This window comes from Gobio gobio, assembly GCF_949357685.1.
Source record: "Gobio gobio genome assembly, chromosome: 16".
In the NCBI taxonomy this organism is placed as follows: Eukaryota; Metazoa; Chordata; class Actinopteri; order Cypriniformes; family Gobionidae; genus Gobio; species Gobio gobio.
In genome coordinates, this window is record NC_137109.1 from 10,932,380 (window position 1) to 11,509,095 (window position 576,716).

The following is a 576,716-nucleotide window of genomic DNA, read 5'->3' on the forward strand; positions in this document are numbered from 1 at the left end:
CACACACAAACACACACTTGGGGTCAAACAGAGGAGACGTCGCCCGCTTCTGGTCCAAGGGCATTGGACTGATCTGAAAAGTGTGCGAGAATGTGTTATAAATCTTTTCAGCTTGGCTCTTAATTAGGTGACGTAATTGATTTGCTGAAAGGCTGGTAAGTGGCTGCTCATCATGGCAGGGTTACGGCTTGCTCATTTGTTCAGTCCACTGCCGATGAATCCGATTAACAGAGGTTTGTGCTTGGTCTGAAAGGTGCTGTCAGCTGTTTCACAAACTTTCGATAGACTTAGCCCTTAAGAGAAGTCAGAGAGGCAGATAAAATCGTCCATATGTACACATGGAATTAACATGCATCTCACATCTGGATAGCATGTGGAAATTTTGTTTTTATTCAGATTGAAATGCATGTTCAGTGTGATTGGATAGAGATCTCATAGTTGTCATGCAAAATCCTAAATGCTACTTACAAACTACATGTAAATGCATTTTCAGTGATCTGACCTGGGGCCAGTGGCACCAGCCATGCGCAAGTTACAACTTAGGCCTAGTTTTGACAAAAGGATCACTAACTCAATATGTTTGCATTGTTGATATGTCATTCTACATATAAGCTAAATATTTACCTAAACAGATTGACAGAATTGTTCTAACTGACAGAAATACATAATAATATTGACATGTACACTTGTTTCGGTTTTAAGAGAGAGAACATTATGGGAATAAATGACTTTGTTAATGGCTCTTTAACATGAACCCGTCCTAAACAGAACACATCTGTGTGCATCGGTCCGTGTTGTGCATGTCAAATAAAAGCATTCATAATATTAATTTATTGATCCTTATTCATTTCGAATACTGTTTCTGATTGTTATTTACATATAAAATACGAATGTTATTCACGATTAAGCAGCATATACTTTAATGGAAACATATTTTTACTGTTAGTCAGAGGCAGAAGAAGTTAGAATCAAGGATAAACTGAAATTCACAGAATTTAAACAATTTCTCCTAAGGCTTTTTTTAGGCTGCTATTTACGGTGGCCCAGTAGTGCACAACACAACGAAATTTAAAAAGCATACATAAGTTCACAACACAACAAAATAAATCCACAACACAACGAAATCAAACCACAACACAACGAAAAAGCCACAACACAACGAAAAAGCCTCAACACAACGGAATCAAGCCACAAATCAAAAAATTAAAGCCACAACACAACGAAATCAAGCCACAACACAACGAAAAATCCACAACACAACGAAAAATCCACAACACAACGGAAAATCCACAACACTACGAAAAAGCCACAACACAACGAAAAAGCCTCAACACAACGAAATCAAGCCCCAACACAAAGAAATAAAGCCACAACACAACGAAATCAAGCCACAACACAACGAAAAATCCACAACACAATGAAAAAGCCACAACACAACGAAAAAGCCACAACACAACGAAAAAGCCACAACACAACGAAAAAGCCACAACACAACGAAAAATCCACAACACAAAGAAAAAATCCACAACACAACGAAATCAAGCCACAACACAACGGAAAATCCACAACACAAAGAAAAAATCCACAACACAACGAAAAAGCCTCAACACAACGAAATCAAGCCACAACACAAAGAAATAAAGCCACAACACAACGAAATCAAGCCACAACACAACGAAAAATCCACAACACAATGAAAAAGCCACAACACAACGAAAAATCCACAACACAAAGAAAAAATCCACAACACAACGAAATCAAGCCACAACACAACAAAAAATCCACAACACAACGAAAAAGCCACAACACAACGAAAAATCCACAACACAACAAAAAATCCACAACACAAAGAAATAAACCCACAACACAACGAAATCAAGCCACAACACAATGAAAAATCCACAACACAACGAAAAAGCCACAACACAATGAAAAATCCACAACACAACAAAAAATCCACAACACAACAAAAAATCCACAACACAAAGAAATAAACCCACAACACAACGAAATCAAGCCACAACACAATGAAAAATCCACAACACAACGAAAAAGCCACAACACAACGAAAAATCCACAACACAATGAAAAAGCCACAGCACAATGAAAAAGCCACAGCACAACAAAAAAGCCACAACACAAAGAAATAAACCCACAACACAACGAAATCAAGCCACAACACAATGAAAAATCCACAACACAACAAAAAGCCACAACACAAAGAAATCAAGCCACAACACAACGAAAAATCCACAACACTACGAAAAAGCCACAACACAACGAAAAAGCCTCAACACAACCAAATCAAGCCACAACACAACAAAAAATCCACAACACAACGAAAAAGCCACAACACAACGAAAATCCACAACACAACGAAAAAGCCACAACACAACGAAAAATCCACAACACAGCGAAAAAGCCACAACACAACGAAAAATCCACAACACAAAGAAATAAACCCACAACACAACGAAATCAAGCCACAACACAATGAAAAATCCACAACACAACGAAATCAAGCCACAACACAACGAAAAATCCATAACACAATGGAAAATCCACAACACTACGAAAAAGCCACAACACAACGAAAAAGCCTCAACACAACCAAATCAAGCCACAACACAAAGAAATAAAGCCACAACACAAGGAAATCAAGCCACAACACAATGAAAAATCCACAACACAATGAAAAAGCCACAACACAACGAAAAAGCCACAACACAACGAAAAATCCACAACACAACAAAAAATCCACAACACAACGAAAAAGCCACAACACAACGAAAAATCCACAACACAACGAAAAAGCCACAATACAACAAAAAATCCACAACACAAAGAAATAAACCCACAACACAACGAAATCAAGCCACAACACAATGAAAAATCCACAACACAACGAAAAAGCCACAACACAACGAAAAATCCACAACACAACGAAAAAGCCACAACACAACAAAAAAGCCACAACACAAAGAAATAAACCCACAACACAACGAAATCAAGCCACAACACAATGAAAAATCCACAACACAACAAAAAGCCACAACACAAAGAAATCAAGCCACAACACAACGAAAAATCCACAACACAACGGAAAATCCACAACACTACAAAAAAGCCACAACACAACGAAAAAGCCTCAACACAACGAAATCAAGCCACAACACAACAAAAAATCCACAACACAACAAAAAAGCCACAACACAACGAAAATCCACAACACAACGAAAAAGCCACAACACAACGAAAAATCCACAACACAACGAAAAAGCCACAACACAACGAAAAATCCACAACACAAAGAAATAAACCCACAACACAACGAAATCAAGCCACAACACAATGAAAAATCCACAACACAACGGAAAATCCACAACACTACGAAAAAGCCACAACACAACGAAAAAGCCTCAACACAACGAAATCAAGCCACAACACAAAGAAATAAAGCCACAACACAACGAAATCAAGCCACAACACAATGAAAAATCCACAACACAACGGAAAATCCACAACACTACGAAAAAGCCACAACACAACGAAAAAGCCTCAACACAACGAAATCAAGCCACAACACAAAGAAATAAAGCCACAACACAACGAAATCAAGCCACAACACAACGAAAAATCCACAACACAACGAAAAATCCACAACACAACGAAAAATCCACAACACAACGGAAAATCCACAACACTACCAAAAATCCTCAACACAATGAAAAAGCCACAACACAACGGAAATGCCGCAACACAACGGAAATGCTCCCGACCACTAGGGGACTCTCGGAGTGCGGTAAAGTAAGTTTTCCTGTTCTATAGATTCGCCAGTCTTACAAGCATTTAAACACTACGATTAGTTTTAAGTGTGCAATTGTATATCGACATGAAATATCAATTCAAACCTACTTGCATTATAGCTGCATATTTGTACTCGAGAACGCTTTGACCCGCTGCCATGGTGCTACCAAGTTGTAATTGAAAATGCATGTTAAAGGGTTAGTTCACCCAAAAAATAAAACTTATGTAGTTAATTAATCTCCCTTATGTCATTCCAAACCTGTATGACCTTCGTTCATCTTCAGAACGCAAATTAAGATAATTTTGATGAAGTCCGAGAGCTCTCAGGCCCCTCCATAGACAGCAATTTAATTAACACTTTCAAGGCCCAGAAAGGTATAAAGGTTAAAATAGTCCATGTGACTCCAGTGGTTGAAACTTAATGTTATGAAGCGACAAGAATACTTTTTGTGCGCAAATACCACCCAAAAATAACGACTTTATTCAACAGTTTCTTCTCTTCCATGTCATTCTCATATGCTGTTCACGTAGTAAAACAATGCACTATTAGCCACTGATTGCCCAGCTCCTGCGTCAGCATCACATGCAATCACAAATGATTTACTTCTAGCTTCTGACCAAGGCTGTATCTCAATACTAGTTCTACTCGATCTTAGTGCTGCGTTCGATACTATAGATCATAAAATACTATTAGATAGACTTCAAAATTACACTGGTGTTCAGGGACAGGCATTGAACTGGTTTAGATCGTATTTATCAGACTGCTACCATTTTGTCTGTCTAAATGGGGAAAAATCAAAGATAACGTCAGTAGACTATGGGGTGTCGCAAGGATCCGTGCTAGGCCCTCTGCTATTCTCTATATATATGCTGCCACTTGGTAATATTATAAGAAAACATGGAATTCATTTCCACTGTTATGCTGATGACACTCAATTATATATTTCATCACGACCAGATGAAAACGCTAAATTATCTAAACTGACAGCGTGTGTTGATGATATTAAATACTGGATGACGTGTAATTTTCTGCTATTAAATTCAGATAAAACGGAGGTATTACTTATTGGTCCAAAAAACTGCCCACAAAACCTCTCACAATACAACTTTAACTTGGAAGGATGTCCTGTCACTTTATCCACTACAGTAAAAGACCTGGGTGTTATATTAGACCGCAACTTGTCTTTCGAAAATCATATTTCATATGTTACAAGAACGGCATTTTTCCACCTTAGAAACATTGCTAAGCTCCGTAAAATGCTATCTATTTCTGATGCAGAAAAGTTAGTTCATGCATTTATGACCTCGAGACTAGATTACTGTAATGTTTTATTAGCTGGTTGTCCTGCATCATCAATAAACAAGCAACAGTTAGTTCAAAACGCAGCTGCTAGAGTTCTTACTAGGTCAAGAAAATATGATCATATAACACCAATTTGATCCTCTCTACACTGGTTACCTATTAAGTTCCGTATCAATTACAAAGTATTGCTACTGACCTATAAAGCCCTAAATGGTTTAGCTCCAGTGTATTTAACGGATCTTCTATCGCCCTACAATCCATCGCGCTCTTTAAGATCACTAAACTCGAGGCTTCTGGTCATTCCTAGGATATCTAAGTCCACTAAAGGAGGGAGGGCATTTTCACATTTAGCTCCTAAACTCTGGAATGGTCTTCCTGATATTGTTCGAGGTTCAGACTCGCTGTCCCAGTTTAAAACAAGATTAAAGACGCATCTCTTTAGCCAAGCATTCACATTATAAATACGTTTTATACTACAGTTAAATCGGATCAAAAGCATTAATATTCTGAACAGCAGCTATGCTAATTATTTCCCATCTGCTTTTCGGTTGTTATCTTGGGACACTAGTCCCGAGGTAACTAGTTTGTGAGCTCCAGTTTGTATCCAGCCTCTCATGGAGACTTCAGATGCCCCAACACCTGTGAAGAGACGACTCAACGCCAGCGTTGTTATGGCCTAAAATAATACATGATTGATTAACTTATTCTAACATTTTTCTTTAACATTCTCTTTCGAACATTTTTCAATGTACATTTATGAAATGCACTTTCTGTAAAGCTGCTTTGAAAAAATGTGTATTGTGAAAAGCGCTATACAAATAAATTTGAATTGAATTGAATTGAATGCGTTGTTGTGCTCACATGAACAGCGTCGGCCAATAGTGAGCCAGATTCTGACATAGAACCCGGAAGTGCTGTAATGTGTTACTACGTGAACAGCAAAGGAGAATGACGTTGAAGAGAAGGGATTGTTGAATAAAAAAAGGTGGGGGTTTTTTGTGCACAAAAAGTATTCTCGTCACTTCATTACATTATGGTTGAACCAGTGTAGTCACATGGACTATTTGAACGATTTACTACCTTTCTGGGCCTTGAAAGTGGTAATTACGGTCATAAAGCTCTCAGATTTCATCAAAAATATCTTAATTTGTGTTCTGAAGATTATGAAGGTCTCACGGGTTTGGAATGACATGAGGGTGAGGAATTAATGACAATTTTCATTTTTGGGTGAACTAACCCTTCAATGCCGTGTGTTTCTTGCTGTTTAGAGTTCAGTGCTATTCCAAAGATGGGTTTGATTTATCACAACACCTATTTCACTCAAATCTTTTAAGTAGTAGGGACATTTTATGCACTCTATTGGCAAAAAAGAGTACCTTTAAAAGTTGTCTTTGAACCACCAGCAAGCAAATCAAAACCCAAACAAAGTAAACAAAGAAGTTTAGTGGTGAACAAAGAAGTTTATAAACGCATTATAGTAGATGCTTCGCCTCTGCTTGTGTCATTCCCTGATGCCATTATCAGTGAAATGGCAGAAATCTTAAAGTCAGCATGAAGTGGAAGTTGCTATAGTCTTTTCTTCCCTATTTACAGCTTCTTGAAGAAGAAATAATGTAGGGCAGGACTTCATTCTGTCCATGGGGAACTGATTGGATGGTTGTGATTTGCTATTGGTGGATCTCATTGAGTGACAGGTTGCCCCGCCCTCATGCCAGTAAACACAAGAGATGTCTTTTTTTTAAATTAGTGAATTAAAAATAAATCATTTGTAATAAATACGGCAATATTCCATAAAAAAACAAGAAGCGTCAATTTAGATTTTATGGTGACTTTAAGAATTAGATAAAAAAATAAGGATTCAAATGGTACGTACGGTTTCCTGGATATGATGATCTCCTTCCCGAATGTAACTCAGGGAAAGAAGAAATTGCACGAAACATGACTTTCTTCTCCAGCTCCGTTCCAGCAAAGGACAAATGCTTCCATTTCAGCTGTGGCAGGGCAAGACGATGATGTAAGTTTGCTGTTTCTATCGGCGGACACATGTCAGAGTCAGTCAGCTATTCAAAAACAATACCTGCTGCTAATTATACAATTACCTGTTAACCATCTCCGCCTGTGCTTTTCCTGCGAGTCGAGGAGAACGCTGACAGAGTTCCAGGATCTGGGCCCTGCCGCCCCCTGCGCGCTGACCCCAGAATCCCTCCAACAAACACCAACAACCGCCGCGCTCCTGGGCCGCAGTGCCATACCTGTTAGTAATTGTTGGCAGGGTTTGCTGTGTTCTCCTCCATTTAGACAAGTTCATTTGGCTTGTCACTCCATTTTCTGAAGCCAACGGCAAACATTAGAACTCTTGTGTTTGCTGGGGAATGTTGGGTCTCTATGCCAGGAACTTCAGGAATAAATTTACTCCAGTTGCTGGTATTTGCAGCGAAAAGACGTTTGCACTTGCGAACGGAGCTTTGTGAATTAAACTCATAGCTGACATTCATTGGGCCTGGCAGCAGAAGTAAGTCACTACCTGCGAGGACACACTGCTCCTGTCAGATTCGCACCAACGTCCAAACGTGCTGCCAATCGGGCCCTTGGTTGAGTTGAACCAGCTGATCTGCATATGCCACCTTCAACCCAAAGTCACTGTATACAGTAGTGATGTTCCAGAGGAAGGTGCTATTGCTCAAAAGTTGCTCTTTCATATCTCAGTAGACTGAGATGATTCCGAGTCTCTAGTCGTCACCCAGTAAGAGTCTAGAGGTATAAAATGAATTTGGAGGAGCTCAGATAATTTGATGAGAAATATTGGAGTTCATATTGAGATCTCTGACTTTTGATTGCAGACTTTGGCATCTTGGCAAATCTGGGCACAGATTGCGACATTATTGAGATCTTGTCTGAAACTCTAGACAAGCCAAATTGGAGACTGCTGGACTCTTTTTGCAGTAGAAAGCAGGAGTTTTAATCAAAAGTCTGAATTTTTACTCATAAAGTGAATGAGACATGAAATGGTGTTTTCAACCCATCTGATTTCCATAATGTGACATATTTAGATCTAGTGATCTAGATATTCTTCAATAAATATTTAGGTTAAGACTTGACTTGACATAAAAAGTGTCTCTATATGACAGGTGGTGGAAAACGTAAAGTGATTGATGACATGGTATCACTTTTTTTTAGGGTTCAATTCTCACTGTTAACTAATTGCTTATTAGTATGCATATTATTAGGATATTGGCTGTTTTTTAAGTTATTAGTACTAAAAAAGCACATTTTAATGCATTATTCTGCTTGACCTTATTCTACATCCCTTAATCCTACACAATACCTAAACTTAAACGCAACAAAAATTACCTTACTAACTACAAATGAGCAGTAAATTAGGAGTTTATTGAGGCAAAAGTCATAGTTAATAGTGAATATGTGTTCCCCATACTAAAGTGTTATCGATGACATCAACTGAAAAGGAAAGTTGTGATACCCCTCTATTTGAAGCATTTTCTTTTCATAAATAACTGTAACCAAAGTTAAAATGCTTAACAATATTTTCAGATTACCTGTTACATCTGAACCCGGTTGTTTGTCATGTGTTATAATTCATTATACTTTCTAAAGGTGTAACAATAAATATGGACAATTATTATAATGTATTTTAACTATAAGGTGCATTACAAGGCATAATTAATGCATTCAAAATACTTATTCAAGTAAAGTGTTTCTAAAGGTTCTTCATGGAGAAAGTTCTTAAATTTTGATGAAAGACAAACATTCCCAATACACTTTTCTATCATTTTCGCAACAATACCAGAAACATGAATTTACAGAATGTAAATAGGGTTAGTTTTGATGTCATTATAACTTTATAGCAATTTCTGCACCACTAGTGCCACCAAAGGGAACTGCAAAAATAATGATGGTTTACAAATAGGTTTCTCGAACACTTGCCATTGGTTGGCAAACAGATAGTCGCACCTAAAACTCACAGCATTGACAAGTCATTGTTGCTGCATCAGGCTGCTCAAACAAACAGAGCAATGTTGTGAAAGCAGTGATACTCTGTGAAATCAACTGCCTAATGCCTTACAGCTGTCTCTGCAAATTATAGTTGAGAAAGGAGAAAACATTTTAAAGTGCCCCTATTATGGTTTTTCGAATATTCCCTTTCATGCAGTGTGTAATACAGCTGTCTGTGAATGTAAACTTTCTGCAAAGTTGTAAAGTCGAAAGTGCACAATAAAGTTATTGTCTCCCAAAAGTAAGAATCGACTATGAACCGCCTTTACGAGCCATTGTATTTCGAATTCTACTGCGTGGCGGTTCTGAGTCACTAGAAAATACATTTGAGTAATTCCCATCTATGTTGTACGTTGTCCGCCCACGAACATCTTGACCCACCCTCAAACGTCATTTTACTGACGACAGCTTCTCAAATCTCGGAGTTCAATGCTGGATTCGCAAAACGCTTGCTCTTGAAAGATGGGTTAGTACTCAGATTATTTATACCAGCTCCTCAGAATCACAACCTGTAAGTATGATTAATTATTGACTATATATTTTCTACCGGGTGTTCAAAATATGTAGTTTTGATTCCGGCTAACTCATGTCATTACTGTCTTACTGAAATACTTCTGTTAATCAGCTGTGGGCTGCTAGCCTAGAAATCTAAACGCACCCTAGCGGCAGCAAATGTCATTTGCAGCCAAGGCGTCTAGCAACTCTCCGTTGGCTTGTGAGCTGGAAAAACCAAACTCTGGTCAGGCCAATCACATCGTGTATAGAGTCGGTGGGCGGGCTTAACATAATGACGGCAGAGTTGTGGCTGTTCCGCGTGCTACTTGTAAACAAAGAAGCTGGCGAACAGGGGTCTTTCGAATTGGCTCTGGCTGCGACTCTGGAAGACTTGGAGTTCAGCTTTTCTTTGAGAAAAGAACAAAGTACGGGACTGAAGTCATTCTTAAGAAAGGAAGATGTGTTCTGAGTTTTGTCGACCGGATACGGCGAAAGTTGAATCTATCAACTAGCTCCACTTCACCTTCTTCATTGCTCTGGTTGGTTGTAGCGCTATCCTGTTGCGTGCAGAGGGAAATTGAAAGACAACCGTTTATCCCGCCTCTCGGATTGAGCCCTGCCAATGGTGTGTTCCCATCTTAATGTGGGTCTGGCTTGTCAGGCTAGTGGGCTGCAGTATTACCTAAAAATGTGTCTATTAAAGGGTTAGTTCACCCAAAAATGAAAATTCTGTCATTAATTACTTACCCTCATGTCGTTCGACACCCGTAAGACCTCTGTTCATCTTCGGAACAGAAATGAAGATATTTTAGTTGAAATCTGATGGCTCTGAAAGGCCTCCATTGGCACAATGGCACTTTACACTTTCAAGACCCTTAAAAGGTACTAAAGACGTCGTTACAAAGTCCATCTCACTACAGTGGTTCTACAATAACTTTATGAATCGGCGATAATAGTTTTTGTGCGCAAAAAATCCCTAAATAACGACTTACATAGTGATGACGATTTCAAAACAAGGCCTCATGAAGCTTCGAAGCGTTATGAATCAGTGAGTCGATTCAGCAGTTTGAATCGCCAAATTTCAGCAGTTTGGCGGTTTGACACGCGATCCGAATCATGATTTGGCTCGCTGATTCATAAGGCTTCGAAGCTTCATGATGCCTTGTTTTGAAATCGTCATCACTATGTAAGTCGTTATTTAGGGATTTTTTGCGCACAAAAACTATTATCGCCGATTCATAAAGTTATTGTAGAACCACTGTAGTGAGATGGACTTTGTAACGACGTCTTTAGTACCTTTTAAGGGTCTTGAAAGTGTAAAGTGCCATTGTGCCAATGGAGGCCTTTCAGAGCCATCAGATTTCAACTAAAATATCTTCATTTCTGTTCCGAAGATGAACGGAGGGCTTACGGGTGTCGAAAATTAAACTGTTTTTTTTTTTCTTTGATGCATGTAAACCTGTTGTAGGAGACCTCCAAAACAAAAGTAGGAGCCTTTAAAATAGCATAATAGGAGCACTTTAACACCCAAACAATTAAAAACTTCAGCTTTATATGATTTTTTGGCATGCTATCAGTTTTGTCATATCTATAAATATACAGGATTGACTATAACAGTAAGTGAAAGAGCATTGGCGAGGGTTGCTCTCAATTCACTTGAGAGGAGTGTACGCTGCTCCATGTCACCGGTGTCATGTTAAAGTTATCACATTCAACATTTCACACTCTTTTTACAAGAACTGCACCGCAGCAAGAAAAGTAAAGTTATCCCTCATCACCAAGACAGCTGTGATGGATTCCAAACCCGAAGCGAAGCGTGGATTGATCTCCGAGCGCAAGAGTCGGCACCCCGCCACCTACATCGTAGCTAATAAAAACAATATTTCATCTCTTATTCTTGCTCGCTCGCCCCTCAGTCTCCTTCATCTCTTCGCGGTGATATCACACACACACACGTCTTGCTGTAATTAATTCCTGACCCGTTCCCTTCGCAGCTGTCCTCGCTTGCGGTACAAGTGGCTAACAGGTTCTCATTTCAAAGTGCCGCGCAAATTCCGCAGCTCTGCGGCACTTGACGTTTTCGCCAGGGCCAGTCATCAAAGACACTCAATAATGTGTCTCATACATTTACACATTGGGGAACGGTTTAGATTTAGTGAGTCACTGATAAAAGGAGTTTCATTGCAGATAACGACTTTATGATGAGATGTGACGCTCTAGTTTAACAGCCTTTCTATCATGTGCGGCCCTAATGAGAACCATGAGACCCTGAACTACAATCACAGCCGGTTCCAACACTGCGCTGGAACGGGACAATACTACAACCCCCCTCCCCAAAAAACCACAAACCGTGTTGCCACAGATCTTAATCCAGTTTAGCTCAGGTCAGACAGGTTAACCGACAGACCAGAAGGTTCATAACCACTTTGCATTAATGGAAGCCTGGAATCGTCCAATCTGGTTTTATATCTATCAACCACAGATCTTTAACGTGCACCTGCGGTTTCCTTGTGCGGTTAAAAAAGCTCTTTACTGGTAACCTGCGGACTAACCTCACCACAGAGGGACTGTTATTTCCAGACCAGACCCAAGATGATTATCATCTCCGCTGCAGACGTTAAAAAGAAAGTGCCAGTGAAAATCTTACGACCGTGAAGGTGCGATCAAACTGAGATGTGTCTCCTGTTTGAAAGCTCAAGAGAGAACATAGGTTTAGTTTTGCTACAGATAGGAATGTTTTAACCCCTTGCTGTGTTGGAAATCCCTTTCCTAATTTGGCAGGACAAAAAGGACTGGGAATCTCTCATTGTTCTATATTTTCACCAAATATTGGGTTCAATCTTTTTGTCAACTTGTTTTCTTTCAATTAGCACAGGTTTGTTATTTCTTTTTGGAACTGATTCACTGTACACCTCATTGATCTGAGCTGAGCTGTTTGAAGGAGTTCACCTTAAAATGAAAATTACCACATGATTTACTCACCCTAGGTGTATATGACACACAATCGGAGTTACATTAATAAATATCCTGACGCTTTCAAGCTTTATAATGGCAGTGATGGGGTCCATTGAGTTTGGCAGGCTGCCTTCCTTATTCAACTTACGGAAAAAGCATAACTGGCGCGACGTATCACTAGAACGTAGCTTTAGGGCTGCGAGGTATATCGAGTTTGTACGATATATCGATAAATATTTTTTAGAAACGATATTGATTGAGTGAATACTGTTTAAACCAAAATGTATCATCGCCCTGCCCAACGGGCTATCTTATATAGTGAAAAAAAATTCCTTTCTTGATGCGCATTGTTCACTCTCTTGACTTGTTATTTGAAGGAAGAATATGATCGGAAGTTTTGATCATGCTGATTTGACCGCAGTGAAGTTTAGCTGATCGGTTTCACACCGCACGCAAAGGTAGCCTAGGCTAGTGCGGATGGAGGCAGTGCAGAAGCTGTGCATATGAAGAGCGCGAGCAGTGCGCGCCCGTTGTGTTTCACATTGGCAACTCTCATTTCATGGTAAAATTCAACGAACGTGCATTACTTTTTTACTTCCATTTTCAACTCAGGGAAAACCAATCAAGGAAAACACATGTCTAGAACACCTCCTAGTGGTCATTATATAAAACACAAAGTTATTTAAAATATATTAAATATTCTTTAATAACTTAGCAACTCTGTGAAACAGTGTATATATGACAGTAAACTAATAAAGCCTATATCCAGTCTTAGCTTGGGTTGTACATATTTAGTGTTGTGTGTTCGGGAAGCTGCACTGACGGAAACAGTGACAATTTAAGAGTGTGTTTAGACTATTAAGGACATGTAATTTTGCCAAAGATCTTACTACTTTACATTTATTTTTGGTTGCTGAATGAAATAGATTGCATGTGCAGTGGGGAAAATTGTGAAAATTTGTGTGTTTTAAAAATGTTAAGAGGCGCGTGGATTTACACCGGTATTTCAGTTCTGCTGATCAAAAAAAGGTAGGGATAGAAATTCACAGAAATTTCCGTTCAGTTAGAACCAAGCGGCAACCTCCCGCAGTTTCTCTTGAAGCCAATACGGAAGTGCCTTAAATTGCAATTCATCGACTGGCCGCTAGGGACAGGCTCCAGAAGGGAGCACAATCTCATTGAGCCCCATGTTAAAATGGCCCACTTTACAGCAGAAGAACACATGTTTACAGCCTGGTACAAATTGGCTAATTTTGCCCTTCATGACAACTGTGAGAGGGTCAATTTTTTTATAACTCATTCGTTTACAATATATAAAGCATTAAAGTTCTGCATAATTAAGGGCGTGGCCACTTCGAGTGACAGATGGGTAGCCATTTATCTGCTGTCTGCTAGTCATCGCGTCACTTAAGCTCCGCCCACGTCCCGCCTTTTTGCCCATTTTCTGTTATCCGGGAGTGACGCCTGATGACGCGCTGCCAAGATGGCAACGGCCATCTCGTCCATACTTTGCGCTTCAGAACGGCTCATTAGAATCCTATGGGTGACGTCACGGACACTATGTCCATATTTTTTTTACAGTCTATGGTTAGAACCAAATACGTGTTTTTGTTTGTGTTTTTGATTGATTTTCGACTCCAGTCCAATTTTCTACATACAAATTTTCTTTTTTCATTCGGGCTAATTAAATTCTTTTTGGGCTACCAAAATCTCAAGAGTGCCTGCCCGAAGGGCTACCAGGGATTTTGAAATTTTGTGAGCCCTGGGTATATTACGTTTTATACAAGCGCATTTGAAGAATAGCAGAGGACACAGAGTGCATAATCCAATTCGTCCTAAACATACACATACTTTATATTAAGGGCTTCCTAATAACTGGTAAGAGTATAGTTTAAATCAGTAGACGCTTTGACAGATACTTGTGCTGACTAACAGCTACTACGTGCTGTTTAATGCGTTTGAGATGTGATGTGTTTCACAGGTATATTCTCCATCTTTAAATGTTAGAAAGTCATGCAAATATGTCAATTTTGCTGTCCGGAGAGGACGGGCCTTCTACAAGTGAATCTCCGCTAAAATTCAGGCTTCAGGCTGAACAAGTACCGCCACGTGCATGCACGCCAAACAGATTTTAACCCCCTTTTTGCACATAATATCTTGCATAGCCTATATTCATTACATTCACTATATTTGTTTTCTTAGCCTTCAATATCAACATTGTTTGTAGGACAACATTGGATATAAAATGTGGATGTGAAATATATATATTTTAAAATAAATACTTTTTTTTTATCCAAATAGAAAAACGTAGAAAATACTGAGATATATACCGCATCGCCATTTAAAGGGGTGGTAAAACACATTCTTTTGAAGGCTTGGCTGTGTTTGTGGGGTGCACTGTAACATGTGTTCATGCTTCGTTTTAAAAAAAATTGCCTTATTTTTCATATATTTGACCTTTATTCTACACTGCTCTGTCCCTCCTTGTAAAACGGTCTGATGCTTTCCGGGTTGTATGAAGCCAGTCCCTCAAAAATACGCAGTGGGCTCAGATTGGTTAGCTGGCCCAGTGTGTTGTGATTCGCTAACCGCAGTGCACGTCGGAAACGTCACGCCCCTTACCGGAGGCTGTTCAGTATTAGAAACAACGGCGTCAATAAAACCATATGAGCTCGAATCAGACCCAGAACATTTGAGTGAAGATGATCGAGCAGAACCTGTTCAGTCCTCAAGAGTAAAGACTGCGGATCTATAATGATCGCTACTGAATGGCACTTTAACTTTTGTATTTTTAGAACGATTATAGCCAAATATCTGTCGCAAGAACTAACGTTAACCCAAAACGAACACTAAGCACTGGCTTTAACTAGTAAGTTAGCCAAATCACATACAGAAGCATGTTTAGCAAGCCTGTAGATAAACAATACATAAAAGCTCTAATCAAAGATTCATTTACACTAATGCCAGGTTCGCTGTTGAGATTTTAACGTTAATGTTTGTAACGTTAGGTGTTCGTTGGATAACGTTAAGTATGAATGAGCATTTAACAGACTGGTTTGCAGAACAGCGTTGTCATCTGTTTACTTCCTTGCTACAACGTACAATTAACCTATTACAGGAAAACACATCGATGAAAAATAAATCAGACTTACAGGTTGTGGCCCGTAAACAGCTTCTGTTTGTAAATCCAGCTTTCAGGACAAGCCGTTGTGCATATCCTGTATTGAACTCGTGAAGTTTGTGGAAGTTTGTGTTGTCCTCCGTGAAATGTGCAGCGCGCGCGTCGTCTATCCACGCACCGGCAGTGTTTTTTTCACGCAGCTGACGTTGTGCAAATCTGGCATTGAAATCGCGAAGACGGTGGATGTTTTCCTCTGTTAGATGTGCTGCAGGGAGCCCTGCGCGTGCCTGATTCCCCGCTGACTCAAACACACGTGCATATAACATGCTGTATGTTAAACACTCTGCAACGCACCCCCGTCCCAAGGAAGGCTGAACAGAGCAAGTACCCCAGACCTGCAATCAGGATGAAAATAACAGCGTTTCCTCTGCATCGCGGCAACAACACTCCAGCCTACTAACCACAACAGCGTCGCGATACAAAATGGCCTCACCCCCCCTATTTAATATTCTCGGAGGAGGGGTTTATGTAAATATTGAGCCTGTTGATGTCACCAACCCGGGAGGAATGTGTGTAGTCGCCTACTGGCCGTTTGCTGTAGTTCTTAGAAACTGATTTCTTTAAAAGCAAATATCTCCCTTTGCTTTAAACTTTGAACGTTGTAACTTTGCAGATGTTGTTTATGCTCAAGCAGCAACATTACACGCTAGCTAAAGTTAGAATAGTGAAATCGTTGTTTACCACCCCTTTAACCAAAAAATACAGAGAAATTTATTTTGGCCATATCGCCCAGCCCTATATAGCGTAAGTGTCTAGCGGAAGCTTGATATTTTACTTTATAAAGTCTTAAGTATGGATATTTTTCTTACAAAACCCCATCGATTAGCTTCAGAAGGCCTTTATTCACCCCCCAAGAGCCGTGTGGAGTACTTTTATGATGGTTGGATGTTCTTTTTTGGGCTTCAAAGTTCAAAGTCAATGGACCCCGTCATTGCCAGCGTGAAAAATCGGGATATTCATTAATATAACTCTGATTGTGTTCATCAGAAAGAAAAGTCATATACACCTAGGATGACTTAAGGGTGAGTAAATCATGGGCTAATTTTCATTTTGAAGTGAACTACTCCTAAGTGAGAAAAGCACTCAAGCTTATACACCTAAAAAACTGTGGTGCATTTGTTTAGATCAATGAGGCCTATCAGTGTAAAAAAAGGAATACAAAACCAGTCCTAACTGAAAGAAAAGAGATTGATAAAAAGGACTGAATCCAATATTTGGCAATAACAGCATAATGAGAGATTTATAAGCAATTATTTGTAGGCAGGACCGGGTCATTTTTGACTGGGAACACCAAAAACTGAGAAAAACGCACAAAAAGATCACAAATAAAAAGTTGGGAAGCTGTTATACCATGTGTGAGCAAAGTCAGGAAGATTTAGTCCAACGCAATAACATTAACTGCCATTTTTTGGTGAGAGAATTCTCTCTGTGTCAAAACGACCGGAACTTAACATGAGGGTTAAATCAATCAGACTTTGCCAAGTCAGCCTATTTTTTTACCTCTACTGATCTATATAAGTAATCCTATTAAAGACAAAACAATGTTTTTTTTTTACAGTTGCTGACATGTCAGATTGACTAAACCAGAGGTCTGTTTTAAATGGAGGGAGTGCTCTGGAAATTGGATTGAAAAAAAAGTCATTATTTTTGCGATTCTGTCAGAATTTACAGACAGAATTTCCTGAGATAAGGACAGGCCCCTACCGTTCAGTCCCAAATCTACAGCCATGACCACAGGCCAAGTGCAATATAAATATGCAATATGCTTGACATGTAAATATCAGTGTATGTTGTGATGCAGCGACAATGCCCACATGCACACACAGCTGGTCTCGAGTCTTTGTCTGACTGTATTGAGCTGAAGTGATTGATGTTAATTGTAGAGCAGAATGGAGGTATTAAACACAGTGAAACTCACAGCCAAACACATTGCCAAGACAGACTCATTAACCCACAGCTCTTCCTCTCGTACCATCTCTAAGCAAGCCATCTCAAACAGAGACAATACGAGTGTGTGTGAGTGTGTGTGTGTGTGTGTGTGTGTGTAGAGCCTCAGCCAAAGATCAATAGCCCAAAGCTGCAAAAGCAAAGACATGGGCAATCAATACTGCCGCTACAAGCAGCGAGCAGGGACTGAAAGAAAGAGAGGGGGAAAGACGAGAGAATGAATTAAAGGGACAGGACAAAAAGAAAAACAATCTCTACAAATCACCCTTAAAATTCAGAGCAACAAAGCCAAAAAATCCAAGAGTTATGCACTTAGCACAGGGCTCTCGTACTTTTTGCCCAATGTATTTCTGTGACTTTTTCATGACCTTTCCAGTCTTTGTGATTACTGGATAAGGATTCACTAATAAATCATTCAGACAATTTGTGAATCGGTTTGACTAATTCATTGAAAAGAAGCGACTCGAAAATAACAATTCGCTCACAAATCAGACATCACTATGGCTCATGAGCAAGATTCACTTGATACAAGAACAATATCTAGCCGATGAAATATTTTAGAGCATAATTAGAGCAGTGTGCATTCATTATAGAAATTTCCATGACTTTGAAAATTAATTTCCATGAACTGGAAAGCACGGTTATAAAATTCCCCAATATTTCCAGAACTCTATTAGTAAATAACACAAATACTGTATTTGGGGTCTCACCTGAGTCTGAGTACATCAGGACCTCCAGTCCAGTACAGATGTTCATTATTAGTACCATAGCCTGATCACCTGGACACCAAAACAGGACAAAATTATAAACTTACAGTTGTGTGAATATTATAATAAATGTAATAAACATTCAAATATTAATTAATTAAGGGATAATCAACGGCTATCTGTGCATTAAACTATTTTATAAAACGGTTAGTTCTAGTCCATGATACTGATTGGTCAATAGCTGTGTTTTATTCACGATAAAACACGTCTATGACCGCTTCACCCAACAGTTCTGTGTATCGCTCATAAACTGTAAAAAAAAGCTGTTATAAATTCACTGTAAATCACGGCTTCTTGGGGCTTATTGCTTTATTAATGCATGACGTGGAGGCAAAGAACCGCCTAATGCGAAGCCTCCACGTCATGCATTAAAATAGTTTAATGCACAGCTAGCCTTGGATTGTCCCACTTATACAATGGTCATTTGCCAGCATTGACTACTTAAAGCTGTTATTGATGTTTGCAGCGAGTGTGCAGCGAGATCTCCGCTCTCTGAGTGCGAGTGACTTAAATGAAAACAGTGAATTAATAAAGAACAGTGATTGAACTTACAAGCCCAAATCAGAAAAATTTGGGACAGTATGGAAAACGCAAATAAATAAAAAAAAGAAGTGATTTCTAAATTTACTTTGACTTGTCTTTCATTGCAGACAATATGATCACAAAATATTTCATGTTTTGTCTGGTCAACTTCATGTCATTTGTAAATATGCATCCTTTCCTGTCATTCAGACCTGCAACACATTTCAAAAAAAGTTGAGACAGGAGCAATTTAGGGCTAGTAATGAGGTAAAATGGTTCAATAATGATGTGATTTGAAACAGGTGATGTCAACAGGTGATTGTAATTATGATTTGGTACAAAAGCACCATCCAAGAAAGGTCTAATCCTTTAGGAGCAAAGATGGGCCGAGGATCGCCAGTTTGCCAACAAATACGTGAGAAAATTATTGAAATGTTTAAAAACAATGTTCCTCAAAGAAAGATAGGAAGAGATTTGGATATTTCACATTCAACAGTGCATAACATAATTCAAAGATTCAAGGAATCTGGAGAGAATTTCAGTGCGTAAAGGACAAGGGCGCAAGCCTAAGCTGACAATCTCCGATCCCTCAGGCGGCACTGCATCAAGAATCGTCATTCATCTATAAGCGATATCACCACATGGGCTCAGGACTACTTTGGCAAACCTTTGTCAAGTACCACAATAAGTAGTTACATCCACAAATGTCAGTTAAAACTGTACTGTGCCAAAAGGAAGCTCTATGTTAACAGTGTCCAGAAGCGCCGTCGACTTCTCTGGAATTTCTCAATCAGAATCGAGTATTCAGACAGACCATGGTATAAAACCGTTTAATGCACAGGTAGTTCCAAGATGGGGTTAAATCACTATTTTGAAGTTATAAACGCACATAATTGATGATGAACAGAGTCAAGTACAAATCTCTCTCTCGATAATTAATAATATATAATTCATTCATTCAAATAAATGTAATTTTATGCACTACTTATATCTTTGTCTGATTCAAAGCGGGCAGAATGCTAGCTCTAACAAGCCATAACTGATGAAAATAACCGTCAATTTTTAACCTTACGGTCAAATATTGCGCTGCAAACATCAATGACAGCTTTAAGTGGTCAATGTTGGCAAATGACCATGGTATAAGCGGGATAATCCATGCCTAGTTGTGCATTAAATTATTTTAATTCATTCCGCTTCACGTCGGGCGGTTGCCTCGAAAATCACAATGCCTCGAAAATCATTTAACGCACAGCTAGCCGTGGATTATCCCTTACTTATTGCACAACTTTCATCCAATCAGAATCGAGTATTCAGACAGACCATGGGATAAATTATATTATGTACTTTTATAATAATAAAAATAATATATATATATCAAGAAAGAGATGTTGAAAACTGCAGCTGACTTCTGGTTTATTTCTTATATGTCAAGCACAAAACACTCAGGATTCGTTGTATTCTGTACATTATGTCAGATTTGCATACTATGGACAGTATACATTTTATCTAATGCAGAAAAATAAGAATAGCATGCTAGAATGCTATTGAGAATGTATCCAGATTGTTGCAATTGAGTACCTGATGTTGTCATGAGGGAATGTGGACAGGATCCTAGAGACGCCCTCTAGTGGAAGCACAGTACAGAATTCAATAGGAAACCGGATGCTGGAGGTGACGGACGTTGGGAAGACCGGAGGGAAATGGTCTCTAAATGTCAGGTGAATTAATAATGGTTCTTATCTGCCTCTTCTTTCCTCCTCTCCGTCCCTCCTTTCCTCTCTCTTCCTCTGAAAAACAACTTTCTTTCCAATGGCACATACTTCATGAGGTGGGAGAGGTTGAACAAGAAGCAAACATGAATGCATTTAGAGGAGAAAGCAAAATGTGTGTGTGTGTTACAATGGGTGGAGGGGACCAAAGGGATGACCCGCAAGTCCAAATCACTGACTAACTACTGACCCTCATGGCCCACTATTAATAACTGTCTTCCAGCTCACACACATGCACATGACTATTGTGTTTGAGTGTGTGCATGGGTTTACTTAGTTATACTTTGAGCTCAAAAACGTCCCCAGAAGTTAGTTAAAAGAGACAAAAGACACCCCCAATTAATTAAGCATGATCAGCCTGCTCTGTTGGCTGGATTTAACTAAAAGAGGTGTTCATCAGACTGGGAAACCAGCAAACTGTTTTAGGCTAGTTTAAGGTTGTAAAGTGTAGGGTTTGGTTATAACGTTCTCAAAACTTTAACGTTCTGGTTAAACAAACGTTCTTCTAGTAACATTAATAGAACGTTCGTTCAATGATGTCTGTCTTTAATGACATTTGCCAAACGTAATTTATACATCATCCATTAAACCTTTTTTTTTATGTTTTATTTGGACATTTGTCAAACATCTTTTAAACGTTATTACTAAGGCTACTGCTTGTTTCAAAACGTTCAGATGCAAAGTGATAAAATGACATGCTTCCTGAATGTTTTTCCCAACGTTAACATATTCCCTAACGTTTTTTTAAATCATTTGGAAAAACCTTTTTTGAAAACCTGTTTTGAACATCCAGAGAATGTTAAGAAATAACGTTTTCATAGCTTGACGGGAACACTGGCAAAACGTTCTTAGAACATATTTTTGTTAACTGGGTTAGTCTTGCTTTAGGTCTATATAAAACAACAGATGTCTATGGTATGTCCTCATTTAGATAGCTAAGTAAAAGTGTGTGTGTGTGTGTGTGTGTGTGTGTGTGTGTGTGTGTGTGTGTGTGTGTGTGTGTGTGTGTGTGTGTGTGTGTGTGTGTGTGTGTGTGTGTGTGTGTGTGTGTGTGTGTGTGTGTGTGTGTGTGTGTATGTGTGTGTGTGAGAGAGAGAGAGACGAGAGGAGGGGGTTCGGAGAGGGTGGGTGAGTGTTGGCTTGGCCGACCGTCTGCGGTTCTGTCGCGGTGCTGAGAAATGTTCCTTTTGGATCGGACCGTGAGCTTTCATACCTCCCTCTCGCTTTCAAACGAACCGTCTCTCTTCACTCTGCCCTCTTGAGTTTTACAGTCATGAAACGCATCAAAATGCATCAAAAGCACTAACTTCTGGAAGAACCGTAAAGTGTTCTGGCTGGTCCCGGTTTACACGAGGTGGGGGATATGGGTTTGAACCAGGGGCAGATTTTTACCCTCTTAAAGTGTAGGATTAGTTTGGGACCCGGCCTGAGCAGTGGGACCAGATATAGCGGAAGCGCGATGCGTCCCGGTGGGACCGCTTGTGCGTGCCTGCGCGCGCGCTCCTTTGTTGCGCACGGTGACATTGGCGTGTGTTTTCGCTGTAGTCGGGCGACATCACACAGAGGCTGAGTAATCTCATTTGGATCCAATAAGTGTGTGTGAGGGGGAAAGCAAAAGGAGACGGAGCGAGAGAGAGAGAGAGAGAGAGAGAGAGAGAGAGAGAGAGAGAGAGAGAGAGAGAGAGAGAGAGAGAGAGAAGGGGGGCTGGGGGAGGGAGGGTGGATTGATCTGAAATCTTGTTCTGTTTTTTTTTCTTGGAGTGATTTCTGTGCTCTGCCGTGGAGCTTCAGAAGACAAACGAGCGGAGAAGAAACAAGCCGCGTTTACGCACCGCGCGCGCAAAAACGCGTTGTTAGTTTTTGCATCCAACGTTTTATGTGAATTTGTGAATGAAAGCGGCTGAGGGAGAGGAGGAGGCGCAGGTTAAGTGGACGCTGCATCCAGTGTACGGGTCGCCTTCTTTAATGCGCAAAAAAAGACGCGTTTTACCTCACCGACCGGAGCCCTTTCGTCGGGCAGACTTTTGCGCTGTTCTGGGGGGAGCTGCAAACTTTCTTCATTTTAAAAATAAATAAAAAGCTCAGATTGCATTCTTTCCCCCTTCAAACATTTTGGAGGTGATGTCATCGGCCCGTGTTTTGGCTGCTGTTGCGCTGGAGCTCCAGAATTGAGTCCGGGAAATCAGGTGCAGGGAGCTGCTGTCGCGGGTGGCTGCGAGCGTGTGCCTCTCACCCCTCCGCCTTTCCTTCTGCTTTCACTTTCCCCCCCATCATCATTTCCCCATCTCCCCGGCGCAGCAGCCATGACCGAGCACGCTCCACGGCACCCGGGGTCCAGCTCGCCGCCGCCGCGTCTTCATCGCTCCATCCCCGTCCAGGTGCTTTGCCTCCCGCGGCGCGTCATTTCGCCCGTGGCGGATCAGCATTGACACAGACTCTCTCGCGTGCGCATGCACTCCACGGAATTAATCAGTTTTAATCCCTATCTGTGGAAGGACATTTTCAGCAGGAAAAGTTACGGTCGGACAGTTTGGAAACCTTTTGCTGGCTGTCAGGAAAGTTTTTATGAGCGGAAACGGAGCATAGGTGTGGGTCGCGTTTGAACTTCGCTTCACCTGTTCGTCAGACTCCGGAGGATTCAGCTGCGCCCCGCCTCGCCCCGCCCCGCCCCCTGCCCGTTACCGACCGCGGACCGCAGCCATCCGTATCGGCGGTGGCGCACTCACACCCCGCTGACCCCGAGCCGCCCGTTGACGGTGAAAAGATGCAGTCCACCGGCGCCAGCGGGAACGTCCGCCGACCCTGCATTCAAACGGATTAAACAAACCGGACAGACGTGAAGCCGTGACCCGGGGAGCCGTTTCTCAAGCGCGCACGGAGCCACACGGACGCGGAGGAAGCGATGTGGGCCTTTCTCTCCACGGTGGCTGTCTTGTAAGTCATTTCTGAATGACCTCATGCAGAATGAGTTGTAATACGTAAATTATTAATGCTGCTTTCAAAAAAGCTCAATTACCAGTCTGTGTGCCACACGCTTCACTTGACATGACAAACTCCCAAGTCTTGCATACATAATGATCTTATGACATCACACTTCTGGGTTACCATGGGCACAGATGTCAATCACACCCAGCTCAGGTAAGGCCCATCCAATGAAAACAGCTCCAAAGGTGTGTCTGCCACTCTCCCTATTTTCCTTTCTTTTTTTGTTGTGCACACATGGCAGTCATCTTGAGATGGTTATCATTCCTTTCCCAACCTGCGGATGGGACCAAAGGGCCTCTGATAATCCATATCCGAAAGGCAGACGGAGCGCCTGTCTGGTCCAGAGCTCTCCAAATTACTAATAATAACGCCCAAGGATGGTTGTTCAAGCAGGCGCAGAGCTGGCACCTTATCTGCTGTCTGGAAAGAGCGGCGGCCGTGTGACCTTCTCCGACAGGAAACTGCCGTTTAGAGACAGAAAAACATCAAACGGAGCTTTAACATTCTCAGACAGTTGTGCAGAATTAGCCAGGAATTGTGCAAGTGAGACTAGATCATGTTTGCCTAGCATGTGCGCTTGTTCTCAAGGTTGGTGTCGTTACGAACGGATTCACCATCTAACGATATCTAACATTTGGGGTGGTTTCACTTCAGGGTCTGTAGAAACAGAAGGAGACAGATGTGTTGAAGTCTCGTCCGCCTGTGAAAGTGAGAGGCGTTTCAGGTGCGCTAGAGGTTATTTGTTTGAGATGAGGTGAAGATAAGTCAGTCACCATTTATCAGACGCGTTTCTTCCGAAGCTCTCCTCAGTGGAGCACCTGCGGTTCAGTGACTTGCTCAAGGCCGTAGAGATAAGCTGTGGACAATGGAAGAAGACCTGATTAGTGCACTCGTGTAATCAGGACAGAAATGTACAAACCGCATGCTCTCCAAAAAGAATTGCATGGAATTGTGCCGATTTACAAACCAATCAATTTCCTGATTTTTAGTCATTGAACTTTCTTCCCTTTTCAAGTTTTAGTGAGTATGCTTTACAGGAAAATACTACTTCAGCCTTTCTACTTGCAGCTTCTTTGTGATCATTTGTGAAATCCACAAGCACAGTTTTGTTCTGGTGAAGCAGGTGACCAAAGAAGTCTCACTTGATAAGAACATCGGAAGCAAAATAGGTTTAAAACGGTCAACTTTATCCCCTGGTTTCACAGACAAGGCAGACTTAAATGCACGTTTGAGCTGTTTTAAAGGGTTAGTTCACCCAAAAATGAAAATTCTGTCATTAATTACTTACCCTCATGTCGTTCGACACCCGTAAGACCTCCGTTCATCTTCGGAACACAAATGAAGATATTTTAGTTGAAATCTGATGGCTCTGAAAGGCCTCCATTGGCACAATGCACGGTTCACTCTCAAGACCCTTAAAAGATACTAAAGACGTCATTACAAAGTCCATCTCACTACAGTGGTTCTACAATAACTTTATGGAGTGACGAGAATAGTTTTTGTGCGCAAAAAACCCCTAAATAACGACTTATATAGTGATGACGATTTCAAAACACGGCATCATGAAGCTTCGAAGCGTTATGAATCAGTGAGTCGAATCAGCAGTTTGACACGGGATCCGAATCATGATTCGACTCACTGATTCATAACGCTTCGAAGCTTCATGATGCCGTGTTTTGAAATCGTCATCACTATATAAGTCGTTATTTAGGGTTTTTTTGCGCACAAAAACTATTCTCGTCACTCCATAAAGTTATTGTAGAACCACTGTAGTGAGATGGACTTTGTAATGACGTCTTTAGTATCTTTTAAGGGTCTTGAGAGTGAACCGTGCATTGTGCCAATGGAGGCCTTTCAGAGCCATCAGATTTCAACTAAAATATCTTCATTTGTGTTCTGAAGATGAACGGAGGTCTTACGGGTGTCGAACGACATGAGGGTAAGTAATTAATGACAGAATTTTCATTTTTGGGTGAACTAACCCTTTAACTGAAAGCAACTTGCACTGGCAAATCTTAAAATATATCAGTGCCATTGTTTTGTCTCAAGATGCACACCAGTAATGCTTTTTTTCTAAGGCACGTTTATAAAAGCTACTTAAATGTCCTAATTGAACTAATCCTGGCTTAATCTTAAGCCCAGGCCTAAGAGGAGTAAAAATGTAGGAAAGGATATTTCCATATCAGGACCGATCCCGTGACCTTGAGTGAGTGCTGCAGAAATCAAGGCTTTTCCGGTGACATATGTTGCATGCAACAGCGCACAAACGGGACTTTCTGTTCCTGTAGATCTTTCAGAGAACACCGTCGGAACATTAATCTTAAGACTCGCAGCACCTACAGCCCTGACTACATTTCTCTTTCCTTCCCTGTGCTGCTATATTGTTTAAAGTTGGCCAGCGGTGTAAATTGTGCTTGAAGGGTGTGCAGGGTGATTTGGGATACGACTCCACCTCGCTGCGCTCAACTCTACACACGAACGCCTTCAGGAATCATTCTGTCTCAGGTTTGATGATGTCATCACCTTGCTTGTTTTGGCCGCCGACAATAGCGTTCAGTAGAGTAAAGCTCGCAGCTACTTTCTTTCTCTTTTCTCCTTCTCTTTCCCCATTCCCCCCACCCCACCTTTCTCTCTCTCTGGCAGGCCGCAGGCTCGTTGCGGTTTGGGAGGGATACGGAGAATCCGAGGTTGCAGCTGAAGTCGTTTTTTTTTGTGCATTTTCTTTCCCTCTTTCTCCCCTCACTCTCTCCCTCTCTCTCTCAGTGAAGCACTACTGTTTTAACAGCTGAGAGTTCTTACGGGACCCAGAGCCAGTCTCACCTGCGCAGCCAGGGTTTGGCAGCTACACCAACCGTACATGCACAGATCCACAGCCAATATGTGCTGATCTGCAGCCAGCATGCACAGATCTTGCATGTGCAAATCTGCATACAGTGCGGCCCGTGTGCATGCATGACCTCTGCTGCCTATTGGAGAAACACAACACATATCAGTCAAATTTACAGCATGTGCGTATAGTAAACACATACAAGAATCAGAGCTCAGTAAAGCACTAAATATTCATAATACACTCAAAAACATTCTTAAGATCGTATTAATGACCCTATAAGAAAATAGAAGTTAAAAATAAATAAATAAACAAACAAAATAGTTAAAGGCACATTATGTAAGATTTTTGGATTCAAATATCTAAAAACTACTAGAAAACTGTTATATATTTTTTGGAGTGTTGACATGTCATTATCCCAAATGTTCCCAAGAATGTTTAAATCCAGAGAAATAAGCAATTTTAACCAGGACACGGACCGCCGTGCGTTGCCTATAAATGACATCATACACTCTCAGAAAGAAAGGTACAGTGGAGGAGGTACAATTTTGTTCCTTGGGGAACAAAACGTATAACTGAACCTTTAAAGGTACACAATTGGTCCTTTGGGTACAATTTCACCATTGTTTTCCTCTACTTAGAGCAGGGGTAGGCAAGTTCGGTCCTTCAGAGTTTGGCTCCAACCATGAAAGACGTCTATAAAAGCTGTTATTGAGAATTAACAGTTTTAGATGTTGATGTTTTATTGAATATGTTTGGTCACCATTATGGTGATCAGTGTTTCATTTAGTTGGGCTGTTTGACTCTTGGCTTTTATGTGAGTTTGTGGTTTTTGTTACAATGTTAACAAAACACATAATCTGTTCAAATCAAAAGAAGCCATAAACAAAAACATTTTGACCAAACTCATCACTGACTAAAAATATTAATAAATAATACTCACCAATAAAGCTTTCTTGCCACAGATCAGACATTCTGATTTTGATTTTTAAATACATTCTAGGGGGAAAAAAGTTTAGACACACACAGATATCAAGAATCAGCGTATGAATCTCAACAATCGTGACATGCTTAATGCTGCAATGCATGCTGGGAGCCATGAGTTTTATACTGTGGTGGCTTAGTAGGGTTGGAGCTAAACTCTGCAGGACATCAGCTCTCTAGGACCGAACTTGCCTACCCCTGACTTAGAGGTACAAAAATGTACCCTTAAGAGTACCACCCCAGTGACGGCCACTTGTACCTTAAAAGGTAAAATTTTGTACTGTATTTTGAGAGTGTACCTGCGTTACCCTTGATTTTTTTGATTTTGTAGAAACCATGGAAACACCAAAGACGCTTTAGTATATTATGTGTTTATTAGACAGGTGAGCAAATGTTTGGATACATTCATCGACAGAAAACGAATCATTGTTATACAGCTCAACACAGTTAGTCTTATTGTTTAAATCTTGTTTTCTTGATTTACTGTGAGTACCATGTTTTACCATGCCTAATATAGATATAGCTTACTCCAGTGTGTGTAAGTGTCTCATATTAGCCGCTGAGCGAACGCACAGAGTTGCATTATAACAACTTTCAACGCAGTGAAATGTATGTAATATGATAAAACAGCGCTGCGTCACCCCACATACACATGAGCGGAAGAAGCGGAAGCGTCATCTGCGGCATAATAAAAGCGCTGTGAAATCCAGTTGTCATCAAGCTACGCCTTTATTTTGAATAAGTGACCTCTAACGGCAAAAAAGTACATATTATGGTTTTAATACAATAGTTTTATTACTTATGCCTAGGGCCACATGGAATCTGTGGACTTTTCTTGAGATTTCTGTGTAATTATGCAGAATGGTTTTAAATGTGTTAAAAATATCTAAGAATATTGGAACTGAAAACATTACAAATAAAATATAAAATATTCACTTCTTATTTAACTTTTATTTAAAGTTTACAATACAAATCCAAATAGAACTTGCTTTTTAAGCAAAGCTAGATCTCTCCTATAGTACATCCACTAAAAGATATTACTTTATCAACTGTATTGTACACAAATCATTAAATAAACAATGTCATATCATTCAACAGTAGAGCAAAATAAATAAATACCTTCCAAAGTAAATAAATTAACTACTTTTAATAGCTATAAATAAGTAATTTTTGCAAACAAAGGACGTTTCCTTCAAAAATCACTCTATTACTAAAAAAAAGTCACACCGATATGTGGAGAATACTACCCCTCACAAACACACACACGCAGGTTGTGTATGCTTCTCAAATGACAGGCACGGGTAATCTGCAGAGTTTTCTGCGGAAGTCTTCCAGATTCCGTGTGGGCCTGCTTATGCCTATTAGCTATTGTATAAACATACAAACCTGAAAAGTTTGGGCTCAGTAAGATATAAAAAATAAATAAACTAATACATTTATTCAGCAATAATGCATTAAAATGATCAAAAGTGACAGTAAAGGCATTTATAATGTTACAAAAGATTTCTATGTCAAGTAAATGCTGTTCTTTTGAACTTTCCATTCATCAAAGAATCCAGAAAATAAACGTATCACAGTTTCCACAAAAGCAGCACAACTGTTTTCAACATTGATAAGAATCATAAATGTTTCTTGAGCAGAAGATCAGCATTTTAGAACGATTTCTAAAGGATCATGTGACACTGAAGACTGGAGTAATGATGCTGAAAATTCAGCTTTGATCACAGGAATAAATTACAGTTTACAATATATTCACATAGAAAACAGCTATTTTGAATTGTAATAATATTTCACAATATAACTGTATTAATGTTTTTCAAAAACATTTTTAAAATCTTTCCGACCCCAAACTTTGGAACGCTTAGTTTGTGTATACAGCTTCAGGCATATTAACATCAGAAATGCAGACAGCATAAATCAGTGCACACCGGTGGAGAGGAGCTGTTTATGGGAGCAGGTGCTCACACACATAAACACACATGAGAACCTGGTCAGCACATGCACATCTGGTCAGTGATGATGCCGAGGTGTGTGGCCGATCGGGGATCTCAGGTGCGAAGGGTCAAAGCGCAGGTGTGCCGGCCAGACAGGTGAAGTCTGTGCCATTCGGTGACGCACCGTTTAGCAACATGATACACAGAGTGTCTGTTGCTGAGAAAACTTCACAAACACACGTGTGCTCGTGAGCATATTGGGCCAGTATGAGCGGAGGTGAAGAAAAGGGGCGTCTCGATCCGTTCTGGAGAGAGATGAGCCCATTTACATGCTTTTACATTTTCCTACAGCTTCATTTAAACATCTTCAGCAAGTGGAGGAGTTTAATAAAAGAGAAAATGGTTTTAGGGTGCGGTGACACCTGCACTTCATGACTTGTTTTATGTGCTTTATAAACGCCAGGAAACGGAATGACAGATCAAATCCCAGAATCTGGTTTGAATTTCTTTGAACACCCTGAAGATAATTCAGCATCAAGAGGTTTTGCTGGTTAGTACGGCCCTGTTAGACACTTTAACTATACTATCTGGCTGTAAAAACCATCTAAAGCAGTGGACTTTTTTTCCCTAATCACTCTAGAGCCGCAGGAAAAATGTCATATTACGTAAAATGATGAATAAATCCCTACAAAAAACTAAAGTTAAGGTCAAAAGTTAAAGGGGTCATGTCATACAGTATATGCATTTCCCTACTGAAAAGTTTGGAACTAATTTTTTCATCTTGTTTTCCAGCACAAATATCTAAGCGTTTTGAAAACAAGATACAATTATTTGATATACACTATGACTTAAAGGTGCACTATGTAACTTTTTTTTGTAAAATAACCACTAGGCCAGTGTTTTATATTTTGTTCAGTTGAGTACTTACAATATCCCAAATGTTTCCAACTATTTGTAAATTGTGAGAAATTGCTCTTTCAACCAAGGAACCGGGACATGTGTGGGAGTCGCCTGTCGATTGCGTCATATCTGCGTTCCCCTCGGTTTCCGTTTTTATTTTGCAGAAACGCTTTACTCTCACTGCAGTGTGAACAAGTGTCAATGCAGCCGCCGAGCGAACGCAGAGAGTAACGTCATATCATAATTTTCAACACACTCAAATGTATCTAAACAGAGCTGCGTTACCTCATACTCATGACCGCCGGCGACTGTGTCATAATAAAAGTCCCGCTGCTCGCGAGGCGTGTGTTGTGTTCATCTTATTAACAATCGCTACAGCGGTTCCTCAGCTCCACAACACTCGGTCCTGCTCTGCTTCATACTACAGTAACGTCAATAATCGCATCCATGAACATGATTTCTGTCGATTCTTTTCCACCGGCTGTGAGGTGAAGACCACATGTCCCAAGATTCTGCGCTCAAACGTGGCATCATAAAACTACGCCTTTGTTTTGAATAGGCGACCTCTAGCAGACGGAAAAGTTATGTAGGGCACCTTTAAGATATTAAGTCTTGTTTCCTGGAAAAGAAAAAAAAAGTGCTTAAAACTAGAAAAAATATCTGCCAATAGGGAAAGAAATATAATCTTGTTTTTATTTTTTTATTAATCTTATTTTTTGGATTGCATTGGCAGATATTTGTTCTTGTATATAAAATACAAGGATGGCACATTTCAAATCAAGTATTTCGGATTTGCATGTACCAGCCAAACAACTGCCATAATGATGAATGGGTATTCTAATAGATAGTTTTCTAATATTAGGCCTGCTTAATTCAGCTGTTGTGAGGTCAAAGGTTAAAGTGGACATATTGTGGAAAACCCTTGTCCTTGAAAATAAGCACACTCTAACATTCACAATGGAGATTTAGGGTCAGAGGGTTTACTAAACAGGGCAAATTAGCGCGAGAGCACACTTCCAAAAAAGTGCCGATGGGAGTGGAAAGTTCTGTGCATGATCTACTGATGAAAGAACAGACGCAGCCGGATCATTTCCATAATGATCAACACAGTCTACCAGTTAGCGTCTGGTTTAAGACGTGCTTGTTTTGGGCGGTAAATAATGCCGCAAACACCAGTAATCTGACGAGCGCAAACCTTAGTAAATCACCTTGCATGATTCATTTAAATACTCTCCTCCCATAAATTTTGCATCTGAGAGGGAACCTCCTAAATGCATATGCAATAAGGTCATTCGCAAAAATAACCCTGTCCACGCCTTTTCAGCGCTAATTCTTCACTGTGTGCCTTTAGTAAATCCTGACAGTAGCTTTTTAACGGCAAAAGGGTTTGCACTGGTGCAAGCTGTTAGTAAATCTGGCCCTAAACTGCAAAAATTACTTGTTCAGAAATCGTCTTTGTTATGACGGTTATGACATTTACATATCAAAGACAATATTCTAAGCAACTCACCAACTATTCAGCACTGTTCAGCAACTGAGCCTACCATAATGAACAACAGCATGAACACAGATAACAGGGAACGTTCTCAGAATGTTCTGGCAAGGTTCTTTTAATGTTATGGACAAGTGTTCTTCCAGTAAGATTAATAAAACGCTTGTTCAGAGTTATCTGGTCTTTAATAATGTGCTCATCGTTCATGGAAGCATTCACCTTCACTTATATGCAATCTTCCCCCAAGGGACTTGTATACAGACATGTAAACAATCATCAAACAGACTATTACTGTACATCATGTGTGGGTAGTTGCCAAGCGTGCAACAACGAAGAACATGGGAAATGTGGTTTTGTACACTGTGCAGCTATTATAGGGTGTGTTCCTGTGGTTTGCCGTTTAATGTAGGGAGTGTTTAGCTGGTGTGTACAACACATTTGAATGTGAATGAAATGTCACTGTGTGTGTATGTGTATACACAAGTCCAGGTATACCCTACGAGGACAAAATGTCCCAACAAAGATGGCAATATCCGAAATCCTTGTCCTTGTGGGGACATTTTTTGGTTTATAAATCATACTAAGTGATGTTTTTTTGAAAATGTAAAAATGCAGAAAGTTTGTGATGGGGTAGGGTTAGTGTAAAGAGATAGAACATACAGTTTGTACAGTATAAAAACCATTATGTCTATGGAAAGTCCCCATAAAACGTGAAAACAACGCGCGGTTAAGAACATTTTAAAGAAATGCTCCATTTCAAAACAAGTTAAGCTTTTCTTCTTCTTTTTGCTGTTGAATGTATCCTCCACACTACAGCAAGTCAAGTGTATTTGTGTAGCGCTTTTCAGAAATGCGCATCGTTCCAATGATCAGAATCATGATGTTAATTTGTATAAATATTAATTTCTTAATGCCATGTAATCACATTTAGTTTATTAGAGCTGGGCGATAATATTGTTTAAATTTTGCAATGATACATATAATCAAGTTGTTGAGATTTGCTCCAAAGTATATATCGCTATACGTGTGTGTACTGTATGTATGTGGATATATATATACACCAATCAGGCATAACATTATGAGCACCTTCCTAATATTTTGTTGGTCCCGCTTTGCTGCCAAAACAGCCCTGACCCATTGAGGCTTGGACCCCACTAGACCCCTGAAGGTGTGCTCTAGTGTCTGGCACCAAGATGTTAGCAGCAGATCCTTTAAGTCCTGTAAGTTGCGAGCTGGGCCTCCATGGATCGGACTTGTTTGTTCAGCACATCCCACAGATGCTAGATTGGATTGAGATCTGGGGAGGAATTTGGAGGCCTAGTCAACACCTCAAACTCGTTGTTGTGTTCCTCAAACCATTCCTGAACCATTTTTGCTTTGTGTCAGGGCGCATTATCCTGCTGAAAGAGCCACAGCCACCAGGGAATACCGTTTCCAGGAAAGGGTGTACATGGTCTGCAACAATGCTTATGTATACGTGTCAAATTAACATCCACATGGATGGCAGGACCCAAGGTTTCCCAGCAGAACATTGCCCAAAGCATCACTGCCTCCGCCGGCTTGCCTTCTAGTGCATCCTGGTGCCATGTTTTCCCTAGGTAAGCGACGCACACACACCCGACCATCCACGTGATGTAAAAGAAACCGTTCATCAGACCAGGCCACCTTCTTCCATTGCTCCGTGGTCCAGTTCTGATACTCATGTGCCACTGTTGGTGCTTTCGGCGGTGGACAGGGGTCAGCATGGGCACCCTGACTGGTCTGCGGCTATGGAGCCCCATACTCAACAAACTGTGATGCTCTGTGTATTCTGACACCTTTATATCAGAACCAGCATTAACTTCTTTAGCAATTTGAGCTACAGTAGCTCGTCTGTTTGATCGACCACACGGGCCAGCCTTCGCTCCCCACGTGCATCAGTGAGCCTTGGCCACCCATTACCCTGTCGCCGGTTCACCACTGTTCCTTCCTTGGACCACTTTTGATAGAGACTGACCACTGCAGACCAGGAACCAGGAACAAGAGCTGCAGTTTTGGAGATGCTCTGACCCAGTCGTCTAGCCATCACAATTTGGCTCTGGTCAAACTCGCTCAAATCCTTACGCTTGCCCATTTTTCCTGCTTCTAACACAACTTTGAGGACAAAATGTTCACTTGCTGCCTAATATATCCCACCCACTAACAGGTGCCGTGATGAAGAGATAATCAGTGTTATGCCTGATCTGTGTATATATATATACACACACAACTTTATATATATATATATATATATATATATATATATATATATATAGAGAGAGAGAGAGAGAGAGAGAGAGAGAGAGAGAGAGAGAGAGAGATGTGCAAAATATGAAATAATTTAGATAAAACAAGTATTTAAAAGAAAAAGAAAATTACAAAATCACAGTAGTCCATATGACTTGTGTACTATATTCCAAGTCTTCTGAAGCATATGCAACTTTGTGAGGAACAAACTAAAATGTAATTAAAAATTAACCATTTTATTAACCATTTTTATTTTATTTTATTTCATTTATTTTTTTGGTGCTCAACATCCATCCCCACCACTTTCACTGAAAGGAAAACAGCAGATCGGACATTCTGCAAAAACAAGCAAACAGACAGACATTGTAAATAAAACAAAAATTATTGGAGTATATTTCTCCAGTTAATTTAATGGGTTACTTGCCGTCTCTGCAATTATTTGTGAAATGTACTAGCATTTTTTGAGTAAAATAATAGTTAATCGCCAATTTTGGGCGAGTCAAGTCCAAAGTTTTGGGTGAACTATTCCATCAACTTGTACTGAACCTTCCCTTTAATTGCGTGGTTTAGTCACGTGAGGCTGGCGTTATGAGTGCATGTGTACATTGAGTGTGTGTTGACAGGCATGATGGAGAGAGTGTGTACATGTGCGTGTCTGTTTCGTTGCAGCTGTCAGCTGGTGAGACGCTTCCTTCTTCTCTCTCATATCTCTTCATAGCTGAGGCAGTGTGGGGGAGTCTTTCATTCTCTACTTCCAGACAGGGAAACAAGAGAGAGGAAGGGAGAGAAAGAGCAAGGGATTAAAAACGACAAGATGAGAAACACTCTCTCAATTCCTTTCATATCTCCTCCATTCCTGTCTTTTTTTTCTCCCTCCGGCGTGTTTTCCTCTGTTTGCGGCGTCTCCACTGACCCTGGCGGTGATTTCATTTTGCGGGGTGAATTTTTGGGATGTAAACAAGCGAACAAGCGACGGGCCACAGCTGAATCATCCGAAATAAATCAAAAACTACCGTCTTATCGCGATCAGAGTAATATTAATTTTGCAAAGAGCCGCAACCTGGCCGCAATTCTCACAAATCATAACGTCAGACAGAGGAAACCTCATTGACTGGGAATCTGGTGGAGTGAGCTCACCGATGTGCTGTTACATCAGGGGTCAGAGGGCATTTCTGGAATCGAGTGAGTCAGCGTCACTGGAATCGTGTTGCTTCTGAAACCATATAAGAAATCATAAGCCTTTCTATGCGGCGGTCTCTGAATAAGCAAACATATGACTGAGGCGTCTGTTAAAGGATGAGATGCGTCATTTCTGCATCACTAAACTGAATCACAAAAATAATCAAGAAAAATAAATGTTTTCAAAAACTCAATTGGGTCTTCCATTGGTTGATAGATGGATATGAATGGCTTACTTGTAATTTACAAACACTTCAAAATAAAGGTTCTTTACTGGCATTGATGGTTCCATTAAGAACCTTTAACATCAATGGAACCTTTCTATTGATCAAAGGGTTCTTTATGGTGAAAATAAAGTTAAACTTTATAGTTCTTTAAGGAACCCAAAATAGTTATTATATGGCATTGCTGCATAGATTGTATAGTCTATGCATGCTAATGATTGAAAACTATTTTTTTTAAATACACAAATGACATGACAAGAGTGCATAGTACGATACTTGGGTTATTATCTAAAACTATTCAAAACATTTTTGTTCATTGAAGTAAAGTAAATAAAATAAAATGCTGAAAATATAAAAATAAAAACTAACATTTGAAATATGAATACTATAAATAATACTAAAATAACAGCTGCATGCTGTGCTGCATGTTCTAACTATTGTGTTTAAAAAGATTCACATACATTCTGGACATTTGCTGACCATCAGAACATGAAATGCATATGCCCAAAGACTTTATATATAGGAAGATGGTGCACTCCGATTACTTATGAATGGGAGAAAGTGCAACGCCCAGTATGGCGAATAAGCCCCGCCTTCTACACAAAAGAGCCAATCATTGATTAGTAATGTAATTACGTCACTTAGTCATGTTAGAAGCTCCGGTTGCTATAGAATCTGAGACGCACGTTTAGGATTGCACATGCGCATTCATTTTGTCCAGGCCCACAAAATTAATTTATAAGACAGTTGTTGTCAGATTTCATTGGGGATTTCAAACATGAAATTGAATCGTAAGCTTGGCGAACAGTTGTGGAGAATTTGATGTTTCCCCATTCAAAGAGATAGGAGCTGCACTTGCATGCCTGAGAGGCGTTTCAAAGATGGCCGCCGAGGGAAAGGACTTGTCTCAAAGAGACTCTGATATGGCACACTTTTCTGGAAACACTTCAGGAGTTTCGAAGTTGTCATCTGATTGGTTGAATTCTACCGGATGTCATGTATGTCTTGTTCTTTAACGATAAGATGTCGTGATGCCAAACTCCCTCATGCCGTCGTGTTTAAAACTGTGACAATGAGCGCTTACCAGGATCAACTAAACGCTGGATGTTCAAAAGTATGTGGACTTCCCGGCTCCATTGGTGCAGTAAACATGCACAACGTTCTTGAATGAGTAATTTATAGATGCACGCTGCTCTGTTATTGCAGGAACATTGACTTTACATTTTCACGCCTCTAAACATGACGCGGAACAAAACTAACTGTGACTGGTTGCGTTACATGTCAATGTCCTCCAAGGAATGCCTTGGAGACCTTCTGTTGTCAGTCTGAAGGTCTGGCAACGCGAGACTAACATTTAAAAGGCAGCGTTTTAGCATTTCACTCTTCCAATATATCTTCCAGATGAATATTTACAGCACGTATCTAATAAACATCCGGGAAAAATATGCATGGTATCTGGAATTGGTAAAGACCTTTTATACCCTAAACCAGGCATTCTCAACCCTGGTCCTCGAGGGCCACTATCCTGCAGAGTTTAGGTCCAACCCTAATCAAACACACCTGAACCAGCTAATTAAGTTCTTCAGGATTACAGGCAGGTGAGTTTGATCAAGGTTGGAGCTAAACTCTGCACAGTGGCCCTCGAGGACCAGGGTTGAGAACTCCTGCCCCAAACCAACCCGCACACTAGCCACTAACAGAAGTACACTTACAGCTGACTTATGAGTAGTTTGCTTAAACTACTCATTTTGACTAGTGTGAAAAAAGCATTTTGGCCGCACAAGTATAGCAAAACTTGTACACACACCCACACGCTCATGATCTCAGACATTCGGTCATGGGGAGGTCGCGGGGTCACTGGCGAGACGATAAGGAGGAAGTGATGTGTTCCGCTTTTTTTCTCTCTCTGTTCACACCCACTCTCGCCTTCTCAATGAGTGACATCACACTGACCACACCCACACCACCCAGAGAGAGAGCGATATATCTGATTCACTGTTTTCAAGAAACATTTGCCAAGAAGGACACAGGGAGGGAAAGACAGAGAAATGTGTGCACAAGCTGTGTGAGAGAGAAAAAATAAAGAGAATATGAAACAAATCCAGTATTTTAATATCATTGATATCCTAGTTTTTGTATATAGATTATATTTTTCAATGTTTTCATTTTAGTTCAAAATTAGCAATTTTGTTGTGTTTTAGTTATTTCTGTTAGTTTTTTTTGGTAACACCTTAATTAAGCCTTTATATAAAATACATTATAAAAGTATTTTTAATGCATCTCATTAATGCACCTTATAATGCAATGTATGATCTAATAATGAGTAATTGTAACCACAGATATAATACATTACAATACGTCATTGAACACGCTTTCAGAATATATAATGCATTAAAAACCTTTTTACAATTACTTATGAAAAAATAGTGCATTATTACATACGATATGAATACCTTTATAATGCATTATAAACTAAAGGCTTTAAGTAAAGTGTTACCCTTTTTTTAAATGCCAATATACATTTTAAGTTTTAGTTTTTAAATGTAGTTTTATTTATTTCAATTTTAGTACTTCAACTTAAATACACATTTTATATGTCACCAACTATAGCTGAAATAAAAGTAGTACGTTTTATATATTTTATTTTATTTCAGTTCATGTAATGATTTTTTTTATTGTTTCAGTTTTAGTTAACGATAATAACCCTGCATTAAACATGTCAGCACACCGATGGCTTCATTACAGTTAGTGGTGTTCAACAAGGCAATCGTCTGTATTATTTTTATAGAGATCAACATCTGAACAAACCATTACCCTAAAAATGCAACTTTTACACATTACGCATGCCATACCGCTTTGCAACAGACATTTATTTTGTTGAGGCCTCTGATGTTACTTTAAGTAATCAAACTCAAGGTTTTCACCTGGTGGATGATAAAACAGCTGAGAAAATCCCACAGCCATATCTACAGACCAGAAGATTACAGAGCAAACAATAGCAGTTGCAAATCGATGTCCTAAAACCCTCAAGAACGCTTTAAGAACCTTATAGCAACACCTAAGTATCATGACATGGGAAAATGCCTATCTGCACATTAAACTAGGATTGAAGAATGCATTTTAACATCCGGAAAATTACACTTGTGTCATCATCTAACTTCTAAAATCTGTTCACAAACCACATCTGCAGGCAGATGCATAAAACTGAAGCTGTACCTCTTCTGTTGAGCAGGTGTAGACCAGCATCATGAAGACTTGTGCCAACAGCAGCAATGCATGGAGAGGCAAAGTTGAGCTCTGTGTCAGTCCACAGGGATGCATGTGTTTGTTTTAAAGTCTCTACCTATAGGAAAGAAAAGTCACAATGGAGATTCTCATTAACCCTGTAAAGCCTGACACATGAAATAATAGGCAGCAAAATCTAGGTTTTTTTTAATGGAACAATCTTTAAAATGTGTTTCATATTTGATACGTCAGGCTTTTCTGGTTCATATAGTCTGATGAAGTGAGAATATGGTGGAAAAAAACTAATTTTTATGAGCAAAAATATGCAATATTTATGTGGTTGAAAAATTGTATTCTGATTCTGTTTGCAATTCTGCATGCTATGTAAATCAATGAGATCTTTATAACAGTATAGCAGACTCTATGGGCCCTATTTCTAACGATCTGAGTGCATGGTCTGAAGCACATGGCACAGGTGCACTTATGCCGAGTTCACACTGCCCGATTTTAGGCGCGATTTTGACTCTGCGACATATTTTGCGAAATCGCCAACAAATGCCTGAAATCATAGGCAAATCGGTGCTTGTGCACGCGAGTGACAATCATGCAGTGTGAATTATCAAATTCGCATTCAGAGAGAATCGTAAACGAGTCGCAGACGCCCGTGAGATATATTTGGCATGCTACATACGTATCTGGACCTGTCGGGGATTCAAAATCCTGCGGTGTGAAATGTGTTCTGACTGAAAAATACATTGGCGATGACCGACAGCCAATGAGAGAGCAAGATACAGGGCAGCTGGAGGTTCGGGTAGTTATAGACCAGAATATCGGTATTTTAATAGATAGATTTACAATTATATCAAACAGAAACAAAGCAAAAACATTTGCTTGACCAGCCACAGGAGTAGCACATCGCAAAATTATTTATTTACTTCAAACTCTCTTTGCAGAACACAATCCTTGCTCCCTGCGTCTCCCCAACCATTTCCTCCATAATCTTTTTGTTCTCCTTTTCGCTACAAATCAGTGCACAGACTATTTGGATTGCAAGCTTTCTGCAGATTATCATTTTTAATAACAAGTCTTGCGCGAGAACAGTTTGACGCACGCGCAATCTCGCGTTGTTTCCTTGTTGCTTGTGAAACGTAGTTTGTGGACGGGACAGAGCTGTCGGCCATATTTATTATGTCTATGCTGTCTGTGATTCTTCCTATTGTAAAGTCATGCAGTGTGAAACCCCCTGTCGCCGATCATTCGTGCACAGCAGGAACTGAATGCTACCACAGATAGTCATGCAGTGTGAAAAGAGCAGTGATCCGACCAGTTTGAAAATCATGGAGTCTGAACTCGGCATTAGGGCTTGTCTGAATCCACTTTTGCTAGTTTAACGACGGAAAAAAAAGGTTGACACAGCAGGCGCATGGTCTAAAAGGGTTGTACCTAGACTCTAAATGAGTCATGGGTGTGTTTTGGGCATAACGTGCAATAAACCAATCAGAGTCTCATCTCCCATTCCCTTTAAAAGCCAGTTGTGCTTGCACCATGGCGGATTTGCTATTTACATGGCGGAATTTTGCGAGCGGAAAGACTGAACGCTTCTCCAGAGAGGAATCCTTTAATTTTTTATATTTTGCATGTTTGTGTGCTGCTGCGCATCCCTGTGTGTGTAATAAGCAGAGTGTACACGCGTTGTGCACCCGTCTACAGGCACATATTACTAACGCGCCTTTTAAATAACACAAAAAATACTGCGCTATTGACTTTCATAGATTCAAGGCCTGTACACACCGGGACGAATATCGCGCGCGCTTATCGCCAGCGTTTTTCGTGCCGTTTTTCGGCGCGTCTTGAGTGTTCACACCCAAGCGATTTTCACTGGCGCTGCGCCGAGTGAACGTGCACATTCAGTCGATGCGCTCCCGGTACACAAGATGGTGCTGCGGCACTTTAAGCCTCTGACACTCGCTTGTCACACAGAAGGAGAAGAGAGACAATTTTATGGTATTTACGTGCTTGCCAAAACCATAGACATATTATGTATATGGACAAAACCATTCACACACTTTTTGCTAACTGGCAAGCAGCATTAGCAGTTCATCTTCTTCTTTGTCTACTTACTACTTCTTCGTCGTATCAATGTGTGCTCGGCAAGACTGTTTTGTGCTTGAGCGCCACCAAGTCGTGTTTTACTGTCACTTCAGCAGCTCCAGGCACGTGAACAAAAGCGCCGATCTCATTGGTCGGCCAGTTTTTTACGCGCCGCGTCAAAATAAAAAAACGAACCCGAGGCGTTTTTTTAAAAATGACGATTTTACGCCTGGCGTTTTGCGCGTCGGTGTGAACACTCACATTGGCGCCCATTGTTTAGTCCCGAGGCGTTAAACGTCGGCGATAAACGCGTGCGAAAATCGTCCCGGTGTGAACAGGCCTTCAGGTTGTTGTTGTTGGTCGTTTTCAGTTTCTCAAAATAGCAACGCACCAACAATGTGCCTGAACACACCTCGTTTTCAGACCAGCACGTACAAGGGTGAACAGATGGGTGCGAGTGCATTTGCTATTTAAACAACGTGGTGCTGGATGTGAAAATGATAACTGCATCGGGCTGAAACTAGCAAAAAACACTTGCGTTGCACCTGGTGTCGCATTGCACCTGCTGTATGATAGGGTGCAATATCTCCAATAATATGAATAAGATGATATTTAAATGCTTAGTTGTGTGATTAAAGCTCTGTAATTTTAAAACATATACAGTACAATGATGATTGAGAGATGGATCATATTTGATACTCGCATATTAACAATTAAAAAAAAGTTATGTATGGATAATCAAGTAAAACTAAGTTGCTTCAGTCCAGTAAGTGTTCGTTACTGAAATATTACTAACAATAAAAAGTATTCTTACATTCACTTTATAAAAATCAGTAAAGATTCCACAGCATAAGATCCAGGAGCTGAAGGTGGACGTTTTTACAATTATAATAAAAGACCTTTTACCTGCTTAATACTATCAATCAGATGACAGAAGGCATTTAGTAGATTGTGTACAACAGCGGGTTTTGTTCAAGTTGATCATTTAAGAAATGTATGTACCAAATATACACCGATCAGGCTTAAAGGTCCCGTTTTTCCTGTTTTTTTTTAAGTTTTGATTGTGTTTACAGTGTGCAATATAACATGTGTTCATGTTTCGCGTGTAAAAAAACACAGTATTTTTCACACAATTTACTTATCTGTATACCGCTGTTTTCAATGTCCTAAAAACGTCTTGATGATTTCCTTATTCTATGAAGTCCCCCCTTTAGAAATACGTAACGAGTTCTGATTGTGCCAGCGGTTCCCGTGTTGTGATTCGACAGCAGCTTAGCGCACGTTGCCCGGAAAGGTCACGCCTCTTACCATAACGGGGAGATGCATGTGCTCAAACTACAGCGTCCCTGAAGGCCAAACAAAGGTGATTTGACTCCGGGATGAAAATAACAGCGTCTCGACCTTTTACTGTCTATGGTCTCGACCGGTCTCGACAACATGACGACAAACGCAACACTTCCTCTTCTCTACGTGGGAGAGCAACAAGACCACGCCCCCTTTTTTGCGTATTCTTGTGGGCGGAGGTTAGTCGACAAACTGTTCTACTGACGTCATTAAAGCAGGGAGTACAGGGATGTAGTCCAAACCGGCCGTTCGCTGTAGGCTTTGAAAGGGAACTTCTGTTAAGTAAAATATCTCGCTTGGCATTGAACTTTGAGCTTTATAATTTTACAGGTATTATTTATGCTCTAACAGCAACATTACACACTAACTAAAGTTTGAAAAATGGGATCACGAAGAACAGGACCTTTAACATTAGGTGAAGTGAATAACACTGATGATCTCTTCATCACGTCACCTGTTAGTGGGTGGGATATATTAGGAAGCAAGTGAACATTTTGTCCTCAAAGTTGATGTGTTAGAAACAGGAAAAATGGGCAAGTGGAAGGATTTGGGCGAGTTTGACAAGAGTCAAATTGTGATGGCTAGATGACTGGGTCAGAGCATCTCCAAAACTGCAGCTCTTGTGGGGTGTTCCTGGTCTGCAATGGTCAGTACTTATCAAAAGTGGTCCAAGGAAGGAACAGTGGTGAACGGGCGACAGGGTCATGGGCGGCCAAGGCTCACTGATGCACGTGGAGAGCGAAGGCTGGCCCGTGTGGTGCGATCAAACAGACGAGCTACTGTAGCTCAAATTGCTGAAGAAGTTAAAGGGTTAGTTCACCCAAAAATGAAAATTCTATCATTAATTACTTACCCTCATGTCGTTCGACACCCGTCAGACCTCCGTTCATCTTCGGAACAGAAATGAAGATATTTTAGTTGAAATCTGATGGCTCAATGGCACGTTACACTCTCAAGACCCTTAAAAGGTCCTAAAGACGTCGTTACAAAGTCCATCTCACTACAGTGGTTCTAAAATAACTTTATGAATCGGCGACAATAGTTTTTGTGCACAAAAAAAAACCTAAATAACGACTTATATAGTGATGACGATTTCAAAACATGGCCTCATGAAGCTTCGAAGCGTTATGAATCAGTGAGCCGAATGATGATTCGGATCGTGTGTCAAACCGCCAAACTGCTGAAATTTGGCGATTCAAACTGCTGAATCGACTCACTGATTCATAACGCTTCTAAGCTTCATGAGGCCGTGTTTTGAAATCGTCATCACTATGTAAGTCGTTATTTAGGGGTTTTTTGCACAGAAAAACTATTGTCGCCGATTCATAAAGTTATTTTAGAACCACTGTAGTGAAATGGACTTTGTAACGACATCTTTAGTACCTTTTAAGGGTCTTGAGAGTGTAACGTGCCATTAAGCCAATGGAGGCCTTTCAGAGCCATCAGATTTCAACTAAAATATCTTCATTTCTGTTCCGAAGATGAACGGAGGTCTGATGGGTGTCGAACGACATGAGGGTAAGTAATTAATGACAGAATTTTCTTTTTTGGGTGAACTAACCCTTTAATGCTGGTTCTGATATAAAGGTGTCAGAATACACAGTGCATTGCAGTCTGTTGTGTATGGGGCTGCAGGCTGCCGACCGCAGACCAGTCAGGGTGCCCATGCTGACCCCTGTCCACTGCCGAAAGTGCCACAGAGCAATGGAAGAAGGTGGCCTGGTCTGATGAATCACATTTTCTTTTACATCACATGGATGTAAAAGAAAGTATACTTCATGTGAAGTATCTTCACAGAATCAAACAGGAAAATAACAGTGTTGCAAAATTCAAGCATAATGAAATGACTTACAGTTTCAGCCGTTAAGCAGCTCTACAGAAGACATCCGTCATTATTCTGCTCAATGTTGATTCAGTTTAGTTCAATAAAGCTCCATTGGTTGATCTGAAGTTGAAACTCAAACAATCAGTCTCACAGTTGTACGCTGCGAATGGTTTACTTATAGTTGTCTCTACATATTTAGCTGCGAAATGAGAGTGTTTTTACATCAGAAAAATTACCCACGTCACCTTCAAGTGTATTTGAGCAGAAGCGAAACCTGTTCCTTCACTGGTTTCTATAGTTTTGAGTTTGCAGCAGGCGTTAGTCCCGTAGGGGCCTGTGGTCTCCTCTTTGGCTGTCATAACATCGGACTTTTCACACTGACTTATGTTGAGCAGACGCACTGATCCGTCCTGCAGGCCTGTTCGATTTCAAAGTCACGGTCCCCTGCCAGAAAGGGCCTGTGGTGATGGAGAACTTTACCGTGGGCCGTGCAGCGCTGCCCTCATCCACTCGCTCTTATACGCTTAAAATCTTACTCACACCCACGGGCGTCCAAGTTTCCATGAAAATGTGAGTTATGCTTCAAATGTCAGGTTTTTCCCTTTTCCAAAAACATGTGGCGATTAAACCAAGGGAAAGTAGCTTAAAATCAGCATGAAATGAAAATCTATTTTCTAAATGCGAGTTATAGATCTTATAGTAAACAATGGACCTTTTTCACATTTCCGGGGTTCTCCGAAGTTGAAGTCGTCACATCATATAACTTCTATACGCTGTATTTTAAACGCAAGAGTGATCGGCCATTTGTAACTTGAATGCGCGTGTCTTCCAGTGTCATTCGTTTCCAGTTGTTTTACCTGTACAAAGACAGATTTATATTGCAAACTGGTATTTATTTATCACATCATTTTAATATATAAAGCAGAATGACCATTTACTGCATGTTGTCATTCTTCTAGTCGTAATGAATCTGAAATCCTGCACATTCACCGAAAATAACGTACTTCTACACTGCAAAATAAGGTGGATAGTGGTGAACGGAAACTACAACGCAGTCAGAAGAGAGAACAATGTCAAATTTGCTGTCACTCCGAAACTCAACTAGTTTTCTATCATTTAATTCCAAGGTAATATAGTGTTATAAATGTCCAATATATTTAAAAAAAATGGAAATATAAAAAACCTGTGCATGCGTTTCATATTTAATAACTTACAGTGTATGTAAAGAACACTTTTTAAAATGTGCTTTCACCCAATCAGTTTTGAGCATCCGGATTGTACAATCAAACATGTCTTGTGGGTCACTCTCGGAGTATGCATTTATTTGTCTTTTAAACTGTTGGAAACAGAGTGTAAAAGTGGACTTCAAAGATTTCTTATCCTGTTGTGCCCTCTATGACCAGCGACTAGTCGACGTCAAGCTTAAAGGGTTAGTTCACCCAAAAATGAAAATTCTGTCATTAATTCCTCACCCTCATGTCGTTCCAAACCCGTAAGACCTTCGTTCATCTTCGGAACACAAATTAAGATATGTTTGATGAAATCTGATATCTCTCTGACCCCCATAGACAGCAATTTAATTAACACTTTCAAGGTCCAGAAAGGTATTAAAGGCATTGTTAAAATAGTCCATGTGACTCCAGTGGTTCAACCTTAATGTTATGAAAACTTTTGGAAAAAGCTTGAAAATGCTATTGCGGACTGTTGTGGAGAGCGTTTTGAAACGAAAACGCCATTTTCAAATGTATCCGGATTAATGTAGACATAGCCTAAGTCATCAACACAGAAATACTTTTGCCAATGGCAACATTTATGCTGTGTTTTTGTATAATGACCACTGAACTGTATAATATCCACATTATGAAATAGGCCAATTGGTAATGCTTTAAAATAAGGTTCCATTTATTAACATTAGCTGACTACATTAGTAACAATAAAAAATAATTGTATTTATATTTTAACATTATTTAATGGACCTGAGCTAACACTGTAAGCAATTATTTTTTGAAGGTGTAAAAAATATGTATACTGTATATTGGAGCATGTTTTACAAGAAAATGCTTTCTACTTCAAACGTTCATGTTTAATTCAATGTGTTACTTGCCATTTCTTTGTAGTTATGTGAGACATTTACAAGCAGTTTCTGAGTTGTTTCAGTGGAACAGTTGTATTTTTATTAACTAGCATTAACAAAGATGATTAAATACTTTAACAAACGTATTGCTCATTGTTAAGTAATGGGTAAAGTGTAGTCAAATAATTTAAATAATAAATATTTCATGTCCATTTATTTTTTTTATTTGATAAGTAGCAGCATTATAAGTGGGATAAACAAACTCTTTCAGTATGATATAAGACCCGTCTAGGTTTATTTTGTGATAATGAGTGTGTGACTGTACATTATCCTTTACATAAACTTCAAGCTCTTTAGATGTTAATTATAACATCCCTTTCCCTGTGGATCTGCTCCGTCAGCAGGGCTTTGGGATGCAGGGTGGATTTGTTTTTGTTACTATGGTAACACTCACCTGACCTTGACTGCTCTCTCTCTCTCTCTCTCTCAGGTATATCCAGATGATGCTGGTCATGTGTAATCCTCTACAGGTGAGTTAACCTGCACAACATCAAACAAAAAGGACTGTTTAATAGACATTCCTGTGCACAATTTATCATTTCATGTTATTTGTCTTAATAATCTTACATCAAAATAGTAAAAAAAATGTGTCAGATGCTCTGGATCCTGAACTTGACCGCTGGTGTTTTAAATCATCCACAATCCACTGCAAACTCACATTCTAATATGAAATGCCTGCTTTAACAATAAAAACCATAAAGTCAAACTATATAGGCCATTACCATGGTACTTTTTTGTTAGTGATGAGAATTGTTTTTACAATGATTTCACTACAGAAAAATGTCTGATTAAGAGGGGAAGAAAGACTGGACATGAGGATGTGTGTGGTCTGTTGCCTGCAGGTGTTTGGAGTGGATGGGGTGAATTTCAGCGTGCACGTGGAGAATCAGACTCGTGCACGAGACGCCATGAGCCGGCGACATCATCGCGTGTACCAGCTTTACAGCCGCACAAGTGGAAAACACGTCCAGGTGCTCGGACGCAAAATCAGCGCCCGCGGAGAGGACGGAGACAAATATGGTAACAACACACATACACACACACACACACACACACACACACACACACACACACACACACACACACACACACACACACGCGCGTATGTCTCACTCTTCTAGCAAAAACACATGAGAAAGACCACCCACAAACACACACACACACACACACACACAGGAAACAGGAAAAGTAGAAGACAAAGACTCAGCTACTGCTGATACAGTAATTTACAGACAGAGAGAAAAAAGCCAGTGAATTCTATTTTCTTGCAGGTTTTTGTTGAAATTCCAAGAAAAACAACTTACTCTAAGAAAAAAAGGTTAAATGTGGTTCTATATAGAATTTTAAAGAACCCTTTATGAGAGGGGTTTTCAAACTGGGGCCCGGGGACCCCCAGGGGCCTGCAAGAGAGGGACAGGGGGTCCGTGGAAAAGTCAAGAAAAATAAAACTGTAAAAAATAATAATAATAATTAGATTAAAATAAAATAGTAAAGCAATACATTTTAAAAATATTAGTTAGTTATTAATCAATTAAATAAACTAAATTAGATTAAAATAAAATATAAAATACCAATATAAATAAATACAAATTTGATTCAATTAAATAAATAAGCAAGAAATAAATAAATACTACATATAACAATACATTACTACATTGAGGAGAACAATATATATAATAATAATGTAACAAACTAATTTTAGATTTATAATTTTAAAAAAATGGTGTATAAATTGAGTGACTGAAAGACAGAAGCCTTATAAATTTTAGAACGGGGGTCCCTCACACAGGGATGATCATATTTCGGGGTCCGTGGCATCTAAAAAAATTTGAAAACCCCTGCTTTATGCCAAAAAGGTCCCATATAAGGAGGAATGTTTTAAAGTATTGCATAATACATTCATGTTTAACAGATCATTTCTTTTTCTTTCTTTTTTTGTGATAAAGTATGTTAACATGCTGCTTAAATCATACAATTTTATTAAAACAAAATGAACTCATTAAAACTAAACCCATAAAAAGATCAGATGATGGGAAACTCTAAAAGGTTCTATATTTGAAGCGCATGACAGAACCCTTTAATCAAAATCATATCAAATTTCCACTTGTTTCAGTTCCAATATTTATCCAATACCATACAATTGCTCATTTTCTGTTTAAATAAAGGTAATATTGGTTTAAATAAATGTATTTGCGGCCATCAGCCATCCTGACCTCTAGATATCATTATATCGACTACTGAAAAACCTGTCAGTCGACCACTATCCTCTCCCCCATTCATCCATTCATTCATCCATTCATCCATCCCCCTCTCCTCCTCTCAATGGTCTCAGATGTGTTTCAGAAGCACACAATCAATGGATAAGGAAGTTGAAAATCGATATCTGCGCTCAAATCTAACAATGGGCCGGTTTCATTCCTGAATGAATCTTACAAAACATTAAAATAATTAACATTAAAAATATTTTTTAAAAAGCATGAGAAGGAACATTTCTCATTTTCCTTTAGTTTAAATGAATGTACTAAAATAAAAAATAAAGCTATAATAAAAATGACAAAAACACACAATAAAATGGATAATACGCAAATAAAAACTATTTCAAAATATAAAACAACTATAAATGATCTAAATGATACTAAAATAATGCTGTACTGTAAGTATTTTAATGTATTATAATACACAAATACTGTAATACAACATTATATTTAAACCACTATAAATTAAATACAGCAAATACTAACCATTGTATAAAAATACTTTAAATTTAAATAATGTATCATTGATTTTCCCCCCAATGCATTAATCAGAATAAAACTTAATGAGAAAATAGGCTGAAATGGGCTTAATTCTGACTAAATTAATGTCAGAATTTAGAACATCTTAATTGTCCTAAAACAAGTTTCATTTTAATTAAGCAAAATATTATTTATCTCTGGGGTGAATAAATGATCTGGACATGATCTTGACAGGTTTTGTGAGATCCGCCCTCATAATTCTTTCATTTTTTTTATTGTGGAAATATTGTTCTGAAAGCTTCCGGGTTTTCATGATCGGCTCTCCTCATCAGGAAATAAATGGAACAGAAAGACAGGGAGATGGGAAGGGGGATGAGGATGAATGTATTTACACAGCGAGTGAGGGATGTCTGGATGAGGAGAGATTGGAGGACGACAAAGAGGTTATTGATCTCTGGTGACCCCTGCTCTCATAAAGGTCACGTAGGAGCCATTTCAGAGCTTCAACTGCCATATCCTGAAATACGCGCACACACACAAATACAAACACACACACACACACACACACACACACACACACACACACACACACACACACACACACACACACACACACACACACACACACACACACACACACACACACACACACACACAAACTGAATGACCTCAGTGAAATATAGCTGGAGGTTTTTAAAATGCAGTGACAGAGAGGCTATGTTCAGAAGAGCATAGTACAATACTACTCATGCTATTTCTGCAGCATGCATTATGAATACTGTCTGGAATATGCATGGAAATCTCGATCACCTACCACTGCCAACTTGTATCCCATAATGAAGTGCAATGAACAAAGTTCAGACAATGTTTTTAACATCTGTCTTGATTCATTATTTGATCAGACTACAGAAAGTTAAGACATTTGTATCAGAAAATTGGATTTAAATATCATATTTACTTGCTAAATGTAGCATACTATTTAAAATAGTGTTGCACATTTCATATATTTTGTAAAAATGCTTTAATAAGGTAAAACAGCCACAATTATATTTATTAGTTTTGTTACTTCAACAACCGTCGTTTTTAAAATTGTGATTTCTAGACTTTCTATACTTATATACAGTGCCCTCCACAATTATTGGCACCCCTGTTTAAGATGTGGTCGTGGACTTCAAAAAATTCTCCTTATTTTTTAAACAACATAGAACCCAAATGCAAAAAAAGAGAAAAAGTACAAGTTACATTAACTACATTACTTTGGTGGTAAAAAAAATCACACATTTAGAAAAAAAAAAAACAATTGAAATCATGTGTCCCACAATTATTGACACCCCTAACAATTCCTCTGAAAAATTTAATTGATTTTTTTTTAAATATATTTTTCTGTAGTTGCTAAAGTTGGTCAGGGTATCTAGGAACTTTTAATTAGTAATTCATGACTTCCTGTTTCCCTGGGGTATAAAAATTACGTGACACAGAGGCCTAATTCTCTTACTCATTTGTCAACATGGCAAAGACAAGAGAACACACCATTCAAGTAAGGCAGATGTGTGTCGACCTTCATAAGTCAGGCAATGGCTACAAGAAAATAGCCAATCGCCTTAACTTGCCCGTATCTACAGTCAGAGGAATCATTAAGAAGTTTAAAACAACTGGAACAGTGACAAACAAGGCTGGAAGAGGTCCCAAGTTTATATTGCCACAACGCACAATGAGGAGGATGGTAAGAGAAGTAAAAAAATGTCCTAAGCTCACTGTCACAGAATTGCATCAAAGAGTGGCATCTTGGGGTCACAAAGTCTCCAAAACAACCATCAGACACTCTCTACATGCCAACAAGCTGTTTGGGAGGCATGCAAGAAAAAAGCCTTTTCTCACTAACACTCACAAACGTAAACGTCTGGAGTTTGCTAAGCGGTACTGGGACTTCAACTGGGATCGTGTGCTTTGGTCAGATGAGACTAAGATTGAGCTTTTTGGCAACAAACACTCTAAGTGGGTCTGGCCTAAAACAAAAGATGAGTATGCCGAAAAGCACCTCATGCCCACCGTGAAGTATGGTGGAGGATCTGTGATGCTGTGGGCCTGTTTCTCTTCCAAAGGCCCTGGGAACCTTGTTAGGGTGCATGGCATTATGAACGCTTTGCACTACCAGGACATTTTAAATAAAAACCTGATGGCCTCTGCCAGAAAGCTGAAGATGGGTTGTCATTGGGTCTTTCAGCAGGATAATGATCCAAAACATGTGGCAAAATCTACACAAAAATGGTTCAGCAGTCACAAACTCAAAGTCCTCCCATGGCCATATCAGTCCCCAGACCTCAACCCAATTGAAAACCTGTGGGGCGAGCTAAAGAGGAGAGTGCATAAGAGAGGACCCAGGACACTGGATGATCTAGAAAGATTGTGCAAAGAAGAATGGTCAAAGATCCCTCTCTCTGTGTTCTCCAATCTTGTGAAATGTTATAGGAGGAGATTAAGTGCTGTCTTGTTGGCAAAAGGGGGTTGTACAAAGAATTAACATCAGGGGTGCCAATAATTGTGGGACACATGATTTCAAGTTTTAGTTTTTTTCTAAATGTGTGATTTTTTTTTACCACCAAAGTAATGTAATAAAATGAAAGGTTGGATTTTTGTCTTTTTTTGCATTTGGGTTCTATGTTGTTTAAAAAAAAGGAGAATTTTTAGAAGTCCACGACCACATCTTAAACAGGGGTGCCAATAATTGTGGAGGGCACTGTATATATATATATAAAACATTCTTATATATATCTTTTTTTCTTTTCTTTATATATATATATATATATATATATATATATATAAAAAACATTCTTATATATATCTTTTTTTCTTTTCTTTATATATATATGTGTGTGTGTGTGTGTGTGTGTGTGTGTGTGTGTGTGTGTGTGTGTGTGTGTGTGTGTGTGTGTGTGTGTGTGTGTGTGTGTGTGTGTGTGTGTGTGTGTGTGTGTGTGTGTGTGTGTGTGTGTGTGTGTGTGTGTGTGTGTGTGTGTGTGTGTGTGTGTGTGTGTGTGTGTGTGTGTGTGTGTGTGTGAAATGCTGGAAAATTCCATTATTGCAACTTAATTACAGAATTAAATGATTGATTTTAAGTGATTATTATTAAGTCTCAATACATTGCCAGAAGTACCATAAAATAAAAAATCTGTATAGAACTGGAAAATATATTGATATTGTTGCATTTTTTTAAAGCAGTAAGCAATGTACAATATATACAATGAATGCAGTTAGCAGTATGCTAGCATGTCATTTCAAACATTGTTAGAAATAATAAGAAAAGATGGTTATCTAAGTCAGTGGTTTTCAAACCTGTCCTGAAGGCACCCCAGCCCTGCACATTTTGTGTCTCCCTCATATAAGAACTAAATCGGCTGTGTCTGATAAGGGAGACATACAAACTGTGCCGGGCTGGGGTGCCTCCAGGACAGGTTTGAAAACCACTGATCTAAGTAAATCAACCGCTTATAGTCAACTGCTGATGTCAATTATATTGAGGTTTATTTGGCTTAAAACCATCAGCTTATCAATCCACCCCTCTCTCTTGACTGCTATTAATAGTGCCAGTCGAGGCAGCTGCTGAAACAGAGCCTTCGCATCAAATTATAAACCTTAATTTTTTACGTCATTGCAAAACCAGAGCTCACCGTGATATTTTAGTAACGTCTGTCTGTCTCTCTGCCTGTCTCTTCACAAGCCCAGCTCGTAGTGGAGGCAGACACCTTCGGCAGCCAGGTGCGAATCCGAGGGAAGGAAACCAATTATTACCTGTGTATGAACCGCAGAGGAAAGCTCGTAGGCAAGGTGAACTACACTGCTGACTTCTTTCACTTTGTTTCTTTCCTGTATTGAAACAGAAATTTAGAGCATTGTCACTTTGTATAAGTTGCCAATAATCACAGAAGCATGATTTTGACGAAGCATGATTTTGTACTAGATGGTTGATAGTCAGAGTAATGTGATACTGATACCTTAGTATGAAGTATATTCTTACTCTAGAATTAATTTGATTGGACAGAAATGTATATACATATATTCTTCGACTTACAGGTTTTTTTCTTGAAGAGAACAAGAGAGTACACTTTAAATAATGTATTTACCTGCTAGAAACTATTTTTTTCAACTTAGCACACTTGGCAGCTCAACCAGGGGGCAAGATGGTTTAACATTTACATTAAATCACAGTTTATTCGCTATAGTTTAGAAAATGGTAATAAAATATGACAAGAACTGTCAGAACAAATTCAATTAATCTTGATAATGTCAGATAACTTTGATAGAAAGGTAATGGATTACAATCAACCAATCAGCTGTCAGCTGTTCAATTTAAGTACACAATTAGAGAATACCAATTTAGGTCAACCAATGACCAAACAATGCTTAAGTTTGTTAAGTCTGTGGTGTAAAAGGTTGCATTATCAATTAAAGAAATAACACTTCAGCAAAACATGCTCAGGTCAAAGTGTCTGAATAATTTGGTCCCAAATTTGTTATCAATTTTCCTGGTAGTCCACTGTATGAAGAATTGTTGGGTATAATATGTCACAGTTAACTTTATTTTGCTATCCTCACTTACATAAATTAACTATAGTGTCCTGCACCCACTAGTAAAAAAGTATATCTGGTGTCTGAACTGTATATAGACAATATTTTAACAAAATATATTTTAAAATAGGGTAAAACAGCCAAAATTATATTTATTCATTTTGTTATCTTAATTACGGTCATTTTCATTAAAGAGCCAGGATTCCCACAGTTTTTGATATGCTGGAATCATAAAAGTGGGATTTTTAGACTTGGAAAAGTCATAAAAATTAATTATATAAATGGTGTATGAATATATATATATATATATATATATATATATATATATATATATATATATATATATATATATATATATATATATATATATATATATATATATATATATATATATATATATATATATATATATATATATATATATATATATATATATATATACACTCACCTAAAGGATTATTAGGAACACCTGTTCAATTTCTCATTAATGCAATTATCTAATCAACCAATCACATGGCAGTTGCTTCAATGCATTTAGGGGTGTGGTCCTGGTCAAGACAATCTCCTGAACTCCAAACTGAATGTCAGAATGGGAAAGAAATGTGATTTAAGCAATTTTGAGCGTGGCATGGTTGTTGGTGCCAGACGGGCCGGTCTGAGTATTTCACAATCTGCTCAGTTACTGGGATCACGCACAACCATTTCTAGGGTTTACAAAGAATGGTGTGAAAAGGGAAAAACATCCAGTATGCGGCAGTCCTGTGGGCGAAAATGCCTTGTTGATGCTAGAGGTCAGAGGAGAATGGGCCGACTGATTCAAGCTGATAGAAGAGCAACTTTGACTGAAATAACCACTCGTTACAACCGAGGTATGCAGCAAAGCATTTGTGAAGCCACAACATGCACAACCTTGAGGCGGATGGGCTACAATAGCAGAAGACCCCACCGGGTACCACTCATCTCCACTACAAATAGGAAAAAGAGGCTACAATTTGCACACGCTCACCAAAATTGGACAGTTGAAGACTGGAAAAATGTTGCCTGGTCTGATGAGTCTTGATTTCTGTTGAGACATTCAGATGGTAGAGTCAGAATTTGGCGTAAACAGAATGAGAACATGGATCCATCATGCCTTGTTACCACTGTGCAGGCTGGTGGTGGTGGTGTAATGGTGTGGGGGATGTTTTCTTGGCACACTTTAGGCCCCTTAGTGCCAATTGGGCATCGTTTAAATGCCACGGCCTACCTGAGCATTGTTTCTGACCATGTCCATCCCTTTATGACCACCATGTCCCCATCCTCTGATGACTACTTCCAGCAGGATAATGCACTGTCACAAAGCTCGATTCATTTCAAATTGGTTTCTTGAACATGACAATGAGTTCACTGGACTAAAATGGCCCCCACAGTCACCAGATCTCAACCCAATAGTGCATCTTTGGGATGTGGTGGAACGGGAGCTTCGTGCCCTGGATGTGCATCCCACAAATCTCCATCAACTGCAAGATGTTGTCCTATCAATATGGGCCAACATTTCTAAAGAATGCTGAATGCTTCAATGCTTGTTGAATCAATGCCACGTAGAATTAAGGCAGTTCGGAAGGCGAAAGGGGGTCAAACACAGTATTAGTATGGTGTTCCTAATAATCCTTTAGGTGAGTATATATATATATATATATATATATATATATATATATATATATATATATATATATATATATATATATATATATATATATATATATATATATATATATATATATATATATATATAATAAAATAAATTCATAAATTAATCTTTCTAGTTCAATGAAATGCTAAAATATTTTATCAGGTACAAAATGCTGAGGAAAAAAAATGCTGTTTTTGAAACTTGAAATGAAATCATAATTATTCAACTTATTTTACTGAATTCTTTTTTAATATATTACCATTCCTAGATTATGTAAATAAAAAAGTTTGAAAACATGCAGCTTTGTCATTACAGCAGAAGTACAAGAAATACACTGTAAGAAAAAAAAGATACTGGTATTCTATGTTTACATGCATTTCCTTTAACACAATGCAATGTGTAAATCAAAATAACACCTGTTAAAATGAATAGGAAAATAAAAATGTCAAATTAATACTGTGCCCTATTTTAGACACCTCTTAAAGGCCACGTTCACACAGCAGTAGAATACTGTTTCTCAGTCCTGTTTTTGAGTCCTTAATACGGTTGAGTTTGTTCACACAGTTATTTACAGCAGTCACAATCGTAGTCTATAACCAAACTCACACACGTACATTTTCAGGACTCACATCCGCATTCTCTGAAAACCCACGCTGTGTTAACGGAACCGGACTGGGCTGCATTTCCCAAAAGCATTGTGAGCTAAGTTGATCATAGAGACCATTGGTGGCAATGGTTCTACACTCTACTTAAGAATACAATGCTTTTGGGAAATGCAGCCCCTCGTCTGTCACGTCAGAAAGCCGCTCTGTGGTGCAAAACGCATGTCTAACATGTGTTTTCGTGTGTGGTTTCAGTAACTTACAGCGATGGAGATAAGAGTGTGTCATCTGAAGGTTTTAGATTCAGTTACTGTTCTCCTCCGGAGTGGCTCCCATCATTTTTGTTTTACGCGCAACTCAATTGCTCCGCCCAGATATAAAAGCTGCTGTCCGTTAATGAAGATTCGATGGATGAGCTTGCAGCTCAATTGGACTCTTGTCGTGTTAAAAGTAATCAGACTGTTCTGTTTTATCGACGTCACCCTCTTTGATTTTACTTTGGTCACTGGTTGGAGAATATGGGCTTGACTCCTGTTGCACATTCATACAGTTTTCGAGACGCTACTGTAAGTTGCTGTGTGAACGGGACATTTCTGTTCGAGACTCGGATCTGTAACTCGTGTCTGTGCGGTTGAAAATCCCCAAAACTGACAGTGTTAACGTAGCCTAAGGTATCAGTGCGTCTAAGCCTACATGAAATCAAAAAGGTTGAGAACCACTAATATAGATGAATATACCTGTGACTTTAAGTCAAGTTTGGGGTCTTTAAATGCATTAAACATGTAATGTTTGTGTAATGTTCATGGTCAAGCTAACACATGCACCCCTCTCTTTGTTTGTCTCCATGTGTATATGGACTTTTCTGTCCCCAGAAAGCCAGCAATCGTAGCGCAGACTGCGTCTTCATTGAGAAGGTTCTGGAAAACAACTACACAGCGCTAATGTCAGCACGCTACACAGGGTGGTACGTGGGCTTCACCAAAAGAGGGCGCCCTCGCCGTGGTCCGAACACGCTTCCCAACCAGCAGGACGTCCACTTCATGAAGCGCTTCCCGCCCGGAGAGCAGCCGGACTTAACGCCGTTCCGCTTCACCACCGTCAGCAAGAGGAGCAAGAGAGTGCGTGCTGCGCGACCACGTTAATGCGGACGCCAATATCCCACTGCTAACGTTTACATGAGGACTAGGAATAAACAAAGACAGTCCTACTCCACAGTCCAGTGAAAATGACACTGCTAATGCAAAGCAGGACCGTCTTGTCTTGTTTGACCAGACAATGCGATGGCATCACTTTATATTACACTGGGTTGGACCTCTACAACCCTAATAATAAATACTAGCTAATTTACACCAGAGCTGTGGTTTATGACAGCTTACTTCTGACACGGAGATGACTAACCAAAGCAAACACAAGCAAACGGCCGGCCCAGCGCTCGGGCGGAGGAAGCATTAGGCTGCACATCCAACGAAGACACGCAACAAAACACAACACATCGGCCTGTAGACGCTGATCGTGTTGCAATTTTCCTAAGACAAGACTTGGACGTGATCCCGCCTAAGGGACAGGAGCAGATATACCTGGAGAATGAAAGAAAGAAAGAAAGAAAGAAAGAAAGACATGGACATCCAAGAGAGAAGCAAATGAGAGAAAGGCTACTGTTATATGGGAGTGCTGACTTAAAGGACACGTCAGCCAAAAATGAAAATGTAGGCATCGTTTCTTCACCTCATGACACTCTAAACTTGTATGTGCTTAATGTGTGTCTCTTTGTCACACAACAGTTCACAGTGATCATGTTCGTCAAGCTCTCGAAAGCACAAAAAACACCATAAAAACGGTCCATGCGACACATGCATCATATTCCAGGTCATCCGAAATCATGCAGCAAAAGTTATTATTATGATTATTATTATAACTTAAATTCACAGCTCTTGTCCATACAACAACAGCTCATTAGACGATTATAACTTAAAATTGCAATGAATCTTCCGCATTGTGATGTACATTCAAAAGTGTGATTTCTAGACCTGGAAAAGTCATGGAAATTAATAAAATATTTCTATAATGAAAACATTTTTTTTATCGTTATATCCAGAAATTTGAGAAAATAGAAATTGCTATTTGTAAGTAAAATATTTACAAAGTATTGAATTATTTTAACATAGTATCACTCTTATGCTGCATTCACACCAAACGCGAATAGAGCGTCAAAATCGCGTCTAATTTTGAATCCATTCGTATAAATCGCACGTTTGAAGCGAAATAGATGCACGTTCGAGGCGCTCCATGAGAAATATGTCAAAACACCACTCTGCCTCTTTTCATTTTCATTAAAAATATATATTAAACATTAATAGCCACACAAATGTGGTCCAGGCAACGCTCTACATTATCTTCATTGCATGTATATTTAAATATCCTAAAAAATAAAGTTATGAAACTTCTCTTTGCCCTCAGTCAAAACGATTTGGCAGACAACAAATTATAGATTCATGACACCAAAGATCACCCGTTAGATCCACACAAGACGAACCACTACAGGACATCAGAGCCAGCGGCAAACGTCAGAAGGACTGTCCGAGGAAAGGCTGCTCTTGCTGAGGTTAATGAGCGCTGCTGATCCACTGGAGCTCACAACTCCAAAAACGCAAGATCATTTTTTTAAATAGGTGCTCTCTTTATAAATACACCACAGATTTGAGCTCTAAACAACTATATTCTCACCTGAAAAAGTCTTAAAACTACATTTTGTGACACAATAGTAGTATTTTTAAATTATGCGGGATTTCTCATCACGTCACTTTACCACGTGACAGCAGCAAGCAGGCTCCTGATTGGTTAACGTGGCGTGAATTGGCGGCAAAGTTCAAATTTTTCAACTCGGGCATGAGACAATGAATGCACAAAAAGCACCACTCGCGCGTAACGTGCGGATCGCACAAGACGCTCAATTCGTGTCAAACTCGCGTCACGAATGAGGTGGAATCGCGTCCACGCACCTTTCCATTGACTTAACATTGAAATCACTCGCTCCTGACGCTCTATTTGCGTTTGGTGTGAACGCAGCATTAGTTTGAAGGTTGAAAATAAGTAGCATCTTAATATATTTTCTTCTGAATTGTGATCTACATAGCAGATGAGTCTAACAGATTATCGGAAAATAAACAATTAGGGTGGGGACTTGGTTCCAAGCATCAGTTGTTGATTGGATGTTGAGGTGTGGGCGTCAAAAGTGTGCTTGCAGGGGCGGAGTTTAAGAACACTAAATAATTGGATAATCCTGCATACGTCACTAGAGAGAAGTCTGTAGTTTCACCGGAAGATCTAGTCATGACATTCATTTAATTAAACATTACGAAGTCAAAAAAATTAAACAAATGCACGTGTGAATTGTTCACATGAAATTTCAATTCATGGCTCTGTGCCTTGCACAAATCATCATGTGACTCCAGACTACTTGAAATATAGTGCACGAGTCAGTCACAAGGACCACAGTTATGGTGTTTTGTTCATTTTTGGAGCATGAGAGACGTGGTCAATATGAACTGTAAATGTGAGACGAGTAAATAATGACAGAAGATTCATTTTTGGCTGAACTATTCATTTAAAGCTAATGAACGAATGAATGTAATGCTGTATAAGTGTGTGTGATGGCGTATTTCAGGTTGCATTAAAGACCATGAGGGATATAATCATACGTGACTTATAACAAAAGAAGGCCATTTGCTGGATGGACAGAATTTGCCAGAACTGGAATGTAAAAGACAATAATGAGGAATCTCTCTCAAAGCTGCACCAAATGCAAACTAAACGACCAAAGACAAATGGTGACCAATGACAGTGACAACCGGGGGATGTGGAGGGTTGCCACGAAATGACACGAGGAGCAACGTTCCTGTTTGGATTCCATGTGGAATGCTGCTACTGGGAAATATAACGGAGAACCAAAGTCTTATACCAGCTTATTAAAGGAAAAACATTACAAAACCTTTTCTAAATATAAATATATAAATATATATAAATATATATAAAGATTAATGCTGACTAAGTGATATTACTTTGAATGCTACTATCATTGTTGTTACTATAAAAGAATTTCACTTATTTATTTTATCTCTGTGTACGGCAAAAACCTTTCCAAAGCCAGTAAACTCTACAGAAACGTGTCCGTGTTTCAAAACATACATGTTGTGTGAGTCATCATTATCATCAAACAGCTAACGAAGAAGGGTGAATGAGTTAGTACTAGCATTGTCTCAATTTTGTTAGTCCACGTTAGTGATCTGAACCAACAGTGCATTTAATCTAAAGTAAAATTTGAGATGCTTGGATGATTCCCTTTTTCTATGTACACAAAAGGCCTATTTCTCTCTCTCTCCCAAATATTGTTCACAAACTGTCTAAATCTGTGTTAGTGAGCACTTCTCCTTTGCCGAGATAATCCATCCACCTCACAGGTGTGGCATATCAAGATGCTGATTATTAGACAGTGTGATTATTGCACAGGTGTGCCTTAGGCTGGCCACAATAAAAGGCCACTCTTAAATGTGCAGTTTTACTGTATTGGGGGGGTCCATGTTGCCCCATGTCCTAATATTGTGTTGGTCCCCCTTTTGCTGCCAAAACAGCCCTGACCTGTCGAGGCATGGACTCTACTAGACCCCTGAAGGTGTGCTGTGGTATCTGGCACCAAGATGTTAGCAGCAGATCCTTTAAGTTCTGTAAGTTGGATCGGACTTGTTTGTTCAGCACATCTCACAGATGCTCGACGGGATTGAAATCTGGGGAATTTGGAGGCCAAGTCAACACCTCAAACTCGTTGTTGTGCCCCTCAAACCATTCCTGAACATGAGATCGGCCTTTTTGGAGACCGCCGATCAATCATCCCAAAGAGATTATCGACCGATCGAGATCGGTTGCCGATCGATCGGAGCACCCCTACCCTATATATTCCCAAAAGTTCTGGGACGCCTGCCTTTACATGCACATGAACTTTAATGCCATCCCATTCTTAATCCACAGGGTTTAATATGGAGTTATCCCACCCTTTGCAGCTCTAACAGCTTCAACTCTTCTGGCACTGATGTTGGACGAGAAGTCCTGGCTCACAGTCTCCGCTCTAATTCATCCCAAATGTGTTCTATCGGGTTGAGGTCAGGACAAGTTCCTCCACACCAAACTCGCTCATCCATGTCTTTTTGGACCTTGCTTTGTGCACTGGTGTGCAGTCATGTTGGAACAGGAAGGGGCCATCCCCAAACTGTTCCCACAAAGTTGGGAGCATGAAATTGTCCAAAACATCTTGGTATGCTGAAGCATTAAGAGTTCCTTTCACTGGAACTAAGAGTTCAAGCCCAACCCCTGAAAAACAGCCCCACACCATAACCCCCCCTCCACCAAACTTTACACTTGGCACAATGCAGTCAGACAAGTCCCGTTCTCCTGGCAACCGCCAAACCCAGACTCGTCCATTGGATTGCCAGACAGACAAGCGTGATTGGTCACTCCAGAGAACACGTCTCCACTGCTCTAGAGTCCAGTGGCGGCATGCTTTACCCCACTGCATCCCACGCTTTGCATTGCACTTGGTGATGTAAGGCTTGGATGAGCTGCTCGGCCATGGAAACCCATTCCATGAAGCTCTACACACCGTTCTTGAGCTAATCTGAAGGCCACACAAAGTTTGGAGGTCTGTAGCTATTGACTCTGCATACTGTACGTATCACTCTACAAAATTACTTCGTGGCTGAGTTGCTGTTGTTCCCAATTGCTTCCACTTTGTTATAATACCACTAACAGTTGACCGTGGAATATTTGACTTATTGCACAGGTGGCAACCTATCACAGCACCACGCTTGAGTTCACTGAGCTCCTGAGAGCGACCCATTCTTTCACAAATGTTTGTAGAAGCATCTGCATGCCTAGTGCTGGATTTTATACTCCTGTGGTCATGGAAGTGATTGGAACACCTGAACTCAATGATTTAGAGGGGTGTCCCAATGCTTTTGGCAATATAGTGTATATATACACATGTATGCTCCTCCTATATATATATATATATATATATATATATATACATACGTATGTGCGCATAAATAAGGAACACAACTAATTTTTCCAGATATATTACATGTGGACCTGTTGCTTCTAACTAAAGCAGTGAACCCACTCACACACACACACACACACACACACACACACACTACTGTCACCAACAACCTGTAATCCCGGCAGTCTCTGCCCAGCTGAGTCAGCGGGAAAAGCAAAGGATTCCGAGAGAGAAACAGACTGTTCTGAAGGCGAAGTGGTGGAAAGATTTGTCAGCCAAACCCAGAGGAAGGTGTATGGTAATGCTGGAGGAGGAAAGAATGCTAAATATGTGCGTGAGAACACAGGGGTGACCTGAGACCTGCAGGAATTATGGGAAAAATACATATCCCACCGACCCACAGGAAACACACACACCCTCCATCTCTCTCTCTCTCTCTCTCTCTCTCTCTCTCTCTCTCTCTCTCTCTCTCATATACACACACACACGGTCCATAAGAGCCAGACACGCAGAGGTCACGCTCACACATATTCATACACACCCTCGGTATGACACACACCGAACACTTCTGACACACAACACACCCTCAACCAGATGGACGCGCAGACACGCTCATATAACAGCGCTAAAATATGCTGTTATATGCCGCAAAGTACTGGCGAAAAACAGGTGAATCACACAAAAACATGTCCAGGTCATATTTCACACTCAAATCTGAAAGTAAGAAATTATATCCAAAATTAAAAAGCGTTGTGTCATGATGATATTTAAAGGGTGGGTTTACCCAAAAATGGGTATTAATTACTCTTGTCGTACAAAATCCATAAGACCGTTGTTCATTTTCAGAACACAAATTATCCGAGAGCTTTCTGACCCTGACAGACTGCAACGATATTACCACTTTCAAGGTCCAGAATGGTAGTAAAGACATCGTTAAAATAGTCCATGTGACTACAGTGGTTCAACCTTAATGTTATGAAGCGACGAGAATACTTTCTGTAAAAAAATATGGACGTAGTGTCCGTGACGTCACCCATAGGATTCTGAAGTATGGACGAGATGGCCATTGCCATCTTGGCAGCGCGTCATCACGCGTCACTCCCGGATAACAGAAAATGGGCAAAGATGCGGGACGTGGGCGGAGCTGAGGTGACGCGATGACTAGCAGACTGCAGATAAATGGCTATCCACCGGTCACTGGCCACGCCCTTAATTATGCAGAACTTTAAGGCTTTATATAATGTAAACAAATGAGTTAAAAAAAAAAATCACCCCCCTCACAGTTGTCATGAAGGGCAAAATTAGCCGTATAGACCAAAGCCACTATTTGTACCAGGCTGTAAACATGTTTTTTTTTCTGCTGTAAAGTTGGGCATTTTAACATGGGGCTCAATGAGATTCTGCTCCCTTCTGGAGCCTGTCCCTAGCGGCCAGTCGATGAATTGCAGTTTAAGTCACTTCTGTATTGGCTTCAAGAGAAACTGCGGGAGGTTGCCGCTTGCTTCAACCCCAATTTTTTCAGTTTAACGCATCAAAAATATTTAAAGCAATTAACGCAGCGTCCGCTTTTATATCCATTTCTGCCCTGCGTTACATTATATGATCACCGTCTTATTCATGTAAATGCTTTTAAACAAACTAAGCGCGACAAGACACAAGAGAGTGCCCTGTATGTCAATGTCCTGTCTGTGTGGGTGCGTCTCCATCCGCTCCCTAGTTCAGTAGTCAGGGCACTGATCAGGGAGTCGGCCACATTCATGTACACGATATACTGATTCCCCACCTAGGAAGCTAGGGAGCTGATTGACACACACACACACACACACACACACACACACTTGAACAAACAAAAACAACATGCCAACAATGCCAGTTTTGTAGAGTATTTCATATTAGGAGCCTTAAATTAGTTAAATAACGTCTTAAATGAAAATGAGATGTGCGGGACAGCGCATCAGAGCCGTGTCATGTTCGGGCAGCGGCCGATCTTATAGTGTTGTCATTAAAGGGTTAGTTCACCCAAAAATGAAAATTCTGTCATTAATTACTTACCCTCATTAGGGCTGGGCGATATATCACACGATATTGTTAGGCGCATCTCGTCAGTAAAGCCGGTTCCTTGATTAGTAGTAAATCGCCATCACCTGCTTTCAGATGGAGCGGCATTTACTACACAGAGCCGTAGCTGAGCCATATCGCATTAATTATGACGGACGTATCGCCTGCGATATTAATGCGATATGGCTCAGCTTGTCAGTGAACTACGGCTCTGTGTAGTAAATGCCGCTCCATCTGAAAGCAGGTGATGGCAATTTACTACTAATCAAGGAACCGGCTTTACTGACGAGATGCGCCTAACAATGTCATGCGATATATCGCCCAGCCCTAACCCTCATGTCGTTCGACACCCGTAAGACCTCCGTTCATCTTCAGAACACAAATGAAGATATTTTAGTTGAAATCTGATGGCTTTGAAAGGCCATAATTGGCACAATGCACGGTTCACTCTCAAGACCCTTAAAAGGTACTAAAGACGTCGTTACAAAGTCCATCTCACTACAGTGGTTCTACAATAACTTTATGGAGTGACGAGAATAGTTTTTGTGTGCAAAAACCCCTAAATAACGACTTATATAGTGATGACGATTTCAAAACACGGCATCATGAAGCTTCGAAGCGTTATGAATCAGTGAGTCGAATCATGATTCGGATCGCGTGTCAAACCGCCAAACTGCTGAAATTTGGCGATTCAAACCGCTGATTCGACTCGCTGATTCATAACGCTTCGAAGCTTCATGAGGCCGTGTTTTGAAATCGTCATCACTATATAAGTCGTTATTTAGGGTTTTTTTGCGCACAAAAACTATTCTCGCCTCTTCATAAAGTTATTGTAGAACCACTGTAGTGAGATGGACTCGACGTCTTTAGTACCTTTTAAGGGTCTTGAGAGTGAACCGTGCATTGTGCCAATGGAGGCCTTTCAGAGCCATCAGATTTCAACTAAAATATCTTCATTTCTGTTCCGAAGATGAACGGAGGTCTGACGGGTGTCGAACGACATGAGGGTAAGTAATTAATGACAGAATTTTCATTTTTGGGTGAACTAACCCTTTAATGAACTGTCATTACTGTTCATCAAAGAACAACGGGAACAGGGAAACTTGTAGCTTGAATGATGATTAATCTATATTTTATTTATTATTTATGCAGTTAAGAAAGGTGTTGATAACTTTATTCAATTTCTGTGTAGACTACATCTAACAAGGAAGGCCATGGGTAAATATAACATTTATTATATTATAATGGGTTTATGTAAAGATAAAAGGTTTTATATTTTAAAGCCTAATAAATGTTGAAATTGGCAGCTTTCAGTTATACTGTAATGTCATTAATGTTTCATAGAGGCATTAGTATCAGTGATACTGGCCTTCACTCATAAAAAGATGCCATTACAACAAATATTTAAAATATGCTGTCTTTAAATTGTTTCTACATTCATTTGGAGAGTAACTGAAATTATTACAATATCAAAATATTAAAAACTCCAATGCTTTTAATCGCGATTAATCATGATTAATTACAGAAAAAAATCGATTAATTCTTTTTTTTTTTTAAATCGATTAACAGCATTATTAATTATATCATTATTATTACTATTATTTTTTTTATGGTGCTAAGATTTCTTTGAAAATATAGCTATTATTATTATTATTATTATTATTATATTATTATTATAAAATATTTAGACATGATGTACTACAGTAATTTGATATTTTTTTCTCTTTATGGTATTAAAGGATAGTTCACCCAAAAAGGAAAATCATCCCATAATTTACTCACCCTCAAACGCTGCTCACATGATGCTAAATATAATTTCTTGTTTTTAACCTTTCCTGAAATTTGGCCTCTGCATTTGTCCATGAGACTCGCCCAAACACACACAAACCTCTTCTGTAACATCCAGCCACGAATATTCACTAGAAGGCCACTAATATCACAGTGTACAGACTGAATCCAGGTCATATTGCTCTCCGTGAATAACCACAGCTCCATCACACACATACACACACTTTTCAGCACAGCAAACCACAACGACATTGACACGCCGCAGCCAGACCCACAATGTAAAACAACGACCGGCTTTAAACATTAAGTGCTCCTTCTCTCTCGCCGACACCACAAACAAATTACTCCTGACACACATTCTCTCTTTCCAATCCGTAAAAGCACGACAATAAAACTCTCCAAAGACAAATGCCCTTTCTGAAGATGTATTTGGTTGAAATGGGCTGAATCGGCTTGCACAACTCAACATTCCCAGACAAACATTCTCATGTTGGCCGCTGGCTTTAAAACGCTCTGCGAGCCAGAGGAATTGTTTGAAATGGGGGAGAGTCTCTGAGGTGCGCCAGGAACCGCTAACAGGTGCAGCGCGGCGGGCCGACATTTGGGATTGTCTGTGTTTGTTTGGGAATGTTAGGGAAAAGTTTATGGCCACAGTTTAAGACCTCTTCTGAACCTGCTTGTGCTATTTTACGCTCTCTTCTTACTGGTTTGTTATGAATTGTATTTATATAAAAATAATAATAATAGTAATAACATGTATTATTCTTACTACTGTTCTTACTTATAAAACCTTGCTTAATTTACATTATGATAAAATAAATATAATGTCTTACCTTTAATGATGATGATGATGATAATAATAATTATTATTATTTCCACAAATATGCTTAATTTACTTGATGACAATATAATTTTCATGTATATCGTAATGTAAATTTTATATATCTTTATTGTTTTACCTTTGATTTTCATATATTATATTGTATGTAATATTGTATATTTTATATATTAAAATTATAATTGACCAAGTAATTATTATTACTATTTCTACAAATTTGTTTCATTTACTTGATAAAAATATAATAATATTTATATTAGGGCTGTCAAAAGATAAATCGCGATTAATCGCATCCAAAATAAAAGTTTGTGTTTACATAATATATGTGTGTGTACTCTGTTAATTATTATTTATATATAAATACACACACATTCATGTATATATTTAAGAAATATTTGCATGTATATACATTTATATAATCTATAATATATATAAATATAAATGTTTTATATATAAAAATAATATTTTTTTCTTAAATATATACATGCTTGTGTGTGTATTTATATATAAATAATAATTAAAAGAGTACACACACATATATTATGTAAACATAAACTTTTATTTTGGATGCGATTAATCTTTTGCCAGCCCTAATATATATATATATATATATATATATATATATATATATATATATATATATATATATATATATATATTATTATTATTATTATTATATTCAGACAAGTGCTTTAACCAGATTCGGACCTCTTCTGAACCTGCATGTGCTAGTTTGTGCTCTCTTCTTGTTGAATTTTTCCAATCTATTCTGGATGAGTTACATTTATGCATTTAAATGCTCTAGTTTGCCAAAGAAAATCCATTGAGGGAATATTAACATTTCCAAGCATAAGTCCACACAGGGGTGAAGGTGGTTGGCAGGGTGTCCTTCACTGAGCGTAACGTGTTTTATCCAACTGGAACAACACTCCTATCGGCCAATCACATTTCAAGGTACTTGTGCACAGAAACCAGCCAATCACATCACTGTTCAGACCGTTTCTAATCACGTTTCTCCAATGGGAGCTAGTATAAGGTTTGATTGTCTTGGATGCCTACTATTATAGTTTCTAAAAAATGTAGAAGTTTAGATACATTTCTGCTAAAGTCCATAACTTGCTTTCAACATTTGCAACCCTTCCATAATGCAATGTATTTCTGTGCTTAATGGGAAATAAAGGAAAGTTGTACAGGTTTGAAAGGACATAAAGGCGAGTAAATGAAGACAGAATTGTCATTTTGGGGTGAATTATCATTTCACACAAAATTCAACAAGACAAAAAAATCAGGAATTGATTGCATGGTGTAAAGCGGATGTTTCATTACAGCTTGAGGCTCTATTCTATGGCACCAATGAAACCACCGACACTCAATGCTTGACACCTTAATGCTACACATAGCTGCATTTCCAACGCAGGAACTATAGGGAAATTGTAATATATAATATATATATGTAGTTTACATGATAAAAGCAACCTTTAAAGTTAAGATAAGCCTCTAGTTTTAATCATTTAAACGGACCTAGTTTGAGCATAAACTTCTGGCAGTGTTGTGTTTTCGTGTATTTTATTATTTTTTTCACAGCGCTGGATGTCATATGGTGATCGTGAAACACACGGGACACTTCACTACATGATTTCATGGTGAAATTTGTTATTTTCAATGTTAAAGGGTTAGTTCACCCAAAAATGAAAATTCTGTCATTAATTACTCACCCTCATGTCGTTCGAGACCCGTAAGACCTCCGTTCATATTCGGAACACAAATGAAGATATTTTAGTTGAAAGCTGATGGCTGAGAAAGGCTTCAGATAGGCCTCCATTGGCATTCAGTACACTTATACTCCCAAGACGGATAAAAGGCACTTAAAACATCGTTACAAAGTCCATCTCACCACAGTGACTCTACAATAATCTTACGATGCGACGACAATAGTTTTTGTGCGCAAAAAAAATCAAAATAACACCTTTATCCAGCTTGTTCTTGTCTTCCGTGTGTGCCTCCACGACGCATGCGCGAGAATATGACGTAGCGCCGGGGTTTGGGAATCCATGAAATGCACACTTAAGCCCCATTTTGAGCACTACGCCGAGACCTAAAGCACGATCAATGTAGAATTCAACAGCTTAGACACGCGCGTCTTCCTCTGATTGTAAACAAATCACTTCTGGGTCATGTGTCCGAACTCCGGATCTGCGTAATATTCTCGCGCATGCGTCGTGGAGGCACACACGGAAGACAAGAACAAGTTGGAAAAAGGTGTTATTTTGATTTTTTTTGCGCACAAAAACTATTGTCGTCGCATCGTAAGATTATTGTAGAGTCACTGTGGTGAGATGGACTTTGTAACGATGTTTTGAGTGCCTTTTATCCGTCTTGGGAGTATAAGTGTACTGAATGCCAATGGAGGCCTATCTGAAGCCTTTCTCAGCATCAGCTTTCAACTAAAATATCTTCATTTGTGTTCCGAATATGAACGGAGGTCTTACGGGTCTCGAACGACGTGAGGGTGAACTAACCCTTTAATCAGGTCAGTTTTGATCAAGAACAATTCACTGTGGCTTTAAATCAGCATGAGCACAGCGCCTCTGCGTGCGGTGTGAATGCTCTAATCTGTTAACATGGGCGCCGAAAAAAACACGCGCTGCTTATGCCCTGCTAACGCGCGTGCAATGTGAAACCGATGCATTCACGTCCGCTGGGAGATTTGGGAAATGTTCGTAAAAATCAAACTGTTTAATGTTTTCAGCAGAGTGGCAACAGGGGTGGCAAGGACTTCGTCTGGGGTGGCAATTGCCACTCCAACTAGCCCTCTGGCTCCGCCACTGATCGACAGGCAACTCCCTCACACATCCCGGTTCCTTGGGTAAAATAGCAATTTCTCATGATTTACAAATAACTGGAAACATTTGGGATATTGTAAGTAATCAACTGAACAAAATATATAACACTGGCCTAGTGGTTTTTGGATATTTTACTGAAATTGTTTTACATAGTGCACCTTTAACAATAGATAATAAAAAAATACAATAGATAATGCTTACAATGAACTCTGTTATTGAGCTATGACAATGTATCTGTTCTTATATATAACTTACTCATTCTTTCCACCATCCCCACGTCACTTTTACAATATTTCCAATCCCTCAGGTTTCACCACTCACAAAATAAAAACCAAGCCAATGTTGATTCTTGTTTTATAACAAGCTCTGTCTTGTTCTCTTTGCCAGCAGACTTTCCTCTTTTTGACGTTAAACAGGCCATTTCCGTTTTGGCGATTGGAGATTTGTGCCCCATGTCAAACATTTCTCGCTTGTTGTGACAACCTATGGTGACAACTACCAACCACAAATCAAAACAGCTGGAGCGACCTTTTTCTGTTGATGGATATGAGGTCGAGTGACGTATACGTAATTTCCCGCGAAAACCATCCTGACAGGTCTAAAATGCAAACACTTATAGCCTAAATTAAATTTAGTTAATGGAATTTCAATAAAACGGTTTCAAGACAAACAAAATATCTCAGATAAAACTAACCCCGTTGATATAAACCCTAATAAAAAAAAGAGAGAGAAACTGACATACTGAACACTATCGGCTCCACTTCAATGGACTTACGCTGTCAGTGTTTATCCCACAAACCAAGACAAGACAGGATTTCTGGAAGAATTCTCTCCGTTGGCACGAGTCTGGAGTAATCCACAGCCCACGGCGCTCTGTCATCCGCTTATTATTTAATCAATCAAGCGCTTTAACCGGCAGCTCATCAGGAGCGTTCAGGCTTGTTCTGTCTGGATGAACTCGGGTCAGTCTAGAGTATGTAGGCGTCCAGTGACACCTAGCGGTCGGTCTGACAACAGCAAGGACATGCTGTTACTGGGGGTCAAAGGTCATATCGATTGTTATTGATAATCAATTGGGATTTTCCTGAAGCTTGCACTGTTAAATTAAAGGCCTGAGGTCAAAAATACAAGAGTGTGTTTCTGGTTTAGAGTACTATTTTATTTTTCAGTTTTTCTGTGTGAAAAAAAAGTGTACAAATGTTAAATAAAATAAACAAAAAAATAATAAAATGCATAAAATATCAGATATAATAAAATAAATGTAAATAATGCAAATAATTGGTCAAAGGTCAAATCGATTGTTATTGATAATCAATTGGGATTTTCCTGAAGCTTGCACTGTTAAATTAAAGGCCTGAGGTCAAAAATACAAGAGTGTGTTTCTGGTTTAGAGTATTATTTTATTTTTCAGTTTTTCTGTGTGCAAAAAAAGTATAAAAATGTTAAATAAATAAACAAAAAATAATAAAATGCATAAAATATCAGATATAATAAAATAAATGTAAATAATAAAAATACACAGTACTATGAGAGAAAAAAACAACGCAATAATGTAACTTAATAGAAACTACATATTCTCTGGAAAATATTTTAAGACTTTTATAATTTACTTTTTTTTCCCTTCACAGTATAAATTGAGTCTTTCAAAAATAAATTACATAAATGCCTTTTGAATTTTAGGAAATTTTAGGTTATATGCACAAAAATCATAAAATTTGGGGGTCTGTGGCATCTAAATGATTGAAAACCACTGCTCGGTGTATCATCCGTTATTATCACTCACTAAAATTACAACCATAAATAAAATAAAAAATAAAATAAATCGTACTTCAGCTACATTTCTCATTTTTGTTTAAAGTTGAAGCACTAAAAAAACCCTAATAAAAAATACTAAAACTTTAAAATTAAAACAAAGTATAAAAATAAAATACAAATAGGATATCATTGATACTAAATTAACACTAGCATACTCAAAAACTTGGCCAACCCGTTGTACAACTTCATGCACGAGCTGAGTTATATTGAAAGTAAACTGCAGTATTCAATGTGATCGTTTCCTTACCTGACTTCTTATTCAGGCAGAGTTAACAGCTTAATTAACTTGAACTAACCTGCTTCTCTTCACACCTTTGCTCGGCCATGACAGTAGTTGATCTGAAAGAGAATATCTGACCGTAGACGAAAACGCAATTGCATTCGAATGCAATTTTGGACCACAATCAAGTGAAATCCAGCTCATAAACATTTGTGCTCTTGTGTGGAGTTTCAGGCCTTAGACACACACACACACGACCAATACATCAACCATGGTCAAGTACTTTATTCACAATATTTTATCTTAAAAAAACTCTTTTTTTAATATACAACACAATCTGGCAAGACAATTGTGTTTACAACTAGATTCAGCCCTCGATGAGCAAGCAGGCAGAGAGAAAAAGAAACCAGACATTGAGTGACATACAATGCCTAGCAGAACCAGACTGAAGAGATGAGGAGGCAAATTAAATAGAAAAACAAAATCATAAAAAAACGAAAGACAAAAGGGAAAGAGGCATCGGGCAGACAGTCATGCATGCTGAGTCTGACGGTTCTGCGCTCCACACCGCCGTCCTGAAAAACACGCGTATCCCTGGTCCTGAAGAGCGGGTGGGCGGAAAAGGCAGCAGACATCCTTAACCATCGCCACACTCTTTTCTTTTATTTCTGCGAGAGATTTGCTACTGTCCGAGTCTCTTTCTCTCGCACAGCAGATCGTAAAGTCTTTCCTGGATCATTCACTCCTTTTTCATTTACCGGTCCATCATCCATACGTCACTCCCAGAATCCCAGCTTCTCCATAACAGAGTGATCCTTGTGTGATATGAGCTGTTAGTAGTGTAGAGCTTTTGATTATGAGATCGTTGATTTTCGGGTTATTTGAGCAGCAATGATAGTACAGATACGTTTTGAAGCGTTCAACATCTGTGTGTGTGTGTGATTGTGCTTCTTTTTCCCCACTAGATAAAGCAAAACAGTCCTGAAACCCAATGGTCCAAGTGTTTTGAATCTTTAGTGCAACATGTGTCTGTGTGTTTGGCAAAGCATGGGTCTGTGTAGGTTTGTATTTGTTTGTGTGTTAAAGTTTATAGCCAGACAGAGAAGAGGAGGCGGATCCCTATGCATCATTCTGTGATGGACACGGCCAACAACCAATCAGCTCTCAGCTCTCCCAGGACACACTGGCACATAGAAGAGGCACCTGAAAGGGACAGACAGATAGACGGAGTCATAAATTGATAGAATGAATAATAAATTGAAACGATAATAACCACTACAATACATACAAATATTTCATTGTTTTAACATAATGACTATAATCAACAATGATGAAACAATGAACACTAAATAGCATCATAGACAAAGAGAATTTAAATAAATAAACGTACAAAAGAATGAAAAATGAATTGCTCATATTGCTTGTTCATATTGTGCTATAGTAACTAGCACAATATGAACAAGTGGAAAATCTATTTTAATATTTAAAATTGTATTGTTTTAACATAATAAATAAAATGACTATAATAAAACAATAACATGAAAGAACTAAATAAAATCATAGAAAAAAGACAAAAATCTAACTGCAACTATAACCAGCACAATATGAACGAACATACATACATATATATACATATGTGTGTGTGTGTGTGTGTGTGTGTGTGTGTGTGTATATATATATACACATACATACATATATACACACATATATATATATATATATATATATATATATATATATATATATATATATATATATATTGTATGCATGTATGCATGTATGCATGTATGCATGTATGCATGTATGTATGTATGTATGTATGTATGTATGTATGTATGTATGTATGTATGTATGTATGTATGTATGTATATATATATATATATATATATATATATATATATATATATATATATACATACATACATATACATACATATACATACATATACATACATACATATATATGCATATATATACATATATATACTATATAATTATATTAATATAATATAATATAATATAAAAAATACAATGCCTATAATAAAAATGATGAAAACCAAACAGAATCATAGACGAAAAAAATTATGAAATCCGTTTGGTCTGGTTATCCCCTCTGAAGAACCAGAATACATAATGGAATAAAAAGCTGGTGAATTGTTGAAGACTCTGGGCTGCGCGTGTACCTGCTATCTGGAGACGTATGTATATGTCCGTGAGGGCGATCGCCCATCTGACTGTCCATTGGTGGAGACATTCAGGAAGTCCCAAATAAGGATTGTGTCGTCATGGGAACTGCTAATAATCTGGAACTCATCAAACTGCAGTCGGAACACACGCCCAGAATGCTCCTGCGAGAGGTTGCCATGAAAACACACATTTAAAAGAACACAAAAACATACAGTACGCACACGCAAATACACTCCAGAGGTTTGTCAGAAACGGTGAGTCCGGTGTTGGGGAGTAAGCGCAGCAACGCTGTTGAAATAATCACTTAGTTAACCTATATGGTTAAATATATGGAGTTAAATATATGGAAATATATGGAAAACAGAATTCACAATTTTCAAATGAGGTGTCATCTTGGGTTGGGGAAGTTACTTTGAAGCTAGTTTGCCAAGCTATCAGCTACTAGAAGTACTAGTTTTAAAAGCACAGGGACTGATTCTTTTTTAAACCGTTCTTTGAAACAAACTGAGTCACTAAAAGAATCTGATTCTTAGCTATACTATATAATAATGTAGACAGGAATCCTATACCTTCAGTGAAATCCGTTTGTTTCAAAGTTTGTTAACTAGTTTATATAGGAATCCTATTCTTTCGGTTTGAATGTTTGAAAAAGAATCGATTCACCAATTCATTTGAGTCCTCCCTATGTTCCCACAAGTCCCTGTGGTTTAACTACAAGTATTTCTAGAAGCCTGCAGTTTCACAAACCAGCTTCAAAGTAGCACTGGGTGACAGTTCATTTGAGAATAACGAATTCTGTTTTACATTTATGTCCATATAAGATTAACTAAATGATCATTTCAAACAGTCTGAGGTAATTGGCAGTGTAATAAACCTGCAGTGACCTCTTGTGGCTGTTTGCTTCATCATATGTGAAACTGACTTGCATTTCAACGAAACATGTATCAATAGGAATATGGCAAACCTATGGAAGCTTGTTTCAGCCACTGAATAAAAAATAAAAAAGGTAACTGCGACTTTTTCTCTCACAATTCTGACTTTTTTTTCTCACAATTGGGAGTTCACATCTAGCAATTCTGACGTTTTTTCACAATTGCAAGAAAAAAGTCAGAATTGTGAGATATAAACTTGCTATTGTGAGGAAAAAAGATATAAAGTCCGAATTGTGATATAAAGTCCGAATTGTGTGATATAAACTCACTATTGTGAGGAAAAAAGATATAAAGTTAGAATTGTGTGATATAAAGTCCGAATTGTGAGATGTAAAATCAGAATTGTGTGATATAAAGTCTGAATTGTGAGATATAAAGTCAGAATTGTGATGTAAAGTCAGAATTGTGAGATGTAAAGTCAGAATTGTGTGATAAAAGTCAGAATTGTGAGATATAAAGTCAGAATTGTGTGATATAAAGTCAGAATTGTGTGATGTAAAGTCAGAATTGTGAGATATAAAGTCAGAATTGTGTGATATAAAGTCAGAATTGTGTGATAAAAGTCAGAATTGTGAGATATAAAGTCAGAATTGTGTGATATAAAGTCAGAATTGTGTGATAAAAGTCAGAATTGTGAGATATAAAGTCAGAATTGTGTGATATAAACTCACTATTGTGAGGGAAAAAGTCAGAATTGCGAGAAAAAAATCTGAATTATGAGAAAAATGAAAAAATTGCAAGGAAAAAGTCAAAATTGTGAGTTATAAAGTCAGAATTGTGAGAAATAAACTTTCGATTGCGAAAAAGTTAGAATTCTGAGAAAAAAAGTAAGAATTGCAAGATATAAACTCGCAACTTTGAGGAAAAAAGTCAGAATTGTGAGGAAAAAATTTCGCAATTATCTTTTAAATTGTTTCGTGGCGGAAACAAGCTTCCATACAAACCAGATAGAGAAATTTTACAAAACATAAATTCAACTATTTATAAATATGATAATGGAATTATTTTATTCACACACACACCACGAGTGTGCGCAGACATAATGTGCTGGCAGGGGCCCGAGGATCCAGAGCTGCCTGTAAATCCCAAACTTTAATTTTCCTGCAGAGGAACAGAGAGAATGTGCGGGTGAGTTATGGGTGCTCGATATTAACCAGGCTGACAGATGAACGGCCTGTCAGAAACAGATGGTGCTGTGACTGAGTGCGTGTATTCACCCATCATACGCTCCGCTCACGATCCTCTTGTTGTCGAATCTGATGCAGCGCACGAGCTCCTCATGACCCTCCAGCACACGCAGACAAGCACCACACTCGATGTCCCACAGTCTGAAAACACACACACACACACGTCTACTCTTAATCCGGATACATTACAAAATCTTTTTCTATACGTTTAGTCCTTCCATACACATTGAGATGGCATTTTTCCTGCGAAAGTGGATACATTTAATAATGCTGTTGTACTGTGGACTGACGTATTCGAAAACAATGACATGTTTAGTGTCATTAGGATGCATTAGGTTGCTAATTGGGTTAGGTTGGGTTAGGTAAATTAGGTTGAAAATCTTTATTGCAAACACACAATAAAGACAAAATACAGTTTAACTGCAAATCATACAGTAAACTTCCAGAGAGACACATTCACACACTGTCTCACCTGATGGTGTTGTCCGAGGACCCGCTGACCACGAGTCTGTCTCTGTACTGAAGGCAGGCGATGCCACGCTTGTGACCGTTAAGTGTCCGTACGAACTCACATGTGCTTGTGCTCCAAACCTGCAGACACACAGTCTCTTTTATCTACATCTGCCAATCACCCACCACTAAAGCCCCACTGACCACTGGCTCACTTTTATGGTTCTGTCTCCAGACGCAGACACGATGTATTTGTCGTCAAAGTCCACCACGTTAACGGCAGCGCGGTGACCCACGAGCACGCGCCGCAGACTGATGTCGGTGGCGGACGCCATGTCCCACACGGCGATGGAGCGATCTTTCGAACACGTCACCATGAGGCCGTTACAGAAGCGCAGGTGCAGAACCGCCTCATTATGATGGATCAGAGTGTTGAGAACCTCACCAGAACCAACGTCCCACACCCTGACAGAGACAGAGAAAATATCACAGATTAATACACGTTATGAAAGGAATGTGAGCTTGTGCACTAGGGGTGTCGAAATTAATTGTTTCTTCAATGCATCGCGATGCAGGCGATTCGGTATCGGTTCAGTAATAGACCATAACCGATTATAACGTATCGATTCTTTTCTGACATCATTTGTCACGTACGTGCTTTGTTGTGGTAGCATACAATGCCAGAGGGAGGCGAGACGCGAGTGCGAGTAATTACAAATGCTCCAACTACTTTAAAAGCAGACATCTGAGCTAGGGATCGACCGATATGGATTTTTTTTGGTGCCGATGCCGATACCGAGTTTTTTTCATCAGCCTTAGCCGATGACCGATACGGGCTGCCGATTTTCTTGAGCCGATATTTGGAGCCGATACTGCTTTTGCTCCCTCAATTTACAACAAAAAAAATGACACAATGATCATGATGATAATTTAAAATGTACAATTTAAAAAGGAACATTTATTGAACTAAAAAAAACTATATTTAACAAATAGTAAAAACAGGTGAGGTAGAACAAGAAAAAAAAAAAAGAGAATAAATTCTGAAAATAAATATTTAAGCATAAATAAAATAATTACACTATTGCACACAGTATCAACAAGCAACCAGCATAATAAAGTGCACACTGACTGTACTATACTTCATTTTATAACTATTTACAACCTAGTCATTTAATGGTTACACTCTAAAAAATGCTGGGTTAAAAATAACCCAAGTTGGGTTGAATATGGACTAACCCAGCAATTGGGTTGTTTTGACCCAGCGGTTGGGTTAAATGTTTGCTTAAAACAACCCAATTGATGGGTTAATACAACCCAATTGATGGGTTAGTCCATTTTCAACCCAACTTGGGTTATTTTTAACCCAGCATTTTTTAGAGTATAGGTGCACTTAACTTAATCTCTTGTAGAGCAACACCAGCGGTAATTCAGGAAAAAATCTCCCAATGCTCCACGTGAAACTTCAGTCTTTCTACCTTTTACCATCGTGTCAATTCTCAATTGATTTTGATTAATATGCGCGAGGGAGGGAGAGCAAGACAGTTTGAAGACGGTGAGAGCTGCCCTGTGGACGCCTGTCTGTAAGTAATGCAGGGAAAAAAATATCGGCGAACACAGCGGCCAATGCCGATACACATAAAAACCGCAAATATCGGCCCGATATATCGACCGGCCAATATATCGGTCTAACACTAATCTGAGCACATTTCGGCTTTTATGAACAACCTGGTAAGCATGACCTGGAGAACACACGCTGTGTGTAAATCAAATCTATCTGATTTATCAAAACGATTTCATTTACACTTGGGCACATAAATGTATCTCCGCAAAATGGATATAAATCCGATCTTCAATTCCCGCACTATATACATTTTTTATCATTGTTGGGATGAGTAAAATTTACATATGTTGTTTCAACAACCAGATTAGGGTTGCCACTAACGACTGTTTTTACATCGATTAATCTATTGACTAATTTATCGATGAATCAATGAATCTATCGTCTAATTTATCACAATAATTTTCAACAGTTTTACTTAAAAACATTTAATATGACTTGCAACGTTGGCCTTCAGTAGTGCATGGCCTTCAATGCATTGTGATGCATCGTGATATCGAATTTAACTGAATGGATGGCATGATAATCGTAATCGAACCGAACTGTGAGACCAATGTAGGTTCACACCCTTGCTGTGCACAGCTGAGACTACTGGTTATTAGAACTAAGCTACAAAATAGCATAGCTACAAACATGTGTATTGATTAAAGAAATTTCAGTTTTTTTGTGTTTATAATACAATAAATGACATTACATGTGGACAATTTCTCACTTATCTACAGTACTGTTTAGGATTTTTTTTTATGTTTTTTGAAAAGAAGTCTCTTCTGCTCACCGAGGCTGCATTTATTTGATCAAAAATATAGTAAAAACAGTAATATTGTGAAATATTATCATTTAAAATAGTAATAATTAAAAAATGTGCTTTAAACAAAACAAGCTGAAGGAATAACAGATTCCTTCACTATTTTACAACAGGTTTGAAAGTAGTAAATATCTCCTGTAATAACTGCTATGCTCTTTTGGCATAGCTGTTGTTAAAACAAACTGGACCATAAATGACATGCGAACGACCTCACCAGCAGCTGAAACATCCTGCTCGGGGCTGAACGCTGCCAGCTGATGTGTTAATGCTCTTTAAACACGATCACATTACAAAGCCGTTTCCTTCTCCAGGTGTTAAACGTCCGGCCGTTTGCGCTTGCACTCGGAGTGACGTAAACCTGATTTATGCAGCTGTGGAGCTTGTTCCCCGAAACTCTCACAGGTGAGAGAGAAACACACACATACTTGCGCTGGAAAAGGTGACAGAGCTCCGGACGGAGCTTTAAACAGTTGCTAGGGAAGTGAGGTCACTGTTTTTATGGAGATTCTTCAGCCGGAGGGAAGCAGTGTGCGTGAAACATTTGACTCATTTTCTAATATAGCACTGTACTGAAATTCTTCCCTATGGATTCACATACTTTTAGAATAAAGAATTTTCTAGCCATTCAGGATTACACTTACATAGAGCAATTTCTGGCTAAAGAACTATTTTAGATCTGAACACAGACGTGTGTTTAGCATTTATAATAAAGTATTTCAAATTAAATTTGGGAAATTTCTCATTGACAGTTTTTATTTTTTACATACTTTTGAAATAAGTGCTTTCTGCTCACCAAGGCTGCATTTATTTGATCAAAAACAAAATAAAAACAGGAATATTGTGAAAAATTACAATTTAAAAGAACCATTTTCTATGTGAATATACTGTAAAAGGTAACTGTGATCAAAGCTGAATTTCAGGCTTCAGTCACATGATCCTTCAGAAACCATTCTAATATGCTGATTTGCTACTCAATAAACATTTGTTGGTAATACTTTACAATAACAGGTAATAAATGCAGTAGACATATTGTTCATTGTTAGTTCATCTTAACTAATGCAAAAAAGTAAAAAAAAAAAAAACATTTATTTGAAATAGAACATTATTTGTAACATTATAAAAATCTCCACTGTCACTTTAGATACATTTAATGCATATTTGATGAAAGTATTAATTTCTTTTAAAATTAAAGATATTGCACTGCCTAGTTGATATTTATTCATATCATTCATAATACTGAAATATGTTCATAATCTGTAAATGTTTATTATGACTAAACCTAATTGCGCCTTTTATACATTTTAATTCTTAAATTTGTATTAATATGTTTCTTGTTTTATATGAATGCTTGCACTGGAAGCTTCAGTACCAAGAACAATTCCTTGTGTGTGCAAGCACACTTGGCAATTAAGCTTTTTTTGATTCTGATAAAAAAAAATATATATATTGTATTGACCCCAAAACAAATGAACGGTGATGTATATGGATAGCCTGGCTCCGCCCTCGTACGCAATTCCGCTCATTTTTCATTTTCCTTCAGGACTCCGTCTGGGATTGTGGTATATTCTCTGGTTTTCTCCGGTCAAATTTTAACCGGTCAAATCAGCGAACAGAGGGAGTGGCTGAGAACGAGAGACGTTGATGTCGTGCGCTAGTTTGAGATTACATACGTCACGACCAAACCTTAGCGATTGCTTATGGCATATTCAGAGTGGCACTGGGCAGATCCAATAGTTTTAAACTTCAACAGAGTACCCGGCTTCAAGGAAGTTAACTCTCTTTGCAAATAAAATGTAAAGTGTATTTTTGAAGAGTGTGTGTGTGTGTGTGTGTGTGTGTGTGTGTGTGTGTGTGTGTGTGTGTGTGTGTGTGTGTGTGTGTGTGTGTGTGTGTGTGTGTGTGTGTGTGTGTGTGTGTGTGTGTGTGTGTGTGTGTACCTGACAGTAGAATCAGAGGAGCCCGTCACTATGACTCTTTCGTCATACTGCAGACACAGAACTGAACCAGTGTGACCCGTCAGAACCTTCAGACACTCCAGAGACTGTTTGTCCCAGATCTGAGAGAGAATGAAGTTATGTCACAAATTATGAACTATACACTTATACTACTCAACTGTGTGTGAATATTGTTATTTTGTCATTCAACACTGGAGTCTGATAGCCCCTCCCCCTCCATTATGTAATAGAATGCAACAGTGCCCGCACACTTTTTCAGCGTTGTTGGTTCCAGAAGTATATTTTCCATTCATTTTTTTTTCATCTTAAAGAAAATACTTTGTTAAAGCGTTATAAGCCATGAACCAAACCAAACAGCTACGAGGTGAATCATGACATTACAAACTTTGATTTGAAGCAAAAAAAGTATTTGAAAATCAGACAAAAATACAAAAGGTACAAATAGGGCTGGACGATATGACCTAAAATCAAAACATCGATTATTTGAACACTTTACGTTGATTTACATTTATTGAACATTATTTTGTTTAGTTTTTTGGCCTCATAGTTCACTATTTAAGGTGGGATATTTCTTTTTTAAATAAATTAGCACTGTGAGAGTAGTTATTTGAATGCATTAATGAAAAAGAGATTGCGTGTGTGAATTAGTCATACCGTCTCTTTATTAATTGTGAAGCTGTGCGTTGTATGTAGTTACTTCAAAAGTAGAAAAATATATGCTATAACTTTAGAGTTTCTAAGCTTCTTTATTGATAAATCACAGGACAGCGCACGATCTTCACATGATGTGAGAGCTACTGTCTGTATGAGTGTTCGAGTGTCACAATGCATCAGCGCGGTAGCTCAATATAATGATACATATCCGGTGGTCTAAAAGTGCTTTAAATGTCCAAACTGGCAAGCCTTAAAACGGGAAAGACGTTTAGGAAAGACGCAAGTGAAAGTGATCTGGCTTCAGGGCTTGCGCATTGTCAGAGACACGACGCGGCTCAGCTCAGCTCTCTGTGTCACAGAAAGATGCGAGAATATTACGCAGATCCGGCGTTCGGACACATGACCCAGAAGGGATTTGTTTACAAGCAGAGGAAGACGCGCGTGTCTAAGCTGTTGAATTCTACATTGATCGTGCTTTAGGTCTCGGCGTAGTTCTCAAAATGGGGCTTAAGTGTGCATTTCATGGATTCCCGAACGCCGGCGCTACGTCATATTCTCGCGCATGCGTCGTGGAGGCACACACGGAAGACAAGAACAAGTTGGATAAAGGTGTTATTTTGATTTTTTTTTTCGCACAAAAACTATTGTCGTCGCATCGTAAAATTATTGTAGAGCCACTGTGGTGAGATGGACTTTGTAACGACGTTTTAAGTGCCTTTTATGGGTCTTGGGAGCGTAAATGTACTGAATGCCAATGGAGGCCTATCTGAAGCCTTTCTCAGCCATCAGCTTTCAACAAAAATATCTTAATTTGTGTTCCGAATATGGTCTTACGGGTGTCGAACGACATGAGGGTGAGTAATTAATGACAGAATTTTCATTTTTGGGTGAACTAACCCTTTAAACATCATGTATAATGATACTATTCATCATAAAATGTATACAGAGTAGGCCTAATTAGGAAAAGTTGTTTACTATAGTAGTTGAGTATGATTTACTTATTGATTTGTGTCAATAGTAAACGGAAATGCACTTGTATTTATCTGCAAAAGGTTCACATACAGGAGCTTTCAGCATAGTGTTAATGTATAACTAGCAGTGTTGGGAATAACGGCGTTATAGATAAACGCCGTTACTAACGGAATTACTTTTTTCAGTAACGAGTAATCAAACGAATTACTGTTTCTTCCGTTACAACGCCGTTAGCGTTACTGAGGAAAAAAATGCGGCGTTACTATAATTGAGCTCATTGAAGCGGTTTTCATCCGAACAGGCTCTGTCAGTCGGACCTGCAACGAGTGTGTGTGTGTGTGTGTGTGTGTGTGTGTGCGCGCCAGCCATGCGTGTTGGGGGTTGGGTTGGGTGGTACACATAACTGATGATGATTGGTGGGTGGGAGACAAGGTTGAGGTTGATAGGTTGAGTTCACACACACACCTATGACGCACACGCATATGCACAGTCCAACGACTTCAAAAAAAGGTAGCTTTCGCAAACTGAAAATATAAACGCTACTTTTCCCTCGTTGAGGTGAAAGGTAAGAAATGTTTATGTAACGTGCAACTTATGCCCAGGAAGAAAGAGTCTATCCACGTCGGTGGCAAGTAATTCTATTTCTAATCTAATGAAGCCTCACGTCATCACAGCCACAATATTAGTGGCTAAAAACCCAGGTGATAACGTGAGCTCCACTACCAGAGGAGTAGTAAAGAAGTACTGATACTATTTACACAATATTTAAACTATAGTAGGTCTACTGATAATATTTACAATAATATATTGAATTTGATAGGTGTCTCTCACATTGTCCCACAGCAACATTACAATAGTGTACATTAATGTGCAATGTTTTATAATAATAATTTATTCTATTTAGTGTCCAATTCATTCATTTAACATATTTAATATTGGGGGCATCCAAGTTATTTGACATATTTGAACATTTGAAGAAAAAAAAAAAGTAACACAGTAGTTACTTTCCCTGGTAATTAGTTACTTTTATAATGATGTAACTCAGTTACTATTTGTAAGAAGTAACTAGTAACTATAACTAATTACTTTTTTAAAGTAACGTGCCCAACACTGATAACTAGTCGTCTATTTTGAAGATACATGTGTATAAACAACGACTAAAGCTGCCAGAAGTTTTTGCCCAAACTTCAAAGACACATTTAAATGATTAAAGCTAGAGGCATATCTTAACTTTAATGTTACTTTAATCATGCAAACGACCTATATACAGCATGTTATTATGCATACGTGTTTGGGACAGAGGGGAACCAGGTCGCATTAACAGGAGATATATGCAGCCCATAATAAATAAAAGCACGAGACGTACTGGGGTCGGAGAAGAACACCAGAAAATGTGACCGTCTGTTGCAATACACACGCCACGGTTCTTCTGCCATTATTGAAGCTGCCATTATTCTAGATCTTCTGTTCTATTCTAGAACGTAAATAATGTGCCGTCGACGCATTTCACGCACGTCAACGTATTTTCGTAGTCGACGTCATCGATATAGATATATATATATATATATAAGCGAGACCGACTAAATTACATTAATTTGCGGTGCTTCATGTGAGTGGGTGGCACTTATGAGATCTTCTGATGGGTTTTGCTTGTTTTGACTCTGATTGGTGGAATTTTCTAGCTTTTCACCACAAATTCTGCTATTAAACCCGATTATTGAAATCATGTGAGCTAACCGCTTCAACAAAAGCAAATACATGCAATAGTTAGCGTTAAAAATCAACTTTCATATGGAGAGAGTTTTTCTACTTCTGTTGTAAGCTGTGACAGTTGAGCGCATGAAGTGTCCAACATTTCAGTTCTTTTTTCGGTTAAATAAGTGCATCATCTGGGTATTTGAAGTGCACTTTTGGGGGGGGGGGGGGGGGGGGGTTAGAGCGAACACACTAATCAGACTATACTACAAAGCAGTAGAGAATAGTGCATAAGTACAGAAATTGGGATGCCCCAATGTGACGACGATAACAACAGACAGATAGAAAGACATGTCAAGACAAGTACTTTAATGGAGTTGTCTCGTAGGCCGCTGATGATCTTGTCATCGTCGTACTGGAGGCAATAAACACCTTTGCTGTTCTCTGACCGGCACTGAATCCGCTGAAGATTGTGACGCCCACAACGCCAGTTCGCCTCAATAGTCTACAAACAGAATGAGAAAATGGGAGACCGGATGAATGAATGAATAAGGCTGGGTGGATGGATGGATGAGATCATAATTTGATGTACGGATGGATAAACTAACCACTGAATAAATGAGTGTAAGGATGCTCACCTCAATGTCCTGTATAATTTTGGGATAGAGTGAATGGTAGTATGAATTGGGTGGGACCTCATTTGTTCGGTTCTTAAATAAATATTTCTCCCTGGAAACAAAAAACAAGAAAACCACCAATCAGACACAAGCAAAGTAGAAAACCATTTTAACAACCCAAATGATACTGAACTGGTTATGATGATTCATCAAGACCGTTTGCATGTCACGATCATGATTCCATCCACGTTCATTTGAAGCTTAATATTCTCAGCACATATTTTACACACAAACGTAAAATACTAACAGCAAACATAAAATACTTGACAATCTTCACATGCATTTCTGGGTTTATCAGCACTAATTATGATTCACATCGATGCACGGATGTCATATTTCTACAGGAAGTGATCAAATTTGTACCACTACAGTCAACAAAAATGAGTTTTTAAAGCCAATGACAAAAGGTTCAATTATTGATGCACACCTGAGGTGCTATGGTGGGTGGGTGTGCATTCATTTTCAATAATTCAATGAATTACTATATTTATTATCTATACCACATTTACCACATAGGGTAAAAATAAAACAATTAAAAACATTTTCTTAACTTGAAATAAAATAAACATTAACTGAAACAAAATTAAATATAAAAACTTAAACTTACTTTATTTCAGCTAGTTGCCAAGTTGGTTGAGTTTAAGTTGAAGTACTAAAATTAAAAAAATAAAAATAAAATGTACTATACCATTCACAGTTCGTTTCTATGGGTGATCACAGGTCTGAGATAAGCTCTGTTTTGTTCCCCATGGATCAGTCTTGGGCCCTTTACACTTTAATAATTATATTGTCACCACTTGGTCATTTGTTGAGATCACTTGTCCTCCATTGTCACATTTTTACGCAGATTTATTTACACTAAATAATCTGGAGAAAAGTTTTATCTCTGGTTGTATTTCTGAGATTAAAAACATGTATGAGTAATAATTACTCGTGTCTGAACAGTGGTAAAACTGAGGTTATGCTCATTGGTTCACTTTCTTTTGATAATGGTTTCATTATCAAATTTCCAAAGCTGGTTCACTGACTGTTGATGGATCAGTTTTGGAGACTCAAAGTAAATCGAGGAACCTAGGAGTTATTTTTGATGCTAATCTTTCATTTGATTCTTTTGTTCAGAGTACAGTTAAAACATCTTTTTTCACCTCAGAAATATAGCAAGATTGCATCCTATGCTAAAATTTTCTGTAGCTGAAAAGCTGATACATTCCTTTGTCATCTCTCGGATAGATTAATGTAATATAATGTAATGCCCTTTTAGTTGGTGTTTCTAAATCCACACTAAACAAACTGTAATATGTACAAAACTCGGCCTCCAGGATCTTGACTGGGTCCAGGATATGCAATCATATTACTTAGTTTTGGAGTCCTTACACTGGCGAGTTGATTTTAAAATTATGAAGCTGACATATAAAGCATTGCAATGACTTGTCTCCATATTATTTGTCTGAATTGTCTTATACCCCAAATCGTAGATTGTGCTCTTCACGATCCAACTTGTTGGTTGCTGCTCAAACACGCTTAAGATCTGTGTGTGACAGGGCTTTCTCTTCATATGCTCCTGCCCTTTGGAATTCTCTGCCTCTTGAACTATTGAACAGAATTCTATGAGCTCAGACCGATGACATTTTAAAGCTCGACTTAAAGGGATAGTTCACCCGAAAATTGTAATTCTGTCATTAATTCCTCACCCTCATGTTGTTCCAAACCCGTAAGACCTTCGTCTCATATTCGGAACACAAATTAAGATATTTTTGATGAAATCCGAGAGCTCTCTGACCCCTCTCTTTTTTGGGTGAACTAACCCTTTAAGACACGTTTGTTTATGTTAATTTTATTACTTGAGCTATGTATTGCTTATTTTGTGTACAGTGCTTTGAGAAGCTGCTTTTAAAAAGCGCTTTATAAAATAAAGTTTATTATTAATATTATCATTAGTATATATAATGTCATATAATTGTGTTGCTGAACCCAACCCCTAAATAAAAATAAATAATTAAATAAAAACAATGTAATAATAATTTCAATGTACTTGTCTTGTACAATGACAATAAAGAGTTTAAGTAAAGATTGCACAGTTTTACATGCGTGCGTTCAAGCGTAACAATGTGAATGGGCGTCTCCATGTGTGAATTTACCACTGATGCCGCTCTGACAGGCCTTTCCACAACGGGTCTGTGCGCACCATCCTCTCGATGAGCTTCTTCCAGAGCATCCCGTCTGATATGACCCGCTGCCATTCTCGACAGACCAGCTCAGCTGAGCACAGAGAACGAGCGTCTAGAAACGACAGGATGTTCTCCGCTATGTGATCCAGACCCTGAGCTAGAAACAGAGAGAGTCACAGTCATGCAGAGCAGGGATCCTTCACGGAGGAAGAGCTTCCTCAAAATTGCAAGTTTCAAACTGGCGTCATAAGTCAACATGATAGTCTTTTTCACGGAATGATACAGTTGCATAGAGACAGAGCGACATGCATCATAATCTGAAAACCACGGCCACCGGGGGCACACAATCAAACTGTCTCCATTGACTTTGTATTGCGTGAAGTGGCCTCCATGTCATTTCTGACTTATAAACTTAAAAGCTGCTATGGGACAAGGTGTACAACAAACAAGCTAAAAAAACACCCATAACCAAAAACCCAGAAGTTTTTATAGGCTGTCGACCCAAAAAAAGAAGAGCGTTTAAGGACACAAAAGTGGATACAGGCAATTGATATAGAGCACGACATGTTATATTACACTGAGGACTAACACCTACTAGAGGGGAACGTAATCAGCGACAGGAAATATAATATATAAAGCTGACATTTGGATATTTGACTTAACATTGAAAATGTTTACTGCAAACGTAGGCATACTGAGTGTCAGGATCCCAAAAATTACCCATTCTTCCTGCTGATGCTTCACATCTTATTGCCTGTATCCACCTTTGTCTCCTTAAATGCTCGTTTTTTTGGGTCGACAGCTTATAAAAACGTACTTCTTGTTTGCTGTACACCTTGTCACATATTAGCAGCTTTTAGACATTGTTCTGTTTTTTTGTTATAAGTCAGAAATGACAAGGAGGCCGCTTCACGCAATACAAAGTCAATGGAGAGCGTTGGATTGTTTCTCCCAACCCCCCCAAGCCCCCCCCCCCCCCCAGTGGACAGTGGCCCTCCAGGACCGACTTTGGACACCCCTGCTATAGGTCATAGGTTTTCATATACCTTGCAGAACTTGCAAAATGTTTAAAATAAATAAAGAAGGATTATAAAATGTTTTGTTTTTTGTTAATTACTGCCCTGATTAAGCTATTAAAGAGCACCTATTATGGCATTTAAAATGTTCCAAATATTGTTTTAGAAGTCCCCAACAACAGTTTTGCATGCATGCAATGACAAAAAAGACTTTAGTTTTCTTATAATATGCATTTATTTTTACCTGTTTTGACAGCGATTCTCAAATGATTCCTTTAGTGATTCACTTTTCAAAACCCCGCCTTTACGTGACGCTAATCTGAGGTGATTGGTCCGATGACCAGATATTTTCGGAAACGGAACGCCCATCAAAGTCTTATAGTGACAGTAATTTGTTAATATGTGTCAGGAGTTATGAATATGAAAACCGCGTCGGTACCGTTTGATTGTAATATGAGCCTCAGCTGATCTCATTCATAAAAAAACTCCTCTATTCTCCTCACGAAGACTCGCGACAAATCAACATCCCTCAGGGCTTTTAGTTCAAAAGTGTTCAGATGAGGAGACATATTGATAGATTCTCATATGTCTGTGTCAAATTTCTAAACAGAGGAGTATTTTTTATTCAATACCTCAAAATGCGCAGATGTCTCTTATGTGTTGTTTTCAATTCATACTGGCAGCCGGAGGGCGCTCTGTGCACATGTAGTCCATATATGGTACAGACAGACGAAGAAGAACCATGTGCCATAATAGAAGTCCATAATAAAAGCTTCCCGAGATCGCGAAACATGCAAATAGAGACATTTGAAGACTAATAAACACTCAATCGCGACGATGTATGGTTTGTCTTCAAGCCACTTAGTCTTCAAATGCTCATCCTTGGGCAGATGAAAAAAGTTTGCTTTTGAGTGGCACTTCAGAACACAGGGTCTCGTCGCCATGATGTTTTCTAGTTTTCACTGGCGTCTTGGAGCGCAATAAGTGGGCGTATCGTATTCAAATAACTTGACAAGTTGACGTCATCTAGTCAGAGAAAAAGCTTCGGTCTTCTAACGATTCTTAAAAGTGACTCAGAGTCGACTCTTACTTTTGAAAGAAAATAACTATATATACGGTGCACGGTGTCATATTGCAAAACTTTGCAGGATGTTTTTGTTCACTTAGATCTATGTTACACACTACATGAAAGGTAAATTATAAAATTCCATGATAGGTGGTCTTTAAATATTTTGTAGATTTTTTGTTGTTGTTGTTGATCCCTCTTATTTAAAAACTAAATTTAATATTATTTTCTTCTTGTTTTGTTTATGTGGTTGCAGCTATGTTTTGTTTATATCTATGCTTTATTACTCTAAATATTGTATTCGTGCTAAAAAACAAATAACAATAAAACAATCCATGGGAAAAAATACATAGGAATTAACATTTTGCAGATTCTGCAAGGTGCATGTAAACTTATGATCACAACTTTATATTATGACAGTAAAATAATCCTTATTTATATTCTTATTACTTTATTACTGGCCACAAAGTCAATGTCTGTAGAACCATTTTTACGTCAGTGTTTGATTAAACTACCACTTTTATTGCACGTCCTTTATTATTATAAAGCATAAAAAGATTTGCCCACCCCTAAACATCACATAAAAAACAAGCAAACAAACAAGCTGCAGTACATGTTATCAGATGTCTGTGTAAGTGATGTAAGTGGGCGGTTCTGGCTGCATGCCAGTCACATTTCTGACTCTGCTAATGCATGTGTTGGAGTAGGAGGATTTGTTACAGCCAATGTTTGAGGTGCGTGTGCATGCGTTTAGTTACCTGGCAACGCGGTGATGAAGTCTCTCTGTAACATGGGTTTAAGGTAGGAGTTTATATGGCCGTGCTGGTAATGACACATGCGTGCGATCAGATGCTCCACAAACTCCACCTGATCAGATTCTGACCACTGATCAAACAGCTGGATGCACAGATCTTTCTCCTTCTCGTAGTTCCCCTGAGACGGCCTCTTCCTCGAACCCGTCACTGAACCGTTCCCTAACTGGACAACAAGAGAGCGACTGAGTGAAAGTGAGAACACAAACGTGACAAAACTTCACTTCTCTTTATTTGCATATGTGGCTTCGGCCCAATTTGGATGGCAATTGTTTTTTTTTTCATGGGGACGTCTGTAAAATAAATATGCATGGCCCAGTGATAAAACAATGATCATACACTCAGATGAGGATTTATTCACGGTGGAGGAGTGCGTTTTGTCACCCACAAACCCAGAAATACACTTCTCATGTGGTCAGCAGTGTTATATTAGTATATAATAGTTTTTAATAATATTATGAATTAGCTTTTATTTTTATATTTTCAGTTTTCATTTTAATCTAAGTAAACATTTTAGTAATTTTGTTGTGTGCTTTGGACATTTTTAATAGTTTTCTTTTAATATTACCATTTACATTTAATTTATTTTAAAGTCACTTTTTATTTCTAAATTCTAAAAAATAAAATAAAAATATTTTATTTTATCATATAATTGGTATTTCCAGTTGCTAAAATTTAATGAAAATGAGAAATTTAGCAACTAACTAAATCGCAACTCATGTAATATTTATATTTTACTTTATTTCAGATTTAATTCAATTAAGAAACATGCTTTGCTGGTTTTAATTTTAGTTAGTGATAATAACTCTGGTGGTCGGTCATATGTTCATCATTTATTTATATATCCCATATGATAAATGTCATTTTAAAATCTGGAAATGAGCAGAAATAAGTTAATTCAACCTCTTATTTACATAAGATAAAACATTTGACCCGATAAAATAATTAGTCGTGCAACCCCTAATTTATATAAATGTATATAATACATATTTTATAAATGCCATAATAATGGCTCATTTCAAAAATGTATGTGTATGTGATTTTTCACATTTTGTTCTTAACAGTGCCCACTAACTGTAGTGGCATAGTGATGTAATATTATTCTCATAAACATTTCCAGCATTTCAGAAATAAAAGTCTATTTTTAAAACACATGCACATTACCGTAAAGCCCAACAGTTACTGTACTTTGCTTTTCAATTGATCCCTTCTTATAAACTCGGTCAGCAATTCAATTACCACAAGATCTTGGTGTCTGTCACAAAAAACGGCAAGTAAAGTTTCAGTTTTATTTTGAGGTTTTATCAGTTTTCATTTTTTTGTTGTTTTAGTATTATTGTTGTTTTTTTATATTTCTATATCATTTTTTAATAAGTTTTAATTATTTAGTTTTAGTTATTTTAGTACTTAAAATTTTCGCTTTTTTAAAATTAGTTTAGGTTTTATATTAACCATTAAAAAAATGTATGGTTTTAGTTTTGGTTTATGATAATAACCCTGCTTTTTATGTGTTGAGGAAGAAAAACACAGAAATTCTGGATTAAAACAGCAAAAAAAATCACAGATTACTCCCTGTAAATGTTGAAAATCTTCATGAGAAACAATTACTGTCCGAATAGGGCTATTGAGGTGATCAAAGATGATGTCACTTATGCTATGATATCTGAATTGGGTCACTGATTAAATTTTTTATCAAGTAACCTTGAACACTGTTGTCTTCTTCGGCGAGATGTCATCCGTGTTATTCTGTGACTCCATCACTGTCATGTTCTAGAGAGAGACACACAGACGAGAGAGAGAGACCGGTGTTAAATGCGTGTCTGACTGAATGCTGGGTAGAGCATTCAGAATGCTGCATTCTGGGTAAAACATTCTTATAAAGAAAAGAATATGAGGAAGAGGAGGAGCTTGAGGGCGAGTAGGAGGAGCTTCATTTAAGCCTGAACTATTGCTTTAATTGGATCGATCGGCTCATTGCTTAGTTCTGTGTTTAAACACACAGTGAGTCCTTGTCACACAAACGGGTTTGAAAACAAACAAGTACATGCATGTGTACCCTTGATAAAGTAAACACAAAGATGAAACTTGGCGTAAATACACGTCTCACTAACAGACATGCTTAAACATGCACCGTGGACACTTAAATCACACATACAAAGAAAATATCAATATCTTCACTAATATTCACATTTCTTTATGTTTGAAGTATCAATTGCGTTTATATCAGTTGGTGTTTCGGTCAGTTCCCCTCAGGTTCACACAGATGTAGAGAATCGCATTAGGTGTGTTCGACTTGAAGCGGCGCTGCGCAGGCCGAAAGGTATTTGACATGTAAAGTACCACGAGAGAGATTGGAGAGCAGACGGCTCCGTATACTTTCAAATCGCTCTTGCGGTGTATCTGTCACACACTGATTGGTCTGCGCAGCGCAAGTCAAACACACCTAGTATCATCATGATCCAATAACCTCAAACAAACACAATGCCTACTGTCTACTCTATTTTGACACTATGAGCCAATTTAATTTGAATAAACTTTTAGCCAATGTATGTGTGCGTATCTGATTTCTCAGGTATGAGATAGTGAGACAGAAGAAAACACAGACGGGCAAGCAGAAGGACAGAGAGAGAGAGACAGGTGAAAGCAGACAGACAGACTCTCTGCCTTTCCTGCGCAGGTAAACTGCACTTCCTTTTCAATTTTCTCACAAGATCCAGGCCAATTATACAGACTGAACATGACAGTACACATTTAAAGTCATTACACATCTCCATATTTCAGTCAACCACTCATCACATCTAGAGACAAGAAGCAAAGACACACAGACACATGATCAGTGCATGAGGGAGAGGAGAGGAGAGGAGAGGAGGAGGAGAGGGAGAGGGAGAGGGAGAGGGAGAGGGAGAGGGAGAGGGAGAGGGAGAGGGAGAGGGAGAGGGAGAGGGAGAGGGAGAGGGAGAGGGAGAGGGAGAGGGAGAGGAGAGGAGAGGAGAGGAGAGGAGAGGAGAGGAGAGGAGAGGAGAGGAGAGGAGAGGAGAGGAGAGGAGAGGAGAGGAGAGGAGAGGAGAGGAGAGGAGAGGAGAGGAGAGGAGAGGAGAGGAGAGGAGAGGAGAGGAGAGGAGAGGAGAGGAGAGGAGAGGAGAGGAGAGGAGAGGAGAGGAGAGGAGAGGAGCTACTGAAGAGAAGAGCAGAACCTGGTTGTGTGCGCGGGAGGAGGGGAGGCTCTGCAGGCATCTGAGAGCACACAGACTCTCTGCCACCGACGAACAACCCAGCCAGACAGAACGAGGCAAAGAACACTGTGTGAGAGAGAGAGAGAGAGAGAGAGAGAGAGAGAGAGAGAGAGAGAGAGAGAGAGAGGGGGGGATAGAGAGATAGAGAGAGAGAAAGAGAGTGAGAGAGCTCAGAGCGAGAGAGAGAGGGGAGAAGACAACACAGTAGAAGGGAAAAACAGAACGGGAATATGCCATAAGAGAGAGAAAGAGAGGCAAAACAGAGAGAGAAAAAGAAAGAAAGAGCAAACAAATAAAAACCAACAAAAGAAAGTCAGAACAAAAGAAACGGCAAACCAAGGAAATGAAAAAAACCCCCACAAAATTAAAGAATGAACGATGGAAGCGATAGATAAAAGACAGAAATAAAGAACAAATAAGCAAAGAAAGAAAGTAAGAGCATGCAAATAACGAAAGTGATGTGAGGGTCGAACAAGTGAAACAGCGTGAAAAAGAGAAAAGAGGAGAATCAGTGAGGAAAGTGAGGGGAAAAAAACAGTATTAGCGCAACAGTGAGCAACACACACCCACACACACACACACACACACACACACACTTGTACATAGAGCAACACACACCATCATGAGTAAGCGGAGCCGAGAAGAGGGAGTGGCCTCATAAGCTCCTCCCCTTCTGTGCTCAAAAATATGAACTAGCTTAGAGTATGGATACGTGAACACACACTTTACACACTCAAGACATTCATGCACTAGCGTGTGTCCTCGTGCATGACAGTCAATGAAATCTGAAGTCAAATGTAAAGATAATCTATTTTTATTGTTTTTATTTAAATTGATTTATTAATTATTAATACACTTTCAAAGTTCGAAATCATTAAAAAAAATTTTTGGAAAGAAGCCTCCAATGCTCACCATGATCATATTTGATAAAAACATTTTTATAATTTAATATAACCTTTCTATTTGAAAAGATTTTAAAATATATTTATACCGGTCATGATCCTTCAGAAATCATTTTAATATGCTGATTTTGACATTTAGAATAATTTATTTCTTATTAATAATTATTAATATCATGGCTGTCGGAACCATTGTACTATTTACGATCAATGATATTGGACCAACTCACTTTTATCGTCTCTAATTCAGCACGTCTGTTTACCTACCTCTAACCGATTTTTCACTTTTCTAATATTTTCTTCATTTTTATTGAAAATAAATGCCTTTCCGATCTGATATGTGATGGGAAAAGGGAGTAGAGTGAGTTTGGCAAATTCCCCCAAGTTGGCATGCCTGTAATGTAAGTATTAAAGATCTCTTGATAGGTTCAGGTTCTTAAACTTTTCTTTGAGTATCTTCGTTTTATAACCTATATGGTTCAATCCCAGAGATATGGAGATCCTAATGCGTCTCCATGTGCAAATTCTTTTAATTTTACCCATTTTCAATGGTCAAAAACTAAATGTGGGTCACTTTTCAAAAAGCTGATACTCATTGTACCTGAAGAACAAACAACACTGAAAATAGAAATGTATCTTGTTTCCCTCTATCAAAACAAGGGCAAGGGCATACAACTCGCCTCTCTGTAAATGTTTAGCCAGGGAGGCGAGGACCTCCGGTTGAGAAGACACAAAATGACCCATATATTAATAATTAATATTATTTAAAATTATAAATCACTGAGCTAATTAGATCAAACTGGTTATTTAAATTTGGCCATTTCACGTCTTGCCATCTCAGATCTTACTAGTTCACAGACAGAATAATAACCGTTCAGAGATCTGTATCCAAAACCTGTAATAAAAGAATAAACTCCAAATCCCATTCAAAACAAACCAGGCACTGTTTCTCCAGGCAGCTGGCCTGACAGAGAGGGTGTTGTTAAACTTAACCTAACATGACCCAAGATGAAGATCAGCATAATCATGACAGATCTAGAGAGACTGAGCTGGTTACACCCTCTTGTGCATCGTTTTATATAGATTCAACTGTGCAGTTGACTTATTAGGGGACATATGATACATGTAGAAACTGTTTAGTAACTAAATAATATAAACATTGCCAATTAGTCATTTAGTTGATGTTTTGTGCAAAATGCACAATGTCATAATCACATTAACATGTATACACTGTGTAACGCATGATGCACATATAGACCGTATGTACATGTCTAGAGAACAGATTATAATAGAAAAATATTGCACAAACTGTATATGACGGCATGGGACATATAAGTGGTATTAAAAACATATTAGAAAGTTTACATAATTAATCAAGAGCATATATGTTGTGTGGGGTATATGAAGCACAAAATATTTGGATTCACCATATAGATTGTGATAAGTTGATCACTTGGATTCACTTTGATTTCACTTGGTTTCACAACACTGTATTCAAGCAGCTCCTGTATGCATGAAGCACATATACGTGCGTAGACTGTGATTCAGTATACTGTATATAAACTGTGTAATGAAGCACATAGATTTTGATATATGAAAATCAATAAAGACTCAAAGTTATATATGAAGATCATGTAGACTGTGATATATGAAACACATATAGATCATTTAATATATGAAGCACATATATATTGTTAAATATATGAAGCACATGGATTGTTACATTTTTTAAGCACATATAGACCAATTAATGTATGTAACATGTTTAGATTGTTAAATACACGAAGCTTGTATAGACTATATGTTATATATGAAGCACATATAGATTGTTTAATATATGAAGCACATATAGATTGTTTAATACGTTAAGATCATATAGATTATGTGACATGAGGCACATATAGATTGTTGAATATATGAAGCACATATAGATTGTTTAATACGTTAAGATCATATAGATTATGTGACATGAGGCACATATAGATTGTTCAATATAGATTATGCGACATGAGGCACGTATAGATTGTTCATTATATGAAGCACATATAGATTGTTTTACGTTAAACTCATATAGATTATGTGACATGAGGCACATATAGATTGTTGAATATATGAAGCACATATAGATTGTTTAATACGTTAAGATCATATAGATTATGTGACATGAGGCACATATAGATTGTTCAATATATGAAGCACATATAGATTGTTTAATATATGAAGCACATATAGATTGTTTAATAGGTTGAGCTCATATAGATTATGTGACATGAGGCACAAATAGATTGTTCAATATATGAAGCACATATAGATTGTTTAATATATGAAGCACATATAGATTGTTTAATATGTTAAACTCATATAGATTATGTGATATGAGGCACATAGATTGTTTAATATATGAAGCACATATAGATTGTTTAATACGTTAAGCTCATATAGATTATGCGACATGAGGCACGTATAGATTGTTCATTATATGAAGCACATATAGATTGTTTTACGTTAAACTCATATAGATTACGTGACATGAAGCACATATAGATTGTTCAATATATGAAGCTCATATAGATCATTTAATGAAGCACATAGATTGTTTAATACATAAAGCTTGTATAGACTACTTGATATATGAAGCACATATACTGTTTATTATATGAAAATCATGTAGATGATGTGACATGAAGCATATGTAGAGTGTTTAATATATGATTTAATGTATGAAGCACATAGATTGTTTAATACATGAAGTTTGTATAGACTACACGTGATATATGAAGCACATATATTGTTTAATATATGAAGTTCCTATAGATTGATATAAAAAGCACATACAGATTGTATAATATATGATTTTAATGTATGAAGCACATATAGATTGTTTAATACACAAAGCTTGTATAGACTACATGTGATATATGAAGTACATATATTGTTTAATATATGAAGCTCCTATAGATTACATGATATATGAAGCACATATACATAGTTAATATGTGAGGGTCATATAGATTGCTTAATATATAAAGCTCATATAGACTGTGTGTTATTAAGAGCATATAGATATGAAGCACAAATATTTTTTAAATATAGATAGACTGTGTGTGAGATTAAGAGCATATAGATATGAAGAACATATTTTAAATATAGGCCTAGGTAGTATATATAGACTGTGTAATATATAAAGCTCATATAGACTGCGTGTTATTAAGAGCATATAGATATGAAGCACAAATATTTTTTTAAATATAGATAGACTGTGTGTGAGATTAAGAGCATATAGATATGAAGCACATATATGTTTTTAAATATAGGCCTAGGTAGCATATATAGACTGTTTAATATATAAAGTGCATATAGACTGTGGTACAGTAAGCTCATACAAACTATACATGATGTATGAACCTCATAGATTAGATGTTGTTTTATAGATGAAACGCATATAGATTGTTTAATATATGAAGAGCATACAAATTGTTTAAAATAAAAAGCGCACACAGATTGTATTGTTTAATATGAAGCACATATAGATTATTATGTGATATATGAAGCCCATTTCAATTGTTTACTATATAAAGGCCATTTAGACTGTGTGACATATGAAGCGCATATGGATTGTTCATTATATGAAGCTCAATTCAAGTCGCTATTATGTATAGCGTTTTATACAATGCATTTGGTTTCAAAGCAGGAAACAAAGCAGGAAACAATGATAACAGGAAAATTATTCATTAATGCAGAGCTTCTACAGACTATATATGAAAGCGCCTATAGATTGTTTAATATATAAAGATGAATTGTGTAATATATGAACCCCAAACAGAGTATGCATCTCATCAAGTGCATATGTATATGATATATGAAGCGCATAAAATGTGAAATATGACGCAGCGGTGCCGCAATGACGCTCCGATCCTCCAGCGAAACGCAAACGCTTCCTCGGCATTCATACGCGATATACTCGTCGAATCGAGAGCGGAAAGTGAGTTTAGTGACTAAACTAAAATAAATCATTATAGCGCAACATGATAACACTCGGATGTTTTATATCGATTCGGGCCGCTGCTGTGTTTTTGTCCTCCTCCCTCTCTAGCCCGCGTGATACTGCATTATAATAAAAACAAACACCCACACCAGCACGAGCATCACATACTCAGACAGTGTCTTATATGTCGGTCCTCACGTACCATCAGCTCCAGGGTTTTGTCCTCCATGTCCGGATCCATATTATTGTTGTTCTGGTTGAATCCAACCGTGAAAATGGAAACCCGTCCGTGAACCCGAGTGAAGAGAGGAACAACATACACATACAAAACATGGAGAATCAATGACAATAGAGCAGAATAAGAGTCCCGCCCCATGATCCAAAGAGCATTTGATTTAAATGCATTACAAAGCTAATTCATCCTTAGAAATTATAGAATATACTTCATACATACATACATACATACATACACACATGTATTTATTTATTTTTATTTTTTTAAATATATAATGTAATATATACCAAATTAGGAAGGCAAATTGAGAATTCTTCATACACAAATACATTTACAAATTTTGGTCACAACCGAATTAAGACTTTTGCTTTGCAAAAACAGTACATTTATTTTAATAATAATAATAATAATATATTAAAAGAAAGAAAAATATAATAAAAATAAAAAAATAAAAAAAAATATATATATATTTTATATAATAAGAATTTTTATATAATTAACTATATTTCAAATATATAATGTAATACATAACACATTAGGAAGGCAAATTGAGAATTTGCACTTTTCATACACAGATCCATTTGGTCACGACCGAATTAATACTTTTGCCTTGCAAAAGCAGTACATTTATTTCTGGTGAAGTGTTTCTAGTTGTAGCAAGTTTCGGGATCTGAGTTTCCCAGTGGTCACGTGGCTCTACAGGGCGTGTGTGAGAGGGCTGGACCATCTACAGCTACTATACTCTCTGATTGGTCAAACGGAGAGGGGTGAATGTTTGTGGCAGAGCCATGCTTTCAGGTGATTGGCTCCTTCTGTTGTTGGGTCTTTCCCATAGACCGTAAAAAAATGTCTTTCCCCATCAATAGAGACTAGAGTGAGTGAGAAAAACAAACAAGTCAACCCACAGACCTCTTTCTTTAGATCTATCAGTCTTGCCAAGTTGATTTATATTATTAATATTAATTCTGTCTCACAAATTCAATTGTTCAAGTGTGAAATAAATCATCCCATAAATTTACTTCAAGTCATTTCTGATGACATGTAATCCGGATTACGTAATCAGATTCCAATTAAGTACTTGTAATGAGATTATATTTTACAATACTCCGACTAGTTACTTCTTTATTGATTTCATACTCAAAATGACAGTAAATTATTCTTAATTTAGTGATTCTCCCTTTTTTCCTTTCTAAAAAAAAGTCACAGACCAGCCGCAAAAAAAAAAAAAAAAAAACCCACAGCATTTGATCACTGGATTTACATAAATCATTTAAAACTCAAAAGAATCGTCTAGAATTTAGAAGGTAGCTAAACATTTTCTATATTTCATCTAAAAAAATCTCAATTTATATTGTGAAAAAAAAAATGCACACAATATTGTTTCTATTGGGTTTTTTCTAAACACTACGGTAATATTGGATCATTTATTATTTATTTAATCAAATATTCTTCATTTTTAAATTTTTTAAAAAAAAATTTAACGTTAAACGTTAAAAAAACATTTTATTTCTTTATTCCTTGAAATAAAATGATTTATTAATTTTTTTCCCCCACTAGGAAACTAGCCATTTTACTAGTCCCCAACATAGGCTATTTTAACCCATACTGGTCAACCGTCAATATTCACTGTATTTCTTAGCTGATGTAATAATAATAATAATGAGAAAAGGTCTTTGCAATAGTGTTATAATATGGGAGAGAATTCTAATTTCTCCATAAATCCCAAAAAATGTAATTATCTAGAAGCACAAGGTAAGATCTCAGAGAATAACTGCACATTTAGTAAAACAGGACACAGAGAAGTTTCAGCATTTTCAAATTTATTTTTGTTTCTCCCCCATTCCTAACACAAACCCATGTAAAAAATACCACACTGTCATAAAATACAGCAGCAGCAATTGCCAATAAAAAAAACTCAAAGGAAGAGAACTAGTGGTGGATTTAGGGTGGAAAAAGCTGGGGGTGGGGGAGAAAAACAGAAAACAGAGGATAAAAAGAAAAAGAAACATTTCAAAATGAGTCCAAACAGTCTGAAAGATCTTCTTGCGACTTTAATTCAAACAGGAAGAGAATAAACAAAAGCGAGCCTTGTCCAATCAGAATGCTCTAAGGCGGGGCTTCATGAATAATTCATGAATGTCTCTGTCCTTCGCTCGATTGACAGACGACACACTTCTCTCCTGAAACTGTCTGTGTTTTTTGAGTATTGAGTGCACAGGTTTCTCTGTTAGAAAGAGCCATTTTTCTTTCATTTATTCCTCAAATCTTCACTTATTTCTCTCTAGCTCGGTCTCGACTACCTAGTAGTCATCCAAGTCAAAAAACTCATCATCTTCTCCCTGGTAATCCAACCCCTGGAAATCCACACGGTACCGCAAAATACCTGAGAGAGCAACACATTTTGGTTAAAAAAGCGCTAACAATAAAATGATTCAACACCATGATGAAACTCAAATCCAGATTCTGTGTCACCTCCGATTCCTCCGAAACCCTTGACGAACTGCGATCCCTCCTGGCTCTTATCAGTCACGATCTCCAGAGTGGCTCCAAACTTCTTATAGCTATTGGCGAACCACTCCAGCAGCGGCATGACCTCGATGAGCTCGTGTTCCTGACCCGTCTGTCCCAGACAAACACAAAACCAACAAATGATCGGTGACATGGTAAACTTTATTCCTTTCCATCTGAAAAGACTAGGGCCGTCAACTGTGTAAGGACGGTTATACACACACCTCTTTGTCTATGAAGTGGGACTTGTCCTTCTCTTGTTCTGGGGTCAAATAAATGACTTTCTCATCTGAAACGCACAACAGTGAGGAGACATTACAAAAAACACTTTCCGCTCGACAACGTATCTATTACAATCTGTTGGAGCAACAACCTGCAGTAAAAACAAACACTCAACGCAAGTGTTTATACGCCTTTATAACTCCTGTTTACACCGATCACACTTCAACACAGTTATACGGGACGGAGGAAATGGTCAATATAGTCCTTCACAATCAGATCTGATTAGTTATCATTAGTTCATGCATTAACTAACAATGAACAATACTGTTTTTATAGTATTTATGGTCAACATAATATACAATATTCTTGTTAATTTTTAGTTAATGTCCATTACAAAATATTAACGGATACAACTTTAGATTCTTGTATTAGTAAATGTTGAAATTAACATTAAAATTAATTCATAATTTAGAAGTATTTGTCATTATTAGTTCATGATAAATTATATATATAAATAATAGTTAACTAATATTAACAAATTAAACTATTGTAAAGTGCATCCATTATGGTGGACTTTAAAAATAAAAACAAAACAAAAAAAGTTTACTTGAAATTAAATTAACTTTACCTGAATATATATATATGATATATATATATATATATTAACTGATATATATATATCAGTTAAAGTTCATTTTATTTCAAGAAACAAACTTTATTTTTCACGTCTAAGCTTTATTTATATATTTATATGCTAATTTCACATTTTTATTTAGTTTAACTTTAATTAAATGTATTAAAGAAAAACTAAAATAAAAAATAAAAAAATAAAAAAGCTTTTTTGTTTTTTATAACAAACTACTAGATACTAAAATAACACTAATATATTTCACATATAACCATTGCAACCTCACTGGAACACGGGGCGGACCAATCAGAAGACAGGAATGAATGTGTCCATATTATAATTCCTGAAGTGATTAAATTAGATCTTATTTGAAATGCTCTCCATGTGCTGACTGACAGAAACATGAAGAGATCTTGAATCGGAGACTGTGTGTTTGTAATGAACACGTGTGTGTAAGATTCTCAACCCATCCCGTGTGTGTTCATGTACCGTTCTCCGGGTCGGTGACCTCTGCACCATGCAATCTCAGGACGTATCTCATAGTCTCCAAGTTTTCATAGACAATGAGAATTTCAACGGCTCCCATTTCCATCGCCTTCAGTGTGTCCTCCACGCCGAAACAATACTTCCCTGTGTCCTGACTGATCTCGTCAAAGTATCGCCCTGAGAGAGAGAGAACACAGCGATCAATGCTTTTTTTTTAGAGCTCCGCTGAGGGTAACAAAATTGTGAAACATTTCCTTCAGTTTTTCCGCAAGGTTCATCCTACATTGTCTATTAAAATGTCTAAAGAAAACAGGGAAGTAGTAGAAGAGCCGAATTTGCCAGAGAGAAATTAGAAGATCTGGTGAACATCATATGAAGAATCAGGGTCATTATTATTAACTAAATAAAAAAAAAAGAATTTTGTTAATGACTTAAACTGACAAAATCAATAATCCTGCATCTTATGGCTCGTTTCCACTGAGCGGTACGGTTCAGTATGGTACGCAATTTATGCCGTTTCCATTGTCAGAAGTTGTGAATGGTACCCCAATTCCGAACCATACTGTACCACTTTTTTTTAGCACTCACTGCAGAACGTTGATTGGTTGACAGAGAATCGTCATTTGCGCATGCTAAAAGGGGAATGATAACAAAAGAGGTGCCATTCTTTAATATACAGTGCAATACAATACTACTGTTATTGTGTCACAAAATGTAGTTAAGAGTGTTTCAGACGAGAATGTACTTGTTTAAAGCTCAAATCTGTGGTTTATTTATAAAGATAGCGCCTATATGAAAATTTGATCTGGGGTTTTTGGAGTTGTGAGATCCAGTCAATCACCGGGTGCTCAGTGCTCATCAACCCCGCCGAGAACAGCCTTTCCTCAGCTAGTCCTTCTGACGTTTGCTGCTGACTCGGACTTCTCTGTAGCGGTTAAACATAAGATATGATTTGTCTTATGTATATCTAACGCACGATCTTTGGTCTCATGAATCTATAATTTGTTCCCTGGTAAATCGTTTTGGCTGAGGGCAAAGTGAAGTGTCATAACTTTATATATTTAATTTAGGCTATTTAACTTCAGCGTTGTAGACTAGAGCGCTGACTTTCTATGTTTGACTGAACTGTTTGCTTTATTTCTTATTGTGTAGCTTATAGTACCTTTTACTTATACTTATGATTTTACGAGCTAAATAAATGCAGTCCATTTATACTTTTATAATGGCTATTATTTATCATTAAAACTGATATTTAACAAAAAGAGGGTTGTGTTTCATCATATTTAATAATTTATCACATTGAAGATAATCAGAGTACGTATGCACATATTGCCTGGACCACATATTAATGTTTAAAAAAAATTAATGAATGGAGAAAGGGTTGTGTTTTATATGTGGTTTTGTCATAAATCCTAGGCCTACATGGAGTGAAGATAATCAATACCTGTTGCCTGAACCACATTTGTGTGATGTTTTATAGAATTTTTCGTTCTATTGTTAATGTTACCTACAATATATATACAGAGATAATCAGAGTAGCAGAGCGAGCTGAGTGACGCTATTGAGAATGTGGCTGTACATCTGCAGAATGACCGGACTCGTGTCCTCGGGAGTTCATTCTCCTGAGTCAGACTTGGCATTGAGAAACGACTAATGTCGGCGCTTGTCTTCTTGTGACAAACAGCCACATGCAGAGAAGCAAGAACAAAATCTGCTGTATGTCCTGTGTCGCTTTCTTCTTCGCGCAAAAATGACGTTGGTATTTTGACACCACCACGCCTATGAAGTAAGGGTACTGTTGGTGGTGAAAACGAAAGTCGGATTAGAGTTTACCGTCCCGAATTGTACCGCATCGCTCGGTGGAAACGATTCATATTTTTAAATTAATCAGGCACACATTCAACTGCAGGTTTAAAATGCTGAAGAAATATTTTCATTAATGTTTTGGAATTTGCTTATGTACTAATATATCAATACATACAAATTAGAGGTTGGTCAATATTAGGTTGTGCTAATTTGATAATACTGCCTTTAAAGAAAGGCAACAAAAAGATTATTGTGCTGATACAAGTAAAATCTGTATAATGAATGTGTTAAATATTCTTCTTAGTCTTTCCTTCATGTGACAGGTACCCCAGAAACAAACTAGTTTAAATTAAATGAATTGGCAATTATAGTTTATATGCAACAAAACATACCAATAAGAAAAAAACTGGAAAAAAAACTATGCATAATGCAGATCTTTTAATTATAAACCAGCCTGAAATGCATCAGGATTCTTATTTTGAAATGTCTATGAAATAAAGATCTATGAAATGTGCAGCGCTCACATTTAATGAATTTAATTGTCTCCTTTTGAAGTGTAATATTCACATTGTTTTTCTGACAGCAAATTTAAGAGCTTTTGAAATGATAATTAAGACTTTTCTTATACCATTTATGACTTTTAATGACCTTAAATCTTATAAAACACTTTTTTAAAACCTGTGGGTGTTTGAACATGCAAAACCAGTGTTTCTGAGAGCAGAACTAAACTGGTCTTCATTCAGATTTTAATCATCCAATACAAGATTGCAATCTTTGTGAGAATCAATATTTACCTATCAACTTTTTCTCCTGTATGAATTTGACATTGGACAGGACTTCAGCGGAGAGCTCAATGGCCTGATTGAAGCCGTTTTCTCCTCCGTAAGAGATGTCAACCAGCTTCAACACTTTCGCTTGTAACCTCTGCAACCAATCATAAACAACGAACTGATGTTAGAGACAGACTTCAGCCAATCACAAAAAACCTGCAATTTGTTCACATACAATGATAAACTACATACAGAACAGCATACAACTCTTTTTCTGCAATATAAATGTCATTTTGATTCACATACTATGTTCTAAGTATGCAGTATACATAACAGAGTTCCTACATTGACTTTATAGCGCATTTAATTCAACTAATCAGAGTCAACAACAGGCAACCAATACACTTTCTTCTTACCGGGTCGAACATGTCCGATTGGCTGAGCTCGGTTTTAAAATCAGCGGATCCGGCCAGCACCAGACCAGCCACGTTGACTTTATCGTTGGACACGAAGAGCTGCACGGCCGTCTCTGCCACCTTCCTCACGTAATTGTGTCTCTTCTCCATCCTCAACCGAGCGAAACGCAGCGCGGACTGACCTCCTCTTCCTGAGAGATAACATGATATATATATATATATATACACACACACATTTATGTAACATTTAAAGGGATAGTTCACTCAAAAATGAAAATTCTGTCATTATTTCCTCACCCTCATGTTGTTCCAAATCTGTAAGACTTGTTCATATATTCAGAAGACAAATTAAGATATTTTTGACGAAATCTAAGACTCTAAGCATCTGCAAGAACCAATGAGGTTCATTCTTGTGTTACGCAGCACGTTTGAGCTTCTGTAAGAACCAATGAGGTTCATTCTCGCGTTACGCAGCACGTTTGAGCTTCTGTAAGAACCAATGAGGTTCATTCTGGTGTTACGCAGCACGTTTGAGCTTCTGTAAGAACCAATGAGGTTCATTCTCGCGTTACGCAGCACGTTTGAGCTTCTGTAAGAACCAATGAGGTTCATTCTGGTGTTACGCAGCACGTTTGAGCTTCTGTAAGAACCAATGAGGTTCATTCTCGCGTTACGCAGCACGTTTGAGCTTCTGTAAGAACCAATGAGGTTCATTCTCGCGTTACGCAGCACGTTTGAGCTTCTGTAAGAACCAATGAGGTTCATTCTGGTGTTACGCAGCACGTTTGAGCTTCTGTAAGAACCAATGAGGTTCATTCTCGCGTTACGCAGCACGTTTGAGCTTCAACAAGAACCAATGAGGTTCATTCTCGCGTTACTCAGCACATTTGAGCTTCAGCAAAAACCAATGAGGTTAATTCTGGTGTTACGCAGCACGTTTGAGCTTCTGCAAGAACCAATGAGGTAATTCTCGCGTTACGCAGCACGTTTGAGCTTCTGTAAGAACCAATGAGGTTCATTCTCGTGTTACGCAGCATGTTTGAGATTCTGCAAGAACCAATGAGGTTCATTCTCGTGTTACGCAGCACGTTTGAGCTTCTGTAAGAACCAATGAGGTAATTCTCGTGTTACGCAGCACGTTTGAGCTTCTGTAAGAACCAATGAGGTTCATTCTGGTGTTACGCAGCACGTTTGAGCTTCTGTAAGAACCAATGAGGTTCATTCTGGTGTTACGCAGCACGTTTGAGCTTCTGTAAGAACCAATGAGGTTCATTCTGGTGTTACGCAGCACGTTTGAGCTTCTGTAAGAACCAATGAGGTTCATTCTGGTGTTACGCAGCACGTTTGAGCTTCAGCAAGAACCAACAAGGTTCATTCTGGTGTTACGCAGCACGTTTGAGCTTCTGTAAGAACCAATGAGGTTCATTCTGGTGTTACGCAGCACGTTTGAGCTTCTGTAAGAACCAATGAGGTTCATTCTGGTGTTACGCAGCACGTTTGAGCTTCAGCAAGAACCAATGAGGTTCATTCTCGTGTTACGCAGCACGTTTGAGCTTCTGTAAGAACCATTGAGGTTCATTCTCGTGTTACGCAGAACGTTTGAGCTTCTGCAAGAACCAATGAGGTTCATTCTCGTGTTACGGAGCACATTTGAGCTTCAGCAAGAACCAATGAGGTTCATTCTGGTGTTACGCAGCACGTTTGAGCTTCAGCAAGAACCAATGAGGTTCATTCTCGTGTTACGCAGCACGTTTGAGCTTCAGCAAGAACCAATGAGGTTCATTCTGGTGTTACGCAGCACGTTTGAGCTTCTGTAAGAACCAATGAGGTTCATTCTCGCGTTACGCAGCACGTTTGAGCTTCTGTAAGAACCAATGAGGTTCATTCTGGTGTTACGCAGCACGTTTGAGCTTCTGTAAGAACCAATGAGGTTCATTCTGGTGTTACGCAGCACGTTTGAGCTTCAGCAAGAACCAACAAGGTTCATTCTGGTGTTACGCAGCACGTTTGAGCTTCTGTAAGAACCAATGAGGTTCATTCTGGTGTTACGCAGCACGTTTGAGCTTCTGTAAGAACCAATGAGGTTCATTCTGGTGTTACGCAGCACGTTTGAGCTTCTGTAAGAACCAATGAGGTTCATTCTGGTGTTACGCAGCACGTTTGAGCTTCAGCAAGAACCAACAAGGTTCATTCTGGTGTTACGCAGCACGTTTGAGCTTCAGCAAGAACCAATGAGGTTCATTCTCGTGTTACGCAGCACGTTTGAGCTTCTGTAAGAACCATTGAGGTTCATTCTCGTGTTACGCAGAACGTTTGAGCTTCTGCAAGAACCAATGAGGTTCATTCTCGTGTTACGGAGCACATTTGAGCTTCAGCAAGAACCAATGAGGTTCATTCTGGTGTTACGCAGCACGTTTGAGCTTCAGCAAGAACCAATGAGGTTCATTCTCGTGTTACGCAGCACGTTTGAGCTTCAGCAAGAACCAATGAGGTTCATTCTGGTGTTACGCAGCACGTTTGAGCTTCTGTAAGAACCAATGAGGTTCATTCTCGCGTTACGCAGCACGTTTGAGCTTCTGTAAGAACCAATGAGGTTCATTCTGGTGTTACGCAGCACGTTTGAGCTTCTGTAAGAACCAATGAGGTTCATTCTCGCGTTACGCAGCACGTTTGAGCTTCTGTAAGAACCAATGAGGTTCATTCTGGTGTTACGCAGCACGTTTGAGCTTCTGTAAGAACCATTGAGGTTCATTCTCGTGTTACGCAGAACGTTTGAGCTTCTGCAAGAACCAATGAGGTAATTCTCGTGTTACGCAGCACGTTTGAGCTTCTGTAAGAACCAATGAGGTTCATTCTGGTGTTACGCAGCACGTTTGAGCTTCTGTAAGAACCAATGAGGTTCATTCTGGTGTTACGCAGCACGTTTGAGCTTCTGTAAGAACCAATGAGGTTCATTCTGGTGTTACGCAGCACGTTTGAGCTTCTGTAAGAACCAATGAGGTTCATTCTGGTGTTACGCAGCACGTTTGAGCTTCTGTAAGAACCAATGAGGTTCATTCTGGTGTTACGCAGCACGTTTGAGCTTCTGTAAGAACCAATGAGGTTCATTCTGGTGTTACGCAGCACGTTTGAGCTTCTGTAAGAACCAATGAGGTTCATTCTGGTGTTACGCAGCACGTTTGAGCTTCTGTAAGAACCAATGAGGTTCATTCTGGTGTTACGCAGCACGTTTGAGCTTCTGTAAGAACCAATGAGGTTCATTCTGGTGTTACGCAGCACGTTTGAGCTTCTGTAAGAACCAATGAGGTTCATTCTGGTGTTACGCAGCACGTTTGAGCTTCTGTAAGAACCAATGAGGTTCATTCTGGTGTTACGCAGCACGTTTGAGCTTCAGCAAGAACCAACAAGGTTCATTCTGGTGTTACGCAGCACGTTTGAGCTTCAGCAAGAACCAATGAGGTTCATTCTCGTGTTACGCAGCACGTTTGAGCTTCTGTAAGAACCATTGAGGTTCATTCTCGTGTTACGCAGAACGTTTGAGCTTCTGCAAGAACCAATGAGGTTCATTCTCGTGTTACGCAGCACGTTTGAGATTCTGCAAGAACCAATGAGGTAATTCTCGTGTTACTCAGCACGTTTGAGCTTCAGCAAGAACCAATGAGGTTCATTCTGGTGTTACGCAGCACGTTTGAGCTTCTGTAAGAACCAATGAGGTTCATTCTGGTGTTACGCAGCACGTTTGAGCTTCTGTAAGAACCAATGAGGTTCATTCTGGTGTTACGCAGCACGTTTGAGCTTCTGTAAGAACCAATGAGGTTCATTCTGGTGTTACGCAGCACGTTTGAGCTTCTGTAAGAACCAATGAGGTTCATTCTGGTGTTACGCAGCACGTTTGAGCTTCTGTCAGAACCAATGAGGTTCATTCTGGTGTTACGCAGCACGTTTGAGCTTCAGCAAGAACCAATGAGGTTCATTCTGGTGTTACGCAGCACGTTTGAGCTTCTGTAAGAACCAATGAGGTTCATTCTGGTGTTACGCAGCACGTTTGAGCTTCTGTAAGAACCAATGAGGTTCATTCTGGTGTTACGCAGCACGTTTGAGCTTCTGTAAGAACCAATGAGGTTCATTCTGGTGTTACGCAGCACGTTTGAGCTTCTGTAAGAACCAATGAGGTTCATTCTGGTGTTACGCAGCACGTTTGAGCTTCTGTAAGAACCAACAAGGTTCATTCTGGTGTTACGCAGCACGTTTGAGCTTCAGCAAGAACCAATGAGGTTCATTCTCGTGTTACGCAGCACGTTTGAGCTTCAGCAAGAACCAATGAGGTTCATTCTGGTGTTACGCAGCACGTTTGAGCTTCAGCAAGAACCAATGAGGTTCATTCTCGTGTTACGCAGAATGTTTGAGCTTCTGTAAGAACCAACAAGGTTCATTCTGGGGTTACGCAGCACGTTTGAGCTTCTGTAAGAACCAATGAAGTTAATTCTGGTGTGACGCAGCACGTTTGAGCTTCAGCAAGAACCAATGAGGTTCATTCTGGTGTTACGCAGCACGTTTGAGCTTCAGCAAGAACCAACAAGGTTCATTCTGGTGTTACGCAGCACGTTTGAGCTTCAGCAAGAACCAACAAGGTTCATTCTGGGGTTACGCAGCACGTTTGAGCTTCAGCAAGAACCAATGAGGTTCATTCTCGTGTTACGCAGAATGTTTGAGCTTCTGTAAGAACCAATGAGGTTCATTCTGGTGTTACGCAGCACGTTTGAGCTTCTGTAAGAACCAATGAGGTTCATTCTGGTGTTACGCAGCACGTTTGAGCTTCAGCAAGAACCATTGAGGTTCATTCTGGTGTTAGCAGCACGTTTGAGCTTCAGCAAGAACCAATGAGGTTCATTCTGGTGTTACGCAGCACGTTTGAGCTTCTGTAAGAACCAATGAGGTTCATTCTGGTGTTACTCAGCACGTTTGAGCTTCTGTAAGAACCAATGAGGTTCATTCTGGTGTTACGCAGCACGTTTGAGCTTCAGCAAGAACCATTGAGGTTCATTCTGGTGTTAGCAGCACGTTTGAGCTTCAGCAAGAACCAAAGAGGTTCATTCTGGTGTTACGCAGCACGTTTGAGCTTCTGTTAGAACCAATGAGGTTCATTCTGGTGTTACGCAGCACGTTTGAGCTTCAGCAAGAACCAATGAGGTTCATTCTGGTGTTAGCAGCACGTTTGAGCTTCAGCAAGAACCAATGAGGTTCATTCTGGTGTTACGCAGCACGTTTGAGCTTCTGCAAGAACCAATGAGGTTCATTCTCGTGTTACGCAGCACGTTTGAGCTTCTGTAAGAACCAATGAGGTTCATTCTGGTGTTAGCAGCACGTTTGAGCTTCAGCAAGAACCAATGAAGTTCATTCTCGTGTTACGCAGCACGTTTGAGCTTCTGTAAGAACCAATGAGGTTCATTCTGGTGTTATGCAGCACGTTTGAGCTTCTGTAAGAACCAATGAGGTTCATTCCCGTGTGGAGCAGTTCAGCTTCTGTTTATGTCTGCTTATCAATGTTTATATGTGAATAAAAGACTAAATTCAATCTGTTCATCATATAAAGCAATCGCCTGATATGAATTTATTTTACAAATCTCTATGAATATTTGAAGCTTCTTTTGGATAAATATACTGTCAATGGAGAGACAGAAATTTCTCAGATTTCATAAATAATCTTCATTTGTGTTTCGAAGATAAATGAAAGTCTTATGGGTTTGAAATGACATGAGGGGGAGTAAATGATGAGAATTTTCATTTTTCACTATGGCTTTAAGTTGAACAAACTGGTGAAACATTCCCTTCGATTACTCACATGTGAGAACTGGTCATGTATATCCTAGTCTTTTAAAATTTTGCAGGCACTAAAATGTCTATGCTCTTTTAGCCACGGGTCTCGAGACAAGAATGGATCATGAAACAAATTTGATGACAATCTTTAGGAAACTTAATGGCTAAACACAAAGTGCATTAAAATTTGCTTGATTAATACATATAGTGTGAATGTATGATGTGTAGTCCTAAAAAACATCAAGGTAAAATATCTAGGCATGATTACCGTGTTTCTTAGGAAGGTCCACAGTAAATTTGTGCAGCACATCTCTGGTGTTTCCCTGTAGAGTCCCGAACAGAGCTCCACTACCATCGATGACTATGAACCCAAACTTACTGTCATCTGACAATAACGCCGTCAGAGCCTTAAGAAAGACAGAAGATTATACAGCATCTCAAATACAATGAGCTTTATGAAACACTTTATTTGGATTTTACCTCCGTGTGGAACTTGTTGTCACAGAGGTACAGGGAGGTGTTGATGGGTTTGAACGGCTCAAAGTCGATGTTCACTTTCTTCTCTTTGCCTTCGTCTGTCACTATGGTGCCGCAGTAAACCACCAGACCATTATGGGGCACTGTAGGAAACAAGAGACACCAAACACACCTAAACTATCAATATCCCAGATGAAGCTCAAGATGTCATGATATCTGGCATTGGGTGGAGTATGTTTCCTCAAACACACAATATTTGAGTAAAAATGACATGAAATGGCATTCGCAACCCATTTTATTTCTGTGCTGTGACATTTCTTGGGTGAACTAGAATTTTCAATTAGATAAAATTATATGTAATCTAATCTATCATTACTTGCCATTTCTGTGATAGACTTTAATGCATTAACTGTCTGACATTAAACTACTTTAGTAACTATTGGATTTTTTTTTTTTTTACCAAAACACTGAAACCACAAAGTTTTAATTTAGCTGAAAATCAAAAACTAAGAATTATTTAATAATCAACTCTAAATAAAAACGTAATTGTATACAAACATTTAAATTGTACATAAGGAAGTTTTTATATGTTATAAATATCATAAAACACTTGTTTTAATGACATTTATTCAAACATCAGCTACATTAAATAATGAAGATGACTGGATAAGTAACATTATAATGAATATGTATTATAATGCATATATTTAGCCAAATGCTTCTCTCCCGAGTTGTCAGTAACTGGCAAAATTTCATAAAGGCTACATGAGCTATATAACTGCCTATCGATTCATGTTAATTTCCCAACTATGTGCCCTAAAAAAAAAAAATCACATTATAAATGAATATCACTAAGACAAACTATTTTTGCTTTGGAAGAACAATTGTGCACAATAAGATCATGAATGTGCATTCAGAAAGTTAAAAATTGTCAATTTGAAGGGTCATGTTGACTTTATATCCCATCTTATGATCGAAACAAACCATTTAACCATTAACATTCTTCCGGCTAGTAAAGCTAATTCTAACAAAACTGCCCCAGTTTCCCATCATAAATATGTCAAGTATGCACTTAGCACTATTTTTCTTAGAAAGCTCAATGTTAGGGTTTCATACACAACTTGTTCAAACCTGTTCTCATATGATCAACTCAAAATCCCTCAGCGATGCGAGCAATCAGAATAACAGGCTTTTGTCTCAAATGTCCTCTTTAAAAATGCAGGTGTGTTTGACTGTGATTAAAGAGGATACACACACACCTTTGTTATAGAGTTTGAGTCTCTGCTGGACTGAGGTAATGGCTCCTAACACTGACAGTCGGTTCACTCGACTCTTGATGTTTGACGCCGTACCGAACTCATCCGCTAACATCTTAGACACCCTGGAGATCTGATCTTTAGGAGGAATGATGAGCGAGATCATGCTGGTCCCATTACTGACAGAGAGAAAAACAAACTGGCATGTTATTTAGCTCTACAAAACATCAAACTGACAAATTACAGTCAATTAAATCATTTACATAGAGAACAATGTCTTAACTCCAAAATCTAGCACGCAGTCTTGAGGTTTACTCACAAACTAAGAAGCAGCCTTTTAACCAATTTAATGCCCTTTTATAAACCTATACAGGGCTGTACATGTCGCACGTGCTACAAAAAAATTTAAAAAATCGGTCTGTGCGATGAATATATGTACCCCAGTAGCACGCGTGCGATACAGTTTGGCATGGGTGACAGAGTTTGTTTGAGTGAAGGGAGAATTTGTTTTGTGCTCGAGTGAGGTTAATCTAGGGCTGCACGATTGACTGTAATTAAACCAAAATCGAGATTTGTCTTTGTGAAATTATGAAAATCGCTTCAATTTTTAATTAAATAAATAAATATATGTGCAGATAAAGCGCAGCACTGTTCAGGGCGGATCGATCGGGTCGCAATAAATGCTGATCCATCTCTGCATGCACTGTGAGATGGAGTCATTGGCATTTTAGTTCGAAAAGCGGCACGGTTTGCATGAAAAATTGCTAATAAAAGCTGCCAATCGTGGGCTCGGTGCGCACCGAACCCGAGACTCTGAAGGAGGTGGCACTCGAACTGTCCCGCGATTCACGTGAAACGGACTCGGGTGCGCATTTGTTCAGGAAGAAACGTAACCTGCATATGTGTTTTAGCATATTACAATGTATTTAGTTCAATAAAACATGCAAGGGATGATGGTGTTGATGATTTACCTTGGATACTAGTGTATTCGCGCATATGCGTGCAATCAGGTTAACAAATGAACTTCATGCGACGCACATACAGTAAACCCAAGAATTGTTTACCCAGCTGCGCATAATAGCACCAAATTAATAAAAACAATATATTTACTGCAGTGTGTTTTCTATCATTTCTCAGTGAGTACATAAGATAAAATAAGACAAAAATTAAGACATTACAGTCACATTTTTTTTTTCATAATTTAATATTTTGGTAACACTTTACAATAAGGTTCATTAGTTAACATGAACTAATAATGAACTGTACTTATAAAGCATTTATTTATCTTTGTTAATGGTCATTTCAACATCAACTAATGCATTATTAAAATCTTGTTAACATTAGTTAATGCACTGTAAACTAACATGAACAAACCATGAACAGCTGTATTTATATTAACTAACATTAACAAAGATTAACTAAAGCTGAACAGAGGTGTTGTTCATGGTTAGTTCATGTTAACTAATGCCTTAACTAATACAATCTTATTGTAAAGTGTTACCAATATTTTATTATAAAACCTTAGACCTTTCTAATGATTTATGTTTTCTGTAAAATATAATAATAATAATAATAATAATAATAATAATAATAATAATAATAATAATAATAGTTTTTATTATTTTTATTCTTAAATATTTGTATTGTATTGCACTTTTTGCATTTTTCAGACATGGTAACAGATGTTTTATACATGTGCTACAATTTTGTGGGCTGTGCTACAAAAGTTTCAACCTCTGTAGCACCAGTGCTATGTGCAAAAAAAGTTAACGTACAGCCCTGCTATATGGTTGTAGTTCATCATGAATGCTTTGGAATACAGACCTACGGTCTCTTTTAAAAGAAGACACTCAGCAGATTATTGCAGAAGTGAAAGCAGCTTCAAATAATGAAAGTGTAAAAAAGTTAGAGAAGTTTAATTTTACTGCATAGCAAATGTACTGAATATATTTTATACCAAATCTGTATTTCACAATTTATGAATTTACGAATTTGCAGTGGATATCACAAAATGAGCCTTCTAAGAGGTTTAAAGTACAGTTTCAATTGTAACGCAACGTCCAATTTCAAAAGCTTTCAAATTATCTCATCAAAATAATTTATGATGATTTCTAAAATATGTGATAGGGGAAAAAGGCAATAAATAAGCCAGCCAGCAGGACACAGAGTTAACAGGCTATGGCAGCATCCTAACTGAAAAGTAACCTCATTAGTGTCTGATTTGGATCACTACATAGTCAGCGATACTTAGGCATAACACAAAGGAGGCTCTCAACTTGAATATTTCAGTAAAATTCAACCCTGTACCAGTAATAAACTCTTATATTAATTACTAGAGACAGATTTAATTGGATGAATGCTACAGAAATAAGTTACATGAAATAAATCCTAGTACAAAGGCCCATTCAGACTAAAAGATTTAGCTAATTGTAAAAAATATATATATATTGTTTGAATCACTTTCAGAATGATTTTTCCAGCTGATTAACGATAAAAACAACGACAGCCAATCAGAAATCCTATGCGCCGTTTAGGTGAAGAACCACCATAATGTGTTTACTTTTGGATGGAAGACCACAACTCCCAGAATGCACTTGCTTCGCTTCCCTACGAGGCCACTCCCAAGTTACATCTCTTGCCCACCACAGCACCACCCCCACCATTGTTTTCATTTTTATAGTAATAAAATAATTTAGTTCAGTTAGAGAACAGACACAGCAATTAAAAACTGAACGTGTCTGCTCAATACAGCACGAGCCATCGAGTGTCGCCGCTCCTTTATGAATGTCCGAGCGGCCGTCTGTGTCTTACACTCTGAGTGAGATCCCACCCCAGTGGGCGGGTTGAAAACATGTGGAACTAGCTCCTACTATTGGCTGTAGTCTCTAGTCTCTGGCCAAAAAAGCCTCCGATGACACAAAATGACGATATTGATCCAGAGGGGGAGAGAAGCACAATCATTTGAATATACTACCGGGTTTCTACTGATCCAAAGCTTAATGCTAAATCGCTGAAGTAATCCTTTAAGTGCAACATATACAGCGCAAATCTGGGCTACATAAATTTATAATGAGAACATAATTGTGTGCTTGGGACATGGCTTTTAATGGTGAGACTTCTGTTTTTGTAATAAGGCTCTCTAAAATTATAAAAAAAATTTGGATTCAGATTTATCGGCTATCAAATACAAAGAATTATCGTATCGGCCAAAATGTTCCTATCGGTGCATTCCTAAAGCCCAACAGCAAGAATTTTGTCTCTCATAATCTTAAATGTCTTATAGACACTGGCCGACCAAAAAAAAACAAGTTTCTGTTTGAATTTAAATAGGCAAATGCTTAAGAGTCAATGAATGGATCGTTATTGCAGTGATCTTAACCAAGAATTGATGCACCTCTTGATGAAAATATATGTTCTGATGTAATTTCCATTAAGAGGTGCATTTTTTGGATGAAGATCTTGTATTGACTATGCAAGACTCCAGCACTCTGTTAAGTCTCCTCCAGCACATCCCAAAGACTTTCAATCAATTTAAGGTGTGGATTCATGTATGAAAATGATTCTTCATGCTCCCTCCCAACCATTCTTTCACAGTTTGAGCCTGATGGATCTTGACACTGTCATCCTTGAATATGGCCATGATGTGTCTTCCAACATAGTTGTTTATGAAATGAAAAGCTACACACTCCATCAATAAGGGTTAGAAGAACGGTTGGCAAACATACAACATGTTCAAGGGATAGTTCAACCAAAAATGTTGTCATTACTAGAGCTGCACGATTCTGGATAAATTGAGAATCAAAATGTTTTTGTGTAAAATGGAGTTTGTGATTCTCCCATGATTCTGAAGGGGGGAAAAATATTAGACAAACAAAATACTGTACATTTACATGGCAAACATTTACATTTACATTGCAGGGCGAACAGATTTGAATGTTCCGGTGTGATGATCATACTTTCAAAGGTTAACCAGTCACTAAAGTCTTTGGTTTAAACGGTTTCACATTGCTAACGCCAGCAGAGCATGAGCAGCGCGCATTTTGTCCATAGACTGAAAAAAAAAATATGGATCCAGTCTCAGTGATGTCACCCGTAGGTTTCTGAAGAGCATTTTTGAAGCCTAAAGTGGGTGAAGCCGGCAGTCGCCATCTTGGCAGCGCGTCACTCCCAGATAACTGAAAATGGGCAAAGAGGTGGGACGTGGGTGGAGCTGAGGTGACTGTTGCTGAAACCACACCCGCCTAGCTCAACCATAGCGGCAATCCACCTGTCACTCAAGCGGCCACGCCCTTATTTATGCTGAACTTTAAGGCTTAATATAATTTAAACGGATGAGTTATAAAAATGAAAGAAAGAAAAAAACTCACCCCCCTCACAGTTGTCATGAAGGGCAAAATTAGCCGTATAGACCAAACCACTTTTTGTACCAGGCTGTAAACAAAGTTGGCCATTTTAAAATGGGGGAGATACATATTTGACTCCATTTTGGAGCCTGTCTCTAGCAGCCAGTCGATGAATTGCAGTTTAAGTCACTTCCGTGTTGGCTTCAAGAGAGACCGCGGGAGGTTGCAGCTTGGTTTTGTCAATGAATATGAGTGTTTACATCAGACAACATCGGACGGCTGACCCTCTCATTCATTAACATAGGGCGCGATAAAATATGCGCAGCTTACGATCCACTGACGCTTGTGATTGCTAAACAGGCGTAATAGACACAGCAAAATCGTTGTCATTTAGGAATAAAATTGCGTGGGTGTTTGAATCGAGATCGCAATATTTTATGATAACCTTCAAGTTGTTCCAAACCTGTATGAGTTTCTTTCTTCACAAAATAAGATATTTTGGAAGTCAATGGCTGTCCGGTTACCAACATTCTTCAAAAAAATCTTCTTTTGTGTTCAACAGAAGAAATTCATACAGGCATGACAGCATTTTCAGTTTTAGCTGAACTATCCCTTTAAGCATTTGCCTATTTAAATCCAAACTAGCAACTTTTTTTTTTTGGCCAGACAGTGTAGTTTTTTTGTCAACTGTTATTTACTCTGTTTTCATCATGAAGATGCCATCATAAATAATATAATACCAGAAATAGTTTCTTTTATCATTATATTTCTGTATTAAGTGCATTAACATATTTTTCAGTTTGTCTGCCATTTTGAATGGATTCTTCAATCACGATGCATTCTGGGATTGCCTTCTCTATATGTTATGGATGAGCTTTTGTGTCTCTCAGGTCCGGTTTCACAGACAGGGCTTAGATTAAGTCAGGATTAGGCCTTAGTTCAATTAGGACATTTAAGTAGCTTTTATAAACATGCTGGTGTGCATCTTGAGACAAAACAATGGCACTGACTTAATTTAAAATATGCCAGTGCAAGTTGTTTTCAGTTAAAACAGCTCAAATATGCATTTTAGTCTGGGACTAGCTAAAGCCTTGTCTGTGAAACCGGGGGAAAGAGTGTCAATGAGACACAAAGAGGTCAAAGGCCTCAGTATTGCCAGCTAACAAAAGTGGCATTTCTAGAGTTCTCTTACGCAAACACACACATAAACCGCTGCTTAAACAGAGACTGACTTCAAACATTGGGTTTACACAATCCACACTGAGATCTGAGGTGGAATCAGGGTCAAAACACAGAGAGAGCAGAACGCAGTGCAGTTTATTTACACACACACACACAAACACACGTGGCATGAAGGTCAGCAGCACTCACGCATGGAAAACAAAGAGGTTTCATTTCTGATGTGGGATTCGGCATTATTCATTTGTGCATGCTCGTATGAATTATTGCCATCTTGCACACGCATACACAGAATTTACCCTTGAATGAAGGTCTGTATTGTTGTGAAGCTCAACATAACTACCTGTCACAACTAAAGCATGAGTGCCAAACGGCCATGCCGACGGCGCATTTACACGCTCCGTAACACATGCAGTGGTTCTTCAAATAGACCAATGTACACAAGCTTTATCCTAGATATAAAGCTCACAGATATACAACCTCCATCCTAGCATGACAGGTGAGGGAAGTGAAGAAAACAAGCATTTACTTGCGCTGCAACTCCATTTCAAAACCTGTGGCTGCCTAAAGGTAGGTTGTAGGATGAACTCCAGGGAACAATTGTGTCCTTGAACAATTCTCTAATCTGAATTTATAATGAGTGCACTGTTTAAAGAGTAATTACAGTTATTAGGAGGCACAAAACACATCTGTTTGGAACTTGCAGTGATTCAAAACTCAAACAACGTCCAAACTGAAGTATCAAACAGTGTTATGAGAACAGTCTGTACCTGCGTCTGGAGTAAATAATCATTAGTGGTTTTTACTTAGGCAGGAATCACCACTACTATTGCTCATGTTAGGGATTAGGAAGAAAACCCATTTGAACTATATCTCTGTGTGTGTGTGTGTGTGTGTGTGTGTGTGTGTGTGTATTACATACACGTGTTCCATAAACACAAAGTTATATGTACGATTAATCGATTTGACAGCACTATAAATCGGTGGCAGTAATGAATGAGCCCTTGCGGAGGTTTGAAACTACAACCTTTTAGTTACCGGCCCAGGTGTAAACCACTGAACTAACACGCGTTTAAAAAAACTTTAGGACATATTTGTCTTGTTTATCTAACGTACAAAACACGGTCAAACACACACTTCTACACAAACTCGCTTACCCTCTCGCCGCTTCCAGACTCTTGATGAGTTTCTTGATCTTCCAGATCTCAACATTTCTGTCCGCCGTGTTCGGATCATCTGCCATCTTCAGTCCTACAACAGCGGAAAGAAACTGCCGTTAAAACCGGGACTGACCCGTGAGTGTGCGCGCGCGCGCGCCTGCGTGCATGCGTCCTGCCCGGATGAGCGCGTCCACACTAGCGCCCGACGATCGGTGATTTCGCCACCCTCCAAGGACGCACCAACAGAAAAACTACAACAAAGTACGGTGGTATTACCCTGATTTTCGAACGTTTGCCCCGACCGGAGGTGTTATTCTATTGTTTGAAGTACACTGGAGTACTATGTAAACATGATCAATGTCGAAGTACACCATCAAAAGTACTTCATATCCTCTTTAAACCCCCATATACACCTCTATGTAATATATATGTTCGTTAAAAATACCTGACTCTCTCCCTCCGGTTTCGGTCGGTCGGTCTGTCTGTCTGTTCCACACGCGTCACGCCGTCGCCGGTTCCTGCGGATACACGTGGGAGGAGGAGCTTCAGTGTTTCACTTCCTAGTTACCTGCATAGAAACCATTGGTCGCCAAATGAGCCTATGAGACAAGCGGCCGCCGTTCCTCCAGGGGGCGCTCTGTGGCCCAGAGAGCGAATCCGCCATTCAGACGCATTCAAATTCAGGATGTTTTGTGTGAACAGGACGCTAGAAGAATTCTTACACGATATACAGATTTTATCAAACATTTTTTGCAGACATTTAAAAGCAACAGCGATGCATCCTGCTCTTTTTGTGAAGTGTCTTCTGAATCTGTAGAGCTTTTGTTTTGGGAGTGTCCTTTTGCTCAGTCTTTCATTGATTGTCCAAAATGTATACTGTGATTTTTCTTTATCTTTTAGACACATTCTTTTGGGGGTTTTATATTATTGATAAGAATCTAATCAAAGCAAGTTTTTGTATAAACCTCCTTTTATTTATTGGAAAGTTTTATATACCCATAAGTAAACCCTGCTTTAACATCTTCAAACAAGAATTGGATTTTGTACTTAAATACAAGTCCAGTGTCTGTAAATATGAAAGCTATAAAAACATCCAGAATTTGTGGTATGTTTAATGTAATATGCTTTATTAATTTTGGTGCCCTCCCCCCTTTTTTGTCTTTTTTTTCAGATTTCTTTATATAATTTCCCTTATTGACTATGAGCCATAATTCGTTAATTGTCTGAAAGATTGTTTGTGTTATTGTATCTTATGTTTGTTAAAACTGCAATAAAAAAAAATCTTACACGAGGAAGAAAATGGAAATCCATTATTAAATTATATATTATATAATATTTAGGTAGAGATAATATCCGGGGCACTTTAAACTCCGCCCACTTTAAATTTTTCCCATTCTAGCCTTTCTTTTCCATTTTATTTCTACGGTGGAAACAGCGTCAGTACTTCGTTTTGATTGGCTAAGAGATTAGAGTTGAACCGGAAACCGGAAATGCACAGAATTTAACAGCGAATGGGGTTATGGGAAATGTAGTTGGATGTTCTTTTAACGCTATTCATGCTATACATTATAGTATTAAATAGCATGATACTAAATATGTTTTTACTCTAACGTACTTAAAACATAATATATGATAATCATAATAACGATAATCATATATTATAATAATATAATAATTAGATCCCTACTCTAATTCTACGTTTTCTTGTTATCATTTGTTTTGTGTTTGGCAATATTCCACGTATACATAATCATGTACTTTGAAATGAACATTTAAATAAATAGTAGTAGCACTCTATGTTTTTTAATTAATTTTTTTAGTTACAGATTTATATGACATGCAACATACTGAGAAGGGCAGTGAAATAAGCGTATATATTATAATAACTTATGTTCAATTTGCTTATTCTACTCGTGGGAGGTTGAAGGGGGTCTCCCTATGTTTGCGTCTCGTTGGCCACGTAAAGACTGTAAGTTTCAGGAGTGACCAGCAGAGGGCGACATTGTCTCTCACATGCTTCATCTCGAATGTTCAACTTTGGTTAAAGATGTTTTTTTTTTTCAAATATATAGCCTACCATAAACTATAGCTGAATATTCATGGCGGTGTTTTGTTAGATTTGAAAATGAAATCTACGACTTTATTGTTTGTATATTTCTGTGTTTTCTATTGTGAAAAAGGATTAGTCTTGGCTGTGACTGGAAACACATGTAGCTCGAATGGATTGATAGCCTACTCATGTATTGTAAATGTCTTGGATTGAAGTAGTGTTTCTTTTTTTGCCTTTTTGATTGTCGTCCACGATTGCGTATTGTGCCTGTCACAGTTCAATCATAACTCCCAAAGAAACAGGATGATTTTTGCATCTTGGCAGTAAACCACACATAGGCCTACACCAAATGCGTATTGCAAAGCATTATGTATAGTCACAACAATCCACATTCCAAATGAAAGTACTTTGAACATTTTGCATCCTTATATTTATTGTTTTTGTTGGTTCGCACACACTCTCAGGTGTCTGGGCCTGTTTCCCCAGCTGAAACGTTCTGTGGTAATAGTGATTTAAGGACGATAATCTCAGCGATTGTCATCACACCCTGAGAATGAAGTGCTGAGACACCCGCTGATGCTCGGGGTTATTTTTGGAAAGTTGGAGGGTGTGAGGACGTTTGCTCCCGCCCGGTGAGAGTCAGGTCAGCATTTACGAGCGCAGAGACTGCTGCAGTTATCAGAGGAGGCAGATGGTCATTACCACTGCAGCTCTCGCATGTGTGTGTGTGTGTGTCTGCGAGACTGGTACATCAGCACAAGAATTACTAGACTATAAAAACCTGAATCATGTTTAATGTCATGACGAAATAAATGCCAATGCTTTTATTCTGGAAATAGACTGAAACTGATTAGCAAACAGAAGGACAAGGGGTCACAGGGGCACCTGTGTTTTGCTGGTTGTGACCTTGCATTTCTACACTCATGTCTATAAATTAAAGTGTCCATCTTATTTTTAACGGCCTACAGTAAAGGCCCATTCACACTAAGAACAAACTACACTATATTGCCAAACGTTTTGGGACGCCTGCCTTCACATGCACATGAACTTTAATGACATCCCGTTCTTAATCCGTAGGGTTTAATATGGAGTTAAATCCCACCCTTTGCAGCTCTAACAGCTTCAACTCTTCTGGGAAGGCTTTCCGCAAGGTTTAGGAGTGTGTTTATGGGAATTTTTGCCCATTCTTCTAGAAGCGCATTTGTGAGTTCAAGCGCTGATGTTGGACGAGAAGGCCTGGCCCACAGAGTCAGCTCTAATTCATCCCAAATGTGTTCTATCGGGTTGAGGTCAGGACTCCTCCACACCAAACTCGCTCATCCATGTCTTTATGGACTGACGCTTTGTGCACTGGTGCGGTCATGTTGGAACATAAAGGGGCCATCCCCAAACTGTTCCCACAAAGTTGGGAGCATGAAATTGTCCAAAATGTCTTGGTATGCTGAAGCATTAAGAGTTCCTTTCACTGGAACTAAGGGGCCAAGCCCAACCCCTGAAAAACAACCCCCACACCATAACCCCCCCTCGACCAAACTTTACACTTGGCACAATGCAGTCAGACAAGTACCGTTCTCCTGGCAACCGCCAAACCAAAACTCGTCCATGGGATTGCGAGACAGAGAAGCGTGATTGGTCACTCCAGTGAACAGCTGAATTCAATGATTTGGAGAGGTGTCCCAATACTTTTGGTAATAGTGTAGCTATATTAGCGTTCACACCAACGGACAATAACGTTTTGTTTATTATAGACGCGCTCGAGTGCGTTAAAGTCAAGTGGATTTTGACTTGCTAAGTTAATGTCGTTCACTAATTCTGTGTTAACATTATAGCTGTGATGCGGACTTCACTATTCCAAGAGATTAGAACAAGAGATTTTATTTACTTGTATACAGCGCCCTCCACTAATATTGGCACCCTTGGTACATATTAGCACAGGTGGCTGTGAAAATAAATCTGCATTGTTTATCCTTTTGATCTTTCATTAAAACAATTCACACATTTTTTACCTTTCATTGAAGTAAAATAATTAAAAGTGCACGGTTCAAAATCACATTATGAAATAAATGTTTTTCTCTAGTTCACATTGGCCACAATTATTGCAACGTCTTCTCCTTTAATGCCTGATGAGTTTGGAGATCAGAGACCATTCCTCTCTCCAAGAATCTCTCCAGATTCACAGATCCATGTCGGTGCTTCTTCTCTTCAGTTCATCACTCATTTTCTATAGGGTTCAGGTCAGGGGACTGGGACGGTCATGGCAGAAGCTTCATTTTGTGACACATTTGTGTGTTGATTTTGATGTTTGTTTTGGTTCATTGTCCTTATGGAAGATCCAACCACAACCAATTATAAGATTTCTAGCAGAAGCGTCAGGTTTTTATTTTTTATCTGTTTTTATTTGAATCCATGATACCATGAATCTGAACAAGATGTCCAGGACCTCCACCAAAAAAAACAAAATATTCAAGATCCAGCAGTATATTTAACCGTAGACATGAGGTAATTTTTATCCCTGTTTGCACCAAACACATCTGGTGCTCTTTTTTTAGTTTCATCTGTCCACAGAACCAGGTCCCATTTGAAGGTCCAGTCATGTCTGATCACTGAATATTCTGGAGTTTGTTTCTGGATGAGCGAGGAGGATTTTTCTTCAAACCCTCCTAAACAACATGTGGTGATGTAGGTGCTGTTTGATTTTTTTGGTCTTTCTGACCCCAAGACTCAACTAATCTCTGCGATTCTCCATCTGTGATCCCTGGAGAGTCTTTTTTCACTCAAACTCTCCTCCTCGCCGTGCATTAGGATGATATAGACACACGTCCTATTCCAGGAAAGATTTGTAACATCTTTAGTTGAGTGGAACTTCTTAACTATTGCCCTGATGATTGAAATGGGGATTTTCAATGCTTCAACTATTTTCCTACAGCCACTTTCTATTTTGTGAAGCTCAAAACTCTTTTGCTGCACATCAGAACTATATTCTGTGGTTTTCCTCATTGTGATGAATGATTAAGGGAATTTGGCCACGTTTCCACCGAGAAGACAAGGGAGGCAGTGTCTACTCAAAAAAATTGGATGTGCAAATAATCGATATTACAAAACTAAAACAACGCAAATATTACAAAATGTGACATAAAAAGGGTATGGATCGATCATTTTTCTAAAGAAACACTGTCCAACAGAGACCCCCACAGATAAAGTTACAGAATGAATGGGGGAAAGTCACATGAGAGACTTCATCGCGCTATGATTGGATCGGTTATGATTGATTATGACTGGTCCGTGTGATAAACCCCACCTCTTTTTTTCGTGTGCATTTTTTTTAAAGGTACAGCTCAGTGTCTGACCATCATTGTAAACATCAGTTCACAAATAAAAAATATTGGCTCCGTCCGAAACCTAGAAAATGCTGCCTTCGGAGGACACATTTCAAGGCAGGAAGGCACGTCTGAATCTAATGTTAGCTTCACTTCCTGCATCCTGAGATACCTTCATCTGATTGATTTTTGAAGGCAGCATATGTGTATCCTTCGCTGCCTTTGATATCCCACAATCCTGTGCTTTCCATTCTGTGACAGTTGAGCTGGGGGGAAAAGATGGTGTCCGAAAGTTGCGTTTGCTGGTCAGTTTGTGTGTAGATGTACGTTTTTTACCAACATTTTCCACTACTGATGTCATAGCAAACAATTACTAATGTAGTAATTCAATATTTGTTTAGTTCTCACCAAAGCTCTCTCTGTTTTGCTGTAGATCATTAAACGGTTACACTGCCTAAGAAGTCTGTCCAAAATTAGTTTTGTGAGGTTCATGCACAAACGTCTAGGTTTTCGGACGCAGCCTTTGTTTAAATTGTTATTGCTTTCCTGTAGCTCAAACAGTAGAGCATGGCGCTAGCAACACCAAGGTCATGGGTTCGATTCTCAGGGAAAGCAAGAACTGACAAAATGTAAAATGTGTACCTTGAATGCAATGTAAGTCGCTTTGGAAAAAAGCGTCTGTCAAATGTAAAATGTAGTTATTATTTTGGAGTAATTGTTAAAATGCTCAAAACACTACCTTGATACTTGGTATTAATAAAGAGAACATTAATTACATATTGTAAATATGCAGCCTTTTTTATGTAATGTTTATTTAATCAGGGAAATGTGACAACATTATTGTAACAGGGAAAGTGTAACAGGGACATGAATTTACATTTGATATATAAGAAAATGTAAAAAAAAAAGCTGAGGACTCATTTTAAAACACCACTACACGCCACTGATACGTGAGCAATATTAATGATGCTTGACTTTAGTCCAATATCAACATGCTGATTCTCTACTGGATCATTTTCAGCAGCCTTGAATCGACACATGCAGCTTTCAAGGGACGCATCCCAAACTAAACAGCCAAATTAAGACGCCTGTTTGCTGGTTAAACTCGCCGCCAGTTACATTAACATCGCCGTTATGTTAAGACTGTGTCTTAAGAACTAGCAGTTAGTTAGGGGATACGTTTTAGTATCAAATTAGACCAATCTATGTTTATTATGTAACTGAACAGTCTTAAAGAAAGAAAAAAAAGATGACTTGTAGTCAGGAAGTATTTGAGACCAGCACAATCATCAATGCAATTTTTCCATATCTCTCTCCGAATTATTCAAGCAGGAGCAGGTCTAATCTGGTTTGCGCTTTCTCCATCATTTCATTAGATGCTATGGGGTGGTTTTAGAGGCCCTTTGGGCCGCAACTCGGCCAAGGTAGAAACTCCGGCCAACAGATTTGTTCCAAATGGAAAAGCTTGGTACCAGATGACTCTGAGAGCAATGATAGATCGTTGCGAGGGAGATGCGAAGGCTTTCAGGCCCTGCCAGGATCTCCTGGCAGAGAGGACGCTGGGTAATGGGCAGAATTCAAGTATGCAAATGTGTCCTAAACACACATGACCTCCTATACTCATGTCAGTATGCAATAAAAATCCCATGATGCAGCAGTGTGGGTGACATGTCCGTCTTTAATAGAGATCTGGCCTCTATTGCAGCATACGCTGCAAACGCTGCTTCAGTCCCTCAGACGACATCAGTCTGAATGGCAACATGACGAGATCAAATGGAGACTAAGAGCTGCTGTCTGCAGAGGAACTGATGCGATAATGTGTCAACAGAGGCGCATCTCTCCTCGGGGACTAATTGATCCGACGTGCTTTCCCATCATTCCTGTATGGGAAACGCTCGGAATTTTGGCACACGCCTACTCAGCGCTTTCATGGTTACGGTTCAGGGTTAAGGTCAAAGGTCAAATCGAATCACCTTTATTTCTGTAACGCTTTACACAATTCAGATCGTTTCACAGCAGCTTAAGATTAATTAACAGGAAAATAAGCTACTGTTGCTCAAATTCATCTCTAAAGAAGCTCTCCAGACAACAATAGTGTCATTATTCAACTCAATTCAGTTGATTCAGTTATATATTGATCGTCTTTTAAAGTTTGTTGTATTCAACATAAATATATACTTTACACTAGAAGAAAACAGAACTTTATAATTATCCATATTTGTTTATTTAATTCTCCAATTTCTTCATAATGACATGCACTGATGAATCATTCACAATAAGACCAGGAGCATGATGTAAGAATGTACACACCATTGCTGCGTCCGCATACTATACATACTGTATGTCCCAAATAATAGTATGTTGAAAATAGTATTCCAAAGATACCCGGATGGTCTACTATTTCCAGTCAGAATTCGAAGTGTGGATCAATGCACACTCTAACGGCTGATATTGCCCACAACCCATTGGTCTATTTCACAATATGGCGGCCGAGACCGGAAGTAGGGAAACGGGACTTCCGGTTGCGCCGCCACCCACTACTATCGCCATTCATTATTTAATGTACTGAGAATAGATTGTTTTCTCGCTGTCATCACATTAATTTATTTGCCTATAAAGTAAAAATTGCCGATGTTGTCCGTTTTGTTGACTTTTCGTTGTTGGGAAAGTTTTACTACTATAGACAATTGCTTCTTCTTTGAATTAGAACATAACGGCACAATATAGGACTGACTGCTTTTTCTACGCCGCTGTTCTGCTAGCGCTTTTACCAGAACGGAAAAGAGTTTTCCCTACTTCCGGTTTGCACACGTCACATTGTGAAATAGGCCTATTGCGAGTTGGATGAGGATTCAATTAGAACTACAAACGCGGATAAAAAGTGTTTAAAAACTACAAACATGACGGTTGTGCAAGTGCGACGGTTAAGAGAGGTTTAGATAACGGGGTTTGAGTGATCAATTATCAGTATTTAACCTGACGAAATTAGATTTATTTAATGTTATCCACATTATACTTCACCTGCAGCAGAATTGTGGACTTTTGTAATGATACGTTTAGACGCTGGGCTCTGCCCACTTTTCCAGCATTTTTCAAATATTGCCAGTGGGTGGAGTTAGGCTCTGACCTGGGGTTGAGTTACCCTTTAAATGCATCATTATATTTAAACTGCAAACACACGAGGGGAGTCTGCATTAAAGGATTAGTTCACTTTTAAATAAACTTTTGCTGATAATTTACTCACCCCCATGTCATCCAAGATGTCCATGTCTTTCTTTCTGCAGTCGCAAAGTATTTAAGGTTTTTGATGAAAACATTCCAGGATTTTTCTCCATATAATGGACTTCAACGGGCTCCAAACGGTCCAAGGTCCAAATGACAGTTTCAGTGCAGCTTCAAAGGGCTTTAAACGATACCAGATGATGAATAAGGGTCTTATCTAGCGAAACGATAAGTTTCTGCGAGAAACCGAGCAGTATTTATGCAATTATTTTACCTCTTATCAGACGAACGTGATCATCTCAAAGCTCCGCCATAACTTCCGTTAAGTGAGGTCAAAATACGAACGTGGTCATAGATATATCGATCGTAGATGCCTCATTCTACTGATCCGTGCAGGCGCTAATGAGGCACCTACGTATACATCTATGACCATGCACGTATTTTGACCTCACTTAGCGGAAGTTATGGCGGAGCTCAGAGACGATCACATTCGTCTGTTAAGAGGTACAATAATAGCATAAATACTGCTCGGTTTCTCGCAGAAACGTATAGTTTCGCTAGATAAGACCCTTATTCATCGTCTGGTACCGTTTAAAGCCCTTTTAAGCTGTACTGAAACTGTCATTTGGACCTTGAACCGTTTGGAGCCCATTGAAGTCCATTATATGGAGAAAAATCCTGGACTGTTTTCATCAAAAACCTTAATTTCTTTTTGACTGCAGAAAGAAGGACATGGACATCTTGGATGACATGGGGGTGAGTAAATTATAAGCAAACGTTTATTTAAAAGTGAACTAATCCTTTAAAAACCCACAAATGGCAGATCAACGTGCGACTACATTTCTCTCCGATACGGTAGGAAATTAAACTGAATGTGGCGGATTTTAACTGTGACGATTGACAGGGCAGTTTAAACGGTGACGGGATGCGCGGGGGTAAGTGACAGAGTCCATTAAAGATGACAGTGTGTCCCAAAGCTTGCATACTCTTCTCATACACACTCAAAAGTATGTACTTTTTCTTCACAAAGAGAGTACATACTTTTAGGTCATAGTATAAGTAGGCGAATTGGGACGCAGCAAATCAGTTTTTTGAGTTCTTGTTGACCTTAAGGTCAGATGTCAAAGGTCAGGTTTAAAGGTTAGATTGAGTGTTATGATTCAAGCTTAACATTAGTTGTAGTTGCATATGAGTGTGTGACAAGAACTGTACAAAACTAAATTGTTGGGGTTTCATGTTTTTTGGGGACTTTCCATAGAAGTACTTATTTATACTGTACAAACTGTATTCTCCCCTTACACTAACCCGACCCCTAAACCTACCCTACACACAAAACTACAGGCATTTTTACATTTTCAAAAAAACGAATTCTGTATGATTTATAAGCTTGTTTCCTCATGGGGACCTCAATTTAAGTCCCAACGGTGATATGACTCAATGTGCATTCAGTTTGAAGTCCCCACCTGGATAGAAACACACACACACACACACACACACACACACACACACACACACACACACACACACACACGGCTGTCACTGGTCCAGACTGCTCTAGTCTCCATCTGCAGCCATCTGCTATCATAGTACACCCTGGAAAAAAAGAGACCTAAATTTAAGATTCATGCATTTGAATCGCATTTAAAATTTCCCTTAATTTGGATGACACATGTTTAATGTAAACAAAATATTTGCATTGAATGTATATTTGTCAGTCATACATAAATTAAATGGTTTTTAATGCACAAAAAAAACTGTATAGGTTATTATTAATTATTTGCATCTATTTAACCGCAAAATGCATTTACTCAAATGTCTTGGAATCAGCAGATCTGTTGATTGAAAAAACAATTACATGTATTCAATTAAAAAGTAACATGGTTATGAAGTGATGTGGAACGAGCAATATTCAATTAGTTAAATATGTGATTGAAACAAATTGCATTTTAAATGATAAACATAAAGCTGGTTATAGAGACAGAGCGTATTTAGGCCACGCCCACACCGGGGGTAAAACAATTGCTGCGTCCCAATTCGCATACTATCCGTACTAAATAGTATTCGAAAAAAGAATTAGTATGTCCCAAATCGTAGTATGTTGAAAAGAGTATTCCAAAGATTCCCGGATGGTTTACTATTTCCGGTCAGAATCTGAAGTGCAGATCGATGTGCACTCTAACGGCTGATATTGCCCACAACCCATTGCGAGATGGACGAGGATTCGATTAGAACTACAAACGCAGATAAAAAGTGTTAAAAAACTACAAACATGACGGTTATGCGAGTCCAACGGTTAAGTGGAGAGGATAAGATAAAGTGGTTTGAGTGAGCAATTATCAGTATTTAACCTGACGAAAAGATATTTATTCAATATTATCCACATTATATTTCACCTGCAGCAGCATTGAGAACTTTTGTAATGATACGTTTGGCCATTAACTTTGCAAACACATGAGAGGAGTCTCTGCATTAAAGACCCACGAAAGGCAGATCAACGAGCGACTACATTTCTCTCCGATACGGTAGGAAATTAAATTTAAAGTGGGGGATTTTAACTGTGACGATGATTGACAGTTTAAAGGGTGACGGGACGCACGTAACAGAGTCCGTTAAAGATGACGAAGTAGTATGTCCCAAAGCTTGCATACTCTTCTGCTTACACACTCAAAAGTATGTACTTTTTCTTCACAAAAAGAGTACATACTTTTAGGACGTAGTATAAGTAGGCGAATTGGGACGCAGCCAATCTAACGCTCTCCATTGACTTTGCATTGCGGGAGGCTGCCTCATTGTCATTTCGGACTCATAACAAAAAACAGAACAATGTCTAAAAGCTGATATGTGACAAGGTGTACAGCAAACAAGCTAAAAAACACAGAAATAAGTTTTTATAAGCTGTCGACCCAAAAAAACGAGCGTTTAAGAAGATAAAAGTGGATACAGGCAATACGAAGTGACGCTTCAGCGGATGAATGGGTAAATTTTGGGATCCTGACACTCAGTATGTCTCAGTATGTGTATGTGTGCAGTAAACATTTTGTCACTGTTAAGTCAAATATCCAAATGTCCGTTTTATATATTATATTTACTGTCGCTGATCACGTTCCCCTCTAGTCGCCGTAGTTCTCAGTGTAATATGACCTGTAGCGCTCTGTCTCAATGGCCTGAATCCACTTTTTTGTCCTTAAACGCTCGTTTTTTGGGTCATTAGCTTATAAAAACGTCTGGGTTTTTGCTTCTGGGTTTTGTTTAGCTTGTTTGCAGTTCACTTTGTCACATATCAGCTTTTATACATTGTTCAGTTTTTTGTAATAAGTCCGAAATGACAAGGAGGCAGCCTCCCGCAATGCAAAGTCAATGGAGACGGTTTGATTGTTTTCCCCCCCGGTGGGCGTGGCCTTCAGATTATGACGCGTGTCGCTCTGTCTCTATTGTGTAACACATTCAGTTAAAGGAGCTGTATTTAGGACTGTGGCCAAAACTGGTACTGCAATCACTTTCAAATGACTGTAGAGCGGTGTATCCCTCTCCCCCTCCCCTGACTCGAGGTTGCCAGATAGGCTGCAGGATCCAGCAGGAACGCAGGCTGCTACACAGAGCTTTCAATGGCAAGTGACGAGTCGTACACAGTAAGTTTTTTTCTTTCTGTTAATTATGTTTATGCTTCAAGAGCGATGTTTTGTGAAGTAATTATGAATCGCAAAAATGTACTAATGGCCATTTGCCATGTAAATATGAACGCTCGTATGTGACAGTACATTCCCACATGAAAAAATACTATAGTAAAATTACAGCAAAGCTAAATAACATTAGCAATGGTCATACAGGTCCACTTGCAGCATGTTTTGTCCACTATATATGCGAAGAACGAATGAGGAATCATTTTTACTGAGGTAACGTTAGGCTACTGTCTCAAATACGTTTACACAGTGCTAATAGGGCTCGGGCGTATGACGTCATTACTTTGCGTGGCGGCCATGTTGATGGCCTCATTTGCTGCTACTCGGACTACTGCGCACTGTTTATAGACGTGCTCCCTCTCAGTCGTGTGTCTTAATTTGGCGTTATTATTGGAAACCATGGTAAACCGTTGCTGCATTGTGGGGTGTAACACTAGATCACATAATCGCCATGGGAAAAAGTTCGAAAATGGATTAACTTTCCACCTCTTTCCTGCTTGGAGACGCAACCAAGAAGACCAAGTATCCGAGGTAACAAAGAGTCGTCGGCTCGCTTGGATCGCGCTTGTAAGACAAACTGTTACCTGGGGATATGGTGTTGGCTGATCGCGGCTTTGACATAAAGGACAGTGTGGGACTTATGTGTGCCGAGGTAAAGATCCCTGCTTTCACAAAAGGACGTTGTCAGCTGGATGCAAGAGATGTGGGGAGCACAAGAAAAAATGCCCACCTCCGAATTCACGTGGAAAGGGTGATTTGTAACCGTCCGCAACAAGTACACTATTTTGTCTGATAAAGTACCGATTCACATGGTGTTGCCAAGCAAGGACGAAGACATGACATTCCTCTATATAAGATTGTGTCTGTATGTTGTGCTCTGACAAACATGAGCCCTAGCGTTGAAATAAAATAAATGTGCATTTAATACAGCCATAAGTGTCTGTTGCATCCATACCCACAATCTTCAAAATAAATATACTTAAATCAATATAATGTGCAAAAGCAAGAAGTGTCACACAATCGCAATAACCGTATAATGTGCAAAAGCAAGAAGTGTCACACAATCAGATATTTTTCAGTGTTTATTTGCAAGTAGTGCAACCCGAGAACACAGAACGGTGCAGAATGCTTCAATGTAAAAGGTTAACGTTACATAGGCTTCATGGTCTGCAGCTCCTGAACCCATCCATTTGTGAACTGCAAATTTCATATGAATCCAAACCGTTAATAGTTCCAATTTTGTCCATATACCGGTCCCTGGCTTCCCTATTTAACGTATCCCGGTAAATTCCACATCCTTTTCGGGATTTTAACATAGTTTTTCTTTCTCCCAACTCTGCTTCTCCTCGTTCGATTTGCTGTATGTTTACATTCGCGAGGCCATCAACATGGCCGCCACGTCCCAGAATGCAACGCAGCGCCCGAGCCCTATAGGCGTGCTAATGTTGTTTTCCTCAGCGTCCCAGCATAATGACAGAGAAACGGGCTCTGATAATGCATTACTAATGTTAGCAATGACGACTCGCCGTTTTTATTTACCAAACAATTCCTTAACGTTACCTTTTCAATTCAATGACCCACCTCCTCCATCTGCGCTAACCTAACGTTACTTTGCACGAACATGCATAACTTTTTCGACTTTCATGAATATTTGAAATGTCCATTTACATTAAGTACAAGTTAGCCAAACATAGATGAACCTTACCTGTCCAGGAGAAAATTAGCAACGTTGGCATCAGTCTTCAAATTATTCTCCGTTTTCAGCCGTCTCCATCTTTCAAAGGCATCTCAAATCCTTGTTTTATCTCGGACACTGTCACAACGTTTTTCTGATTCATAACGAGGTCGTTTAGGTTTCGTAAAGTTAGACATTGTTTATCCAAAAAGTTTGTAGCTGCAGCTGTGGTAACTAGAGCAGAGCTGGCAAACCCGAATGCAGAAACACTACTGACTTCGTGATTGGTCGATAGGTGGAGGGTGGCGCTTCAGGCCAAAACACAACATGTCAACATCAACATCAGTTGAGGGCTGCAACTTCACTTTTAAAATGACAATATCTTGGCCGGACAACCGTTGTCAGTGATATAAGTATTTGAAATTAACATGATTTCTTAATGTCTAGTGACATATCAGGGCCATTTTATGATTAATTGAAATACATTTCTTACAAACAGTTCCTTTAATATTACCGAAATCTTGCCCGTTTCATTTGTGTATGACAAAAATGCATTACATTTATTAGCTCATATTAAAACTCTATGGAAGCTCATTTCTGCCACATAAGAAAAAATATGCTTTTGTAAATTAATTGACACAAATGCAATGTCATTATGAGATAGATAGTCGAAGTTCTGACTTAAAAAGTCATTGTTATTATGACATTAAAATGAATACATACCAAGTCACAAATGTCTTTCATCTAAATTTCCACTAGTCATGACGACTTTTATGTTAGAATTTTGACTTTTTATATTATAATTATGACAAAAAGACCAAATTATGATTTGGTAAGTCATGATTTCGACTTTAATTATGACTTTTCGTGTCATAATTAAGATTTACCAAAATCTTTATTGTTATGTGGCAGAAATGCTTCTTTAATATTATATATATAATATTATATATATAATTCATATGCAACTCAAATAGATCTTGCATTTAGGTCTAAATGTTATATACTGCCTAGTGTTTTCATAAATAGCATTTATAAAAATAACTAAACAACAGCAAAACGTTTTTGCAGTAGCTGCTGCATTTCTTCATTAGGTTGCATGTTTAACTCTTTATTGATAAAGCGTCATTAATTGTGAGTGACGGGGACAGGCACATACTGTACCAGTTGATTTGTGCTCAGAGGATGTTATCTGTCATTCAGGTGGATGTGGATGTGTGTCTGGGTTATTTCAGGGGTGAGAGACGACATCCGCTCGGCTTTCAGGCTTGAGTTCACGATGCCTTCAGACTGATATAATCCCTCCGGGGACTCAAACGTGTTTCTTACACTCAGTGAATTACTTCTCAGTGGAAACTTGATGAAAACTCTTCCTTAACTCAAACACATCAGCAGACCAGTATGAAACGCTAGGCCTAGAATATGTCTGTCATATAACCTGTGTTTGCGGTGCATTAACTGCAGAGAGGATTCGGTCGGGACTGATCTGGATTGAAGTGTGTTTGCGATCAGACCTGGAATCAGAGGCACAGCAAGCAGCCCGACATCATGTGACACGAAAACACTGATTGTGTTTATGATGTGATGCTTAATTTCAGGAGCATAAAAAATATATGGCTCATTGGGAATATAAGAGGTAACTTTTGAGCTAATTCCAAGGCAGTCGGGTTGAGCAATGTAAAAACACTTTAATAAATTGGGCTTAGATCACTAACCCTTAAATGAATGCATGTTCGCCAATTATTATTACATATTCAGGTCTTTAGCGACCCGGATAACACGGATGGATCTCTGTTGCAATAATATAAAAATTAAATAAATTATTTTAATACTCTTGAGAGGCTTTAAGGGAAACACAATATCTAGGTGGTGTAAACACCCTGAGATCGTAAAGATTTTATTACTATTTTTTTTTAAAATAATAAAGATAAGCAATAAAGCACTTGTTTAAAAATATTTATTATACACTGAAAAAAAGTGTGTTGGATTTACATGATTTAATTGTGTACATCGGTCCCACATGAATCAATTAAGTTAAACAAACATGTAACTTCAATATTATGGAATGAATACATTTTAAGTGAACCAATGAAGTAGTCTCAAAGTGAATTTGATATGGCTCCCTGACATGATTCATTCATCCACTTAATTTTCATATATTTTAATATTACATAACTGAATTATAATACTGCACTAGCTAGTTGATAAACATTTAGCTAGCAATAGCACACATTAGCATATTAAATTCTAAGCATTAAAAGCTCCTTCAGTAAAGCCGTATTAACATTAGTTGTTTTAGTCCAAAGCCTGAGCAAATGCTCCACTCTTCTCCACAATGGTAACCCTCTGTAATTTAAATGGTTCTAATAATTCCAACATAATTGAATATTAAACTCTATTACACACTATCAAGTCTCCCCCTTTGCTCATATTGCTCAAAAATACATAAAATAACATTTTTACATATAAAATAACAACATTTACTCTCTCCTGATTTAGCCATATGCAAAGCATGCTGGGAACTAACAAGCCACACTTAAAAATCATTCATGTAATCAACACAAATGGATTAAGTAAACTTCAATTTGACTTATATTTAAGTGGATTGAACACAATCAAATTAAGTTAGGACAAAATGTGTAGCAATTGTATGTTGCTTTAGTTCATTTTAATTAAACAATTTGAACAAGCAGTAACACTTTTTTTCCAGTGTATAGGCATATTTAATTATATATAAACAGTTTGAAAATATTAACTAACAATGAGGATTACATTAATAAATATCATTATTAGTTCATGTAGTTAACTAATCTAAACAAATGGACCCTTATTCTAAAGTGTTACCGGAAAATGTGTAGATTTTTATATTCAGTGGGGAGAACAAGTATTTGATACACTGCCGATTTTGCAGGTTTGCCCACTTACAAAGCATGTAGAAGTCTGTCATTTTTATCATCGGTACACTTCAACTGTGGGAGACGGGAAATCAAAAATCCAGAAAATCACATTGTATGATTTTTAAGGAATTAATTTGCATTTTATTGCATGACATAAGTATTTGATACATCAGAAAAGCAGAACTTAAAAGGGTGATGAACTGAGAAATCAACTTTCCCATGAGCCTTTGATATATAAAATTGTGATATAAGAATATCCTGTACGTTTCAGAGCTGAAAACTTCCTTGTTAGCCAAAGAAAAGCAACCAGGCCCAGAAAACGAGAGCTCTCAGAATATGGCGACCACTGACGTAATAGGATGCAGAAATGCCGCCTCTACAGATAAATATGTATGCCTGCTTCTGTAGCCCCACCCACCGACTCGTGGATCTAAACGGATCGCGCTACCAAACTATAAACATGGCGAAGAGAGTAATACATTGCGCTGTGCCTGGTTGTGGAAGAACACAGTCCCTGCATAAGCTTCCGTCCCAGCTCACGTGGGGAAGACATTGCACGTATGTTCATTTCACCGGATTCGTTTGTAAACAAGAGACTGGATTTGCAGACAGGATGAGATTACATGAATGCATGAAGCTAATCACTAATGTGAGTAAAATGTTTTATATGTGATAGTATTGCGTTGTTACAGATCAAATACAATGTTACATTGTGAACATGTCTTACTCAACATAACTTACCACTGCCTCAGGGCAGCCCAATGTCCCGGGGCTATGTGTTTTCCAGACGGGCTACCACGGGTTGTTCACTCTCTTGACTTGATGTTTGAAGGAAAAATACAATCGCGGAAGTTTTGATCATGCAGTCTGCAACGTTGGCGTGCGCGTATATCCACTGATGGGGCGGGCCAAGTAATATAAAATAACATTCATATTAATTGCGGGTGGATGAGAGATAAATCATTGTGTTTGTTCCGGTTGCTGTTTGTCACACACTTTCAAAACAATGCCTCACGCGTACTCATGTGGGAGCTGAAGCTCATTAAATATGCAAAGCTTATCCAATCCTAGCCGTGGGCGTTTACTTCCAAGTCTTCAGTGCGGCACGCCCATCAAAACCGACCGTGCCTTGAGAGAGCCTCAAAACCATTGCAGAAAATAGCCTATTATTTATTCATTATGATGTTTTTGAATGTAAAAACCACGCGAACGTCACAAGTAGACCTCAGACAACAGTATAAAAATATTAAAAAAGCCAGTTCATGACGCCTTTAATATTTGGTACAGAAACCTTTGTTTGCAATTACAGAGATCATATGTTTCCTGTAGTTCTTGACCAGGTTTGCACACACTGCAGGAGGGATTTTGGCTCACTCCTCCATACAGACCTTCTCCAGATCCTTCAGGTTTCGGGGCTGTCGCTGGGCAATACGGGCTTTCAGCTCCCTCCAAAGATTTTCTATTGGGTTCAGGTCTGGAGACTGGCTAGGCCACTCCAGGACCTTGAGATGCTTCTTACGGAGCCACTCCTTAGTTGCCCTGGCTGTGTGTTTCGGGTCGTTGTCATGCTGGAAGACCCAGCCACGATCCATCTTCAATGCTCTTACTGAGGGAAGGAGGTTGTTGGCCAAGATCTCGCGATACATGGCCCCGTCCATCCTCCCCTCAATACGGTGCAGTCGTCCTGTCCCCTTTGCAGAAAAACATCCCCAAAGAATTATGTTTCCACCTCCATGCTTCACGGTTGGGATGGTGTTCTTGGGGTTGTACTCATCCTTCTTCTTCCTCCAAACACGGCGAGTGGAGTTTAGACCAAAAAGCTCTATTTTTGTCTCATCAGACCATATGAACTTCTCCCATTCCTCCTCTGGATCATCCAGATGCTCATTGGCAAACTTCAGATGGGCCTGGACATGCGCTGGCTTGAGCAGGGGGACCTTGCGTGCGCTGCAGGATTTTAATCCATGACGGCGTAGTGTGTTACTAATGGTTTTCTTTGAGACTGTGGTCCCAGCTCTCTTCTGGTCATTGACCAGGTCCTGCCGTGTAGTTCTGGGCTGATCCCTCACCTTCCTCATGATCATTGATGCCTCACGAGGTGAGATCTTGCATGGTGCCCCAGACCGAGGGAGATTGACCGTCATCTTGAACTTCTTCCATTTTCTAATAATTGCGCCAACAGTTGTTTGCCTTCTCACCAAGCTGCTTGCCTATTGTCCTGTAGCCCATCCCAGCCTTGTGCAGGTCTACAATTTTATCCCTTATGTCCTTACACAGCTCTCTGGTCTTGGCCATTGTGGAGAGGTTGGAGTCTGTTTGATTGAGTGTGTGGACAGGTGTATTTTATACAGGTAACAAGTTCAAACAGGTGCAGTTAATACAAGTAATGAGTGGAGAACAGGAGGGCTTCTAAAAAAAACTAACAGGTCTGTGAGAGCCGGAATTCTTACCGGTTGGTAGATGATCAAATACCAATTCTGGATTTTTGTTTTAGATTCCGTCTCTCACAGTTGAAGTGTAAGTATGATAAAAATTACAGACCTCTACATGCTTTGTAAGTGGACAACTTTAGGAAAAGAGTCATTAAATTAAATTTAGCATTTTGAAAGTAGTATAAAACCATTCCAAAACCAACATGAAAAAAGGGATGGATGTGTATTTTTAAAGTTTATCGTCTTGGACATCCTTGTCATTGATCCCACACGAGTGCGCGTGTTTACTCCCTGTCCTTTCTTTCTATAATCTCCATGAGATCATTCCTGTCACATCTGACGAGAGCTGCTTTATGCTTCAGCGCTAAAATATTAAGTGGATTAATGAAGAATTTAAGAGCGTCAGTGCCATAAATAAATAGGAGTTTTACAGACAGTTGAGTGTATGCAGGCTGGATTTTCCCTGACACTGCTGCAGGCGGAGCATGCTGCTAATCCAGCCGCATGTGTGTGTGTGATATTCAAGCAGTGAAGGTCAAACGCGAGGGAAAGCAGGAGTTCAGTGCCTTTTTGGCTTGACTGACAGGCTGAATGAGGCCGTTATTCTGCTTTAATACGGCAGGACGGAAGAGCAGCACGTCCTCTAGTGGCTAGTGAATCTGATCTAAACGAGAAAGACCTGCCGACTTCATCATTAGTGCGGAAACACCTCTGCGACCTGTGCGCTGTATCTCCTCACAATCCACCGTTCAATATGAATGAGCTTGTGCTAGTTAGTGATATTCGCCAACGCCAAGGCAAACATTAGCACATGTTTATGACTAGGCATTTTTATAAACTCCAAACACTAGTATTAAGGTATTAAAGTTCAGTGTGTGTGTGTGTCATCCTGCCAGATGATCATGGAGACTTGAGAGTTCAGCGCTCCTCTCATATGCAGGGAAGCAGAAAATCATGCTTTGGTAAATCATCTTTGACATACAGAATCAGAATTAATGATGAAAATGGAAATGATGACAAACTAAGTCATAATTATAAGATAAATAAGTCAAAATTGTGAAAATTAATTGTGAAAAGAGATTTAAAAAAGTTTTAAATGAGATAAAAAAGTTGAAAATAAAATATAAAGTACTAAATTAATATTTAGATAAAAAGTTATGAGAAAATAGGATATAGGATAAAAGTCATAATTATGACATACAATTTGAAATTACAGATCAAATCATTATGACAAAAAATACAATTATGAGACTGGAGTGGAAATTATGATTAAAAAGTCAAAATTATGACATTAAAAGTTGAAATAGTCGAAATTATGAGATAATTTGAAATTCTGAAATACTAAATCGAAATTATTATAAAAGTTGAAATTATGAATTATTATACTAAAGGAAAACTGAGATAAAAAGATTAAACTGAAATATGTCAATTATGTCAAAACAAATCATTAAGACAAAAAATAGTAAGAGATAAAAAGTCCAAATTATGACATTAAATGTTGAAATTATGAAATAATAGTCAAATTATGATATAAAAAGTCATAATTATGATGAAAAGTTAAAATTATGAAATACTAAGTCAGAATTATGAAATGAAGTCATAATTATAAGATAAAAAAGTCAAAATTGTAAATCCTAAATAGAAATTATAAGATAAAAAGTTTAAATTATAAAATACTAAAGGAAAACTGAGATAAAAAGTTTAAACTGAAATAAAAGTCATAATTATGACATTAAATGTTGAAATTATAAAATACTAGTCATACTTATGATATAAAAAGTCCTACATTTACATAAGTCCATAATTAAAACTATGAGAAAATTATGAGATAAACTCATAATTATGACATTAACATTAAAATTATGAAATACTAGTCAAAATGATTATATGAATTATGACAAAAAGTAATAATGAGATAACTTGAAATTCTGAAATAGGCCTAAATTGAAATTATGATTACAAAATTGAAAATATTAAATACTAAATCAGAATTATGGGATAAAAAATATGATGATACAGGCCTATGTTTTTTGTCATATATATGACTTTTTATGTAAAAATGATGATTTACCAAGGTATGATGATTTTTTTTTCTTCATGTGGCAGAAATGGGCTTCCATTCACACGAGACTTATAAATGTAATTTTACTTTTTAATTCAATTCAGCCAATCTGAATCCCTGTCATACTGACCCATAATGCAGGGAAATAATGCTGATCGCTGTCTCACTCGTGGAGGGAACACACGTTCTGGCATATGTTGTGACTACCCACAATCCCTCTGGAGACCTCTGAGACATCTCTCTTGTTTTCTGATGGAGTCTGAAAGAGGACAAATTGACATGTTGAATGCAGGTATTTTAAGAGTCCAGATGGTGCAAATTCCCACGTTACCATCTGTAAATAAACTCCATGGCCGCTGTCAGCTCCAAATTGCTTTTATCAGAGGTGAGGAGCCGAGAGTGAGGAGATCCCACTTCAATAAAGATTTCTGGAAGAAGAGGAATGTTCTGGAATCCCACTGAAACCATATCGGTTAGCACGTCCTAAATGGAGTGAGACGAGCGAGAGAGAGCGAGAGAGAGAGAGAGAGAGAGAGAGAGGAGAGAACGAGTGGGCGACACAGAGACGCAAAGGAAGAGTGACTGACAAAATAATGGATTTTCCTGCCGGCCTAATGAATTAAAGCGTATAAATCGGGTCTTATGAAATCAATGGGTGAATAAAGATTATCAAATGAAGACAAAGGAACAAAGTCGGCCGTGTCGGCTGGAGATCATTAGCTTTGACGGATGCGTGTGGCTCGTGAGCGTGCCGTTCCGAAGGCGTATCCATGGGAAATAGTGTCTCAGACAACAATCAATACATCACTACATGAAGATCATTGATGATATTAAGGTTGCGCCGTTGCGGTGGACGGATTATATTTTTCTAGATGAAAGTCATATTTCAATCTGCTGTGCAGAAAACGTCCAGATGTGTTCAAATCGGAGAAAATACCTAGGCCTATGGAAGAATTCGGCATGAAATGAAAATTCACCGTCCATTTTCTAAAAGCATGTTAAAGATCCTCTTATTATGAGCAATTAATGCGATATTTGATCTCAAATATATTGGATCTTCCGCTGAAAACGCCATTCTCCAATCATTTAGTTCGCATAAACCAATCCTTTACTGTAAATTCACATTCACGATTTTTGATAGCCACGCCCACATCTCAACATCCAATCAACAACAGATGCACAGAACCAAGTCCCACCCTACATTTTTTTCCTTTTATGGATAATCCATTACACTTTGATGTGTGTGACAATATGGAAGAAAAGATCTGACGCTGCTTCCATATCACTTTCCGTTTTTCCATTTTAAACGAATCAAAGTAAAACATTCATGTTGATGGAGGTTCAAGAACAGACGATGGAACCGAACGCCATACAAACTGTTCAATTCTATTATTTTTTAAATAAGAACCAGTTCTCAAACCATAAGTGGATTCACAGCCACCCGTTTCCTACACAAGTCACAAGAAAAGACTCTCACATATGGAGAAGAACTGGACGAGGACAAACTCCAGTTTTATTCAGACAAACATTTTCTCAAGGAACCATTTTACAGTTAGAACTGAAAATAAAAAAAGAGAAAGAGAGAGGAAAAAAAGAGAGAAAAAGTCAAACAAACCAAACCAAACAGAGCAAACAAATCAGCCCAGAAAAAGAACATTCCACTGGGACTCTCGATCAGGAGGAGGAAATGACGGGAAAACACGAAAACAGAGAGAAACCACTGAAGCGGTGCCGGTGTTCGGCTGGAGAATCTGCAGAACATCTGATGTTACTCAATCAGAAGCAGCAGGTTTGAGGGGTCACTTTTTTAGTTCTGATCCAGAACTAGTGAATAACTAATGAATAATCAGCTGAGATTTGGGCGTTTGAGATCACAGACCAATAACAATGTCCACTTAGGCAATAAACTCTTTAAAAACTCTGCTGTTTTGAAGAGGTTCAGTGATTTTTGAGAACAATTTTATAAAATACTCTTAAAAAGAAAGTTTCCAAAACAGGGTTTTCGCAGCGAAGCAATAGAAAAAAACGTTGGTTCCCCAAGGAACCATTTAGTGACCCATTCTTAAACCATAGAAGAAAGAACAAAAGAAGAAATAAGAACGATAAAATATGTTCTAGATCTAGTCATAGCCTGTATATTTGCGAAGTAATCCATTTAAACTCTTTGCAAATAATATATTATTTAAACATATGCTCACATTCACTCTTGTTAGTCTGTCTAATATTGCCAAAAAACGTAACAAAAAAAACCCTTTCTTGTCTCATCACATTCGGTTATGAATGACATAATTTAAAGTCGTTGTGAAATCAAAATCGATCTTATTTACTTTGTTATCACACATTACAGGTCTTAGGGTGAACAATTAATCCGTGCAAGTTAATAAACAGAAAAAAAAAGTTTGCCGTGGTAATCTGGCATTAAAATCTGAAAAGTAACTTCCGGTCTGGAATGGTGTTCCCTTTCCGATGACGACTGTGTGACGGCTTGGGTTTGAATATCCTTAACCACTCCCCTCTAACCGTTAGTCTGCTATGAGCGAGAGATGGAGAGGAGGACCGCAGCTCTATTCAATATTCCGTTTCACTTAGAAATACGTCACAGTAATAAAATCAGTTGCAACTTCCGGTTCACTGGGACTTTAAATGATTGCATATTTTCCATTCAAAATGGTGAAATTACGTTAAAAAAGTTGAGTAGTTTGCATCACTGTATGTTACTGTGGGTCGTTAAACGTATCCATCATAAAACAGTCAAATATTAAACGTTTAGCTACATATATCTTACCACGCACGCATGCTTTCACTGTAAAAACTAAAAGCGTCACGTTGGAATTCACACTCATCTTCAGTGAACATTAGGCCCCGCCTTCTTTGATCTGATTGGCCATTGTATTGACATTGATGAGCGCTATAGACCCTTTTCACATTTCCGGGTTTCTCAGAGCGTAAATATTATAGCTGTGAATGAGAGAATACATTAAATATTTTTTCGTGTCCCATTTGCTCAAATAGAAAAAGAAAAACTCCACAATAGTGATTTCACAACTTTCAAAAAGAGGGAAAAAATTGAGTGAAAATTGATAATTGATAAGAGAGAAATATGTTCATTTTTACCATCACTCCCATAGGTGTATTAGAAACACCCTCACAGCAGCGGTAAATTGTTTTTTGTAATTTGATGCAAAAGTAATAAAATAAAAAGTATTAGTGTTATAAATGTACATATATTTTTTTTAAATGGAAATACAAAAAACGTTGCAGGATTTACGATATTGATGACCGTTAAAACGCGTCATCACAGTCTGTGAAAAGGGTCTATTATTAGACCACTGAGGCAAACTAGCCTAAAAATGAAAATGTCTGCCATCATGACAGCAAACGTGTAATGGAGAGCAGCATTAAGAAATATAAAATATTGGCTATTTCCAATTGTTGGGGTGGACTTGCCTATGGCGGTTACGGCCCTGCTATAAAGAACCTTTTGTGGAATGGAAAGATTCCATGGATGTTAAAGACATCAATTCCAATAAAGAACCTTTACTTTTAATAGTGTAGGCATTCATTTCAGTAATTCTGTGTGCCTGTCATTACATTTGATTAGCCACCTATCGATTTTGGCTGTTAAAATACCCATATTGGGCCGGATTGAACACCGGGGTTGGTGCGAACACCGGCACTGTTTCGGTGGAAAGCGAGACAGACGGATAGAGAGACGGACAGATAGCGAGAGGAGGGTCTGTACACTGAACTCAGGACCACAGGAGGGATTTTACACATCCAGACTCAGGCAAGGCAAATGGACGAAGCCACATGACGTCATTAATTACATTTCCAGTTGAACATTCAGCATTTTTCTTCTTTTTTTACACATTAATTATTGTCTTTACAGAGTAAAAAATATAGAGAATTAACAAAGGAAACTCTTGCAAATATGGCCATCGACTGTTTCATCTGTAGCTGCAGGTGTGAGCGCTCGAGTCACCTGTGTGTGTGTGTGTGTGTGTGTGTGTGCGGTAAAATAAGTGAAAACAAAGCTTTTATTGCACCTTTGTACAGGAGCGAAGCAGGCAGAGGCGGGACAGGAAGTGGGCGGGACGGGCTGGGGGAAGTTTACAGTTGCAGGCCAGGCATCAGACACACAGCAGCACTAGAGGGGAGAGGTCACCTCAAAGGTCAAAGGTCATTGTTATCATCAGAAGTCCATGATGCAGTTCTGCAGAGATCAGATAGGGTGTGTGTGTGTGTGTGTGTGTGTGTCTGTGTGTGTGTGACGCTCTCAGTTCATCATGAGAATGTGATTGAAAGACAGAGAGAGAGACAGATTCAGAATGGAAGAAAGATGGACTTCCTGTAGCCTGGTGCTCATATTTTCAGGATAGGGCTGCACGACTGATTGAAATAAAACTGAAATAGCGATATGGCTTAATACAATTATTAAATCACAAAAGCTGTTATTTAATTAAATAAATATATGAATTTGGGTCACTTATAACATGCATTTCTTTGAAATTGCAACACGTGCCGGACATCTTCCCAAACTTGTCATGAGAAGCGCTTATAAACAGGCTGTTGTCACAAAAGAGAAGTTTTAAGGGCTTTAAGCTTTTAAAAATAATAATAAAAAAAAGTTATTAGTAATATAATGTTATAGACATATCAATATAAAATGGCAATTTTGGCTAAATTGTGCAGCCCTACAAACAAGCACAGCAAACCTGGATTTTAAATCACAGTTTTTTATCTAGCAATAAGATTTTTTTCCCCCCAAATCATGCAGCTCATGAAAAACCGTCATGTTGTTCCACACATGCATGTCTTCTCGCAGCTCTCAAACCACATGAAAACCTGCGGTGTTTGGTGTCATATTTAATGTTTTAATATATTTAATAAAATGCATTGAGATGTGAGAGCTGCATTTCTTAAATGTAGGTCTGTTCCTCACACAAAGCGTCTTATGAGGACATGCAATCTAGTGCACGAGTCACATGGACTGCTGTTACACTTCAAAATATAGGTTCCAAAAGAGGGTTTTCACACCAACGCCACTGAAATGCAATGGCAAAAAACCTTTTAGTTTTTAAAAGAAGCATTTTTCTTGCACTGTGTCTACACCGGACAGCTTGAGGTTGTCTACTCTACACAGGATTTGACAAAGCGACCGTTGCAAATCCATTTGTTCTTTACGTCAGAAGTAGCACGGGTGCTTGAAATATAAGTCACAAATAGAACGGGGCATCAGTTTACTGTCGGGAATCTGTCATGTCACTCCAGTGTAGACAGCATCACTGATTATAATGGGCTCTATTTGCTTTTGCTTTTCGCCGTCCCGCTCCAGTTAGTTTAAAGAACATTCTCTAGAACCTTTTTCCACTAGAAAGTCTTTTGTGGAATGGAGAGATTCCATGGATGTAAAAGGTTCTACATGGAACCATCGATGCCGATAAAGAACCTTTATTTTTAAGATGCTTTATGCGATTTCTTGTTTTCACTGCAATGGAAAAAAACCTGCTAAAACATTCTTTAAAAAGCTCCTTTTGCTTTTTACAGAAGGCAAAACACATATAATACAGGTTTGGAACAACATAAGGGTGAGTAAATGCTTTTTGTCTGTGTATTTATTTATTCCTCTGAAATCCTGTTGCTCTAGTAAATGTGTCTTTTATTCTAAGATGATTGATTTCCATAGGGGATGAAAAAGGAAAACAGGAAAAGAATAAAGAAAAAAAGGTGTTAGGAAGCCAAAAGCCCATCAGTTCGTTCCTCTGTTACCCATAATCCCTCAGGGGCACCCAGAAACTTCCCCTCTGGGCACAGAACGCCTCATATAATCCATCTGCAGCACCGTCTATGATCACCGAGTGAGACATTTCCTTCTGCGGAGAACCTCCAGAACTCACGCCCCAAAACACCGCTGACATGAGTGAGAAAAGACGTGCCGGAAAGATGAGAAACGAGCGTGTGTGTAAAGTCAGAGGAACAGAACTAAGCTGCTGTGATCTGATATCAGCAATAAACTCTTCTGCAGTGTTTGTGTTAGAGCCTCGTGGATCATCCGATAAGGTCTAAGAGTGGCTGTCTCCGGTTCATTCTCTATAGGAGCCGAGCGGGGGATTGTGGGATTGACAGCAGTGCTGAGCAAGCGGTGAGATTGGCAAAAAACGGGGAAATTCAGAACTATATGCAAATCAAAAGCGCAAAGCGAACTGCGATTCTGTTTCCACCAGCTGTGTGCTTATAAAACTGTTTAAGCTTGACAGATTGGGTCGGATCAAACTAGTTCAGATTTGATCGAATGACGAATGCAGATCGAGATGAATGATTCGAGGCGGATGTGACTCCAGGGCCCAGAACTCTTTCAAAACTCGCGGATGTGCTAACGACACCAAATCCATCTCGCAGCAGAACGGCACAGCGCGCAACAGCCGTCACGCCGAGAGCTTTCTCATTCGCCTTCTGTTTTTCAGCGAGAGGAAGCGTTCAGTAATGGTTTGAAAAGGTCAGGCTGACGAGCCGTTTGATCGCTTCTGAATTCTGTCAAGCCAAAACTCTCACGCTTCAGTAAACGTATCGCACAGAGTCGACGCAAAGGTCACGATCCACTTAAATACTCAGAGTCCTTAACAGAACAAAACAGAATGAAGGACTTTGAAACCAAATCATCAGCTGAAAACTAACGAATGATAATATCAGGCTCACGGCCGACGCACTCACTGATGCATTCACATCGTGTCAGAATTACTGCAATTACCAGATTCTGTTCACATCATTGGACACAGATGTTATTTGTTACTATGGCATATTAACGATGGTAAATACACAAATTCCTGTTTATTCTTTTGCAAAATATTGAATAACAAAAGGAAACACTCCAGAGGACGACGGTTGTAATCAAATGAAACCATATCAAACAGACAGTCGAATAACTAGTTAGTTGTTGAAGCTGCCGCTGTTTTGGCAGAATGCCACAATGGTCAACACACATAAAAGTGCTGTTCTTCCTCAATATTTTTGTCTTGTTTTCCAGTACAAATATCTAAACATCTTAAATCAACACACATTTACTTCAAATGCAAGATGACATGAGATATTGGGCCCTATCATATACTCAGCGCTATGCGGCACCAGGTGCGACACAAGTGTTTTTTGCTAGCATTAGCTCGAAGCAGTTATAATTTTCACGTCCTGAGCCACGTTGTTTAAATAGCAAAAGCACTCGCGCCCATCTGTTCGCCCATGGTTGAGCTGGTTTGAAAACGAGCTGTGTTTAGGCGCATTGTTGAGGAACTGAAAACGACTGCGCCTTTGACCAACATAAATCTGCTCTACAGTCAATAGTGCAGTATTTTTTGTGTTATTTAAAGAGCACGTTAGTAATATGCGCCTATAGGCGGGCGCACTGCACACCGCGCTTACACTCTGCTTATTACACACACAGGGACGCGCAGCAGCACACAATTTTAAATATGAAAAATTAAAGGATTAAAATGTAAAAGATTCTTATTTTGTACATAAATATAAAAATGCCTACATGTCATAATGGATAGTCATTGCATGTATCAGGATTAGCCTACCTATTTATAGTAATGACGAGCAGGATGAGCAGATCAGTTTCCTCGCTAGAGAAGCGTTCAGTTTTTTGCAACTGGCTCTTAAAGGGAAGGGGAGATGAGGCTCTGATTGGTTTGTTGCATGTTATGCCCAAAACACACCCACGACTCATTGAGAGACTAAGGACAACCCTTTTAGACCATGCACCCTCGTTAAAATTAAGTTTTTTTTTTTTTGAAAATGTATGCTTGATTTTGAAAAGTTCAAGAAGTTTATGCTAAAAAAAAAAATTGTCAATAGGGTCTGAAAAATAAACTTGAAGGTCATTAAAATGATAAAATGATTAATTCAATTTATTATTATTTTACATTTTCATGACTCCATTGGCATACATTATATATATATATATATATATATATATATAATTATATTGATTAAGAATGAATTCACTTACCGGTAATTTTGATCAATTTCTCAGAAAACAAGACTTAGGGCCAGATTTACTAAACATTGCAAATTAGCGTGAGAGCACAATTCCAAAAAAGCGCCGATGGGAGTGGAGAGTTCTGCGCGTGATCTACTGACGACGTGCAAATGAAAGAACAGACGCAGCCGGATCATTTCCATAATGACCAACACAGTCTACCAGTTACCATCTGGTTTAAGTCGTGCTTTTTTGGGCGATAAATAATGATGCAAACACCAGTAAACTGACGAGCGCAAACCTTAGTAAATCACCTTGCATGATTTATATATATTCTCCTCCCATAAATTTTGCGTCTGAAAGGGAAACTCCTAAATGCATATGCAATAATGTCAGCCGCAAAAATGTCTTTAGTAAATCCTGACAATCCAGCCAAAAGAGAGTTTGTGTTGCCGCAAGCTGTTAGTAAATCTGGCCCCTGATGTCTTATGTCATTCTGCATCTCAAATAAATGAAAATTAGTATATATATATATATATATATATATATATATATATATATATATATATATATATATATATATATATATATATATATATATATATATATATATATATATATATATATATATATATATATATATATATATATTTCTTCTTCTAATTACAGTAATTGTGAAATGGCGTGAAAGCAGCATATAGTCAAGTACACACAACATGACTGAAGCTCATCGTCCTGTGCACATTTACACTGACAGTTTCTTGTGTCGTGTGTTGTTTTTGTGACACTATACTCAACCTATCACAGTCTACATGTGTCAATTACAAGTTCATCCGACACAAACTCTCTCTTATTCTCACACAATCTAATTTACACAAGTGACAAACCACATCGAAGAAGGGCTTGATGTCATTTTTGCATGGATTTGCACATTTAAACATAAAAAGAAGAAAAATTTAAGTTTCACCATTTTCAACAAAAAGTCTCACCCTACTTTTACGCTCACTCGCAATCTAATTAGCTCATTGTTGTTGCTCTTTGCTCAGATTTTAACTAGTTTTAAAATGATTTTAGCATCTCTGACTAGTTGCAAAGTGTCAAATAAAGATGAGAATGCGCTGCAAGTTCGCTATGATCTGCAGCCTCTTGTGGCAGATTTAGAACATGAAAGCATGACGAGCTTCAGTCTTGTAGTGTGTTTGGCTTAAAGGGATAGTTCACCCAAAAATGAAAATTAGATATTTTGAAAAATGTTTGTAACAACCATTGACTACCATAGTCGGGAAAAAATACTATGGCAGTCAATGGTTGCTCTATCTGCTCAGTTACAAACATTCTTCAAAAAAACTTATTTTGTGTTTAGCAGAACATAGAAACTCATACAGGTTTGGAACAACATGAGGGTGAGTAAATGATGACAGAATTTTAATTTTTTGGGTGAACTATCCCTTTAAGTCAACCTGATCCTCACCCTCGAAGGTCTCAGCCGTCATTTCAAGCATTCTGCAGTGGCGTTCATGCATACCACCACTGAGAACGAACCCTTTTTAAAAGATCTTATGTAGAACTGTGTTAAGAAGCCCACAAAATGCTGAACAATCTCGTCATGCACATCTATCATCTAGAGCCGCAAAGAGGCGTCTAGACTACTAGAGGAGTGTTTGAACGAGGGAAAACAGAGGACAGAACGTGAAGAGGCGGCTAAAGAAAGAGAGAATGAGGAGGACAATTTCAGATCCAGAATGAGAGCGGGGCAGGAAGAAGGGGGCGTGTCCGAGGGGGCGGAGCTGGAATGGCTTCAGAACTGTGCATTTTAACATGGGTCCCTGGTTAATTAACAGTAGATGGGTGGGCGGAGCTACCAGACGTAACCAATCTCGTCATCCTCTCCGTCTTCATCATCCTCGATCGCCCCGCGGGGGTGGAGTCTACCCCGCCTCTCTTTCTGTCGACCCCGCCCACGCTGTGGAGACTCCTCCTGATCATCCAGTAGAATCACGGCACCGCCGCTGCCGAAATCTCCAGACGTCTCCTGATCCTCCTCTACACGCACACACACACACACAGGCAGATGAAAGAGAAGGTGTCAGGCGGATATATAGTGTGTGTGTTCTGAGGAAGATCATTCATTATATATAAAATATGATATTTTATACATTTTGAAAGAGAACTCAGGAAACACTGTTGAATAATGGAGCTTTAGATGTCAGAGACACACACATCAGGAGTCAAAGTGTGTGTATATATCAGTGCTGTTATTGTTAACTAAAACTAAGACTATTAAAAATCGTTATCAAAATGTTGCTTAGGCAACTAAATTAAATAAGTTTAAGTTAAAGTACTGAAATGACCAGATAAAATCAAAGCTAAATAGAAATATTTCATAAAACAAAAAGAACAAAAAAAATTACAAGCACATAAAATTACTAAAACTTAAACTTTTACTTAACTGAGGACTTTAACTTAAATTTTTTTTGGTAATTGAAATAAAGATAAATTAAATGTAAATATTAGATGAAAAGCATCAACTTAAGCTTATTTTAGTTAGTTGTCAAGACAACATTTCTAATCTTAGTTTAAGTGTTTTTAAGTTTAAGTCCTAAAATTACAAAAAAATATGACAAAAGCACATAACACATAAAACTCATAAACACCGGTCTCAGAGCTTTGATTATGCTTATGCTGCAGTCGCCGCTTCCGCTCTTTCCGTTGCGTATGTGTTATCATACTAAATACATTTGAGTGTATTGAAAGTTATGTTTTAACATTACTCTGTTCGCTCTGTGGCTGGTATGAGAGACTTGTTGCACTTTGCAGTAACCTAGCTCGATATTAGAATATCATAATAAAAACATGATGACTGTTGCTGAATGACATGCTCTCAAATCTCTCTCTGATTATGCTGTTAGCCACTTAATAGTGACAAAATAGTGTTGTCTCTGAGGCATAAACATTACTCCCAGTGAATCAAGAAAGCAAGCGATTCAAACTATAAAATATTAGATTAAATAATAATAAATAATTATATACAGTAAATGATACTAAAATAACACTGGTGTATTAGGCTGTGTAGGTGTGTGTGTGGGTGTGCGTGTGTGTACCACAGCTAGGGTTTCCCTGTCTGCGGGATCCTGCAATCTCGTTGCCGTATTTGTCGACACACCAGCACTGACCGGTGCTGCCATGACACTGAGTGGCCTTAAAATAACCGTCTTCAGAACAGCGCGGTACATAAGTCCCTACAGACAGAGAGAATGACACAAACCATGAATACAGTAACGATAAACACAATCACATACTGCATAACTGAAGAGATCAGACTTTTCCATCATCAAACAAGAGATTGTGAGATCATAAGAAATATGCTGTCATTAATATGCATGAAGTCATGTCTGATTGGTCAGGGGGAGGAGCTAACACCAGGGGCACGTTCAAACCATAGACTGTAAAAAAATATGGACGTAGTGTCCGTGACGTCACCCATAGGATTCTGAAGAGCCGTTTTGATGAGCTGGCCGTTGCCATCTTGGCATCACGCGTCACTCCCGGATAATAGAAAATTGGCAAAGCGGCGGGATGTTGGTGGAGCTGAGGTGACGTGATGACTAGCAGACTGTCACTCAAAGTGGCCACGCCCTTAATTATGCACTTTAAAGCTTTATATAATGTAAACGAACGAGTTAAAAAAAAAAAATTCACCCCCCTCACAATCGTCATGAAGGGCAAAATTAGCCGTATAGACCAAAACCAAAATTTGTACCAGGCTGTAAACATGTGTTCTTCTGCTGTAAAGTTGGGCATTTTAACATGGGGCTCAATGAAATTCTGCTCCCTTATGGAGCCTGTCCCTTAAGGCCAGTCGATGAATTGCAGTTTAAGTCACTGCCGTATTGGCTTCAAGAGAAACTGCGGGAGGTTGCCGCTTGGTTCAAACTCAAACCAGTGAGCAACGCTTTGCTACTGTTTCCGTGTTGAACATCATTTTTACCGTTTTCGAATCTATTCAGCCAATCTCCGGGTCTGGCGGTAGCACTTTTAGCATAGCTTAGCATAGATCATTGCTAAGCAACGATTAGTTAGTCATGATATTACACAGCACCTGAAAATAGTCCCCAGCACGCTCCCTGTGTAAGCAGGTTGTTACGTTGGTTATGTTTATGGAAGTTAGCCTATTTTCAGGTGCTGCATAACATCATTGCGCCGCTGCATCCACGGTATGCAGAGTTTCTTGATTATTGCGCAGAAATGAGAGTATAGTTCCTAGCCATATCTGCCTAGAAAATCACAACTTTTCATTTTCCGTCGGCCTTAGTACACAATGTAACTACAGAAGAGTCAAGTTTTAAATAGGAAAAATATCGAAACTCTTTGGTCATTTTTGAGCAAGATGCTAACGGTCTAATCAGATTCAATGATCTATGCTAAGCTATGCTAAAAGTGCTACCGCCAGACCCAGAGATCGGCTGAATGGATTCGAAAACGGTAAAACTCAACTGTTAAAACTTGAAAAAAAGGGGAGTGTTCCTTTAAAGAGACAGCTTGCACAATGGGTCCAAGTACAGTCATTTACAAATGCATCCGCTGTATGCGCAACAATTGAAGATATTAGAAGAAATGTTTGTCATTTCATCCAGAAATGCAAAGCAAATGTTGGATCACAATAATTAGGAACCACAGTTTCCACAAATCCCTTCACTCGATTGGGATGTTCTCTTTTATTCTGGACAACAAGGGCAGTGACTGTAACATCAAGCGTATTTTGCAGTATTAAACACGTATTTATATCAATTTCATCAGGCTCCGAAAAATCTTCAAAACTAGCTCAACGAATGGCCTTCACTAAATTTTCAACTAAATATCCAAATAAATTTAATTACTAAACTAAATTAACTATATAAACTGAATTACTGATCTGCCCACATTGTCACTATATGATAATTGAAATGAGCTAGACCAGAGGTTTTCAAACTTTATGATGCCAAGGACCCCCAAATATAATGAACCTTTTATGAGGGACCCCCTTCCTAAAATCCATCTATATATTTTTATGTATGGAAAAAACATTTATACTGTTAGATAAATATATTAAGTGTGACATTATAAATACAACGTATTGTTTCCTAATTTAAATTGGCTATACTTAATGTTGGATGTATAAACCTGAAGAAGGACATTGTCAATTAAAAATAATTTGTATAAGCAACTTTCACAATAAATGTATGTAAGCCTGCAGCCTTACAACCCCAGTGAGCAAGATAAAGGGGACTATAGTGAGAAAAACTCAATAGAACGATACAACGCAAACATATACAATACTGGAAAGTATGTATACGGCAAGAAAGGAGAGACACATTTAGAACTGAAACAGAATGTTCGGTAGACTTTATCCATTTTTGTTCTCTGAAATTTTCTGGGGACCCCTTAGAAGCTTCTGGAGGACCCCTGGGGGTCCCCGGACCCCAGTTTGAAAACCCCTGAGCTAGATGACATCACCGTTTTCTCCAGAGCAGCTGTCCAGCCGAATCAAATTCTATTGCATTATTTTCCTGTTTAACACTGTGAAGCTGCTTTGAAACAATCTGCATTGTAAAAAGCTCTATATAAATAAAGTTGACTTGACTTGACTTTTCTGCTTCCATAGTTGCAACTCATGCGTCGTCAGAACAGGGTGTTCAACGCACCATTGTTTTAGTTTAAAAAACGTTTTGCAACGTTTTGTCGGGACTAAATGCAGCCCTGTTCACCAAATCCACCCACCTATGAGTGTCTTCCTTCGGCTTTGAGAATGAATCCTGTTCATCTCGTTCTGACATGGCATGCCTGGAGAAACACATTTAAAGCAGTTTATGTGACATTTCTAATTTAAATTATGAAATATTTATATTTATTTATATTGATCATCTACTGACCCCAATAGGCTCATATATATATATTTAGGCAAATTTTTTTTTTGCAAACTCACCGTCGGGTTTCTGGAAACAATAACACCACTCGTTGTTGGACAGCTTTCCATCTTTAAAGGAGTCGCAGGAGTTGAACAGCGGCCGCATGCACAGCTCGTATTTGTCGAGGTAAATGGCACTGAGCTCTGATTGGTCGAGAAGGAGGTCGTAGTTCATGTCAAGCTTGTTGAACATCCACCCGAGAGAATCTTTACAGATGGGTAAAATGCTTGTGTCGAAACCTACAGGAGAGAGAGAGAGAGAGAGGCAGTCAGGTTCATACTGGTGCTGGACGGACATATTAGTTAAATCCAATAAATTAGAATTATAATAAATAATCATTTTAATTCAGTCAGTTTAAAAAAATTCTGCATAAACGCATATATATATAAACAGGCTTTTTCAGCAGGTATTTCATAATCTGCTAGACTGACAAAAACATTATTAATCATTTTGATAACCTGCCGGTTGAGATGGATTCGGTAATTGCAATGATATATTCGATATGTATTTTTTTGTTGGTTATTTTCTTGACAATATGTAATCATTCCAGCGAAGCAGTTGTTTTCACTCTTTATCCTATCAACACATAAACCTTTTAAAGCTGTGGTTAAAAACAAATGATTGCATTCATGAAAAGGTGATATACTACCCTGTCATTTATACATTAGACTATGTGAATTGCCCATTGTTAACATTAGTGTTGCTGCTGTTGTTATAAATAAAAAAGATTCAAAGCTTTCATTTAAAAAAAGACGCTTCAGTGACAGAGCACTTTATTTTTTTCTGCACTCTTTCAGACCCCTCTATTTATTGTTGTAGAAAGAAGCATTGTTGTTTTTTTTTATGCAAGGAGGACAAAAGAGTTTCAGTGCTGTTGTTTTCATTGTGTCAAAACAGACGTAAAACAATAAATATCGGTCCTGCATATGGAATATCGGGCACATAAACATGCAAATAATCGTATCTGCATCTAGTTGTGATTCTGAGCTTCAATTGAATACATTTTTTACCATATTCAAACACAGATGCTCACTTACGTCCTTGTGCAGCATCGCTTGTGGTGGTCTTCAGGTCTCTGTTGGCATCCGTGTGCAAAACCCCAAACCAGTCTTTGAGTCTGGATGCTAAACTTCTCAAATCAGCATCGCTGCAGCCTAAACAAACACACAAACACACAGTTTAAATGAGCACGTCTGTGTACTGATGATATATTTATCTGTCTGACTTCACAATAGTTGTGCAGGAGACACTGAACTGAGGAACGCTGATTACATTCAGCTCTTTAAACAATATTCATTTTCATTTGCTACATTTATAAACGTATTTACAAAGAAACATTTATAGTCCACGCGCAGAGAGACTAAACATAGTTTAAACAGAGACAAAAAACAGACACAGGTCAGAGGGTCAGATGAAGAACACTTCACTGAGTTCACTGGTCTGTTTCATTTAAGCATAAAAATGTTTCTCCTAAAACGACAGACATAAAAAATGAATGTGGGGCAGTTCAGATCTTATGTTTGAGTTCATATTGAAATCTCATCGCTAGGATAGATCAAATAAAATAGATCTCATTTGTGATTATGAGGTATATGCGTGATTGAAACAGAAGAGAAACCTCGGCAGAATACAATCAAGAGCTTTATTCAGATGGTAGTTGTTTTTTTTGTCAGGGTTTAAGGTAATTTCAGCAATTACATCTGTGGTTTTATTGCCGTCGGAATCAGAAATGTCAGTGATTTTCTCCCAAGACCGCAGGAGAAACTTCCAGGCTGAATAAGCTAATGGTTTTGACAAACACTGGGGTCGCGTGTTAAATTAATTCTCATCTGAATCGACATTTCGGAATTCATAAGGAGGAATTGAACATTGCCGTAGGGCTGCAATTTGACACTTTTATCGTAATGAGAATGTGAGTTTTTGCCATAATGGAGGCTTGTTTCAGAGAACCGCTCAAAATGAACTGCATGAATATAATGATGTCGCTTCCCCTATATTAATTTCCACGCTTTAATATAGTCATGTGACTCCCTCATACGCCTGTGAAATAATTGCCATTTAAATGATTCATTATTTTAGAACACGGCAAAACATGTTTGTCTTGTTTAGTGTTGTTTTCCATTAAAAATGTCTTCTTAAATCAAGATACATTTACTTGAGAAGCAAAATGACTTAAGATATCAAGTCTTGTTAGCATCAAAATTAAATATAAAAAATAGCAGTGGGGTCAGAAAAATAAACTTGATTCAAAGGGAAAACAAAGTTTTTTTTAAAGCAAAAACTCACTTATATTTGATGGTTTTTTTTCAGTAAACAATACCTAATACCTCTAAAAGTCGTTTTGCTTCTCAAGTATATTTATTATGAATGTTTATATATTTGTATTGGAACAACAAGACAAATTAAAGCTGCAAGCAGCGATGAAAGGGCCCTCGCACCCGGGGCCACCGCCACCCGGTGGCCTCAGGAGAACAGCGAATAGTGAGCAAGTTGCATTTAAGCGGGTAAATATAGGAGAAATACAGCAGTCATTTTGATGTCCCACACTTCCTTCTGCCAGCAGGTGGCACTTTGACTATAACTGAATATTGCTGTGTAGATGTCTTTAGGTCAGGACTTTAGGTCAGGATGTGAAGTTTGGGGCAGATCATTGCATGCCTGAGTTACACAACTTGTTTTGTGGTGTTAATCGCATACATTAGCACAACCAAGGGTTGCATGATTTAATGTGTTTCTAGCATGTTTGGTACTTTATGGCATATTTGAGTTTCTGAGAGTGAATTACAGTGTAAAGCATGCCATTTCCTGTTGCCAGCAGGTATTGCTATGACTAACTGAATATTGGCATGTAGAGGCCAGGCCAGGACTCTTATCAGACATGTGAAGTTTGGGGCAGATTGGACATTGTATGCCTGACATACAACAGCTTCCTGTGTCATGGCGAAACATTGAAATGTCAGGCTGCCACGGACACGCCCTTCAGCGAAAACTCAAGATCTTCACAATAAAACATCACCAAGGCCTTTAGATTAGACTGACCAAATATGATGTTGATCTGATTAAATCTCTAGGAGGAGTTTGTTAAAGTACAACGTCTGGAAATGGCAAAAACTGAAAAAAAATGTGGCAGAGAAAATTCTAAATATCTGACTTCCTGTTGGGTTTTTATATTTTGCACTCAGGGTCTTTTTTGTAGGTATTGGGCTGTTACATGTGTCTAATGAATTTCATACTTGTACATGAAACGTAGCTCGAACGGTGCTTAATTGAAATTTGTAGGTGACGCTATCGAGCCATTTTGTCACGCCTAATTCTGAAACCTATATCAGACGTAAATTTTCACCACTTTTGACGCGTGTGCACAGTTTCATGAGTTCTAGGCCCTCAAAAATCTCCCACCATCGGTGCTCGGGCCCTAAATATATTATAAAATACAAAAATATATTTATACACACAAGACAAAATATATATATATACAATACTGAGCAAGATTTTTTTTTTGCAGTGTATTCAGAACTGAGCTATTGAGAAACTGGAATAATAACGCTAACATTCTGTCTACACAGAATTAAAGTATGCCTTACCTCACTGACCAATCAGCTGTGAGCACCAGGCTAGACTTTTCATTTTTATTTTCAACTGCATTGGTACAAAATCTGATTTTGTGAGATATTTCAAAGCGTAAAACCCTTTTAACACTATATATATATATATATATATACACACATGGCTAGAAATAAAAGATGGTTAGTAAGCCAGAAACATCACAAGATGCAAGGATTCTTTTTGTTAAATATTTAAAAATGCACAAAAATAAACCCATTTAAATGCATGTATTTAACAGAGCATCTTTCAGCTTAAGCTGAAGCGACAGCTCTATTGATGCAATGCAGCAATGCAAGCAATTTAGTTTTTGATGCAAAGTCTTGTTTTTGGTCTATATTCAATCTAACAGCACTATAACTCTCTCTCTCTCACACACACACTCATTCACACACACAGTATCCTCTATATAATCCTGCATGTGTCTCTATCGGAGAGGGTTGGATTATTTTGGTAGTTGTGTGAATCACACTTCTGAGCAGGAAGCCGATAACACAGCAGTGTAATTCCTCCATTCTACTGGAAGAAGGCATATATATATATATATATATCTGTGCTATGATACATCACATCTCTGTGTGTGTGTGTGTGTGTGTGTGTGTGTGTGTGTGTGTGTGTGTGTGTGTGTGTGTGAATGTTGTTGTCTATTGCAATCATAACTCTGGTTTACGCTATTCATAAAGCAGCAGAAACACACACTGCCAGTAGGGAGGATTATGGAGATTACCTTCAGCATGTGTCTCTCTGTGTGTGTCCAGTAAACATGGTGGACTGGGAAAACATTAATAAAGTGTATCTTTAATAAGAAATGACTGAAGATTAGCCAGTTGACAGACTCTTTGAAACTGGTGAAACAGCTGCTGCAGTATATCTTTGAAACCTCTGTGAAGAAAATCAAAAATGTTGCATAAATGTAGGTCGCAACTAACAACTATTTCGATAATCGTTAAATCTGTACATTGTTTCTTTGAATAATTTGCTGTAGTATATTTCACCACTTTTCCAAAGATCTTTAAAAAAAATGTGCAAACTGAAGTATATAATGCATAAGCTTTCTGTTTATAATATAAAAGTCACAATAAAAGTTAATAAAATTAAATAATAAAAAGCTCCAGCATCTCCACAATAAAAACACACAACGCATGCACATACGCACGCACGCACACACACATACACACACACAACTAGAGTCTGGTTTCCTATCTTTGTGGGGGACTCTCCATAAACTTGATGTTTTTTATACTGTACAAACTGTATATTCTCTCCCCTTACACTAAACCTACCCCTAAACCTACACGTCACACAAAACTTTCTGCATTTTTACATTTTCAAATGTTTTCCTCATGGGCAATCACATTGCTCCAGTTACGAAAAAAGCATCTTCAAATATTACCATATCAGCTACTTACACAGAACAAGTGAATGTTCAACTTATAGTATAAAGTGGAAGTCGGCAGGAGTCAAACTGAAGTGTGTGTGTGTCAGTTAAAGTGTCATAATTTAGTTGAATTGTATTGTTATAGTTCTATGACAGAAACATGTCACTTCTATTTCCACTAACATCAGCGCAAACCTGCAAACTCAAAATTGGCAAGTGTCAGGAGGGAAATGGCTTTTCAGAATAAGCCACATGACTGATAGAAACTGATAACACACACACATACATACACTCACCGACTGTTCTTATTCCTCAGATGAATACCCAGATCTGAGAGCAGTGAAGAAAGACAAATCTAGTAATAGAAATGTTTTTGAGTGTGTGTGTGTGTGTGTGAGAGTGGGAGAGCAAGAGAGAGGAAACACAAGCATGTAAACATGCAATTCATCTTCTTCAATGGTCAGATTGTCTTTCAGATCAAACATTGTCTTGTCAGAGCAACAGTTTAATGATAACAAACCCGATTTAAAGTTAGTTAGTAGTTAATTAACAACATAATAACATCTATTTAAACATCGTCCTTAAACCACCTTCACGTAGTTCAAAATGCGGCTGCCAGAGTTCTAACGGGAGCTCGCAAATGTGAACACATCACCCCCATTCTTCGTTCCTTACATTGGTTGCCTGTACGCCACAGAATCGACTACATGGACTACACTACATGGATTAGCACCCCAATACCTCTCTGACCTGCCGATTGAACATCAACCAAGGAGAGCCATTAGGTCTGCCAATCAGAGGCTCTTAGGGGTCCCTAAAACTAGACTTAAGTCTAGGGGTGACCGGGCTTTCTCCGTAGCTGCTCCGAGACTTTGGAATAGCTTGGATTTGCAAATCAGAACTGCTCCCACATTATCCATCTTTTTATATCACAGTTAAAATCATTTTTATTTGATTTGGCCTATAATTCATGAGTTATCTGTCTTGCATGTTGTGTTGTTGTGTCTCGTGGCTTGTCTTTCTTCTTGTCTGAATTTCATTCTACGGTTATTTTTTTTTGTTTTGTACAGCACATTGGTCAAAAGCAGTTGTTTTTAATTGTGCTATATAAATAAATTGAAATTTAAATAGTCAAATGTTGTTTGACTCTACCAGCACTTTGCTGTGAAATCTTTACTGATTTGTAAAAGTATTACTTATATTGTAAGTGATATTTCAAGATGAACATTTACTGGACTGAAACAACTTTGGTTTACTTGATTATCCATACTTCACCCCCCCCCCCCCCCCCCCCCCAAGTTTTATTTCATCTTATTTTGGTCATATACATATCAACAACTGCACCAAATTGCAGATTTTTGCTCAGTTTGGGCCTCTGAATACAATGTAGGTGTCCCCCCCCCCCCTCCACATTCTTACTTTATCATATGAGCAATGACAGCCTAATGTATCAAATATGATACTCAACAAAAACAAACAAACTGTTTTTTAGCCTTAAAAAAAACAGTATTTCATATGTCAGTCTTTACAGGGTGCTAAAGAGAAAACCTGGAGATGTTTCTAGCCCTGTTTGATTGGCAGGTGGGTTTTCGTTGCTGTCTCAGTAATTAAAGGACGCTGCCGTCAGGCTCCGATTGTTCCCGCAGACATCTGTACGTACGGTGTGAACGATAACTGCCGCCTCTTAAGCGGGACAGTCGTTTCTCCGTCTCCAGCGCTCGCCTTTAAAGATAAACGCTAACAGCAGCAGTCGCCATTCACACACACTCTGCTCCGGACGAGATGATGAACGCATTTAATTCAGACAGACGTAGATATTAGTAATTCCCTACAGAAAATCGTCTCTCAGAATGATTAACGGCAGGACGGCCAAGATTACACACAGAAACGCTTCTGCCGCTGTGTCAGCAGTAATGACATCAGATCTACTGTTTGATGCCACATCTAGAGCGTGAGAGATAAGATTATAACATTTAATTAAAGGAATAGATCACACATTAATGAAAAAATGTCACTGTTCACTCACCCGTGTGTATCCATACAATGAAAGTGCATGGTGACCAATGCTGTTAAGCCAAAAAGCATCATAAAAGTATCATAACAATAGTATATACAGTTTGTATGTGAGGAACAGATCCAAATTAAACTCACTAAACTGAAAAATACTGAAGCAGGATTTACTTGAAAAAGCTAAGAAATACTTTTCGCTCAGCAATTGCTGGAAGAAGGATTTTAGATATGCGCCTATTAAATCGCACTCTGAGGAAGCTCAAGTTCAAAATGCTTACTCTCAGGCAGTTCATGTGACAAATCAGGTCCGAGGACTGGTTCGTCACAATAGATCTCAAGGACGCATACCTTCATGTATCCATCCTTCCACAACACTGGACGTTTCTGAGGTTCGCTTTCGGGGACGAAGCGTACTAATACAGAGAGTTCTTCCTTTTGGCCTAGCTTTGTCACCGCACACTTTAACGAAATGTGTAGATGCGGCCCTGGCACCACTGCGTCTGCAGGGCATCCGCATACTCATTTACATCGATGATTGGTTGATTCGGGCTCATTCAGAGCAGATGGCAGTTCGACATTCTCGCTCAAATGAGAAAGTTGGGGTTGAGGCTGAACGCAAAGAAAAATGTTCTTTCTCCAGCACAGAGAACCACTTATCTGGGTGTAATATGGGATTCGATAACAATGCAGGCAGTCACCTGCTCGTATAGCGCCGACCCTCTCAGCAGTAAAGGAAATGAAGCTAGGCCAGTCACTCACTGTCAAGCAGTTTCAGAGACTGTTAGGTCTAATGGCAGCGGTGTCCAACGTAATACCTTTTGGCCTGTTGTACATGAGACCTTTGCAGTGGTGGCTCAAAATCAAGTGGTTTTCCGCCGAGGGGAAATCTGCTTCGCATGATCAAGGTAATGCGGCGATGCTTTTTGTGCTTTAGTCATGTGGAAACAACCTTGTTCCTTTCCCAGGGACCTGTCCTGGGAGCTCTTTGTGGTCGCAAGTCTTAGAGGGTGCCGGCCTGGGATTTGGCTATGGCTTTGCAAGGCCTTTCTGTGGCTCCCTTTGAGCCTTTTGAAGAAGTTTCTGAAAAGTTTCTCACTCTAAAAATGATCTTTCTTCTAGCTATTTCGTCTCTCAAGATAATTGGAGACATTCAGTCCCTCTCGGTTTCTCCCTCGTGCATGGAATTTGCGGCCAGCATGGTGAAAGCTTTTCTTCACCCGTGGTTGAGTAATGTTCCTAAGGTTCCTACTAATACTGTAAGACCTTCTGTCATCCTCCCTTCCAGACATCTGACCAAGAGAAACTAAATCTGCTGTGCCCTGTTAGGGCCTTAGATGCTTACGTCCACAGAGCTTCCCTGTGGATGAAGTCTGAACAGTTGTTAATTTGCTTTGGGTCACCTAGAAACGGGTTCCCTGCATCTAAGAAGAGGATGAGCAAGTGGCTGGTCCAGGCCATTTCACTTGCTTATGAGGCGGCCGATCAGCCTTTACCTTTGGTGCACTAGGAGTATGGCTGTGTTGGAAACTCAGAAGCGAAGACCAGGAGACTTTATAGCTGCACACATTATAGATATAATGTGATATAGATTTTAGGGGGCAGGGGAGACAAAGCAAATGGGTGACGACCTTAAACAAAGCATGCAAATAAAGTATCCATGTCTAGAGTGTCTAGAGTGTCACCACTTCTAATCCAATCGGCATAATGATTCAAACATTGGACAAGGGCTCCAAGAGCCATTAAAGACAAAAGGTGAGATTCTCAGTAATCTGGCCCATTTGACTTACAATAAAGAGAACAAGAACTGACAGAAAACGACAAAGTACAATGTACTTCCCCTTAGTTTTAAACAGATTATTACATTTGTAATCCCACCGCTGCTTCTAAAGCTTTATTGTCAGGAGTTTCCCTCCAGGATGTTTGTGATGCGGTGGGCTGGTCCTCGCCGCACACATTTATGAGGTTCTACGAACTTGACTTTGGCTCCCCTCCTAGGGCGCAGGTGTTATCGTCTTAGTGTGCACTACGATTTCACACGGACGATCAATTGTTCTAATGGTGACGTGGGTATTGCGTTCCCACAGCGTTTTGACGCTATTTAACCTTAACGAGAAGCTGCGTCGCCATATCATACTCCCTGCATTCCCCTGATCGACTTGCTTCAGGCTTTTCAGAAACTTCAGGTGTGCTTTATAGTTTCCTGGTCAATGACATCACCCACCTAAGATGTTCTGGCACTCCATTGGACTGATTCCATACGTGTTCCATCAAAAATCCCATTTTAAACACAAGTTAAATTCGCAACTTTGGATGGAAACATAGCTATTGACAGGTGACGCAATGAGGAGGGACATTACGCTGGTTAAAATGGCGAATTCCTCTGGATTTAAACATTGTTGGAAACTTTTGGGATAATGTAAGTACACAAGTGAACAGAATATAACACTATGCAAGTGGTTTAAAAGTATTAAATGCATGCTGAGACTTCTGCTCTCTAAAGAGGCTAAATGAACATGATTTACTCTTGTTTAATTAGGAGAAAAACAGGCCAACAGATCACAGACTAAACATTTGCATGAACCCAGAGAGAGAGAGAGAGAGACGATGAGATGCTTTAAAACGTATAATTAGAGATTTAGATCACTCAACCCTGAAGAGTTCACATGTTCTGTGACTTTATTCAACATCGTTTCTATCCGTCATCCTCCGAGAAAATAAATACAAAATGGAGAGAAAGCAACCTTAAAATGTTTTTTTTTTTAGATGAATAGTCCATCCAAAACTAAAAGGTAATTTGTTCACTTGCATGTCGTTCCAAACCTGCTTAACTTTCTTTATGCGACACAAAATTAGATGTTTAGCACTATGTTTCACAGTAATCTGCACTATACATTGAAAACACACAGTGACCAGGGATGATCAAAAAAGCACAGTCATGCAATTTAACTGGTGTGCTCCTGACAGTTTTGTGTGAAGAACAGACTGAAATTCTCTCAATTGTATATAAGAATATTCAATTAATACATATTGCGAAAGTTTGATGTCAGTGGCATAAGTTGACAACAGTTGCATGCCAACAGACCAAGTTTGTATGTTTTCAACTGAGAGCTGCGACAGAGAATAATTATGTTATTTTATTATCATGGATATACTATTATAGCTTTTGTTATTATCAATTAGATGTATTTATATTTTTTTTGTTATTTTGTATTAATAATTTTTAACATGTAGTTTCAATTACGGTTTAGTTTGAATTATTTTGGTACTTCAACTTAAACTAAAAGAAAATGGGAATAGTTGATATTTTTCAGTTAATGTTTATTTTATTTCAAGTAATTTTTTTTATGGTTTTAGTTTTGGTGGATATCAACTTAAAAATGTTCCTCACACAAAAAAAACATATGGCTTCCGAAGACTTGGAATATAGTGCAGGAATCATATGAACTATATTTATATTTCTTTAATGGTGTGTTTTTGTCCTTTTTTAGAGTCTCTGGTCACTGTTCACTTTTATTGTATGAACACAATCACTGTCTCTGCACTCTTGCATTCAGCAGGTGACTCGAACAAAAGCTTGTATTGCTGAAATGAATTGGACAGACGGCAGAGCCTACAGTTTCCAGGGCTGCATCTTTTTGTCACTGTACTGTTGCCAGGGTAACAGGTGCAAAACACAGATGTGGCAACACAGGTAGATGATCTTAAAGGTCAAAGGGCATCCAGGGTTAAAGTACTGCTGCTACTCATTTGAATGCAATCATGTCCCCATATGACATTTGACAATGATAATTGGCTTGATAACAATCATCTGTCAGAAAAAGTTTGGGAACCAAATTGAAAAAGTTACAGAAAAAGTTACAGAAAAAGTGACTGACACAGAGGATTGTTATCAGTAGTTTCACCAAGGATTCGGATATCCTACTGTAATTACAGTCAAAGTCTCTTTCTCACTCCCTTCCAGAGGAGATGCTGTAAGAAGGAGCATGAACCCACAAACTTAGTTTTGCAATTTTTAGGTTGTGGCAAAATATTACATGAACTAAAATTAACAAAAATATAACATTTGTAAACTTTGTCTAAACAGGCCAAGTTTTATCTATAAACACTGTTTGGCACACCCTTTTGATCTTTAATCCAAAAAAATAGCAAAAATCGAATCTTTCATTGACGTGAAATAATTGAAACTGGGGGGTTGATCACATTATGAAATAAATGTTTTTCTCCAAAACGCGTTGGCCATAATTATTGGCACCCTTTTATTAAATACTTTTTGCAACATCCTTTTCCCAAGATAACAGCTCTTGTTCTAGATTCTTGTTCTATAATGCCTGATAAGTTTGGAGAAAACCTGACAAGAGATGAGAGACCATTCCTCCATACAGAATCTCTCCAGATCCTTCAGATTCACAGCTCCATGTTGGTGCTTCTTCTCTTCAGTTCAGCCCACTCATTTTCTATAGGGTTTAGCACATTTGTGTGTTGATTTTGATGTTTGTTTTGGATCATTGTCCTGATGGAAGATCCAACCATGGCCCATTATAAGATTTCTAGTAGAGGCCGTCAGGTTATGATTTTTTATCTGTTGGTATTTGATAGAATCCATGATACCATGAATCTGAACAAGAAGTCCAGGACCTCCAGCAAAAAAAATAGGCCGAAACATTCAAGATCCAGCTGTATTTTTAGCCGTGGACATGGGGTACTTTTTATCCCTGTTTACACCAAACACATCTGAAAAAGCTCTTTTTATAGTTTTATCTGACTACAGAACTAGGTCACGTTTTAATTTCCAGTCTTGCCTGACAACTGAATATGCTGGAGTTTGTTTCTGGATGAGCAAGAAGGATTTTTCCTGAATCTCTCCCAAACAACATGTGGTAATGAAGGGGTTGTTTGATTTTTTTTTATAGGTTTTCTGACCCCAAGACTCAACTAATCTCTGCGATTCTCCATCTGTGATCCTTGGAGAGTCTTTGGCCACTCAAACTTTCCTCCTCGCCGTGCATTAGGACGATATAGACATACAGCCTCTTCCAGGCAGATGCATAACATCTTTAGATGACTGAACTTCTTAATTAATGCCCTGATGATGGAAATGGGAATTTTCAATGTTTTAGCTATTTTCTTACAGCCACTTTCTATTTTGTGAAGCTCAACAATCTTTTGCTGCACATCAGAACTATATTCCTTGGTTTTACTCATTCTGATGAATGATTAAGGGAATTTGGCCTTTGTGTTTACTCATATTTATACTCCTGTGAAACACAGAAGTCATAGCTAGACAATTTCATGTTCCTAGTCACCCTTTATACAGCCATCTTTAGTCATATTTACCAGGGGTGCCAATAATTCTGACCACCACTTTTATAGTAATTTTAAAATTGAATTTATTCCAATGATGCAAAGCTGAATTTTCAGAAATCATTCTAATATGCTGATTTTGCAGCTCAAGAAACATTTCAGATTATTATCAGTGTTGCTTCATATTGTTGTGGAAATGGGATCTATTTTCTCAGGACTCTTTGATGAATACAACATTCAAACAGCATTTATTTGAAATAGAAATCTTACATTGATGGAAATACTAAATACTAAATACTAAATTATAAATCTCTTTACTGTCACTTTTGATCAATTTAATACATCCTTGCTGGATAAAAGTCTAAATTTCTTTCAAAAAAAAAAAATCTAACCAAATACACAGAAACTTTAAAAAACGTCCTGATTTTTACTAGCCTGACAAGCCAGACCCACATCACCATTGGCAGGGCTCAATCCGAGGAGCAGGATAAGCGGTTGTCTTTCAAATTCCCTCTGCACGCAATAGGATAGCGCTACAACCAACCAGAGTAACGAAGAAGGTGAAGTGGAGCTAGTTGATGGATTAAACTTTCGCCGTATCCGGTCGACAAAACTCCGAACACATCTTCCTTTCTTAAGAATGACTTCAGTGCCGTACTTTGTTCTTTTCTCAAAGAAAAGCTTAACTCCAAGACTTCCAGAGCCGCGGGAAAAGCTGATTCGAAAGACTCCTGTTCGCCAGCTTCTTTGTTTTCAAGTAGCACGCGGAACCGAGGCAACTCTGCCGTCATTATGTTAAGCCCACCCACCGACTCTATACACTATGTGACTGGCCTAACTAGAGTTTGGTTTTTCCAGCTCACAAGCCAACGGAGAGTTGCTAGACGCCCTGGCTGCAAATTATATTTGCTGCCGCTAGGGCGCGTCTAGATTGCTAGGCTAGATTTTAAGGTATAATGTAAAAAGTTATACTGGTGACACTGTTTTGCTGACATCATCACTTCTCTCTTGTGTGTATTCTGGTAATCAGATAACATTACTTTCAGATGGATTACTATTCTGATTTCATACTACATTTTTAAAGTCCTCCAGCAGATATGGTCTTCAGTTCTCCAAACGTTGTGAAAGGTTCTTCTGCAGACAGATGGCAGAGTTAATTTGCTCTTATCGGAGGGGGTTTGACATACCGCTGCAGAGATTTAATTCCTGATGGAGGTCCGTCTTTCTGGCATGTTTGCGTTTCTGTGCCTGGAGCTCTGCTTAATTAAAATGAAACTGGGAATCTGGTTAAAAGAATTAATCTCTTTAACGGAGCAGTTTCTGTAAATGCAAATCAAGCGTGCGAGAGTGTGCGTGTGCATCCTGGGTAGAGGCATATGTTGAGTGGGTGCTGTTGTCAATGATTCAAAAAAACCTCTTTCTCTATCTCGAGGCTCAGGAACTCATCCAGACTCTGAAACAGGAGCAGGAGGAACGTGTGAACATGTAGTGGACGGTGTGCTCATGCTGTTCACAGCTGGTGGGTGGAAAGTGGATGAACGAATGGTTCAGAGAGCGATGAACTCGAGAAAAACTGAGATCTTCAGTGATTCATCTGCTGCCAGAGTGAAGGATTATGGGTGTTTCACGGTGGAACACAGATCAGCAGGTTGGAAAAGACAAGTGGATCAAACAGAAAAGCTCAACCGCAAACACCAACACATGACCACAAACACCCAACCTCAAACTCTTTCAAACTCAAACTAACGTCTTTAAACTCAGAATGTGATTTCTGCACTTGAGAAAATGATTTGATTTTCATGAGCCAAGAAATCCATTCAGTCTCCCAAAAGCCCCAGTGAATTCATTACCAAGCTTTCCTTCCAATAGCTTATATTTAAATTAGATATGTGCAATTAATATAATATTATGATGTTTGGATAATGATTATTTCTTGTTCCTGTAAAGCTCAACTACCAAAAAACCCATACACACAACTGCAAACTCTTTAGAAAGACATATTCTTAATATTTCATCAGCTGAACGATTGACATCAAATATAGACCTATAGAAGTACAACTCTTTAGTTGTGCTAACGCTCATGATTTATTAAATTTTTTCCATTCCCAGTTGGAAATATGAAGGAAGTGGACTGGAATTTATTCGTTTTGAAAGCATCTTCAGTGCGTTTGAGTTTTAGGGGATGATAATCTGAACAGAATAAAATGACAGTCCACAATATTACAAACACACACTTGTACAATATAACACACACACACAAATATAAACTATATTATTGCCCATGGTGATGTATTAAAATTGGAAATATAGTACACCCCACTTTACCTGTATACTAACTACAGTATACTCGCATAAAGCAATATATACTATATACCAAATCTCTGCCGAGTGTTTGTTTATATCTTCGCAAAAATGAAATTTTTTTATCACCCAGATCTATATTCATTCATTCATCTTATCAATGCATACGTATAAAAAAATGAATCATTGATCGAATCAATCACATCGAATTTTAATGTGAATCATATCAAATCAGATCGTTGTGAATTTGCAAAAATCGTTCTTGAATCGCAAACCTATGAATCTTGAAACAAATCGATTCGCTGTCTACCTAAAGATTCACAGCACTAACTCGTACAGAGCAGAATGTATGAGTGAGCGCAGCGCGGTTCCAAATAGAGCTGCTTCGTGGAGCATGGTTCGCAATGATAATCTGCTCACCAATGTCCTTTGCAGGGACGTCGTTAGGCCTATTTTAGGGGGGCTGAAGCTACCCCAAAATGTTCCTAAGCCCCCCCTAAATGATAATGAGAACAACAATAACAATTTGATTTATCAATAACCGTATCCTCCTCATTCATATTTAGATGCAACAAATTATATATATCCAGCTACAAAAAAATAGCCGAAAAGTCGGTATTTGGACAGAAGTACAAAGAGTCCTTGTGCTATTAAGATGATCGCGTCTCGTTGGTGAACTGTGGCAGCTTTCAGAGCGTTGCAGACCGGAGCGCTCCTGCAAGAAACTGCCTGGAGGATTCATCTCCGTTACCAAGGTTATAATCGTTAACGAAAATGAACGAAAAAACGAAAACTAGGTGGGTTGTCGTTAACTGAAATAAAAATAAAAACGAGGCATTACAAAAAAACGATAACTAACCAAATCTATAATGTGTTTGGCAAAACTAGCTAAAATAAAATGATGGATTAAATGTCCTAAGTTTTTGTCTTTATCAATGTCTTTCATAGAGCAAATAACGTTCCGCTGCATCTCCTTTCCCTGCGTCTCTCATTCACGCGTGCCCCACACACACACACACACACGCACGCACGCACGCACACACACGCACGCACACACACACACACACACACACAGCCCGTGCTCACCGCCGTCTTCTTGAGAACGAGTGTTCGACGTTGAAAGCAAGTTCGCGAAAGGTTGGTATCTCGTGAACACCTTTACACAATCACATATTAAAAAGTGGTATAAAATATTTTTAATTCAGAATATAATTTTGTCAGTGAGTTAATGTCGACCCGAGAAGCGATTGCTATTTTAGAAAGTTAACTAGTCGCAAGTTTGAGGTAAAATGCACTTGGGTTGTCGATGTCAAAACACTATATAAGCTATGATTCAAATATTAAACAATGTTATCGCATTAGGCTATTGTAAAGGGTAAATTTAGTATAGGGTGTGAAAACTGCACAGCTGTGTTATTTGTATAGATTTAGCTCAATTTTAGGTTTAGCGGTATATTTGTATTTTAGGGTTGAAAAAAATGGGTTGAATACATGCGGTTCTGTGTAATTAAATAGCATTATGTGGACAACTTATCTTATATAGAGAGGAATTAGATTTAGTATGCTATTACCTTTTCATACATTTACATGAGCAGACAGACAATATAAGTCATTGCTTATAACTCATCAGGAGCAAAATCTGACCTAAGTAAATTCCCCAATCAGCTTTGATGTGTCTAAAAGCTAACATTACAGTAACTTTTCTTTAACAGAGTAGAAATGGAAGAAGAGGATATGTCTGTCACGTTTTACTTCTTAAAATCTTGGTTTCTTGACTGGTTGTTGACGTCAGTGTAGCTCTAGATGTGAGTGCAAAGATTTTGCAAAGGCAAGTTACAAATACCCTGGGGGCTAAGCCCCCCCTGTCTTCCAATCCTAGTGACATCCCTGGTCCTTTGGTATATTTTGTTTACTCAGGAGAGATCCCCAATTCACCAGTTCACTTCTGATGTGATGTCGAATGTGACTGATTTATAGGGAACTATATTATCACCCAGCTCTTTATATAAAGTTGGATACATACTGTATACTCACATAGGGCATTACATATTATATAGCAAATCTCAACTTCTTGATTGTTTATATCACTGCAAAAATGTAAACTATATTATTGCACAGCTCTATATATATAAAGTAGAGATGCACGATATTGGATTTTTGCAGATATCCGATATGTCAATATTTTACAACTCATTTTGGCTGATAGTCAATGACGATACACATTTATTTTTTATTAAACATCACCAAGGGCCCTATTATACAACTGCCGCAATGCAACACCAGGCGCGACGCAAGTGTTTTTTGCTAGTTTCAGCCCGGCGCAGTTCTCATTTTCACGTCCAGCGCCACATTGTTTAAATAGCAAATAATTCATTACATTTATATAGCGCTTTTCTGGGTACTCAAAAAGCTTTACATTTGAAGGGGGGAATCTCCTCAACCACCACCAATGTGCAGCACCACCTGGATGATGCGACAGCAGCCTTATTGCGGCTGAATGGCCACCACAGAGGAGACTGAGTGATGAAGCCAATCAGGATAGGTGGATGATTAGAAGGCCAAGATGGACAAAGGGCCAATGGGCAAATTTGGCCATTAAACATAATAAAGTCAAAATGCTATTTTGAGGCAAATGAAAACAACTGTGCAGTGTTATTGCAGTTATTGCAGTGTTATTTAATAAGAGACTCGTGGCTCCTAAAAGGTGGTCCTATGTAGTACAGTGAGAGAGGTTCAAAGATGGCTGTTGTCACGGGTTTGCGACCAAAGATTGCCTGCGATAATTTTCTGACAGTGTCACAATTATGTCAACTTGTATGATGTCCACTGTCTGTGTCTGTGTCTGTGTCTGAAGTATGATATGTAGTTTAAACAAAAGCCCTGGAGCTGTCAAAAGCATTTTGCGTCATCCAGCGGACTTTTGCTGACAAATAAATGGGATTTTTTGGCCCAGGTAACAGTTCATTTACATATATTACTGACACTGTAACAATAAAAAGTGGGTTGAAAATCAATTAACTTACACTTTGACATAATGATTTTCTGTAAAGCTGTTTTTAAACCATGGGTCTCAAACTCGCGGCCTGCGGGCCCCCTACTTGACATCTAAGTTTAGTGTTAGTGCGGCCCGCGAGTTGTTCTGAAAAGCACCTTTTTTATATATATATATATATATATATATATATATATATATATATATATATATATATATATATATATATATATATATATATGAGAGCGGATTAGAACCCGGAACCTTTGACACGGTTTTCAAAAATTCTACCACCAGAACACTAGGGAATTCAAATTTAAACAGCGGATCTATGTATTTATTCACTCATGCGAAGAATCTCGGGACTAATAATATATTTGACGCAAATTAATGCAAATATTGTTTGCAAATAGTCCCTAAAATGTCCCAACTACAATTAGACCTAGAATTTCGTTCACTGTTCTGTTTGATCTGGTTACGGCCTTGCTTTAAATTAGTCTATTATTTTAAAATAAAATTAAAATCATTCATTATTTCATTATTACATAATGATTTCATTTCTATAGCTATATTTAAAAAAAAAAATTGAGTAGGCAAGAGAAGCCTATGTTCTGAAGAACCGTTCATGTTCAGAAAGGATTGATCAAATTCAGAGGAACAGTTCATGTTCAGAAGAAACATTCATGTTGAAGAACTGTTAATAATAAAGATTGAGAAGATTGGATCAGTTGAAACACTTTTTGTGGAATACTTGATGCGGCCCAGCCTGACCCAGAGTCTACCTCCAGCGGCCCCCCAGGTAAATTGAGTTTGAGACCCCCGTTTTAAACAATGTGTATTGTGAAAAGCATTATGCGAATACATTTGCCTCGACACTTACTGGAAGCATCTGCAGGCCACATGTATGATTTGAGGTTTCATCTAAGAGAGTCTGATTAATTAACTGGATTACAGTCAGAGACAGAAAAAGAGAGTGCGTGAGCGAATAGAAAAAAACAGCTCTTACTTCTCTTATCGTCCTTCCTCTATCGTTACGAGCTGGACTAACAGAGGGAAACGCTGATAACGAAGATCATTAATTAATTAGCAGTGCTTTCCTTTTGTCCCTTCTCAGTTTCTCTGTGCTGAACTTTGAGCCTCTTTTACTTCTTTTAATCAAAGTACAGAATATTCCTCAGGGCCGCCCGCTAAGAGTGTGTTTGAGATTTCACGAAGAACAGGAGAGCACCGTGGCTTTTCTGATGATTCATAAAGTCTGGCAACAATGCAAATTCAGGTTTACACACACACACACGGATTTGTGCAAGCTGTGTGTACCGTATGTGTGTTGGCCTCATTGAATTATGGGTAATCAGAGTATAAAGTAGGACGTCCGAAGGCACAACACTTCTGTTAAGCAGAAGAGTCACCTTCAACACACACACACACACACACACACACACACACACACACACACACACACACACACACACACACACACACACACACACACACACACACACACACACACACACACACACACACACACACACACACACACACACACACACACACACACACACACACACACACACACACACACACACATAAATGCAAACTTATCAATGCAAATGTGAAGGATCTCAGGTGGTCTGCTCTACTAAAAGTACTGAAACTACTGAGACCTGTGAAACAAACGTGGCACCAATTTCACAGCGTCTAATATTAGTATTAGTATTAAACTTTACATTTATGCTTGCACCAGAGTGTTGTTGTGGAGATCATTGTGTTATGTTAATAAGACCATTTACCAGATCATTTTCACCTGCTGGACCAGAAAAAAAATAATTTCAGAGTAATCAATTTAGCCGTTATGCAGTTTGTCTTACCTTACAACTCTCCGCAAAATGAATATAAATCCGATCTTCAATTCCCGCCCTATATGCAAATTTAATGGAGTTCATATCAACAAAAGCAACAGATATGAGCTTTATTTTATTTATCATCAACTCATTTCAATATCAAAGACCGCAATAGGAGAAAGAGCGACCTAAGCATTGGTGAGATCATTTAGTCTCATTAGTTTTAATGAAGATGATTATGTTTTTGAGCATCTGAGACTTACTTTCAGTTTCATATGCGGCAGTTTGCGTGTTGGCTTGCTTTAGAGATACTCATTTGCGGCGATGCGTGTTGCAGTATAGTGCCGTCATATCTGGCTACAACATGACATATATATCCACACCCTCTCACACGTTTATTTTTAAACAATTTGCCAGGAGTAAAATTTACACAACCAGATGCATTTAAACTTCTTCAGTTTGGTCTGAAATGCATTCCAGACCACCTTCTGAATTGGTTTGTTTGAGTGATCGGATTTAAATCCGTCTCAAAAGAATTTTGGAAGGCATTTACTTGTGGTCTTTTCACAATTGGATAGCTGATCATAGAAAACGAATGAAGTGACCAGGTGTAAAGGCCATAACTCTTCCAGCTGTGCTGAAACATCTCATAGTTTCTTTTAATTAATGAATGTCTAAAAGAGAAGCCTAAGCCCGAAGCCTGGCCTGCGTTTGAGGTATGATGTGAAAAATGGCCCAAAGCCCGACCATAGGGGCGTAAATAAGTCGGGGCCCGTTGGGCTCAGGCTGATATGCAGGGCTCTAAGTAAAGGCCCCAATATACTCACTGTGAAGTACTTTTTATCTCTTCACTCAGGGGTAAAAGAAGTTCGAAATACCTTTGCCACAATACACTGTTAGAGAACATCCCGACGCCGTTCACACTGCTGAGAACGCTTTCCTCTCAATAAAAAAAAAAACACTAATCATAGTGATGAGCATACAGTATGTTTGCACTAGCTCTGCAATTGACCCTTCGCAAAGACTTAGTTACTGTTGCTACGTCCGACAAGCCATGCCGCTTTCACGCCACACATCATGCTCTCACGCGGCGAAAAATACATCACAGAGCAAAGAGGACACTGACAAAAGTGCCGAAAGACAAGACAGAGCTGATAAGTTTTGGTATGAAACAAAGTCTCAGCTTTCAAATTTCTTTTACAATAAATAGCATTTTGTGGCTCTATAGTGTGTGGTTGCGGATCACTTGAGAGCCTCAGTTCAAGCGGCACATGAACTGATCATCTCTTCCTACTAGCTATAGCACGAAATAAAAACGAATGAACATCAGAAGGTATATTGCTTAAACCGCGGAATGACGTCAACATACACTATTTTTCAAGTTCAAGTCCACTAATTCTACTGTCTGGTTTGTTTGCCTGACAAAATGGCGGATTCTGCGTTATGACTGGTCAGATTGCCTGTCAATCAAACTCTGAGCGAAGGGTGAATTCACGTTTATTAATATAGCACTTTACAATTTGCAGCTTTAAAGTATTAAAACTCAAAACATCAATGCCAAAGTCGAAGTCGCTTTCGATTAGAATTACAACTTAAATTTCTACTCTAAAGCAGCTCTCTAGAGTGTTTATGTTTTCATCATTGACACAGTCCAATTTCCAAGTTTACTTTGGAAAGCTCCCCAAAAGAACTTCAAATTAACTTTGTTTAAGCTTGATTTTGTTCTAAATGACAACACACTAGTTTGTTAGTCTATTTCACTTAAAGGGGTCATGAATTAAGAAATCAACTTTCCCTTGAGCCTTAGATATATAAAAGTTCATCCTGATATAAGTTTCGGAGCTGAAAACTTCCTTGTTAGTCAAATAAAACATTTTATAGACCCCAGGCCCAACAAATGCTCGATCTCAGAATGTGCCAGGCTGGTGAAGCGCCGCCTCAGCAGAAGAAGACCAACGTCTACTTCATCACTGCCTGTTTAGCCCCGCCCACCGATTCACACATGTAACATAGGCCTAGTGTTAAACCAGATTGAGCTACCAAGCAATAAACATGCCGTTGAGGGTTATAAAATATTGGAAAAAAACACTTTACAATAAAGTTTCATTAGTTAACATTAGTTAATGTATTAACTAACATGAACTAACCATAAGCAGTCCATTTGTTGCAATATTTGTTAATGTTAGTTAATATAAATACAGCAGTTCATCATTTGTTCATGTTAGTTCACCGTGCATTAACTAATGTTAACAAGATTTTAATAATGTATTAGTAAATGTTGAAATTAACATTAACAAAGATAAATAAATGGTTTATAAGTGCAGTTCATTATTAGTTCATGTTAACTAATGTAGTTAACTCATGTTAATTAATTAACCTTATTGTAAAGTGTTACCAAATATTGTGCAGTGCCTGGACTCGACAGTAATGCAACATGTGTTCATTATAATGCCTGATCTGAAATGTGATGATTCATGTAGTCAGATGTTCTTTGTCTGTGTGTCAGTAAATCAAACCAGTGTCTAAATGTCAACTTGCGTTGTTTCTCTTAGTATGATGAAAATAATCTGTTATTTAATGGTGATTAAATTCTATAAAGAAAGTGATCAAAGAAAGCTCCCTTTGTTCGCGCTGCAGCTCTCAATCGAACAGGAGAGTTTATCAGTGACTCACGTTTTATTCAATGAATCTCTTAACTATATCACGTTTGCACTGTTGGTGAAGATGAAAGCATTGGTTAGTGTACAGAAACTGAGTTGCAATGACGATATCGCTGCTTTCATGCACTCAACATGTGTGTGATTGGCGACAATGATTATCGCTGCAACCTTTCATGCCACGTTCTAAATATAATGCCATAGATCTAAATGTAATGCAACACTTTTCACGATTAGCTAACCATGAGAGCTGTAATAGTAAAAACGCGCTAAAAGAGAGAGTAATACTATTTCAAATGTTAAGACGTTAGCCAATCACAGCTGTGGGTGTTTACACTGAATTTTCACAGCGGACACGCCCCTTAAAACAGAGCATTCAGAGCAGAGTCTAAAATCAGGGTAGGAAAAACGCCTTTTATTTACAAATTATGACAATTTTTGATGTAAAAAGCATTCTAACATTATAAGTGCACCCCTGGAAACATCATAAAACAATAAAGCAAAGCAGTTCATGACCCCTTTAATGCGTTAAAAACACTCCTAACACCTTGTCAACCACACAGCAACACCCTGGCAACCACTAGTATCATAGACTAGCTCACAGGCAAACAACACACTTTTTCTTCAGAACTTGTATACATGTAATAGCATAAATATAGTATGATCAAACCACAACAATCCTTTTGTTTTATGCACTGTAAAAATGACTGTTTAAAGATTATTGGAGTAAGTCTTACAACAAAATAAAAAAAAATGTCTGCCTTTCTACTTTAAAAATGTATGCTTCTTGCCATTTATTTTTTATCATTTGTAAAATGTATAGCAATTTCTAAGTGTGAATTGTTTCGATGTAAATCCAACACCATTTTTGTGTCAGTGTGGTTTTGCTGGAACACAGAATAATGAGAAAATCCACTGAAATGCAACATAAATTACTCTTAAAAGGGTTTTATTGTGCAAGATTATATATACAGTTGCAAGAAAAAGTATGTGAACCGCTTGCAGAATCTGTGAAAATGTAAAGAATTTTAACAAAATTTGAGAGATCAAACAAAATGAATGTTATTTTTTATTTAGTACTGTCCTGAATAAGATATTTTACATAAAACATAAAAGTTTATGAACCATTGATAAATGTCCTGAAAAACTTTTGAACAGGATGAAGATGTCCAATTTTTTCTTCTTATTTTGTTTAAATATAAAAAAAAAAAAATTTAGTACTGAACTTCGTAAGTAACAGAAGATACTTGCATGTTTCCCGGAAGACAAATTAAAGTACAATTTACATTGATATTTAAATTAAAAAAGTTTTCACCCGCGGCTCTTAATGCATTGCGTTTCCTTCTGGAGCATCAGTGAATGTTTGAACATTTTTTAGTAGTTGTGTTTGAGTTCCTCAATCGTCCTCAGTGTGAAAAGATGGAACTCAAAATCACAGTCACTGCTGGAAAGGGATCAAATATGCAAAAGATGCTGGAAAACTGAAGAATTTCCAGGACCTGGAAGATTTTTCTGAAGAATGTTGGGCAGTTTAACTGGAAAAACAAGGGACTCATGAATAACCATCACAAAACAAAAAACAGTCGTGGATCATCCAGGGAACGACACACAGTATTAAAAATCAATGGATCATAAACTTTTGAACGGGGTCATTTTTAAAAATGCAGCTATTTTGTTTGTCTTGTGGACTATATGTAAAAAAAAAAATTATGCAAAATATCTTATTCAGGACAGTACTAAATAAAAATATAACATGCATTTTGTATGATCTCTTTTATTTTATGATCTCTTTCTTGCAACTGTATATAAATATATATTTTTAAATCATAAGTTGTATCAGTTAATATCTAACAACTATATTTCTATTAATTAACATTAACAAGGTTTAACAAATGCTGTAAAAACATATTGCTCATTGTTGGTTCATTTTTGCTAATTAATTAACTAAATGAGATCTTATTGTGAACAACTGAAATCAGAAATCATGATGACATCACAATAATGAGCTCATAAACTCCAGTTGCTCATTTGACAACAAAGTCTTAAAGATACAGTAGCATGAGTCAGATCGAGGATGGAAAATGGCCTAAATTACAACCGATTCGGTGGACAAAAACAAAACCTGACAAACATCAGAAGCACACAAGCTGAGAGAACTAAATGGACGCAGACACAGTCTAACGAAAACAACAAACAGCACTGAATAATGTATTTATCATCTCCTAATGCGCCGTACACACAAGAAATATGTTTTCATCACGTAAACCTGCCTGAGAGAGCTATTGATATGTCTGACCTTTAAAATGAAGTGTTTACGAGTATGAGAGAGTCAAACACTCCAGTGACATTTATTCTGATGTATTAAAACCATCATATTAATGCCCAACAGGTGCATCTGAGATTTAGGGGGAATTAGAGGATTTCCTGTATTTTCCTGAGGTTGTGAAGAGTCCATTCACATCTGTGTTTGAAGCACTGATGAGATACTGAAGCCTGAATACTGAGATACTGAAGATACTGGTTGATTATTATAGTTACAAATTACAGGAATAAATGAAATCTAAACACCAAAAAACAGGGGAAATATACACTATATTGACAAAAGTATTGGGACTCCAAATCATTGAATTCAGGTGTTCCAATCACTTCCATGGCCACAGGTGTATAAAATCCAGCACCTAGGCATGCAGACGCTTCTACAAACATTTGTGAAAGAATGGGTCGCTCTCCGGAGCTCAGTGAACTCAAGCGTGGGACCGTGATAGGTTGCCACCTGTGCAATAAGTCCATTCGTGGAATTTCCTCACTACTAAATATCCCACGGTCAACTGTTAGTGGTATTATAACAAAGTGGAAGCAATTGGGAACAACAGCAACTCAGCCACGAAGTGGTAGGCCACGTAAAATCACAGAGTGGGGTCAGCGCATGCTGAGGGTCACAGTGCACAGAAGTGGCCAGCTTTCTGTAGAGTCAATAGCTACAGATCTCTAAACTTCATCTGGCCTTCAGATTAGCTCAAGAACAGTGCGTAGAGAGCTTCATGGAATGGGTTTCCATGGCCGAGCAGCTCATCCAAGCCTTACATCACCAAGTGCAATGCAAAGCGTGGGATGCAGTGGGGTAAAGCACGCCGCCACTGGACTGTGATGAGAGCAGTGGAGACGTGTTCTCTGGAGTGACTAATCACACTTCTCTGTCTGGCAATCCGATGAAAGAGTCTGGGTTTGGCGGTTGCCAGGAGAACGGGACTTGTCTGACTGCATTGTGCCAAGTGTAAAGTTTGGTGGAGGGAGGATTATGGTGTGGGGTTGTTTTTCAGGGGTTGGGCTTGGCCCCTTAGTTCCAGTGAAAGGAACTCTTAATGCATTTTGGACAATTTCATGCTCCCAACTTTGTGGGAACTGTTGTAAGATGCCTTCAGAGCCAGATAATATATGCTGCATGAAGATAGAACAGGTATAGTTTAGTTTAATTACGGTTTAATACATCTTGCTTTTATGACATGCTATTGCATTTGTGTTACGTATTGCATCGCAATAAATGTGAAAAGAGCAGACAGCTTGAGCAGACTCCCAAATGTGTTCAACTACAGCAACTTCCTCTTCTCAACATGGCCTCACCCCCATTGTTGCGTGTTCCCGGGGGCAGGGGGCTCATGATTAAGCTTGTTGTAGTCCCTACCGGCCGTTTGTTGCAGTCCTTAAAAAGCGATTTCTTTAAAAGAAAATATCTCCCTTTGCTTTGAACTTTGAGCGCCTTAACTTTGCAGATGTTGTTTATGCTTAAACAGCAACATTACACACTAACTAAAGTTAAAAAAGTGAAATCATAATCAAGGGCCCCTTTGAGCAACTGGCTTTGGTTAGGGATTTTACAAGACTATGGAAAACGAATTAGCAATTCAAATAATATGTTAAAAAAAAGATTTTTTGTTGGAAAAAATTCAGTTAGATAAATAATATTTCTGAAGTGCATCACCGGGAGATGATACCTTGTGTTCAGTTAATTGTAATTTTATGATGAAAGGAAATCCTGTAACAAATGTGATTTACATCTATTTTATCCAACATATGAAGATATACGATAGGGAAGATGAAGATATTCTGCATAACAGAATGACCTAGAAACACAAGGATCACTGACACAGATTTCGGTGGATGTAATTTTCCACTGAAAGGCTCATATTGCTGTTTTTCCTCTACGGCCCAATGAAGAAAGATGAGCGTGTGTGTGTTGTATTATATTGCAGAGTAAAGCGTGAAAAACGATTCTTCAAAACATAATGAGCGGGTGTTCTTTGCGCGCACACACACACACACACACACACACACACACACACACACACACACACACACACACACACACACACACACACACACACACACACACACACACACACACACACACACACACACACACACACACACACACACACACACACAGACACACACCTCTCTCTTTTTCTCTCAGGTGATCCCTCTATTTTTCACTTTTCTCTCCTGCTGTGAGTGAAAATCTCTTGTGTTTCTCTTCAGATCACATTTCTCCCCGTCTCCATCCCTCCTTTCATCCTAACAAACCCATCGCCCATCTCCAGCCCCTCTGGCTCCATCTGTAATCATCTCCACCTCTTTGTCTCTCCTTTTCAGTATCTCCAGGAATTTCTGTGGCTCGGGCAGTCGAGAAAGTCACTTCGGATGAAAGCCTCTGCTAAATGCATAAATGTAAATATCCTGTATAGGGTCCCAATAAATCTAAATAACATTTTTTCATTACAATTTTTTTTCAAGTTTTAATGTTTATGGTTTCTGTTTTAATGGTAATTTTTTTGTCATTAGCATGTCTAGTTAATTGCAGTCATGAAACTTACAATTTAACAATTACATTTAAGAAATCGTCATTTTAGGGCCCTATAAAATCCATTGTGTTTTCTGGGTTCCATTTGAATTGTTTAACAACATTTTATTGATTAAAAAGCATGTCTAATAAATTGTAACGGTTATGCTCTGTTATGTCCTGTTTTAATTTAGTTTTCACTCTTTTTACTCTGTTCCCGTTTTCCTTACGGTGTGGGTACATTACAGCTGCAATACTCCACTCTGAGAACACTAAAACGCCTCTGCTTTGGGGTGTGTCTGTAGCAAGTGTGTTTAATCCAGGATTTTTTTAATCCAGCAATATAGTCACCAGAGATGCACATGATTACATTTGGAAATAGGCATATTTTCCAAATGCCCCACTTAAAGATCTTGTCAGTTTTATAAACTTTTGTAAACCCAGCCAGTATAATCACAATGAAACCATCCAAACTACAATATATATATATATATATATATATATATATATATATATATATATATATATATATATATATATATATATATATATATATATATATATATATATATATTAGGGGTGTAACGGTACACGTATTTGTACCAAACCGTTTCAGTACAGGGCTTTCGGTTCGGTGCACGCGTGTACCGAACGGTTCCGAATGCAATCTTTAACAGTCAACAGTAGGCTTGTTTTAAGCGCGGAACACACTTCAATCCGAGTTCCCACGCGAACATATTAAGTATTCTGTCCATTTTATCATGAAATTCAAATGATAAATCCCGTTTTGACACTCTTTAATGTGACATGACTGATCACTGTATAGGTGCGTCAGTTCAAGCGGCAGCGCGGTGCGCAAGTGAACGTGATCATCTCTTCCTAAAGAATAAACATGAATTAATATCTCTTAACCCTCAAGCCACCCTCGCATAACAGCCCTTAATCTCCCCCGGACACATTTGGGCACGAAGGTCAAAAGTGTGATTCCAAAATAACTTCAGTAAATAAAGAGTCCAGAGAGCCAAAACCTAAAAATGTGGTGACTTTGGTGACATCTGGTGACCTATGATGGTATTAATTTCTTTTTAAAACTAAAATATCAATAGCCACTAGATGGCAATAGAACTCAATGGCTGCATATGGGCTGAACTCTGTAAACCAATGTTTTAAAAAAATGCCCTGTTATTGGCTCATTTAATTCCTTTGTTTGTGTATGCGTGAGTGACTGTTTTTTATTTGACAAAAATAAAAAAATATAAAACTCACTCTGTTATTGGCTCATTCAATGGCTTTCAATGCAATGCTTTTGTGGATGTGTGTGTTTGAGTGTGTGTGCGGGCGTGTGTGTGAGTGTTTGCCACATTGAGAATGTTGTATAGGCTCCTCCTTCATTTGTGTGTATGTATGATCTGCATTGTTAGATTTATTGATTTTTATTGGACAAATAAAAAAAAATATGCTTGGAATTAAAGTTTTTTCCATTCATTCCTATGGGTGCCCATTTTTGTCCACGAAGGCGGGATTAAGGACTTTTTTTTCCAAACACTTAACATTGTAGAATTTAGTCGATTTTTTTTTTGTGTGTGTTCAGGTGGTAATCTTAGAAAAAGTAGCCAAGTCGTGTACCGCTCAGATTAAGGAAATTATTAAAAAATAAAACGATTTTTCCCTCATTTGACAAAAGATGGCTTTAGGGTTAAGTTATGTTGAGGATACATTACAAATTGAACTCTTTCACTAAATATATGACCTATATTAGCCTATATATTCATTATATTCTACCTAACCTGTTGGTGATGTCTTGTTTATTTAATGTATTTTTAAATAAATCTGTCATGAAAATGACAACCACTGTGTATAAATAATTATATTAAAACAACGAATTGGAGAAAAAAAATATATAATTAGATTTACAAGTTAATGCAAAAACTGCCTTATGTGAAGCTTATAAGTGTTGATTATTATATCTAAAAATACATAGCAACTGAATTTTGGCTCTGTTATTAACCTTTAATATTATAGCAATGTGTAAGTAAGGGCTCCTTATAGTTTATAGCATTATTTTTAAGAAACTTAGTTTTAGAATTAGTTTAAGGGCAGACACAATCTTTTCAGTAAACCACTGTTGAATAAAAATAAATAAAAAGCAATTTTGTAAAACTGCTGTACCGTACCGAACCGTCCGTTTTGTGTGCCGTTACACCCCTGATATATATATATATTCCTAATATTGTGTTGGTCCCCCTTTTGCAGCCAAAACAGCTCTGACCCGTCGAGGCATGGACTCCACTAGACCCCTGAAGGTGTGCTGTGGAATGTTACCAAGATGTTAGCAGCAGATCGAGGTGGAGGTGGAGCCTCCATAGATCGGACTTGTTTGTTCAGCACATCCCAGATTCTCGATTGGATTGAGATCTGGGAAATTTGGAGGCCAAGTTAACACCTCAAACTCATTGTTGTGCCCCTCAAACCATTCCTGAACCATTTTTGCTTTGTGGCAGGCGCATTATCCTGCTGAAAGAGCCACAGCCACCAGGGAATACCATTTCCATGAAAGGGTGTACATGGTCTGCAACAATGCAACAATATATATACAGCTCTGGAAAAAATTAAGAGACATAACATTGAATTCTCAATGTTAAGTGGTCTCTTAATTTTTTCCAGAGCTGTATATCAGTGGTATGCGGCCCATATAAGCTGCGAATGCTCTGCATATCCAAGCCATTCATGGACTCGCTAATTAGTATTAACACTACAAATTACTATAAATTCCCTTGTTTGAAATGTACAATGAAGCTTACATGATATAATAAATGTTAGTAATACATATGTAACTCTGTCATTTATTTATTTCCCAAAATGACGGTAATTTTCTTCAAATCTGTAGTTCCGGGTATGTGAATCCACAGCAGCGTTGGCGCCTATGCTCTGTTGATATGTATCGTCATCCTTGTCCCGCATTCTCATTGGTTTGCTGGCATATGCTGAATTACACGAGCAGGGTAAGCTGTCAGCGGATCGCTAGCTCAAGTGGAAAGATGTGCTGTTACTGCCAGATCTCGATCACCAAAAATCGCATTGTTTGATACAAAACTAAATAGACTGATTCTAGTGGGGGGAAAAAGTCATAACTGAAACTATTTTCATAGTATTTTACCAATTATTGTTGATGTAATTTATAATTTTTTTTACAATGATAGTGTCACAGTTATGTTCAGTTTGTCTTATGCCCCATCCACACAGAGTTTGTGTTCACTATTTAAGTTTAGCTGTATAAGTAAAAATGTTGTACCGTATCAGTTTTTCGTCCACATGGATCCAGCATTTTAAACCGGGTCCCAGAGTGGATAAATCTGAAACTGACACCCTTGCGTTTTCGTGTGTACAGCCAATCTGTATATTTTGTGAAACGGTGATGTCATCACACCACGTCCCGCACGGTAAAAGACTAGAAGGGATACAGTTACGGCCACTGGGCATGCGCACATCAATGTTGCGTCATTTAATGACTGTATTTGCATTATTGTAAGGGTAGGTTTAGGGTTGGGGTAGGTGTAGGCATTAACAAAACACAATCTGGTAAGTAGCAAATTTATTTTAATTTTTTTTTATCGTGAGATTTTGCCTCACGTCCAACCGTTGCTGTACCCCTTCTAGCCGCAACTCTACTTCTCCATTTTTAGTGTATTTCTGTGGCAGAATTACAGCGCCACATACTGGTCTGGCATGTATACTACATCGGTTTGAGTTGGTTTCAGTGGTTTCGTGTGTACGCAGATATTTCTTGAGACGAGGGGAAAAAAAGATTGGATAGGGAAAGCTCTGGCTTCGTGTGGATGTGGCCTTAGTTATCATGGACTTTCAGTTTGTTTTCATTCTGTCCTGCCCTCTGTCACCTATCTTTCTAAACTACAATATAGCTCCACCGAGAATCACAGATAATGGACAGGCGCTGAGAAAAAAGAGATTTCCTCAATGCAAAAAACACTGAGCCCTGATGCCGAGGAATAACTGCTACATCTGAATACAGAGCAGGGACACATAAAAGAGAGCAAGATGAAAGTCAGAGATAAAATGACAAAACAAGATGAACATGTCAAATAAAGAGAAAGAGAAGAGGCCGTGAGACAATAAAGACGTGAGGAAATGAAAGAAATGGACTTTCAAATGACACATTTTTTTATCAGTCTCTCTCTTTCTGTGGTAATTGCTTCCTGATGTATGCAGCACTTTTCCAATTAAAGATCATGTCAGTGATCTGAAGTCATTAAAATACAGACATCATAACGTTCCTATCAGACCGAACCTTCATCTCTGCTCAGATCCCGCAGCATAACTGACAGAGAGACTCTGTTCTGTTGGGGAAGCAAGCCTTTGGGAAATAAGTGCAAACAGGCTAGAGGTCATGAATCTAAATTACACACACACACAACAGCAGACCCTTAAAATAACCGACTGACGTGTCATCAAAACACAACAAGACAAATCTTTATTGCTCAGACGTTGCTCAGCCAGTGCTCAGGATATATAAGTGAACTCGTCATATAATTTTGATTCAGATTCAATTTGATTCAGATTCACAAGCTCTTAATGCAATTTGATTCAGATCTTGATTTGATAATGATTCATTTGGATATAGTATATCAGTATGTCAGTAGAGTATGTACATTTTTCTTACACCGTGTCTACACCGGACACTGACCATAATCATAAATGCGTCATAAATAGACAGAGGCATCAGTTTATTGTCAGGGATTTGTCACGTCGTGTCACACCGCATCCAGTGTAGACATCATCACTGATTATAACAAGTTTTTTTGTCTTTCTATTGTATTTTGTCACGTTGCGCTGCTCACGTCCGGTGTAGACAGTGTTAAGGAAAATTATCGGTAACACTTTAGAATAATGGTCATTAGTTAACATTAGTTAACTACATTAGTTAACATGACCTAATAATGAACTGCACTTATAAAGCGTTTATTAATCTTTGTTAATGTTAATTTCAACATTTACTAATGCATTATTAAAATCTTGTTAACATTAGTTAATGCACTGTGAACTAACATGAACAAACCATGAACAGCTGTATTTATATTAACTAACGTTAACAAAGATGAACAAATACAGTAACAAATGTACTGCTTATGGTTAGTTCATACATTAACTAATGTTAACTAATGACCACTATTCTAAAGTGTTACCAAATTATCTCTCAAAAAATATATTGATTGCTAATTTATTGATCTGTAACACTCAAAAACTGATAGTTAACATTTAAACTGCACATAAGGAAGTTTTTATATTGAATTATATTTCTACTCCAATTTATTACTGAAATAATTACATTTACACAGTGGCTAGTGTTTCCCCTAGGATTTTTTTCTGGTGGGGGGATTAGTAGACCTCCCGAAACTACTAGCGTCACGGAGCTGGTGTGTTACGCCTGCGGATACGTGGTGTTGACATAGACGCAGCGCGCAGTAAACGCTTGTTTGTATCGGTGCATTTCTGAAATGACAAGTGTGCACATAAATTTGGTAAATAAATATAAACAACATTTATTTACATATCACACAACTTTTTACTACACAACAGAGGAGGCTATTCAAATTATGGTACTTTTCCACCTCATTCCCCCTCAGATATAGTCATTTTGCGTCATTGGAGGATTTTTTGGCCAGAGGCTAGAGACTACAGGAGCTAGATCCGCATGTTATCAACCCACCCACAGGGGAGGGATCTCACTCACAGAATGTAAATGTGCACGGCCACTCAGCTCGGGCATTCATAACGGAGCGTTGCGGAGAGTGTTTCAACTTTTCAATTTATTCCTATGAAAGTTTAGCTTCCATAAGCATGATCTGAAAACGCGCCAGACTGGACGTCGTGAATGACTGCCGCATTTACACTTTATTGAAAAAACACGTTCAGTTTTTAATTGTAGTGTCTGTTCTCTAACTGATATATATATTAAACATTGTTAAAGAACAAATAATCAAATTACGAGCAACAGCACAAATAAATACAGCAGAACAATAATACAAATTAAATATGTTGGTCTAAACTAGATTTTCAGGTACAAAAATAGTAATCAAATGTAAAATATCACTGCATAGTCTGCATGAAATTATATATCACTGCATATAAATATAGATTAACCCTTTTTAAAAGTTATTCAGTCGTGAGTGATTTTTTTTTTCTCTGTCTTTTGTTAGCTTGACGATATTTTCTGGCTTTCCGTGTTATACGGTAGGGGGCGCTATTATGCATCTCCTGAATGAGTACAGCATCTCCTGATCAATACAGAGGTAAAGAAAAAGAAGCAGAAACAACTGATATCATATGTAAGCAGATGCAAATTAAAAACAACACAATCATCAACATTAAACAGCATATAAATCAAAACTCACTAATGTCACTGAATAAAATGTCAACCCAGGGCGAGCGATATACACTCTAAAAAAAAAAAGGTTCTATATGGCACCAAAAATAGTTCTTGGCTCGTAATCATAGGGGAACCTTTTTTAGCACTATATAGCACCATTTTTGGTGCTTCAGTGGTTCTTCAGCGGTTCTTCAGAGGTTCTTCACCGGTTCTTCAGAGGTTCTTCACCGGTTCTTTGACTAAGGTGCTATATAGCACCTCTGAAGAACCACTGAAGCACCAAAATTGGTGCTATATAGCACTAAAAAAGGTTCCCTTATGATTACGAGACTTTTTTTTTAGAGTGGGGCCTGTGAAGCTTTGAGGGTGTTGACTTGATGTTAAATTGCTCATCTTGCGCTGCTCTGCGACGTGCCAAGGATTGCACAATCACGTCAGAAAGGTCACGCTACACTCTAAAAAAAAAGGCTCGTAATCATAGGGGAACCTTTTTTAGTGCTATATAGCACCAATATTGGTGCTTCAGTGGTTCTTCAGCGGTTCTTTAGAGGTGCTATATAGCACCTTAGTCAAAGAACCGGTGAAGAACCTCTGAAGAACCGCTGAAGAACCTCTGAAGAACCGCTGAAGAACCACTGAAGCACCAAAATTGGTGCTATATAGCACTAAAAAAGGTTCCCCTATGATTACGAGCCAAGAACCATTTTTGGTGCAATATAGAACCTTTTTTTTTTTAGAGTGTAGACGTAGGCAGAAGTACCACCCCATGTTTACAAAGTGCACATGCGAAGACTAATACAAACGTCCTTTAGCAAAAAAAAGGTAAAACAACAATGACGGACGATTTTGAAGTTGAAGATGAACTGTTTTTTTGGTAAAGGGCGTTTGTATTAGTCCTCACACGTTCCCACTTCGCAGAGCAGCGCAAGATGAGCAATTTAGGTTAAAAAGTATATTAGTTTAAATTTTTTTTTGACCGATGGTTTTGCTAGATAAGACCCTATTCCTTGTCTAGGATCAAGCAAATCCTCTGAAGCCTTTCGAAGCCCTTTGAAACTGCATTGATTTGGACCTTCAACATTTTGGTTGCCATGGAAGACTATGATGCAGAGAAAAATGGAATGTTTTCCTCAAAAAAACGTAATTTATTTTCGACTGAAGAAAGAAAGACACGAACACCTTGGATGAGATGGGGGTGAGTAAAATATCAGAACATTTTCATTTTGAAGTGAACTAATCCTTTAAGAGAGAATCAAATGAGTCATCATCTAGTAAGAGTATAGTGATAAAATGAATCAGGAGCAGCTCAGATCATTTGATAAGAAATTAGTTCATATAGAGATCTCTGCTTTCTGACAACTAGTGACTTTTTTGGTCTCTTTTTTAGGAGAAATATCTTGGAGAGGAAAGAAAAAAAATCCAAATGTTGTCTCCATTTAATCTCAAGTGAAAAACCTTAGATGTTAAATATATCTCATTTGAGATGTTTCTTTCCTGTGGATAATAGTACATCTGAATGTCACATTCACTTTGTGTAAACGGCATCATGCCTCCATCGCTCTCTCTGTGTGTTTCTATTCCTCCAGAAAACTTGTTCCTGTGATGTCCAGGGTTGTTCCCAAAACACTAAATCCACTATTCACTTTCCCCTCAGGACACACACACACACACACACACACACACACACACACACACACACACACACACACACACACACACACACACACACACACACACACACACACACACACACACACACACACACACACACACACACACACACACACACACACACACACACACACACACACACACACACACACACACACACACACACACAATAACTATAAAAAACGTCTTGCATCTGAGTGTTTTTCTTTCTTGAGGCTTTTTCATGTGTCTCTTATGGTTTGTTAAGACAGGCAGCAAAAATGTTTTGGTGTGTCCAGCTCAAAATCCGTTTATTTTTCTGTAGTCTAAACTCACTAAAGTCACTTTCCCAAACCCAATCCAAACCACATTCACAGATGATTTTAAATTCAATTAAAATTAGATTTTTGGAAACGCATCTCAATTTGAGCGTCCGCTCAGATTTCATATCATTTTTTTTCTCCATTATTCAGAGTGTGGCCCGTATGTGACCTCATGAAAAGTTCTCATTAATGACTACAATATTATAATATATTTTATAATACATTTCAATAAAATCATAATAAATTAATATTTTATAGTCATGTTGAATTGGTCAAAAGCAGTGTGAATGTGGCCAATGAAAATTCAAGCAGAAAGATTTTTTTAATCTGATTTAAAAACGTTTTGGCTTGAGTTGGTTCTTGTCAAGAGTAAACCCAAGTATGATCGGAAATCGTTCAGAATGAGTTCATAATTCTTTCTAAGTAGAGCTATTCAAGTCATCTGGAGAAACTTTCTCTATGGCTGTTATTCCAGACAGGCTGGTCTGAGTATTTCAGAAACTGCTGATCTACTGGGATTTTCACGCACAACCATCTCTAGGGTTTACAGAGAATGAGCCAAAAAAAGGAAAATATCCAGTGAACAGCAGTTCTGTGGGTGAAAATGCCTTGTTGATGCCAGAGTTCAGAGGAGAATGGCCAGACTGGTTCAGCTGATAGAAAGGCAACAGTAACTCAAATAAGCGCTCGTTACAACCAAGGTCTGCAGAAGAGCATCTCTGAACACACAACAAGTCAAACCTTGAAGCAGATCATGGGCTACACCAGCAGAAGACACAGCGGTGCCACTCCTGTCAGCTAAGAACAGGAAACCGAGGCTACAATTCGCACAAGCTCACAAATACTACAGTATATGCTGACCATTTCCATCCCTTTATGACAGTGTACCCATCTTCTGATGGCTTCTTCCAGCAGGATAACGCGTGTGGCAAGCAGGGCGGGGCCGAGAGCCGTGAGAGAACGACGTGAGGCCAATGGCGTGATTGACAATGCGCAACATATCTTGTATCTCTCACGGAGCAGCTTCAGAAGCATAATAGGAGGAGCGATGACAGTTAAAGGGTTAGTTCACCCAAAAATGAAAATTAGCCCATGATTTACTCACCGTCAAGTCATACTAGGTGTATATGACATTCTTCTTTCAGACGAATACAATTCACTGCCATTATAATGCTTGGATTAGCCATGACTTTTTTTAATATAACTTTTATTTGTCTGAAAGAAGAATGTCATATACACCTAGGATGGCGAATAAATCATGGGCTAATTTCCATTTCTGAGTGAACTAACCCTTTAAGGACGAGAGAGGAGCAGGCCTGGACTTTACATGTTTTATTATGTGTGTGCGGCAGTCACCCGTGAGTATAGTGCTGGGCGGTATGACCAAACATTTATATCACGGTATTTTTCAAAATTATATCGGTTTCGTGGTACATGACGGTATTTTTTTTCCCTATGCTTGACCAGGTGTTAACCACATGTTCTACTAATTGAGAGAGGAAATACTGCAGTAGATTGACTAGAATGCCATATTTTACTGTCATGATGAGTGAATATTGTAGAAAAATTACACACTAGAGTTAATACAGGTTTGCAAAGCCCCACAAAATGATGCTGTGGGGAGACAACAACCAATAAAACACAGACCTGCAACACACTCATTACAGACACATGAATATTAAAATATAAGGGCACCTTAAGCATTTTAAAAATCTAACCCTATATAACAATAAACTGCCAAAACGAGGGAGAAACGTGGAAGAACATTTAAAAGGTCTAAGGATATTTTCAATAGATTTAAGAGCACTACAGTATCGGAACAAACGACACATGTCAGTTTAACATAGAAAGAATAAAGCAGTTACTTTTTTGCCCATTCTTCTTTGAATTGTCAGTCTATTTATTAACTTGCATTGTCTTCAGTGTAGCAGAATAATCTATCGTGTCATCGCGTTGTGATCAGACGTACGGCTGTAGTATCTGTGTCCTTTGCATACATTTCATTTGAAGAAGACGTGATGAAATATGTGTGCATACACGCTGCTGGTTCATGTTTAGAGCTCTAGAGTATATGAAATAGGTCCATAAAAACCTTAAACGCGCTTGCTCCGGTCTATATGTGCTATATGACCCATGTAGTGAGCATTGTTAATCTCATCACGGTGCTCAGCGCAGAAACCGCTCTCTCTTGCGCGCCGCGTGTAGTTTGAATTCTCCACTTAATCAAGGGCTTAATCCGAAATCGCCCCCTATACCCTCAAATAGGGCATTATTTGAGGGGACAATCATTTGTAGTGGTGAACGAAATCATAGTGGACGTTATTGAGTGCACTCATTCAATCTCACAATGCACCGCAATAATGAGTGTACAGCCGATGTACACACAACGGCTGTCCGAAATCACTCACTCGTTTTCATTCACTCATTCAAGTGAACAATATAAGTGGATAACATAGGGAACAGTGAATGAGGCTTTAGGGGGCGATTTCAGATTCAGCCATAGGCTGTAAGGCGATCTCAGCTGTGCTCTCACTACAGTGCAACAGTGAAATGGCACCCCTCAAACAGTGACGCCATGTGCCGCGTTCTGGCCGTTGTTTAAGTGACATATACCGGTATTGCGGTATAATCAAAATTCATATCATAACAAAAATAAATACCGGTATTCGGTATGAACCAATATACCGCCCAACACTACCCGTGAGTACTTCCGTTTTGTGTTTATTTCTAATTAAAGGGGTTTAAACGTTTGCTGTTTCCCGCCTCCTTCTTCCCAGAACAACGAACCTTGCTACAATGCGCATGTCACAAAGCTCAAATAATTTCAGACTGGGTTCTTGAACATGACAATAAGTTCTCAAATGGCCTCCAGACAGAACGATCAGTCAGAACAAACAGATTTCAGCACCTGCAAAATGACGGTCATTTCTCGTGATAGGATTTAAAACACAAACTGGATCTGTGTGCAGTGTGTACCAAGCTCTCGTCTTCATTTCTCCAGATTGAATCTCTGTTCAGACAGTTCACGGGTCCTTTCAACATCTTAACACACAGGAAATGACTCACCGTTCTTCTCTGTGTGTGGTTTGATGACTTCCTGTCCTGGCAGGCAGGGACACGGACCGTCACACTTCACAGAGATGCTCTTGCTAGAGCTGCAGGCCTGGAATTCAAGTTTACACTGTGGAAGAACAGAGAGGATTCTGAGTGGTGCAGTTGGAGACATGATCACATTTAGGCTAACCGTCACAACCCGACCGTTGAGATTTATCGCTCATTAAATGATGACATGATTTTAGTTCCTTTGAAGTGAGGTGATTGCGTTCATCAGATCTGATCACACAGAGGCCTGCGGTGTTCTTTGGGATTTAATTAAAGATGATGTCATGACTAGATTAAAAGACTTATGCTGCGTTCACACCGAATGCGAATAGAGCGTCTGGAGCGAGTGATTTCCATGTTAAGTCAATGTAAAAATACGATGCTGTGCGATTTGAGGCAAATTGAGTGTCTTGCGCAAGTGTTTTTATTTGGTGCTTTTTGTGCATTCACACGTTTGAAGCGAATCCGCGTCTAAAGCCAGAGTTGAAAAAATCGGAACTTTGGCGTCTGTTCAAGCCGCGTAAACCAATCAGGATCCTGCTAAATGGGGTAAGTGATGTGATAAACGGGGACAGGCCCGCCCGGAGTCACTCATTCAAAACAGTGGCTGTGTTTAAGCACTTAATCTGGACTGAAAGACTTAAGGACCTTGGCATATTATTGCATTATTATGGTGTGACAATCATGAAAATAGTTGTTACTGTTCTTTCATGCATTTAATTAAAAAAATTCAACCGTCAACATAGAGGAACGACTGATATTGGCAGTGAGCAGTCATCCGGAGCTATACGGGACAGGCAGAAGTACCGCTGAAAGCGGCCATCATCCAGACACAGCTCCTGGAGTGCCTCGAACACACACTCGCTTTATATGCGCATCCAAAAGCAGACTCAATTAAACACCGTCCTGCTAATTAATATTGAGACATGAGACCCCCTATGAAATGCTGAAAATGTAAGCTTTTGTAATAGAATGGAATAGAATAGAATATTATTCTCATTATTTCTTCTGTATTGTCTTATGTCAGCATCTGTGTCCATATTTAAGCTCAATCTGTGTGTTGAGGACATTTGCTGCTGTGCTGATATTCATAAAACCATAATGACAGAGAATAAAGAGAGTACTAAATCAATCTGTGATGTGTATTTGGTGTGCTTTACTTGCTCTTGTCATCCTGGTGAGTGCTGAACCTTCCAATGACCCCTTAAAACTGACTTGCCTAAACAACACACACCATTCAAAACATTGTTTGTGTGTGTGTTTGTGTGCAATGTGCATATCACTGAACAATTTTCTGCCAGATAAATGGGTCCATAAATTCCAATGATGAAGAGGATTAAAATTGAAGAGTAAACTTAGGCATACACAAAGACACAAACTCATACTAACTATCAGGCTCATGAAATGCATTTTTCAACATTTTATAATGTTCTCTGTTTTAATAATCTTCTAATTTAAAGGTAACAATCTATTTTCAATCCTGTTTTTGAACCTCTCTTTCATTCACTCCGTTTGATATAGGCGAGCCACATTCAAGACTTGGAAGCAAACGCCCACCGCTATGATTGGGTAACAGTTTTGCATATTAAAGTAAATTTCAATGTCCCCACCATTACACGTGTGGAATTTGTTTGAAAAATTTCTCGTTACATAGCAGAAACATTTAACAACCATGTGAAACATTAATGCGTATTACATATGCTTCAATAAAGTTTAAGTACTTGGAGTTACCACAGTTATAATTGACAAATGATGACTTTCTGTGCTTCATGTAAATGGAATTATGAATGAATGTACCATTGTTTGCCACACTGTCATAGCTATTCATAGTTCATCCTTTTCGATAAAGTGAAAAACATATACATTGTCATTTGCAGTGTCGTGTTTTAAAGGTGCACTTTGTAAATGTTACAAGGCATCTAGCGATGAGGTTGCGAATTGCAACCACCCACTGCTCACCCCTCCCTTTCGAAGCACATAGAGAAGCTACGGTGGCCGACACAGGACAAAGATGTCGTCTGAGCAAAGAGTGACTAGCGCTCTCTAGAGAAGTTTGTCCGTTTAGGGCTACTGTAGAAACATGGCGGCGAAAAATGGCGACTTCACTGGTGACCCGCGGTCATTATACACCACTGAAAAAATTGTTATATTATAATGCATTTCTGTCAATAGATCCTCATAAATATTACACACTGCACCTTTAAATATAACGAAACGTGTTGTAATATCTCACTGATGACAAAACAGAAGATGTCGCTCACAGAAGCTTTCATTTAGGATTACAGCGAATTGCTTAGATCAAAACGATAACAAAAGCAGCGTTCTCTGCATGCTTTCTTCCATATCTGATAATAGAACGCATTAACCCCATAAGCTAAGTTTCAATAAAAGTTGTTTTTGGACTAACAAAGAAGATTTGAGATATTTTTATAGCAAAGTAACCTCTTATATGTAAAAAGCTCAAGGAAAATGTGATTTCTCAATTCATGACCCCTTTAAAGCCTGTATCTTATTTTTAACACTGAAAATGTCTTTTGTTCAGTAAAGAGGCTGTTCTGTGCTTCAGATGAACACAAATGCATTCAGAGAATAAATTAATCACATCTGTCAGGGAAAACTCTTAACGACTATGTTTTTTTTGCCATACTTAGCTTATAATACATGCAAATAAAATGAAAGAACATTTACAAATAATTGTATTGACTACATGTGAGTTTTCAGTGGATTGTGTGAATTTACTCTCATCTATTCAGCCGTCCGTTCGTCCATTCATCCAGAAGTAGTTAAATAAACCATAATAAAAGTCTGTAAATATAGTTAGATTTTTTTCAAATGTATTATTTACATTTTGTTTGATTTCATATGTTAGTTTTCTATTTTCGTCTAGTTTCAGTTTGTTTCAATGGTGCATACTAGAGCTTTAATTCAGGTTTTGTCAAGAAAATTACTGTCCATGGATGTTTTTGTTTTTTATCATCGTATTTCTATATAATGTTACTGATTCTAAATCTAGCGATCCATTTATCCATCTTGATGTAGTTAAATAACAGCATTAAACATAAAATATAGCAAAACAAGTCTGCATCAAGGCAATTACAGTATAGCTCGAAAATGTTAATTTATTTTGTATGCTGGTTTCAGTTTCAGTTTGTTTTAATGGTGCATACATATTTAATATTTAAATGATCTATATAGTGTTATTGATTCTACAGCTGAAAATATCAGAAGCGGCTCAATAAGAGCAATCCAAATATCTGCCGTGTCCATGTGCTTTTCATTTCTCTATCTGTCCAAACCCTCTCCTCTATCTGTTCTCTCTAACTCCATCTCTCACATTTGATTTCATTCTTGCTGAAGGAAATGGAGTGGGTGGGGGTAAAGCAGTGCGGTCACAGACGGGAGGCACAGGTTGGGCTGGAGGTTCAGGTTTTTCTCTCTGTTCTTGAGCTGGAGGGGAGATTGCGCAGGACTCAAGAATCCAATATCAACAGCGGACACAGTTCATCCACCTAACCATCCATCACCAAACACTGCATCATTTACGCCAGGAGAGAGAGAGCTGTGCGCTGATATTGGAATTTAAAGGTGACTCTTTCCTCATTGGGACACAATGATCCTGTGTCTGATAGTGTTCAGGTTAAATTCCTGTGATCAGATTGCACTCGTACCTCACCTGGGGCTGGATTCACAAAACATTCGTAAGCATAAAATTATTCTTAACTGCTACCTTGTAAAACCAGCATATGCAGGTTAGGTATGTTTTGAAGCATGACAGCTGGTTTAAGCTGGTCAAGTGCTGGTCCTAAGCTTGTCCTAAGAAAGTAGCTGAAGCTCAGGACCAGTTTATAACCAGCTCAATCCAGCTGTCATGCTTCAAAACAGACCTAACCAGAATATGCTGTTTTTTTCAACAGGGTATTTTCTTATTTTCTATCTTAAAGAGACCATGGAATCAAAATGGACATTTTTTCTTGTAGAAGCCACTCCAATATACACGTCACAGTAGGGAAGAAAAGACTATCACAACTTCTGTTTCATGACAACTTTAAATATATTTAAGAATATTTTGTATTCCAAATTTTTTTTCTTAAAGTCGGCATGAAACAGAATAAGATATTCTTTGAAAAATATTTGAGAACTTAGGGAGATTTTGGTGAATCCAGCCCAGAACCTCAACACACACTTTACATTTCATCAAACAAATGAGTCACAATTAACAGTGCACAAGTTATTCTTATTGCCGAGTCTTTTTTCGTTCAGCTCAATTAACCTCATTTAATCACCATTCACGTGATGAATATCTCACCTTTGAGGAGTATGTGTGTCCATCCGAGCCGCACACTGAGTTGGAGTGAACTACAGGACATGGCCTACATTTCCCATGATTCATAGCTCCCATCCAACGCTTATGAGGAAGATTTCCTTTCCTGGGTTTGACGCTTTAGAAAAGAAGAGAGAGAATGAGTGGGAAGTGTCACAAATAAAGGGATAAATTTGTTTATTTTGATATCAGAACACAGATTTAATCCACAGAAGAGTTTCCGGTAGAAAAAAATGTGTTATTTAGAACCTGATTTGGATTCCTACAGTATGACTATATAATTTATAATGTATGCCATGGAAATTAAATTATATACAGAATAACACATTTTGTGATTTAATACATGGTCAAATTAAACATTTATCTACAGTTAACTGTAATAAACTGACACAATGCAATTACACAATGTAATATTTATAGGCCTACTTTAAACTGTATGAACTGTGTATGAATGTATATATAATATATATATATATATATATATATATATATATATATATATATATATATATATATATATATATATATATATATATATATACATATTAGTGCTGTCAAATCGATTAATCTAATACAAAATAAAAGATATATGTACATAATATATGTATGTACTGTGTATAATTATATATATATATATATATATATATATATATATATATATATATATATATATATATATATATATATATATATATATATATATATATATATATATATATATATATATATATATATATATACACACACACACACTCAACCAAGTATATATTTGCATGTGTATACTGTATATATATTTATATTATATATAAATGTAAATATAACATATTTTCCTTAATATATACATGCATGTGTGTGTATTTATATATACATAATAATTATACACATACACACACATTTACATCTTTTATTTTGGATTTGATTAATCGCGATTAATGGATTTGACAGCACTAATATACATATATACAAATACATACATCCACAGTTCATACAGTTTAAAGTAGTTCTATAAATAATATACATAATTAATAAATACAGTTTGAAAAAGAAATATTTAAAAACATTTCAAATATTTATTATTTGTTTTCTAATAAATTAAATCCTTTTTAAGGGTCTCATTGTATCCCTCTATTAAATGTGTCCATGTATTTATCCTTAGATTTTGTATTGTGCTACTAAATACTTCAAAATTAGGTGCACATGTGCACCTTGGGAAAAAAGTAAGCGTTAAACCCTGATTAGGTGCTAAGTTAGCTCTGATTATCTGCAATCCAACAGCCCAAACCAGATTTAACAGACATTACAAAAAGCTAGCGGTCGAATCCGAGAGGAATAGGATTTTATGAGGAGATCAAATCTTACACAGCACTGGCTGATCAGATATCACACGCTTTTCATAATATCACAACATGACAAAAGACATCTATAATGTCACTCCTGTTCACAGTCAAAATGTCAATATCTCATAGAAAGCGTGAAGTCTGATCATCTGAAGGAGATAAACAAACATGATCACTGTCACAGATCACAGATGACAGAAGCACTTTAACAGATGAGCGGGTGTGTTTGTTTGTGGTTCCCTTTTACACTACAATTTGGATTTTAAAAGAAGTCTCTTTTAAAAAAATATGCACAAATATTAATATTGTGGAATAAGCATTACAATCTAAAATTACTGTTATAATATATTGTAAAATGTAATTTATTCCTTTGATCAAAGCTGAATTTACTTCAGTGTCACATGATCCTTAAGAAATCATTCTGATATGATGATTTGCTGCTCAAGAAACATTTCAAATCAAATCAAATCAAATCATCTTTTATTGTCAGACCACCAAAACAAGTGTAGTGGTGGGAGAAAGTCTTTGCACTTTACAAGGCATGATATGTTAATAAAATATACAAAACACAATAAATATACACATAATACAGGATTTATACAGTATACACACACAGTATATAAACACATTATACAAATATACAGTACGAAGTAGAGTATACACATAGTCCAATGGCCTGTGGGAAGAAACTGTCTCTTAACCGGCTGGAGTCACTGATGATCCTCCGGGCTTTCCTCATACACCACCTGGTGTGGATGTTCTGGAGGGAGGGAAGCTCTCCTCCAACAATGTGACGGGCTGTCCGGACCACCCTCTGCAGAGCATTGCGGTTGAGGGTGGTGCTGTTCCCAAAGCAGGCAGTGCTGCAGCCAGTCAGGACGCTCTCCACGGTGCAGGTGAGCATGAGCTGATCTCATGAGAATACATGTGTATTTTTACGTAAAGTGTAGTTTTCATACACAATGAAACATATAATATCGATGTATTGACAGCACTAAAACAAAAATTATTTGCGTGCATACGGAGAAAAAAAAGGTTTCAAAATTGTACCTTCAGGGGTACAACAGCTTGCCACTAGGGCAGTACCCTTCAAAGGACATATTTGTACCTTCTTTTTTTTTTACAATGAAAAGGTTCATATTCGTACCTTAAGGTACGGATTTGTACTCTAAGGTACTAATTTGCACCTTTTAGGAGTAAAAAAGGTACAAAGATGTCCTTTTAGGGGAACTGCCCTAGTGGCAAGCTGTTACACCCCTAAAGGTACTATTTTGACACCTTTTTTCTCTGTGTGTATGAACAACTTTACCGATGTACATATTTGTACATATTCCTATTTATGAATATTAAAATCGTGGCATTAATGTTTTGACTATTGTATTCAGTTGTCATATTAATGACTTGTTTTCAGTCGCATTTATTACAGTTTACTCATCATTTCACTCTGTTCGTGACTTCTGCTGCAAACTCGTTTTGGAGGATTACATAATGAATTTGAAAATGGAAAATGCGAGCCTTCAGGAAGTGAACATTTTCATGGATTAATAACTTAAATTCTGCTCTGTACCTCATATTATTCATACTATTATATACCGCCAGAGAGGACTGTGACTGCAACACATCATCATTTGAATGACTTTTTGAATGAACATTTTCGCAATAAATAAATATTATTGTGATCACATTGTCTGTCACGTTTTTCTTCATAACTGCACTAAAAAAAAAAATCTTGATTTAACACCATTATATCAAATGTAATTGCTTCATGTTATATTGACTTAAAACCATTACTCTTTGACATAACTTGATGTTTTCATTTTTAAATAGCATGTTTCAATCAAGTAACCCACATTGTAAAACATTTTTAAAAATTTTTAAAAACTACAACTAAAAAAATTAGATGTGATCAGTCACTAGAGATTCTTCAATTGGAGACCTGAAGTTTTTTTACAGTGCAATCAAACAGGACTTCCACTTCCCATCATGCTGTGCAAAGGGGCTGAATTCGGAGAGGAAAGAGACTTTTCAATGTTCTGTTATGTTGGTATTTAAAAATGTGTGTTATGTTAGTGCTTTTGGAGGTTACCATTGTGGTGAAGTGTAGAGCATGTGCTTGGGGTGAGGACCTGCTAATAACAATTAAAGTTGTTTTAATAATAAAAAAACAACTACTTTGTAACAAAACCATCTTCTGGCTAGCCAATAAGATTTTGTAAAAGGTTTTCTTGTTAGATAACATTTGTAAATTTGTAATTAAACTGGATTACTTGTTTTTGTTTGATATTCATTTTAGAATAATTGAACTTAATAGTTTTGGACAAAATTAATAATGTTAACCTGATTCAACTAAATGGCATTGAATTAACCTTATGTAAAAAAAACGTAAGTTTACTGAAATAAAAAATGCTAATTAAAATCAACATAACCCAGTTACGTGGAACCTATTGACATAAAAAAGTTAAGTAAATCCAACGTATAATTTGTTTTTTGAGTGTGTAGGTAGTTTTAAAAAATGATTATGGGTAGGTTTAGAGGTAGGAGTAGGATTAGCAGCTCAAAATAATATTGCTCGTTCCTGTTTGATTAAACCCATCTATTATTAGATAGATTAGATAGATTCCCTCCTGCACCCAGCGACTGTAACGATATCTTTATGATATTAAAGATTTATATATATGTAATGTTTTGTAGCTGCTTAATAATGCCATGATTAAATGTTGCAGATACGTCCACATAGTATCAATCCAAACGTATGAAAAGTATGCTTTGAAAGTTGCCATCTCAGGAAGAAGAGGCGTTGCTGTGCCTTCTTCATAACTGCCTCTGTGTGCACCGACAATGTGAGGTCCTTGGTGTTGTGAACCTGAGGAGAAGAATCTGAGGAGGCTGACCCTCTTAACTGGAGTGCCGTTGATGGTGTGGGGGGTGTGCAGTCCTGTCTCCTGAAGTCCACCACTAGCTCTTTGGTCTTTTTGATATCGAGGGAGAGGTTGTTCTCCTGGCACCAATGAGTCGGGGAGTTCACCTCCTCCTTGTAGGCCGTCTCATCATCGCCAGTGATCAATCCTGCTACAGTCGCATCATCAGCGAATTTGACAATGGCATTAGAGCTGTTTGTGGCCATGCAGTCCCTGCAGAGCTCCAGTGTTGCGGGTCAGTGTGGAGGAGGTCTTGTTACCCATTCTGACTACTTGGCGTCTGTCTGACAGGAATTCCAGGATCCAGCTGCAAAGAGAGCTGTTCAGGTCCAAAGCCCGGAGTTTGCTGTTAAGCTTGGAGGGCACTATGGTGTTGAATGCTGAACTGTAGTCCACAAAAAGCATTCTCATATACTGTATGCGTTTATAATGTAATTGTGTGTAATGTAAAGGCTATGGCATCATCAGTACACAGTAAAAAAAATTCAGGTCTCCAATTTTCTAGTGACCGATCACTAGAAATTCATTGAATTTCTGTGAATTGATGCAATTTAATTCACAGAAATTCAATTTGGCCAACTAAAAAATTTAGATGTGATCGGTCACTAGAAAATGTTCAATTGGAAACCTGATTTTTTTTTTTTTTACAGTGTAGAGCGGTTGCCACGGTATGCAAACTGAAAAGATGTTTGCAAACTGAAAAGATGTTTGCAAACTGAAAAGATGTCTGCAAATAAAAGATGTAGTTTCTGATCATCTACTAATAATGGGAGTTCGAGCAACAGGGGGCCAGTCATTTACGCAAGTGATTTTAGTTTGCTTGGGTACAGGCATGATGAAGGACATTTTGAATCATATGGGCACCACAGATAGGGAGAGGGAGAGATTGAATATGTCCATAAAAACATCCACTAACTGGTGTATGCATTCTTTGAGTATGCGACTCAGAATGCCGTCTGGACCCACGGCTTTGCGGGTGGCAGTGGTGTTTTTCTTCCTTTTAAGAAATTCATTTCTGATAATTAGCAGTGTTGAAAACAGTTGCGCTGCTTGTAAAAACCGTGATATATATACACTATATTGCCAAAAGTATTGGGACACCCCTCCAAATCATTGAGTTCAGGTGTTCCAATCACTTCCATGGCCACAGGTGTATAAAATCCAGCACCTAGGCATACAGACGCTTCTACAAACATTTGTGAAAGAATGGGTCGCTCTAAGGAGCTCAGTGAACTCAAGCGTGGGACCGTGATAGGTTGCCACCTGTGCAATAAGTCCATTCATGAAATTTCCTCACCTCTAAATATCCCACGGTCAACTGTTAGTGGTACTATAACAAAGTGAAAGCAATTGGGAAAAACAGCAACTCAGCCACGAAGTGGTAGGCCACGTAAAATCACAGAGTGGGGTCAGCGCATGCTGAGGGTCACAGTGCGCAGAAGTTGCCAACTTTCTGCCGAGTCAATAGCTACAGATCTCTAAACTTCATCTGGCCTTCAGATTAGCTCAAGAACAGTGCGTAGAGAGCTTCATGGAATGGGTTTCCATGGCCGAGCAGCTCATCCAAGCCTTACATCACCAAGTGCAATGCAAAGCGTGGGATGCAGTGGGGTAAAGCACGCCACCACTGGACTCTAGAGCAGTGGAGACGTGTTCTCTGGAGTGACCAATCACGCTTCTCTGTCTGGCAATCCGATGGGCGAGTCTGGGTTTGGCGGTTGCCAGGAGAACGGGACTTGCCTGATTGCATTGTGCCAAGTGTAAAGTTTGTTGTGGGGTTGTTTTTCAGGGGTTGGGCTTGGCCCCTTAGTTTCAGTGAAACTGGACAATTTCATGCTCCTAACTTTGTGGGAACAGTTTGGGGATGGCCCCTTCCTGTTCCAACATGACTGTGCACAAAGCAATGTCCATTCATAAAGACATGAATGAGCAAGTTTGGTGTGGAGGAACTTGACTAAACACGTTTAGGATGAATTGGAGTGGAGATTGGGAGCCAGGCCTTCTCGTCCAACATCAGTGTCTGACCTCACAAATGCGCTTCTAGAAGAATGGTAAAAAATTCCCATAAACACACTCCTAAACTTTGTGGAAAGCCTTCCCAGAAGAGTTGAAGCTGTTATAGATGCAAAAAGTCTGTCAACTCCATATTAAACCCTACAGATTAAGAATGGGATGTCATTAAAGTTCATGTGCATGTTAAGGCAGGCGTCCCACAACTTTTGGCAATATAGTGTATATTTTTAGGATTCTTTGATGAATAGAAAGAACAGCATTTAAAAAAAAAATATATAGAAATCTTTGTAACATGTCTTTACTGTCCTTGCTGAATAAAAGTATTAAGTCTTTCTTTTGTATTTTTATATTTTATTTATTATATATAAAGGATAAGCAGAGTTGTCTCATATCACCTTGAAGGGGTTGGCTGCCTGTACATTTCCTCACTTATTACAAGACTACTTACCAACCAAATAAGCAGACATTAAATATTGATTTGGGGTTAAATGATTTTATAACATGAGGAGAAAGAGAGCGTGGATTGATACGATTTAAAACTAGCACAGCTATTTAGGAAATCATATAAAGGAGACAATGGTAAATTTAGCGGCTACAGTGTAGCATCATTATACAAAAATATTGGCCAGCCGAAAGCTGCGGGTGACCAATCACAGTTGTGTACTCCAGAGAGCCGTGTAATAAGATGAACTCTCTCCCAGTCCTTCTGAACCCATCTGCTAAATTCACCAACATTATTGACTGAGCATGAGGAGAATCGTTTTCTGGTCAGTATGAAGTGCTGGTCTAAAGTGCTTTTAAAGTCTACGTGCTGATCTGCTGGATAAATCAGCGAGATACAGTATATTGAAGGATATGACAGCACATGATTGTGCATTACATTATGACTCTAATTTAAATTCCATTGCATTATTTTGAAGTATATTAACAAAGGTGGAAATTACACTGCTGTGTTGGATCTGTTCTCAAATCACTCTTAAAAGTTAGAAATACAGTATATTCATACAACCAGCATGAGTCTATTCTTCTTAATTACACTTTAATTATAAGATTGAAATATTGGCAGTAATGGTTCAAACTCATGTTATGCATAATGCTACAGGCACTTATGTTACTATTGAGAGACTACACTCTAAAAAAAAAAAAGGTTCTATATGGCACCAAAAATGGTTATTGGCTCGTAATCATAGGGGAACCTTTTTAAGTGCTATATAGCACCAATTTTGGTGCTTCAGTGGTTCTTCAGAGGTTCTTCACTGGTTCTTTGACTAAGGTGCTATATAGCACCGCTAACTAAGGTGCTATACAGCATTGCTACCATATACAGAACATGTTAAGATATGGTGCTATTTAGCACCAACAGTGGTTCCTCTATGATTACGACGAAGAACCATTTTTGGTGCCATATAGAACCTTTTTTTATAAGAGTGTATTATAGTTTGTACTAATATTTTGAAATATTTTTTTTATTTTCCGTTTTCAATTTAGTATGTTTTTTGTCTTTTTTTATTATTCTTTAAATATGTATATATAGTTTTTAATTTTATTTCAGTTTTAGTTTGTTATTTTATCCAGTTATGAAAACAAGAAATGTTGACTTAGCAACTAGCTGAAATAAAACAGGTTTAAGTTTTTTGGTAACACTTTACAATAAGGTCTCATTTGTTAACATTAGTTAATGTATTAACTTACATTTATTACTGTATTTATTCATCTTTGTTAATGTTAGTTAATAAAAATGCAGTCGTTCTTTGTTCATGTTAGTTCACAGTGCATTAACTAATGTTAACAAATAGAATAATGTATTAGTAAATGAATAAATTAACTAACTAACTAATATTAATAAATATTGTTCATTCCTAGTTCTTGTTGACTAAAGTAGTAAACTAATGTTAAAAAATGAAACCTTATTGTAAAGTGTTACCAAGTTTTGTATATTCTTTTTTAGTTAATAGTTATTTTATTTCAAATAACAATTTTGTAAAAATGGTTATAGCTTTAGTAACTCTGGTTAGGATGCTGCTTATGTAGAAAGCACACTAGATTTTAGAACAGAGCCGAGGCCTGTATGAAAACTGCAGTGTTTTATTATTTGATAATGCTTTAACACTACTAATATCAGCTCCTTTTAACACTGCACCATATGTAGATCCATTTGACTTTTAGTAAAACTGTGAAAAAAGTGTGCAGATTCCATGTGGGTCTACTTATGATTTATTAACATGTGTTATTTTGTTGTGCATAATCTATCAGTGCTCTTCATGCATTATGTACTACAGTGTTTTAAGGTGTAAATTAATGATCGGAAGCGCCAGCTACACCTCATGTGCTGGTCATTAATGATAGATTGACCAATGCAGCGATAATTCCTAAGGAAAGCATTATCACACGCTTGCAGTGCGCTTGGCTTTCTAATCGGATCAGCATGTTGTTATTTCTCTGGGAGATGTGATATTTGCCGCGCCAGCATGCCTTTTGTGTTTGCATATGTAAGAGGGTGTTAGTAATTTAGCTTCGTAAACTCTTGGATCTGCTCTAATGGCCATTACACAATTAGTATTTGTTTGACCAAACATAAAGAGGGCGGAGTTAAAAGCCCGGAATAACATTCCCTCAACGTTCCGCTGTCACTATGACGACAGACACAGATGGAGTGTTAATGTGACCCTGGAGAAGCGGAGTGTAAATACCTCAGAGGCCGATTAAACACAAGGACACATGCTCATTTATCGAGCGCTTGGAAATTATTTGTAATCATGGTAATGGAATAATAGGTCAAGAATTAGGCTACTAGAGGCCCAGAAAACCAGCCAATCAGAAACACTTTGAGCTTCCAGGGGTTCAGGGGTTGACTAGTTAGTTTGTGCTGGTGAAAGATGCATCAACTACACCAAACAACTGTCCAGCAGTGCCATTGCACAGGGGTTTTCAAACTAGGGTCCAGGGAAACATTTTTGAGAAAAAGTGTAAAAAAAAAAAAAAAAAACTGGTAACACTTTACAATAAGGTTCCATTTGTTAACATTAGTTAAATACATTAGTTACCATGAACTAACAACTCTAAAGCATTTATTAATCTTAGTTATTGTTAATTTCAACATTTCCTAATACATTATTAAAATCAAAAGTTGTATCTTGTAGATTAATAAATATTGTAACAAATGTATTGCTCGTTGTTAGTTAATGTTAGTCAGTGCATTAACTAATGTTAACTAATGGGATCTTATTGTAAAGTGATCATATTTGGGGGTCAGTAGCATCTAAAATATTTAAAAACCGTTGCTCTAGCAACCACCCATAACTGCTGCCAAACTCCACAATCTAAATAACCTTCAAACTAATCAAATTTTGTCTTGACAAATGTTTATTTTCTAGTTGGTTAAAGCATATGTATTATTCTTCCTTTCTTCATCTCAGCACCCACACTTGACTGCGTGTCTTACCTGTGCTGTGCTGGTTTGTGATTGGTGCAAATGGCCGTCTGGAAGTCGTGGCTCACACACACTTTGTGAGGAGGGCAGTGAACCTTCAGACAGGGGTCTTTAGTGCTGTCCAGCCCTGAAAGACAGAGAAAGACTTCATTTAATATGATAAACTCAATCTTTCTGGGTTAAAAACCAGCCTTCAGCTCATCTGATCTCCGATCTGTGTTTATGTCTCTCTCAAACATACACACACACACACACACGCACACGCGCACACACACACACACACACACACACACACACACACACACACACACACACACACACACACACACACACACACACACACACACACACACACACACACACACACACACACACACACACACACACACACACACACACACACACACACACACACACACACACACACACACACACACACACACACACACACACACTCTCATCTTTTATATTCATGTTCTTTTGTTTTCGGGTTTTCCTCTCCAAGAAAGAAAAACAGAAGAGATTCAGTCAGATGGCATGAAAGGAAGCGAGAGAATCTGATGGAGGAGAGGAGAGCTTTACTCTGGCAAACACACAGGAGAAACAATGCAGCAGCCTTCTGGCAAATGTTTTATCATCTCACACACACACACACACACACTCACTCACTGCACTGACTTTGAGCAATAGCTCAGTGTAAACACTTCCTGACAAATGGAGGAAGAGGAGAAACACTGCCTTGCGCTCTGCCATCTTTTCCTCTTTCGCACAGGTAATGTAGTTCTTCCAGCAGGAAGTAGGAGGATGAGGAGAAATAGTGCGTGTGCAGAGATCATTACAGCACTCATGAGACATTCATCTCTGTCAGGAAACATTAAATACACACGTTTCCGCAGCCATCTATTACAGTGCAAATTCAATTTTAACTATCAGACATACAGAAGTAACATCAACATATAGCGCAGTGTGTGTGTCTGTGTGTGTGTGTGTGAGAGACTGAATCACACAGGTAGGTTTAACGGAGGTCAAACACTCCATCACTCCCTCTGACCTTCACATGTCTGTGTGTGTGTTCATCAGGGAAGTTTGATGCCAACCTGCTGTTCGTCTGGAGCGCAGCCATGCCAACTGGCCGTCAATACAGCACACTCACACACAGTTGATTTACAGCTCTTATCGCTCCTGCTAACGGAATAAATACTTCACATTTAAAAGGATAGTTTACTCAGTTTCTTCTCCCTCATGTTGTTAAACCAGTGTGACGTTCTTTCTTCACAAAAGATGTTACAATGATACAGCGAAACAATGATATAACAAGGCAATTAAACAATGATATAGCAAAAAAATAAATAATTATCGAAATGTATCGAAATGACAAAACCATAATATGCTGACACAATGATACAATGAAATACAAAACAACAGAACACTGATGCAACATTAATAGCCCCTTTCACACATACAGACAAAAAAAGGACCTTTTCAAAAATACTGGTAAATTGGTTCTGGCAATTTACCAGTAAAGGAAGTTATTACCGGTAATTTACAGAATGAATATTACCGGTATATTCACGCATGGAATCAGAACGCACTGACGCAAGAAGTCTGCTTTGGGTTAATCATAAGTTCTTATGGAGATGCATGATTACTCCGCGCTCGAGACCCAGCATTTTTTCCATTCATCAGTGCTTCGGCTCTGCAGTTGGATACTATTACGCGAGTGCCGTGTTTTTAAGAGCAAACACACGTTCTGTATGATCATCCTATATGCCTGTCACTGAGACGTCAAATATATGTTGTCTAATCGAACAGATAGTGAAACTAAAGCACTTCTCCAGTGCTTGACATCACAGAATTTACTGGTATTTTGCTGCTGATGTGTGAACGGTCTGGTCTCTTTGTGTATTTACGAGAAAAGTCATTCTGTTAATTTTACGGTAATTTACCGGTATTGCTGTGTGAAAGGGGCTATTGATACAAAAGAACACAGAAATAACAAAACAATACAATGAATCAATGTAATGATACAATGAAATAATGAAGCAACAGAACACTGATGCAACAAAGTGCTACAATGAAACAATGATACAATACAATGCAACAACCAAAATGCTACGATTAAACAATGGACCATAATTATCCACCCGTAACCAGACTAGTAGAGCAGTCTGAATAAAAAAAGTCACATGATGTAACCACGAATGAGCTGACCGAATCTGGAATGAATTGGCCAAATCTCATTCAGATTGTAAGGGGTGGTTTAAACCTTTTCTTATCCATTTGACAGGGAAAACCAAAACTGGAAAGTTCAGCGGTTTTACTGCTTGATTAATATAAGCAGCATGGCACAGAGCTTTGTGTGCTCATCGTCTCCTAATTAGGACCCGAAATAGATTCTACTTTTTTTAAATAAAGAAAAGAAGTGATGGTTAGTATGTGCAAACAGCAGGAACATCTGTATATTCGTGCAGTTTGCGCGTGTCAAAATATCAGTTCCAATTTGAAGCTTGTGACATAAACATGCACATCAAATTGATTTCATGTTAACACTATGTTCAGATTCATCAATCAGAATGATTTCATTGAAACAAAATGTGTCCATGGAAACAGCTAATAACAAAAGCAACAAAACAATGAAACGATACAATAAAAAAATTTAATAATACAACATAACAATGATACAATGATAAAACAAAATGATACAGTAGTACAATGAAAGCAGACAGTGACCAGGGGGTGCAGTCAAGATAAAAAAAACAACAACATAAAAGCATCATAACATCCATCCACATGACCCATGCTCTTTATTCCAGGTCTTTTGAATAACAGACCAATATTTAACATATTATTCACTGAAAATGGGGGTCAAGACAAAAAGGCCTGTTAGAACCAACAATGTTTGACAACAATTACGTCCAACCTTGTTCCGATGCCATATTTGAATATGCAAATGAGATGTGAGAGCTGCAGATGAGGGAAAGATTTACAGTGATTAATGACTTAAAGTTCAGTCTGTTCCTCACAGAAAGAATCATGACTCCAGAATAATGTGCACACAGTAAAGTCATATCAACTACTTTCATGGTGCTTTTCGGAGTCACTTTCTCTGCATGGAAAAGAACAATCAAGACATTCTTCTGCTCCACAAATCCACACGCTTAATTCTTACACACTTCTGTTTGATCCGTAATACCTACTTTCATTTAGTCAATCTTCCTCTCTGCCTTCCTCGCTCAGTGTTTAGTGGGGGAGTGTGTGTGTGTTTGTGTATATTTTCCAAAAACTATTGCGAAATGACGGCGTTTCCATTAAACCAATGTTATGCGACTAAACCTATTTTTTTCTGAAGTCATTCCAAAAATCATGGCAATGGATGGTAGTGGGTTTAAGTATATATCGCAGCAACTGCACTATCCATTGTATTTTCAATTCACTATTTCAATTTGCGCAATTTGAAGGGTAATGGAAAGCAGCTATTGATGGAGTTTAGGCCTCTCTCAACCCAGTGACGGATGGAATGATTTGATATTTTTCTGCATATGGGATTCAGCCGGTGAGGGCGAGAGAGATGGAAGGAAACAAGAGATGAGGCGCTGGGAGCGTGTCGGAGGGTAAGTGAGGACACGCTTTAGCAGCAGACACACACACACACACACAGAGATTGCGTGATGTCTTTCATAGCATACAGTGATGGAATTCTGTCTGAAGGACACTTTGCTTTTTTGTTCTAGTTTTTGCATAACCGAGTGTGTGCGTGTGCAGCAGCAGGTTTAATGAGGTGAATCTCACAGAAACCTCTCCTGGTCGAATTAGACCTTGTTCAAAATAAAAGAAGTAACAAAATATATATGCATAAAGAAATCGAAGGGACCAATTATATATTTTTGGACATGATTACTGTAATGCAATACATTTGAGGGTTTTGTTATATACACGGATCAGGCGTAACATTATGACAGGTGAAGTGAATAACACTGATTATCTCTTCATCACGGCACCTGTTAGTGGGTGGGATATATTAGGCAGCAAGTGAACATTTTGTCCTCAAAGTTGATGTGTTAGAAGCAGGAAAAAGGGCAAGTGGAAGGATTTGAGCGAGTTTGACAAAGGCCAAATTGTGATGGCTAGACGACTGGGTCAGAGCATCTCCAAAACTGCAGCTCTTGTGGGGTGTTCCCGATCTGCATTGGTCAATCTCTATCAAAAGTGCTCCAAGGAAGGAACAGTGGTGAACCGGCGACAGGGTCATGGGCGGCCAAGGCTCATTGATGCACGTGGAGAGCGAAGGCTGGCCCGTGTGGTCCTATAAAACAGACGAGCTACTGTAGCTCAAATTGCTGAAGAAGTTAATGCTGGTTCTGATTGAAAGGAGCCAGAATACACAGTGCATCACAGTTTGTTGACTATGGGGCTGCACATCAGTCAGGGAGCCCATGCTGACTCCACCGCCGAAAGCGCCAACAGTGGGCACATGAGCATCAGAACTGGACCACGGAGCAATGGAAGAAGCTGGCCTGGTCTGATGAATCACGTTTTCTTTTACATCACGGGGATGGCGGATTAGGAAGGTGGTCATAATGTTATTCCTGATCGGTGTGTGTATTGTTACAACCCTGAGTGTTCTCTTTACCCATTGGTGGCAGACTGTGGGAGTTTCTGAGTCACTCCCCCATGTTAATTGATCATTTGTGGAATAGAGTATTTAAGTGCTCTAGGTTTTCACTTGGGTTAGCACTCTCTGTGGGATAGTTTCTCACGGGAGCGGCTCTTCACATCTCATTGATTTTCTTTCTTATTTTCTTAGCTTTAATATTTTGTTTATTTCTTTGTTTCTTTATTTTTTCCTAGACTTATGTTTGTTATTTGTGGTTATTGTTATATTTGTTAAAGGAAACTCTACTCCCTTTTCCCACCCCATATCAGATCGGAAAGGCATTTATTTTCAATAAAAATGAAGAAAATATTAGAAAAGTGGAAATAAAGTGTCTAACGTGTTTAATAATAAGTGTTTATTGGGTAGGTAAACAGACATGCTGAATTAGAGATGATAAAAGTGAGTGGGTCCAATATCATTGATCGTAAAAAGTGGGTGGGTCTTGTCCCATCCACATACAATGGTTCCGACGCCCATGGAAGGATACCACTTGGCCAGTGGGAAAGAATGAGAATAACTCTTCTCTGAAAACTTTATCTGAACAGTATTTTATACGATTTTGATTTATTTATTCTAAATCAAGACAAGGTTAGTGAATGATTGTAGCAATGTAATGTGATGGCACAAATGGCATTTATAATCATATTTTCTTAATGTCTTGTATCGTTAAACATGGCATCGCGTGGACGGAACTATTCATATGTAAATGATATGCAGATGACGTTATGCATAGTAAAACTAGGCGTTGTGTGCTCCATTTATGGTTATTTCAGGGAGGAGACGGGGTGGAGATGCACGTACGCACAATCTTCCGCTGACTGGGTTTTATAAAGGGAATTTTGCACAGGTTCTGGCCTCTTACACTGTGATCTGACCTGTGATAGATATGCCTGACTCAGTTATATTCAGGTTCAGAGAAAACACAGTATTTAAACTGCTATCAAATCACCCAAAATGTGGTCAGAAATCTCTGAAGCCATTTCTCTGTCAGTGTTGCTGTAGTTACTGCGCTTAGCATTTGCAGAGCATTGCATGTAAACAGAATAAATGACACAAAACAGCATAAAAAAGAGCATTGATCTAGTGAGGTGAGCGGACATATAAGGTGAGTAAATGTACAGATACACACGTACAGCATACTGATGCATTTCTCTTGTTACTAGTCTACACTGTATTCTTTCATTTTGTTCAGTCGTTTTTCTATTACAACGGAAAACCATTCATATTCAGAGACGAACTCCAAACACCCTCACTGCAGGATACGAACGTGTGTGTCGAAGAGGGAATGAAAATAAGAAAGTGTGATAGATCCCGACTGATAAATGTGAGATGAGAGCGAGAGAGAGGGAGGATGGGGGATATTTACCTCTTCACACTTTTCAATTCCAGGCCTGAATGAACAAATTCAGCTCCTGTTTAACCAAGCAGTCAATTCTAATCGACAAACAGCGCACGATGTACACACTTCGGCCATGTTTGCAATGAAATACTGCATATTATATACTGTATACTGAGCACTGTTTATTAAACATAGCATGTGCAACTATGCATTGCAATAATGATATCCATTTCAAATAGCAGTTCATACACTGCATATTTTATTCAGTAGGTGGCAGCTAATCGTCCCCAAATAATTTTGTATTTGTAACCCACCATTATTCTGCATTTTTAATCCAAAATTTGTCTAAAAATAGTCTAAATTTTGGTATACACATCAAGCGAGTGAAGTACGACATACACTATATTGCCAAACGTATTGGGACACCCCTCCAAATAATTGAATTCAGGTGTTCCAATCACTTCCATGGCCACAGGTGTATAAAATCCAGCACCTAGGCATGCAGACGCTTCTACAAACATTTGTGAAAGAATGAGTCGCTCTCAGGAGCTCAGTGAACTCAAGCGTGGTGCTGTGATAGGTTGCCACCTGTGCAATAAGTCCATTCGTGAAATTTCCTCACTACTAAATATCCCACGGTCAACTGTTAGTGGTATTATAACAAAGTGGAAGCAATTGGGAACAACAGCAACTCAGCCACGAAGTGGTAGGCCACGTAAAATCACAGAGCGGGGTCAGCGCATGCTGAGGTGCACAGTGCGCAGAAGTGGACAACTTTCTGCCGAGTCAATAGATACAGACCTCCAAACTTCATGTGGCCTTCAGATTAGCTCAAGAACAGTGCGTAGAGAGCTTCATGGAATGGGTTTCCATGGCCGAGCAGCTCATCCAAGCCTTACATCACCAAGTGCAATGCAAAGCGTGGGATGCAGTGGGGTAAAGCACGCCGCCACTGGACTCTAGAGCAGTGGAGACGTATTCTCTGGAGTGACCAATCACGCTTCTCTGTCTGGCAATTCAATGGATGAGTCTGGGTTTGGCGGTTGTTACGAGTTTGGTGTGGAGGAACTTGACTGGCCTGCACCTCAACCCAATAGAACACCTTTGGGATGAATTAGAGCTGACTCTGTGGGCCAGGCCTTCTCATCCAACATCAGTGCCTGACCTCACAAATGCGCTTCTAGAAGAATGGTCAAAAATTCCCATAAACACACTCCTAAACCTGGTGGAAAGACTTCCCAGAAGAGTTGAAGCTGTTATAGATGCAAAGGGTGGGCCAACTCCATATTAAACCCTACGGATTAAGAATAGGATGTCATTAAAGTTCATGTGCATGTAAAGTCAGGCAACCCAAGCTTTTTGGCAATATAGTGTGTTTACAAATATGTGATTGATATTGTTAATATTTTATTGCTCGACTTGACCAAAATGGATGAACTTTACACAGTTATTGAACTGATTCTGTAATTATCCTGTTTGTTACTGTGAAGCTGCTATGAAACATTCTGTATTGTATAAAGGTGACTGGACTCGATGTTGCATTGTGGGATGAAGTTTATCAACACGATGTGCACCATGTTGCATACTGCACTGCAATCAATAGCAGGCTAAAGTATTTCATGCATACATTAAATTAGCATACTGTGCAAAGTACTGCATATTTAGAAATAGCACTAATAGCAGGCAATTTCCTTCCTCTTTGCTTGTCTACGACCGACTGTCCACATTCATCTCCGTCTGGTGTGCTTTATTACAGGACTGAGAGAGTGATGAAGAATTCATTTCGCTGAAAAATAAAACCCGTCCACGTTGGTTTATTCGACGGGTGATTCCTCCTCCATCATATGTCTCTCGTGACATCGCTATGGAAACCCGCGGCCCCTCAGGGCCATGAGTTTTATCATTTTTATGGGCTGAATTAAAAGAGAGAGAGAGAGAGAAATATGCTCATAAACAGCCATGATTTGATAGCCAGTAAATTAATCCTATAAAAGTGCAACACTGGTTCCATATATATCGTCTTACAGCTGCCTGGGTGTGTGTGCTTACACACTCTAAACTGTAAGAACTTGTCCTGTAGTATTGTCCTATGATACTTTAACATTATAGTTCTTTCCTTCATTTCTTCAAGAAACAATGATGATGGATCTTTGACAATCTAACATTGCTTGAGTAAAAAACAGCGTGATCATATCGCCCTTCCTTTTCTGTTTTCTGTTCAAGAAACAAACTCATACAGGGTGGAAAAAGCGCTGACAGATTTTCCTGTTTGGCTGAACTATTGCTTTAACCCGAATGCAGGCGTTTAAAATCATCTAATCTCAGCCCGCATTGATTCTCTCTGTGTAAACTGCAGTTGCAATTGCTCTCTATCAAGTTTGACCTTTAAACCTTAGTATCACAGCAACAGTAGACCTCATCTTTTCAGATGTGACCTCAAACGCTTTCATACACCTCACAAACCGACCTTTAACCCTTCGTGTGCCACGGATCCCTGTGAATGTGGGCGTCTCATCTGCTGCGTCGATCAATAACTGTACAACACAAGGGCTTTGTTCAGAATTAAATACTATCTTACTGCAAATGGTGCCTATTTACACTGCATACTGCCTACTAATATTAGGCATTTTTCCACATTGCATGTTGTATCATCTTGGAAATAAACTGAATTTGAATAGAATATCATATGACTCTTACTTACGCATTATCTTATTATCTTTTTATCTTTTTATGGCAGAAATGGTAAGAATAGTATGCTACTTCAAATTCAGCGATCATAATTTTTCTCTGGCTCCAGAGTCATTAGTCACATGGCATTTACGGTTCAGTTGATTGGCTCAAAAGCAACATGTGCCTCCAACTGATGAAAAATTTGCATACTGTGAACAATATACAATGTAAACCTTGCAGAAATTGTAAAAGTGGTACACCATCTCATTAACCTGTGTGTCATCTTCAGTGTTACTTTAGAATAATTTAGATAGATTATAGTGTTTAATAATATTTTGAATTAGTTTAAATTTTTGGTTAATTTGAGTAATTTTGTTGTGTTTTTGTCATTTTTATAATTTTTTTTATGGTTTTTATTATATTTAGTTTGTTATTTTAGTACATCAAGTTCTAAAAAAACTGCATAAAAATTAGAAATGCTGTCTTGGCAACTAAATGAAATAAAACGAGTTCAAGGTTTGTTTATAAATGTATTTTTATTTCAAGAAAATATATATTTTCAATGGGTTATAGTTTTAGTTAAATATAATAACCCTGGTCCTCTTTACAACAGTCTGGATGATAAATCTCACTTCCATAATCACATCAACAGAGTCATCGTAAAATGAGCACTTCCTCTTTCTGCCTCTATTTAAAATACTGCAATTAGCGCTAAATGTTGAATGAGTCTAAATTAGATGATCTGGATGCAGCATTCATACCTGTGATTATCCAATCAGGACGAGTCTGTGCTGCCTAATAGCCAATCAGCACGCAGACGAATTCTAAATGTCACCAGATAAACTAAAAACATTTAGATGAATGAGACCTTTGTTTTCTGCGCACACACACACACACACGCACGCACACACACACACATACACACACACACACACACACACACACACACGTCTGGTTTACTATCTTTGTGGGGACTCTCCATAGACGTAATGATTATTTATGTGTATATTAATATGTATATTCTCTCCCCTTACACTAATCGAACCCCTAAACCTACCCGTCACACAAAACTACAGGCATTTTTACATTTCCAAAAAAACTAATTCTGTGTGATTTCTAAGCTTGTTTCCTCAGTGGGACCTCAATTTAGGTCCCCACAATGACACAAGTCCCCACAAGTCAGTGTGCATTCAGTTTGATGTCCCACCGGGATATAAACACACACACACACACACACACACACACACACACACACACACACACACACACACACACACACACACACACACACACACACACACACACACACACACACACACACACACACACACACACACACACACACACACACACACACACACACACACACACACACACACACACACACACGCACACGCACACACAAATAATCTGCTTAATTAACATGCTGTGATCCTGTTTCCATAGAGAGAATGTAAATATCTAACCTTGACAGAGCCTAAAACACACACACGTCCCGTCAATGTCCTCTACATTAGGGCACCTGCCTACCAAATGCCATCTGTGCCATCTGCACACTTTGGCATCAAGTGTCAATCAACTCATTCAAAGGGACACTAGGGAGAGCGCGCGCAATGTTTTCCGTCAGTATGAAATCAAAATTAACTCTATATACTTTCTTAGTGCTTGTTACTGGCCTTATTGTGAATGATTCATCAGTGTGTGTTTTTCTAAAGAAAAAAAAAATCAGCAATGATGGTGAATACATGAGGAGAGTTTGAAGATATGGGCATGTGCATGTGTATATACAATGTGTAATTAGTTTGGGCTTCTGTTACGAGGGAATAAACGCATTGCTAAAGTTCACAATGTGAGGTCAACTCAAACACTGAGTGTTAATAATGTACGACCCGACTGGAGCAAAATGCATCTAGAGACACTGAATTACACAACACAATTTCAACAGCAACCAAAACACTGTTATGAGTGTGTGTGTGTGTGTGTGTGTGTGTGTGTGTGTGTGTGTGTGTGTGTGTACAGGTATATGTGGTTTATGAGGACGTGTACAATGACATGGGTATTACAACATAAACGTCTCGATTACTAAACGTAACCTCGGTTCCCTGAGAGAAGGGAACGTGTATTGCATAAATTAGCTTACGCTATGGGAAAAACTCATTTTCTCGAGAATATTAAAGCCAAAATTATCCTTATAATTGTATATGTGTAAAATGCAGTGCAGCTGCATGAACCTATGGCGAGGCGGCTGAGACGGGCGAACCAATCAGGTCGCTTCACACCCTAGCGCGTCAGAGCCTGCCAAAATGGGCGTGGCCTTGGCTATAAAAGCCCCCCCTTACGCAATAGGATTCAGGTTAAATTGACTGAAGCGATCGCCTGATCTAAGCACAATAGCACGGCGGGACCCTCTTATGTATGGGAGGAAAGCTTTTAGCGACAGATCGACTGCTCTCATCTCTAGACAGCTGCCTCTCCGAGCTTGACCAAAGGCCGGAGATGGGCCAGCCTTCGTACAGGGCACCCCAACCTTGGTTGGATGCACCTGTCGAGATCACTTTCCACTTCGAGACCTTGCCCATACTCACGCCAGACTGGTACCAGTCGGCTGCTTTCCAAGGAGCCAGGGCTTTGATCCATGGTTCATTTTAACGCGTAAGTGGCCCGACCGCCACGCGCGAGCAGGGATGGGGGGTTTTAACCAGTTTGAGTACTGCTGATGCTGAGGCCACGGACTAAATCAGACTAAATTCCCAAATTATTTTGTACATTTAATATCGACATTAATGATATCTGCAAATCCATTATGTTGGTTCTGTTCTGTTTACCCTTAGGGGGGTTATTGCTGCTCTCCCAGCTCTTATCCATGCTAGGCTGCATGGATGCGCAGGGAGTTCTTGCCCAGAACAGAACCATAACACCGATCCAAACTGTATGCTAATAGTCAATCAATCATCTTTGACGATAGTGGTGCCGACAGAACTCACTCTGCACACTAAAATACCACTGCTCTCACAGCCTTTCTATACACGTCTGTCTGTCAATGATCTTAAGCCACTCCCTCTGACCTCAGACCACTCCCTCAAAACCACAAGCCCCTCCCACATCACCGAACTCAAGTTGAACAGTCGTGAGTTGAGCAGAATTTAGCTCAGCTGACGGTCTCCTTCAGTAAAGGGTCATACTGCAGTCAGCCATGTGTGACACTGAGGTCAGACGTGTCCATATGGAGATGACAGACGTGTCTCACTATGTGTGTGTGTGTGTGTGTGTGTGCGTGTGTGTGTGTGTGTGTGTGTGTGTTCACTACAACCTTATCACACACAAAGCTCTTCAAGAACAGATTCAGAAGAGAAAAGTCAAGACAAGAGAAAACGGGGAGAATCACCACAGTCAGCTGAGCTAAATGTGCAGATTATAAAGCATAGTGAGTTATGATTGGATGATATGAAGAGAGAGAGAGAGAGAGAGAGAGAGAGAGAAAGAGAGAGAGAGAGAAGATCAGGGTGTGTTTGTGTGTCTAATGAGGTTATATGTAGGAAGAATCATCTATCAAAGCACAGCAGGAGCTGTCTACACACACACACACACACGCACACGCACACACATATACAGTATACAGGGAGTGCAGAATTATTAGGCACGTTGATTTTCTGATCATATTTTTTTTCCAGGCACATTTGACCAATTCCAAACCACAGTAATCCTAATAACTACTATTGATTTAGTATTTAATAATGTATAAGTAATATATAATTGTTCATGAAGGCTGGAAATGAAAATCACCTTATATTCAGGTGTGCAGAATTATTAGGCATGTTTTCTTTTACAGATAAATTGAGCCAAAAAAGAGATTTAACTCAGACTGAAAAGTCAAAAAGTATTAAATGCCCATGAGAAGGATGCAATACTAATGCAATACTAGACATTGCAGTTAAGGCATGACCATTGGACAGTGAAATGCTCGTTGGGTCAGCAGGGTCAGACAAAAACATGTGGCGGAGAAGAGACACCTGTTAACCGCAAAATAATTAAGAATTAAGGTGAAGAATTAAGGGTGAAACCATCAGGAACCCTTTAGTCTCCAGCGCCACCATTTTCCAGAGCTGCAACCTACCTGGAGTCTCCAGAAGTGCAAGGTGTCAGGATCTCAGAGACTTCAGTTAGGTAAAGAATCCTAAAAAATGACCCCCACTAGATAAGAATCACAAGCTGAAGTGTTGTAAAATACATGAATCCTGCTTTTTTTTTAGGCTTTATAGGTTTTATAGGTTGAGAGTGACTCTTGAAGGAGCAGCACCACATCCTCTAGTACCACTGTTTGAAGAATTCATCTTCCAGAATCTGGCAGTACGTTTTGGGAGTTCATTTTAGTCCATGCTGAAGTCCGTTTTGCAGAGATGGACTAAAAATGAACTCCCAAAACGTACTGCCAGATTCTGGAAGATGAATTCTTCAAACAGTGGTACTAGAGGATGTGGTGCTGGTCCTTCAAGAGTCACTCTCAACCTATCTGTCCATAAAGCCTATAAAAAAACCTTCTTCATGTATTTTACAACACTTCAGCTTGTGATTCTTATCTAGTGGGGGTCATTTTTTAGGATTCTTTACCTAACTGAAGTCTCTGAGATCCTGACACCTTGCACTTCTGGAGACTCCAGGTAGGTTGCAGCTCTGGAAAATGGTGGCGCTGGAGACTAAAGGGTTCCTGATGGTTTCACCCTTAATTCTTCACCTTAATTCTTAATTCTTTTGCAGTTAACAGGTGTCTTTTCTTCAACACATGTTTTTGTCAGATCCTGCTGACCCAACGAGCATTTCACTGTCCAATGGTCATGCCTTAACTGCAATGTCTAGTATTGCATTAGTATTGCATCCTTCTCATGGGCATTTAATACTTTTTGACTTTTCAGTCTGAGTTAAATCTCTTTTTTGGCTCAATTTATCTGTAAAAGAAAACATGCCTAATAATTCTGCACACCTGAATATAAGGTGATTTTCATTTCCGGCCTTCATGAACAATTATATATCACTTATACATTATTAAATACTAAATCAATAGTAGTTATTAGGATTACTGTGGTTTGGAATTGGTCAAATGTGCCTGGAAAAAAAATATGATCAGAAAATCAACGTGCCTAATAATTCTGCACTCCCTGTATATGCGTTTACACAGAGATTAAATGAGGACATATCATAGACTTCTATTGTTTTTATGTAAAACCAAATATAATAACTACTGACTAACTGCTCAAACCCTAAACGAAAAATTAAAAACAAAAACGATCCACTCTATGAATCATTCATACGCTTGAGGATGCCCCCAAATTTAGCACACTTCTCAAGACAATTCGGTCCTCAAAGTAACACAGTACTTCTTTAACAAGCATAAACCCCTCTCTCTCTGTGGAAATAATTAGCTTGAATGTGATGCTTTAATTCATGTAAAAGTATAAAGCTGAAGTTCACCTGCAGAGCAAAACTAATGCATGTTAAACAGGTAAGAACAAACCTACAGCTCTTTAATTCACACGGGTCTTACAGCGACACAACAAGAATCGGTTTATCCATCGCTCTATAGTGAGAAAAGCCCAGAAGAAAACGTTCGACATTGAAAGATTATTCAGCGCTAACAGCTGTGGAAACCTTGTGCAAGAAACATGTGTATAATTCTACGTTTAATTAAAGTATTAAACTGATAAACGCTGGGGAAGCTCAGGCGGCGGAGGGGTTCGGTGGGATGGGATTTTAACCAACACGCTCAGTGTTAACTGAAAAAGCCTTCAGGACACGAGCGATGGGTGGAACGTGTGCGCCTCTCACTCCAGTGCCCCTTGGGAGGGTGCCGTCTCCCAACACTACTGAATATTCATGAGCTGCACTATGATTATTGGCCGGCTTCAGAATAGAAGTATTTAAAGGGTTTGCTCTAGTAAAGAGTTTCTTCTGCTTTAAAATAATGTTTGGAGAAGCAGGCGAGATTTGAAATGGCCCAAGGAAAGAGCTTCAAAGAGAGCGAAAACTTCCTAAAAACTCTGAAACGCATGCACAAATTACACAAAGCAAAACAGACTAAAGTTTAAGGCCAAGAGGTTGAGTTACTGTAATTAAAGTTTAAATATATTTTTGAAACTTGGATGAGGCATATTTGAAATCTGAGTATATTATGATTATTTTTTATGTATTTAAAGGGGTCATCATGAACTGGCTTTTTAAAAATGTTACACTGTTGTCTGAGGTAAACGTATGACATTCATGTGGTTTTTACATTCAAAAACATCACAATGAATAAGTAATAGGCTATTTTCTACGCTGGTTTTTATAAGACTTTTTTAACTTTCTGACTAACAAGGACGTTTTCAGCTCCGAAACTTTATATACTTTATATACTTTTATATATCAAAAGCTCAAGGAAAAGTTGATGAAAATGTGTATATTTTTTAATTAATTTTTAGTTCAGTTTTAGTTTGAGTTATTTTAGTACATTACCACATGAAAATGAGAACAGTTGCTTTGGTAACTAGCTGAAATAAAAAAGGTTTAGGTTTAAGTTTTTGAATGCTTTTAATTTTAGTTAAAGGTAGGGTAGGCAATTTTTTCCAGAAACATTTTTTTTTCGCTGGTTAGGATAAGTACTCCCATCCTGATAGCAATCTAAATGTATTTATATCATCTGTGGAAGGCGGAGTTCCAAATGCAATGATATGATGTCCTACCTGCCTGACAGCATATGCATTTTCATACCTCCGCGTACCGGCTTACGCAGACATCACACGTCATCAGCGCGTTTCATGCTATGCAGAGTTATGCTGCACGATTTTCAAACTCGTCGGATCACTGCTCTTTTCACACTGCATGACTATCTGGGGTAGCATTCAGTCACTGCTGTGCTCAACACTGCACTATGGATCGGCGACAGGAGGTTTCACACTGCATGACTTTACAATAGGAAGAATCACCGACAACTCTCTCCAATGTGCAAACTACATTTCACAATCAAACACACGTGAGATGTGACAAGTAAACCACACAAGATCACGCGTGCGTCAGAAAATTTGCGATCCAAATAGTCTGTGCGCTGATTTGCTTCGTCTTTGATAATTCACACTGCGTGATTGTCACTCACGTGCACGAGCACCGATTTGCATATGATTTAGGGCATTTGTCTGCGATTTCGCAAAATCAAAAAAGTCCAAATCGGGCCTAAAATCAGGCAGTGTGAACTCGGCATTAGACAGATGTCAGTCACCGAGCATCGCAAACTAGGGATGTGACGGTGAGGACATTTTCCCACCGGTTAATTGATGTGTGACAACACCGGTAATACCGGTATCACCGGCGGAGGCTTTTAAATCACTAATTCTATCTAAACGAAAGTAACATGCACACGACCGCTCTGAACTGAAAACGCGCCAGTGCGCACACACCGTGGATGACAGCTCGTCTGTAAATGCGCGCTCTGTGAGGCCATGGGTGCATCTCAATCAGTTCCCTAGTTCAGTAGTCAGGGCACTGATCAAGCATTGATCAGTCTATGATTGAGATGCACGCCATGAATGAATAACAGTTCGTCCGTAAAGCCTTGTTTATACTCGACGCGCCCGCACGAGTGCGAGGGTGCGCGCAGCAAAAATAAATGCGCGCAGTCAGCGTAGCGCGGAGGCTCGCACTGCAGAGCCAGGCGAAAGTAAACAAAGCGCGCTCTCAACAAAAGCACATTTTACTTTCGGTTTTGAATTAGCTCCAATTCGGCTGCGGGTTGCTTGAATTGTGGGTTCATTAGCCTATTATTTTTTATGAAAAACACAACAACAAAACAAATGACAAACTCCCTTAAATAAGCGCTTTTACGTTTCGCTTTGAAACCATATCTTCCGCGATCATCTCAGTCAGCTCCTCACTCTTAAATCTGATGAATGACTCCTGCCGCTGTCGGGACTCACGGTCGGATCCTGCTTTATTAAGCAGATACGTTCAGTTTTTATTTGTATTGTCTGTTCTCTAACTGAACTAAATTATTTTATTACTATAAATAAATCAAAAAGACGGTGGGCGGTGCCACGGTGGGCAAGTGATGTAACCGGTGTTGAGTCTGGACACCGGTAACACCGGCAACACCGACTATCGTAGCAAGCCTATCGCAAACGAAACAGCTTTTACGGTTCCTCCTGAACCAAAACAATAAGCTTATGCAGCGTTCACATTAGGGCTGGTCCAAATACAAATTTTTGAGCTTCGAAGCTTCAGTAGAAATCAACATCGAATATTCAAAGCTTCGGAGGGTAGGAGCTGAACATCTTCTTCTCTCTAATAAAGGCAGGAATCTGGAGAAGCGGCACGCCTCAGACGGGGCAGGGCTTATATGCTCCGAGAACGGACACTGTGGTGATACAAAACACACCAGTCTGTTACGTCCCAGTTTTGATATAGGCCTATTATAGTAGTAAAAATCATTTAGTCAGTTAGAGAACAGATTAACTACAATAAAAAACTGAACACGAGAGTGAGGAGCTGAATGACAAGATGATCGCGGAAGATTTGGTTTCAAAGTGAAATGTAAAAGCGCCTATTTAAGGAAGTTTGTCATTGCACAAGCAACCAGTCCCCGAATTGCCAAACCGACAGTAAACTGCTCACGGCTGCATTCGTTCATAGACGCTCAGTGCACAAGCACTGCAATGTGACGGTGAGGGAACATTTTCTCACCGTCACATCCCTAATGGGTAAAAAGGCTAATACATTTTGATTCTATTATTCTATTTTCCACAATGTCAAATCAACGCAACTTAACCCAAAATGCAAGCTTAGGCATGCGCTTCTGCCATATAAGCTCATGCAGTTGTGCGCTCTAGACAGACAATACTCCGTTGCAAGGAACACTAAGCAAATATATTTATTAAGTATAATGAGTTTGGGTTCCTATTCCATTGTCCATCCTACTAAAAACGATACTCGGTTACTTAACGTAACCTCGGTTCTCTCTAGAAGAGGGAACGAGTATTGCGTAAGTTCCTTACGCTACGGGAAAGTATTCTTTCTTCGAGATTTCTGAAAAACCCAAAATTATCCTTAATTTTGTAACATTGTCAACGCAGTGCGGCAGCCTGGCAGACCATAGCAGGCTATTCCAGCGTGCTATTGGCTGCTCTGCTGGCAACTGCAGCAGCCTATCGGTGAGCCCGCGTGACGTGGCGACCAATGAGGGCGCTTCGCGCCCACCTGGCTTCATTTGCCTACAGGTGGGGCGTGGCCACGTGTATATAAGCAGGGCTCACGGGCTGCATATTCGGTTTTCTTAGTTCTGAAGCGTAAAAGCCAGCGGGGCGCACGGCAAGGAACGCAATACTCGTTCCCTCTTCTAGAGAGAACCGAGGTTACGTTAAGTAACCGAGTATCGTTCTCTTACGAGAGGTTCTCTCGTATTGCGTAAGTTCCTTACGCTACGGGAACATATTGTCAACGCCGTGCGCGCCTCGCATACAGCATATGTATCCCAGGGAACCGGGGACCATAACACTGCTCGGGCAGGGTGGCCGGTAAAGAAAAAACGGGCCACCACATATACAGACACTTCATTCGAACTGACGGGTGGTTTACGACGGGTGGTTACAACACCCTGTCCCATGAATGAGGGAACGGCACCTGCCGGTCTCCTTCAAATTCACCACACCTTGTCTCATGAATGAGGGAGCGGCAACGCCGGTCGCCTTCAAATTCACAATATCTTGTTATATGAGTGAGGTAATGGCACCGCCGGTCACCTTCAAACTCACAACAGCTCGTCTCGTAAATGAGGGAACGGCACCGCCGGTCTCCTTCAAATTCACATGAGCCTAGTACCGAACTTACTACCAGTATGTGAGCTATGTCTGCGCAGAATCACTGGGCAGAACCAACGGCCCTATTGAACTGATAACACTTTCGCCTGTAAGGCAGGAACTTCCAGATTGTAAAATCTCACGAACGTAGACGGGGAGGCCCAGCCTGCCGCCATACAGATATCGTGGATGGAAATCCCTCTGGCCCAAGCCCACGAAGAGGCCATGCCTCTGGTGGAGTGTGCTCTGACACCTAGCGGGCACTGCAGGTGTTTGGAAGCGTATGCAGTTGCAATCGCGTCCACTATCCACCTGGACAGGGTCTGTTTCGAGGAGGCGAGACCTTTAGTGCGCCCACCAAACGAAACAAATAGCTGCTCAGAACGCCTGAAGGCGGCGGAGCGTGTGACATAAACCCTCAATGCCCTGACAGGGCAGAGGAAATTGCCACCGTCCCCCTCATCGGATGCTGGCAGAGCCAAGAGGGAGATAATCTGCGCCCTGAAGGGAGTGCCGATCGCTTTGGGGACATAACCATGCCTCGGTCTGAGAATGACCTTAGAGTCATTAGGACCGAACTCCATACACGTCGGGCTCACTGAGAGCGCGTGTAGATCCCCCACGCGTTTCACTGAAGCCAGAGCTATCAGAAACGTGGTTTTCAGCGAAAGGAACCTTGGTTCCACAGTCTCGAGCGGTTCAAAGGGATGAGCCTTCAGGGCCTCTAGGACCAAGGCCAGATCCCATATAGGAACCGACGGGGGCCGCGGGGGATTCATCCGTCTGGCTCCTCTGAGGAAACGGACGATGAGCTCGTTCCTTCCTAGCGTGCTACCTAGCGTCGTCTGAGCGAACGCTGCTATAGCCGCCACATACACTTTGAGCGTGGAAGGGGACCTGCCCAATTCCAAAAGCTCTTGGAGGAAGGAGAGCACCCGCTGGACCCCACATTGCTGTGGGTCCAATCCCTTGGAAACACACCACTCAGTGAACACCGACCACTTAGAACTATATAACCGCCTCGTCGAGGGGGCTCTAGAGTGTGAAATCGTGTTCATAACCCCTTCGGGCAGGTCAACGGGTATCCGTTGGTCACCCATACATGCAGAGACCATCGCTCTGGATGGGGATGCCAAACTGAGCCTCCTGCTTGAGAGAGAAGGTCTGCTCTCAGCGGAACTGGCCAGGGGGGTGAGTGCGACAGCTTCACCAGCTCTGGGTACCAAATCTGGTTCTCCCAGCGCGGTGCTATAAGGAGCACCGGACGGCGCGTTTCCCTGATTTTCGCTATGACCTGGGGCAATAGGGAGATCGGCGGGAAAGCATACAGCGGGAGGCTGGGCCAAGTTTGGGACAGCGCATCCTCGCTTTTGGACAGAAACGTCGGGCAGCGGGCGTTCTCTTTTGTTGCAAAGAGGTTGAGCTCCGCTCTGCCGAACAGGCGCCATACCAGCTGGACTGTCTGGGGGTGCAGGGACCATTCTCCTGGGAGAATGAGGCCCCTGGACAGCTTGTCCGGGCCCACATTGAGGTGGCCCGGCACGTGCGCAGCTCTCAACGAGCGCAGCGAGCTGTGTGCCCACACGAGCAGGCGTTCTGTCAGATTGCCCAGACCTCTGGACCTGACACCGCCCTGCCGGTTCACGTAGGACACCACTGTGGTGTTGTCCGACCGGACTAACACATGGTGTCCTCGTATAAGCGGGAGAAACTGCTTGAGCGCGTTCTCTACCGCTATCATCTCCAAACAGTTTATGTGTAGGAGTTTTTCCTCGCTCGACCAAAGGCCCGAGGCTGATCTGCCCTCGAAAACGGCGCCCCAACCCGTGGTGGAGGCGTCCGTCGAGATGACCTTGCGGTGTGAGATGGCTCCCATCGTCACTCCCCTCTGGTACCAGTCGGCTACTAACCAGGGCTCTAGGGCTGACACGCAGCCCTGAGTCACTCTGATCCTGAAGCCACCGGACGCCCAGGCCCTGTGAGGCACTCGAGCGTTTAACCAGCATTGCAGCGGGCGCATGCGCATTAAGCCCAGCTGGAGCACAGCTGCAGCTGAGGCCATACGTCCCAGCATCCTCTGAAACAGCTTGAGAGGTGCGATTTTGCCTGGCCGAAAGTACGCAGCCATGCGCCGAACTTGGCGCGCGCGATGGGGTGACAGGCGGGCTGACATTGCCACAGTGTCCAGATTCAAACCCAGAAATGAGGTTGATTGCGTGGGCACTAATGAGCTCTTGGTCCAATTGACCGTGAGCCCTAGGCTGTCCAGATGGCTGAGCAGCATTGCCCTGTGGGCGAGGAGCTCGGCCTCCGACTGCGCCAGGATGAGCCAATCGTCCAGATAGTTCAATACTCGCATCCCTCGTTTCTCAGAGGAGCGAGGGCCGCGTCCATGCACTTCGTAAATGTACGGGGTGCTAGTGACAGGCCGAACGGAAGGACGGTGTATTGATAAGCCTGGCCGTCGAAGGCGAATCGTAAGAATGGCCTGTGACGCGGCGTTATCTTGATTTGAAAATATGCATCTTTCAAATCTAGGGAGATTAGCCAGTCTCTCGGGCGAATATGCGCGAGGATCTGCTTGGTCGTGAGCATCTTGAACGATCTTTTCATAAGAGCTTTGTTCAGACGCCTCAGATCCAGAATCGGTCTGAGCGACCCATCCCTTTTTGGCACGAGAAAATACCGGCTGTAAAAGCCTGACTCGCTCATAGAGTGGGGAACCGGTTCTATAGCCCCTTTGCACAGCAGCGTGGCTATTTCTGCTCGAAGTAGATGTGCTACTTCCTCGCTCACTCTCGTCTCTGTACGCGCACAGAAGCGCGGAGGGCGGCGAGCGAACTGCAGAGTGTAGCCGTGCTTCACTGTTTTCAGCACCCATTCTGATACACCTGGAATGGCTTCCCACGCTCTCGCGTGCGCCACACGGGATAGAACGGCCTCCGGGCTCGAAACGCCGCGCTTCGCGGGTTTGACGGCCCGTATAGGAGGGGCGGGCGCAGTGCGCGCGCTCTCTGTGCTGTGGGCCAGCCGATCGCTCGCGATGGCTGGCCGCCCTACACACTGCATCTCTGCCGCTTCGAGCGGGGAGTGGCTTGTGTGCGGCCCTACACTCATCGCTCCGGCCACCCTGGGCGGAAAACAAATGGTGTGTGGCGTGGCGCGTGGCGCCTGAGGCATAATGTTCGCGAAAATGTGTGAGCGCGTTTGAGCGGGCACAACTCTTACGCGTGGAACATGACCGGTTAAGAGTGGCTGTGTGACAGCGCGTGTGGTGGTTAGTCGTGGACGCAAACAAGCGGACACGTGACCTAACTCTAGCACTCGAGCGGCCGGTGGCCGCTTTATGTGAGTGGGGGACACAGGGTTTATAGTGCTTGTGTGCAGGGGTGAACACAGAAAAGTGGGCACATTTACTGCATTTGAAACACATACGGCGCGAGCCGTGCGACCAGAAATAATGCAACTTTTGTGATTTCTCTGGTTCGCCGTAAAAACGGCGGTTATTGACAGGCGAGAAGGCATTTTTGCCGGCTCGTTGGCTGCGTGAAATCCATCTGCAGCAGCCACAGTGGTGGGGGCTGACAGGAAAAAGAGTTTTGACGGTGGTCCGGCCGCGGCGGGACTTAACCGTCGTTTCTCGCCTCTTGCTAGGAGGACTTTGGAGGCTCGGGCTTCAGCGTGATCCTAGGCCGGGGGCCCCGAGGTGGAGGCGGCTTACCACGGCTGGAAGAGCGCGATCTGGGGCGGCCGCTCGGTCTTCTCTGAGACGAAGGGGGCCGCGCTGGGCGCTGCGCGGAGCTCGTTGCTGGCTGGTCACGAGGACGGCGAGCAGCGGAGCTATTGCTAGCGCCGGGGCGTCGAGGCAGGAAAAGGTTCATGGCCTGCGTCGTTTTCTGCACTTCGGAGAAACGGTCGACGATCCCCTTGACCGCTGGTCCGAAAAGCCCAGACGGAGAGAGCGGGGCGTTTAGGAAGGCCGCGCGCTCTGTTTCTCGCATGTCCGCGAGCGTGAGCCAGAGGTGGCGCTCAGCTACCGTGAGGGAGGCCATAGAGCGTCCGAGGGCCTGTGCTGCGGTCTTGGTGGCGCGAAGGGAGAGATCCGTCGCGCTTCGCAAATCCGTGATTAACTCAGCGTCACAGCATTTCTCGTCCATGTCGCGGAGGAGATTAGCTTGGAGGATTTGCAGCACGGCCATAGAGTGCAGAGCGGACGCAGCTTGACCGGAGGCAGCGAAAGCGCGGCCGATCAGCGATGACGTCACTCTGCAGGCCTTAGACGGGAGGGCAGCCTTTGAGCGCCAACCAGAAGGCGGGCAAAGGTGCGCTGCGACCGCCTCTTCCACTGGAGGGATAGCGTTGTAGCCTTTCTCGGCCGCGCCGTCAACTTGTGAGAGCGTCGAAGAAGCCTGAGACGAGACCCTCGCGGAGAATGGCGCATTCCAGGACTTTGCGAGCTCCTCGTGAAGCTCCGGCAAAAAGGGTGCAGTCCTGGAGGTGGGCGCACGGCGGCGACTGTTTAGGAAGCATCCGTCAAGTCGGTTCGGCGCTGCCACCTTGGGCGGGGCCCATTCGAGGCCTAGCTGCTCGACAGCCCGGGTGAGAAGGCGCAAGAGTTCGGCGTCCTCACCCGCTCGAGAGCGTCCGGAGCCCCGGACTGAAGAGGACGCGGAAGACCAGTCCTCGCTGTCGGAAGCCATGATGGAGCAGCTGTCGGCGCGTTCCGCGGCCGCATCCGCCTCATCCCCGGAGGCGGCAACAGAAATGGCGGCCTGGGGTGGGGGCGGGGAAGGCGAGAGTGAAGCGGGCGGGAAAGGTTCCGGCGAGCTTCTCTCTGCGAGCTCCGGAGTCCGCTGCGAGCGGCGCTTCTTCTTGCGCGGCGTGGCAGGGACTGGAGGGATATCATCTTCGAACAGGACGAGTCGAGCCCGCAGGGTCGACATCGTCAGTTCTTCGCACTCTTGGCATCCGCCAGCGTGGAGTGCGGCGGCGGCGTGATCACGGCCCAGGCAGAGAGCGCAGATCACATGGCGGTCCCCGGAGCTGAGCTGCGCGTGACACGAGCCGCAGGTGGAACGAGACATTTGTATCAACGCTCGGCTCTTTTTGTGAAAAGTGTGACGCAGCGGCGACAACACTTTGAGCGTAAAAGGATATGGGGCTGCCGGATAGCAGAGCAGGCACGGAAGGCTGAAGGTGGCGCGATGCTGCCGGCTTCCTCAGGCGCTGTCCTCTGCTTGCTTGTCTGCGCGGTCACGGCGGCGGGTTCCAGATCCAGCGATGCGAAGGGCTTCGCTGAAGAAAAGAAAATCGAATATGCAGCCCGTGAGCCCTGCTTATATACACGTGGCCACGCCCCACCTGTAGGCAAATGAAGCCAGGTGGGCGCGAAGCGCCCTCATTGGTCGCCACGTCACGCGGGCTCACCGATAGGCTGCTGCAGTTGCCAGCAGAGCAGCCAATAGCACGCTGGAATAGCCTGCTATGGTCTGCCAGGCTGCCGCACTGCGTTGACAATGTTACAAAATTAAGGATAATTTTGGGTTTTTCAGAAATCTCGAAGAAAGAATACTTTCCCGTAGCGTAAGGAACTTACGCAATACGAGAGAACCTCTCGTAAGAGAACTGCTAGGCTATAAAATAATTGTAAAAATGTCGCGAATGAGAACCGGGTCGAGGTGGATGCCAAAAACAACAACGAATATTCAAATCCCAAAATCAAAAATCGAATACCAACCCATCGAACGAATATTCTAATATTCTGGTCCAGCCCTAGTTCACACGATAACTACTGCAATTTGTAAGAGATGGAAACCTGTAAAATTATACTCGGTGTGGTTTGTGACTCGAATTCATGCGTTTCAATGGCCCTATTAACGCCGAAATGAATCTGCAGCAGTCAGGTGGTACTCTTTAAGTTGTTTATGTTCAATATTATTGTAATGTTATGTGCTTTGAGTCTCTTGTGACACTCTTGTGACACTTGAGTCTTTTTTTTGCTTCCTACTGTACGCGTGCTTTCATGTGTTTATTAAAAGTCTGTGTGAGTTTGCTCCTCTTTCTCACACATGCATTTGGAGCTAAATGTCTTTATCATCTTCGCTCAGTGTACTGGGTTTTTCTCAAGGTCAAAAACTCTGTAATCCAGCTAAAAGAAAATAGAGAAAATAAACAAAACCCTGATGTTTGAGGAGGAAATCAAGCTCGCCTTTAGTAAACCCTTGCTGTGAGTTCTGCTACAGACGCCACTTCATACAGCAATGCATGAGTGAGCGGGAAATGGGTTACCATAGTGATCAATCAGAATAATACTGGAAACATCCGATCACATTTAAACACACACACACACACACACACACACACACACACACACACACACACACACACACACACACACACACACACACACACACACACACACACACACACACACACACACACACACACACACACACACACACACACAAAAGAAATAAAAGACCTATGGAAATAATTTAACACTTAATTAAAATGTTCTTCCGCCCAATGATGAAAGAAACGCTCAATTAGATGGGTCACAGGTCACACGTCTGACACCCTACACTCCCCACGGGTCACATTTAATGGTGAGAAAAAGACTAAAAGATTAAAATCGTGGGCAGACGTTTGATTAATTAATGCTCAGATGTGGCACTGAAACGAGCTGCCAGTGAATTTGAGCTGCTCCCGCAGTCTTAAAGAGAAAGGAACACATTTACGCCTGACAGGAGCTCATAGAGGTGAGAGAATGATGAGAATGATATAAAGACTCTTCATGTGTCCACAGTATAAAATAACAGAATGCACTGTGGAAAGCTCAGTGAATAATATGCATCTGTCAAATCAGACAGATGTCAACATGAACAGGTCGTGACGCCCTCATCCTCAAAAACCATCAACAAAATTACAACAAAAAGAAAATGTGACCGAGTCAACATTAAAACAGGTTCACAATGAGGATAATCATGGTTTATGTGCTTTGTGCTGGGAATTATAGGCTCAGTAACTGCACTGAATCCCATCCCGCTGGATGAGTATTTCTCATATTCAGCAGCCTCATACAATATTTGTCCCAGTGTTTGGCTGGTAAATCAAACTACTGCTGTTTATGCATTTGGTAAATTGCCAGTTTTGCTATGCTTTGTGTGATATTCATTAATTAGCATTTTGTCAGGCCAGTTTATGGTAATATTATCAAAGTCCCTTTAAGACAAGTCCTTTCACTCGGCGGCCATATTTGAAACACCTCTTGGGCATGCAAGTGCAGTTCCTATCTCTTTGAATGGGGAAACATCAAATTCTTCAAAACTGTTCGCCAAGCTTACGACTAAATAGACCCTTTTCACATTTCCGGGTTTCTCAGTGTGGAAGTCGTCATAGTTGGGTTAAATATTATAGCTGTGAATGAGAGAATACATTAAATATTTTTTTTGTGTGCCCGTTTGCTCACATATAGCAAAAGAAAAACGCCAGAGTAGGGATTTCACAACTTTCAAAAAGAGGGAAAAAATAGAGTGAGATTGATAACGGCAGTGGAAAGAGAGAAATATGTTAATTTTTACCATCACTTCCATAGACGCTATTACTAAACACCCTCACAGCAGCGGTAACTTTTTTATTGTAATTTGATGAAAAAGTAATAAAATACAAAGTATTTGTGTTATAAATGTACACATATTTAAAAAAAAAAAAAAATACAAAAACGTTGCAGGATTTACGATATTGACAGTGTGAAAAGGGTCTATTTCATATTTGAAATCACCAATGAAATCTGACAACAAAAATTGACCTATCGGTAAGCCCGTCCCCTCGAACGCAGATGAGTCAATGGCAGTTGAGTATCAGTTGCACGGGGACCGGAACTCGGACATCTTTAAGTTTCAGCGCCATCGAGAAACATCTGAAGCTCTCATCGGTTTGATAGTGTTTATGCTACAAAACGATTTGTCTGGGGTACTGTAACACTGATTCCAGGTATCCTGAGAGGATTTTCTGGTGGTCACGCTCTCATTAAGTTACGATTAAAGTTAGTGAGTCCCTGCTAACATACAAACCGAAATAACTAACCGTTCTCACGTCATGTAACGTTAACAGTGTAGGTCAAAAACACATAAACAAAGGTCTACATTTCAGTGCCTCTCCATATTGAACTAGTTAAATGTAAATTAATTTAATCTTACCCTGCGGTACATGAACAGTGTTGATCCTGGATGTTGTCATCTGTGATCGTGACGACCGTAATGAGGCTTCTCCCGCTTGCATTGAGATCTGTAAACCCTAGCTTCCAAATTAATCTCTCACCATATTTATTTTTAAATCTTTTATATATTTAAGTCCCACTTGAATACTCCTCGACGAGAGGTGGTCCTTCTGTCACAGACTTTATTATGATTTATGTTTTTGTATGTATTTTTTATATTTCTGTGAGAATAGATATATTTAAGGTCTACATTATCTGTCTTACAAAGGAGAACTCCCATTTTGACGGGTATTATAGTCTACAGGAAGTGAAAGGGAGAGCTCGCATTTTATTGGAGTTGTTTTCAGATACAAAGTTTACAGTTTATTATCACCCCTGAAAAGGCATATGGTCTGTATATGTTTGTTTACTGTTAATTATAGAGTGTTTTGTATAGTTTGCTGTACAATGCAACAGAGAGAGAGAGTTTGCGAATGAGACGTTAATGTGCACTTCAGGGGCCGGATTCACGAAAATCTTCTTAAGAAAGAAGTTAAGAAAATTCTTAAGATAAATTCTAAGAAGTTCGTAAGAATGTTCCTAAGTGCAATTCTTGAACAATTCTTAAGAAGTTCTCAAATATTTTCTTAAGAACATCTTCATTTTTTACTTAAGAAGAAAATAAAAGGTGTTATATGGTGTTATTTTATTGAAAGGTTTTACTGAAGACTGAATTCCTGCAGATTACCGTAGATATCATAAGTGTGCAGACTATTTTCGTTGTGACTGGCTCGACGTGAGTTAATCACTCAATGTCGTGTTTTTAATGTGCCGTGTCGGTAAAATCTTTATTTTATAAGAGCCTAGCTGTTTATCAAGAATGCTGCTCGGGTACCAAAGATCGGCCGTTAGATCTACACAAGACGAATCATATCTCAGAGACATTAGAGCCAGCGGCAGACATCAGAAGGACTAGCCGAGGAAAGGCTGCTTAGTCACAGGACAGCGTTGACACTGCGTTTCTGCGCTCCTCTCTGCGCGCAATCTTCACGTAATGTGCGAGCTTCTGTTCGTTTGTCACAATATATCAGGCATTAGTTCAACATAATACACATATAATGGTCTAAAATCGCTTTAATGTTCAAACTGGCAGGCCTTAAAACACATACAAATGACAAAGCTTTGTGAGGACGCAGGTGAAAGAGGTCTGCCTTCAGGGCGCGCGCATGTTGTCAGAGACGAGACACGGCTCGGCTCTCTGTGTCACAGAAAAAAACTGAGCACTGAACGGATACGTTTTCTGTATTGTTGTTTTTGAATAGTGCATAGTCGCTTTCAATGTTCAAACTGGCAAGCAAGCCTTTAAACGCATTTACTTGACAAACTTTATGAGGATGAAAGTGAAAGCGATCTGGCTTCGGGGCTTGCGTCTGTGTGTATGGCAGCCCGTAGCCTATAAGAACGGTGTACCTGTGTACCTGCAAACTGCATTTGATGTGACTGACGGGGCGGAGTCACGTGAGTAAAAACCGACATGGGAAAATTACATCGGTTAGAGGTTCTGAATTTCGGTTTCGATTATTTTTACCCAGCCCTATCGCACACCCATTAACAATTTCATTAGTTGTAGCTGTGTTGCTTATCTGCCTGTCATGTTTTTACCCTTATACGGTTTTTAATTATAACAGTAGCAAACCCACAAGAGTGGTCAGATGTTAAATTGCACTTTAATATTCAAAGTTTTACTGTACTAGCCTACAGTTCAAACTGGGATATGTAAGATTTACCCCCCCCCCCCCCACAGGATTCTTTGATTAATAGAAAGTTCAAAAGAACAACATTTATCTGAAATTGAAAGCTTTCAAATAATCCTAAAAAAAGTTTCCTCAACTGTTTTCAACACTGATAATAATCATAAATGTTTCATGAGCAAATCCTCATATTAGAATGATTTCTGAAGGATCATGTGACCTTGAAGACTGTAGTAATGATGATAAATTCAGCTCTTTCTATTCTCATAGAAAACAGCTATTTTAAATTGCAATAATATTTCACAATATTACTGTCTGTTTTTACTGTATTTTTGGTAAAATATATGCAGCCTTGGTGAGAAGAGACTTCTTTTAAAAACAAGAAATGTTGATGGATGTCTTTCAAACATTAAACAGCTTGAATTTTGGCAGAAACACGCAGGAAGACCTTAGTGGTTCTCTTTGTTGACAACAGATTTATAAATGATTCTCATTCCGAATATGGGAAGATGATTGCTGCATGTTGCGTTGCGTTCCCAAATTATAATTTTGAGCGACTCAAACATATAGTACTTGCAGAGAAGCATTTACTGTGAACAGAAACTGAAAGCTATGCTGTACTCCGTCCAAAACATGCAGCACGTCAGATAAGATATTCGCACTAAACCATATCACATTCTCAAATCCAGCCATTCATAAAAAGTTTACCAGGCAACTGACGAGTGATTTTTCCCACACTTTGGACCCTGGCTAACAAGCCAATGAATGGTGTCCAGCCAATGGCGCTTCAAGCTTGTGCAACGCTGTCAGAATCAATCTGTGCATATATTAGAAAACTTTTTCAAAAAAAGTGCAGTTTATCTAGTAATTGTTTAAGGCCATTTCGCGATTTCAACAAAGTAGCATGCGGCAAGTAATTTCATGTGCTCTTGGGGGCCCCCTGGTGGCCCTAAGCAGCCGCTTAGTTTGCTTATGCCTTGGCTTGACGGGAGTTAATCACTCAATGTCGTGTTTTTAATGTTGCGTGTCTGTAATATCGTTATTTTTATAAGAGCTAGTCCAGCAGAAGGACTAGCCAGCGAAAGGCTAATCTCGGCAGGGTTAACGACCGCTGAACACTCAGTGATCGCCTGAATCTCACAACTCCAAAAACGGCAAATAAAATTGTAAAATAGGCACTCTCTTTATAAATAAAACCCAAATTTAATCTTTAAACAAGTACATTCTCGCCTGAAAAAGTCTTAAAACTACAATTTGTGACACAATAACAGTACTATTATTTAAATTACGTGGGGTTTCTCGTCTGCTATTGACGCTTGCTGGTTGGTGCGAACTGGTTGCTGATTTTATACTCGTCCATATGGTACTATTAGTTATAAATATTATATTTAGCTATGTACTGTTATGTTGTAATGCTTAATATTTGAAACAACCCAATAAATTCGTTAAACATCTTACATTTGGGTATTTAAGATAGGTTGGAGGTTATCCTAACTTTAAGAAGTTATTTACGATGATTTTTAAGAACATTCTTTTCGTGAATATGAATACTTCTTAAATTTTATCTTAAGAACTATCATAAGAAAAAAGATAAGAACATTTTTAAGAAAAGTTTTTGGGAATACAAAATATTCTTATATTTTTTCTTAAGTTAGAAAATAAGAAGAAATTGGCAGTTAAGAATAATTTTTTTGTTCAACTCTAACTTTGATTTCTTTTGAGTGAAAAACAATGAATGGGTAAGGTTTTCACACTGACAGCTGTCAGTGTAAGGCCCCGATCACACAGAATGCGTTTTTCAGGTTCGAAAATGCGAGGCGCACCGCAATGCCTTTTTTGGTTAATGTTTTTTCATTTAGAAAATAGCAGTGCGCTGCAGTTTTTTTTATGTTGCTAAGAAAACCTTGAATCAGCTGTCCTGCCAGTCTCATCAAGGTAACGGTCACCACAATGGAAGGCCCGCCTCTCCATTCATTTGATTGGACAATAGAAGAAGGTGCCCGTGGCGCATAAGCAGCGCGCATAACGCTCTCAGCCAACAGAAATCTATTAAAAAAAAGGCGCCTCTCGCTGCAAAAACGCGTTCTGTGTGATCGGAGCCTAATGTTGCGTTCACACCGGACGCGATTCGCGCGAGTGATTTACATGTTAAGTCAATGCAGAGACGCGAAATGGCATTCTGCGGCGCGATTCGCGCGAATGAGGCGGCGAGATTCGCGCGATTCGCGCGATTGAGGCGGCGAGAAGGACGCGACTTGAGCGTTTTGAACGCGCGATTCGCGCGAATCGCGTGAATCGCGCGAAACGCTCAAGTTGAAAAATCTGAACTTTGGCGGATATTTCGCGCCGCGTTAACCAATCAGGAGCTTGCTCTAGTAGTGACAACAATGAAGAGAAAATCTGTATATTGATATCTGGTTCAGACAATATGATTATCACTGTGATAACATTAAATTACATGAAACACAACCCAGTCTCTTTTTGTTAAATGCAAGTTTATGTATGATCAATAATACAAAAGTATCAGTAATGTACAACAAGCTATACATGAAACAAAGCAACAATGCAGTCAAACATTCAAAGTCAGTGCTAGTAGGCTAACGTTACAACTGCAACGTACAGTTATAGCCAAAAAATATAAAGTAATGAAACTTATCTTTGCCCTCAGCCTAAACGATTTGCCAGGGAACAAATTATAGATCCATGAGACCAAAGATCGGCCGTTACAAGACGAATTATAGCTCGAGACACACCACAGAGACATCAGAGCCAGCGGGAGACGGCAGAAGGACTGGCCGAGGAAAGGTTGCCCTCGCCGGCTTTCACGTGCGCTGAGCGCGCTGTCCGCTGGAGCTCACAGCTCCGACAACGGCAGATAAAATGTTCAAATAGGCACTGTTTATGTAAATAAACCACAGATTTGAGCTTTAAACAACTACATTATCGACTGAAAAAGTCTTAAAACTACGTTTTGTCACACATTAACAGTAGATATGAACAAAAAAAAAGACATGTAAACACAGCCCATGTCAGCCATTTCTCAACGAGACGAGCTGCTGGCGGAAGCCCCGCCCATGACGCGAATTCGCATCTGTTGTGCAGTAAATGTCACACGCGATTCGCGCGAATTTCACGCGCGATTCGCGCGAGTAAACTCAAAATGTACACGCGTCCACCTTCGCGCGATTAGCGCAAATTATTCGCGCGAATCGCGTCCGGTGTGAACGCCACATAAAGACTGTTAGCAACTCTGTTTGTTTGTCCGAGTTAGCAACAGTAACTAAGGGGGGGCGGGGCTTACCGTTAGGTCAATTCTTAACGTGTGTCTCAGAACACTGCCTGTTTCTATAGCAACTGGAGCTATTAACGACTCTGCAGTGACGCGATGACTTTACTAATCAATGATTGGCTCTTTCATTTAGAAGGTGGACATATTCCGCCATATTGGGCTTTGGGGCGTTGGGACTTTCTCCCATAGTAATCGAAGTGCACCGTCTTCCTACATATAAAGTCTTTGATATTATGCAATGTATTAATATTACCATGAAATGCAAAGACCTAAACAATTTGTATGCACAACGTTAAGGACATACTTTGATATTGTGTTGGGTTCTCAATTGGAAACATGATTCATATACAACGTAAATAATGCATGTTTATTAAATTGGCACATTTAACATGTCCCATGATGCATACTTACAGACAAGTAGATGAGCCCAGAGTATGAACACAACATGCAAAGCTGAATTCATTATGGGTTTTCCCAATGGGAACTTTGTATCACTGTTCTAATACATTAAGCCATTTAAAGGGATAGTTCACCCAAAAATGTTAAATGTCTTCATTTACTCACCCTCAAGTTGTTCCAAACCTGTATGAGTCTCTTTGTTCTGCTGAACACAAAATAAGATATTTTGAAGAATGTTTGTAACAAAGCAGATAGAGCAACCATTGACTACTATAATAGGGAAAAAATACTATGGTAGTCAATGGTTGCTCTATCTGCTTTGTTACAAACATTCTTCAAAATATCTTCTTTTGTGTTCAGCAGAACAAAGAAACTCATACAGGTTTGGAACAACTTGAGGGAGAGTAAATGATGATAGAATTTTCATTTTTGGGTGAACTATCCTTTTAATTTATGCGATTTAAATGTTTGGGGTTTTTTTGCACTTGAAACATGAGATGCAGGGCAGTGTAAAAACGCAAGGTCTCGAGGAATGTTTTATAAAAGTTTAACTTCTTTTAACAGCGTTCTAAAAATGACGCTGCAAAAGACCCGAGGCTTATGCACAACCATCATCCTTCTAGAGCATGCTTACAGAAAAAAAAGACAAAAAGCAGCACTGTGGAATACAAAAAAACACCTTCTGGCATAGAATTTATTATTAGTTTGATATGAAACAAAGCAAAACAGTCAGTAGCACGTACTGTAGTAGCGTACTCCGCATGTACCCATGTGTGTGAAGCACAGCGAACGGAGGGTGTTTAGAAACTGGATAATATGAGAGCGATAGAGAGGAGAAAAGAGGCAGAGAGGAGAGGTTAGTGTAGGACTGTGTGTGTGTGTGTTGCTGACAGTGCTCTAAACACCACAGAAGAATCCTGAACGCCCTCAACTGCCCAAGAGACGTGGATTAGCTATTCCTGATTATCTGCCCTTTCACACTCCCGTCAGCTCTCGCTCTCTCAAAGAGAAACACAAACACACCAGGCTGGTCATTTTAACTACAAACAAGAGAACAAGAGAGAGAAGTTTATTTGAGCGCACATACTGTATCAGACAGCCGTGATGACATTCAGACCGACAGCGTGATTGTGAGGGATATTGCTGAACAGTGCGATAAAAATTAAGGTAAACTTAGCAATTTATATTTTAGACGCAATCTTGCCAGTTGCTTCATGTATTTTTGCTCCACAAATGATAATAGTCCCAAATCCACAACAGCATAAAAGGATAGTTCACCCAAAAATGAAAATTCTGTCATTAATTACTTAACCTCATGTCGTTCCAAACCCATAAGACTTTCGTTCATCTTCGGAACACAAACGAAGATCTTTTTAATGAAATCTGAGAGATTTCCATCTCTCCACTTTACCACTTAAAAAAAGTTCATAAAGAGATTGTAAAACTAACCCATATGAATTGAGCGGTTTATTCCACATTTTCTGAAGAGACACGATCGCTTTATATGATGAACATATAAAGTCTATTTTTGCTGCGCTGCTCACACTCAATAAACTCCCTCGAGTCGCGGTTTTGATGGACAAAATAAATATGATTTCCCACAAAAAGTGTTAAAAATGCACAGAATAAACATGTATAGTGTGTAATTTAACAAGAACTGGAGTATGTCAGAAAAGAAAATGAAGAATCAAAAATATTTATAGAAGATTTACCCATTTAAACTTGTTTTTAATTATTCAGTTTGGGTAAAAATTTGGTGTATTATCAAAAACTTAAGTAAACAGCCAGAAAATATGATATATTAACTTAAGTTTTAGTTTATTATGTAATAGGCTTACACAGACAGGTATGTTCTAGCACTAGCCAAATCAAATCAGAGTGTGCATTTTGTTTTATATCCACAGTTTGCTCTCTTGTAAACATATCGAAGTATGACATGATCAGAGCTGTTTTCTTGGTTGTGATTGTTGTTTACCATTTACATGCAAATGTTGCACACCTCCCCATGTTAACAATTATAAATGACCAATTTCTAAAAACAAATATAGTTGTCTTTGCAAAGAAATGCTCACTTATATGTAGCTCTGGAGCCGCTGCTGTGACGCTGTACAACTGCTTCCAGTGTGAATACACTCGCCGTGTAGTTACGCTGACGCGAAGCTCAAGTTTTCAGTGTGAAACGTAATAATAAATAACAAAATTGAGATTTTGATTAATATTAATTGTGTGGTTGGACATTCACCCAAGTGTTTCCAGTGTTTTGGGGGAATTTAACTTTTTTTCAAGTAGCATATTACATTAATGTTACTCCTAATAAAAAAAAAGTAACAAATAATTTAACATTGTTGCTTTATGTGGGAAATAAATGGAAGTTGTTTGGTTTTGTTTGACATGTCATTACTGCTCTTTTGTTGTTGTGGCTGTGAGGGCAAGTCTCTCGGCTGTCAGAGGGCAGTTTCACACAGCGGCGGTCTCAGCAAAAACGACATATTAGGGCCACTGCAGCTCCGCTCAGCGCGTCTGTTTTCACTCTCTCGTTCTTCACAAGAGGAGGAAAGGGGATCTTGTCTTTGTGATGAATTGCGGTGGGAATTACTGCGGTAAAAACACTCGTCTCTTTCATCCGTTGTTCTCTCCTCTCGGCACGTCAGCTCTAATTGGGGCGGTGACGGAGGCGAGCTGCCGTCCACAGCCCAGTTTCCTTTCCAGCATTTCATTGACAAAGGACATATCAGCAGCCGCAAGCCATCCTGGCTGAAAATGCACCGTCTGTCCCCGAAGACTTTGATACCTGTCCTGCAGCCATATTGGCCCAATCGCGGCTGTACATCCCAGCTGGCTTTCACCGCCGCCCGACGGCCATTTTGGCTCAGACATGACGAAGTGCTTCCTAAAATGCTGGAAACACAGCCCAGGCGCTCATGTTGGCTCAGCTAGTGCTGTTCATTTGCAGAGGAGCACAGATGAAACTGTGTTGGCCTGTGGCATTACAATTTATCTAATTTCTGCTCTAAAAACAAACACTCACTCACCCACCGAGCTCCCTCTTCCTCAAGTCAGCCCCTTCACACTAGACCCTAGCTCATTTGGTTTGGTTTCAGTAATATCTGATTTGATTTGATTACACTGACACTATCGGATGAGTACAAAACTTGAACTGAATTGAGCTGAATAACGACACTTCTTTATAGCTGAATTGAAGTGGTTTCATAATTGGCAAATTTTGCAACATTGACAGTTATTGAACTGAACTGAATCAGCAATAAACTGACTCGAGCTGCATAAGGACACTATTGTCTGTTCAGAGCTACTTTATAGCAGAATTTGAATTTGTCTCATATTTGATGAAGTTTGCCACATTGATCGTGTTATTCTCATGTTATTTATTACTGTAAAGCTGCTTTGAAACAGTCTGTACTGTATAATGCAGTATAGAAATAATGGTGACTTGATATGGTGTGAAATTGTGACATGCAATTTGTCTATGATAGAATGCATTTCTCATTGCTTTCTCTCGCCCAGTGGTTCTCCACCCTTTATTACCCACTCCTCTCCGAATCAATTCTACAAGCCCCCACAACCTTTTTTATTCACTTGTATTCTAGTGTTATTACTTTTCAACTTTTTTAAACCAAATGAATTCAAGATAGATTTAAACCTTTTTGCAAACATACAGTAACTTATACAGTAACTTAAATAAGCCAACCTGCCATACCAAGCAAGACCGCAGGAGATGCCAAACGACTGCATGCTATTATATGGATCCATTCAGAAATATATTATTAATATATAGTATTAAACACACTAAAATAAAAATGAAAAATGTGGAAACTCAGTTCCTCTGTCAGAACAAGCAATCGTGTCTATGTTTGGAGCGTCTGATCCCAATGTAACCCCTCCTGATCGAACCGCCCGCTCTAAGCGGGACTCAAACCCGGGTCTGCCGGCATGAGAGTCAGATTCTCTAACAAGGAGGCTAAAGGCTGCATACAACCTTCTAGTGTCAGTCACTAGAGCATCTCTTGAGATAAGATGAGTGAGGTTTACTCGCACAGTAACTACTAGCTGGCCTCCGTTACATTCACCCCCCTAAACCACACTCCCATCCGAGTCACGGCACCAATGTAACCCCTCCTGATCGAACTGCCCGCTCTAAGCGGGACTCGAACCCGGGTCCGGTGCATGAGAGTCGATTCTCTAACAAGGAGGCTAAAGGCTGCGACCTCTAGCGTCAGTCGTTATAAAACACTCACAGCACATTCATTTTGACTGTGTTCATGAAGAAATATGATGTTATAGTGATCAGTGAGCCGAGAGCGCTCATAGACTTTTGGTGTAATATGCATCAATAATAACGGACTCACGCGTGCCTAATGTACGAATACATCAAAACTTTATTAGCGACAATGGTTTTCTTATCCAACTGAGAGATGCAGTTTACGTATCCTGTGTTCATGAATCGGTTGGGTGTTTTGAGCCACCGTTAAGTCTGTATTTCATACAGCGCGATAAGAAATGGATTGGGCTGCTCCGAAACAATCACAGAATACGTACGAGTGTCCACAATTTTTTTCATTTAACGTATTAATAATAAAATTCATGAATTTATTAATTGAAAATTAATTTATTTTAAGTTATCTTGCAGCCCCCCTAGAGGATCACTGAGGCACCCCGGTTGAGAACCACTGCACTTGCCAGTTTTGAGTGTGTTTGTTTTTGGTGGTAAAAATCTGACAAAAACATAAAAAGTGAAGTGAACAGTACTCTAATATTGTATCTTCTAAACAGGAGTCTTAGCTACAGTGGACGCTTGCTAAAATGCTAAAAGAAGTGGAATCGACCTCTGGTTTGGACCAATCAATCAAAACAATCAAAGTGTGAAAACTGTCGACGAGAGAGAATTTGTGCATACGTGAACTAGCAGAGCGAGTCTTGACTGTTAAAGTCGACGTGAAATCAAAATCGACCCATTTCCTTCCCCAATACATGATCCCGATCTTATTGCGAACGATTTCACGTTATTCCAAAGGAAAGAAATTAATGTTTGTCTTGGTGATATTTCTTCAAACTAATAAAGATTTTTTTTGTCAGTTGACCTCTCAAACCATCTGTCAATCATTAGAGAAAATCAACCGCTGTCCAACATTTTACATTTCACTATAGGATGCAAGTCAAGTTGATTGTATTCCTATAAAGCATACTGCATTATATTAATACATTGAAAACTGTACTTTTTTTAGCAGGTAAAATGCCTTTTAGTATAACTGTATAAACTTCAGCTTGTGGTTCACTTGTCTTTTTACTGTGAAATCTTAACTGTTTTTTATAAAGTAAACATAAGAATATTTTTTATATTGTTAGTAATATTTCAAGATGAACACTTACTGAACTGAAGTTGTTTACTTGATTATCCATACATAATTTTTTTTAGAAAAATCATGCTAAAATGTGACTATCAAATATGATCGCTCAGGCTTTTGAGAAATGTTTATTTGGTCAGTCATCATTGCATTGCATTATGAGTTTTGCCTTCCACAATTAGGCTTTTAAATATCATCTTACTATGATTATTGGAAAATATTATTGGAAGATATAGAGCAACAACTGATATTTATATGCATTTGTCTGACTATTATTTCATATGTCAGGCTTTACAGGGTTGAGAAGCATCGTTCATTCAGGCACACACACACACACACACACACACACACACACACACACACACACACACACACACACACACACACACACACACACACACACACACACACACACACACACACACACACACACACACACACACACACACACACACACACACACACACACACACACACACACACACACTCTTTGGGAGCTTCATCAGAAATAATATATCAGAATAAGATGCTTGTTATAGGCATCAAGATGGGCAGATAACTCAAGGTCCGTTCGCTCTCCGACTCCAGCCGTTTGCCTCCCCGTGGCTTAATTAGATGAAGTCGCAGCACAGTGCCAGAGGCCACTTCAGCTCCTCGCTGCAGATTCAGCCATTGTGGCTCAAACGCCGCATGACACGCACAGGCTGTCAGACGCTACGGCTGCCCTCCGGACATGAGGGGGTCAGGCGACTCGGACGGGCTTGTTTTTATTCAGATCCCACTTATTCTCTCTCAGAGGAATGCGGGTCAAGTGTCTAATCACAGCAATGCAGAGCCACTTCAGGTGGGACTGTGGCGTCTGACCCCCAGGGGTTAAAGTTCACCTCCCTCACCTCTCCAGCACAGTGGCCCAATTACTGTCAGACTCACTGTTGCTGTGGCAACCAGGAGAGAAACCAGAATTATGCAGCCGTGTGAAACTCAAGAGAGAGACTTGGGTCAAAACGGGTCAAAGGTCACAGATATCATGTTTGGGCTCTTCTAGTGACTCTGGCTCATGCACAATATTATAAAATGTGGTTTATTATTGGATTGGATTGAGATGGATGGATGGATGGATGGATGGATGGATGGATGGAAGGACTCACCATCAGTGGTTCTGCTCTTGGGCTGTGCATGTGATTTAGGGTTCACTTCTGCCAATGGGTTCGGTGAGCTTTCTGTAAGAAACAAAAATCATCACTGTCACATCCACATATACTTGGTTATTAGTGTCATTATTAATATATGGAAACTGGATGGCAATTCACAAACAATGAAGTGTTTTTTTTCTTTCTTTAAAATCGCTACTTGCAATTAAAATCTAACTCCAACTGTTAACGATATGCTTTTGTCTTTTATGCCTGTGTTTGTATTTAATTGAACATTATCTGTAAACATCACAAGCAGGGATGCTCATTTCGGCCAACAACCGCTGCTCATTATCCGATTATTAACCGTTAACTGATAAGATTATAATATTGAATTGGCATTAAATAAAAATACAATTGATGAATGTCTTTTTTTCACTGGTTTATTTTACTGTGCAAACAGCAGCATACTGAACAGCTCAACAACAACAACAGAACCTGGATTCACATTATCAACATTTCACGCACCTGCAGCGTTTCTGATAACAGAGAAAAAACTGAATAAAATATAAATAATAAGCATAAAATAAATAGGCCTACACTAAAAAATTTTCACTTAAATAATTACCAAATTAAGATGACAAAACGGAAGAAAAAAAAACACTGAATCCGTTTGAAGCTTTGGAGAACCAGAATAGTTTTTTCCGTCAAATAAAAATAGCAGGCCTACCTCAATCCACACCTTTTTTCTTTTTTTTTAAAGTAACATGTCTAAGTGATGTGGGTTAGTCTGGAGTGCAGCCTGTTGACAGTTAGACCCGTGCAGAAAACACCCTCTCAAGCCTTGCTTATATTATACTTTCGTCTGGCTCTGCAGCGCGAGCCTCCGCTGACCGCACAGCGCGCACAGTTTCTCCAAAAAAAAAATCATACTTTCGGTTAACGGTTAATATGAGCATCCCTAATCACAAGTACAGAAACCTAGCAGTTAATTAATAATAATCAGACACACACACAAAATAAATCCCCCATATGTTTAATGGACTGTCCCTCCCTTGCTCAGAAAGGTTTTTTTCTCCAGAAGCCCTTGAACAAAGGACTCACAGAAGACAGTAAATTATAAGCAATGATTATTGTGTATTAAAAACCATATATGCACTCCTGTTACTTTCACCGCAGCAAAAAAAAAGTGCCGGTGATGACCTCACACCGCGGTAGGCATCTCATTACCGCGATATTGCCCTATCGTCACACCCCTAGGCTACAGTGGGACATTACTTGTGTGTGTCATCAATTTTTATGAAATGCTTGTTTTTTTTAAACATTATGCTAAATGGTAAAATGAGTAGATTATTTCTGACTAGTCTACAGTTGAGGCATTTATTTCATTTGAGTTTACTCAGGTATGCTAACTGCCCTAAAGAAAGCGTGAAGCCAATGTATAAAGTTACTGTTGTTATTGTTATTAAGTTAAAAGTGAATCTAGTGTTTTTAACTTGCCATGAACCATGACTCCACAGCAAACCGTGGCATAGGTGTATCGTTACACCCCTAGTGGTTACCTATATAAAGCAGAGTTGTACACCTTAAATTAAAGATGGTACACAAGATAATTAATAAAAGAGCTCCTACATACTTTAATATGTATTTTTCTAGGGTATGTGAGAAACATTGTTATAATGCAGAGTCTACTGGATATCACGTTATGTCCTTTTAAAACAATGTACGGTTGTAGATCTTTCGAATAATCAGGGGCCCGAGAGTGGAATAAGTTGCCTCTAGATGTAAAAGGTATGTCAAATATGGTTGGATTTAGTATGAAAGTTAAAAGTTGGCTATTAGATAGGTTGTTTTAATAATGAATTTGTATTAGTTGTTTTTGGGTGGATGATTAATTGTGATGTCAATTTTGGAAATGTGTGTTTGTAATGTTGTGTTGTAAACATAATCAGTGTTGGGAATAACGGCGTTATAGGTAAACGGCGTTACTAACGGAATTATTTTTTTTCAGTAACGAGTAATCAAACTAATTACTGTTTCTCCCGTTACAACGCCGTTAGCGTTACTGAGGAAAAAAAGTCAGTCGGACCTGCAACGTGTTTTTTTTTTTCTCGGATTGGTGTGTGTGTGTGTGTGCGGGCGTGCATGCCATGCGAGTTGGGGGGTGGGTGGGGTGGAACACATAACTGATGATGATTGGTGGGAGACAAGGTTGAGATTGATAGTGGTTGAGTTCTCACACACACACGCACTTACACACGCATATCATATGCACAGTCAGTCACACACACCAAGTCCAACGACTTCAAAGGCAGCTTTCGCAAACTGGAAGTATTAGCGCTACTTTTCCCTCGTTGAGGTGAAAGGTAAGAATGTTTATGTAACGTGCAACTTATGCCCAGGAAGAAAGAGTCTCTCCACGGCGGTGGCAAGTAATTCTAATCTAATGAAGCGCCTCACATCATCATCACATGCCGCCACAAAATTAGTGGCTAAAAACCCAGGTGATAACGTGAGCTCCACTACCAAAGGAGTAGTTTAGTACTGATAATATTTACACAATATTTACACTACAGTAGGTCTACTGATAATATTTTCAATAATGTATTGAATTTGATAGGTGTCTCACATTGTCCCACAGCAACATTACAATAGTGTACATTAATGTACAATGTTTTATAATAATAATTTATTCTATTTAGTGTCCAATTCATTCATTTAACATATTTAATATTGGGGGCATCCAAGTAAAAAAAAAAAGTAACTCAGTAGTTACTTTCCCTGGTAATTAGTTACTTTTATAATGATGTAACTCAGTTACTAACTCAGTTACTATTTTTAAGTAGCAACAAGTAACTATAACTAATTACTTTTTTAACGTGCCCAACACTGATCATAATAGTATGCAATGCCTTTATAACCTGTCACCAGGAGTGAGCTTTACAGCAAGGACCACAATGGAAACAAGTTTTGTTTAAACTTTATTGTGCTATCCTTGACAAATGAGTGTATTTCCACTATTATGTTGTCTAATAAATCAAATCAAATCTAGGGCTGAAACGATTCATCGAGTTACTCGATTAACTCGATTACAAAAATTCCTCGAGGCAAAAATTCTGCCTCGAAGCCTTGTTAAATACCTATGATGCGCACCATACGCGCAGGGATCTGATTCGCACGGACCGCTGTTCAATGTTCAGGAAGCACACCATAGCGCGTGATACATTTTGAATTTAGTTGGCGCGATGGCAGAGAGTAAAGATGTTCATAAACGGCAGAGAATGTCTAAAGTTTGGGATCATTACATTCTTAAAAAAGAAGAGAACAAGGTGCAATGTGTCTACTGCAAAGTAGACCTGGCATTTCACAGCGGTAGGACTTCAATGGTAACGTAGCCTAAGCCTATACATTGATGTTCGCTGATTTTAATCTCATACTGTATTTGTAACGATGTTGTGATGCGGTTTGACTAGATATGATGTTTAGCTTTGATGTTTTTAAGTAGTAAACGTATTCACGTTCAATCGCAAGAGAGTATTTCCCCTAAAAAAAAGAACCCCTTCACACACACACACACAAACACACACACACGCACACGCATACACCCTCGTCTCTCTCACACGCCAGTCAGACCAATCGCGGCAATGCATCACATATGCTTAAACTTTTATGTAGCCACGCAACAATAATTTCAGCATGCGTTCACTGTATACACCGGGACATGATGTTGTGACGCGATTTTTCGAATGGATGCTTCACCTAAAATGCACCGCAATGCAAGTGATGCAAGCCAAATGCAGCGTTCTATTGAAAACTAATGTGTGTATTTCTGCCGTACCAAACTGCAATGAAGCAACTGTAAATTCTATCCCCCTACACTGCCCCTTGTCCTAAACCTACCCATCACAGGAAAAAAAAAACATAATTTAGTATGTTTATGAATCCCAGGGCTCGACATTAAGCCTGTTCACATGCTTGTCCTTCGGACAAGTAAATCTGTCATTCACTTGTCCGAGTAAAACATTTGCTTGTCCGGATTTTTTTTGAAAATAATCTATTCTGAAGCAATATTCTCACCAGTGTTTAATCAGCTTTGACATATTTAAATATGCATATTTCTCATATTTGTACCTTTTTATAAAGGGCATTTTTCCATAATCTTATTTAATATAGGATATGCTTCAGCTTTCCTTTTATATTCTTAAATTTGATCTATAAATTAAATTAGAATAAGACACTATAGGTTGTTACCAATCAAATTAAATCATTTACACTGAAAAATTACAATTGCATTAAACAATGTTATGAGATTATTTTAAATATTTTTGAATAAATAAGAAATGTTGGAAAGATGAAACTAAACCACCAGTAGGTGGCAGCATGTGACCGTCTTAATGAGCGAGTCATTGACTCGATTCAGTGAAACGGCTGAATCATTCAAGAATTTGGCGGTCGTTTACGAATAGGCCATTGAATCTTTGATTCAACCGATTAATTAAAACGCTGAATCATTCACTAACACACACTATTGCTGTGAGATGCGTTACGGTTCTGCTGTGATATTTGTTGGAACTATTTTCGCTGCTGAAATAGAACAAAAACAGTCCATATTCCTTCTAAAATGTAAGTGACTTAATGTTAATTAATTGTTTATGGAGCTGGTGCATGAAATCAGTGTCATTTTCAGTCGTGACGGTATTCAGGAAAACAACACTCTTGTTAGTGTGATGTTGCTTAACTGTATCATATGTTATAAATATAAAAACTGCACAATTTTAACTGTGTATGTTTACTGAGTTTCTGTGTGTGAGCGGCGCATATTTGTTTTCGATTTTCTCCTCGAGAGGCTGCTCGAGCCTCAACAGCACAACCTTGTTAACGTCAGTTCGATTTTTATTATCCACTATCGATCGCCACTTACACTAACTGAATGCAGAATCATTCTTGCACTTTGGTGATTCCCTAGTTATTTTTTGTTTTGACGTTTTAACCAGGATACTTGTCCGTCGGGCAAGTAAAATTGTTTTTCACTTGCCCCTTCAAAAAATCCACTTGTCCCGGACAAGCATTAATGTCGAGCCCTGAATCCATTTATATTGTGTAGGTGATCTCAGGTTTTACTATCCTAGTGGGGACATTTGGTCCCCACAATGTAATATAAACAAACAAACACACACACACACACACACACACACACACACACACACACACACACACACACACACACACACACACACACACACACACACACACACACACACACACACACACACACACACACACACACACACATGTAGTGTTTTCATCTTTTATGGGGACTTTCCATATGCGTAATGGTTTTTATACCGTACATACCGTATATTCTATCCCCCTACACTGCCCCTGCCCCTAAACCTAACCCTCACAAGAGACATTCTGCAATTTTACATTTTCAAAAAACATCACTTAGTCTGATTTATAAGATGTTTTCCTCATGGGGACCTAAAAATGTCCCCACAAGGATGAGGATTTCGGATATTGCTATCTTTGTGGGGACATTTTGTCCCCATAACGTGATGATTACCAGTCCACACACACACACACACACACACACACACACACACACACACACACACACACACACACACACACAAGGTTACCATAGCAAATAGGCTCACCCCAGAAATTATATATTATTTGTTAGTAGCCTAATGGTAAATGCTGCAGGTGTAGAAATCTACATAAAACAGATATTTACTTTGATGTACAGCATGAAACCTGTTGTGCATATTAATAAATTAAATTGCTTTTCCTCTTCATTTTCGTTATGCATTATTTGTTTTGATTGTTTAAAAACACACACAACATTTTTTTATCCGATTAATCGATCGATTAAGTGCTAGATTAATCGATTACAAAAATAATCGATAGCTGCAGCCTAATCAAATCAAAACATCTTATTTTATAAAATAAACCATTTCATAATAATCCAGATTTGCAGGAGGCGTGTTTGTGCTGAACAGAATGACAACTAAATTGAAACTCATGCCGCATTACTACACCAGCGCAGGATTGTTAGAGGTCAGTGAAAAAGACACATTCTTAAAATACGTAGTGCAAAAATGGTGCAACTGTTTGGTGAATTCAGCCTGAATCTCTTTTTTATTTATGACACAAAAAGATTTTGTGGCTGTCAGACTCTCTCTCTCTCTCTCTCTGTCTGTGTCACAGGGGAATAAAACGCCAAATCAATTCACAGCCCAGTGTGTGTGTGTGTGTGTTTCCATTCATTGTGGGAACAATGTCCTTTGTACATTTCTTTCATTTTTATCCTTTCCCTCCATTCATTCTGTCCATCTTTGTGAACAGAAGGTCAAAGAGAACAAATAACTGACCACTATCAGAAACACCACCAAAATAAAACCTCAAACCAATTTCCTGCATGTTTGCTCTCTGATCTTCCCCTGAGGGAGTGTGTGTGTGTGTGTGTGTGTGTGTGTGTGTGTGTGTGTGTGTGTGTTTTTAACAGTGAGACAGCTAAAAATTAGAAACTGTGTATGCCCTGAGGAAAGATAAACCCCAAATGAGATCTCTTTAAATATCAATCGTTCCCTACAAGAGATTGGCAAGGTTAAACAGAAAGATTTCCACGTCTCCCCCGTTTCTCCAGAGCTCAATAATATCACGTGTGTCTCCTACAGATGTTCAGAACAGATCTCAGCATCTCAAACCAAAGTCTGGTTTTGGGTTTTGGGAAGAATGTTTATCTAACTTTCCTGTTAAGTTATTGAATGTTCAAAAACATTTTGTTTTTAGTTGTTTTTTTTGGGGGGTATGAAGAAGTTAACATAACCAACGTGACAACCTGCTTGCACAGAGAGCATGCTGGGGACTATTTTCAGGCACTGCGTAATAGCATTGCACCTCTGGTACCCATGGTACGGGACAAGTTCCTTGATCATTACGCAGGAATGAGAAAATAGTTCCTAGCGTATAGTTCCATATCGGTCTAGAAAATCGAAACTTTTCATTTTCTGTCGGTCTTAGTAAATGATGTAACTATACACATCACAACAAGGGAAATGTTGGTGTTATTTAGTCACTTATTGAGCAGTAGGCTAGCTGGAGCCGTTTACCTCCAGTCTTTGTGCTAAGCTAGGCTAGCGGTGGGGGCGTCAGACAGAGTTATGGCTCGCACGGAGATGAGAATGGTATGTATGGACTTATCTAACTCTGGGGATACGGTGAATAAGCTAAAGTCCCAAAAAGTCGGCATGTTCCTTTAAAAAACATTAGACATCCAACTAAAACGATTCAGAGAAAAAAACATTCCATAAGCAATGTATAATGATATTTCATAACTCATAACAAACATTCTATAAATGTGACTGGAAGAGTTTTTGTTCATAACTTTGCGAGAGCCTTGCCAGAACGTTTGCCAACAGTCTGAGAACGTTCCCTATTAGCAAGTGTTGGAATCAATTCTATAAAAGGGAATAAACTCCTCTTTAATAGCCTTTTTCAGTTCAGTAAAACTAATTATGAATTTGATGTTAATGATTCGTGAATTATGAGTTTTCATGGTTACTTTTTAATAGTTTGTTTTGGACGATTGCAGCCATTCGTTTTGGAACAATTGTAGCAATTGTCGCGACACCATCTCATGTTTTCTAATAACTCATGGTATGTCACGCTGAAACATTCAAAATAAACCCATATGTGGGAATGCATATTGCTGATTAGGATTATTACTTTTCATCGGGGGGTTTCCATCATGGGATCATGAAAGTATTATGCATATTATGGCATAAAGTGTTCTTTAAAAATGAGTCAAGAACTCAAGGGTTCTATAAAACCATACTGAACTTTTTTTACTGTATCTTCTGACTCATTTATGTCTATGAGAAGCATCTAAGACAAGGTTGATTTGTAAAAAAAGCATAAAACTCCATGAAGTCTCGTGAGCTATGAAAGAGCAACATCTGAGAAATGAAATGTTCCTCTGGACAAGTAGAGAGATGTGTCACGGTCCCTCGAGGTAGAAAATGAATCTAAAACAACTGGCTTTTATCTACACATTGGACACACACACTTCTGCTTGTCTTCATTTCATTGTCCGTCTCTCTCAAATTCGCTGTCCTGATTGATTTTGCGGTTTGTTTTCAGTGTTTGCTTTGCACACTGTTTGTTTTCAAGTGTCTCTCTTGCAAATTGATACACTGAACCAAGAAAATCAATTCCGCCCCACACTGACCAACCAGCTCACACACACACACACACACACACAAACACACGTCTGGTTTACTATCTTTGTGGGGACTCTCTAGACGTAATGGTTTTTATACTGTACAAACTCTATATTTTCTCCCCTTACACTAACCCGACCTCTAAACCTACCCATCACACAAAACTTTATGCATTTTTACATTTTCCAAAAAACTTGTTTCTGTTTGTTTCCTCATTGGGACCTCAATTTAGGTCCACAGCAACACGAGTCCCCATGAGTAAGTGTGCATTCAGGTTAGGGCTGTGCGATATTGAAGAAAAATGCGATACGCAATACCTTGTTAAATAATATTCGATATGCGATACAATATTGCTTTAGGTGTGCAAAATCTATTTAAATTATATTTAAAAAAATATTTAACAACTGAGAATGATACCATTTGTGGGTTTCACGTTCTTTCTAGGATAAGAAAGCATCGCTACAACTTCTGAAAGTGATCAGCAGTGTTTTAGCAAAAATTTATGTCACAAATTTGACAATATAATTTTAACATCAATGTAAACAAACAAAAAAAGTAATGCCAATATGTAAATACCAAAACCTCTATGCTTGACTTGGTAATATAAAGTTATATCAACCTAAAACTTAACATAAAGAACATCCAGGAAACAAAAGCCGCGTTTCCACCACAGGAAGTGATTTTCTCTTGTTCTTTAGTTGTTTGACAGACAGCGGCAGATTTACTGTATAAGCAGGTTTACTGTATTAGCAGGCTGTCACTTACTCACTTTAAGACCTAATGCACGGATCCTATTTACACGCATTCAGTTTCTTTCCCCAACTGATTTCGTTCACTTAAAGCATAATCGACTGTGTTTACATTAATACTCATCAAGACAGCCATTTTGACATAACTGTGTGTGTAATTGACAGTTCGAGTGTGTAACAAGACACAAAACAGAACTGATCACACGCTTTCAGAGAGGCGGCTTGTGCGCACGTTTCGGTGTGTGTGTCAGACAGCGCAAGAAGTGTTTGTTTTTCGCAAGTTATTGCGTTTAATAACTATTTTTAACGTCAAGCAAGTAACAGTCGTGTGCCCAGTCTATTCTCTGCTATATGTGTCAACCTAAAACGTACACTTTCACAATGTTGTAGCTTATTAAAATCATTCAGATATTGCCTGCCGTTGCGATATGCATATCGTGATATGTGCATTTGCGATATTTCGATATATTGTGCAGCCCAAATTCAGGTTGAAGTCCCCACCGGGATAGAAAAACATGAACACACACACACCCAGGAGTCTAAATTCAGAGTCAAGTAAAGTAACTCACTAAAATATTTCACATTTACAGCGACACAAATGTGTGTTAGAGATATACAGAACTGCATTTCATTATTTAACATGATAATTCAAACTACTTCAAAATATATAATCAGGGTTTGACTCTTTTTTTCCAACAGGAAGAAATAACTAAATTGTAATTCAACGAAATTCAACAGTCTTTTTTTATTGTAAATATAATGAAACTACTTTAAACTATTTAAAAATGGTTATGCTAATACAAAAGAATCTAGATAAACAAACTGTCTCATCGCTATAGTGTGTTTGAGATTTTACTTTCATGATGTTAATCAGCATTTATCATTAATTTTTATTAATACAGACCGTCCGACATGTTTTCAGAAACTGAAATGAGTTTCCCTCTTGTAAATTACGACTTGGTGGTGACATCCAACTAATAAATACAATCTTTCCAACATGATTTGAACACACGATATTTTCACTAGAGTGTTTGTCATGCAAAAATAATGTTGACAGCTAAACGTCACGTCAACGGATATGATGGATGCTTTCATGAAAACATGCCAGGATGCAGCTCTAATCTTCAGACAGACACACAAAAAAAGAAAGGCAGACGTTCAGGACTGCTGCTGAGACCTCCTGAAATTATCCATTCAAACCACAGACCTTTTATAAAATTCACCATGCAAACAACATCTGCAGTCCGACCTGAGCAAAACAACACTACAGCCACATTAGCGCTCACTAGACACACGTGACCTGTCTTAGTATGTATTATTAATGTTTATCGTTAGTTTTGGCCAGTGCTTGAAGTGGAGAAAAAAAGTGCTGGTACTTCCGACGATGAGTGTGGGTGGGATGGGGTTGGTTGTCTCCCTCGGTTGCAAGGGCGTATTTTTGGTTTGCGCATTGGAGGGTTGAAGTGTGATTCGTTTAATGTGGTATCAGGGCATGCTCCCTCGTGAGGTTTATTTATTTGTTTGTTTGTTTATTTTAGCAAAATGGTCTTTTGTGGTATCATCTACACATGTAATAGCCTAGCAACAATCACTTGTTTACAAAGTGCCATGGGAAGTAAAACTATCTTTACTTAAAATTTTCTTATACTGAAAATGTTAATTTCCTGTCATCTCTTGGAATATCTGAAGCCAGGTTTTTCCTAATATCTGTCATTATTAGCCAAACACATTTTACACATGGGGAAAACCAATTATTTAGTTAATAATTCAAAAAGGTCCAGACTTTAAAACTCTTGATTATAACTTGTACTTATGAAAAAGTAGCATAGTTCTTGTAATTGTTTAACTATAGCATTTATAAGGATATAATTACAGGACCATTGATTGCTCCTCATTACCATCCTTACACAGTGTCCTAACCACACGCATCACGATAAGATTCCAGCGACAAGCTGCTTGTCTCTCCACACCAGACACGACTACGAGATGCGACAGATAGGGCTGTGCAATTAATCGAATTTCGATTTCGATTTCGATTTTGCCTCCCAACGATCACCAAAATAGTACAATCGAGAAAAAACGATTATTTTGCCATGTTCAGTTTTGCAAGAACACTCTTATTTTGTCTTGCGTTCTGAATGAAACCCGCACGCGCTCATCCGCCCCTCCCGAAGCCACAAATCTCTCTCAGGTCGTGAGACTCGTGTGCATATCATCCGCTGGAATTTAAAAACTCGGCGCGAGTAAAGATGGCAGAAGGAGGGCAGTTACAGCAGCGTTTGGTGAGCAAAAAAGGCAAAACCAACTCCGTTGTCTGGGAACAGTTTGGCTTTGAGGAATCAGACGACGAGCAGAAACATGCTACGTGCAAGATTTTCTACATGGTAGTGGCTGCAACGCAAGGGAACACCACGAATTTGTTTAACCACTTGAAAATTAAACACAGAGTGACCTATGACAATCTAATATAGAAACAAAGACTGACGAGAGCAGGGGTGCCGTGTAAACGTCCTTTTTTCCCCTCATATTTCTCAAATAATTCTCTCTTTGTAAACTTTGTTCAATGCATGCGAGTGCTGCCGTATGTTTGAATATGACCAGTCGTTTTCACCGTCGTTACCCGGGTTTAGTGCCAGAAGACGCGAATGAGAAGCCGCGCGCGCTGTGAGGAAATGTGTCTCTGTGCACTCCACTCATCCGAGAGCGCGCACACGTCTCTCAGCGCGCACATATTGAGTTCTCTTTTAAGTCTTGCTCTTGAACGGACAAACTCACACAAAGCGTATGTCAACATGTCCATCTTGATGAGTATCCTAGCAGACATAGTCTGTATATGCCTTAAGTGAACTTTATACAGTCGATAAAGACGACGCATATCCGATCCGGATTGAGTAGCTTTTGTAAGTTTAATAGGATTCATCTTTAATTTATGCACTCAAATATGCAATGTTATTTTACATTTGATACATTTCTGTACCTGAAAACTAATGTTAGACGTACCTGAAAAGCATATCTAGCCGAACCATATTGTTGATCTTATTTATTTGTGGTTATCATTTTTACGTGAATACTTTTATACTTTGATTTGAATATATGTTATATTATTTATTTTAATAGTTCAAAAAGTACAACAAATGTTACAATTTCAATTGAATTGTTGAAAGGTGTATTTTTAATAAATACAACACATTCCCAAAGTCATGTGAAATAATCGTGTTACATAATCGTGATTTCAATATTGACCAAAATAATCGTGATTATGATTTTTTCCATAATCGAGCAGCCCTAGCGACAGATCAATCAAAAACCACAGCCAATCAGAACAGCGTGTGGGTGGGCTCTCGTGGCAAGTGTACGGCACCAGAGATTAATCTCGACGGAAGGAAATGGATAAGTACATAATCAAATTCACAAATATTACGCCATTTAAACGTTACAAAAAATAGTCACTAAAACAATCTTTATCATAGAATATACTAGCCTGGATGCCAGCCGAATTTAGCCCCGCCCACAACATTTGAGTTCGGGAAATTCGGTCGTGGATTCGGTTGTGGAGCAACTATACTCGAACCAAAGCTGTTCGGACCAATCAAATTGTCAGGGCGGGCTTTATACAATGATGGACAGATGATCAACAGTAACGTAATCATCCACGTCACCAAAGAGCGTGGGTTGAATTCGTTTACTAAACGGAGAACTTGTTTGAATATGCATTCACCTTTACTATTTCTCTCAAAACTGATGATCGTGTTGGTAAGTACTCCGTGTATCCTTAAATAATTTTTACAACACCGGCATAAATCGTTTACAATCATCTTCTTCTTCTTCTTCTTCCAGTATGCGTACAGTTGAGTTCTGTTGACAACTATGTGTCGCTTCGTTGCTCTGATTGGTTGTAGGTCTATCCAATTGACAGTTCGCAAAGCCCGCCCCCTTTAGTTACTGTTGCTTTGTCCGACAAGCCGCGCTCTCACACCACACACATGTTCTCACGCAGTGAAAAACACATCGCAGAGCAAAGAGGATAATGACAGACAGGACAGAGCAGGTTATTTTAATTTAAACAAAGTCTCAACTCTAAAATATTGTCATTTTTAAATAAATGTAAACAATAAATACCGTTTTGTGGCTCTTTAATGTGTGGTGACTGGTCGCTGAAGCGCCTCAGTTAAAGCTGCTCGTGAACCGATCATCTCTTCCTTCTAGTTAATTTATAGTATCAAATAAACATGAATGAACTTCAGAAGGAATGTTGTTTCAACCGCGGAAAGACGTCAGTACACACCGTTTTTGAAGTTCAAGTCCACCGATATTAATCTACTAACTCTCTTGACTGCTTTGTCGAACAAAAATTGCCAGATTCTGCGAATGTGATTGGTCAGATCGCCTGTCAATCAAACTCCCGGCGAAGGGTGAATTGAGGTCTTTCCTGGTTCGGTTGAAACACGCCCCCATAATCACAGCCCAATGGAGCAGTATCAGACTCATATTCTGACTAGAATTGAGTATGACGACGTCAGGCTAAGAATATACTTGTTTCTTCACAGTTTGAACGTTCTTGTTTCAATTTGTTCAATTTCAAGATCTGAATTATCCATTGATGCTTTTAGTACGACTACGTTACAAAGCTGGGAGCACTAAATGATATTCAAAGTCACATTACACGCTTTTAACATTAAATAAAGCACATAAACATTACCTGAGATTATGTATTGTTGTTCAAAGACAAAAACTCTAACATGGAAAAGATAGCTTTTATCGCACATTGCGGCTTTGCATCGCGTGTGGTTAGGACACAGTGTAAGGCCAATGTTAACTTTTTTTCCCTTTTTTCTCCTTTTTTAAATGAAAAATAGCAACCTATACACATGTAGAGACAATAGCTACAACATGCCACAGTTGTAATATAAATCTTTAGTAATAACATGTATTCCCTTAACAGATTATCTATTATAAATTCTACAACAAATTAGTCCAAATTTACCACAATAAATACAATAGAATGTGACAAATTATAGTAAAGGTAGTCATGAGTTTTACAAAAATTTTCGAATTACTTAATTTCTAAACTTTATGATGATACGGGATGATGTCTTCCCCTCTTTTCAGTCTTTAGGTTTTAGATCATGTTTGACTTTCTCCACAACGTTTTGCTACATTTTCAATAGAATTAAAATCATCAGCAATGCTATTGGCATAGCTCAAATCTTATCACACTTTTGGAGCGTGCAGGTTAACGTGCCTACGGTGCGCCACTCATGCAAATTGTATGCATCTTGCGCAGATAATTAGTCCATTCAGTTTGTATGGCATTCAAAAGCTCTGAACGTGCGTTTTATACAATTAGTTAATAGCCTGATTCTATGTTTCGGCAACATGTGAGAGGTGCCGGTACCCAAGACAAAGTGATGGTATGCAGATTAAAATATAGAAATGCTGGTGTGTACCGGCCCACTTCAAGCATTGGTTCTAGCTCCATAACTGGACTGGATGAGCCACGTTCAAAGTTACTACTTTGTTTGGCAAATGCAAAGACAGATGAAATAACACCACATAACTGTGCAAATCTGCCCCTGTATAATTTTGTGTGAAAAGGAATAGTTGTTGCTGTTTTACTGCCTCTAGTGTTTATTTCAGCTGGAAAATGCGGTTATTTGTATGTATCAGTATGTTTTATGAGTTTTGCAAAAATGTAGCTAGAGGCACATCTTTCCAATGACAAATCACAAGGTCCAGAACATACTATGAACCAGTCTGTGAATGCAAAATCTTCTAGCATCTCTTCACATCATAGCACCTGGTTTTCTCTTTCTATAAATGAAAAAAGGCAGAATTTCTCCTTCAAAACCATCTGACCTCAAACGAAAGCTGAAGCACCATCTCACAAAGCAGGTAATTAATGCTACCCAATTAATTGTGGCAAGAGGAATACAGTTGAAAAAAATCCATTCATTCAAGAACATTTCTGCTTTCAACACCACATGCCAATGTGTCGAGCATCAGAATCAATGACTTGCCTTTGGAGACCAATCGGGACGGTGAGATTGAGAGAAAGGCCAATCAGAATTTCTCCGTTATTGATCATCGGCAAGCAACAAACCTGAAGCACACGCTTTGGCCAATTACTTTCATTTTACCATAACAAAAAAATCAAGAAAGAGAGAGCAGGTGAATGCAGCAGGGCTAATTAGTGCCAGCTGACTGGTCAAGAGGTTAAAGACCCAATGACCAATCTGGTCTTTTTCTCTCTCTTTGATGCACAGTCAGTACTATAGTCAAACTTAACTTTCTGCGCATTGAGAAAACATACTGACCATAAACAAACCATAAAAATGCTTTTCCGCTGGACTCTGCACACACTAGAGCAGTTCACAGCCTTTGCTTTGATAAGAGAAGCCCTCAGACAGGGTCCGATCTGAATGCTGACTGAGACGAATCACTTTGATAGCGAGAGTACAGTATTCCTGTGTTGAATAGTCACATGAGAGAACTTCAAACTGTATCAGTGACTTTCATTTACATTGATGCTTGTGGCAAACGCAATGAACCTTACATAGCTTTGCTGCAGTTCATATTTTTCCTGCCATGTCTTATGTAGATAACGTCTTTGTGCTCGTGTGACAGTCCCACGTGGGATTTTCTCTGCATAGTGAATCTAGGCCAAGACGCGGCCTGTACCAGACCAGACGGCACAGTGCTAATGATGAGAGAAGTGGATCACTGCTGGCTGACGCTGCTGCCATCTCATCTCTCTGTCTCAAACTATCTGCTTATAATGAAGAAATAAAGATCTCAAATACATTTTTAATGGCATAATAAAATCATAATGTCATATTCCTTCCGGCCCGTTACCTATTTCCTCTCTTTTTCTCCTGATTTGTGCACTTTACGCTGTTTTCACACTTGGCTTCATTTCAGGTGTGTTAAAGCAAGTGTTTGGCTTATACTGTATGTGAATACTCAAAATAAGCTTTAAAGCAAGCGGAACTCCTTTGCATCTCAAGAGCTGTGTTGGGTGTAACTAGTTACTAAGTAATTAGTTACTGTAATTTAATAATTTTTCCCATGAAAAAGTAAAGTAAGGGATTACTCTTATTTTTTATGTAATTTAATTACAGTTACTGTGTATAGACTGTAGAACAATTATATATAATACAATAGTGGAATTAACATAAAAAATTAAAGTCTAACTTTTTGTTTTGATGTAACCTTTTCATATATGTAATACTGTGGTCAGTTAATAAGAATAATTTACAACCCCAAATCAGAAAAAGTTGGGACAGTATGGAGAAAAAAAAGTGATTTCTACATTTACTTTGACTTGTATTTCATTGCAGACAATATGAACACAAAATATTTCATGTTTTGTCCGGTCAACTTCATGTAATTTGTAAATATGCATCCTTTCCTGTCATTCAGACCTGCAACACATTTCAAAAAAAGTTGGGACAGGAGCAATTTAGGGCTAGTAATGAGGTAAAATGGTTAAATAATGATGTGATTTGAAACAGGTGATGTCAACAGGTGATTGTAATTATGATTTGGTACAAAAACAGCATCCGAGAAAGGTCTAATCCTTTAGGAGCAAAATTGGGCCGAGGATCGCCAGTTTGCCAACAAATACGTGAGGAAATTATTGAAATGTTTAAAAACAATGTTCCTCAAAGAAAGATAGGAAGAGATTTGGATATTTCACATTCAACAGTGCATAACATAATTCAAAGATTCAAGGAATCTGGAGGAATTTCAGTGCGTAAAGGACAAGGGCGCAAGCCTAAGCTGAACAACCGTGATCTCCGATCCCTCAGGCGGCACTGCATCAAGAATCGTCATTCATCTATAAGCGATATCACCACATGGGCTCAGGACTACTTTGGCAAACCTTTGTCAAGTACCACAATACGTAGTTACATCCACAAATGCCAGTTAAAACTGTACTGTGCCAAAAGGAAGCTCTATGTTAACAGCGTCCAGAAGCGCCGTCGACTTCTCTGGGCTCGGAGGCATCTGGGATGGACCATCACACAGTGGAAACGTGTACTGTGGTCAGATGAATCAGTATTTGAGGTATTTTTTGGGAGGAATGGACGCCGTGTGCTCCGGACCAAAGAAGAAAAGGATCATCCAGACTGTTACCAGCAACAAGTCCAAAAGCCAGGGTCTGGGATGGTATGGGGTTGTGTCAGTGCCCTTGGCAAAGGTAACTTGCACTTCTGTGAAGGCACCATTAATGCTGAAAAGTACATAGAGATTTTGGAGCATAATATGCTGCCTTCAAGAAGACATCTTTTCCAGGGACGTCCATGCATATTTCAACAAGACAATGCAAAACCACATTCTGCACACATTACAAAGTCCTGGCTGCGGAGGAAGAGGGTACGGGTACTTGACTGGCCTGCCTGCAGTCCCGACCTGTCTCCAATAGAGAATGTGTGGCTCATTTTGAAGCGCAAAATGCGACAACGAAGACCCCGTACTGTTGCCCACCTTAAGACTTGTTTGCAGGAAGAATGGGACAAAATTACACCTGAAACACTTCATCCCTTGGTGTCTTCAGTCCCTAAACGTCTTTTAAGTGTTGTGAAAAGGAATGGCAACATTACAAAGTGGTAAATGCTTTACTGTCCCAACTTTTTTTGAAATGTGTTGCAGGTCTGAATGACAGGAAAGGATGCATATTTACAAATGACATGAAGTTGACCAGACAAAACATGAAATATTTTGTGTTCATATTGTCTGCAATGAAATACAAGTCAAAGTAAATTTAGAAATCACTTCTTTTTTTTTATTTGCGTTTTCCATGCTGTCCCAACTTTTTCTGATTTGGGGTTGTATTTATATTATTTATTTGAATGAATTAAAAGAGCCATTTCATGTTAATCCTTGAATTACTTCAAGGTTGATTTAGGATTTAGAAAGTAATTAGTAATAAGTAATTAAATACTTTTTGGAAAGAGTAATTTGTACAGTAATCTAATTACACTATTGAAGATGTAACTAGTAATTAATTACCTTTTTAGAGTAACTTACCCAACACTGCTCAAGCGCTGGTCTGTAGTTCACTTTACTAAACGTTAGTTACGGTTAGTTGAAAAAAAAAAACCTCCTCAGGAAGTAGCGAAGTCACGCAGTCCGCGAGGGACATATTGTTAAACTGCAGGTCCTTGTGGTAATTACAGTGTTGGGCAGGAAATCCAAATTCAACCTCATCCATCAACCTCAAATATGGTTGTAGGGCTGCAACTAACGATTATTTCGATAATTGATTAGTTGGCTGATTAATTTTTCTATAAATAGATTAATTGAATAAAAAAAACTATTTTGTTTACTGACAAAACACACTATTCCACATCCTGCCCAATGCTTCAATAACATGTCAGCTGTGTGCTATGAAAACATACATAGTGAATATACCTTACAAAAAAACATGGTTTTACAACGAATAATTATTTTTTAAATAATAATAAAAAAATAAAACAGTGTTATTGTAGTTATTCCATGGTAACCACAAATTAACCATATTTTTGTATCAATCCATAGTTTAACTATATGGTATTTGTGTGGTTATACAAATGGTAATCAATACGCCAGAAAACATGGTTTTACTATAATAAAACCATGGATAACTTTAGTAAGGGTATATCTGTGCTATACATTATGTGCAAAAAAAGTTACTATGCAAAAGGACAGTTTAAATCCCTACATAAAAATGATGCTAAAGAAAAACAAAAACACAAACTCAGTGTTACGAGATAAGAGGTTGTGGACACAGTATCTGTTACTGTCATGTCTTTATCCTGTAGAAACATCTCACATTTATATTCAATGTAATGCTGTTATCCCTTTACAGAAACTACTCTAAATACGTGAATTACATTTTGACTTTTAAACCTAAATTTAGTGTCCAACAGCAGATAATTCAGATAAATGAATGTTTTTGTGCTGAAAATTCATTGTCTCCCTCTCTACTGCGGTTGCGTACCATCTGTTTGACCTCGTTCAGTGAAGTTTAAAGTTTAAACACAGACTGTCAAGACGCGCTTTCATGCTAAATGGAAATACATATGAGGATATAACTACTGTTCTCTATATAGATCAGTGGATATAACCTGTAAATTGAACATCTGTCAAAGCGCATGACAGGGTATGTTAAACGCTTATGCATTAGCTTGAAGTTTAAAATAAAGAATTCTCATGTTTTGGGCGCTTGGATCATGTACCTTTCCAGCAGCAGCTCACTCTGTTTCCACTCCACTACTTTTAGATGCATTTTGTCCATAGAAATGCGTTATTCAGTGCTGTTTTGGAGCGACTGGTGGAAGTTGGTGGCAGACCCGACTAATCGATCATGATAATCGTTGTCGATGATTTTCATGATCGATTATTATCGATTTTATCGACTAGTTATATATAACTATATAATCGATATTGACTGTAAAATCAATAATATGTATATATATATATATATATATATATATATATATATATATATATATATATATATATATATATATATATATATATATATATATATATATATATGGCTTATCATTTGAAACATGTAAGTAGCAACTTTACAAGGCCGTTCGCTCAAACATTAACCTGGATAAATATGTGCTATTCTTTGGCGCGTATTCAAGTGTTTGTGCGGAGTGTGGAAGAGAGCTGAAGTTTAGCGTGCTTTACTGCACGACATGGATGCGCCGGCACGATCACTTGCATTTTTTTCAACTTAAAATACATTGTCAATTTTGGTCATAAGAGTAACACATCACTCCAAACTTTAAACTTTTTTCTACTTTTTTTGTGTACACTCACAATAACAACAAAATGATGTGCTTTTGTAAAATAAAGAAAACAAACAGGATGCGCTTTCTGCCATCTCTGTCACATAAATGAACTTAAACTCAGCGCATAGGCTACTTGCCTCACAGACATGAGAATATACACTCACCTAAAGGATTATTAGGAACACCTGTTCAATTTCTCATTAATGCAATTATCTAATCAACCAATCACATGGCAGTTGCTTCAATGCATTTAGGGGTGTGGTCCTGGTCAAGACAATCTCCTGAACTCCAAACTGAATGTCAGAATGGGAAAGAAAAGTGATTTAAGCAATTTTGAGCGTGGCATGGTTGTTGGTGCCAGACGGGCCGGTCTGAGTATTTCACAATCTGCTCAATTACTGGGATTTTCACGCACAACCATTTCTAGGGTTTACAAAGAATGGTGTGAAAAAGGAAAAACATCCAGTATGCAGCAGTCCTGTGGGCGAAAATGCCTTGTTGATGCTAGAGGTCAGAGGAGAATGGGCCGACTGATTCAAGCTGATAGAAGAGCAACTTTGACTGAAATAACCACTCGTTACAACCGAGGTATGCAGCAAAGCATTTGTGAAGCCACAACACGCACAACCTTGAGGCGGATGGGCTACAATAGCAGAAGACCCCACTGGGTACCACTCATCTCCACTACAAATAGGAAAAAGAGGCTACAATTTGCACAAGCTCACCAAAATTGGACAGTTGAAGACTGGAAAAATGTTGCTTGGTCTGATGAGTCTCGATTTCTGTTGAGACATTCAGATGGTAGAGTCAGAATTTGTCATAAACAGAATGAGAACATGGATCCATCATGCCTTGTTACCACTGTGCAGGCTGGTGGTGGTGGTGTAATGGTGTGGGTATGCTTTCTTGGCACACTATAGGCCCCTTAGTGCCAATTGGGCATCGTTTAAATGCCACGGCCTACCTGAGCATTGTTTCTGACCATGTCCATCCCTTTATGAGCACCATGTCCCCATCCTCTGATGACTACTTCCAGCAGGATAATGCACCATGTCACAAAGCTTGATTAATTTCAAATTGGTTTCTTGAACATGATAATGAGTTCACTGAACTAAAATGGCCCCCACAGTCACCAGATCTCAACCCAATAGAGCATCTTTGGGATGTGGTGGAACGGGAGCTTCGTGCCCTGGATGTGCATCACACAAATCTCCATCAACTGCAAGATGCTATCCTATCAATATGGGCCAACATTTCTAAAGAATGCTTTCAGCACCTTGTTGAATCAATGCCACAAAGAATTAAGGCAGTTCTGAAGGCGAAAGGGGGTCAAACAGTATTAGTATGGTGTTCCTAATAATCCTTTAGGTGAGTTTATATCTATAGAAAGCTTGAAATGTCAAAACAAACCAATCCAAATTGTAAACAAATACTCTCCAATTATGAAATCCATATGAAAGGTGCATTTCTACTACTGTTCACTACTGCAGAGATGACGAGTCAGCAATGTAGCAGCTGACATCTTTGCAGCTGACACTGACATAGAAAACCCTACTTTATTAATAAATAATTAAAATGTCTCCTTGCTATTTTTCAGACACATTCATAATCAATACTTTTGCCAGTGCTTTGCTTTATGTGTGCGCTTGATCGCAGAATAGGCATATAGGCCTCAAATTAACTTTAGGTTACAGGACTATTTTAAAAGGGAGTTTAAAAAATGGGCAGTATGGAGCTGAATACACTGGTAGAGTTGATAATTGCCTCCTATACAAAGATGTAGGAGTCTTATATATTATACAAATAATCCCAGAATAATATCTTCTCTCTATCTGGCAAAAAACAAAAAAAAAAAACATCTAGTTTTTAAGCAGAAATGGGAAAAAAGTGAATTCGGGGAAGAAATTCCAAATGAAGAAGGGTATTTAGCGTGCAAGACACAACATACAATTTCACAGAAATGGAAGGAGTTTGCATGGGGAAATCAAGTAAGTTTTTTTTTTTCATTACCCCCAAAATTAAAAGTAAACAATTATCCACACCACAATTAAGCTGGTATGTAAACAATCAATGACTGTACTGTATATGTGAATCTATACTTGCCCCAAAACAGAATGTGCTATTCTGCTTTCCCTAATTCTGTATAAGACATAAGTAAAATAATTCTTTATAAGAAAAATCATCAATAAAAATAAAGTAAAAATAAAATAAAGTTAAAAACACAATGTAAATGAATTTTGTCTAATTTTGAATTTTATATAAATGTATCCCTAAACCAGTCTTCATGTGGACAATCACGACTATTTTTTAGGCTTGAAGATCAGAACGTATGTGCTCAAATCATCCACACACATTGCATTCAAACTTCTGTTAGTGTTTATCAAATATTCAATCCACATCTTTCAGTGGCTGTTTCATATTTGAGTTGGCCAGAAATATAGTTCCTCTTCCTCTTTCTTTTCTTTTTTTTCCATCTCTTTAAACCTACCGGAGAGTGTTTTTTTGCCAGTTAAATGGATCCAGTCTCCAGCTCCAGATAAAGCCGTATTGTCCCTGTGCATAAATTGCAGGCAGTTTAAAGGGCAGATTGTTGTGTTGCCGTCCCTGTGCAACCGTGTTTGCTGCCACTGCAGTTTGGCGCTGAAACGCTGACTCAACACCAAAACCATACAAATGCAAATGAAGCATTCAGAGAGAATTTCCCCATAACGAGGCTGTAATGAGGCCTGCACGCAATTAAATTCACTGAGAGCGCATGCAGTGCCACAATAACAGATTACAGCAAAGACAATGTTGCACACACACATGCACGCACAGAAACACACACATTATTCTCTGAGCTCCTTATATCTCTTGTCATGTCTGTAATGGACAAGATCATAACCCTCATTTCTCTTTAAAGTGAATAATTACAGACTGAGGCTAATTAAATTAGTCAGGCTCAGCCACACACTGCTTACACGGTCAGAGATTTTAACGCTGTGTGTGTCGCCATGCGAGCGTGTTTGCATAACTGGTGTTTATAAGAAGAGCAAAGGAAGAGAGGGATGGAGCTCTAAATTGCTTGTCTCTCTTCTCTACTGAAAATTCAGGAGAAGTGAATCGATAAACTGTGATTTCGGTGATCAATGTGCGGTAACATGCATGGCTGTAAAATAATCAGCCATTATCCACAGTTCAGCTGTGTTCCAAAACCTAGTGATCTGTCTGTCGTTTTAGGCCCAACATGAAGATGACAACAGGACATTTTAAAGGGTAGCTTATTTTACCCAGATTTCAGCATGCCGTGCATCCTTTGCAGGCAATGCCATAATGCATGGCAATTTTGTTCAATACTGAAAACTATTGAAAGTTTAAGGCAAGAAACTATATAGGCAAACTATATATTTTTTCATGGATTTCTGAGATTTTTGGCTATTTTGCTACCATAAAGTGTCTTCTTTCAGACTAGTTTAAGGAAAACATTCAAAATACACATTTAAGTGTTTATGTTATTACACTTTATCTATGTGTGCGCATTATCCTGCTGAAAGAGCCACAGCCACCAGGGAATACCATTTCCATGAAAGGGTGTACATGGTCTGCAACAATGCTAACGTGTCAAATTAACATCCACATGGATGGCAGGACCCATTGTTTCCCAGCAGGACATTGCCCAAAGCATCACACTGCCTCTGCAGGCTTGCCTTCTTCCCATAGTGCATCCTGGTGCCATGTGTTCCCCAGGTACCCGCCATCCACGTGATGTAAAAGAAAACGTGATTCATCAGACCAGGCCACCTTCTTCCATTGCTCCGTGGTCCAGCTCATGTGCCCACTGTTGGTGCTTTCGGCGGTGGACAGGGGTCAGCATGGGCTCCCTGACCGATCTGGTGCTATGTAGCCCCATACGCAACAAACTGCGATGCACTGTGTATTCTGACACCTTTCTATCAAAACCAGCATTAACTTCTAGAGCAATTTGAGCTCCAGTAGCTCGTCTGTTTGATCGGACCACACGGGCCAGCCTTTGCTCTCCGCGTGCATCAGTGAGCCTTGGCCGCCCATGACCCAGTTACCGGTTCACCACTGTTCCCAATTGGACCACTTTTGATAGATACTGACCATTGCAGATCGGGAACACCCCACAAGAGCTGCAGTTTTGGAGATGCTCTGGCCCAGTCGTCTAGCCATCACAATTTGGCCCTTGTCAAATTCGCTCAAAACCTTCCACTTGCCCATATTTCCTGCCTCTAACACATCAACTTTGAAGACAAAATGTTCACTTGCTGCCTAATTATGTTGCCAAGGAGTGTTGACTACTCAAAAACATTACATTGTTCCAACGAATCGAGTTGTGGCCTTGGAACCAATTAATATAATCTATCTCAGTTAAAATCAACAGCTAGTTTAGCACATGGTAAATGTGACTTTTAGCTTGTAGATTTAATCAAAGAGGAAGTAAGATTTCAGTGATCATAGAGTCAATGTGATGAATATCTGTCATAACAAAAACTTTTAAATGTCAAACATAACAGCATTAAACAGGAGCAGGTCTTTCCCTTCACTAAATATATAAAATTTACCCTCCTGATCCAGTCCTGTGCAAAGCATGCTGGGAATGACTGATTTTCTAAATTACACACAATATTAAATTTATATAATAATCAATACTGACAGCAGAAATCCTCAAAATAATATTTGCAATGTTTAATTAAATCAATAAATTTGATTTTTTTAAACTTTGATCTTATTATTAAAGTTGTGGTAATGGGTCCCCTGAATTTCTTTTTAGAAAACCATGGTATCTTAAAACAGTTTCTTTAGCTCAACACACAATAAAACCTGCATTTTTCAGGTTGGTCCAGCTCATTTCAGAGTACAAAAAGAGACAGTGACTCCGTCAAAAATGCAATCAGCTCTTTTAGCTGAATTTCTATTGCCGCTTTGTGATTTTTCCCTTTCATGGTCCCACGTGCGGTACGTCTCACTGCACATGTGGCTGTCAGTCATTTATTAGGTGGGGGTAAGAAGGTAACTTATATAGTCAGGAGGCAGCGAGACAGCTCACTAGGTTTTGGAGCGGAGCTATTTACCGAGATTAGTGAGGTGAGGGGCTCAGAAGAGGTTTGCTTGTAAGAGGTGCAGGATTAGTTACAGAAATGATGGTTTGTAGCAGTTCAGGAAGGAGTCATTCACGCAGGATAAAACTTGTGCAGATGGTAAACGCACACACACACACTTATTATCTCACTCTCCATATGGTGTGGTCATGCATGCATCTGTCTGCTGGTCTCTATTGGTGTTTCTGTAAAAACAATAGATGTTGATTGGTCATTCATGGCAGTTCGTCATGATCGTTAACAGGAGTGCTCAGCAGAATGGATGCTAAATTAATATCAAACACCCTGTTTAAGAAAGTGAACATTTTTTTATATCCATTTATTCATTTTGCAGATGCTTTTATTCAAAGCAACTTGCAGCGCATTAAAGGTTTACATTTTAATCAGTATGTGCCAAACCCACGACCTTGGCATATGCAAATCATCTACATGCCTGAAATACCCCCAAAAAATACTACACTGTACTGGATAATTAATTTTGAACACATATATTTCACCAGAAATGTGACATTCCGAAAATGCTGAAATATTGTACGCTGGAATATTTGACTGTATCAGGCCACTTACAGGGATGTTACACGAATGATTCTGATGCAACACATATATATATATATACAACCCCAAATCAGAAAAAGTTGGGACAGTATGGAAAATGCAAAAAAAAGAAAAAAAAGAAGTGATTTCTAAATTTACTTTGACTTGTATTTCATTGCAGACAATATGAACACAAAATATTTCATGTTTTGTCTGGTCAACTTAATGTCATTTGTAAATATGCATCCTTTCCTGTCATTCAGACCTGCAACACATTTCAAAAAAAGTTGGGACAGTAAAGCATTTACCACTTTGTAATGTTGCCATTCCTTTTCACAACACTTAAAAGACGTTTAGGGACTGAAGACACCAAGTGATGAAGTGTTTCAGGTGTAATTTTGTCCCATTCTTCCTGCAAACAAGTCTTAAGGTGGGCAACAGTACGGGGTCTTCGTTGTCGCATTTTGCGCTTCAAAATGCGCCACACATTCTCTATTGGAGACAGGTCGGGACTGCAGGCAGGCCAGTCAAGTACCCGTACCCTCTTCCTCCGCAGCCAGGACTTTGTAATGTGTGCAGAATGTGGTTCCCTTTCAGTCGGTCACGTTCGACGTACGTCGGAACTGACCGACGAATTGGGATCTGATCTCAGAGACCAATCTACTTCGAGTGTATTAAAAACGAGCCAATGGAGATTGGCATGCGATCCACGCATTCCACGCACCGCCCCGCAGCGCGGGTATAAATAAGGAAGTGGAATGCTTGATCATTGCTTTCTACTTCGGAGCCGAACAGTGAATGCTTCCTGTTTCTACGAAGAGTGTTTTACAAGACGAGTCTCGTGAGAGGATCTGCTGCTTCCAGTGCGGGTGTGACGGCGCGTCAGCGAGTGCCGCTTCAGACGGAGATCAGCTGTTGGTTCGCTGGGCGTTTTCCACTCTGAGTGCACACACAGGCTTGCACCTTTGTACTGTGTGGTGCCGCGGTCATCTCCCTGAGTGCTTCAGCACATAAAAGAGCAGTTTCCTTTCTAAAAGAGCAACACGGTTTGACCCTGCGTCTTTTTCAAGATGTCATTCAAACCGTGTATTTCTAGAAGAGCGCGCTGGCCTCCCCCGGGAGGTCCCAGGCGTTTCTTTTGGGGCTCCGGCTGAGGACATGCTGTCGATTGCAGCATCGGGGGACGAGCTAATGGGCTCTGAGGATGAAGATTCGGCTGCGCTGCCCCCTTCGGGTGTGACAGCGTTGCCCGAGTCCGACCCAGAGCTTACGGCTATGCTTTCCCGGGCCGCCGCGAGTGTCGGGCTCGAGTGGAACCCTCCACCGTGTCCCGAACCCTCGCGGTTGGACGATTGGTTTCTCGGGACGGCCCGTGCTGGTTCTCAGCGCCCCGCCCCGGTTCCTTTCTTCCCAGAAGTGCATCAGGAGATCACGAAATCGTGGGTAGCGCCTTACAACGCTCGCTCACGGTCGACTGACTCCTCCGTTCTCACTACCCTCGATGGTGGTGCTGCTAAGGGCTACACGGGAATCCCCCCAGTCGAGCGGTCTGTGGCGATGCAACTGTGTCCCAAGACCGCTGCAGACTGGCGGGGTGCCCCGCGTCTCCCCTCCCGGGCGTGTAAGTTCTCGTCCGGTCTCACGGGCAGGGCTTACACTGCCTGCGGGGAAGCCGCATCATCTCTGCATGCCATGGCGCTCCTGCAGGTCCACCAGGCCAAGGCGCTAAAGGAATTGCACGAGGGTAGTTCCGACCAGGGTGTTATACAGGAACTGCGTGCGGCGACTGACCTCGCTCTCCGGGCGACGAAAGTCACTGAACGCTCCCTGGGTCGGGCGATGTCCACACTAGTGGTCCAGGAACGCCACCTGTGGCTGAACCTGGCAGACATGCGTGATTCCGACAAGGTCCGGTTTCTCAACGCCCCTGTCTGTCAGGCCGGCCTCTTCGGCGACGCCATCGAGAGCTTCGCCCAGCAGTTCTCGGTGGCCCAGAAGCAGACGGAGGCAATCAAAAACATCCTGCCCCGACGACCCGCTGCTGCCTCCACCCAGTCGTCGTCGGCAGCACCTCCGCCTGCTCGTCGCCGAGGGCGTCCCCCTGCGTCCGCCTCCGTCCCTGCGAAGCCCAAGCAGCAGCCTCCACCGGGAAAGCAGGGTGCCGGACGTAAGGGAGGCGCCAAACCCGCTCAGGGCTCCGCTAAACCAGCCGGCAAGCGCAAGGGGAAGCGGCCCTGAGACGGGCAGCCCAGGGAAGACGGGAGCTGCTCTGAGGGAGATGATGTCCGCATCCTTCTCCCACCCCCCGGAGGAGGACCGGGGGGCTCTGACTGGTATTACATCTCTGCCGCTGGCTCTACGGAGTCCAGTGGTACCCACATTTTCAATAAAAGAGCAGTTTCTATTTTCCCTGGGCCCCAAGAGGGCCAGGTTGGCAGTGCGCGACGCCCCCGGGCCTTGCCACTCCTTTCCTCCCCTCTCCCCCTCGCCAGGGGGCAGCAGTGTGGGCACCGAGAACGCCCCCGGGCCTTCTCACCCACACTCTGCCCCACCCTGGAATATTCGGACAACACTCCGGGCCGCCTCCGGGCCTCCCGAGTCGGGTCTGTCTATTCCACTTCGCTGCCCCACCCCGGGTACGTCTGTGGTGCCGTTGGTCCCGCTTGTACGGTCTCTGGGGGCTTGGCTTCAGCTCCCCAGGCCGTCTCGCTGGCTCATCCTTACCATCAGACTCGGCTACGCAATTCAGTTCGCTCGCCGGCCTCCCAAGTACAGGGGCATCCTCTTCACCTCCGTGCGGAGCAGCGATGCCCAGGTCTTGCGGTCAGAGATCGATGTCCTACTGGCGAAGGACGCGGTCGAGCCGGTTCCTCCAGCCGATATGAAGGCGGGGTTCTACAGCCCCTACTTCATTGTACCCAAGAAAGGGGGTGGGTTACGGCCAATCTTGGACCTGCGTATCCTGAATCGGGCCCTGCACAAGCTCCCGTTCCGGATGCTAACGCAGAAACGCATTTTCGAATGCATCCGTCCCCAAGATTGGTTTGACGCGTACTTTCATGTCTCTATCCTTCCTCGACACAGACCGTTCCTACGTTTTGCGTTCGAGGGGAAGGCATATCAGTACAAAGTCTTGCCCTTCGGGCTGTCCCTGTCGCCTCGCGTCTTCACGAAAGTCGCAGAGGCAGCCATTGTTCCGCTCAGAAAACGCGGCGTTCGCGTCCTCAACTATCTCGACGACTGGCTTATACTCGCCCAGTCTCGGGAGCAGTTGTGCGAACACAGGGACATGGTGCTCAGTCACCTCAGCCTGTTGGGCCTTCGGGTCAACCGAGAGAAGAGCAAACTCTGTCCCGCGCAGAGGATCTCTTATCTCGGTATGGAGCTGGATTCGGTCAGCCAGACTGCGCGCCTCACGGAAGAGCGGGTCCGGTCGGTGTTGAACTGCTTGAATTCGTTCAAGAACAGGACGGCGGTCCCACTGAAATTTTTTCAGAGGCTCCTGGGGCATATGGCATCTGCAGCCGTGGTAACGCCGCTCGGAGTGCTTCATATGAGACCGCTTCAACACTGGCTCCATGGCCGAGTCCCGAGGTGGGCGTGGCAGAGCGGCCAGTACCGGGTCCCAGTGACTCCTTACTGCCGCCAAACTTTCAGCCCATGGTCCGACGCTTCGTTTCTCCGGGCCGGGGTGCCCTTAGAACAAGTGTCCAGGCATGCTGTGCTCTTCACCGATGCCTCCTACACGGGCTGGGGGGCCACGTACAACGGGCATGCAGTTTCAGGTCTGTGGACGGGACCTCAATTGCATTGGCATATCAATTGCCTCGAGTTGTTAGCGGTACACTTGGCACTGCGCCGCCTCAAGGGGCCGCTACGTGGCAAGCATGTACTTGTCCGTACGGACAGCACTGCGGCCGTTGCGTACATCAACCGTCAGGGTGGTCTACGCTCCCGTTGCATGTTCCAACTCGCCCGCCACCTCCTCCTTTGGAGTCAGAAGCATCTGAGGTCGCTTCGTGCCATTCACATCCCAGGCGCGCTGAACCAGACAGCCGACGAGCTCTCTCGCCAGTCGACACCTCCGGGGGAATGGCGACTCCATCCCCAGGCGGTCCAGCTGATATGGGACCTCTTCGGAGCCGCACAGGTAGACCTGTTTGCCTCTCCGGACTCGACCCATTGCCAGTGGTACTATTCCCTGACCGGGGGCACCCTCGGCACGGATGCACTGGCGCACAGCTGGACCCGGGACCTGCGCAAATATGCATTTCCCCCAGTGAGCCTTCTTGCACAGACCCTGTGCAAGGTCAGGGAGGACGAGGAGCAGGTCTTGTTAGTTGCGCCCTACTGGCCCAACCGGACCTGGTTCCCAGAACTAACTCTCCTCGCGACAGCCCCTCCTTGGCCGATCCCCCTGAGGAGGGACCTTCTTTCTCAGGGACGGGGCACTCTATGGCACCCGCGTCCAGACCTCTGAAAACTCCATGTCTGGTCCCTGGACGGGACGCGGAGGTTGTAGGTGGTCTACCACAGGCAGTGGTGGACACCATCTCTTCTGCTAGAGCCCCCTCTACGAGGCGCCTCTACGCTTTGAAGTGGAACCTGTTCGTTGAATGGTGCACTTCCCACCGGGAAGACCCCCGAAGGTGTTCGGTTAGTGTCGTGCTTTCTTTCCTGCAAGATGGGCTGGAGCGAAGGCTGTCTCCCTCCACCCTCAAAGTGTACGTCGCAGCAACTTTCGGTCAGCGAATCGTGCCTAGAATTCGGGCCGGCCAACTCTCACGTTGTCCTGAGACCCCGGCCAAGATACGTGCCCAAGGTTCCTACCACTCCCTTCCGGGACCAGGTAGTGAACCTGCAAGCGCTGCCCTCGGAGGAGGCAGACCCAGCCCAGGCTTTGTTATGTCCCGTCCGTGCTCTCCGCGCTTACGTCGACCGGACTCAAAGCTTTCGGACCTCAGAGCAACTCTTTGTCTGTTACGGAGGCCAGCAGAAGGGAAAGGCTGTCTCCAAGCAGAGGTTAGCCCACTGGATAGTGGATGCTATCGTCTTGGCTTACCAGTCCCAAGACGTGCCTTGCCCGTTCGGGTTGCGAGCACACTCAACAAGGAGTGTTGCTTCTTCCTGGGCGCTGGCTCAAGGCGCCTCGCTGACAGATTTATGTAGAGCTGCGGGCTGGGCGAAACCTAACACGTTCGCTAGATTCTATAGCCTCCGTGTAGAGCCGGTATCTTCCCGCATCCTCGCCCCCAGTGGCCAGTAGCGCTAAGTGCCCGTTCTAAGTGTCGGCTTGCAACGCCACTCCCGCCCTCTGGGCCGGATACGTGCATCTATTTTCTCCAGTTGTGTTCCCCGGAAACGGCTAACCCTGTCGAGCTCCTCCATCACCCCTGCGGTGCCAGACGTTGCGGCCGTCTGACGCCAGGCCTGCACCCGTATGCTTGTGAAACGTGTGTGTAGGCTGGGTTCCATATGTAGCGGTCCCCTCACGGCTACCCCATATGTGTATTCTTCCACGGTACCAGCTACCCTACTCGGCTAGCCCCGTGTCTTTCCCTTGACAGAGCCCGCTCTGTCGTCTCTGGGCGTGTTCTTTCCCCCCTGGGACCAGGCTGGAACCACCCCAGAGACTGCCATATGTTGCACTACCCTGCCAGGTTAGTCCTTATGTGAATTCTGCCACCTAGCCTTCTACGAAGGACGTGGCTCCGCAGCGTACCATCTCCCGAGACGGGCACGCTTTCCCAGCGTTATTCAATAGTCACACTGAGTGGGTCTTGCAGAAACAGCAGTGACTGACCTCCCTGCTTGGAGCCCTGACTTCCGTACCATCTAAGACGGTCCAGTGCGCTCAAGCAGGACGCTGGAAGGGCCAACGCCCTGGCGTTTTGGTAGGGATCCCAATTCGTCGGTCAGTTCCGACGTACGTCGAACGTGACCGACTGAAAGGGAACGTCTCGGTTACGTATGTAACCCTCGTTCCCTGAAGGAGGGAACGGAGACGTACGTCCCGTCGCCAGGTGCTGTGCTTCCACTAGGGGGCCGAGTCACTAGTTCGGCTCCTCAGCAGAAAAAAGCAATGATCAAGCATTCCACTTCCTTATTTATACCCGCGCTGCGGGGCGGTGCGTGGAATGCATGGATCGCATGCAAATCTCCATTGGCTCGTTTTTAATACACTCGAAGTAGATTGGTCTCTGAGATCAGATCCCAATTCGTCGGTCAGTTCCGACGTACGTCTCCGTTCCCTCCTTCAGGGAACGAGGGTTACATACGTAACCGAGACATTTTGCATTGTCTTGTTGAAATATGCATGGACGTCCATGGAAAAGATGTCTTCTTGAAGGCAGCATATTATGCTCCAAAATCTCTATGTACTTTTCAGCATTAATGGTGCCTTCACAGAAGTGCAAGTTACCTTTGCCAAGGGCACTGACACAACCCCATACCATGACAGACCCTGGCTTTTGGACTTGTTGCTGGTAACAGTCTGGATGATCCTTTTCTTCTTTGGTCCGGAGCACACGGCGTCCATTCCTCCCAAAAAATACCTCAAATACTGATTCATCTGACCACAGTACACGTTTCCACTGTGTGATGGTCCATCCCAGATGCCTCCGAGCCCAGAGAAGTCGACGGGGCTTCTGGACACTGTTAACATAGAGCTTCCTTTTGGCACAGTACAGTTTTAACTGGCATTTGTGGATGTAACTACGTATTGTGGTACTTGACAAAGGTTTGCCAAAGTAGTCCTGAGCCCATGTGGTGATATCGCTTATAGATGAATGACGATTCTTGATGCAGTGCCGCCTGAGGGATCGGAGATCACGGTTGTTCAGCTTAGGCTTGCGCCCTTGTCCTTTACGCACTGAAATTCCTCCAGATTCTTTGAATCTTTGAATTATGTTATGCACTGTTGAATGTGAAATATCCAAATATCTTCCTATCTTTCTTTGAGGAACATTGTTTTTAAACATTTCAATAATTTTATCACGTATTTGTTGGCAAACTGGCGATCCTCGGCCCATCTTTGCTCCTAAAGGATTAGACCTTTCTTGGATGGTGCTTTTGTACCAAATCATAATTACAATCACCTGTTGACATCACCTGTTTCAAATCACATCATTATTTAACCATTTTACCTCATTACTAGCCCTAAATTGCTCCTGTCCCAACTTTTTTTGAAATGTGTTGCAGGTCTGAATGACAGGAAAGGATGCATATTTACAAATGACATGAAGTTGACCAGACAAAACATGAAACAGGTTGTTTATATTGTCTGCAATGAAATACGTTAATAAGTTAATTTGTAAAATACAAAGTAAATTTAGAAATCACTTCTTTTTTTTCTTTTTTTTTGCGTTTTCCATACTATCCCAACTTTTTCTGATTTGGGGTTGTATATATATATATATATATATATATATATATATATATATATATATATATATATATATATATATATATATATATATATATATATATATATATATATATATATTCAGCAAGGGTGCATTACATTGATCAATAGTGACAGTAAAGTATTTTAACGATCTGAGTGCATGGTCTGAAGTGCATGACGCAGGTTTACTTAGGGCGTGTGCAAATCTACTTTTGCTAGTTTAACGACAGGCGCATGATCCAAAAGGGTTGTACCTAGTCTCTTAATGAGTCATGGGTGTGTTTTGGGCGTAACGTGCAATAAACCAATCAGACCCTTTTGGATCAAACCAACCACAACCCTTTTGGATCATGCGCCTGTCGTTAAACTAGCAAAAGTAGATTTGCACACGCCCTAAGTGCACCTGCGTCATGCGCTTCAGACCATGCACTCAGATCGTTAAAATACTTTACTGTCACTATTGATCAATGTAATGCACCCTTACTGAATATATATGTTTCACCTCCCATTCCCTTTAAAAGCCAGTTGCACTCGCACCATGGCGGATTCACTATTTACATGGCGGAATTTGCGAGCAGAAAGACTGAACGCTTCTCCAGAGAGGAATCCTTTTATTTTTAATTAGTGCTGGGCAAATTAATGTGTTAACGCAGGCGATTCATTTTTTCCATTTTAACGCAATATTAAAAATATTTTACGCAATTAATGCAGCGTTCTTTTTTTATATACATTTTAAAAGCGTTACATTATATGATTGCGCTCTTATTCATGTAAATGCTTTTAAACAATCTAAGCGTGACGAGACACAAGAGAATGCGCTGTATGTCAATGTCCTGTCTGTGTGGGTGCGTCTCAATCAGACCCCGGTCTGCGCCAGTCTCGTGCACACAGTGAGTTCTCTTTCGCTCTTGAACAAACAATAACAACAACACAGAGAATGTTGCCAAAATGCCAGCTTTGTCGAGTATTAGGAGTCTCATAGTCTCATAATAGTAGTCTTAAATGAGTTAAATAACGTCTTAAATCAACTTGAGAAATGAACTTGTGAGAAAATGAGATGCCCGGGACAGCGCGTCAGATCCGCGTCATGTTCGGCAGTGGCCGATCTTAAAGTGACAGCAGCACTGATGATGTCTGTCATTAATGTTCATCAAAGAACAAAGGTAACAGAGAAAAGATGATTCATCTATATTTAGTTTATTATTTATGCATTTGAGAAAGGTGTTTGATAACAATTACATTTCATTAGTCTAACAGGGAAGGCCACAGGTAAATATAACATTTATTATAATGAGTTTATTTAAAGATTGTTTTAAGTTCACTTAAATTAAAAGTAGTTCCCTTTCAGTCGGTCACGTTCGACGTACGTCGGAACTGACCGACGAATTGGGATCTGATCTCAGAGACCAATCTACTTCGAGTGTATTAAAAACGAGCCAATGGAGATTGGCATGCGATCCACGCATTCCACGCACCGCCCCGCAGCGCGGGTATAAATAAGGAAGTGGAATGCTTGATCATTGCCTTTTTTTTCGGAGCCGAACAGCGTCATTGCTGTGTCTACGAAGAGTGTTATTCGAGTCTCGTGAGAAGGATTGCTGTTCCAGTGCGGGTGTGACGGCGCTTTTCAGCGGGTGGCCGCTTCAGAGGAGATAAAGAGCTGGTTTTGTTGGTTGGCTGGGCGTTTCCATTTCTGAGTGCTCACGCAGGCTTGCACTATCTGAACTGCGTGAGCCGCGGTCATCTCCCTGAGTGCTTCAGCACTGAAAGAGCGGTTTTCCTTTTCTAAAAGAGCAACACGGTTTGACCCTGCGTCTTTTTCAAGATGTCATTCAAACCGTGTGTTTCTGGATGCGGTTGTTTCCTGTCCTCATTTGACGGCCACGATCTCTCTCACATATAAACATGTGTGATTGCGTTCGTGGGTGATCCATGCTCTCTCAGGAGAGCATGGTCACGTCGGCGCGTTGTTCGTCTCACCTTTCTCGTAAGGGCTCGAGCGTTCAGCGCGCCGTGTGCCGTCGAGCGCCGGCTGACAGCGGGGGTTGCCACGGCAACCCAGCGCGTCACTCGGCACTCTCTAGATGCGCGGTCCAGACTATGAAACCTCAAATGGGGTCGAGTCCCTTTCCTTATTCCCTGATCTAGTTTCTTTTCTGGTGCATCAGAAAAGGACTACTTTAGTTAATAAGCTTTGGTGGACCTGAGGATTACAGTGGGGCATCCCCGCCGGGTACATCTCTTCGGGCCCCCACTCCTCTATCGCATCATGAGCATGCCGAGACTTTGTTCGTGGGTGGTTCATGTTCTCTCATGAGAACATGACCACGTCGGTGCGGTGTTCGTCTTGCCTTTTCATAGGGCTTGAGCGTTCAGCGCACCGTGTGCCGTCGAGTTTGACGGCCACGTTCACTGTTTCACATGCCTGCTGGTAGCTTACAGATGGGATTGCTGGTCCTTTTAAAACAAGGAGACCTAATGTTTCATTTGTGGCTCTGGCAGAGGACAGATGTCAATTGCTGCATCGGAGAGAGGGCTGTTATGCACTGGAAATGATGATGCTGAGTTTCCCACTATAATGGTGTGTGCTTTTGCTGAATCAGATTCAGAGTTGGCAGCCATGCTTTCCCGGGTGGCTGAGGCGTAGTGCAACGCTTAAATCGCCTTGCCTACCCCCGTGCCTTTTTTCCCGGATGGGCATTGGAAAAATGAGCAGTATGGAACTATTTGGTGTCAAAATATGGAACACCAAAAGGGCCAAAATCTGTATAAATTTTTCCCTCTCTCACTACCCTCTGTCCTGCATGTACGAGGGTAGTCCCGACCCAGGGGTTATGCAGGAACTGCGTGCGGTGGTGGACCTCGCTCTCTGGGCGACGGAAGTCACTGCACGCTCCCTGGGTCAGGCGATGTCCACACTAGTGGTCCAGGAACCTGGGGCTAAACCTGGCAGATATGCGTGAGTCCGACTAAGTTCGGTTCCTTAACGCCCCTGCCTGTCAGGCTGGCCTCTTCGGCGACGCCGTCGAGTACTTTGCCCAGCAGTTCTCGATGGCCTAGAAGCAGACAGAGGTGGTTTAAAAAAAAAAAAAAAAATCCTAATTCGCAGCACCTCTGCCTGCTTGTCGCCGAGGGCGCCCCCCCTGCGTCCACCTCTGCCCCTGCGAAACCCAGGCAGCAGCCTCCATCTGGGAGGCAGGGTGTCGGACGTAAGGGAGGCGCCCAACCCACTCAGGGCTTGCTAGTCTACAAGCAAGCGTAAGGGCAAGCGGCCCTGAGATGGGCAGCCCAGGGAGAACAGGAGCTGCTCCGAGGGAGTTGGTGTCCGCACCCCTCCCTCACCCCCCCGGAGGAGGACCGGGGGCCCTGACTGGTGTCAATACTCTGCCGCTGGCTCTCCGGAGTCCAGCGGTACCCACATTTTCAGAGCAGTTTCCTCTCTCCCTGGGCCCCAAGAGGGCCAGGTTGGCAGTGTGCGACGCCCCCGGGCCTTGTCACTTCTTTCCTCCCCTCCCTTCGCCAGGGGGCGGCAGTGTGGGCACCGAGAACGCCCCCGGGCCTTCTCACCCACACTCTGCCCCACCCTGGAATACTCAGACAACACTCCGGGCCGCCTCCGGGCCTCCCGAGTCGGGTCTGTCTATTCCGCCTCGCTGCCCCACCCCTGGTACGTCTGTGGTGCCGTTGGTCCCGCTTGTGCGGTCTCTGGGCTTCGGCCCCCAGGCCGTCTCGCTGGCTCATCCGTACCAACAGACTCGGCTACGCGATTCAGTTCGCTCACCGGCCTCCCAAGTACAAGGGCATCCTCTTCACCTCCGTGCGAAGCAGCGATGCTCAGGTCTTGCGGTCAGAGATCGATGTCCTACTGGCGAAGGACGCGGTCGAGCCGGTTCCTCCAGCCGATATGAAGGCGGGGTTCTACAGCCCCTACTTCATTGTACCCAAGAAAGGGGGTGGGTTACGGCCAATCTTGGACCTGCGTATCCTGAATCGGGCCCTGCACAAGCTCCCGTTCCGGATGCTAACGCAGAAACGCATCTTCGAATGCATCCGTCCCCAAGATTGGTTCGCAGCGATCGACCTGAAGGATGCGTACTTTCATGTCTCTATCCTTCCTCGACACAGACGTTCCTACGTTTTGCGTTCGAGGGGAAGGCATATCAGTACAAAGTCCTGCCCTTTGGGCTGTCCCTGTCGCCTCGCGTCTTCACGAAAGTCGCAGAGGCAGCCATTGTTCCGCTCAGAGAACGCGGCGTTCGTATCCTCAACTATCTCGACGACTGGCTCATACTCGCCCAGTCTCGGGAGCAGTTGTGCGAACACAGGGACATGGTGCTCAGTCACCTCAGCCTGTTGGGCCTTCGGGTCAACCGAGAGAAGAGCAAACTCTGTCCCACGCAGAGGATCTCTTATCTCGGTATGGAGCTGGATTCGGTCAGCCAGACTGCGCGCCTCACGGAAGAGCGGGTCCGGTCGGTGTTGAACTGCTTGAATTCGTTCAAGAACAGGACAGCGGTCCCACTGAAATTTTTTCAGAGGCTCCTGGGGCATATGGCATCTGCAGCCGCGGTTACGCCGCTCGGATTGCTTCATATGAGACCGCTTCAACACTGGCTCCATGGCCGAGTCCCGAGGTGGGCGTGGCAGAGCGGCCAGTACCGGGTCCCCGTGACTCCTTACTGCCGCCAAACTTTCAGCCCATGGTCCGACGCTTCGTTTCTCCGGGCCAGGGTGCCCTTAGAACAAGTGTCCAGGCATGCTGTGCTCTTCACGGATGCCTCCTCCATGGGCTAGGGGGCCACGTACAACGGGCATGCAGTTTCAGGTCTGTGGACGGGACCTCAATTGCATTGGCATATCAATTGCCTCGAGTTGTTAGCGGTACACTTGGCACTGCGCCGCCTCAAGGGGCCGCTACGTGGCAAGCATGTACTGGTCCGTACGGACAGCACTGCGGCCGTTGCGTACATCAACCGTCAGGGTGGTCTACGCTCCCGTTGCATGTTCCAACTCGCCCGCCACCTCCTCCTTTGGAGTCAGAAGCATCTGAGGTCGCTTCGTGCCATTCACATCCCAGGTGCGCTGAACCAGACAGCCGACGAGCTCTCTCGCCAGTCGACACCTCCGGGGGAGTGGCGACTCCATCCCCAGGCGGTCCAGCTGATATGGGACCTCTTCGGAGCCGCACAGGTAGACCTGTTTGCCTCTCCGGACTCGACCCATTGCCAGTGGTACTATTCCCTGACCGGGGGCACCCTCGGCACGGATGCACTGGCGCACAGCTGGCCCCGGGACCTGCGCAAATATGCGTTTCCCCCAGTGAGCCTTCTTGCACAGACCCTGTGCAAGGTCAGGGAGGACGAGGAGCAGGTCTTGTTAGTTGCGCCCTACTGGCCCAACCGGACCTGGTTCCCAGAACTAACTCTCCTCGCGACAGCCCCTCCTTGGCCGATCCCCCTGAGGAGGGACCTTCTTTCTCAGGGACGGGGCACTCTATGGCACCCGCGTCCAGACCTCTGGAAACTCCATGTCTGGTCCCTGGACGGGACGCGGAGGTTCTAGGTGGTCTACCACAGGCAGTGGTGGACACCATCTCTTCTGCTAGAGCCCCCTCTACGAGGCGCCTCTACGCTTTGAAGTGGAACCTGTTCGTTGAATGGTGCTCTTCCCACCGGGAAGACCCCCGAAGGTGTTCGGTTAGTGTCGTGCTTTCTTTCCTGCAAGATGGGCTGGAGCGAAGGCTGTCTCCCTCCACCCTCAAAGTGTACGTCGCAGCAATAGCGGCGTATCACGACGCAGTCGAAGGTAAGTACATAGGAAAGCACGACTTAATCGTCAGGTTCCTCAGAGGTGCGAGGAGGCTAAATCCTCCTCGTCCAAACTCGTTACCCTCTTGGGACTTAGCTCTAGTGCTCAGAGCACTTCAGAGCCCTCCCTTTGAGCCTTTGCAGTCTGTGGAGCTTAAAATCCTGTCAATGAAGACAGTGCTTCTGACGGCATTGGCCTCCATCAAGAGGGTAGGGGACCTGCATGCACTTTCGGTCAACGAATCGTGCCTAGAATTCGGGCCGGCCAACTCTCACGTTGTCCTGAGACCCCGGCCTGGATACGTGCCCAAGGTTCCTACCACTCCCTTCCGGGACCAGGTAGTGAACCTGCAAGCGCTGCCCTCGGAGGAGGCAGACCCAGCCCAGGCTTTGTTATGTCCCGTCCGCGCTCTTCGCGCTTACGTCGACCGGACTCAAAGCTTTCGGACCTCAGAGCAACTCTTTGTCTGTTACGGAGGCCAGCAGAAGGGAAAGGCTGTCTCCAAGCAGAGGTTAGCCCACTGGATAGTGGATGCTATCGTCTTGGCTTACCAGTCCCAAGACGTGCCTTGCCCGTTCGGGTTGCGAGCACACTCAACAAGGAGTGTTGCTTCTTCCTGGGCGCTGGCTCAAGGCGCCTCGCTGACAGATATATGTAGAGCTGCGGGCTGGGCGACACCTAACACGTTCGCTAGATTCTATAGCCTCCGTGTAGAGCCGGTATCTTCCCGCATCCTCGCCCCCAGTGGCCAGTAGCGCTAAGTGCCCGTTCTAAGTGTCGGCTTGCAACGCCACTCCCGCCCTCTGGGCCGGATACGTGCGTCTATTTTCTCCAGTTGTGTTCCCCGGAAACGGCTAACCCTGTCGAGCTCCTCCGTCACCCCTGCGGTGCCAGACGTTGCGGCCGTCTGACGCCAGGCCTGCACCCGTATGCTTGTGAAACGTGTGTGTAGGCTGGGTTCCATATGTAGCGGTCCCCTCACGGCTACCCCATATGTGTATTCTTCCACGGTACCAGCTGCCCTACTCGGCTAGCCCCGTGTCTTTCCCTTGACAGAGCCCGCTCTGTCGTCTCTGGGCGTGTTCTTTCCCCCCTGGGACCAGGCTGGAACCACCCCAGAGACTGCCATATGTTGCACTACCCTGCCAGGTTAGTCCTTATGTGTATTCTGCCACCTAGCCTTCTACGAAGGACGTGGCTCCGCAGCGTACCATCTCCCGAGACGGGCACGCTTTCCCAGCGTTATCCAATAGTCACACTGAGTGGGTCTTGCAGAAACAGCAGTGACTGACCTCCCTGCTTGGAGCCCTGACTTCCGTACCATCTAAGACGGTCCAGTGCGCTCAAGCAGGACGCTGGAAGGGCCAGCGCCCTGGCGTTTTGGTAGGGATCCCAATTCGTCGGTCAGTTCCGACGTACGTCGAACGTGACCGACTGAAAGGGAACGTCTCGGTTACGTATGTAACCCTCGTTCCCTGAAGGAGGGAACGGAGACGTACGTCCCGTCGCCAGGTGCTGTGCTTCCGCTAGGGGGCCGAGTCACTAGTTCGGCTCCTCAGCAGAAAAAGGCAATGATCAAGCATTCCACTTCCTTATTTATACCCGCGCTGCGGGGCGGTGCGTGGAATGCGTGGATCGCATGCCAATCTCCATTGGCTCGTTTTTAATACACTCGAAGTAGATTGGTCTCTGAGATCAGATCCCAATTCGTCGGTCAGTTCCGACGTACGTCTCCGTTCCCTCCTTCAGGGAACGAGGGTTACATACGTAACCGAGACGTTTTTTTAAGCCTAATAAATGTTGAAATTGGTAGCTTTCAGTTATACTGTAATGTAACGTCATTAATGTTTCATAGAGGCATTAGTATCAGTGATACTGTCCTTTATTCATAAAAAGATGCCATTACAACAAATATTTAAAATATGCAGTCTTTAAATTGTTTCTTCATTAATTTGGAGAGTAACTGAAATTATTACAATATCAAAATATAAAAAACTCCAAAAGTATAAAAAACTGTATTTACTTTAATTATGCACAGAAAACAATGTGATTAATTAGTAAAAAAAAAATTTTAATATTTAAAAATGTTTGTGTGCTGCTGCGCGTCCCTGTGTGTGTAATAACCACGCGTTGTGCAGCCGCCTATTATAGGCACATATTACTAACGCGCCCTTTAAACAACACAAAAAAATACTGCATTTTTGACCAGGTTTTTGTTGGTCAATGGTGCAGTCGTTTTCAGTTCCCATGGGTGAACAGATGGGCGCGAGTGCATTTGCTATTTAAACAACATGATGCTGAACGTGAAAATGATAACTGCTTCAGGCTGAAACTAGCAAAAAACACTTGGTTCACAGAGCCTGGCGTCATATTGTGGCGGGTGTATGATAGGGCCCATAATATTGCAAAAGATTTCTATTTCAAATGAATGTAGCCCAACTGTTTTCAACATTAATAATCAGAAATGCAAATCAGAATGATTTCTGAAGGATCATGTGACACTGAAGACTGGAGTAATGATGCTGAAAATTAAAAATTCAGCTTCGATTACAGGAATAAAATACATTTTAAAATATATTCAAAGAAAAGATATTTCACAATATTAACGTTTTTACTGTATTTTTGATCAAATAAATGCAGCCTTGATGAGCAGCAAAACATAAAAAAATCTTACCAACCCCAACCTTTTGAATGATAGAAGAGACTGGAGCTGAAGTGGCAGCATTGTTGCTGTATCGAGACTGTTTAAATGATATTAGTACTGTACAGTCATTCCAGTGAAACAGTAAATATGTGATTAATCAGATAAATGATTTCCTGCAGAGCATAAACATTGTATGTGTGATGGCAGCACCAGCACAGTCTCAGGAAACGCCTCTCTACAGAAGTTCATCTGTGAATCGAAAAGACGTCACGCTGATTCTGCGTTTACCTCCAATAAGGGAATCCAAAAACCCTTTACTAGTTTCAAAATGTTTTAAATTAACTTCTCAAAATTTAACATGCAAAAAAAGTCTAATAATGTTTTAAATGTCATTACTTCAATGTGAACCAACTAAAAATGGTGGTTGGAGCTACTGTGTTCTGCATCATTCAAACTCATGATTGCACCTGCTGAGGCTTGACAGAATATGAGCTGAAAACAACGACGTCGAGATTAATTATCACGACATGCACAAAAAATGTTTCCTTTATGAGAGTGCACCAGCAGTTCTCAATATATTCAGAAACTGACCAGTAAAATGACTATGTTTTTGCTCATTTGAGCTCTTTGATTTCCCTGATGATTCAGGAAAATGTTTCTAAAACAAATGTGTTGGATTTGCATTTTGCATCATTGCTGTATGTGTGCATGCTTTAACTTTGCTATAATTTGTGCGCAAATTTGTATCCAGCCTCCAGAACTGAGATAAATCTGATAAAACCTTCTTGCTGGATGCCCTCAATTGCAAAAACTAAAAACGAAATAAATAATGTACTTTTTATAATTAAAAAATGCAACAAGTTTTCTTTTAGGATTTAAGTCTAATTATAATTAGCTTTAAATATATATAAAAAATAAGTCTATGATATGTCTTCATTTAGCTATGCGTGTGTGTTTCTGGCTCTCTGTATTGATTAATGTCTGGAGAAGAGATGAGGATCGATACAGTGAAATGGAGATTCCAGCACTGGATTGGAGGGTTTTTTTTTTATGATTAATCTGGGTGTAGAGATATAGCACGTAAAAAATAAAAAATAAATGGAAGAGTAGAGGAGAGAGAGAGAGATAGAGGCGAGACTACAGGGTCAGGTGTATAAATGGATAAAAGCAACAGAGAAATTGTTATGAAGGAGAAACACAAACACGTTTGTGCTGAATGTTCTTACCTTGGTCTTGTGCTTTGTTGGGGTTCCAGGTTCTGAAGTAATCGTCCTACAGAAACACACAATGACACACACTTAAAATCCTCATGAACTTCAGAAAGAATAATATAGCTTTATGATTTAAAGGACAGTGTGAAATAAGAGAAAGAGGACGACATATAAAAACATGTCTGGTCTGAAACTCAGATAAGTGTACAGAAACATGTTTTCAATGAAAACCGTCTGTGGAGGTCTTCAGTGCAATTGGGCCAAACCCAAGTTTGATTCTCCTCCTGCTCTCGCAGGTCTCTTTTCATGGTATTTTTGTCTGCAAAGTTGCTTTCAAACAACCACTAAACATTGGAATTACTTTACCAGGAACTGCTGTTTTACAACAGAGCTTCAAAAGTACAAGATAAGGCTGTGTTCACACTTGACTTGTTTTTTGACAAGAAAAAGTTGACAAGAGCACTCTTTTAGTCAAATAAAAAGCTGGAAGCGTTTGGCTCCAAATAGCAGCCGAGGGCGTCTTTTGTTGCTATAACAACAGCTGCAACAAGAGTGCTGTGTGGTGCAGAGATATAACATGTTGAGAAAGAGAAAGTTGGCTCTGGCGTTGGCTTCTGAAGTTAAAGGGGAGGAGAAAGTCGGTTCACTGCGACGTTTGTGGGTGCACAGCATTATACAGGGAAGAAAACAGTATGGTGCTTACAGTAATTTAGATCAGGAGCTCCGTTTGGACAATGCGCGGTTTGCTGCATATTTTAGACTTAACAAAAGTCAGTTTGAAGACCTGCTACAAATCATTGCTCCGACACTAGCACAATTAGTCGATCTACCGGCATCTTCTCCATTTGTCTTGTTGTTATAGAAATTAGTCAGGTTGTCTTACTCGCTTGTCATTGGTCAGCTGTCAAAAAGGCGCTTGACATAGGGCGTTTTTATCAGGAAAGTTTATCAGGAAGTCTCTGAGCTGCAGAAAAAGAAGTCAGTGTTGGCGTTTAAAAAAGCGCTCACAACTTCTTTGAAAACACGGTTTACTCCATAGGATTATAATGTAAAAAAGACGCTGGCAACTACAAAAAAGACGTCAAGTGTGAACACGCCCTAAAACATGCTAAACTAAATGCATTTATCCGTATCTTTACCCAGACTCTTTATACATTAACACTAGAACTAGCAAGGCGGTCATTTTGACCATTTTTAAATATTGCAATGTAATTACTTTGTTGAAATTAAACCCATAGTACCCTGACTTTTCCTAAATGTGTGTATATTTTGATGTGTGTATAAAATTACAAAACACAAAAGAGTTAAGAGTATTTCTACCTAGAATGGCCATAGCGGTCAAATTAACCGTGTGCATTACACGTATTTACAAGCGCTCATTATGCGTATATCACATATTATCAAAATGTCAAAATGTAAAGAAAAAAGATAGATCAAATAACTTCCAAAATTCACAACATCTTTTTATAAAATATTCTTCTTCAATCCATATTTGTTGGCATTAATACTGCGTTCACACCAAACACGAATAAAGCGTCTACCGCGTCTAGTTGGACGCTTGAACATTTTGAATCCATTCGCGCGTCCAATAAATCGAGCGTTTGAAGCTAAACAGACGTGCGTTCAAGGCGCTCCAGGAGAAATATGTCATAAAACACCACTCTGCCTCTTTTCATTGTCATTAAAAAATATATTAAACATGAATAGCCACACAAATGTGGTCCAGGCAACTCCTACATTATCTTCACTTCACTATCTTCATTATGTTCAGATTTCTCAACTTGCGCGTCAGACGCGAATTCGCTTCAAACGCGTGAATGTACAAAAAGCACCACTCGCGCATAACGCGCGTATCACGCAAGACGCTCAATTTGCGTCCAATTCACGTAATTTGCGCAAATGAGGCGGAATCGCCGTCCATCACGCCACTCGAAACGCGTCTATCGTGCCGCAGGACCTCCAGACGCGCGTCAACGCGCCTTTCCATTGACTTAACATTGAAATCACTCGCTCCTGGCGCTCTATTCGCGTTTGGTGTGAACGCAGCATTAGACTTTCAAAAACAACATTTTAACTGCAACATTAACATCTCTCCTGCTTGCCACACACAAAGTGAGGCATATATTACAAAAAAAGATCATAATATGTAGACCTATCTGCGTTCGCTTGGTGCTTGGTGCTCCATTTAGTCCATTTTGTTTAATTAGGGGCCAAGCACCGAAGGTGCGAAGGCACCTATTGAAACCGTTCCCGTTCCTATTATTATTAGGGGCCAAGCACCGAAGGTGCGAAGGCACCTATTGAAACCGTTCCCGTTCTTATTATTATTATTAGGGGCCAAGCACCGAAGGTGCGAAGGCACCTATTGAAACCGTTCCCGTTCCTATTATTATTAGGGGCCAAGCACCGAAGGTGCGAAGGCACCTATTGAAACCGTTCCCGTTCTTATTATTATTATTCATCTTCTTCTTCTTCTTCTTCTTCTTCTTCTTCTTCCGCCACGAAGTCTATGGCAGCCCATAGAACCGTATGGTAAAAAGTTGTAAAATTTGGCACACTTATAGAGGACAGTCTGAAAAGTCACCCTAGCAAATTTGGAGTCTCTAACTCAATCCCTCTAGCGCCACCATCAGTCCAAAATTTGACTCATGTTTATGCTAATAACTTTTGAACCATAAGGGCTAGAAACAAAATTCTTTTTTCCTCTGATTCCTTGGCTCAAGACGAATCGATTGCACCATATGACGTCATTTCCGTCATAAAAATTTTCCCGCCATTTTGAATTTTCCGAAAAACCTACTTTTGCGAACTCGTCCTAGACGGTTCATCCGATTTGCACGAAAATTGAACCAGATCATCTTCAGACCATGTTGACAAAAAAACTTGCAAATCAAGTTGATTCGTCAAATCATTTTTGATAAACGTGCAAACAAATTTTACGTAGCGGTTGCAAAAACACACTTAAGGCAATATCTCCGCAGCGCTTTATCGTGTTCCAACCAAACTTGGTACATGTCATGACAAGCATGACATGAGGCAACATGCAGTGTTTCGGCGCAGCGCCACCTACTGGTCCGGAGATATGAAAAATGCCTATTTTTGCTTATAACTTTTGAACCGTTTGTCCAAAAATCATAAAAGTGGTCTCGTTAGATTCAGGAAGGCATGCCAAGTCGTCTGATATTCAATTTTACCAAATCGGCCATTTTGGCTGTCGGCCATTTTGAATTATGTGCTAAAATACTGTATTTTACAAACTCATTAGTCTATCGTTACGAAACTTGGTATGTGTCTTCCGCACCATGCTTTGAAGGTACTCAAAAAGTTTTAGGGCAGTGCCACCTTGTGGTCAAAAGATATAACAAACTTGACAAAAATGCTAATAACTTTTGATTAAATTAGCCTAGTATATTGAAACTGGTCATAATAGAGTCATTGGCTCATGCCGATTCAATTGCAACCTATGATGTCATTTTCGGTCATGATAATTTTCCCACCATTTTTAATTTTCCAAAAAACCTACTTTTGCGAACTCGTCCTAGACGGTTTGTCCGATTTGCACAGAAATTAAACCATATCATCTTCAGACCATGCTGACAAAAAATCTTGCAAATCAAGTTGATTTGTCAAATCGTTTTCGAAAAACTCGCACACAAATTATGCGTAGCGGTTGCAAAAACACTCATAAGCCTATATCTCCACAACGCTTTATCGTATTCAAACCAATCTTGGTAGATGTCATCACAAGCATGACCTGAGGCAAAATGCAGCGTTTCGGCGCAGTGCCACCTACTGGTCCGGAGATACAAAAAATGGCTATTTTTGCTTATAACTTTTGAACTGTTTGTCCAAAAATCATATCTTCCGCACCATGCTTTGAAGGTACTCAAAAAGTTTTGGGGTAGTGCCACCTTGTGGTCAAAGGTTATAACAAAATTTACAAAAAGGCTAATAACTTTTGATTAAATTAGCCTAGTTTAATGAAACTGGTCATAATACATTTATTGGCTCATGCCGAGAAAATAGATACTAATTTTGCCATATTTGGTCAAAAATCCTGTCCTCAATGTTCTTATTTGATCAAAATCTACTTTTTCAAACTCATCCTAGACCGTTTGTCCAATTTCCACCAAAATCGAATCGCATCATCTTCACACTATGGCAACAAAAAGTTAGGGATTTTGCATCAATAGATGAAACGTTTTTGTAAACCGCAGCGACGAAGTTGAGGCATGATGCCAAAATGACTCTTGAGGCTGTATCTCTGCAATGCTTTGACATATTGGCATCAAACTTTGCATGTGTCATTGTTCCCTTATTCTGACCACACCACATCAATTTCGTAACTGTGCCCCCTATTGGTCAAAAGTGATAAACCATTAGATTATATTATTAGTGACTCTATAAATTATATTTCAGCCATTTTGCCTAATCTTCTTAAACTGTATAATTGTTCATTGTTGCAGTTGGTCTGACACTCTCAGACTACAATGCATTTTTCAGCCTTTTGCCTAAAATCATCTTAAAACGTGATTAATTGCTCATTGCTCCAGTTGATCTGACACTGCCAGCCATTTTGGCATGTCTTTTCTTCTTCTTTGCGCTTGGCCCCGGTATTGCTGCTTGCAGCTATATTTATTATTAGGGGCCAAGCACCGAAGGTGCGAAGGCACCTATTGAAACCGTTCCCGTTCCTATTATTATTATTATTAGGGGCCAAGCACCGAAGGTGCGAAGGCACCTATTGAAACCGTTCCCGTTCTTATTATTATTAGGGGCCAAGCACCGAAGGTGCGAAGGCACCTATTGAAACCGTTCCCGTTCCTATTATTATTATTATTCATCTTCTTCTTCTTCTTCTTCCGCCACGAAGTCTATGGCAGCCCATAGAACCGTATGGTAAAAAGTTATGAAATTTGGCACACTTATAGAGGACAGTCTGTAGTGTCTCCATAGCAAATTTGGAGTCTCTAATTTAATCCCTCTAGCGCCACCATCAGTCCAAAATTGGACTCATGTTTATGTTAATAACTTTTGAACCATAAGGGCTAGAAACAAAATTCTTTTTTCCTCTGATTCCTTGGCTCAAGACAATTCGATTGCACCCTATGACGTCATTTTCCGCCATGATAATTTTCCCGCCATTTTTAATTAACCGAAAAACCTACTTTTGCGAACTCGTCCTAGACGGTTCATCCGATTTGTACAAAAATTGAACCAGATTATCTTCAGACCATGCTGACAAAAAATCTTGCAAATCAAGTTGATTCGTCAAATCGTTTTTGATAAACGCGCACACAAATTTTACGTAGCGGTTGCAAAAACCCACTTAAGGCTATATCTCCGAAATGCTTTATCGTATTCAAACCAAACTTGGTACATGTTATCACAAGCATGACTTGAGGCAACATACAGCGTTTCGGCGCAGCGCCACCTACTGGTCCGGAGATACAAAAAATGGCTGTTTTTGCTTATAACTTCTGAACCGTTTGTCCAAAAATCATAAAAGTGGTCTCGTTAGATTCAGGACGACATGCCGAGTTGTCTGATATTCAATTTTACCATATCGGCCATTTTGGCTGTCGGCCATTTTGAATTATGTGCTAAAATGCTATATTTTACAAATGCATTAGTGTATTGTTACTAAACTTGGTATGTGACTTCCACTCCATGCCCTGAAGGTACTCAACAAGTTTTGGGGCAGTGCCACCTTGTGGTCAAAAGTTATAACAAACTTGACAAAAATGCTAATAACTTTTGATTTAATTAGCTTAGTATAATGACACTGGTCATAATACATTCATTGGCTCATGCCGATTCAATTGCACCCTATGACGTCATTTTCGGTCATGATAATTTCCCCGCCATATTTAATTTTCCAAAAAACCTACTTTTGCGAACTCGTCCTAGACGGTTTGTCCGATTTGCACGAAAATTGAACCAGATCATCTTCAGACCATGCTGACAAAAAATCTTGCAAATCAAGTTGATTCGTCAAATCGTTTTTGATAAACGTGCACACAAATTTTACGTAGCGGTTGCAAAAACACTCATAAGGCAATATCTCCGCAACGCTTTATCGTGTTCAATCCAAACTTGGTATATGTCATCACAAGCATGACTTGAGGCAACTTGCAGCATTTCGGCGCAGCGCCACCTACTGGTCCGGAGATACAAAAAAATGGCTATTTTTGCTTATAACTTTTGAACCGTTTGTCCAAAAATAATAAAAGTTGTCTCGTTAGATTCAGGACGGTATTCAGAGTTGTCTGATTTTCAATTTTACCATATCGGCCATTTTGGCTCTCGGCTATTTTGAATTATGTGCTAAAATACTATATTTTACAAACGCATTAGTCTATCGTTGCGAAACTTGGTATGGGTCTTCCGCACCATGCTTTGAAGGTACTCAAAAAGTTTTGGGGCAGTGCCACCTTGTGGTCAAAGGTTATAACAAAATTTACAAAAATGCTAATAACTTTTGATTAAATTAGCCTAGTTTAATGAAACAGGTCAAAATACATTTATTGGCTCATGCCAAGAACATAGATACAAATTTTGCCATATTTGGTCAAACATACTGTCCTCAATGTTCTTATTTGATCAAAATCTACTTTTTCAAACTCATCCTAGACTGTTTGTCCAATTTCCACCAAAATCGAATCGTATCATCTTCAGACTGTGTCAACAAAAAGTTAGGGATTTTGCATCAATAGATGAAACTGTTTTTGTAAACCGCAGCGACAAATTTGAGGCATGATGCCAAAATGACTCTTGAGGCTGTATCTCTGCAATGCTTTGACATATTGGCATCAAACTTTGCATGTGTCATTGTTCCCTTATTCTGACCACACCACATAAATTTCGTAACTGTGCCACCTATTGGTCAAAAGTGATTAACCATTAACTTATATTATCAGTGACTCTATATATGATATTTCAGCCATTTTGCCCTAATCTTCTTAAACTGTATAATTGTTCATTGTTGCAGTTGGTCTGACACTGTCAGACTACAATGCATTTGTCAGCCTTTTGCCTAAAATCATCTTAAAACGTGATTAATTGCTCATTGCTCCAGTTGATCTGACACTGCCAGCCATTTTGGCATGTCTTGTCTTCTTCTTTGCGCTTGGCCCCGGTATTGCTGCTTGCAGCTATATTTATTCATCTTCTTCTTCTTCTTCTTCTTCTTCTTCTTCCGCCACGAAGTCTATGGCAGCCCATAGAACCGTATGGTAAAAAGTTGTGAAATTTGGCACACTAATAGAGGACAGTCTGAAATGTCACCGTAGCAAATTTGGAGTCTCAAACTCAATCCCTCTAGCGCCACCATCAGTCCAAAATTTGACTCATGTTTATGCTAATAACTTTTGAACCATAAGGGCTAGAAACTAAATTCTTTTTTCCTCTGATTCCTTGGCTCAAGACGATTCGATGGCACCCTATGACGTCATTTTCCGTCATAAAAATTTTCCCGCCATTTTGAATTTTCCAAAAAACCTACTTTTACGAACTCGTCCTAGACGGTTCATCCGATTTGCACGAAAATTGAACCAGATCATCTTCAGACAATGTTGACAAAAAATCTTGCAAATCAAGTTGATTCGTCAAATCATTTGCGATAAACGCGCAAACAAATTTTACGTAGCGGTTGCAAAAACACACTTAAGGCAATATCTCCGCAACGCTTTATCGTATTCAAACCAAACTTGGTACATGTCATCACAAGCATGACTTGAGGCAACATACAGCGTTTCGGCGCAGCGCCACCTACTGGTCCGGAGATACGAAAAATTGCTATTTTTGCTTATAACTTCTGAACTGTTTGTCCAAAAATCATAAAAGTGGTCTCGTTACATTCAGGACGGCATGCCAAGTCGTCTGATATTCAATTTTACCATATCGGCCATTTTGGCTGTGAGCCATTTTGAATTTTGTCAAAAAATGCTATATTTTACAAATGCATTAGTATATTGTTACTAAACTCAGTATGTGACTTCCATGCTATGCCCTGAAGGTACTCAAAAAGTTTTAGGGCAGTGCCACCTTGTGGTCAAAAGATATAACAAACTTGACAAAAATGCTAATAACTTTTGATTAAATTAGCCTAGTATATTGAAACTGGTCATAATAGAGTCATTGGCTCATGCCGATTCAATTGCAACCTATGATGTCATTTTCGGTCATGATAATTTCCCGCCATTTTTAATTTTCCAAAAAACCTACTTTTGCGAACTCGTCCTAGACGGTTTGTCCGATTTGCACAGAAATTGAACCACATCATCTTCAGACCATGCTGACAAAAAATCTTGCAAATCAAGTTGATTTGTCAAATCGTTTTCGAAAAACGCGCACACAAATTTTGCGTAGCGGTTGCAAAAACACTCATAAGCCTATATCTCCACAACGCTTTATCGTATTCAAACCAATCTTGGTACATATCATCACAAGCATGACCTGAGGCAACATGCAGCGTTTCGGCGCAGTGCCACCTACTGGTCCGGAGATACAAAAAATGGCTATTTTTGCTTATAACTTATGAACTGTTTGTCCAAAATTAATGTCTTCCGCACCATGCTTTGAAGGTACTCAAAAAGTTTTGGGGCAGTGCAACCTTGTGGTCAGAGGTAATAACAAAATTTACAAACATGCTAATAACTTTTGATTAAATTAGCCTAGTTTAATGAAACTGGTCATAATACAGTCATTGGCTCATGCCGAGAACATAGATACTAATTTTGCCATATTTGGTCAAACATCATGTCCTCAATGTTCTTATTTGATCAAAACCTACTTTTTCAAACTCATCCTAGACTGTTTGTCCAATTTCCACCAAAATCGAATCGTATCATCTTCAGACTGTGACAACAAAAAGTTAGGAATTTTGCATCAATAGATGAAACCGTTTTTGTAAACCGCAGTGACGAAGTTGAGCCATGATGCCAAAATGACTCTTGAGGCTGTATCTCTGCAATGCTTTGACATATTGGCATCAAACTTTGCATGTGTCATTGTTCCCTTATTCTGACCACACCACATACATTTCATAACTGTGCCACCTATTGGTCAAAAGTGATAAAACATTAACTTATATTATCAGTGACTCTCAGTGTTGGGTATAGTTACTTTGGAAAGTAGTTAGTTAGGTTACAACGTTACCATCAATTAAAAGTAATCAGTTATGATACAGCGTTACCTATTCATAAAAGTAACGCGTTAGAGTACTCATGCGTTACCAAAAATTAAAAGCCGTTTGCAGCGGCTCACACATGACAGACACAGCCCCCGGCCCCTTTAAATGCACCTAGAAGTCGTGACTCCCGACAATGAATAACGTCAGTCATCCGACTAAATTAACACTGCAGGATAACAATAACAGGAAAGACAGTCAGCAAATGCCTACAAAAGACAGATGAAATTTAATATGAATAATTGATCCATGTCGGTATACACAGCCTAATATTTTTCACTTAGGCTATAATTAAAAAAAATAGCCTACAAAATCAAGATAGCCTATTTACTTTTTATTTATTAAATCCATCCAGGAAATTAGTTAATGAAACATGGATTAAAATTAAGATACAATTAATACAAAACGAAATTCGTTTTAAAGAAAGGCTTTGTGCTTTCTTTTTGAGGTCTCTGTGAAAGTTTTAAAGTCTTTAGTGCCGCGGCGCTTTCAGGGTGGTCGCGTCCGTAATGGAGAAGAACTGTCACGTAACATTGTTTTTTCCTCATAAATGACAAAATACTTTAAAAAAAAAATACAAAACCATAATTATTATTTTTTTTTAAAGGATGGATTTATAGCGTTTTGGGGAAAAATGGATGGATGACCTTCTATTGCCTTTGTTAATTCTCATTTTTTTGAGTTTGTCACGTAAAGTTACCTCCTTCGCCTAAAAATATTTTAGTAAAGCTTGGTAAGAAATGAGCAAAAACAAAAAACAGACGAAAAAACAATTTTACCTCAACTATAACATCAGGCAGGCGGCAGGCCAGATGTCATCCGGGAGAGACTGTCTTTTAAATCCAGTGTTTTTGCATCTCCTCGACTACATAACCGGCCACAAGTTTGTGAACCTCACTGATGGGGACTGTTTTAGCAGAGTTAAAACTCAAACGCTGTTGCTTTGGAGCTGGTGCACCACCGTCGTCCTCCTCAGCAGGCTTTTCACCAACGCAGAGTGGGCATTTTACCGTTATGTTCTTTTCTTTTTCGTTGACAAATTGAAAATAATGTGCGTACTTCCTTAAACCAAACGCTGTCCTCTCTGCCATCTTGCCGGGAGTTCAAAAAAAAAAAAAACCCCACACACACACAGGGTCAGGCGCAGGGCACAGACGTAGGCTATCACAGCCATTGACTTTACGATCACAGAGCTTCGGCTCCGCTGATACATCCGCAGGTGGCACAGTAGACCTAGGCCTACTGTCTGACAAAAAGCAGGCTGCAGTCGGGATTTTCCTTTCCTTAAAATAACGGATTACTTTTTTTAAAAAATAACGAAGTTACTGATTACTTACGCACGAAACTAACGCGTTAAGTTACACATTTCAGGAAAAAAGTAATTAGAGTACTCTAACGCGTTACTTTGTAACGCGTTACCCACAACACTGGTGACTCTATATATGATATTTCAGCCATTTTGCCTAATCTTCTTAAACTGTATAATTGTTAATTGCTGCAGTTGGTCTGACACTCTAAGACTACAATGCATTTTCAGCCTTTTGCCTAAAATCATCTTAAAACGTGATTAATTTCTTATTGCTGCAGTTGATCTGACACTGCCAGCCATTTTGGCATGTCTTGTCTTCTTCTTTGCGCTTGGCCCCGGTATTGCTGCTTGCAGCTATATTTAGGGGCCAAGCACCGAAGGTGCGAAGGCACCTATTGAAACCGTTCCCGTTCTTATTATTATTATTCATCTTCTTCTTCTTCTTCCGCCACGAAGTCTATGGCAGCCCATAGAACCGTATGGTAAAAAGTTGTGAAATTTGGCACACTAATAGAGGACAGTCTGAAATGTCACCGTAGCAAATTTGGAGTCTCAAATTCAATCCCTCTAGCGCCACCATCAGTCCAAAATTTGACTCATGTTTATGCTAATAACTTTTGAACCATAAGGGCTAGAAACAAAATTCTTTTTTCCTCTGATTCCTTGGCTCAAGGCGATTCGATTGCACCCTATGACGTCATTTTCCGTCATAAAAATTTTCCCGCCATTTTTAATTTTCCGAAAAACCTACTTTTACGAACTCGTCCTAGACGGTTCATCCGATTTGCACGAAAATTGATCCAGATCATCTTCAGACCATGCTGACAAAAAATCTTGCAAATCAAGTTGATTCGTCAAATCATTTGCGATAAACGCGCAAACAAATTTTACGTAGCGGTTGCAAAAACACACTTAAGGCAATATCTCCGCAACGCTTTATCGTATTCAAACCAAACTTGGTACATGTCATCACAAGCATGACTTGAGGCAACATACAGCGTTTCGGCGCAGCGCCACCTACTGGTCCGGAGATACGAAAAATTGCTATTTTTGCTTATAACTTCTGAACTGTTTGTCCAAAAATCATAAAAGTGGTCTCGTTACATTCAGGACGGCATGCCGAGTCGTCTGATATTCAATTTTACCATATCGGCCATTTTGGCTGTCGGCCATTTTGAATTTTGTCAAAAAATGCGATATTTTACAAATGCATTAGTATATTGTTACTAAACTCGGTATGTGACTTCCTTGCTATGCCCTGAAGGTACTCAAAAAGTTTTAGGGCAGTGCCACCTTGTGGTCAAAAGATATAACAAACTTGACAAAAATGCTAATAACTTTTAATTAAATTAGCCTAGTATATTGAAACTGGTCATAATAGAGTCATTGGCTCATGCCGATTCAATTGCAACCTATGATGTCATTTTCGGTCATGATAATTTCCCCGCCATTTTTAATTTTCCAAAAAACCTACTTTTACGAACTCGTCCTAGACGGTTTGTCCGATTTGCACGAAAATTGAACCAGATCATCTTCAGACCATGCTGACAAAAAATCTTGCAAATCAAGTTGATTTGTCAAATCGTTTTCGATAAACGCGCACACAAATTTTGCGTAGCGGTTGCAAAAACACTCATAAGCCTATATCTCCACAACGCTTTATTGTATTCAAACCAATCTTGGTACATGTCATCACAAGCATGACCTGAGGCAACATGCTGCGTTTCGGCGCAGCGCCACCTACTGGTCCGGAGATACAAAAAATGGCTATTTTTGCTTATAACTTTTGAACTGTTTGTCCAAAAATCATGTCTTCCGCACCATGCTTTGAAGGTACTCAAAACGTTTTGGGGCAGTGCCACCTTGTGGTCAGAGGTTATAACAAAATTTACAAACATGCTAATAACTTTTGATTAAATTAGCCTAGTTTAATGAAACTGGTCATAATACAGTCATTGGCTCATGCCGAGAACAGAGATACTAATTTTTCCATATTTGGTCAAACATCCTGTCCTCAATGTTCTTATTTGATCAAAACCTACTTTTTCAAACTCATCCTAGACCGTTTGTCCAATTTCCACCAAAATCGAATCGTATCATCTTCAGACTGTGTCAACAAAAAGTTAGGGATTTTGCATCAATAGATGAAACCGTTTTTGTAAACCGCAGCGACGAAGTTGAGCCATTATGCCAAAATTACTCTTGAGGCTGTATCTCTGCAATGCTTTGACATATTGGCATCAAACTTTGCATGTGTCATTGTTCCCTTATTCTGACCACACCACATCAATTTCGTATCTGTGCCACCTATTGGTCAAAAGTGATAAACCATTAACTTACATTATCAGTGACTCAATATATGATATTGCAGCCATTTTGCCTAATCTTCTTAAACTGTATAATTGTTAATTGTTGCAGTTGGTCTGACACTCTCAGACTACAATGCATTTTTCAGCCTTTTGCTTAAAATCATCTTAAAACGTGATTAATTGCTCATTGCTCCAGTTGATCTGACACCGCCAGCCATTTTGGCATGTCTTGTCTTCTTCTTTGCGCTTGGCCCCGGTATTGCTGCTTGCAGCTATATTTCATCTTCTTCTTCTTCCGCCACGAAGTCTATGGCAGCCCATAGAACCGTATGGTAAAAAGTTATGAAATTTGGCACACTAATAGAGGACAGTCTGAAATGTCACCATAGCAAATTTTGAGTCTCTAACTCAATCCCTCTAGCGCCACCATCAGTCCAAAATTAGACTCATGTTTATGCTAATAACTTTTGAACCATAAGGGCTAGAAACGAAATTCTTTTTTCCTCTGATTCCTTGGCTCAAGACATTTCGATTGCACCCTATGACGTCATTTTCCGTCATAATAATTTTCCCGCCATTTTTAATTAACCGAAAAACCTACTTTTGCGAACTCGTCCTAGACGGTTCATCCGATTTGCACGAAAATTGAACCAGATCATCTTCAGACCATGCTGACAAAAAATCTTGCAAATCAAGTTGATTCGTCAAATCATTTGCGATAAACGCGCAAACAAATTTTATGTAGCGGTTGCAAAAGCACTCTTAAGGCAATATCTCCGCAACGCTTTATCGTATTCAAACCAAACTTGGTACATGTCATCACAAGCATGACTTGAGGCAACATGCAGTGTTTCGGCGCAGCGCCACCTACTGGTCCGGAGATACAAAAAATGGCTGTTTTTGCTTATAACTTTTGAACCGTTTGTCCAAAAATCATAAAAGTAGTCTCGTTAGATTCAGGACGGCATGCCGAGTCGTCTGATATTCAATTTTACCATATCGCCCATTTTGGCTGTCGGCCATTTTGAATTATGTGCTAAAATGCTATATTTTACAAATGCATTAGTGTATTGTTACTAAACTCGGTATGTGACTTCCACTCCATGCCCTGAAGGTACTCAAAAAGTTTTGGGGCAGTGCCACCTTGTGGTCAAAAGTTATAACAAACTTGACAAAAATGCTAATAACTTTTGATTTAATTAGCTTAGTATAATGAAACTGGTCATAATACATTCATTGGCTCATGCCGATTCAATTGCATCCTATGACGTCATTTTCGGTTATGATAATTTCCCCGCCATATTTAATTTTCCAAAAAACCTACTTTTGCGAACTCGTCCTAGACGGTTTGTCCGATTTGCACGAAAATTGAACCAGATCATCTTCAGACCATGCTGACAAAAAATCTTGCAAATCAAGTTGATTCGTCAAATCGTTTTCGATAAACGCGCACACAAATTTTGCGTAGCGGTTGCAAAAACACTCATAAGGCAATATCTCCACAACGCTTTATCGTATTCAATCCAAACTTGGTACATGTCATCACAAGCATGACTTGAGGCAACATGCAGTGTTTCGGCGCAGCGCCACCTACTGGTCCGGAGATACAAAAAATGGCTGTTTTTGCTTATAACTTTTGAACTGTTTGTCCAAAAATCATATCTTCCGCACCATGCTTTGAAGGTACTCAAAACGTTTTGGGGCAGTGCCACCTTGTGGTCAGAGGTTATAACAAAATTTACAAACATGCTAATAACTTTTGATTAAATTAGCCTAGTTTAATGAAACTGGTCATAATACAGTCATTGGCTCATGCCGAGAACAGAGATACAAATTTTTCCATATTTGGTCAAACATCCTGTCCTCAATGTTCTTATTTGATCAAAACCTACTTTTTCAAACTCATCCTAGACCGTTTGTCCAATTTCCACCAAAATCGAATTGTATCATCTTCAGACTGTGTCAAAAAAAAGTTAGGGATTTTGCATCAATAGATGAAACTGTTTTTGTAAACCGCAGCGACGAAGTTGAGCCATTATGCCAAAATTACTCTTGAGGCTGTATCTCTGCAATGCTTTGACATATTGGCATCAAACTTTGCATGTGTCATTGTTCCCTTATTCTGACCACACCACATCAATTTCGTGTCTGTGCCACCTATTGGTCAAAAGTGATAAACCATTAACTTACATTATCAGTGACTCAATATATGATATTTCAGCCATTTTGCCTAATCTTCTTAAACTGTATAATTGTTAATTGTTGCAGTTGGTCTGACACTCTCAGACTACAATGCGTTTTTCAGCCTTTTGCCTAAAATCATCTTAAAATGTGATTAATTGCTCATTGCTCCAGTTGATCTGACACTGCCAGCCATTTTGGCATGTCTTGTCTTCTTCTTTGCGCTTGGCCCCGGTATTGCTGCTTGCAGCTATATTTCATCTTCTTCTTCTTCTTCTTCCGCCACGAAGTCTATGGCAGCCCATAGAACCGTATGGTAAAAAGTTATGAAATTTGGCTCACTTATAGAGGACGGTCTCAAGTGTCTCCATAGCAAGTTTGGAGTCTCTAACTCAATCCCTCTAGCGCCACCATCAGTCCAAAATGTGACTCATGTTTATGCTAATAACTTTTGAACCATAAGGGCTACAAACAAAATTATTTTTTCCCCTGATTCCTTGGCTCTAGACGATTCGATTGCACCATATGACGTCATTTTCCGTCATAAAAATTTTCCCGCCATTTTTAATTTTCCGAAAAACCTACTTTTACGAACTCGTCCTAGACGGTTCATCCGATTTGCACGAAAATTGAACCAGATCATCTTCAGACCATGCTGACAAAAAAACTTGCAAATCGAGTTGATTCGTCAAATCATTTGCGATAAACGCGCAAACAAATTTTACGTAGCGGTTGCAAAAACACACTTAAGGCAATATCTCCGCAACGCTTTATTGTATTCAAACCAAACTTGGTACATGTCATCACAAGCATAACTTGAGGCAACATACAGCGTTTCGGCACAGCGCCACCTACTGGTCCGGAGATACGAAAATTTGTAATTTTTGCTTATAACTTCTGAACTGTTTGTCCAAAAATCATAAAAGTGGTCTCGTTACATTCAGGACGGCATGCCGAGTCGTCTGATATTCAATTTTACCATATCGGCCATTTTGGCTGTCGGCCATTTTGAATTATGTGCTAAAATGCTGTATTTTATGAACACATGAACGGATTGTTACGAAACTCGGTATGGGTCATCAACACGGTGCCCTGAATGAGCCCAAGAAGTTTCGAAACAGCGCCACCTAGTGGAGATTTTTTTTTTCAAATGCTTATAACTTTAGGTGAGATTGACTTATTTTCATGAGAGTAACTTTTTTTGTCTCCTGAATCCTTGCCGAGTCCAACGATACCAGACTTGCCAGGTTTCGGCGTATTATTTGTGCAGCGTTGTAATTTAGCACTTTAAAAACATTAGCTGATATCTTCGAAACCGCTAGTCCGATCGAGACGAAACCAGCATCAGAAGTTCGAAAACATAGGTCGATAAATATACAATAATGCCCAAATGTCAAAATATTGATAGTAAGGGGGTGTAAAATCCAATCAAAGTCAGGTGTCAGTCATTTTTCATGTGTTTTTTCATATAAATGTCTATAACTCCAAAACCAAATGAGATATTTTCACCAAAATTGATACAGACATGTATGGGCTCACTACGAGGACACGTAAAAAAAATGGTAGGATTGTGCCACTTGGTGGCGCTATAATAGAACAAAACATGAAATTCCCATTGACTACAATGCAGTATTATGATATAAAATGCTATGCTTTACAAATGAATTGGTGTATCATTACGAAACTTGGTATATGCCATCAGCACCATGCCTTTAAGCTGCTTAAACGGTTTCAAAACAGCACCGCATGTGGTCCATTCTTATATTGAAAAGGCCTCTTGAGGCTAAATTTTTGCAATGACATATTGACACATACAATGCATTTTTCATATTAGTCAAGAAGACTTTGTCTTCTCGACTAATATGTTTCATTTAGATTGTTATTATATTTCATTAAGCATGTCAAACACTTTTGTGTTAGTATTGTATATTAATACATGTATAATTAATATTAGTCAGTGTTTGAAATATTTTTTTTTTTACTTGGTAGCATTAGTGCTCCCAATTAAAAATTTAGGAGCACCAGCAAAAATGTAGGATTACCACAACTAACATGTTTATATATATATATTGTGTGTTTGTGTGTGTCTGTGTGTGATGAAAATATAATGTTTATTTTATAAATACCATTTTTTTAATCAATATTCTCACCATTTTTTATGAAGGCCATTCCCCTCTAATGTTATTAAATGCATTTTTATTTTCAATTCTTTAATTTAATCAATACATTAAAAGAATTAGAATAAAAGTGTCTATTAGAATAATTATTAACTATAGGGCTGTTGCCAATCAAATTAAATAATTTACACATGAACATAAACATCCAGTAGGTGGCGGAAGGTGACCATCTTAATGGGTGAGTCATTGAGTCATTTATTCAAACGATTTGTTCAAACGGCTGATTCATTGAATGAGGCAGTTGTTTATGAAAGGGTAATCACTAATGATAAGGTGCTGTCATGACATGCTGCTGTGATTTGTTTCTAACTATTTTTTTCTGCTGAAAAAGAACAAGTACATATTGTGTCTAAAATGTAATTCACTTCATTTGAACTGTTTATTAAACTGTTGTATGAAACTAGTGTTAATTTCGTCAGACGAGACGAGACTAAATATGTTCGTCAACAACCTTTTTTTCCCTGACGAAGACGAGACGATGACGAGACTGCATCAATGTCCAAAAACGCCGACTAAGACTAAATTAACATGCACTATTGTTGACGAAAAAGGACGAGACTAAAATGTTTTGCATAAAATAAAAACTAAGATAAAATCTCTCTTCATTTTCGTCTACAATCGTCTCTACTTTTTCATCATGAGATGAAAATTCAGCAGTTCAAAATATTCCGAAAGAGTTCGCGCTGTTGCTCGAGTAGGCTACAGGTCTCTCTCATTCTCCTCCTGTCATCTAGCTGCGGCGCGCGCGGTCAGTCACGTGGTTCACGGAGCGCTCAATACTTCTGCGCAAGTTACACAACAGCCGCGCAAGTTACACAACAGCTTCACTACACAGGTGTTTGCATCAATTTTTGGTAAACAGTAGCCTACAGCATATAGTGTGCATTAATTATTACGTCAGCCACATTTACAGTATCATTTTATTATGGAGAGTGGTAGTGGAGATGCAACATTGTTAACATTAATGTTAATGTTTTTCTTGTATTTAGCCCTCAGGTATTCTAATTAAGTCACACTTATACTCATTGATGGTCAAATGTGACCGTACATCTTAACAATTTTTTTAAATAAATAGCCTATATTTTAGTTCAATAATATTTATTGAATATTTGGAGGTGATCTTTTGGTACTAAATACTATTTGTGCAATACTTATGGTCCATTAATGACCACTTAAAACATTTTTCTTCTAATATTTGTATTATTTATATTACAATTAGTGTATTAATCAAGGTTAAAATAGAGAATTCCAATGCAAAGAGGCAAATTAGAGCCATTTTGTGGCTGGAACAATAAAAAGTTTCACTTGTAATGCCTTTACTGGTGCCTGTATGGCTCTTTAATAAATATACATGTAGTCTAGTTGCTCAAAAAAGTATTGCAGATTATAACTGCTTACTTATTTGTTACATTTTAAGATGTTAATAATAGTGAATAGTGAATGCAAGCAAATATAATATAACCCCCAAAAAAGTTTAAAATAGTGCTAAAAGGCAAACTTGTTTTCCTTATATGTACAGTAGGCTATAGGCCTATACATATGTAATTCATACTGAATCAAGATCGAAATCAATATTTGTGCCCATCGTCTCATAAGCTAATGCTGATTTTAGGCATCTACACTGTAAATCATCCAGTTAGCTGTGGTGTTGTGGCACATACATTATGCAGGTTGTATGCAGAGTTTTCCTTTGACTAAAACTAGACTAAAATGACGAGACTTTTAGTAGACTAAAACTTGACTAAGATACCTTGAGTTGTTTTTTGACTAAAACTAGACTAAAATGACGAGACTTTTAGTCGACTAAAACTTGACTAACAAAAAAAGATATCTAAATGACTAAATATGACTAAAACTAACAAGGACATTTGGCACAAGACTAAGACTAAGACTGAATAAAAAATAGGTGACAAAATTAACACTATATGAAACTATCACATTTTCAATCTTTGTGTGTGCTGTTGATTTGTTTTAATTTCTCCTTGAGAGGCTGCACCAGCCTCAACAGGGCAACCTTGTTACCGTCAGTAACATTATAGTAGGCCCTACATACATTATTATCCACTATCACTTACACTAAATTAAATACAATCTGAATCATTATTGCGTTTTGGTTATTCTTTAGTTATGTTTGTTATTCAACAGTTAATCAGACTACTTATGTCTGGTCGGGCAAGTAAAATTCTTTCAGCTCTTTAGATTAGATTCAACTTTATTGTCATTACACAAGTACAAGGCAACGAAATGCAGTTTAGGTCTAACCAGAAGTGCAATAGCAGCAAGTGCAGGATATACAAAGGTTGCATAAGTGCAGGACATGGAAATGTACTGAATATATATAAATATATATAAATAGAGAGATGGTTATTACTATAAACAGAACAGAATTTACAGGTGAATATGTACAGTGAATAAATATACAGATGGCTATATTGCTATAAACAGAATTTACAGGTGAATATGTACTATGAATATAATATACAGATGGCTATTACTATAAACAGAATTTTACAGATAGAGTTATACAATGATATGTTAGGCTAAACGAGGAATATAGCAGTGGATTAAGTTAGTGCAATAAATTATGGACAGAAGCTATCCAAGAAAGTGTAAAAGTGCAGTGGAAAGTGATTGCATATTACAGTTAGAAGTATGGTGCAAAATGCAAATGTAAACAGTAGGTACTGTAAATAACAGTCGGCAGTGCAAATGAGCATAATCCAGTTAAGGTATTTTAGTGCAAAATGCATAAGTAAACAGTTGTTACTGTAATAAACAGTCGGTAGTGCAAATAACAAAGTGAATGTAGGTGTGAGGTAGGAGAGTTAGCAGTTTATGAGGGAAGTGGATCAGCTGGGGTTTGAGTTCAGTAAAGAGACAGCTCTGGGGAAAAAACTGTTCTTAAGTCTGCTGGTCCTGGTCCGGTGGATCCTGAAACGCCAGCCGGAGGGCAGGAGAGAAAACAGTCTGTGGGCTGGGTGAGAGGAGTCCTTGAGGATGCTGCGAGCTCGATGCAGACAGAGTTTCCTCTGGATGTGCTCGATGGCAGGTAGTGGAGTCCCTGTGATGCGCTGGGCAGTTTTCACCACCCGCTGCAGTGCCTTGCGCTCCGCAACAGAGCAGCTCCCATACCACACTGCCACACAGTTGGTCAGGATGCTTTCTATTGGGCAGCGATAGAAGTTCACCAGGATAGCCGAGGAGAGCTGATTCTTCCTCAGTGTCCTCAGGAAGAAGAGGTGCTGGTGAGCCTTCTTGACCAGGCTGGAGGTGTTGGTCGTCCACGACATGTCCGCCGAGATGTGGATTTACATTTTGCGTGCTGCATTTAGCTCTCTGTCATGTGCACAAAGCACAGTGAAAGGAAGTAACTAATTAAACAACCTAAAGCCTGCTTTAAAGTTTAGAGTGTGAAGATGAAGTTGAATTTGTTAATTATAGAATGGTGGTTCAGTCAGTGTATCAGCTCACAGCAGGCACAGAAATTACAATTTGTAGAAATGAAAAAAAAGTTTGCACCACCACAATTATTTGCACTTGCATATTCAACTTGCATATTCAATTTTACCATATCGGCCATTTTGGCTTTCGGCCATTTTGAATTATGTGCTAAAATGCTATATTTTACAAACTCATTAGTCTATCGTTATGAAACTTGGTATGTGTCTTCCGCACCATGCTTTGAAGGTACTCAAAAAGTGTTGGGGCAGTGCCACCTTGTGGTCAAAGGTTATAACAAAATTTACAAAAATGCTAATAACTTTTGATTAAATTAGCTTAGTTTAATGAAACTGGTCATAATACATTCATTGGCTCATACCGATTCAATTGCACCCTATGACGTCATTTTCGGTCATGATAATTTCCCCGCCATTTTTAATTTTCCAAAAAACCTACTTTTGCGAACTCGTCCTAGACGGTTTGTCCGATTTGCACAGAAATTGAACCATATCATCTTCAGACCATGCTGACAAAAAATCTTGCAAATCAAGTTGATTTGTCTAATCGTTTTCGATAAACGCGCACACAAATTTTGCGTAGCGGTTGCAAAAACACTCATAAGGCAATATCTCCGCAATGCTTTATCGTATTCAAACCAATCTTGGTACATGTCATCACAAGCATGACCTGAGGCAACATGCTGCGTTTCGGCGCAGTGCCACCTACTGGTCCGGAGATACAAAGAATGGATATTTTTGCTTTTATCATTTTTTTAACCGTTTGTCCAAAAATCATAAAAGTTGTCTCATTAGATTCAGGACGGCATGCCGAGTCGTCTGATATTCAATTTTACCATATCGGCCATTTTGGCTGTCGGCCATTTTGAATTATGTGCTAAAATACAAACGCATTAGTCTATCGTTATGAAATGTGGTATGTCTTCCGCACCATGCTTTGAAGGTACTCAAAAAGTTTTGGGGCAGTGCCACCTTGTGGTCAAAGGTTATAACAAAATTTACAAAAATGCTAATAACTTTTGATTAAATTAGCCTAGTTTAATGAAACTGGTCATAATACATTTATTGGCTTATGCCGAGAATATAGATACTAATTTTACCATATTTGGTCAAACATACTGTCCTCAATATTCTTATTTGATCAAAACCTACTTTTTCAAACTCATCCTAGACCGTTTGTCCAATTTCTACCAAAATCAAATCGTATCATCTTCAGACTGTGTCAATAAAAAGTTAGGGATTTTGCATCAATAGATGAAACCGTTTTTGTAAACCGCAGCGACGAAGTTGAGGCATGATGCCAAAATGACTCTTGAGGCTGTATCTCTGCAATGCTTTGACATATTGGCATTAAACTTTGCATGTGTCATTGTTCCCTTATTCTGACCACACCACATAAATTTCGTAACTGTGCCACCTATTGGTCAAAAGTGATAAACCATTAACTTATATTATCAGTGACTCTATATATGATATTTCAGCCATTTTGCCTAATCTTCTTAAACTGATAGATACTAATTTTGCCATATTTGGTCAAACATCCTGTCCTCAATGTTCTTATTTGATCAAAATCTACTTTTTCAAACTCATCCTAGACCGTTTGTCCGATTTCCACCAAAATCGAATCGTATCATCTTCAGACTGTGTCAACAAAAAGTTAGGGATTTTGCATCAATAGATGAAACCGTTTTTGTAAACCGCAGCGACGAATTTGAGACATGATGCCAAAATGACTCTTGAGGCTGTATCTCTGCAATGCTTTGACATATTGGTATCAAACTTTGCATGTGTCATTGTTCCCTTATTCTGACCACACCATATCAATTTCGTAACTGCGCCACCTATTGGTCAAAAGTGAAAAACCATCAACTTATATTATCAGTGACTCTATATATGATATTTCAGCCATTTTGCCTAATCTTCTTAAACTGTATAATTGTTCATTGTTGCAGTTGGTCTGACACTGTCAGACTACAATGCATTTTTCAGCCTTTTGCCTAAAATCATCTTAAAACGTGATTAATTGCTCATTGCTCCAGTTGATCTGACACTGCCAGCCATTTTGGCATGTCTTGTCTTCTTCTTTGCGCTTGGCCCCGGTATTGCTGCTTGCAGCTATATTTCATCTTCTTCTTCTTCTTCCGCCACGAAGTCTATGGCAGCCCATAGAACCGTATGGTAAAAAGTTATGAAATTCGGCAAACTAATAGAGGACAGTCTGAAATGTCACCTTAGCAAATTTGGAGTCTCTAACTCAATCCCTCTAGCGCCACCATCAGTCCAAAATTAGACTCATGTTTATGCTAATAACTTTTGAACCATAAGGGCTAGAAACAAAATTCTTTTTTCCTCTGATTCCTTGGCTCAAGACAATTCGATTGCACCCTATGACGTCATTTTCCGTCATAATAATTTTCCCGCCATTTTTAATTAACCGAAAAACCTACTTTTGCGAACTCGTCCTAGACGGTTCATCCGATTTGCACGAAAATTGAACCAGATCATCTTCAGACCATGCTGACAAAAAATCTTGCAAATCAAGTTGATTCGTCAAATCATTTGCGATAAACACGCAAACAAATTTTACGTAGCGGTTGCAAAAGCACTCTTAAGGCAATATCTCCGCAACGCTTTATCGTATTCAAACCAAACTTGGTACATGTCATCACAAGCATGACTTGAGGCAACATGCAGTGTCTCGGCACAGCGCCACCTACTGGTCCGGAGATACAAAAAATGGCTGTTTTTGCTTATAACTTTTGAACCGTTTGTCCAAAAATCATAAAAGTTGTCTCGTTAGATTCAGGACGGCATGCCGAGTCGTCTGATATTCAATTTTTCCATATCGGCCATTTTGGCTGTCGGCCATTTTGAATTATGTGCTAAAATGCTATATTTTACAAATGCATTAGTGTATTGTTACTAAACTCGGTATGTGACTTCCACTCCATGCCCTGAAGGTACTCAAAAAGTTTTGGGGCAGTGCCACCTTGTGGTCAAAAGTTATAACAAACTTGACAAAAATGCTAATAACTTTTGATTTAATTAGCTTAGTATAATGAAACTGGTCATAATACATTCATTGGCTCATGCCGATTCAATTGCATCCTATGACGTCATTTTCGGTCATGATAATTTCCCCGCCATATTTAATTTTCCAAAAAACCTACTTTTGCGAACTCGTCCTAGACGGTTTGTCCGATTTGCACGAAAATTGAACCAGATCATCTTCAGACCATGCTGACAAAAAATCTTGCAAATCAAGTTGATTCGTCAAATCATTTGCGATAAACGCGCAAACAAATTTTACGTAGCGGTTGCAAAAACACACTTAAGGCAATATCTCCGCAACGCTTTATCGTATTCAAACCAAACTTGGTACATGTCATCACAAGCATGACTTGAGGCAACATAAAGCGTTTCGGCGCAGCGCCACCTACTGGTCCGGAGATACGAAAAATGGCTATTTTTGCTTATAACTTCTGAACTGTTTGTCCAAAAATCATAAAAGTGGTCTCGTTACATTCAGGACGGCATGCCGAGTCGTCTGATATTCAATTTTACCATATCGGCCATTTTGGCTGTCGGCCATTTTGAATTTTGTCAAAAAATGCTATATTTTACAAATGCATTAGTATATTGTTACTAAACTCGGTATGTGACTTCCATGCTATGCCCTGAAGGTACTCAAAAAGTTTTAGGGCAGTGCCACCTTGTGGTCAAAAGATATAACAAACTTGACAAAAATGCTAATAACTTTTGATTAAATTAGCCTAGTATATTGAAACTGGTCATAATACATTTATTGGCTCATGCCGAGAACATAGATACTAATTTTGCCATATTTGGTCAAACATCCTGTCCTCAATGTTCTTATTTGATCAAAACCTACTTTTTCAAACTCATCCTAGACCGTTTATCCAATTTCCACCAAAATCGAATCGTATCATCTTCAGACTATGTCAACAAAAACTTAGGGATTTTGCATCAATAGATGAAACCGTTTTTGTAAACCGCAGTGACGAATTTGAGCCATGATGCCAAAATGACTCTTGAGGCTGTATCTCTGCAATGCTTTGACATATTGGCATCAAACTTTGCATGTGTCATTGTTCCCTTATTCTGACTACACCACATCAATTTCGTAACTGTGCCACCTATTGGTCAAAAGTGATAAACCATTAACTTATATTATCAGTGACTCTATATATGATATTTCAGCCATTTTGCCTAATCTTCTTAAACTGTATAATTGTTAATTGTTGCAGTTGGTCTGACACTCTCAGACTACAATGCATTTTTCAGCCTTTTGCCTAAAATCATCTTAAAACGTGATTAATTGCTCATTGCTCCAGTTGATCTGACACTGCCAGCCATTTTGGCATGTCTTGTCTTCTTCTTTGCGCTTGGCCCCGGTATTGCTGCTTGCAGCTATATTTTTATTCAAATTGAGGATTTTGTTTGAGATTTGTTTTACACTTTTTTAGGGTAATGTTGTCATAAAATATGACGACAGACATATAAAGCTTCATTCAACACTCTAAAAAATGCTGGGTTAAAAATAACCCAAATTGGGTTGAAAATGGATTAAGCAATTGGGTCGCTTTAACCCAGCGGTTGGGTTCAATGTTTGCTTAAAACAAACCAATTGCTGGGTTTAAAACAACCCAATTGCTGGGTTAAAACAACCCAATTGCTGGGTTAGTCCATTTTCAACCCAACTTGGGTTATTTTTAACCCAGCATTTTTTAGAGTGTAAAACCTCAATAAAATCTTTGAATATAAAATATGACAAAAATGACATTCAGTGCAGTTTACTATGAACGGTCAGAATGACTGCTATGGCCATTCTGGCAGTTATAGAATTGCGGTAGTTCTAGTGTTAAGGTGCTGCATTGGTATTCATGTGGATAATGCAGTCAAACTAAGCAAACTAAGCAAGGTTTTTTTTTCCTCTATTCTGTCACCGGATGGAGTTTGGGTTCCTTGCCACTGCCGCCTCTGGCTTGCTTAATTGGGGACACTTAGGCCCAATCCCATTTCTACCCCTTCCCTTATACCCCTTCGTTTTATGTGTTCACGTGTCTCGATTCTTATTTGACTGGAGTGGTAGGGGTAAGGGGAAGGGCCAGATAAGCCCATCAAATTAAGATTTTCCAGGACCACACTTTAAACAGAGGAATTTCTGTTTCAAAGGATAGAGGCATAGGCATAGGGGTATAAAATAGAAGGAAGGGGTCGGTGGAGGGAGGGCTTTTATTTGCACTAAGTGAAAATAACATTTTCTTACAGTTTAAAAAAAAGTACCAGTAAATTTCTTTTTTTCAATGATGTTACATTATGATCAAACCTGAACAAGAGGAAAGTTGGAGTCTTTAGAGTTCATCATTTATTTCAAACATCTGATTTTCTTTTGATTTTCTCTGATTTTAATTTGACAAATTTAATCTACACTTCAGATACTAACTGTAACAGAACAAAAATGAACAGAAATGAACAGTTATATTACATATTGAGTAAAAAATACACAACATGTTAATCAAAATGCAATGAACTGAAAAGCAATAACAAATAAATTCCTGTGTGTGTGTGTGTGTGTGTGTGTGTGTGTGTGTGTGTGTGTGTGTGTGTGTGTGTGTGTGTGTGTGTGTGTGTGTGTGTGTGTGTGTGTGTGTGTGTGTGTGTGTGTGTGTGTGTGTGTGTGTGTGTGTGTGTGTGTGTGAGTGTGTTTGTGTGTGTGAGAGCATGATCATTTTGCATTGTGGATGTTTTATGCATTGTTGGAAGAGTTCCACTTCATTTCTGTATAAGTGTTCTGTGTTGTTTCTGTTTTTGTGGATGAATTTTGTCCATGTCACACGAACATAAAAACATATATCAATCCAATTTCTTTTTTTACTTGTAGATCTAAAGAGTGTTGACAACCGTACCAAGTCTCATGCCATTTGGACAAAGGGAATGTTTTATTTTATTTGAGCAAACGTCCTTTGGGGTCAGAAAAGAGCCTGAAGACCGGAGAAGGGTTAAACATTCCGTTAGGCACTTTATTTCAACATTTAGAACATTTTCTTAATTTTTATTTAAAGTAAATGCCTTTCCGATGTGATATGTGATGGGAAAAGAGATAAGAGCGAGCTCTGCAAAAGGCGGATTCGAACCCGGGTCAATTGCATCAAAACCAAGATCCTTTAGCCTTACACTTTACTGACAGAGCTAGTGCGAATAGCAATTGCCAACAAGGCACACTATTTGCACTTGGTGTGAATAGACACTCCGAAAATGTTGAATTGGGATTGGGCCTTACTATTCAGCAATAGTATTGACTTGACTGCACTGATACCTTTGGATGAACTGAACTGAGCTGGATGATGAACTGAAAACTGAACTGTAGCTGAATTGAACTCATTTAATATTTTGACGCACAATTATTAAACTGAACTGAATGAGCTCCATCATCTGACCTCAGCTGATCAATGCCACTGTTTTCTTTTTAGAGCTGCTTTAGAGCAGAAATAAACTCGGTATTTTCCTGTAAAGCTGCTTTGAAACAATCTGTATTGTATAAAGCGCTATAGAAATAAAGGTGACTTGAAGCATTTTTCTACTCGTCTTCTCTTTAACCTTTGGGAATATGACACATCTAAGCCATACATCAGCAAACATCATTCCATAAAGTCAAACAAAATTGTATTGATTCCACACATGTACAAGTACAAAAGTACATGCATTTGCTAAACACTGAATGTAAGAAATGGATTAAAATAAAGGTCACAATATAAAGTTAATCAAATAAAAGAATAAAGTAAAATAAATCGCAGCACCCATCACTTTGTCTGTTTAATGGAAGGTAAAAAAAATGACAGCGAGTGCAAGAGCCTGATTTTCATCTCTCCGACAGACTTCAGGCGAATCTCACACAACATTAGCGACGGCTGCTGCATTTTAAGGGCTTTTCAAATCCGATTGCTAACTCAGTCCTGTCCCAAAGTGGAGCTGCTACAGGCCAGATAAACAAATATTTGACATCAAACTCTCATTAGGGGCTCTTTAGCTTAGAGTCGATCGATGTTTTAGTGTAAAATATGTGTTTAATTATAATTATGAAGTTAAAAACAACAACTTATGCAAGAATGAGTTACATCTGTTGGTATGATGAGCTTCCGAACACATTTATCATTCCGGTGTAAACATTTATAAGCTACAGCTCTCAGGCCGTGAGCTAAAGCGAGACTATAATTTTGCTCAAAGTTTACGGTGGTCTCAGCAAAACTAGGCCAAATGTGTCTGTGGGCTCATGGCTCCAAATCAAAGGGGAATTGTGGGAAAAGTTAAACTCATTTTACCCTCAGAGTTTTGCCCTCTGCAAATATGTGTGATGAAGCAGAAGCTAGCAGACCTTCTCTAACCTGCAAACTCACACAATGAAATATCGGTGCAGTAACCTTTATCCACACAGCAGAAAAACTTCTCTCGGTGGAAATTATGACCTTTGCAAGTTTGTTTTTGAATGAATGCTTCAATTCAATACAAGTTAAGATCAAAAGTGTTTGTAAAAATGAACAAAAATGTGTTTATGTTGATTAACTTACAATGCAAGATATTGCCAGGAATTGCCAGGTGTGTGATGTGTCTCGTCTATGATAATATCGAAATTGTTGTTTTAACACATGGATCAAGTGTCAAGTTTGCAAAAACAAACAAATATGCCCCTGTATGAGTTTTATTAACCCATTCTCACTCCCAAGGCGTCAAAATTTGAAGCATGGTCAAGTGCCTTTCAAGTCACAACGAAGACGCTAAAAGCACCCCTATATTGACGTGCAGAGTACTCCGTTGATTTCAGTTGTTTGCCCAATGCGTCAGATCAAGACGCGTTTAATTCTTTGCCCTTGCATTTTCAATGAATATTTATAGGCTACTTTTATATTTTGGAGCAACTAACCCAACTCTAAACCTCCCCACTTCTAAACAATATGAAACACGTCACAGGCAAAAAAAGTACAGTCACAGGTATTTATTGCAAAAACTGACCAAAACAGTTTAAAAGTATTAACTCATTTTGCATTCCAAGTGTTCTGAAGTCAATACGATATCTTCATGTGAAGAACAGAGTTGATCTTAATGTTTTAATTGCTGAAATTATGATCCCGCCACTCCATGAACGCAACGCACTCATTCATATTATGACACGCGCATCTTTAGCATGACGCAATCGGTCACAAGACACACAAGAGCCAATGACATTTTACAATCCAAGCTGACGTAGTGACGCAATTGGTCACAAAACGTTGGGCGGAAATTTTTGCAATTTGAATGTGTGCATGATCTTCGGCGGATGGAGACGCTGATCGCTTTTGGGGATTTTCTTCACACAAATCAACTGTTTGGCCTCAAAACACTTGGAATATTTGTACTTTTTTCTGTGCATCTTGTCAGTGAAGCACGGCTCTATGATCAGTAGTAAATGCTGCTCCATCTGAAATCACTGCGAGTTTGAGTCGCTTATAACGGCCATTTGAAAAAGCAACACGCGTCAAACATCTTTCCAAACATGAGAAGCATTTATGAACCTCTTGTCCAACAAAAGACAACATTTAATATGTTTTACTTCAAACTCACTTCATAACGACAGCTGTGCATCCTTTTGTAAGGTGATATGGCTTCTTACACAGATTAAGGCACACATACTATTTCACAGTATTATGTACCTACAGTGATAAAGGCTATGTCGATTAGCATTGAAGTCTAAATATTCTTTATTATTATGATAAACCATATACTGTCGCAGTCGTGTGTTTATTAGTCATGTTTAATCAATCAAAGCGTTTCAATCTTCTGTTTATTCAGCTACAGTGATAGTATGATACCCATAGGGATTTCCTATTTATCGTTAGCCTGATGTCGTCATACTCCATTCTAGTCAGAATATGAGTCTGATACTGCTCCATTGGGCTGTGATTATGGGGGCGTGTTTCAACCGAACCAGAAAAGACCTCAATTGGATAGACCTACAACCAATCAGAGCAACAGAGCGATGCATAGTTGTCAACAGAACTCAACTGCACGCACGCTGAAAGAAGTAGAAGAAGAAGATGAGTGTAAACGATCTATGCCGGTGTTGTAAAATAATTTAGTCCATCATCGTATAAAGCCCGCCCTGACAATTTGATTGGTCCGAACAGCTCTGGTTCGAGTATAGTCTAGACCGAATTTCCCGAACTCAAATGTTGTGGGCGGGGCTAAATTCAGCTGGCATCCAGGCTATGTTATCGTACTTCTGTGGGGCATATTTGAAGTTTCTGGGCGAGAGCGCCCTCTGGCTTTCAGATGGAGCAGCATTTACTGCTGATCAAAGAGCTGCACATAAAACAATCGCAACCTTTGCCAAATTTTATTTATAAATTTGTGGTTTCATTTCAATTGTGAGTTACATTTTAGACACAACATTGTCTATTTTTGCTCTATTTCGGCAATGAAAGTAATTTCAAACAAAGCCTCGACAAAACGGTTGTGTCTTTGAGCAACACACAGGTGTGCTCAGTTTCTGAATGAGTAAGCATGTTTAAACTAATCAATGACATGGGCTGTGTTCTAAATCGTTCCCTATACCCTCATTATTCCCTACATTACTCCACTAATATAGTTCACTTGAGGGGGTGAATGAAAACGAGTGAGTGAATACGGACAATGAGTGCCGCAGAAGGGCTGCCGCTTTTACATAGTTTGTGCTGTTTAATAATCATTAGAAACTCCAGTAGTAATGAAAAGATTTATCTTGAACTTTGTCATGGAAACTATGTATAAACCTTAATTAAACAATTTAATAATCAATTAAAAAGGAATTAATATATGTGTGATATTACGCTGAAGCCACATTGGAACAGCAGTTTGGAAAATGGAGGGATGGAGGATTCAGCTGCGGGCGGCATCTTCTGGTCAGACGCAGGAATTAATTTGGTGCGCAACTCTCAAAGTGCATTATAGTTATTCTCTAGCTGTTGAGAGAACATCTGTTGTGTTGTTTTGTGTTAATGTTTCATGCTGATGTGAATCTCTGTTTGGTTAATAGTGTTTATTAAATGTTATTTAATCTGCGTCAAGCCTCATAGTTGTGGATTATCAAGTCGGGCCAGCGTGAGACAGGTGGCAAATATCACCCCTTAATGAAAAATTCATTTCTGTCACTGCTGGGAACTGACCGCGGCACAAAATATGAAAAATATGAAAAACTTGTTGACATCAGGCCTTAACAAGTCAAGGTACCAGCACAAAATCACACTCAGCAAAATATAATCATCGTTATTGACAAATCCAAGAAAATATTGAGATATTTGTTTGTCAATATCGCACACCCTTAGCAGGAATACATTTTTAAAAATGAAATTACCGGCCTTTTAAAAAGTATAGCCACAAAACTTAAACATTATACCTGCTAACGGTTTACGCAGAGAAAATCCCACCCAGCTTTGTTTTCCCATTATTTTTAAAATGAGAAAAACATGCCTTTTAATATAAGCATTACATCTGAAGTAGATTTGAGTGTGCTGAGTAAATCAAAACATGAATGCAATTCATGCTGTGCTGTCATTTATATTCTGACCACGATACTGTTCCAGCTACTTCAATATTCAGTGTCCTTCAAACACATGAATAATGTCGGAATATATAGACCTAAAACGTATTTGAACACTTGATGCTTGAATGTCATTGCATTAAATGTCAAAATATCAAAGCAGCTGTCAGTTATTGAAAACGAAGTTGCACAAACAAACTTTGCAATCAAAACTTTTGACAAAAAGAAGATTGTTGGGTTTGAAATCCTAAACTAATAGAAGTAGTTTTGAAGAAGAAGAGTTTTTCTACACCTTTTCTAGATGCTAAAAAAAGGTTTACACTACAATATAAACTTTGTACATAGTTGTAAAGAAGCCGAACAATTTAAAATCACAAAATTAAAGCAAAGAAAGAAAAACAAAAATGCCCAAACACTCATTGATAAAAAAGTGTGAAAATGTAATGTTTATCAGCAAATATATGTACAAAATGTATATTTTAGTGCTCTTTTTTATGCATATGTGCCAAATGTGTGTTCATACATTCACTAAAATAATCACCAAAACACCAGCTGATTCGAAGGACATTCAAAGCAAAGCTCTAAAGTTCTTATGTAGCATGTAGTGTATACATTATATTAGGGGATTTTTGTCATTTTACATTCGAGTCTGATCGCCTATCCCCCTCCGCTACATAATTAAAGCTGCGACAGTTGAGTGCATGAAGTGTCCAACATTCCACACTTTGTTTTTTTCGGTTAAAGTGTCCCATTATGCTATTTTAAAGGTTACTAATTTTGTTTTGGAGGTCTCCATCAACAGGTTTACATGCATCAAAGGTCAAAAAAACAAAATTGTCTCATAATATCCATTGCACATCACCTCATTTCTCAAAGACCGAAAATGACTCATTCAGAGATTCGTCTCTCTAAACCTATACTTTCCTTGAGTCTGCTTTGCTCTGATTGGTCGGATTGCTTAATTTGCTTAAATTTTTGCTTAATTTGGGTGCTTTTAGGTTAAGTTTACTTTTCCCAACAAGGGAAAGGAATGAGAGGGCAAAGGTTCAAGAGTTACGGTTCACTACTGAATGAAACATTGGAAGGACTAGTGATTCAACCCAAACCTCTATCACAAGGACGACTTAAGCGATAAGTCTTTACTCAGTTGTTTGTTGTACATTATGAGATGCCTCTATTAGCATTAACAAGTGTATGTCCATCAACAAACCCATGTGTATATTTCTAATTCATTGAGGTGCACATGTGACTATCATTAACTGTATATAACAGTGCATACGTCAGCCGAGCACTAACGTGAATAACTGAAAGTTTGTAAAACAAATCTTGCTCCATCCTTTATCTTTACTCAAAGTAGTAAGAACAAAAGACAATCTGCATTAATGGCCACAACTGTTGGTAATAGTGGCCCACAGCTGATTAGCAGAAGTATTTCAGTAAGACAGTAATGATGTGAGTTAGCCAGTTAGCCAGAGACCTTAAAAAATATAAAACAATTTAAAAGTATTTTGAGCACTTGGTAGAAAATACACATATCAATAATTAATCATACTTACAGGTTGTGATTCTGAGGAGCAAGTTGGTCCAAATAAAGAGGGTACTGGCCCATCTTTAATGAATAAGCATTTTGCAAATCCTGAGTTGACCTCGCAAGCAGTCGTCAGTAAAATGATGTGTACACAACAAAGGTTATTCTACTGTGGTAATTTAAACCACTGACTCTTCAAATTCTCATCCTTTAACCTCTTAACTGTCACCGTCCCGCTGGTGGGACACCTGGCACTCTTTTTTTGATCGCCTTTTTTTCATATCATATATTTTAGTAATTATCATAAATTAGGTATCATTCGAAAGCTTACGAACTCAAAATTCATCCTGTGGAAACCGTTTTGAAATTGGATGTTGCGTTACCATGGAAATGGTACTTTAAATTCTTTTAGCAGGCTCCTCCCCTAGTGGGCGGTGTCATGTTTCATATTACAACATTTATTTTAACAAAATATTTTCTAATCTTGACAAAACACATATCGTCGGAAAGGTCTGAGTCTCAAGGTTCCATATTTGGTGACCGTTTTGTGATGGAAGTGACATTTGGACAGAAAATTACAGGAAAATGCATAAAAAAACAATCAAGGGAATTTAAATGACACCCGGTGGCTATTTTTGGTACAGCGCCTAAACAAAATCTCATGGGAACTTCAATTTTTGAGATATCTTACTTCAAATTTGAAACACAACTTGGTTAGACATATGGCTTTGATTTTATAGTAATTTTAGATTAAAACATTTTTGTAAAATATATATTTTATATAAAATAAAAAATATTTAGTACAGTATTTTATATTTACAATAAATTTAAACTTCCATAACTTTTTCATAGTTTCATATTTTGAATTGCTTCAGCAATAATCTGCGGAGTGTCTGCTTTAGAACAATACCAAACTTCGGTCTATATTCCAAATCATTCTGGAATTACAGCCCTTTAAGTTTGGATAGTGCATTTTCATGTGTATTCTCAAAAAGGGGGGTGACAGTTAAGAGGTTAAAGGGGTGGTAAAACATGATTTCACTTTTCTAACTTTAGCTAGCGTGTAATGTTGCTGTTTGAGCATAAACAACATCTGCAAAGTTACAACGTTCAAAGTTTAAAGCAAAGGGAGATATTTGCTTTTAAAGAAATCAATTTCTAAGGACTACAGCAAACGGCCGGTAGGGACTACAGACATTCCTCCAGGGTTGCTGACATCAACAGCCCCAATATTTACATAAACCCCTCCTCCGAGAATATTAAATAAGGGGGGCAAGGCCATTTTTTATTGCTGTGGGGAAAAGTTGTTGTGGTATAGTTAGTAGGTTGGAGTGTTGTTGCAGCAATGCCGACAAAACGCTGTTATTTTCATCCGGATTGCAGGTCCACTTTGTTCAGCCTTCCAAGGGATGGGGGAGTTAGGGATCAATGGTTAAAATTGATTTTTAACTCGGTCCCTCATAATTAATATCCAAATCTCGCTCTTTGTGCTGCACATTTCACGGAGGAAAGCTTCCACAATCTTCGCGAGTTCAATGCAGGATTCACACAATGGCTTGATCTGAGAGATGGATTTAAAAACAGAAGCTGTTTACGGGCCACAACCTGTAAGTATGATTTCTTTTTTGTTGATGTGTTTTCCTGTAATAGTTCGTATTGTTAATTGTACATTGTAGCAAGGAAGTAACAAATGACAACGCTGTTTGGCTCTGCAGACCAGTTTGTTAAATGCTCATTCATACTTAACTTTATCCGACAAAAGTTTTTTTTAAATCTCAACAGCGAACTTGGAATTAGTGTAAATTATTCTTTGATTAGAGCTTTTATGTATTGTTTATCTACATGCTTGTTTATCTACAGGCATGCTAAACATGGTTCTGTGTGTGATTTGGCAACTATAGTAAAGTCAAAGTGTTCGTTTTGGGTTAATAGTTCTTGCGACAGATATTTGGCTATAATCGTTCTAAAAATACAAAAGTAACAGTGCCATTCAGTAGCGATCACTATAGATCCGCAGTCTTTACTCAAAAAAAAAAATCCCTTTGAGGACTGAACAGGTTCTGCTTGATCATCTTCACTAAAATTGTCTGGGTCCGATTCGGGCTCAAATTGGTATGGTTTTATTGACGCCATTGTTTCCAATACTACCAAACCATCAGACCGTTTTTACAAGGAGGGACAGAGCAGTGTAGAATAAAGGTAAAATATTTGAAAAATAAAGCAATTTTTAAAAAACGAAGCATGAACACATGTTACAGTGCACCCCACAAACACAATCAAGCCTTGGAAAGAATGTGTTTTACCACCCCTTTAAAAGTGTTTACAAAGAGACTTTTACTTTAGCAGAGCAGAAAACGGTTCCGGTGCCTAAACGGTGCCTGAACCGATACTTTTTTTTTTTTTTTTTAAATGGCCACAAAACGAGGTGGATAACATTAAATGGCTTTTTATTTATTTATTTAAATTGAACCATTTATTAAAAGTTTAATGTATACTTAAATGTATGAATATAAATAAATACAAAACACAATTGACTTATTTACAAATTATAATTGACTTATTTACAAATTCACAGTAAAACCTAATAGCCACCCAACTACAAGCCTAATATAACTCTAAATAACAGTTACAGTAATAACAGCAGTTAGCCTAGTCTGTATTCTCGGTCTGCTACTAACCAGCTTCGAGCTTCAGCTTTATTTTGAAATATGATCATTTTCTCTGGCTAAATATTTTAGAACGCATCGCCTTAATGTTTCCATGACGACGCGTCATGTTTCTCACATGACACAGCAGCCGCAATAGCGCTGACAGCTCAGCTGTATCGGGTTTATTTCGTTTTTTCTTTTTATTCAAAATATTCACAAACTTCTTAACTGTGCCACGAACTATCTGATGTTCAAATGTGTGAGTGAATGTGTGTTAGTTGATCTATAAAGCGCAATGGGCGGCACCATGTTAGTTTGCGCCTCAGAATCGGATCTGTCGGATTTACAACACTTGAGTTCAATCTCGTCTCACGAAATTCATGAAAGTAAGTGACCAGTGAACTGGAAGAAGAACAGAGTAAACGCTATAGTTACTATATAATGTGCATGTATCTGATGTGAATAAAACATGTAACGTTAGTCAAATTATAATCGTCTGAAAGGATTGTCATTGCCGCTTTCATAGACATCAGGGTGTGTTTTTTGCTAGTAGCCTACTTATGAGCATTTAAATGTCTGAAACCTGGAATAAACATGATGTCGTTGAAAACACTGAATAGTTGTCATGAGTTGTGATGTGACGAGCGCTGAGCGTCTGTCTCTGGCTCAGCCAAAGCACCCGAAAGCACGTTTGAATTTTGGCACCGAAATGAGGAACCGAAATCTGCGTTCTGATTCGGTCCGGTACATAGCGGTTATATAAGTACCGGTGCCATATTGGAACCGGATTTCGGTACCCAACCCTAGTAAGTACTGACAACTTGTTTCAGCAGTTCATTATCGATTATAGCTGCACGAGATTGGAAAAAACGTGCACTGAGATATTTAGTTTTTCTGCGATATATATTGCGATATTAAAACAATTTCATTTGATTTGAAAAGAATGAATCATTCTAGAATAATTGGGTGATTTTGTAGTGTAGTGCATCTGCATAGAAAATAATAAACAAATTACTAGCATAGATAAATACAATAAAAGAAAGATACAATTGAAATAAACATTGCTTTATATTTTTCAGGTATATCTAACAGTATTCAGGTGCAGAAATTAAATAAGCAAATGTAAAATAACGGTCTTCACTCTATAAATGAAATTTATACAACTTTTGTTGTTTGATTACCATTGGTGACACAAACAGCTGTGGGGGTACATTAGACTGCTGTTCCTTTAAGACGAATGCACGGACTTAAGATAAATGACACACATCCGTTTCTTTCTTCCGACTGCGTTTACGAGGATACTCACAGAGATGGGCCTTTTGACTTCATTTTGCGTGCATGTGTCCATTTAAGCTCAAAAGACCATTCACAAAGACCTGCCCCCCTTAGTTACTTATGGAATGATATTCCGGACAATTTTCAAAAGGAATTGCAAATTGTATTTTCATTTTGTGAACGCATACGTTGTGACATAATGGAAACACAAATGTGTGATTTGCAATTGCGTTTGGATTTTCTTTTCCGTGTATCTAACATGTCTCCCAAATTCCAAATGGAAAGGCAAAGTTCGTTTGCAATTGCATTTCCAATGTCTTACGAGTTATGACCCTGTCGGACAAAACGGCGGATTCGGCGTTGTGATTGATCAGATCGGCTGTCAATCAAACTCACGGCAAAAGGGTGAAATCAGCGTTCATGTGCTGTCTGTGTCAGTGATGCCAAGTCTGCGGTTTTCCCGCATGACATGTTTTTTATGTCTGTGGGTTGAAGCGACCCCAATAATGTCAAATTTAGCCCCGGAATGCAAATTTTAGAAGGGGAGACACAGATTTTACCCCCCGGAACGGGCTCCCCCCTGAAACGCGATTGAGCTAGTTTTGGGCTAGTTTTGAGTAGCAATTGGGCGGGTTTTGTTGTGAAAACCTGGCAACCCTGGTCTGTGTGGCTCTGTGAGTTACGCGAGTTACAATCCTCTTGCGCTTGTTGCTTGACAAAAAATAAACTTTCACTCTATGATGGTTAAACTTTGCAATTAATCCGGGAATTGCATGCGTTCTGAACGGGGAAGCAGCTGGCCCGTAAATCAAGGATCAACTACGATCCCTATACTTGACATCGCACATCCTGCGATGCGACTATCGCGGATGCGCACATCGCGATATCGATGTTAAAACGCTATATCATGCAGCCCTAGTGTCGATTCGTTCTTTTAGAAGACAATAACTTTATTTAATGTGCACTTTGATCTTTAAAACTGTGCAGACCTTTTACATTCACAAATAGCACAAAAAAGCCTAATATGGGCACTCAAGTGCATCATCCGGGTATTTGGAACGGATAAGTATGTGAGTAAGTACAAAAACGGATAAGTATGCACCTGCTGACTCTTCAAACATGAAAAGTGAACATTTGTGGAGAGAAAAGATCCTGCAGATACGGACACTTGCTTTGATGTTTTGTTCTCTTGCATTCATATATTTTTAATTATGGTGCATAGGTGAGCTAGAGAACGTTTATCAAACACACGTACATCACAACACCACCTGCAGCACAAATATCACAGACAGGAATTCAGTCCACAAATTCATTTCATCTCGCTGTCTGTCTCTCTGAGGTTTAGGTAAATGAGTGTTGCGGGCAGGCTGGTGGTTATCTGCTGTCAGATTATCCGTCTCATGTTTGCCCCGCAGATAGACAGCGCGGCTGGAGTGTGTTTGAGAAAGTCAGAAACTGTCTCACAGTTCATGGGAGACTAACTGACTCTGGCTGTGTGTTTGTTCCTCTGCTTTCCTTTCACTTCCTGTTTGCTCACTCGTCCTTTCAGTCTCTCGCTCACGCTCTCGCTCTGATGTTATTCTGCGGTGACAGTTTAGAGCCAGCGGGCATGACAGGTCAGCCATACACTCAGAGACAATTGTGTGTGAGTGTGTGTGTCTGTGCGTGTGTGTGTGTGTGTGTCATGTCGAGTGAGGGCATCAGCAGGACAGAGCAGACAAACACAGTAAAGCTGACAGATAAAGTCCCAATGACACAAACACACACATCACATGCTTTGAATGCATGATTTCCTCACAGCCACTGAGCAGATAAAAGTCTTAATTAGCATTTAAAGTATAATTTGCTTTTTTGTATGAACATAAAAAGTTTCAACAAATCAGACATAAACTGAACAAATTTCATAGACATTTGACAAACAGAAAAGGAATAATGAGACCCTAAACAGAGCGGGGGTCAATAACAAAAGTAGCAGTCAGTCTGCGGTGTGTCCACCAGCTGCTTTAAGTACTTCAGCGCAGGGACCCTGGCCATCTTAGTCCTGGTATTTTTCAGAGTCAGTAGAAAGGTCTCTTTAATGGCCTAAGCTATTGGAACCGTGACCTTAATTGTCTACCGCCTATAAACTGTTCCATATGTGCATGTAAAATAATTCATTTGAACAAAAGTTCATTGAACAAGCATCAAAAACATGGCTCAAACCATTTCCAATAAAGATATGTAAAGCTTATTTGGATTTTACATAATTATCTTATAAATACAGTACACTGAAAAAAGCTTTTTTTTTTTATGAGTATACACTGATCAGGCATAACATTATGACCTAATATTGTGTTGGTCCCCCTTTTGCTGCAAAAACAGCCCTGTTTTTGCCTTGTGGCAGGACACATTATCTGCTGAAAGAGCCACAGCCACCAGGGAATACCGTTTCCATGAAAGGGTGTACATGGTCTGCAACAATGCTTAGGTAGGTGGTACGTGTCAAAGTAACATCCACATGGATGGCAGGACCCATCGTTTCCCAGCAGAACATTGCCCAAAGCATCACACTGCCTCCGCCGGCTTGCCTTCTTCCCATAATGCATCCTGGTGCCATGTGTTCCCCAGGTAATCCACGTGATGTAAAAGAAAATGTGATTTATCAGACCAGACCACCTTCTTCCATTGCTCCGTTGTCCAGTTCTGATGCTCACATGCTCACTGTTGGCACTTTCTAGGGGTGTCGAAATGAATCGTTTCTTCGATGCATCGCGATGCAGATGAGGACGATTCGGTATCGGTTCAATAATAGACCATAACCGATTCTAATGTACTGATTTTTTCTGCCGTCATTTGTCACGTACGTGCGTTGTCGTGGTAGCATACAATGGCAGAGGGACGGGAGACGCGAGTGCGAGTAATTAAAATGCTCCAACAACTTTAAAAGAAGACATCTGGGCACATTTCGGCTTTTATGAACAATCTGGTAAGCACGACCTGGAGAACACACGCGCTGTGTGTAAATCAAAGCTATCTGATTTATCAAAACAATTTCATTTACATTTGGTCACATAAATGTATCTCCGCAAAACGGATATAAATCCAATCTTTAATTCCCGCACTATATGCAGATTTATTGGAGTTCAAGTCAACAGATGTGAGCTGCATTTTATTGATCATCATTGAGCCGTGCGCTCTCCTATTGCGGTCTTTAATTTTGAAATTAGTAATCAAAGACCGCAATAGGAGAGCGCACAGCAACAGCACTGGCCAGATCATTACGTTTCTTTACTTTTAAAGTCCCAGTGAACCGGAAGTTACAACTGATTTTATTTCAGTGCTGTGACGTATTTCCAAGTGAAACGGAATATTGAATAGAGGGCAGGGTTTTACTTCAGTGCTCCTCCTCTCCATCTCCATCATGTGTATTAACTTGCACGGATTAAAGGGTTAGTTCACCCAAAAATGAAAATTCTGTCATTAATTACTCACCCTCATGTCGTTCGACACCCGTAAGACCTCCGTTCATATTCGGAACACAAATGAAGATATTTTTTAGTTGAAAGCTGATGGCTGAGAAAGGCTTCAGATAGGCCTCCATTGGCATTCAGTACATTTATACTCCCAAGACGGATAAAAGGCATTTAAAACGTTGTTACAAAGTCCATCTCACTACAGTGGCTCTACAATAATTTTACGATGCAACGACAATAGTTTTTGTGCGCAAAAAAAAAATCTAAATAACACCTTTATCCAACTTGTTCTTGTCTTCCGTGTGTGCCTCCACGACGCATGCGCGAGAATATGACGCAGATCCGGCGTTCGGACACATGACCCAGAAGCGATTTGTTTACAAGCAGAGGAAGACGCGCGTGTCTAAGCTGCTGAATTCTACATTGATCGTGCTTTAGGTCTCGGCGTAGTTCTCAAAATGGGACTTAAGTGTGCATTTCATGGATTCCCGAAGCGTCGTGGAGGCACACACGGAAGACAAGAACAAGTTGGATGAAGGTGTTATTTTGATTTTTTTTTTCGCACAAAAACTATTGTCGTCCCATCGTAAAATTATTGTAGAGCCACTGTGGTGAGATGGACTTTGTAACGACGTTTTAAGTGCCTTTTATGGGTCTTGGGAGTGTAAATGTACTGAATGCCAATGGAGGCCTATCTGAAGCCTTTCTCAGCCATCAGATTTCAACAAAAATATCTTCATTTGTGTTCCGAAGATGAACGGAGGTCTTACGGGTGTCGAACGACATGAGGGTGAGTAATTAATGACAGAATTTTCGTTTTTGGGTGAACTAACCCTTTAATTGTTCACCCTAAGACCTGTAATGTGGGCTAACAAAGTAAATAAGATCGATTTTGATTTCATGAGGACTTTAATGAATATGATTGTATGTTGAGCACCTGCAACTTTACTTTCGGTAGTTTGTGCGTTTGCTTGATGAAGAGATACGCAGCTGCTCGTCTGCTGCAATGCGTGCTTCAGTAGCGCCGTCATATCTGGCTATGTCATATAGCCCATAACACGCTCACACGTAAAAAAAATGTAGCATTGTTGCAAGGAGTAAAATTGACATATGTGGTTTCAACAACCAGATGCATTTAGACTTTAGTTTTGACTGTATTGAACGCAGACCACCTCCTGAAGTGGCTTTTAGTATTTTCTATTTGATCTAAATGCTCCTGTTGTCTTCTGTGCCCAAAATTGAGTTTTGTTTGATACATTCAAGAAGCGTGTTTTCTTTGAGCAGGTAAAATTAAAGGTTCAGTTCATATAACTGACTGACAAAATTGTATGAGGATGCAGTGCACCGTCAATGCATCGTGATATCAGCCCCATACACAGCCCCACACACAACAAACTGTGATGCACTGTGTATTCTGACACCTTTCTATCAGAACCAGCATTAACTTCTTGAGCAATTTGAGCTACAGTAGCTCGTCTGTTTGATCAGACCACACGGGCCAGCCTTCGCTCCCCACGTGCATCAATGAGCCTTGGCGCCCATGACCCTGTCACCGGTTCACCACTGTTCCTTCACTTTTGATAGATACTGACCACTGCAGATCGGGAACACCCCACAAGAGCTGCAGTTTTGGAGATGCTCTGACCCAGTCGTCCAGCCATCACAATTTGGCCCTTGTCAAACTCGCTCAAATCCTTACGCTTGCCCATTTTTCCTGCTTCTAACACATCAACTTTGAGGACAAAATGTTCACTTGCTGCCTAATATATCCCACCCACTAACAGGTGATAGGAGATAGGAGATAATCAGTGTTATTCTTCACCTGTCATAATGTTATGCCTGATCCGTGTATATACACAGTAGTACCATTTAAAAGTTTGGGTTTACACACACACACATATAAATATATAATATATAGAGATAGAGCAGAAGAAGAGAGGACTGTGCATGTGACTAAACGAGAAATCTTACAAAAATGCTAAACTGTTCAACTTACCTCAACCTCCTTAACAAGACAGCAGAAATAGAGAGAGAGAGAGAAAACAGATGATTAGGTTACCAATGACCAAATAATCAAGAACCAAATGCAAGATACTCAATATTAATGTCTTGGTTTTTTTTTAATTGTTGCATTAAAGCTAGGGATGCACCGAATGTTCGGCAACCGAAATAATTCGGCCGAAAATAGCAAAAATTGCACTTTTGGTGTTCGGCAGAATAAGTGAAAAGATAGAATAAATTTAACCGAACAATGACGCGATCAAATATAGCAACCAGCACGTGTGAGAGGCGCGCACGCTTCTAAATGCAGCAAACATGTCGGAAGTGTGGAAGCAGTAAAGTGTCCGAGATAGACGCAAAAATGCCCGTTTGTAGACACTGTCTAAGCACCCTCAAATGCAAGCAAGAGCACCCTCAGTTGATACTGTAATAATATATTGGCAAATGCTCCAGTGCATATTTGTTTGTAAAACGTAAAATGTATCCATTTACAACGTGTTTCTGCAGCGGTGACAGGCTCGCAAAACCTCTCATGAACAAACAAACAAATTGTAGACACGAATCGACGTAAGTAAGATATTTATTAGGGAATTGTTAGCAGCTTCACTGAACTTTGTTCTTTGTGAGATTGCGCTGAACTGACATAGCGACAGCGTTTAGTGGTCGTAAACGGAGCGGTCTTGGCTCGCTTTCGAGTCTACAGTCTGACAGTCTATATAATCCATTAAATAGAAATATTGTTTTTCATGTTGCAAAAAAGATTAATGGCCTATTTCAGTCTGAAAAGTGACAGTGAAATAGTAAAGCATTAAAGCAAGGTAAAGGAAGACTAATAGAATTAGGTTTTGAAATCTTTTTGAAATTCTAAATAATCTTAAATGTCTCCCTGTACACTCAGTGCTGTGGTGGAGCCGTTGCTTAGCCTACATCTGCACTTTACTAGAGCACCCTCAGTGATTTCAGAAGCACCCTCAGTGATGTGATTATGACACCTGTAGGCATAATAGGCCAAAGATAAGATAAAATGTTTTTATTTTACTTTTGTATTTATTTTTTATTTTAAGTTATATTGTGCTTTGTTTGTATAATGTCTGCTGGAATGCTAAAAAATTTTCAGTCTTAAATCAATATTTTTAAATGGTAGTTTTGTAATTAATTTTTCTTTAAAAAAAGCAAGACAAAATAGTAAAAAGCTAATTTTTACTATTTAATTGATGCAATGGTGAAAAAATTGGCAAAATAAATGGGGGGGGGGGGGGATCGCAAAGCCGCCTTCGGCCAAGTGTTTTATTATTATTCGGCTTCGGCCAAGAATTTTAATTTCGGTGCATCCCTAATTAAAGCAATATAATCACCTCAATATTTTTAACTCAATCAAACTTGATTAATTCAAGCTAATGAAACATCACACATTTACTGAGATTTCAATGCTGGATCCTGCTGGGACAACAACACACACACACAAACACAAACATTCGTCCACACTAAAACACACACCCTGTGGGTTACTTCATGTGTGAAGCGATACAGGATATTATGAGAGAAGACGTGTAATTCTGAAGGCATTACAGCCGCCGCGCGCAACAGAGGAAGAAAACAATAACAGCGACACACACATCTTAGAGATAAAGATATGATCATTATTAATAAATACTTCAGCTCTGAGGTCTTTCAACAAACGGCTTTTGTACCAGCGGCTGATAAAATGTTGGGAATAAACACAATAAATCATTATTAAGATCTTAAACATAGAGGAGGCGCTTACAACGGCAAACACTTGGACAAACACGCATAACAACACCACTATTGAGTTTCTCTGCGTGTGCATGAGTTTATCTGTATTTCTTTCACACGTACAGTTATTTACTTTTGATGCACACAACACTACAAAGCCTGTGTTTATGTTCAAAGAAAACTGAATTCATGCAATCCATAGATTTAAGGCAAGGCACTATAGGTGAATAGGGTACAAATATTAACTGTCACATATTCCCTGTGTGTTTGTGGACTTTTACGTTATTTCCTGTTGTGTGTTTTGCTTTGTAGTTCTTTGTAGTTTTTCATGCTGATTTAGTTCTCCAGGTGTTTCCTATCTGTCACGCCCCCTTGTTAGCTTGTTTAGCTAGTCTTCCCTGTGTATTTAAAGTTCTTGTGTGCCACTCGTGTTTTATCAGTCGATGTGTGTATGTATGGATGTGGTATTATGAGTTCCTTGGGTTTTTTTTCTAGTTTTGTCATTAAATGTTCCTGCACTTAGATTCGCTTCTCTGCCTGCTCATTCCACACTCTGCCTTAAATTAATATCACCGTACTTTCCCCAGTTTATTATTCACAGTACATTCAGACAATTGTTTTGTATTACGAGTCTGAAAATGTTGTTTACATATGCAAATGAGGAATTGTCTATTTAAATATGCACTGATTTGCATACGTTTCCAGATCAGAAATCTGAACATTGGATAAAGCCAGGTTCAGAATTCTTATTTCACTTTGTTGACATATTAGAGAATATTTTACAGAAGGGATTTTGAATTTCTCTTTTTATCACTCTCAACAGCCAGAAAAAAATAGTTTTTAGAAATAAAATATTCAACCCATTCTCACTCCCAAGGCGCACCTCTAGGCGTCATTTTTCGACACACAGGGTGCTCCATTGATTTCAATGAGAAAACTTTGGTGTCATACACAGACTCTTTGGGCATGGGAACGTTATCTGGGTTATGATTTTGCCATTATGACATGTTGGAGTTTTATTCTCAATTGAATAAGCCAGCATAATTGTATTTACATTTATTTTATTTACACTATTTAGACACGTTTGAACATGTAACCCAACCCCATTCCATCCCTAAACCTACTCAGTTGAGTATTATATGAAATAAAACACAGGATATAACAGGCAGATACGACTGCATGCACAATTTATGCGAAAAGTACAAATATTCCAAGTGTTTCCAGGCCAAACGATTGATTTGTGTGAAGAAAATCCCCAAAAGCGATCAGCGTCTCCATCCGCCGAAGATCATGCACACATTCAAATTTTAAAAATTGCTGCCCGAAGAAACGTTACGTCAGATTTCATAGTGAAATTGCATTGGTTCTCGTGTGTCTCGTGACCAACTGCGTCATTACGTCAACTTTGATTGTATAAATACCTGTGATCGACTTTTATTTGCCTGTTACGTGTTTTATATTGTTTAGAAGTGGGTAGGTTTAGGGTAGGAGTTGGGTTAGTTGCTCCAAAATGTAAATTGCTAAAAGTAGCATATAAATATTCATAAAATCATGTCTGCTTTTACAAATGCAAACAATTAAATGTGCCTTGATCTGAAGCATTGGGCAAACAACTGAAATCAATGGAGAACCGCGGAAGGCACTTGACCATGCTTCAGATTTTGACGCCTTGGGAGTGAGAATGGGTTGAAATATTGTATAAAACAGCCTGAAAGAAGACATGTTATGGAAGCAAAACTGTCCAATTTCACAATTGGTTTTGCCTGTAATGTCTTGCCTTTACTGTATTTATAATGAAATAGATTAATTTGTTTAATGGAAATTAATGTAACACACTTAAAATGGCTTGATAACTCGGTTTTCTTATACATATTGATGCATTTTCTGTTCAAACAAAGGTAAGATGTGTTGTATGGACTAGTTTAGCTCTTTAGCCAATAGCCTTTAGTTTACGTCATAGTACTGAACTATTATTTGCTATTTGCAATCACTAGGCAGAATTAGATTGTTAGATTTCACAACATTAACATGACATTAGATTTATACTTTACCATACAAACAAATACTTTGGTGTTTAATGTTATCATTAAACATGCATCAACACGTTTTTTTGATGGATCTGAGCGTGGTTATCAAATGATTTCATTATAAAAATTCAAACCTGTCCTTCATTCAGACAGCATTCACCTCTTTAAACCAAACCCAACATCGTTCATTTGAGAAAATCACTCAGTCTCTCAAATCCTGCCCTAATTACACTAAAGCACTTGTTCACACTTTCATTTCTATTCCGGAGAGTGAGCGCAAACAGAATGAAGAAGAGGGGAAAAGAAACACAAGTAAAGAAATTAAAACATCATGCATTTGCATTCAAACCATCCGCATCGATTTGAAGAGGCAATTTTGCAATTCGATTAATTCTTAATTTCTCTGTAACAACACTGTTTTGGTCATTTGAATGTTAATTGCTCGTGGTTTAACTAACTCTATTAATTCTTTGAAAATCCATCTAAATACTGTCAAACTCAGAGTCACACTTGACTGTGTTTGATATGCTAATCTATCACAAACATCACAGCCCATCAGTCCAGCTCCGCTCATGTGCTCTGCTTTTTCCTTTCTTTTCTCATTGTTTCCTCTCACTTCTTCATCTCAAAGGGGTAGAGGATTGGCTGGTTAGCGCCTCATTGTAAAAATAAATCAGTTGAATATATGCTAAAACAGGCAGCTGTGGTTGCCAGAATTTCAACGTAAAAAATACAGAAGCAACAATTTAAGTTTTACAGATTGAACTTAGATTTACAGTAAAAAAAAAAAAAAAAGAATGAAATAATGTTAATACACCAAATTACTAAATTGTGTTTTTTTTTATAATACATAAATGACACGATTTATCTATTTTTCACTTCCAAGAACTGTATATTTAACTGTTTTTTTAATGTAAAATTACATGAAATGTCCCAGTTTTAACCGTATATAGTAAGTGAACTTACCGCTAATAGTAAATTAAATCATAAAAAATATTTTGATACTTAAAATGAACTGAAATAAAAACCATTTTATTTCAGCTAGTTCCCAAAGCAACATCTAATTTCCATGTAGTTTAATTTGATGTACTAAAATAAATAATACATTTTAAAAAAATAATAATAACTACTTAAAATGTCAAAAACAACTAATTTAGTAAAACAAAAAAATGAAAACAGAACAAAATTAAAAGGTATTTTTAAACTATAACAGTATCATGACACTACAATAATATTGTTACATAACATTTTTACAGTTTTTACCATTAAAATTTACCACACCAAATCCGTTTAACAATGTGATAATGCCTTAATAGTTGAACATCCGGAACTGAAAGCCTGTGAGCAAAGCTGACAGCATGAGCTGTACGGGATTGCTAACGGATTGCTTTCTCCAGGTATTACATTACTCAAGGTGAAACACCTCAAACACTCTTACTGGCAGGAGTGAAAGCCAAAGGATTGTGGGAAATGCAGTAATGAGGGGTCTAGAGGTTAACAACTCAGACACATGAGATTTTCTCAAAGCGTACACAGAGTCTCTCTCTCTGTTTCCCTTGATTTCTCCTCTGGTGCTGTCTGATAGCTCAGAACAAAGCCCAAGGCTCTCTCCTGTTGAAGCATTTCAAAAAAACAGAAAGACTCAGAGAGGTTCAAACTGTACAAGCAGCTGCCAGCGGCACCATCTGATGCGTAAACTTTACAGCATCATCAGAGAGAACATAACGGCCTGTGTAAAGTTTACAAGTCCCGCCAGAGCACAAAAACCAGGGGGAGAGAGTGCTGAAACGTGCTTAATGCCACCAACGGGACCTGTGTTTATAAGGGGTGTGCAGTTTTGTCATTTTGACTACTCAAGTACATGACAGATAAATAAAGCGAGTACTCAGGGGTTTTGGGAGGACGGAGCGAGATCCATCTGTGCGTTTTTTAAATTGTTGGTCTATGCAGACATGAATCAAACAGACATCTCAGGTCTTTTCTCTGGTTTTTTGTTGCATATCCAGTTAAAAATAGTTTAAAATGTGCCTCAAGATGCTGCCCTGCACTGAATTTAACAGCTTTTAACCCTGTTAAACTCAAGGTATGAAATAATAGTCTGAAAAATCGTTCTTTTTTTAATTGGATCAGTTTATTGAACCTTTATAAAGTCTGCGTGTGTTTTTTGATACACCATTCTTGTATGGCTCATATAGCCTGAATATGGAAAGAAAAAACCCTTAAAAGGGCTCCATCGTGTGACTAAAACGGTCCAGAACAGACCAAAAATATTAATTTGCGAGTGATATTTTTGCTGAGATCATATAATTTACATGTTATGATTAAAAATTGTGTGCACACAACAGATAAACATGTCAGCTGTGGGGACGCCAACTAATCGGTACCAATTCTCCTTTTTAATTGATACTGATATGGATTCTTATTCTCAATATATTTTAATCTTTGCTGTTTTCTGTTACTGCCTGAACTTAGCGCAGCCATCCATAATCGCAGGAGGATTTGCATGTCAGTTTTAACTTGTTTGTTAATTTTAGTAAACAATTAGGCCTAACAAACTTTAAACTTTTTGCCACTTTTTAATGTGGCCTGACACGGACAGATTGCTTAATCAGCATTTCCACCTTGGAAAGACCTTATATAAAAAGCTGCAATATGTAACATTTTTCAGTAAAATATCCAAAAGCCACTAGGCCAGTGTTATATATTTTGTTCAGTTGAGTACTTACAATATACCAAATGTTTCCAACTATTTGTAAATCGTGAGAAAATTGCTATTTTACCCAAGGAAGTGAGAGAGTCGCAATGGCGTCATATCTGCGCTCCCCTCGGTTTCCGGTTTTATTTAGCAGAAACGCTTTACTCTCACTGCAGTGTAAAAAAGTGAACAAAAAATGTTTTGTCTGGAGCCCTGCTTACTTTTATTCAGAGGCCCAATCTGAGCAAAAATATGCAATTTGATGCAGATGATGCTGATATTTATATGGATGAAATTAAGATGAAATAATGATAGCTTGTAATGTAAATCAGTGAGATTTTTATAATAGTATAACTTTGGGTACCGAACTCGGTACTTTTAAGGGCACCAACCGAATTACATTGGTACTACAGAGTACCGATTCAAATTAAATCAATCGGTACCGAATTTCATGATATAGACTAGTGTCTGTGAATATTAAACCACAAAAAGACTATTTTAATACAAATACTGCATTTCCTGAGTGTCTCTGTGCGAATAAATCACGTAGACGTGTGGTTTAATTTACACCTCTCTCTCTCTCACACACACACACACACTCTCACTCACTCAGAATCGCTCGTGACAGTCGCTTGTTTCCATCTCTGCCATCTCATATGAGGACATGAACGCACAAACGTCATCTCCAGAGCCACTGAAAGTCACTTTTATGAGCATTTTACCGTTTCATTTGAGAAAAACTTCCATCATATCATAAACACACAGAAACTCAAAGTTATTCATGGCAACCCGTCAAAATAAATTGACAAATATATTACTGTTGTACAGTAGAATTTAGATACGTCTCAAAACATGTCTAATAACATTAATGTTAGACTGCAAAATATACAAAATACAACAGTAATAAATCAGATGATTGTAAGTGAGGTCTAACTTTGGTGCATCTGTGTGTTGAATCTCAACACAATCAAGACATGTAATGTGTCTGTTTTCATGATCAATCACTGCTGTGTGTTTGTGTGTGTTTCAGAGAAAGACGTGTTTACTGAGAGAGAATCGAAGTGTTTGTCTGTGTATCAAGCTTGTTTCTTTATTTGTCTTCTAATAAAAATGAAACTTGAGCAAAATAATACAGCCAAAGAGAGTGCGATTAAACGATTTGTTGCTTTGTGTTTGCGACAAATGATATGGAAAATATGAAAACTGAAACTAGCTTTTGCGTGCAACAAATGAAAGCGCTGTGACCAGCACCTTAATTCGATCAATAAACCACTAAATGATCCCAACACCAAAATAACTTATTAAACAAACGCACACGAGAGGGTGAGATGGATGTGAGTGGTTTCTACATTACCCGGATACGGTAGATGCACATCTAAAAACCCAAGAGATTCATTAAGCAGAGGAAATCATCCATGTCTCTACAAACATCATCAACATACTGTAAACTCACTTAATCTGTTTATAAATACACAAAACAACTAATTATTTCTCCTCTATAATTACAAAGATCAGCTCATCAAATGCTGATTTTTCTAGATGACATCTGTAATCTGTATCATATTGCCATCCAGTGTTATTTTAGTACTATTAGTACTAATAAAGTATTTATTATAATTAAAAAAAAAAAAAAAAAAATCAATTTTCATTTTAATCTTTTTAATTTCCATTTGTTTTAGTATTTTTGTAACGGGATTTTGTCATTTTATTCATTTTTATTAATTATATTCAGCTTTCATTTATTTGTATTTCCATTTTGGTAATTTCAGTTCTTCAATTTAAAACATATTTATTACATTTATTTGCCAAGGCAACATTTCTCATTTTCAATTGATTTTTCAAATGTAAGTTTAATCTAATATTTACTTTCTATTTTGTTTCAACCTTATTTAACTTAAAGGGATAGTTCACCCAAAAATGAAAATTAGCCCATGATTTACTCATCCTCGAGCTGTATTAAACAAGTCCTGGCTCTTCCCAGCTTTATAATGGCAGTGACTTGTTGGTTCGTTTTTGAAGTCCATAAAAGTCCATCATATAACTGCTCCAAACGGCTCCGGGGGGTTAAAAAAGGCCTTCTGACGCAAAGTGGTGCATTTGTGTAAGAAAAATATCCATATTTCAAACTTTATAGACTAAAATAAATGAAGCTCTAGAGCAAGTTCTGCCAGGAAGATTCAATGTTACGTCATTCATTACATCCAGACCTAACCAATCATGTTCTAATTCTCAGGATATAAAAGACCGGTACTGACACGTCTGAGTTCTCAGACGGATTTGCGTCCTTCGCGCCGCGCGAAACGCGCCTTCCGCGCCGCGAGACCTCCAGACGCGCGTCAATGCGCCTTTCCATTGACTTAACATTTAAATCACTCGCGCCAGACGCTCTATTCGCGTTTGGTGTGAACGCAGCATAACAATACTGCATCTCATGTAACTGACCAATCACATAATGTTTTTAGCTGTTTAAAAATGAATTATGCATGTGTAACGGAGGCCAGTAGTCGCTGTGCGAGTAAACCTCACTCCTCTGATCTCAAGAGATGCTCTAACGACTGACGATAGAGGTTGCAGCATTCAGCCTCCTCCGGCGGACCCAGGTTCGAGTCCCGCTTGGAGCGGGCGGTTCGAACAGGAGGGGTTACACATGAAATATTACACAGACATACATCAGTCTTGTAAAGAACAATATGTTTTTGAAATATTTTATCTAGTTTAATAACTTAAACTACATCTACACCTACAAAAATATGCTTTTTTATAGTGGAAAAAGGTTCTTTAGATTATTAAAATGTTCTTCACACTAAGAAAAATGGTTCTCCTATGGTATTGCTGAAAAATTCCCTTTTGCATCTACATGTTATAGCGATCTCTGGAAGCCTCTGTTATTTCCTGAAATGTCACATGATATGCCTGTTCATCATGAGTGCCATTTGTAGACTAAATGTGCATAGAGCATCCTCGGGCCGTCAGTATGAATGAAAACACAGTACAGCAGAGTATCCAGCACTCATAATGATTACATCAGCGCATCCGCATTTTGGGGGAAAAAATTATAAATATTACTCCTCTGTATAAAAATTGTACATAAATTGTACATATTTCAATAAAAAGGTATCGACTCAGTTTTTCATATTCATAACTCCTGACTAGGCATGTGCCGGTATCAAATTTTCATGTTGCGATTAATTGCTGAAGCTTTTATCATGGTATACGGTATTATCACGATATTGAAATAAGTTGCAAAAAAAGTGTTGTCATACTTCAATAGGTTAAATCACTTTCTTATAACAAAAGAACCAAACATTTAAATACAATAAAGCAATACACAAAAATGTATAAAGTAAAGAAATATTTAAAACAGATTAAAGTGCAAAAGAATTATAAAGAACAATAGGTATGCTGAAATGTACATTTAACATAGATTAATACATGCTTTAGAAGTATTTTTCAGTGTCAGCTTGTTAATGAAGGAACTAATGTTAAATACTGGAGCCTTGTAAAGTGTGTGATTGAACAACAGTCAGAACATATTCAAACAATATCTAGGGCATGTAATTTAGTCCAGATTAAAATATAAAATGTAAGTTTGAAAATGAATAGCCTTAAGTCTTTAAGTATTATGTATTAGGTTATGTGATTACTGGGGAAAAGGCTGCATTTCTGCTGTTCCGTCAGCGCCCTCTGCTGTCAAAGAATGAATGTGCACTTCAGCGAGTCTCCTCATTCCGCCATGTGCTCGGCTCATGCACGGTCTATTTATATCATTGCACGTTCCTCTTGGTCTATTTACATCAGTGCGCGTTCCTCTTTGACGTGTTGTTCATTTTAAACGGTTGATGGGTAAAGTATTCTTAAAATTCATTCTAAAAATCTGAATAATTCATAATAAATAATTATTCACGGTATTTTGAAGTGCCCACGATAACTATATTGTCCATGTTCATTATTGCGGTATATTGTATTACCGTTTACCGGCACATGTCTACTCCTGACACATATTAACAAATTATGGTCACTATACGATTTTGAGAGTAAAACAGAGGTAAAAAAATGTAAGCTTGAGTCTAAGATCTTTTTAATGATGTATAGTTTGTCAAGGTTATTACATTACATCTAATAGTCATTTTGACCTCATTTTAACAAAGAATGCTTCAGGCAGGGTTCCCACTCTTTTTCAGCAACCATTTTCCAGTACTTTTCCAGGACATTTTCAATTTTACTACGGCAGGAATAAAAGACAAGGATCATGTCAAATATTGCTTTCTAAGTCTTTAAAAGCCGTACAGTTTATTGCCATTACTTAACAATCCAGCATTTTCAATATGAGCTCTTAATCATACATTATGACTATGGAAGCTTGTTTACACCACAGAATAAGAAAAGGTAATTGTGACTTTTTATCTCGCTATTCTGACTTTCTCGCAATTGCGAGTTTACATAATTGTGATATAAACGCAAAAATTGTCGCAATTCTTTTTTCCTCAGAATTGGACTTTATAACTTGCAATTGCAGTTTAGATCTCACAATTCTGAGAAAAGAAGTCAGAATTGCAAGATATAAACTCGCAACTGCGCAAAAAAGTCAATTGTGAAGAAAAGGTCAGAATTGCGAGTTTATATCATGCAATTCTGACTTTATAACACACAAATGTGACTTTATATCAAAATGATGTGATTAGGGAGCAGCTTACGAGTTAACATTCACTGCATACATTTGAGCAGTTAATAGCATTAGCTATTAAACATCATTATTCAAAATACTACTCACACGCATCAAACTCAGCATTCCTGAACATGTGCTTTCTGCAACTAGCGCTAATTGTTTGGGCCAGCGATAAACTCTTTATACTCGGCTAAAGAAATACATTTTTTTAAAAGAATTTTCCCAGACAACAACAAGATTTTCCAGGACATTTGACATTTTCTCTAATTTTCCATGTGTTTTCCAGGACTGGAAAATGTGTCATAAATTTTCCAGGTTTTCAAGGTTTTCCAGGACGAGTGGGAACCCTGTCAGGGCGTCCTCGTGAAGGTTAACAGGTTAAGAGTGTAAAACGTCCAGAGAAATGACTGACATCCATCACCCTGTACAAAATGAATCCAGCCCAAATACGACGTCCGATCCCAACTCTTCAGCCCAATAAAGCACATGAAACTGAAACAGGGAAAGCAGAAGTTTGCAACCACAGTAACACACAGCTGACGACACACTCTGCACCTGCAGCAGACTCGATTTCTCACATCCAAACACAGCATGATAGGGTGTGCGCCGATAACACGAGGTGAGTTCACCTTCTGTACAGATGACTACCTGATCCCATCACAGATACAGAGCCTGTCCTCAACAACATGAGACGTGTTTCCAGCTCCTCCACACTGTGAACGAGTGTGTGTGCGTGTGTGTTATCTGACACATGTCATTCCCATGAGGCTCAGTCCCACTTCAGAGTGGAAATAAATCAATGTGTTCATTTAGTTTTAACACGGGCCGACTATTTCCCTCAGACTCCTGTGGGACTGGAAAAGCCGGAGAGGGTTTATCCACGGCGCACTCCGGAAGAGAGAAACTTGTGCCATGTTTCCTCACGTCTGAGGACTCGCAGGATTGCGTTTCATCCCCCCATCAGTGAGAGAGAGATTTATCCTCGCTCTGAGATGTACTTGAAACCACATAAACAGTGGAAAGTGTCTGTTTATGAGAGGAAGGTTTTTCTGATTGGTGTTCAAGAAATATAAAAGATTACAGATTGCAGTCTTTCTACTTTTCACTTCAACTTGTTACTTGCCATGTGAAATTTACTAGCATTTTCTAAATAAAAATGGTTTCTACACTTTTTTTTTTCAGAATACAGTAACACTTTACAATAAGCTCCCATTATTTAATGACAGCTAACTCATTAAGTGAAATGTTAATGTATACAACTATCCATCCATCCATCCATCCATCATCTTCCGCTTATCCGGGGCCGGGTCGCGGGGGCAACAGTCTAAGCAGAGACGTCCAGACTTCCCTCTCCCTAGTCACTTCCTCCAGCTCTTCCGTGGGAACCCCGAGGCGTTCCCAGGCCAGCCGGGAGACATAGTCCCTCCAGCGTGTCCTAGGTCTTCCCCGGGGCCTCCTCCCGGTGGGACGTGCCTGGAACACCTCCCTGGGAAGGCGTCCAGGAGGCATCCGAAATAGATGCCCGAGCCACCTCAGCTGGCTCCTCTCGATGTGGAGGAGCAGCGGCTCTACTCCGAGTTCCTCCCGAGTGACTGAGCTCCTCACCCTATCTCTAAGGGAGCGCCCAGCCACCCTGCGGAGAAAGCTCATTTCGGCCGCCTGTATCCGGGATCTTGTCCTTTCGGTCATGACCCACAGCTCATGACCATAGGTGAGAGTAGGAACGTAGATTGACCGGTAAATCGAGAGCTTTGCCTTGCAGCTCAGCTCCTTCTTCACCACGACAGACCGGTACATCGACCGCATTACTGCAGAAGCTGCACCGATCCGTCTGTCAATCTCCCGCCTCTCCTTGAACTGTCACCTTATCGTGGTGGAGGGGTTTGAGTACCCGAATGATCCTGGGAGCTATGTTGTCTGGGGCTATATGCCCCTGGTAGGGTCTCCCAAGGCAAACAGGTCCTTGGTGACGGGCCAGACTAAGAACAGTTCACAAACCCTTATGCTCACAAACACATCAAGGACCGTGACGTCGCCCGGCATGGCGCAGCCGGGGCCCCACCCTGGAGCCAGGCCCGGGGTTGGGGCTTGTATGCGAGCGCCTGGTGGCCGGGCCTCCCCCCATGGGGTCCGGCCGGGCTCAGCCCGAAGGAGTGACGTGGGGCCGCCCTCCTGTGGGCTCACCACCTGCAGGAGGGAGCGTAAGGGGCCGGTGCATAGCGAATCGGGCGGCAGTCGAGGGCGAGGCCCCCGACGACCCGATCTCTGGACACGGAATCTGTATACAACTAATATATATATATACACACACACCGATGACACAAAATATCCTGGTGCCATCACTTCCCCAGGTGATGTAAACGAAAATGGGACTCGTCAGACCAGATGACCTTCCACTGCTCCAAGATCCAGTTCTAACGTTCATATGCCCATTGTAGGCTGCACTTTCAACGGTGGGCAAGGGTCATCATGCACTGTCAGAAAAAAAGGTACAGCGCTGTTACTGGGGCAGTACTCTAAGGTACAAAAGTAAATAGGTACTAATACGTTGCATTTAGGGGTAAGTAAGGTACAAAGATGTACCTTTTCACTTTTGGACCTTAGGGTACTGCCCCAGTGACAGCGCTGTACCTTTTTTTCTGAGAGTCTGCGGCTGTTGGATAGCCTTTATTGCTCTCGAGCATTGATGAGCTTATAGGAAGCCCAACACCCTGTCATGGGTTTGTGGTTTGTCCCTCCTCACCACTGCTGACCGGGAGCAACCCACAAGCCTTGCAGTTTCAGAGATACTCTGACACAATCACGGTGCCATAACCTTTTGGCCCTTTCAAAGTCACTCAGATCTTTATCCTACCAATTTCTCCTGCATCCAACACGAGAACCGATTGTTTTCTTACCATGTAAATCTACCCAGGTAATAATATGTGGCCTTGTTAGGAGATGATCAACAATATTCACTTCACCTGTGACTGGTCATAATGTTTTGGGTCATCAGTGTATATAAATGGTGAAATAAAAATGAACTAAGAATAATAATAATAATAAATGTTTTTAGTTCAATGTAGTTAACTAATGTTTCCAATTGCAACCTTATTGTAAACTGTTACAGACAATACAGATTATTGGAAAACTACTTTATAGATAATTTTGTTGCTTTTTTATCAGTTGCTTAACCCCTTAACCAGGGCTCGACATTAACGCTTGTCCGCTTGTCCGCTTCTCCGGGACAAGTGGATTTTTTTGAAGGGGCAAGTGAAAGAGAATTTTACTTGCCCAACCGGACAAGTATCCTGACTAAAACGTCAATAACAAAAAATAACTGAATCAAAGATTCAGTGACCTATTCGTAAACAACTGCCTCATTCTTGAATGAATCATCCGTTTGAATGAATCGACTCAATGACTCGCTCATTAAGACGGTCACATGCCGCCACCTACTGGTGGTTTAGTTTCATCTTTCCAACATTTCTTATTTGTATATACAAACATATTTAAAACAATCTCATCACATTATTTAATGCAGTTGTAATCTTTTTAGTGTAAATTATTTAATTTGATCGGTAACAGCCCTATGGTGTCTTATTCAAATTGAATTTCTAGATCAAATAAAAATAAATAAAAAGAAAGCTGAAGCATAGCCTATATTTAATAAGATTATGGAAAAAATGCCCTTCATAAAAGGTAAAAATATCACAAATATGCAGATTTAAATATGTCAAAGCTGATTGAACACTGGTGAGAATATTGCTTCAGAATTAAATATATTTATAACACAAATAAATATTTCCGGACATTTTATATCAATAAATATATATTTCCGGACAAGCACATTTTTTAATCAGACGAGTGACAGATTTACTTGTCCAAAGGACAAAAAGGTGAACCAGCTTAATGTCGAGTCCTGAATGTGATTATGAGTAACAATTGTGATCAAGAATATCCCATTTACATGCTACTGTCTCAATTAAAGCTGTCAATGTGTCAAAGATTTGCAAGAAATTTACAATTTCGTCATTGAAGCCATCTGAAACGTTGTTTCCTATTCGCTTGATATACAAACTAGTTAAATTAAATGTTTTTAAGTAAAATTGTTGAAAATCATTGTGATGAATTAGTCGATAGATTAATCGATAAATTAGTCCATAGATTAATCGATATAAAAATAGTCGTTAGTGGCAGCCCTAATTATATCCCTTGTACCTCTCAGCAGCAGGAGTCAGATTTCATTCATCACGTAATGAGAGTGAGGCGAGCTGACTGACAAGACGATGGCAGAAGATTTGGTTTCAAAGCGCAATGTAAAAGCACTTATTTAGCAATATTTTGGATTTAAACCCATTGCTAATAAGGAACCTGCAAACATTAAGGAGGCAATCTGTAAACCTTGTCTGATGAAGGTGGCATAATCCAGAGGTAACACTTCTAATTTACACAGCGCACATGAAGGTGTCTCCCATCACCATCACATCCCCAATATAAACTTGTCAACACTGAAATTGTGCAGTCACTTGCTCGCTTTTGTCTCATTTCTAGAGAGAATTTAATTGCAAAAGTAAGAAACATAAAACTACATTAACAAGAAACAGAAAGCCTGACATGAACACAACATGAAAGCTATCGATAATAATCAAGAGAAACACAAGAGATATTTATACTCAAAACTAATGAGTTCAACTAGAAACAACCGGAGACAATCAATGAACACGAAGAACATGAGAACAGATCAAAATAAAAGACAAACTAATGTATCAAAAGAAATGGCTATAAATATGAAACAAGAAAACTAGACAAGAGCAACAAACCTCAGCCAGTTTATTGTACAATGTCTGTCCGTAAATCACTACAACTAAACTACAACCATGAGAATTACATCAGTAATGCAGAACTAGAAACTGTCCCACCTAGAAAACAAAACAGCCCAGCTTCACAAAGACGATTTAAACACTTTCCAAATCAAATAACACATCCTTCCTGAGGATTTCATATGCTTTAACAAAAACATTTCAGCTCTTAAGCCCTCCGGCCCTCTCGTCCATTACAAGAGTATTTACCGCAAACATGTTTCTCGTTCTCCATCACAAGAGAGACGAGTTCAAATATTGTCTGTGGTAACTGACCTCATGAAAGGAAGCAGAGAATACAAAGAAAGTACAGCAGTGTGGAATAGATGAAATGACGAACCCAATACATCATCAGACATTCAGTGATAAACCTGCACTTTCTTCAAACGGGTGAACGTGTCAAACCTGTGTAAATCTTCCTCTGTGAAGTCAAACTCAGACTGAGCGAAGGAGATATTAATCCATATTTATATATGCTTTTTAGGATGGATCTTGTTAAATGATGACTTAATTACGGTGAGATTAAAGCGAGAGAGTAGAAACCAGAGCAGTCTGACTGCACTCATCTCTCAGGGCCTTTTTACACCTGGTCACTTCCAGCGTTTTCGCTGATCAGATAGGCTAGGTGTCCAATTTGTTAAAACTATTACACTTACACTTGGCCAGATAAATGTGTCTTCAGTTCACTGATCTTCGCCTCTTGGACTATATGCAAATTAAACAGAGTTCACTTCACATATTCACAATAGGACAGTGTGAAAGTGAATAGCACATAACATGCACAATAACGGTAGAAACATACATATCTCTCAGTTCAATATGTGTCACATGACTAAACATGCTTCATCATTTTACCTACATTTTCACAGTACACACTACGACGCCGTTTTCAAATGTATCCAATTTGATCCATTTTCGCAGGACAAACATGGTGTCTCAGTGTGGAAGGAACGCCAAAGAAAAAGAAATGCGAAAAAGATGCATTTTTAAACAAAAATGTATTAGTGTGGTGAAGGCCCCAGTCTTTTGTGGCAGTTTGCGCGTCGACTTGCTGAAGACACAGACACACACAACCTTTATGGGGTCGGTACAAATGTTTTTGAAAGATCCCTTATGTTCACCAAGGCTACATTTATTGTATCAAAAATGCTGTAAAAAAAAAGCAGTATTGTAATATATTACTACAATTTAAAATAACTGTTTTCTATTATAATATATTTTTATATGAAATGTATTCTTTTTATTCAGCAAGCAAGCAATATTACTGTTTTTACTGTTTTTATGATCAAATAAATGCAGCCATGGTGAGCAGAAGAGACATGAAAAAAAACATGAAAAAATCTTACCATAATTTCTGTTTTTCTGTCCCCAAAATAAAGACCACTTAAGATGTGTCACAAACTGCTCCAAGACTTAAGGTTGAAAATCCAAAAGCAGATTTATTAGAGCAATCTATAATCATAATTAGGGATGGGCGATATGGACTTAAAAATTTATCCCGATATTTTCTAGTATTTATTGCGATAACGATATCAATGACGATAAATGTAGTATCATTCCCCATGTTTTTGGATACAAGTGAAAGCTGCATGCATTCTTGCGAGTTTCAGAAAAACAAACAATGATCTAAAGTAAAACGTACATGTCATCAAATAGGCTCCTATAATACATAAAAAAAAAATAAATAAATAAATAAAATAAAAAAATATATATATATATATAAATAAATAAATAAATAAATAAATAAATAAATAAATAAATAAATAAATAAATAAATAAATAAATAAATAAATAATAAATAATTCATTAATTTTTTTTTATGTCAAATTTCACACCAGCCTTTTCAGAAATGGAAAAGTTGCAGATATAATTGTCTTCTGTAAAGGTGCAGGTAATGTTTAAATAGTGCAACTGTGCTAAAAAACATCAGACCATACAAACAATAATAATTAAAATCAATGACAAGTTTTACATGTAAACCGATTCTGTATTTATTCATACATGGTGCAAAAAGTGGTAAAAATAGCAGAAACCGCAAAAGTAATTATCCCAAAAATGTCTTCAGATTACAAAAAAGTTGAAAATAATGATTTAATGATAGAACTTCAGTAATTTGAGTTGATAAGATAATAACACCACGAATTCTTCTACTAATAAAAATAAACTGCACTAAGGAATATTGAGCTTCTGAGTTCATGAATATTAATCACGTTGTCAGCTCTCATTCTAACCGATTTGCTGAAATCAAAACAGGCACCGTAATAGGTGCACACGCCAGCCAATGAGATTCCCGTTTGTGCATTCGTTTCTTCCTGTTCACGAAAGGCTGAATAATTCCAAATAAACGCTATTATTTTACAGGAAAATACAACAAAGGATATTGTTTACATGTAGCAGGTCAATTCTGTGTGGTATAAGACTCTCTCGCTCTCTCTTTGAGTGTGTGTGAAACACTGAGCGCTCTCAGTCGCGCGCCTCACACTAGTGTTAAATGTGCGTCAAATGCACTGCGCATTCATTGAGATGAACTGAAATAGTATGCTTTACCGATCGATTGAGACAGCGCGAATCTCTTAAGCGCTCAGTCCAAGTGCTCAGCGAGTGAAAATACATCTGTATGTACAGGTTCAGATTGCCCTCAGGTAGCCCCTCGTTTAGTTATGAACTCTTCCGCCATAGTTGTTTTCGCTCTGCACGTTAGATGCGGATTCAGTGCCGCCGCTCCCATTGCGCGGCGCTTAGGGCACCGAGTGGTGCGGGGGCACCACAAGAAAATTCTCTCTCCAACCCCCGTTCAGCTATACAAATTGACGAACGCAGCCACCATAAAGTAACCGCTTTAAGCATCAAGAGACGGCCAGCGTTGGCACGGTGCGGATGGGTCGCGCTATCAACTAGGCTTTATCGTTATTATCGCGGGAAGTCAAATTCTTATCGTGGGGAGAATTTTTACCGGTATATCGCAAACGATAAGATATCGCCCATCCCTAATCATAATCCATAAAGCATGCAATAGGTAAAAAGGCAACAGGGCAGAAAAATACAAGAAAACAGGGAAAACCAAAACAACCAGAGGGAGAGTGCTCAGAGATGCAGTGTGAAACTTACAAGACTTTGCAAAGCATGAGTGTAAATACAGGGCTTATATGGGCAGAGTTTAACAAAATAACAAGACACAGCTGAATGTAATCACAACAGAATGAGTCCAGGCAATGAGTTATGGGAAATTAAGTTTATGGTCTGATAGCAATGGACTAAGGAGGAGTGCCCTATGGATATCATGGGCACTCCAGCTGGCGGATGTAACAAAATGATAGTTAAGTCCCCCTGTAGTCAATAATTGTATCCCTTGAAACTCATCTTTGATCACCAAAATGACATATTGATGTTTTTTTCCGGTGAATTTTTTAAAATAGCGTATGCGCACAGTCGAACGCACACGTCTTGTAAAGCCTGTGCAACCTGCGCGTACAAATCAAGCAAAGTATACGTACGAAGTATTTGGTGCACGTTCAGTAATTCTGAAATTCGCATCAGACGCACTGTACGCTAACCCTCGCGTACGCGTAAAAAGTGAAGTATACGCAGATAAATGAATATGCAAATGAGCCCCGCCTCCACTCACTCATACAGGCTCGTCTACAAGTCGATGTATCAGAATGGTAATGCATTTTATGTATCGCTCTCTACAACACTAGACAGATAAAAGTTATTAATATGATTATCAAACAGCTAATAATGTGTTGCTAATGTTACACAAACCATGTTCCCGTTCACCATCTCAGAGGCTTCTGACAATCAGAACCCTTAGAAACACTTTGAACATCATAACGTCAGTGGAGAAAGACATATAGTTCATCATAACATCGCAATATACATCATGTACATAATTCACCCACTACATTGCTAAATATACCCGATTTTTCGTATCAACAGAAAAAAAAAATGTCTGCTTCGTTTGCAGTGAACTTTGAGTCAATATTGTGTAGCATAAATGTGATCATTTACTAACCCTCACGTCATTCCAAACACATTGACTTTCTACTCAGGAATACAGAAAATTCATTTTTAGACTGACTAACCCTATAAGATAATTTATGCAAATGTGTGTACATTTTATTCACCATTATAAAACTGCATTATTTACATATCTGCAATATAGTGACACATTTTGGCAAAATCCACTATAAACCCCTGCACACCGGTCATCACTCTTTCTCCAATATCCATCTCTCCCTGTCTACTTTCTCTCTGACGTATTTAATATTCATACGGAGCTACAGATATCCTCTGGTCCTTGCGCTCTTTATCGAATGGTTACACCTGTGCACGGGTGCAAAGTTAGTCACCTGGGCGTTTCAAGGCCGTGCGCATAATTTATAGTGATGAATGTCTGTCCGAAGAGGACGCTGCAGCGCTCACTCTCTTTTCTCCAGCTTTGATCGACGAGTGAGCTAAATCATTTGTCCCCGCAGCTCTGAGGACAGGGCATCCACACGGATAACTGTGTGCATGTGAGTAAATGTGTGTCAGAGCCATAAATTGGCGGGACAAAAATAGCCCCTCTATACAAACCCACTACAAAAGGACACAGGAAAACAGCACAGCAAGCAATTACAAAGACACAACACACACACACACACACACATTCATCTATCTCTGGGGAGTTTGATAAGAGAAGTCTGTCTCAGCACATTTTGCTCTATCTTCTCTCTCTCTAAGTCTCCAGCTCTTGTTTTAAATAAATATAAAAGATAGAGCTGCAGTCTGAATGGATGCATTATAAACGTATATATTCTAGGGGAGTGATTCACAAAGGAAGTTTGATTATTGATTAATCTTTTGATCTTGGTTATTTGATCTAATCGAAAGTATTTGAGATAACTGTGATAAAAAGACAAAGATAATCAAAGGACTTCCTTCATGAAGATTTGTGGTTTTAATAAAAAAAATATTATAACATATAATATTAATTTCATTAAATTACATTTTATCACACAAGTATGCATATTATATATTATACTGTTCTCCTGTATCTAATAAAATGCGATAAATTCTCAAAGAAGGGATTCTTTAAAAGAGCCGATTTACAATTCACAACAAACGATTCATTAAAAGAACTGATTTATGACACACACAAAAAATCACTAAATAACTTTAGTCAGCATTTTTTTGCTGTTTATGACCATGTTAAATATAATCAAATTATACAAATGAGAGCGATTTCAGTTTTATTACTTTTAAATATAAATTCTATGCTGGGTGCTGTAACCCTCACTAAGATCCAATATCTGATCGTCAAACTTAATACTACAATTTAACTGCCTGACTTAAAACGTTTTTGAAATGGGCTTCAACAACACTGATTATGTTGAGCATAAGTGCTGACAGCATAGACCTATAAATTAAAGACACAGAAAGACCCAACAAGAAATGCATCTGCTCTCAAGATGGTAATGCCACACACACACACACACACACACACACACACACACACACACACACACACACACACACACACCTTACTGCAGACTCCAATTGCATCAGATAACCTAAAAACGTGCTTGAAATAATCATTTGGCATCTAGTAACCCACCCACACACACACACACACACACACACACACACAGGTTTGTTCTGCTGTATCTCTGATAAAATCTGCTCTAACACGAATATAATAAAGACCTGTGGGACTCGTAAAAACTTCAGATGAGTTTTGTGGGGAAATAATGGGATATTTTCCTCTATTTTCTCACTTTTTTCTTTTGTTTTAAGAACTCTTCTGACAAAAAAACAACACCTTTCACTGACTTGCACTTTCTGTTTCACTGTTCTTTTTAATTACTCCAGCTCGCCTCTCGCTCTCTGCAATTCAGTTCAATTGAGTTGCTCTACTGACATGACAAAAACAATAATGCGAAACAAGTATAAAATAATACAATTAAATAAATAAAATACAATAAAACAAAAAAATATATATTTTAACAGTATTTAGGTGCTTTCTAGAATTTTTGAACTTTAATACTTTACCACTACTTTAATATGATTGCTACTAATTAGCAGTCAAAAATATATTTTTATAAAAATAATAAAATAGTAAAATAAAATAAAAACATACAAAAACAAGACATCATAATCTCTCTCTCTCTCTCTCTCTCTCTCTCTCTCTGGCATCTAGGTGACATGCAGCTGACAAAGTCTGACTGAAATGGAAATGCAGAAGTGTGTAAATTATTCAAGAAAAGGAAAGAGAGAGACAGACATAGAAAGACAGAGAGAGAGAGAGAGAGAGAGAGAGAGAGAGAGAGAGAGATACAGAAAATGACCCATGAGTGAATTAATGGACAAATACAGTTTTACAGAAAAATAAACGTGCATCATAGCTTAAATAATATTAGTGTTTTTTTTAACAATGTTCAATACATGTCTCAAAAGCTCTGAAATGGCCTTTTACCCCTATGCCAAGTTGATTCAAAATGTTTATATCGAGAAAATGAAGCATTTACACACTAAATAGTTTGGTTTTCCACTACATTAAAGCACAAAGCAGAAGAATAATGTTAGTAATGTTGATTTATATGCACCAATACAGGCACACAGCAGCGTGTAAAATGCCACATGGAGATTTGTGTGCACATTTTTAAGTGATGTGAATACACGATTCATTAAAAGAATGGCTTCACAATTCACAACAAATAATGCATTTTAAAATAACTGATTCACAAATCACAACCAATGATTCATTAAAAGAAAAGGGTTGTGACCGAAATCATATACTCTCTTAGGTACATACTTATTTTGACTTTGCATCCGCCAAAAAAGTGTTCTACAGGGTTCGACATTAACGCTTGTCCGCTTGTCCGGAACAAGTGGATTTTTTGAAGGGGAAAGTGAAAAATAATTTTACTTGCCCGACGGACAAGTATCCTGAATAAAACATCAAAACAAGAAATAACTAGGGAATCACCTAAGTGCATTCAGTTAGTGTAAGTGGCGATCGATAGTGGATAATAATATAAAACGAACTGACGTTAACAAGGTTGTGCTGTTGAGGCTCGCGCAGCCTCTGGAGGAGAAAATCGAAAACAAATGAGCGCCCATCATCCAAAGAAACTCAGTTAACATACACGGTTAAAATTGTGTAGTTTTTATATTTATAACATATGATACAGTTAAGCAACATCACACTAACAAGAGTGTTGTTTTCCTGAATAACATCACAACTGAAAATGACACTGATTTCATGCACCAGCTCCATAAACAATTCATTAACATTAAGTCACTTACATTTTAGATGGAATATGGACTGTTTTTGTTCTATTTCAGCAGCGAAAATAGTTCCAAACTAAGATCACAACAGAACCGTAACGCATCTCACAGCAACAGTGTGTGTGTTACTGAATGATTCAGTGTTTGAATGAATCGGTTGAATCAAAGATTCAATGACCTATTCGTAAACGACAAGCCTGTAGTGCTCCAGTCAGAAATTGAAGCTTTCGCGCCTCGATCGCCCCCCGGTGGCCGGTCCCAGTATAGCTCCTAAACCCCGCCTCTCCATGTATTTGAATGGGCACGAGACACACTAAACAATTTAATTACACTTCAAATAATTGTTTCCTAAAGATGGTTTCTGTCATTTTAGGCAGTTTTTATTACCATAATTTCATTTCAAGTGTTCGTTTTTTAAATAAGTTTAGTTTTAGTGAGTTATTTGATGCTATAAAAACGGGGGGTGTGACGTCATGATTGACAGTTGAGATTGACGGCTTCTCTGAGTGAAGTTGTCACTGAGGCACAAACAGACTTTTTTCTGGATTTTTGGGAGGAGATTGGAGCTTCAGCTTTAATTTCCTCATTTCCATAACTGTTTATTTCACACCAACATAATTAATTGTTCTGCATCTGCGAGAGTGTGGGCGGGCTTTTCATAATCGCGCCTCTCCTTCCTGTTCTCTACTGCGCAACTCCGGTCCCGAGATCGCTACTGCGCAGACTCGGTCCCAAGATGTCAGCGCCGTGAGCGGGCCTATGAAAGCTTCAACTTTGGTCAGCGGAAGTCAATGAAGTCGCGTCGTCCATATTTTTTTACAGTCTATGGTAAACGACCGCCTAATTCTTGAATGAATCAGCCGTTTGAACGAATCGACTCAATGACTCGCTCATTAAGACGGTCACCTGTCGCCACCTACTGGTGGTTTAGTTTCATCTTTCCAACATTTCTTATTTGTATATTCAAAAATATTTAAAATAATCTCATAACATTATTTAATGCAGTTGTAATTTTTCAGTGTAAATAATTTAATTTGATCGGTAACAGCCTATAGTGTCTAATTCTAATTTAATTTATAGATCAAATTTAAAAATATAAAATGAAAGCTGAAGCATAGCCTATATTTAATACGATTATGGAAAAATAATAAAAATAAAAAAAAAATATCACAAATATGCATATTTAAATCTGTCAAAGCTGATTGAACACTGGTGAGAATATTGCTTCAGAATAGATTATATTTACAAAAAAAATCCGGACAAGCTAATTTTTTACTCTGACAAGTGAATGACAGATTTAATTGTCCGAAGGACAAGCATGTGAACAGGCTTAATGTCGAGCCCTGTTCTATATAGTATGAATGTGTGTAGTGTAGGGATGGGACGATTACCGGTTTCATGATAAACCACGATAAAATGTACTGACGGTGACTAGTTGGAATCGAATCCGGATATTGGCGCGAAGAAGAACATAACATAAAGAGAAAAATTTGCATATTTTTATTCATATTAGAATAGAGTTCTAATGCATGGCAAAATAAATCACATTTAAAATAATTATTGAAAAATTGTTAAACATTAGAAAATAGTTTTTTTTTTTTTTTTTTTTTAAATGTATTTCCCTGGATGTGTAACTTGAATGCAATGTAAGTCGCTTTGGATAAAAGCGTCTGCCAAATACATAAATGGATGGCAGGATGGGCAAGCTGCCAATCTGGGTGGGCTAGTGTCATAGTGTCCATTGTATGCACAGAATCTCGCCAGAAGTAATAAGTCATCCGGGAACTTTATACCTACTCTTTTATGTGAATTCGGACATACTAGAAAGTATGCTATTTCAGATGCAGCCATATGACAAACGATTCATTAAAAGAATCAATTCACAACAAATTATACATTAAAGAATTGATTCACGACAAACGATTCATTAAAAGAATCGATTCACGACATTAAAAGACCTGATTCAACAATTCACCACTAATGATTTAAAAAAGAAATTATTCACAATCCTCAACAAATGAGTCATTAAAAGAACTGATTAACAAACATAAACTGAACATCCCAAGTCTATTGCAATTTTAATTTTAATCAGAGGTGTCATTAAAATATCATTGTTAACGATTTCATACTCACTCTACAGTCTCGAGAATCTTGATGGCCAAATTAAAACCATTATGATAGTCGCTTTGTTGTTTGAATTTTATATTCCCAATAAAATAATACTGACTATATAGTAAATATTCCACATTTATCACTGGTGCGAATGTGTGCTGTCGACTCTGATGTGAATCGTCTCTGGTATCGGTGTCTGAGTGTTTGTCTGCCTTTATTAATGTCATATCGCTGAATGCCAGTGATTTCATCTAAATATGGAATTATTCAGAGCATCACATCCTGCAATCACACACACACACACACACTGCACGCAGCATGGAATCCAGATGGCTAATTATCAGTTCATAATCTCATGCACATAGAGGTGTTGTTCTGAGAGAGAGTGAAAGAGAAAGAGAGCAATGATGCAAATGAAAACAACGTCTGTTAAAAAAAAAGAGAGGACGTAAAAGGAGCGAATGTGAAGCCGTCTATACACTCTGAATCATTGCAAAGCTCCAACACAGAGAGAGAGAAGGAAAGTGTGATTGAAAAAGACAGAAAGAAAATTAAATGTAGCAGAGAGAGAAATGAAGGAGACAGTTGAGGACATTTTTAGTCCCATAATACCTCATAATATTACACAGTCGGTTAGAGACCCATATGTGTGACTTTAACAAACACTCAGACAGACAGACAGCAGGAGAGAGAGAGACGGATAAAGAGATAAAGGGATAAGGAGCGAGGTCACGTGAGACGGAGACAGCTCCGTTACCATTCAAACCATCAGAGACGCGAGTGTGTGGCTCATCTAGCTCACTGAAGCTAATGGAGTTTGATACACAGCCATCTATTATTCATAATGCTCGACTCCAGCTCTCCCGAACGCACCTGTCTGTCTATCTGTCTGTCTGTCTGTCTGTCTGTCTGCCTGCGCATGTGTGTTTCTCAGAAGTGACAAAGATCTGTTACACCACTGAAGTGTTTTACTGTTTTCACACAACACCACAAATGAGTGGCGTGATGTATAGGGCAGGAAAACGCAGACGGAATCATGGAATCCAGTTATAAAAATGGAATTTACTGCGCAGAACATAAATATATACAGGAAAAATATCACTGTACACAATCAAATGGTGATAGAGACTAGAGTGTGAATAATATAGCTCAGAAAGACTGCTACTGAAATACTGCATGAAGTCTTTCATGAAATTGTGACAGAAATATGTTACTATTGTACAGTAAAAAAGTACTTCCCAAGTTTTATGGCCAACAAATAAACTGTAAACTGTAGATCTAAGAACAAACTTAACGTAATTGTGTCCATGGCAAGTAAAATAGGACCACAGAAGCCTTCAAATCAACTTTATGTTGAAAGGGCAAAGAAGAAGGCGAGAGGTATCCTTGCAAACACGCTCGCCCTCTCTTTAGTCAAATTGAGCCCTTGAAATCAGGAAGGCGGTATAGAACCCCTCTAGCAAACAACACATTTTTATGAGGTCTTTCCTTCCAAATGCCATTACAATTCTCAAATTCTTGATAAATCAAATTAATGTAACATGAATTGCACTTTATATTTATAGAATGTGAATTTGTCTGTTTTACTTGTGTTTTTCTTAAACGGGTACTCGCGAGTCGCAAAGATGGAGAATGACTGGTGTGACGCCAGCTTTGCAACAGAGCGGTCATTCTCCTACTTTCACCTGAAGTGGAGGAGGGTGAATTGTCTGTAGACACAGACCCAGAGCCTTAACTCCCGATGCCGACGATGCTATTGAAGCAGCAGCGCAAGAGAACTGACCTAATCTATGAACAGTCAAATCCTTATACTGAATGCCACTAAAAATAGATCAGATATCTGATATACATACGATTTTCATTCAAATTAACTGAATCAATAAGCAGCGCTGGATCAAGAAGTTCAGACCTAAGAGCCTATTATAAACGGATTTCCTCAAATAAGTTATACGCCAGCACGTTACGGTATTGTTGTCCGTTTCCGCGGCAACCACTTGCGTGTCAGGGTTTGAAAGCGCATCTCATGTATGACATGTATGACAATGATCTGTACACATGACGGGCGGGACAAGTGAATTTTTTGAAGGGGAAAGTGAAAAATAATTTTACTTGCCCGACGGACAAGTATCCTGAGTAAAATGTCAAAACAAAAAATAACTAGGGAATCACCAAAGTGCAATAATGATTCTGCATTCAATTAGTGTAAGTGGCGATCGATAGTGGATAATAATATAAAACGAACTGACAAGGTTGTGCTGTTGCTCTCGAGGAGAAAATCGAAAACAAATGAGCGCCGCTCATACAAAGAAACTCAGTTAAAATACACGCTTAAAATTGTGTAGTTTTTATATTTATAACATATGATACAGTTAAGCAACATCACACTAACAAGAGTGTTGTTTTCCTGAATAACATCACGACTGAAAATGACACTGATTTCATACGCCAGCTCCATAAACAATTAATTAAGATTAAGTCACTTACATTTAAGATGCAATATGGACTGTTTTTGTTCTATTTCAGCAGCGAAAATAGTTCCAAACAAATATCACAGCAGAACCGTAACGCATCTCACAGCAACAGTGTGTGTTACTGAATGATTCAGCGTTTGAATGAATCGGCTGAATCAAAGATTCAATGACCTATTCGTAAACGACCGCCACTGAATCGACTCAATGACTCGCTCATTAAGACGGCCACATGCTGCCACCTACTGGTGGTTTAGTTTAACATTATTTAATGCAGTTGTAATTTTTCAGTGTAAATGATTTAATTTGATTGGTAACAGCCTATAGTGTCTTATTCTAATTTAATTTATAGATCAAATGTAAGAATATAAAAGGAAAGCTGAAGCATATCTTATATTTAATAAGATTATGGAAAAATGCCCTTTATAAAAAGGTAAAAATATCAAAAATATGCATTTTTAAATATGTCAAAGCGGATTGAACACTGGTGAGAATATTGCTTCAGAATAGATTATATTTACAAAAAAAATCCAGACAAGCTAATTTTTTACTGAAGGACAAGCGTGTGAACAGGCTTAATGTCGAGCCCTGATGTGTATTTAAACTGGGTCGTTTATGTAGTAGAAATGTGAAATTATTTTAGAAGTTGATGCCTTCTAGACTGAGAAAAAACAGAAAATGTATTTTTGGCTCATATGGATGAAAGACAACAACTCCCAGAATGCACTTGCTTCGCTGCCCTACAAGGCCACTACCACCGGTTACATCTCTTGCCCACCGCAGCACTGCCCCCACCATTGTCGTTTATTCATTGTCCAGTCAAGTCCAGTCTGGCATGTTTTCACTTAATGGAATTTATTGAAAACACTTGCGTTGCTCCGACTGCTCCGTTATCAATGTCCGAGCGGCCGTGCTCATTTTACATTCTGTGAGTGAGAAAACATGCGGAACTAGCTCCTACTACAGGCTGTAGTCTCTAGCCTCAGGCCGATGACACAAAATGGCGATATTTGCATCATTGGAGGCTTTTTTCCAGACATAAAATACATAAATCTCTCGTCTCATATGAGGGGGAAAGCACGATCATTCTAATATACTACCGGGTTTTTACTGATACAAAGCTTAATGCTAATCGCTGAAGAAACCCTTTAAAGGGATAGTTCACCCAAAAATGAAAATTTGCCCATGATTTACTCACCCTAGTCATCCTAGGTGTGCATGACATTCTTCTTTCAGACGAATAAAATCTGAGTTATATTAAAAGTGTTCTGGCTAATCCAAGCATTATAATAGCAGTAGTAGTTACTCTGTTTTTGAAGTCCATAAAAAAATGCATCTGTCCGTCAAATAACATGCTCCACGCGGCTCCGGGGTGTTAATAAAGGCCTTCTGAATATATATATCTTTGATTGCGTCAGTATTTTGACCTTATTCGCTGGAAGTTATGGCGCTTGGAATACTAGATGACATTTGTCTGATAAGAGGTTAAAAAAATAACAAATACTGTTGGGTTTCTCGCAGACACCGATCGTTTCGTGTCTTAAGACATCAATGTGTCGCCACGAGCCGCATGGTTTAATAAGGATTCGTATGTCTATGTGTTTTTACTCTCATTGCTCTCATACTCTAAAATATCCCCATTGACATGCATTATACGACTATCCCACTGCAATGGTTGGAGTTAAAAATCTTCATTTGTGTTCTACTGAAGAAACAAAGACACCTACATCTTGGATGCCCTGGGGGTAAGCAGATGAACATAAAAACTTTGTTTTTGGGTGAACTATCCCTTTAATATTGCCTGACTAGTTACTTTATGTGTTGGTGAGCCAAAGACAAATTTCCACCTTGGTGGACGAAATACAATACAATACAAAATAAAAGGAATTGTTCCATTGTTCCAAAGTTTTATGTGCACTGTTCTTGTTGAAAATGTAAAAAATTATCATATTGTTTTATATTATATTATGAAAGTTTTTGGAATTCAATTGATTAGACATGCTTTTTTGATTATTAAAATATATAATAAAACCGAATAAAAATGAAAAAACATGTTTTTTGGCAAAAAAATTTATGGAATTTGGATAAAGATAAAGTGGATTTCATTGGTCCCTAGATGTGACTCAACAAAACTAGAGCACTTCCATAATAAATCACAAGAGCTGAGAGCAGGTGATGTACCGCGACTAAACTAGAGCGCTCATGTTATCATCACTGAAGGTGAAAGTGAGCAACACAATGCCAAAAACTAGAGCGCTACCTTTGAAATCAGCCCTTTCTGCAGTACCGGTACTCACAGGGCACTGGGGACATTTACACACTACATGTGGGATTGCCCAGAAACCTTTTGGGTAACGTAATCCCCTTTAGTTGGTGCCATCTCAGCACTAACTGGCACACGATATCTACTGCATCTACTCAACAACGACTCTAAATTCCCTTTTAAAGTGAGAGAACCACAGCTGGGAAATTACCATTTAATGTTCAACATGACAGAATTAGTACACTCACTTTATAATCATCTAAGCAATGCAACGCAACTAGAACAGTCCCGTTAAACACTGAAGCAGAGGCCGAACGATGCCACGCTCTCCTTTAATCTGCTCTCTGACTTCACATGCTTGCGGTTGATGTGTCACTCACTCTCACAACTGAGTACTGAAACGTTAAACTCTGTGTTGTGGTGATACTAAAGTTAATTCTTGCTTCCTTTCTCTGGGGTGGAGAGAGTGATAAGCAGCGGCTCATAATAGCGTTCTCATCTCTGCTCTCTTGGAGATGAGCCCGGACATGAATACAGGTAAAAATGAAAACAGGAATAATGGCTTGAATGTGTCTTATCTCCAGGGATGTTTTTATTGGCTGCTCTGAGAGCGTCTAATCAGCTGGTGAGTCGGGACACTGGGACAAAGAGAGACGTCCGATAAAACACTAATGGAGTCGGCACATTAATATATGCGAGAGGCATTTTTACTGTATTACAGAGAGAGAGAGAGAGAGAGAGAGAGAGAGAGAGAGAGAGAGAGAGAGAGAGAGAGAGAGAGAGAGAGAGGAAGCAATGGTCACTTTGTCAATGTTGCAAAACCAGATAATTAAACAATAACTGCATATCAATTATTGTTCAAAAATGTAAGATTTTTAATGCTTTTGAAAGAAGTATCTTATGCTCACCAAGGCTGGATTTTTTAAAATAAAAAATACTGAATTAAAAAATATATATTATTATAATTTAAAATTACTGTTTTCTATTTTAATATATTTAAATCCAAAGATGCAAAGCTGAATTTTCAGCATCATTACAGTCTTCACATTATTTTCCTGTTAACATTTACATTTTTTTTTTACATTTATGCATTTAGCAGACGCTTTTATCCAAAGCGACTTACAACTTGGGGGTACAATAAGCGATTGGTCGTGAAGAGTCGAGTGAGCGCAACAAGTGCCTGAAATACTTGGTCCGTGTACATTTCTCAGTGTAGCACAGGCTAGAGTAGGGCGGGAAAGAGGAGGAAAAGAGGAAAGGAAAGTTTTTTTTTTTTTTTTAGGAGGTTAAGTGCTCACGGAAGAGATGAGTTTTTAGTTGACTTTTGAATGTTGTCAATGAATCCGCATTTCGGATGGCGGTGGGCAGATCATTCCACCAGCTGGGAACGTTGAATGAAAATGTTCTGGAGAGGGATTTTTTGCCTCTCTGTGATGGTACCACAAGCCTTCGCTCCTTAGCTGAACGAAGGCTTCTGGTGGGGGTGTGACGACGTAGAATCGAGTCAAAGTATGCAGGAGCTGAGTTCGTGGTGGTTCTGTAGGCAAGCGTCAGCGACTTAAACTTGATGCGAGCAGCGTTACCACTGTGTGTTAACAGCGAGCAGTGTTAACACTGTGAAACGGCTTTGAAACAATCGGCATTGTAAAAAGCGCAACATGTCCTGCAACTAATACGCCTATAGGTCGTTTGTCACTTCCCAGAAATACGACCCATATGGGCGCGTTTATTAAAGTTGCGCCCCTATCGACAAAAGGACGCGTTCATTTTAATTCATGAAATATGACCCATAGGAGCATTTACTACAGTTGTGCCCCTACCGACAACAAGACACTTTAATTTTAATGCTTTGTCTCCTTTTATTTGCATCATATTTCGGGTTTTGCGTAGCTCAATTGATAGAGCATTGGGTTTAGGGGTGGGGTGGGAGTAGTTGTTAACAAAAAAATATCTTTGTTAAATGGAAATATGACAAATGGTGGTAAAAAAGTCCACACATTGCATTGAAATGAACATGCATTTTGATTGGTAATGACAGTCATATGTCATTTCATGACGACAGACGTAACACGACACTGTCATTATTTTTACACCAGCTAGAGGGCGCATGACTTTAAAACGTAAATAAAGGTCGTAATAAGGTGCTTGAGAAATGACCTATAGAGTCGGGGGTTTTTGGAGGACAGTCTGAAAAAGCACTATACAAATAAAGGTGACGACTGACTCTTCAGTGTAGGGCTGTCACTAACGATTATGGTAATCAAGTAATTGGTTATTCAATTATTTTGATGACTCATTGAATAATCAGTTATTTAGAAGCAAAGACTTAAGCCTTTAAAATTACTTAAAATACAATATAATAACAACGAGGCAATAATATTTGATTAAAATAAAGTATCAAAAGCAAGTATTCATGTTTTATAAAACAACACTGTTAAAATACATAATATGTAGGGCCCCATAATTTCCACGATCACTAAATCTCGGACGGAATCGGCATATTAATGCGGAATTTCCCAGAATTTAACATATTTGGAATGAAATGCTGTTTTGTGTGGGAGAAGAACATATGTCTGGGGAAAATCTGGGCGACGCAACCCCTCCCGTCATTTCAGCTCCCCCTTCAAAACAATGAAAGTATGGCGAAGCGGCTCACCACGGCTGCACTTTCGTCTGCGAAAAAGTTGAGAAACTCAACGCTAAGCCCTCAGTACCAAGCCGAGCAGCTTCCTCACGGGGAGTACTTGCTGTATTTTTCCTTGTTTTTAATGCACTTTAATGTACTGTATGGAAAATAATGCCTTAAATGAACTTGAGAGAAAACGAGACAGCGCGTCAGATGATGTCTGTCCTTAATGTTCATCAAAGAACAACGGGAAACAGAGAAAATTGTAGCTTTAATGATGATTCATCTATATTTCACTTATTATTTATGTTATGTATTTATGCAGTTAAGAAAAGTGTTGATAACTTTATTTAATTTCTGTTTAGACTATGTCTATCAGGGAAGGCCATGGGTAAATATAACATTTATTATAATGGGTTTGTGTAAAGATTGTTTTAAGTTCACTTAAATTAAAAGTTTTTTTATTTTTTAAAGCCTAATAAATGTTGAAATTGGCAGCTTTCAGTTATACTGTAATGTAATGTCATTAATGTTTCATAGAGACATTCGTATCAGTGATACTGGCCTCCATTCATAAAAAGATGCCATTACAACAAATATTTAAAATATGCTGTCTTTAAACTGTTTCTACATTAATTTGGAGAGTAACTGAAATTATTACAATATCAACATTTTAAAAACTTCAATGTTTTTTAATTGCAATTAATCATGGTTTAATTAAAAGCACACTCTTTTTACAACTAAAATAACAGTTATGGGTAAAAAAAATGAATTCCCAAAAATTAAAACGGAAAAAAAAAGAAATTAACAAAAATTAAAACGGAAAAAACGGTATTTGGGAAAAAATAAAACATGTGACCCGTGCTGGCAAAATGAGTCGCAATGAGCAAATGTTTCACAATTATTTCACAGTTATTGTTATTTTCAAATTCTCTATTAAAAAATGTTTTTTTTGTTTGTTTTTTATCTGACATAAAATGACTGAGCTACACCTGTCAATATAGTGAATTCTTTTTAGAAAAATGTTATGTTTTCTGAAGGTTCCAAAACAAAATCACCAAGCAACCATCCCACAAAATCCCAGATAATTACACCAAATTTGGCACACACCAAGTCTTTTTTCCATGATACCACAATTGTTTGATTAACATGAATGGAATCCTAAGACCTACTCTATCCCACAGATCAAAAATAATGTCACACATCAGATATCTTTCCCCAACAGTTAACCAAACGTTCACTTAAGACTTAAGATAATATTTGCATGAAAACTCGCCAAGACAAATACAGTAATTCTGTGTGAGAATATTGGGATCACGCGCTGCCAGAGGCGTCTTTGTGGGCGTGCTTCTGATCTGTCAGTCAGTGCGAGTGAGAGAGTTTTTCATGGACAAATGAAAGGTACTCCTCTCAGAAAATGTACAAATAAAGATACTTTTAGACGTTTAATTGCTATTTGGAGCATTTGGTTCGCTAGACAAGCGCTTAATGAACTCATTTTTGTGAAAACCTCAAAATCGACATTTTTCACTTGGTTTACCTGTAGCTCAAAATTATCCCGTGCGCATTCTGACTCATTTTGCCAGCACGGGTCACATATACAAACAATCATCAGAAGGCACCAACGGCCTGGTGTTATTGTTGTTACACTTTACAGCAGATCAAATCCTTGTCTAATATTGACCAAACAACATTTGATTCAAATGTTTACTTAATCTTTAATATTTGGCCACTTCTTTACTGGCTATAGTATGGTTTTGAATATATATCGTGCAGCCTTAGAAAACAGCATTTCTTTGAAATAGAAAATTGTCTAACATTATAAATGTCTTTAATGTCTCTTTTGATCCATGTATTGCATCCTTGATGAATTAAAAGTATTCATTTATTTAAAAAATGACTGACCTCAAACTTTTGAATGGCAGAGTATCAATATTAGCTGAGAAAAGCCCTCAAATGAAGATAATTCATTATCGCCCTGGTTCTCAAACATTTCAGGCAAAGTACCACCTTTGATCAAATCTGAACACCTAATCATCAAGTCTCTTTAAACTCAAACTTAATGACTACATCACACAGTGGTTAAAGTGGGATTTGGCAGGTGGGGGAACCTTCAAATTGTGTGTAGGTGCAACAGGGAAAATGACTCACCATGGGACAACATATAGAGTATCGTGGTATAGCAATACTTTTGGGGACAAGAGTGTCACTGTGGTACTAAGTATCACGATACTTATTTACTTGATATTTTAATGGTTTTATTTTGGTCCATCTACATCTGCACTGATATGATGATGATACTATGTTAAAATTGCTGAGCACCACAATGTTTTTCACAATGTAAGTCCAAAACTGACTCAAATTTAACACACCAAAATGGCTAAAGACACAACTATAGCAGTAATAAATCACAACCTAGATAGACCTATTGCAGAGACACAACATACACAAAATATAGATTTTGATTAATACGATAATCGCCAGTAGTTTAGATAAATCATGCTGCTATAAGCTCCCGACACAGAAACACCACACTAACCTCAAATATGTTTTGCAATCCAAAACACTTGCAAACCACATTTTTCAAATATTGCAGACCAATTTAAACAAGCTAATATTTGATAAGTAAATAAATATATATATTCCATTCAGTTTATTCTGTATTAAAACTTTAAACTACTCTTGAAGCGCTTGAACTGCTGTCTGTTTTCATAATCTATATCAGGGTATATGCCAAGGACCCCCAAATATGATTAACCTTTTATGAGGGACCCCCTTCCTAAAATCCAAATATATTTTCATGTATGGAATAAGCAACTTTCACAATAAATGTATTTAAGCAGCTACGTACTGCGTTAAGAATACTGCCTTACAACCTCGGTGAGCAAGAAAAATAGGACTATAGTGAAGAAAAATTCACTAGAAAGATACAAAGCAAACATATACAATTCTTGAAAGTATAGGGCAAGAAACGAGAGAAACATTTAGACCTGAAATAGTTTGAATGTTCTCTAGACTTTATCCAGTTTTGTTTTGTCATTTTATTCTCTGGAATTTTTCTGGGGACCCCTGAAAACCCCTGATCTATATGATGCTCAAAACTGAGGCTGAATTAATGTTTACGAGTCAAAAACAAACCTCTCTTTAAGCTCGCCGGCAGGAGATCAATGTTAAAAGTATTACAAATAACTTTTCAATTGAAATGTACCACCTCAGAGCTAAACAAATTCAAACTACTGTACAGGTGAGCGTGAAATTTTCACACACCTGAGGTATTTATTCGTTTATTCTGCTCAGGGTCATTGTGAACAATCAACAGATGGACATCGGACACTGATTCATCAGCGTTGTGTCTCTGTCATTCTTTTTCTCATCCTGCTCAGAATCTGTCATTTTCCCGCAGGTCTCTGCTGAAATGGGAAAAACTCTGACGTTGCCATAGACACGAGTCAGGGAGTTCAGCACTCAGAATTCTTCTGGTGTCTGATGGCCAGCGTTTAGCTCAAATCCTCCAGAGAAGAGATGTGTGTGTGTAAGTGCTGGGTTCAAAATTACATTTCTGCCTCACCTGCCAAGGGTGGGTGAATTGCAAAAAGTTTTTTATTAATTTTTTTTTTACTGGCAGTGTAGCATATTTTTCAATATTTCATTCAGATGTACAATTTGTTGTATCGTGCAGTGAAATAATTTAGCGTGTTTGTGTGTATTTGCAGTAGGTGTCTGTCACACGCAGCGTCATTTACACAGTGATTCTGCACCTGCAGAAAGCACTCGCTGCACTGCAGTTCAAAGGATTTTCATCCAAAACCAGAGCAAAAAAAAAAGTGTGCAAATTTCATCTGGGTCTGATTAGTCACGTCTTTTTGTGATACGCCACCTTACACAAACATGTTGTGATTTTGTTATCCATATTTTAGCTTCAGTGGATTAACAACAGTAATGTCAACAAGTTCAACATGTCCTGTTGTTAACCACTGAAGTTTAAATATGTACAACAATATATACCGATCAGGCATAACATTATGACCTAATATTTTGTTGGTCCCCCTTTTGCTACCAAAACAGCCCTGACCCGTCGAGGCATGGACTCCACTAGACCCCTGAAGGTGTGCTGTGGTATCTGGAACCAAGATGTTAGCAGCAGATACTTTAAGTCCTGTAAGTTCCGAGGTGGGGCCTCCATAGATCGGACTTGTTTGTTCAGCATATCCCACAGATGCTCGATTGGATTGAGGTCTGGGGAATTTGGAGGCTGAGTCCACAGCTCAAACTCGCTGTTGTGCTCCTCAAACCGTTCCTGATTTTTGCTTTGTGGCAGGGCACATTATCCTGCTGAAAGAGCCACAGGCACCAGGGAATACCGTTTCCATGAAAAGTCTGCAACAATGCTTAGGTAGGTGGTATGTGTCAAATTAACATCCACATGGATGGCAGGACCCAAGGTTTCCCAGCAGAACATTGCCCAAAGCATCACTGCCTCCACCGGCTTGCCTTCTTCCCATAGTGCATCCTGGTGCCATGTGTTCCCCAGGTAAACGACGCACATGCACCCAGCCATCCATGGGATGTAAAAGAAAACGTGATTCATCAGACCAGGCCACCTTCTTCCATTGCTCCGTGGTCCAGTTCTGATGCTCATCTGCCCACTGTTGGTGCTTTCGGCGGTGGACAGGGGTCAGCATGGTCACCCTGACTGGTCTGCGGCTATGCAGCCCCATACACAACAAACTGTGATGCTCTGTGTATTCTGGCTCCTTTCTATCAGAACCAGCATTAACTCCTTGAGCAATTTACGCTACAGTAGCTCGTCTATTTGATCGGATCCAGCCTTCGTTCCCCAAGTGCATCGATGAGCCTTGGCCGCCCATGACCCTGTCACCGGTTGCTTGGAGCACTTTTGATAGATACTGACCACTGCAGACCCGGGAACACCCCACAAGAGCTGCAGTTTTGGAGATGCTCTGTCGTCTAGCTCCCAGTCGTCTAGCCATCACAATTTGGTGTTGTTGCACTTCACAGTCGATCAAATCCTTGTTTAATATTGGCCAAACGACATTTAATTTAAATGCTTACTTTATCTTTAATATTTGGCCACTTCTACGATAGAAATGCTACAGCCACTGTAATTTCTTGATCAAGAATATGCGGACATCAAAACATGCAAACTCTGCATATTTAGTGTTTGAGTAGGTTTTTAAATGGATTACGTCGCAAATCTGACGAAATCTGCCGCACATTGTGCTCCCAGATGAACGTTATAAGCAACCCAAACTCACAGCAGAGATGGCGTTTGAGAAACGCTGTGCATGTAAATGATAACAGTTCATGTGGAGCAGCATTTACTGTGAACGGAGCCACTCTGAGACACACATAACCTACACACATGCAAATAATTAAAGCGCATATATATTAAACCCGCAGGGGATATATTTATTTAATTGAATCGCAGTCTTTGTGAAATCACAATAGCACTATGCTAATAATGCTATAGTATGTTTTTAAATGGTTTTAATACATCAAACACTCTAAGAAAACGGTGTAATAATGCGGTTCATGGATTCCCGAGTACTCTAATTTAATCGAGGAATCGTGACAGGTGTGTTTTTTCTTTGTTTTATTATGCAATGACATTTCTACAAAATATTTTGATTGTGATTAAACAGTTAAACTGGTTGTTGCACTTCACGACCAGCAGTAGCCAGAGCCACTTTTAATCACATCTGCCGCTGCGCGAGTGTTAATTCAGTCACTCCAGTCTTGATCTGTCCAGATGAGCGGTCAGTTTGACCTGTAACATGCTCCACTTTCTATTCATTAGAGCTCTTTAATGACCAGATGATACTGAAATTACCCAAATTCATCAGTGCTGGAGCATGTACCACCTGTCCTCCAGACTCATGACACTGATGACTGAATTGATTTAGCTGTTTAAAAGGCTGTGCAACAAACTCCCAGGGAGAGTTTGACTTCAGTGCTAGAGGTAACAGGTAAGCCCTGTCATTATTTACTCACCTTCATGTTGTTCCAAAACCACAGATGTTTCATTCTTCAGTGAAACACAAAAGTAGTTGTTTAGCTGCATGTGCACATTGCTTTTCTCTAATGTCAGTGAATGGGACGGATGCTGTCAAGCTCCAAAAATGACAAGAAAGCACCATAAAAAGTAGTTCTCATGACGACAAAGCTATTGCATGACTTCAGAAGACTTGGACTACTGCACATGTGTCACATGGACTGCTGTTATGTTGCATTAATGGTGCTCGACAGTCACCATATGCTTTCATACAATAGAGCACTCTGGACATTTTGCCTCAGATCTGCTTTTGTTCCCCAGAAGAAAGAAAGTCGTGCAGGTTTGGAACGACATGAGGGTGAGTAAATGATGACAGAACATTCACTTTTGAATGAACAACCCCTTTAACAGAACAAAGCTGGAGAAGCTGAATCAGAGCTAGACGTCTCAGGCTGAAGTCTTTGGTCTCCATATCTGCACAGAGCCAATCAGACAGAAGAACTCTTATCTGCTCCTCCAGTGAGCACACACTTCAATTTCACATCACACACACACACACACAAGAAAGATTTTTTGTCGATCTGACTCTATCAATACGTTTTTGTGTGTGTTGGAGAGAAAAAGGTGTGGAAGAGGTTCTTATTGCAGCCCTGACAGAATCTCATTAATTTACTGTCCTATATACGAGACTCTGTGTGTGTGTGTGTGTGTGTGTGTGTGTGTGTGTGTGTGTGTGTGTGTGTGTGTGTGTGTGTGTGTGTGTGTGTGTGTGTGTGTGTGTGTGTGTGTGTGTGTGTGTGTGTGTGTGTGTGTGTGTGTGTGTGCGTGCGTGCGTGCGTGCGTGCGTGTGTGTGTGTGTGTGTGTTATGGGGACAAAATGTCCCTACAAAGATGGCAATATCCAAAATCCTTGTCCTTTCGGGGACATTTTTTGGTCGCCGTGAGGAAAACAGCTTACAAAACATCCTAAGTGATATTTTTTGCAAATGTAAAAATGCTGAAAGTTTTGTGTTCAGTTCAGTGACGGTAGGTTTAGGGTTAGGCGATAGAATATGACGTTTGTACATTATTAAATTAATTATGTCTATGGAAAGTCCCCATAAAACATGAAAATGTGTGTGTGTGTGCGTGCGTGCGTGCGTGCGTGTGTGTTCGTGTGTGTATTAGGGCTGCACGACAGGAAAAAAAAAAACTATTTTTTCTGATAAAAAATTGCTAATTCTTCTTTTCATTTCAGCTGTTCCCTTCAGGGGTTGCCACAGTGAATCATCTGCCTCCATCTAGCCCTATCCCCTGCATCCTCTTCTCTCAGACCGACAAACTTCATGTCCTCCTTCACTTCATCCATAAACCTCCTCTTTGGTCTTCCTCTCGACCTCCTGCCTGGCAGCTCTAACCTCAGCATCCTTTTACCGATATATTCACTCTCCCTCCTCTGAACATGTCCAAACCATCTCAACCTGGCCTCTCTAACTTTGTCTCCAAAACATCTGACATGTGCTTTCCCTCTGATGTACTCATTCCTGATCCTATCCATCCTCGTCACTCCCAAAGAGAAGCTCGACATCTTCAGCTCTGCTACCTCTAGCTCTTCCTCCTGTCTTTTCTTCAGTGCAACTGTCTCCAAACCATACAACATCGCTGGTCTTACTACTGTCCTCTACACCTTTCCTTTCATTCTTAAAATACAAAATTGCTAATTAAATTTAAATGTTGCAATTTAAAATTGATTATAAATGTGCCTTTCATTGCTCAAGAAACATTTCTTATTATTATCAATGTTGAAAAAAGTTTTTCTTGTATTTTTTTTTGTGGAAATCAAGGTACATATTTTTTCAAGATTCTTTGATGAAAAAAAGTTCAAAAGAACAGCATTTATTTGACATATAAATCTTTTGTAAAGTTATGAACGTATTTAATGTCACTTGACATTAATGTATCATTTATTGCATCGTTGCTGATTTATTTATTTTTTATTTTATTTTTTAAAATCTTACTGAACCAAAACTTCTGAATAGTAGAACAATTTCCTCAAAAATAATGATCAGCACAACTGTTCTCAACTATGAGGCTAATCAGAAATGTTTCTTGACCAGCATTTTATTTCAGTTAATTTTATTTAAGTTCTAATTAATGATAATAACCCTGTCTTATATTTTTTAGGACAGCCAAAAGGAAAGACCTTTTACACATAAATGGTATATCATTAGTAGGGTTGGGAACCCAGAACCGAAACCGCGCAAAATTCCTAAGTTTCGGTTCCGAAAATGGTTCTGGTGCAATGTGTGTGCGAAGCGCTGGAAGCGAGTGACAGCCAGTGTTGCCAAGTCCGTGGTTTTCCCGTGGAATTGGGCTACTTAAACACTGTTGCCGCGGGCTGTGTTTCATGTCCGCGGGTTGAAGCGACCCCAATTATGTGATATTTAGCCCCGGAAATTCGAATTTTACTGGAGAAGCCCCCCTGAAACGTGATTGGGCTTGTTTTGGGCTAGTTTTGAGTAGCAATTGTGCAGGTGTTGTTGTGAAAACCTGGCAACCCTGGCTCACCTCATCATGAATATTAATTACGTTGCCTGCCGCTTCCAGGAGTGCAACGCAGTTCAGCACTGAAAGCCCTCGCGCTACACATTTACGTTTTTTCGTCAGATATTTTCTCGTTGACCACCAGCATGGTGAAGAGAAAGTCACAAGTATGGATTAATTTCCAAAGAATGAATGATTATGAAGCAAAATGTAACACATGTGAAAAGTTAATAACATGCAAAGGAGGCTGCACTAGCAATTTGACAAAACATTTGCTACAGCACAGAGTGCCACAGGGCTTATACCAGATTTATAGTGAAAGGCCTTTATATATATATATATATATATATATATATATATATATATATATATATATATATATATATATATATATATATATATATATATATATATATATATATATATATATATATATATATATATGTATGTATATATATATATATATATATGTATGTATATATATATATATATATATATGTATATGTATATGTATATATATATATATATGTATATGTATATATATATATATATATATATATATATATATATATATATATATATATATATATATATATATATATATATATATGTATATATATATATATATATGTATATATATATATATATATATATATATATATATATATATATATATATATATATATATATATATATATATATATATATTTGTCAACCGTTGAGTCACCATGGTTTAGGTAAGCGTTTAGGCACAATTACCTTTGTAATGCTGAATTGCAATTAATTAATTACAAGTTCACTGAATAACTGAATTACTATTAAATTAATATACAACTAATTAACAAATATGACTAATAAATATAATTTATAACTTGGTTTTATTCAGAGACAGAGACATAAAATGTAATAAGACAATTTCAGAGGTGTTCATTTGAAAAAAAAAATTTGTTGCAAGAATGGCTTAATTAATACTGTAATATATGTACAGTACAGGACTTTTGTGACAATGCCAACCTGTAAATTAATTTCAGAGCAAGTAATAAACACAAAATGGATTTTTTGAGTTGCGTATTGTGCCTTTTTCCTTTACCACTATTGGTTTAATAATTTTAATGGAACCGGAATCGGAACCGGAACCGGAATCGTTAGGCGGAACCGGAACCAGAACCGGAACCAGAAAGTTTCTCACGATTCCCAACCCTAATCATTAGCTAAATAGTTGTGTGCATCTCCCTATACGTGTCAGGATCTTTTTTTTTTCTTCAGATCAGGCCAGGAAAAACCTTACTGAGTTCAGAAAAAAAATCTGGGAACAAAGTAGGGATGGCTCACTCATTACTAAATCTGCACTATGGTTTATACTATATTTCGTACTAAAGTACTGACATTGCCCTGTCAACATGACCTCCCTGCACCACGTGTCAACTAATCAGTGCACAGAAACTGGTGGGCGGGGTTTTCCCCAGAGCACTCATTATATACAATACTGCTACTGTTTGTTGCTGAGACGGAGACAGTTTCTGTTTTCTGCATTATTAACTCTCTTACCAACTTCTAAGTCTGTTCGTCTTTCCACAGACTAACATTCATCTGTACACGAGCAAATGAAACTGAGCACATCATATGGTGCTTTCTTTTTGAACTATTATAGGCTCATATGAAGGAGATACTGGAGAGAGAAGCAACACTAATAGAGCAGGTGCATTTGTGTAGCAACCTTTTATTTGTGTAACAACTCTCACTCTTTTATGCTATTTATCTAATAGTATGCTATAATTTTGTTTAAAAATGTCTCAACTATTGGCCTAGTTATTACCCAGTTTTTGTAATAACTATAATAAGTACATAGTATGTACATGCGGAACAGACTGTAAAATAAAGGGCTACAAAAATATGTACATTGCATTATAGTGTACATTTTGTATACCCGTTCAATTCAATTTGCAAAGGTTAACTCCTCTCGAAAAATTTACTAACATCTAAAAGAGAATTTAGAATTTCTTTTTTTTAAAGAAATTAATACTTATGTTCAGCGAAGATGCATCAAATTGAAAGTGACAGTAAAGACATTTAAAATGTTGATAAATGCTGTTTGATTTAACTTTTTATTAAAAACAATCCTCACAGTTTTCACAAAAATATTGAGCAGTGTTGGTTTTGCAATTACACATCATTTGTAATGTATATAAAATTAAAACTGGGCTTAAATTAAAAATGAACTACAGGCTTGTGTAATTTCTTGAATAATTTCCAAAACTAGATGTTTCAGTTTTAATTGGGTCTAGTGCTATCCTGAGTGATGTCATCCCTGTTAGTGTTTAATTAACTAGTTTCACAGCCAAATGGGGTTTGATGGCATCCGGTCAACTAAGGTTGTAATTGGGCAGGTGTGTGTTTGATGCTTTATTTAATGCAGGATTTGTGAGGAGGCTGTGCAGCAGGGACGGCGTGGGACTGGAGATTTTTAATGAGTCAGGTCAAGAGTCGTGCTGGAGTGTGCGTGTGTGTGTGTGTATTTGTAAATGTGTGGCCTTTGCCCCTCCGCTGTAATGAGATGCAGTTGTTATCTTGATATTAGAGCTCTAGCGAAGATGTTGTATCTGTGTTTAATACAGCAATAAGCCACTCTGGGCCACGCGTTACAGTGTTTACAACAAAGTCAATAGTTCAACTAAAATTGAAAAGTCTTTCATCATCTATTCATAATACACATTCATTGAATGGAATATATGCAATAAAAGTGAAAGATATCTTCTGTGTTCTGCTAAAGAAATAAAGTCATGTAAATAATGTTTGAGTGATTCTCAAAATGTTTATGCAAGCTTTAATAAAAAATACTATGGTATTAGTACCTGCTTTATATCATTGAAAAATGTATATTATCGACCAGCAATATGTAAAATTGTGTATGTATACAACCTACTTTACCTGCGTACTACAGTATACTCGCATAAAGCAAGGTATACAATATAGCAAATCTCAGCTGCATTACTGTTTATATATTGTTGTAAAAATGTTAACTATATCATCGGTCAACTCTTTATTTAAAGTTTTAGATCCATAAAGTGATATATACAATACAGCAAATAGCAACTGCTTTACTGCTTGTATCATCACAAACTGTAACTATATTATCACTCAGCTCTAATCTGCAAAATGTGATTATAAGGCATGACAATATTAAGATATTAAAAACATTAACAATTTGGTTTGAAGCAATTTGTATTGTGAAATTTGTTGTAAATAATGACTATTTTTGGGTGAATATACCTTTAAGAGATGTTATTAGTCATGACGTAAAGCAAAGTTTACCACCAAAGCTTTCGAATCTCATATGCATTCTCACATCACATACATTTACATATGCCACGTGGAGCTGCAGCACACCAGGTTGGTTCTAAATGATGCCAAATGGCATTGGTTTGTGTGTCTTGACATGTTTAAATATGCATTAGCATGCATATTTGCATGAATATGACTATGAATATGACTTCTATCTATCTATGATTTATATCTATCTATTTCTATAATCTATCTATCTATCTATCTATCTATCTATCTATCTATCTATCTATCTATCTATCTATCTATCTATCTATCTATCTATCTATCTATCTATCTATCTATCTATCTATCTATCTATCTATCTATCTATCTATCTGTCTGTCTGTCTGTCTATCCCTATCTATCTATCTATCTATCTATCTATCTATCTATCTATCTATCTATCTATCTATCTATCTATCTATCTATCTATCTATCTATCTATCTATCTATCTATCTATCTGTCTGTCTGTCTGTCTGTCTGTCTGTCTGTCTATCCCTATCTATCTATCTATCTATCTATCTATCTATCTATCTATCTATCTATCTATCTATCTATCTATCTATCTATCTATCTATCTATCTATCTATCTATCTATCTATCTATCTATCTATCTATCTATCTATCTATCTATCTATCTATCTATCTATCTATCTATCTGTCTGTCTGTCTGTCTATCCCTATCTATCTATCTATCTATCTATCTATCTATCTATCTATCTATCTATCTATCTATCTATCTATCTATCTATCTATCTATCTATCTATCTATCTATCTATCTATCTATCTATCTATCTATCTGTCTGTCTGTCTGTCTGTCTGTCTGTCTGTCTGTCTATCCCTATCTATCTATCTATCTATCTATCTATCTATCTATCTATCTATCTATCTATCTATCTATCTATCTATCTATCTATCTATCTATCTATCTATCTATCTATCTATCTATCTATCTATCTATCTATCTATCTATCTATCTATCTATCTATCTATCTATCTATCTATCTATCTATCTATCTATCTTGCCAATTAAAAAATACAAGACATTTCAACAACTATATTTGGAAAGAACTAATTATTCTAGCATCTGTGCATCTGTATAGAAAATAAAAATACATTTTAAAAAGCTGAAAAATGACTTTACTCTGAAGACTTTTTAGAGTGTGAAACATTCTTTTAGGGTTAAACGATTTGGGGGAAACTTGAACATTTTAGTTTTCATATTTGGGTTTAATCAAAACTCAAACCTCATTTAGTAACCATAAACTGAACAGAGTTTAAAAAAAAAAAATCTTTCAATGTTTTCATCCGTCACATTCCCACTTCTTTTGACCAATTCAATATGACTATAATTAATAATAAAATAATATGTTGTGATTATTATTAAATAAAAAACAAACAAACTAAGACATTTATTGCAATAATACTGTTGTACTGGAAAATTTAAAAAAACTATAAAAAAAAGTTAAATATAATAAAAAATTATATATGTTATAGTACACAGTAAAATTACAATACTAATATTACATTCTTAAATTGTTAATTTATAAATGTTCAAATGTTAAACTATCAAGCTTTTATTCTGGCAACTTGCCGTATAAATAAAAACCAGAAAGTACATTTATTTAATTAAATGGCATCCTTAACAGTTTGACTGTTGCATTAAGAGATATCACAATTTCAATTTTATTTTCCGATATATTGTGCTGTTATATCACATGCATGCATATGAATATGCATGTGTGTGTTTTTGAGCATGAATACACTACTGATCAAATGTGTGTGTCACATTGTCAGCTGTAGCTGTGAAAGCTTGGCAGGTTTTTTAGTGCACAAGTGTGAGAACTCTATTACCACACAGACACACACTCTTCACACTCACTCTGTGCCACTTGAGAGATGGAAGTAATTCTGAGTGCCGGAGAGCCGCAGAAGCAGAGACGAGCTCTTTCTCGTCCTCTATAAACTGAGAGTGATGACCTGTCTCTGCCTTCCACTTCAAAACAAACTCACAAGTTCAGACACAGCTGAGACCCACAACCTCTCTCTCTCTCTCTCTCTCTCTCTCTCTCTCTCTCTCTCTCTCTCTCTCTCTCTCTCTCTCTCTCTCTCTCTCTCTCTCTCTTTCTCTGTGTGTGTGTGTGTGTGTGTGTGTGTGTGTGTGTGTGTGTGTGCATCGACTAGCTGTAGATTAGATGGTGGACGGCAGCAGGACTCTCAACTTGGCCACTAAAACGCAGTTGTCTGTAGTATTCTGAAACACACAACTTCATCACTTCAGTTAATGCACTTGCCATTCATTTTAACCGTTTCCTCTCACAAACTACAACTAAACAAAGCATCTAAAAGTTCCAATGACTGTACAAAGTGCACTAAAAGCATTTTTAGTTTATCCACTGCAAAACGTAAATAAAACAGAGATTATTGGAGTATGTTTTACAAGAAAATACTATTTCTAGTATGAGGCTCATTCTTGCGTGTCACACCAGCATGTCGGAGCTTCTGCAAGAACCACTCCAGTTTGTTCTCATGTGACAAGCAAGTACGGTTGAGCTTCTGTTTAAGTTCGCTGATCAATGTTTATATGCGAATAAAAGCCTTATTACATCTGTTCATCATATAAAGTGACCGTGTCTCCTCAGAAGACTTGGATTACACTTAAAAAGTTATTCTACAATCTCTTTATGAACATTGTGAAGCAGCAGTTTTGGGTAAATAGACTTTCAATGGAGGGACAGAAATCTCTCAGATTTCATTAAAATATCTTTGTTTGTGTTCTGAAGATGAACGGGTTTGGAACGATAAGAGTGAGTAAATGATGACAGATTTTTCTTTTTTTGGGTGAACTATGCTTTTAAGCTAGTAAACAACTACCAACATATGCAACTATATGCAAATAGGGCAACATATGCAAATGCAAACTATATGAACCTAGAAAATGAAGTTTTCTTTATAATGGTTTTCTATGGGAAATTAAATAATATTAATATTACTAATTAATATTGTGTATACTGAATATCACTGTCTACATGCATTATGCCACATTAAGCATTTTTATATTGTTTTTCTTTATGGGATAACACTTAAAAATCAATTTAGAATGTTGCGCTCATATTCTTGCCGTATTTGTCCATCTGCATACTATGCTTAATCAATAAGGTGTATACTGAATTTGGTCTTTTAATATCACTGTCTTTTTATATCATCGCAAAACATAAAATATGAGCTTTTAAGATATTATAAACATTAACATTATGATTTCTATAAAGCTGCTGTGAAAATGTATATTTTGAAAAGCGCTATGCAAAATACGGAGTGTCTACGGAGTGTGGTAGGTGTAAGGAGGGCTTTTATTGTCCCATTAAGGCGGCATCCATTTAATAATTTTAATAAATATCATAATTTACACTCTATGTTACTATTGCATTCTATTAATGTACAACAATACTGAGGAGCAAATAGTATAAAGTATAAATTGCATGTAATTACTATTTACACATATTGCAAAGTAATTTTTACATGGTGTAGATAGAATATATCACTATTTTCACTTAGTATGCTATTTGCACTTAGTGTAAGTAGCATCTATCACTATTTTCACAGAGTGTAAATAGCATATTTTCATAGCGATAATTGCTATTTACACCAAATGTAAATAGCGATAGATGCTATTTACACCAAGTGTAAATAACATATTTGCCGTTGCCCTAAAAATAACAAAAAAGGCCTCAAAATGGGCACACACAGACATTGTGGTGCCATAACAACATACTTCAGCTGTAAGGCCTCAGACAAATAAGTGATCACTTTTACTGAAGGATAAGTACCTGGAAACGCATAGTGTCGAGATTCAGGCTCTCAGACGGCTCTCAGCTTTTGATTGGCTATGAGAGGTTTTGTGACTTTAGAGAGCGCAGGACATAATTACGCTAAATGAACCAAATGCTCTTAATCAACACGAGAGCCACCAATCACTGAGCTGTAATTGGAAAACCCGAAGTGTGTGTTAGCGACTGTATCTTTGGAAAACACATGGCTCATAGTGTCTAATTAATAATTTACACCTTCACGTCTGCATTCTTCATTCTTTAATCCTTCACGACACAATGACGGCCATACACTGAAAATATCACAGAGGTTCACCGGGCCGTCAAAAACGCTGACATCCTCTTGTAAACCTTAAAAACCTTACATGCACAGATGATCCCAGGGACAGCGAGCGAGAGAAATGCATTCTTTCATCTGGGAAAGACTCAGATCGGAGGAATTTCTCCTGCCGGCGTTGTTGTGACAGCTGCCACATCCACGCAGCCGCATCCTCAATAACAAACCTTCAACAATGAGGTCTGACAACAATGGAAGCGCCATGGGAGACTAATTGAAACTGTCCATTAGGAGAAACAAATTTACACGATCTCAGCTAAAATCCAACTGTATACGAAAGTTCAAAATCCTTCAGAGATGGCCGTCAGTTCTAAAATAATTGCAGTAAAAATTAATAACAGAAAATAATTTCGATAAAAATCAAGGAGCTGCTCAGCTTGACAGTAGGATTGTCAATTTAGCACAGTGACATTTAAACTATTGATGTTAATTTTCTCCCACACTGTAAAAAAATGACGTAATATTTATTGTAAAAGATGAGCAAATGCTATGGTAAAAATCTGGTGGAAAGTGGTAAGTTCACTTAACTGTAATAAATTTCACAGGGACATTTCAAATAATTTAACAGTAAAATATTATTAAATGTTAATGTAATTTAAATACTGTTAAACAAGGCATCTTATAATTTACAGTTAACCATTCCCAGAATCCTCTTTTTACTGTAAATTTAGGTTCAACCTTAAAAGTTCAAATCTTGCTACGGTGTTTTTATGGTAACGTTCTGGCTACCTATTTTTTTATATAACGTAAAGCACATTTTTGCAGACTTTGATTAGCTAGATGTAAATTTGTATTGCCTTTAAAAAAACACTTAATTGTATTCAGTCATTTGGCATTTACACAGTTCTGTCATATGTTGTCAAGCGCTTGTAAACAAAGCTCATTAAATGTGTTGCAATTGTGAGGCAAATGTCAAATGCTGTTCATGTTGTTGAGGTTGAGCAGATATTATAACATTATACTAATGACATGAAAACAGTGTTGGTCGGCAGGACTACAGGAGAGAATTCATCTATTTACACAAATATCCACCTTTACCTGTCTTCCTGCTTTCTATCCCATCATCTCTCTCTGGCTGCAATTATTCAGCATATGGAATTAAAGTGCTCAAGTGAATTCATAAGTGTGAAGATGCCATGTTTTGAATGTTAATCTTACAAACTCATTTAGATCACACACACTCAATCAGCCTTCAGCCGTCAGCCTTCAGCCATCATTTTCTTCTTATAAGTGACTACACACTACAGTTTTGACTTAAGCTAGTAAACAATTACTATTCAATTAATAAAAAAATGCAGAAGCAACACCAAAGAATGAATACCCTAGCAATGACCTAGTGACTAGTAGGGGTGTCACGATTCTCTAAATCCTCGATTCGATTAAATTTTCAATTCTAAGGTCGCGGTTTGATTTGATTCTCGATTTTACTTTTTTTTTTAAAGCACAGGTTGCTATGCCATTTTTAGACTAGACTTTTATGCAATATAATATCTGACCTTTGTTCGCAATGTACCACACTACATTGTCAAATTTAAAACATTTATTAACAACAATGAAACAATAACTTATATCTTCAGTCAATTGAAAACTTAAGCAAAATAACCTGCCCTCTAGTTTCTCTTTTGTAAGTGCAGTCTTCTTCACAGAAGATGATATTCAAGTTCACAACAAAACAAACAAAAACTATAAAACAGCCATGTCCATAGTCTTCTCTGAACAATTAAGTGTCTTAACAAACTATTTCCGAACAGTTGAACATATACGACACTGATAACTCATTTTTATCCCCTGAGAATGATGACTGTATTTTTTCATTCTTTCATGTTTTTCCTATAGACGGATATGTTGTTTAGAGCTGCTCTTTGAGTTGTCAAAAACATTTAAAAAAAAGTATAATAGACAAGACAAGACAACTGTAACAATTTTGCAGTTTCAAGTTCTTCTTAAAGAGGAATAAGGAAAGAGAACTGCTAAAATATTACTAAAATACTGTAGTCAAGGCAACTAAATGTGCGCTGCTCAGACCTTCAATAACTTTCTCCTTTACATTATTGTACATGGAGGGAATCACCGTAGCTGTGAGATGCGTTCTACTTGTCTTGGGATTTCATAGCGTGGTTCTAGCACACTAATTAAATGCCTAAAAGTTTTCCACCACCAAGTAAGGTCTTATGTCTGCGGCTATGAATATTGTGTAATTGCATTTGCACGAGTTGAGTTACTTGGAAGTTTAATTCCAAATGAAGATGGAAGAGTAGTTTTTTTAAGGTGTTGGTTTAACAGATAAATCAATGTTTTTGTGGTGTCTGCGGAGATGCCCTGCCATGTTAGTCGTGCTGCCAAGTGCCAGTGAAAGAATATGGCACACGCACATAACAGAGCTTGCAAACTGGGGCTTTTTTGTCGACGTGAACGTTTTTTAATTTTTTCATTTGAAATTCGGGATTGTGACTTAATTTCGGTCGATTTCGATTTGACACCCTTAGTGACTAGGGAAGGGAGAATTATTATTTTTGTTTTAATCATACTGATCATATTTCAGTAACAAATATGCAAATATGGCAACATATGCAAATGCAAACTATATTTACACAAGTGATCTTGTTTTAGTTTTCGGCTGTAACTTTTGATCAGCCGTTTGCATACACAATGCAGCTGAACGCAGGGTATTTTGAAATCTTAAAAATGCTAAATGAATGGCACAAGACTAAAATCACAATGGCTGTGTTTACATGCACAACTTTTGTTTCATTGTTTCATTCCGATTGATGAATCTGAATGTAGTGTTTACATGAACGCTAAACAAAGTGATGGGGTTGATGTGGGCGTTTAATGTCACAAGCTTCAACCGGAATTTATTTTTTGACATGTGCACACTGCACAAATATACAGTTTCCCGCTGTTTGCGCATAATAACTTTTCTCCTACATTGGTTCTGTGTTTGTTTTAAACAGCAGACTTAATATTTATACATTTCTGGTCATAATTTGGAGACAATGAGCATATGAACCATTTTGCCATGCTGCTTATATTTATCGCCCAGTAAAAACACCCATCCCATGCCCAAAACCAGTCATCTGTGGATGAGAATCCGAAAAAGGACTGGTAGGACGTTGTCCTAGCCTGACAAGCCAGACCCACATTAAGATGTTGGGTCTGGAAACTCACCATTGACAGGGCTCAATCCGAGGGGCGGGATAAACGGTTGTCTTTCAACTTCCCTCTGCACCCAATTGGATAGCGCCATGAGCGCCACAACCAACCAGAGAAAAGAAGAAGGTGAAGCCGAGCTAACGTTAGTTGATAGACTTTCACCGTATCCGGTAGGCAAAACTTCGAACACATCTTCTTTTCTTAAGATTGACTTCAGTGCCGGTCTTTGTTCTTTTCTCAAAGAAAAGCTTAACTCCTTAACTCCTAGTCTTTCAGAGTCGCGGCCAAAGCCGATTCGCCAGCTTCTTTTTTTACGAGTAGCACGCATAGACAGCACGCAGAACCTCCGCTTCTCTGCCGTGACGTGCCGTCATTATGTTAAGCCCGCCCACCGACTCTACACACGCTGTGACTGGCCTGACCAGAGTTTGGTTTTTCCAGCTCTCAGGTCTACCAAGAGTTGCTAGACTACACTCGCGGCAAAATACATTTTCTGCCGTTAGGGTAAGTCTAGATTTCTAGGCTAACGTTGTCCTGCTCCACTTCACAGATGCTGAGTGAAAGGAGAATTTTAGAATGACAGGACACTCACTTATGACACTTCATTAAACAGGAAGAACAGCTCGTTCTGCGTGTTATATGCCATTACGCTATTTCTACGTCATTGCACATGCGCAGTCCTTTCAGTTTCAGTTTTCAATCCGATCTAGTGTTTACATGTTATCTCGATCGGATTAGAAAATGAATAAACCACCTCTTTCAATCCGATCGAAATTTCATTCAGCTCGAGCTCAATCGGATCGATTAAGGTGTTTACATGAAGGCTTTTCAGTCCGTTTGAGCCGTCAATGCGATTACTAATGGATTATTTGGTTGCATGTAAATGTAGCCAATGACTAATCGAAGCATGTTCTCGTTACAACCAATCATTGTACGTTCTTGCTAACAACCAATCACATTTTGCTATATGTGGCGAGGTGGACGAGCGAGAAACATGGGAGGAGCGAGCGAGATCGGTGTGCATGATTGAGAATGAGCATCACCGGTCTCGAGTCCTCTCATGAGGGAGCATGGAGGCATATAAGGACGAGCGACACGAGTGAAGGACGAGAGAGGACCAGGCCTGGATTTTAAGTTGTGTTTTATTTATGTTTTGTTTATGTATGTGCGCGGCAGTCGTCTGTGAGGGGCTGCCGCTTTTACTTTCATTTTGTGTTCATTTATTTTATTAAAGTCTGTTGAATGTTCGCCGGTTCCCGCCTCCTTCTTCCCTGAACCTACATAAGCCATTACTACACTGTACAATCACAGAGGTCTCGCCCTGAAATAACTTTGCAAACGTGCAGTAAGAATGGATAATGGCTCATCGTGTCGCACTTTGCTGCGTCCAATGTAGACAGTAGCACTGATTATAATGCTTTCTATTTGCTTCTGACTTGTCGCACTATTCACTTCAGGTAAAGAGGAGGGCGTTAGCTTGTTTATAGTCCTGAGTTTATCCTGATTCACTGATCCTGGTGGAAATATAAAGAAGCAATAAACTTTAACCACAAAAACAGCATTTCAGCTCCATTTGAACGAAGGTCCCATAGAATGCAGTTCCTTTCAGGGGTGTAAAATGAATCTGTTCCTACCCCGAGTGTAAAGATAAACATGATTGGTTGTAGCGAGAACATGCTATGATTGGTCAGCGCAATGTGATTGTTATCTGATTGGCTTTAGTAGACGGAGGGTGGAGTCGACCTATTTGTGGTTTGTCTGCATGTCTTGAAGCAAGACATTTTTCAAAATCCTCAAATCCGTGCAGCGATCCACAAATGTACAGGACGCAATTCACAAATGAATGCCAGGCAGAATTGTGCTAGTGACATGAAAAATATATTTTTTTAAATGTTTTTATTCATTTGTGAATTTTTAACTTTTAGAAATTTGGAATAAAGGAACAATTTGAATCCTATAAAAACACCCTATCAACAGCATTGCAACGACCGCAACAGAATGTCCTAGCACCACCCTAGAAACAATGAATGAGAGCAAATAGGGGTGTGAGATATGCATGGCCGTAACCAGGGTTTTAAAATTAGCAAGGTTTAGGGTGGGGTGCTATACAGATTTGGGCTTCTACACTTTGGGTACACTCTCTTTGTTCTGTCTTTTTCGGGGGAGGCGGGAAGGGATAAACATGCCCCCCCCCCAAAAAAAAAACATTGCTGGTGTGCATCTTGAGTCAAAACAATGGCACTGAGTGTGGTGAGGTTGACGAGCGAGAGACATGGGAGGAGCGAGCGAGACCGGTGCATGATTGAGAATGAGCGTCACCTGCGTCTCGAGTCCTCTCATGAGGGGGCCCAGAGGCATATAAGGACGAGCGACACTAGTGAAGGACGAGAGAGGACCAGGCCTGGACTTTACGTTGTGTTTTGTTTACGTTTTGTTATGTCGTCCGTGAGAGGCTGCCGCTTTTACTTTCAGTTTGTGTTTATTTTTAATTAAAGTTGTTGAACGTTCGCCGGTTCCCGGCTCCTTCTTCCCCGTTACACTGACATATTTTGAGATAACACCGTGCAAGTTGCTTTCAGTTAAAACAGCTCAAACATGCATTTTAGTCTGGGACTAGCTTAAGCCTTGTTCTGTGAAACCAGGGGAAAATGTATTTGGCTGATTTATCTGATTACATAACCATCCTTACTAGCAACCGTATGTGTGGATCATTAATTTTCTGAGTCAGTTCCTTTCAGCAGGTGTAATGGCACACATCACAGTGATGATAAATGAACGTGTCACTCTGTCTGTCTGTGTGTGTGTGTGTGTGTGTGTGTGTGTGTGTGTGTGTGTGTGTGTGTGTGTGTGTGTGTGTGTGTGTGTGTGTGTGTGTGTGTGTGTGTGTGTGTGTGTGTGTGTGTGTGTGTGTGTGTGTGTGTGTGTGTGTGTGTGTGTGTGTGTGTGTGTCTGTTCAAATCATGTGTTTGTATCTCACTACTCCCTCCAAAACAGCTCTAATCCTTTAAATATAATTTTAGGGAAAACTAACCATTTCCTTCAGAGCCTTTGCTTCAGCATTCAGAATTCTTTTCAGGTTTAATTTGGCAAAAATGTCTCCACGAACTCCAGACAGGTTTAACTCAGTTTTTATTTCAGCTAATCACTCAATTAGGCAAACACCATCAAAATGCCCATAATGCATTGCATCTAATGCGATTCATGACTCATTTGGCTGTATTAATTACTGAGTGCAAATAATTGCAGACAGAAAAATGATGAACGTTATAATTGTTAAGGAGAATCAGACCTTTATTTTCCAGTGTGCAGGAAGATCGAATTCATGATGAACGACTGTGTGTTTGTGCGGTTACTGTAATGGTTTTTATAAGATGAGAAAAGCAAGTGATGGAGGTGCCTGAAAAAGCAAATAAAAAACGAAAAGGGAAAGCAGTAGTCTGCGCTCGCCTGTCTAAGTGCGAACAGAAGAGAGCAGAGAACTAGAGTAAAGATCAATCAGTGACAAACCCTGAAAAACGACAGAGAAACACCCCTGAAATCTACAGACACAGAGCCTGAGGGCTTCCACATCTGCACACACACACACACGCATACCCACACACTGATATTCACGCATGAGCAGGCCCAGATGGAATCAGAAAAAAACTCATTCTGCTTTTTTTGTGCGGCTTTTAGAAAGAAATTGAGGAATTCTGTGAAAAAATTTACTATCATCCAAGTAATAAAATTAGATTTGTAGGAAAATGTAAACAAACACATATGGGGTTCCAGAAAGCAGGTTATGTGACATACCTGGGTATGTTTAAGAGCAAGTAAGCGGATAACCTCAACTTTCGGTTCCAAAAACGGAGGTAACTTTCAGGGTATGTAAGGAGCCATAGCAACTCACCTGCTCCAGAGCAGCTCATGATCCAGGATTAGTTTGCTTAAGAGGTATTCAGAGGTACAACTAAGTTTATTATATAGTTACAGTGATATAATATACAATATTATATATTATTTCTGAAGCACTATTATAACAAGATGATGTTTAAATGTTAATTCAATTCAAATATAGTTATTATTTATTTTATTGTCATCTCACACATGGATCTGTATTCAATTAATTAGCATCAAACAAACAATATAATCCTTATTCTCAGTGAATAAAGATTACTTATTAAATGAAAAGATTGAAAAAATGATTGCACAACCACCAAATAGGTGGCGCTGTGCACTAAGTAGGTTATGTAAATCGCCATTAAACAAAAGAACAAGAGTAAGTAGAATGGCACACTTTTTCTTAGCGTCTGTTTCCATGGTGAATCATCGATTCGTCGCTCTGTTGAGAATGTCTTGTGTGTTAACCAGGAACATACTCTGAGTTGCCTGAACTTACTCCTGGACGCGTTTTTGGAACCAGCATACCTCGAGTAAGTAGACTGGGTAAACCCAGCCTGATCTGCCGGCGATTTGATTTCGCCCAGCAACTCAGTCTGGAAACATGTACATTAATTTCTACTACTTCTTTTATACTTTTGCAGGAACCAATCACAGTCTGGCTTATCCACCTGGCACGCTGTTGGTGGGTTTAACACGATGATGGATAGAGAAGCGATGGGTCGTTGCCCATAGATCATGCCTCTTGTGGTCTGATTGGTTGAAGGATTATCCAATTGCGTACAGAGTAGAGCTGCAACTAACGATTATTTTTTCTGTCGACTAATCTAACGATTATTTTTTTTTTTTCAATTAGTCGGCTAATCTAACGATTATTTTCCAGATTAATCTGATGATTCTTTTTTACTTATTATTGTATTTCAAAGAGGGTAGTGAATTTGTATATTATTTTAACATGAAATCAATGAATGATGACAATATTAATTGTATTTCAGGAAGGGTAGTGTACTTAAGCCATTTTATAATGAAATATATGAACACAAGAAGCTTTTTAAACATTATGTATAATGATACTATTCATCATAAAATGTATACAGAGTAGGCCTAATAAGGAAAAGTTGTTTACTATAATAGTTGAGTATTGATTTGTGTCAATAGTAAACGAAAATGCACTTGTATTTATCTGCAAAAGGTTCACATACAGGAGCTTTCAGCATAGTTTTAATGTATAACTTGTCGTCTATTTTGAAGATATAGCCTACATGTGCATAAACAACGACTAAAGCTGCCAGAAGTTTTTGCCCAAACTTCAAAAGACATATTTAAATTATTAAAACTAGAGGCATATCTTAACTTTAATGTTACTTTAATCATGTAAACTACCTATATACAGCATGTTATTATGCAGGGTGAATTCAGGGTGATTGGAACACTTTTTCCAAGTCATCTCAATGGCAAAAAGTGTCCCAATCACCCTGAATTCACCCTATGTGTTTGGGACAGAGGGGAACCCGGTCGCATTTGCAGCAGATATATGCTGCCCATCATAAATAAAAGCACGAGTCGTACTGGGGTCGGAGAAGAACACCGGAAAATGTGACCGAATGGACAATATCCGTCTGTATTTGTAATACACACGCCACGGTTCAGCTGCGCGAGACGAACACTGGCAGTGTGAAAGCACAACGGGCGCGCGCGGCTCCCGCTCTCCACATGCACAGCTCCTGCTCTGCCACCGCGTGCAGTGTGAAACCGGCGTTACACAGCGAACAAAGCATAGTTTTACTCGGCTTCTGTTTAAAGTACTCCCACACTTTTGAATGTCGCGGTCTGGCTTTATATGATAAATGATCATTTTCACTATGCCCGGGAGCAGAAGCTGCCATTATTCTAGATCTTCTGTTCTATTCTAGAACGTAAATAATGTGCCGCCGACGCGTCGACGCATTTCACGCACGTCGACGTATTTTCGTAGTCGACGTCACGTCGTTGCAGCCCTAGTACAGAGTCATTTAATTTGTGCTCGTTGATCACGCCTCTTGTGCAGTAGAAAATATAGAGCAGACTCCCCAGACCAATGTTCAATCTTACCCCCCTGAAGGAGTCATTTTTATGCTTAGATGGGTCAGTCCAGAAGGGGTTTTATTTACCAATACCAATACATCTGTATGGAAACTTGTTTCCACCACGGAATAAATAAGAATTGTGAGATGTAAACTCGCAATTGCAAGAAAAAAAGTTGCAATTACATTTGCAATACTAATACATAGAGGTAATCAGTCAAAAATAAATTAGGAAACTTAAAGTCCCTATTATGCTATTTTAAAGGTTTCCTAATTTTGCTTTGAATGTCTCCTACAACAGGTACATGCATCAAAGGTCAAAAACACTTTCATTTTCTCATAATATACATTGCACTAGGGCTGCCACTAACGCTTTTTTTGGTAATCGAGTAATCGGTCGAGTAATCTGATAATTTTTTTGTGGTAATAAAAATAGATCCAAGCAAAGACCTAAGCCTTTAAAATGACATGAAATGCATATATAATGAGGCAATAATATTCGTAATCAAGTGGTTTCATAGAACAACACTGTTAAAATACATAATATTCAAAATATAAACAATCATTACGTGTACATTATGTACTATAACAAATGCCTGCACAGGCCGCCAAACAACATTTAATTCAAATTTTTATTTAATCTTTAATATTTGTCCACTTCTTTAAGATAGAAATGCTACAGCCACTGTCATTTTTTGAACAAGAATATGGGGACATCAAAACAGGCAAACTCAGAGTGAAGGTTTAAACTTTTATTTTGAAATCGTGATGAACAGTTGCATATTTAGAAACATATTGATGTTGGTGTAGGTTTATTTTGATTTGATTTGATTTGATTATAAATGATTTACCTTACAAATCTGGTGAAATGGCGCACATTGCGATGAACAACAGATGAACGTTATAAGCAACCCAAACTCACAGCATATTCAGAGATGGAGTTTGGAACAGAGCCGCTCTGAGACGGATGCAAGTAGCCTACACCAAGGCCGTAACCATGTCATGTCTTCAGATTCTTCCCATTAGTGAATAAATAAGTAGATCCGCTGTTAACATTTGAATTCCTTAGCGGTCTGGTGGTAGAATTTTTGTAAACCGTTTTTTGATGTTCAATGATTGTATGTTAAGAGCATGGACACGTTTGTGGGCATTTTGTTGGAAAGAATAGAGTCCCCGTAATGTCATTAAGCGATAGATTGACACGCTTGTCTCTGTGAAGACTGTGAACGAGCCAAAAGAGAACATAAACCCCGCCTACTTTGATTTGATTGGCCATCTCAATCTTGACGTTGACTAGCGCCGTTAGACCTGAGGCAGACCAGACTAAAAATTTTACTTTTAAACCTTTTTGTCATCCTAACATAAAGAACACTGCGTAATGAAGTGCAGCAGAGCAGTGCAAGAATTTCATATATTGGGGGGGTAAAATTTGGCCATTTCTAATAATTTGGGGGGGGGGGGTCTATGGTGGTTACGGGTAAATTGCAATTGAGGATTTTTTTTCCGAAATTTAATCGAGGAATCGTGACAGACCATCACATTGCACATCATCACATTTTTCAATGATTTTCAAACGACTCTGCTGAAGATTCAGTCCCTCTAAATCCCTCCTTTCCGTGAGCCTACTCTGCTCTGATTGGCCAGATTACCCAGTCTGTTGTGATTGGTCTACTGCTTACAGCGTCGGAAACGAAACGGCAATTACCATAACTGAACTTCAGCTCCGGAGGCTTCCTAAAGCACAGCGATTGTACACACTGTAAAGACAGTAACGATGACGTTGATTATCAATCCGAGCATGAGTCCGATGATGAAACATTAGAAGAACTAGATATTCAACCTGAACCTTCATCACAAGGACTTGAGCAGGACGTTTCTCAGTGATGTTCTGATGTTCATCATGCAATGCTGCAACTATAATTCCCCACCATCAGCATTAACAAGTCTATGTCCATCAACAAACCCATGTGTATAGTTTCTAATTTATTGCGGTGCACATTACACAAATGATACACAACTTTATCCTTAAAGAGTTAGTTCACCCAAAAATGAAAATTCTGTCATTAATTACTCACCCTCATGTCGTTCAACACTCGTAAGACCTCCGTTCATATTCGGAACACAAATGAAGATATTTTTGTTGAAAGCTGATGGCTGAGAAAGGCTTTGGCATACTCCATTGGCATTCAGTACATTTACACTCCCAAGACCCATAAAAGGCACTTACAACGTCGTTACAAAGTCCATCTCACCACAGTGTGGTCCCGCATGCGCGAGAATATGATGTAGCGCCGGGGTTCGGGAATCCATGAAATGCACACTCTAGCCCGATTTTGAGAACTACGCTGAGACCTAAAGCATGATCAATGTAGAATTCAACAGCTTAGACACGCGCATCTTCCTCTGCTTATAAACAAATCGCTTCTGGGTCATGCGTCCGAACGCCGGATCTGCGTCATATTCTCGCGCATGTGTCGTGGAGGCACACACGGAAGACAAGAACAAGTTGGATAAAGGTGTTATTTAGATTTTTTTTTGCGCACAAAAACTATTGTCGTCGCATCGTAAAATTATTGTAGAGTCACTGTGGTGAGATGGACTTCGTAACGACGTTTTAAGTGCCTTTTATGGGTCTTGGGAGTGTGAATGTACTGAATGCCAATGGAGGCCTATCTGAAGCCTTTCTCAGCCATCAGCTTTCAACAAAAATATCTTCATTTGTGTTCCGAATATGAACAAAGGTCTTACGGGTGTCGAACGACATGAGGTTGAGTAATTAATGACAGAATTTTCATTTTTGGGTGAACTAACCCTTTAACTGTACCAATAACAGTGCATATGTAGGCGAGGACTAACGTGAATAACTGATGTAACATTACATTTTGTAAAACAAATCTTGCTCCATCCTTTATCATTACTCAAAAAACAACAGACAATCTGCATTAATAGACAGTTTTAGGTAATAGTGGCCCACAGCTGATTAGCAGAAGTATTTCAGTAAGACCGTAATAACGCGGCTAACTTGCTGCGTATTTTGAACTTTGCATTTTGAACACCCGGTAGAAAAAAAATATACATCAATGATTAGCCTAAATCATACTTACAGGTTGTGATTCTAAGGTGCAAGTTGTTCCAAATAAACATAGTACTAGTATACAGTACTGACCCATCTATAATGGATAAGCATTTTGTAAATCCCATTTAGATTTGAGAAGCAATCGTCAAAAGGTTATACTGCTGTTGTATTGCTGTGGTAATTTTAACCACTTACTCTTCACATCCTCAACCTTTGGGAGTGTTTACGTTTGCATTTGCAGAGCAGAAAACGGCGTCTTCTTAACATTTACACAACACGAACCAGCTACAGTCTTTCAGGGCAGATCAAAGTAGACATTGTTCATGGGCGGCCAATGAAGACCTTAGGTGGAGATTATGCAAATGTGTTACTGCGTAACGTATGGAGGTTACTGGAATCCCTGACGATTCAGAGTCGATTCTTTCTTTTGTGAGACAATAACTTGTGCACTTTCGACTACACAAATTTGTAGACTGTTTACATTCACATACAGATGTATTACACACTGCACGAAAGGTAATATTCGAAAAAAGCATAATAGGGGCACTTTAAAAATGGTCAAGCACCAAACAATTTTTGGAAAACTTGAGATGGACTGATAAATGCTCTTTTTGGCCTGTGGAGGAAATCCTGAGAGTTAGAGCACGCTGACATGAAAACGAGCTCTTTTATCTCAAAAGATCAAGAAAATTGAATTCCTCATGATATCAGCGCTTCAAAATGAACCATAATTGAAATGCCATTAACTCCATTAAGTCTCCTGAGCTATAAAAGACCAACCTGAAGCAATACAGTTTCATTCTGCATCTGCGTTAAAGCAGCTAATGTAAACCCCCACACCTGCCTCTCCTCCCACAGAACATCAAACACAAACAAACCTCACAACGACCATACATATGGAGCTAAACATCTCATTAGGAAAATGCACACACACACTAACAAGCAAGCAAAGTATGCAGTATGCTGTATGTGTGTGTGCGTGCGTCCGTGTTTAAGCTGTTTAGATCTGGTGTTCAATGGAACAGGAGCAGTTGTCTGATAACGAAGGGCTTTCCGCATGTTAATACAATCAAGAGGGATTACACGCGCGCACACACACACACACACACACACACACAGCTCAAGGGCAGGTGGAGAATGAATTCATGCCAAAACTCTGGATTAGTCCTGAGACTTATGTTCTCAGATGAAACAGCACACCTTCTCAGCTTGAGGTAAATACCAATATATAGTATTGACACAAAGCTATGGTTAAAGCAAATAAAATAAAATATAAATATATGCTGTAAAACATTATCATAATTTTAACGGCAAAAGACTGTCAAAATATATATGATAAAAACCTGTTAATTGGTTAATGGTAAGCTCCCTTACTATATACAGTGAAAAACTGCAATAAATCTAATGGGACATTTCCTGTCATTTTACAGGAACATGTGTGTGTTTGAGCTTTACTGTTGGACTGAAGCAAACGGACAGTTATTATATCTAGTTTATATAAGATGAAAGAATCACACAAGTAATTTTCTATGATGTCCAGGAGCTCTAGGTATTTCCATAGATATATAACACAATAGAAATAGAAAGAAAGAGTTAAATACATGGAATTAAAGACAAAACTATGTCATATACATCTAAAAAAAAAAAAAAAAAAGAATAAATAAAGGAATATACATTTAGATAGAAGGAAGATTTACATATTACATACAATTGTATAAATGTATTATTACACAAAAGGTTATTATTGCCCAATGCCTGGGTGGCATAATTCATTTAGATTTAATTCAACTAGATTAATTCAACAGCTAGATTTAATTCAGTTAATTCAACTACATTTTCACATTCTCTGAAGAAACTCAAGCGTGTCTACCAGTGTAAAACTCCCAGCTCTGATGCTGGAGTGCTGTGGGTGGCTGCCAGGACATTGCTGTGCATTTGATAAGCAGTTTCGAGTGGTTTTAAGTCAGTGTGTGGGTTGTTCGGGTGTTCTGGGTCATCTCAAGTCTCAGTGATCTTTTGGTCTGTATGTGGCTTGTGTCTTTCCTTTAATGTGCACCAAGGGATTTTTTCACCTGTTTTATAGTCCGGCAATTTCACATATCACACACATTTCATATTACGTATACATATTACATATAGTTTAATTTTGCAGGGGCATTTTGCACCCACGTCTTGAATTTGAGGGCATTTTGTTCATAGTGGTTGCATATTTCCCAAAGCTTCCATTAATTTCCCACCCTGATCTGATCACTTAAAGTAACAACACGATTATCTTCTCAACAAGACACATGATTCAAGGAATAATTCATAAACGCTGCAAGAACAATACACAAATACTGAAGTCTATTACAAAGCATTAGTGTTTAAAACAAACCTTTAACCTCGACTATGAGGCATAGTAATTATCAGAAATTATCAGAAAAAGATATCTCATATGACACGCACTTACAGTACAGAGACAAGTTTTTTGTTTTATTGTGCATATATATATATATACAGTGCATACCGAAAGTATTCACAGCGCTTCCCTTTTTCCACATTTTGTTATGTTACAGCCTTAGTCCACCAAAGTGTTTTTATCCAGCTGAAAACTGTTTTGGCAGTGCAGCGGATTTTTCAGTTGAGACTCTTTGCTTGATACGGAATATCCGCAGAAGTGTTAGTGTCTCATTTCACAGATAGTTTGTTTCTGTATTGATTCTATATAAAAATGCTGATACAATGTAAAATATTTGCTCTGGCTCTTGTTTTAAATTATTTTGTTCTGTTGTTATTATACTGCTTGTTTTCATCTGTTGACATTGTACACGCAGAATGTGGCTTTTGGTCGGTGTCGTATTTGTCCCGCCCCTCCTCCACTGTGATTGGACGGCTGGGTGAAAAGTGACAGTGATGAGCACTGCATTTTGCTCAAAGTTGAACATTCTTCAACTCTCTGCGGCCAGTAAAAAACACTGAGCACTCAGCGCTTTTTTAACTGAAAAAAAATAATAATAATTCACGTGCATAAGTATTCACAGGCTTTGCTCAAATCTTTGTTGAAGCACCTTTGGTACCAATTACAGCTTCAGGTCTTTTTGAGTGTGATGCTACAAGCTTGGCACACCTAATTTTGGGCAGTTTCTCCCATTCTTCTTTGCAGGACCTCTCAAGCTCCATCAGGTTGGATATGGAGTGTCTGTGCACAGCCATTTTCAGATCTCCAGAGATGTTCAGTCGGGTTCAAGTCTGGCCTCTGGCTGGGCCACTCAAGGACATTCACAGAGTTGTCCCGTAGCCACTCCTTTGTTATCTTGGCTGTGTGCTTAGGGTCGTTGTTCCTGTTGGAAGATGAACCTTCGGCCCAGTCTGAGGTCCAGAGTGCTTTGGAGCAGGTTTTCATCAAGGTTGTCTGTACATTGCTGCATTCAACTTTCCCTCAATCCTGACTAGTCTCCCAGTTCCTGCTGCTGAAAAACATGCGAGCTCTATGAAGAGTCCTGGAGGTTCCAAACTCCTTCCATTTATGGATGATGGAGGCCACTGTGCTCACTGGGACCTTCAATACTTCAGAAATGTTTCTGTACCCTTCCCTAGATCTGTGCCGCGATACAATCTTCAAATCTCAGAGGTCTACAGACCATTCCTTGAACTTCATGGCTTGGTTTGTGCTCTGACATGCACTGTTAACTGTGGGACCTTATATAGACAGGGGTGTGCCTTTCCAAATCATGTCCAATCAAATGAATTTACCACAGGTGGACTCCAATCGAGTTGTAGAAACATCTCAAGGATGATCAGTGGGAACAGGAGCACCTGAGCTCAATTTTGAGTGTCATGGAAAAGGCTGTGAATACAAATGTATGTGATTTTTTCGTATTTTATTTTTATTTTTAATAAATTTGCAAAGATTTCAAACAAACTTCTTTCGCATTGGCATTATGGGGTATTGTTTGTAGAATTTTAAGGAAAATAATGAATTGAAATGAAGTCTGTGTGCGTGTATCTTAGATTATAAAGCAGACTGTTCTGGCCTCAGATTGATCAATATACAGCTTTACAGCTTTATTTGTGCTCAAATTAATGTCCATTCTCTTTCAAACACACGTATTCAGCTCCTCTCATCTCATTTGAATTCTCGGCCACAGTCTCAATGTGTTCAAACACGCATTTAAAACTACACGCTGTTCTTACACGCTCTGGTTTCTGTATTTGATGTTTGTTAAAGTTGAATTTCAGCCGGGAAGAACTCGCTGAGATCAGAGAACGCGCATTACACAATTCAGCTTAAAATAAACCTGTTTTTCACACACTAAACAACAACCTGCTCGCACACCTTTGAACTTCTAAAACATGTCTTACCACACCAACACAGAACGGGCACTCGATTATTTGAATATAAAATAATTCTCACTTAATTCTGATTCTAATCCCAAACTTTCCTGTCCCACCACTCTATGCTATACTTCCGATATTTTACTGGACACGGGTAAATTGCAATCAAGCATTTTTTAAGTCGTCGTGAAATCAAAATTGACCATATTTACTTATTACATATTTACATATTTAGTGCACATTATACTGCCCTACAAAGGCTAAGTGCAGTAACTACGCAAACACTGAAACTGAGAAAAATGGCTTTAAAGTTTTTACGCCAGCCAGTCAAACATGTTGTGGGTAGATTAGTGGTAATGCATTCATGTATTGCTTTCTTAGGAAGACATTTTTTATAGATAAAAACCATGACCACCGATGTGATTTTTGACCCCCAAAATGCAGATACTGCACTCTGCCTTTGGATGACCTTAAACAACTAAAACACTATTGCAAAGGCAAAGTGCAGTATCTACAAACTAAATGTGTTCATCCAACTTTTTTTATGCTTCTTAATACATGTTTATAGTAATAATAAACTTTATATAATACAGAATTTTCATTTTTCGGTTGAACTATCCCTTTAATATGGCCATACATCATTTCCTAGAATTAGAGGTTAGAGAGTAAGTTAACTTACGTATTTCTTCTCCCTTTAGCCTAACTTCTAAGCTATTCTCAAACATGTACATTTCCTATTTATGCTATCTACACCCTTAAAGCTATAATTCATAATTAAAATATAATTATTATGTATTCTTAGCTAGCCTATCTGTGAAATCCAAAAAACTGATTGGCACTTTTTTTTTTTGTATATTAAGTAGCCTACGAAATTAGTGCGTGAAAATAGAGTACGTTCAGTACATTATGCAAGTGTACTTTTTCTCCTAGTGTGCTTGCTGTCGGCCGGCTGCGCTCGTCCGGTTGTCACCTGCTGACTGGCGCCGCTAACTTTTAGAGTAACTTTGTCTAACAAGATAACTTTACCAGACCTAGCTAACTTATGAATGAGTAACCCCTGTCAATACAATTGGATTAGCTGCCTGAAACAAAGAGATGTCAGAATCAACAAACACCAACGTGATTAAATCGGATTATCTTTACGTTATCAGAGGATATTGCCTTTAATACAGCAGCACAGGTTAGTCAAAATTTGCTAGCGGCTGGCTAGTCAATGTTAACTGATTATAAAGCTGTCAGTTGCCTTACTATGAGTTATTATTTTGCTCTCTTCCTTACCAGTCTTTGAATATTTGCGTTTTAACGCGAGTTCAACCATCATATGGCTGCGGGATTGTTTCTGTGTGTTACGATCGGGGCAAACCGCATAAGTTACAATCATGACAAGGCTGAAACCGCAGTATCTGCTGTGTCAAAAACGGGGAAACAAAGCTAGAACGCAGTAACATCACTTACTGCGGTTTGCCTTGGTATTGGCTTGGATTTTGTAGTTACTGCAATTTTGACATGCTCGTTTCTCTAAAACTGGACAAAATTGAACCAGCAAACTTTGTCACAAGACAGAACAGGTGTCACAAAGCCCATTTCAAGTCTTAACTCAATTTTGACCAAATGTGTAGTTACTGCGCTTTGGCTTTGGACGGCAGTCAAGTGGTTAATACACAGAAGAAGAAAAAAAATGTTTGTCATGATAATCTTTAATCAAAATCTGAAAAGTTGCTTCTGCCCTGGAATGGTGTTCCCTCTCTGAGGATGTCAGTTTGACGGCTTGGTTTTGAATATCTTTAACCACACCCCTCGACCTGTCAGTCTTCTATGAGCGAGGGATTGAGAGGAGGTGCGCTAAAATAAAAACCCACCCTCTATTCAATATTCTGTTTCACTTGGAAATACGTCACAACACTGAAATAAGATTGGTTGCAACTTCCGGTTCACAGGGACTTTAAAATCGAGTACTCAAATTTAATTGAGGAATAGTGACACCCCTAATACAGTACATGATGCATTCTACTTTCTTTCAAAAATGCCCATGCCTAAAGAAACATTTCAGTCCACAAAACATGCAAACCAGTAAAAGCAGACAAACCAGATGATGAAATGCGCAGTAATAGAATAATATGAAATTTTAAACGTCCGTCTCCAATGTTATGTCATTTTATACATAATAGAACAAAAACTCTTGACCAGGGAGCATAGGAGGTCTCAGCAAACTTCCAAGGAAGTGAGCACTGCTTCATATGAATTATTAATTTTATATATAAAAAAAAAATAATCTCTGTGTATTCTCTGAAAACCAGAAAATATACATTTCCAGCCATTCCCACAGCAACGTAGACCTCTGCTTTGAAAGCTTGGCAAACACAATGAGCAAATGGGTGGGACTTATTAGTTGGATGGACTGATTTACTAGTCTGTTGATTAGACTCTTTCTAGGGAAGGTAAAATAAATCTAAGAATTGCCTGCAGCAGTGTCTAAAAGCACATCATAATCATCAGAGACAGTGAAAGTGTGTCTCTGGTGTCCTGAAAACAACAAAGCTGCACAATCTACAAACACACAAATGCATTACTACATCTCTCTCTCACACACACACACACACACACACACAAAAGGGTAAAAACACTTACCTGATGATGAGAATAGAGTGAAGCCATTAGAGCATGAACAAGAGAAAAAGAGAAACAGAAACAGTTCGATGTAAGTTTTGCAGTTATTACCATGTCTAAGATGTTTTTATATTTGCCTGATGATTTCAAGGAAAACGGGGTTTACATAGTAGATATTTATGAAAAGAATATGTCATTTATATTTAATGTGCAGTACAGTAACAATGAACTAACAGTTCAATTAAAATAGATAAAAGAGAGATCGACAGTGAGAGCTAGGTCAAATTGAAGTCCACTTTCATTTCAAATGTTTCTTTTTGTCAAAAAAGAGCGTGTTGTATTTGTGCAAGTAGCAGAATGTGAGCAGCCCGACTGGAAATCTGCTTTACACGCTTCAAAACCCCAGAGAGAATGGAAAAAAAATAACTATCAGAGTTAAAATCACACACAACATGAAGCAAACAACATCTCAGTCTACATATACATTTAAAGCTGCAAAATGTAGTTTCTGCCCCACTAGACGTACAAAAGACAATTGCACAAGTAATTGTTTTTCCCCAAACACAGTAATTGTTTTTTGCCATTGTTCAGATAAAGAGGTACTCCCAAATAGGGATGTCAAAAGGACTGGTACTTCGGTACCAAGTCTGTACTGGAACTTTGAAAATGTGATGATACCAGCATTTCTGTAGCACCGGCAGTACTGAGTACCATATATTCTCTACCCACTGATAGGCAGCTGCTTTCAGTCGCATTTGTGTTTATCTAGGTGCAGGGCTCCAGACTAACTAACCGCAAAAAAACTATTTAAATATGGATCCTGCATGTTCTGCGAGTCTCTGTGTGAGTGAGTGCGGTTTCATTTACCACACACACCCTGAAGCACACATGATGCCCGCGGCGTTTTCAGCCTCTGCTGTCTCACTGAATGAGGACATGAACGCATGAACTGTTACCGTTTCATTTGAGAAAAAACTTTCGTCATATCATACATCTTAAACCCACAGCAACTCAAAGGTCTTCACGGCCCATCAAAATAAAAGTTTGGTTTAACTTGAAGAAATTAACAGAAATATATCAGGCTACTGTTGTACAGTAGATTTAGCTACGTCTCAATGTAATAATAGTACGAACACTAATAATAATAATTATAATAATAATTATTATTATTATTATTATTAGGTGTGCGTAGATGGTTGCTTATTTTTCACTTGATCTTTTTATAAACAATCTTTACTTTTAAACAGCATGTAGCCTTCAAATGTGTATGTTAAATGATTTACTTATAATGATCACCATCATAAATAATTAAATGTAATATTTTGATCAAATAGTTAAATAAAATAGTAAAATAGTTCCAACAGATTCTGCTAACATCCCTACTCCCAACCAAAACATGTGCCATTGATTGAGCCAGTTGACATGTCAGAATAAGTCAGTATTTTAATAATCAAAAATGTTTCTTGAGCAGCAAATCAGCATATTAGAATGATTTCTGAAGGATCATGTGACACTGAAGACTAGGAGAGTAACAATACATCGAAATGTTGGTTTGGCAACAATGAAGTAAAGTAGGTTTAAATTTTTTATATTTTATCTGATTTCCGTTAATGTTTATTTTATTAATGTTTATAGTTTTAGTTAACTACAATAACCCAGCTTCAAACAACAGCATGTAATTATGACAAGAACCGCACAAACAACCGCTATGAACAAAAGATCACAGTAAACAGCGGCTGACAAATGAGTCAGTAATTCAGAGAGAGAAGAACAGCAAGTTGAAAGGACAGTCGAGCTTTCAGCCTCTAATGCTGAGCGTGTGTGTGTGTGTGTGTGTGTGTGTGTGTTTAATACAATGATGACATTAAGACATTAGTGTTTTCCTCTAAAGCGCAGCACTCTCAAAGGTCTCTCTCTCTCTCTAAGCTGAAGAAGAGTGAATGAAAAGCACAGAGATCAATAGTTTGAGTCGTGTTGTGTTGGCGTTAGGTGCAAAATGACAGTCGCTATGGGAACTGGGTCAAAGGGCCAATGGGAGCATCACAGGGTGAAAACAAGAGCAAGTCAAAGTAGCTAACAGGCTAACTGGGGAATAACACATACACGCAGCAACAATAATAACAGCAACGTTATTGTAATGAGACGCCACTATGATTAGCATGTTATCTGTACCCACAACACCTAGCATTACAGATGAGGAGTTTGTGATGGTTTTCTTTTAAATAGTAGAAAAAGGAGTGAATAGTGAGGCTGAAGATGCAATGTATTAACCTAAAAGTGAATAATGTAGCTAGATGTAAACATTACATTTCTGTATTATCAAGTCATAATTATTTTTCCTCCATAATATACACTCACCTAAAGGATTATTAGGAACACCATACTAATACTGTGTTTGACCCCCTTTCGCCTTCAGAACTGCCTTAATTCTACGTGGCATTGATTCAACAAGGTGCTGAAAGCATTCTTTAGAAATGTTGGCCCATATTGATAGGAGAGCATCTTGCAGTTGATGGAGATTTGTGGGATGCACATCCAGGGCACGAAGCTCCCGTTCCACCACATCCCAAAGATGCTCTATTGGGTTGAGATCTGGTGACTGTGGGGGCCTTTTTAGTACAGTGAACTCATTGTCATGTTCAAGAAACCAATTTGAAATGATTGGAGCTTTGTGACATGGTGCATTATCCTGCTGGAAGTAGCCATCAGAGGATTGGTACATGGTGGTCATAAAGGGATGGACATGGTCAGAAACAATGCTCAGGTAGGCCGTGGCATTTAAACAATGCCTAATTGGCACTAAGGGGCCTAAAGTGTTCCAAGAAAACATCCCCCACACCATTACACCACCACCACCAGCCTGCACAGTGGTAACAAGGCATGATGGATCCATGTTCTCATTCTGTTTATGCCAAATTCTGACTCTATCATCTGAATGTCTCAACAGAAATTGAGACTCATCAGACCAGGCAAAATTTTTCCAGTCTTCAACTGTCCAATTTTGGTGAGCTTGTGCAAATTGTAGCCTCTTTTTCCTATTTGTAGTGGAGATGCGTGGTACCGGTGGGGTCTTCTGCTGTTGTAGCCCATCCGCCTCAAGGTTGTGGCTTCACAAATGCTTTGCTGCATACCTCGGTTGTAACGAGTGGTTATTTCAGTCAAAGTTGCTCTTCTATCAGCTTGAATCAGTCGGCCCATTCTCCTCTGACCTCTAGCATCAACAAGGCATTTTCGCCCACAGGACTGCCGCATACTGGATGTTTTTCCCTTTTCACACCATTCTTTGTAAAAATCCCAGTAACTGAGGGCACCAACAACCATGCCACGCTCAAAATTGCTTAAATCACCTTTCTTTCCCATTCTGACATTCAGTTTGGAGTTCAGGAGATTGTCTTGACCAGAACCACACCCCTAAATGCATTGAAGCAACTGCCATGTGATTGGTTGGTTAGATAATTGCATTAATGCGAAATTGAACAGGTGTTCCTAATAATCCTTTAGGTGAGTGTACACCGATCAGGCATAAAATTATGACCTAATATTGTTGGTCCTCCTTTTGCTGCCAAAAACAGCCCTGATCCGTCGAGGCATGGACTCCCCTAGACCCCTGAAGGTGTGCTGTGGAATCTGGCACTAAGATGTTAGCAGCAGATCATTTAAGTCCTGTAAGATGTGAGACAAGGCCACCTAGTGGAAGCGACACACATGCACCCAGCCATCCACGTGATGTAAAAGAAAACATGATTCATCAGACCCGGCCACCTTCTTCCATTGCTCCGTGGTCCAGTTCTGATGCTCATGTGCCCACTGTTGGTGCTTTTGGTGGTGGACAGGGGTCAGCATGGGCTCCCTGACTGGTCTACGGGTATGCAGCCCCATACGCAACAAACTGTGATGCGTATGGGTATTCTGACACCTTTCCATCAGAACCAGCATTAACTTCTTGAGCAATTTGAGCTACAGTAGCTCGTCTGTTTGATCGGACCACACGGGCCAGCTTTCGCTCCCCACGTGCATCAGTGAGCCTTGGCCACCCATGACCCTGTCGCCGGTTCTCCACTGTTCCTTCCTTGGAGCACTTTTGATAGATACTGACCACAGCAGATCGGGAACACCCCACAAGAGCTGCAGTTTTGGAGATGCTCTGACCCAGTCGTCTAGCCCTCACAATTTGGCCATTGTCAAACTCGCTCAAATCCTTCCGCTTGCCCATTTTTCCTGCTTCTAACACATCAACTTTGAGGACAAAATGTTCACTTGTTGCCTAATATATCCCACCCACTAACAGGTGCCGTGATGAAGAGATAATCAGTGTTATTCACTTCACCAGTATTATAACACTTCATAATGTTATGCCTTATCGGTGTATATATATATAGACATATATATCACAAGGGACCTTTGCTTTTATCGCGTACAGACAACAATGTTGTCAAAACAATCCCCGTTCACACGAATCCACGAAAACGACAAAAAAATGCTGTATTTTGCTGCCAGGCCAGTAGGTGGCAATGCCACTTTGTAAAGAAACACTACTAACTTATAGACTGATATCACATAATACGCATGCACATGACGTCAACGTTTTTGTTGTTTACACAGAGAAGATAACAGTACTGGTTTCAAAAGCTTGTGTTTTAGGGCCCCAAAATGCCATTGTAGTTTAAATGAACAGCCAAAATACATGAAAAGTTTTCCATAAATGGCCCCTTAAAGATTAGGTTACCAAACCAATCAGTCATTGAGAGTTTTACTTGTTTCCATGCAATTTACTTTGAAGTTTGAAGTTTCAAGAAGTTTATTTTTTCAAGATTATCAATAGAAGAATCACTCAAATATAAACACACACACATTTGCAAAAAACATAGTCTCACCTCATAATTAACACTTATCACCTGATAAACACACACAGGACAGTCGCTAAAATAAAACTTCTTCAGCTCCTAATAATAAATAGCTCTGTGATTATCACCTACTTGAGAAACGTCTCAAGTCATCCATGAAAACGTTTGCACACACACTCTCACTGAATCATAAATCATGTGCACATGAAACATCCATCACACTGATACTGATTTCTGATTGGCTACTGCCATCCATCAATCACTCAGCTGACAGGTAGTGTTTGTGAAGGCAGGCCGTCCCGCCCTGCTCGTTGTCATAGTGACCCCAGGTTGACGGACAGGTTGATGGATGGCCGCAGAGTCCACAAGGCCACCCGTGAAGAAGCGGAGGATTAAGGGTACTGATAAATGCCACATATCAATGCCACTCACACATACGAAACAAAACTTGTTCTGAATCACACATACAGATTGGCCTTTTTAAAGGGTAACTAAACCCTAAACCAACTTTTTTTAGTTAATGATCTGTAATACTGGGGCTTTATTAATGCTGTTCATTGATTCGAGTAAATGTTTTGACATTTGAGTATAAAGTGTTTTAATTCTATAAAATATGGTGTAAAACCGCCAAAGTGCTGCCCTCTTAAGGTTGAACGGTGGCTACTGCAGTTGAATTTTCCTATTGGACGTTGTGGTACATCGTGACGTAGGATGGTACCTCCAACGACTCACTATCCGCGCCCCTGGCACGAGCTCACCACGCCCTCAGAAATGTTTCCCCCAATCACATGATGAGAACGGGTTCACTCCAGTATGAACTGTCATATTACATGAAGTGGAAACATTATGAATGAAACTCACTTGACACATGCTTTAACATTGTATTGAAGAAAATACGGTTAAATAATGAAGTTGTCAGTACACGTCAGGCTTTTCTTGCGATTTTATTGCCGCCCGTCATGTGTACAGATAATTTTCATACATGAGACGCGTTTTCAAACCTTGACACGCAAGTGTTTGCCGCGGACGCAGATAGATTAGGTCGGTTCTCTTGCGCGGCTGCTTCACTAGCATCGTCGGCATCGGGAGTTAACGCAGTTTGAGCAGCGGCTCGCATTGATAAGGCTCCGGGTTTATGTCTACAGACAATCCACCCTCCTCCACTTCAGGTGAAGGTAGGAGAAATGACTGCTCTGTTGCAAAGCTGGCGTCACTCCAGTCATTCTCCATCTTTGCGACTGGCCAGTCTGACAGCTGTCAATCAACCCGTCCCTGCGTGTCTCAGGTGCACGCCCTCCGCTCAGCCCAGCCCTCGGTTCGTCCCCTCTGTGTCCGCCGGGCTCTGCCCACTTTTCCAGCATTTTTTGAAAATTGCCAGTGGGTGGAGTTAAGCTCTGAGCAGGGGTTTAGTTACCCTTTAACCAGGATCACCGAAGGGGAAAAACACATTCACACAGTCTCACACACACACACACAACTCTATCTGTCTCTGTTATTGGCCTCAAGCTCCATTTAAATGTCAGGCACTTTCAGCTGAAACTGTTTCTTTTATATAGCGGGAGCAAAGCTGTACAAATGTTAATAGGTTGTGTGTGTGTGTGTGTGTGTGTGTGTGTGTGTGTGTGTGTGTGTGTGTGTGTGTGTGTGTGTGTGTGTGTGTGTGTGTGTGTGTGTGTGTGTGTGTGTGTGTGTGTGTGTGTGTGTGTGTGTGTGTGTGTGTGTGTGTGTGTGTGTGTGTGTGTGTGTGTGTGTGTGTGTGTGTGTGTGTGTGTGGTTTACCCAGTAACAGAGCAAGGCCCACAGAAAGACAATACACTGCGACACTTGAAAACGTTATCAACATCACTGCATCCATTTTACAACATAATACAATTGTATTGCTCAGAAAACTTGAAGGGATAGTTTAAATATAAATGAAGATTGTGAAGTCATCATCTACACTGAAAGAAATTTGGTGCAGAAACAATTTTCACTCAGAAATGGCTAGTAAATTTCACAAACAATAGCAAAGAAATGGCAAGTAACACTGAATTAAACATGAAATTTTGAAGTAGAAAAACTGAAATTGTATTTTATGGTAAAACATACCAACCCTCTACAATGTGATAAAATCACTCACATGTCGACCAAATTTCCCGAGAGGCCAATGGCTAGTAAATTGTACGATTACAGGCGCCTGTAATTGAGTTAAGAGGCAAAAAATAAGCACAGATATAATTGAATTGCCTTTACACACCTTCGCTTGGCTGAGAGAGCCCTCTGTCGCTTTCTCTCACACACACACACACGCACTCACTGAGAGGAAAAGAGAGCACATGCAGGGCTCGTTGACAGAACTTTCACTGTCCCGATCGGACCAGTGCTGCGTCAACTTTAGAGTTTATAATTTTCATGCGTTTTTAAGCCTTGCCAATTTAAGCATTCAAGACATAAAAGATAACTCGCATGCGCGGTGTGAGATATTTTGTGTGGGCAAACTGTACATCTGAAGCACACGCCCCGTGAGCCACATCCGACAGCGCGTGAATACTGCATTGAGTCTTCTTCTTGCACTTGAACGGACAATTTCACACAAAACTGTCAAAATGGCCATCTTGGCGAGTATCCTAATAAACACAGTCGGTTGTGTTAAGTGAATGTAAACAGTCGAGAAATAAAATGCATATGTACACAATCAGTATATTGGATCCATGCATTATATCTTAAAGTGGCAGCAGCCTAATAATACTGCTGCTGTCTGTGTTTTCAATGTTAATCAAACAAAACAAAAATCACTCACTGTTCTTGACTGAATAACTTTTGTAACTTTAATACAGATTTGTCTATATTTCATTTATACAGTGAAGACTATGTAGCGTTATTTTACATTTGATTACTTTATTCAATTACTATACATAATCTACCAAATCTGTACTGTTAAATCTGCCTGAAAAGCACTGTTTATTTCATTTGCATATTTGTTCTATTGTGTTTATTTGTGCTATTGCTTGTAGTTTGATTATTTGTTCTTATTATATTAATTTGCTACATTTATATAGTGCTTTTCTGGGTGCTCAAAGCACTTTACATGGAGGGGGGGGGGGGGGTTTCCTCAACCACCACCAATTGGTTCTCAGAGAGAAGCATCGAACATCAGGGAAAACAGCTAGTGTGTGAGTTCTGTTTACATTTTCCTCATTTGATCTGTAGTTCAGCTGTTCTTTAGAACGCTGTCTGTTTGCTGTAGTTGGCTGTTTGTTGTAGTCTGGTTTGTTATTGTTTGACCTCGTGCGAACTAACGCGTTTCACTGGGCGTGGCCATAAGCCAGCGTGCTATATAGAGCGTTCATTGTTTACTTTGAGTCAGAGAGAAGCATCGAACATCAGGGAAAACAGCTAGTGTGTGAGTTCTGTTTACATTTTCCTCATTTGATCTGTAGTTCAGCTGTTCTTTAGAACGCTGTCTGTTTGCTGTAGTTGGCTGTTTGTTGTAGTCTGGTTTGTTATTGTTTGACCTCGTGCGAACTAACGCGTTTCACTGGGAGTAGCCAGCTGTATTCAATAACGACATTTAATGCGAGTATAAATTGAGTAGTACTCCGCGGCAGCGGAAGCGGCAGCCCTCGTGTGAAGCCCTCCTCGTGTGAAGACCGAAGAGTGTAAAGACCATTCGACTCTACTCTGCGCGACTCCACTCGAGCAAGGACACGACAAGGCACTTGAGTATAGCTATATATATATACTTTGTCCACTTTTGTGTTTTTGCTTGTTTTCATCTGCTAATTTCTCTGACCCGTATTCACAATGTGCTTCCAAATCTCTACTATTATCACACACACCCGTAAATCACGCTCTGTACATTTTAGACGCCGTAATCCTAATAATCTGCGTAGTGTACCCATTTCCTCTGCTACATTAATGTCCATTCCAATTGGTCTCTGGAATTGCCAGTCTGCTGTAAACAAAGCAGACTTTATTTCATCTATTTCCACTCATTCACATCTCAGTCTCATGGCTCTAACTGAAACCTGGATCAAACCAGAAGACACTGCCACTCCTGCGGCCCTCTCAAATAATTTCTCTTTTTCACACACCTCTCGCCAGATTGGGAGGGGCGGAGGTACTGGTCTGCTCATCTCAAAGGATTGGATATTTGAGCCCATCCCTTCTCTATCTGGCAACTGCTCATTTGAATCACATTCAATCACTGTCACTCACCCTGCTAAAATCCATGTTGTAGTTATTTATCGTCCTCCAGGTCAACTGGGTAACTTCCTGGAGGAATTGGATATGTTACTCTCTCACTTCCCTGAGGATGGCACTCCTCTGGTACTGCTCGGTGACTTCAACATTCACCTTGATAAACCCCAGGCTGCAGACTTCACCACTCTTCTGACCTCATTTGATCTTAAGCGAGTATCTACTACAGCTACTCATAAATCAGGTAACCATCTTGATCTTATCTACACACGCTACTGCTCCACAGACGTCACTTTAGTTACTCCTTTACACACCTCAGATCACTTTCTCATCACTCTTAACCTCCTACTAACTCCTAACACAACACACACTCCTCCGCTGATTACCTTTCGGCGTAATCTACGCTCACTCTCTCCCTCCCGTCTATCCACTATGGTTTCCTCCTCACTCCCTCCACCTGCTCAGTTCTCAGCACTGGACACTAACAGTGCTACTGACACTCTTTGCTCCACTCTTACATCTTGCTTAGACAACTTCTGTCCCGTTTCATCCAGGCCAGCCCGCACCACTCCCTCTGCCCCCTGGCTGTCTGATGTTCTCCGCGAACATCGCTCTGGGCTCCGGGCGGCAGAGAGGAAGTGGCGCAAAACTAAAAACACTACTGACCTGACCCTGTATCAGTCTCTTCTCGCTTCTTTCTCTAGTAACGTCTCCACTGCTAAAACTACATACTATCACAACAAAATACACAACTGCTCTGACTCTCGTGCACTCTTCAGAACGTTCTCTTCGCTCCTCTGTCCTCCTCCCCCCCCTCCTTCATCAACTCTTACAGCTGATGACTTTGCATCATTTTTCACACAAAAAAACTCCTCCATCAGCAGCCAATTCTCCGCACCACAAACCGACACGCACATCTCAACAACCATAACACATACACTCCCCTCCTTTTCTCTGCTCTCTGAAGCTGAAGTCTCCAAACTCATCCTTTCCAACCACCCCACTACCTGTCCGCTTGACCCTATCCCCACTCACCTCCTTCAGGCCATTTCTTCTTCTGTTACTCCTGCACTCACTCACATTGTCAACACCTCTCTTCACACCGGGACTTTCCCCACAGCATTTAAGCAGGCTCGGGTAACCCCACTGCTAGTGCTGGGCGGTATGACCGAAAATGTATATCACGGTATTTTTCTAAATTATATCGGTTTCACGGTATATGACGGTATTTTTTTCCCCTATGCATGACCGGGTGTTAACCACATTTTCTACTGATTGAGAGAGTAAATACTGCAGTAGATTGACTGGAATGCCCTATTTTACTGTCATGACGGGTGAATATTGTAGAAAAACTCCACACTAGAGTTAATACAGGTTTGCAAAGCCCCACAAAATTATGCTATGGAGAGACAATAAAACATAGACCTACAACACACTCATTACAGGCACATGAATATTAAAATATGACCACGGATAGAAAAAAAAACAGAGTTGAGGGCACCTTAAGCATTTTAAAAATCTAACCCTATATAACAACAAACTGACAAAACGAGGGAGAAACGCGGATATTTGCAATACATTTAAGAGCACTCTCTGAACAAATGACACACATCAGTTTAACAGAAAGAATAAAGCAGTTACTTTTTTGCCCATTCTTCTTTGAATTGTCAGTTTATTTATTAACTTGCATCATTCATTGTCTTTTGTATAGCAGAATAATCGATCGTGTCATAGTGGTCGTGATCATATGGTTCAGTGTAGCCAAATCAGTGCACATTTAATTTGAAGAAGATGTGATGAAATATGTGCGCATACACGCTTCTTGTACTTGTTCAGAGCACTAGAGTATATGAAATATGTCCATTAAAAACTTAAACGCGCTCGCAACGGTCTATATATGTGCAATATGATCCATGAGGAGAACGCTGTTAATCTCATCACGGCGCTCCGCGCAGAAACTGCTCTCTCGCGCGCGCCGCGTGTAGTTTCTCCGCTATAATCAAGGGCTGAATCAGAAATAGCCCCCTATAACTTCAAATAGGGCATTATTTGGAGGGGACAGCGCTTTGTAGTGGTGTCCGAAACCATTGGACGTTATTGAGTGCACTCTGTCTATCCCACATCACACCGCAATAACGAGTGTACAGCCGATGTACACACAACGGTTGTCCGACTTCACGCACTCGTTTTCATTCACTCCTTCAAATAATGTGATAACGTAGGGAATAGTGAACGAGGGTATAGGGGTTTCAGATTCGGATTCAGCCATAGGCTTTAGATGCGATCTCAGCTGTGTTCTGACTGCTCTCACCAGTACAGTGCAACAGTGAAATCGGTCCCCTCTCAAACAATGACGCGCTGCGCCGCGTTCCGAACGTTGTTTAGCGACATATACCGGTATTGCGGTATCATCAAAATTCATATCATAACAAAAATAAATACCGGTATTCGGTATGAACCGGTATACCGCCCAGCACTACCCACTGCTTAAGAAACACTCTAGGAATCCAGCACTTTTAGAAAACTACAGACCGGTATCCCTTCTGCCTTTCATTGCAAAGACACTCGAGCGAGTTGTTTTTAACCAGCTCTCTACGTTTCTTGAACAGAACAACCTCCTGGATATCAACCAATCAGGCTTCAAAAGCGGCCACTCAACTGAGACTGCCCTGCTCTCGGTTACGGAGGCACTGAGGCAGGCAAGAGCGGCTTCCAGATCCACAGTACTTATCTTACTGGATTTGTCTGCTGCTTTTGACACAGTTAACCACCAGATCCTCCTGTCAACTCTCATGAAGATGGGCATCTCAGGAACTGCTCTCCAGTGGTTCAAGTCTTACCTCTCAGGTAGGTCCTTCAGGGTGTCATGGAGAGGTGAAGTGTCTAAGTCACATCATCTAGCCACTGGAGTTCCACAGGGCTCAGTGCTTGGACCACTTCTCTTCTCCATCTACATGTCATCACTGGGATCGGTCATTCAGAAACATGGCTTTTCCTATCACTGCTATGCAGACGACACTCAACTCTACTTCTCATTTCAACCAGATGATCCCACGGTTGGTGTTCGTATTGCTGCCTGCCTAACAGACATTTCTGCCTGGATGAAGGAGCATCACCTGCAACTCAACCTTGCAAAGACTGAACTGCTTGTGGTCTCAGCCAACCCAGCACTTCATCACAATCTCTCCATTCAGCTAGGATCATCAACCATAACTCCGTCCAGGACAGCCAGGAATCTTGGAGTTGTGATCGATGATCAGCTAAAATTCACTGACCACATTACTGCAACAACCCGGTCCTGCAGATTTGCATTATACAACATTAGGAAGATTAGAGCCTTCCTATCAGAGCAGACCACACAACTCTTGGTCCAAGCTCTTGTTCTCTCCAGACTGGACTACTGTAATGCTCTTCTAGCAGGCCTTCCGGCATGCACTATCAAACCCTTGCAACTGATCCAGAATGCAGCGGCGAGGGTGATCTTTAACGAGCCGAAGAGAGCGCACGTCACGCCTCTCTTCATCAGACTCCACTGGCTACCAATAGCCGCTCGCATCAAATTCAAGGCACTGGTACTCGCCTTCAAAGCAACCACTGGCTCTGCACCAATTTACCTTAACTCGCTTGTTCAGACATACACACCCTCCAGGAGTTTGCGTTCTACCAGTGAACGACGCCTTGTGGTGCCATACCAGAGAGGCATGAAATCACTGTCACGGACCTTTTCCTGGACTGCCCCCACCTGGTGGAATGACCTGCCTATCTCAATTCGAGCAGCCGAGTCTGTAGCCATTTTCAAAAAACATCTAAAGACGCATCTCTTCCAGCAGCACCTGACCAATCAAGAATAGCACTTAACATTCTATTCATTTTTCTGTCTGTCTAATTTATTTAAAAAAAAAAAAAAAAAAAAAAAAAAAAAATCCTGTGTGTTCTGTGTTAGATTAACTGAGACTTGTTACAGCACTTGCATACTGTAGCCTCTGACTGTTGTAGTTGCTTCTATTGCTCTCATTTGTAAGTCGCTTTGGATAAAAGCGTCTGCTAAATGACTAAATGTAAATGTAAACCACCACCAATGTGCAGCATCAACCTGGATGATGCGACGACAGCCATATTGCGCCAGAATGGCCACCACACACCAGCTGATTGGTGGAGAGGAGATATGGGGATTATTAGGAGGCCATGATGGACAGAGGCCAATGGGCAAATTTGGCCAGGATGCCGGGGTTACACCCCTACTCTTTTTCCAAAGGACAACCTGGGATTTTTAATGACCACAGAGAGTCTGGACCTCGGTTTAACGTCTCATCCGAAGGACTGATATTAGACTGTTTATTTTAATAGTGTTTTAAATGTATTTATGTAGAATTTTTCATTTGCATTGTTCTTGCATCTCATGTAGAAATTCTGGTGAGTAAAAAAAAAAAAATTGACTAGTTAATGGCACCTCAAGCTTCAGTGTGTCCGTTGAAGGTAGCATACTCCAATAATCCTAGAAAATTAGTTTTATTTACAACTTTTTTTTTTTTAAGTGCACTCAGCCACGTCATACCAAATTATATGGTTAATTAACATCACCTAACAATGAGCATAACATTTGTGATACAATTTTGTTATGTTTTTTAATGTTAGTCAATAAAAATACAACTTTACGTTGTTTGTTCATTTTAGCTCAGCTCCAATGTGTCACGGAACAGAAGGGCACAGACAAGCACAGACACCCAATCCCATTTCTACCCCTTCCCTTTCCCCTACCCCTTCGTAAGTGTTCTTTATTAATTGTAGAGTGGGGTTGAAGTAGCGTGAACTAGGCAATGGAAGTAGATGGTGACTTGTAGAAGGGTAATGGTGACTTAGCTGGTGCAGACTCAGAGTGTGGTATCTAGCAGGTGATGGAGAACTCAATGAATAAAGATCGGTAACCAGACTGATGGATGGAAGACGGATGGATGGCGATGAGACAGGATGATCATAGGTGAGTAGAGAGGTAAGGAGTCAGTAGAATTAGCATACTGAGAGAAAGACAAAGAGTGAATGGTGACTGGAGGCATATATAGTGAGAGTCTCTGATGAGGTGCAGGTGCAGAGAATCAGTATTCTGGTGAATGTGAACGAGTGGGTGGGTCCTGGTGATTAGGTGATGATTGGGGCTGTGACGGTGTGGCTGACTCTGTGACACAATGTTCCCTCTAATTTCTTTTTTCGCTGAGCAAAACTTTTCTCTATTGGTATGGGCGAACATTTTGGCCACCTGAGCAAAAACATTCTTTGTGCCAGAACTGTGGAGATCATGCAGTTATAACTTTAACTTTAATGTCCCATTTCTATTTTATTTAACCCTTGATGTAACTTTGATATATAAAATTTTTTTTTATTTTTTATTTTTTTTTTGCAGTATGTGGCGAGCAGCGAGGCTGAGGGACTGTGAGAGCGGGACGAAGCTGCGGTCATTAATGATGAGGAGCGCCAGCTGCGCGCCACATCGGCCTCGTGTCTCACGGAGGAGTGACGGGAGCATAAAGCAGGAGCGACGACAGTGAAGGACGAGAGAGGACCAGGCCTGGGGCCTATACCATGAAGCCGGTTTAGCTGGCTAGCCAGATATGTTTAAGCTTAGTTTGTGCTAATCCTGGGTTTTAGGTACCATTAAAGTGGTTTGGCTTTTAGCAGTGTTCATCTCCATAGTAATCTCCAGGACAGGTTATGTTCTGGATAAGAGATCAAACTGAAATTGGACCAATCAGCTGTGAGCAAAGTAACACACATCTGATGCAATAAAGTCACTCCCCCTGTTTCTACTCCAAATGAAAGGTCACTACATAGCAAATGGTTTTAAAAGACTAAAGCGTCTGGCTTTTAACAATGCTTATTTATAATAATAATAATTTTGAATGATTTAGATATAATTTATGTAATTATTATACCCCTAATCAATTAAACATGTATCATTTTAGTTAATCAATAGGCACTTAGTAGAAATTAATATAAATAGCCTATACAAAGGTCATACAAATTAGCTTTAAAATCAATAAATAAAGCTATAAAAATAACTACATTACTCAATTCTCTATATATCAACTAAATTAACTTCATAACTTTTACTTGCATTGACGTAGTGGATATTTTCTTTAAGTTGTACTCTTTCATAGACAGCTCTTTTCTTCTTGCAGTGTAACTTTGTTTAAATTCTTCATATTTTTCAATCATGTAATATTCTGCGGAAGAGATGAATGAATCTCGCTGCTTCTCTCGCGAGAAGTGAATCTCAGTTTTACTGATCCACAGCGTGTGATTGGCTGTTCACTATTGATGTCACAGCTAAACTCCTAAACTCAGGATCAAAGCCTGAGTTAACAGAGAAAGCTGATGATCAGCATCATGGGACCAACAAAGCCTGAATAGATTGGTTTGGTTTTGCCAACTCGAAACTAATCCTGTAACCCTGAGTTTGTTAAACTACCATCATGGTACAGGCCCCAGGACTTTACGTTGTGTTTTGTTTACGTTTTATTATGTATGTGCGTGGCAGTCGTCCATGAGGGGCTGCCGCTTTTACTTTCAGTTTGTGTTTATTTTGGATTAAAGTTGTTGAACGTCCGCCGGGTCCCGCCTCCTCCTTCCCATACAAACAAACTCTATTACACAGTTAATTTAGAAGTCACTAAATTCAGCACATTTTAGGTTGACTGAATTTTTTTTTTTTTTTACAGTGCTGTTAACTGTACAAGTCTTCTTTACCAAGAAATACTATTAAAAACTCCCCCAGGACAGTTAAATTCTTTATAATAATATAATATCGTTAATGTAATAATACAATTAATATGAAAAAATTAAGCAGTTATACTGAGATGGTTTTTAATGTGTTTTTGTAGTCAATAATTGGCAACAGGCAGCATTAAACCATCAAACTTAACCCTCTATGGTACGTTATGATTTCAATGATTAAAAAACTATTTGTGGTGTTTTTCCTGCTTAAAATAGGACACTATAACAATAATAATTTTTTTATTTACTTGTTTTTTAAAAGTTTGTTGCCTCAAGGCAACATTGTACCACAACGGACAAATTGAAACAATTGACATTTTCGTGTAGAAAACAGAAATATAACATACATTTCTTGATGTTCTTTAACCACCTTTTTCATGTATTACAAATGTCATATTTGCACACTCTTCTTTAAAACATGTTTTATTTCACATGTCTCTGCGTTTCACGTTGCCTCTCATAATGAGCTTTGGACCGCAAACATGACTCACTGCCGCTCACACGCGCCATCATTCCCTTTCTATGAAACCTGTAAACCGCATTCACCGGTTCTGACACTACATCGATACTAACTCTATAGCGTTTGAACAGAGCACTGCAATTATTTCTCATTTAAACTCCACTCAAATGGATTTCTCCCCACATTTCGCGTCTGCGCACGCACGCAGCTTAGAGGGAACATTGCTCAGGTCCATTAAAAATATCAACAGATTTGAATAATGTATTGGTAAATGTTACATTGAACATGAACCACAGTTAATAAATGCTTTAGAAGTATTTTTCATAGTTAGTTTATTACCTAATGTAGTTAACTAACGTGAACTAATGGACCTTATTGTGAAGAAATATCCAATGAAACAGAATTGTTATTGTTGTGATGTTTCTGTGAACTCGTATGCTGCTCTGAGGAAATATGAGTAACTGCAGTAACCTTTACCAGCCTGAAGTCCTCGAATCAGTACAGCTATTTCCTGCTGCTTTTGTAATTTGTTCCCTGTCATTCAAAATGACACATCTGAACATACACACAGCAGACGATCTACAGCAGTGCAGGTCTCTGTGCACTGTACCTTATTAGAGCCTTCACACACACACACACACACACACACACACACACACACACACACACACACACACACACACACACACACACACAGGCTCAGCAGAACTTAAGTCCTTCACCTCATTGATTGTCCTCTGGAGAAGCTTTGCTCAATGTACAATCTGAATCCAGCACTTCACATCCAAACAGCATCCCTCTGTCCACACACTCATGCTTTCATTTACTTGAACCCACAAAAAACCCATGGTTCTCTAATGCTTAGACATCATTGACAATGCAAATCCTAAATCTGAGCTTTTCTTTTCATGACTAAAGTGTTTGACGTCTTTCGTTACAGTGTATTTGTGAAGTTTCTTTCAGTCAGACTTTATAAACTTCCGCTGATACTGCTATAAATCGATTAAAGAGTTGTGGGATTTCATAGGCAGATTTAGTATGACATATTTTGGGATATTACCCAACTCTGCATCCTGCTACTGGTGCCCTATAGTGTCAAACAAACAATTGTATCAGTATTATAACTTTCAACCAATATAACTTACCAAGGCAAGTGGGCAGAACAGCAAACAAACATTTCAAAACTACCATTTAAAAGTGTCAAACACACCAGTTTAGCATACACAAGGAAGAAGATGAATAATCTACATGGAGTAAAGGTCCTTGTACACTGAATCAGAAATTTTCATATGCATTTTTTCATACTCGCAATCCAAAAAATTGGTCAAGCACAGAAACCTTTCACACTGAGTCCGACATGTATTAATTAATCCGTTAAAAAATTCGCATAACAATACAAAATGGAGTGTTCAAGCGATGAGGATGATTTTGTTGTCCTCTCTCTTAAAAAAGAGGGGAAAAAATCCATCCAATCCATTGCGTCGAGAGGAAGGAGAGGAGAGATTATCCAGAGCGATTCAAAGTTTACTACAGGATGTAAGTGGCTCAGTTTGATGCTTTGCTAGCGATACTGGACCACATATCAAAAAGAAGACCACCAATTTCCGTGAACCAACTAATCCTGAACAGAGACTGGCAGTATGTCTAGGGTATGGACACACACACACACACACACACACAAAACAGTTTGCCGCTTGTACAGTGGTTCTGAATTGTGGGTTAGGGTTAGACACATCTCAAAATGCTTGCTATGGATGCGAAAAAGGCAGAAAATTTAACCCGAACGTTTCGGAGGCAGTGCGTAAACGTGATTGACACAACGTGAGGTATTTCTTTTTTAACATGCAAAAATTTTGGACGAAAATTTCGGACTCAGAGTAACAACCGCAACGAAAACACAAATGAAACACAAGGGCTGAATCTAAAATCGCCCCCTAAAACCTCAATCACTATTCTCTACTTTAGTCCCACTTTAATCCCACTTTATATTAGGTGGCCTTAAGTACTATGTACTTACATCAAAAATAAGTACAATGTACTTACTGTGTTCAAATTGTATTGCAAAACACCTTTGCTGATATTGAGGTGGGATACGGGTAGAGTTAGGGTTAGGGTGACCACCCGTCCCGCTTTGCGTTGTACCGCACAGCATTTTCACCCCTTGTCCCGCACGCCGCATATTGAGAAAATGTCCCGCATTTTCATCAGTCTGTTGGTTTTTAATTTATTATCATATAACGCATGCGTTCTTTTGCCTTTTTAAGAAAGCGTTTCATTTATTATTTTTGCGGCATCGTTTTTCACCTAGACATATTTAACAGCGCTTCGTCAGACGTAACATCCCGCCTTTCACAAATACAACAACAGCCGTTTTTAAAATCCTATCCAATGGTTGAAAAGAAAGGAGTAAACACGGTCGCTATAGGTTGTGACGGCTGTCAATCAAAATGTGGAGCGGATTTGTTCCATGTACAAATGGATAATTCGGTAAATTGGTTATATTCTTAATATATAATATAATATATAAGACTGTCAATGAACTAATTTCATGTTGCTTTATAATTTATTTGTTCATTATTGGACTTGGTCAGATCTGCTGCCTGCTGCCTTTGGGCTCAGTGATGTTGAATTTAAATGACATGTACAATGTTACATTGTGATGTAATGGTGTTTTCTGGAAGGGACTAAAGAACAAAGTATTTTTATCATCTGAAAGGCAGAATACATATGTTTTTATTAAGTTAGATAGATATTATGTAACAGTTTCAGGTTATGTTTTAGTGTCGGTAACATGTCCCACATTGTCCCACACAAACTTAGTAATTGTCCCACATTTGGTTTGTTTGATGGTGGTCACCCTAGTTAGGGTCAGGTGTGGTGGTATGAGTAAGTTTAAGGGTAGGTTTAGGTTTAAAGGGGTCATAGAATGCCATTTTTGTACAAGTTAATATGATTCTTTATTGTCTAAATGGAAAGTTTGTAATATACTTTAATTAAAAATTCTCAATAGTATTGTAAGAAAACACTCATTTTACCTGGTCAAAAACAGCTCTGTTTTCAGCAAGCCATTTCAGTGCATGTGACTTTAAATGATAATGAGCTTTGCTCACCCCGCCCCCTCTGCTCTGTGGGGCGTTCGGTTCGACCCGACACAACACCACAACACACGTGGAGTGTTGCCTTGACAACAGTTGAGGGTATATTTTCGAGAAATAATGGCAACGGGAGTCTCTGAGGACACATCTGAGCAACCTTATCATTTTGAACCGGAGTCGGACCAGGAACAAGATGACAAACCCAACGAAGTTCGAACAGGACGTTTCTGAATGGTTGGTTAACGTCATGTCACTTTGATCTATCTTTGTACTGGCAGAGTAGCGTAGTGAGATACGAATGCTATGTGTTTACTGATATATACGTTAGTTCATTGACAGATGTTATGTTATAAGATTTTTTTTTTGACATTACTTCTTAATCAGTAACAGACACCGTTATAAAGCATCTACAAAAGTAAGCTTAGTGTAGTGTTACCACGTTAACTTTATCACCAGCGTACACAGTTTGTAATTACCATAACGCGTTGTTCATTATAAACGTGGGATTATGAATTATATTGAGAACGTCATACACAGAAAGCATGCCGTAATGTAACCTACCCTGTAAACTTTAGCCGCATTCATCGTGAAGCGTGCAAGCGATTTGCAAAGATTAATATAAAGGTTAATAAAACATTACACTCACTTCTTCTGACGGTGAAGCAGGAACACGATCCTTTTTTCAAGAGCAGCTTATTGGCAAAACCTGCTTTAAACTGACCCTCGTTTATAAAGCAGAAATGATTCGCGCAAACATTGACGTTGATCGTGGGGAATATTCCCTTCTAAAACAAAACTCAGCAGCCACTGCGTCTTCAGCGGTTCAGATTTAGGAACATCAAAATGACTGCTGTGTTCGTTATTACACCCAACAACACAACACCACAATCGCTTAGACGCCATTCTGCTCCAGCGTATCAACAATGGCGGACTGATGACAGCTCGCTCAGGGCGGGTCTGTGTTGAAACGCTGCTGTCAATTGACAATCGTGGGAGGGACGTCCGACCGTGTAACGTCATACGGTCAGACCGCTCGATTTGAGACAGGGGAAAACAAATAAGGAGATTAAAAAAAAAACACTGGATGGATTTTTATCATTATAGGATGGTTGTGTACAAGCACTGCCAACACACATTTCCGTATAATCAACTTGTAAAAGTGCATGTAGCATTATATGACCCCTTTAAGAGAAGTGTCAACTGTGTAATTACAAATGTAACTACAGAAATTAATTACAGATGTAATTACATGCAGGTATTTTTTCAAATGTAAGTACAATGTAAAAACATGTATGTACACAATAAGAGCATTACATCAATGATTAATTAAAATGTTAGTACATAGTAGTTAAGGCCACCTAATATAAAGTGTGTTCAATATAGTTCACTTGAAGGAGTGAATGGAAACAAGTGAGTGAATTTAACAGCCGCTGTGTGTACATCAGTTGTACACTCATTATTGCGGTGCAATGTGGGATAGAATGAGTGCACTATTGAGTCCACTATGGTTTCGGACACCACTACAAATGGCTCCCCTCAAATAATGCCCTATTTAAGGGTGTAGGGGGCAATTTCGGATTCAGCCAAGGACTTAAATATAAGCACACCGCTGAACAGAATGACTAATCAAATGAGTAACCAAGGTGACAAACTAATGGCGGGAAATAAAAGTCCAAACATAGAACCGTGACAAAAAGCTTGGGGACTGTAAGATTTAAAAAAATGTTTTTTAAAGAAGTATCTTATGCTCACAAAGGCGGAAAATTAAAAAAAATTCTATTGTAATATATTTTAAAACGTAGTTTATTCCTGTGAACAAAGCTGAATTTTCAGCATCATTTATTTCAAATATATATATTTTGTAACATTATAGATGGTACTTTTTAGAAATTGAATGCATCCTTATTGAAAAAAAAGTATTTTTTACCAACCCCCAAACAGTAGTGTACTTAAGAAAAGGTCTGAAAATAGTTGATGGTTGAATGATAATGGACATCATGCCACAAAGGCAAGCGTTGTACAACTTGTACTAAATCCAGAACATCCCTTTGAAGTGGTTTAAGAGAAATCAAGCCAAAAGGAAACAACTGACAATATAAAAATAATAAAGTCAGACGGTCTTTATGTGACTGTTCAGTTCAAAGCACTTAAAGCTTTTCAGATTCCGTCAGTCAGACTGAATCAAACTTTATAAACTCAAACCAGGGCTGTTTATTTGGCGAGATCCCTATACTAGTATTTTTAAATAATACTAATCTCAGGAAAGATCCATTTACAATTAACACATCAGACCAAGAATATACTAAATTGTTTAGTTTACTTGCAAAAAAAATAAATAAAATAAAATTCAATAAATGAATAAATTACCAAACAAAATGTTATATATCATTGCCTTTTCGTAATATAAATTTGAATTTGGCAGATCTTGACATATAATTATATAAACGGTTTATAAATAAAAGGTTTAATAAATTAACTAAATCCCAGTATATGCTTTAAACTAAATGCAATGTTAAAGTGTTAAAGTTGAAGTGTTAACATCATATTCATGAGTTTCCATAGTTGTTCAGAATTTTTTAATTAGCTTTCACCTTGTGTCAGAAATAATATGTGGCAGACTTAACAAATATGCAAAATAGTTCAAATCATATTTTTGCGAGACGTAATGTTTTTAGTTGTGACAAAGATTAGGAGGCATGAAAAAAATTCAATTTTAAAAACCACATACAGGGCTTTGCTAAAAACATTCAGCCACAGAAGCCCATGATAATTAAGCTGATGCAGGTGCTTTAATAAAATCAGGTTGATACTGTAATGTCATCCACAGCTGTCAATTACATTTTATCATCTTAGATTTATTAAATAATTAAAGGAGATTTAGGCATGCAGTTTCAACTACTGCATAAAACACTTCCTAACCAATTACAGGCCAAGCGGAACTAAAAAACCTAATGCCACCATTTCTGCTACACATGCTGAACTGAAAAAAGACTGTCACTGAATTATTCTGCAACGTCTGATCAGTTATACAGTAAATGTCATATTACATGCACACAATCCAGCAGGATTGGAAGGGAGGTGCTGTTAAAGGATGTTTTATTCTGTCAGATCAACACATTTGTGCGCCACGGACGCAGCGGCGGAGCACTTTACATAGTGATCGTGAAGCAAACTTCAAAAGCAGGCCAGTATGAGAATATTTCAATAAAGGAGACGCTGTGATTCGCTGCTGCGCTCTGAATTAGCAGCGCAGTTTGATCCACGAGAACTAAAAAGAAATTACACAAGAAACTGAAACTCTGCTACAGCTCTCGGTGAACTAAAAAAACGCAAGCAAACTAAAGACAGCTAGCAGCAGTTAAACAATACAGATATGTGGAGTGTGTTTCAACATGACAGAAATAGAAACCACGCCATGTCTTGAAAAGAACTGAAAAGCATCACTAAAAATTATGTCCAATTACAGGATATATAAACTTTCTAATAAACATTTATAAACATCTTAATGTTCACATCCATGTTTAGGGCCTGAATTTCGTTTTTACATTTCATTTGTACATAGAGTCTGGCCGCTCTCCATTGACAAGCGTTACTCCTTGAAGGCGGGTACTCTGTTGAAGTTTAAAACTATTGGATCTGCCCAGAGCCACTCTGAATCTGCCATAGCCAATCGCTAACGTTTGGTTGTGACGTATGTCATCTCAAAGTAGCGCAAAACATCAACGTCATCGTTCTCAGCCACTCCCTCTGTTCGCTGATTGGACTGGTTAAAATTTGACCGGAGAAAACCAGAGAGTATACCGCAATCCCAGAAGGAGTCCTGAAGGAAAATGAAAATTGAGCGGAAGTACGTAGGAGGGCGGAGCCAGGCTAGGATTCCCCCCTTATGTGACTCTTTTTTAATTTGAGGGTGGAATTGGGGGAGGGGCCTTTTTTAAACATATTTTTTGAAAAAAAAATTACAGTCATCTCATGCTCACTCAATGTATTTGTGTTTTTACAATGTGGTGTTGCAGTAGCAACAGAAAGCAAACAAGCTTGATTTAAACTTTGAATTGAATTTACAAAAAAGACAAGTAAACAGTCAGTAATGAAATAAACAGTGTTTTACATTTTTCAGGTAAGTATAACAGTAGTATTCAAGCAAGAAAAACTACAGAAATTAACAAAATATAAAATAACACTGCATATATAGAACCGATATTATATTTTATTTAGGGCTGTCAAAAGATTAATCGCGATTAATCGCATCCAAAATAAAAGTTTGTGTTTACATAATATATGTGTGTGTACTCTGTTAATTATTATTTATATATAAATACACACACATTCATGTATATATTTAAGAAATATTTGCATGTATATACATTTATATAATCTATAATATGTATAAATTAGGGCTGGGCAAATTAACGCGTTAACGCGGGCGATTAATTTTTTCAGCTTAACGCAATTAAAATATTTAACCCAAATAACGCAGCGTCCGTTTTTATATCCATTTTTGCTTAGCATTACATGATCATCACGCTCTTATTCATGTAAATGCTTCCAAGCGCGACAAGACCAAGACACAAGCGAACGCGCTGTATGCCAATGTCCTGTGTGTGTGTGTGTGTGTGTGTGTGTGTGTGTGTGTGTGTGTGTGTGTGTGTGTGTGTGTGTGTGTGTGTGTGTGTGTGTGTGTGTGTGTGTGTGTGTGTGTGTGTGTGTGTGTGTGTGTGTGTGTGTGTGTGTGTGTGTGTGTGTGTCAGTGTCCTGTCTGTGTGGATGCGTCTCATGTCAGCTAATCAGGACACACACACACACACACACACACTCGACGCATAGATAGACTCGCGTCAGTTTCCTGCTCACATCGAGTTCTCTTTTGCTCTTGAACAAACAATAACACAGAGGACTTTGAGTATTCTCATGTTAGGAGTCTTAAATTAGTTAAATAACGTCTTAAATGAACTTAAAGAGTTGTGAGGAAATGAGATGCGCGGGACAGCGCGTGAGATCCGCGGCTGTTCTTAAAGTGACAGGAGCGCTGATGATCATCAATAATGTTCATCAAAGAACAACGGGAACAGAGAAAATTTTAGCTTTAATGATGATTCATCTATATTTTATTTATTATTTATGCAGTTAAGAAAGATAACTATTACATTTCTGTATATGTATAACAGGGAAGGCCATGGGTAAATATAACATGTATTATTTTGGGTTTATGTAAAGATTGTTTTAAGTTCACTTAAATTAAAAGTAGTTTTTTTTAAAGCCTAATAAATGTTGAAATTGGGAGCTTTCAGTTATACTGTAATGTAACGTCATTAATGTTTCATAGACACTTTAGTATCAGTGATACTGGCCTTCATTCATAAAAATATGACAATACAACACATATTTAAAATATGCTGTCTTTAAATTGTTTATACATTAATTTGGAGAGTAACTGAAATTATTACAATATCAAAATATTAAAAACGTAAAATATTAAAAACTTGCGATTAATCGCGATTAATTACAGAAAAAAGTGTGATTAATTAGTTAATTTTTTTTAATCGATGCCCACCACTAGTATAAATGTTTTATATATAAAAATAAATTAAAAATCTTAAATATATACATGCTTGTGTGTGTATTTATATATAAATAATAATTAACAGAGTACACACACACATATATTATGTAAACACAAACTTTTATTTTGGATGCGATGAATCGCGATTAATCTTTTGACAGCCCTAATTTTATGTGTTTGACAATTATAACAGCACTGATCTTAATTTTTTTTTAAATACTGTATTTTTTGCTATTTCACTTCCTCCATGCATACAAAACAAAACACACAATAAGTATCAATAAATAGTCTGATAGACTGTTATCCGCTACTAACGCAAACAGGCATCCACATCACCACGGCAATCAACATCATTTTCCATGGCAACGGAACGCTTGGTGTGATGGGAAATAACTTTGATCTGAAGATTAATAAAGGCTCTTTCAGCTGGTGTGTGTGTGTGTGTGTGTGTGTGTGTGTGTGTGTGTGTGTGTGTGTGTGTGTGTGTGTGTGTGTGTGTGTGTGTGTGTGTGTGTGTGTGTGTGTGTGTGTGTGTGTGTGTGTGTGTGTGTAGACCGTGCTGAGTAAGTGTGATATATTACAGCACTAAAATCCTGTATAAAAGTCTCAAAAATGATGATGACGATACTCTCTGAGAGCTGAATAAAGGTGATGGATGGAAATATGGATGGAGTGAAGACTTTCTGTAATGGCGTAATACATCATAAGTGTAGTACGGTAATAATACGAATATTTATGGGTTGTGGATGAGGATAATGTGAATATTTATGAGTGTGGGTGATTATGGTCTCTAATGAAGTTAACGCTTATTTTGTTCAACAAGCTTTTTACAACCGGGAAAAGCATCAGAGAGAAATCACACACACACACGGTCACCTGAGTCCTGCTCCACATAGCTGGTTTGTGTGTGTTGGGTACATAAAGGGAATTTGCAAAGCATCCTTCATCACACTAACAGTGTCGCAATTTGAGAAAAGTTCACAGAAATCAAGAGACTGTGGATTCGATACAGCTGGACGTGTGAAGAGGTCAACATAACCTCAGCTCACTAGTTACTCTATTTAATTACTCTAGTTAATAACTGTGAGCTTCATGGTTATGTCATGTTATATATAGAGAGAGAAAATTAGGTATAGGTATATTATATATTCATATATTAGGTATATTAGATTAATAAATTTTTTAATGCTACTTTTTAATATTGATATGATTGTATACCAAAATAATTATCAGTAAACAATGTTAACAAGGTAAAAATGAGAAACAAAAGAAACAAACATCAAGGTAAGAGATAATACATACATATTAATATGAGATATCAAAATAAGAGAAGCAAAGATCCCAAACTGTTTCTTTGCATTTATTTTAAATTTATTGTCAGTATTGGCTTGCAGATCGCACGGGTAGGGTATACTTTTTACTGTGTGTGTGTGTGTGTGTGTGTGTGTGTGTGTGTGTGTGTGTGTGTGTGTGTGTGTGTGTGTGTGTGTGTGTGTGTGTGTGTGTGTGTGTGTGTGTGTGTGTGTGTGTGTGTGTGTGTGTGTGTGTGTGTGTGTGTGTGTGTGTGTGTGTGTGTGTGTGTGTATGGATGACCATGTCTGTCATCCACCACCGAAGACCATTTTTGACCAAGGAAAAAAACCCTGGATGCTGAAAATGTGAAAATTAAAAGGTCTTAAATTACACTGCATAAAAATCCTTACATAAAGAACCCTTGACTTACTGTAGACCTTTTAAGACTTGAGACCTTACATGGACTGACCTGATGTCATTACCTGAACAGGCTTCAAACAAACAGTGACCAGTTCTTCCTCCGAAAATAGGAAAATATTAGACAATATTTTTCCAGTAGATTTTACTCCTAGAAATTGGGTAAAAATCCAATCAGATTGGAGCTTGACACCATTTTTGGTCCATGGGCATATTGTATTACCCTTGCATGCCTTTTAAACCTCCTACTTTGTTTTCCCTGTATAAACAAACCTGAATGGAATAACAAAGAGCAGCACTTACACATTCAGAAATAATGAACTGGAGTCCAACCAATGGGTCACTGAAACCATAGAGTGTGTGTGTGCTTGTTATCGTGGACAGAAAAGCACTATTGGCCCTTTAAATATTTAATCTCAACTGAGCATCTCAAAACACAAGGCGGCCAATGTGGTTTTGTCCCATCACAGGCACTCACACAGGGGTGTCTATAATATATCTGCCTCTCCGTGCATTTTCACTCCTCTCCAACAAAACACAAAGTGCACAATATGTGGGGTGTGTGTGAGAGAGAAAGAGAAAATGCATCTGTTCTTTGTTTAATGGCGTTTAAACTGTCCAAACAGCAGAAATACTCCCACACAAGAAAGTGTGAGCAACTTTCATTATGTAAGATCAAAGTAGTCTTAAATTAACTCTATATGAGTGCGCCCGTGTGTGTGTGTGTGTGTGTGTGTCGGTGCGGTTTACCTACGCACCTTTCCACACTCTCAGGTAAACAGGCTGAACACACACACATATATTGGGTTGAAAGCACAGAGAGGAAACAGAAAACAGAATTGCAATTAAATTTCTCCACATAAATCACCCACGCAACTAAAACACAGAATGGCTCTCTTCCAATACTAAAACCCACTGGGCCGAAAACAAACTGAAAATGCTAGTTTTTAAAATTATCTTTTGTTGGGATACCTATACATTTAATTAATGTTATTTATCTAATTATGTTATTATTTTTAAGTGATTACATCAACTTCCTTTATTTGGTGTGGCTTAAACTAACTTTAGATCAACAAGCACTATTCATAGTTTTCACATTTCCAAGTGTTTGTGTGCATTATGGATTTTGGAAAATGACCTTTCATGTAGTGTGTAACATCTCTAAGTGAATAAAAAACATCCTGCAAAGTTTTACATCTGAAAGTGCACCGTATATAAAATTATTGTCTCTCAAAAGTAAGAATTGACTCTGAGTCAAATAAACGAATCGCTTTTAAAACGAATCTCAAGTCGTTTCGTTGTGTTGTCAAGATGAAACATTAGCATATTGCACGCATTTTCAGCCTCGCTTGGCATTTTGATACAGTTCCCACATGTGCACCTGAGTAAATTCTGCAATTAATTTGTCTGTGACGCGTTACACTGAACTAACAAATGGCGACAGACAGCTAAATTAATCAGATTACAGCACCTCGCTTCTCAGACATTCTTACTCTGATTCTGCATGTTCAATCCAAAGTGCCATAAACTACATTGACATAACCATGTTTGCAATTGACTTTCTGGTTCATCAGCAACTCTGAGGTGTGTTTCCCAAAAGCATCGTTAGCCAATTATGGTCGCAAGTTCTGTTTTTTAGCAACAGTTCAATGAATCTGTGTTTCCCGAAACCACAGATCCAACGATCATTCGCAAACAGCATCGCAAAGTGGTTTAGCGTCAGGCAAAGGAGGGGTTTGGAAAAATGAATCGTTGAGCGAATCCTTTGGGAGTTACAAATAGGGTAAAAATATGGGTTTTTTTTTTACCTTGCATGCATGTAAACCTGCTGTTGGGACTCCCAAAACAAAAATAGGAACCTTTCAAATGCCATAATAGGGGCCCTTTAATAGACACAGGAGAATCGTTGTCCAAATGAGATGCTGTGGATGTTTGATTCGAGATCGCAATCTATTAACAATTAAACATGCAGCTCTAGCGGCCAGTCTAAATGAATGTTATTTTAGTATCATTGAGATACTATTAAAAAAAGTTAAGAATATTTTGGATGAGTTTTTATTTAGTGTTTTCCATTTTCGTTTTAATTTTAGTTAGTATAGTTTTTATTTCTGTTTTATTTTGAGTTATTGAGGCACAACCTAACACTTTTTGACTTTCTCCGTTTGTGTAAATCAACTTGGGGCTCAGCCATTATTCACCTTTTTCTCATAGTTTCTCAAAATAATTCATAAACGTATAGAATATAATAGCTATTAGCTATATAGCTATTAGATAAGCATTAAAAAAAACTATCTCAACTCTTAAATAACAGAAAAAAGATTAAAATAATATCAGATTTGTCTTATTTTAAATAAACACAAAAAACAGACATGAAAAATAAACTTAAGTAAGAAATGTACTTTTGCTATGGTTAAATAAATGTTCAGTGATATCTTCCAGAGATGTTTTAATTACTAGTAAATACACTAAGTTTCGTCATCCTGACATGTGTGGAAAGCTGTTTTAAACCATGTGTGTTACAACTAACCTCGCGTTATGTTGTGCCTTGCAAACCTACATCAAGTCTCCGTGGCAAATTGCTGAAATGTAAGGATTTTTAAATATATTTTATTTCTGGTATAACGTTTATTTCATTTCAAGTAACAATTTTTTTATTGCTTTTAGTTAACTATAATAAACCTGGTTTACTTGCACACCAATAGTCTCATCATTTCCAGTCAGACATCTTCAATCGTGTTTTACAAGTCACTTGCCATATTATATAAATTATTTGCTAAGAAATGTGGTTCTTTTACTGCTATTTTCTTGCTCCACACCATCCCAGAGTAAAACATGATCAATACAAATGCAATAGGTCTGTTTGTAGCAGCTGCTATATCAGCCTGCAAATGCAAAATGTCTGCCAGCTCAAGGAAAGGTAAAACATGGCTAAAACACAACAAACAAGGGCCTTATTCCAACAATACAATTCATTAATGTCATGCAAAGCTCCAACAAAAACAAAACATACTTCACATATTTTCCTGTGGTTATGGTTACTCTAATGAGACATAATCCATGAACATAATCCCAGTATTTGGCTTACATGAGCTCCAACTCATGCCTTAAATTACACTACAAGTAGGGCCCTATGATTTCTGCGACGCTTAAAACACAGACGGAATCACAGTATCCAGTCATAAACATGGAATATACTGTATAACACAGAATGTCACGGAATTAAAAAGTAGGGCTGTACACGTTAATCAAATGGCGATATGTCTGTGAATATTAAAGCACAAGAGACTGCTATTGAAATATGAAGTCTGCATGTTCTGCGTTTCTCTGTGTGAATGAGCCGTGCATTTTTGTCTACTAAACATACTCAAGCACTTTGAGGTATATTATATCATTTTTCTTTCAGGTATTCATTTTAACTTTTTTTTTTTTTTTTACGTAGGACACACAGCATCATGAGAGACAGGTTCCATCCAGCAAACAGCTTGTTCCGTCTTCTACCATCAGGGAGGAGGTACAGGTCTCTTCAAGCCCGGACCACCAGAATGGCTAATAGTCTTTATCCGCAGGCAGTCAGACTGCTGAATGCACACAGCTCCCCTCTAACTTAACCCATTTACTATGCACACTATCCACCAATTGCAATACCTGAGAACTGGACTTTGCATCGCTGCAGTATTCATTCATATTCCCCACTCTTGATCTACTGTATGACAATTGCCCTGATTTTGTTGTGACATGTGTTACTGTTTATCTCTGGCACTTTATGAAAATGCACTGTCGATTGATGCACTTATGTAATCTCGTTGTACTAACAATGACAAATAAATAAATTATTATTATTATTATTATTAACTATAAACCTCTGTTGCACAGCAATTTGTTTGCCAAAACATAAAAGGAATTATTCAATTCCATAACAATGTAATAATTTGAAAAAAAGAATACAATTTGTATTGCCTTAATTTGATTATCACCATTTTTGATAGTATATTTGTATTAAGTCATAAATCCAGAATTAAAAAATACAACAAAAAGAACCGATAAGAATACCTCTACAGTACCGGATCAATAAGCAGTATCAGTAAGAGTAGTAATATTGTTAAAACCTTAACGATACCCATGGGCGTCACTAGGCCCTTTTTAGGGGGGCTTCCCCCTAAACTTCTGTCCAGCCCCCCTAAAAAAATGTGTGATTAACCTTTCAAACATATGAAACTGGAGGGAGGCTTCGGCTTCGTCCCGTCTTTTAATCAGCGTGTTCTTCAATCCGCAGCGGGGTCGAACAGAGCGCATGTCAGAAGCAGAGGTGTGTGCGTTGATCTGAGCCTCATTGGTCTGTCAATGCTCATCAATGTCAAAATATTTTAGAAAATCAATCAAATCAGACTAGGCGGGCTTTATGTTCACACAGAAGCTGCTGAGGCTGAGCGCGGATTTTAGCAGCAGGACTCTACGTCAAGTGCGAGATATGTAAGTAGCTAAACTAAACATTTCATATTTGACAGCTGCTTCAGCTGCTTCTTTAAGTCAGAAATGTTAAACAAATGACAAAAATACTCAAATTAATAAACTTTGGTCTAATTTTGCCATTTTGATTTGAAATAGGCCGATGTAATGTAATTTAAAATATAATTAACAAACAAGAAATATTAACAAAGTAATATTAGTAATAAATGTGTGCATATTGTGCATTTAATAATTCCATGTGTAGCTCTTTGTAAATAAAAAAGCTCAACTTTTTTCAGCCCGTATTGGGCATAAGATAAGTAATGAATGTGTGCATATTGTGAATTAATTTAAGAAATGTAGCTACCTAGCTTTCCTGGTAGCCTTCAGTAAATTAACATGTCTACAAAAATGATTCATAAAACATATAAATATCAGTTAAACATATGTTTACTTTCTTCACTGACAAAAATGGAAAAACTTTATCAGTCATATCTGCCCACTGACATGGTTTTCAAGCTATTGTTATCACATTTTTAGGCGTTCAGAACATTTTAAAATGCACATATGTAGATCATATAGACCATGTCCCCGAACCCCCCTTACTACCTCACATTTGGGATCTCAGTGATTATAAACCTGCCTACATTGTATGATTAAGGGATGTACAATATGGTCATGCAGAATAAGGCATTCATATTCAAATCTTTATAAGTAATAATAAACAGCCAATATCCTAATATGCATACTAATAAGCTACTAGTTAATAGTGAGAATTGGACCCTTAACTAAAGTTTTACCTTTTTTTTTTCATATCCTAACTGGGGGCTGAGCCTAGCCTGGATGCCAGCCGAACTTAGCCCCGTCCACAACATTTGAGCTCGGGAAGTTCGATCTGGACTTGATCCGTAGAGGAGTAATTATGCCCGAACAGAAACTTTTCGGACCAATGAAATCATCAGGGCGGGCTTTAGACGATGATGGACAGATGATAAACAGTAGCGTAATCATCCACGTCATCAAAGGCGCTTGGGTTGAATTTGTTCTAATCCTAAACGGAGAACTCATATATGCATTCACCTTTACTATTTCTCTCAGAAATGATGATGGTGTTGGTAAGTACTCTGTGTATCCTTAAATTCTTTTTTTACAACACCGGCAAAGATCGTTTACACTCATCTTTTTCTTCTAACGTTACTTATTCCAGCGTGCGTGCAGACAGGGTTGCCAAGCTTTTACAACAAAACCCGCCCAATTGCTACTCAAAACTAGCCAAAAACAAGCCCAATAGCTTGCTGGGGAAAAAAAGGCATTTGGTGGGTAAAATATGAGTTATTTTGACAGGGTTGGCAGCTAAAATTTGCATTCCTGGGTCTGTATATCACATAATTGGGGTCGCTTCAACCCGCGGACTTGGCAACACAGTGCGGTTGAGTTCTGTTGACATTTGACAACTAACGTTATGCGTCGCTCCGTTGCTCTGATTGGTTGTAGGTCTATCCAATTGAGGTCTTTCCTGTTCGGTTGAAACACGCCCCATAATCACAGCCCAACGGAGCAGTATCAGACTCATATTCTGGCTAGAATTGAGTATGACGACGTCAGGCTTGGCTGAGCCCCCCTAAAATGAAAATCATAGAATCGCCCCTGATGATACCCATCCCTACATATAAGGTTCCATGTAAATGAACTAGTCAGGGTGTTTCACACTGGACAGACTGGAATCCAATCAGTGAGATTATTTTCATCCCACCTGCTCATCATCTGCACTGGATCAAACCTACAGTAATCAATAACAGCGACTCTCAGCCGCCAGTGAATGCTGTCATTAGACCAGCGGCTTCAGCCCACCATCATGACACCTGCTGCGCCTGACAATAAAGGTCTATCAGAGGAGACAGACGCTGTGCTTTCAACTGCTAGATGACGGCTTATTTCAAACGCAGTATCAGAATTTTTTGAATATTTTATAAACGCAGTATTTGAATCACAGTTATAATTTAGCTATACACACGCCTGTTAAAAGAGCAGTCATATGGCTGCGTGATTTGGGGGGGGGGGACATGTTTTTCTGATAAAAACTGTGATTTTAAAATGCCATTAAAAAAGAATTCTAGCTTTTCTGTGCTTGCTTGTTAGTGTTAGTGAAGTTATTATTTTGAGATTTCTTCCCACAATCCCAGTCTGCAAAGATGGAAGCAATGCATACAAACTGTAAACTGATCAACACTCAAAGTAACCTTCTTTAGTACAAGTTCAGTTTATCTGTGTTCAGAAAACAGCCTTCACACCAAAACAAACTGAACTCAACCAGCTCTAGTGTACAAACACCCAGAAGAAAACACCCCATCATCATCATATAACATGGAAGCTCAAGGATATCCTTGGCACTGCGTGAAGAACAGGGCAAATGTCAGGCCGTTAAACACACACAGTTACTTAAGAGTGATGCTCTTGTAGTTTGATCAGATCCACGAGAGCCACCCAGGGTTCAAAAGCTGCGCTATGACAACATGAAATCCAAGAGCAACTGCGCCAAACATGCTCAGGATATTCCTCACGGATTTGATATCTAAAACAGGCCTTACTGGTCCCAGAGGAGCCGTTTCCACAAACAGCGGCCGCTCCCATGAGGCCGTTCACCTGCCACAAGTTAAAGTACATACAAGCATCACGCACATAAAGCCGGGTGCACACGGTGCGGTTTATAATATTCCTTCATGATTGTTCCTTGTCAGACTGTCCATGATCCCCGCTGTAAGCCGTGTCACACTGTAAGATCTCAGTTGTCTTTCATGTCAGCCGTACAGATGGTAAAGGCACGTTAAAACGGACGCATGCAAGAAAACTCGTCCAGAGTTTTATATCATTGATCAATGACGTGTTCGGGGACAGTGAGCTGCACACACACGGGATTGAAATGGTGGCTACAAATAAATCTCTAGTGCTCATTTTGGTCATGGTTTGTCTTGAAAAACGAAGATATTATGATGGTCGTCGTAGGGGAAGCTACACTGCAGGACTGTGTGGCAAATCTTCTGACACTGACAGAATTTCGTCTTAAGGGTCCTGCACACTGTGCGATTTTTCGAAATCCTCTGCGAATGTTGCTTGTCAGACTGTACGAACATGATCCCTGATGTAATACATGTCACACTGTAGGATCTCAGTTGTCATTATGTCAGACTGTACGACAGTCAGACACGAAAAACGGACGCAAGCAAGAGACTCGTACGGACTGAGTTTTACGTCATCAATCCGTGACACGTTCGGTAACAGTTAGCCGCATTCACAGACACAATGGTAGCGTTCAGCAAACAACAAAAACAAGCGGTGGCATTTTTCATTCACCTGACTCTCTTCGACATGTTCCCTGTTGTGATTTGATGTTGTCGCACGAAATGCGTCATCAGGTTCTGCGCTCCTATTGGTTCTTGATTTGACGGTCGTCCTAGGAGAAGTCACACTGCAGGATTGCGCCTCAAATCTTCTGACACTGGCAGAATTTTGTCCGAGGTAAAATTTGATCGCAACGGTCATTAATCGGTTGTCGGTGCATATGTCAAACTAAGGATCAAAGACTTCAGATTTTAGCCTAGGATCAGAGAAATCTTTTAGGATTTCAAAATTTGTCTCAGACGGCCAAATCATGGCCATAATCGCACAGTGTGCACCCGGCTTTAGGGAAAATTTGATTAAAAAAAATTTCTTTAGGGAAATTTTGATCACGCAAATATCGTCATTTTGCGTCATCGGAGGATTTTTTACCCGAAATAAAATGCATAATTCTCTCGGCCAGAGGCTAAAGACTACAGCCACTAGATGGAGCTGTTCCGCATGTTATCAACCCGCCCATAGGGGAGAGATCTCACGCACAGAATGTAAGACACAGACGGCCGCACAGACAATCATAACGGAGCAATGCAGAGCAAAGTGAGTGTTTCAACTTTTCAATGATTTCCTGTGATAGTTTAGCTTCCATATGTGATCTGAAAACGTGCCAGACTGGCGCTTAACGTTACCTCAGCTCTTCGTGATGAATGAAATCTGATCCTGTCTGTTCCGTGACTTTCGTTCGGCTCACTCACACTTTATTGAAAAGACACGTTCAGTTTTTAATTGTAGTGTTTATTCTCTAACTGAACGAAATGATTGTATTACTATGAAGATCAAAACGACGGTGTGGGGAGTGGCCTCGTAGGGCAGCGAAGCAAGTGCATTCTGGGAGTCGTCTTTCATCCATCGTCTTTTCTCAGTCCAGAAGGCACCAAATTCAAAAATAATATAACATTTCTACTGCATAAATGACCCAGTTTAAATACAAAGCTTAATGCTAAATCACTGAAGTAACCCTTTAAAGAATAAAGTAAAATCTATGAAAAATGTATCACAGCATGTTGTTCCACATTGTTCAACTAAATGAACAGTGAGAATATTTAATCATTTTCACTGACATGCACAAACAGAACAATGCATAGTAATAGTGCTATATTTACCTTAATACATAAAACATTTTAAAGTAGTGCTAGGCGGTTTGACCAAAAATCTATTACGTTTTTTTTTTTTAAGATTCTGTCGGTTTCCATCCCCATCCCCCCTCTTGACCTACTGTTGAGCTCCAGATGCTCTGCAGCGAGCACTTGAAATATTTCGAAATTCTGTGATGTTCCGCTTTAAACAGTAAGTTCCATTTGTGTCAGAGGCCTCACAAAGAATTCAAACCAATGACAAGCTATGTTAATTACCAAAAACATTAAATGAATCACTGCCCCCTTTTTCATTTTCTCAAGAGAGTGGCGTAGGAGAGCAGAAGTGCCCACTTCGTGAATTATAAAAGATTCTAGAAAACAGCGTGCACACGTACAGGTCTGCGTCTATGGCCTCAGGGAGCGGCAGAGATAATGACCAATTCAGCCGCACAGGGTAATAGACACTACAGAACGAGAGAGAGAAAGAGGCCATAAAAGCAGAAAGAAAAGACTGAGAATGAGCAGTAAAAACTCCAAAGGCATTCTTAGAAAGTGCTCGAAACACTACAGACGGATCATACAAGCAGCGTAAGCAGCAAAAGATAAAAAGAGTGTGAAGAAGACATGATGAAGAGAGGTCTAATTCTGATTCACCTGCAAGTTCAACAGGTATCTAAAACCAGGCAGGGCAAGCATGTGAGAAAATCACAACATTCCCATTATAATGAATGAAGAAGTCTACACCGCAGGTGAGCATGTTGATTGTAATGCAGTGTAAGTGTGGGCAGTTTCATTGATTATAATGGCAGTGTTCTAGAGTTGATGTGCTGCGGTGCGTCATTTGCTCGCTGCGCAGACGGGGTGTAAAACACATTTAAATTACTTTTAATTGGTGGAGTAATCAGATTAATTCACAAAAGGTTTCACAATCCATTGAGTCATATTTCTTTTCTAATAATCCTGCAGCAAAACATGAGGAATATGCAAATACTCACTGATTGGTGCACAGAGCGTTTGCGGCGATAAGATTACAGCAGACTTCAAAGGTGCAAGACAAACTAACACAAAATGGGCTGATAAATCTGCTTTTATTCATTATAATCCTAGATCACTATGATAGGGCACAATCCCTCATTTTACAGATTAATTATAGTGAATCTGTTTTGTATAAATGGTTAAAAAAAGAAAAGACTATTCTCAATTCAGTATGCAAATATTACGAAGACATTAAAGGAAGTCAACAACAAGTCAAAGGGCTCACCAAGGGCTGATATTAGGCCTATGTGCATTGTGCAAAAACACTGAATGAAATCTGTATGTTAAGCACTTGGTGTTAAATTAATTGCATATGAAATAAATTATAACCTATAAAGCAGACGGTTTTCAAAGTGTGGGAGGCGTGAGAGCATGTAAGGGGAGGCGTGGAGTAAGGCTGGCGATATGGCGATGTCAATCGATAAGAGGTTTATATATGCATGTGTGCTAGAGCTGCAACTAACGATTATTTTTTCTGTCGACTAATCTAACGATTATTTTTTCGATTAGTCGACTAATCTAACGATTATTTTTCCAGATTAATCTTATTATTCTTTTTTACTGATTATTGTATTTCAAAGAGGGTAGTGAATTTGTATATTATTTTAACATGAAATCAATGAATGATGACAATATTAATTGTATTTCAGGAAGGGTAGTGTACATAGTGTGCCATTTTATAATGAAATATATGAACAAAAGAAGCTTTTTAAACATAATATATAATGATACTATTCATCATAAAATGTATACAGAGTAGGCCTAATTAGGAAAAGTTGTTTACTATAGTAGTTGAGTATGATTTACTTATTGATTTGTGTCAATAGTAAACGAAAATGCACTTGTATTTATCTGCAAAAGGTTCACATACAGGAGCTTTCAGCATAGTGTTAATGTATAACTAGTCGTCTATTTTGAAGATACATGTGCATAAACAACGACTAAAGCTGCCAGAAGTTTTTGCCCAAACTTCAAAGACACATTTAAATTATTAAAGCTAGAGGCATATCTTAACTTTAATGTTACTTTAATCATGTAAACTACCTATATACAACAAGTTATTATGCATATGTGTTTGGGACAGAGGGGAACCAGGTCGCATTAACAGCAGATATATGCAGCCCATAATAAATAAAAGCACGAGACGTACTGGGGTCGGAGAAGAACCCAGGAAAATGTGACCGTCAGTTGCAATACACGCGCCACGGTTCAGCTGCGCGAGAGAACACTGGAAGGGTTGCCAGGTTTACACAACAAAACCCACCCATTCGTTACTCAAAACTAGCCCAAAACAAGCCCAATCGCGTTTCGGGGAGGTTCTCTGGTAAACATCGCGTTCGGGGGGTTAAATATGTGTGTTTTTTTGCTTCAACCCGCGGACATAAGACACAGCCCGCGGCAACAGTGTAGAAGTAGCCCAATTCCGCGGAAAAAAGCGGACTTGGCAACACTGACTGCAGTGTGAAAGCTCCCGCTCTCCACGCGCACAGCTTCTGCTCTGCCACCGCGTGCAGTGTGAAACCGACGTTACAGAGCGAACAAAGCACAGTTTTATTCGGCTTCTGTTTAAAGTACTCCCACACTTTTGAATGTCGCGGTCTGGCTTTATATGATAAATGATCATTTTCACTATGCCCGGGAGCAGAAGCTGCCATTATTCTAGATCTTCTGTTTCATTCTAGAACGTAAATAATGTGCCGCCGACGCGTCAACGCATTTCACGCACGTCGACGTATTTTCGTAGTCGACGTCATCGATGACGTCGACGCGTCGTTGCAGCCCTAATGTGTGCTTAAACATGATAGAGCAGCAAAGAAACATGGATGAATAAGAAGAAAGAGAGGGACGTGCTTGATTATGAGTTATTAAAGCAAACAGACGACAGAGAACTGAATTCCGTGCTAAGCGCATGACTGCAGCTTCATTCAGCTGTCTTCCACGGCTTATTGCACTTGAGCGGTTAAATACACACATTTAATGTGTCAAAATGCCTGTCTTGGTGAGTATTCACGAAAACACAATCAGTTATCTCTAAAGTTAAAGTAAACATTTGGCCGAAATTAGCATTATAGTGGATCCATGCATAAGGTCTTAAAGTGACAGCAGCCTCATATAGGCCTGTCTTATGTTAAACAAACAACAAAAGATAAAGAAATCATTCACTGCTCTTGACTGAAAATCTTTCATAGCTTTATTAAGAATTTGTGAATATGTAATTCATGCAGTGCAGACTTTGAAAACCCGTCATAAAGAAATCAAAAGAGAAAAGTGTATGAAACAGAGTGGAAGAAATACTTCACTTTTGCATTGTACAACACGTCATAATTCAGCAGGTGTGCAAATTAAACTCCTAGAAGAAATCTAGAAAACCCTAGTTTTAGAAAGTAGACTTGCTTATTAATTATTTGAACTATAGAAAACTGTATGAATGAACAAAAAAATAAATAAACCCACCGAACTGGTGCAATACTGTAAAAAATAGTATAGCTACAGTATATATTGTACACAGCACTAGCTTATGTTATATAACTTATGTCCTCTCTCTTTCTTTTTTCATCTTGTATCCCAAGTGGAAAAAAAACAAACAATGTCCCATTTTTAACAGTGCCAAAACCACAAAGAGTCTTATTAGGATCACAAACACTTCTCTCTCCCTGCTGTAATGTGGATGTCCCATATGTGTGATCCGGGCACGCTTTCGGCACAGAGAGACTAATTTCCATAAACTCAGCAGACGCTGCAAATGAAGTCTGAAATGTCAGTCTGTAATCAGTCTATAGCCAGTTGACCCAATATTCCTCTGTCACCCCAGAACCGCACCAGTCTCACCGCACATCCCGTCCAGAAATCACAGGGATTTACGAGCAAGCAGAAATCTTGTTGAATCCCCCAGTACAGACAGACCCTGAACAGAGAGAGTCTGCAGAGCGTCTGATCTCTGGCAGTCCCTGCCGGGCGGTTAAGCCTCACTGATGTCCTGCTTATATCAGACGATGGGCTCTTGTGTGATCAGACCTAATGCTCTCACTGCAGCTTCTAGAATCCTGAAGAACTTCCAATAAGCATACTTTCCATCCGAAATAGCAGCTGAAGTTCCGAAATTAGAAGTGCAGATCCATGCACACACTAATGCCGAACCCATTGTGCTTGTAAGAGGATTCAATTCAGAACAACAAACAAGAAAAGTGTTAAAAAACTACAAACATGGCAGATATCCAAGACCGACATTGGTAGGAGATGCATCAACTGAATGGATTGAATAAAAACCTGAAGATAAAAAAATTGAGCCCATAATGCACTAAGCGATTTTCTGTGAAATCTGTCAACTCTGACTGCCTAAAAAGCATTAACTTCACCAGACTGCAAATTGAACCAAAATGTTTTGCAAAAAGGTCGCCAACTCAGACATGCACTGAAACTCATAATCTCAGAGAAAAAAAAGCAAAAGATATCACTGGGGCGGGTGCCCTTTCAAAATGTACACTTTTGTACAGTTTCAGCCTCAGACATCACGCCCGCGGACCGTTGGCTGAACTTCTGATGCATATGCACACTGGAAACACTTCAGGAGTTTTGAAGTCGTCATCTGATTGGTTGAATTCTACAGGATGTACGCGAGATGCGTGTTCCAACGAAACTAAGAAAACTAAGAAAATGAGAGTAAGAAAACCCTTAGTTATAAGGTTAAGGGTACCCTTAGTGAAACATGGGTTGCAAGAAAAAACTCTAAGGGTCCACTTAAGGAATCTAAAGGCTGTCACTAAGTATTTCCCTTAAATGCTTAAATTTTCCTTAAGTTCGGTTAAGTCCTTAGTAACCATTTAGCCCCTAAAAATTAAGGGATCAAAATAGGTCCCTTAGTCATCTGCTGAACTCAAATGCGATGGATGATTTCATGTTAATTGAGAAAGAATGTCCCGATGTGCATTTTTACCAATCAAGTAAAATAAGCCTGTTGAAAGTATGACGTGACACGGTGTATATTGATAAAATAAACATTCAAAACCAAAATGTTCATTTTTTTCATTACTTCCACTGTGCACTTTAATTAATTATTTAATGGCAGGCTTTTGCGCAAGAGTGACCGATTACAGTGGCAGGCTTGGGTGTTTTTCCCCTGTCTTTTAAAAAAAAAATGCTGTTTGTCCTTGGGCCAGTTTGTTTTAGATTTTTTTGTTTCCATTACTGTAAAGCCGATTAGCACACGTTGCGTCTAGGACACAGAACGCGTCATTCAGTGAATAATCACCAAACTGGTTGTGAACAAAGTGGCGTTGATGCGTGAGTACAATACAATAATGAGTTGGACATATATAATGTAAATGAATGGAAAACGATGCGAGTGGCGCGGCAGGATTTTGAACATCCTCCGGTCAGGTGTCGTAGCTGGACTCAATGTGCTCAAAGACACTCTGTGTCGTCCATCAGATCGCCTTTAATATTCTCCATAACTCAAATATTGTAGTACAGCTGTAGAGTTTAGTAAATTTCAAACTTGTTTAAAAGTCAGTGGTGGTCTGTTATGTTTTGTTTATTGCGTGACATTTTGTAACTATAGCAACCGCTTCTCCAGAAACTATCGTGAAAAGCTTAGTTTAAACATTTAGGTAAGGGTAACGGTTAAGACGTTTGTTGCACCGCTCTTTAAGAAATCCCTTGCCTCAGGGATGTTTCCCCCTTTGGCAGGACCGTTGCTAGTGGGGTGAAAGGTGGTGACAATTATAGACTGCCCAGGGGCCCCACTAAATCCAGTAGCTATTCTGAATGTAACCGGCAGAAGAATTGTCCACAGCATGTTTGTCCTTCTGTTCTTGCCGTATCCCTCTTCCTTTGAGCCACGCCCTCTAGTTAGCTTGTAAGTGGCTAGTCATTCATTAGCGGCAGTGGCATGTTGTATAAAACAGGCATATCAGGTGGCAAACAAAGTAATTTCTCAGCTCGTACATCCTCTTTACACTGGGTACGCTGTGTTGTGCAAATGAAAGGTATGTGTCAATACTCCATTTTGATCACAAACATGTTATTGTAGCTGACTGTGTGTGAGGTGTAACTGTTTGACAACAGATGTCTGACTGTGTACCAGACGCTTCCGGGTAGCATATGGTTGATCTACCGAAGGTCTCGGCCGAAGACACTGTGCGCACGCAGTCTGTTATTGTCTATGGGGATACGAGTTGAGGTAACAGTGGCTGTATGGCTTACAGCAGTATAGTAATGTTTACCATGTAATGTGTTTGTGTATGGATGTTTATAGTAAGTTGATCGGCTATAATATGACCTACAGTTACTATAAATCCAGGAGATGTGACGAACCAATAACCTTAATGCCTATGAGCTATTTTGGATGTGAACTATGCTTGTGTGATCATTTCATGTAGGTTTTCATGCGGGGAAGGTAACCAGGGTGTCCCATTTCCGTGTATGTTGAGTGTGACATTCCAAGAGGTAAAAGGAAATCGTAGTTATTCTACCTGTATCACTTATTATTGATTGTATATGTATGTTTGTATATGGATGTTTATAGTTGATCTACTAAAGTCTTACTGTAAATCCTGGGGCTGTGACTAACCAATAACCTTAATACATATGAGCTATTTTTGATGTGAACTATAGTGTGTGTGATCATTTCATGTAGGTTTGCATACAGGGAAGGTAACCTGGGAGTCCGATTTCCGTGTATGTTGAGTGTGATATTCCTAGAGGTAAAAGATCTTGGTTATTGTACCAGTATCACTACTTATTGATTGATACCAGTTTAGGATATTTACTGTATATAATGGATTGTTTTAATTCTTTATTTAATGGATTTGTTTCTCCATTCAGAAAGGTTGTCACTGCTGCTTTGCCTCCTGTGAATTTAATGTAATTGTAACTTTTGCCTCATTTGTTTTCTTTTTGTTCTTTTGTGTTTCAGTAATAGGTGTGGTATTGGCTGCCCCAGTAGTTTGCTGTGGTAACGCTAACATCAGTTTTGCTAGTTCTTTATTTGGTTTATTAGTTTCACTATTAACATCAATCTTTTCTTCTCTGTTCCGGAGAACCAGAGTGTTGAAGCTGTTTCGTGGGATAGGTCGCCGGATTGAGCCCTCCTCTTCACACATTGCGCACAGTATTTGTAGTGGTAACGTGCACTTCACTATTTGCAGTGATCACTCTTTGTAGTTTTGGTGTGTGTGTGTGTGTGTGTGTGTGTATGTGTGTGTGCGTGTGTGAATAGGCTGCAGATTTAGCAGCACGGGTGGTGTCGATCGCACTCCTTTTTCCGGACAGGTAACCTCTCCTAAACAGCTGATCCATTTAATTATTATTATTTGCTTTCTTTTACATTCCTGGTGGCAGCCACTACCTCCCTCTGGCTGGTCTAAGGGGTTTAATTTGTATCGCCCCATATTATTTGGAGGAACAAACCCCAGACTGTTTTATTGAATTCTGTTAATAAACATGTTTGTACTTTTATATTGAAATACCACGTCTCTGTCATTACTTTAGTATCTGTGTGTGAGAGCCCTCTTGTCTAAATTAAGGTGTTGGAGGTCTAGGTAGCCTACATCTTGGTGTGAAAGGCCCCAGGTGGCGTAGTTGAGCACCCTAGAGTCAATACCTATATCATATGACTCTTGCTGGTCACATATATATTCCCCTACTCTTATGAATCAATATAGTATATACATTTGTATGCCTGAGAGTTTAATGAAAACCACAAAAACACTTTAAGCTAGTTAAAGAAGTTTTCCAAATTTCCTCTCTCCCCCCTCCCTAAAAATGGTTTAGTCTCATGGTTATAGTGTATAGAACCAATCAGAGTTGAGGCTGCTCCAAAAACAATTGAAGTTAGAAAAAGTTACAGTGGAAGTGAAACTGACTAAAGTACCAGGATTGTCATTAAAAGGAGAGGGAAGCCAGGAAAATTGCACTTGCACTGGTTAGTGCACTGTATGCAGGGAGTTGATGTGATGGGGTGCCGTGTCCCGATAGGACACCTAAAAAGAGCCGCCGTCCGTGCACTCCGCTACGGCCACACGGTCACATCTCTGTATATGGCGTGGCGCGCAGCGCCCGAGCGATTACGCGCTCAAAGTCACCGTCTTTTGGCGCTATTATGTAGTTTGTTGGAAAAATAGATGTGCGTGTCAAAAGGATTACAGACTTGCCGGCTGCTGATGTGATATTGTTAACAATACTGTTAATAAAATGGGAATTCATGAATAGGCCTACATTTATTAGCTTTATTTAATAAAATCGCACATTATCTTCAATAAAAAAAATGAAGACAGTAAGAAACTTAAATGGTTTTATTTTACATTTGACTGCATTCATTTTAATTTCTGAATATTTATCTCAGCTGTTAGTAGGCATGTGCCGGTATCAAATTTTCATGTTGCGATTAATTGCTGAAGCTTTTATCACGGTATACGGTATTATCACGATATTTTAAAAAAAGTTGCAAAAAAAGTGTTGTCATAACAGGTTTAAAAAATGTCTTATAACACAAGAACCAAACATTTAGATACAATAAAGCAATACACAAAAATGTATAAAGTAAACAAATATTTAAAACAGATTAAAGTGCTAAAGAATTATAAAGAACAATAGGTAACACTTTACAATAATGTCTCGGCAGTTAATGCATTAACATTAACAAAGAGCGAATAGCTACATTTTTACAGAAGTTATTCTTCTTTGATAATGTTAGTTTAAAAAAGCAACTGTTAGTGTAAGCTCAGGTCCATTAAATAATACAGTTACAACTTTTGATTTTAATAATGTGTTATTAAATGCTGAAATGTACATTTAACTAAGATTAATACATGCTTTAGAAGTATTTTTCATTGTCAGTTTATTAATGAATGAACTAATGTTAAATAATGGAGCCATATTGTAAAGTGTGTGATTGAACAACAGTCAGAACATATTCAAACAATATCTAGGGCATGTAATTTAAAACTTAAAAAAAAAATTAAGTTTGAAAATGACTTTTAAGTCTTTAAGTATTAGGTTATGTGATGATGAGCACCGGATTGTGGTTACTGGGGAAACGGCTGTATTTCTGCTGTTCCATCAGCGCCCTCTGCTGTCTGAAAGTGAATGTGCACTTCAGTGCGTCTTCACGCCTTCCGCCATATGCTCGGCTCATGAACGGTCTGTTTACATCAGTGCGCGTTCCTCTTTGACGCGTTGTTCATTTTAAACGGTTGATGGGTAAAGTATTCTTAAAATATATTCTAAAAATCGGAATAATTCGTAATAAATAATTATTCACGGTATTTTGAAGTGCCCACGATAACAATATTGTGCATGTTCATTATTGCGGTATATCGTATTACCGTTTACCGGCACATGTCTAGCTGTTAGACATCAGACTGACTGGAAAGATATTTTATGGGCCTATTTAAAAAAAAAAAGTTTATTTTATCATATTACTAATTTCTTATTTTTTGTTGTATTTTATTAGTTTGTCTTGCACAGCAATAGGTTAATAGTCGCTTAATGCCATTGTTTTGATATCATATTTATATACAACTTTGCATATAAAATAAGTTAATTTATTTTTTTGTTTTGTTAGAAATCCTCATTAGGTGCATGGCACCAGATGTGAGCCTCCATGCCCATATCTTATAGGCCCACCGTATATGATATGAGTGGAGGGCGTTGGGGGCCCAAATCAATGTTTTTTTCAGGGGGCCCAGAATTCCCTAGCTACGGTCCTGCCCTTAGGGATACAACCACTTAAAGGTAGGGTAGGTAAGAATGATCTAAAACACTTCTGTCCAAATTTGTTTAAACTTTCTTTATCTGTCAATACATAATTCAAATTTAAGTACTCTGAAAAAGAGAGTGTAAAAATCGAGTGACTCTAGACTTTTTAATCTGCAATAAACACTGCTCATTATTTTCGTGCGGGCCGAAACAAGTGATTGGCTTGGGCGACTGTCACTCTCTCTCGCTACCATGGCTACCACCGCTTTTGCTCCAGGATCTGCCCACATGCGGGCCAGTGTTGCCAAGTCGGGCTACTTCTACACTGTTGCCGCGGGCTGTTTTTCATGTCCGTGGGTTGAAGCGACCCCAATTATGTGATATTTTGCCCCAGGATTTGCGAATTTTACCAGGCAGCCCTACCAAAAAGACACATATTTTACCCCCCAAATGAAATTTTTACCGGAGAAACACGATTGGGCTTGTTTTGGGCTAGTTTTGAGTAGCAATTGGGCGGATTTTGTTGTGAAAACCTGGCAACCCTGGCGCACCCGTTTGATTTGAGGAGTTCAAGAGGCTGTATTTCTGCTGGACAGGTAATCTTTCATTTTGATTACACATTTTTTTGGTTTATGTTTTCATGAAGCATGTCTCACTAGCACACGTAGCTGCCTAATATAGCTAACATAACATTACTTAGCATAAAGTTACAATGTTATACACTTAGCGAACCATTAGTAGAGATGATAAATATTCAATATGCTTAGCTCAAGTTGATCGCTGTCGTGTGGAATTTCGCAAAATGTAACTTTAGATAACAAAATGCATGTGTAAAAGCTAGTACACCGCATCCAGGAACTTTTTTTAGAACTAGGTTAGCTTTAGCTACTACCCTCTGTCTAAACTCTTTTACCATGTTCACCGGGAAATGTACCTGCATGTTTAATTCGGCCCTTGGTTTGTTTTTATAAACCAACGTTTACTGATGTTTTTATCTTGTATCTGTGTGTGTCGTAGACACTGTGTTGTGTGTGTGTATTTTAAACTTTACCAGTATCGTTATTCTAGCTTGATAGTGAGTACTAAAAGACATCTTATTTGTTTATATTCATAATAATAAAGTTAGATTTATTTATTACATGTGATTCTGACATGATGTCACTACATGCACTTCTTCTCCGCTCGCTTCAGGTAAATAATGCGTCTTTCAGCTGAGCTGATCGCGGTCGGCGTAGCGCGTTCATGTGTTTTGGGGGCGTGGCTTTGGAAAGAGCCCAGAAGGGAGAAGGTGGAGTGAATGGAAATAATGAGCTGTCTTTAAAACAGTCGTGAGAGGTCTACAAACACTCAATTTTTATACTTTCTTTTTTCAGAGTACTTATATTTTAATTATGTATTGATATATAAAGAAAGTTTAAACAAATTTGGAAAAAAAAGTTTTTTGCTTTTGTTTTTGTTTTCATTTTTAGTTTAGTGAATTTAAAAACAAAATCATTATTTTTGTTTATAGATTACATTCTAACATTGTAACAATACAATGTGATTTTAACCCCCTTTTTGCACATAATATATTGCATAGCCTACATTACATTCACTATATTTGTTTTCATAGCCTTCAATATCAACATTGTTTGTAGGACAACATTGGGCAGGATGTGAAATAACTTTTTTTTTTTTTTTAAATACATTGATATATAAAGTATATCGCCATTCATTTTTTGGGCCATATTGCCCAGCCCTAGTACAGCCCTTGTGAAAGCTTTTGTACTTTTTTTCCTGAGAGTGCAGTTGTACTCATCTTCTTTTGGTGGTAAAAAAAACCTCATTATTATTCCACTAAATTCTATTAATGTGGAGTCTGGCAGTGCCGGTACTCGCATCTTATAATAAATCTCACCAGAGGAGCTGTCAGTCATTCAGCACGTAACCCCTCCCACAGAGAATCAACACTACAATCAGCATGTATGATCATTTTCGTGTCTGCGTGTGTATGTGAGATAACAGTCTGACAGTGAAGGTCAAAGAATGATCTGTCTGGGAGTAACTGTGATTCACGATTAGTCAATCAGAAAGCCTCATACAAAGGATGCCTGCACCTGAATGCCAATGCACATACTTCTTCTACTACACAATACAAAGAAAGTGCACGCTGTTACTGTACTAAAGTGATCAGACATACAATTTTCACTGCTGGATGAAAAAAATCCTATAGACTTACATTAAAGGAAGGACCTGAGTCACATTTACATACCAGAGGATAACACAGACATGAAAGTGCAAGACTACTGAACTCCTGGCAAGCACCACTCACATGTTCCTCAGAAAATATAAACAAATCTAGTTTAGTATACGGATTCAGATTCAGCCTGTGATATTCGAAACAACCTTGTGCCATGTTTTCATCTTTACAACAGTTCCTGTAAAAGAACAAGAGAAATGGACAAAGATAAGAAAAAATAGAGACAGATAAAAGTGACAGAACTACTTTGAAAATAGATGCTTCACTCTCACTCATCTGAAGTATCTGAAAGATTCTACAAAGAGAGAGAGAGAGAGAGAGATGATGGACCTTCATTGAATTGCAATTTATATTTATGAGTGCTTACAAATTAAGACAAATGAATTCATAATTTCAGGATCTGAATGCGATCATACACGCACACAGACATGCATGAATCCCATACAAGCACATCCATAAATTCACCAGTGCATTTATTTGTGTGTGTGCATCTCTATTGGTTATCATAATGCTGACATCTGTTCTGTATAACACATGATATTAACAAATGAGCCGGAAATCTGTTTCTAGAAGCACAAGACGCTCCAACCATTTCCAAAGATCTCTGGTGGTTTTCGCCTCTACTGCAGAAAATAATTCAGATGTCAGACATACGACTGCACAGCATTTCAACATGGACTCAATTTCTGAAATAAGGCACCAAAATTAGGTGTAACTGCACAGTAAATATAAAATCTAAACAAGATATATTATATATATATATATATATATATATATATATACTAGTGCTGTCAATTGATAAAAAAATTGTTAATTAATCGTGATTAAAAACCATAGAGTTCGTAATATTTTTATTTTGTAATAATTTACAAAAGTTACAGTTACTCTCCAAAACAATGTAAAAATAACTTAAAAACAGTATATTTTAAATATATTTTACAATGGCATCTTTTTATGAATGAAGGCCAGTAATTGGCCACCAATACTGCTACTGATGCCTCTATGATTTTTTTTTTTTACATTAAAGGGTGATGAATTGAGAAATCAACTTTCCTTTGAGCCTTTGATATATAAAAGGTCATAGTAATATAAGAATATCCTGTAACTTTCAGAATTGAAAACTTCCTTGTTAGTCAAAGAAAAGCTTTTATTGACACCAGGCCCAGAAAACGATCGATCTCAGAATGTGCCAGGCTATGACGTCAGAGTGTAGTGAAGCACCGCCTCAACAGAAGAAGAACAACGCCTGATTCTGTAGCCACGCCCACCGACTCCTGCCACTAACATAACACAGGCCTACATAGAGCTAAACTGGATAGAATTTCATATTATTATGACAAACACAATGATTTCAACAATTCCTCGTGTAGCCTACTCCCAGGGGAGCTGAAGCTCATTATAATATGCAGAACTGTTATCCAATCCTAGCCGTGGGCGTTTACCAAGTCTTCAGTGCGGCACGCCCATCAAAACCCAGTGTTTCTTGAGAGAGCCTCAAAACCAGGGTAAAAAATAGCCTATGACTTATTCATTATGATGTTTCTGAATGTAAAAAAACACGCAAACGTCATAAGTTGACCTCAGACCCCTTTAATGATAGACATTAAACATTACAGTATAATTGAAATCTATCAATTTCAACATTTATTAGGTTTTAAAAAATTACAACTTTTAATTTAAGTTAACTTAATTTAAGTTTTAAGTTAATGCCATATTTACCTGTGGCCTTCCGACCTGTCTAACAGAAATACAGAAATTGATTAAAGTTATCAAACACTTGACAGTCTTAACTGCATAAGTTATCAATTCAATATAGATTAATCCTTATTAAAGCTACAATTTTCTCTGTTACCTTTGTTCTGTGATTAACTTTAGTGACAGATGTCATTAGTGGCTGCTAGGGCTGCACGATATGAGGAAAAGCTGCGATGTGCGATAACATTGTTTAATATTGCGATGACGATATGACTTGCGATAAATATTCAAATGTGAATGTTAGCTATACTGTTCCCATGTCTTAGTGCTTTAATAGGTCGTGTTCAGTGTTGGGCAATAACGGAATCCATGTACCGGCATTACGTATTCAGAAAACATGTAACTGTATTCCGTCACAGTTACAATTTAAATAGTTGATATTTAGAATACAGTTACATTGTTGAAATCAATGGATAACATTAACCATACTTCTGTTTCATGAGTTTATTTACTCTCTAAATAAATTAAGGCAACTCAATGCATTTCTCAGAACGCCCCAATATGAAAACGAAAAAATGCACAGTTTGCATGATCAGTCACAATGGAGTCGGAGAGGAGCAGCGGGAGCTAGAGGTAGAGATGGAGCCAGAACAACAGAGCCAGGGCAAGAAATCGTTTCTATCTTGGAAATTCAAACAGCATTTCATGTTAAAGAAAGAGAAGGGAGAACGAAATATAACACGGCAATGCAACTGTGCAGTGCCGCGGTGGTTGGGGTGGCGGCTATACACGCACGCACGCCTATATATATAAATTCGTTATATATTCGTTAAATATATTATTTGTTTATATTTTTTATTTTCTAAATGTAGGCTATTTAATTGAGATTGACGTAATATAGGCCTATATATATATATATATATATATATATATATATATATATATATATATATATATATATATATATATATATATAAATTCGTTATATATTCGTTAAATATATTATTTGTTTATATTTTTTATTTTCAAAATGTAGGCTATTTAATTGAGATTGACGTGATATAGGCCTATATATATATATTAGTGCTGTCAAACGATTAAAATATTTAATCGCGATTAATCGCATTAATGTCATAGTTAACTCACAATTAATCGCACATTTTTATTTATTCTAAATGTCCCTTGATTTCTTTTTGTCCCATTATTTTTTCTTATTTTAATGCTCTTATCAACATAGAAAAGTGGATCGGCTTGCTTTGTTCAAATGTTTGTTTTATTGAAAACAACATTGGCATACTTTAGTGTTCGATTTCACACCAACATTCTCACTTGGAGCAAATAATCTCACACAATGTAACACTGCCCATCAATAAAAGGGTGAAACAAATACTTTGTTGCACAAACAGCCCCTTCAACAGCCCTTTCTAAGGGATCAAAACAGGGTGATACAAAATAAAATTACAAAGTGCACATGCAAGGTAAACTAGGACTCCGCCTATAGTGCAGTTAAACCAGGGGTCGCCAACTAGCGGACTCCGGTCCGAATCCGGACCGCGAGATGCGTCCATCCGGACCGCGAAGCCTTTTGACATAATGAAACAGTTAACGTTGCAATGCTCTCTGTTACTACGTTCAGACCCAGACGCGCGGTCAAGCATGCAGTGAAGAAGAGACTGATGGTGCGCTCACACCGGACGCGAATGACGCGACATGCACGCCGCTTAATCCGCGCCGCAGAATGTCTATTTGCGTCTTTGCATTGACTTAAATCACTCGCGCAAAACGCTTCATTCGCGTCTGGTGTGTAGGCTACGCACCATCAGAGCAGAAAGCAGCGCTCAAGACAAGCACTTTTAGTTGAAGACCCCTGAGTTAAACCATGGCTTAATACGTTTCTCATTTCGGCGTCTCACGCTTGCCATCCACGTCTACTCTTTTAATGGCCCAAACGAGACGGGCAGCCGCAGCGTGCCTGATGTTTTGTTTCCGGTCTAGCTACATCCGGAGTGGTGTTGTAGTTTTTCTAACGTTACTAGTTGTTGCAACAGCATGTGAAAAAACTACAAAGTTTGTTAGACCAAAAAGAACGTTAATCTCGCGATAAAAAAATTGACGCCGTTAAAATAGGTTTGCGTTAACGCCGTTAATAACGCGTTTAACTGACAGCACTAATATATATATATATATATATATATATATATGTATATATATATATATATATATATATATATATATATATATATATATATATATATATATATATGTATATATATGTATATATATATGTATATATATGTATATATATATGTATGTATATATATGTATATATATGTATATATATGTATATATATATATATATATATATATATATATATATATATATATATATATATATATATATATATATATGTATATATATATATATATATATATATATATATATATATATATATATATATATATATATATATATATATATATATATATATAGGCCTACATTTAGAAAAAAAATTATATATAAGGCTCAAACATGCGTGTTTATTTTATTTCACCTACTTCCGTCAGTGAAACAACAAACTAGTCTGTAAAACATTTAAATAAATATCTGTAAATAATAGAAATATAAATAGTATAAGTTAAATATTAGTTAAAGAAAAAATTTGTTTATATTTCCTCACAGACGTGCGTCATGCCTCTTTGCGCTGAAAGGGAAGACACGAGCAGGAAAGAAGCATCGTTTTCTAATATCCTAATGTTTTCTCCTGATGTTCTAAAAATAAACGGCTACTTGTAGTAAAATGTGAAGAACGAAATTATCTTCCGCGGGGTCAAGAACTGGGGCTTTGTTTGATTATGCGCTTTGAGAGAAAGCGAAACTAAAAATCTCCGGCGAAATACGCTATACACAAAAACCTGACCAAGTCTAATAGCAAGCACAAACTGTGTTAAATAAAGTAAAGTTTGAAGTAAAATGTATCTGTTCTACTCCGTTTTCTACTTTACCACAGTAAATGATGCGAATAGCCTATAGCCTAGGCTACTCTTAAATTAATCAAACAAGGAAGACACGTTTAATCCCCTGTGAGAGACGTAAATGAGGATTTGGGGAAACAAATAAGAGATTCCATGTCCAGTAGAATAAAATGGAGTAAGCCTTAAGCCTATTGTTAAATTCGAGGAAAATCGTGTGACCAGATAGCAAAACGCAAGCAATCTTAAATTTGTCTCACCACACAAAGCTTCCTCTCTCGTTCGGCATGAATCCTTATGTTTCCATGGCTGCGATGTAACATTTAATTGCAAACCTATTATTTATTTTGTAAATGAAGCTTTGTGCTTCACTCATTAATATTCATGCAAAACAGCATTCACAAACAAAAAAAGGTGTTTTGGCCGACCACCGCCGGTGCTCCCTGCTTAGTTGACGTGCAACTTTACATTCTCCTATGCGCTGATTTACTAGCCCAAGCGCCGTTGGCCCCGTTGACGGCAGCTAAATATTTTATGATATATGTTTAGTAAGCAGGATTTGATGGCCGCAGTCCTATACACTTATAAAATGCAATTCAATGTGGAAGTAATCCAAGTATTCAGAATACATTACTCAGATTGGCGCATGTAATAAACTGTTTTCCCTTATTCATCGTGTCAGGCTGTCGGTTGCGATGTGTTCATCGCGCGAGTTCATATCGCGATGACGATGAAAATTCGATGTATCGTTCAGCCCTAGTGGCTGCTGTCACTTTAACATCTGCCACTGCTGAACATGACGCGGATCTGACGCGCATCCCATTTTCCTACAACTTTGGAATTTTGGCATAATTCTGTGCGTGTTCTCTTTGGTCTTGTCGCACTTGAATGGTTTAAAAGCATCTGCATTAATAAGAGCGTGATCATATAATGTAATGCTAGCCAAAGCATGCATTAACAAGCTAATTTTGACAGCACTAATATAAACATTTTTAATAAGCAAAAACTAAAACTACAATTATTACAATTATTAGATATTATATTACATTTAAAAATACATAAAACTTGTGTCTCTGGGTCTGTGAATCTTCTCAAACACATTAAAAAGCACAGATTCACTCATTTATAAATCAGATACCACTCACCATAAATATTTGTTGGTGTGTGCAGAGAGGACACACCAAAACAAAAAACATTCAATTATGATGTGTATTAAATGTCTTTTAAGAGACTGTACTTTCTTTCTCCCTTTTCTTCATTCATTTAGAATTAAGCATGGCTTAATGGAAAGCATTCTTTCTCTGTCTTAAATGTATTTTTTTTTTTTGTCATAGCTGAACTACTCAATAGCTTAGTAAGAGACATGCGACAACCCTTACGGGTGACCTTGAGCATCTGTTAGACAGATGTACTGTAGAGAGAGACAGGTTTGTTTCTCTTGTGGCTGCTCCTTGCAGCATCATTGCATGCAAGTTTGCTGTTGTGAATGTGTTTACTGTTGTTGATTTGCATTGTGTAAACAAGAAAGTGAATAAGAGAGACCAAACAGAGATGCTGTAATTTTAAAATATGGCTATTTTTGCTGGAAATGTGATGCATATAGTACACAAAGATGGATTAATGTCATTATTCCACGTTTCTTCATCGCTTTCACATGTAAATAAGTCATGCCCACTGATAGCAGAGTTAATAAATCTATTGTGCTATAAATTGAATGACAAAGTCTCTATGGGTTGACACATTTCTTTTGTCAGACATCTACCGTCATTCTGGTCCATGCTTGTGCATGTGAAAGTGCATTATCTCAGCTAAGTGGTTTTCTGCCATCTTTGCTCCCGTTATTTCCTCCTACTAATGAAAAAGTGCTGCCGTATTTGCACGCAGCAGGAGATAAATTGTCTCTTGCGCACATATTCCAAGTAGCACGCGCGCGCGCGCACAAAAGTACTAAAGCAGCATAATAAACTCCCCACTGGATGAGGTGCTTGACTGATCATCTATCACTACTTCTTATTTTTCTGCACCTTCATCCTCCATTTCTCTCCATCTTACTACTTTAATTCCCTCTTTCTCGTTCTCTTTTTCTAGGGATCGTTTGATGGTGTCCGGCTGACAACTCGTTTCACGCATCACTAATTACTGATGACATGCAGTCCGACCGTACAGTATGAAAAGCGTCTGAGTCAGAGACCAGCATCAGCAGTTTCCAGTGCTGGAGAGAAAGACAGAAGGGTGATAGCTCAACAGCAGACAGGCGAGAAATCTGTTCCCGTCTCTCTGGAGGGGAGCTGAACGCTGGGCTTCGCTGTCTCACCTCCTTATTAAACGCTCCTCATCCTTAATTCATCTCCCACTGAGCCCGAGAGTGAGACCTCCACGACCTGGGAAACTCTGGGAAAGTATCTGTTCGACCAGATAAACGTCACAGGTTGGCTTTCTAATGAAGATGCTACCAACAACTGGAGACGTTAAGTAGTGCTTTGTGGAGTCTATACCAACTGAAATTAGGCTTATAGGATAACGCTGCTTAGCATGTACCTGAGCGCTACAACCAAGACCCAGTGTTAATTTAGCATCATTGACATCATACTATATTTTGTGTAAATAATTTGCATTAGATTACATTTTATATTTGTTTCATTTTAGTTCAAGTTTTAGTCCCTTTTATGGAATGATATTCCGGACAATATTTAAAAGGTATTGCAAATTGCATTTTCAATTTGTGCATGCATACTTTGTGACATAATGGAAAAACAAATGCATGATTTGCAATTGCGTTTGGATTTTCTTTTCCGTGTATGTCTGCCAAAATATCAAATGGAAACACAAAGTCCGTTTGCAATTGCATTTCCAATGTCTTACGAGTTATGACCCTGCCATTTTGGAATAGCAATAGAAAATCCCCCAGGGGTTTATTGATATAGTCGGTAAGTATGCCATGCCCTCAAGTGGTGGAAAACTGGGAATTTAGCTATTTTTGCAATGAAAACAGGCCATTTTTTCCCCCCACTTAAATTCGAACAAATACAAAAATCCAAAATTGATTTTTATGTTCACCTGGCAATCAAAAAAAAAAAGAAAACCGCCATGTCTGCAGTCGGCATTTATCAAATGAATATCATCATCATAGTTCCAGCTGCCACAGTGAATTATCTTGAGTTAAAATCAGAGAAATGTTTAAATATTTTTGACGCAAAAATAGAGACATTTATTGGATATTTCTCCCCGTTTTCCTTGATGATGCTTTGTTTTCCACCACTTGAGGGTGTGCATACTTTCCGACTATATCAATAAACCCCACCCTAAAGACTGATTGACAGTTGACTGTGTTAGGCATCGGAAATGCAAGTGCAAAGGGGATTGCGATGTTGCGATTTTTGTGAGGGTTGTGGCAGGACGCGGAGGAAGTCAAATAGCAAATGGGTGATTTTTTTAGTGCTATTCCAAAATGGCAGGGTCATAACTCGTATAAGACATTGGAAATGCAATTGCAAACAAACTTTGCAAACTTTTCCATTTGAAATTAGCAAAATGCTCGTCTCTAAGTTAATGTTTCTTGCTGACTAATGAGTTTTAGGACATTGAATGACGTTTCTGAGGTAAATGTGATGTTATATAACATTGTTTTAAAGAGGTTTTATTGACGTCTTTCCACGCTTGAAACACTGATTGAGTGAACACATGAGACATGATACGGATTTCAGTAAGTTGTACTGCATCTTACAATATACCTTGATGTTCATCCTGTTATTTACGTGCTGTAAAGTGGAACAGGTGATCGGTTCACATGCTCTCCGCGCTGCCGCTTGCTTGAACTGAGCGATCTGTCACGTCACATCATTTGAGCGCCAAAAAGATTGCGACAGCTCGAGACAAGTCTATGGTCTCACTCCAGACTATGGGAAATTAGCCAATTTCCAATTATCATTGTGAAGTTTATTGTGCTTGCAATTTCACCCCCATCCCCCCAAAAAACTAATTGGATCTACATGAATCACATTTTTTTATTCAAAAGCGACTAGTTTGCAGGTATGAAATATTACACCATCACATTTTTAATTTGGAGGAAAAAACCGCAGGAATCTTCATTTTTTGTAGTCAATGGACAGCTCATAAGCCCTTCTCATTTTAAGTTTGGGGAGATGGTTGATGCATGGTCTGTTTCCAAATGCATGTTATAAATGATCCAAACTGCAGCCCAAGTACATGCACACACACACACACACACACACACACACACACACACACACACACACACACAGCACAACATACTTTGCTTCAAGGAATATGAAAAATAAGAGAGAGATGAATACAGAGAGAAATAGAAAGAGGAAAATGGGAGTGGATGTTAAAAAAGAGACAGAAAAACAACCAAATCTTAAAGACAAACCGACAATAAACCAGACTGACAAAAAACAACTTCTGCCTCTCTCTCCCATCAAAGAGATTCTGACAAGACTGTCACCCATAGGAAGAGACACACACACACAGTGAGAGAGAGAGAGAGAGAGAGAGAGAGAGAGAGAGAGAGAGAGAGAAGAGAGAGAGAGAGAGAGAGAGAGAGAGAGAGAGAGAGAGGAGAGAGAGTGAGAGAGAGAGAGAGAGAGAGAGAGAGAGAGAGAGAGAGATGAGAGAGAGAGAGAGAGGAGAGAGAGAGAGAGAGAGAGAGAGAGAGAGAGAGAGAGAGAGAGAGAGAAAAATCCTCCATTCAGTGAGCTGGAAAAACCTTGAGAAAGAGCTTCCCCATCCAGTAAAACACACGCCTCCTTCAATGATACTGACGGGAAAATGTGTAGTCTTTACTCTAATATGCAAACAGCCTGTTAAACAGACACATTAATCTGTCTGTGACTGTCTGTCTGAGATGGAAGAAAACACTCAATTTCACTTGCTAAAGTAAACCACTGCCAGGGTGAAAGCCAAAGGTTCAAACACACACATGAAGCTACTATAGGTCCTTTTTGCTGAAATATCATCATATCAAATACACAAATCTTTTTCAAACTAAATTAGCTGACATTTGAACTATGGGTTCATTCCTTAAGTTGCTTTTGAAGTAATGGCTGTGCACTGAGAGAGGTAACACACAAACACACACAAGCTTTCATTTTTCTTCCACTTCTTTACCTGTTCTTTAAACCCCTCAAACCTGAACTCACAGTAAACGTGCTATTAAAGTGCATTGCATCCTGGAAAGAGACTAACCTCCACACTCCCATACACTCCCACATCATGTGATACAGGTCTCCCAGCAGGCCTCACTTTTCAAGCGCCTGATTGATCGATTGATGGGCAGTTTGTCTGCAGCCCTGTCAATACAGCCAAACATTCCCTCACACATTAGCACAGATCGCTGTCTGCCATGATGGACCACAGAGAGAAAGACAAAATAAGTTTACAATTCTTTTCTACACAAAAAAATAACCTTTTTTAAAAAATGTATGCATTTCAATTAATTAGGGCTGTCAAAAGATTAATCGCGATTAATCGCATCCAAAATAAAAGTTTGTGTTTACATAATAGATGTGTGTATACTCTGTTAATTATTATTTATATATAAATACACACACATTCATGTATATATTTAAGAAATATTTGCATGTATATACTGTATATACATTTATATAATCTATAATATATATAAATATAAATGTTTTATATATAAAAATAATATTTTTTTCTTAAATATATACATGCTTGTGTGTGTATTTATATATAAATAATAATTAACAGAGTACACACACATATATTATGTAAACACAAACTTTTATTTTGGATGCGATTAATCGCGATTAATCTTTTGACAGCCCTACAATTAATAGTAAAATTCCATCAAATTGAATTTAATAAACCTTACATATTTTATTTAAATAATTGATTAAGGATTATTCAATTCAATTTGATGGAATTTAATTGAACTATTTGATGGAACTATTCTTCGTGAATCTTAAAAAAAAGTGTACCATTCAAAAGCTTGGGGTCGAATTTATACTTTTAAGGCCCGTTCACACCAAGAACGATAACAATATTAGTGTCCACACCAGAGGACGATAACTTTTTATTCTAAGCGCCTGCCACTTTAAATGCTCGTTACAGCAGGATGGCCTCTTTCTGATTGGCTGTCAATGTTTTTATCGTTCACCAGCAGGATAAAATCATTTTGAAAGTGATTCCAATGATATCGTTTCTCTGATCCGTTGACGTTATAGCTCTGCTATTATTTAATATTGAGAAAGATGTTTAGAACTATATCTTTATCGGTATGTTTATATCGTCCTTGGTGTGAACGGGCCTTTATTCAGCAAGGATGCATTAAATTGATCAAAAGAGACAGTAAAGACATTTGTGAATGTAGCCGGTTGAGGTATAGCCCTGGTACGACTGGCTGGTGTCACCCAAGCCCGTGAACCAATCAGTGTTTTTGCTACATTATGATTGGTCAGTGTCGTGCAAGTCCCATCGGTGCCCATGTTGGGAGTATAAAAAGGGAAGAGTTTGGTTGCTTGGGATGCATCCTCCTTGGGAGCGTCCCCTTTTATTGACATTCGTCATTATGAACAAGGGATGTCGGTTGGAGCATCCTTTAGTTCGCTGTGCACTGGCTGTGAGGCAGCTTTCAGTCATTGGCATGAAGTAGCTGTAATCCTGCGTGGCGAGTGACCATGCGTTTCAGCATGGTGAATCTCTTTTTGTCTCGGTTTAACAGCACGTCCAGGGGTATCCGGTACTTTTAACTGGAGCCAAATACTGCACTGCTGTTTTTGTTTTGTTAGTTATAACTTAACCTTGATCTGTTTTTTTTTTCTTCATATTTCTGTATGTTTGTGCTGTTTCTATTGTATATGGTTTGTATTGTATTTCTATTGTATTCTATTATGTAATTTCTTTTATTTGTTAAGTTACAAAAGTGTAACTACTTTTTGTTGGCATTCTAAAATGAATGAATGATTTAATTAGTTAACCTTTCATTTGTGTTACAGTTTCTGTGTGTGTGTGTGTGTGTGTGTGTGTGTGTGTGTGTGTGTGTGTGTGTGTGTGTGTGTGTGTGTGTGTGTGTGTGTGTGTGTGTGTGTGTGTGTGTGTGTGTGTGTGTGTGTGTGTGTGTGTGTGTGTGTGTGTGTGTGTGTGTGTAGTTAAATCTTTAAAGTGGGAGGGACTGGCCGTGGTTATCGCATTCTGGTGTGTCCACATTGAGTGCTGTGCTTAACATTTTTGCCTTGCTTTCACAAATGTGTGCTGTGGGTATTGAGTGTGGGGTAGAAATCTGAGGGCCTCTGCTGGCCGTCTCCCTCTTTATTTCTTTTTTTTTTGTCTTGTACTTATTGTTTTGTGATGTGATTTTAGACCTTGTGTGAAATTGTATTGATTGGAAGTTTTTGTTCATTCTTGTTTGTTTAAATAAAGTGATTTGTCTTAATACTTTCTGTCCACGTCTTCATGCTCACCCAGTCTTTGGCAACAACTTGCGTGCCCTTGCGTAGGGCTGTTATTTCCCGGTGTATTCCGGGTGGCGTAGTCGACTATCAGTCTTGCGAGTGCGACACACACTAATCCTCAGGGCCGTGCACAGACATTTTGAGGGGCAGTGGCCCAAACCCAAAAAGGGGGCACTGGGGTGGGGTGGCATTGGGGGCGAGGATTGGGTGCTTGTCCATACAAATTATCCATCTTACTAGTCAGTCAAAACAGTTTTGATCTAATTTTGTGTCTATCCAAAATAGTGATATATGACAATGTATTATCTTGAATATCAAAGTTTTGTGTCTATTTGTTAATGAAGGATTTGTGGACACAATGTTTTTGGCTTTTATCTTGAAGTAAAAAGATGAAATTATACTCTTGGGGTGAGATGACCCAGCCATATTTGCATATAATGCATATATGCTATTTTTAATACTGTAGTCTATGCCAGAGACGTGACGTGTGTTAGTCTGTGAAAATACCGTGTCAGGCAGGCTACACAAATATTGATGTTGACATTGTTAGCCTCTTGTCTTACACTGTACATTTAACTTAAAATATTTAATTTTGTACAACAAAACAGCCCTTATTAATATATTATTAGTAGCCTATTGTAGTGTCTCAGGAAATCATTTTCACATAGCTCTTCTGTGGCTACTGCACTGAAGCGGCAGTTTAAGATAAACCCAGACTTCAACGAACGTCAAGTAACTTTTGTCTGGTTAATACTTTTTTAAAGACTTATAGCCATTATAGCCATAATGTCAAATCCAATGAAAGAAGGAAGGTGATTCTGATAACACACATTTATTAAAACACAGAAGAATAACAAATCAAGAACAAGAAAACGGGAACAACACTCAGACCGAAACTCAAGATTTACATTTCACTTATAATTCGTGTAAAGCATAGCACAGGCTACAAAATAAATCGTGTTAGTGAAATATTGTAAATAGGTCATATGAACTACACAAATGAACGTTTAAAAAACAATATGCAAAATCAAAATTGAATAGCTCCGTAACGGATTGCGAAAAGTGCGTGCAACCAATTGGAAAGCCTGGATGAGTAATTAGTTGGGTTAGTAAAATAACAAAATTATAGTTTTTAAGTAGAAAATAGTATTTATGTAAAGCGATATAGTAAAATATATATCGCTTGAGCAGCAAATCAGCATATTAGAATGATTTCTGAAAGATCATGTGACACTGAAGACTGGAGTAATGATGCTGAAAATATTATGTGTAAACATGCATCTGAGTGACTAATGCTTTAGCAATGTAAAGCTTTTCACAATATCAGTAAAGTTACTGAATCTGATTCTGATTCTAATAGACAGAATCAATCTGTCTGTCTCTCTTTCAACCTACTTTGCAACTAGCCTTAATGTTTTGTGCATCATAGGCACATCTGAACACATCAATGATGCCCAAAACTGATGTTTAAGGTTACAGCTCACTAGGTTGAGACACAGCATCAGATAGAGAGGCTGATGAAAATGTCTATTGCTCTAATTTCTCTCTAAGTCTTTCTCTCTAAGATACTGCCCTTGCAGCTTTCTTACTCCTACACTTCATCCCTCTATTCCTATCATGCACACATTCACAGAACATGCTCAGCACAGTCATCATAGTCCCAGCTGTGAGCAGTCAGTGTAATACCGTCTGTCAGCACACACACACACACACACACACACTGATCAATCCCGTGGGTTAGCACACCTGCCTCTCTTACAGTCATGTTCCCTCAGCAATTCTGTTCGGCTTTTCTGCCCAGTCTAATGAATTAACAAATCAATAGAAACAGCCGCTCGCACATAGTCACAAAAGGTAGAAAGGACCAAATTTAACAGCACAGCTAGATGCAAAAACAAACACTTGAAAATATCATCTGGATCCGGATGCATGACCCTTCTAATGATGGCAGAAAACAGTCAGCGATATGGCAGCTGATTTAGGCAGGTGTGTGTGTGTGTGTGTTGCGGGGCTGATTTCATGGCTGATGGAGCACAGGGTCAGTATGTGTCAAAGAGAGTGAATGAGAGAACGAGAGAGAAGGGGGAAGGGAAGTCAGAGGTAGGACAAAGGAAATTATGTTAGAAAAAGGGCTCCACATCGGTCCCCTTAAACTTGCTGGTCTTCAACCAGGAGCAAATAAAGGTCTAATCAGAAGGCAGAGAGCAGGATAATGTCCTCGCCAAGTTCAGTATAACTTAAAACCCCAAATAATCTCAAACCCCTCATTATAAACAGCGAATCCGAATACATTTAAAGTGCCTGACGCATTGCTCTGAGATGCAGTGTGATTCACATTCAGTCGACAGGCACTCAATTCCTATTTTCATCACACAGCAAATCTACTCAACTACTCCACTCTATTTTGTCCTTCTATCTGAATTAAAATTAATTTATTTAAAAATATCATGCATTTGAATTGATTACTGCTCGCTTGGATTGAACTGCAAATGTTTTAGAGTCCATTCGATTGCTGAATTTGAATTGAGGCAAAATTCTCTGTTATAAACCACAGATATCAGATCAAACAGAGCTGATGTGGAGACCAGGAGAAACATTAAACAGAATGCAGTTTGAATTTGAATGTACACTCAAATTTGCTGGATTATTTTTTATTTCAAACTGCTAGATTCTGCCTGTTGGGTCATTTTGTTGTGTTCAATTATTATCACAGTGTTGGGTTAAGTTTCACTGACAATTAAAAATAACGCACTTCCACACAAACTATCCAGTCTGCTGGGTTATAACTGGTTTGCCAAACTGGATTTAACAGGTCATTCTTGTCTCCTGTCCTATAAGGAAGCAGAATTATATAATTAAATCTGTTTTAAATTGTGTAAATCTTTTTTTGGGAGAGAGAGAGAGAGAGAGAGAGAGAGAGAGAGAGAGAGAGAGAGAGAGAGAGAGAGAGAGAGAGAGAGAGAGAGAGGGAGGGGGGGGGCTAACCTTGTTTTATACAGTCTATGGCATAGACCGTAAAAAATATGGACGACGTGATTTCATTGGCTTCCACTGAAGTAATTGAAGCCGAATATGGCACTGACATCTTGCTCAGATTTGGGGCCGAGTATGAGCTATGAGCTATACTGGGACCAACCACCTGGGGGCGATCGAGGCACGGAGGCTTCAGTTTCTGAGAGGAGTGCTACATTTTGCAACCTTTTTTTCCTGCTGGTACGACTAAATTAATGCTCAACTGATAAGAGCGGCCATTTCTGTTACATATGAGAAACGACAAACGAAACGAAAGCGGAACGGAACCACGCTAGTCGCTTGAGGTGCACTGTGAGGACCGTTCATCAGCTCGGAGCAATAATAGACAAGCTCACACACGGGCCCATCTCGATCACGCGACACCGTTACTACTGGAGATTACTGGAGATCCAGTGAGAAAGCATTTGAATTCAACACAGAATTAATAACATCTCTACTGCGAGATCTACTGGAAGCGTTCGCCGCAAAATTCTCTGTTATAAACCACAGATATCAGATCAAACAGAGCTGATGTGGAGACCAGGAGAAACATTAAGCCATGAATGAAGATCAGGGGTTTCAGTCCACAAATCACCAACATTCACCATGATTTACTGTAGTAGCACCACATGGAATCATTCCGGTTGTGGAAGAAATAGTCCAAAAAAAAATTATGCCATTTTTAATCTCAGGGTTTGTAGAGTGAAATTCAAGCACTTTTGAAGGGTTTTCAAGTGTTTATATTGGGACTATTTCAGACCGGTCTGGTAGGAACTGCTGCGGAGGAGCACAATCCCTGCGTGACTCGCCATAGACATAAACAGAGAGAAGTAGATCCGGCTGCAATGTTCTTCCACAAGACGCTTGCAGTTCTGTTTATTAATCGCTAGAGCGCAAAAAGTTACCGCCTGCAGCTTTAAGTGTTAAATATTATCATCATCATCATCAAAGCTTTTATTCAGGACACACATGGTCCAAAAAACACATACATGAAATATACCAATACAAACACAAAAACAAACAAACAATACATTTCACATATTTGCATATAAACTAAAACGCCAGTGGTTCCACAATCTGGAGAAAAATCTGACTGAACTTAGTGTTGGGTTCGTCAGTGTTAAAATTATACTGTTTGCAGAGTCAGTTAGCCTACACATACATCTGTACATGATATTCCGCAGCACTGCAGAGCAGGTGGGTACACCAGCACTAACAAACATCTGACTCGCACTGCTCCAACGTGGCACCTTAAGCAGCAGCCGCATTCCATCATTATATGCTACATTCAGTTTCTGCATGCTGCACTTTTTGTAACAGCGCCACAAATGGGCAGTATACATAGGGGTACAAAATGTTCTAAAAAGTGTAGTCTTCACAGATCCTGAGCACATACTAAATTTGCGGATCAACATATTAGCTTGTGCATACAACATACGACACTGTCTAAAAATGTCCCTATCATCAGACAGGTCATCAGTTATGTAATGTCCTAAGTACTTAGCCTCATCACATACTTTAAGAACACTACCAGACAGGGAGAATTCAGGAAATAACAAGTTCCTGTCCTCCCTGCTCCTGATAATCATAATGTTACTCTTTTTTGCATTATATTTAATGTCAAAGTCTGTACCATATTTAGAGCAGATCTTCAATAACTGTTGAAGACCAGCACTATATGGACTAAAAATGACCAAATCATCTGCGTACATCAAATGGTTGATAATCATATTACCAACCATACACCCGGTTCCACATTCGTTTAGCAACTTTGATAGATCATCCATATAAACATTAAAAAGAAAGGGAGACAAAATACTTCCTTGTCTAACTCCGTTACATACATTGAATGGTGCAGACACAAAGTTACCCCATTTTACATACATTGACTGATGAGCATACCAGAAAGCCAGAATTCTTACCAGAAATTTGGGAACTCCTCTGTTGTGTAACTTATAAAATAATTTTTCATGATTTACACGATCAAAGGCTTTAGAAGCATCAATAAAACACATGAAAATTGTGGAGTTACGCCTGTTATACAATTCTAAAATCTCCTTTAGAGCAAAAATACACATATCTGTGCCATGTTTCGGTTTAAAACCAAACTGGTTGTCAAAGGTCAGGACAAACTGTTCCAATTTATTCAGTAATGTCCTCTCAATGACCTTGGACAAAACACTGGCCAGTGCTATAGGCCTGTAATTGTCCATACTATTTATTTTGCCTGCTTTGTCTTTAATAATAGGCACTAAAATAACGGATAAGATAGAATCAGGCAAAATACCATGAACTAAAAACCCAGTAAAACAAATAGCAAGCATAGGACAGAGTTTTCTACTTGCAAGTTTTAAATGTTCACCAGATATCTTATCCATACCATGTGCTTTATTATCTTTTAACCTCATAACTGCATCATAAACTTCTTTTGGAGAGACAGTCACATCTTCATTTTTGTCAATGTTGCCCACTACAAAGGAGTTACTTTTAACACAGTTGAACAGCTCGTAGTAATGTTTTTGCCACAACTGAGTAATTTCCTCTGGATTGGTTACACCATCAATATTCGTTGGCAAGGATGTTTTACAATTATTCATTCTTTTGATTTCTTTCCAGAAATATTAAATACGTTTGACTGATTATTACTTTATTATTTATTTTCAGTTTCGGTTTTCGGCCAAGTGCATCCTGAATTTTCGGTTTCAGTCCAGAATTTTTATTTCGATGCATCCTTAAAGGGTTAGTTCACCCAAAAATTAAAATTCTGTCATTAATTACTCACCCTCATGTCGTTGGACACCCGTAAGACCTCCGTTCATATTCGGAACACAAATGAAGATATTTTAGTTGAAAGCTGATGGCTGAGAAAGGCTTCACACAGGCCTCCATTGGCATTCAGTACATTGACACTTCCAAGATCCATGAAAGGCACTTAAAACGTCGTTACAAAGTCTATCTCACCACAGTGGCTCTACAATAATCATACAATGCGACGACAATAGTTTTTGTGCGCAAAAAAAAATCAAAATAACACCTTTATCCAACTTGTTCTCGACTTCCGTGTGTGCCTCCACGACGCATGCGCGAGAATATGACGCAGATCCGGCGTTCGGACATATGACCCAGAAGCGATTTGTTTACGAGCAGAGGAAGACGCGCGTGTCTAAGCTGTTGGATTCTACATTGATCGTGCTTTAGGTCTCGGCGTAGTGCTCAAAATGGAGCTAAGTGTGTATTTCATCGATTCCCGAACGCCGGCGCTACGTCATATTCTCGCGCATGCGTCGTGGAGGCACACACGGAAGACAAGAACAAGTTGGATAAAGGTGTTATTTTGATTTTTTTTTGCGCACAAAAACTATTGTCGTCGCATTGTATGATTATTGTAGAGCCACTGTGGTGAGATAGACTTTGTAACGACGTTTTAAGTGCCTTTCATGGATCTTGGAAGTGTCAATGTACTGAATGTCAATGGAGGCCTGTGTGAAGCCTTTCTCAGCCATCAGCTTTCAACTAAAATATCTTCATTTGTGTTCCGAATATGAACGGAGGTCTTACGGGTGTCCAACGACATGAGGGTGAGTAATTAATGACAGAATTTTCATTTTTGGGTGAACTAACCCTTTAACCAAAACCAAAATTTCCAGACTCTCCTCTGCTGTCCTCAGCGCTCCTCTCGTTTAGACAGTGAGCAGTTTCTCAGTAATGAGGCTCATTTACATAGCAGTCACAGCGGTCCCAGTGGATCCATGCCACACACACTCTTATGGTTGTCTCTCTTATGGTTGTGCCCTTTGAGTTCTCTCATAAATGACTTAAAAGGACACAGAATCGAATCAAATTGAACTGTACAGTCAGTATAACGCCTCCTGAATTTGTCCTTTTCTAATGATCAAATGATGATCAGATCTTTTGAATCCCAGACATATATTAACAACTATGGTAAAAAAAAAAGATATATTTTTTTAAAACGTCCATATTTAAACAACACAACACTGCACAGCACAAACCCAAAGCAAGACCTGCAGCGTTTCATTAATAAGGTTTAAAAAAAATAAGACCTCATGTTCACATTCAGTCTTTCCACATTCCACTTCTGACAGCTGTAACCTCACCTCTACTGTCCAACTGCATCCAATTCATTCCCATCAGCCCTTAGGAAGGATAGTCAGTCCTTTACTTTTAAAAAAATGACTTGACAAGGTCATTTTTCTTTTCTGAGTTGATGTGTTTCCTGTTGAAACAGGAAGTTGGAGCAGAACATACTGAGAGATGAATCATCAAAAAAAAGGACTGAATTTTTAATGTGTAAATCTGCTGCAAGTATAATCTTGTCAACTTATGACTGAGTACACTAGCATACAAATTAACTAAAAGATACAGACACTGACTAAAAAACTAACAACTCTGATTTAATGTGGTCTTTGACAAAAAAAATAAGATTTTGATTAGAACCAAAACGATCACTTAAAACCAAATGAGCTCTGAGTCTGGCGTTAGCAACACTCTCGTTCCCTCCACAACAACCCAATATGAGTTTTCCATTGGCTTTTGGATTGTTGCAGAAAATGAGCTCTATGACCAACAAAAGTTTATGATTATTGCATCATCACGATAATCTTCACAAATGAACACAACTTTTAAGAATATTGAAGCAGAGATTCAATCGATAGAAATAAAAAAATACATTTAGGCTATTAACGAACAACACCGCATCTACTTTTTAGTAATTGACTTTGTCATGACAAGTAAAAACTAACTAACTATAACTAAACTATTACCTTGCTAATCACCTTTTGAAAGTAACTTGACGCTTCAAATAATGATTGTATCATTATATTGGGTACTTGCCACCTGGGGCCTATACCATGAAGCCGGTTAAGCCGGCTAGCCAGATATGTTTAAGCTTAGTTTGTGCCAATCCTGCTTAGTTTTTATGCCAATTTTAGGTACCGTTAAAGTGGCATGGCTTTTAGCAGTGTTCATCTCCATAGTAACTTACGCTCCACGGCTAACCTGCTCCAGGGCAGGTTATGTTCTGGATAAGAGATCTCAAACTGATAATGGACCAATCAGCTGTGAGCAAAGTGACATATCTCTGATGCAATAAACTCACTCCCCTGTTTCTACTCCAAATGAAAGGTCACTACATAGCAAATGATTTTAAAAGACTAAAGCGTCTGGCTTTTAACAATGCTTATTTATAGTAATAATTATTTTGAATGATTTAAATATCATTTATGTAATTGTTATACCCTTAATCAATCAAGTTAATCAATAGGCACTTAGTTCAAGTCAATATAAATAGCCTATATAAAGGTTATTCAAATAAGCTTTAAAATCAATAACTAAAGCTATAAAAATTACTACATGTGAGCTTAAATGTTCAATTCTCTCTATATATCAACTAAACTAACTTCATAACTTTTACCTGCTCTGACGTAGTAAGATTTTTTATTTAAGTTGTTTCATAGACAGCTCTTTTCTTCTTGCAGTGTAACTTTGTTTAAATTCTTCATATTTTTCAATCATGTAATATTCTGCGGAAGAGATGAATGAATCTCGCTGCTTCTCTCGCGAGAAGTGAATCTCAGTTTTACTGATCCACAGCGTGTGATTGGCTGTTCACTGCTGATGTCACAGCTAAACTCCTAAACTCAGGATCAAAGCCTGAGTTGACAGAGGAAGCTGATGATCAGCATCATGGGACCAACAAAGCCTGAATAGATTGGTTTGGTTTTGCCAACTCGAAACTAATCCCGTAACCCTGAGCTTGTTAAACTACCATCATGGTACAGGCCCCTGGTGATCATTATTCTTTCAACAGATTTGTTCAAAAACGCTGATTCATCCAGTAATGAAACAAGTGAAGTATTTATAAATAAGTACTTGAATCATTCATTCGAAGTCTTTTTCAAAAATTGAGATTCTGAATTCATCCAGAATCGTGCAGCTCTATAAAGCGCTATAAAAATAAAGGTGACTTGATACTAAATGCTAACTCGTTTTTGGGTTTAGGCCAACAAAAAAACATCCCTGTATCCCATTAGAAACTAAGAACATACCTGTCAACACTGCAGCTTTTCCCGGGAGTCTCCTGTATTTCACACCCATCTCCCATCCCCCTCCCGTTTTGTTATTTCTCCCGGGAAACTCTATTTTTTTACTTTTAGTTTGTTTTCATCATTTGTTCTCTGTCCGATCACCGTTACAATTAGTTGTGCTGTGTGTGTGTGTGTGTGTGTGTGTGTGTGTGTGTGTGTGTGTGTGTGTGTGTGTGTGTGTGTGTGTGTGTGTGTGTGTGTGTGTGTGTGTGTGTGTGTGTGTGTGTGTGTGTGTGTGTGTGTGTGTGTGTGTGTGTGTGTGTGTGTGTGTGTGTGTGTGTGTGTTACCCAAGATTAAACTACGTTTTGAACCTTATTCAGCTGTCTTTGTCTGTCTGCCTGCAAGCATACTGTGACAATAAACACAACATTTCAAACAAATTTCTACCCATTTGTGACCTCAACCTAGCAACCAACAACCCAGTTGCGCTGTTGATGTCTGCACAGGTAGTAGACGTGGGAAGTTGAATCAAGCATCACTGGTAGAACTGGGAGGAGAACTCAGGTTGTAAATATTTAACGCAGCATCCATTTTTTCTGTCATCCTTTGGCTAGCATTACATTATATGATCACGCTTTTATTCGTGCAAATGCTTTTAAACCTTTAAAGATCGTCAAGACGAAGAGAACGCCAGAATCGAGTCCTCTTTCGCGCTTGAACGAACAATAACACGCAATTATGACGAAATGTCTTAAATGATTTCAATAACATCTTAAATGAACGTAAAGAGTTGTGAGGAAATGAGATGTGCGAGATCCGCGTCATGTGCGGCAGATCTTAAAGTGACAGTAACCATTATGATGTCATTAATGTAAAGAACAAAAGTGATTAATCACTAATCTCGACTAAAGAACTGTTGTAGATTTAATTAGGATTAATCTATAATTTATGCACTGCAAACTGTTTGATAACTTTATTCAATTTCTGCATATTTCCTACTTGTTATACAGTTAGGAAGGGCACAGGTAAATGTATTATGGGTTTAGGTGAGGATTGTTATTGAAGGGTTAGTTCACCCAAAAATGAAAATTCTGTCATTAATTACTTACCCTCATGTCGTTCTTAATTAATAATTTTTAGTGATTACTTACCCTCAAAGTCCATCTCACTACAGTGGCTCTACAATAACTTTATGAATCGGCGAGAATAGTTTTTGTGCGCAAAAAAACCCTAAATAACGACTTACATAGTGATGACGATTTCAAAACAGGGCCTCATGAAGCTTCGAAGCGTTATGAATCAGCGAGTCGAATCAGCAGTTTGAGTCGCCAAATTTCAGCAGTTTGGCGGTTTGACACGCGATCCGAATCATGATTCGACTCACTGATTCATAACGCTTCGAAGCTTCATGATGCCTTGTTTTGAAATCGTCATCACTATATAAGTCTTTATTTAGGGTTTTTTTGCGAACAAAAACTATTCTCGCCGATTCATAAAGTTATTGTAGAACCACTGTAGTGAGATGGACTTTGTAACGTCTTTAGTATCTTTTAAGGGTCTTGAGAGTGAACCGTGCCATTGTGCCAATGGAGGCCTTTCAGAGCCATCAGATTTCAACTAAAATATCTTCATTTGTGTTCTGAAGATGAACGGAGGTCTGACGGGTGTCGAACGACATGAGGGTAAGTAATTAATGACAGAATTTTCATTTTTGGGTGAACTAACCCTTTAAGTTCACTTACATTAAAAGTTATATTTTTTGAAGCATAATAAATGTTAATTTGTTATTTTGTTATTTGTTAAGCAATCAGAGATATCAGTAGCAGTATTAGTGTCAGTGAAACTGGTCTTCATTTATAAAAACATGCCATTAAAGGGTTAGTTCACCCAAAAATGATAATTCTGTCATTAATTACTCACCCTCATGTCGTTCGACACCCGTAAGACCTCCGTTCATATTCGGAACACAAATGAAGATATTTTAGTTGAAAGCTGATGGCTGAGAAAGGCTTCACACAGGCCTCCATTGGCATTCAGTACATTTACACTCCCAAGACCCATAAAAGGCACTTAAAACGTTGTTACAAAGTCCATCTCACCACAGTGACTCTACAATAATTTTACGATGCGACGACAATAGTTTTTGTGCGAAAAAAAAATCAAAATAACACCTTTATCCAACTTGTTCTTGTCTTCTGTGTGTGCCTCCATGACGCATGCGCGAGAATATGACGTAGCGCCGGGGTTCGGGAATCCATGAAATGCACACTTAAGTCCCATTTTGAGAACTACGCTGAGACCTAAAGCACGATCAATGTAGAATTCAACAGCTTAGATACGCGCGTCTTCCTCTGCTTGTAAACAAATCGCTTCTGGGTCATGTGTCCGAACGCCGGATCTGCGTCATATTCTCGCGCGTTATTTAGATTTTTTTTTCGCACAAAAACTATTGTCGTCGCATCATAAAATTATTGTAGAGTCACTGTGGTGAGATGGACTTTGTAACGACGTTTTAAGTGCCTTTTATGGGTCTTGGGAGTATTAATGTACCGAATGCCAATGGAGGCCTGTCTGAAGCCTTTCTCAGCCATCAGCTTTCAACTAAAAAATATCTTCATTTGTGTTCCGAATATGAACGGAGGTCTTACGGGTGTCGAACGACATGAGGGTGAGTAATTAATGACAGAATTTTCATTTTTGGGTGAACTAACCCTTTAAACAAGTGTTTCTACATTAATTTGGAGAGTAATTGTGAAATTATTACATTATAAAATATGCATACAAATTAAGTGTTTTTAATGTTTCTAATTTTTAATTAATCTAGTTAATTCTTTTAATCGATTGACTAATAATAAAGCACTAATAAAAATAAATACCCTCCCCCTCTCAGAGGTCTCCCGGATACCCAAATGTTGACAGGTATGCCTAAGAACCATATACCAACTTGAGAACCCAATCCAGCCAAAAAATTGTCCTTCATAAGAAAAGGGTTGATTGCTATTATTACCAGTGGATGAAAACCGCAGAACAAAACCTGCTGCAGCCAGAGCATTGCATTAGACAGGCCTATACAGATTTCACAACGACCTTTAAAACGACCACTAATTTCAGGCTTCAGACCATTACTGGAACAGAAAGCCTTTCAAAGTGTGTGTGTGTGCGTGTGTATGTGTGTGTGTGTGCGTTTAAAAATGTCTGTCTATGCAAGATCTTCAGGAAACCCTCAGTTTAAAGCTTTTAAAGCGTGGGCTCAACACTGCCTGTCATCTCTCACCCTGACAGACTGATGGAGCTTGTGGAGTTATTACACAAATTCGCACCACATATACCACTATACAGCAAAATAGGACTAAGCGCTATGACGTATCTAACACACAACGGTAAAATGTGTCAGAGATTGTGCTATACCATTTAAACTGCACATATATTAGAGCAGGACTGCTTCACGATACATGATGACAGCTTTGCGATATATATTAGGGAAAACAGAATTCAACAGATGTTGCAGGTGTGAATCCATCAGCTTAGCAGGGTTGCACGCTCAGAATTGACTTGACAATGCTTTTTAAATACCAGTTTACATTTACAATTAGTCCAATTTTATCCAAAGCGACTTACAAATGAGGGAAATAGAGGCAACTAGAGCAGTCAAGGGCAACAATACCAGTTGCAGGGCAGTGTTGGGCATGTTACTTAAAAAAATTAATAAGTTACTAGTTACTAGTTACTTCTTACAAATAGTTACTGAGTTAGTAACTGAGTTACATCATTATAAAAGTAATTAATTACCAGGGAAAGTAACTACTATGTTACTTTTTTTTTTTTAAATGTTCATATCCACAAGTTTCCTACGCCCCATGAAGCCTTGCGTCAAAAGTGGGAGCGTCTTCCGGTTCGAAGTAAACAAGCGGGACTTTATGCATTTCCATCGTAGTTTATGCGCACGTTTTCGAATCGGATATAACATTTATCCGACTCAAACGACTGCATACATTTTTTATGTACATTTATAGAATTCATTTGCATCTTGCCGTTTCCATTCAGCATTTTTTTGATGCAATAACGTTATCCCAAAATGCGCATAAAAATAGGTGGATGGAAACAAAGCTTATTGACATTCAACAGTTGACAGTCATTCAAGCTCTCCAAATTGGCTAACGATGTGGGAACACAACCTAAACGAACTTTCAAAAGGGTGAAACAGCAGTAACGTTACCTTTATCCTCCGCGGTAGTTGGGAGGATGACGTGAAGAAGTCAGAGCTGCCAACTTTTCAAAAAAACTTAGAGTGAGATTTGGTGGGGCCAACCAAAATTTTGCCGCGAACAAAGCAAAACTTGCAACAAAAGATAAAATAAATATTAATATATATATATATATATATATATATATATATATATATATATATATATATATATATATATATATATATATATATATATATATATATATATAATATATATATATATATATATATATATATATATAATATATATATATATATATATATATATATATATAATATATATATATATATATATATAAATAAAATAGCTATATACACACACATCACAGAAAACATTCTCTCTGCATCAGCATTTGAATGGGGTAGTATTGGTTTTTGTTGTTGATTTCTTTTTTGCCTTTGATAGATAAGGTTGATAATTAATTATTTCTATTAAGAAAAAAAAAGGATCTATATGACGCTTTGTATACAGTATATCCTATAGACACACACACACACACACACACACACACACACACACACACACACACACACACACACACACACACACACACACACACACACACACACACACACACACACACACACACACACACAATTTTAAAGCACTATGTAGAGGCATGGTTTTGTCTAAATAGAACAAATTGATTATACGTCAACCTACAGCATACTTTTACAGGGAAGAAAAAGGAAAATAACTGTCTGTCCTGTCTGTTGCTCTTCTGTCTGTTGTGTGGTTCTTTTTTTGCTGTGGCTGATCTAAAAAAAACAGTGTTGTAGTAAAAACTACTATATTCAAGCTACCCTTTTGAAAATAGCTACACTACAAGTTACTATCAAAAAGTAGCTGGCTACATTGAAACCATGTTTCTTTTTCTTCTTCTTTTTTACAATGAGATTGTTACAAATAACTGAATAATTGTTCATGAAGAATGTTATAATATTTGGGGTTTCAAGCTTCATAATGCAATGTAATTATGATTTCAAAGAGTATAGGCATTCAGGGTTATTGGGACACTTTTCCCCAGTCATTTCAATGGAAAAAACTGTCAGAATCATTACACACAATACTCAAATATAGCCTATATCTCAAACTGGCTGCCCAAGTGAAAAATGGCTACAAATTCAACATCAGTGCAAGAACAAAATGTATGCAAATCAACTTTGCGATGCTGTTTGCGAACGTTCGTTGGAACTATGGTTTCGGGAAACACGACTCATTTAACTATGCTTATAATGACGGAACCTGTGACCATAGTTAGTGAACGACACTTTCGGGAAACGCACATGAGCGTCACAGCTCCACTTCGCTCATTACAGGCTCGTTCTCGTCAGAACCCAAAACGGAATGTAGCTTTAGGTCGCGCAACACCGTATTTATTTGCCCATTTATCTTGAACCCCTTGACCGAAAGCATGATCGGCTCAACATGTAGATATAGATATATAGATAAACTCATCTTTCAGGCATTTGACAGACCGGGTTGGCACTTCAGCGTGAGAAATCGGGGGTGTGGCGTGTGAGCGTGTGAAACCAATCAAATGCGTGTGTCTCACGGCCAATGCGTGAGAGTTGGCAGCTCTGAGAAGTGGCCTCGTGTCGCGTACGGTAGCATTTTAAGCTCTTTTCTAGATTCAGTAGCCTGTGATGGTAAGTCGATGAGCAATTTGAAAAGCTCAGAGGTGTATCAGTATCTGTCGGAATATCGGAAACAATCTAAAAGCGGACATTGAGCTGAGTCTGAGCTACACGTATCCCATCACAAGGCATGGGTTCTAGCATCAGTGACAGGTGAAGTACAGACAGCGGTTGTTCATGAATTAGGGCCAGGACGCTGTTGTAGTCATGCAGCAGCACTTTGGTGAAAGGTCAGTAAAGTAAGGAAGGAGAATTAAGGACACGAAAATTGTATTGTTTATTATATTGTGATATTATTAATTAACTAATAAATGTACTAAATTAAATGTTTAGTGTGTGTCATTCTGCAAATGTTGCTTCACAGTAACCTTCACTTAACTCTTGTGGCACCATCTGATAAAAAAAAAAAAGTAAAAATGATCATTTTGAAACCTTGCCAATGATCCGAAAAACACTAGCCTCTCCACTAACTAGCACACAAAATACCATTGGAATACTACTCTCTGGAAGTTGTACCCACGTTCTTATTTACAGTAGCGCCCCCCCGGAAACAGGTGGCTATGTCAAATAACTTGGATCCCCCCAATATTAGATATGTTAAATGAATGAATTGGACACTAAATAGAATAAATTATAAAACATTGTACATTAATGTACACTATTGTAATGTTGCTGTGGGACAATGTGAGAGACACATATCAAATTCAATACATTATTGTAAATATTATCAGTAGACCTACTATAGTGTAAATATTATCAGTACTAAACTACTCCTTTGGTAGTGGAGCTCACGTTATCACCTGGGTTTTTAGCCACTAATTTTGTGGCGGCATGTGATGATGATGTGAGGCGCTTCATTAGATTAGAATTACTTGCCACCGCCGTGGAGAGACTCTTTCTTCCTGGGCATAAGGTGCACGTTACATAAACATTCTTACCTTTCACCTCAACGAGGGAAAAGTAGCACTTACACTTCCAGTTTGCAAAAGCTACCTTTGAAGTCGTTGGACCATCGCTGAATGTGTAAATGCGTGCGCGTCATAGGTGTGTGTGTGTGTGTGTGTGTGTGTGTGTGTGTGTGTGTGTGTGTGTGTGTGTGTGTGTGTGTGTGTGTGTGTGTGTGTGTGTGTGTGTGTGTGTGTGTGTGTGTGTGTGTGTGTGTGTGTGTGTGTGTGTGTGTGTGTGTGTGTGTGTGTGTGTGTGTGTGAACCATAGACCGTAAAAAAAAGAGGTGTGAACTCAACCTATCGACCTCAACCTTGTCTCCCACCAACCAATCATCATCAGTTATGTGTACCCCCCCAAGACACGCATGGCTGGTGCGCGTACACACACACAAACACACGTTGCAGGTCCGACTGACATAGAGCCTGTTCGGATGAAAACCGCTTCAATGAGCTCAATTATAGTAACGCCGTGTTTATTTTCTCAGTAACGCTAACGGCGTTGTAACGGGAGAAACAGTAATTAGTTTGATTACTCGTTACTGAAAAAAATAATTCCGTTAGTAACGCCGTTTATCTATAACGCCGTTATTCCCAACACTGTTGCAGGGCTTCAGACTTCAGCATTTTGTGACAAAATTTTGTTTACATGTGTTACTACGGAGCCCAACTGATAAGAGCTGTCATTTCTGTTACATATGAGAACTGTTACTCTTTTTCCAGCTCTTCAAAGCATATTTAATGTGATGATTTATAAAATTTAAAGTTTAAAGACATAGGAAAACTAACACTTTGTGGCAAACAAGCACTTTTATAAAAAAATAAAAAAAAGACATGAATTTACCACTATAACCAGTAGTTGGCGGCAGAGGAGCACTTATTTGACCTATTTGCCATTTCCACTGCCCTTTCCTAATATATGAGGAAAAAGTAGGAAGTCGCAAAGTCTCATGAAAAACAAAAACTTTTCTTCTAATTGTGACTGAATTAGACATAAAACAAGTAAAGAGTGCTCGTTTTACTATCACTGAAGCTGTCGGTCAGTTCAGTGTGATACTATAAAAGAACAATGGTAAATGGTAGAAAAGGTTTTTGCACATTACTGTTGTTAATAAAAGTTATTTTTTTATTAGCGGGCCTTCAGGCATGCACTATCAAACCCTTGCAACTGATCCAGAAAGCTGTGGCGAGGTTGGTCTTCAACGAGCCGAAGAGAGCGCACGTCACGCCTCTCTTCATCAGTCTGCACTGGCTGCCAATAGCCGCTCGCATCAAATTCAAGGCACTGGTGCTCGCCTTAAAAACAACCACAGGCTCTGCACCAATATACCTAAACTCGTTTGATCAGACTTAAACTACCTCCAGAAGCTTACGTTCTGCAAGTGAACGACGCCTTGTGGTGCCATCCAAAAGAGGCATGAAATCACTCTCACAGACCTTTTCCTGGACCGTTCCCACCTGGTGGAATGACCTGCCTATCTCAATTCGAGCAGCCGAGTCTGCAGTTATTTCACTTATAATTTTATTCATTTTTTTGTTTGTTTATTAAATAAAATAAAAAAATAAAAACTGTCCTTTGTGTTCTGTGCTAGATTAAACTAGACTTGTTACAGCACTTGCATATTGTTGCCCTTGACTGTTTTAGGCTGTGTTCACACTGCAGGGCTTAATGCTCAATTCCGATTTTTTGAAAAAATTCGATTTTTTTGCAAGGCCGTTCACATTTCCAATTAAATGCGACCTTTTGTGATCTCCTGTGTGAACGTGAAATGACCCAGAAGTGGCCCGCATGCGCAGAAGAGTACTCAACTGTCAACGACGTCACTTGTTGTTTACGGAAGTAGCCAAATATGGGTGTCAGCATTGGAGTTCGTTTAGCTTTATTAAAGTTATTTTCGCAACGGAGCCAGCACCATTACAACCTTCTCATGTTAAGAAGAAAATTAAAAAAGAGGAGGAGAGCAAGGTTTTTGGCCATGGCGTTTTGTGGAGCAGTGGTAGCAACGTCGGTACAGAGAAACGTGTGTGTGCGGAGTCGCAGCCAGGAGTGGTGGGATACTGATGTGAGTGGCTTTACTGATACCGAATTCGTCAGTAACTTCAGAATGACCAGATCCACCTTCAATTATGTTTGCGAGCGCCTTCAACTAACTTTGTCACGGGAAGAGACACGTCTGCGGCGGCCCATAACAGTGCAGAAATGCGTTGGAGTTGGAGTGTATTGGCTAGCAACAGGTGCGTACTTCTTCTTTTATTGGTGGTTAGCAACTATTTCTTGTGCATTACCGCCACCACTGGACTGGAGTAAGGAACGGGAGTTACAATGATGACGTTTGTCGCGTATCAACGACGTGCGGGTCGGATACATGTGACCTGGCAGTTCAGACTGAAGACGCATTTCAAAAGATCGGATATGTATCGGATTTGGACCACATACCCAAGTGGCCTGGGTCGCATTTGAAAAGATCGGATCTGTGTCGTTCAGACTGTCATGAAAAGATCAGATACAGGTCGCATAAGGGCAAAAAAATCGGAATTGGGTCGTTTCAGCCTGCAGTGTGAACGCAGCCTTAGTTGCTTCTATTGCTCTCATTTGTAAGTTGCATTGGATAAAAGCATCTGTTAAAAGAATAAATGTAAATGTATGTAAATTTGACCTGCATATCAATTCAAGCTCAGTGCTTCACTGTTACATTTCCAAATATTTCCTCCAGCGCCACCAAATAAGGTATTGGTGCCACTGCTCTCAAATGTTAGTCCGGAGCGCTGAGTTGGATCCCTGAATTTGAATTAAGTTTGAGTTTGAGCAAATTTCTAATTTAAATTTGAAATGAACTGAAATGCAAAGAAAACCATACTGCAATTAGTGTAATTTTGAATTAGAAGCTTTTAACGATGGCTTGGCAAAGCCTTGTCTGAAAGTTCTAATTAAAAGTTCAAAAAGTAATAAGGTTTTGTACTTAATTAATATATGCATCATATTTATTCAATTAACTTTAATTTTAAGAATGCTTTGTTTCCTAAAACACCATTACCTGTTGCATTTCTTTAAAAGTGTAACTCTGATTGTTTCATCTAATGACAATTTAATCATACTAGTTTTGCTTTTATGTATTTTGAATCTGGTTTTGCACAGATGCCAGACTTCATTTCTTATGAATAGTCTGATCATTTGCTGTCTGTCCTCCAGATAAAAAGAAAAAGAGATGAAATGCCTTTCATTTGTGCATTTCATTTATTGGCTTCTCTAAAAATACCATTACCAGATGGTTATTTAATATATAATCAATTTGTACAATGTGATCTACACAAACTCATACCAAAATATAAGCTGCTGGTCATTCCACCCACCCCTAATGATTTTTCCAATGTTGGCGGTTGTTCAGTTAGTACCAGGAGCATGGAAGTGTGTGTGTGTGTGTGTGTGTGTTCGTTTATGTGCTAATGTCCTTGTCACCTTCCCTTTCAAAGATTCTCTGACTGCATCAGCATTCATAATATCACCTCTCATTAACACAGAAAAATTACTGACACAGAGAAAGAGAGAGGCAGAGATAAAGAGTGAGAGGAGAGAGCGAGATGCATAGTGAAAGGAGCGAGGGACTGAGAGGCACGAAGAGACTCTTCATTTCACCTCCTGCAATCACTTCATCCATATAAAGAGCCTCCGAACCCCCCGATCTAACTCTCATATATAGTCCACAGCTGAGACCCTCTGAACACACTTATGGACAGGTGCTTCGTTTCGAGATCTCAATCTCTCTAGTGCGGATTACACAACACATGCACGCAACACACGGGCTGCATCTCAATTTGATGTACTTTGACTGCATACTAAAACTATGCACATTAGTTGTCCAGTACGGGAGTATCGGAACATACTACAACAAGACTGCAATCACATTTTTAGGATTTAGGGGCCAAACATGGTAGTTGAAGAATCAGCCATTGAAAACCTGATATCTGATCTGATTCCTCTCTGTTTAAGGTGATTTTGGCCCTGGTACAAAAATCATAAAACAAGTTAACACAACTAACAATTTCCTTACCAATACAGGGTTTCTGCAGGTTTTATGAAGGTATGTTTAAGACTAATTAAAAAAAAATTTATTATCTAAATGTAAATGTCTAAGCACACAATGAGTTGTATTAGCAACCCTTCAAAGTTTGAAAATACAAAAACAGATCTACATTACTTTTTTAATGATTTTTTTACCCAAAAATGCTAATAATATACAAAAATAGCTGTTCAAAGCTCTGCTCACAAACACTAGAATATGGAAATAACTTTTACTGAACCTTCCGATCACACAACAAAAAGTGATGTTCTTTTTCAGTTGTTTTGTCTTGTTTCCAGTGTTTCAAATCTAAAAGATTCTTAAGATACATTTACTTGAGAAGCAAAATGACATAAGAAATCTTGTGATCTTGTGACGGTGATTTTATAATTAAAACAACAACAAATATTTTTTATTTGCAGTGAATGCAATTTCATTTTGCAACTTAATTTAGGGCCCTCTATGAAATCCATTTTATTTAATTTTTTTTGTTTTAGCTTCACGCTATTTTAATGGTTAAATTAAATTGTATTAAAAAAAAGCATGTCTAATTAATTTAAATCATGAAACATGTTTAACAAGTTTAACAAAATAAAACATTTTAGGGCGCTGTGACATACGTTTTATTTTTGTATTTATTTATCCAAAAGTTGACAAATTCTGTTACATACTAGCCTGGATTTCAGCCGAACTTAGCCCCACCCACCAGAGCTGCTCGGACCAATCAAATTGTCAGGGCGATGATGGACAGATGATCAACAGTAACATCACCAAAGAGTGCTTGGGTTGAATTTGTTTACTAAACGGAGAACTTGTTTGTATATGCATTCACCTTTACTATTTCTCTCAAAACTGATGATCGTGTTGGTAAGTACTCCGTGTATCCTTAAATTATTTTACAACACCGGCATAAATCGTTTACACTCATCTTCTTCTTCTTCTTCTTCTTCTTCTTCCAGCGTGCGTGCAGTTGAGTTCTGTTGACAACTATGCGTCGCTCCGTTGCTCTGATTGGTCGTAGGTTTATCCAATTGAGTGCAGAGGCACCCCATAATCACAGCCCAATGGAGCAGTATCAGACTCATATTCTGACTAGAATCTGAGTATGACGACGTCAGGCTAGTCACATTCCGCATTATACAGTAAATTCCCTTTTTATGAATGGATTCTGTGATTCCATACATGTTTTCCGCATCCCGGAAATCATAGGGCCCTAATTTAATGCCATGATATTGAATTTAAGACTGCTCTAATTTAAGGCCTTAAATGAGATCAAATTAAGACCTTTTTAAGACCTGCAGAAACCCTGCAATACCATTTACTGCACACTTGAAAAGCTCTAACAGTTCTCATGTTTTTCAACTTTTGAATCTGATTTTTTTAAATCTTGTGCTATTATGTATTCAGACATCATTTAACCTACATATTATGTGGTGACCATCTTTCAGCGAAGAAATACGTGTTCCATATACTTCATTTATTTATTGCAAACAAACATAAAGTTCAGAAAACAGGTAAAGGAAAACAGAGCTGGGTCTAATCTTCCACATGAACATAAAATCCAGGGAGTTTTGAGACTTATTGGCTCCAATATGAATAGATAAAAAATGCCCTTTAATGGACAATTAGGGGCCGGGATGTAGGAGCCTGTGAATTATTTAGTTCAATGGTATATGCGTATGAATTTATATGTATTTAATTTATGTAAGATTCTGTTTTCCTGTTAGACCGTAGTCAGGTGAGGGTGTGGCCAGTTGGGGAAAGGGACACCGTGCGGAAGATTAGACCCAGCTCTGTTTACCTTTACCTGTTTTCCGAACTTCACGATTGTTTGCAATAAATAAATGAAGTATATGGAACACGCATCAACTGTATTTCATCGACGAAAGACGAAAGCCTTTTGATCTCCTATACAAGTAGCCTAACTGTGGCACTGCTCTCAATGTCCTCTAATTCTGGATGTACTAGTTCTAAGCTTGCATACTAGTAGGTATAGTATACAAAGACTGGATGAATACACACACACACACACACACACACACATCCATTGTTTTGAAAATATGAGGACCCTTAACCATTTTGGCACTTTAGGTTTTAATTAATGCACTATTTTGCCCATTTATGAAGCTTTTACCTTGTGGGAAAGACAACAAAAGAAGGTTGAGTCAGCTTTTGCTATTTTTCAGGGGATTTTTAGAGAATTCCCAAGCAGGTTAACAAAACACAGAGACTTTCCTTTGACTTTTGTTATGAATTAAGCTAATTAAAATGACTGCAGACCTTTGAGGGTATATTTGGTCCCTATATAGAAATTTAGAAAACAAACCGTGCCTCTATCACACACACACACACACACACACACACACACACACAAGCGTCCCAGCAGCAGAAGGAAATATAGTGGGAAAACTCACGTCGCGGAATTTGTTCCAGTATTTGCTCTTGTCGTACTGGGACACGGTGCTCATCCACTTATCGTTGTCCAGCGGGTTTCCGTCACTGCTGCCGGTAATGGACACCGTCAAAACCCCCAGAGACACGAACAGACCGAGACTCAACATCATCTGAGAGAGAGAGAGAGAGAGCAGGTGAAATTGGGTACGGGGCAGTTGAATTAAAGACGTCACACCTTTTCGAGTTTGAGGACTTTCATTTAAACAATCCCAAATAATAAAAGATCACTAACTCTTATCCAATTAACAACTCCAGAGCCTCACAAGCAGGGCGCGGATTATTTCTGGATTATAAATCCGCTGAATATGTCCATTTGATATGATTAACAGTCCCTCAGGACAAAATCCTGAGGCGACTGACAAGCAAAAATAACGGACGAGCCTCGCGCTTTGGGGGCAAAACAAACGGCTCGAGCTTCGCGTGTTCGTCTCATTGAGCGTGAGCTTCACTGCCTTCTAGTTTAATTGGCTTCATATTATTCAGACATCATTAATGATTCGTTTCACTCACCTCAAGAGGGGACTGTTCTCGATTCCCGGAGCCAAACTGAACGGGTGATTGGAGACCGGGCGGGCGGCGCGTCCGTGGGACCGTAAAGTATCCGAGACACGGGAGAGTGAGTGAGTTTCCTCAGATCCTCGCAGCTGCTGCACTGACTGAACAAGACCGGGAGAAACGGACCCGTGTAATGGAACGGTGAGCGTCTCCGCCCCCACTCTACCGTGACCCCGCCCACTTTCCCTCGATCTCTCTCTCTCTCTCTCTCTCTCTCTCCACACAGAGAGACGCGACGTTACAAATACTAAATTCTGCCGATGTGATAACGCGTGACGCAGTCACTCAAACTCTAACTAACTAAACCGAAACGCAGCTTTCTTTGCTGAAGCTTTAACGGAAAGGTTGTGTCGCGTCGCGTCGCGTCACGCGCGCGCGCGCACACACACACACACACATACATACAGATACTTTTGAGTCTTTTTCTCAGAGATGGATGTAGAACAAAGGGAGTGGTGCATTCAATCGGGGATAAGCGCGCTCGTTGAGGTGTGCTGGAGGTAATACGCAGGTGTTGACTTTAAGCTGTAAAACATCCTGTGCTGTGCTGGAGGAATCAATACACCGACATGCGCTCACTCCCCGATCACCCCTAACAAATTAAAACCAGCCTCCGTTTTCATTTGAAATCAGGCTGTAATGGCTCTAAACTGCCTGCTGTCCACTGCAGTGATTTCAGCTGCAGGGAGACTGATGGGAATACTGGCTCATGTTTAATTAAAATGAATAAATAAGTCAATAGATTAACCTCATTAGTAAACATAGAAAGTAGTGAGATTGATATTTGTAGGTGTTCTCCGTAATCTAGTGCAGTGGTTCAGTTTTGCGCTCCAGGATCAGGCTATGAACCGCCGGTCCAGTGAGTGTGTGTGGGAGCTGTCCATTCAGCACTACACACACACACACACACACGTTTATTTTTGTGAAATGTGAGGACATTCCATAGGCGCAATGTTTTTTTATACCGTACAAACCGTATTTTCTATTCCCCTACACTGCCCCTGCCCCTAAACCTAACCCTCACAGGAGACTGTGCAGTTCACTTTCTGTGAAAAAAAACTTGTTCTGTGTGATTTATAAGCATTTTGAAAAGTGAGGACATGGGGAACGTCCTCATATTTCACCCTCTTTTTGTAATACCTATGTCATACCCATGTCATTATACACATTTGTGTCCTGATATTTCACAAAAACATGCCCACACACACACACACACACAAGCAAGTACCTTCTTTATACATCTTTAGATTTTAGTGTGCACAAAAATGCTTAGTGCTTTTGTTCCCAGGTTATATGTCCACTCTGTCACCATCACACCATATAGAATATAAATAAATAAATAAATATAAAACTGTCATAATAACATCATCGTTGCAGGCGAACTCTTCAAGGACAATTATGTGTCTCTTACCACTTTGTTATATAATGTTGGGTTTGTTAGAATGGAATGATTGACATCTTAAAGCACTTTATTAGATCGTTTTGAAAATAATTTTTAAAGGTACCAATTTCCTGGAATAGGCCATATAACATTATTCCAGCAATAGTAATTTCTGTAGCTACAAATGTATGCCGCCTCTGCGCAGCATTAAACAGTCTGTGGACGCACCTGGGCCTTTTTTGCAGTGTAAAGGGGTGTGTGTGTGTGTGTGTGTGTGTGTGTGTGTGTGTGTGTGTGTGTGTGTGTGTGTGTGTGTGTTTGTACAAATACAGCAACAAGAAGTTGGAAGCACGACAGGGAACAGGCAAATAAAGGAAATATATAAATAATAAAATAAGGGTATTGGACTATTGATTAGTTATGAAAAATATAATGTTCTGTGCATAGTAAAAGTTGCTTTTCATTGTTTAAACATATGTGCATAAGTGACACAAAAGGTGACTGTTTTGTGCAATGACTCATGAAATTAATCTTTTAATATAATACAAAATTATTAAAATGTGAAATTATAATGAAAAATAATTATTGCTGAAGCAAAACCACACAAGAGCCTCATACTGGGAACTGAGTTGACCCATAATAATCTGCCATTTATGCAGCAATGAGTCCGTACACAGATTATGTAGCGGCTTCAGAGCAGCCTTAACTCAATTAAGACACCGTTTGAAAAGTCTACACATTAATGAATTATGGTAGACGTTTTAATATTACAATACAATTGATCACTAAATGCCTTGTAGTCAAACTAATGATCTTGGCATTGGCTATCAGTTGAGTTACAGGTTTGTGTGCATTATTAGTGCATAAGTATAAGTCACAGAAACTGAAAATGACTTATGTAGAGTCATATTGGCTGGTGGGACTCAGTGGTTAAATATTTGCGCAGGTGGTAAATAAAGGCTTGACGGTTCTAACCATGCAATGTCTGATTCATGAATTGTCACCTTTAAAACACTGAACCTCTTGCGATGAGACGCTCATGGACACGAGACATCTATCATGCTCTGTGCGCAGCAACAGTTTCTCTCTGTCAAGCATTCCTGTATGTATGTATGTGAGTGTGTGTGTGTGTGTGTGTGTGTGTGTTAGTTTGTGTTTAATTTATTTCGTTTCACTCCATTGGCTTAATGCTGTTAATGTTAAGTGGCAATATTTTAACGTGAGTAATGCGGGTCAGTGTGGTTTCTGATTATGTGCTGTTAATATTTAACACTTTTTAAATGTTAGAGTGTGTAAATTCTCATCAGCCGCAACCAAGATATTGACACAGCTGAAATCCGCATGATGTATTTCTGAAATCCAACTGAATGGCATGCATATGAGAGATGCATTAAATTGTAAATGAGAGAAACGCTGAGCACACGCAGAACAGATAATTTTAATTGAAAACTTTCACTTGTGCACTGGGGTGCAACGACAGAATATTGAGAGTGGTTTCATATTTTTTCTCTGCTGAATAAAACCAGCTAATTATTCATTTAGCACACAATATATATATATTTAACAGTGAACTGTGCGAATTGGTAATTTTCAAGTCTAAGAAATTATTACATAATTTGTTCATTTCCTAGGAAATTTTTTTTCCAGCAAGCATTTTAATGCACAAAATACATATAGGCACAGACAGTGACAGGACGCCCTCTATTGGCTAAAGGTTTAGTGCCACCAATGATTTAAATTAAATAATAAGAATTATTTTATTACTTATTTTTTGAAGCCAAATGAAATATATATATAACCTTTGATCAATGCATACTTACAGTAATCCAATATTACTTTTCTTTTTCACTAGGGTCCAAGCCCTAAGAGGCGAAGGGCCCTAATGTTTTCCTAAGGTTACATTTTTCAAACTTTCGGGCACTTTTGGGGCCCTTAACATGCTCAAACTCTTGAAACTTTGCACACAAGTTTGAATCGTCGGCCATCAGGGCTGGGTATAACTGGGTATATAATCAGGTATAACTTACATATAACACTCTAATGGTGTATGCACACCAAAAGGGAAGCGAATATTCGCAAAAAGTTTGAAAAAACGCATTCCCTGGAATTTTATATAATCCAAGGCGATTCAACCGATTACCATTAAACTCGGTCAGAATGAAGTCAAGACATTTGGGATGCTAAATTGCAGGTGGATATTTGATATGGAAAAAAATGGAAACAGGAAGTGTGTTATAACTTCTGCATACATTGATTTTGATGAAACTTCAGCTGTGTGTTTGTTGTAGTAGGAGGATCATGTTGTCACATGGATATGACTATTGTGCGTTAAAGTCATAGCGTCACCTTTTTGTCCCGTACCATGGGTACAATAGGCTAACTTCCGTCAACATAACCAACTTGACAACCTGCTTGCACGGAGAGCGTGCTTTGGACTGTTTTCAGGCGCTGTGTAATATCATTGCGCCGCTGCACCCATGGTACGGCAGCAAAGTTCCTTGATTATTACGCAGGAATGAGAGTATACAGATCCTAGACATATCGGTCTAGAAAATTGCAAATTTTCATTTTCCGTCGGCCTTAGTACACAATCTAACTATACACATCACAACATGTGAATAGGAAAATGTTGGCGTTATTTTGTCACTTATTGAGCAGTAGGCTAGCTGGAGCCATTTACCTCCAGTCTTTGTGCTAAGCTAGGCTAGCGGTGGGTGCGTCAGACAGAGTTATGGCACGCACGGAGATGAGAATGGTGTGTATGGACTTATCTAACTCTGGGGGATCTGGGGAACTCTACGGGGAATAAGCTTAAGTCACAAACATTTGGCGTGTTCCTTTAATCTCACTCTGCCCTGTTGTGGTTCATGGTCATAGAGGCACCAGCTGGCTTCAGTAAATGTGGCATATTCAAACGATTTTGACATAGTTATTTTACATTTACCAGCTTTAAATGCACATTGCCTGCCGTTCACAGCTGTCCTAAAGCCACGATGCCACTGGGGCATGGGCCTGTCATCGCTGCTTGCAGCTATATTTGCTGATTTACTTTTGTCATTAGTAGATAGGACAGTGGACCTAAACCATACACTGTAAAATAAAACCAAAATTATTGAAGTACGTTGTACAAGTAATCACTTTTTCGTCTTCAAAATTTCACGTTTAATTCAATGCGTTACGTGCCGTTTCTTTGTGATTGTTTGTGAAAACTGTTTCTACACGATATTTGTTTACATAGAATATCGTGAGCAATGCACCATTGCTCTGAAATCCAATATTATTTAAAAGTAATAAAGGAAATTATGTGTGTTTGATGGGAGATTTAATGGAAGATCCAAATTTAATTTTAATGGAAGATCCAAATTTAAACATTGTCTGAAAGCATTCTTATATTTGAACAGTACATCAAGGAAATAAAGTTTTGCATAGAACAGCAGTAGAAAGAGAAATGGAGGTAGACAGAGTCAGACTTGCATACTAAGTATTGGTGTTGGATGGGCAGTCGGTTCATGTTGAAGGTCACACTTCTCTGCATGTTTCCTCTGAGAGTCACAGCACATCTGTCCTCTCTGTCTTATATGGAAATCATCTATCATGTCATACTTTGATTGGTCCCTGAGGGCCACATGACAGGAAGCACAAACTGGCCTCAGGTGCATATGTTATAGTCTTTTGCGTTCACATCCTCCAGTCACCAGCGATTACTCTTGGCAGCCACATCCTCATCCATGATTCGTGGAAGACGTCCGCTTGCTCCGCCTTCCAGGTATCCAGACTTCACAGTCGGCGGTTCTGGAAATTTCCTCTTTTTACTCAAATCTGATGAGGGAAAAATGCAGTACAGAAGGTTCACATGAAAATGCTTCAAATGTATCCACCATATTTCAACATTATGATTTCTTAGTCAAATCAGCCAACAGAATGTTTCCCTTAACGAGTTGTACATTAGTTTGGGTAATGAAAGTGACCTGTGATAGCGAGAATCATCTTCCGCCGCGCTCCAAATGTGCTCACGCCCACTTCCTTCAAATCCTCGTCTGAGAGCGTCAGGAATGTCTGATAATCAATCTGACAGATGAGAGAACAACATTTATTTGTGTGTGTGTGTGTGTGTGTGTGTGTGTGTCTTTAGATGTAATTGTGTGTGTTGTCTGATGTGAGACATGTTGTCTCATGTTGTCTCATGTGATACCACAAACAGAGACTGGTGTAGAAAAAATAAAAACACTCTTGAATTTACCAAAATTAATACACTCCAAAAATGATTTTCTTACTCAGTATTTTTTACTTGTTTACAGTATAAATATCATCTAAACGTTCCTAAGTCAAGATACATTTACTTGAGAAGCAAAATGACTTTTCTTTAATGATCTTTAATACTTTAATACTTATTTAATACTTGAGGTATTAGGAGTTTATAATACCGATCAATATTTGGAATAATTACGTTTTTTTCTTCATGTTTTTGAAAGAGTTCTCTTATGCTCACAAAGGCTGATTAAAAAATATAACAAATATGAAGCAGCACAACTTACACATTTATGACAGAAAGAAACATTTCTTGAGCAGCAAATCAATTATTTAAAAAAATCTAGCAAGAACTGTTATTTTAAACTGTAATAAAAACAATTTTTTTTTAATTATTCCAAACATTTGACTTATAGTGTACTTAAAACATGAACAAATACCAGCCAGTAGGGTAAAAAAAAAAAAAAAAAGATTTTCCCTTATAAGTATTTTTCTGACCCCACTGGCTAGTATTTGATCTGATATTGAAATTTTGCATCAGCAGATATTGATCTTGTTTTCATACATTTATCAAAAAACGAGACTTTGCATCTAAAGTCAATGTATATTGAGTAGGAAATTCCTTTTTTCCAGTGCAAATACTGATTGAATATACAGTTCTGCTCATGGAAATCTTGTTATAATCTTGTAATATCGGATAAATAGCCTGGCCAACTTTGGCAAATCCAGTGACTAGATCCACCTCAAACTTTTAGACATGACTTTGATTCCAGGTAGACTAAAATAATCCTGTGCACCCTCATTCCTCAAGGTTAGAGCCAGTCAGATCTTGCCAGGTTTTGTGTGCAATATGCATTACAAAATAGTGGCGTGTGGGCGGTCTGTGGGTGTGCCGTCTGGGACGTGTGTGCGGGTTGTACATTTACCTCCTGTTGTTGGAAAACATCAATGTATTTCTCCAGACCCAGCTGTGCCAGTAACTCTATAAGATCGTCTGCGTGGGCGGGACTGGGAGAGCTGCCAATCAAATGTCTGGACACTGTAACCCCGCCCTCAGAGCAGTTTAGGTATCCCTCCGCTGCAGGTCAAAGGTCAGAAATGAAAAGCTCATAAATCTGGTGTGATATTTCCCAGTAGGTCCTGGATCTCGAACACCTCTACAAGTGTAAATGATTGTTTCACCTTGAAATAAAGCTGCTGGCAGAATTGAATTCTGTAATGAGCAGCTAAACTAATTTAATTGTTACTGTTAATTGAACAAGATATGTCACACCCTCTGCAATTAGGAAGCAGAACGGTGAGTTTAGCTGCACACATACATGTTCGGGCTGATGACAAACTGAAGACAGGAAAGGATGATGATGATGATGATGATGATGAAGGTGGTGATGAAGACACAGATCCACGTCTTTCTCTCCAGTTCCCAGAGTCACTTCCATTCCAACAGCGTTCCTTTACACTCTGTGAACTCCACAACTACAACCAGACAGACAAATTCATTAAAATTAAACTCACTTTCAAACCACTAACTTTCATTCTTCTGTGAAACATAATAATAATAATAATAAACTGAAAACGAGATTTGCAGTTGAAAACAGTTGTGTTGCTTCATAAAAATATCAAGGTTTTCACAAAAATATGAAGCAGCACAACAAATCATCATATTAGAATGATTTCTGAAGGATCATGTGAACGAGAAGACTGGCGTAATGATGCTGAAAATTCAGTTTTGCATCACAGGAATAAATTACATTTTACAATATATTCACATAGAAATTAGTTCATTTGAATTGTAATTATATTTCAGAATATGACTATTTTTCATCAAATAAATGCAGCCTTTGTAAGCATAAGAGACTTCTTTCAAAAACATTAACACATTTTACCAAACCCAAACTTTGAACAGGAATCTTAGAGTTGCCTTAGCAGTGTAAACATTAAATGCAGATGTGCTGGTTTGACCTACATTATGATGTCCCAAAGTCCTTATATTGTAGTGTGTATTCATGTTTCACGAGTTCACACTTACATATAATTTATAGAGAGTAAATTCAAATGCGTGAATGCTCTCAGGGGGGAGGGCTTCGAGCTCGGAATTTGGCCCGAACCCAGAGAACCCCATAAGTGGTTAGAACTAAAAGTGTGGAGAAGGGGTGGTAGAGGGATGCTGATAAACTGTCAATGAACGGAGGTATGACTGCTGCGTATAAATACCTCTTATTGTTATAGCTGAGTGCTCTCCATTTGTGAACGTGCTCCTACCAAACCTAGTTAATAAAACATAATTTCAGGCAATGCCCCTACATTCTGAGAGCATGCCAATGTCCTTACAATTCAAATTGCTCAATAAACTTAATACATTTTTTATTAAAAATGCAGAAAGTTCTCTGTGATGGGTAGCTTTAAGGGGCAAAAAATTTAAGATTTCTATCCCTCCATTGACAGCTACGCAACTTACACTTTGACGCTTCAAAAGTTCGTAAAGAGATCATTAAAGTAATTCATACGAATTGAGCGTTTTAGTCCACATTTTCAGAGACCCAATCACTTTATATGATGAACAGATTGAATTTAGTCTTTTATTCACATATAATCATTGATCAGCGAACATAAACATTAGCTCAAATGTGCTGCGTAACACGCGAATGAACCTCATTGTTTCTTGCACGTCAAGCGAACATGCTTGAGTTCTCTTACGAGAGGTTCTCTCGTATTGCGTAAGTTTCCTTACGCATCGGGAAAGTATTCTTTCTTCGAGATACCTGAAAAACCCAAAATTATCCTTAATTTTGTAACATTGTCAACGCAGTGCGGCAGCCTGGCAGACCATAGCAGGCTATTCCAGCGTGCTATTGGCTGCTCTGCTGGCAACTGCAGCAGCCTATCGGTGAGCCCACGTGACGTGGCGACCAATGAGGGCGCTTCTCGCCCACCTGGCTTCATTTGCCTACAGGTGGGGCGTGGCCACGTGTATATAAGCAGGGCTCACGGGCTGCATATTCAATTTTCTTTTCTTCAGCGAAGCCCTTCGCATCGCTGGATCTGGAACCCGCCACCGTGATCGTGCAGACGAGCAAGCAGAGGACAGCGCCTGAAGAAGCCGGCAGCATCGCGCCACCTTCAGCCGTCCGTGCCTGCTCTGCTATCCGGCAGCCCATATCCTTTTCACGCTCAAGTGTTGTCGCCGCTGCGTCACACTTTCTCAAAAAGAGCCGAGCGTTTGTTCCAAAATGTCTCGTTCCACCTGCGGCTCGTGTCACGCGCAGCTCAGTTCCGGGGACCGCCATGTGATCTGCGCTCTCTGCCTGGGCCGTGATCACGCCGCCGCCGCACTTCTCGCCGGCGGATGCCCGGAGTGCGAGGAACTGACGATGTCGACCCTGCGGGCTCGACTCGCTCAGTTCGATGACGACATCCCTCCAGTCTCTGCTAAGCCGCGCAGAAAGAAGCGCCGCTCGCAGCGGACTCCGGAGTTCGCTGAGAGAAGCTCGCCGGAACCCTTCCCGCCCGCTTCACTCTCGCCTTCCCCGCCCCCACCCCAGGCCGCCATTTCTGTTGCCGCCTCCGGGGATGAGGCGGATGCGGCCGCGGAACGCGCCAACAGCTGCTCCATCTTGGCTTCCGACAGCGAGGACTGGTCTTCCGCGACCTCTTCAGTCCGGGGCTCCGGACGCTCTCGAGCGGGTGAGGACGCCGAACTGTTGCGCCTTCTCACCCGGGCTGTCGAGCAGCTAGGCCTCGAATGGGCCCCGCCCAAGGTGGCAGCGCCGAACCGACTTGACGGATGCTTCCTAAACAGTCGCCGCCGTGCGCCCACCTCCAGGACTGCACCTTTTCTGCCAGAGCTTCACGAGGAGCTCGCGAAGTCCTGGAACGCGCCATTCTCCGCGAGGGTCTCGTCTCAGGCTTCTTCGACGCTCTCACAAGTTGACGGCGCGGCTGAGAAAGGCTACATTGCTATCCCTCCAGTGGAAGAGGCGGTCGCAGCGCACCTTTGCCCGCCTTCTGGTTGGGGCTCAAAGGCTGCCCTCCCGTCTAAGGCCTGCAGAGTGACGTCATCGCTGATCGGCCGCGCTTTCGCTGCCTCCGGTCAAGCTGCATCTGCTCTGCACTCTATGGCCGTGCTGCAAATCCTCCAAGCCAATCTCCTCCGCGACCTGGACGAGAAGAGCTGTGACGCTGAGTTGATCACGGATTTGCGAAGCGCGACGGATCTCTCCCTCCGCGCTACCAAGACCGCAGCACAGGCCCTCGGACGCTCTATGGCCTCCCTCACGGTAGCTGAGCGCCACCTCTGGCTCACGCTCGCGGACATGCGAGAAACAGAGCGCGCGGCCTTCCTAAACGCCCCGCTCTCCCCGTCTGGGCTCTTCGGACCAGCGGTCCAGGGGATCGTCGATCGCTTCTCTGAAGTGCAGAAAACGACGCAGGCCATGAACCTCTTCCTGCCTCGACGCCCCGGCGCCAGCAATAGCTCCGTTGCTCGCCGTCCTCGCGACCAGCCAGCACCGAGCTCCGCGCAGCGCCCAGCGCGGCCCCCTTCGTCTCAGCGAAGACCGAGCGGCCGCCCCAGATCGCGCTCTTCCAGCCGTGGTAAGCCGCCTCCCCCTCGGGGCCCCCGGCCTAGGATCGCGCTGAAGTCCGAGCCTCCAAAGTCATCCTAGCCAGAGGCAAGAAACGACGGCTAAGTCCCGCCGCGGCCGGACCACCGTCAAAACTCTCTTTCCTGTCAGCCCCCACCACTGTGGCTGCTGCAGATGGATTTCACGCAGCCAACGAGCCGGCAAAAATGCCCTCTCGCCTGTCAATAACCGCCGTTTTTACGGCGAACCAGAGAAATCACAAAAGTTGCATTATTTCTGGTTGCACGGCTCACGCCGTATGTGTTTCAAATGCAGTAAATGTGCCCACTTTTCTGTGTTCACCCCTGCACACAAGCACTATAAACCCCGTGTCCCCCACTCACATAAAGCGGCCACCGGCCGCTCGAGTGCTAGAGTTAGGTCACGTGTCCGCTTGTTTGCGTCCACGCCTAGCCACCACACGCGCTGTCACACAGCCACTCTTAACCGGTCATGTTCCACGCGTAAGAGTTGTGCCCGCTCAAACGCGCTCACACATTTTCGCGAACATTATGCCTCAGGCGCTACGCGCCGCGCCACACACCATTTGTTCTCCGCCCAGGGTAGCCGGAGCGATGAGTGTAGGGCCACACACAAGCCATTCCCCGCTCAAAGCGGCAGAGATACAGTGTGTAAGGCGGCCAGCCATCGAGAGCGATCGGCTGGCCCACAGCACAGAGAACGCGCGCACCGCGCCCGCCCCTCCTATACAGGCCGTCAAACCCGCGAAGCGCGGCGTTTCGAGCCCGGAGGCCGTTCTATCCCGTGTGGCACACGCGAAAGCGTGGGAAGCCATTCCAGGTGTATCAGAATGGGTGCTGAGAGCCGTGAAGCACGGCTACACACTGCAGTTCGCTCGCCGCCCTCCGCGCTTCTGTGCGCGTACAGAGACGAGAGTGAGCGAGGAAGTAGCACATCTACTTCGAGCGGAGATAGCCACTCTGCTGTGTAAAGGGGCTATAGAACCGGTTCCCCATTCTATGAGCGAGTCAGGCTTTTACAGCCGGTATTTTCTCGTGCCAAAAAGGGATGGGTCGCTCAGACCGATTCTGGATCTGAGGCGTCTGAACAAAGCTCTTATGAGGAGATCGTTCAAGATGCTCACGACCAAGCAGATCCTCGCGCATATTCGCCCGAGAGACTGGCTAATTTCCCTAGATTTGAAAGATGCATATTTTCAAATCAAGATAACGCCGCGTCACAGGCCATTCTTACGATTCGCCTTCGACGGCCAGGCTTTTCAATACACCGTCCTTCCGTTCGGCCTGTCACTAGCACCCCGTACATTTACGAAGTGCATGGACGTGGCCCTCGCTCCCCTGAGAAATCGAGGGATGCGAATATTGAACTACCTGGACGATTGGCTCATCCTGGCGCAATCAGAGGCCGAGCTCCTCGCCCACAGGGCAATGCTGCTCAGCCATCTGGACAGCCTGGGGCTCACGGTCAATTGGACCAAGAGCTCATTAGTGCCCACGCAATCAACCTCATTTCTGGGTTTGAATCTGGACACTGTGGCAATGTCAGCCCGCCTGTCACCCCAACGCGTGTGCCAAGTTCGGCGCATGGCTGCGTACTTCCGGCCGGGGAAAATTGCACCTCTCAAGCTTTTTTCAGAGGATGCTGGGACGTATGGCCTCAGCTGCAGCTGTGCTCCAGCTGGGCTTAATGCGCATGCGCCCGCTGCAACGCTGGTTAAACGCCCGAGTGCCTCACAGAGCCTGGGCGTCCGGAGGCTTCAGGATCAGAGTGACTCAGGGCTGCGTTTCAGCCCTAGAGCCCTGGTTAGTAGCCGACTGGTACCAGCTGGGAGTGACAATGGGAGCCATCTCACACCGCAAAGTCATCTCGACGGACGCCTCCACCTCGGGTTGGGGCGCCGTTTTCGAGGGCAGACCGGCCTCGGGCTTCTGGTCGAGCGGAGAAAAACTCCTACACATAAACTGTTTGGAGATGATAGCGGTAGAGAACGCGCTCAAGCAGTTTCTCCCGTTTATACGAGGACACCACGTGTTGGTCCGGTCGGACAATACCACGGTGGTATCCTACGTGAACCGGCAGGGCGGTGTCAGGTCCAGGTGTCTGGGCAATCTGACGGAACGCCTGCTCGTGTGGGCACACAGCTCGCTGCGCTCGCAGAGAGCTGCGCACGTACCGGGCCACCTCAATGTGGGCCCGGACAAGCTGTCCAGGGGCCTCATTCTCCCAGGAGAATGGTCCCTGCACCCCCAGACAGTCCAGCTGGTATGGCGCCTATTCGGCAGAGCGGAGCTCGACCTCTTTGCAACAAAAGAGAACGCCCGCTGCCCGACGTTTCTGTCCAAAAGCGAGGATGCGCTGTCCCAACCTTGGCCCAGCCTCCCGCTGTATGCTTTCCCGCCGATTTCCCTATTGACCCAGGTCATAGCGAAAATCAGGGAGACGCGCCGCCCGGTGCTCCTTATAGCGCCGCGCTGGGAGAACCAGATTTGGTACCCAGAGCTGGTGAAGCTGTCGCACTCACCCCCCTGGCCAGTTCCGCTGAGAGCAGACCTCCTCTCTCAAGCAGGAGGGTCAGTTTGGCATCCCCATCCAGAGCGATGGTCTCTGCATGTATGGGTGACCAACGGATACCCGTTGACCTGCCCGAAGGGGTTATGAACACGATTTCACACTCTAGAGCCCCCTCGACGAGGCGGTTATATAGTTCTAAGTGGTCGGTGTTCACTGAGTGGTGTGTTTCCAAGGGATTGGATCCACAGCAATGTGGGGTCCAGCGGGTGCTCTCCTTCCTCCAGGAGCTGTTGGAACTGGGCAGGTCCCCTTCCACGCTCAAAGTGTATGTAGCGGCTAAAGCAGCGTTCGCTCAGACGACGCTAGGCAGCACGCTAGGAAGGAACGAGCTCATCATCCGTTTCCTCAGAGGAGCCAGACGGATGAATCCCCCGCGGCCCCCATCGGTTCCTATTTGGGATCTGGCCTTGGTCCTAGAGGCCATGAAGGCTCATCCTTTCGAACCGCTCGAGACTGTGGAACCAAGGTTCCTTTCGCTAAAAACCGCGTTCCTGATAGCTCTGGCTTCAGTAAAACGCGTGGGGGATCTACACGCGCTCTCAGTGAGCCCGACGTGTATGGAGTTCGGCCCAAATGACTCCAAGGTCATTCTTAGGCCGAGGCATGGTTATGTCCCCAAAGCGATAGGCACTCCCTTCAGGGGGCGCAGATTGTCTCCCTCTCGGCTCTGCCAGTACCCGACGAGGGGGACGGTGGCAATGTCCTCTGCCCTGTCAGGGCATTGAGGGTTTACGTCACACGCTCTGCCGCCTTCAGGCGTTCTGAGCAGCTATTTGTTTCGTTTGGAGGGCGCACTAAAGGTCTCGCCTCCTCGAAACAGACCCTGTCCAGGTGGATAGTGGACGCGATTGCAGTCGCTTACGCTTCCAAACACCTGCAGTGCCCGCTAGGTGTCAGAGCACACTCCACTAGAGGCATGGCCTCTTCGTAGGCTTGGGCCAGAGGGATTTCCATCCACGATATCTGTATGGCGGCAGGCTGGGCCTCCCCGTCTACGTTCGTGAGATTTTACAATCTGGAAGTTCCTGCCTTACAGGCGAAAGTGTTATCAGTTCAATAAGGCTGTTGGTTCTGCCCAGTGATTCTGCGCAGACATAGCTCACATACTGGTAGTAAGTTCGGTACGAGGCTTATGTAAATTTGAAGGAGACCGGCGGTGCCGTTCCCTCATTTACGAAAAGAGCTGTTGTGAGTTTGAAGGTGACCGGTGGTGCCGTTACCTCACTCATATGACAAGATGTTGTGAATTTGAAGGCGACCGGCGTTGCCGTTCCCTCATTCATGAGACAAGGTGTGGTGAATTTGAAGGCGACCAGCAGGTGCCGTTCCCTTATTCATAAGACAGGGTGTTGTAACCACCCGTTGTAACCACCAATCAGTTCGAACGAAGTGTCTGTATGTGTGGTGGCCCGTTTTCCTTACCGGCCACCCTGCCCGAGCAGTGTTATGGTCCCCGGTTCCCTGGGATACATATGCTGTACACGAGGCGCGCACGGCGTTGACAATGTGTTCCCGATGCGTAAGGAAACTTACGCAATACGAGAGAACCTCTCGTAAGAGAACGATACTCGGTTACTTAACGTAACCTCGGTTCTCTCTAGAAGAGGGAACGAGTATTGCGTTCCTTGCCGTGCGCCCCGCGGGCTTTTACGCTTCAGAACTACGAAAACCGAATATGCAGCCCGTGAGCCCTGCTTATAAACACGTGGCCACGCCCCACCTGTAGGCAAATGAAGCCAGGTGGTCGCCACTCATTGGTCGCCACGTCACGCGGGCTCACCGATAGGCTGCTGCAGTTGCCAGCAGAGCAGCCAATAGCACGCTGGAATAGCCTGCTATGGTCTGCCAGGCTGCCGCACTGCGTTGACAATGTTACAAAATTAAGGATAATTTTGGGTTTTTCAGAAATCTCGAAGAAAGAATACTTTCCCGATGCGTAAGGAAACTTACGCAATACTCGTTCCCTCTTCTAGAGAGAACCGAGGTTACGTTAACTAACCGAGTATCGTTTCCGTTGATGAATGTTTATATTAGTGGTGAGCCGTTATCGGCGTTAATGTGCTGCTTTAACGTGAGACTCTTGTCGGGTGATAAAAAAAATATCGCCGCTAATCTATTCTCAAAGTTGGGTTGGGAGCTGGGTCTATACTACGCAAGCTATGATGACTTTCACCTTGATATTTTAGCGTGGATGTATACCTAGCCGAGTTGCACTGTAGGGGCGAGAGAACGAGTCTTCAAACCTATGTGTATGCCTACTAGTGTTGTCAAAAAATCCGTATTTCGATATGTATCCATACTGAAATATCTGAAACGATACGATACTCATTTTCTACAGTATCGATACCAGCTGCGCTCTCCTCTCCTCTCCGACCGACAGCGAGTTGACACGCACCCGCCTCCTGATTCAGTCCAGTTAACCCTCTGAACATGGCGAACATAACCCATTTTTCCTCATGACAGTGTGTTAGTATTGGTGTGACCGGTCTGAATTTCGTCCGGGGTTGCACATAACGTTAATTCTACTAATTCCCGCATATTTCGCGCTCGCATCTGAAGCGCACACACACATACCGTAATAAAGCCGCCTCTGACATACAAGTGCAAAAATGAGCTCCTTTTTCCAGCTTATTAATGGTCAAATACACTCAAAAATATCTCAATGCCCATCTTGGTGAGTTTTAACGTAAACAGTCGTAACCAGCTCACAGGAACAGAGTTTGGGATCCATGCGTGCGTCAGGTCTTAAAGGGACAGAAGTTATTTATTATTCAAACTACAAAAGACAAACGATCACTTACGAGCACACATATTCTGAATGCCTTCGGCAGAATTCAAATGAGCCATTTTAATCTAGATTAATCTAGATTAATTCCAAGATTACAGTGAGATTGTTAGCATTCCATTGACTCCCATTCATTTTGGCCTCACTTTGACAGCGAATATCTTTACATCTGATGCGTTTAAAGACTCCATTTGTCCATTGTTTATTTCTAAACAAACATGACAATGTATAAAATGCTCCATTACCTTGTATCTTTCACTATCGCCCCGTAGAAGCCGTTTTTTTTAAAAATAGGCTAACGATTGCGTCATAACCACGCGACTCTGTCGCGCTGCACCGTATAGACCAGAGGAGAAGCTCGCAGGCAATCTTTTACTGTCTATGAGGATATCGGGGGGCGTGGAGGCATAAAGGAAGCCATCAGGAAGTGAGTGCTTCTAATTGACTTCACTTTCCTCCATTGAAGTCTATGGGGTCGCTGTGTCCATTTCTTTTACAGTCTATGGATATCACAGTGGTCTCACGTGGTGAGCTCAGACTGACTTTATTTCTGTCAGACGTCTACAGAAGCTCTTATTGAGAATTAACAGAGGTTTTGATGTTGATGTTTTATTGGTTCACTACCATTATGGTGATTAGTGTTTCCTTTAGTTGGGCTCTTGACCCTTGACTTTTAACTTTATATTTTCCCTGGCTGCTGTAACTGTGTTTATAAGACACATTTGTTATGGCAAAGAAAGCCAAAAGAGAGTGTATCCAGGTTATGTTGGTTTGTTATTGATGATCGATGATGATGATGAAGTGATGATGATCATCACTTAGATTCAGTATGCAGTCTTTGTGAGGTATTAGTTTTATATTTTTTAATTATACTGTAATAGCTCTGTGATTATATGGTATGAGATCCAGCAGTGTCATAATGAAGGATTTTAAAAGCATAATAAAACAAAAGAATTTTGAAGTACTGTGTCATTTAGACACAAAAAGACATCAAGAATCTCAACAATGGTGACAAAAGCTTCATGCTGCAATGCATGCTGGGTACCTAGTCTTTGTACAGTGAGTGCACTTTGACCTCACATTGTATCATAGTATGAGCAAACAGTGAGGGCGCTGTGAGGTTACACTTTTAGCTCACTGTGAACTGGGAGCTCATGAAGGGATCAAATTGTTGACTGGGTAATTAATGACTTTTGGGTGAACAAACCCTTTAAGCCAATGTAATATCCTCAAAATGATAGGTGTACCAACATGGACATTGATGTGTGTGTGTGTGTGTGTGTGTGTGTGTGTGTGTGTGTGTGTGTGTGTGTGTGTGTGTGTGTGTGTGTGTGTGTGTGTGTGTGTGTGTGTGTGTGTGTGTGTGTGTGTGTGTGTGTGTGTGTGTGTGTGTGTGTGTGTGTGTGTGTGTGTGTGTGTGTGTGTGTGTGTGTGTGTGTTCTGAACTAGAGAGATCTCAAAATTACCCACCTGTGTGAGGAAACATGTGAGTTTATAAAAAAGATTCCTTTCTGAATACATTGGTACTGTATACACACACACACACACACACACACACACAAATAAATGCACCTGTCATTCAGAGCAGCGTAATCATGAAGAAAAGCCTCTAAACTCCAATCACAGAAGTGTATGAGCACACAGTGAGCAGCACATCACTGTTCCCTTCACTTCCACCCTCATTTCCTCTCCGCTGGGATAATGAGACTCTCTCAATTAAAGATCTCAATGGAAGCAGTTTAGCGCTGCACTGCAGCTCTGATTGAATCGATTTTTGATTGTTACTGCTGTTTGAATCACATTATTTCTGAGAATAAGTGAAACCCCGTGAAGGATTCAAATTGAAAAGTTATTGAAAATCTGTTTTTCTCTGTTGTTCTTCGTCCTGTCTTAAAGAGTGGTTTAATCAAAAAAGAAACTTTTGTCATCAACTGCTTATATTATTTTCAAAACATTCTTTCCTGTAAAAACATTCTTTATATTGTGGAACACAAAAGTTTTGCTCAAGGTTCGTGCTGCTAATTTTATATATAAATTAGTGTAACGATATTCAAACCGAACCGAAAAAAACGCAATACATCACCCAGTGCACCCACGGTATGAACCGCGATACTCTCATGTTGAACAGAACGCGCTCCGCCCCCTGCTGCCCCAGCGCAGCTCTCACTTCACCTTATGCCACAGAACTATTTTTTTCTTCCTTGATATTTGATTAAATAGTAATTAGTACACTTTTAACAACTAATAAGAGCTGTATTTTTACTAAATATTATTATAATAATATTATTTACTAAATATACACTAACTTTTGTCTTCCAAGTGCGTGTCACGTGACTTGGTGATCGATCGCTCAAGTTACATGGTGGAAGGACAAAGAGAGCCAGTTTCCCCATTTAGCCAGGTTGGCTAAATGTTACCTGGAGTCCCAGTGAGAGGGTGTTCTCTACAGCAATATATATATATATATATATATATATATATATATATATATATATATATACACATACATATCTATGGCTCTGAGTGGGTCGTGGAGTGCCTGAGAAATTGTCGTTTGTTGTTGTTATTATCCAGCAAACAGAACAGAACTGAACCATGGCTCCAAAACCGTGATATGAACCGAACCGTGGCATTGGTGTATCGTTACACCCCTAATATAAAGCAGACAGTGATCAGGAGCTTTTGAACTCCAAAAAGAAAAAGAAAAAGGAATAATTCAGATGTACCGAGGCTGCATTTATTTGAGCAAAAATACAGTAAAAACAGTAATATTTTTAAATAATATTACAATTTTAAATAACTGTTTTCTTTTGTAATATATTGAAAAATGTAATCTATTCCTGTGATCAAAGCTGAATTTTCAGCATCATTACTCCAGTCTTCAGTGTCACTTGTCTGGCTATCCCCAGACCAAGCTCAATCTTTTAAGATTGAACATTGGTCTGGGGAGTCTGCTCTGTATTTTCTACTGCACAAGAGGCGTGATCAGCGGGCATAGTTCAAATGACTCTGTGCACAATTGGATAGTCCTTCAACCAATCAGACCAACGGTCCGTCGCTTCTCTATTGTCATCGTGTTAAAGCCACCAATAGGGCGCCAGGTGGATAAGCCAGTTTGTGATTGGTCCCCGCAGATTTGTAACAGAAGCAGGATAGAAAAATGTACAGGTTTCCAGCCTGAGCTGCAGGACGAAATAAAATCACCGGCAGATGGGGCTGGGTTTACCCAGTCTACAGTGTCGCATGATCCTTCAGAAATCCTTCTAATAAGATGATTTGCTGCTCAAGAAATATTTATCATGATTTTTATCAATGTTGAAAACAGTTGTGCTGCTTAACATTTTCATGGAAACCGTGATATATTTTATTTTTCAGGATTCTTTAGTTAATGAAGTTCAAAAGAACAGCATTTATTAGAAAAAAAAAACACTTTTGACCATCCTTGCTGAATAAATCTATTAATTTATTTAAAAAATCCAAAGAAATAAACCACAAATTAGTGTATATGGTATATCGCTTGACAAAATGACTTTTACATTTCATGAAGAAAATGTGAGTGGTGTTTGCTGGTGCAAAACTCACTATTTGACACATGACACTCAGTGTTAAAGGTTTTGAAAAGCCAAATTAGCTTTGTAGAAAACAAAAGTCTACTGTACGTCCTCATTTATAAATCTAGATGTGTGCGCGCACCTGCTGCTGGTTGTTGTAGGGTCTGTAGCAGCGGCGGCTCACGGCTCTCAGCTCGCGCACAGCATCGGTGGGCATCGATTTAGAGAAGCCCAAGCCACTCCAGGTGTCCGTGGGGGTCCGAACCTCAGTGACCACGGGCTTCTGCTGCATGGCTGTAACACACACACATTCCACAGATTAATTCAGAGGCATTATTAAACACACACAAAATCGTCTGCACGCCTGGGAAAATGATACGCTCAGAACCGGGTCCAGATTTACACTGGCATTCAACAGCAGCTCTGATTAAAGTGTGTGTGCAGTGTCACTTTTAACTGCATTGTGCAAATGTGTGTGTGTGTGTGTGTGTGTAAGTCCCCCTGAATTATTAAACACCTGCCACCTAATTAAACAACTTAATCAAAAGCAGTCATGCAGAATAATGTACTACCTTTCTACATCTCCCTCTATCAGTGTGAATGAAATGTGTGAGTTTATTTAAAAGTCACTGTATCTGTTTCTGAGGTGCACAGGGTGTGACATTAAATATTTAAAAACACATGCACATTCTTGAAATTAGTAGGATAATCTTTTGACATTTTGTGTGGCGATTCCTGAAGCAAGAGCGCCGTATTCTGATTTAAGACCAATTAACTAACCACACATTTATAGTCTCTGACAAGTCTCAGTTACTCTTATTATATATATTTTTTTTACATAATTTACTTCATACATAAAACCCACTCACATCAGTCAGAAATATGGATACATATTTAAGTCTGTTTTGTGTGCCTGTGGGTAGATATCATAACATACACCAATCAGGCATAACATTATGACAACTGACAGGTGAAGTGAACACTGATTATCTCTTCATCACGGCACCTGTTAGTGGGTGGGATATATTAGGCAGCAAGTGAACATTTTGTCCTCAAAGTTGATGTGTTAAAAGCAGGAAAAATGGGCAAGCGGAAGGATTTGAGCGAGTTTGACCAGGGCCAAATTGTGATGGCTAGACGACTGGGTCAGAGCATCTCCAAAACAGCAGCTCTTGTGGGGTGTTCCCGGTTTGCAGTGGTCAGTGTCTATAAAAAGTGCTCCAAGGAAGGAACAGTGGTGAACCGGCGACAGGGTCATGGGCAGCCAAGGCTCGTTGATGCATTTGGGGAGCGAAGGCTGGCCCGTGGGGTCCGATCAAATAGACAAACTACTGTAGCTCAAATTGCTCAAGAAGTTAATGCTGGTTCTGATAGAAAGGTGTCAGAATACACAGTGCATCACAGTTTGTTGCGTATGGGGCTACATAGCTGCAGACCAGTCAGGGAGCCCATGCTGACCCCTGTCCACCGCCGAAAGCACCAACAGTGTGCACGTGAGCATCAGAACAGGACCACGGAGAAATGGAAGAAGGTGGCCTGGTCTGATGGATCACGTTTTCTTTTACATCATGTGGATGGCCGGGTGTGGTGCATAGATTACCTGGGGAACACATGGCACCAGGATGCACTATGGGAAGAAGGCAAGCTGGCGGAAGCAGTGTGATGCTTTGGGCAATGTTCTTTGGGTCCTGCTATCCATGTGGATGTTCCTTTGACACGTACCACCTACCTAAGCATTGTTGCAGACCATGTACACCCATTCATGGAAACGGTGGTGGCTGGTCCCTGGTGGCTGTGGCTCTTTCAGCAGGATAATGCGCCCTGCCACAAAGCAAAAATGGTTCAGGAATGGAGTTTGAGGTGTGGACTTGGCCTCCAAATTCCCCAGATCTCAATCCAATTGAGCATCTGTGGGATGTGCTGAACAAACAAGTCCGATCCATTGAGGCCCAACCTCGGAACTTACAGGATTTAAAGGATCTACTGCTAACATCTTGGTGCCAGATACCACAGCACACCTTCAGGGGTCTAGTGGAGTCCATGCCTCGACGGGTCAGGGCTGTTTTGGCAGCAAAAGGGGGACCAACACAATATTAGGTCATAATGTTATGCCTGATTGGTGTATGTTCATGTTTTTTTTTTTTTTATATCACTAATTGAAACTAAATCAAATTAACATATAAACTGTATAACTTAAATGCAATGTAAGTGTTTTTGGATAGCATCTGCCAAATGCATAAATGTAATCGAGATTTTAGGCAAAACATTTTATGAATGCAAATCACATTTTTGCCTATACTACTCTGTAAAAAAAGATTTTTCGAAGTTGTAAATAAAACAACGATCATTGGAGTACGTTTTACAAGAAAACACTATTTCAGTCATTCTACTTCAAAATGTCACATTTAATTCAATGCGTTATTTGCCATTTCTATGTACTGTAATTGTTCGCAAATTCACTAGCAATTTCTGAGTGAAAATTGTTTCAAAGTTTTTCATTTTAAATTGTAATTGAATTAAAGTACAAATATTCCCCATCAGTCAATTAACATGAGCACATGAAAGAGGTGCAGAACGGATGAATTTAGTCTAACATGTCACACCTCATGTCAACTAGCCAGAATGAGTTTTTGTGTTTATGTGAATGTGTGTGTGTTTGTGTGAGACGTTCATCTGTCTGCATATTCTGTGGGTGGAGTGGCTGCAGTCCATTATAAATCTGGCAGCGTGTTACTCTGAAATGGGTCCCCTCTATCACCCTCTCTGGCACTGCGTAACGCTTAAATGGCTCCCCTATATCACCTCTCTGGCACACTCAAGCTCTTTAATCCATTTTGAGGCTTATACAGCATGATGAATGCCAAATAGATGGAGCCAGCGGCGGCCTGTCACACACAGACACAAGACCATCCAGTCACAGCCCAGAATAACAATCTGAATTGGGCACTACTTAAATCAGTCAGCTTTTAATCATCACATTTGATCACACAAAGATTATACCTGGATGTGAGACACTGTGAAAATGAAGTATATGTATCTGAAATCCTTATCTAAAACATCAATATATTCATTACAAAAACCTCAGAAACAACAGTCAACAGTCACAATGTTCATCAGCAACATTAGCTTGAATTAACTTATAAATAATATAACTTATATATAATATAATATAATTCATATAATATAATAAAATAATTTATATATAGTATCATTAATATAATAATATAAAATATAGAAGTTATCAAACTTATTTTAATGTTCCAAGTCCTGAATTTGTAAAAAAAAAAAAAAAAAAATAATAATAATAATAATAATAATAATATATATATATATATATATATATATATATATATATATATATATATATATATATATATATATATATATATATATATATATATATGTATATATATATATATATATATATATATATATGTATATATGTATATATATATATATATATATATATATTAGTGCTGTCAAACGATTAAAATATTTAATCGCGATTAATCGCATTAATGTCATAGTTAACTCACAATTAATCACAATTAATCGCACATTTTTATTTATTCTAAATGTCCCTTGATTTCTTTTTGTCCCATTATTTTTTCTTATTTTAATGCTCTTATCAACATAGAAAAGTGGATCGGCTTGCTTTGTTCAAATGTTTGTTTTATTGAAAACAACATTGGCATACTTTAGTGTTCGATTTCACACCAACATTCTCACTTGGAGCAAATAATCTCACACAATGTAACACTGCCCATCAATAAAAGGGTGAAACAAATACTTTGTTGCACAAACAGCCCCTTCAACAGCCCTTTCTAAGGGATCAAAACAGGGTGATACAAAATAAAATTACAAAGTGCACATGCAAGGTAAACTAGGACTCCGCCTATAGTGCAGTTAAACCAGGGGTCGCCAACTAGTGAACTCCGGTCCGAATCCGGACCGCGAGATGCGTCCATCCGGACCGCGAAGCCTTTTGACATAATGAAACAGTTAACGTTGCAATGCTCTCTGTTACTACGTTCAGACCCAGACGCGCGGTCAAGCATGCAGTGAAGAAGAGACTGATGGTGCGCTCACACCGGACGCGAATGACGCGACATGCACGCCGCTTAATCCGCGCCGCAGAATGTCTATTTGCGTCTTTGCATTGACTTAAATCACTCGCGCAAAACGCTTCATTCGCGTCTGGTGTGTAGGCTACGCACCATCAGAGCAGAAAGCAGCGCTCAAGACAAGCACTTTTAGTTGAAGACCCCTGAGTTAAACCATGGCTTAATACGTTTCTCATTTCGGCGTCTCACGCTTGCCATCCACGTCTACTCTTTTAATGGCCCAAACGTGTGCGGGCAGCCGCAGCGTGCCTGATGTTTTGTTTCCAGTCTAGCTACATCCGGAGTGGTGTTGTAGTTTTTCTAACGTTACTAGTTGTTGCAACAGCATGTGAAAAAACTACAAAGTTTGTTAGACCAAAAAGAACGTTAATCTCGCGATAAAAAAATTGACGCCGTTAAAATAGGTTTGCGTTAACGCCGTTAATAACGCGTTTAACTGACAGCACTAATATATATATATATATATATATATATATATATATATATATATGTATATATATATATATATATATATAATTTTTATTTTATTTTATAATATCAGCCCAAAAGCAGCCTAACATATACACGGATGATGTATACATATTAATATGAATTTTGAATAACATGATATTATATTAAAATAATATTTGAATTCAATATATATGTATTTTAAATGACTTAAATTGTAAACATATATTATTGTAATTCATATATTATTCAAAATCTAAAGTTTTTTTGTATTATGACATTATTTTATTATAATTTAACATTCCCAAAATAGGCTTAATTTTTCTATTAGAAAATATATTATATTTTATACATTTTGACTGTGTGTGTGTGTGTGGGGGGGGGGGGGGGGGGGTTATGACATGTACAAACAGTACTTACTGAATGGCTCTATAATAATTTTAATTTTAAAATAATAATAATAATGAAACAACAAAAATATGACTAGTAGTAATAATGATGAAATAATATAATATAATTTATAATATTACATAACTATAATATAATTAATAGAGTATAGTATAATATAATATAATTTATAACATAACATAATATAATTAAAATCTTTTGGATATAATGTTTCAAGTCCAGAATAAAAACAAACAAACCTTGAGTTGCCAGAAGCTTCTTCTTCTCGTATTCATGATCCTGTTAAACAAACAGTAAACAAAGATTGTTTTAGACAAATGATTGAAAACCTGAATGAAAACCTCCCTTTCTGATGAGCAGGTGCAGTTTTATTTACTTTTTAAAAATGTGAAAGTGATGAATACCTCATTAGGAGGTTCGACGGAGGGGAATATTCTCAGACTACAGCGTCTGTCTCTGTTCAAATAAACACCATCCACCTCCACTCTCACAGACCTGAAACACACACACACCTTTATTATACAGGGTTGTATATATTTATATCTAACATATTCAAGACCGTAATCTAGAGCATCTTCTGACGGTCTGCCTGTCCAGGTGTCTCAGCATAAGGACGGAGAGTTTTACCTCTCAGACGTGAGCGGCTGGTTTGGCTCCCTGGAGGCCTCCGATTGGCTGCCTCTCCTTGATGAGACAGTTGGCTTGGCAACGCCCTCTCTAACCTCTGTCACCTCTGCATGTGACGTGATGTAGGCCTCCATCTCTGCTTGTGTCTGCTGATCGTCATTCTCTGGAATCTGATCCAATGACATTAATACAAGCTTTTGGTTTTGTTTATTCATAAACATGTTTACTGTTTATGAATTTTGTTTATGTTAAACATGTTTACTGTCATTTACTTTCACTTTCATTATATCAATAAACACTCATTTTAATTGAAGAAGTATAAGTAGCATTAATCACGCATTCATTTGATCAATCAATATGATCTTTGGTCCGCTATATGCATGAAGCACCTGTATTCACCTGACCTGTGACTTTTAACAAATGTTGTGAAATAAACAACTACTGTAGAGCGCGCTGTTTGAGATACTGTATCCCACAATGCAATGCTTTCTGTCCATTTCCATTTGACAAATTAACTGGAAATGTTATCAACCATGATTTATACCATCCATCTTTTATAACATTATTAACTCATTATTTGATTGGACTGCATTTAAAAATGGAAAATACTCTTATTTATGGCACCTTTTGAGACCATTTTTTTGTATTGTGACATACATTTTTATAGTAGTTAAGTACATTTTCGTGATCATAACTCACCTGGAAATTTGAGTTTTATAGATTTTTTGGTAATTCCCATTATTCATAATAGTAATTCCCATTAGATTCTCATTAACGTAGTACAATTTTATATGAATGAGCATAGAAATTAAAAGCAGCATAACAAAAACACCTATGATGTATAAATACAAATTCAAATAATATTTTTGTAAATGGAATATATTATTTTGAATAATAAATATTTGAAATTAATTAAATATTATATTATACAAATATTACATACTTATATTACTAATCATTAATATAATATTTGTGTATAGTTATATATATATATATATATATATATATATATATATATATATATATATATATATATATATATATATATATATATATATATATATATATATATATATATATATATATATAATGTATTAATTTATATAACTTAAATTATAATTATTATATATATATTTTTTTTTTAAATGTTAAATTATCATTTTTTTACAATGAAAAAAAAAAACTTAAAATAGACTTATTTTCTTTGGGCAAAAAAGATTATATTTTGTATATTAAATCAATTGTTTTATTATTATGGGGTGAAATATGACCAACACATGTTCTAAAAAGATTACGTGATGGATTTACAGTATGTAGTACATTAGTAAGTCCATTCTAAACATAATCAAGATTCTGATCATTGAAACCTTCTCTAATTTAGACTCCATTCCTTTGAGTCCTATCCTTCCATCTTCTGAGGAAACAGCCAATCCGGGGGGGGGTGTGGGGCGGGGCTTCCCAGAGAGAGAGCCAATCACAGCATCTGGAGAGGGCACAGCACCAAAAGAATGACAGGAATAAAAACTGTTTATTTAAGCACAACAAACAAGCATCAGTGAAATGAAAGAGGATGAACACTCATGAAGCACTGACACATGCACACACATACACACACACACACACACCTGTCTCAGTGAGGCACAGTTGTTGCATTAACACATTGAGCCAGTAGCCTGTGATTCCATTCTTGGCCACCAGAGGGTCCACAGGGGCCTTGGAGACCTCAGACAAATTCTTGGTCGTCACGGATACCTCACTGGAGTCCAGTCCGAGCAGCAGACGCCTGGCCTCATATAGGTTACCGATGTTCCTCTCCAAACCTTTCACAACCACTGACTGGACACAGACACTTTAAACAGTTATACATATATTGATGAGAAAAAAACAAATCCAGTCAAAATGTTGTTGTTTCAACACTGGCAAAATGTTTTAATATTTAATGCTAATTGTTGTTAAAAGGTTAACACAATTGTTAAATCAGTGCTGACATTTTAAATCAGTGCTGACATTTTAAGATGATCTGTAAAAATAAAAATTAAAACAATATATGAATATAATTTTTTAGAAAGTATATTATATTAATAAAATGCTATAATTGAATATTGGTGTATATAGTTTCAAATATTTTATATGATTTAAATTCTAATTATTATATAATTTCAATTATTATTTTATTTTGTTAAATTATCATAAAAAATACACACTGCAAAAACTGTCCTAAAATATGCTTAATTTTCTATGAGCAAAACATATATTATTATACAGTATATATTAAATAAATATAAAAAAAAAATTTGATTATGGGCTGAACTATGAACAATACATGTTCTGGACAGGTGCTGTGAGATATGTACAGAGTGCAAAAAAATTATTACAGCAAAAAAAATTCAAAAGGAAATTCAACCTTGATCCACGACATTAATTCACAGCTGGTCAGTAACACTAACTAAAGGGACAGTTCACCCAAAAATGATGAAACTTCTGTCATAATTTACACACCCTCAAGTTGTTCCAAACCTGTATGAATTTCTTTCTTCTGCTGAATACAAAATCAGATATTTTGAAGAATATGAGTAGCCAAACAGTTGATGGGCTCCACTGACTTCCATAGTATGGGAAAAAAATATTATGGAAGTCAATGGAGCCCATCAACTGTCCGGTAACCGGCATTCTTCAAAATATCTTCTTTTGTGTTCAGCAGAAGAAAGAAATTCGTACAGGTTTGGAACAACTTGAGGGTGAGTAAATTATGACAGAATTGTCATCATTTTTGGGTGAACTGTCCCTTTAACTTTAACTTTAACTCAGCATACTATCCACACTTTAACCATACTCTTAAACATTGTGTTTAATGCATCTTCAATCATAGGATAGTCCATTGAAAACAGTATGCCAGCTGTGCCTGAATGCTATATTGGGCCCTATTTTAACGATCTGAGTGCATGATCTGAGACGCATGGCACAGTGATAGGGCCCAGTATTTCTGGGGGATTTTTAAGGTATGGATGGCTTTTGGTCCGAATCCACTTTTGCGAGTTTATTGACGGAAAAAACGGTTAGCGTGCCAGGTGCATGATCCAAAAAGGTTGTACCTAGTCTCTTAATGAGTCATGGGTGTGTTTTGGGTGTAACATGCAATAAACCAATCAGAGTCTCATCTCCCATTCCCTTTAAAAGCCAGTTGCGCTCGCACCATGGCGGATTCGCTATTTACATGGCACATAAAGACTGAACGCTCCTCCAGATATGAAATCTTTTATTTTTTATATTTAAAAATGTTTGTGCGCTGCTGTGCGTCAATGTGTGTGCTTAATAAGCAGAGTGTCCGCATGTTGTGCACCCGTCTACAGGCGAATATTACTAACACACCCTTTAAATAACACAAAAATACTGCACTATTGACTTTAGACCAGGATTTTGTTGGTCAATGGCGCAGTCGTTTTCAGTTCCTCAAAATAGCACCGACCCTAAAGTATGTACCTGTAATTTAATCTGTAGTAGAAGTACATGAATTTCACATTTCTATGCATCCCTTTTTGTGACAAGTGCATTGTGGGTGCTGTGTTTATACCTTCGCTGTCTGTTTGACCTTCGGTTTGACGCTGATAAAAACACCCAGGTTCTGCATCATCTGAGCGAGTTTCCGAGGGTCAGAATCTCCCTCGTCCTTCAAATCAAACATCAGACAGACAGGCAGACAGTCCTGCATGAGAACAGACACGGTCAGACGCGAGCAGGACGGCCCGAGGAGACAAACACATTGACAGAACCTTATAAATATGTTATTGTTTATTTGATCTATTATGTTGCTATTCCTGTCAGAACTGCATCTATTTTCACATTAAATAACACTTTCTCTGATATTTCCTAATACAATGACATTTTTAACTGTGACATACAAGTTATTTGAGGTCACGATGATATAAACATGTTCACAGTTGCGTATATGCCGATGTTGCAGTGGTGTGAGTTTGTTTGGTCTACTGTTTGTTTGAAAAATAATAAAATTGATGAATGTGAAAGCAGCACTTTAATTATATTGACAGACTGATGCAGTGTTATTTAAGTATCGTTATATACTATTGTAATATTTATTAATATTTTAATTTTAGTAATTTTGTTGTTGTGTGTGTTTTTTATGTCTATTTTGATTTTATTATTTTTTAATAAAGTTTAGCTTTCGTCCTTTTAGAACAACAACAACGTAAACTAAACAAGATAGAAATGTTCAGTTAAAGTGTATAATGTTTTTAATAGTTTTATTTTAAGTTTTAGTAATAGCAACACTGGACTGAAACTTTTTCAGAAAACAAAACTTTTTGGGGGGGAGGGGGGAGGGGGGAAGTATATTTATCTCTCCAGGGTTATTATAATTAACTAAAATATTGAAAAAGCGCTTCATCATTTAAATACATTTAATAAAATTAATTTAAAATATTTTAAAAAAGCTACTTATTTTATTTCAGTTAATTTCCAAGGCGACATTTCTTATTGTGATTTAGTTTAAATTAAAGTATTAAAATTACTAAAACGGAAATAAAAAAATTATGAAAACTATATATAGACATATATATTACATTTATGTATACAACAATTTAAAATGACAAAAACAGCAAAATTACTAAAACTTTAATTAAACTTAAAATACTCAAATATTTCCACTATTTCAAAATATTAATAAAAACAATAATAGTATATTAAAGATACAGTATAATGATAACACTATCTCACTGTCTCAAAATACACACCCTTACAAAAATAAGTACACTTCCTTTTATGGACTATATTTAAGTAAAGTTCAAGTATATTTTTAAGTACACTTTATGTAGTAAGTATACTAATATCAGTGTACTAGAAGTATACTTGTAAGTGTACTATTTCAATACTACTTGGGACTAAATTGATCCACTTTTTAGTGTAAAAAAGTATACTTTTAAGTTTACTTTAAGTGTAACACATTTTTCCAGTTTCATTTGTACTGCGACTATACTACAAATAGGTATACTGATAGTTTACTAGTGAAATACTTGTAGCACATTTTTTAGTTTATTAAAGTGCACTTTGAAGTACACTCCTAGTAAACTACTAGTTTAGTAGTTTATACAGCAAGGACACTTGTAAGTTTTCTTTAAGTGAACATAACATCATACTTATAGTTTATTATACATTATTTTTGCACTTTAAGTATACTACTATGTTCCTATTTAGGTACGAATTTGTATACTTGAAATATCTTTAACTGTACTTTAAGTAGATTTGAAGTACAGGTAAATTCATTTGTACACAGAACACTAATAGCACACTTCATTTTCGTTTTTGTAAAGGGCAAGGCACACACACACAGGTTTATACCATCAGTTGCTGTCGAGCGAGACACACTCCGTCGGCTGTGCCCTGGATGAGGAGCGAGGGTGTGTGTTGCGGAGCGCTGAGGTCGGGCAGGATGATCTGTGTGTGTGTCTGATGCATCACGGTGAGGAAGTTCGCTCCGTTTTGACCCAACAGGAACAAGTGTTGCTGTGAGGTGACGTCCAGCTGTGTGCTCACCATCACTCCCGTCAACCCCGAGCCCAGAAGCAGCTCCATGAGGACGACGGTCGCCTTCTGCAGATGTCAAAGGTCAAGGAATAATTACACCGCCCTGCGACATATTTGCTGAATGAAATCCAATCCTGACAACCATTTGTAAGGTGAAGAAGTCTTGCACTTCCATGGCCACAGGTGTATAAAATCAAGCACTAGGCATGCAGATGCTTCTACTAACATCTGTGAAAGAATGGGTCGCTCTCAGGAGCTCAGTGAACTCAAGCGTGGTGCTGTGATAGGTTGCCACCTGTGCAATAAGTCCATTCGTGAAATGTCCTCACTACTAAATAATCCACGCTCAACTGTTAGTTGTTTTATAACAAAGTGGAAGCAATTGGGAACAACAGCAACTCAGCCACGAAAAATCACAAAGCGGGGTCAGCGCATGCTGAGGGTCACAGTGCACAGAAGTTGCCAACTTTCTGCCGAGTCAATAGATACAGACCTCCAAACTTCATGTGGCCTTCAGATTAGCTCAAGAACAGTGCGTAGAGAGCTTTGTGGAATGGGTTTCCATGGCCGAGCAGCTCATCCAAACCTTACATCACCAAGTGCAATGCAAAGCGTGGGATGCAGTGGGGTAAAGCACGCCGCCACTGGACTCTAGAGCAGTGGAGACGTGTTCTCTGGAGTGACCAATCACGCTTGTCTGTCTGGCCAGACCCTCTCGTCCAACATCAGTGCCTGACCGCACAAATGCGCTTTTCTATGTAAAGGCAGGCATCCCAAGACTTTTGGCAATATAGTGTATATATACGGAGCCCCTCTAGGGTCATGGTAATGAAAAAAATATGAGATGTCCCTTTAGTGGCTTCGAACATATACAGTAGTAAGAAAAAGTATGTGAACCGCTTGCAGAATCTGTGAAAATGTGAATAATTTTAACTAAATAAGAGGGATCATACAAAATGCATTCTTTTTTATTTAGTACTGTCCTGAATAAGATATTTTACATACAAAATTTTTACATATAGTCCAGAAGACAAGAAAATAGCTGAATTTATTAAAATGACCCTGTTTAAAAGTTTATGAACCATTGATTCTTACTACTGCGTGTCGTTCCCTGGATGATCCACGGCTGTTTTTTTGTTTTGTGATGGTTATTCAAGAGTCCCTTGTTTGTCCTGAGCAGTTAAACTGCCCAACGTTCTTCAGAAAAATCCTCCATGTCCTGCAAATTCTTAAGTTTTCCAGCATCTTTTGCATATTTGAACCCTCTCCAGCAATGCATTAAAAGCCGGGGGGTGAAAACCTATTGAATTTGAAGATCAATGTCAATTGTACTTAATTTGTCTTCCGGGAAACATGCAAGTATCTTCTGTTGCTTCTGAAGTTCAGTACTAAATGAAAAAAGATATTTAAACAAAATAAGAAACCTTTGGACATGTTCAAATGTTTTCATCCGCGGCTCTTAATGCATCATGTTTCCTTCTGGAGCATCAGTGAATGTTTGAACCTGTTTTAATAGTTGTGTTTGCGTTCCTCAATCGTCCTCAGTGTGAAAAGATGGATCTCAAAATCATACAGTCACTGCTAGAGAGGGTCCAAATATGCAAAAGATGCTGGAAAACGGAAGAATTTTCTGGACCTTTTTTTTGGAGGATTTTTCCAAAGAACGTTGGGAAGTTTAACTGCTCAGGACAAACAAGGGACTCAAGAACAACCATCACAAAATAAAAAAACAGTTGTGGATTGAAAGATTCTGGAACCTACAGCCGCTTCAATATAATTATATATATATATATATATATATATATATATATATATATATATATATATATATATATATATATATATATATATATATATATATATATATATATATATATATATATATATATATATATATATATATATATATATATATATATATATATATATATATATATATATATATAATTATATTGAATATATATTGAATAATTATATATATATATATATATATATATATATATATATATATATATATTTCAATATATTTCAATATATTTATATTGAAGCGGCTGTAGGTTCCAGAATCCAGAATCTTTCAGGATCATCCAGGGAATGACACACAGTATTAAGAATCAAGGGTTCATAAACTTTCGAATGGGTCATTTTAATAAATTTAGCAATTTTTTTGTCTCGTGGACTATATGTAAAAAAAAATGTTATGTAAAATATCTTATTCAGGACAGTGCTAAATAAAAAATAACACATTTTGTATGATCTCTCTTATGTTGTTAAAATTATTCACATTTTCATAGATTCTGCAAGTGGTTCACATATTTTTTCTTGCAACTGTACATATATGATATGAAGAATCTTCATTCTTATTTTGTTAATAAAATGTACATGATTGAAAATTTTTACTGATATTTTTAACTCAAATTGGGTAATATAAAGCCTTTTTTGCAAATCTGCTGAATTGTTTTCAAGATGCAGAGTTGTGTTATTGATGTTGCATGTGGCGTCATATCACCTTCACGGCAGCAGTGTTTCCCTGCACTCCTCTCACGCTGCAGGTGCTGCAGTAGAGTTTGGGCTGCGTCCTGAAGCTCACACTCACTCCAAACGCCTGAGCCACGTGCTGGATCACCGGCGACCCTGTATCTGCCACCACACCCCCCACAAGTGTGACAGGGAGGTCAAAGGTCAGCACCAGGGGCTGCAGGTCCTGCAGGTTACAAACTTACGCAAATCACAACAGATTCACTTGCACACACAACCGTAAAAACACATATTTGAATCTAATTATAGCACTGAATTTAAAGTCATGTATTTGAATATAATGAATATTTATTAGAATGACAGACTTGTTAATTCTCTTTATTCTAAATGGTGATTCTCTCTAGATTTTCATTACTGTAGTACATTATTTTTAAATCAGCATAAAAATGAAAAGGCAGGATAACAAATACTACACTGAACATATGAATGTGCAATATTATATACATATATTAATATTATAATCTGGTTCATTTTTATATCATATGAAAATGTAATATTATATAAATATATTGACATTACAATCTGAGTTATTAAACAAATACTTGAAATAAAAAATTTAAAAAATATATTTTATTTCCACTAGATACCAACATTTCTTATTTTCGTTTAATTTAAGTTATCCTAAATATACTAAGTAAGAATTTAGTATTAAAATAACTAAAAACAAAAATTATTAAAAATAAGACCTAAAAAAAAAAAAATTCTAACTCTAAAATTAACAAAAACTATAATAGTGTATCAATGATACAAAAAACCGCTGATTATAATTTAACATTTTTATATATATATGATTTATTTAATAATTATTACATTAATTAAATATAAAGATGTGTTATATTATCATAAAGACAATGTTACAATGCAAGTAACAGTTAATGGTTTTAAAATAGGCCTTTCTTTAAAAAAATATATTATGGGCTGAAATATGAAGCATAAAAACATGAAAATTTTATAAAAAGTCACATTTGAATATAACGAATATTTATTAAAATGACGCCACACTGACCCGGATCCGTCTCCGCGCAGACTCCACCCCCTGAACCGGCCCGGCAATTGACACCTGCAGGCATGTAAAAAAAAAAGTAATTAGTATGTTTCGATCAGTATATGCGACAATGATGAGAAGAAATTCTGTGGTTTCATATCCGAGTACCTGGTTGCTCTTTTCTCCTGTGCCGTTGTTACGGTTGGAATCAGGGAAGTGAATGTGACAGGAAGTGTCCTCCATGACCTTCTTGATGTTCCCGCCCCCTTTACCGATCACATGAGAGTGCTCCGTGTGTGTGACGTCCATCTTCAGCGTGACTTTATTCACCTGTCCACAGGTGGGTTGGGGTGAGATCTCCACAGGACAGATAAACACACTGCTTTAGAGGTAGGTAAATTCTCACCTTAGTCTCAAGAAGCTCCAGAATCATCCGTTTGGCCTCCAGGACGTTCGCTCTTTTCCCCTCCACTTTAACATGAGGATCTAGACAGAAACACACAAATCATCACAATGCATGTTCCTTCTATAACGCCACATGCTTCTGAGCCAAACTAACTATTCAGTGGGATGGAGATGCATTGTGTTTTTAGCCTGACGTTGTCATACTCAGATTCTAGTCAGAATATGAGTCTGATACTGCTCCATGGGCTGTGATTATGGGGTGTTCCAACCGAACTAGGAAAGAAAATGCCTCTGCACTCAATTGGATAGACCTACAATCAATCAGAGCAACGGAGTAAGTGACGTGTTGAGCGGCGCATAGTTGTCAACAGAACTCAACTGCACGCACGCTGGAAGAAGTAGAAGAAGAAGATGAGTGTAAACGATCTTTGCCGGTGTTGTAAAATAATTTAAGGATACACAGAGTACTTACCAACACAATCATCATTTTTGAGAGAAATAGTAAAGGTGAATGCATATACGAACAAGTTCTCCATTTAGTAAACTAATTCAAACCAAGCGCTTTTTGGTGACGTAGATGATTACGTTACTGTTGCTCATCTGTCCATGATCGTATAAAGCCCGCCCTGACAATTTTATTGGTCCAAACAGCTCTGATTCAAGCATAGTTGCTCCACAACGGATCAAGTCTAGACCGAACTTCCCAACCTCAAATGTTTTTGATTGGATCATAAAAAAGTCTTTGATTTCTGTCAGCAGTAAATAAAAATAATTTAACAAGTTACGAAAAATTATGAAAACAACATTTATTTGTCCTTTCATCTTATTGTGCATGTGAAAAATTCTTCATGCCTTAAAATAGTGAATGTAACTCTACACCCTTGCTTCATTTAGGTTACACAGATCCAAGAATAATGCAAATGATCCCTGCCTCCACTCACTCACACCAACTCATAGACCCACTCAGACAACTTTAAGGGTGCGTTCACACTTGTAGTTCGGTTCGTTTGGTCCGGACCAAAAAACAAAAACAAAACATGTAGTCCTGGTCCGCCTAGTGTTCACACTGGCATTTTTAACAGCGAACCTAAAGTTACCGAACCAAAGCATAGGGATACAACCTGATTGGTCGGCTTTTATGAGGTATATTTCGCGACGGAGGCGAACATTCAAAACAATGATGTGTGCTGGATTAAACGCGATCATTTTATGCGTGTACATATGGTTTTATTTTTACCAGCTGAGAACTCACAAAGAGCTCATAAAATGTTCAAAACATTCAAAACAGCAGCAGGATTTCCTCCATTGTATGCAGAAATGAAGATCTGCATATTGATGAGGCACTTTACCTCCTCGTTGCTCTACGTTTGCCCTCCACTCATTTTGGATACACTGATCTTTCCGCGTAAAAATCAGCTGGTTTGGAGGTTTTTGGTTCGTTTACACGTCTTTTTTCCGTGTTGCGTTCATATATCAATCGAACCCCACCAGAGTTTGTTTGGAAGCGGACCGAGACCCATCTTTTTAGCGGTCTCGTTCCGCTTGTTTGGTGCGCACCAGGGTTCGGATGGCAGCGTTCACATATGTTCAAATGAACCGCACTAACAGAGCAATCGCACCAGGGTTCGTTTTAATCGAACCAAATATGACAAGTGTGAACGCACCCTTACTCAAGTTACTGTAGTAAACGCTGTACAAAGGTATTGCTCTCTACAGCATCGGACACATAAAGGTAATTAATATGATAAGCCTTTTGCTTGACTATACTATCAAACAGCTGATAATGTGATGCTAATGTTACTCAAACCATGTTCCCGTTTGCCGTCTCAAGAGTCGTCAGCTGCCTTCCGACAATCATCCTTAGAAACTCTTTAAACATCATGGAATGTCAGTGGAGAAAGGCATATAGTTCATCATAACATCGCAATATCCATCATATACATAATCACCCACTATATTGCTAAATGTACATGATTTTTCATATCAACCAAAAAAATAATCTGGAGACTCCCGCTTCAGAGAATAGTTCAAGCTGCACTATGTAACTTTTCCATCCACTAGAAATCGCCTATTAAAAACAAAGGCGTAGTTTGATGATGCCACGTTTGAGCGCTGAAATTTTGGAACATGTGGTCTTCACCTCACAGCCGGTGGGAAAGAATCGGGATAGGACTCTGGCAGAAATCATGTTCATGGATGTGATTATTAACATGACTATAGTATGAAGCAGAGCAGGCCGAGTGTTGTGGGAGCGAAACAAGGCCCCTGGACCGATTGTTAATAAGAAGAGTGGAACACATGCCTCACGAGCAGCGGGACTGTTCTATTATTATGGCATAGTCGCCGGCGGGACTTTTATTATGACACAGTCGCCGGCGCCACTTTCCGGACGCAGCTCTGTTTATCATATTAGACACATCTGAGTGTGTTGAAAAGGAAGTTATGACGTTCGTTTGGCGGCTGCTATGACACAAAATTATAAATAATTAAAAGTAATTGTGTTTCTGCTAAATGAAACCGTAAACCGAGGGTAAAGCAGATATGACGCCATCAACAGGCGACTCCCTCACACGTCCCTGTTCCTTGGTTAAAAGAGCAATTGTCTCACGATTTACAAATAGTTGGAAACATTTGGGATATTGTTCGTACTCAACTGAACAAAATATATAACACTGGCATAGTGGTTTTTGGATATTTTACTGAAAGATTTTTATATAGTGCACCTTTAATGATATGCTAAAGCCTGCCAACACGTTGACGTGATTGGTTACAAAGTAGTTTGTGACGTCAGAAACGCAGGCCATTTCAAACCATGTTTTTGAGACTGTCTTTGGTTCACTGCAGTAACCAAAGAGAAAATACTGAGCAATGGTGCTGACTGATGACTTTGCACATGGTTTGTCTGAAAGCAAATTAAAAACACCACAAAAACATATAAACATTAAAAACTTGATTTTCACCACAGAGAGAATGTAAACTAATTTTGAATAGACATTGGCTTTAAATGGATAGTTCACCCAAAACATTTTATTCTGTCATCACTCACTACGTTTCCATCCAAGGTTGTGAATTTAACTTGTGCTCGGAATATCGCATCAATAAATGCGAATAAAGCAGCGTTTCCATCCCATGTGTTCACGAGAACAAAATCGTCACTTCCTGGGAAATTGCCACTTTGGCTCTTTTTTCCCAATAAATGCTGTCATGTTCTCTTGCGTTCGGATGCTGGTTAGTCCAGTTATACAATTAAATCCACTGCTGAGGCAAAGTCACATGAGTTTTTTGCTGCGCAAAGAGGTCAATTTATTCTGTAAATGTGTTTCCATTGTAGTTTATGTGCATGTCTTCTTAACAGATAAAAAATAGGGTATCGTTTTTTTATACAGTATGTATTCCAGACAGCATCTTTTATACAATATCCCATAATGTGCATAACAATAGGTGGATGGAAACATTTACTCCCCCACATGCCTCTGTCTTAAATCTCATCTGCATATTCAAACATAATGCAGCATGAAGATGCATTGCACCAGGTCAGATGTCAGAGATGGCAAATGCAATTGCATGCAACCAAACACTTGGCAATGGCACATAGTGCATGAGTCATACTGACTAGTTTTATGACACTAAAACAAAAAGTGTAGGATTTACTTTGAAACTTTCAGTCAGAAACTAGTAAATTTCACAAATATTTACAAAGAAAAGGCAAGTAACACACAGAATTAAACAAAATTTTCAAGTACAAAAACTGAAATTGAAATATATTTTTTGTAGAACAATAATCATTGTTCGATTTATAGCTTTAAGTGCACTTTTATGATACTTTTATGGTGTTTTGAACTTTTTGGTCATGAAACAGCAACTTAGACATTAAGCTAAAAGTCTCTTTTTGTGTTTGAAACAACATCAGTGAATGATGACAGAAGTGTGACATCACTCACCTTTCTTTGATTTTGCACCGATCTTCAGCTTGGACGGCCATTTCACCTGCGTGTGTGTTTCTCTCATCACCTGAAACAAGGAGTGTATAAGGAAGAGAAACTCAGTGTGCAAAAGACATTCAATTTGCATCTTCAGATCCTCCATTCAACAGAGACAATGGCATCATTAGCATCTCAAAGCTCCTTGTTTTGCCTTCAAAACACCTCAATCTGTTCTGTTTGTTTGAAACAAAATCACCTGAGTGACTTTTTTCTTTCAGGAAACTGCACTGTTCCAGCATGTGACCTTCATACTAAAACAACAGCGGGTCTGAACCATGCCTTCAGATAGCAGCTGGTTTGACAGGATTTCTAGATAGTCATGTAGGTAACAGTCAAACCAAGTCCAATTTATTGAGAGGTTCTTCACATAAAAGCTTAAATATGAAAATGAGATTGTGGTCCATATTGGGAACCGATTAAAGACTATAGACTTATTATTAGATGTTTTATTTGAACTCTTACCTTCTCGAAGAACTCCTCGCCTGACAGTCCAGAACCTTCAGCTGGAGCTAAAGATGATTTATCATATTTTATCAAATCATTTCAATTATGCACCATACAGAATTTAAATATTATATTTATATTGCAAATTGTACATTCTCTGTTCACACATTTTCTATATTGACTATTTCTAGATATATTGACTATTCCTAAATATATGTTACTGTCTGTCTGTGTGTGTGTGTGTGTGTGTGTGTGTGTGTGTGTGTGTGTGTGTGTGTGTGTGTGTGTGTGTGTGTGTGTGTGTGTGTGTGTGTGTGTGTGTGTGTGTGTGTGTGTGTGTGTGTGTGTGTGTGTGTGTGTGTGTGTGTGTGTGTGTGTGTGTGTGTGTGTGTGTGTGTGTGTGTGTGTGTGTGTGTGTGTGTGTGTGTGTGTGTGTGTGTGTGTGTGTGTGTGTGTGTGTGTGTGTGTGTGTGTGTGTGTGTGTGTGTGTGTGTGTGTGTGTGTGTGTGTGTGTGTGTGTGTGTGTGTGTGTGTGTGTGTGTGTGTGTGTGTGTGTGTGTGTGTGTGTGTGTGTGTGTGTGTGTGTTTGGATAGTTAAAACTGTACAGCATATGATAGTTCTCTAAAGTTCTCTTTATATTTATACTTTATGGTTTACTAATAAATTAGATGTTACTGAAAAAACAAAAACAAATACACACACACACATACATACAGTGTGTTTATGTGATATTTCTCTAAATATGGATTGGATTGGATGGATGGACAGACAGACGGACGGACGGACGGACAAAACGATGAATGAATGGATGATGGATGGAGAGATAGACAGATAGAACAATGGATGGATAGATGGACAGATGGATGGGATGGTTGGATGGATGGACGGACAAAATGATGGATGAATGGATGGATGGATGGAGAGATAGACAGATAGAATGATGGATAGATGGATGGACAGATAGATGGACAGATAGATGGATGGAATGGTTGGTTGGATGGATGGATGGACAGATGGATGGATGAATGGAAGGGCGGATGGACAAAACGATGGATGAATGGATGGATGGAGAGAAACAGTTAGACAGACAGAACGATAGATGGATGGATAGAGAGATAGACAGACCGACATAACGATGGATGGATGGAAGTGTGTGTGTGTCTGTGTGTTTTGGATTGTTAAAACTGTCCAGGTGATAGTTCTCTAAAGAAACTACACAACTCAAACAACATCTTAAGATTTAAAAGAGTTCAAACATGTAAAGGCAGACTGTCTCTCTGTGTGTGTGTGTGTGTGTGTGTGTGTGTGTGTGTGTGTGTGTGTGTGTGTGTGTGTGTGTGTGTGTGTGTGTGTGTGTGTGTGTGTGTGTGTGTGTAAGGGTGGTAAAGTCAAACACATTTGCCCCAGAGTGACATTTACAGGGTTAGGCAGAACATCCTCCTTTCATTCGCCACTCATCACCACGGGTTACACAGCTCTGCAACCAAGAATGACTGAACAACCAGTGTGTGTGTGTGTGTGTGTGTGTGAGTGTGTGTGTGCGTGTGTGTGTGTGTAAAAGAAAAAGACCACAAAGTCGCTGAGAAACGCCGTCAAACAGCAAAGTTATGTTAGAGCAAACGATGCTGACGCAAAACTAATTCACCTCCCAGTGAAAGAAGCAAACACACCCAACTAAAGACACAATGAGCATCTATACTGCACAAACACACAGTAGAGAGAAAACAGATTAAAGCAAGAATCAGTATTAAAGTAGTGTGCAAGTGCAGGATTTATGCTCCAGTCATGAATGATTCCTCAAATTGTGTTGAGGAGATTGTGCTGCTGCTTTACTGAGTGATCAGACGCACCGTTTCCACCATTTCCACCAGCTGCTCCAGAAAACAGATGCATGGGGAAGAAAAAACAACAGATGCACAATGGAGGAACCTGAACCATATCTACAGACCAGAAGATCACAGAAAGAGACGAGAGTGCAGGACTCTTGAACACCAGACAGAAAGAAACTACTTAGCAACCTAGAATGCCCTAGCAACCACCCAGAAGTCCTCAGCTTAAAGGGTTACTTCAGTGATTTAGCATTAAGCTTTGTATCAGTAGAAACCCGGTAGTATATTTTAATTATGGTAATTTCCCCCCTCATATCCCCCTGAGACGAGAGAATTATGCATTTTATTTCTGGAAAAAATCCTCAGATGACGCAAATATCGTCATTTTGCGTCATCTGGGGATTTTTTGGCCGGAGGCTAGAGACTACAGCCTGTAGAAGGAGCTCGTTCTGCATGTTTTCAACCCGCCCACAGGGGAGGGATCTCACTCACAGAATATAAACACACTCGGCTTGGCCTCTGGCTTTCATAATGAAGTGGTGCAGAGCAAAGTGAGTGTTTTTAACTTTTCAATGAATTCCTATGAAAGTTTAGCGTCCATATGCGATCTGAAAACGCGCCAGACTGGACACGCGCCGAGAATGACAGCCGCGCTTACCTCAGCTCTGCTCTTCTCTCGTGAGGAATGAAATCTGACTCCTGCTGCATCTGTGCTGTGACTTTCGTTCGGCTCACTCACACTTTATTGAAAAGACACGTTCAGTTTTTAATTGTAGCGTTTGTTCTCTAACTGAACGAAATTATTTTATTACTATGAAAATCATAACGACGGTGGGGGTGGTGTAATGGTGGGCAAGTGATAACCAGTAGCCGTGGCTTTGGGATTGGCCTCATAGGGCAGCGAAGCAAGTGCATTCTGGGAGTTGTTGTCTTTCATCCACATGAGACAAAAATACATTTCCTGTCTTTTCTCAGTCTAGAACAGTGTTTCCCAACCGGGGTGCCGTGGCATAATAATTCTCTCTTTGTAAACTTTCTTCAATGCATGCGAGTGCTGCCGTATGTTCGGATATGACCAGTCATTTTCGCCGTCATCACCCGAGTTGCGCGCACTGTGAGAAAATGTGTCTCTGTGCACTCATCCGAAAGCGCGCACACGTCTCACAGAGCGCAAAAATTGAGTTCCATTTCATGTCTTGCTCTTGAACGGACAAACTCATACAAAAAGTATGTCAACATGTCCATCTTGATGAGTATTCTAGCAGACATAGTCTGTATATGCCTTAAGTAAACTTAATATAGTCGAGAAAGACGACGCATATCCGAGCATTTGGTCTTAAAGGGGCAGTAGCCTTTACAGCTGTCTGTTTAATGTCAAACAACAAAGACAAGGACATCACTCACTGCTCTTGATTGAATAGCTTTTGTAAGTTTAATAGGATTAATCTTTCATTTATACACTCAAATTTGCAATGTTATTTTACATTTGATCAATTTCTACCTGAAAACTAATGTTAAACGAATCTGAAAAGCATAGTTTATTTTATTAGTAGGCCTATCTTTGCTGAATAGTATTTGTGCTGCTGCTTGTATTTACATTATTTGTTCTTATTATTTTCTTTATTTTTATATGACAGTAGTCCTTTTTTCCCTGAACGTAGCAAATACTGAACCGTACCGAAACCGTGAACCTAAAACCGTGATACAAACCGAACCGTGAGCAATCTGTACCGTTACGTAACGTATGATAGGGGGTGCCACAAAATGGAGAACATTTTCAAAGGGTGCCAAGACCGAAAAAAGGTTGGGAAACACTGGTCTAGAAGGCACCAAATTCAAAAATAATTTCACATTTCTACTACATAAATGACCCAGTTTAAATACACATTCATCTTCCCAGCGCTGAAGTACCCCTTTAAGTTTAGTCCTTAGAATTCGTAGTTACAACTTGTAAACTCAGAAATTTCAGAGAGCTCTGACTTATATCATGTGACCGCTGCAGATTCATTTAGGCATTGATAGTGTTGCAATAAAAACACGTAGAACGTCACAGGTTGTCATCTCGTAATTATGGTAGGCCTTTCGCAGCTTTCATCGGTCAAGGACCACCCAAGAGAAAATTTGACTGACATGTAACGTAACCAATCACAGTTCGATTTGTTCCACGTCATGTTATGTTTAAAATGTAAAGGCCGTTGTGCAAGTTCACTGCAACAAAGGAGCCACGAACGTCACATACTTTTGAAAATCCAGCGTTTAGTTGATCCTGGTAAGCGCTTATTGTCACAGTTTTAAACACGACGGCGTTCTTCTTCCACGAGGGACTTTGGCATCACGGTATTTGTTTCCAGGCGGACCGTTAAAGAACGTGACACACACGTCTCGCAGACATCGTGTAGAATTCAACCAATCAGATGACGACTTAGAAACTCCTGAAGTGTTTCCAGAAAAGTGCATATGCATCAGACGTTCAGCCAATGTTCCGTGGGCGTCACGTCTGAGGCTGAGACTAGCAACATGCCAAAAACACTAACATCTTAAAGGGTTAGTTCACCCAAAAATCAAAATTCTGTCATTAATTACTCACCCTCATGTGACCACAAATGAAGATATTTTAGTTGAAAGCTGATGGCTGAGAAAGGCTTCAGATAGGCCTCCATTGGCATTCAGTACATTTACACTGACAAGACCCATAAAAGGCACTGAATATGAATATTACGCAGATCCGGCGTTCGGACACATGACCCAGAAGTGATTTGTTTACAAGCAGAGGAAGACGCGCGTATCTAAGCTGTTGAATTCTACATTGATCGTGCTTTAGGTCTCGGCGTAGTTCTCAAAATCGGGCTAAAGTGTGCATTTCATGGATTCCCGAACCCCGGCGCTACGTCATATTCTCGCGCATGCGTCGTGGAGGCATACACGGAAGACAAGAACAAGTTGGATAAAGGTGTTATTTTGATTTTTTTTTGCGCACAAAAACTATTGTCGTCGCATCGTAAAATTATTGTAGAGTCACTGTGGTGAGATGGACTTTGTAACAACGTTACAAAGTTAAATGCCTTTTATGGGTCTTGGGAGTGTAAATGTACTGAATGCCAATGGAGGCCTATCTGAAGCCTTTCTCAGCATCAGCTTTCAACAAAAATATCTTAATTTGTGTTCCGAATATGAACGGAGGTCTTACGGGTGTCGAACGACATGAGGGTGAGTAATTAATGACAGAATTTTCATTTTTGGGTGAACTAACCCTTTAACAACATAGCAACACCCTGGCAACCACCTACAACCCTAGTGTCATGGTAGTGAGTTTTTCAGAGATTCTCAAGAAAACATAACTTCTAAATATAATGAAAGAATTTATAAGGAATTTTAGGTGAAACATCTGACATCTTAAGACCACTTTTTACGCATACGTGAGTGTCAGCGGCCGGTCGCACATGCGCATTACATTTTTTTGCAGTATTTACATGGGTTGTAACTCACGGCGAGAGATTGCTCAAAACTGCATATGCGTCAAACGCCTCGTACAAGTCAAAAGAAGTATATTTTGCAAGACTGTGCATTCGACTGTGTCTCATTGATAAAACGAAGTACTTAACGAAGATCTTAAAATGAACCGTCTGTAAAAGAGAAACTCATTAACCCTGATTTTAGGAGAAGCCTCTACACCGGATCCACGTTTTCACCGCTCTCTCCTCTGACAAGCTCAATCTGTCACTTTCTCTCCATCTCTGAGGGATTTGAATGTCAACCGGAGCTCATGTTGATGAATCGCAGGCTGTTAACTCGACTCAACTCCAGAATCGTCCTGGACCGCTCATGATAACAGACCATTAAACCTGTTCATCACAGCAGAACCACCACACACCACATCCATCTGAAGCTCACGGACAATCACATCTCACACACACAAGCACATTTAGCTGGAAATCATAACAGGTTGGTTTCTAAATGGGTTTGCGTAGAAAAAAAACTATCAGATTAATGAACCTTCTGCAGAAAACTGTCATCGATCAAACACACACCGTACAGCATGAGCTCCAGCTTCTTCCGGTCGATCCGGAATCTCTCCTCCACACACTCCGGATCCGAAGGTTCCTGGTTCGGAAGTTCAGATCCTTCATCTTCCTCGTCCTCATCATCCTCCTCCTTCTTGTTCTGGTTTTGATCCTGGTCCAGTTGTGGTCCGTCGCAGGGCTCTGGTTCAGGAGACTCAGGCACTGTGCTGCACGTCTCTGAGGCCGCCATAGCAAAAGTGTGTGTGTGTCCATCAGGGTGACCAAGGAAACGAGAAAAAGAGGGGCCCGGAGAAACCCCCACCCTACACACACACACACACACACACACACCTCAGAACAGAGCAATAGACTACATCACACCTCTCTAACAAAGCACATGAGACACTGCACAGAAAACTTCAGCAAGACATGAGAAGTCTTTTAAGTATCATTATGGTTTGTCATACTCTTTTAAATATAAAGGTTTACGATTGGATTCGATGGTTCCATGAAGAACCTTTATAGATGGAATGGTTCTATATAGCACATGCTAAATGTTTCTCTCCTTTCTTGCCGTATATATACTTTCCAGAATTGTAGTATAAGTTTGCTTTGTATCTGTCTAGTGGTAAAAGCTTCTTTGGATCATTCAGAAATGGTTATTTTCACACTGAAAGGTTCTTTGGGGAAACATAAAGGCTACTTCTATGGCATCGCTGCAGAAAAAAAACATTATTTTTACTCAAATGAGTCACTAGTCATTATTCAGTCAGCATTCAGAGTCTAGAGCTATACAATGCATTTAGAGGAGCTTGAGGATAAATGTTTTGTGATCTCTACATTTTGATTGCAAACTTGTATTTTGGCAAATCTGAGCATCTGAGAGTATTTTTTCTCAGGAGAAACATAGGCAATTTCAACAAAAGCCACCATTTACCAACACTGAATAGTGGCATTGTCTTCTGTAGAGACAGCTTTCAGAAATGATTGATTTTATAACATTAACACTGTTTTTTTCCTGTGTATTATTACTGGGAAGCTGCTTTGAAACAAACTGTATTGTATAGAGCGCTATAGAAATAAATGCGACATTGCTATGTAGGAGAAACAATCCAGACATTACATTTATACATATATAAACATGTATAACACAACACTACTATTATTATCAGTATTGAGACCAAAATTATGTTTTTAGGATTTAGAATGTACAAAACTTTGAGAATTCCATCCAAATCCAATCCAAATTTAATCCGGATCTTTTCTGATTCTTACAGAATTTCTTTTGTCATCCCACTCGGATTGTTTCCAAATTCCAAACGGAATCCTGTACACATTCCTTCAGGACAGTCTGTAGGAATGTGTTCTTTATTGGTTCCCGTAAGTGCGGAGGCCTTCATAAAGGCCGTCTCCTCCCTCCCGCTGGAGAAGAGCGTTTCAGACTCCTGGTTCAGGGGGAGGGGGAGCATTTCAGGAACAATACCGGCCACGACCCTCCGTTAACTACCCACTACCAGCACGGTTGCCTGGCAACACATTTGTTTACAGACAAGCATGAAGATAAAGGATGAAACTCATGATCTAAAGAACACTGTAAAAATCATGGCAACATGTGTTTTTCACTTGAACAAAAATCTCACTGTAAAAAATATTGGTTTAACTTAAAAAAGTAAGTTCCCTGGTTTGTCTGAGTTAAATGAAATAAAAATGTTGAGTTAATACAATGAAGGCAGGGCTCGACATTAATGCCTGTCCGCTTGTCTGGGACAAGTGGATTTTTTGAAGGGGCAAGTGAAAGAGAATTTTACTTGCCCGACCGGACAAGTAGCCTGATAAAACTTCATTAGCAAAAAATTAACTAGGGAATCACCAAAATACAAGAATGATTCTGCATTCATTAGTGTAAGTGGCGATCGATATAATAATATTTATTGAACTGACGCCGCAGCCTCTTGAGGAGAAATCGAAACAAATGTGCGCCGCTCACACAGAGAAACTCAGTTAACACACTGCCATAAGAATTTAGAAATGTGGAGTTTGTTTATATTTATAACATATGATACAGTTGCAACGTCATATTACCAAGAGTGCTGTTTTCCTGAATAACATCACGACTGAAAATGACACTGAATATTTTTTTATGGAACGGTCATATGAATATGACCGTTCCATAAAAAATTATTAACATTAAGTCACTTACATTTGCGATGCAATATTAAGTGTTTTTGTTCTGTTTCAGCAGCGAAAATAGTTCCAAACAAAGATCACAGCAGAACCATAACGCGTGTCACCGCAACAGCGTGTTAGTGAACGAATCGACTCAATGACTCTGTGCCACCTACTGCTGTTTTAGTTTAATGTTTAAACATTCTTTCTAACTTTTCTTATTTGTATATTCAAAAAATATTTTAAACAATCTCATAACATTAGTTAATCCAGTTGTAATTTTTCAGTGTAAATTATTTAATTTGATTGGTAACAGCCTATAGTGTCGTCTTCTAATATAATTTATTGATCAAATTTAGGAATATAGAAGGAAAGCGGAAGCAAAGCCTATATTTAATAAGATTAGGGGGGGAAATGCCCTTTATAAAAAATACAAATATCACAAATATGCAGATTTGAATATGTCAAAGCTGAATGAACAGTGGTGAGAACATTGCTTCAGATTGCTTCAATTTTATTTACAACACACAACATTTTTTTTTTTTTTTTTCCGGACAAGCACATTTTTTACTCGGACAAGTGAATGACAGATTTACTTGTCCGAAGGACAAGCAAGTGAACAAGCTTAATGTCGAGCCCTAGAAGGAGATTGGTTTCATAAATAGAAACTCAAAATATGATGTTATCTGAACCACATTAATCATGTAAGTTGATTTGACAAAAGATAAAAAGTAAATATTTTTTTTAACTTCATTTCAAACTTATACAAGTTATATGAAATTCAGCTGAACCGTGAAAAGCTGGAAAATAAAATAGCATAATAGTCAGAAAAAAATGAAAGTTTATTGAACCTTTAGACAAAATATAAGAAAAAAGTTTACATGTGTCTGATATAGTGCGAATGCGCAAACAAAAAAACAACAACATACATTTTATTAAAAAATATGCAATTTGATGCAGATGCTTATATTTATAAAAGGTAAGATGAAATTCTGATAGCTTTTAATGTAAATCAATGAGATCTGTATTACAGTATAACAGACTACTTAGAGTATAAAATGCATATAAATATCAGTCCAATAATAATAAATATATCCAATATTATCTCTTATTAAGATGATAGTAAGATGATATAGGCCTACTTAGTTTTAAAATATATAATGCAATGCAATTTAATGATGATTGAGAGATTAACAAATAAACCTTCCATAAAAAAGCCTGAAGGATCATATTTGATAATTACATTTTAACACAATTTTCTAAAATATGATGTATTTCAGTAAGTTGCTTCAGTAAGAGTTCATCTTGAAATATTACTAACAATATAAAATCTATTATTTTATAAAAATCTGTAAAGATTTCACAGCAAAAAGAACTGAAGGTGGACGTTTTTACAATTAAACTAAAGGGGCTTTTGGTTTAAACAGTTTAGTGAATTGTGTGTTTGATGCAGAGCCGGCCCAAGGCATAAGCGAAGTAAGCGGCTGCTTAGGGCCCCCTTGGCCACCAGGGGGCCCCCAAGAGCAAATTAAATGACTTTTTTTGCTGTATGTTATTTTATGATGATTGAAATCACGAAATGGCCTTAAACAATTACTAAATAAACTGCAAAATGTTATGTTTTCTAATATATGCACGGATTGATTCTGACAGCGCTGCAAAAGCTCGCCATCGGCCGGACACTATTCGCTTGTTAGCCAGGGTTCAAAGTCCAAAGTGCGAGAAAAATCGGCGCCAGTTTATCAGTAGCCTAAATGTTTTTCTGCAGGTGCTATATCGTCCCCTTGGAATTATAAGTGGTGTAGCCTATATTTTGGAAGTTTTTATTTAGAAAATAAAAAGGTTCTTTCTACAGTCGAATGGAATGCAAAAAATAACATTTTATTTCCGCAAAAATAAAAGCTCTGTTTAATGTTTGAAAGAAATCAACATTTCTTGTTTTTTTTTTAAAAAGTCTCTGCTGCTCACCAAGGATGCCATTATTTAATAAAAAAATACAGTAAATACAGTAATATTGTGAAATATTATTATAATATAAAACAGCTGTTCTCATTGTGAATACATAGTCAAATTTAATTTATTCCTGTGATCAAAGCTGCATTTATCATCATTACTCCAGTCTTCAGTGTCGCATGATCCTTCAGAAATAATTCTCATATGATGATTTGATGCTTAACAAACATTTATGATTATCAGTGTTGAAAACAGTTGTGTACAATGTTAGGATTTTTTGAAAGCTTTCCATTTCAGAGAAATGCTGTTCTTTTTAACCTCATATTCATCAAAGAGTCCTGGGGGAAAGTGAGCATAGAGACTACTTAAAAAAAACAAAAAAACAATTTTGTACTGTAGGGCTTTGCATATTAACACCTGAACACTCTTGTGGGTTTGTTACTGAATTAAAAACATGACAGCCAGACATGATGTAAGCAACACAGCTACAACTACTAACATTGATACTGGGTGTGCGCATTATCAAGAATTGACAATAGTCAATTGTATTGGTGGAACCGAGGGGCCCCCGAATAAAATTCTGCTTAGGGCCCCATAAGAGCTTGGGCCGGCCCTGGTTTGATGATAAAAACTATCAATCACACAATCTTCTATATCAGGCATGTATTAGATTGGGTGCAAAATATTTTTCAGCAAAGTTTTGATCACGTTGATATTTCAGGAGTCTCCAACCCTGCTCCTCAGGAGTTTAGCTCCAACCCTAACAAACACACCTGAACCAGCTAATCAGTGTTCAACAGAGCAGATAAGTGTTGGAGAAGGATTGGCTCCAGGAGAAGGGTTGACAACCCCTGATTTAGAGGCTTTAGAAATTATGCATCAAAAATGACTCCGTAGGCGTTATAGGGCTCATTATTTTGGTTGACTTGTGGACATTTGAGTTGCTTGACATCTAACTTACCTGTCTGTCCTTCAGTTCCACTCAAACTCTCGTCTGCTCAAGAATTCAAACCACATATTACTGCAACTTTACCTCTTTTAAAACTTTTTTTAAAGAGTGTCAAGCCAACATTCAATATCTGTCTTGACAAACTCGACTGGTTTTAGATTAATGTTTGTGTGTAAAAAGGCGACCAGATTTCTGCAATGGAAACAGGGGACATTTCCTTGATCAAAATATTACTAAAAACTCATTTGTTTTTATCGATTAATTAAGAAAACAGGGACAATACATGTTTTAATGTTCTCTTTCATAGGTTCACTCGACGCTGCGTCACTTTAATGACGTAATGGGACGCCCTCTGGGTGTGCCGATTGTCTGAAGCCCTTATAGAATCACGCCAATTGATTGGCTGATTGCGCGCACGTCGCCCCACCTGACGTAGTCACCTATATTAGCGTGCGTGCGCCATCTGCTCCTCATATTTCTCTGCCTTCACGAAGCGGCCATTTCATGCCCTTCGGTTATCGATTTTTCTGGCCCAAAATTCTAGGATTCAGTCGATATTTACCTCAGCACTTCAGCGACCGCGGATTGTGGAACTTTGTTCTCCTTGTGGTGAAGTGCTATGGAATTCTGACGTTGCCCACCGCCGTGCACTCGCTTCATCGCGATCGACGATCCCCACAGTAAGTGTGTTAAATGTCTGGGATTTCCTCACGCACGCGACGCGGTTCAGGGGTTCTCTAACTGTAAATACTGCGATAACCTCCTTCTCAAAACCCTCCGCTCGATGGCTCGCGGTTTTTGAGAGGGAGTCATCCGTTTTTCCCCGTCGCGCTCCCGAGGCCGCGCAGGCCTCTCTTGGATCCGCGACCTGGGGTTCGGATGTAGAGCTCGAGGATGTGGAGTGCGAGCAGACGGGCCTCGCCCTTTCTCTCCCTCTCTCCCCCGAGCACGTGCGTGGGACTCCGCCTGTGGAATACTCGTGCGTTTATCATTTTCACTGCAGCATCCGACTCCGAGGATTTCAGTGCTGCAAATACTGACAACGCTCTCCCGCCAAGCTCGCGCTGTAGGGCGCTCTATGGCAGGCGCGGTGGCGGCGGAGCGCCACTTATGGCTCAATCTCACTGAGATTCGCGATAAGGAGAAAGTTTTCCTTATGGACGCTCCGATTTCCCAGTCCGGATTGTTTGGGGAGGCGGTTAATACTGTGGTTGAGAAGTTCAGATCTGCAAAATCCCAGTCTGCCGCTCTTAAGCAGTTCATGCCGAGGAGAGCGAGGGACGCTCCTTCCCCCTCCCCCTCTCAGTCCAGAGATCGCCCCTCTTTCAAAAGAGAGTTTACCGCCCGGAGGAGCGACCAGAGTTATCCTCCACCCACCACGGTCTGGGGAGCTCGCGGTCGGCCATTTCCCCGTCAACGTCCTCACAGACGCATCGACCCAAAGCGGCCCAGCAAACCTTCTGCTTCGGCCACTTCGAGTCGCTCCTGACCCTCCGGTCAGAAAAAGGGGAGCTGCAGTTCACGACCGGGGCTGGGTCAGACCGCGCAAGCGTTTCTGCCCGCCCCCCACCAGCTCTCCCTATCCAGCTCTGTCATTTCCGCCGCCCAGCGCGCTTCGGAATACAGAACCGACTCTATCCTCGCCTTTTCCGGCGCTGAAGGAAGGAGACGCTGTCTGCTTTCTCCCCTCACGTCTGATTGGCTCACCATCCGCCGCTCATCCAGACGGAGACACATCCGGTCTTCTCCGGGAACCAGAGCGGCCCAGCCTTCCACTGCCTACTTCGCGCCAGGACGCCACGTGCTCTCCTCTGCGGATGGCCACACCCCCCTCAGAGGTCCAGCTCGACACCCCAACTCAGGTATGTCCACCGCACCTCATCATACCTCCCACTTTGTCAAATTTCTTCCACGAGTGGAAACTTTTGCCAGGGATATCATCCTGGGTCCTCCGCACGATTCAGTCAGGCTACACGCTTCAGTTCTGTCGCAACCCTCCTCGCTTTGACGGGGTCGCTCAGACGGTAGTAAACATCGCCTCTCAGGCTTCTGTACTACAACAAGAGCTCTCTTCTCTCCTCCTAAAGGGGGCAATAGAGGAAGTTCCGGCAACAGAGGAGAAATGTGGCTTCTTCAGCCGTTATTTCCTTGTTCCGAAGAAAGACGGCGGTCTGCGTCCCATCCTGGACCTCCGCCGCCTGAACTTCGCCCTCTACAAAGGGAAGTTCAAGATGCTAACGCTAAAGACTATCTTGTCTCAGATACGTGCGGAGGACTGGTTTGTCACTATAGACCTGAGAGATGCTTACTTCCATATTCAGGTTGTCAGACGACACAGGAAGTTTCTCAGGTTCGCCTTCAAAGGGAAGGTTTATCAATACAAAGTCCTTCCCTTCGGCCTTGCCCTGGGCGTTCCAAGGACGTTCATGAAGTGTATGGATGCTGCTCTGGCCCCGCTGAGGCTCCAGGGCATCCGTATTCTCAATTACCTGGACGACTGGCTCATTCTGGCCCACTCCAGGGAGTTAGCCTGTCATCACAGAGATGTCGTTCTTCGACACGTTCAATCTCTTGGCTTGAGAGTGAACATAGACAAGAGCGTTCTTACTCCGGCTCAGCAGACCACCTTCTTAGGTGTTCGTCTGGATTCCGTTCCGATGCAGGCCCGTTTGGCCCCTGCTCGGATTTCCAGTATCACAACATGCTTGGTCCGCTTCAGGCTAGGCCATCATGTTTCTGTGGGTACGTGTCACAGGCTCCTGGGTCTCATGGCCGCAGCTTCCCCGGTGCTTCCCCTGGGACTGCTCCATATGAGGCCCTTCCTCTGGTGGATGAAACGCTCAGGGGCTCGGTCAACAGGATCGGCCCTTCGCCTATTGAAGGTGTCACGCGGCTGCTTTCGTGCCCTATCAATGTGGCGAGACCCTCTTTTTCTTCAGAAAGGGGTCAAGATGGGGGCTGTTTTCCGTCGCCAAATGGTTACGACGGACGCCTCTCTTACCGGCTGGGGTGCGGTATTCGAGGGCAGACCAGCTATGGGGATCTGGGAGGGGGAAGTTCTCTCCTGGCACATAAATTGCCTGGAGTTGAGAGCGGTATCCCTGGCCCTTCAGCTTTTTCTCCCCTCACTCAGGGGGCATCATGTCATTGTCAGGACCGACAACATGGCAGTGGTGTCTCACGTAAATCGCCAGGGAGGATCACGGTCGCGCACCCTGGACAGGCATGCGCGCCGACTCCTCCTGTGGTCTCAGGACAAGTTTTTGTCCCTGAGAGTAGTCCATGTACCCGGAGTCTTAAACCTCGCTGCAGATTATCTGTCGAGACAGAAGCTCCGGTCGGGGGAATGGATGCTGAACCCTCAAACTGTGTCACAGATTTGGGAGATGTTCGGGAAAGCGGAAGTGGACCTCTTTGCCTCGAAGGAGTCGTCCCAGTGTCGGCTCTGGTTTTCTCTGAGCTCTCCGGCCCCGTTGGGGATAGATGCGTTCGCGCATCCATGGCCCAATCTGAAACTCTATGCGTTCCCGCCCATCAAGCTGATTCCGGCGGTTCTGTACAGAGTAAGGGAGAGTGGGGCCAGCCTCCTGCTGGTGGCTCCACACTGGCCATCCCAGACTTGGTTCTCGGAGATGGTTCTCCTCCTGGACTCCTCCCCATGGGAGATACCGGTCAGGAAGGACCTTTTGACACAACTTCAGGGCAGGATTTGGCACCCTCACCCGGAGATTTGGAAGTTGTGGGTATGGCCCATCAAGGGCCAACGACACTAAACGCTGGTCTTTCTGCGGACGTTCAGGAGATCATTGCTAATGCGAGAGCCCCCTCCACAAGGAAGCTCTATTCCTCCAAGTGGAGGGTCTTTGAGTCGTGGTGCTCGACTCATGCAGCAGATCCAGTTAACTGCCCGGTTGGTTCAGTTCTGGAGTTCCTGCAGGAGAAGTTTGCTGCTGGAGCAGCGGCCACCACCCTTCGGGTCTATGTCGCAGCTATAGCTGCCGGTAGGGAGTCGGACGAAATCCCTCTAGGCAAGCATAGACTGGTTTCATCTTTCATGCGAGGGGTTAGGCGCCTGAGACCAGCACGGAGCGTGGTATTCCCTCTTGGGACCTCTCCGTGGTCCTTGAAGGGCTAACTTTGGCTCCATTTGAGCCTTTGGAGTCAGCTCCTGAGAGAATTCTGACTCTCAAAGTTGCTCTTTTGTTAGCTCTGTCTTCTTTGAAATGAGTGGGCGATCTACAGGCTCTCTCTGTTAACGGGACCTGTATGGATTTTGCCCCTGGCCTAGTCAAGGTTACCTTAAGACCTAGGCCGGGTTATGTGCCCAAAGTTTTGTCCACGTCATTTCGCTCTCAGGTTATTACTCTTCACTCCTTTCACCCCCCTCCGTTTGACTCGGAGGAAGACGAGAAACTTCATTTGCTCTGCCCAGTTCGAGCATTGAAGTGTTATGTTGACCGTTCAGACGGCTGGAGGAAATCTAACCAGCTGTTGGTGTGCTTCGGTGCTGGCTGCCGCGGGCTTGCCGCTTCGAAGCAAAGGGTTTCCCATTGGGTGACAGAGGCTATTGCCTTAGCTTATGAGGTGCGTGGTTTACCTTCACCTCTTGATATTAGAGCGCATTCTACCAGAAGTGTGGCTTCCTCTCAAGCACTTTTTAGAGGGGCTCTTTTGGAAGATATTTGTGTGGCGGCAGGTTGGTCCTCTCCACACACTTTTGTGAGATTCCATAGTTTAGATCTCGACATGGCTCCGGGTTCGCATGTCCTGTCTGCTTAACCTAGTCATGCAGGTTATCTGGTGTTCTTTGAGCCAGATACGGCAGCGCTTTAGCTTGGCGTGTTTGGTATATCGTTCCCATTACGTCATTAAAGTGACGCAGCGTCGAGTGAACCTATGAAAAAGAACGTCTCAGGTTACTTGCGTAACCTATGTTCTCTGAGTAGGGAACGAGACGCTGCGTACGCTGCCAAGCTCCTCGCGCTGCCGACAGGCTTTCCTTTTCGGCAGAGAAATCTGAGGAGCAGATGGCGCGCGCGCGCTAATATAGGTGACTACGTCAGGTGGGGCGACGTGCGCGCCATCAGCCAATCAATTGGCGTGATTCTATAAGGGCTTCAGACAATCGGAACACACAGAGGGCGTCCCATTACGTCATTAAAGTGACGCAGCGTCTCGTTCCCTACTCAGAGAACATAGGTTATGCAAGTAACCTGAGACGTTTTGTTTTGTTTTTTATTGTTGTGGGTTCCTTATATTATTATTAGCATTCATTATTATTATGATTTAGTTTGATTATAAGGATTTTTGGTCTGGTTTAAATACAATTCACCGCACCCAAAAGAAAAACAAAAAAAAAACCAAACAAACAAAAATCACACAATGAAAACAGCAGTAACCTATGGGGCGCCGTTTGTAAAGCGGCTCACGCTGAAAATAACAGCAACATTTTGACACATTTAGCTTCAAACAATGTTTAAAAAACTGGTATGAATTTTTGGCGGTCACTTTTTTAGCACATTTACAACAATGTTTGTCAACTTAGAGATATTTTAAATAGTTAAATCTAAATGTTAAATTTTAAATCTAAATTTTAATTGTTAAATCTAAATGTTAAATCTAAATCTAAATGTTAAATCTAAATCTAAATGTTAAATCTAAATCTAAATGTTAAATCTAAATGTTAAATCTAAATCTAAATGCTAAATCTAAATCTAAATGTTAAATCTAAATCTAAATGTTAAATCTAAATCTAAATCTAAATGTTAAATCTAAATCTAAATGCTAAATCTAAATGTTAAATCTGAATGTTAAATCTAAATGTTACATCTAAATCTAAATGTAAAATCTAAATGTTAAATCTAAATGTTAAAACCGGTTATCTGCATTCTGAATTTGCATATTAGTTAAATATTTAGTTTCACCCGAAACATTTAGATTCAACATTTATATTTAGATTTAACATTTAGATTTAGATTTTTTATTTAGATTTAACATTTAGATTTAACATTTAGATTTAGATTTAACATTTAGATTTAACTATTTAAAATATCTCTAAGTTGACAAATATTGTTGTAAATGTGCTAAAAAAGTGACCGCCAAAAATTCATACCAGTTTTTTAAACATTGTTTGAAGCTAAATGTGTCAAAATGTTGCTGTTATTTTCAGCGTGAGCCACTTTACAAACGGCGCCCCATAGTAACCATTGTAAATAGCAAGCCGTTCAAAACAATATTATAACAAAAATATGACTTTACAAAAATAGATTACACAATTAAAACAAAATAATATTTGTTCAGTATATTATTTATCATGTCATATTATGTTATCATTTTATAATTGTTTTTAATATTTTAATTTCCCTAAGTTTATACGGTATTTTACAACGTTTGTGCTCTTCTTACTATCCTTAATTTGGCTTGTTATTGTGTATTTTAGGCTTATTTTAAGCAGAAAGCATGTGTATTCTGCCAATGTATTTTTTGTACGTGTAAATGTTTAGTTTTTTTATCGTTAAGATGTGTGGACTGTAGCAGAGCTGCCAACTTTTCAAAAAAACTTAGAGTGAGATTTGGTGGGGCCAACGAAAATTTTGCCGCGAACAAAGCAAAAGTTGCAACAAAAAATAAAATAAATAATAATATTATAATAATAGCTATATATATATATATATATATATATATATATATATATATATATATATATATATATATTAGCTATATACACACACATCACAGAAAGCACTCTCTCTGCATCAGCATTTGAATGGGGTAGTATTGGCTTTTGTTGTTGATTTCTTTTTTGCCTTTGATAGATAAGGTTGATAATTAATTATTTCTATTAAGACAAAATGCATCTATATGACGCTTTGTATACAGTATATCCTATAGACACACACACACACACACACACACACACACACACACACACACACACACACACACACACACACACACACACACACACACACACACACACAAAAAACTAAAAACTACTTTGAGTAGTTAAGTTATATTCAAGCTACCCTTTTGAAAATAGCTACACTACAAGTTACTATCAAAAAGTAGCTGGCTACATTGAAACCATGTTTCTTTTTCTTCTTCTTTTTTACAATGAGATTGTATACAAATAACTGAATAATTGTTCATGAAGAATGTTATAATATTTGGGGTTTCAAGCTTCATAATGCAATAATTATGATTTCAAAGAGTAAAGGCATTCAGGGTTATTGGGACACTTTTCCCCAGTCATTTCAATGGAAAAAACTGTCAGAATCATTACACACAATAGCTACTCAAATATAGCCTATATCTCAAACTGGCTGCCCAAGTGCAAAATGGCTACAAATTTAACATCAGTGCAAGAACAAAATGTATGCAAATCAACTTTGCGATGCTGTTTGCGAACGTTCGTTGGAACTATGGTTTCGGGAAACACGACTCGTTTAACTATGCTTATAATGACGGAACCTGTGACCATAGTTAGCGAACGACACTTTCGGGAAACGCACCTCTGAGCGTCACAGCGCTCCACTTCGCTCATTACAGGCTCGTTCTCGTCAGAACCCAAAACAGAATGTAGCTTTAGGTCGCGCAACACCGTATTTATTTGCCCATTTATCTTGAACCCCCTCACCGAAAGCATGATCGGCTCAACATGTAGATATAGATATATAGATAAACTCATCTTTCAGGCATTTGACAGACCGGGTTGGCACTTCAGCGTGAGAAATCGGGGGTGTGGCGTGTGAGCGTGTGAAACCAATCAAATGCGTGTGTCTCACGGCCAATGCGTGAGAGTTGGCAGCTCTGCTGTAGAAATTTTGGGGACGTTTAAAATTGTGCAAAACAATCCCGCCCCCTGTTGAGGCTCTATTATAAAGCACATACAAACAGTATTACCTTAATTTAACATGAATAGTTAGTATGTCACTACCTTGAAAGCCATAACGATGTTTCTTTTTATACTTGACGATCGCTGCTCTCGGTTACGTTCTTCATGAAGTAGAAGTAGAAGCGACGCACGTGCGACCATGTTGAGTCAGCGTAGCTCGCAACGCCATCTGTTGGTGAAAATAATCACTACACGATTGCTCCTATAACCCCCAAGTACACCTGCTTTGGTCGGGCTTTTTTGCAATGTAGATATTTGCAAGTTGTTTTGAACGAGCTGTAAAACGGGGACAGAGCAAGTCGAGTACAGAACATCAAAAACTGGGAATGTCACTGGAAAACGGGGACGTCTGGTCACCTTATGCAAGTTTGACACATTTAGTCCAATTTCAGTCTCAGGATGATAAAGATTTTCTTTGTCCACTGTAGTGGACATTATATTTTGGTGAATTTCTCTGACACCACACATGTCCCAGTTTCACAAGCACAACAACTTCTCCTTTGTGTTTAAAAATGACTGACATTAATTTAGTGATGAAGTTTAGCACTCTTATGGAAATATGATAATATTTTGAAATTTAATTTAAATCTGACTACTTTTCATATTGTTATAAATCTCAGGAAAATGTTATGGGTTTTCTAATCAAAATATGACTTTCTTAAATCATGTGTATCAGGCATTTTGGGAGACACGAGTGAATAGGAAAATAAATTAAAATTTTCAACATTCCTATGAAATATTAGACATTATTATAAATTTTTTTGCCAATTATTACTCCCATTATTACACTTATTGTTTCATTACATGTTGCTCCAAGTGTAGGAGTGAGGTTTAGGGGGGTGAGTGTAACGGTTGCAGCCTTTAGCCTCCTTGTTAGAGCATCTGACTCTCATGCCGGCAGAAGGGGGGTTCCAGTCCGGCTTGGAGCGGGTGGTTCGATCAGGAGGGGTTACATTGGTGCAGTGACCTGGATGGGAGTGAGGTTTAGGGGGGTGAGTGTAACGGAGGCTAGCTAGTAGTTGCTGTGTGAGTAAACCTCACTCCTCTTATCTCAAGAGACCCGTCGACTCGCATGCCGGCAGACCCGGGTTCGAGTCTTGCTTAAAGCGGGTGGTTCGAACAGGAGGGGTTAAATTGGTGCCTTGACCCGGATGGGAGTGAGGTTTAGGGGGGTGAGTGTAATGGAGGCCAGCTAGTAGTCCCTGTGCGAGTAAACTTCACTCCTCTTATCTCAAGAGACGCTCTAGCGACTGACGTTAGAGGTTGCAGCCTTTAGCCTCCTTGTTAGAGCATCTGACTCTCATGCCGGCAGAAGGGGGGTTCCAGTCCCGCTTGGAGCGGGTGGTTCGATCAGGAGGGGTTACATTGGTGCCGTGACCTGGATGGGAGTGAGGTTTAGGGGGGTGAGTGTAACGGAGGCCAGCTAGTAGTTACTGTGTGAGTAAACCTCACTCCTCTTATCTCAAGAGACGCTCTAGCGACTGACGTTAGAGGTTGCAGCCTTTAGCCTCCTTGTTAGAGCATCTGACTCTCATGCCAGCAGACCTAGGTTCGAGTCCCGCTTGAAGCGGGCGGTTCGAACAGGAGAGGTTACGCAAGAACACAACAATATGCAAATTAGATAGTTTATGTATTGCATTGTATGGGAAAACCATGGCCATTTTGCCACATATTGCATATATAAAATGGTATATCAATTAATTCCGTTATATCTCTCATAACATAGTTGAGAATAATCTTTAAATAAAGTTTGATTGGTGAATGAAAAAAAAAATCCCATTGTCTATTGGCTCCTACCTGTCATTTCATGTCATTTTATTTTTATACATCCTGGTGTCCACGTACGAGGATATAGCATAACATATGAGTAAAATATCATAAAAAAATAAAAAAGGCAATTTGTTTCTTATGCTCTAAATGTAATGACATGAAAAATACTATAAAAAAAATCCTGGGTCCCAGGAGGGTAACACACTAAAGCTCCTTACCTTTCGGATCTACTGACAGAACATCGTCCAGCTAAGTCTCTCCGGTCATCAAATCAGAGACTACTATGTATACCGAAAACAAAGTTGAAAAGTAGGGGGGACCGGGCGTTTTCATCTGCTGCGCCCAGAGTCACGCCCGTTTCAGACTATGGAATGCGTTACCTTTTAATATTAGATTAGCCCCTTCCTTGGCTGTTTTTAAATCTAGGCTAAAAACCTATTTTTTTTTATTTGGCATATGGCTAAGGATGACATTTATTGTATTTATATTGTGTTTTTACTTTGTTTTTTGTATTGATGTAAAGCACACTGGTCAACTGGGGTTGTGTTTAGTAGTGCTATAGAAATAAAATTGACATTGACATTCAATAAAAACACTTTCAGGAGGGTACAAAATGTGTAAATTTACACTGTAAGGGTGGAAAAAAACAGGAAAAGGTTCTGGTAATTTTCTGCCAGGACATTACCCGTCAAGTTTACGAACATTTACTTTTATTGTCTGTTGCTTTAAATGCTCGGGTGGATTCTGATTGGCTGTCAGTGATTTTATCATCAGCTGGGGAAAACAACCGGCTCTGAATGTGGTTCCGGTGATATCGTTATTCCTATCCCATCGTTATACTTTCACTATTCTCAAAATTAGAATGATTATTAAAACTGTATAGTTATTATCGTACTTGGTGTGAACAGGTTTTAAGATGGTTTGGATGTTGAGACACGAGACTGTTTCACAATACAAGTTCTTCAGAAGCTTCTGCTGCCGCCGTGTGGTTTATCACATGTACTACAACATTTATATACATTACTGATGTATCATGGAATATAAATAAGCTTTCTAGTTTTAAAAAACAAGTCCCTGGCCATGACTGAAAGTTTCAAGAAAGCCACTTCATTGGAAATGAGAAACTCACATTAACAATCTAAAAGTCTCTGAGGAGCTTTTCAAACCAAAACACAATCTGAGTATAATTAAACTCATGAAACATATTTAGGAGATGTGTAACCATAGCAACAACATGACATCTGAGGATCTCTCTCTCACACACACACACACACACACCGACACACACAACACAGAGCATTAGTAGCAGTGCTGTTTATTTTGCTCAATTTTAATCTGCATCTGTTTGACCAGGTCAGACATCAAACAAAGAAGAAAACATGAGAATTAATTTGTGAATCATGTAGTGAAAGAAGCTTCAATCTACTTACATATATTTGTATTACCATACCAATAATCCATAGAAACTGTGGCAATACCATGTTTTTGAACACACTATAAAGTAATACAACTGATAACACCACTGTATTCTTACCAGATTTCCTATAATAAAGGACACATCTGTGATTTTTTTTCTCATCATCTTCCCAATATTCAATTCATTAGTGTATAATTTAATGTTCATGCGTGAGAGAAATCCACAGCAGCTGTCAGGGGCGGTTCTAGGACTTGTGCAGCAGAGCCTCTTTGTAATTGGCACCACTATATTATATATAAAGTCAAAAGTTCCCTATCAGTACTTAAACTGGTACCAAGTCAATAAAAAACTTTATAAATTATATGATGATTCCAGTCTTTCTGTAGTCAGTACATGTATAGGCTACTGTTTGACTAGAAAATTGTCATCTTATCATTATTATTAACATTTAACTATAGCTAAAAAAAAAACTTCTGCCCTGGTCGAATCACAGCAAAAACTAATATAGGGTAAGATGACCCAACACATATTTTTTTCCCCCTGACCATAGATGACACAAAATCTCATCTCAGCACCTTTGATGAATGACTATGCTATTTTTAATAACTGAATATCAGCATTTGTGAGATTTAGTCAGTCTAAACAGGTTTGAGGTCAATTGATCAAATTTTTTGCCTGTAAAATAGTGATCCGACATTGTATTATGCTGAATATTAAAGTTTATATTAATGAGGGATTTGTGGACGCTATAATGTTTGTAGATTTGTGGAGTATAAGGTATAGTTTTTATTTTGAAGTAAAAAGATAAAATTAGACCCTTGGGGTAAGATGACCCATTCATTTTGCAATTAAATTTAGGGCCCTATGAAATCTGTTTTATTATTTTTGTTTGTTTTATAGTTTATTCTGTTTTAATTTTTATGGACTCTGCTTTAATGGTTAAATACAATTTGTCTGACTTTCATCCATCTTCAGAACACAAATGAAGATATTTTTAATGAAATCTGAAAGATTTCTGTCCCTCCATTGACAGCTATGAAAAAAGTTCATAAAGAGATCGTAAAACTAATCCATAAGCGGTTTACTCCAAAGAGACTCGATCGCTTAATATGATGAACGAAAGTCTTACGGGTATGGAATGAAATTAGGGTGTGTAAAAGACGACATAATTGTAATTTATGGGTGAAATATCCCTTTAAAGTCTTTTGATTTATTCATCCAAAATTTGACAAATTCATGACATTCTTCATTATACAGTAAAGTCCATTTTTATGAATTGATTCTGCAATTCCATCCACGTTTTTTGCATTGCAGAAATCATCGGGCTGTGATTTAATGCCATGATATTGAATTTAAGACGTTCTTCTCCAATTTAAGACCTTGTTAAGGCCTTAATTGTGGAAGGTCAAATTAAGACTTTAAGACCAGCGGAAACCCTGTATGTAAATATTCATATGCCTATATAAAAGTGATAATTTCACCTTTCAGATTAATCTCTTTTACTGGGATTCTGCTGTGTCTCGATTCGATTATTTAACTAAATTGGCAAAATTCAATTTTAAATAGAATAGTTGATTTAGTATTTTAAATTAGTGACACTTTTAAAAATATATAAATATTAATAAGAATTAGATCAAATGTCATGTATACATTCTGTAAAAGTACCCCAGTAGTGGGGTAACCTCTTGAATACTTTTACATTTTATTCTATAACTACTACATTAGGAAATGTTATACTTATTTCCTATAATAACACATTAGTTGATGCATCATCATCCTAAACTTATACCTAAATATGTTAGTTTAAAAGTAAATGCATCATCCCCCATGTTACCCTAAAGTCCAAACATTAAAAACGATAAAATACTTAAATTACAAGCAATAGCACAAATAAATACAAGAGAAAAAAGATACAAAATAAATAACCTTTTGTTGTTTGATTAACATTATGAACATAGGAAACAGAAGGTATACGAGGCTGCTGTCACTTTAAGACCTAATGCACGGATCCGTTATATTGACACACATCCGATATTTTCTAAACCGTTTTCGCTCACTTAAGACATAACCGACTGTGTTAATGTGGATACTCGTCAAGACAGGCATTTTGACATCATTTTGTGTGTACTCACGTTCTGTCTGACAAGCTTATTTTGTCCATTAGATTGAAATAGATACATTTACCCGCCCATCCACCCTCCCCTCAAAGAAATCAGGACAGAAGTGGTTGAAAGTGGACAAAAGAGACGGATTAAAACACCAGGTGTAAACGGGAATGTGTCTCCCTCATCGTCTTGTAATCCAATCGACAAACACGCATCTTAAACTGGACCAGAGAGGCGGCTTTCTATGTGCGCGCACATAGACGATCTATCACAGCACGCGAAAACATTCACGGCGTACATTAAAATCACTTGAATGTTTAAACTGATAAGACTTAAAAACGTGATAATTATAAACTTTCTTGAAGCAGCACTGGCCTGATCTTTCAGATAGATGATTATAGTCTTAGGGGGGATGAGACGCCCCCTGAAAACAGTCTAGAACCGCCCCGCCAGCTCTATGACAGCTGACCTTTATGAGGGGAAAAAATGAATGAATAAATAAAAAAGCCAGGAACATTAAGGGAAAAATGCAGTTATGAGATATGAAAGCCAGTGGTGTTTGATTTCATTGACATAAAACCTGAAGAGATTGAAAATATGCATCCGTGAATGAGATTTAAGAACTGCACAAATATCATATAGCTTCAGAAGAAGGACTTCACACATTTTTGTGCCTTTTGTGCTCCACTGATAAGGGTTTTGAACGACATGAGGGCGAGTACAAAACATCATTTTAGTTTATGGGTGAACTATTGCTTCAATAATGAGGAAATAAACTGATACACAGACATTATGAAAACACTCATACAATAAACACTTAAAGGTGCAGTGTGTGAATTTTAGTGGCATCTAGTGGTGAGGTTGTGAATTGCAATCAGCCACCGCTCACCCCTCCCTTTCGAAGCACATAGAGAAGCTACGGTGGCCGACACAGGACAAAGATGTCGTCATCTGAGACAGCAGGGAGTAGCTAGCTCGCTAAAGAGAAGTTTGTCCGTTTGGAGCTACAGTAGAAACATGGTGGTGCAAAATGGCGACTTCACTGTAAGGCAGGTGTGGGAAATTCCAGTCCTGGAGGGCCACTGTCCTGCAGAGTTTAGCTCCAACCCTGATCACACTCACCTGCCTGTAGCCTTCTGGTAATCCAGAAGACATTGATTAGCTGGTTCAGGTGTGTTTGATTAGGGTTGGAGCTAAACTCTACAGGACAGTGGCCCTCCAGGACTGGAATTGCCCACCCCTGCTGTAAGGGGACCTGCGGCGTATGTAGATAGGCTCATTCTAAGGTAATAAAAACGAAACGGTTCATTATGTAAGGTCTTTATACACCACTGAAAACATAGTTATGTATATTATATTGCATTTGTGTCAATAGAGCCTCATACATATTACACACTGCACCTTTAAATGGCACTTTAAATTGTAAATTCATGTTATAAGAGCCATGCTACATTACAGTCTCTGTGCTGATGTAAAAACTAAAGAGTTCTGTACTATTTAGCTTGAGAGCTGCAAATTTAAAGGGACCATTCACCAAAAACAATGATTTACTCACAGTAATGTCATTCATGACTTTCTTCTGTAAAACACAAAAGATATTTCATAGAATGAACATGAATACAATTAAAATTGTGTTTGTTTGTCACTCAAAGCATCACATGACTTCTGAAAATATACCTGTGATACAGTGGCATGAAAAAGTATGTGAACCGCTTGCAGAATCTGTGAAAATGGGAATAATTTTAACTAAATAAGAAGGATCATACAAAATGCATGTTATTTTTTTTATTTAGTTCTGTCCTGAATAAGATATTTTACATTAAAAAATGTTTACATATAGTCCACAAGACAAAAAAATAGCTGAATTTATTCAAATAACCCTGATAAAAAGTTTCTGAACCATTGATTCTCAGTGCTGTGTGTCGTTCCCTGGATGATCCACGGCTGTTTTTTTGTCTCTTGTTTGTCCTGAGCAGTTAAACTGCCCAATGTTCTTCAGAAAAATCCTCCAGGTCCTGCACATTCTTCAGTTTTCCAGCATATTTTTCATATTTGAACCCTCTCCAGCAATGACTGTATGATTTTAAGATCCATCTTTTCACACTGAGGACAATTGAGGGACCAAAACACAACTATGAAAAAAGGTTCAAATATTCACTGATGAAAAATTTGGACATCTTGGACATCACACTTTTTCTTTTTATCAGGGTTATTTTTATAAATTCAGCTATTTTTTTGTCTTGTGGACTATATGTAAACATTTTTTATGTAAAATATCTCAGGACAGAACTAAATAAAAAATAAGATGCATTTTGTATGATCCCTCTTATTTAGTTAAAATTATTCCCATTTTCACAGATTCTGCAAGCGGTTCACATACTTTTTCATGCCACTGTATATAGTGCACAAATCATATGCACTACTGTTAGGTGCCTTTCTGCCATTCTTAGAGCTTTGACAGTTTCACAGAAGAACGAAGATCCTGAAACGTCCATGTTAGAAAACAAAACCACCCCAAACCCTCAAAAACTTGTAAAAAAAATGCAGATGTCCATATCAGTTCATTTTCATGATTTTTGACTTCTTTATAAAACTGTATCAAGTCTGTATCAAATTTGTTGAGTAAAAAAAATGTTCACAAGTTCGCAACATCACACAATCCCTCAGCAGTGAATTCTGTGCGGGACGATCTTCATATTAGTTCAGCACAGTCTGATCCAGTGTCAATAGCAGGACAGATATGAGTTAGTTCATAAATACTAGTATCAGTGAGTTAATGTGCTTTTAAGTTGTTTCCATGATGAAACAGCTGAAATTCATCTAGGTAAGAACAAACTCCAGTCAGAGGTGTTCTGTTCCTCCTGTACGTCCAACTCCATGTTATCCACTCCGGATGATCTTCTGGCACTCCGGACGTGTGTGACATCCAGCATCACGAGAGACTCTGTTACCTGATGTTGAGAAGTTCCTCTCGGAGCCAGCCGGGCAGAATCTGACCCATTTTATACAGCAGTTTAGAGAGCTCGATATTACCGTCTCTGTAGTGGTTCCTCAAAAACACCTGAGACTGACAGAGACAAACAGTCAATGTCAATTTACACTGCTTCTTTTGAAAATAAACTCAATATTTCAGTTCAATGACTGAACAAAAGTTAATAAATTAATTTTCTGGACAGTAAATATGGGCAATATGATCAAAATCTTTTCCACGACAGTAAATTTCAACTAAAATCTTTAACATGATTGAAACCATAGACTATATTTCTCAACATTTTCGCTTAAATGACTTCTAATGAAATTATAATTAATTAGTGCCTGAGCATCAGACTTTTCACCTGTGACATCCAATCTTATTTTCATTAATGCTTTTTGAGAATCACTTAATCTTGCTTTAAACAAAAAAAACTAACCAGCATTTAAATTTCGAAATAGAAGAAAATTGAAGACTATTTCAATCTCTTATAGGCACAATATGTCAGATTTTTAGAGGAACACTTTTCGCAAGGTCCAAAAGGGTTGTACCTAAGGATGTGACGGTGAGGAAATCCCACCGGTTATTCGACGTGTGACAACACCGGTAATACTGGTATCCCCGTCTGGGCTTTTAAATCACTAATTCGAACCGAAAGTAACATGCACACTGCCGCTCGGGCATTCATGACGGAGCGGAGCAAAACGAGTAGTTTCAAAGAATTCCTATTAAACTTAAGCTTCCATAGCAATGAACTGAAAACGCGCACACCGTGAATGACAGTCGGCCGTAAATGCGCACTCTCTGAGGCTGTGAATGAATGATAGTGCAGCCGTAAATGTGCGCTCTCTGTGCGGCCGTGCACATTTTAGTTTTGGTTTTGAATTAGTGCCAATTCGGGGGCGGGTTGCTTGAATTGTGGGTTCATTAGCCTATTATTCTTAAAGGGTTAGTTCACCCAAAAATGAAAATTATGTCATTAATTACTTGCCCTCATGTCGTTCGACACCCGTAAGACCTCCGTTCATCTTCAGAACACAAATGAAGATATTTTAGTTGAAATCTGATGGCTCTGAAAGGCCTCCATTGGCACAATGCACTTTACACTCTCAAGACCCTTAAAAGGTACTAAAGACGTCGTTACAAAGTCCATCTCACTACAGTGGTTCTATAATAACTTTATAAATCGGCGAGAATAGTTTTTGTGCGCAAAAAAGCCCTAAATAACGACTTGCATAGTGATGAAGATTTCAAAAAAAGCCATCATGAAGCTTCGAAGCGTTATGAATCAGTGAGTCGAATCATGATTCGGATCGCGTGTCAAACCGCCAAACTGCTGAAATTTGGCGATCCAAACTGCTGATTCGACGCACTGATTCATAACGCTTTGAAGCTTCATGATGCCGTGTTTTGAAATCGTTATCACTATGTAAGTTGTTATTTAGGGTTTTTTTGCGCACAAAAACTATTCTCGCCGATTTATAAAGTTATTATAGAACCACTGTAGTGAGATGGACTTTGTAACGACGTCTTTAGTACCTTTTAAGGGTCTTGAGAGTGAACCGTGCCATTGTGCCAATGGAGGCCTTTCAGAGCCATCAGATTTCAACTAAAATATCTTCATTTCTGTTCCGAAGATGAACGGAGGTCTTACGGGTGTCGAACAACATGAGGGTAAGTAATTAATGACAGAATTTTCATTTTTGGGTGAACTAACCCTTTAATAAACACAACAACAAAACAAATGACAAACTCACTTAAATAGGCGCTTTAACATTTAGCTTTGAAACCAAATCTTCCGCGATCATCTCAGTCAGCTCCTCACTCTATGATGAATGACTCCTGCCACTGCTGAGACTCACGGTCGGATCATGCTTTATTAAGCAGACAAGTTCAGTTTTTATTTGTATTGTCTGTTCTCTTACTGAACTAAATTATTATAATAATTTATATTTATATATATATTATAATTTAATTATAATATATAACTATATTACTATAAAATAAAATCTAAACAACGGTGGGGGCGGTGCCACGGTTGGCAAGTGATGTAACTGGTGTTGAGTCTGACCACCAGTAACACCGGCAACACCAACTAGTTGTACCAAGTCTCTTAATGAGTCATGGGTGTGTTTTGGCCGTAGTGTACAACAAACCAATCAGAGTCTCATCTCCCATTCCCTTTAAAAGCCAGTTGCACTCGCCATGGTGGATTCACTATTTACACAGCGCAATTTGCAAGCGGAAAAACTGAATGCTTCTCTAGCGAGGAAACGGAATGTTTGTCATTACTATAAATAAGTAGGCTAATCCTGATACATGCAGTGATTATCCATTATGACATGTAGGCATTTTTATATTTATGTACACAATGATAATTTAACATTTTAATCCTTGAGTTTTTTTACATTTAAAAATGATTGTGTGCTGCTGCGCACACCTGTGTGTGTAATAAGCAGAATGTATGTGCATTGTGGACCCGCCTACATTACTAACACCTATAAATAACAAAAAAAATACTGCGGAATTGACTTTAGAGCAGGTTTTTGTTGGTCAATGGCGCAGTCGTTTTCAGTTCCTCAAAATTGCAACAACACAGCTGAACGGCATTTATGGCTGAATGAAAGCTCATTTTCAGACCAGCACGGCCATGGGCGCAAATGCATTTGCTATTTAAACAATGTGGTGCTGGATAGTGTTCGACCGATATATCGCCCGGCCAATATATCGGGCCGATATTTGCGGTTTTTACACGTATCGGCATCGGCCGATACAAGGCTGCTGCGTTCGCTGATAGTTTTGTCCCGGCCAGGGACGTCGTTAGGCCTATTTTAGGGGGGCTGAAGCTACCCCAAAATGTTCCTAAGCCCCCCTAAATGATAATAAGAACAACAATAACAATTTGATTTCATTCATATTTAGACGCAAAAAATGTTATATATCCAGCTACAAAAAAATAGCCGAAAAGTCGGAAGTTGGACAGAAGTAGCTTAACAAAGAGTCGTTGTGCTATCAAGATGATGCACCGCGTCTGGTTGCATTGGTGTGAACTGTGGCAGCTTTCAGACCGGAGCGCTACTGCACGTAACTGCCTGGGGGATTCGTCTCGTCGTTACCAAGGTAAACTAAAATGAACGAAAACTAGGTGGGTTGTCGTTAACTGAAATAAAAATAAAAACGAGGCATTACAAAAAAACGATAACTAACCAAATCTGTAATGTGTGTTTGGCAAAACTAACTAAAATAAAATTATAGATTAAATGTCCTTAGTTTTCGTCTTTATCAATGTCTTTCATGGAGCAAATAACGTTCAGATGCATTTGCTTTCCCTGCGTCTCTCACTCACATACACGCGCGCCACACACACACACATACACACGCGCGCGCGCGCACACACCGCCGTCTTCATGAGAACGAGTGTTCAACGTTGAAAGCAAGTTCGCGAAAGGTTGGTATCTCGTGAACACCTTTACACAATCACACATTAAAAAGTGGTATAAAAATATTTCAATTCTGAATATAATTTTGTCAGTGTGTTAATGTCGACCCGAGAGGCGATTGCTACTTTAGAAAGTTAACTAGTCGTAAGTTTGAGGTAAAATGCACTTGGGTTGTCGATGTCAAACACTATAGAAGCTGTGATTAAAATATTAAATAATGTTATGTCATTAGGCTAGTGTATAGGGTAAATTAAGTATATGGTGTGAAAATTGTACAGCTGTGGTATTTGTATAGGTTTAGCTCAATTTAGGTTTAGGTGTATATTTGTATTTTAGTTCAAAAATGGGTTGAATACATGCGGTTCTGTATAATTAAATAGCATTATGTGGACAACTTATCTTATATAGAGAGGAATAGTATGCTATTACTTTATCATACATTTACATGAGCAGACAGATAACATTTAAGTCATTGCTTAGTAACTCATAAGTGTAGCTCTAGATGTGAGTGCAAAGATTTTGCAAACGCAAGTTACAAATACCCCGGGGGCTAAGCCCCCCCTGTCTTCCAATCCTAGTGACGTCCCTGGTCCCGGCATTATTTACAGACAGGCGTCCACAGGCAGCTCTGTGCTGTGCTGTAGTTCATGCACTGTCCCTCCCCCACTAGCAGAGCTGGAATCTCTTCAAGACAACGATAAGTTTTAAAGTTGCAAAGCATATTTTAACTGTTTGACTTAGTTGAAATATTGCCATACACTTTGAAAGTGGAAACACGTTGCTCTATATGTGCTTGCAACTATAGCTAAGCAATCAATTGAGAATTGACACGATGGTAAAAGGTCGGAAGACCGAAGTTTCACGTGGAGAATTGGGAGGTTTTTTCCTGAATTACCGCTGGTGTTGCTCTACAAGAGATTAGTGCACCTAAGCATTAAATGACTAGGTTGTAAATAGTTGGTTAATTTTAAAATGAAGTACAGTACAGTCAGTGTGCACTTTATTATTCTGCTTGCTTGTTGCTACTGTGTGCAATAGTGTAATTATTTTATTTATGCTTAAATATTTATTTTCAGAATTTATTTTCTGCACTGAACTCTTTTTTTACTTGTTCTACCTCACCTGTCTTTACTATTTGTTAAATATTTTTAGTACAATAAATGTTCCTTTTTAAAATTGAGACTTGTAACATTGTCATCATGATGATCATTGTGTCATTTTTATGATGTAAATTGAGGGAGCAAAAGCAGAATTGGCTCCAAATATCGGCTCAAGAAAATCGGCAGCCCGCATCGGTCATCGGCTAAGGCTGATGAAAAAAAAATCGGTATCGGCACTAAAAAATCTGTATCCCTAGAGCTGGACGTGAAAATGATAACTGCATTGGGCAGAAACTAGCAACAACAACAAAATCGCAAACACGTGTTGGGTGTTCAATTGGGCTCTGAATGTCTTAATTTCCTTTGAACAACCAGACATGTGAGTTTCTGCGGCGCTGATAAATGTTTTAGACAACACTATAAATACAATACAGCTAGATCTAGGATCTCTTGTGTCATTGTTTTTTATCTTCATAACACTAAACCCTAAAACTTGCTCTATGGTAAAGCACTAACACATTATTGACATAACAGTACAACTTTCTGTAAAGCTGCTTTTGAAATTATGCTTATTGTGAAAAGCGTTACACAAATAAATTTGACTTAACTTGACTAGATGTTGTGCTGGCATTCAGGTGTGTGTGTGTGCGATACCTGTCTGTCCATGTCTGGGTATCTCTGTCCTTTACTCTTCCCTAAACACTTGGTCTGTCCTCCGTCCAGCAGTTGACACCAGAAGCCTTTCTTTGGGTCGAACCTGCAAAACATTTAGTTAATATATACACACACATGAATTTTGCCAGTTATATGTTCATGCTCAAACTCACGCCAGTATTTTGTGATAGTCGACTCGGTTCTCCAAACCAAGAAACGTCTGGATCTTCTCCATGACTGAAGCTGGATCCGTTTTCAACGTCTGACCGTCCACAACCAGAATCTGTGAGGGTGTAAATCATGAAATATGATAAAGAAAAGCACTGTATTCGAGCATACCGTCATACATCTTCATATACACACAGACCTGGCTGTGGTGGTAGTGGTCGAGCCAGCGCTTGAGGTGTGTGGCGTACCATCCTGGAACCAGGCAGCGCTTCTGCAGAATCTGCAGCTTCACAGGTGCATTGTGGGATGCGGTAATGGCATCATGGAAAGAGTATTTCAGAGCCACAGGGTCAGCATGAGCTCTCTGATGCTGAAGAGAGGAAATAAAATAATTTGTGGAAATAAAATATTTTCCTTTGAGCCCAATTTTACTTAGTTATTTTGTACATTTTAAATAATAATGAATTGTTAGTCTACACTGAAGGTTCAAACTGTAATTTTTAATTTTATAGCCAAAACACTTACAAATAAACTAAGGCGAATAAAGCACAAACCACGTTCGTCATAGAAATGTTGATAAAATACTATGATAATCACTGTAAAATAAGTATAGCATTATGCTTTTTTTTTCATGGATACATTTAATTTTCATAAAGGACCATTTTAATTGTGATTACAACAGTTTTACTAGAAATACCACTGCTAAATGGTTGGTTACTCTGGTAAACCTATGGTAAATGAGTAAATTAGTGGTGTTTGCACATGTAACGGAGAGTCATATATATGTACCTGGTACCATGCGAACGCTCGGTCTGCAGGATCGCTCAGGACCGAGATGATTTTAGCTTTGGGCAGCAGCGCTGCGGCTCTGGACGGGGCTACATCCGAATCAAAATAATTGGCACTTTTTTCAAAATAATAATCAGAGCTGCTGTTAGACGGGAGGGGGAAATATTCCATATACCTGCAGGGGAGAGAGAAAAGAGACAACAGAGAAATGAATACACAAACTGAGAGTTTCGGAGCCTCCAGCAGCGTGTGTGATGCTCTGCTGACGCTCACCAGTCGATGCCTCGGTGATAATTGTGCCCGCTGAAGAACTGAATCTCCTCAAACGTCTCTTTACTGGGGTAATTACTGGTCAGATCAGGGTGCATCCCCAGGAATAAATAGAGAGCCGTTGCTCCTGAAATGCAAAGAAAGAGAATGTACCACAGCATCTGCTAAACATCACTGCTATTTTAGTATCATTGATATACTATTATAGTTTTGGTCTAAATATTTTCTTAAGTTTAGTTTTAATGTTTTAGTTATGTTGTCGTTTTTGTCATTTTTATTCATTTTGTTGGTAACACTTTACAATAAGGTTCCATTAGTTAATGCATTAACTAACAATGAATAATATTATTTATTAACAGTATTTATTAATCCTTGTTAAATTACAACTGCTCATTGTTAGTTCATGTCAGCTCAGGTCTGTTAAATATGAACAGATACATCTTTTGATTTTAATAATGCATTAGTAAATGCTGAAATTTACATTAAGTAAAATTAATAAATGCTTTAGATGTATTTTTCATTGTTCATGTTAATGAAGCGTTATGAATCAGTGAGTCGAATCATGATTCGGATTGCGTGTCAAACCGCCAAACTGCTGAAATTTGGCGATCCAAACTGCTGATTCGACTCGCTGATTCATAACGCTTCGAAGCTTCATGATTCCGTGTTTTGAAATCGTCATCACTATATAAGTCGTTATTTAGGGTTTTTTTGCGCACAAAAACTATTGTCGCCGATTCATAAAGTTATTTTAGAACCACTGTAGTGAGATGGACTTTGTAACGACGTCTTTAGTACCTTTTAAGGGTCTTGAGAGTGTAAAGTGCCATTGTGCCAATGGAGGCCTTTCAGAGCCATCAGATTTCAACTAAAATATCTTCATTTCTGTTCCGAAGATCAACGGAGGTCTTACGGGTGTCGAACGACATGAGGGTAAGTAATTAATGACAGAATTTTCATTTTTGGGTGAACTAACCCTTTAAGTTTTAGTTTTATTTATTTTAGGACTTCAAGTTAAACATTAAAGGGTTAGTTCACCCAAAAAATTTAAATTAATTAATTCCTCACCCTCATTTAGTTCCAAACCCGGTAAGACCTTCTTTCATCTTCTGAACACAAATGAAGATATTTTGATGAAATCTGAGAGCTCTCTGACCCCTCCACAGAAAGCACCATAATAGTCACTTTCAAGGTCCAGAAAGGTAGTAAAGACTTTGTTAAAATAGTCCATGTGATTGCAGTGGTTCAACCTTAATGTTATGAAGTGACGAGAATACTTTTTGTGTGCAAAAAAACCTCAAACTTTGTTCAACAATTTCTTCTCTTCTGTGTCATTCTCCTTCGCTGTTCACATAGTGTAATCAATGCAATGCTTCCGGGTTCTATGTCAGAACGCTGGCTCACTATTGGCTGACTCTGCTCACGTGAGCAAAATGACGCATGCGTGTGATGCTGACGCAGGGGCTGGCCAATCAGTGACCAATACTGAGCCAGCGTTCTGACGTAGAACTCGTAAGCATTGCACTACGTGAACAGCGAAGGAAACTGACACAGAAAAGAAGAAATGTTGAATAAAGTTTTTTTTTTTTTGCACAAAGTATCCTCGTTGCTTCAGAACATTAAGGTTGAACCACTGCAGTCACGTGGACTATTTTAACGATATCTTTACACCTTTATGGGCCTTGGAAGTGGTAATAAAGTTGCAGTCTATGGAGGGGTCAGAGAGCTCTCGGATTTCATCCAAAATAGCTTAATTTGTGTTCAGAAGATGAACGAAGGTCTTATGGATTTGGAATGACACGAGGGTGAGGAATTAATGACAGAATTTTCATTTTTGGGTGAACTAACCCTTTAATGATCTGGTGTGTCGTCAATGTAATATTCCGGTCCCACTTTACAGTAGGTGTCCTTAACTACAATGTACTTACTTTTGTCATATTGTATTCCAAAACACTTTTGCTGATATTGAGGTGGGATACGGGTAATGTTAGGGACAGGTGTGGGGGTATGAGTAATTTTAAGGGTAGGGTTAGGTGTAAGGGAAGTGTCAACAGTGAAATTATAAATGTAACTACAGGAATGAATTACAGATGTTAGATTATAGATGTATATTACATGCAGGTATTTTTTTTTTTTTTAAATGTAAGTACAGTGTAAAAACTATGTATGTACACAATAAGTGCATTGTATCAAATTATTAATTCATATGTTAGCACATAGTAGTTAAGGCCACCTAATATAAAGTGGGTCCGAATATCCTATTGTATGCTGACGATACAGTCATTTTCACACATGAAAAATGCAGAAGAGGTTGCAAATAAACTTGACATGTTATGGCAAAAGTTACATCCTGGCTTAATCAGTGTTATTTAAATGTGTCAAAAACAGTCTGTATGTTCTTTTCTAAAGGACACAGTGTTGATATAAAGCAGCATATTTTCAGTTTCAGTTTTCAGTTGTTTCAGAATGCAAATACCTAGGGGTACATCTGGGTTGCAAAACCCACACAAAAAGGTCAAATTTAACATGGTAAACGTTAGGTTTATTCGAAATTCTTTATCAAATGAGGTGCAAAGATATAGTTTTACTCTATGAATCTCTCTCATCACTTATTGTTTAACAAGCTAGTCAAATACACATTCCATAGCGCTAAAAACATTGGAATTATTATACAAACAAGCACTTAAAGGGATAGTTCACCCAAAAATGAAAATTCTATTATTTTCTCACCCTCATGTTGTTCCAAACCTGTATGAATTTATTTCTTCTGCTGAACACAAAGGAAGATATTTGGAAGAATGTTTGTAACCAAACAGATCTTGCCCCCCATTGACTACCATAGTAGGGGGAAAAAATACTATGGTATTCAATGGGGTCCGAGATCTGGTTGGTTACAAACATTCTATTTTAAAACCTACCAGCCACCACTGGCAATATATGTCTAATTTATATTTTATTCATTATATACATTGTAGTGTAAACTAGTTTTATGATAAAAGGCAATTCTATTTAAATGTTTTCTTGTATCACTATCTCGCAGCGTAAAGAGCCTTTCTGAATATGTCCATGGGGTGGCGCTGTTGCTCCTCACCAGTCTTCTGAGGGCCGATGAGCAGCATCTTTGGGAAGCGGTCGCATGTTTTCTCTTTTGACCAAATGTCCTTGTGTCTTTTATCCTCACAGGGGTCCTGAACACAAAATCACATGTATTTAAATGACCAATTCCAACTGTAATCATGCAAATACAATACTTTATAGTGCATGTTTTTTAAATTTTACCATAGATCTTTGTTTACTTTGTTTTACCGCATGCGTTTCTTTGTTTTGTGTTGTGTAGATTTATATGTGGTTCCTCTACAGCACTTTGTTTTACATGAATTGACATTGACACAGACCTGCCAGAGGGGCTCGGCGTCAGACGGGAACAGGTGGAAGTATTTCTCGGCGAGCTGCATTGGAGGAAGCGTCTGTAGCTTCAGATGAGTCCATGTGAGCAGGAAGTTGAGCAGCCGTTTGAAGGTGTACAAACCCAGACGGTCATTCCCGTAGTTAGACAGGTGCGTCATGAATATGCTAATCTGAGAAAGAGCAACACTTCAACCAATCAAGCATATTTTAAGGCTGCAGCAAAATGTATTCTATAAGGTCATATATCACTGTATACACCACTGAAAAACCCATATTATTTTTCCTCCAAAAGCTTTGTAGGTCATTTGTCCTGTTCGGATAAATATGCATTCATTATATACTCATTCTACTGTGGTCAAAATACAAGTAGGTAAATAATGTTGGTTATTAATACCTGTCTCACTGGTCTATACCAATAAAATATCATTCTTCCTTCAATTCAATTATTAAAAACGACATTTTACAGTTAGTATTAAACATTTGAGACATTTCTATGATTGGGAACCCAAAAAATGTAAACACCCTTTTAGGTCAAATACATAAATATTGAGATGTTTACTGACTATCACCAAAAGGCTGAAAAATATGGACATTTCTATGGCTATATGATAAGCACATGCACAGAGTGACTTCATGTATAAGTAAAGAGAGACTGACGGGGTTGAGCAGGACGGTGAGGAACAGCTCTCCTCCGTCAATGAGCCGCTCCAGCTCCTGTGGGCCGCCGGGATAGTCCTTGTGAAAGATGGTGTGTGTGAACAGACCACACGTCTGCCTGGGCAGGACCTGATGAAAACACACACAAATGTGATGCAGCATCAGTTCTGCCTGCCTGACTTTATGTGTGTGTGATGGAAGTGTTTTCTCACACACACACACACACACACACACACACACACACACACACACACACACACACACACACACACACACACACACACACACACACACACACACACACACACACACACACACACACACACACACACACACACACACACACACACACACACACACACACACACACACACACACACACACACACACACACACACACACACACACACACACACACACACACACACACACACTCATGCAGTACAGCGCCTGTCTCACTGAGGGAATAAATAGACGTGAGCTAATGTAATATTCATAACATCTCGCACTGAACTCAGGAGCTCAAACTCGTTATGGAATCAATGAAAGAGCGAGCAGAATATTAATCTGCTCCTGAAATAAAGCACAAATGAGGTGCACGACGGGACGTGGTCAGCAGAGAAGCGTCCGACTGTTTTCACGCTTGGTTCAGGGGCCGTATTATTAAATGTTGGTCTTTGCTTGAGATTAACACCTTTGATAGTAAAAAGGCTTGTGAATCGTGTGCCTCTGAAGCTCTGAAGGCATAAAATCAAACATGTCGGCTTCTGCGGTTAGATACCACAATCGCATGTGACATTTATTTGAAATAAATATTTTATATCAAAACTATGAGTAGGAGTTGGGAATTATCAACCTTTTTCCAATGAAACTGGTTTCTTTAAGCAGTTTTTCTATACAATGGTTAATAATAAAGTCTGAATCAATTATTTCATAATTATTTAAAGGGGCTATATGCGTTTTTCTGAAATTTAAACTCGCGACTGACACCTGTGGCCAAAAAACAGAACTGCTCTCATTTTCTGCTCGCTCTCGCAGCGGTGGTGACATCACATCCGCAGACAGCGCGGGAAAAAAACGACCCGACAGAAAATAGGAAAAATAGGATACAGGCTTATAGGTGCACCCACTGTGAGCGGACAAGGTGTCAGTATGCTCATCAGGAGATGTTTGAGTCATAAATGGTAAAATAAAAAGGCTATTGTTACGTTTATTTTGGGGAAAAAGTTGCATATAGCCCCTTTAACATTTAAATATTATTTTACTGTTATATATTATATATTATAATACTATTGTAAAATAACTATATTTTTTAATATTTTAAATGTAATTTACAGTCATTGTATAATTATTGCATTCAGTTATTTTATAATTAAAACTTATATTATATATATATATATTATTTCATGATTATAAAAAAAAATATTATATAAGAAATAACTATGAAATAATTATTTTATAATTATTTAACATTAAATATTATTTTATAGTTATACATTTTATATTATATTTTATAATGTTTATAATGTTATAATGAATTTATAATGTTTTATAATTCTATTTTTTTATAATATTTTAAATGTTATTTCATAGTTATTGTATAATCATTGCATTCAGATATTTTAGCATTTATAATAAAATTATATATATTATATATATTAATTATTATTATAATAGAATTATTTCATATCACATTTTCACATTGTTATTATATATATGAAGTAACAATGAAGTAATTATTTTATAATGATTTTATAAATTACAAAATTATTTATGTTTATTAGCACAGGGAAACCGTCTAAGGTTACGTATGTAACCTCTGTTCCCTGAGAACAGGGAACGAGCGCTGCGTCTAGCTGACGCTATGGGGAACGCCCTCGGCGTGACTGGTGTCTGAAGCTACTATCGAATCACGGCAAAGTCTTTGACCGACGTCAGCCCATGACGTCATCATCGTGCGACCCGGAAGTATAAAAGGGCGCCGTGCCAACACATACACATCTTTTCGTCTGAAGGGACTGTATGGCAGAAAGGCCCTGAAGCATGGCAAAGCGACGCAGCGCTCGTTCCCTGTTCTCAGGGAACAGAGGTTACATACGTAACCTTAGACGTTCCCTTTCGAAAGGGAACTCTCGCTGCGTCTAGCTGACGCTATGGGGAACGATATACCAACGCCGCCATGCTGAGGGGAGTGTCTGCCTCTTGGCAGTGACAACTGTCAACACAAGTAATTCCACCGAAAAACCTGAGCGACTCCCCCTCAGGTCACACTGGGCTGACAGTGACAGCACTCCCTACGGTCATAGCCCAAGCTATGCAACTAAACGGAACCCTAGCGCACTGCGCGGGGTTCCATCTAGACAGCTCGAAGGCCCGGGACCACTACTTCCAAAGAAGGGGTCCCTTTAAGGGAATGTGGCTAGGGGACCCGAAGGAACCCCAGCCAGTCACTACTCGGGAAACCAGTTCTCCCGAGTGCCACCAGGGAGGCCTGACCTGGTGCCCTAAGTGTTATGGACACTTCGGTTTAGCCAACCCTGTCTGTTCAAAAACAGAGCCTCTGGATGGTGCCCAGAGGGCATCCAAACTAAGGGACTGAAACAAATGGCAGTCCTACTTAGCCCGGAACTCAGAGACGGGTTATCCAAGAGAGCAATACTCAGCGTAGCGCTTTAGAACCCTTGCTAGCGAGGGGAATCTGCCTGCTCAAATCAAGGATCTACCAGGTGCTTGTGTTTCAAAGCAGTAGGGAGGCCGAAAGGGCCTAAGGACTGATCTAACAGGGAGGCCTCATGAGAGGCCTACGACCGTCTGACCAGGCTCAGGCGGCTGAGTGCTCATAGACGACCCTTATTGAGGGGAGCAGCTGAACCTGCCTGGCGGGTAACCTCCAGCTGTAGGCCCAACTACCACAAGTTCTCCACAGAGAACTGGTAATCAAGAAGTGCCTAGCTCAGGAACTTCACCTTCAAGGAGGCCCTGTGGGCCTACTACTTGATAGCGGGTTTTCCAGGGAGGCCTATAGAGGCCTACTACCTAACAGCAAGCCATGCTGGCAACCCGAGCATCCTGGCCCGGGACTCCATCCTCAGGGAGGCCTAGTGAGGCCTACTACCTGACAGCAATACCGCCAATTTCCAGAGCGTTCAAGCTCACTTCCAGGGAGGCCTAGTGAGGCCTACTACCTGCCTTTAGCGGAGCATAGTCCCTTGCTGAGGTTACTCTTATTTTCTCAAGGAGGCCTAATGGAGGCCTACTACTTGACAGTCAAGCTACGCAGGCTAGTCGAGCACCTGATTAAGGAACTCGCCCTCAAGGGAGGCCTATTAAGGCCTACTACCTGATAACCAGCCTTTAGGGAGGCCTGGAGAGGCCTGCTACCTGTTTGTAATTCGTGCTAACTGCATCAAATGACTGGATCCCAGGAACGCCTTAGGGAGGCCTGATGGGGCCTACTACCTCGTTCGAGTGACCAGAACCTGGGAGCTCACCCTCAGGGAGGCCTATTGAGGCCTACTAGTCGACAGTCAGGCCACGCAGGCTATCCGAGCATCCTGATTAAGGAACTCGCTCTCAAGGGAGGCCTATTGAGGCCTACTACCTGATAATCAGCCTTTAGGGAGGCCTGGAGAGGCCTGCTACCTGTTTGCAATTCGTGCTTAACTGTTTTAGATGACTGGATCCCAGGAATACCTTAGGGAGGCCTGATGGGGCCTACTACCTTAGAATTGAACAGCAGGCCTTCAGGGAGGCCTGATGAGGCCTACAACCTGCCTCTGGGAGTGACCACAATCTGGGAGCTCACCCTCAGAAAGGCCTAGTAAGGTCTTAGAGTTAACAGCAGGCCTTCAGGGAGGCCTGATGAGGCCTACAACCTGCCTCTGGTAGTGATCACAACCTGAGAGCTCACCCTCAGGGAGGCCTAATAAGGCCTTACCACTAACAGCGGGCCTTCAGGGAGGCCTGATGAGGCCTACAACCTGATAGCCGCCAGGCTAGCTGTCCCGATGCGCACATCGGTACATACATCCAGTGAGGCCTGGTTGAGGCCTTCCAACTGAAAACACGCCTTGTTCAAGAGGCCTACTGAGGCCTACAATTGACTGGGACAGACATAATGCAATTTGTGGGAAGTAGTAATATTAGACCCTACGGCTCGTCTTCATGGAGGCCTGCTGAGGCCTAACACATGATAGCTCCCCATTACGATGGGGACCCGTTCCAGGGAGGCTTGTAAAGCCTACAAGCTGTACGAGTTTTGCAGAGACGAGAAATAACTGCCAGACAAACAAACTGACTGCTACTTAAACCAACGACTCTCATTGAGAGGAGGCCTCCGATCTAAGTGGTACAAATTACCAAAGGTGGCGGTCCCTCAGCAACGCGCCTCCCTCATCCACATCCCAACTGACGCCTCAGCGTTCAGTCGTAACAGAGAAAACTAATCCAACCTGCAGTGGCTTAGGGAACCGAAGACACATAGTAACCCTAAGCGGTAGCAAACACTCCATTCTATCAGAAAGTGTGCTACCGCCTAGTAATCCGCAAACATTTCAAAGAAAAGAGCGGCGGCCTAAACACAACTCTCAATATGAGAGGAGGCCCATCTTCTGATAACCATGCGCGGTGGCCTAACTGGCGCCATCTTGACCAACCAAGGAAAGCCAACACACGCTCCCTACACAGCCCAGAGTCTGGTGCTGTGCTAAGCCTAACTAAGCAGTGGAAAGACAGTTCTCTCTGATGAATACCCAACTCTATACAGGAAACCTGGGGTCTGTAAGAAATACATATTTTTAGTGTAATACACAAAAATGACCACTCTCACCTGCGGCATGTTGAGCGAAGACTCATAGTGCAGTTCTCACCACCATGTTCTACCGCCCTTGAATGCCTGAAAGGGGCGTTCTCACTGAGCAAGTCCGGGCGGGCCATCAGAACATAGTTCAACTCATCATGGGCCCGCCTCAGGCCTGATGTAAGAAGCGCCTGGGTAAAAATCATAAAAAGATATTAAAAAGGAAAAAGGAGAGGGCTATGATGTAACCGCCCTCAAGGGAAGTGATCCATCACCAACGCCTTCGTTGAGAACGTTTGTCCTGGATCACCTCCCTCAGATCCTTTTTCCCGCGGGAATCCCGTCTCCTCTGTGCCTTGCTCCTCCATGGAGGAGGGGCACGAGAGGAGACGCTAGCCCTCTGGTCCTGTCTACGGTCCTCAGACCGTGAAGGACCAGGTCCCGCCTGCCTGGGTGGGGGCGCGGATCTCAGCGGTATGCATGTCTTGAATGCCGCTGAGCGCGCCTTCGCCTCCCTGAACTTTCCAACCACCGCCTCCACGGAGGTGCCGAAAAGTTCAGTAGGCGAAACCGGCGAATCGAGGAGAAAACCCTTTTCTTTCTCCCCGATATCAGCCAGGCTCAACCACAGATGCCTCTCCGTAACCACCATAGCCGCCATAGAGCGGCCGATAGCAGAAGCAGTCTGCTTGGTGGCCCGGAGAGAAAGATCTGTGGTGCGGCGCAGCTCAGCCACCGCCTCAGGGGACAGCCCGGCCCCCTGGTCGAGATCCTCCAGCATGTCCGCCTGGTACGCCTGCAACACCGCCATCGTGTGCAGGGTCGCACCAGCCTGACCTGCTGCCGCGTATGCCCTGCCATTCAACCGCGAGGTAGTTTTCAGCGGTTTGGATGGCAGAGATGGAGCTCTCAGCGTCGACACCTGCCCAGAGACGAGATAGTTCGCAATTGTCTCGTCTATGGGAGGCATCGACACATACCCGTGCTTACCCACTCCCTCGACATCAGCGAAGCTTGCCCGCTGATGTCGGTGAATGCGGGCAGAGAACGGGTTCTTCCATGCCGCCTGGACCTCAGTATGCAGGTCCGGGAGGAATGGAAGGCTCATCTGAGGTGCTGGTGCATGACCGGGGAGAAATCGATCGTCGAGCCGTCCACGAGCGACTTCTCCCCCAGCGCGCCGCCAGGGCAGCCTCAGCCTGTCCGTGGCGCGCCCCATAGCATCCAGCAGCTCGGCGTACGCGGGACAGGGTGGCTGAGGGGGTCCAGGCTGGTCCTGGTCGCTATCACCATCCTCCTCAGCCATCTCCTGCCCGTCCCGAAGAGCACCCGCTGCAGATCTCTGCGGAGAATGGTCACTCTCCACGTCGACCTGCAGATCGCTCTCGTCAGCCGTTAGATCGTCCGAGAGTACCACACCTCTCTCCAGACGATCAGCGAGCTCCATCTGGGAGCCCCACGACGTGCGCCGCCGCTCCGCCTCAGCGCGAGCGGGACTCACATCGGCAGCCCCAGATGTTGTGCCCTCTTCCCTCGAGAAGAGGGCCAGACGAGAACGGAGCGTTCTCACGGGGAACTGCTCACAGTTTGCACAGGCAGCTCCCTCGAGAACTGCCTGTGCATGCTCTTCGCCCAGGCAATAAACGCACAGAGAATGTGTGTCTCCCGGTGCCAGAAACCTCTGACACGGGTCGGCACACTTCTTAAAGCTCTGCTTCTTCTCTGTGCGTTTCATCTTTTTCCTTAAAGTAATTATCTTACCAGATCCGTAGATACCGCTTCAAACAAACAGTCCCTGAAGACGAAAAAGATGTGTATGTGTTGGCACGGCGCCCTTTTATACTTCCGGGTCGCACGATGATGACGTCATGGGCTGACGTCGGTCAAAGACTTTGCCGTGATTCGATAGTAGCTTCAGACACCAGTCACGCCGAGGGCGTTCCCCATAGCGTCAGCTAGACGCAGCGAGAGTTCCCTTTCGAAAGGGAACCAATTATTTTATAATGATTTTATATTTTGTAATAATTTATAATTACATTATATAATATATTATATTATTTAATGAATATAAAATAATTATTATATATGAAGTAACTACGAAATAATTATTTCATAATTATTTAACATTTAATATGATTTTATAGTTGGAAACCCAATTATTTTATAATTACTTAATTACTTAAGTATAAAATATAACTATTATATAATAATTATGATTACAGTTCTTATAAAATGTATGTTTATTAGTAAGTGTTTATTAAAAAATTCAAAATATTTTAATATTATTACTTCATAATTATTTTAATAGTTATGTAAATTAATTTATAATTATTACATATTTAATTAAATTATTTTATAATTATTAAATAATTCCAATGTATTTTTTCATATTATTCTATAATTATAAAATAATAATTAGTTATAAAATAACTAAAATATTCATATCATTTTGTTTATTTTATAATATAATTACACAATTATTATTTATGCTGATAAGCACTGGAAAATACATAATACGTTTTCCTCCAAATGTTTGCAGGTCATTTGTTGTGATTGAATAATCATTAATTATTCACTCCTACTGTGATGAATAAGTGTAAAAGCTCTCTTCATAACAATGTGAAGATCTAAATATCACTGAAGGCAAAATGTGACAATCGTATGCAATTGTCAGTGTCAATTTAACAATTCAACTCTTCATCTGCTGATACATATTTCTATATGAATGACCATAATGAGTGTTTATATTAATGAGCCGAGCTCACAAACACACACACACTTACTCTGATGCCGCGGTGAATGAAGCCGCGTCTGAATCGAGCGGGTTTGAGATGTGGATACTCCTCAGTGCTGGTCACTCTGATGTCCCATACGCGCTTCCAGGCCTCGTACAGCTGGATGTGGACGGGATACACGCCGGAGTGATGAGGAGCCACTGCGTAACCCAGATGAGTCGGGATAGAGTGATCCTACAGGACGAAGTTAACCGCCACAAACACAGAATGACAGTCAGAACTGACTGATGAATAAAACACTTCAGGCCTGTGTGTGTGTGTGTGTGTGTGTGTGTGTGTGTGTGTGTGTGTGTGTGTGTGTGTGTGTTTCACCTCAGCGAAGCGTCGGTTCAGGATCATCTGCTCCGCTAACACACTCTGGTTATGGAAGCGGTGCGGCTGCATGTGACTCCACATGTGAGGAAACCACCAGAACTCATGAACATATGACAGCAGAAGATCATCACCCAGATCCTCCTCATCAGTACCTGACACACACACACACACTACCAGTCAAAAGTTTGGAATAATTATGAATTTTGAAAGAAGACTCTTCTGCTGACCAAGGCTGCATTTGTTTTATCAAAAATACAGTAAACATTGTAATATTGTGAAATATTATTACCATTTAATATACCTTTTTTTCTATTTGAATATACTGTAAAATGTAATTTATTCCAGTGATGCAAAGCTGAATTTTCAGTATCATATACATCATTAACGATTCTCAAAAGCTAATCTTGTGCAGTTTTCCCTCACCTGCATGGAAGAACTTCCCTGAGAAGCCCAGGTTAAACGTGAAGTCTGGAATCGACCTCCGCAGCTCATTCTGAGTTTCAACCAATGCCTGAAGAAACACACACACACACACACAGTTGTTCAGCAGATGTGTCTGACACCTCATCTGTCAGTATAAACAAAGTATTTTTTTCATTATCAGATGTGTGTTTACTTGATTCAAATACTCTCAGCTTCATCACACTCATCAAACACACATTTACAACTACAAACAGCATCTTTAGGTGGCAAGTAAATAAAAAGATTTCATTCAATTTTAGCAGTGAACACACACACACAAGCTTCAAATTAAGTTTCACAGCAGTTTTTGCTTCAATCTGAAGTTACAGACACAAGTGAAACATTTTTCATGTCAGATTAAAAGCGAAAATTTGCAAAAATATATATATTTTTTTCTTCTCACATACAGCGATTGCATGACTTCAATAGACATTTAATGGTGCTTTTATGCTGCATTTTTGTTAATTCTACTAGAATCTTGAAATATACATAAACATGTCTGGGGCATATACTCAAAATGAAACATTTAAATGGGGAAAAATAAGAAATTATATTTTGCATGAAGAAAATTCAGCTTTTTTAGGACCATTAAGATATTATTATTTATTATTTTCATGACAAATAGACTAATCCTTCCTCTATTTTGATTGCTGTGGTGCAAAAAAAGATATATTATTTACATCTAGTTCATGAGTAATTACAATAATTAATTACATAATTCAAATCATTTTTTTTATTTATTTAAATAAATCAAAACAAAACACTTAATAAAAATATTTTTGTTGTTGTTTACCTGCATGTCATTTGACCATTAACTCTCATCAAAGAACCTTGAACAATTATTGAAATATTAATTTAAAAATCTTCAAATCAATATTTGAGCTCAAAGGTGTTTGTCTGAAGAAGAAAAAATTGAGTTTGGTAATCCCTGATTTATACTATAAAGTACAATATGTATTTATGATGGAGGCATCTGCTTTTAATCTATGCTGATCAAATAAATAATACTGTATTCATCATTTTAACTTTAATATAGTAAACATGACTAATGGGTAAATGTGTTTAATTGTCATCAAAACAATGTCACAATGCAAAATAAATAAATAAATAAAATTGGACTGTCCAAAAAAACAAGCCTCATTTTCTTTATACCAAATTTTATCTTTTATTTTTCCGTGAATTATGATCTTGACATATTTCCATAAGATTGTTCCAGATATCTGTTTTTGTGTTGTGAAAAAACATAAAAAAAGAAGCCACTGTATAATATTTAGCTTTAGATTCCAGCTGTAATTTGGCTTGTGATTACCCAAATCCATTCTCTCTACTTTTCTAATAATATTGGCAAAAATCCGAAACAATCAATCTCTTTAACGTACCTTCACATCCGCCACCTTCATCCTGGTCCCTTCCTTGCCCACAAATATATCATCGATGTCCACCAGTATGAAGCGGTCCAGAGACAGAGACAGTCTCTTTGCGGTGAGGAAGGACACGGCATCCACAAACACCAGCTTGTGAAGCCAGAAGGAGAGGTTGTGTCCGAACAGGACCCTCTGGATCCCGTCGTGCAGCCCGAGATCTTGCACCACGGAGGTGTGCAGAAGAGCACCGAGCCTGACGCTCTCCGCCAAACGGGTTTTCGCCAGCAGAACCGGCTCGTAGGTGGAGTGATTGGACTGGAAGACGGTCCAATCGTCCCCGGGAAGAGGACCGCTAACCACCTGAGACAGAGACACAGAGAACGCTTTATTTGGAAGTTAAACTTCTCCTGAAGAGCGTTAAAACCTCATCTGACCTGCTGTGCTCGTGTGACATGAAGCAGAGGTGATTTAGGGTTGACAGTGCAGTCCTTCAGTCCCAGGTTGGAGTGCAGGAACAGAGGGAATCCTTTCAGCTGCGCACTCAACAGACTGTTCTCATTGGCCTAACAGGACAGACAGGAAGTGACATCAGATGATCTGATATACATGTTGCGTTCCATCCAAATTCAGATGCGGGATATTCATACATGCCATCTCCGACCACCATTGCAAGAGGCTCAGAAAAGAACATTATAAAATCAAGAAATAATACTTTTGCTAGTTGTATATATACACAGTGGTGGCCAAAATTATTAGAACACTTGGCATCTGGGAGTCGTCTTATTGGGCCTTGATTTATTTTCCAAGAGGACAATGCCCCGAATCATTCTTCTAACTACCTGTGATAGCAGGAATCTGCTGGAACATTGAAAATGATGGACAGGCCCCCTCAAAGTCCGTACCACAACCCCATCGAGCACATTAAGGGCGAGTTGGAAAATAAACTGGACAGATCTATTGTACATTCACAGGAAAGCCTTTTGGCTTCAGTTGCAGATGCATGTGATAACATTAGTGTTGAAGTTCTCCGAGGAAATATATTGACACTACGCCAGAGAGATGTGCAGCTGTAATTGATGCAAAAGGTGGACATCCCAAATATTAAAGTTAAAAGTGGATACAAACAGTACAACTCACTTCATCTGATATTTGATGGTCAGAGCAACCATCTGCATGTTTACTGAACATTATGAAATGAAATCATGTTTTGGAGACAAAAAAAGGTCAATATTTTCAGATCTGTCAGGTTCCAATAATTTTGGCATGCAGGAATGCAACAATACAGTTAGTCCACGGTTCAATACATACCTCGGTTTTTAACCACGGTTTTCGGTTCGGTTCGGTTCTGATGGCTTTTCACAAGTGTTTTTTGCTATTCTATTCTTAGGCAACAGGAACAGCAAGAGGTTAAAGAGAAAAAAAATACAATTTTTTTATTGCTTTATTTTTTTAAAGGGGTGGTAAAACACATTCTTTTGAAGGCTTGACTGTGTTTGTGGGGTGCACTGTAACATGTGTTCATGCTTCGTTTTAAAAAAAATTGCCTTATTTTTCATATATTTGACCTTTATTCTACACTGCTCTGTCCCTCCTTGTAAAACGGTCTGATGCTTTCCGGGTTGTATGAAGCCAGTCCCTCAAAAATACGCGATGGGCTCAGATTGGTTAGCTGGCCCAGTGTGTTGTGATTCGCTAAACGCCTAGTGCACGTATGTCGGAAACGTCACGCCCCTTACCTTTATCGGAGGCTGTGCTTTGGTCAGTGTTAGAAACAACGGCGTCAATAAAACCATACCAATCTGAGCCCGAATCAGACCCAGAACATTTGAGTGAAGATGATCGAGCAGAACCTGTTCAGTCCTCAAGAGTAAAGACTGCGGATCTATAATGATCGCTACTGAATGGCACTTTAACTTTTGTATTTTTAGAACGATTATAGCCAAATATCTGTCACAAGAACTAACCCAAAACAAACACTAAGCACTGGCTTAAACTAGTAAGTTAGCCAAATCACACACAGAAGCATGTTTAGCATGCCTGTAGATAAACAATACATAAAAGCTCTAATCAAAGAATCATTTACACTAATGCCAGGTTCGCTGTTGAGATTTTAACGTTAGTGTTTGTAACGATAGGTGTTCGTCGGATAACGTTAAGTATGAATGAGCATTTAACAGACTGGTTTGCAGAACAGTGTTGTCATCTGTTTACTTCCTTGCTACAACCTATTACAGGAAAACACATCGATGAAAAATAAATCAGACTTACAGGTTGTGGCCCGTGAACAGCTTCTGTTTGTAAATCCAGCTTTCAGGACAAGCCGTTGTGCATATCCTGTATTGAACTCGCGAAGTTTGTGGAAGTTTGTGTTGTCCTCCGTGAAATGTGCAGCGCGCGCGTCATGCATCCACGCACCGGCAGTGTTTTTTTCACGCAGCTGACGTTGTGCAAATCTGGCATTGAAATCGCGAAGACGGTGGATGTTTTCCTCTGTTAGATGTGCTTAGATGTTAGATCTCCTCTGCAGGGAGCCCTGCGCGCGCCTGATTCCCCGCTGACTCAAACACACGTGCATATAACATGCTGTATGTTAAACGCTCTGCAACGCACCCCCGTCCCTATGAAGGCTGAGCAGAGCAAGTGCCCCAGACCTGCAAACCGGATGAAAATAACAGCGTTTCCTTGGCATCGCGGCAACAACACTCCAGCCTAACTATACCACAACAGCGCCGCGATACAAAATAGCCTCACCCCCCCTTATTTCATATTCTCGGAGGAGGGGTTTATGTAAATATTGGGCCTGGTGATGTCAGCAAAACCTGGGTGAATGTGTAGTAGTCCCTAGCGGCCGTTTGCTGTAGTTCTTAGAAACTGATTTCTTTAAAAGCAAATATCTCCCTTTGCTTTAAACTTTGAACGTTGTAACTTTGCAGATGTTGTTTATGCTCAAGCAGCAACATTACACGTTAGCTAAAGTTAGAATAGTGAAATCGTGGTTTACCACCCCTTTAATAGAATTGACCTATCGGTAAGCCCCGCCCCCTTTAGTTACTGTTGCTAACTCGGACAAACAAACGTAGTTGCTATATCTTAGAAGGACAGCTGTCAGTGTGAAAACCTTATCCCAAGATGTTTTTAGACACAGAATGTAGCGTATATCCCGTCCGAATGATGGCCAAACTTTACTGATGGTTTATCAAGTTTATTATGTCCTTTTTCACTCCATAAAATCATCGTAAGAGCTGAACAAACAAATCATAAGAAGTGCGCATTAACGTCTCATTCATTCACAAACTATCTCTCTCCGTTGCATTACCATTAAAGCTACACAGTGTGATATTTTCCCCCATCTAGTGGTGAAAAGGTATTTGACCATCCAGTGAATATTAGTTTCTGTTCCTCTCAATTCCGATTTCATTTGAACTCCTACGGTGGCCGATTTAGTCCAAGATTAACATGGCTTCCAGTTCGACCTCGTCCACATTCGACGCGGTGCCATCGAGTGTTAAAACGCGAAAGGCGAAGCTTGAATTTACGGGGATGTCCCTCTTTGGCTAATGTACTTTCAAGATGGAGGGGCAACATGGCGACCCGCATTCGAACCCCTCACCCGTATGTATTTTCAATGGCATATTATAAACTTACGAGAATACTTTATTACTTGAAAGAAGTAAATATACATTAAAGAGCACATATATTTTTGAAAGAACTAAGTGTTTTTAGCTAAGAATAAACTAAAAAAGTTACAGTGTAGCTTTAACATACACAGCAAATTACACAAAAACACTCATACAACTAACAGTAAACAAACATATACACAGACTGTATGCCTTTTCGAGGGTGCAGAGTGCGAGCTCTTCCTTTCACTACTCTAAAAAAAAAGGTTCTATATGGCACCAAACATGGTTCTTGGCTCGTAATCATAGGGGAACCTTTTTTAGTGCTATATAGCACCAATTTTGGTGCTTCAGTGGTTCTTCAGCGGTTCTTCAGAGGTTCTTCAGAGGTTCTTCAGCGGTTCTTCAGAGGTTCTTCGACTAAGGTGCTATATAGAACCTTTTTTTTTTTTTAGAGTGTACCCATAGACTAATGTACCCATAGACTTTTAGACTAATACCCATCAAAATAGGAGTCCTCCTTAGTAGGACAGATAATGTAGACCTTAAACATATCTAAAATTAAATTAATTTACATATAACCAGTTTAATATGGAGAGGCACTGAAATGTAGACCTTCATGTTTTTGATCTACAGTGTTACATGACGTGAGAACAGTTACGTTAGTTATTTCGGTTTGTATGTTAGCAGGGACTTTAATCGTAACTTAACGAGAGTATGACAAACAGAAAATCCTCTTAGGATACCTGGAATCCGTGTTACAGTACCTCAGGCACGACGTTTTAGCATTTTTGTAGCATAAACACCATCAAACCGATGAGAGCTTCGGATTTTCCAATGCATCTCTATGGCGCTGACACCTAAAGATGTCAGAGTTCCGGTCCCAGCACAACTGATACTCAACTGCTATTGGCTCATCTGCGTTCAAGGGGAGGGGCTTACCGATAGGTCAATTAAATAATAATACTTAAACTTAGAAATTTACTTAAAAAAAAACCCATGTACACATTCCTAGTCTATTGTATAATATAAAATAAATATAAAGATTTACACTGGCAGCTCAGAGCTGTACAGCAGCATTTAAGTATGAAATTGAACGAATAAATGTACAAATAAAACACTACATAGACTTCACTATAAAATATACATTGATTCTTATTAAAGCTACTGTATTAGTTTTTCAGTCAAGAGCAATGAGTGATTTTTTCTTTGTCACTATAGGCTGCGCTGCTGTCAATTTAAGACCTGCGTGCATCTAATATACAGACGGACGCCGATTTTACTTTCACTTTAGACATAACCGACTGTGTTTATGTTAACCTTGTGTGTATTTGACAGTATTTGCGCAGTAAGACGACTACTTAGTCCAGTAATCACGCGTTTGACAGGCTTTTAGTGCGCGCGCTCGGAAAAGCACGTGCATAAGCACACGAATGAAATGTTTAACCGGCAAGGCTTTAAAACACATGCAAATAATGAACTTTCGTGATTGTGAATAACTATAGTGTTCCGTGAGTATAACTAGTCTGTACCACTAACGTGTGATGTGAATGTATGTCGCGTTGTTCAGTAAACTGGGATGGAGGCAAATTATAGAATTTATAGAAAAATAATTAATTAAATGCAAAACCGGAAAAAACGCAATTCACAAGCGCGTATTGAACCGTGAATGCCGTACCGAACGGTTCAATATAATATATAGATAATTGTGGCATTCCTAGTGTATATATATATATATATATATATAAAAACTTGAGCTCTTTTGTGTGATGTACAATAAACTTAATTAAACTCATCAGTAAAGTTTTGGCCATCATTCGGACGGGGTCCTCTACAATATGCTTGAATTAAAATATGTGGATAAAAGTAAGATGATAATAACATAAGTTATAACTATAATTAAACTAAACTATACCTTTTCTGTCTCCATGCAGCAGATATTCTCTGGCTCTGAAGGCATCATTGTCCGACTCCGGTTTGAACATATAGGGCTGAACACTGCTACTGACAGTTTCTGACATTTTTAGTGCGTGAGATTGTCCTGTTTTGTTGTTGCAGGCTCAGCTCATTTGCATTTAAAGGGACCCACACACACAAAAAAGCATGTTTTTATCCCGACCCCAAAAAGTGGCAATTTTAACATGCTATAAAAAAATTATCTGTGGGATATTTTGAGCTAAAACTTCACATGCACTCTCTGGGGACATCAGAGACTTATTTGGCATCTTGAAAAAAGGGGCATAATAGGTACCCTTTAAAGGGTAACTAAACCCCTGCTCAGAGCTTAACTCCACCCACTGGCAATTTTCAAAAAATGCTGGAAAAGTGGGCAGAGCCCGGCGGACACAGAGGGGACGAACCGAGGGCGGGGCTGAGCGGAGGGTGTGCACCTGAGACCCGCAGGGACGGGTTGATTGACAGCTGTCAGACTCGCGAGTCGCAAAGATGGAGAATGACTGGAGTGACGCCAGCTTTGCAACAGAGCGGTCATTTCTCCTACCTTCACCTGAAGTGGAGGAGGGTGGATTGTCTGTAGACATAAACCCGGAGCCTTATCAATGCGAGCCGCTGCTCAAACTGCGTTAACTCCCGATGCCGACGATGCTAGTGAAGCAGCCGCGCAAGAGAACCGACCTAATCTATCTGCGTCCGCGGCAACCACTTGTGTGTCAGGGTTTGAAAGCGCGTCTCATGTATGAAAATTATCTGTACACATGACGGGCGGCAATAAAATCGCAAGAAAAGCCTGACGTGTACTGACAACTTCATTATTTAACCGTATTTTCTTCAATACAATGTTAAAGCATGTGTCAAGTGAGTTTCATTCATAATGTTTCCACTTCATGTAATATAACCGTTCATACTGGAGTAAAGCCGTTCTCATCATGTGATTGGGGGAAACATTTCTGAGGGCGTGGTGAGCTCGTGCCAGGGGCGCGGATAGTGAGCCGTTGGAGGTACCATCCTACGTCACGATGTACCACAACGTCCAATAGGAAAATTCAACTGCAGTAGCCACCGTTCAACCTTAAGAGGGCAGCACTTTGGCGGTTTTACACCATATTTTATAGAATTAAAACACTTTATACTCAAATGTCAAAACATTTACTCGAATCAATGAACAGCATTAATAAAGCCCCGGTATTACAGATCATTAACTAAAAAAAGTTGGTTTAGGGTTTAGTTACCCTTTAAGAAACCATATCATTGCGGATAAAAACAGAAATGAATATTGCCAATCTAGAGCTAGTGTCCACCATAGACTGTAAAAAAATATGGGCGTGTGTCCGTGATGTCACCCAAAGGATTCTGAAGATCAGTTTTTATTAAGCGTAAACTGGCCGTTGCCATCTTGGCAGCGCGTCACTCCCGGATAACAGAAAATGGGCAAAGAGGCGGGACGTGGGCGGAGCTGAGGTGACGCGATGACTAACAGACAGCAGATAAATGGCTATCCACCTGTCACTCAAAGTGGCCACGCCCTTAATTATGCAGAACTTTAAAGCTTTATATAATGTAAACGAATGAGTTATAAAAAAAATTCACCCCCCTCACAGTTGTCAAGGAGGGCAAAATTAGCCATATAGACCAAAACCACAATTTGTACCAGGCTGTAAACATGTTTTTTTTTTTCTGCCATTTTAACATAGAGCTCCCTTCTGGAGCCTGTCCCTAGGCGGCCAGTTGACGGATTACAGTTTAAGTCACTTCCGTATTGGCTTCAAGAGAAACTGCGGGAGGTTGCCGCTTGGTGTCCACACAGCTAACATGTTTACTGTTTATTCACATTATGTGCACAAAATAGACGCTGAACACATTCAAAGTGTACAATCTGAGAATAACATTTTTTGAAGAAAATTTTGGTAGCCTATATCCTACGTCATATATCACAGATTTGTCGTGTCTGTCGCCTGTGGCTTTGAGACTATTGATTCCCTTTCTCCATGTATTATAAATTTCACTGGTTATGACAATGCACTTTTCAAGGCAGGAAGATGAAGCGTTGATGAGCGAGTGTGTGAAACTGACAGAGTCGCTTACCTTAAAGAAGCCGATAATTCCAACTCCAAACTCGATACAGTATCTGTCCAGTAATTCCCTATTCCAGGCGTCCATGTTCACGTACTTCAGGATGTTTTCATACACAATCAGCACAAAGCGGCCCCGTTGTCCGTCCGTTAACGTGGGCATGTCCCCTTTTCCGGGAGAAATTTCCATCCGGTACCGGAATCGGGCAGACTCCAGGATGGCCACGATCTCCTGGCCGAGCTGCGAATACTGACTCTCCACGAACACCAGCACAACCAGATCTGTTCGAGAGCCATCGGACGACAACGACCCGCCTTGAGCAAGGAAGGGGAGTGGTCTAGAAGAGGTCACGTAGAGGTCATCAGCTGCATGTCCTGCTGTGACTGACGGTTCGAGCTCTCGTTTGACAGCGAACAGGAAGTAGGAAGAGAGGAAGACGCTGAGAATGCAGAGGAGGAAGAGGAAGAAGAAGCTGGTCTGTAGCGGCACCTGGCGAACGAGACGGCGCAGGCGGAGCACGCCTGGCATCACACAAATAAACCAAAGAACAGCTAAAAGAAGGAAAACTGAAGTTCAATCTACATGTTCACGTTCTTTTGGGGATGTAAAACGAGTGGAACACAGAAATGTCTCTGCTTCTATGTGACCATTGCTGAGGTGGATAGAGGGGGCGGTGATCTATACTGTAGTAGACGTTTCATCTGTCCATCATCAGACCGGCTCCGCCCTCTTGCTCAATCTGACACTCTTGATTGGTCACAGGCAGCTGACGGGGTCCGCCTCTGCTGTGATTGACAGATAATCATTGCTACGGTATCCCAGTGGACACCTGCACACCTGAAAGAAACGAACATGATTAGTCAGGATAAAATGTTTAAAAAGAAAGAATCATAATCTGGAATACTTGACTGTGATTGGTCAAAAAACAGCCATAAAAGGGGAAAACTGATTTTTGTGTGTCCTCACAGATGAGGAAGATTATTCAATTGAAGAAGAGAAATCTAGTGTGTGTTTGTGTGTGTGTTCTGCTCAGTAATACTAACCTCAAACACACACACACACACACACACACACACACACACTTCTGGTGACAATGACACAGCGCTCAGGGCATGAGGAGGAATATCAAAGTCAGATTAGAGACAGCGAGTTCAGACACACGCAGCAGGAGAGAAGCGGTTCTGGACGGCGGTGGGTTGCTGTGGCTTGATGGGTTTGTTCTCAGCAGGTTTCAGAAACTATTTGGGCTGAATTTGCATAGATTTCACACCGTCTTTGGACGGGACGTGCTTCAACAGGGGTTGTGAAACTGTGTCCTGATTCTCAGCGGGGTTAAAAATACACATCAGATTCATCCACAAATTCAGAGAGAAGTTTTAGCTGCAGTCAGTCGATGAAAACAAATGATCAAGATGCACAACAAAGCTGCACGTCAATGGGTGAACATGATAAGAAACAAAAGGTGGTTTGAATTAGCTGGCCATAAGCTGCTCAAAACAAATAAATACTCACTGGAATAAATAAATTTATATAATATTTAAGTAAATAATTTTATTGAAGAACGACTGGGTGTATAAAACAAGTCTGTGTGTTTCATCAACCGAGGTGATTATACCTCGACATAACCTGCCCATCCAGTTATGTTGATTATAAAGAGAGTAATTAATGTTTGATGTGTTGCAACTCGCCACACATGTCTGATGTAGACTAGAAGTCTATAATAATTCAGTTTGATAAAAACTGCACCCGAGTAAGTGTGCTTAGAGTTACTAAAGAAAGAGCAACTCTGAAGATTTTAGTTTGTAGTTGAATTTAATCAATAAAAAATTACCAGCAAAATCCAACCGAAAAAAACCCGAACATTTCACAATCACATACGTTAACTATATTAGTAAACATGTACTAACAATGAACAAAATACATCTAAAGCATTTATTCATCTTAATTAATGGCAATTTCATAATTTAAAGGATTAGTTCACTTCAAAATGAAAGCAAGATGTTCATGTCAAATCCAAGATGTTCATGTCTTTCTTTCTTCAGTCGAAAAAAAAGTATGTTTTTGAGGAAAACATTCCAGGATTTTTCTCCACATCATAGACTTCCATGGCAACCAAAATGTTGAAGGTCCAAATCAATGCAGTTTCAAAGGGCTTCGAAGGGCTTCAGAGGCTCTGCGCGATCCCAGGCGAGGAATAGGGTCTTATCTAGCGAAAAATTTAAAAAGTCTATACTTTTTCACCTAAATTGCTCATCTTGCGCTGCTCTGCGGCGCACCAGTGATTACATAATCACGTTGGAAAGGTCACGCTAGACGTAGGCAGAAGTACTGCCCCCGTGTTTACGAAGCGCTCGTGCGAAGACTAATACAAACATCCTTTAGCTTAAAAAGTTATAACAACGATGTCGGACGATTTTGAAGTTGAAGATGGAGAGGTTATTTTTGTTGTAAAGGGCATTTATATTAGTCCTCACACGTTCGCTTGGGACAGTACTTCCACCTTCGTGTAGCGTGACCTTTCCGACGTGATTACGCAATCCGTGGCACAACGCAGAGCAGCGCAAGAAGAGCAATTTAGGTTAAAAAGTATATACACTTTTTATTTTATTTTTTTGGAAAATGACTGATGGTTTCGCTAGATAAGCGAAACCCTATTCCTAGTCTGGGATCACGCAGAGCCTCTGAACCCCTTACTTTGAAACTGCATTGATTTGGACCCTCAACATTTTGCTTGCGTTTACATGGAGCACTGTAATTGGTTTAAAAGTCCAATCCGAATGAAAATGCTCCATATAAACACCTAAATTGGAATAGAAATGCACAAACTACATGAAATTGTAATCGGTTTAAGAGGGGTGGGATAAACCTTTTCATGAACCGTTCAAACGAAAAATTACACCATGTAAACGACCTGATCCGATTTCTTTGAGTGTACATCTTTCTGTGACGTGATATACAGCGCGCCTCCACAACTGAAGAGCGTGCGCCACG

General features: G+C 39.3%; 6 protein-coding genes across 11 annotated transcripts in view; 1 reads left to right on the forward strand and 5 right to left on the reverse strand.

The window, feature by feature from the left end:
* Nucleotides 1–22,464: 22,464 nt before the first annotated feature.
* fgf18a (fibroblast growth factor 18a) lies at nt 22,465–57,330 on the forward strand. Its single transcript, XM_079839581.1, has 5 exons — nt 22,465–23,691; nt 46,597–46,636; nt 47,009–47,186; nt 52,620–52,726; nt 56,614–57,330. The coding sequence occupies exons 1-5, from the start codon at nt 23,660–23,662 to the stop codon at nt 56,881–56,883; spliced, it is 627 nt and encodes a 208-aa protein (XP_079695707.1). The 5' UTR covers nt 22,465–23,659; the 3' UTR covers nt 56,884–57,330.
* A 14,292-nt stretch (nt 57,331–71,622) lies between these two features.
* On the reverse strand, nt 71,623–97,958 carry fbxw11a (F-box and WD repeat domain containing 11a). 4 transcript variants are annotated; one of them, XM_079839469.1, is made up of 14 exons: nt 97,866–97,958; nt 92,741–92,845; nt 91,248–91,316; nt 89,493–89,712; nt 86,623–86,809; nt 84,446–84,536; nt 84,175–84,312; nt 80,469–80,587; nt 76,324–76,573; nt 76,131–76,249; nt 75,689–75,799; nt 75,494–75,572; nt 73,536–73,700; nt 71,623–72,555 (listed from the first exon to the last, which is right to left on the reverse strand). In XM_079839469.1, exons 1-13 carry the CDS (start codon nt 97,902–97,904, stop codon nt 73,539–73,541), a joined length of 1,689 nt encoding a protein of 562 aa, XP_079695595.1. In that variant the 5' UTR covers nt 97,905–97,958; the 3' UTR covers nt 71,623–72,555; nt 73,536–73,538. The 4 variants fall into 4 exon arrangements, with proteins under 4 accessions (XP_079695595.1, XP_079695596.1, XP_079695597.1 ...); XM_079839470.1 differs by lacking the exon at nt 92,741–92,845 and having other exon boundaries at nt 97,866–97,954; XM_079839471.1 differs by lacking the exon at nt 92,741–92,845 and having other exon boundaries at nt 97,832–97,934.
* A 1,740-nt stretch (nt 97,959–99,698) lies between these two features.
* On the reverse strand, nt 99,699–119,492 carry etf1a (eukaryotic translation termination factor 1a). Of its 2 annotated transcripts, none has more exons than XM_079838242.1 (11): nt 119,412–119,492; nt 118,964–119,057; nt 112,288–112,463; nt 111,032–111,171; nt 110,820–110,958; nt 104,735–104,925; nt 104,343–104,472; nt 101,746–101,919; nt 100,631–100,695; nt 100,371–100,518; nt 99,699–100,281 (listed from the first exon to the last, which is right to left on the reverse strand). In XM_079838242.1, the coding sequence occupies exons 2-11, from the start codon at nt 119,047–119,049 to the stop codon at nt 100,199–100,201; spliced, it is 1,332 nt and encodes a 443-aa protein (XP_079694368.1). In that variant the 5' UTR covers nt 119,050–119,057; nt 119,412–119,492; the 3' UTR covers nt 99,699–100,198. The 2 variants fall into 2 exon arrangements, with proteins under 2 accessions (XP_079694368.1, XP_079694369.1); XM_079838243.1 differs by having other exon boundaries at nt 119,243–119,424.
* Nucleotides 119,493–141,778: 22,286 nt separating this feature from the next.
* On the reverse strand, nt 141,779–480,271 carry spock1 (SPARC (osteonectin), cwcv and kazal like domains proteoglycan 1). The gene is made up of 13 exons (XM_079839582.1): nt 480,120–480,271; nt 479,566–479,719; nt 287,702–287,747; nt 245,237–245,308; nt 206,627–206,741; nt 196,902–197,034; nt 192,560–192,674; nt 155,253–155,369; nt 154,233–154,454; nt 154,028–154,090; nt 151,372–151,509; nt 150,133–150,313; nt 141,779–141,856 (listed from the first exon to the last, which is right to left on the reverse strand). The coding sequence occupies exons 6-13, from the start codon at nt 196,992–196,994 to the stop codon at nt 141,832–141,834; spliced, it is 954 nt and encodes a 317-aa protein (XP_079695708.1). The 5' UTR covers nt 196,995–197,034; nt 206,627–206,741; nt 245,237–245,308; nt 287,702–287,747; nt 479,566–479,719; nt 480,120–480,271; the 3' UTR covers nt 141,779–141,831.
* A 4,965-nt stretch (nt 480,272–485,236) lies between these two features.
* On the reverse strand, nt 485,237–524,884 carry bicc2 (bicaudal C homolog 2; the record flags this gene model as incomplete). Its single annotated transcript, XM_079839583.1, has 19 exons — nt 485,237–485,364; nt 485,514–485,613; nt 486,720–486,871; nt 487,113–487,269; nt 499,447–499,598; nt 504,523–504,562; nt 504,688–504,778; nt 504,911–505,080; nt 506,278–506,434; nt 506,532–506,746; nt 508,482–508,613; nt 510,263–510,514; nt 512,958–513,152; nt 513,993–514,046; nt 514,140–514,301; nt 514,378–514,457; nt 518,318–518,387; nt 518,822–518,868; nt 524,662–524,884. The coding sequence occupies 19 exons, from the start codon at nt 524,882–524,884 to the stop codon at nt 485,237–485,239; spliced, it is 2,577 nt and encodes an 858-aa protein (XP_079695709.1).
* An 18,541-nt stretch (nt 524,885–543,425) lies between these two features.
* The window catches only part of ndst1a (N-deacetylase/N-sulfotransferase (heparan glucosaminyl) 1a), a 61,764-nt gene continuing 28,473 nt past the window's right edge, over nt 543,426–576,716 (reverse strand). The window contains exons 2-17 of one of the 2 annotated variants that reach the window (XR_013818157.1): nt 573,738–574,562; nt 566,514–566,642; nt 566,095–566,439; nt 564,677–564,764; nt 564,251–564,405; nt 563,927–564,112; nt 556,346–556,474; nt 555,676–555,858; nt 555,372–555,468; nt 552,284–552,407; nt 552,011–552,185; nt 551,421–551,591; nt 551,227–551,336; nt 551,054–551,156; nt 544,127–545,955; nt 543,438–543,959 (exon numbers count right to left, since the gene is read on the reverse strand). Coding sequence is in view for 1 of the 2 variants with exons in the window: in XM_079838727.1 (XP_079694853.1) it covers nt 545,836–545,955; nt 551,054–551,156; nt 551,227–551,336; nt 551,421–551,591; nt 552,011–552,185; nt 552,284–552,407; nt 555,372–555,468; nt 555,676–555,858; nt 556,346–556,474; nt 563,927–564,112; nt 564,251–564,405; nt 564,677–564,764; nt 566,095–566,439; nt 566,514–566,642; nt 573,738–574,253 (2,631 nt within the window). In the remaining variant the exon portion in view is untranslated. Of the gene's footprint in view, nt 545,956–551,053; nt 551,157–551,226; nt 551,337–551,420; nt 551,592–552,010; nt 552,186–552,283; nt 552,408–555,371; nt 555,469–555,675; nt 555,859–556,345; nt 556,475–563,926; nt 564,113–564,250; nt 564,406–564,676; nt 564,765–566,094; nt 566,440–566,513; nt 566,643–573,737; nt 574,563–576,716 lie in introns of both variants that reach the window. The other variant, XM_079838727.1, reaches the window with a different exon arrangement.

Bases quoted from the DNA above. Each gene is read 5' to 3' on its own strand.
- fgf18a (XM_079839581.1), top strand. From the start codon at position 23,660: ATGTGGGCCTTTCTCTCCACGGTGGCTGTCTT. The intron at 23,692-46,596 runs GTAAGTCATTTC...TCTCTCTCTCAG, and splicing joins CTCTCCACGGTGGCTGTCTT to GTATATCCAGATGATGCTGG. The intron at 52,727-56,613 runs GTGAACTACACT...TTCTGTCCCCAG, and splicing joins GAGGAAAGCTCGTAGGCAAG to AAAGCCAGCAATCGTAGCGC.
- fbxw11a (XM_079839468.1), bottom strand. From the start codon at position 93,016: ATGGCATATTCCCGTTCTGTTTTTCCCTTCTACTGTGTTGTCTTCTCC. The intron at 89,713-91,247 runs GTTACTTGATAA...CTTGTTGTCCAG, and splicing joins AGAAGACAACAGTGTTCAAG to TTAGGGAACGGTTCAGTGAC. The intron at 84,313-84,445 runs GTGAGCATCCTT...TTCTGTTTGTAG, and splicing joins AAATTATACAGGACATTGAG to ACTATTGAGGCGAACTGGCG.
- etf1a (XM_079838242.1), bottom strand. From the start codon at position 119,049: ATGGCAGATGATCCGAACACGGCGGACAGAAATGTTGAGATCTGGAAG. The intron at 110,959-111,031 runs GTAAAATCCAAA...GTCTTTCTTAAG, and splicing joins ACAACAAGTTCCACACGGAG to GCTCTGACGGCGTTATTGTC. The intron at 104,473-104,734 runs GTAAGAAGAAAG...GATTGGTTGCAG, and splicing joins AATCGGACATGTTCGACCCG to AGGTTACAAGCGAAAGTGTT.
- spock1 (XM_079839582.1), bottom strand. From the start codon at position 196,994: ATGGGAGCTATGAATCATGGGAAATGTAGGCCATGTCCTGTAGTTCAC. The intron at 154,091-154,232 runs GTGAGTTTGCAA...GTGTTTCTCCAG, and splicing joins TTGTTTCCAGAAACCCGACG to GCATGCCATGTCAGAACGAG. The intron at 151,510-154,027 runs GTGGGTGGATTT...CTCTGTCTGTAG, and splicing joins CCGAAGGAAGACACTCATAG to GGACTTATGTACCGCGCTGT.